The following is a 576716-nucleotide window of genomic DNA, read 5'->3' on the forward strand; positions in this document are numbered from 1 at the left end:
TTTTGCACCTTCATCCAGAGTTTAGTGGGCTCCTGCCCCCCCTGGACACTGTAGTGACTCTTGGACTTGGTCCCCTTCCTTTACAGGTCCTCAGATCCAGTAATCCGTCTTCAGTGCTTTGCAGTCAGTTGTTGTCTTTGCAGAATCTCCTATCACGACTTTAGTGTGTTAGTGGGGAAGTAGGGTAACCTTACTCCTACTTTTCAGAGTCTTGGGGTGGGGTATCTTGGACACCCTTAGTGTTTTCTTACACTCCCAGCAACCCTCTACACACTACACTACGTCTGGGGTCCATTTGTGGTTCGCATTCCACTTTTAGAGTATATGGTTTGTGTTGCCCCTAGGCCTATTGCATCCTATTGTATTCTACAGTGTTTGCACTACTATTTTTCTAACTGCTTACTTACCTGATTTTGGTTTGTGTGTATATTTTGTGTATTTTACTTACCTCCTAAGGGAGTATATCCTCTGAGATATTTCTGACACATTGTCACTAAAATAAAGTACCTTTATTTTGAGTAACTCTGAGCATTGTGATTCTTATGATATAGTGCTATATGATATAAGTGGTATAGTAGGAGATTTGCATGTCTCCTAGTTCAGCCTAAGCTGCTCTGCTATAGCTACCTCTATCAGCCTAAGCTGCTAGAACACTACTAATCTACTAATAAGGGATACCTGGACCTGGCACAAGGTGTAAATACCATCAGGTACCCACTATAAGCCAGGCCAGCCTCCTACACATATAGCTTGGCATACAGAGGTAGGACCACGTCCACAAGCTTCTCCAACTACTCTGAGGTGAAGGCTGGGGCCCATTCCCCTGTAGCATGTGCCATTACTTAAACCAAAGGCAGGACACAGTAGCACATGCAGTGGAGTAGTGGCCGTCTCGAGGTGCAGGAGTCAAGTGGCAAGGGCTACACAAAATGGCAGTGAGGACTGCAGCGGTTTGCACCGTCACCGCCAGCAGTGATCATGATTGGCCGCTGTTCCCATAGAAACCAATGTCAATCAATGAGGAGTTGCATGGTGGTTCTGACCGCCTACCTCCATGACGACCAATGCCAGCGGAATGATGTCAACTCCGACTGTCCACCACATGTAGGACAGGCGGCTGCCATTTTAAGAGGAAGCCTTGTGGATATACAGTACATGGACAGTGTTAATGGCAGCATTGTAAAAGCTATGAGTGTCCAAGAGGTGAAATTACACATGCCATGACCAATATAATGGTAGCACGTATGTCTACAGGTGTAAACGTCCCTGGCACATCAATCTCTACACATGTCATATATGTGGACAATGGCTACACTCAACATTCAACGGTAAAATGTGTACAGTGTTGGGTAGAAATGTATGTGATACCTATATTCAAACAGTTGACCTCTACACATCATTGTGTTTTGCACCTCCATAGCCATCGACCCATGTGGAGAGGGAGGGCTAGACCAGTGTACAGACCCCTTGTTGACCTGGCTACCATGGAAGAGCGCCACATTATCATCAGCTATCGGCTGAACCGTGCCACAATTCGTGAGCTGTGTTACCAATTGGAGTCTGATCGACTGCCTGCCAAATGACACCCCTATGCTATCCCTCCCAGAGTACAGGTAATATCTGTCCTACATTTTTTGGCTACAGGGTCCTTTCAGGCGACTGTGGGCTTGGCATCCGGTGTGTCATGACCAAAGTTCAGCAACATTTTGGGAAATGTCCTGACTGCTTCGTTGCAACACCTCCAGAGTTACTCACAATTTCCACAAAGGGCAGATTTTACCACTGTTAAGTCTGATTTTTATGCTATCGCCAACATCCCTCATGTGATTGGTGCCATTGATGGCACACATCTTCCCCTTATGCCCCCCAGAGCCACAGAGCAAGTGCATTGGAATCGCAAAAACTTCCATTTGATAAACGTGCAGGTGGTGTGTTTTGCAGATCTATACATTTCACGGGTGGCAGCAAGATTCCTTGGATCAGTCCATGACTCCTACATTTTGAGGAACAGCAGTGTCCCATAGCACATGGCACAACTACAGGGAGTGAGAGCCTGACTAGTAGGTGAGTGTGCATGTGACATATCTGCAGTGCTACCTGACTTTCTTGTGTTTGTCATTGTACAACTGTGTGTCATGTGCTATCTTTCTCCCCTCTTCCCAGGTGATTCTTGCTATCCTAACATGCAGTGGCTGCTGACACCTGTGAGAAAAACCCAGACATTGGGGGGAAACCAGTACAATGATGCCCGTGGTCACACTAGAAGTGTGACTGAGAGGACTTTTGGGCTCCTGAAGGCCAGATTCAGGTGCCTGCATATGTCCGGTGGATCCCTGTGCTACTCCCCAAACAAGGTGTGTCAGATCACAGTAGCCTGCTGTATGCTGCACAATTTGGCCCTCAGGAGACATGTACCACTACTGGAAGTGGAGGATGAGGCACTGCCATCCATGGGACCCCAGGAGATGGAGGAGAGTGATGGAGAAGGAGAGGGGGAAGATGTGGACTCCAGAAATCAGCTGAGTCAGCTCTACTTCCATTGAGTCTCAGGTAATTGTTGCACTGTGAATCTGACTACACTGGGCAGGATTTTAGTTGCTGGTGGACATTGTATCTATACCTTGGTGTGTGGGCAGGAGTGTGTGTATGTCAGAGACCCACTGTTGGCCATATGATAAATGATATTCAGACTGCTTACTGTTGTTTTACGCAGCAACAATTGCTGCTTGAGACAGTGTATTATTTTGCCATGTATATATGACAAGGATTTTGTGTGGAGATATTATATATATATATATATATATATATATATACATATATATATATATATATATATATATAGTTGCTATGGACACAATACTTATGGTTGAGCAAAGGGTGACAGTAATATTCACTTACTAGAATGGCTGGACAGTATTGTGGTTATCGATATGTTTAATTCACTATTGCCCTTTCTACCTGATTATGTTGGACAAATTGCAATGTAACAGGTTTGAATAGTGAGTAGGGCACAATGATGAGTGTCACTACATATCTTCTGGCATCAGATGCTATAATGGACTGTGTGTTTATTTCTTACTAAATAAGTGGCATATGTTGTATGATTATAGTGCAGTAAATATGTGTTACATGTCTGTTGCTGACAGATGTTGCAGCGGTGCCTACCCCTCTACTATGGCTACATCATGGGGGAAAAGGTGATGTGTGTGGACACCCCTGGCCAAAGCTGTGACAAGACCTCACCATACCCCTCTCTGAATGTTGTATCCCTGTAACATTTCCCTGCATATGTACATATTTGACAATGAATGAGACATTACAATTGCATGCATTTTGAATAAATAACACCTGTTAGTGATCAAACAGTGTTTATTAAATTAGTGAAACAAAAAGGATGGGACAGTGCGAGGGAGTGGGCAGATGGTGAACGATATACCCAGTTTAATGTCCACAGCTGCTGGTAGCACAGGGGCAGAGTCCATGGGGCCATAGGTAAATGGAGATATGGCAGTGGATAGTCAACAAGGTGCCTCAGTGGCACACAAGGAAGACAGTTCAGGGCATACTCACTTCCTGGCAGTGGGCTTGGTCTTGGCTACAGTGTCACTGTGCTGTCTAGCTCTCTGGCCATGTTTGCAAGGGAGTTCCTGGGCTACATGGGAAGGGGTGCTGGTGGCCTCGGAGTCCTCTGGCAGAACACCATTCCACTAGCTGCTGCTGATGTTGAGGGCTGGTCTGTATCCTGGCTAGTGAAAGGGGCCTTCTGGTGGGTGAAGGACTCAGCCATGATGTTGGGCATCGTCAACAGCACCCCTGCAATGGAGGCCATGCTGGCAGTCAGTTGTTTCTATTGCTCCATGGCCTCCTGCTGGTGTGGCACCTGCATCCTCTTGGTCTCCTAAACAGTGGCCAGGATCTGACCCCACCTGTCCTGGGAGAGGTGGTATGCCCCCAGGACCTCTGGGACTGCCTCATGGGCAGCCGAGTCCCTCCTTGAATCACCCCCTAAACCACTGATACCCTCCCAGTGACCCTAGCCCCCTGTGCCGTTGTCCCCAGCACAGGTCGCCCAGTCCCACTTGCACTGGGATCTTCATCATCCTGCCGGGCGGTGGGTGGTGACTTTGGTCCCTGTACTGGTAGGCAGACAGTCAGTGGCCTGGAGACACTGGTGTGGGGTGTTGGGCCACAGCTGATGGTGGTGGCTGAGTGGTGGGGCTGTCAGTGGTGTTCTGGATGTGGCTCCAGGAGGGTGACTGTCCAGGAATGTGGGATGGGCCAGGGTAGTCATCTGGGTCCAGACATCCAGCTAGACTGTTGTCACTGGGGCCTTCTTCTGCTTGTGGACTGACACTTCTTGGCACCTCCAGCCGGGTGGCATGGTCAGTGGTACCTGTGTAGTAGTAAAAATATTGTTTTGTGACTCCAGCAATGTATGGGTATTGTGGCTAGTGGATGATAGTGTTTTAGTAGTGCTAGAGAGGATATGGCATTGACAGTACTGTCCCTTTGTATCATAGACATGGTATATGTGTTTATGTAATTGTTATTGCCAATGGCATGTAAATCTCCTGTCTTCTGCACCCTATCCTGTCATTGCCATATCCCCTCTAGCACTTGCCACCTGTTTGGTGTGCTTACATCCCCAACAATCTGCATGCAGGGGCCCTTAGGAATGGGTGGCATGCAGTGTTAGTTGAAGGATTAGTGGTACATTGTGGGTAATATAGGTGGTCATTACAACCCTGGCGGACGGTGTTAAAGCGGCGCTAAGACCACCAACAGGCCGGCGGTAAAAAAATTGTAATTACAACCGTGGCGGAAACCGCCAACAAAGACAGCCACTTTAACAGTCAGACCACCATGGCGGTACAAACAAACAGCGCGGCGGTCACAGCCAACAGACAGGCGGGAGACAATGTACCGCCCACACTATTATGACAGGCCAATCCGCCACCTTTTCCGGGGCGGATTCACCGCGGATAAAAACACGGCGGAAACAGGAATTTCGAAGGGAAAACGCTCACCTCTACACACTCCACAAGGAACGAGGACACCATGGAACCAGAACTCCAAATTCTCCCTGCGATAGTCTTCCTGCTCCTTTACCAGGAGCATAAACGCTGGCGGCGAAGACCACGGTGAGTACAGCACCTACAACACAGGGGAGGGGGGAGGCAAAAAACTGGGACACACACACGCAACACCCCCACCCTCACCCACCACAACACACACACTAATGCATATCAATACATCACAGTTACACCCCTTAAACCCCCTCCAGAAGAATGCAAAGACCAAAGAAAATGAGTGTAACCATCGGAATATATTGAAAACAAGTAGGCAGAAATATATATATATACACAATGTACAAAAGAAATACCAGGCATAGTAGTCCAGGTACTGCACAAAGAAAGTCTGTGGAACACTGGGACCACACGGTATGGGCGAGGCCCACACAAGATCCCCGACCATGACGGAGAGAACACTGCAGGGGCATCAGAGAGCAAGAAAACACGCACCTCAGGGGGAGGGAAAGGGGGGGCACCTCAGCCGTTTGAGTGCACAACGCCAAATCCACGAGGTGGCCACATGCCCACTGTTACATCCTGGGGAGTGCAAAGCCAAAGTCTCTCAAGTCTCTACAGTGGGTGGCTTGCCTACTGCCATATCCTGGGGAGTGCAAAGCCACAGTCTCTCAAGTCTCTACAGTGGGTGGCTTGCCCACTGTTCAATCCTGGGGAGTGCAAAGCCACAGTCTCTCAGGTGGATGACAGTCTCCACTGGTTCGGGAGGGGGACTGGTGCCCAGAGTGCTTCATCCTGTTAAGGACTGAGGCAGTGGATGGATCTCTCCACTGGTTCTGGAGGGGGACGGGTGCCCAGAGTGCTTCATCCTGTTAAGGACTGAGGTAGTGGATGGATCTCTCCACTGGTTCTGGAGGGGGACTGGTGCCCAGAGTGCTTCATCCTGTTAAGGACTGAGGTAGTGGATGGATCTCTCCACTGGTTCTGGAGGGGGACTGGTGCCCAGAGTGCATCACTCACCCCGTGACGGACCCAGTTGCATCAGTGCCCCTGCCGCTGATGGGCTAGCGGTGCTTGAGATAGCAGTGCCCTGTGCAGCGGTGCTTGAGATGGCGGTGCCCTGTGCAGCAGTGCTTGAGATGGCGGTTCCCTGTTCAGCGGTGCTTGAGATGGCGGTGCCCTGTTCAGCGGTGCTTGAGATGGCGGTGCCCTGTTCAGTGGTGCTTCAGATGGTGGTGCCCTGTTCAGCGGTGCTTCAGATGGCAGTCTACATTGCAGGGTCTCAGCTGCTGGCAGTCCTTCATGGCCCAGCGGAGCTTGTGCTGGCGGTCCTTCATGGCCCAGCGGGGCTTGTGCTGGCGGTCCTTCATGGCCCAGCGGGCCTTGTGCTGGCGGTCCTTCATGGCCCAGCAGGCCTTGTGCTGGCGGTCCTTCATGGCCCAGCGGGCCTTTTGCTGGCGGTCCTTCATGGCCCAGCGGGGCTTGTGCTGGCGGTCCTTCATGGCCCAGCGGGCCTTTTGCTGGCGGTCCTTCATGGCCCAGTGGGGCTTGTGCTGGAGGTCCTTCATGGCCCAGTGGGGCTTGTGCTGGCGGTCCTTCATAGCCCACCGGGGCTGGTGCTGGCGGTGGCCTCCTGGACAGCTGGGCTGGGGCTGGCGGTGGCCCCCTGGGCAGCTGGGCTGGGGCTGGCGGTGGCCTCCTGGGCAGCTAGGCTGGGGCTGGCGGTGGCCTCCTGGGCAGCTGGGCTGGGGCTGGCGGTGGCTTCCTGGGCAGCTGGGCTGGGGCTGGCGGTGGCCTCCTGGGCAGTGGGGATGATGGCGGTCTTCTCCACCGTGCTGCTCTTCCCAGACTTGCCCGGTTTCTTGTGGCCCTTCCCCACCTTGGAAGGTGTCATAGCTGACTCCACACTCCCAACGGGACCCCTGGGAGCGGCTTTGGTGGCTGGAGTCTTCCCCCTCTCCCGCCGGGCACTGGCCAACTTCTGATGCTTCACAGGTGGGGGACTGTCTGTGCTGTGGCTCCGTGCCACACTGGCTGTCCTGGTGGCCGGTGCACTCCACATACCGGTCACTACAGGCACCACTGGTCCCGGAGATGTTGTGGCAGAGGTGCTACTTCGGGACCTATGAGATGGACGGGGTGCGGGAGGTGTGGGAAAAAGGTCAAGGGTGGACAGAAAATGTTTTTGGGACACACTGGGACGGGTAGCTGGAGGGGTTTTGGGAGTGGAGGAAGAGGTGGTGGTAGTAGGAGGTGTACGTTTGTTGACTTTGGATGAAGGTACATGCTCTGGAGGCTGTTGTGATGTGGATGGCTGTTGGGTGGGTGTGTGCCTGCGCTTGTGTATCTTGGGAGGGGGCATCACAGACACACTGGGAGAGGACACAGGGGGCGTGTGAATGGTAGTGGGGGTGGTGACTGCACGTGAGCGGGGTGTGCTGGTGGGTGTGCTGGTGAGGGACGTATTGGCTGTAGAGGTAGTACATGCAGGTGTGAGTGTAGACGAGACTGGGAGGGAGGAGGGAGACGGCGAGGAGGGGGACACAGTGGAGGCAGTGGATGTTGGTGTGTCTGCATGTGTGTGTTGCTTGCGTAAGTGCCTGTGGGATGTGTGGTGCTCATGTTTGCCTGAGCTTCCCTTGTGTGTTGAGGTGTGTGCAGGCTGGTCTGATGGTGTGCTTGGGATAGGCAGAGGTACAGGGGATTGGGTCGGGGTGGAGGAAGTTGGAGGGGGGAGGCTAGAGACGGGGACAATGGCTGCCATCAGTGCTGAGGCCAGAGTCTGAAAAGCGTGGTGAAGGGCCGCCTGACCAGAATGAACGCCCTCCAGGAATGCATTTGTTTGTTGCAACTGCCTTTCTACACCCTGGATGGCATTCAAAATGGTAGACTGCCCAACAGTGAGGGACCTGAGGAGGTCAATGGCCTCCTCACTGAGGGCAGCAGGGGTGACTGGGGCAGGGCGTGAGGTGCCTGGGGCGGAGGTGATGCCCACCCTCCTGGGTGAGCGGGCACAGGGCAAAGCCTGAGGGGCTGCTGGGAGGGCGGTACTGGTAGGGGGGGTGGCGGCTGTACCTGTAGATGGGGGGGGGCACAGATGTTGCCACCACAACAAGGAAGCTCCAATCAGAGGACGAGTCAGTGTCGCTGGTCTTCCGCTCCTGTCCCCGCCGTGGAGCTCTTCTCACCCTCCGTCCCACTGGTGAATTCAGACTCCGTAGTGTCGCCCTCCATGGCCATGTGGGATGCAGCTCCCTCGTGCTCTGGTGCCACTGCTCCTCCACCTGATGATGCTTATGCACACAAGAATAGGGAGACCACAAAAAGGGGGGGGGGGAACAGAAGAAAGACATGTTGAGTGCATCGATTACCGCTACTGTTGGCGGACACGACAGACACAGAAGCCCCCTGCACTACGCCGCGCTCTTGGCCTCCACTGTTCAATTCCTGGGAAATGGCCTACAAGGCTATGGACGACATCTGCACACATAGATGACACAGGGGCATGAATAGCTGTACTTGGCACTCTACAGAGGTGGGGTGGGGTGCCACATGGCCTGCCTTACGGAGGGGCCTTGCCTACGGAACTCGCCCTGGCCTAGGGAAACCCACAGCCCTCCTCCCCCACCCAGACACCTCCTCTGCACGTAAAGTCAGCAGAATGAGAGTGTACTCACCCCCTTGTGTCTGCTGTGATGCCCTCAAGCGCCCATCCAACTCCGGGTAGGCCACCGCCAGGATCCTGAACATCAGGGGGGTCATGGTGCGAAGGGCACCCCTCCCACGTTGGGAGGCCATCCCCAGCTGAGCCTCCGCCCTCTTCTTGCTCCAGCGGCGAATGTCTTCCCATCTAGACCCCCAGGGTCCGGACGCCCATGGCGATGGCACACCAAATATCTTTCTTCTGGTGGGCGCTGACCTACATGAAATGTACAGGGGAAAAAGAGAAGTCATTACCAACTGCACCGTCAAAGTGATTGGCCCCCATCCCTACCCTTGCCATGTGGCACATGCATTCACCGTCTTTCATGCACGCAGCACTCTGCCCCTTTCCTTCTTACATCCAGCCCTCTCCACACAGGCATAGCCCATACAACATGCTCCCTGTGTACTTACCTGTTTGTCTGGAGGACCGTAGAGTAGCTGGTACTGGGGGAGGACCCCGTCCACGAGTTTCTCCAACTCCTCCGATGTGAAGGCAGGGGCCCTTTCCCCAGATGCATGAGCAATTGTCTCTTCCAGACCAAGGTCACAGCAGCACTTGCAGTGTAGGTCCTCTCCTGTCGAAGATCAGGTATCGAGTGATTGAACAGATAGAAAATGGCAGCCACGTCCGCAGCGGTGCGTACCGTCACCGCCGGCATACATCGTCATTGGCTCCTGGGACCTATAGGGTCCAATGTTAACCAATGCAGCATTGTGCCGCGGTCTTCGACCGCCTACCGCGACAGTGTACAACGCCAGCGCAGTTACCTTACATCCCATTGTCCCACTTTAGAGGTCAGGCAGCCGCCATTTCAGGGGCCCACATGGCTTAATTTTCAACTACGTCACACAGACCTAGGCCTACACTCAACACACATAAAGGCCACCTTTTGTGTATGGATGGTGTTCTGTGTAAACTGTGGGTACGTACCTCTGAGTTGGTTGACTCTGTGCTCGCTGTTGTCCTTCATAGGCACCGTCCGCTGGGACATGTGAGAAGATGGCGACATCCTCCGGTGTACCGACCGTTGGTGGACCTGTCGACAATGGAGGAGCGACATTTGATTATCACCTACAGGCTTGACCGTGCCACAATCCAGGAAATGTGTACCCAGTTGGAGCCAGACCTGATGTCAGCAATCCGCCATCCCACAGGAATCCCCCCTCAAGTGCAGGTGCTGTCAGTGCTCCATTTCCTTGCAAGTGGGTCATTTCAAACAACTGTGGCCATGGCATGAGGGATGTTCCAGCCTATGTTTTCCAACGTATTGTCCAGAGTGTTGTCTGCCCTGCTGAAACACATGCAGAGCTACATCGTTTTCCCTCAGGTGGAGGATTTGCCTACAGTGAAAGGTGATTTCTATGCCCTGGGACATATCCCCAACATCATAGGGTCCATTGATGGGATCCATGTGGCTTTGGTCCCCCCCCACAGGAGTGAACAGGTGTACAGAAACCGGAAGAGTTATCATTCTATGAATGTACAGATGGTATGTTTGGCAGACCAGTACATCTCCCATGTGAATGCCATGTTCCCTGGCTCAGTGCATGACGCCTACATCCTGCAGAATAGCAGCATCCCTTATGTGATGGGTCAACTCCAGGGGCACCGTGTGTGGATATTAGGTGGACACCTGGAAGCAAGTCATTGGGAATGGTTGTCTGGGTCTGGGGTTATCCCTACAGGTTAGTGTGTGTCTAACAGTTGTCCCTCGCCATTTGCAGGTGACTCTGGTTACCCCAACCTGTCATGGCTACTGACCCCAGTGAGGAATCCCAGGACAAGGGCAGAGGAACGCTACAATGAGGCCCATGGGCGAACTAGGAGGGTGATCGAGCGGACCTTTGGCCTCCTGAAGGCCAGGTTCAGGTGCCTCCATATGACAGGTGGATCCCTATTCTACTCACCAAAGAAGGTGTGCCAGATCATCGTGGCCTGCTGTATGCTTCACAACTTGGCTTTGCGACAACAGATGCCTTTTCTGCAGGAGGATGGTCCAGATTGCGGTGTTGTGGCAGCTGTGGAGCCTGTGGAAAGTGATGAGGAGGAAGCAGAGGAAGAAGACATGCACAACAGGGACTCAGTGATCCTGCAATATTTCCAGTGAGACACAGGTAAGAATACAAACCTGCCTACTACATGTACTTTAACACTACTACCTCTCTTCTGTCTGTCGTTTTCACCCAGTGTATTTTCACTGAGTTGTCATTTTCCCCTACGATTTCACACTGTAATTGCTAATACACTATTTCGAAATCACAGACAGACTCCAGATCGTTTTGTGCTTTAGGTGTGTTTATTTAAATGCTCAATATTGGAGGGGGTAGTGAAATGGTGAGGGGTGATGGTGGAGGAGTGTCCATGGCAGAGTCCAGTCTATTAGTCTCACAGGTGCATTGCCCATATGGGCATAGGGAATGGAGCTGGGGCAGTTTAATTATGGACAGGGTGACAAAGTGGGACAGTAGGATGACAATCAGGGTGGTCTCATTTCTTGGTGGGGGCCTTGGCATAGTGCTCTGTCTTTGTCCTGGATCTCAGGGACCGTTTGCGGGGTGGTTCTCCCTCTGCAGAGGGTGGGGTGCTGGTGTGGTGGTCCTGTGGCAGGGCGTCCTGTCCACTAGCGCCGGCGGAGGTGGTGGGCAGTTCATCGTCCATGCTAGTGTCAGGGGCCCCTTGTAGTGCCACAGTGTCCCTCCTGGTGTTGAGTAGTTCCTTCAGCACCCCTACGATGGTGCCCAGGGAGGAGCTGATGGTTCTGAGTTCCTCCCTGAAGCCCATATACTGTTTCTCCTGCATGCGCTGGGGCTCCTGAAACTTGGCCAGTACCGTTGCCATTGTCTCCTGGGCGTGGTGGTAGGCTCCCATGATGGAGGAGAGGGCCTCGTGGAGAGTGGGTTCCCTTGGCCTGTCTGCCCCTTGTCGCACAGCAGCCCTCCCAGTTCCCCTGTGTTCTTGGGCCTCCGTCCCCTGAACGGTGTGCCCATTACCACTGCCCCCAGGTCCCTGTTGTTGGGGTGGTGGGTTATCCTGGGTTCCCTGTAGTGGTGGACACACTGCTGATTAACGTGTCCTGGGGACGGAGGTATCTTTGTCCTGGATCTCAGGGATCTCAGGGACCGTTTGCGGGGTGGTTCTCCCTCTGCAGAGGGTGGAGTGCTGGTGTGGTGGTCCTGTGGCGGGGCGTCCTGTCCACTAGCGCCGGCGGAGGTGGTGGGCAGTTCATCGTCCATGCTAGTGTCAGGGGCCCCTTGTAGTGCCACAGTGTCCCTCCTGGTGTTGAGTAGTTCCTTCAGCACCCCTACGATGGTGCCCAGGGAGGAGGTGATGGTTCTGAGTTCCTCCCTGAAGCCCATATACTGTTCCTCCTGCATGCGCTGGGGCTCCTGAAACTTGGCCAGTACCGTTGCCATTGTCTCCTGGGAGTGGTGGTAGGCTCCCATGATGGAGGAGAGGGCCTCGTGGAGAGTGGGTTCACTTGGCCTGTCCGCCCCTTGTCGCACAGCAGCCCTCCCAGTTCCCCTGTGTTCTTGGGCCTCCGTCCCCTGAACGGTGTGCCCATTACTACTGCCCCCTGGGCCCTGTTGTTGGGGTGGTGGGTTATCCTGGGTTCCCTGTAGTGGTGGACACACTGCTGATTAACGTGTCCTGGGGACGGAGGTATGGGCCCGCTGGGTGGGTGCTGTGCTGGTGTTTCCAGAGGGGGGGAAGGTCTGTGGTGGCCTGTGTGAGGGGAACGGACTGTCCAGAGGTCCCCGATGGTCCGGGCTGGTCATCTAGATCCAGTTGGACAGAGGTGCTGTCATCACTGTGGGCCTCTTCTGTTGGTGGTGTGGACCCTCCTGTCCGGTGACGTTGTGTAAGGGTCCTGCAGGGGTATAAAAGGATGTTTATTAAATCTGTGTGTGTAATGGTGTGCAATGGGTGGGTGACCATGTACCCCAGTGCTAGCATTCCTGTGTGGGAGCTTGTGTGATGATGGTTTAGGGAGGTGTATGGGTATGTGCAGTGGGCATGCTTTGGTGATGGGTGTCCATGCTTTGTTGTTGCATGCAGGGCTTGGTGTTGGGATGGGTGGTTTGTGATGTTGGGACATATGTGAGGAGTTGGGGTGCTGGGGGTGAGGGTGGGGTATGTGATAGCATGCAGGTAGGGTGGGGGATCTAATAGTAAAGCTTTGACTTACCAGAGTCCATTCCTCCACCTACTCCTGTGAGGCACTCAGGATGCAGAATCTCCAAGACCTGCTCCTCCCATGTTGTTAGTTGTGGGGGAGGATGTGGGGGTCCGCCGCCAGTCCGCTGAACCGCCAGGTGGTGTCTTGAGACCACGGAACGCATCTTCCCCCGTAGGTCGTTCCACCTCTTCCTGATGTCCTCGCGATTTCTTGGGTGCTGTCCCACTGCGTTGACCCTGTCCACTATTCTTCGCCATAGCTCCATCTTCCTCGCAATGGAGGTGTGCTGCACCTGTGATCCGAATAGCTGTGGCTCTACCCGGGCGATTTCCTCCACCATGACCCTGAGCTCCTCCTCCGAGAACCTGGGGTCTCTTTGCCGTGCCATGGGGTGGTGTAGGTGATGTGTGGGGTGGAGTGTGTGGTGATAAGTGTTGTGATATGTAGTGCTGTGTTGTGTGAGGTGCGTGGAAGTTGTGTGGGTGATGGTGTTGTGTGCCTGTGGATGCTGTTGTTCTTGCTGGTGGTGTCTCTCTCTGGCCTTCTTTCTGAATTTTTTGTCGTGGGGTTTGTGGGTGATGTGGGTGTGTGTTTTATATTGTATTGGGTGTGTGGGAGTGGTGTGTGTATGTGTATCAGGTGTGTGTATTTTGAATTGTCCAATGTTGTTGTGTTTTGTAAGAGTGTGTGTATTTTGAGCGCAGCGGTGTGTACAGCCAATGGAATACCGCGGTTGAAAGACCGCCGCATGGATTCGTGTGTCGTGATAGTGTTGGCTTATTTCTGTTGGCGTGACGGTGGAGGTTTTGTTTTCGCCAGTTTATCACTGACCTTTGGTGTGGCAGACTTGTGTGGGAGTCTGACTTTTGGCGGATTCTGAAATGTGGGTCATAATAGCTGTGGCGGATTTCCGCGGCGGTGTGTTGGTGGTCTTCTGCACGGCGGTAAGCGGCTTTTACCGCCAATGTTGTAATGACCGCCATAGTGTAACCTACATTACATGCAGGGGATGGTCATTGTGCATACAGGGATGGTTTGGGGGTTAGTGGGGAGGTGTGGTCATCCAGGGGATATGGGTATGGGTGTATGGGGGATGTGTACGGGATAGGTTGTTTAGTGGTAATGACCATGGTAGAGTGAGACATGCATTACAGACGTAGCAAATGGTAGGGGAGTATATTTGACTTAGCAGAGTTCAGTCCTCCAGTGAGGCCCTCCAGGTGAAGGATAGCCAAGACATTTTCCTCCCAGTCGCTGTATTCGGGTAGAGGAGGGGGGACCACCACCAGTCTTCTGTACTGAAAGTTGATGTCTTGGTGTCATGGAACGTATCTTCCCCCACAGGTCGTTCCACCTCTTCCTTATGTCGTCCATTGTGCTTGGATGGTTTACCACTGTGTTGACCTTACTGAAAAGCTTCTGCCATAGATCAATTTTCCAGGCAATGGATTTCTGCTGTACCTGTGCTCCAAACAGCTGTGGCTCGACCCTCAGTATTTCGTCCACCATTGTCCGTAGCTCCCTGTCAGTGAAGCAGGGGTGCTAAGGGGGTGCCATGGTGTGTGATGTGAGTGGTGTGGTGGAGAGGAGGTAGTCAAAATTGTGCAGTGTGTGTGTGTGTACGTGTGGTTCCGGATTGTGGGTGTTTTTTGTTGTGTAGTGTGTGTTAATTTGTGTGTGAGACTTGTGTGGTGTGCACTTGTGTGTGATGGGTTTATGGTCTGTGGGCGTATTGAGTGTCCGGTAGTTGGCTGCCATCTAGTTGGCATTACAAAGGATAGTGGGATGTGTGTGTGTGTTTTATGGTGGTGTGTCTGGGTGTGTCGAGAGTGTGTTTGTGTCTCAGGTCTGAGGGTTTCGTATTGTCCTATGTGTGCAGTTGTTGTTGGTGGGTGCCGTTATTGACTGTGACAATCTGTACCGCCATTGGTGGAATGCCGTTGAATGACCACCGTGCTGATTTGTGGATCAGAATTTGGTGGCCGATCTGTTGTTAGCGTGGCGAGTTGCTGATCTCTGGCTGTTGGAAAGTGGGTTATTGGTAAGGGCAGGTAAGTACCAACACTTAGCAATAGGCCACAAACCTCCCCTTAGGTCCAGTTAGGTCTCAGTAAATTAAACCTAGCTCAACCCTTGGTAGCTTGGCAACGAGCGACAAGGCCTAACTTAGGAGACAGATTGTAAAGCATTCAAATATCACAAAACAGTAATTAAATAAAACACAGGAAACCGTTTAAAAATCCAAAATCAATTTATAAAAATAGAGTATATTTTTATCTTTAAAATGGCACAAAAACGAATAAAATCGGATAATGGGAACAGGAGATATGAATTTTTAAAGAATTATTGCTTTCTAGTGCATAGAAACAAAAAGCGCCAATCTGGTCATCTGGTCGCACCTCGACCGGGTCAAAGTCAAAGTTTAAAGCCGACCACGATGGAGCCTGGCTCAGCTACAGGCCACGGGAGGCCTCGGTCAAAGGTTTACCTCAGGACTTAGTCATTTTTTTCTGAAGATTGTTTTCAGAGGGACGAACCTGCCAGTCTAATCCGACCTCCTGGAACTCTTCTTCGGATACGCGTTGCGGGACTTAGTAGTTTTTCGGGGTGAAAATCCTTTGACCAGGGTAAACCTGGATCTTGGTCTGACGTCCTTGGAGCCCTCCTCAGATACGCTGGCTGGGAGGTCCCGTCAACTTCCTACGTTCGTACTTAGGGCCTCATTCCTAATCTGGCGGGCGGCGGTCGCCGCCCGCCAAGCGGGAACCGCCATATGGCCGCTCCACGGTCGAAAGACCGCTGGGGCCATTCCGACCTTCCCGCTGGGCTGGCGGGCACTAACATTGTTAGCGCCCGCCGGCCCAGCGGGAAGGCGGCCTGCAACACTGAAGCAGGCTCCAAATGGAGCCGGCGGTGTTGCAGGTGTGCGACGGGTGCAGTTGCACCCGTCGCGCTTTTCACTGTCTGCTAAGCAGACAGTGAAAAGCATGCTGGGGCCCTGTTAGGGGGCCCCTGCACTGCCCAAGGCAGTGCAGGGGCCCCCAGGGGCCCCAGGACACCCGTTCCCGCCATCCTGTTCCTGGCGGTGAAAACCGCCAGGAACAGGCTGGCCGGAAGGGGGTCGGAATCCCCATGGCGGCGCTGCTTGCAGCGCCGCCATGGAGGATTAGCCCAGCCGGGGGAAATCCGGCGGGAAACCGCCGGACCCGGTTTTCCGACCGCGGCTTTACCGCCGCGGTCGGAATGGGCTTTGATGCACCGCCAGCCTGTTGGCGGTGCTTCAGTCATCCACAACCCTGGCGGTCATAGACCGCCAGGGTCAGAATGACCCCCTTAGTCTCTTTTTTGGAGATTTTCTTCACTGGGATGAACCTGCAAGTCAGGCCAGGTTGCGGCTGAGGCAAGCCGGCTAGAGTTGCCGCGGCGGGTCGGTCCCTCTATGGAGCTTTTTTTCAAAAGTTCTCCAAACTGCTCCAAACTTCTGGATCTTCTTCCAGATGTTCTTTTAAGGTTCTTTTGAGGTCCACAGCTCACCCCAAGGTTCCAGAAGCTCTGTGATGGTCCTTGGGGGTGTGGACTACAACTCCCAGAATGCACCTGGCGAAAACTCCTTTTTGGCCACTGGGCAGTGGTCAGCTGGTTGGTTTCTTCAGGAGTTGGTGTAGGGGACTCTGGTTAGCAATTTTTCACCTGTAGGAAACAGGTAGTCCCTCCTTTAACCAGTTGAAGCCAGATGAAGTCCTTCTTGTGGTGAAGCCCAAGTGTGCAGCTGGTGCAGTCCTTCAGAGTACAGGGTCCAGGTGCAGGCCAGGGGTCCAGCAGGGCAGTCCTTCTTCTACTGTAGTTCTTCCTGGTAGGGGTCTGGTAGGGAACTGAGGTGTGGGTGCAGGTCTGCCAGTTTTATCCTTGTTCCTGGGTGAAAAACAGGGGGGTCCTGGTTCTCCAATCAGGGGCAGGGTCCTTCCCCCTTTGATGACCACTTCCTGGGAAGTGTGGCAAAAATCAATCCTAGGGAGCAACATTCCTCAAAAATCCATCATGGCTGAAAGTGATTTTTGGAGGTTACATCTGGCTGAGCCCACCCACTGGTGTGGCTAAAAATCCTAAACACACCCTTCTCCTGCCCTCTCCTAATCTAATCAAGGGGGCACCTACTTGTCTGGGTTTGCAGGATGTGAGGGTGTTGCTGGGCTGCTCCAAATGTCCTTCTCTGCCTTTGAAGACCAGTTTGGAAGCCCTCCCCTTCCTGCTTCACCATCTGCTGAGGGGAGATCTCCTCCCCCAGCACATCTCTTTGTGTGGAGCCAGGCCACTTCACACCTCATCAAGGCAGCCTGGCCAGGCTGCCAGAGGCTGGCCAATCAGAGCACAGCAGCAAAAACACTGTAGTGCTGAAGTTGGCAACTTTTCAAGTAAAGTTTAAAACTCTTTACCTGAACAAGTTATATTAAATCCAACAACTGGAAGTTATGGGATTCATTATAACAATTAATTTGATACCAAACTTCTGGTATCTGTTACTTAAGGGGATTTTTCAAATTAAAATAAAGTCTCGCCATTCTAGCCTATGGAGGCCATTCACTACAATGAGGAAAAAACAAATTTGGCTGTTTTACCTCAACAGGGCTTAGAAAACAATTTTTATAAGGTCCCTGCTTATAGTTACATGGCACCCCGCCCTAGGGGCACATAGGGCACAACTCAGGGGTGACGTATATGTAAAAATAAGGTTGTTTAAGGCTTTGGAACTACTTTTAATTCCAAAGTTGAATTTGCATGTAACTTTAATTTAAAAGCAGCCAACAAGGCAGGCCTGTCTTTAAAAGGTCACTGGGCACCTCAGCAGTGCACCTATGGGTGCACTACCTATGCTAGGGTCCCTAAACCTACAAACCCTACCATATACTAGGGACTTATAGGTAGGTTGACTTACCCAATTATAATTAGCCTAATTTGCATACTGATTTTACACAGAGCACAGGCCCTGGGACTGGTTAGCAGTACCCAGGGCACCATCAGAGTCAGGAAAACACCAGCAAAAAGTGGGAAATGGAGGCAAAAAGTTAGGGGGCCTCTGCAATCAGCCCTGTTCTCTCACACTGGCTTTCCACCGTTGTTGGCCCTGGCAGTTTCATGAAATTGGGTGTTTTTTGGTAGGTTGTGTTTTTCTATTCATAATACGACAGCATGGTTACCGCCACCACCGGAGGTATTTTAGCGGGTGGGCGTTTGGTGGTAATTACCGCCAGACTCATAATGAAAGCCTAAGTGACATATTATAAGAAATTTGCGCATTAATCCCGATGCGCCAGTCTCCTTGCATCCCTCCTTGCCACTCCTAACAATCCCCAGCACCCTGCTGTCATTATCACAACAGAGTCAGAATTGTTGACACTGCTATGACGCTTTGCTGTGCTAGTGCAAATCAAATGTTGATGCTTGTGCAGCAATGGTCAGGGAGGCCCATAGCTTATGGTGAGAGCATCACTTTTTGGCCTGCCCTGAGAAGGCATTAGAAATGACAGAAACAATTGCACAGTGAAATCATGTAAAATTCACTATGGCATTTTTTCTGGCATCCCTGTGTGAGCACGACCCCCTTGCATGCACTATGCCTGATGCAGCCATGATATGGTGCAAAGGTTTGCCAAGTGGCACAATGCATACATATCACGATTTTGTTACATGACATAGGTGAAAGGCCACCTTAATGCCACTTTAGCATCATACAAATGACATAATGGTGACACTAGGGCAGCACAAGAGGCATGTAAATATGCCCCTAAGTGATGTGTGTGAAGGTGCGTCATTTACAAGACGGTGTTGACACAAAAAGTGGCTTGAAACCGCCTTGTCACTGCATGGCTCCACCAGAGTATCATTAAAAGTGATGCTCTAGTGGTACAAGTGTCTTGTACATAGGGCCGTATGAGAGGGTGATGTGCATTGGATGTGTGGAGTGATGCATGTTGCATATGTGTGGATGAGCAGTCATCCATGAGTCACTATCCATGTGTGCAGAGTGTGGTGTGTGCATTGTTTGGTCCATGTGTTTTATTTGCTCTATCTGTTAGGTAGTATCTGCTAGCTTACCTACGAGTGGACCATTTCCATATTGTCCATCCTGGAAATGTTAATTGATGATTGAGTGCCTGAAGATAAACGCATCATAAACACTGCCAGGATATTTAGTAAGGACCTTTGTGAAGAGCCCCTGATGGTCCACAATGGCCTCCACATTGATTGAATGTGTGTGCTTCCTGTTGTGGTACAAGTGTTCAGTTGCAGCAGGAGGGACGAGTTGCACATGCATGCAATCCATGGCACCAAACTCCCCAATAGCATAGACACCTCGGTTTATCTCCTACTGCAGTTGCTGAGTGTTGGGGAAGAGGATGTGGTGGGGAGTTAGGCAGATGATGTGATCTAATACAGTTGGCAGGAATGCAGAGAAGGAGGGCTGGGATATTCCACCCGCTTGTGCTGCAGTTGTTTGGAAGGAGCCAGAGGTCAGCATGTGCAGCACCGTCAGGAGCTTTGTCAATGGTGGTATGTTGGTTTGCCTGTCTGCTCTTGCCGTGATAGCGGGTGCTATTTGTTGGAGCAGCTGGATAATGGACCTCCACTTCAAATGATTATATTTTATGATGTCATCTTCTCTGACTCCAATAATTGATGTCCTTTGGCGATAGATGCACTCTCTCCTCTTGCGCTGCCTTTGTGGTTGCTGTGGTGGTGATGGTGGGTGATGCAGTGGTGCTGGTAGTGCTGATGGTTCTTGGCATCATTGCTGGCATCATCTACAGATGCCTAGTTGCAGCAGTAGCAGTTTCATGGTGTTCTGTGGGTTGCCAACATATTTTTTGTGTGTTCTCCTTGTATACCAGTGTCTGTGGTGTCATTTGAACACCTGGTCTGACCAGGCGTTAAAGTTATGACGTAATGAGAGCTAGTGTCATTTTTCCTTAGCGTGTCTTTTTTCAACAAGCTCAGAAATATGACACTAGCAGGCTAATATCAGTTTTCAGGAAGGAACTCCTACCCTGCAAGTTATTGTTGGTAAAGGGCATTAAAAAATGACGCACACCTAGGAAAAGTGGCACTACACATGTCTAGCGCCTTATTGTAAATATGGTGCTGGGTTAGCTCCACAGTTGCACCACAATAAAATGGTGCAACAGTGGTGCAACCTCCTTGTAAATATGCCCCGGAGTGCTTCAATTTGTGTAGATATAGGATGTGGATTCATTCCGTGTAAATGTTCTCACAATTTGTCTAGAATTCTCAGATTAACTAAAGGAAACTAGGAAAAGTCAATTGCACCACTGACAAATCTAAACACATATATTTATTCCTACATCAATCATCATGTGCTATGCCTGTGTACCTTTAGGTGGTGGTTCCTCACCCTCTCTTGTTGGAACTATTACATCACCTCTCATTAGACTCGTCAAAGCTTTAAAATATATCATGATTTCAGATTTATTTTAACAAATCATCAATTGAACATTGCAGTGTCTCAAATACGTCAGACCTCAGAACCCTCTTTTATCTAATCTTAATACAGTTTCATAACTCAATCAACCATTGACTTTGCAATCTTTACCGAGATTCAACCAATCACATGGTGGCATTACACCAACCGTCTAATGCCAGTGGGGCACAATATGATGCAACAACTCACTCTTTGCAGTGGCTCACCCTCTTTTACAATTTCTGCGTACAAAGCAAAAGACAAAACTATCAACTATGCACTGTAAAATAACATCAATCTTTGTCTGCATCTTCTAAAGAAAAACTAATAGTGCAATCAAGAATAAGATTTTACACCTTTCTATTTTCAACCAGACACTATTTTCCGCTCACAATGATGAGTTCTCTACCTGCCGGAAATTAATCTAATCAGTGTTCGTATCACCTTTGTGCATCAGGTTTCACAAACAATAACTGAAAGTTAATACAACCACACCAATTTATTATGTCCATATCTATTTGTGTAGTTTACGACGTCTCATGACATACACTTCTCTTAGCCAACAAGAAAATCTCTCTCTCTTATGTATCTATCCCAGAATCTTCGATTACTTCTTAGTTCGAGAACCTCTAATCATCTTCAACAAAACACATATAACATATAGACAATTAATAATGCACTTCAAAACAACATCTGGAATTTTTCAATACAAGTCGCATTCATAAACCAGCACAGTTTTGACACATTGCCCCACTGGTACTCACACTTGTTGACTTCACCAGTGCAACCGCAATCTGCAACTGCTTCAGAAGCTGCACTCCATAAATCTTCGCAATTGGGTTCTAGGCTATTGTGCTTTATCTAAATATTTGCCACTTTTTACATTTTACAGTTTCTTTCCCTTGTCATTAAGATCATATTCTGCTACCAACTTTTTGGGAGTGCAGAGAATCCCAAGACTTCCTTTTTATCTCTGCAAATCTTAAAATACCTAGTCGGGACCCTCTGGAAAGAACAGGAAAGGGAAACTGCAACTCATAAACTTAAACTTTCGATATTAATAAGATACTGTTTCTCAAGAGTCAATAATGAGAGTTGTAAATAAGTTTTAATGGTTTTTTAATCATTCGTTCATATTTCGTTTTCTTTATTAATCAAGCATAAAATCTAGAAAATAGCATAAAGCATGACCCATAAATCTAATCCCTAGTCTACATTTCTAAATCAGTATAATATATTGAAGTCAAATAACTCCTAAAAAGTACTCAAAACTCAGCAGTAGAAATCTTCAGGGTCGGAGAATATCAAGCAATCCAATATAAAATAGCAGAAAGGAACAAGCGTCTGATAGACTGTCAAGTCAGTAAACCTATCATGACTCATAAACATAAATATGTCAGCCTCTGAAGAGAGGGAGATAGAGAATAATCTGATGTTTCTCAAAACTCTAATCTCTAACAGCTCTCTGTTCTTTCCCTGGGACACTTTAATGAGCAATACAATGAAACACAACTTTTACCAATTTCTTCAGACACAGTGTTAGATCAGTCAATGAGGAAATGAGAACATCGTGAGACAGGAATGATTCCATAGAGATGGCAAGTTTAAACCAAGAGAGTTCTAAATACATGGTCCATTTTGTAGCATATTTAGAGCATGATTTAGATGTTGGCAGCCAAGTTACTCCATCACAATGGTGACAGATATACCCCCAATATCTAAATCCCATTATGTCTGCCAATATCTAAATCAGGCCATTAATTACAATAATACATTGAGAAATGTTCTCAGCCATCTAAGTAAGAACATGTGTATAATTTTTAAGCATGATCACATTAAATCATCTCCTTTCACTTACATCTTCACACTAGAAGCCTTTTCATAAAGAGGCCACTTCAAAATTCGTTCAGCAAGTTTTAAAATTCTAATGTGGTTCACGTGGTTAACCCCTCCGCTGCCAGGCCTTTTCCCCCTCCTGTGCCGAGCCTTTTTTTTGGCTATTTGGGGCAGTTCGCGCTTAGGCCCTCATAACTTTTTGTTCACATAAGCTACCCACGCCAAATTTGCGTCCTTTTTTTCCAACATCCTAGGGATTCTAGAGGTACCCAGACTTTGTGGGTTCCCCAGAAGGAGGCCAAGAAATTAGCCAAAATACAGTGAAAATGTCGTTTTTTTCAAAACAATGGGAAAAAGGGGCTGCAGAAGAAGGCTTGTGTTTTTTTTCCCTGAAAATGGCATCAACAAAGGGTTTGCGGTGCTAACATCACCAGCTTCCCAGCTTTCAGGAACAGGCAGACTTGAATCAGAAAACCCAATTTTTCAACACAATTTTGGCATTTTACTGGGACATACCCCATTTTAACGATTGTTTGTGCTTTCAGCCTCCTTCCAGTCAGTGACAGAAATGGGCATGAAACCAATGCTGGATCCCAGAAACCACAACATTTCTGAAAAGTAGACAAAATTCTAAATTCAGCAAGGGGTAATTTGTGTAGATCCTACAAGGGTTTCCTACAGAAAATAACAACTGAAAAAGAAAAATATTGAAATTGAGGTGAAAAAAACATCAATTTTTCTCTACGTTTTACTCTGTAATTTTTTCCTGCAATGTCAGATTTTCGAAAGCAATATACCGTTACGTCTGCTGGACTCCTCTGGTTGCGAGAATATATAGGGCTTGTAGGTTCACCAAGAACCCTAGGTACCCAGAGCCAATAAATGAGCTGCACCCTGCAGTGCGTTTTCATTCTATACCGGGTATACAGCAATTCATTTGCTGAAATATAAAGAGTGATAAATAGCTATCAAGAAAACCTTTGTATTTCCAAAAAGGGCACAAGATAAGGTGTTGAGGAGCAGTGGTTATTTGCACATCTCTGAATTCCGGGCTGACCATACTAGCATGTGAATTACAGGGCATTTCTCAAATAGATGTCTTTTTTACACACTCTCTTATATTTGGAAGGAAAAAATGTAGAGAAAGACAAGGGGCAATAACACTTGTTTTACTAATCAATGTTCCCCCAAGTCTCCCGATAAAAATGATACCTCACTTGTGTGGGTAGGCCTAGCGCCCGCGACAGGAAACACCCCAAAACGCAACGTGGACACATCACATTTTTTTAAAGAAAACAGGTGTTTTTTGCAAAGTGCCTACCTGTAGTTTTGGCCTCTAGCTCAGCCGGCACCTAGGGAAACCTACCAAACCTGTGCATTTCTGAAAACTAGAGACATAGGGGAATCCAAGATGGGGTGACTTGTGGGGCTCTGACCAGGTTCTGTTACCCAGAATCCTTTGCAAACCTCAAAATTTGGCTAAAAAAACACATTTTCCTCAAATTTTGGTGCCAGAAAGTTCTGGAATCAGAGAGGAGCCACAAATTTCCTTCCACCCAGCGTTCCCCAAGTCTCCTGATAAAAATGATACCTCACTTGGGTGGGTAGGCCTAGCGCCCGCGACAGGAAATGCCCCAAAACGCAACATGGACACATCACATATTTTTAAAGAAAACAGAGGTGTTTTTGCAAAGTGCCTACCTGTAGATTTTGGCCTCTAGCTCAGCCGGCACCTAGGGAAACCTACCAAACCTGTGCATTTTTTAAAACTAGAGACCTAGGGGAATCCACGATGGGGTGACTTGTGGGGCTCTGACCAGGTTCTGTTACCCAGAATCTTTGCAAACCTCACAATTTGGCTAAAAAAACACGTTTTCCTCACATTTTGGTGACAGATAGTTCTGGAGTCAGAGAGGAGCCACAAATTTTCTTCCACCCAGCGTTCCCCCAAGTCTCCCGATAAAAATGATACCTCACTTGTGTGGGTAGGCCTAGCGCCCGCGACAGGAAATGCCCCAAAACGCAACGAGGACACATCACATATTTTGAAAGAAAACAGAGGTGTTTTTTGCAAAGTGCCTACCTGTAGATTTTGTCCTCTAACTTAGCCGGCACCTAGGGAAACCTACCAAACCTTTGCATTTGTGAAAACTAGAGACCTTGGGGAATCCAAGATGGGGTGACTTGTGGGGCTCTGACCAGGTTCTGTTACCCAGAATCCTTTGCAAACCTCAAACTTTGGCAAAAAAAACAAGTTTTCCTCAGATTTTGGTGACAGAAAGTTCTGGAATCTGAGAGGAGCCACAAATCTCCTTCCACCCAGCGTTCCCCCAAGTCTCCCGATAAAAATGATACCTCACTTGTGTGGGTAGGCCTAGCGCCAGTGACAGGAAACGCCCCAAAACACAACATGGACACATCACATTTTTTTAAAGAAAACAGAGGTGTTTTTTGCAAAGTGCCTACCTGTAGATTTTGGCCTCTAGCTCAGCCGGCACCTAGGGAAACCTACCAAACCTGTGCATTTTTGAAAACTAGAGACCTAGGGGAATCCAAGATGGGGTGACTTGTGGGGCTCTGACCAGGTTCTGTTACCCAGAATCCTTTGCAAACCTCAAAATTTGGCTAAAAAAACACATTTTCCTCACATTTCTGTGACAGAAAGTTCTGGAGTCAGAGAGGAGCCACAAATTTCCTTCCACCCAGCGTTCCCCCAAGTCTCCAGATAAAAATGATACCTCACTTGTGTGGGTAGGCCTAACGCCCGCGACAGGAAATGCCCCAAAACGCAACGTGGACACATCACATTTTTTGAAAGAAAACAGAGGTGTTTTTTGCAAGGTGCCTACCTGTAGATTTTGGCCTCTAGCTCAGCCGGCACCTAGGGAAACCTACCAAACCTGTGCATTTTTGAAAACTAGAGACCTAGGGGAATCCACGATGGGGTGACTTATGGGGCTCTGACCAGGTTCTGTTACCCAGAATCCTTTGCAAACCTCAAAATGTGGCTAAAAAACACATTTTCCTCACATTTCGGTGACAGAAAGTTCAGGAATCTGAGAGGAGCCACAAATTTCCTTCCACCCAGCGTTCGTCCAAGTCTCCCGATAAAAATGATACCTCACTTGTGTGGGTAGGCCTAACGCCCGCGACAGGAAATGGCCCAAAACACAACATGGACACATCACATTTTTTCATAGAAAACAGTGCCTACCTGTGGATTTTGGCCTCTAGCTCAGCCGGCCCCAGGGGGGGCAGAAATGGTCTAAAATAAATTTGTCCCCCACGCCCCCAACCCCCCTGGGAGAGACCCTTGCCTACGGGGTCGCTCCCCCTGCGTGACATTGGCGCCCAAAAAAAAATCCCCGGTGCCTAGTGGTTTCTGCCCCCTTGGGGGCAGATTGACCTACAATCGGCCAATCTGCCCCCAAGGGGCAGAAATGGCCTAAAATAAATTTGCCCCCCACACCCCCAAACCCCCCTGGGAGCGACCCTTGCCTACGGGGTCGCTCCCCCTGCGTGACATTGGCGCCCCAAAAAAAATCCCCGGTGCCTAGTGGTTTCTGCCCCCAAGGGGGGCAGAAATGGTCTAAATACAATTTGCCCCCCAGGGGAGCGACTCTTGCCTAATGGGTCGCTCCCCATCTCTAAAAAAACAAACCAAAAAAAAAAATACAAAAAAAAAATTTGCCCTGGCGCCTAGAAGTTTCTGCCCCCCCTGGCGGCAGATCGGCCTAATACCAATAGGCCGATCTGCCCCCGGGGGGGCAGAAATGGCCTGAAATAAATTCCCGCCCCCCCCGGTGAGCAACCCTTGCCTACAAGGTCGCGCCCCGTGTGTGACGACGCAAAAAAAAAGATCCCTGGTACCTAGTGGTTTCTGCCCCCCTTAGGGGCAGATTGACCTAAAATCGGCCGATCTGCCCCCAAAGCGGGCAGAAATGGCCTAAATACAATTTGCCCCTCAAGGGGAGCGACCCTTGCCAAAGGGGTCGCTCCCCATCTCTAAAAAAACAAACGAACAAAAAAAAAAAAATTGCTCTGGCGCCTAGAGGTTTCTGCCCCCCTTGGGGGCAGATCGGCCTAACAACAATAGGCCGATCTGCCCCCGGGGGGGCAGAAATGGCCTAAAATAAATTTGCCCCCCCATCCCTTCCCGGGGAGCGAACCTTGCCTACAAGGTCGCTCCCCTTGCGTGACGGCACAAAAAAAAGATCCCTGGTGCCTAGTGGTTTCTGCCCCCCTTGGGGGCAGATTGACCTAAAATCGGCCGATCTGCCCCCAAAGCGGGCAGAAATGGCCTAAATACAATTTGCCCCTCCAGGGGAGCGACCCTTGCCTAAGGGGTCGCTCCCCATCTCTAAAAAAACAAACAAACAAAAAAAAAAATTTGCCCTGGCGCCTAGAGGTTCGGCCTAATGACAATAGGCTGATCTGCCCCCAGGGGGGGCAGAAATGGCCTAAAATAAATTTGCACCCCCATCCCCCCAGGGAGCGACCCTTGTCTACAAGGTCGCTCCCCTTGCGTGATGGTGCAAAAAAAAGATCCCTGGTGCCTAGTGGTTTCTGCCCCTCTTGGTGGCAGATTGACCTAAAATCGGCCGATCTGCCCCCAAAGCGGGCAGAAATTGCCTAAATACAATTTGCACCTCAAGGGGAGCGACCCTTGCCTATGGGGTCGCTCCCGATCTCTAAAAAACAAAAACAAAAACAAATAAGTGCCCTGGTGCCTAGAGGTTTCTGCCCCGCTTGGGGGCAGATCGGCCTAATAACAATAGGCCGATCTGCCCCCAGGGGGGGCAGAAATGGCCTAAAATAAATTTGCCCCCCCCACCCGGGGAGCGGCCCTTGCATACAAGGTCGCTCCCCTTGCGTGACAGCGCAAAAAAAAGATCCCTGGTGCCTAGTGGTTTCTGCCCCCCTTGGGGGCAGATTGACCTCAAATTGGCCGATCTGCCCCCAAAGCGGGCAGAAATGGCCTAAATACAATTTGCCCCTCCAGGGGAGTGACCCTTGCCTAAGGGGACGCTCCCCATCTGTAAAACAACAACAATAAAAAAAATCCCTGGTGCCTAGTGGTTTCTGCCCCCCGTGGGGGCAGATCGGCCTAATTAAAATAGGCTGATCTGCCCCCATGGGGGGCAGAAATGGCCTAAAATAAATTTGCCCCCCAGGGGAACGACCCTTGCCTAAGGGGTCGCCCCCCTTACGTGAAAAACAAACAAACAAAAAAAACTCCCTGGTGTTTAGTGGTTTCTGCCCCCCTTGGGGGCAGATTGGCCTCATAAAAATAGGCCAATCTGCCCCCAAGTGGGGCAGAAATGGCCTAAATATAATTTGCCCCCTAGGGGAGCGACCCTTGCCTAAGGGGTCGCTCCCCACCTCAAAAAACAAAAACTAAACAATTTTGTTTTAGCCCTGGTGCCTAGAGGTTTCTGCCCCCCACTGGGGGCAGATCGGCCTAATAATGGGCCGATCTGCCCCCGGGGGGGCAGAAAAGGCCTTAAAAATAAAAATTCCCCCCCCTGGTAGCGACCCATGGTCAAGGGGTCGCTCCCTTTTGTCAGTTACATAAATAAAAAAGACATCCCTGGTGTCTAGTGGGCGTTTTGACAGCCGGATTGCTTTACAATCCGGCTGCCAAAACGCACAGAGAGACTTCAAAGGGAAGGAAATACATTTCCTTCCCTTTGAAGCCTCTTTGCCTCCTCCACGTGATCGGAAGAGAAATGCTCTGCATTTCTCTTCCGATCATCGTGCTGGAAGCTGAGCTTCCAGCACGAAGGAGGAGGCATTGTGATTGTCAGCGCGCTGACGTCACAGCGGGGGTGGGGGGGTCGGGGTGGAAGGGGAAGGGCTTCCCCTTCCATCCCTGACTTTGGGGGATGGGGGGGAACCCCGCAGAGTGAGCGCTAGCGCTCCCTCTGGGCTGGGTGCCCAGGACGTAATGGTTACGTCCTGGGCACAGCAGCACTGTGCCGCAGGACGTAACCATTACGTCCTCGGCACAGAACCGGTTAAAAAGAATAGAAAATATAACTTTCTTTGGTAGCATAGAAAGTCTGCGTCATGAAAAGGCCATGCAAAAGCCATAATAGAAACATTTCCGCTGAGCTTAAGCAGATTGGAATTTGTTAATGCTAGCAACCAAGCAAGAAAAGCAAGTGCAGGTCATATAGAGTTTACAAAAGGAAAATACAAGATTAAAATGCAGCATTTGGTTAGGCCTAAAATTCACTCATATAGGTTGTTAAATAAATGGAAATTATTTTTTATTGAAATCTCTGGCACCTGTAAAGTTTGAACACCTCTTTCTGTATATAAGGAGTATTCCTAATGCTATTAATGTAAAATGCTGTTCTTGCAGCTAACAATTCTTGTGTATACTCTGTCCTTCCTGATTTAAATTTTGATCTTACACAGTTCTCATAGTTCTTGTGCCCTTTTTTGAGGTTCTATATAGTGCAAACACTACCTGAAGATATTGGAGTGCTGAACATGAGCACTAGTTACATTACGTTAGCACACATTCATTTTTGTTTTTTTGGCAAGTGGAGATTAAGGGCCTGATTACGACATTGGTGGTCCCAGGACCGCCAATGCCGTGGTGGTGGTTGGACCACTGCAGTTGCAGTGGTCCGACCACCATATTACGAGGTTGCCACGAAAGCCCACCAACCTACTGCTGTCCCCACCAGGATCTTCAATCCGGACGGCGGGTGCAGGTTGTAACTAGCCAGAGCAGCCCTGCTGATCACAACCTTGTTTTCTGCCAGCATTTTCATGGTGGTACCACTGCCATGAATAGGTTGCTGGAGACCTGGTGCAGGGGTCCCCGTGCCCAGCAACCTTCGAGAGTGCTGGTGCCCCCTGTGTGCGGCAGCATTGCGGCCGGCTCAATTATGATTCAGTGACAATGCTGACACCACTTTACTGCTGGGCTGCCGCCGGTCAACCCAGCGGGAAAGTCTTCATAGGGCCAGCACGGAGGTCACCAACATGGCCTCGGAACCTCACATGAACTCTATCATTCACTGCCTTATTGTGGGAGTCAGCAGTGTTGGTGCCAGGATTGGGTAAAATAGATATCAAAAGTCTTGGAAAGTTAGGAGCAGATTTATCGATCTTTCATGCGTGCGCAACAAGCCACCTTACTGCGTTGCATGAAAGTTATCGGGAAGGAATACGCCGTATTTACCATTATCGGGCACATTTAAATCTTTTCCTAGCACTGGTGCACTTTTGGCTGCCTGTGCCAGCGCAGGCACCCTTGCATCATGTTGTAAGGGTGTCTGCATAGTAGACAGGATAGTTTTGTGCAGAAAAAGACACTGTCCTACACAAAAACAATCCTCAAAGGCATTTTCCTCTTTCTATGTGTGCTGCAGAATGCAACACAAATGCACCACACATAGAAAGAGTAAAGAACAAGGAGAAATAAAGATATTGCTCTTTGTTATGCCTCACCTGGGGAGGTGTAGCATTTTGACTCATTCCCAGGTCTATCTCTAACAGTATTTCTGGGATTGCGCCAAAATCCATGGGTGGATGCATGGAAAACCACACACACTCCACCCATGGAACACCTCCCTGGGCAGAGTAACGCAAGGCAGTGATTTGCGCTGCCTTGGGTTACTCTAGATGTATCAAACCATGCAAGGTGGCCTTGCGTCACTTAGGTTTTACATTGCAAAACATTGATAAACATGGGCCTTAGTCTGAATGGCACTTAGACAATTGTAAATCAGGAAATGAGCTAAAACATTAATACTACAAGTCCCAATAACATTTGCACAGAAGAAAAAGAGGGGTTTTAAGGTGTCTGGAAGAAATGCAAAGCAGGTTGGTGGAGTCTTGGTAAGCCGACTAAACCCTAAACTCAAATCGTGCTACTTCCTGTTTAGATTCACAACTTCTGGAGCTTTCTAAACAGAGGGATTCATAAGCCTTTAGTTAACAGGCAGTCTCTACCTGTCAACTTCTCTGTCAGTTGAATGGATTCCTTTTCAGGGTTGAGCGCAAAGCGCTTCGTCCCTGGTGTAATCTGTCTGTGGGCTTTTAACCACACCCAGGTCAATCCCATCCGTTGGTTCGTGGGCTTGCCTCTCAAAATTAGCTTGATTTCATTAGTGGAAGGCATGCATATGTCATGCCTCTTCTGGTGTTTAGCCGCCTCAAGCGCACCGGCCAACTACTGAAAACTTACGAGGCTCCATGTTTTCCCTATGGTTTCTGCGCTATTTATTCTCTTTATTTCATAGGCAGCACGATCCTGCTGGGCAGAAGTCAAGTGCTTTGCATGACATCGACCCTGTTACATGGATATTTGCACTTTTGCCGGTTATACGAATAGTTGCACTTTTGCCAGTTACATGAAAAATTGCATTTTTGCGGATAAGTTTCACTACTAGCAGACGTCTGTTCCCTTTTGTGTGTCTGCTTTGCGCTCATGGTGGCCATCGGCTCACTTATGGGAAACTGTTTTACTTTTCAGTTTATGTAGTAAGAAAAGTCCAGTTAGGAGTTTACAACACTAACAGCTATAACTCGAGTAAACGCGAGACAGGTTGCATTACAAATGCTTGTGAAATAGATTCTATCTGAGTCCCATTGTTTTATAAGGCCCTAGTCTGCTGAGTAAAATCTAAAGGAATGAAGATGTTTACCTTTAGATGAGGATGGTGCCCCTCAGGAAGGCACTGTGCTGTACTCAGTTCAGAGGTCCTTTTTTCTCGCTGAGGAGGAATTGGTTTAAAATATGTTCTTCAATGAAGCACCTTATATGTTTGAGTGTTATTCACAGGCAAATGCAATGAACATATCAGACTGAGGACCCAGCACGAAGGGCTGTATGTCACCACCTAAAATACAACGAAATCCATATACCGCTACATAGTATCTACTACATTGAAATGAGCCCCTGTGAGATTACCACTGGAGGGATTACCACTCCTGAGGTTACCACTACTGTGATTACTACCTCTGAAATTACCAGTGCAAATATTACCTCTGCTGAGATTACCACTACTGTGATCACCACCTCTGAGATTACCCATGCAAGGATTACCACTGCTGAAATCATCTCTACTGTGATTACTACCTCTGAGATTACCACTGCAGGGATTACCACTGCTGAGATTACGAGTGCTGTGGTAACTACCTCTGAGATTACCACCTCTGAGATTACCCCTTCAGGGATTACCACTGCTGAGATTACCTCTACAGTAATGACTACCTCTGAGATTACGACTGCAGGGATTACCACTGCAGGGATTACCACTGCTGAATTACCAATACTGTGATTACTACCTCTGAGAGCACTACTGCAGGGATTACCACTGCTGAGATTACTACTGCTGTGATTACTACCGCTGAGATTACCACCTCTGAGATTACCCCTGCAGGAATTACCACTGTTGATATTACCTCTATTGTGATTACCACCTGATATTACCACTGTTGTGATTACCACTGTTGAGATTACCACTGCTGTGATAACTACCTCTGAGATTACCACCTCTGAGATTACCCCTGCAGGGATTACCACTGCTGAGATTACCTCTACTGTAATTACAGGGATTACCACTGCTAAGAGTACCACTGCAGGGATTACCACTGGTGAATTGCCACTACTGTGATTACTACCTTTGCAGGGATTACCACTGCTGAGATTACCACTGCTATGATTACTATCTCTGAGATTACCACCTCTGAGATTACCCCTGAGGGGATTACCACTGCTGAGATTACCTCTACTGTGATTACAGGGATTACCACTGCTAAGAGTACCACTGCAGAGATTACCACTGCTGAGATTACCACTGCTATGTTTACTATCTCTGAGATTATCAACTCTGAGATTACCCCTGCAGGGATTAACACTGCTGAAATTACCTCCACTGTGATTACTACCTCTGAGATTACCACTGCAGGGATTGCCACTGCTGAGATTACCACTACTGTGATTACTATCTCTGAGATTACTGCGTCAGGGATTACCAATTCTGAATTTTCACTATTGTGATTACTACCTCTGAGAGTACCACTGCAGGGATTACTACTGCCGAGATTACCACTGCTGTGATTACTACCTCTGAGATTACCACTGCAGGGATTACCACTGCTGAATAACCACTACTGTGATTACTACCTCTGAGAGTACCACTGCAGGGATTACCACTGTTGAGATTACCACTACTGTGATTACTAACTCTGAGATTAACACTTCTGGTACTACCACTACTGTGATTACTACCTCTGAGATTACCATTGTAGCATTCTCAAGTAGCAGGGACACCAAGCGCTTCATTTTCCTACATCCATTTTTATGTTAAACCATTCTATGCCCAGGCAAAGACACGCTTTCATTTTCATAAAATAATATTTTGTACCCCGTAACAAGTCCAGCATTTCAGGATTTTTATTGGGTATTTCCCTGCTCTTTGTCCAAGTACACAAGCATGCTATCAGTTTTAGGTAGACCAGCCCCTTCGATATTTTAGTAGATGCTGCTTTGTTTCACTCTTTGCACTTTTTTTCCGGTAGAACACTAAAAATGTGTCCCGCATGTTCTAGTCCTGCTACTGCTTCGTGAAGGGTGTTTGGGAAAAGGCAGCTGCATTTGCTTCTTCACTTCCTGTCTGTCTGCAGTGCTAAATTGCCGGGTACTTCACTCACTCTAACTCACATTCTCTCACTTACTCATCCTCACTCCCACTCAGGGGCGTAGCTTCGGGGGATATTTGGGGTGTTACACCCCCTCTAATGACTATATATTCTGTTGAGTTGTTGGATACAGGTGCTTTCAGTTGGGTATGGCGAGTTGTCTGTCGGATTTCACCTGGGATTTATGCATGCACGCACAGCCTGACAAAGCACACACACTCTCTCTCATCTCTGTTTTGAAAGCCCCAAAAATGTTAAATATTTTACAAAATATTATGTTCCTCTCACTTATTAATCACACCAATCTGCACTGCTCTCTCTTTCCACTGACGCTTAAGCCATTCTCATACAATCTGCTTGTCATATGATGTATTTTAACAATATATGCCAGCCTGGGGTGGCTCCTCTAGGGGCAAAGTTGCAGGGCGGGGGCACAACAACATAAAGGAATTTTTTTAAAAGAAACTCTCCTCCGTCACCGAACACTTGCCACTCTTCTGGCTCCCACTCCACTCACTGCAGGCACAGGCTCCCAGCCTGCCCAGCAACCAATCCTGATGTTGCTCTCGCATGACAGCAGCGTTAGGATTGGCCAGAGTGCCCTGGCTTGGCACTCCGAGGCAGAGTGGGAGCCTCTGTCTGCTCTCTCCAACCCGGCAACACAGTGCCGAGTTGGACAGAGCCCAGTGTGCATGTGCTTTTGGCCGGCCCGAGACATACATGCGCACTGAGGCGAGTGCTGTGCACACCCCCTCCGTCCCTGTCATCGCCCATGGCCCGCACCCTGAAAAATAAAAACAATAATAAACACTGTTTATTATTATTTTAAGTTTTCATTTTGTAGCTCCTGCTGCTGGTGGGGGTGTTGTCGCTCGTCCGCCATAGTCGAGCAGACTTCTGTTTCCTTTTGTGTGTTTGCTTTGTGCCCATGGTGGCTGTCGACTCTCTTATGTGGAACCTTTTTACTTTTCAGTTTATGTGGCAAGAAAAGTCCAGTTAGGAGTTTACAACACTAATAGCTTTAACTCAAGTAATGCGATACCCATTACATTGCAAATGCTTTTTGAAAGATCATCACCTCGTTCGTTCCCTGCATCTTTTTTGTTTTGTCTCCGTTTGTTTCCATTGTGTATTCGGGCTGGGCAAGTCTGTTTTTTAAACACATTGGGCCTCATGTACAAGAAACTGGTGCATCGTGATCGATAAACCGGTCTTCTTGTGCCGCCATGTGCCTCCCCAACGAGGTCATGGTAGTGCTGTATTTACAATACTGTGCTCCATAGTGACAGTGTCCACAGCTGCATCAGAAATTCTGAGGCGGGTGTGGCACTAAATCTTAGCATTGCTGGACTAGCGACAAAAATGATGACGATACTCCAGCAATGCTGGGGGGCCCCATTGTAAACAGCACAGCTTCCCTTTAACAAAATGATGATGTGAAGGCACAGAGTGGTGCAGTGAAATATTGTAGGCCTACCTTGCATACATTATATCTGGTATAATGTGGTGTAGAGCTTTACAAACTTACAAACTGGTGCAATGGTCCCAGTCGGCCAGTTTGTAAATGTGGCGCTATGTGGTGGACTATTTGTGCCACCGTAGCGTAAAATAAATTACACAACGATGGCACAAGGGGCTTGTAAATGACCCCCCCTTGTTCCTTACCATCTTAGTATTACAGATTCTGTGGTGTCCTGGGGTTTGACACCTATATCAAGGACTATTTTGGGCTTCTTACAGCTCTGTCCACCATAGAGATTGGTTTGCTTCATATTCCTGTATTGTTTGTGTTTGAAAATTAATTATTAATTGGGGTGTATGTAAGTGTGCCTCAAGTAAAATTTGCTAACCTGTTAGCTCCAGTCAAAGGTTTCAGTAATTTAAACCTGAGTTCAAACACTGCTAGTTATGACACAGAGTAGACAAGCTCTCTGAAGCTTTCAACATTTCTCGCAGTAACTTTTCTAAGTCCCAGTGCTGAATGGACCTTAGTAATTTTTTGGAGGTATAGGATGCTGTGATCAAAACAAATCTTGAATCCAATCCAATGCCATCGAACTGCTGGCATATACTATTTTTGGTGGGACATGCTGAAGCTCTGGAGGAAAGGTTTTCAGAAGTGTGTAGACTTTCTTCTAGTGCCCAACTAACCATAGGAGTAGACTTCTATGCCCGAGGACCTCAAGGGAGGCACTCAGAGGATGTCAAGAAGAAGCCAACATCAGGGTCTAGTCCAGGTTCAGTTGGTACTGGTCAGCTGCGCACATCAGGAAAAAACTCCTGGTGCTTGTTGTTTCCCTCTAGCCACTCAGAAGGTCAGCATGCTGATCTTTTGAGTCCAGTCTTTGTCCTGGGTAAAAGTGGGAGCTGGTCTAGTTCTTGATGTTTTCTCACAGGTATCAATGAGCAGATGCAGTCCTTCTTCCTTTCATCTGCAGATCTAAAAAGTGTTCTAGAAAGGGTGCCTTGGGGTGCCACATTTATTTCTGGCACCAGCTAGAAGGTTGAGGTTACCTTGGTACACTTCTTAACCAATGGGATTAATGTTCTTGGGAGAAAACCTACCTACTATGTCAGCAGTTTCTGTTTGCCCTACTGCACATCAATCCCAAAGTGCCCCTCACTCCCAAAATCCAAGATGGAGAAAACTGTCTTCCCTTGTGAGGACCCTGGGATGCCACCAAGAGGTATGGCCAGGATATAGAGCAGTTCATTCCTCTGTGGTGACTCAAAAGCGATACTGTGGATAGCTTTCTTGCCACTGGGTACGGTGACAGCCTAACTTGGAAAAAAAAGGTTGGAGCCTTTCCAGGTGGTGTCTAACATATTCTCATGTCAGAACAGGTGCCTTTGAAATTAATTAAGTTAACGGACCCTTGACAAGGACATTTTCTATCTCTTGATGCTCTTGGGACTCTTCCTTGCGGTACTACTAGGATTAGAGTCCTTGGCTATCTAATTACACACAGTTGATGATGTAGTTCAAATTCATTTTTGGTAAAAGATAAAGGCCTTCATTTTGACTTTGGCGGTCAATTTCCATGACCATCAAAGCCAAATCCGCCACTAGACCGCCAGTGCTGGTGGTCTGCAGACCACCATACTACAAGTGCAGGCAGCCGCCCGCCATATTTGTGGTGGAAAGTTGCCAGCACTCATGCTGGCGGTCGGCGGTGCAGAGGCAGGTGCATCGCCAGCACCACAACAGCAGCAGGACTCCACCCAGCATATTACAAGCCGTAATATGGCTTGGTGGAGTCCTGCTGGCGTGGTGATGCTGGAAATGCAAGACCGCCAGGACCCATCCCCTCCCGGATGTCCTCCTCGACGGAGAAGTTAAGTGGGCATCTGAAAGTGGGGGAGGGTGCCTGTGTTTGTGGGTGCATGTGTGCGTGTCTGCGGAGGGAGCGGTGAATGCATGCATGTTTGTGAGTGAATGTGAATATGTGTGTGTGTGTGTGTGTGTATGTGCGCATGTATGGGGGTGTCTGTGTGGATGAATGTAAGTGAGTGTGGGTGTCTGTGTGCATGTTTGCAAGTAGAGGTGTCTGAGTGCATGTATGCAAGTGAATGGGGGTGTCTGAGTGCATGTATGCGTATGCTGAATGGCTGTGTATGTGAATGCATGTGTACAAACTACCTTTGATTATATGATTAAATTAGGTAATACTATGCAACCTAACCAGCACAACTGAGCTGTAACTTATATTTCTATTCTAATTTGTTTCCATTAGGCTACAAACCTTGACCAATTGCACTAGACTTATGCAAACAGTATTTACACGAGCTCATTAAATGCAGTGTAATTTTACAACACACTTTGGAAGTATAAAATTGACCAAATCGACCAATAGGACATATTGTACAGTTTGTAAAATAGAAAACAAATTACGACATTCATTTTGCTATTGTAAAAATGGACAATGTTAAAGAACAAAAACAGCTTCCAAGACTAACGGCTGGGTTTTAGCTAAAAAGAGCTGTTTGTTATTTTGGATAACCACATTATTAAAAGAATATTTCTCACAATCCATTTTTTTCTCTGCAGTGTTTGATGAAAAACAAAATATTAACTTAATGTGCACCCTGTGGTTCATAAATAAGGAGCAGGTTGAAGACTGATTTGCATATAGCTGAGTCCAAACCGAGGTGACATGGTGAGCAAAAGAACAATGGGTTGGAGTGGTACCCCTACCTATTGCTACTAGTTACACTTCTTGTAAGTATTGTAAGAGTTATTTCAAGTAACTATAACTTGTGTCCTAAGGTAACTAAAACTCACGCCCTACCATGCACAGTTTTTTTATTAATAATTTTACAGCAAATGTTACAGTGATATTATCAATGATGTTATAAAATACGTCATGAGTGCTTTACTATCTCCGGGTAATCAGCAGTGCATGGCAAGGGCGCAAGTTATAATTACCATAGGGCAGAAGTTATGTTTACTTGAAATAACTCTAACAGGTGAATGTCTTTGGTTTAAAATGTGAGCATAACTACAACATCATTGTAACCTTTGTTTTTTTAAGTGCATTTCTATGGTTTTTAACTTCTATTTCCTAACTATTATGCCCCTGTAACCTTTGGTTTTTCAGTGAATATAGATATAGACTACTGGTATGAACAGCACCCAAGGCACAGTGTTTGAACATCACTATGGTGCTGCACACAGCTTTGCACCCACTGGCAGCTTCCTTCTCGCCTGTGCCAAAAGAGGTGTCCTCTTCCAGAGGAGGCAGACCTTTCACTTCTCAATTACACTAGCTCGCAGTTTGATAGCTTAAGTCACATGATAAGCTTTTGGTGTACCACAAGCACTTTGAAATGTGGTCTTCATGAAACAGGTATCTGCAGCCAACTCATAGGATGCACTTTTTGCAGACATGTGACTATGGTGTCTTTGTCATCCTGCCCTGGACATCGAGAATTCCATGGGTGCTAAAAAAGGCACCAGGGGAACCTGAGGGGGCAGCATTTGCCTGAGCAGGCTGCCCACTGCACAGCTCCACACACTCTTAACATGAACTTTGCTGAAGTACCTATGGATGGATAGTATTTGTTTGTAATATGATAGCGAGACACAAATGGGAGCACAGAAGGTGTCCTGCACAGTGCGGATTTATGGACATTTATATTGTCAGAAAAGACGAAAGAAGGAACATCTGTAGTGAAACTAGTCTAAAGAGGCAAAGGCAGCTCTAATGCAGATGGAAACTGGGCCTGACCTGCATTAGCCACATTGAGTTAATGGTCAGTCTGAATCATAAGGGTTCAAGAAAGGCCAGCACACTGTGCAGTGATAGCATGAATATGTGCCCGGGAAGGGCTTCTGTAAAGAGAGCTCCTGTTGAGGGACCGCAATCCTTACTCTTCATGTATGAAGGCTGCAGCCCTTCGAAGACAGGACCAGGATCCAAGGCATCCTTACACCCTGAAAAGGGATTAACCATTCTGCCTCTATACACACCATCACACAAGATATCTCAATATTTACTGAGTGTGGTGACATCTGTCAGTGAGATGTCTCTTTCAAGCACCATTTTATTCTCACAAATCTGAAAAAACAATGGTATACTACTTAGTAAAGAAAATGTCATGACTTCATTACAGCTAGATAGACAATATAATACATAACATTAACACCTGTATATGGCAACTAGGCCTACAATTGCGACCACATGCACCTGCAGTGTCTCCACCAGATGTGTACCCAGGTTATCCAGGCAATGCACAAGGTGAATGAGGTCACCGTTCCTATGCCAGTAAACACTTTCACCAGCAGTTTTTGACTAGACAGTCAATTAAGCAGTCACTGAAACCAGGAGGAGCTGTGTGGGCATATATCTGGCACAGGGATGGCACAGTGCTGATTCACCACTCAAAGATAGTCTGAACGAGATCATAGGGAAGCTGTGCACATTACCCACTGTGCCTCTGGCAGTCACCTCCACTCAGTCATCACTTAGGCCCTCATTACAACCGTGGCGGTAAATGCTGCCTACCGCCGTGCTGACGGCCGCCAACATACCGTGGTGGTATTCCACTATGTGTATTATGACCCACACTGAGAAATCTGCCACTATACAGACCACACAAGTCCGCCAGACCAAAGGTCAGTGATAAACTGGCGATAGCAAAACCCAAACCATTACGCCAACAGGAATACGCCCACAGTATCACGACCCATGAATCACCACAGAGGTTTTTCAACTGCGGTAAACCAGCTGCGCTCAAAATACACACACACTAACAAAACTACACCACATTGGACAATTCAAACTTCACACACCTGACACACATACACACATCACACCCACACACCCAATCCAATATAAAACACACACCCACATTACCCACAACCCTTTCAATGAAAAAAAAGATTGCCAACAGAGAGAGACACAAGCCAGGAGCACCCACTCAATCTGAGCCACAGAACAGCATCACCCATACACCATCCACGCACCTCACACCAAACATCCTAACACATCACCTCACACATCACCCCACACATACTCACACATATCACTCACACCACAGCCATGGCACCCCAAAGACACCCCAGGTTTTCAGAGGAGAAGCTAAGGGTCATGATGGAGGAAATCATCGGGGTGGAGCCGCAGCTATTCGGATCACAGGTGCAGCAGACGTCCATTGCAAGGAAGATGGAGCTATGGCGGAGGATCGTGGACAGGGTCAACGCCGCGGGACAGCACCCCAGAACTAGGGATGACATCAGGAAGAGGTGGAACGATCTACGGGGGAAGATGCGTTCCATGGTTGCAAGACACCAGAGCACTGGCGGTGAACCCCCACCCATTCCAATACCAAACCCTGCATGTAACACCAATGCATGGACCCCCCATTACAGACCTGCATGGACACCCATCACCACAGCATGCCCAGTAGAGAGACTCACACAGCACACAAAATCACCACGAACACAAGGCAAAGATGGCAGGGAAATTATACAGGGAAACACACTCATGCAGAAGATGGCACACGCAGAAACAATAACACTGCATTTGCATCCCCACAGGACCTCTACTCAACGTCACTGGAGAGGAGGTGCCAGCTACATCCAGTCCCCCCCCCGAAGAGGCCCACAGTGACGACAGCAGCTCTGCACGCCTGGATCAGGATGACCAACCTGGCCCATCAGGGACCTCTGGGCAGTCGGTAACCCTGCCGCAGTCTCAACCCACCACAGAGCCTCCCCCCTCAGGAAACACAACCACAGCAGCCACCCAGCGGGCCCATGCCACTGTCCCCAGGACACGTCGATCAGCAGTGTGTCCACCACTACAGGGACCCCAGGGCACACCACAAATCCAGGATAATCAGGGACCTGGGGTCAGTGGCAGTGGGCACACGGTTCAGGGGACAGAGGCGCAGGACAACAGGGAAGCTGGGAGGACTGATGTGCAACAGGGGGAGGACAGGCCCAGGGAACCCACTCTCTAGGAGGCACTCACCAACATCCTGGGAGCATACTACCATTCCCAGGAGACGATGGGCCAGATACTGGCCAAGTTGCAGGAGACCCAGCGGCTGCAGGAGGGACAGTACCTGGGGATCAGGGAGGACCTCAAACACATCTACACCATCCTGGTCACCATTGCAGGGGTGCTGGCTGACATGGCCAACACCATGAGGGAGGCAGTGGCACACCAATGGGCCCCTCACACTAGCCACACCGATGAACAGCCCTCCACCTCCACCAGCGCTAGTGGACAGGAGGCCCCACCACAGGACCAACAGGCCACCAGCACCCCACCCCCTGCAGAAGGAGAACCGCCCCCCAAACAGTCCCTGCAATCCAGGCAGAAGCCAGAGAACATTGCCAAGACCCCTGCCAGGAAATAAGACTCTCCTGATTGTCACCCTGCTGTCCCACTCTGTCACCCTGTCCACCTTGAACTGCCATTGCTCCACTGCCTATACCCCATTGGACAATGCACCTGTGCTACCAAGAGACTGGACTCTAACTGGACATTCCTCAACCATCACCCCAGCCCATTGCACATCCCCCTCTACTTATGAGCACTTGGAACACCCTTGGAACAAATACAAATCTGGAGTCTGTCAAATTCTTCAAACATGTATTAGTTCAACATTTTCAAAGCATGGCAAGTCACAGGTACATTTAAATATACTTTGGAATCACCTTTGGTGGGCAGCAGTACTCCTAGCAGGAGCCAGAGTGGGGCACAGAGATCTGAAAATAGAGATGCCAAAGGGAACAGTCAGTGGGCATAGAAATAGGGAAACAGGCTGCCATGTACAAAGTCCAACAGAAAACTGAAAAATTAAGTGAAGTTACAGACTCTTACCTGTGTGTCACTCGAAGTACTGCAGAATTATATTTCTTCTGTTGTCAACATCTTCTTCCTCTGCCTCCTCTTCCTCACTGTCCGCAGGCTCCACCGCTGCCACAAGACCATCTCCAGGCACATCCTCCTGCAGAAAAGGCACCTGGCATCTCAAGGCCAGGTTGTGCAACATGCAACGATGATCTGGCACACCTTCTTGGGTGAGTAGTACAGGGAGCCACCTGTCAGATGAAGGCACCGGAACCTGGCTTTCAGGAGGCCGAAGGTCCTTTCAATAATCCTCCTTGTATGCCCATGTGCCTCATTGTAATGTTCCTCTACCCTTGTCCTGGCATTCCTTACTGCGGTCAGTAGCCATGAGAGGTTGGGGTAACCAGAGTCACCTGCAAATATTGAGGGACAACTGTCAGACACACACGAACCCTTAGGGACAACCTCATACCCAGACACCAAATTATACTGTGTGGGGACCTTGGGCTCACCTATTAGCCACACCCTGTGCCTCTGGAGTTGGCTCATCACATATGGGATACTGCTATTCCTCAAGTTAAGGGTGTCATGCACAGAGCCAGGATATTTGGCATTCACATGGGAGATGTACTGGTCCACCAAACACTTGATCTGCACATTCATAGAGTGATAGCTTTTTCTATTCCTGAAAACTTGTTCATTTCTCCGGGGAGGGAAACAAATGCCACATGTGTACCATCAATGGCACCAATAATGTTGGGGATATGTCCCAGGCCATAAAGGTCAGCTTTCACTGTGGCCAGATCCTCCATCTGGGGGAATACTATGTAGCTGCGCATGTGTTTCAGCAGGGCTGACAACACTCTGGTCAACACGTTGGAGAACATTGGCTGAGACATCCCTGATGCCATGGCCACTGTTGTTTGGAAGGAACCACTTGCCAGGAAATGGAGCACTGACAGGAGCTGCACTAGAGGGGGGATACCTGTGGGCTGGCGGATAGCAGACATCAGGCCTGGCTCCAATTGGGGATTGGATTCTGGCACGATCAAGTCTGTATGTTATTATAATGTGTCTGTCCTTCATTGTAACAAGGTCAACCAGGGGGTCTGTACACCGGAGGATGCTGCCATCTCATATTCAGCCTCAGCGGTTGAAGCTTATGGAAGAAAACAGTGAGTAGAGGGTCATATTCACACATCTATTTCGCTAATGATGATTTGTTTACTTTGCAGAACCATAATGTGAATCAGACAATCAGTTGCTGTACCAATGTCTGCTGTGACGTAGTTAGGTGCCATGCCCTGTGCCCACTGAAATGGCGGCTGCCTGACCTGTGAGGAAGGACAAATGGAAATGAGGTAATTCCGCTGGCGTTGTGCGCCGTCGCGGTAGGTGGTCGAAGACCACCTTGCAACTTCGCAGTGGTTATCATTGGGCCCTATGGGTTCAAGGAGCCAATGCCGATGTACGCCGGCGGTGACGGTACGCACCGCTGCGGACGTGACCGCCATTTTCTATCTGATCACTCACTTGCTACCTGACCATCAACAGGAGAGGACCTACACTGCAAGTGCTGCTGTGACCTGTGTCTGGAAGTGACAATGGCTCATGTGTCTGGGGAAAAGGCCCCTGCCTTCACTGCAGAGGAGTTGGAGAAACTGGTGGATGGGGTCCTACCCCAGTACACGTTACTCTACGGTCCTCCAGACAAACAGGTGAGTACACTGTGAGCATGATGCATGGGCCATGAATGTATGGAGTGCTGTGTGTGTGTAAGCCACATGTAGGGGGGGCAGAGGCGTCCTGGCCAGAGTGCTGCTTGTAAGGTGGTCAATTTATGTGCGTCAGGGGATGGGAGGGATGTGGTGGGCCATGAGTGTGATGGTCCGGACGGTTGACTAATTCACTTTTCTGCTGTCTTTTCCATGCAGGTCAGTGCCCACCGGAAAAAGGGTTCTGCCTGTCAAAGACCCCCAGGGTCCGCCAAGGGGGTGCGGACCCTAGGGGTCTTTGACAGGCGGAGCACCCACTGCCGCAAAAGGTGGAAGGACCTTCGCCGCTGGGCAAAGAAGACGGCAGAGGCCCAGTTGGGGCTGGCCTCCCAACGTGAAAGGGGTACCCATCGCACCATGACCCCCCTGATGTTCCGCATCCTGGCAGTGGCATATCCGAAGTTGGATGGGTGCTTGAAGGCATCACAGCATGCCACAAGGGGGTGAGTACAGATTCTGAATCCTGACTTTGGGCGCGTTAAGAGGTACCTGGTTGGGGGATGTGGGCTATGGGTGTCCCTAGGCCAGGGTGAAGATGGCAGGGTAGGTCCCTTGTTGGGCAGGCTCTGAAGCACTCCTACCCCAATAGTGTTAGTGGGCATCTACTACTGGGCAGGGTCCTGTGGGTTTCAGGTGTGCAGCTAATGACGGTAGGCATTGTACCCCATTGGCTGGTGACTATTTTAGTAACTGGTAGTGCATTGCCTAGTACATAGGGCTGCTCCCTGTGTGTTGTGTACGCCAACGGTAGTGGTGTTGCTGGCACTGACCAAGTGTATTCTGTCTCTCCACCCCTTTTTGTTTTGTCACCCTGTCCTTGTGTGCATTACCATCATCTGGACGGAGGAGGAGAGGCACCAGCGACGGAGGGAGCTGCATCCCACATGGGCCCGGAGGCCGAATCCACTGAGGGTGAGGGCACTAGTGGGAAGGAGGGCGAGGGGAACACCACGACGGGGACAGGAGGGGAGACCACAGACATCGACTCCTCATCCGATGGAAGCTTCCTGGTGGTGGCGGACACCTCTGTGCCCACTCCAACAACGGGTACAGCCACCACCACCCACCATCACCGCCCTTCCAGCAGCCCCTCAGCGTGTTTCCCGTGCCCGCTCACCCAGGAGGGTGGGCATCTCCTTCGCTCCAGGCACCTCAGGGCCTGCCCCAGTCAGCCCTGCTGCCCTCAGTGAGGAGGCTACTGACCTCCTGAGATCCCTCACTGTTGGGCATTCAACCATTCTGAATGCCATCCAGGGTGTCGAGAGGCATTTGCAACAAACAAATGCATACCTGGAGGGCATTCACTCTGGAGTGGCGGCCCAACAGAGAGCATTTCAGGCTCTGGTCTCAGCACTGATGGCAGCCCTTGTACCTGTCACTAGCCTCCCCCCTCCAACTTCCTCTACCCAGACCCAATCCCCTCAACCCCAGCCTATCCCAAACATACCTTCAGACCAGCATTCACTCAGACCAACACACAGAAGTGGCTCAGGCAAACACAAGCACCACACTTCTTCTCCCAGGCACTCACACAAGCGCCATCCCCATGCAGACACACCAACATCCACTGCCTCCACTGTGTCCCCCTCCTCCTCATCGTTCACCACTCTCCTAGTAGTGTCTCCACTCACACCTGCATGCACTACTTCCTCATCCACTACCTCCATCACCAGCACCCCATCACTACACACGACTCGCATGCAGTCACCACCCCCACATCCATGCACACGTCCCCTGTGTGCTCTCCTAGTGTGTCTATGACCCCTCCTCCCAAAGTACACAAATGCAAGCACCCACCCACCCACCCAACAGCCATCCATCTCACAACAGCATCCAGCCCATGCACCTGCACCCAAACTCAGCAGACAGACACCTCCTACAACCACTCTCTCTTCCTCCACTCCCAAACCCTCTCCCTCTTCCCGCCCCAGTGTCTCTAAGAAGCTTTTCTTGGCAAACATTGACCTCTTCCCTAGCCCTACCCCCCGTCCTTCCCCTCGGGCCAGGGTGTCCAGAACCCAGGCCAGCACCTCAGCCACCAAGTCAACGTCCGCTGTGGTATCTGCAACTCACAGAGGCTCAAAGGGGGCACCCGTCAGCCCAGCCAGTGTGCCACCAACGCCTGCAAAGGACAAAACCATTCCACCACATGCCAAGGTGAAGAAGGGGACAGCATGCAGCAAGGGCAAGGAGCACGAACCACCGAGCAAGGCCTCCTCCAAAACTCCAGCTACCAGAGCCAAGGTCACAACACCATCTGCCAAGGTGAGGAAGGGGCAGAAAACACCAGGCAAGGCACTTCAGCTGTCGGAGGCTGCAGGTGAAGGCCTGGTGGCCACCAGCACAACCGCCAGCCCCGCTACCTGCACCGCTACCTGCACCTGCACCGCAGCCAGCACCGCCGCAAGCACCGCCGCTAGCACCACTACTGTCAGCAGCAGCAGCCCCAGTGGGCAGCCGTCCAAGGCTGCCGGAGAAGGGCTGGAGCCTCCCTCCACCACTGGCAGCACCAGCACCTGCACCACGGCCAGCACCACCAGCAGCCCTGCTGTAAGCACCACCGCAAGCACCGCTGACAGTAGGACCACTACCAGCAGCAGCAGCCCAAGCCCCAGTGGGCAGCCGTCCGAGGCTGCAGGAAACGGGCTGGAGCCTCCCACCACCACTGGCAGCACCCCCACCAGAACCAGCACTACCACCAGTTTGCAGCCTTAGCCACCGCAGGATGCAGTCTAGCGCTGCCTCCATGGACAATCATGCAACCTGGTCCCTGCAAATCTTGTGCCACAGACACCCAGGTGAGGCAATGTGAACTGCCACACCCCAAGTGCTGCATTACTGGGCACAAGGTCCCCTCCAGAATGCGTGGAGATATACATCCACTCACCCCATCTTGGCAGGATGAATCACATTGGCACAAGGCCCCCTCCAGAACCAGTGGAGAAGCCATCCACTAGAGAGACAGTGGCCTTGCACTCCCCAGGACCAAGCAGTGGGCAAACCACCCACTTGAGAGACTGTGGCCTTGCACTCTCCAGGACCAAGCAGTGGGCAACCCACCCACTTGAGAGACTGTGGCCTTGCACTCCCCAGGACCAAGCAGTGGGCAAACCACCCACTTGAGAGACTGTGGTCTAGCACTCCCCAGGACATCGCTGTGGGCATGGAGCCCCCTCGAGGATCAGTGGCATTATTCCATCTTCTGGCTGAGGTGGCCCCCCTTCCCTATCCCCCTGAGGTGCCTGTGTGTTTTCGACCTGATGCCCCTGCAGTGTTCTCTCTGTATTGAGGCAGGAGTCAAGTGTGGGCTTGGCAAATGATTTTTGGCCCAGTGGCCCACGGACATTTTGAATGGACAATGTACGGACTTCTGTATATATTGTATATTTTTGTAAATATTGTTTTTCTATTCATTACGTTTATCTGCCTATTTCTAATATATCACTGATTTAACTCCATTCCTTTTGTCCTTGCGTTCTTCCAGAGGGTTACGGGGTGTAAATGTAATGTTGATGCATGTGTTTGTGTGTATGGTGTTGTGGGTGGGGGTGTTGCGTGTGTGTGTCACTCTCTTTTTCCTCCCCCCCCTGTGTACTAGGTGCAGCACTCACCGTGGTCATCGCCGCCGCCTTTCGTATTCCTGGTAGATGAGGAGGTAGACCAGCATGGGCAGGACCTGTAGTTCGGGCTCCATGGTGTCCTGGTTCTTTGTTGAGTAATGAGAGATGAGTGGTTTCCCTTCTATGTTCTGTTTACACCGTGCTTTTGATGGCATTGGTACCACCCCAGAAAAGCTGTCGGATGGGCGGGTTGTAATTCTGTGGGCGGTACATTGACCGCTGCAGTGTTTCTTGCTACCGCCGTGGCCTTCAGAGTGTTATAGTGGCTGTCTGTTGGCAGTTTCCACTGTGGTCGTGATTCCATTTTCATTACCGCCGGCCTGTTGGAGGCATTACCGCCGCTTTAACACCGACTGCTACAGTTGTAATGAGGGCCAGAGTGTCCACAGGCTCTTTTCTCAGTCATTGGACTTATGCTCTACTTGGAGTCCAGTCTCCCCTGTTGCCCTGTCTCTCAAGCTCCCAACCCCCATCACACACCATTCCCTCTCCATTCATGCATTAAAAATACTAAATATGTATGTTGATTCCTTTATTATTCATATTGCTTTTTAAAACAATAATCATAGCAAAATTAATGAATAGTCATGATTTTCACTGGGATATATTTATACAAACCCACCTAACAAGCACACATAACCACTGCTTTAGAAACTTACTACTTCTCCTATCTAAATTCATTTCTATCTATCCCTGCTCCAAATTCCCCCTTTTGAAACCTATTCCTATTCTTCAATCCCTGCTCCAAACTCTGATAAACACCTATGAAATCAAGAGCAGTAACCTAACACAACCAATGCACATGAAAAACCAAACATTTTTTTTTTACTAACTGTTAATCTTGCGTTCCGGATTTGCATGCTGCTCGCCACAAAAGCACTTCAATACCTTTGTTAGGTGTCGGAACCACTATATACAAGTACAAATACATTTACAAGTGCTTGTGTTATAATACATTGAGCTATACTGCTGCCTTTTAATAAACTTTCTTTAGTCTTCTATTATGTATTATATTCAAGGTAACACAACAGTGACATGTCTGGGAACTCCCAGCCACATGCAAAGTTGATGCCCAGAATATGCCATCCCACTAGACCGCTCTCCGCTCATTCATTTTCCTTTGCCCTGTCTGGACTTCTCTAATTGTGGCAAGTAGTAATGTGTTGTGTCAGGCAAAGGATGAGGTGAATCACAATCTACTCTGCTCCTGCAATGCTCTTTCCTTTGATCACAGGTTAGTGGACTTGTCATGACACCTATCCATAAACGTAACTCTTGCTTTCACTCTTAGGCCCATGTTTATACTTTTTTAGAGCTGCATTTGCGTCATTTTTTGACGCAAAAGCAGCGCAAACTTACAAAATACAATTGTATTTTGTAAGTTTGCGTCGCTTTTGCATCAAAATATGATGCAAACGCAGTGCTAAAAAAGGATCAATATGGGCCTTAGTCTAAGTGCAAGCCTAGTCTATACTGTAACCCTGATTTTATTCTGGCCCTAAACCTATCCATCATTATAACCCTAATTCTAACTTAAATCCTCATCTTAAACCTAAACTTTACCCTCCATCTTAACCTAATCCTTACACTCAAGTTGTCTGAATACCTATATTCAAACAATGGGGTTTATTTAGAGTTTGGTGGACAGCTCACTGCCCCACCAGGGAGGCAAAGTAATAACCTCCACTGTTGTGGCTGATGATCACCATACACCATATTAAAAAATCCCCACCTGCGTGGAGGAGACCACGGTACCTGCAGAGTTGCCAGTGCCACAACAGCTCCTCTGAAGGCACTGTAGCTCTGCTGAGCAACAAACATGTTGAGTATAGCACCTCAGCAAAATCTATTGTTCCCCACACACAAAGTCACAAATTTGGAGTTTGTTTTTGAATGAAAGTGGAGGCTGGAGACCTAGAAAGACATGTAAACCCATTGGCCAGATTATCTTCAATGTAGGATTTCAGGTGTTCAATCTCTTTCTCTGTGAGATAACAAATTCTCCAGCATGGGATGTGACTACCAGGTCACAGGTACTTCATCATTCAAAAGACCTGTGTGACTGGTTATCACATCTTGTAAATCTTGGTATGGTTCTGGTATGCTTGTGTCAAACACTGTCAGTCAACAGACCTCACATTTAATGGGCATGTGGTTTAGTTTGACAGAAAGTCCTAGAGTGGGGAGAAAGCAAAATAATCATCCTTTTATCCTAGTCAATAAGTAGATTGTGGCCCTCATTTTGACCTCGGCAGTCTTTTTTAAAGACCGCCAAGGTACCGCCGTGCTGAAGACCACCAGTGCAGGCGGTTTTCCGCACAGCGTATTATGACTGCTGGCAGCCCTCTGTCCTTTTTCGGATCCCGTTCCCTCCCGGAGGATCACCGGAACAGGTAAGGTGATCGTCTGTTAGGGGAAGGGAGTGGAGGGGTGTTGTGTGTTGTGGGCGGGCATGGGGGTGTGAGTGTGTAGAGGGGGTGTGTGAGTGCGTGTATGCATGCAGGGGGTGTTGTGTGTTTGGAAATGTGTGCGTGTCTGTCTGCATGTACGTCTGTGAGTATGTGTGCATGTCTGTCTGTATGTATGTATGTACTGCTGCCCTTTGGTGGGCAGCAGTACTCCTAGCAGGAGCCAGAGTGGGGCACAGAGATCTTAAAATAGAGATGCCAAATGGAACAGTCAGTGGGCATAGAAATAGGGAAACAGGCTGCCATGTACAATGTCCAACAGAAAACTGAAAAATTAAGTGAAGTTACAGTCTCTTACCTGTGTGTCACTCGAAGTACTGCAGAATTATATTTCTTCTGTTGTCAACATCTTCTTCCTCTGCCTCCTCTTCCTCACTGTCCACAGGCTCCACCGCTGCCACAAGACCATCTCCAGGCACATCCTCCTGCAGAAAAGGCACCTGGCATCTCAAGGCCAGGTTGTGCAACATGCAACGATGATCTGGCACACCTTCTTGGGTGAGTAGTACAGGGAGCCACCTGTCAGATGAAGGCACCGGAACCTGGCTTTCAGGAGGCCGAAGGTCCTTTCAATAATCCTCCTTGTATGCCCATGTGCCTCATTGTAATGTTCCTCTACCCTTGTCCTGGCATTCCTTACTGCGGTCAGTAGCCATGAGAGATTGGGGTAACCAGAGTCACCTGCAAATATTGAGGGACAACTGTAAGACACACACGAACCCTTAGGGACAACCTCATACCCAGACACCAAATTATACTGTGTGGGGACCTTGGGCTCACCTATTAGCCACACCCGGTGCCTCTGGAGTTGGCTCATCACATATGGGATACTGCTATTCCTCAAGTTAAGGGTGTCATGCACAGAGCCAGGATATTTGGCATTCACATGGGAGATGTACTGGTCCACCAAACACTTGATCTGCACATTCATAGAGTGATAGCTTTTTCTATTCCTGAAAACTTGTTCATTTCTCCGGGGAGGGAAACAAATGCCACATGTGTACCATCAATGGCACCAATAATGTTGGGGATATGTCCCAGGCCATAAAGGTCAGCTTTCACTGTGGCCAGATCCTCCATCTGGGGGAATACTATGTAGCTGCGCATGTGTTTCAGCAGGGCTGACAACACTCTGGTCAACACGTTGGAGAACATTGGCTGAGACATCCCTGATGCCATGGCCACTGTTGTTTGGAAGGAACCACTTGCCAGGAAATGGAGCACTGACAGGACCTGCACTAGAGGTGGGATACCTGTGGGCTGGCGGATAGCAGACATCAGGCCTGGCTCCAATTGGGGATTGGATTCTGGCACGATCAAGTCTGTATGTTATTATAATGTGTCTGTCCTTCATTGTAACAAGGTCCACCAGGGGGTCTGTACACCGGAGGATGCTGCCATCTCATATTCAGCCTCAGCGGTTGAAGCTTATGGAAGAAAACGGTGAGTAGAGGGTCATATTCACACATCTATTGCGCTAATGATGATTTGTTTACTTTACAGAACCATAATGTGAATCAGATAATCAGTTGCTGTACCAATGTCTGCTGTGACGCAGTTAGGTGCCATGCCCTGTGCCCACTGAAATGGCGGCTGCCTGACCTGTGAGGAAGGACAAATGGAAATGAGGTAATTCCGCTGGCGTTGTGCGCCGTCGCGGTAGGTGATCGAAGACCACCTTGCAACTTCGCATTGGTTATCATTGGGCCCTATGGGTTCAAGGAGCCAATGCCGATGTACGCCGGCGGTGACGGTACGCACCGCTGCGGACGTGACCGCCATTTTCCATCTGTTCACTCACTTGCTACCTGACCTTCAACAGGAGAGGACCTACACTGCAAGTGCTGCTGTGACCTGTGTCTGGAAGTGACAATGGCTCATGTGTCTGGGGAAAAGGCCCCTGCCTTCACTGCAGAGGAGTTGGAGAAACTGGTGTATGGGGTCCTATCCCAGTACACGTTACTCTACGGTCCTCCAGACAAACAGGTGAGTACACTGTGAGCATGATGCATGGGCCATGAATGTATGGAGTGCTGTGTGTGTGTAAGCCACATGTAGGGGGGGCAGAGGCGTCCTGGCCAGAGTGCTGCTTGTAAGGTGGTCAATTTATGTGCGTCAGGGGATGGGAGGGATGTGGTGGGCCATGAGTGTGATGGTCCGGACGGTTGACTAATTCACTTTTCTGCTGTCTTTTCCATGCAGGTCAGTGCCCACCGGAAAAAGGGTTCTGCCTGTCAAAGACTCCCAGGGTCCGCCAAGGGGGTGCGGACCCTAGGGGTCTTTGACAGGCGGAGCACCCACTGCCGCAAAAGGTGGAAGGACCTTTGCCGCTGGGCAAAGAAGACGGCAGAGGCCCAGTTGGGGCTGGCCTCCCAACGTGAAAGGGGTACCCATCGCACCATGACCCCCCTGATGTTCCGCATCCTGGCAGTGGCATATCCGAAGTTGGATGGGTGCTTGAAGGCATCACAGCATGCCACAAGGTGGTGAGTACAGATTCTGAATCCTGACTTTGGGCGCTTTAAGAGGTACCTGGTTGGGGGATGTGGGCTATGGGTGTCCCTAGGCCAGGGTGAAGATGGCAGGGTAGGTCCCTTGTTGTGCAGGCTCTGAAGCACTCCTACCCCAATAGTGTTAGTGGGCATCTACTACTGGGCAGGGTCCTGTGGGTTTCAGGTGTGCAGCTAATGACGGTAGGCATTGTACCCCATTGGCTGGTGACTATCTTAGTAACTGGTAGTGCATTGCCTAGTACATAGGGCTGCTCCCTGTGTGTTGTGTACGCCAACGGTAGTGGTGTTGCTGGCACTGACCAAGTGTATTCTGTCTCTCCACCCCTTTTTGTTTTGTCACCCTGTCCTTGTGTGCATTACCATCATCTGGACGGAGGAGGAGAGGCACCAGCGACGGAGGGAACTGCATCCCACATGGGCCCGGAGGCCGAATCCACTGAGGGTGAGGGCACTAGTGGGAAGGAGGGCGAGGGGAACACCACGACGGGGACAGGAGAGGAGACCACAGACATCGACTCCTCATCCGATGGAAGCTTCCTGGTGGTGGCGGACACCTCTGTGCCCACTCCAACAACGGGTACAGCCACCACCACCCACCATCACCGCCCTTCCAGCAGCCCCTCAGCGTGTTTCCCGTGCCCGCTCACCCAGGAGGGTGGGCATCTCCTTCGCTCCAGGCACCTCAGGGCCTGCCCCAGTCAGCCCTGCTGCCCTCAGTGAGGAGGCTACTGACCTCCTGAGATCCCTCACTGTTGGGCATTCAACCATTCTGAATGCCATCCAGGGTGTCGAGAGGCATTTGCAACAAACAAATGCATACCTGGAGGGCATTCACTCTGGAGTGGCGGCCCAACAGAGAGCATTTCAGGCTCTGGTCTCAGCACTGATGGCAGCCCTTGTACCTGTCACTAGCCTCCCCCCTCCAACTTCCTCTACCCAGACCCAATCCCCTCAACCCCAGCCTATCCCAAACATACCTTCAGACCAGCATTCACTCAAACCAACACACAGAAGTGGCTCAGGCAAACACAAGCACCACACTTCTTCTCCCACGCACTCACACAAGCGCCATCCCCATGCAGACACACCAACATCCACTGCCTCCACTGTGTCCCCCTCCTCCTCATCGTTCACCTCTCTCCTAGTAGTGTCTCCACTCACACCTGCATGCACTACATCCTCATCCACTACCTCCATCACCAGCACCCCATCACTACACACGACTCGCATGCAGTCACCACCCCCACATCCATGCACACGTCCCCTGTGTGCTCTCCTAGTGTGTCTATGACCCCTCCTCCCAAAGTACACAAATGCAAGCACCCACCCACCCAACAGCCATCCACCTCACAACAGCATCCAGCCCATGCACCTGCACCCAAACTCAGCAGACAGACACCTCCTACAACCACTCTCTCTTCCTCCACTCCCAAACCCTCTCCCTCTTCCCGCCCCAGTGTCTCTAAGAAGCTTTTCTTGGCAAACATTGACCTCTTCCCTAGCCCTACCCCCCGTCCTTCCCCTCGGGCCAGGGTGTCCAGAACCCAGGCCAGCACCTCAGCTACCAAGTCAACGTCCGCTGTGGTATCTGCAACTCACAGAGGCTCAAAGGGGGCACCCGTCAGCCCAGCCAGTGTGCCACCAACGCCTGCAAAGGACAAAACCATTCCACCACATGCCAAGGTGAAGAAGGGGACAGCATGCAGCAAGGGCAAGGAGCACGAACCACCCAGCAAGGCCTCCTCCAAAACTCCAGCTACCAGAGCCAAGGTCACAACACCATCTGCCAAGGTGAGGAAGGGGCAGAAAACACCAGGCAAGGCACTTCAGCTGTCGGAGGCTGCAGGTGAAGGCCTGGTGGCCACCAGCACAACCGCCAGCCCCGCTACCTGCACCGCTACCTGCACCGCAGCCAGCACCGCCGCAAGCACCGCCGCTAGCACCACTACTGTCAGCAGCAGCAGCCCCAGTGGGCAGCCGTCCAAGGCTCCCGGAGAAGGGCTGGAGCCTCCCTCCACCACTGGCAGCACCGGCACCTGCACCACGGCCAGCACCGCCAGCAGCCCTGCTGTAAGCACCACCGCAAGCACCACTACCTGCACCGCTGACAGTAGGACCACTACCAGCAGCCCCAGCCCCAGTGGGCAGCCGTCCGAGGCTGCAGGAAACGGGCTAGAGCCTCCCACCACCACTGGCAGCACCCCCACCAGCACCAGCACTACCACCAGTTTGCAGCCTTAGCCACCGCAGGATGGAGTCTAGCGCTGCCTCCATGGACAATCATGCAACCTGGTCCCTGCAAATCTTGTGCCACAGACACCCAGGTGAGGCAATGTGAACTGCCACACCCCAAGTGCTGCATCACTGGGCACAAGGTCCCCTCCAGAATGCGTGGAGATATACATCCACTCACCCCTCCTTGGCAGGATGAATCACATTGGCACAAGGCCCCCTCCAGAACCAGTGGAGAAGCCATCCACTAGAGAGACAGTGGCCTTGCACTCCCCAGGACCAAGCAGTGGGCAAACCACCCACTTGAGAGACTGTGGCCTTGCACTCTCCAGGACCAAGCAGTAGGCAACCCACCCACTTGAGAGACTGTGGCCTTGCACTCCCCAGGACCAAGCAGTGGGCAAACCACCCACTTGAGAGACTTGAGAGACTGTGGTCTAGCACTCCCCAGGACATCGCTGTGGGCATGGAGCCCCCTCGAGGATCAGTGGCGTTATTCCATCTTCCGGCTGAGGTGGCCCCCCTTCCCTATCCCCCTGAGGTGCCTGTGTGTTTTTGACCTGATGCCCCTGCAGTGTTCTCTCTGTATTGAGGCAGGAGTCAAGTGTGGGCTTGGCCCATGATTTTTGGCCCATGATTTTTGGCCCAGTGGCCCACGGACATTTTGAATGGACAATGTACGGACTTCTGTATATATTGTATATTTTTGTAAATATTGTTTTTCTATTCATTACGTTTATCTGCCTATTTCCAATATATCACTGATTTAACTCCATTCCTTTTGTCCTTGCGTTCTTCCAGAGGGTTACGGGGTGTAAATGTAATGTTGATGCATGTGTTTGTGTGTATGGTGTTGTGGGTGGGGGTGTTGCGTGTGTGTGTCACTCTCTTTTTCCTCCCCCCCTGTGTACTAGGTGCAGTACTCACCGTGGTCATCGCCGCCGCCTTTCGTATTCCTGGTAGATGAGGAGGTAGACCAGCATGGGCAGGACCTGTAGTTCGGGCTTCATGGTGTCCTGGTTCTTTGTTGAGTAATGAGAGATGAGTGGTTTCCCTTCTATGTTCTGTTTACACCGTGCTTTTGATGGCATTGGTACCACCCCAGAAAAGCTGTCGGATGGGCGGGTTGTAATTCTGTGGGCGGTACATTGACCGCTGCAGTGTTTCTTGCTACCGCCGTGGCCTTCAGAGTGTTATAGTGGCTGTCTGTTGGCAGTTTCCACTGTTGTCGTGATTCCTTTTTCATTACCGCCGGCCTGTTGGAGGCATTACCGCCGCTTTAACACCGACTGCTACAGTTGTAATGAGGGCCAGAGTGTCCACAGGCTCTTTTCTCAGTCATTGGACTTATGCTCTACATGGAGTCCAGTCTCCCCTGTTGCCCTGTCTCTCAAGCTCCCAACCCTCATCACACACCATTCCCTCTCCATTCATGCATTAAAAATACTAAATATGTATGTTGATTCCTTTATTATTCATATTGCTTTTTAAAACAATAATCATAGCAAAATTAATGAATAGTCATGATTTTCACTGGGATATATATATACAAACCCACCCAACAAGCACACATAACCACTGCTTTAGAAACTTACTACTTCTCCTATCTAAATTCATTTCTATCTATCCCTGCTCCAAATTCCCCCTTTTGAAACCTATTCCTATTCTTCAATCCCTGCTCCAAACTCTAATAAACACCTATGAAATCAAGAGCAGTAACCTAACACAACCAATGCACATGAAAAACCAAACATTTTTTTTTACTAACTGTTAATCTTGCGTTCCGGAGTTGCATGCTGCTCGCCACAAAAGCACTTCAATACCTTTGTCAGGTGTCGGAACCACTATATACAAGTACAAATACATTTACAAGTGCTTGTGTTATAATACATTGAGCTATACTGCTGCCTTTTAATAAACTTTCTTTAGTCTTCTATTATGTATTATATTCAAGGTAACACAACAGTGACATGTCTGGGAACTCCCAGCCACATGCAAAGTTGATGCCCAGAATATGCCATCCCACTAGACCGCTCTCCGCTCATTCATTTTCCTTTGCCCTGTCTGGACTTCTCTAATTGTGGCAAGGAGTAATGTGTTGTGTCAGGCAAAGGATGAGGTGAATCACAATCTACTCTGCTCCTGCAATGCTCTTTCCTTTGATCACAGGTTAGTGGACTTGTCATGACACCTATCCATAAACGTAACTCTTGCTTTCACTCTTAGGCCCATGTTTATACTTTTTTAGAGCTGCATTTGCGTCATTTTTTGACGCAAAAGCAGCGCAAACTTACAAAATACAATTGTATTTTGTAAGTTTGCGTCGCTTTTGCATCAAAATATGATGCAAACGCAGTGCTAAAAAAGGATCAATATGGGCATTAGTCTAAGTGCAAGCCTAGTCTATACTGTAACCCTGATTTTATTCTGGCCCTAAACCTATCCATCATTATAACCCTAATTCTAACTTAAATCCTCATCTTAAACCTAAACTTTACCCTCCATCTTAACCTAATCCTTACACTCAAGTTGCCTGAATACCTATATTCAAACAATGGGGTTTATTTAGAGTTTGGTGGACAGCTCACTGCCCCACCAGGGAGGCAAAGTAATAACCTCCACTGTTGTGGCTGATGATCACCATCCACCATATTAAAAAATCCCCACCTGCGTGGAGGAGACCACGGTACCTGCAGAGTTGCCAGTGCCACAACAGCTCCTCTGAAGGCACTGTAGCTCTGCTGAGCAACAAACATGTTGAGTATAGCACCTCAGCAAAATCTATTGTTCCCCACACACAAAGTCACAAATCTGGAGTTTGTTTTTGAATGAAAGTGGAGGCTGGAGACCTAGAAAGACATGTAAACCCATTGGCCAGATTATCTTCAATGTAGGATTTCAGGTGTTCAATCTCTTTCTCTGTGAGATAACAAATTCTCCAGCATGGGATGTGACTACCAGGTCACAGGTACTTCATCATTCAAAAGACCTGTGTGACTGGTTATCACATCTTGTAAATCTTGGTATGGTTCTGGTATGCTTGTGTCAAACACTGTCAGTCAACAGACCTCACATTTAATGGGCATGTGGTTTAGTTTGACAGAAAGTCCTAGAGTGGGGAGAAAGCAAAATAATCATCCTTTTATCCTAGTCAATAAGTAGATTGTGGCCCTCATTTTGACCTCGGCAGTCTTTTTTAAAGACCGCCAAGGTACCGCCGTGCTGAAGACCACCAGTGCAGGCGGTTTTCCGCACAGCGTATTATGACTGCTGGCAGCCCTCTGTCCTTTTTCGGATCCCGTTCCCTCCCGGAGGATCACCGGAACAGGTAAGGTGATCATCCGTTAGGGGAGGGGAGTGGAGGGGTGTTGTGTGTTGTGTGCGGGCATGGGGGTGTGAGTGTGAGTGTGTAGAGGGGGTGTGTGAGTGCGTGTATGCATGCAGGGGGTGTTGTGTGTTTGGAAATGTGTGCGTGTCTGTCTGCATGTACGTCTGTGAGTATGTGTGCATGTCTGTCTGTATGTATGTCTGTATGTGTGCATGTCTGTCTGTATGTATGTCTGTGAGTATGTGTGCGTGTATGACTGTGTGTGTCTGTTGGAATGTTTGTTGGTATGTGTGCGGGTATGTGTGGTGGTAGTGTCTGTGTGCGTGACAGGGGGTGTGTCGATGTTGGGGGGTGGGTAAGGGGGTCCTGACACCTTTGGGGAGTGGTAGGGGGGTCGTGGGTGTGGGGCGAGGACTCCGCGGAGGGGGCGGGGGTGGCGGAGACCCATATCAGTGCCAGGGAATTAGTGCCTACCACCATGGATTTCGTGGCGGTTCCAAACCCCACGAAATCCATGGTGGTATGAAGGGTCCTGATACCGCCGGCGGTCTGGTGACGGCCACCGGGCTGGAGACTGAAGTCTCCAGCCCAGCGGTCGTCACCACCCTGGCGGTCAGAGTGGAGAAGTGGCGGTTGTCTTTTTCCCACCAGCCTGTTGGCATTATTACCGCCACTTCTCCACCGACCGCCAGGGTCGTAATGAGGGCCTGTGTTGGGACAGTCCTGGTATTTGCAGGATTACCTAAAACTCTGAGGCAGCTACTAAATTTAAACTCAGCATTTTGGTCTGATGCTTCCCAATGACCATTACCAGAGAATCAACAATCTCCAGTTGTTTGTACCTTTTTTCTGTGTTGCTGAAAAAGCTAGTACATGAGTGAATGATCCCTAAACTTTTCAGTGGAATCAATGAGCACCAGTAGTGCTATGTGATGATCACATCTGCATTCAAAGTAACTGAGAGGAAAAGATGTCTGAGGATATTGTGGGAAATGTTGGTTAAATCATTGGAGATGAGTGCTATTCTTGGCTCAGTGTTATGGTCTCCATCAACACCAAACGCAGTGTATGCCCTGCTCCTCTTGGACACATCCATTACCTTTGACATTCTTCAAGATAATGTCCAGCCTTACTATATAGACATATGTTTTGCATTTTTTGGCTTGTCTTTTTCCTCTCTAGGTAGAGGTCTTCTGCTTCCCCCATGTAGGCATAGGTCAATGGAATCAAGGCCATGATGGCTTCCTGATATTTCCTGAACATGTTTGGTTGCTGTTAGAAATGGGGTTTTTGGTTGGCAGTCAGGTTACCCCCTGTCCAAGCAAAAGCCCTCACTCTAGTCAGGGTAAGTCACACACAATCCAAGATTATCCTGTGCCCACCCTCTGGTAGCTTGGCACGAGCAGTCAGGCTTAACTTAGAAGGCAATGTGTAAAGTATTTGTGCAATAAATCATACAATACCACCATATAGCACCACAAAAATACACCACACAGTGTTTATAAAAATATTTAATATTTATCAGGATAATTGTAGGTCAAAACGAATAAAGTTGCAATGTGAATTTGTAGAGATATCTCTGAAAAGTGATATAAAGTGTCTTAAGTCTTTAAAAAGCAAACAAAGTCTCTTTCAAGCACAAAGTACCTGGTTTGGAGTGGAAAATCTCCTCAGAGGGCCACAGAAGAAGAGATACGTGGAAAAAGGGTGTGTGCGTCGATTTCTCCCCAGCACACACCGACTTGCGTCGTTATTTTTCACGCGGGGAAGTCGTGCGTCGTTTTCTGGTGCGCGGACAGTCTCTTTCTGTGGATCGCGGGGATTACCAGATGTCCCGGGTCTGTGCGTGGATTTTCCTGCTTGTTTTCCGGCTGCGCGTCGTTCTGCGGGGCTGCGCATCGAAATTACGATCTCACGGCAGGCGTCGCGTCGATTTCTCCTCTGGAGGTCGAGCGGCGTTGTCCTTGCGAAGCCGTGCGTCGAAGTTCCGGTCGTCCCGAAGGCGTCGCGTCGATCAGCGTCGGTGTGCGGCGTTTTTCTCGCAGCGGAACAAGCTGTGCGTCGAACATTTCGCCGCACGGAGCGTCCAAGTGAAAAAGAGAAGTCTTTTTGGTCCTGAGACTTCAGGGAACAGGAGGCAAGCTCTATCCAAGCCCTTGGAGAGCACTTTCACAGCCAGACAAGAGTTCAGCAAGGCAGCAGGCCAACAGCAAGGCAGCAGTCCTTTGTAGAAAGCAGACAGGTGAGTCCTTTGAGCAGCCAGGCAGTTCTTCTTGGCAGGATGTAGTTTCTGGTTCAGGTTTCTTCTCCAGCAAGTGTCTGATGAGGTAGGGCAGAGGCCCTGTTTTATACCCAAATGTGCCTTTGAAGTGGGGGAGACTTCAAAGAGTGGCCAAGAAGTGCACCAGGTCCCCTTTCAGTTCAATCCTGTCTGCCAGGGTCCCAGTAGGGGGTGTGGCAGTCCTTTGTGTGAGAGCAGGCCCTCCACCCTCCCAGCCCAGGAAGACCCATTCAAAATGCAGATGTATGCAAGTGAGGCTGAGTACCCTGTGTTTGGGGTGTGTCTGAGTGAATGCACAAGGAGCTGTCAACTAAGCCCAGCCAGACGTGGATTGTAAGACACAGAAAGATTTAAGTGCAAAGAAATGCTCACTTTCTAAAAGTGGCATTTCTAGAATAGTAATATTAAATCCAACTTCACCAGTCAGCAGGATTTTATGTTACCATTCTGGCCATACTAAATATGACCTTCCTACCCCTTTCAGATCAGTAGCTACCACTTCAATACTGTATGAGGGCAGCCCCAATGTTAGCCTATGAAAGGAGCAGGCCTCACAGTAGTGCAAAAACGAATTTAGGAGTTTTACACTACCAGGACATGTAAACTACACAGGTACATGTCCTGCCTTTCACCCACACAGCACCCTGCTCTAGGGGTTACCTAGGGCACACATTAGAGGTGACTTATATGTGGAGAAAGGGGAGGTTTAGGCTTGGCAAGTACTTTTAAATGCCAAGTCGAGGTGACAGTGAAACTGCACACACAGGCCTTGCAAAGGCAAGCCTGAGAGAAGGGAAAGGGGCTACTTAAGTGGGTGGCACAACCAGTGCTGCAGGCCCACTAGTAGCATTTAATCTACCGGCCCTATGCACATAGAGTGCACATTACTAGGGACTTATAAGTAAATTAATAGTCCAATCAGGTATGATTCAAGGTTACCATGTTTTAAGGGAGAGAGCATATGCACTTTAGCACTGGTTAGCAGTGGTAAAGTGCGCAGAGTCTAAAAGCCAGCAAAAACAGTGTCCAAAAAGTGGAGGGAGGCAGGCAAAAAGTTAGGGGTGACCACCCTAAGGCTGTCAGGTCTAACAGTTGGCATTAGGACTCTGTGCACTTTACCCCTGCTAGCCAGTGCTAAAGTACTTGTAACCTCCTTTAAACATGGTACAACTTTCTTACACCTAGTTGGCACATTTTAATTTATTTGTAAGACCCTAGTAGATGGTACTACATAAACCCAGGGACTGTAAATAAACGTTACTATTAAGCAGTATCACTCATTGAGCCACCCACTAAAGTAGCACTGCAAAACAAGTCTCAGGCCTGCCACTGCAGCTTGTAGAGTAGTTTTAAACTGCCATTTCAACCTGGCAAAATAAACCTTGTGCCAGGCCTAAACTTTCCTTTTTGAAACCCTATACATCACCAGTATGGTAGGCCCTAACCACCCCTAGGGCAGGGTGCATGGAATTTAAAATGTAGGACATATGTAGTTAAGCTCTACATGTTCTAGCAGTAGAAACACTCCTAAAGTTGTTTATTGCTGTGGTAAGTCCCATCTCTCCCTTAGACTAAGACTGTGTTACCTTACTACATTTAATAAGTGTTGACTTCCAATTGGGAGCAGATAGAGATTTGCTGCCTACACTCAAATTAATTGTAATTTAAAATAATATTTAATGGTAAAAAACTAAGGATTTTAAGTTACAATTTTGAAAATGCAACTTTTCGAAAGTTGTCATTTTCTTGTCTAAACTAACTGTGCCTTTCTGCCAGTGTCCTGGGATACATGATTGTAACTAGGGACTTACATGTAGATTAAATATGCCAATTGGGTATAGGTCAATTCAACATGTTTTAAGGAGAGAGTCCAAGCACTTTATCAATGGTAAGCAGAAGTAAAGTGTGCAGAGTCCTAAGGCCAGCAAAGTCAAAGTCAGCAAAAAACAGGAGCTCTAAAGCCAAAAACTTAGGGGAGCACCACACCAAAGATGTCAGGTCTACCAACAACACTGCAAGACAACCTGCTGCAGTGCACCAAAATGGAGAGAGTGGAAGTGCACCATATCTGTCAAAGATATGGCACATTCCTTCATTCTCCTTGCACTGGTGCACTACCTGCAACCTAGCACCAACTAGGCTCCCTTGAGTCTTGGTGCAAGGGTGACAGCATTGCAGGCAGAATTGTTTTTGAGGCTTTGTCCACTTTTTAAGTGTGCTGCAGAAATAAAGATACTTCTCATTGATCCGCGCATTCCTAGGTTTGCCAGTCTTGGTAAATCTGGGAATGCACCAAAATCCATGGGTGTATTTCTGGGAACACCCATGCTTTACCCATGGAATGTCTTCCCAAGACATAGTAATGCAGGCAGCAGCTTGTGATGCCCTCTATTACTCCACATTTACCATGCTACACAGGGGAAGACTTGATAAATCTGACTTAAGGATTGCGTTGTCCTTGTGTCACCATGCATCTTGCAAGGGCAACACAACTCAGTGACAAATCTGGCCCCTGGGTGTATTGCAAGACCCAGACTGCAACAGACACCCTCACGGGTGATAGTGCGCTTCACAAAAATACATAACATAATATTTAATAATGATAGCAGCTCACCTATAAAGTCACACTCCAACAGTGTCATTCTAAGCACTGTGAAGGGGAAGTGTTTCTATTACCTAATGTAATAGCACTCAATTTACGCTCTCAGCAGGACAGAAGGCTGAAGTGGCCTTAAAAGGTATTCAGACGTGTGCCCTTCAGATCACAGCAGATGGAAGCATGAACGTTAACTCACTAATCAAAAAAGTAGCTCTACATTGTGGTTCATTGGGTGAATGATCACTCCAGTGATGTAAACACCGCAAGGATAATACATATAATGAGCCTCTGATCTTTCCAAATACCACATGAGGCAACTGACGTGCACTGAGGGGGCGTGAACACTCCCCCTTCACAGCGCATGTGTGTGTTTGGCTGGCCGTCTCGGGCCGGCCATACACACATGCGCTGCAGGCTCTCTCCAGCCCAGCAACTGCTGGAGAGAGCCTGCACAGGCTCCCAGTCTGCCAAGCCTGGCTCTGCTCTCAGTAGCGTCAGGATTGGCGCAGGGCAGGCTGAGAGCGTTGAGGGACAGAGGAGAGGCGGAGGAGGTAGGTGATTTGTTTTTTAAAATTAAATTAAATGTTAATTCTCTCCATCCCCCCCACTCCCGCGCCTCCTTGCCCCATCCCACCCCTTCCACACGACCTGCAAGCGGCTACTGGAGATACCTGTAGGCGCTCTGGTGGATAATGCATGGGGGAGCGATAGCAGGAGAGGCGATTTCCCAGGTAGGGAGGAGTGGAACTGTGGTACAGGCAAGAGAGGTCTGATGAATCTCAATAGGGCTAGTGCTGGACGGGCAGCTGCCTGAAAGGTTTTGTGGTCAGCCTCCTACTGGTGCAGGCCCCACCCAGTGGTGTCCCAGGGCTATTTGGCTCTAGGCGACTACAGCGGCTCGCCACAACCCAGCACGCCTCTGCCAGCTAGCACCTCTAACAGCAACAAAAACGTTGGCTTAAGGATGTGTAGAGCTGCAGCACCTCCTAGTGGTCACCTTTTAAAGCAAACGCTGGCCCCTTTCAGCCTCCCACATATAGCTCATGTTCACAATGGTTACAGAAGCGTGAAGGGACCTCTCTCTTGCGCACGTTTTGTTGTAGAGCCTCGGAGTTGTTTGTGGGTACAGCACGAAAAACAATGGAGCAGGCTGAACGTGTACGGCTATAAATTAAATGTCAAGTTATAATGAAAACAGCATCAGTCTGTCTTTTGTAATCAGAAAAACCTGCTGGCATGTAAAAAAATAATATTTATACCGATCTTTTGTGTGTCAGTGAGAATGTTGCGGGCTCAGAATGCAGGGCCTTGTGCACTGTTGTTGACACGTCTCGAGGGCCCCGCTGCTGGAAAGGAAGAAAAATCAATCGCCTCTTTGTGCAAAAAATATCCTGTAGAAAGCTCTTCAGAAGGTTTCTAAGAATGGAAATTTTGTTGCTGCTACCGAAAACTGTAACCGTTAAAACAGAGAACAATTTATTCGTTGCTTTTCATCACCTATAGAATTGTATAAAAGGGCTCCTGCTGCGCACATGCCCTGTGTCCACAAGGCAGCCCCTGGATTCACGCGCCCTTGATACGAGCATTTCGATATGGGCAGTGCTTTAAATGGAAAAATAGAAGTGCAGGTACTCTGTACTAGAGTACCTGCTTGTTTCTGAGAAGTGCCGGTACTCTCCAATTAAAAGTATTACGTTTTTCTTGAGATGTGCCGGTACTCTCCCTTTCAAAATAAAAAAGTCCGGTACTCAGTACCGGAGAGTACCGGCCCATTTAAAGCACTGGATATGGGTTTTCTTTGTCATGTTACTGATGCATGTACTGTTTCCAGTCCTGAGGGTAATATCTCTTTGACCATAAAGCAATGCCCTCGGCTGCTACAAGGCCCATCTCATCCTATGAAGATGGCGTGTGGATCATGAATGGACACAGATCCGCCATACTGTCTCAGCATCACTCACGATGTTTAGGTGTTGAGAGGAGAAGCCCACCTATGAGTCACACTCACGGATGGAAGCCACTCTGTTGTGTTATCTGAACCTAAATCAGATATCCTTCCAATTCCCACCCTCGCTGATGGACTCACCAATTCCAGTACCCATAGTATGGAATCTACACAGCCCCCTTTCAGCCAACACTCCTGTTTACCACTGAAGAGAATATCGGTTATGAAAAACATACACCTCCCTCTCATAATCATGCCAAAGAGGAGCTTTCAGTAAACTAAGTTGTCTACATAAAGATACAGATATCAAAACACCAAGACAGTCATAACATGATGAACAAAAGATGTCAAAAGAAGGCGCCAATGCAAATTATTATTCAGCTGCTACAAATTCATGCAGTGTAACTGGTCTTTGGCACAAATGAAACAGTGCACCTCAAATCTGCTTGACAAGACTTACATAGTCTCCACCAATTGAACAACAGGTAACATTGAAGATATTCTGTATTTCCAAAAAAGGCATATTTATACTTGGGCTGGGAATATCTAAAAAAGAAAATGAATCCATCACAGTAATTCAGCCAGCGTCCTGCTCAGCATCTGACAATCAGATTAACCCAGAACCTTTAACAAGCCCGAAAACAGTGCTTAATTTGTGCTGGTGTTTGTTGGAGCTCTGCACAGGTACTTCTTACTTTCTACCGGCACTTTTTATGACAGTTCACCACATGGTGGCACAGTCTGTCTATGTTTTGAGCAGAGTTCATCAGCAGAGTGTTTAACAATTTACTACACATAATATGATGATAGTAATAATATAAATAATCATATCTAGGCCCCGCTTACTACTTTGGGGAATAATCAAAACTGTCACATTCGAAAGGGTGTGATGGTTAGTAGGTAGCATTAGTACTGGCATTTGGCAGGGCTGGCAGGAGTAGTGGGTGATGCCAGCTTCAATGGCCCCCTTAGAAATACTTAGGGCCTTTGCACTTATTTATTTTTAACTAATTAGGCGCTACCTGGAAACCTAGTAGAAACAGAGCCCAGACGTACCTGGAGCAAACATTTTTTGTGACTGAGGCATTAGGAACAGAAATGAAAACAAGTGGAAGTTGCAAAGCCTTCCTGTCTGTCTTTAATCCATACTCAACACTTTCATTTACATCATCTATCCTTCCCTCCTCACCGTTTTAATTATCTTCATTCTTCCCCATATATATAATGAGGAGAAGGCACACAGGGATAATCTACTTTTAATATAACTGTTCCAACAGTGCATCCGTGAAAGGATCTTTTGTGAAAAGGGATGGCAATGCATTGCATTTACAGCTCATGTTAGGGAGGAGAGATGTCGTCGTTGCACCTCTGTTGCTTCATTTCAAAAGGACCCAGTTGTTAAAAATCAAATATGGACGTTTAACAAACCCCCGTTAACCAGGATGAATCACAAAGTAAGTATGTAAATCTTACAGCGGTCCAAGGGTACGGGGGTCGAAGGCGAGAGACATAACACATTCCCGGAAGAAAGAGTCACCCTTTGTCACAACGCGCATTTCTTGCTAGAAACACTTCTTGACAGTAATGGCAATCATTTCTAGTTTGATATTCTGAATCCTAGGTATTAGAAGTGTTGTAGTCACATGAGATAAGTTGTTTTTTGGGAGTTTATGCGCTTCCCATCCAATGACCAATAGGAGGATGACTGACAATGGAAGTTGATGATGGAAGTTCGGTTTTGTTCACCTTACAAAGAGAAGTTTATGGAGGAGGCCTGCTCAGGACAAAAGAAGAAGGCAAGGGATGCTTTGTACGCTATCCCACAGCGTTTGTGTTTTGCTTTGCTTTTGCCTCAGGCACTGACTGCCAATGGGCTCGGTTGAGGTCTCTGTCCTTTACAAGAAGGGGTAGAGCTGGTGAAATATATTTAGCAAACAGGAGATTTCAGAGTGTAACTTATAAACATGTAATCTGGGAAATAACGAGGGTAATGGTGTTTTGGAAGAAGCCAAAAAAAAGCAAAAATATTTATTCCAAATTCGCACAGCTGGAAGTTTTTTTTTTACATTTTAAATATATCACTAACAACTAGTCAATGAGTGCATAGAGCTAATGAAAGTATCCTCGATTTATCTTTGAATTCTGATAACGGTGAAGACGCCTTGATGAGTGAGCTCACATATTAAACGTGTTCAATTAAATGTATCATAGATTTAATACTGTTTAAAAAGAATTTGAGCAAGGATTGGGGTTTCTGGCAATAAGCACCGATGCCGGAGAATTTCTAATCCTGCGATTTCGCTAACAGCACAACATTTTGTTAATTAATTCATGTTTATTTTACAAATTAAACTAAGCAATGTAAACCTTTTAAGCACTGCAAACGAGCAGAATAAATTTGCAAGGGCGTTTTAGTCTTCAGGAATATAGCGTTCACAAAAGTTACTGCGACTTTTCAGAGCGATATCGAACGTGACACGACAATAAGCGGTAATTAGAAGTAAACGGAATAGAGGTGGCATAATCATGTTAATGTACACTGAGTGGTAAATGTAAATTGCTAATCTAAATACAGAAAAAACTTTCGAAGCAACTTTTTTAGATTGCCTGGCGGGTATGTGGTGGAACTACTAAACGTTCCTTTTTTGATTTAATTTTATTTCGATTTATACATGGTATGAATTTTTCAGCCGATTCAGTGTGCTTACAAGCAGAAAGTGACAAGAGTGTTGGTCAGTAAGTCAGTGACTAAGACAAAAACCACTGCTGTTTTCCTCATCAAGAGAGAAATGGAGGACAAGGAGATTCCACATGGTTGAACCCTACATATGGGGATGCACTTTACCTGATAGGGCAAGTTGTTTTTAGGTTTCTCCTGCACATCCCTTATGCTGTGCTTGCAAAATCTCTTGTAAATAAAAATAAAATAAAAACAGGCTTAGTGCCTTTCCATTGCTTACCTTTACTTACCATTGGTTGACTCCGAAGTTGCTCTCTTTTTACTTGCTTCTTATTGGGCAGAGCCTCCTTCTTTCCCTTTCTTTTCAGTTCTTCCAGTCTTCCACTTCAGTTCTCCCGGTCTTCCTTGGAGCTTGGACAAAGTACAGTTTCCTGCCTGTCACCAGTGTCCTTCCACTGGCCACCCACTTACACACTTACTTTTTTTATTTTTAATAGTGTCTGTTATTATTTTCAAATGTGTACTTCATTTGGCATAGCCCAAGAGTATTTGCTTTCTCCAGATATTGTTTCTGACGTTTTCTTCATGTAACATACAGCACATTCCATAGCTTCAATAGGGCATACTGTGAACTGAGTCACATGTGGGTTCCTAGGTGAGTTCAGATTGTGATTAATAAACATCTATTCACAAGTTGTGAGTGGATGTTTATGACGGGGCACAATTGAAAGCACTAGACCACCATCCACCGATCTTCATTATTTTTATAACCCACCAGCTCACATTTAAAACCTCTCCCTGCCCTCCTCTCGCTCTCCTTAACCCACCCTCCGGCTTTCCTTTCCTTCTAAACCCTGTCACATCGACTTACCTGTTGTTTCTAACTCACCTTAGTTTCTCCTACCACCCTTTACTGCTCTTTATTTTGTTGTACACCCTCATGTCCCAACCCCCCTGCTTTTTCGTGCTGCTATGCTCCATGTAAAAACATGAGCAAAGCCAATTAATTTTGCATAGGGGAAACCTATGGGTTTTGCCAATATTTGTTAATATGTGGGCTTTTTCCTTCATCTAGTATCAACACATCCATCACAAGAGTTCTCATCAACACAGCAGAGGAGTATCTAACCTAGCAGCTCTGTATGAATCAGTCCTTCACCAAAGAGAGCCAGACTGTGTGCAAACTTGTCATTTCTGGTGAGCAGAGCCCCATATTTAGTAATTAAGTAATTATCCAAATGGAAGGAATGACCAAATGGCCAGCCATTGGGCCAGGCATGTTACGAAGCCAATGTATTGATGATGCTAGAAATTTCTCACACTGCCCTTTAGTGGACATGATGATATTTGTGTACTTTTATTATTCATATTCACAAAGTAAGAGTATAACACACTGATGAGACACAATTTCTTATCAGTAGAGATAGGTAGGAATGGATATTCTCTCAGTGAAAACAGTGAGTAGATGAGGACCAATCAAGATGGAAGCTGCTGACTCTCCATTCTTGACACTCAAGGGCCTGTCCACAAGCTGCATTTTGTAATACATTTTGTAGTGCTACAATAGTTATAAAAACATTCTACAAAGTATTATTCACAAACCTACAAGTGGAGGTTACTCCTACACCTCGCCTATCTTTTTCTGTGCAGAGATCTCCACCTTGACTGTGGGGTCTCTGCACATGTAGGTATACAACGGGGAGTGGCTGGAACATGAGGAATATTTACCACTACAGGGGAGGGATTTATGGATAAGTAAGGAGTAGTTGAGGAAGAGCCATTTGTATGGCTTTAGTAAGGGAGGTGAACCCACTCACAAAAGAGTAAGCCCATTGTTATTCACAAACTGCCCTTCAAAAGTTACTACAGCCAAAAAGTGAACCAAAAATGCAGTAAATCACTCCAGTTCATTGCTGAAGTAAGTTCAGCGCCACATGGTCAATCCGTCATACTGTAACACCGTTCCACAGAAATCAATAGAGATAGGGACTTAAATAAACCCCATAGGAAATATTTATAAATTAAATAAAATAATTGAAAATATTTAAACATATAAATAATTATAATAAAATGAAAAAAATGTATAAATGTTGTACCTATTTTAACTCAGTTAGAAATATTTTAACATTTTTGCATTTAAAAATTAATGTCACAATAAAACGTATTAAATATAATTAAATAACATTTAATTATTTCTATACATCACTTTTAATAATTATTAATGAATAAAAATAGTTTTTTTACTATAAGTGGGAATTTATCTTTTAATTTAAACTTCAGAAGAATTATTTTAATTTTATTTAATCTATTTACATTTAATGAATATTTATTAAAAGTGTAGTTAATAGTTATGTAGCACTTGTTCTTTAGTTCTGTATTTAAAAATATATATACAATTAATTTATTAATATTTAACATAGAATATGTTTACAAGCGTGCACTTGAAATAAAACTGTGTAAAATAAAGCCCTAATTAATAATCTCTCTGATCTTTAGTCATGACATGAAAGCACACCTTATATGGAACACTCTTCATTCCTGAATACTCTCAGGAGTATCAAGAAAGCTAGTGATATCACAAAGAGGTCATCCAATAAATATTGCTACTGAAGGACTCCACCATTGTGTTTCTGCGCTCCTGCTCAAGAGCTCCAGATAACCTTTGTTTGTTTTATGACTTGTTTTCATATTATATTTGCAATTTCTTTTGGTCCTCTTTGTTCATTTCTTTTTTGTGCCTCATTCGTTACCTCCTCTCTGCACAGATTACGTCCCCCACTCTTGTAATATGCTGTTCATGTTTTTAGCTCAAGCGTGCTGCAGACCATGCGCTTCATGCGCTCTCACCTGCAAGACACTTGTTTATAATAAATGGCTTGGAGTCCAGCCATTGCTTACCATTTGTTGGCATCATTGTCAATCTTCTATGTCTTCCAGAATTTCCCCCTTCCCCCTTCCCGGTTCCTGTTTCATTTTCCCAGCATCTGCCCTCATTCCTGTTTCATCTCCCCCACCCGCCCTTGTCCCTGTGTCTTCTCCCCAACCACTTGTCCCTATTTTTCTCCCCCACCTACTCCATCCCTGCTTCTTCTCCCCCTTCCACCCTGAACCTGTTTCTTTTATTCCCCACCTGTCCCATCTCTATATCAGAGTCTCGCTGTTTGTTCTCCTTCCCTCACCCACCTGTTTCTTCTACCCCTCCCAACAGACAATTGGAAAAAACATCCTGTTTTCCACCCTAACTGCCCTCCTGTTCACCACTCCCACCAACTGTCCCATTCACCACCCTCACCCAACAAAGTCAATATCTCGCCCATGGGCGAGATCTATTGGCTTTCAATCAATCAGTTATTGTAAAGCACAACTACTCACCTGATAGGGTCTCCAGGCGCTGGCGGGGTGTGGGGGAGGAGTAGTGTATACCTGTGAGGTGGTTATTAGAAAATCCATGTCTTCAGTTCCTTCATGAAGGTGAGGAGGGAGGGTGTTTGTCTGATGTGGAGAGGAAGGGTGTTGCAGGAGGTGGCTGCGAGGTAGGAAAAGGTTTGTCCTCCTGTTCTGGTTTTCCTGATGCAGGGTGCTTCTGCGAGAGAGAGCTGGGCTGAGCGTAGGGCCCTGTAGGGTATGTGGAGGTTGAGTCGCTGGTCAGGTATGCTGGTCCGGTGTTGTGGAGGGCTTTGTGTGCGTGGGTGAGGATCTTGAAGGTGATTCTTTTTTCTATGGGAAGCCAGTGCAGTGTACGCAGGTGTTGTATGATGTGGCAGTGTTGAGGTAGGTCAGCGTTCTGGATGTTTTGTAGCTTGCAGGTGAGTTCCTTATTGATACCGGCGTAGAGTGCATTGCCATAGTCCAGTCTGCTAGTGTTCAGGGCGTGTGTGAAGGTCTTTCTATGTTCGAGGGGGATCCACTTGAAGGACTTGATTAGGAGGCAGAGAGGAAGGAAGCAGGTGGAGGTCACTGAGGTGATTTGCTGATTTATGCTGAGGCTGGAGTCCAGGATGATTCTGAGGTTGCGGGCTTGGCTGGTGGGGGTGGGCGCGATTCCGTTAGTGGGTGGCCACCAGGAGTCGTTCCACACATTGGGTTGAGGGCCCATGATGAGTACTTCTGTCTTGCTAGTGTTGAGTTGAAGGCAGCTGTTTCTTATCCAGTTGGCGACTGCTTCCATGCTTTCATGGAAGTTGTGTCTGGCTTTGTCGGGTTTGTTGGAGAGGGAGAGGATGAGCTGGGTGTCATCGGCATAGGAGATAATGTTGATTCCGTACCTTCAGATGAGGGTGGCTAGCTGGGCCGTATAGACGTTAAACAACGTGGTGCTGAGGGAGGATCCCTGGGCCACTCCACAGGTGGTGGGTGTGGGGTCTGCGAGGAAGGGGGCGAGTCTTACTCGTTGAGTTCTGCCGGTGAGGAAGGATTGGGATCCAGTCGAGGGCCTTGTCTCTGATGCCGGATTTGTGGAGTCTTCTTATTAGGGTGTGATAGGAAACTGTGTCGAAGGCCGCCGAGAAGTAGGATGAGTGCCTTGTCCAGCAGGGAGCGGATGTCGTCTGTTGCGGCCAGGAGGGCTTTTTCAGTGCTATGTTTTTTCCTGAATTCAGATTGGGAGATGTTGAGGATGTTGTGGTCTTCTATAAATGTGGCGACTTGGCTGTTGACTGTTTTTTCGATTACTTTTGCAGGAAATGGGATTAGGGAGATGAGCCTGATGTTTTTGAGGTCAATGGGGTCTGCTGAGGGTTTCTTGAGGAGGGGGTTGATCTCGGCGTGTTTCCAGTCATCGTGGAAGGTGGCAGCGGCTAGTGAGCAGCTGATGGTGAAGCGGAGCTTGGAGGCAATGGTGTCTGTGGCTCTGTTGAAAATGTGGTGGGGACATGGGTTCGTGGGGGCCCCAGAGTGTATGGATCTCATTGTTCTCAGCGTATCTTTGGTGGTAAGGGGGGTTCAGGTGGTGATTGTTGGTTTGTTGGTGTCAGGTTTTGGTAAAGGGGGTTCTGTGCGTAGGTTGCCCTTGCTGAAACTGTCATAGATGGTCTTGATTTTGTGATGGAAGTACGCATTAAGTTTGTTACAGAGGTCCTGTGAGGGTGGGATATCCGTTGTTTCTCTGCTGGGTTGGGCAAATGATGCTGAAGAGTTCCTTGCTGTTGCATGCGTGTGAGGAGATTCTGTCTTGTGTAGATTTCTTTCTGGTGTTTCTGATGAGTTGATGGTATACAGTGGTGGCAGCTCTGAAGTTGCTATGGGCTTCTGTGGATTTGGTGTTTCTCCAGATTTTTTCGAGGTGGCGACAAGGGCGTGTAGATTCTCGGAGTTCGGGAGTGAACCAGCTGGCTTTCTTTGCGTGGGTGCTGTTGTTCTTTTTGAAGGGGGCTATGGTGTTGGTGCAGCCGGAGATCCATTTATGGAAGGTATGTGCTGTGGTGTTTGGGTCATCTTTGTGTGCGATGGTGGGGGTGGCGATGGCGAGGGGGCGGTGAGCTGATCATCGGTTATTCTTGTCCAGTTTCTATGTGATGGTTGGGGTTGGGGTCCGATGACGGTGGGTGTGTTGAAGGTGAAATGGATGCATCAGTGGTCTGTCCATGAGAGTTCTGTGGTGTGACTGAAGGTAGCGGAAGTTCCTGTGGTGAAGATTGTATCGAGGGTGTGTCCTGCTGAGTGTGCTGTCTCCGTCACGATCTGTCAGAGTCCTATGTTGTGGCAGTTGTCTAGGAGGTTGGGGTCTTGTAGATTTTCGAATTGGAAGTTGAGGTCTCCCAATAAAGTGTAGTTGGTGGCTGTGATGGCTTGTGCGGAGATGCAGTCCGTGATGGAGTCGGCGAAGGGTGTACGTGGTCCGGGAGGGCGGTAGATGAGGGTTCCCCGGATGGTGGATGTCGGGCTGGTTTGTAGCTTGAAGTGGAGGTGTTCCATCAGGTTTGTGGATTCTTCGGAGTGTTCGGAGTGTGTGTTCAGGCGGAGGTTGGACTTGTGGAAAATGGCGATTCCCCTCCAGGGCCGCTGGGGCGGTCTTTCCGGGTGATCTTTTATCCTTGGGGGATGGTGATGACGATGTCCATGCCTGAGCTGGTGTTGGTCCAGGTCTCAGTTAGGAACTCGACGTCCGGGGTGGTGCTGTCAAGAAGGTCCGAGAATTCAGTAGCGTGTTTATGGAGGGAGCGGACGTTGAGGAGAATGCATTTCAGGGTTTTTGGGGTTGGAATTTTGGTCCAGGTGGGTTGTGCTCGGTCCAAGGTCTTGGTGGTGGTGTAAGTTTGGCAGTAGCAGAGGCAGCTGAAAGGACCGCGGGTGTTAGCTGGTGATGCTTGCTTGCAGTTGTTGTTGTGTCCTTGGTTAAGTGCGATGAGTACTGCTGATGTGTAGAGGCGGCGGGTGGCAGGACCAGGGCGCTAGCCACGTTAGGGTCGCGGACGGGAACGGATGGGCGCAGACGGGCTTGCCTTAGGTGCACCTTCGGCCACCAGCGGCGCTGACACACAACAGCAACCATTAAGTAGGGAGGGGGAGGAGAGGACAGCTGGGACGTGGGAGCGGGAAACAGCGTGTAAAAAGGGGGGGCGGGCTGTGGGGGCAGCAGCATCAGGTAGAGGGAATGAGAGAGAGGAGGAGGGCGGGGCCACAGGGGCAGCAGCAGCGGGAAGAGGGAATGAGAGAGAGGAGGGGGCGGCACCACAGGGCAGCAGCAGCGGGAAGAGGGAACGAGCGAGAGGAGGGGGCAGGGCCGGAGGGGCAGCAGCAGTGGGAATAGGGAATAGGGAATGAGAGAGAGGAGGGGGCAGGGCTGCAGGGGCAGCAGCGGTAGGAAGTGGGAACGAGAGAGAGGAGGGGCGGGGCCGCAGGGGCAGCAGCGGCGGGAGAGAGAGAAGGGGAGAGCGAGAGAGATGAGAGAAAGAGTGGAGTGAGAGGAAAAAATGAGGAAAAGTGAGAGAAAGCATTGAAAGTAGAAGGCACAAAAGAATAAAAAAATGAGGAGAAAAGAGAAAAGAGGCAGAGGGCAGACTGGCAGAAGAGCAGAGCTCTCCCACTAGACACCAGGGTTGAGGCGCTTAGCCAATGCTCCTTTTCTTTTCCATTTACCATGTGAACTGAGATACATATTGACAATCATTCACCTTCTTTTTCACTTAAGTCGCTATTAATTTGTCTGATAACTTTTTTAGCAATCATATTTCTCCTTACATTTTTAAATACATGACATGCCTTGACTCTTGGTGCTTAGGCCACACTGCACGCCTAATGCTCAAATGACTTCAATGAAATACGATTCACACTCTTCTATCTCAAGACCTTTTGGAATACACAATGGACAAACTCATCTACCAGTCTGCCTCATATTCCATTGGCCTATGGATATCAGTTCATTACCTTCCCACATTTGCCACAATTGAACCCCCTTTTTCTGAAGCTCTGTAGCATGCATCAGTTCTAGTACCATAACAAACAGAGGTGATATGCACTGCCTTTAGCTGCTGTGTTGTTTCTGTCACTAATTTTTGTAGAATGCCTGTGATACAATCTCCACTGAGCACAGGAACACCATATTCCTAATGATGGACATGAAGATCTCAGCTCTCTTAATCAAAAAGGTAAATTTGGTCATAAACATAGGTAGGTCTGCAACCAAATCTATCTTACGTATGCCCAGTGCTTGACTTGTAAAACAATGAGTGGTGGTGCCCAGGGCTCTGCTCAAAACCCTGTGGCCAGTAAAGTTGAATGTTGGTGCAGGAATACCAAGGTTGTTGCATTCATTGTTTTATTGGTTCTATATTAATTATCCAGGTGCTTGATACAGAATTACTAAACGTGTCCATTACAAAATACTCTTCTGTGTTATTATTTCAAAGATGCTTCATCAGTTTTACAGATGAAGTGTAATTGCGGATCATGATGGCGAAGTCACGGGTTCTGTTGTAAATGCTTTCTTCAATGGAGAAAATGCTTGTCTCTTGATCTAAATGTTTAAATGTAATACCTTCTTGTTGAGATTCACAATGGCTTGAATGGTGCTGGAAAATTTAAGAAAGAAATGTCTCTGAAAACTAGCAAAGCCCACAAGCTTTAAAATCTCTTTGATGTTCTTGGGTTGTGACCAGTCAAAAACTTCTTGCGTTTTTGATTCAACCATGCCTAATCCTCTTCCTGAGACTGGGAACTCCAGGAAGGAAATCTTTGGAACTTCAAAGAGACACGTCTCTAACCTTGCAGAGAGCAAATATATCTTGATCTCAGCAAGTACCTCCTTGACATGTTCTTGATGTTGTTGAACATCTTGCAATTAGGTGAGAATAAAATCTAACTAAACAACCATAAATGTATCCAGAAAGTCTCTAAAATATCATTCAAGAGGTTTTCAAATGCAGAAGCACTGCATAGTTCAAAAGGCATTACCATATAATCATGACGTCAATACAGTGTATTGAAAGGTGGAAAAATAAGGGGGTATACAGGTTGGCCATAGTTTTGGGCTGAAGGTTAGGAAGGTCTTGAGTAGTTATAGAGGGTCCGTGCTCGTTATTTATAGGGTATTGTCCCTGTTTCTTATTCAATATTATACAAAGGGCTTAAGAGTGTTGCATTGACAACATGTTTATAATTAGTATCCAACTAGGGTCAAGGTACTCTACAAGTGCTGACATCGAACTGTCCATAGTAGTTGGACGAGGTAAACTAGCATGGTGGAAATCATTAGTCTTAATGTCAAGGCCCTATGTGCCACAGTGAAACATAAAGCAGTACTGAATATGTTGCATGCCACCTATTTCCTAAGTAGTAATTGGCCCCTCTTTACGATGAAATTGCTCTCCACACAATACATTGTCTCTGTGGTGATACTGATAAGTCTAAGTTCGAGGTGAGAGATAATGAGGGGCCAAGTGGATAAAGTTTGCAGAGCCCTGTCGATGAATCTCAGGAGAGATATCCATAGGTACACAATTGCTAATATCTATGCCTTAAACACTAGGAAAGTACCATTAATAAAAAGGCAGTTATAGATGTGTTAGAAATATCAGGAGCTGTCACTATTCTGTAATGAGTTCAGAGGCAAACTGGTCTACTGCCAGAATGAGGCAAATGGTTACATATCAAACAAAGGCTTAGACTGGTTGACAGGCTTAAGACTGGCTCATTAGCGGTGAATTAGACAGTCAGGCAAAGTAGATTACACAGCGAAGAAGACAAATTAGGTAGGTCACTGGCTTGTAATTCGTATGCCAAATTGGTGAGACACAGAGCATCAGCCATCAAGGATAGGCATGGGAACATATGACGACAAGGAGGTGGTGGGAGGCTTTGGCATTTACCTCGATGGGGCTGAAAACACTTTCCAAAGTTGCTTAGATGACTATCTGAAGCCTTCAAAGCTGCAGAAAATAACATTTGCTTGGATGAAACAACGATAACAGCTAGTCACGTTAGAGGAGGTGATCTCCAGTACTGTGAGTCCAAAACCAGATAAATCCCTTGGCCCAAGCAAGTTTACACATATTTTTTCACTAAAACTCACTACCCTCACTTGCCCCAATACTGTCCTGCTTCTTCAATATATTCCTAGATAGCAGATTGTTGACCCTGTCCATGACAGAGGTCATGGTCACAGTCATTCTCAAGCCTGAAGAGGCTTTGCCCCAAGATTACGTCATGTGGTCCTCAGATGATATGAGCAATCTGCAGCATGCATTTGTGTTACAAATTGGGACCCATATTTATGGGCTTTGTGGCACAGGGAAAGGGCAGGAATGCATGGCATTTAAAATAATATCACACATTCCTGTCCTTTCTATTGTTCTGGCACCCTTTAGGCAGCACGGCACCAATGCAGGTACCCTTGCACCATGGCACAAGGGTGCCTGCATTGCACAGAGGATTGCTTTTGAGCAGGAAGGGCCTGTTCCACAGGCTGTAACAATTGGGTTACACAATCTCCCACTGTGAACTGTGAGGAATAATAGCAATACTGATGACACCGCTATCTTTGGCACAATAATTGCAGTTGGCAAAGCAGTACAGGGTACATAGTACAATTGCATGAGTGACACTACACAACAGCACAGTGAATATAGCACTCACAATTCAACTGGAACATCTCCTCTCATGGGCAACATGTCCCCCCAACCCACCCAGAGGGTGAACTGCAAACTGCACTCAACACCTCCACAGATGACAGACACCAGGAGGAGCTATGGCACAATGAAGATAGGAGTACAGGTAATATACATTACATGACACATACCTGTTTCTCATTAGAAGAATTGTTGAATTAACTCTGCTCTGGAGTCAGCTGCAACCTTATCATCTTCCTCCTCATCACTCACTGTGTCCCCTTCATCAGCCACTGGTCCAGTTGGCAACTCCTCTACATCCAACAATGGAATGTGATATTCAGGGCCAGGTTGTGCAGCATGCAGCAGGCAACAACTATCTGGCAGACTAAGTGGTTTATAGAGTAGGGCACCTCCAGCAAAATGTAGGCAGCGGAATCAGGCCTTCAGTAAGCCAAAAATCCTCTTGACGACACGCTTCGTCCTGCAGTGGACCTCATTGAAATGGTGTTCACTATCTGTTGTCGGATACCTCACAGGTGTCGGCAGCCAGGGAAGGTTAGGGTACCCAGAGTCACCAGTGTACAGAAAGGTAGGACACATTTCAATATCGGTGGAAACACATAGTAGATTGTGAAGTAACGTGAGATGACAGGGCACACATCCCATTGGATACATACCGATGAGCCTTGCCCGGTCCCTCTGTAGCTGTGCCATCATGTGTGGGACGTTGGTGTTCTGCAGAATGTATGAGTCATGTACAGAACCAGTGAACCTGGCCTTAACCTGTGAGATATATTCGTCAGTGGGACACACCACCTGCACATTAATGGAATGAAAGTGTTTCCAGTTCCTGTACACTTGTTCATTTATCCTGTGTGAAACCAAGGCATTGTGGGTGCCATCTATGGCCCCTATCTCATGAGAGACATGCCAAATCATAGAAGACAGTGTTTACAGTGGTCAAATCCGCACGTTGAGGGAACATGATGTAGCAGGGCAGTTGTCTGAGCAAAGCACACAGTACATCTTCAACACATTGCTGAACATCGGTTGTGACATCCCTGCTGCCAAGCCCACTGTCACCTGAAATGAGCCTGAGGCAAAGAAGTGGAGTACAGGCAACACCTGCACTAAGGGAGGGATGGCATAGAGATGACATATGTCAGTCAACAGATCAGGCTCCAACTGAATACACAGCTCCATGATGGTCTGACGGTTCAGATAATACTTCTGAATGACGTGCCTCTCTTCCAGGTAGCCAGGTCGATTAGGGGCCAGTACACAGGGGCATGTCTCATCATCAAAATTGCACCGTATCTGGAAACCACAGAGAGCTTAAGTCAAAAGTTAATGCATGCAATGTGTCAACATTGTCAGTCTATGCAGTAGTCACTACATATCATCTATGACACACATACATTTCATATACTGTTCACTTTTTGCATGTAAAATGGCAGGTGCCTGTCCTGTATTCATAGGACAGTTGGAAATGACCTCATCCTGACGGCGTTCGACGTCATGGCGGTAGGCGGTCTAAACGGCCGTGCAACTCCTCATCTGTTAACATTGTTGCCTAAGGGAGACTGTGGCAAATGGTGATCACCGCCGATGGTGACGGTCATGTATGCGGCGACTGTAACCACCATTTACTGATCCATAGCTCACTTGACTCCTGACACTCATGCAAGCAAGACCTCCACTGCGTGTGCTGCTGTGTTCTGACTCTTGAAGAAAGATGCCATGTCCTGCAGTAGATAGGGACCCAGCCTTCACCCAGGAAGAGCTGAAGAAGCTTGTGGAAGGGTCCTACCCCTGCATGGGCAGCTGTATGGGGCACCACAGCAGCAGGTGAGTCTCATGTCACTGTCATGTGTGATTGTGATGTGTGTGAGGATGAAAGGAGGTGAGATGGGGCACACGGAGTGGATGCATGGAGATGGGTGAGGAGTCTGAGCGTTAGTGGCGTCAGGACACGAGAGTGGTCATGAAATGTGTCTGATGTGTGATGTCCACTGCTGACCCTGTAATGCCAATCTACATGACTTTGTCCTTCTGTCTGTGTCACCCTTGCAGGTCAGCGCCCATCAAAAGAAGGGGATTTGGCGTGCCGTCTCCAAGCAAGTGCAGACCTCGGGGGTCCATGCCCGGCGGAGCACCCACTGCAGAAGGCGATGGGAGGACTTGAGACGCTGGGCCCGGAAGACCGCAGAGGCCCAGCTGGGGACATTCTCTCAATGAGGGAGGGGTGCTCGTCGGACCCTGAACCCCCTAATGACCTGCATTTTGGCAGTGGCCTACCCTGAGGTGGATGGGCCCTTGAGGACAGCACAGCAGCCACAAGGGGGTAAGTACACACTCACACCTTAATGATGTTCTGCCTGTATGGCTTTGGGTTTCCTACTAGTGGAATGATGTAGGGTAGGTCATTGTTAATTGCACGCCGACTATGGGTATCAGCCACCCTGGCAGGATTGGTTCATAGATGTGTGCCCAAGCCATGCAGACAGTGATTTATGAGGGCAGTAACCTCCAATTCGGGAATTGTGTGGTGCCCCTCAACAAGGTTTAAGAGCCAAGCTCCTAGCATCAACATCAGTACAAGTGAGGTGTTAGGGCATTGCCCTCAGTATCAGCCTACCACTGTGACCAGGGTAATTAGTGCGTCCTCAATCAGCTGCCATGTACTGTATGTGTAGATAGGTACAATGGGGCCAGATGTCACAGTGCTATTTGTCAATGGATTAGCGGGCATGCTACCTACCTATACAGGATTCTGTTGAGTAAGGTGTACAGGAAATGTCTCCACACACAACCATGGGAATGTGCCATTTACCGGGCAAGTGTGAGTAGGTTGTCCCTCATCAAGTACATGAGTGCTATTCCACTATTAGCATTTTCCATCACCATAGCTGTAGTATTCCCCAGGGTGTCCTACTGTTGTGCCATGTATAGGTGAGGGCATGGCTTGCCATGGCATAGCAGCAGTAGCGTTGTGTGACTCTATGTGTGTGTGTAAGGTTGGTATTGGCCCATTACACCCTGTCTTTCTCTGCCACCCTCCCTTCCTCACCACCTCTGCCTTTGTGCGCAGCAGCATCATCAGGTGAAGGAGAAGGGGCACTGGCGGGTGGGGATGTTGCAGCCCACAGGACCCAAGAGGCTGATACCAGCAGAGCCGAGGGGACCAGTGGGATGGAGGGCAAGGGAAGTGCCACAGGGGAGAGAGGATTGACGACTACATCTTCGGATTCCTTCTCCCATGGAGACTCCCCGGTAGTGGCAGGCCCATATGGGACCATCCCAGCACCATCCTTATCTGCCAACCCCCTTACCAGCACCGCCCTCCCTGTAGCTTGCCACCCAGTTGCCCGTGCCCACTCACCCAGGAGGGTGGGCATCTCCTTCACCGCAGGCACCTCTGCCCCTGCCCCAGTGAGCCCTGCTGCCCTCAATGAGGAGGCTATTGACCTCCTGAGGTCCATCTCTGTGGGGCAGTCAACCATTGTGAATGCCATCCAGGGACTGGCATTACAGATGCAGCAGTCGAATGCCTACCTGGCCGACGTGCAGAGATCATTTCAGGCTCTGGCCTCCACACTGACGGCAGCTAGTGTTCCTTCTTCTTCTGCCCCCCAACTACTTGTTCCCCATTCCACATCCCTCTCCCCTCTCCCATCCAAGACACACCTTCATACCAACATGCATCCACATCAACAGACCCAGACTACAAGGACAGATACAAGCACCACAAAAGACACCACGGCCATGCACACACACAACATTCAGATGCAGACACAACAACATCCACTCCCTACACTGAGTCCCCCACCACCTCTCCCCTCACACGCACTACACCACTCATACCTGCAGTCAGCACATCATCACTCCCAGATCCTGCCCCAAGTGCACTAATTTCCACAGTCATCACAATAGCAGACCCCCATGCATTCACCCCATACACCACATGCTCACTCAGCACAACTGTCAACACTCCCGCCAGCAGCACATCCACCCTACCTGCAGACACCGCCACAACATACATTCACACATCCTCCCTACCATCTCCCTGCATCTCCTCCCCCCTCCTTCCACTACACCTAAACGCCCACACTCACACACCAAACAGTCACACAGCATACACATGACATCCACACTCACACCTGCACCCAAGGCACCTCACTGTACACACCTCACAACCACTCCCTCTCCCTCCACTCCCAAACATTACTCTCATTATCAAGTTTATGCCCCTAAAAAAAGTTTCCTGCATGGGTTTTCCCTGTTCCCTCCCACTGATGATGTCACTGTACCCCCCATGCACCCTGTTCCACTCCCAAAATCCCTGCCTTCCACCTCCCAGTCCTCCCATAGGGCACCTGGAACTAGCCATGCCCCTCCCCACTAAAGACATCTACCCCCACCAAGGCCAAGGTTACTCCCCCCAAAGCAAAAGCCACTCTCCCTCCCCCAAAATCTAAATCCAGACCAAAAACCCAACCCAAACGAAAGGACCCTTCCTCCAAACCCAAGCCTGTTTGTCACTGATAACAAGCAACAAGGAACACGCCGATATTCAGATTTTTTCCCTTGAGGTGGAGTACACAGGAGGTTGTCGCGTAGGCTCTCATTATTTTGATGAGACTACTGGATTTCGAGCAGCAGAATCGCCTGCATTGTGGAAGACTGAGTCCAACCCTCTACAGGTGACGACTGTCACCTTTATCCTGGCTTTGCTCCGGCTAACTAGCAGTGCCTCATCTCTACCCAAGGGAAGGGATGATTGGACAGTCGAGTGCATGACATAACTGGTTTCTCAGGGAAGCCGTGGTCACTCAGGTCTTATCCGTGTGTCTCAGTTACATTTGTCTCATATACACAATGACAAAAGAGGCAGTATATGTTTCAATAAGTTTTTAATGAAGCGACTGCATCTTAGATAGCAAAGCGTGGGCTGCAATAACCATGATGATACAGCATGACAAGATTAATATTGTGACAAGGAGAGTGAAGCATAGAAATAACGCTACCATATTGTCACTTCAGTCAATAGACTAATTCCTACCTAGGCTATAATAGAACACAGCATGTTAAGCTCTAATTCTGCCCTTCAGGTTCCCCTGTGAAGACATCATCCCCCATACCTGAGCAAAGGCCTGAAGTCTGCAAAGGCAGCTGTAGCGAAGCATTCAGAAATGGGCATACAGTCGTGGTTCTCTGGGTGGAATCTCCCTCTAACGTGTAAGAGACAGGGAAATGTTTTTATAATAAAGCAGGGGATGTTCTGAGAAAATGTCCCTATGTAAGGATGTGTGTTTTCCATGTCAGAGACAAAACTTTATACCACATTCATCGGCACCCTATCTTACTGCAGCTTTGGAAGAAGCACAGAGTGAGCAAGAATGTCTTGTTTGAGAAAAAAGTGCTGGCCTAGGCAAAAACAGCTAGACAGAGAAAATAAAATAAGACTGTAAAAGCGGCTAATGTAACAATAATAAAGTGAAGCCGAATAAAATATATCCAGGTTAAAGTGCACAGCAGCAGGCCTAATATGTTAAAATAACGTGCATGGAGCTATAACTAAAATGGCTACACAACACCCTCCCCTTGTCGGTTGAAGGTGGTTCAAAGCCTAAATACACGTAAAAGCTACTAAAACTCAACCTAATATATATATATAAAGCATGTCAATAATGACAAGTTAAAGGGACACCTGAGCGCATAAAAGGACAATTTAAAACTGTTAACATGTGGCATAAAAAGACCGAATTTCAAGAGTCAGAGTTATTTTTAGAATTTCCAGTCGAGCCCAGGACAATGGAGGACAGTAAATCTTCCACTTCGGCAGGTGTTAAAGTTGGAAAGGCATCGCCGAGAAGGACCAAGGAGCAGTCGTGTTCCAAAGCCTGAGCCTCAGCCAAGGAGGCATTCCGTGGTGTGCCCAATGATGAGTTAAGAGCCACATCCTCCAGGAAGGTCAACTCGTAAGTAGCTTCCGATAGCAAACGCACCCTCAACGCGCATTTCTGGTAATGAGCCCTCAGCGAGAACATCAACAGATCAGCATCCAATGAAAGCAAGCGCTGCGTAGAAAGACAAACTTCCAGTGCTTGTTCAAAAGAGCACCAGATACACCGAAACACGGGCTGCACACAATGCAAAACCGGTCTGACAGGGACCAGTCATCCTCCACTTGCTCCAAGAGTGTTGCTCCAAAATACTGCATCATGCGTTCACGACACAGCTGTGCTGATGGGAGCACTTTCATTCCTCCTTGTTGCGGCGGGACAGCCATTGCCCATAAAAAATAGCAATAGCAAAACGCCAACTATTATAGCCAAAGTTACTGGAAATCCCCCAAAAATGCTTGAGAAAAGTAGATGGCTGATGGTATTAAACCGGATATGGGGGAGGTGTGAATGAAACCAGAACCAACAGCCTTAAAGACATTTGCGATTCCAGTATTACTGGATGCATTAAATATCCGTCCCACGAGTTCACCAAAGTGTCTCAGAAAGTTAGTACTTAAAAGGGACTCGGTCTCTGCTGCTGACCTTGCCACCTGAAGTGCGTAGGTCTCACGTGCAGATGTAAGAGCCACATGTTTTTGAAAAAAATAAAGCCTTGAGTCTGCTCAACTTGTCAAAATTCACATTGGAAGTAGCAATATGAGGCCAAATGTCTGCTACCTCTTTTATTTTAGTGGGAGGAAAGAGTACGTTACTGCAGCATGTAACAATCTTAGAGACCGAAACAATATAAACTATTCCGGCTCGCATCCTACAACAGTCTTCACCATTGAGGAGGACAAAGCTGCTTCTTTGAAAGCACCTGGAACGTAGGTCTAATCAAGTGGACTGAAACTCCCTTCAGATAACAAGTCAAGTTCGCTGCAGACGCGATACACGCCCCATGCAAGGTCAGCTGTTTACAAACCATTGAATGGACGACAGAAGTCTCGCATTCACTACCGCTAAAAAAGACCTCTTTCATGCCAATGAGACATTTGTACGAGAAGGGAAGCTCCCACACTCCATGGATGTAACTATCTCCCAGCCTTTCATATCTGCCTACCGGAATGTGTTTTAAGCAGGAGGTGAATTGAAGTGTGGAAATAGGCAGATTAATGACCCCGTGTACTAACCACTCAGCAGATGGTATTTCAGCCACAATAAAAGGCAACCTTTCTTATTTCTCGATATTTAACATGACATATGTCACTTCTTTCTTAGCCATTAGTTGTTGTTGTCACGTTAAGTACGGAGTGAGCAAGAATGTCTTGTTTGAGAACAGAGTGCTGGCCTAGGCAAAAAAAAGCTAAATAGAGAAAATAAAACAAGACCGTAAAAGCGGCTAATGTAACAATAATTAAGCAAAGCTGAATAAAATATATTACCAGGTTAAAGTGCACAGTTCAGGCCTAATATGTTAAAATAATGTGCATGGAGCTTTAACTAAAATGGCTACACAGCAAGACAGAGACGCACCACTTTAATGAAAATAGCTGGAGTGAGCGCGCTATTTGAGAACAGTGCTATTACACTCAGAAGATCTGTTTAAGAACAAAATCCTTGGAAGACAGGAACGTGCTACGCTATCAAAAACAAAAGGAGTAAGAGCGCGCAAACCTAATGAAAGGCATTGCATGTTGTAACACAGTTAAAGTGTATGTAAAATGTATGTATAAACTGATGAACTGATGAACTGAAAGACCACCGAAATGCCGCTTCAACAGTTTTTATAGTTATATGAGAAATATATTTTTGTTGTGATTATGTTTTATTATAAAGGATAAGAGAATTATTTTTTTATGTTAAAATGTTGTGAAGTATCATACATTTTAGATACGTTTGGTGTATTTACTTAAATATTTGAATAATCTAAAATAAAAAGATAAGAAATAACAAGAAAAACAATGGGGCATATTTATATTCCGTTTGCGCCGAATTTGCGTTGTTTTTTTCGACGCAAATTCGACGCAAAACTAACTCCATATTTATACTTTCGCGTTAGACGCGTCTAGCGCCAAAGTTCCTGGAATTAGCGTCATTTTTTTGCGTGAACACCTTCCTTGCGTTAATGATATGCAAGGTAGGCGTTCCCGTCTTAAAAAATGACTCCGATGCTATTGCGTCGGATTTATACTCCCGGGCAAAAATGACGCCCGGGAGTGGGCGGGTCTAAAAAACCTGCATTTGCGCCGGATTTTAGCGCCTGGGTCAGGGCAGGCGTTAAGGGACCTGTGGGCTCAGAATGAGCCCAGAGGTGCCCTCCCCTGCCCCCAGGGACCCCCCCTGCCACCCTTGCCCACCCCAGGAGGACACCCAAGGAAGGAGGGACCCACCCCAGGGACATTAAGGTAAGTCCAGGTAAGTATTTTTTTTTACATTTTTTTGTGGCATATGGGGGCCTGATTTGTGCCCCCCTACATGCCACTATGCCCAATGACCATGCCCAGGGGACAGAAGTCCCCTGGGCATGGCCATTGGGCAAGGGGGCATGACTCCTGTCTTTGCTAAGACAGGAGTCATTTCAATGGGGGATGGGGGTCGTAAAAAAATGGCGCAAATCGGGTTAAGATGATTTTTTTGCCTCAGCCTGACTTGCCCCATTTTTAGACGCCCAAACGCCAATTTTCCCTACGCCGGCGCTGCCTGGTGTACGTGTTTTTTTTTTACGCACACCAGGCAGCGCCGGTCGGCTAACCCCGGCTAACGCCATTCAATAAATACGGCGCCCGCATGGCGCTTCAGAATGGCGTTAGCCGGCGCTAATTTTTTGGCCGCAAAACTGCGTTAGCGCAGTTTTGCGTCAAAAAGTATAAATATGGGCCAATGTGTAGTGTATGGTCTTCAAATAGTAATGTTTGGAGTATAGTGACATTGGAAAATGGTCACTAACCGTTTATTTTTTCACCTTGCACATATTAATCCGATATATGTAGAAAATTGCATTTCAGAAACTTAGGGGCATATTTATACTCTGTTTGCGCCGGAATTGCGTAGTTTTTTTTTACGCAATTCTGACTCAAAACTAACTCCATATTTATTCTTTGGCGTTAGACGCGTCTAGTGCCAAAGTCCATGGAGTTCGCATCATTTTTTAGCGTGGACACCTACTTTGCTTTAATGATATGCAAGGTAGGCGTTCCCGTCTAAAAAATTTACTCTGAGGCATGTGCGCCGTATTTACACTCCCGGGCAAAATTCACGCCCAGGAGTGGGCGGGTCAAAAAAAATGACGTACGGCCACTTTTGCGCCGTTTTTTAGCGCCTGGACAAGGCAGGCGTTAAGGGACCTGTGGGCTCGGAAGGAGCCCAGAGGTGCCCTCCCATGCCCCCAGGGACAACCCATGTCACCCTTGCCCACCCCAGGAGGACACCCAAGGCTGGAGGGACCCATCCCAGGGACATTAAGGTAAGTTCCGGTAAGTATTTTTTTTAAAAAAAATTGTGGCATAGGGGGGCCTGATTTGTGCCCCCCTACATGCCACTATGCCCAATGACCATGCCCAGGGGACAGAGGTCCCCTGGGCATGGCCATTGGGCAAGGGGGCATGACTCCTGTCTTTGCTAAGACAGGAGTCATTTCTATGGGGGTTTGGAGTCGAAAAAAATGGCGCAAATCGGGTTGAGGCGAAAAATTTGCCTCAGCCTGACTTGCCCCATTTTTTGGCGCCCAAGCTCCATATCCCCCTACGCCGGCGCTGCCTGGTGTACGTCGTTTTTTTCCACACACACCAGGCAGCGCCGGCGGCTAATGCCGGCTAACGTCATTGATTAAATACGGCGCCCGCATGGTACTTCAGAATGGCGTTAACCGGCGCTAATTTTTTTGACGCAAAACTGCGTTAGCGCAGTTTTGCGTCAAAAAGTATAAATATGGCCCTTAATATCAATTGAGTCTTTGGATTCAAATTCATATCCAAAGGGAACCTGTGCATGTGTATGGACTTTTTACCCTGTCCCTTTGGTGTTGGAAGGGGTGCCTCTCTGATTTGTTTCAGAATTGCCTCAACTGTGTCACGCATCCTCAATACTGGCCTTCACACTGCAAGTCATCTCAACAGGATCCTTGATGTTGATGCTCCAGGATCTCTCAGCGCAGCCTCGCTGCATCTCGGAACCAACGCATCTCATTGGCTGCACAATGCATCTTCACCTTAGATCCACTCAATGCTCCGCAACCAGGTTTTAAGGTACTTTGGTTTAGCTGGCCTAACTGGGTCCCAGTGGCCATCCCGCGCTCCATCACCGTCAGCCTAAACTTTTGACTCCCGGTCTGCCACAAGCAAATATTCCCTGTTGGTGCTTCTTGCTTGTTAGTGCTATTTTACAGTTTATTCCTTAAAAAAATCATAACTCAAGTTCACTTATTGGCCCATATTTATACTCTGCTTGCGCCGGATTTGCGTCATTTTTTTTACACAAATTCGGCGCAGAACTAAGACCATATTTATACTTTGACGCTAAACCCCACTAACGTCAAAATATCTCAGTGTGCGTCATTTTCTGGATGCGTGAAACCGCCTTGCGTTAATCAATCAATCAATCAATCAAGGATTTATAGAGCGCACTAATCACCCGTTAGGATCTCAAGGCGCTGGGGGGAGCTACTGGTCATAGAGCCATGTCTTGAGGCGTTTCCTGAATTTCAAAAGGTCTTGGGTCTGGCGAAGGTGGAGCGGTAGGGAGTTCCTCGTCTTGGTAGCTAGGTGAGAGAAGGATCTTCCTCCAGCGGTGGTGCAGCGGATGCAGGGGATGGAGGCGAGGGCGAGGCTGGCGGAGCGAAGATTGCGGGTGGGGGTGTGGAAGGTGAGTCTGTCGTTGAGGTAGGCTGGGCCTGTGTTGTGGAGGGCCTTGTGTGCATGGATGAGGAGTTTGAAGGTGATCCTCTTTGATACTGGTAGCCAGTGAAGGTCTCTGAGGTGGGGGGAAATGTGGTCATGGCGTGGGATGTCCAGAATGAGGTGGGCGGATGCGTTCTGGATTCTTTGCAGTTTTGTTAGGAGTTTGGTTGTTATTCCTGCATATAGGGCGTTTCCGTAGTCCAATCGGCTGCTGACCAGGGCGTGGGTGACAGTTTTCCTGGTTTCGACTGGAATCCACTTGAAGATTTTGCGGAGCATGCAGAGAGTGTTGTAGCAGGAAGAGGAGATGGCATTGACCTGCTGAGTCATGCTGAGTGTGGAGTCCAAGATGAAGCCTAGGTTGCGTGCATGGGTGGTGGGTGAGGGCACGGTTCCTAGGGAGGTGGGCCACCAGGAGTCATTCCAAGTTGAGGGGTTGGTGCCAAAGATGATGATTTCTGTCTTGTCTGTGTTTAACTTGAGGAAGCTTGATTCCATCCAGCTGGCGATGGCATGAAGTCTGTTGTGGAGGTTGTTCTTTGTAGTTGTAAGGTCTTTCATGAGGGAGAGGATGAGCTGAGTGTCATCTGCGTAGGAAACTATGTTGATGTGGTGGGTTCTTGCGATGTTGGCGAGGGGGGCCATGTAAACGTTGAAGAGCGTGGGGCTGAGCGAAGATCCTTGGGGAACACCACAGATGATTCTGGAGGCTTCTGACAGGAACAGTGGGAGGCGGACTCTCTGGGTTCTGCCTGAGAGAAATGACGAGATCCAGTCGAGTGCCTTGTTGTGGATTCCAGCGTTGTGGAGGCGTGTGCGGAGAGTGTGATGACATACCGTGTCAAAAGCTGCGGAGAGGTCCTGGAGGATGAGTGCTTCTGTTTCTCCTTCGTCGAGCATGGTCCTAATGTCGTGTGTGGCAGCAATGAGTGCAGTCTCAGTGCTGTGGTTTCTGCGGAATCCGGATTGGGAGGTGTCGAGTACCTTGCTGTCTTCCAGGAACCGGGATAGTTGGCTGTTTACAATTTTTTCGATGACATTGGCTGGGAAGGGGAGGAGGGAGATCGTCCGGTAGTTCTTGGGGTCGTCTGGGTCTGCCTTTGGTTTCTTTAGCAGGGCGTTGATTTCTGCATGCTTCCATCTTTCTGGGAAGGTGGCTGACTCGAAGGAGCTGTTGATGGTTTTGCAGAGGTGGGGGGCGATGATGATGTTTGCCTTATTGAAGATATGGTGTGGGCAGGGGTCTGATGGTGAGCTGGAGTGGATGGAGGCCATGGTGGTGGCGGTGTCCTCTATGCTGATGGGGGTCCAGGTGTTGAGGAGGTGGGTGTTGCTTGGAGCGTTGGGTTCTTGGGTGTTTGTAGTCAGCTGGTGGGTCTGGGGTTTGAAGCTATTGTGGATTTCTTCTATCTTTCGAAGGAAGTGGGTTGCCAGTGAGTTGCAGAACTCCTGTGATGGCGGGGGTTCGTTGGGGCAGGTCCTGGGGGTGGAGAGCTCATTGACGATGCCGAAGAGCTCTTTACTGTTGTGAGCGTTGGCGTCGATGCGGTTTTTGAAGTGGGTCCTTTTGGTGGTGCGGATCAGTTGGTGATGTTTGCGTAGGGCATCTTTGAAAGCGATGTGGTTGGAGTTGGTAGGGTCAAGGTACCATGTTTTTTCCATTCTGCGACAAAGCCATTTGGATTCCTGTCGTTCTGGGGTGAACCAGCTGGCCTTGATTCTGTGGGAGGTGTTTGTTTTTTTTTTGAGCGGTGCAAGGTTGTTGGCGCAATCTTCTATCCAGCGATGCAGGTTGGTGGTGGCTATGTTGGGGTCTGGGATCCCAGGGGGTGGGGCCCGAGCGAGAGTGGAGATCAGTTGATCCATTTATATTTTGCTCCAGTTGCATGTTAATTACATGCAAGGTAGTCGTTCCCGTCCAAAAAATGTGTTAAACACATGTGCGCCATATTTATCCAACCGTGCAAAAATCCCGCACGGCTGGGAAGCGGAGTCGGAAAATGGCGCACATCCCGACTTGCGTCAAAAATTAACACCTGGGTCAGGGCAGGCATTAAAATGGGGCAAAAACACCAGTACTTAAGGAAAACTCACAGTTGCAACATCAGAGCTCCAAAAGGAAGACATGGAGGTGCTATTCATCCAGCATGCACGAAGACGCAGAGCACAGGAGCAACAGCAGAAGCTTCCACCACACCAACAGGGACCCCAAAGGCAACGGCGAAGGCAGGAGAGGATATTCCGGACCAGGAAAACCCTTCAGGGCCTCAGGGAACATGACATCATAGAGAGGTACAGACTAAACTGGCAAGCCAGACAGCAGCTGCTGCGCCACATTGAGCCACAGTTGGCATCCAGCTTGCAGACACCCCACATCATTCCACCAAAGACCAAGCTGCTAGCTGTCCTGCACATGTTGGCAAGTGGCTCTTTTAAAACCACTGATGCCCTGGTTGCCGGGATCTCACAGTCCACATTCTCTGCATTCCTACCCAAGGTACTGGATGGTACATCTCCCTCACACCCGCCATATCAGCTTCCCCAACACACAGCAGAAGCAGCAGGAGACCAAACAGGGCTTCTATCAAATCAATGGCTTCCCACACGTGCTTGGTGCCATTGACTGCACACATGTACGGATTGTGCCACCTGCTTCAACTGAGCACCTATACCACAACAGGAAGCACACACACTCCATCAATGTGTAGGCCATTGTGGATCACTGGGGACTGATCACCAACATCGTGGCAAAGTATCCTGGGAGTGTACATAATTCATTCATCTTCCACCACAGCACCATCAATCAACACTTCCAGGATGGATGATATGGAAATGGCCTACTTGTTGGTAAGTACAGAAACCTAGTTATATACACACTTCACAGCAACCCTGTAGGACACACAACACATACACCACTACATTGATACGTGTCCAGGAAGACACTGAGGTTGTGACACTGCTAGTCATGTTTGATATCCTGACCCAATGGGATACACACCTATGGACAAATGACAGATGCAAATAACAACAGATGCCACTCCAGAGCCACAAGCGACCAATTTAAAACCACACATTGACAATGACATGGCCTTAACTGGCAGTACAACTTGGAAGATGAATCTTCCAATATCACATCAATAACACTCAATCACACACCCTTCCAAGCAATACGTACTGTGTAAGGGGTGTGTAATGTGTTTTGCCGCAGGTCAAACACCATGAGACACATAGCATGATGATGCTGACTCTAATAAAGGTGACATGGAATCATTGAGGCAGTACCAACATCTCACATCACTCCTGGGGTGACATTGGCTGCTACCAATAAGGAAGTGGACTATGCTAAGAACACATATTGATGTGACAATATTGCAAAGTGCACACTGCTACACATACGGATTGAGACAACTACACACATACATAACAGATGAACAGGAACATGGACCATCTGACACTTAAACCTTCACCCCCACAACCAAGTTAGCCAGTTTACCTGGAGCAGGGTCAGTAGTGTGGGTACACGTTTGCACATGAGCCAACTCAGTGAGGGTACAAAAATAGGTTTGCATAGAACTTGTCACACATGTGATATTTGTGCATTGTCAAATGTGGGCACTTCAGTGCTGCCAACTTATGGAGATGTGTTGTACATTGTCACCTAGCCAAATAAAAGGGCCTCACTGTTTTTCTTCACATGCTATTACATATGTTGAATTGGATAAGATGTGCAGGGCATATATAGTGCAACCGTGTTACCACAACAGTGGAATCAATTGTGTGTGTGGAAGTATCATGTCACCTCCAGTGAAGGCACATGGACTCTTCTTTCACATTACATAATGCATGGGAGACACACAATGAGCTGCAAGTTTACAAATATCCCTCTGATATCAGGTCAATCAGTCAAACACCAGTTTTGATCATTTAACAACCCAATGCTGAAAGAACATCCTAGAAGTCTAGGATCCCACACAATAACACAAACACAGATGAGTCACAGACAACACAAGATAACAACTGCCATGTAAAGTGATGATCAAGGTGCAACCAACATCCAAATATTTACACTCATTTTCTCTGTCAGCTGATCAGGGTTATGGGATCCAGCCATGGATCATGACCCCATTTGCCAACCCAAGCACAGCATCAGAGCGTGCCTATAATGAGGCAAATCGGAGGACACGCACTATAGTAGAGAGGACTTTTGGCACCCTGAAGTACAAATTCCAGTGCCTTGACATCACCGGAGGCAGCCTCCTATATTCATCTGAAATGGTCTGCAAGATCATTTTGACCTGTGCCATCCGGCACAACATTTGTGTAAGGAGGAACATTCCCCTCTATGAACCAGACCCACAAATGCCTGAAGAGGAGGAAAAGGAGGATGCTGTTCGTGAACATGAGGAGGACCATCCCAACACTGCAGCGGGATTGCGTTGGAGACAACACATTATACAAAACTTCTTCTAACTATAGTCACCATCACCACTTTGTTAGCATATGTCATTAAACACCTACCTTCATCATTCAATCATGCTCTGGGTAATTTTATGCATCACATGATCCCTAAGAATCATAATCAGAGTTTAGCCTCATGGAGCATTGCAGAAATACAGATTAGGATACTGAAAAAGCCACATCACATTTGATGGTTATGAATGTACAGCCAACATCACACACAGTATAAATAACATATGTCCTGTCTATTTCACATGTGAAGGGCAATATCAGAAGACCAGTGCTATGACACACATCCATGTTGCCAACATGGTTCATTGCAGCACGTGACACACAACTAAGACACCATCAATCATAAGATAAAAAAGTGTTTCATACATGAGGCAGTGGATGTGCTATTGCATTGGTAACAGGAATGTATGACCAGACTCTTGACAGTAATAAGTGTGGCATCAGCTATCTTTGCAAGGAGCATGTGTGACAAGGAGTCCATCTAAGCTGAAAATGGATAGCACGAGTGCCCCAGGTATGACAAGCATTGCTCACAAGACACACACTGAACAGTCCATCCCAGGTAATAAGTCCTGCCACTGCCATGGCTTCAGTCTCTGCCCACCCTTCTCTAGGGGGCCCTGTAAATGGACTATCTGTACCCTGATAATCTTCATCTACACACACCCAGACTCTCATTCTGACTCCTGTGTGCTGCCCTCTTCAGTATGGCATGACATAGTCATAGTTCATCAGTCTGCATGGACTTCAGGTCCGATAATGCACTGCCTGGTATTCGGTAGGACCTGTAATCAGCTGTCCATTGCTTCCCATGTGAAAGGTCCAGTTGGCCCTTTGAACTTGATTCTCAACTCCAGGACTCGTGAGAGACTGAAGCTGCACACACCTGTGAGCACTTCCATGCAGACCAGCCATTTGAACCTGCCCTGCCATTGCTGCTGCCTGGAAATGCTTAGAAGCTGCCATTTTCTGAATATCCTTGTTGTGCACTGGTGTACAAATCACTTGTGTAGCAGAGCCCTTGGGGCATTGTGTAACATTGCAGACCACAGCACAAATACAAGTTTTTGTTCCCACAGTGTTGTTACAGCTTTTCCCAATCAGAGTCTGCTCACTGTGTATTTGTCTTGTTCATGTTTGTTCCTGACAGAGCCTGCATCCTGTTAGCCTGACTGGTGCTTGTCTTTGCCTTAACCATAGAGGTTCCCTGTGGCTACATTTGTCTCATAGATGCTTTTCATGCCCTATCTTTCCTCATAGGGTATTGTGTCTGGTAGGTCTACGATGAATCCGCAAATCTATAGTATAGTTTGATCAGATTCCTTATAGTATTCTGTTCTGGGACATGTATTCATATAGCCTAATCTAGCCCCCATCCCTTGTCTGGTTTTGCATGTATTCATTAGTGCCAAACAGTGACAGTGTGCTATGGCTGTAAGCATGGATTCCGTACGGTGCCTCCAGCACAACAAACAAGGGTTGCCAATGTGTATGTAAGGACAAAACATGTTTGTGCCCTGATGGTCCACACACAGATTCACTTCTGCCACCACCTTTTGATGGGGCTTGCGTGATGACTAGCTGTGACATTAATCAGCACAGAGGCACTGATGTTCCCTGTTGCAGTGGGAATTTTAGAGGCCACCCTGTGTACAAATGTTGTGATGAAACCTGCCTGTTTCCTATTACTTATCCAAAACGTTTTTAAGCACACCAAGGTTGCCCTGTTGTCTGCCTTATTAAAGTTCTGCAGTGCCATAGCTGGGCTATCCCCATGTGTGTCATTAGTTGTTCTTTGGCTTTAGGTCAAATCTACTTTGAAGGATACTCTGTTAATGCAGGGAATGGCTCCACAGACTCATGGCTAGACTTGCATGTAACTGTGACAACATGGAGGCCAATACTGACACAGGGTACACATGGCCACACACTTGAACTGGACACATTTGTGAACTGACCACTGAAAATATGTGAACACATGCAGCATGGTCTGCTGGACCTCTACAGCCACAGGAGAAACATAGGTCATTTACATGACTCAAACTGTGGTGTACCATAACCTTTTTGGATTGGAGTTGGGACTCTGTGTCACAAACACTGTACCTACCTAGCATGTTCAAATGCCTGACTCATGGGTAGTATACACACAAGTGACCATGAAGTGGTATCCAATATTCCAGTGCATGTGATGGCTTACCGTTGTAACATTGCCATTATCAACCATCCTCTATCTATCCTGTGTATAATTTGTCATGGGAGATGTTTTGTCCCCAAAGTCAGGGAAGTTCACACAGCATAAGACGCTACGGGTATCACAAACACATATGATGACTGATGTACCTCAATGAATGGCATCTGATGGTTATCCACAATAACAACACATGCATACAAGCACATTATGCAAAACACTTCTTGTGACGTTCACACAGAGGCACAATAACAATTGAAATAGCCAATTCACAGACACAAACACACAGGCCATGAGTGCATTTTTTAAGTTGCGTAGCCTTGCTATCCTCTATTGACGTACTACCTGCTCAAACTAGGGAATACTAATTTTAATTCTAAATGTTTGGGTTGCTGTTGCGTCAGTTAAGAGTGCTAATCCAGCACAACAACATGAGTATTATGGTCCGTAGTAGTGTGGTCTGCCACATGTGCCCAAACACTAGAACACACACAGCAGGCCCTAACAGCCTATCTTTGTATAGTTATAGCTTTCATGTATGTTAAAAATGAGAAGAATGACACAAGCACAGCTAAAGACAGATATTTTGACGCAAACGCGTAAAAAAAGATGCATATGTGTCAAAATATGCCGCATATGCGTTAAAAAATTACACTCCCAGCCATTATACATAGATTGGACCCTAGCGTTAATTCCAACACTGCACCTCATGAAATTGGATATCCATTAAAAATATATTGATCATTGAATGTGAGGTGATTTTTAAGCATATGCGTCAATAAATATTGATGCAAAGACCGTAAGCGTCATAAAAGTTCACGCTTCATAATAAAAACGCACCACACTTGAGACAGGAGGTGATGTAATAGGATATCCTGTTTACAGAAATGGTACAGTGGGTGTACTTTCACTTTCACTTTTAAGTCTGTGATTCTTCTAGACTGTGTGGCTGTGTTGAGAGTTGTGTCTGTCCAAATTGTGCTTTTGTCTCCTGTGTGCCATTCAAATTGTCATCTGTTGTTTTTGTAATTGTCTCAGTAATTCAGTGTAAGTGTGTTTTTGTAATTTTTTGTGTCTAATTTTGTCTTTGTACTTTTGGGAGTGTGTAGTGGGTATTGTTAGTTGGGGTATTTTTGGGCTGTTTGTGGGTTATTTAAGTTTCATTTTCATACCTCCTTTCCCTGTATTTCCCTCTTTTCCCTTTCCTATCCCTATACTTTTTTGTGATGTTGGGCAGGCCACGTCTGAGGAGAATGGGTGAGGAGGAGCTGGGGGCTTTCATTTGGCTAGTGTGCCACTTCCTCCCCCTGATGTTAGAGGCTGGTGGCAGGGTGATACAAGGGTATCACACCGAGGCGAGCAGGCTCAGATGGTCCAAGGTGCTGTTACACCTAAAGAGAGTATTCAACATCCAGCACAACGACCACCAACTCAAACATCGCTGGGCTGACCTTGTGGCCAGAGAGCAAGACCTGCTGGACCACCTGGGTGTGGTGATTGGTGGCCCTGTTGGTGAGTACATATCAGACTGATGTGTACAGTAAAATACTCTGTAGTAACAGCATCAGATTTGTTGACATGCTGCATGCAATGTTTGTGGACATGTGGAATGCAAGTTGAACATGCAGTGGCCCTGATTTATACAATATTTGCTACACATTACTGTCATTTGTTAATGCAAAAGCTGCACAAACTTACAAAACACAACTTTATCTTGTAAATTAGTGCTGCTTTGATGTCAATAGATGATGGTAATGCAGCACAAACAAATGTTTTATTCATGGTCTGTGAGTGTACCAGGAATGAGATGTATTTCACATGCTAAAGCAAGGAATGAATGTAGTCCCCAAATATTTTGAATACATGTCTGAACTGTATTCATGGCCATACGTACAAAGATCTTCCTAACCTCTGGTAATATCTTAGGCTGATATTTTGACTTGGGTTGTGCAGCATTTAAATTAATTATGGATGCCAAAGTAATGCACATTGGATAATATCTAAATGTTTGGTGCTACTTTCCATAGCTGCAGTGTAAAAACATGAAGCAAATGCTACACATAAAAAAATATATTTATCTGGCCCTATGTTCATTGTTCCTGTGTGTTTTAATTTGTCTTGGGCACAATTGCTGGTAAAGAGCTGTGTCACTTTATAGCCAAGCAATTTTCATAAGTTAATGGGTCATCATGGGATCCCTGAACTTTGTGAATGCATGGTCACAAATTATTTATTTGCATGATGTTGTGCAAGGACCCCTGACTGCTTCCATCATACATTTAAAGTGAGTAAATAGTTTGCTAGTTTACGCTTGGTACACCCCTGCTGATCTAGTGCAGCATATGTACAATTGTTAACTTCTCAGTATGAAGGCTATCACAGACATGGGTGTATGCTAAGATCAGCAGACCAGCATTCCTGTGACTGCTGCCATTCCCAAGGTGCATACAAATTGAGACCTACATAATCAAGATTGCCACAGTAGGACATTTGCTGAACCATGTTTCAATTAGGGTACAGTGTCAGTTTGTTGTGTAACCACAGACCACCCAACTTGGCAAATGTAAGATGATGAATGTGGCTAACTGTGATCTGCAATACCTGATATAGGTACGCAGGGCCCTGAGTAACACATTTCAGGTGCAATGACTACATCTGTGCCCATGCATTCTGTCACGGATGATCAAATTAGACACTATCAGCATAAATTTCTTTGTTGTATTGATTTAGATAAATGGCCAATCCATGTTTAGCGTAACATTGTCAACTATGAGCTTTGTTTTGGAAAGGTAATAGTGAGATCAAATGATGTTGACAATTGTCCACAATTAGGAACATAAATGTGGATGTGATTGTCCAATGTTTGAGTCAATCCTAGTTGGCAGCCCTCCTTACCTGTGGTGGACTGACTAAATCCATGGACAGCTGTCCAAAGCTTCCTGGCTGTCCTTGATGTTTGAAAGTATGAGTTGCATGTCCATCACCCCCTGAGGCCAGGGTTAGGGTTATGAAATATGTGTACCTAGGTGTGCGGATCGCAGTGTAGAAGACCGACATGTAATTCCAACATTCATTTGTTCCAACCTATGATACCCCCTCATGATTAGCAACTGCATACCGCCCAGGCAATTCCATTTACAAATCACAGATCTTGTGGGCCTTGATTGTCATCCAGAATATAGTCATTAGTTGGCCTGTCACATGTGGAGTACTTTCAGCATTTGTTATGTGACTAATGACAGAAAAATGATGCACATATAATTTAAGTAGGTACACACCTTTTTGAGCATTGCTGTGCTGTTAGATAGGAGATGTGAAGGCTGCGTTGGCATGTCATTCCTCAGGGACATTCTATGATCCGTACTGTGATTTGGACTGTTTAAACTAATTTTGAGGAAGTGTTAGAATATCATCTGTAGATATATCACACAATAATGACACTAATGTTTGTCTTTCTCTATTTTTACAGCTGCCAACATGAATGCCCATCAGATCAGGAAATTCCAGAGGCGGGCGATGCGATACCACCACATACTAGATGTGGAGTCTGGGTTCCGCAATATGGCACAGCGTTATCTCCATGAGAGTGCCACAGGGGCCTGGAGGGCATTTGCCTGAGGGGGGCCATCCTTGCCCACAACAGCCACCACCACCATCACAACTACACCAACCAGGGTCGCACAAAGGATGACAGCCACTGTTGCAGGTCCCTCTACCTCATCAGCTCCAGGCCCACAGACAGCAGCTCCTGCACCTCCCCCTCCAAGCACGGCACCGGCACCAGCACTACCATCCACTATTGGCACACAGAAAACCCCTGCTGCAGTGATAGACAATGCAGAAGTCCAAGCCATGAGATGTTGCGCAGGATGGACAGGCTGCAGCAGGAGGTGTCCCGCAATAGTAGGAGACTGCGGGGAATACAGAACATCCTGCGGAGGGCAAATTTGTGACTTTGGGACCCTGAGCATGATTCCCTCCCCTCCCTCCTCTTTCCTGGTTCTTATATTTAGTGGGTTTATGGGGCTTAGTATTAGGTTAGAATAGGCTGTTAGTTTAGTTAGTATAAGTGGGTTGGGGGTGACGGGGGTTATAATATTACATGTGTTTTTTTTGGTGGGTGGGTGGGTGGGGGATGATGTTGGGGTTTATGTGTATAAATATATATATATATATATATACATATATATATATATTTGTTTAGGTTCAGATAGTATGTGTTTAGGTTAGTGTATGTTGTCCTACATGTGTCCCATCACCATTGTGGGTAATGTGTAGTTATGATAGGTTAAGTTAGGTAAGGTGTTTCTCCTAGTTTTCTTATCCTTTTTTTACTGTTAAATAAATATTTAGGTACTCCTTTACAGTATGTCTCATATGTTTGGGGATCAGGGCCTTGGCATGGGTGAACAGTGTCAATTTAGTAATTGCAGTTGTTTACCATCCTGCAACCGAATACCATTATTGACATGGTAATTCACAATTCCTAATGTGCAGTCACATTGGCAGCTACACCACAGATACTTCTCAATGCATCTGCCATCCATTGCACCCACCACTCAAGGTTACTATGGTTCCCAATGTGTTGTTAAGTTTGGATGTGTGTTTTCAATCTGTCATCGTTTGAGACCTGATTTGGAATCTTGGGCACTGTGGTACGTCTGCCTGCAGCCTGATGTTCATGTGAAACCTGAAAAGCTGAATGATGTTATAATCTTTTGGAGTATTGTATATATAACTCATAACTATAATTTCTTACATTGTACTCCCAGGTTACAGATTTGTCCAGATACTCATACACATCTGTTGTGTGTGTGTGATGAAAGTTTATAGTCAGATGTCACATACATAAGGATTGTCTAGAAGGGAATGTTGAACACATTGATTTTCAGCTTATACATACCTTGAAGTGTACTTTTTAAGTCCAACACAGCATTATACTGTTAGTTTTCAATTTACTTCAGAAATAATGCTCAGGAAGCGGAGATGTTGATGCAATCCAGACCCCAGTGCATAGTTATCAGCCCACAATCTTTCAAAGCAGTTGTATTGACGTTCTATGGCCATTGACATGTGACATACATCCCTAATCTCCTACATAGTTGATGTGTCACAAGACACAGAGACAAAGTGGTTGTATAAGTGCTATTTATTTTAAAGTGCTGTAGTGCGATAATTACATAGTCCAGGATTGTGAGTCCATTAGTGTGACGCCTTCTATTGTGATGCCACACAAGTGCAATGGGACATGTCATTGGACATGCTGGGATGAAGTGTCATCCAGTGCAGGGGAACATGAATTGCCAATGAGGTAGTGAGAGAAAATCACAGAGCATAGTGTCAAGGTAAACAGTGTGCTGGAGAACAGTGCATGTGAGCAGTTGTTGCAAGACTGGCATGTTAACAAGCACAGGACCTTGGATATCAGTGCCCATGTGGCATGGACTTGTGCTACCGGGTACTCCTATGTGTGAAGGTGATCTGTTCCACGTCTTCATCTTCTGATGTGTGTATCGTCTCCTCTGCCCTTGGTGGTGGTGGGTTTGAAGGGGCAACACACACTTCAGTGTTTGAAGACGTGGTGTCAGAAATCCCAGTAACTGCCAACTGTGGGGCTATTAAGGGCAGTACTGCAGCAAGGAGGAGCTGCTGGTTCTTAAATATAGCGGCTACATCACTGTGGTAGGCAGCCAGGTCAGCCCCGAGGGGGTCATGATTGCATTTGTGCACGCAGTGAAAGGTTTGGGGTGCAAGGTGTTGTGGCAACTCCCTTACTGCAGTGGTGAATTCCTTTACACATTGTTCTAGTCCCTGCAGGATGGATGTTAGCGCTTGCATGGCTGCTGCCTGTTCTGCAGATGACATCATGCACAAACGCATCCCCTCAAGGCTGGCTGCCATATTTTGCATCCACACCCCCACCTCCTTGGCCAGCTCCTGCTCTACTCCAACTACAGTCCTCTCAAAGGTGGTACCAGTGTCCTCAGAGTCCTCAGCTGGGTTGGAGCTGGCAGGTTGTGCTATTGGGGTGGTGGGTTGGTCCTCTGTGATGGCTGCTACTTCTGTGCTCCTCCTTGTGACTGAAGGTGGGGTCTGGAGGGTTCAAAGGACATCTTGGAGGGTCTGCTGGCTAATGTTTGTCAGCTCGTCATCCATGTCATCAGGGAAGTCCAGGGCAGGCATATCCCCAGGAGAGCCTTCGTCCTCTGCAATGAGATATTGTACAATTAGTGTGTCTGTGTAGTGGCATCGGTAATGTGGCGTTCCTGACTTCCTATTAGTTGCACATTCTGATCTTGGTTCCTGTTCATTGTTCCTGTCATTAATATTAGCATTCTCCCAGGCCTATGCCCCACCTGCATGTCACATGTAGTGTGGGCAATTTGGGGAAATGTCTGTGTCACATCCTCTAGGTGTAGGTTCTGTCCAAATTGTATGTTAACACCTTATTGTCCTACTCAAGCCTCCGTCTACTTCCATTACCATGGTGTGGCCTTGCACTGGGTGTGGGTGTTCTGATGGCACTTGCACCACACTTAACATTCTGGAACTGACCCAGTCTCAGATATTTCACATCCACCTATATGTTGCTGAGACCTAGCATATACTATGTATAGCATTGGCATGGCACGATACAGGTGTCAGCATTGGTAGTGTGTACTGCTGATGTTGGTGAATGTGTGCTACTTTGAATTGCACTGATGGTCCTAGCAGTGTTCTATTTCCTCTTATGACTGTGCGGTGTGTTTCACTAACTAGACACATCTGCCCTCCCCTCAATGCTGTTGTCTTAGCACTATGACACTTGAGATGTTGCATGGTGGCATTGCAGCTATTGTAACACAGGCACAGGGTAGACCCTGACATGTGCAGCATGGGTATGACATTACTGCTGTGTACCTCATAATGTTAATTACAATACCTGATGATTGCAGCACCTATAGACATGAACATTTGACAGGATTTGCACATTTTTATTAATTACAGGTGATTGATAATGTTGTCATCCTAAACCCTCTATTTTGGGTGTGTTTGATTGATGGGCACGTAACTGCCATTGGCTACTTCACCTGCACATACAGCAGAGGTGGTAGTGGCAACTGTTGTCAATGGTAAATACCACTTGCACATATGGCCTGAGACTGGAAATTGAGCCCTAGTGCATGTAGCGACAATACCAGCTGTTGTGTGACAGCAGGCCAGTTTTACGTTGTACCCTACCCTTCTGTACTGGCTTTGCCTTTCAAACATCCTTGGTATGGCAGAGTACCCCCATGCAAAGGTTGTTGGTGTAGTGTTGTGCTGTGCCCCTGGTTTACCCTGTACAGCCCATGCACTCGTGCCGTGCCCCTTTGCCCTTTCCACTACCTGATTATCATGGCTGACATGCATTGTGTAGTAGATATGCCCCCACTTGCAGTTATTGCAATTAACTATTAGGCATTTTTGTTCCCCATGCCACTTACCCTTCATTTGTGTTGTATCCTGGTAGTCTGTGCTGACTTGTCCTTGAATCCCTGTGACGATCTCCTCAGGGATGACAGCTGCCACCATCTCCTCCATGTGGTCCAGGTCCTCCTGCGGTGCTGGACTCCCACCCCCAGTCTGAAGTGCTGCCTTCCTGTCCCTGGCCATCTTTTCCTTGGTCCTGCGCTTGCAGTCATGCCAGAGTTTCTTGCACTCGGTGACTGTTCTCCGTACTTCTGCCATACTGTCGAGCTTATCGACACTTTGTTGCCAAATTGCCTCTCTCCTCCCAATTGGAAATTTAGAGGTGACAAATAGTTGATGCTGGTTTTCCGTCACCTCTTTCAACAGTATTTCCTGCTCCTCTGCACTGAACTGGCACTTCCTTTTCTTCTTCTCCCTCTCCTCGGTCTTGTGTGGGTCCTCCTGGCTGGTTCATGGTTGGTTGTAGTCTTCCTGGGGTCTCTCATGGCTTCTGGAATCCATGTTGGTGCTCCTTTGCACATTTTGCTGATTTTTGACGCTATTATGGCAAAAAAAGGCGTTTTTCCGGTTTGCGATGACGTAAGCCGGATTAAAGTCATTTTCACCACGGTAACGTTGTTTTTCTTTACGACATCACGCAATGGTTTGAATAACAAAAAATTACTCTAACGCATGCTTTGCGCCACGGAGCGTAAAAGTATAAATTTGACGCCCGGTGGCCTGCGTTAAACTTTTTGACGCAAAACTGCATTGGCGCAGTTTTGCGTCAAAAAGTATAAATATGCCCGTAAGTTCTATATTTCTATCCTGGTGTGGGATCCTTTTTATGTGATGTTTTTACCAGTTTACTGTTTGAAGTGTTGCACAAATACTTTAAACATTGTCTCAAGAAGAAAGTGAGCTGCATCTTCGTGGTGAGTTAAGCAGTCTAGTGAATAGGGGTGCAAGTTAAAATCGCCAGCTAAAATGACATAACTATTTTCCACAGTAGCATTAGACAAGTTATCAAACAACTACTTAGGGCCTAAGCTTGACAGGGAGATCCAAACAGACAAAAGGCACTGTAAAAATTCACTATAAGCAAACTGGGGGAGTTAAGTTAGGGGAGCTAATTTGGAGTCAGTGGGTTGGCAACCCAAATTTAGGGAGACCAAAATAAGGAGACCATCTCTTGCTCTTCCATGGGATGAAAGGGTAGCTGTAACAGAAAAGGAAAGAAAACCATTAAGATACAAATTGGTAGCAGTGTCTAATGCAGGAACATAATATTACATTTCATCAGTAATTTAAGAAAAACCTTGTTACCCAATTTATTAGCAAGGCCAGCAATATTTCAGCTAACAATCATAAAGGTGTCCAAAAACCACTTGCACTGCTGTATATCATCTCTACTAGACGACAAACTCATGACCTAGCTAGTAAGCAGTCAATCATTGACACATAAGGTACTCATAGGCCTGAAAGCGGGACAGGATGAACAATTTAAGCCACATTATGCTCCCCAAAACCAAAAAAGAAGGATTATAAAAAAAACCTAGTGGGAGAGACAAAATGCCTGGAGAAGACTCAATACCAGGAGATAGCCGAGTTAACAGAAAACCAGCTATATGAGAATCATCAAAATTAACTACATGCAATCACCATGTTTAGGGCCTGCCCAGGAAACCCTCTTTGCAATACTAATATACTTATGCGGATGAATATTGCACCCCAACAATTTGTTGCTCCTGTGAACCACCTTGTTTTTTAGTCAGCCAAACTTTTCCAAAATATTCTGAGCCAAGAAAGGAACTTTTGATAAAATGATGACATAGGATGTCACTGCTGGGGGAGGACCTAGACTGTGGGGTATGACATTAGGTGTTGAAAAGGGAGGTGTATCACAGCTATGAGGCTTAATTGGCCCAGAGCTAGAAACATTAGATAGAACCAACCCAAGCTGTACACAAGGAGAGCTAGCCAACACCCAGGTGGGTTGCAGACCCATAGCAAAATTGTGTCTCATGGTATCCAAAACCACTGCCTGTCTACCCACCATTGAGCAAAGGTCAGATCCACTAAAAGTCCTAGGTTGGAGCCGTATGCCAAAAGGTGGAACCAGAGCAGTAGGGACACCTGATCCATGGGAGGTTGAATGGCACATGTCTCGGCCCTCACTGGTCCTCTAGGAGTAGGAATAGCCATAGAGGCCGTAAGTTGGTCCGAGACCCTCTGAATGCCATCTTCAATCTTAGAAAGTCTCTGTTCACAAGATATAAAGACAGAGGTGATGAAGGATTCAAGCATTGTGGTCAGTCTTTCCAAGAGTCTATCAGTAAAAGTGTTGCAGCTATCAACAGTCAATGGGTAGGCAAAGGGATCACAACAGGAGGTCTGATTGCTGCCCTAAGTATAGTTCCTTCAACAGATATTTGTTTCTGGCAATATGAGGTGGGGTTGCCAGGGTCCCACTAGATGTAACATGCCTTTCAGTATTGCTAGATAAAATATGAACATCAACCGGGTAGGGTGCCTGTGGGCATGATGCAGAAGAAGGAGTGTCAGTAGCAGGTGTGAGGCAATATCTGGCTTGGATGAGGCAGCACAAATACCTGCCACAACCTGGGTGGATGTTTGAGCTCCTAAACCAACCTCAAATTATTTTTTATTTATTTCATCAAATATGGCCCCCACCGCAGAGGTGAGAAGCATCATAATATATGCCCTGTTATGTGGATGTTTAGCTTCCTCCAAAACTGGGTTAAGTGTCCGCTTATCCATGTCAAAAGTGTTGATAGTAGGAAGTGGGGAGGGCAGAAGAGTGCAAGGCCAAGAGGAAGGGCCCAGTCCAGTCTCAGCCGGACACGGACAGGAGCAGTGGGGATTGAACTTCACTCTGCCCCCCCCCCCTCCCGGCTTAGCACAAAATTGAGGTCTTGCGTAGCAGGAAATCAGCTCGATTAGAAGCGCTCCACCTTCTCCAGTCACTTATGGGGATTGAAATCCATCTCCCCTGGCTCAGCCAGAGACAGAGTCATAATAATATACAAAGTTTGCAAAACTTGAGAGTGCAGTTGAACAATTGTGAGGGATCATGGCTGAAGTACAGATTTATGGGGCAAATGGTCCTGCTGTGCACCCATCTCATTCTTCTAGACACCGCTCATCTCCCTTATCTCCGCCCAGTGAGATTCTTTGCCTGAGCTCCAATTAATTTTTATATTTCACAATAAGAAGACACGTTAACAGCACTATAGCTAAGAGATTTGAGCAACCCACTTGAGGCCAGAGCTGGACCAAACAGGCTGTATAAACACCAAAGGCCTGATGTATACTTTTTTAGCACCGCAAGCAGCGCAAACTTACAAAATTCAATTATATTTTCGAAGTTTGTGCCGCTTTTGTGTCAAAAAATTACGCACATGTGGCACTACAGTAGTATAAATCAGGCCCCAAATGTCTACTTGCTAACAAGATGCTGGGGCAAGGAAAAATTTTCACTTACATGCAGACTAAAGTAAGCAGTGAGCCCAAGGATAAAACCACTTTTACTAGATTGGATACATGGATAACACACAGTAAGCCATGCAACAGCTGATATATACATTTACTGTGTATATAAAAAAGCAAACAATAGATTTCACAGAATCATCATAGAGAAATTAAAATTAATCTTTCCAATTAAAACAAGTCAAAAAGATCTTGGAATAGATAGCAAAGATACAGCACTTCCCTGATGTTTAATATTTAGGCCCTCATTCCGAGCCTGGCGGGCGGCGGAGGCCGCCCGCCAGGCTTCCCCCCTCCGAAATACCGCTCCGCGGTCGTAAGACCGCGGAGGGTATTCCGAGTTTTCCCCTGGGCTGGCGGGCGGTCTTCACAAGACCGCCCGCCAGCCCAGGGGAAAACTCCCTTCCCATGATGACGCCGGCTCGTAATAGAGCCGGCGGAGTGGGAAGGTGCGACGGGTGCAGTTGCACCCGTCGCGTATTTCAGTGTCTGCTTTGCAGACACTGAAATACTTTTAGGGGCCCTCTTACGGGGGCCCCTGCCGTGCCCATGCGATAGGCATGGGCACGGCAGGGGCCCCCAGGGGCCCCGCGACTCCCCCTCCCGCCATCCGGTTCCCGGCGGGAGAACCGCCAGGAACTGGATGGCGGGAGGGGGAGTCGGAATCCCCATGCCAGCGCAGCATGCTGCGCCGGCTTGGAGGATTCCTTTGGGGCAGCGGGAAACCGGCGGGAGACCGCCGGTTTCCCTTCTCTGACCGCGGCTGTGCCGCCGCGGTCAGAATGCCCCGCGGGGCACCGCCGGCCTGTCGGCGGTGCCACCGCGTCCCACGGCCCTGGCGGACTTGTTCCGCCAGGGTCGTAATGACCCCCTTAATGTCTTTAAAAAAACTTAACAGCTGAAACTAAACGTATTATTCAATTTCATCTTAGCTCATTTTGAGTTACTCTAATTGGAATAATTAACTTCCACTATTGTGAACTAATTATGAGCATAATGTAATGAATTCCTTTTAAGATGTACATTAAATTAATTGGATGGACTATGAAGACATAAAATAAATATGTTATTTTGAAGAGGTTTGGATCACAAGACACTACTTTTGCAAATTCATAGGATGTGAACAACTGGAAATATTACAGTTTTAATGACTGCTCATCACATTGTTCTCATTCTGCAGACGTCTAATTTGTGAGCGTCTGGGGCAATCAGTGCTTCTAGGTGGCATCTTTAAAAGTAAAAAAAAAAAAAGTTTGTTGTACATTGAATTTAGAAGAAGTGTCAATTGAATGTGAATCATTACATTTGGGAGATGTAGGTATGTTTATTACGATAGATATGGGTTGTAATATAAATAATTTTTGGCAAGTAAATGTGCTTGCTGGCCTGTACATTGTACCATCAATAAATGAGTGACTGTTAGTGTTGGTCACTATATGTAATTGTGTCAACACCGGACCTTTTGTGTTTAGATTAATAAGCTAAAAACAGGGGGAAAGCACAATTTGGGAGCCAGCATAATCATATATTGGATAGCATAGCTTGTGTTTCATTGCATTTCTATATAGAAATCAAAAAATTATCATTTACATTGGATGTGCATGCTCTGTATGATAGCTTTTAAGAATCAAGTTTTATTACTACTTGTATTTTTTATTTTAGCTTCTATCATTTTAATGCAATATAAATGTATAAATGTGCATCATATGAACTGAAAGGGCCCATGTTTGATTATTTCAGTGTAAAAGTTGTTCAACGTTTACATTGTGCCATATACAAAAACAAGTCGAGAATTTTTAAATTCATTACATTAAGGGGAAAATATAAAAATATATCACACAGCACAGGAAGTCACCTTGCTGTGCTGCACTGCATGATAGGGAAAGGGCAGGAATTTGCTGTATTTAGCATTGTACTGCGCACTCTTGGCTTTTCCCAGCCCTGGTGCACAATGTGTTGCTTAATGCCAATGCAGGCACCTTTGAACCACTGTGCAAGGGTGGATAGGTTGTAAGCAGGATAGTTCTTATGCAGGAAATGACAGCTCCCTCTACAAAAATAATCCCCTGAGGTATATTCCTCTTTCTATGTGTGCTACCAAATACAGCACATATAGAAAGAGGAAGTAACGAGGAGAAATAAAGATACTTATCCTCATTACGCCTCAGCTGGGGACGCGTAGGTTTTTGACCCATTCCCAGGTCTACTAGATGGTAAATCTGGGAATTGCACCAAAACCTATGGGTTGATGCATGAAGACACCCACTCCCCACCCATGGAACGCCTTCCAAGAGTAGAGCAGAGTAATGCAATGAAGAGATGTGCAATACATTGCGTCACTCCAGATTAATCAAGCGAGCCAAGGCCATGGAAGGTGGCCTTGCCTGGCTTGATAAAACTGCCTTAAGACTTGCCCCGCTCTTTCACCATGGTGCAACAGCAACACAAATCTTTGATAATTCTGGCCCTAAATGTTTTAATTATTAAAGAGTGCTCAGAACCTCTTAGGAGAGAAGCACTATCAACAATATTATATCACAGCTGGTCGAAGTCATATTCTTTAGAATCTGACATTTTGCAAAAAGTGTTTACACATCATTATAAATGGGTCTTCGATAGTAATAGTATTACAATGAGTGTGGGAAAACAGGGAATTTACAAAAGGCATATATACAGTTTTCAGTTTCCACATAATGTTTCATCATTTAAAATAGATGCTGAATCTCATAAGATGCAATCTTTATTTTTATCACCATTTTTATTTGATTGAAAAAGTTGTGCTGTTCTTTAAGCATAAAAAGTAGCCCTATTTCACCTACCATACAGCAGATCTTTACATTCCATTGTTAGCATTGGAGTTACATATCTCAGATTATTAGGTAAGCCCAAAGGAAAATGCCTCACGGTCACATACAAGCCTTTACTCACTAAAAGGGAAGTCAGCTCTTCTACAGTCTCAGTGCTTGACACATAACATTTGCTCTTCAAAGATTGCATACGTCAATAGGCTCTCTCCCTATATGGATCGAGATTCTGGAACAATCTCTCTTTGCACCTGCTGCAGTGGAGCAGTTCAGGAAAGTTCTAGAAACCCATCCCTTCATAATCTTCTTACGATTGAGAGAGCGTAGTTTAAATATTACATACATTAGATGTGAATTGCTTATACTTAACAATGCTGCATTAATAAAATATTCATTGAAACGTATTTTAAACGTGGAGAATTATCGTATGCATATACTAATGTCAACTATAAGAAATGATTGCTTGTATTATGATTAATTGAATATGTTAACACGTACGAAGATTGCATTTATTAGCATCCATAAGCCTTAAGTTGGCGTGAGTCGAAGAATTAGCTGTGTAAGCTCTCATATTAAAGCATATTTTTCTGTTTCTCTAGTGTGCTGACTCGCAAAAGGCCATGACCCAGCATGTGTTCTTTCTTTGTTTTATGTATCAAACTTAGGTTTGTTCTCATCCGCATGCTAGCTGCTTTAGTATACGTTTTATACGTTTTTGCAACAATTACTGAAACATCCAAGGACATTCAACCATGGAAAAGAGAACTTTTGACCCGAAGAAGGTGCCAGAAAATGAAGTAACCCCGGATGTGCCACCTACGGAAAACCTCAGTTATGAAGACCAATCAAAGTGTTATGAATTATCATGAAATGACAAGTGCATTACTTAATGTATAATTTGATAGGTTAAAGATAGTGGGGTGTAGCGACTGTCCAATAGAATTGTGGGGGAAGGTATCGCCAAAAAGGGATAAAAACCCATGACACAGGAGACTCTGGAGATCTAGGTAGGGAATGATATCGATTGCATCCAGAAACTCTGTCACTCTGTTTGGTGACTTGAGACTTAATAAACCATCCTCATTCTTTAGCTTGCCCCATTACACTTTTCCTCCTTATGAGGGAAGTTGCCCCCTGCCCTTAGACTAGATAGACTGACGACGATCCAACTGATGTCCTTAAGACGAAGTCTGATCCTGTATGCTGACTCATTCCGAGGAGGGTAATTATGACAGTTGCTCTTGTAATTTGTCTATTTGCTTTTCCTTTCTAGGTACCAACTGCTGTATTTTTGGATAGAGACCATAGTTAGATATTTTCCAAATTAGTGTTCTAAATTGTTTGGCATGAAGTCCAACATGCTGATACTAATCAGTGGTTAGATTAGACATTCACTTTGACCGACGCAACAGACGTGACTGACGTTGTACTATGCTGAACTGGGTTTATATGATGTTCTATGCATTCTGATCTATGTATCTCTTATGTTAGTGTCTTGATGGTTGTGATCTTTGCATTGTCAAAATCTTATCATAATTGCCATATCGTGACTATGCTCTTTTGCCTTTTGGTTTTGAGGTTAATACATTTGCTATTAGATTGTAATCAATAGGGAATAAAATTCACGAAACTTCAATAAAGGTGTGGTTATTCGTAACTGAAAGGTCATGTTTGCGCCAACAGTTTTAACCAATGTCTAAACTGAAATATATTGTGGTGATATATGTTGATGATATTATTGATATATTGCTTGACATATAGATCAGTTACCTCGTCTTACGGTGTCTCACCACTGGGTCAAAAGATTCATCAGCCTAAAATGAGTCCTAATGTGTATAAATTGACATAGAAGGACAAGTTATCAGTTCTGGTAGCAGAGCGACGGTTTGGCCCTTGGGGGCCCTAGGACGGAGATTCATTGTTTAATTTGTTTTCCTGTGATAATGCAATTTGGAGTTATGATGGGTTTCTAAGCTCGCCATGGCTTTCCTGGGATCTCGGAGCCTGCCTAAATGAGTTGGGAATTTTCTCGGCGCCATAATGTATGTGGTTAGGGTTTTTGCGCTTGTCTAAGCTTATGCATTTTGCAGGTGATTGTGAAAAATCTGTGTGTATTTAGGACAAAGTAAGTGTTGTTTAACAGGAGTGGGCGTACTCCACAGTATGAGAGTAGGGAAGTCGCCGTACTTCATGTGAATGTAGCGCTTGTTGCACAAAATTATCCACGTGGTTGGCTGTTATGTATGGACCTGTCGAGGTCTAAGACTCCGGAGTATGAAGATAAATATGATTTATGTTGTAATCTGTGCGGTTTAATAGGTCAATCGGGCGTGGTTGACAAGTCGAGTTGGAGTTATAATGTGCGTATGAAACCTTCGATGGAGATTTGACAAATTCTAAAGTGCACTAGAAGGAGTAATTGACAAGTCGAGAGTAGAATTTGCGGGGTCGAATTCTGCTTGCGTATGCGGGAACTGATAAGGAGAGAGTAGCGGCTGAGACTTCAAGTGAAATCTCTGTAAAGTTCTGAAGTGAATGTGTTACCCTTCCTATAGTAAACCAGCAGATTTGTGTTGTCATTTTAAGGTGCTCGCAATAATTTGCATTAGTTTGTATGATTGTAAGGGTCAGTGAAGAGCGGACAAGCCGCAAGACTTTGTCAGCTGCTGTGTGTGTGTAAGTGTGACGTCAGTGGTGCCGCGCTGACATAGGTCAGATGTCGAGAAGGGTCGCGCACGGATTGGCTGACGTCCGTGAGAGGCAATAGGTTGAGGAAAGGCGGGTGAAGAGTATCCTGGGAATTAAGCCATTTCTGATTAAATACAAAATAAGAGAATCGCAAAAATGAATTTTGTCAAAGCATTCAAGAGCGCTCTAAAGGGAGATGTATATATTGTAGCAACTGATGGGGAACCTACACCACCTGAGGGTACACCAGCTTATACGGTTATGGAAGAGAAAGATGTCGCGCCTTGCTTATGGCTGAAACAGTAGCGCAAATTAACAGAGAAAGAAGGGTGTCTAGCGTTCCCAGAACATGGGACGTTCAATCCAAAGGTACTAGAAAATCTGAGGTGGATGTTAAGTACACAGAAACCACCTCCGAGACCGGCACAATATGAGGCTTTGGCGATTTGGGACTTGATGGCTCTTAAACATAGACAAGAAAAGTTTCAGAGAAGACTGAGAAGGGCAGAAAAATCTTATGCAGAGGCCAGATGGGATAATGAGAGCAAAATGTGGAGATGGGGAATTGTAGACAGGTTGAAGTTATTCCCAGCAATAACTCAGGGAGAAGAAACACAGGGAAAGAAAGCATCCTGTAAAACTGATAAAGACTCATGCAAATCTAAAGAAAATAAAAGATCCTGGGAAGAGGACGATGATTCAGACGATGAGGAGTTTATGGATAGATTGTTACATGATCGTCCGCCACCGTATGCGGTGAGCGACAGCGCTCCAAGCACCAGCTTGGATCCTGGGAACCAGATGCAGGAAAAGGGAGTTACTGATACGGTACAGACTAGCGATACAGTTTTGACACAGAATGGTGTCAGTGTACCCACTGCACCCGACATGCCGATACAGTTACTGCCTCCACCACAAATAAAGAGAATCTACCCTGATGTCCCGGTGCTTGAAACTGCCACAAATTTGATAGTGCCGCCAGACCCGATATACACGAAGCCAAAGTTAATACAGATTGAATCAACTCCGAAGTTAATGTCCCAACCACCACAGTTGATACCAGGGTATAACCCTGTAGCGGGACCACCGTTAGTACCCGTTCCGGTTACATTGGAACAGACTTATGGTGTTGAAGCTCCAAGAAGTCTGGGTCCAGGTCAGACACCTGCCGCCATATCGCTGCCCATTACTGTTGGTCCCCCCGTGCCGTTGTATGCACAAGGTAAAACAGGGGTGTGTGATCAGGGAGTGATGACTCAGGAAGCGATAAGAGGAGGGCCTACGGGAACTCCACAGATAATGGCCCCTGGAGAGCAAGCAAATGAGCCACCGAGACCCTTAATGGACCTTAGTCCAGTGGGGGCACCTCTCGAAGCAATGCGTCAAGCAGGTTTGGGAGTTCTAACTCCCCAAACCATGAGTACGAATACTTCACACTCTCCAATGATACATGCAGGGAACATTTCACTGCAGGGATTTACGGTACAGCAGTTAAACGAATGGTTGGAAAAAACCTATACTTCACAAAAGACTACAGTGACCACAGTTGAACCCGAGAAAGAGAAACAAGATGAATACCTGAACCTTGTACGACTAGGGGCAGAAGCTGCCGAGTTAGTGGAAGGGACAATGGGAGTAAATAGATTGGAATCAAACACAGAAGCAGAATTAAGATACCTGTGTCCCAAAATTACCAAGGAGGTAGGCAAAGTACATCACAGATTGGCAAACTTAGCAGACAAATACAATATTGATATCGGAAACACTAAACATTTGAAAAGGAGTTACAGATTAGATTTTGATTCAAAAGATTTTGAACACATGAGATCTGCAGGCATGAAAGCACATTTGAGAGAATTGCTGCAAAGTGCACAGATCTGGGGTGCATTGAAAAAGTGGAAAGGCAGATGGGCAAAGAAAAGAGATAAGGGAAAGAGTGATAGTCCAGGGTCTAATCAAGCTAGGACCTCACCCGATTTGGATTCAGTAAAAATATTGCCTATGAGAGAGACAGCTGGTGGTGTTTTAGTACATGTGCCATGGACTAGAGGAGACATTTTATCTTTTACAAATGATTATCCTAGGCTAAGAGAGAAGCCGATCGAGTGGTATCAACAAACAGATAGGTTTGTGAAACTTGCAAAGTGTCTTGGGAAGACTTGAATACTTTGTTTGAGATCATTGTTCCGCCTGATTTGTGGCTCGAGTGCAAGAGAGGGGTAGATTGGCCGACGAAGGAGCCGGCAAGAGATAAGGTGACCGGAGCACCTGCAGAGGAGGTGATGAAATATTATCATAAAGTGATTGAGTTTTTGAAACAGAAGGTGTCGCCGAAGGTGACTGATTGGCAGAAAATCGATCGGACCTCTCAAGAGGTTAAAGAGTCAATTCATGCTTATTACGAGAGATTGTTGAAAGCATTTAAGCATTACAGTGGTACTGAGACAATTGAACCAAAAGACATGAATCACCTTGTGTTTAGATTCGTCGAAGGATTGAGACCAGAAGTTAGCCAAATGATTAAGAATCATTTGATTTGTTGGCAAGCTAAACCGATTGATGAGGTATTGCAGTATGCAAAGTACTGTAGTGATGAGATCGAGTTGAAGCAGAAAAAGTTAAAGGAAAAGGTGATGGTGATGCAGATAAGGGCTGCACAGGCTGGAATACAGGGAAACGGAGTTCAGCAGATGATACAACAACAACCGCAAATGAATAGTGTGTTTCAGGCACAACCAAGAGGCAGAGGTCGAGGGTTTGTGAACCGCGGTTTGGATATGAATAATGTTGTTGTCCAAGATGATGTTCAAGGTGTGAAAAAGATGTCAACATGTCACGCGTGAGAGGTCGTGGGACATTGGAAACGGGAATGTCCGAATATGGTGCAGGATGGTGCAGTTTAGCAGGGCACAAACGTTGGTACATTACAAAATTCACGAGCTCCGAAAGTGAGACATCAAAACCTGAATTTTCAGAATAACTTGATAGAGATGCAAGGGGTACAGCCCATGCAGCAGATGCAAATGCCACGTTTTCAGTCAATACAAATGCAACCAGTGCAGCAGCAGATTCCTATGGTGCCTAGACAGCAAATGCAATTACCAATGGCTCCGATGGGACAGCAACAGGTGATGCTTCCTCAGCAGGTCACAGGCCAGGTAACAAATCAAAAAAATACTGTGCAACAATTCCCATTACGAGGTGGAAATGGCATGAATGAGGATTGGTCAGATGATAGTTCAGACAGTGAAGAGTGCAGGCTTGCAGCATCCCTAGAGGTGGATCAAAGAGGCCCACATGTAGAGGGGAAGGTGATGGGCTATAAGGTTTCATTCTTGGTTGACACAGGAGCTACACGCTCTACAGTTCGACGTGCAGAAGTCCCAAGATTACCTCTCTCAGGGCGTACTATACGAGTGGTTGGAGTAGCAAATCAATACTTGACTAACCCAATTACAGATCCAGTACAAGTTGAAATTGGCAACTTCCAAGGACTACATAGATTTGTAGTATGTGATTCAAGTCCAGTATCCCTACTGGGAAGGGACTTACTGTGCAAGACAAAATGTTCAATTACCTGTTCCAACCATGGAATTGAGGTACAGAAAAATAGTGACGATGAGGGAGATGAAAGTCAATTTATAGAGGAAGAAACAGGGACAAATGAAGATTACCCTTTGATTACTCTATACCCGATGCATACTTTGATTGACCTACCTGTCGAATTGCAGGGAACAGTGACAGAGAAAGTGTGGGATTTGACCGGGAAAGAAGTAGGATTGATAAAAGGAGTAGAACCAGTCAAAGTTCAGATCAAACCAAATGCAGTGTTCCCACATGTATCACATGACCCAAGATGTCCTCATTGAGGTGTCACAAATAATTGCAGATTTTCTCAGACAAGGAGTTCTGAAAGAAGTCTTGAGCAGTCCATGTAACTCACCCATTATGGGTTTAAAGAAGCCCTGTGGGAAAGTTCGAATTGTGCAAGACTTGCGGAAAATAAATGAAATTGTGATAAAATGTTGTCCTGTGGTACCCAACCCAGCGTAATAATGTTCCAAGTTCCCTGTGATGCTGAATGGTTTACCGTAGTAGACCTATCGCAAGCTTTCTTTTCGATACCTCTTCATGAGGACAGCCAATTCTTATTCAGTTTCAAATTCCTGGATAAGGTGTACAGTTGGTGCAGAATTCCTCAAGGGTTCTCAGAGTCACCATCCATCTTCAATCAGATACTGAAAAAGGATTTGGAACCTCTTGTGCTGCCTTTTAATTCAACTCTTGTGCAGTATATCGACGATTTACTAATTGCATCCAAAACCAGAGACAGTTGCAAATACGACACCATTGCATTACTGAATCATCTGGGAAAGAATGGACACAAGGTGTCGCCCAGAAAGTTACAATATGGTCAGAAAGAAGTAAAATACTTGGGACATTTGATTGAGAAAGGGTCCAGAAGAATATCAAAGGAAAGAATGACAGCTGTTTTGCAGATGAATCCTCCAACAACAAAAAGAGATGTCAGGATGTTTTTGGGAATGGTGGGCTACTGTCGTCAGTGGATACCCAACTTCTCAATCATCTCAAAACCGTTAATAAAATTGACAGGAAAGGAAGTCAAAGATGAGCCATATACTATAACTTTGTCAAAAGAGGAGCTTGAATCATTCGTAGAATTGAAAGAATGCATGTGCAGGGCACCAGCATTGGGAATGCCAGATTACGAGAAACCTTTTCTGTTGTTTTGTCATGAACGTGATGCTTGTTCTTTGTCTGTCTTAACACAGGTCCACGGAGATGCAAATCGCCCTGTAGCATATTTTTCAGCTACTTTGGACCCTGCGCAGCAGCCTTACCAGGTTGTTTGCGTGCAGTTGCAGCAGTTGGTCAGAGCCTTTTACAATGTGAAGGCATAGCCATGGGATACCCTTTGACAGTAATGGTTCCACATTCAGTTGAAATTCTATTGACACAAACTAAGACTCAACACATGACAAATGCACGTCTCACTAGTTATGAGACGATCATACTGGGGTCACCAAATGTCACTCTTAAGAGGTGCACTGAACTGAACCCGGCAACTTTACTTCCTAATGAAAATACTGAAATCAAAGATGGGGAAGAATTTGAACATGATTGTCTTGAAGTGACTGAACTCTGTACCAAACCTCGCCCAGACATACAGGATACCCAGTTAAAAGAAAATGACTGCATTATGTTTGTCGATGGGTCCTGTCTAAGAGATTCTACAGGAACCTTGAGAGCCGGTTACGCAGTATGTACCATAACTGGCATCGTCGAAGCCTCCTGGCTGGAGAGAGTGTTCTCTGCACAAGTGGCAGAATTAATCGTCCTTACTAAGGCATGCCACGCAGCTGTAAATTTGAAAGTCACTATCTATACTGATAGCAGATACGGATTCGGAATTGTGCATGATTTTGGCCAACTTTGGTCACAAAGGGGTTTTATGACCTCCTCTGGTTCTCCTGTGAAAAACGGTGAACAAATAAGAGATTTGTTGCATGCGATTCAGTTACCTCAAGAAATTGCAGTGGTGAAGTGCAGTGCTCACATCAGGTCACACGATTTTGTGTCTATGGGAAAAGGCTATGCAGATCAAGTCGCAAGATTTTGTGCATTGAACTGTATATCGTTTAAGGAACATTGGGAATTATTACCACAATCTGAAAACGACACATGTTTAAATATGGCATTACGAGTGGTTGACACCTTAGATGAACTGAAAACATTACAAGGTCGTGCGAGCAAAGAGGAGAAACGCTCTTGGCAAAGAATGCAATGTATACAAAGAGCTGATGACTTATGGGTTTCAGAAGAGGGAAAATTGGTTTTGCCAAATAGCCTTTTGTCACAGTTTGCCCGGCTATATCATGGGCATGCACATCTAGGAAGGGATGCCATGATCAGGTCCTTTAAGATTGATTGGTTCAATCCAAAATTCAGACATGCCGCAGAAATCACTTGCCACAGGTGCGTCATCTGTCAACAGATGAATGCTGGAAAAGGAACTGTGGTAACTTTGAGCCACATTGGGAGAGCTGGAGGTCCATTCAACAAAATGCAGAAGGATTTTATCGAAATGCCTGTTTGTGGAGGATTGAAGTACGTGTTGGTGATTGTGTGTGTTTTCAGTCATTGGATTGAGGCATATCCCACACGTAGGAATGACAGTCTTACAGTTGCAAAACTACTACTCAGGGAACTGATACCAAGATTCGGGTTTCTGGTTTCTATAGAATCAGATAGGGGAAGACACTTTGACAATGAGGTAATTAAACTCCTGTGTGCCGCACTCAACATTGAACAAAAGCTGCATTGTAGCTATCGCCCTGAAGCATCAGGACTAGTTGAGCAGATGAATGGTACTCTGAAATCAAGGATGGCAAAAATGTGTGCAGCAACAAACATGAAGTGGCCAGATGCCTTACCTCTAGTACTGATGTCAATGAGAAATACCCCTGACAAGAAAACAGCATTATCTCCCCATGAAATCCTCATGGGCAGAGCAATGAGATTACCAGCAGTACCTGCAAATGCACTAGTGAATATTACAGATGATATGGTGTTGGATTACTGTAAAGGTTTGGCTGATGTAATTTGCTCTTTTTCTCACCAGGTGGAAGCTAACACGTTGCCACCAATTGGCGATCAAGGTCACTCTCTGCAAGCTGGAGATTGGGTGGTTGTCAGAAGCACGTAAGAAAATCGTGTCTAGAACCACGTTGGAAAGGACCGTATCAAGTAATATTGACAACCACCACTGCTGTGAAGTGTGCCGAGGTTCCCAACTGGATACATGCCAGTCACACGAAAAAGGTAACGTGTCCTGTTGAAGAGGAACTTGAGGTTTCCGGTACAGCAACTTCAGGGAGAGAAGTCTCAGAGTCAGAAAACAATCAAGAAGGAACTGAAACTACCGGAGAGCCCACTGAGAACAGCCTTGTCCCTCAAGCTATCAATGAGTTCGAGAGAGGTGACAGAGTGCCTATCTCAGTAGAGGCAGCAGGAGAACTAAACCAAGGAGAGGTTCTCCCAGAAGTAGACGAATACGGGTTAGAATCTGAACCCAACATAGAACCAGGAGAAGAGAGAGAAGGAGAAACTGTAGATACAAATCAAAACGTGTCAGAGTCTCCCAAACCAGTTGCAGGTCCGTCAAGAGAAAACACCATATCACAAGAGGAGGGTGCTGTCCAACGTCCTGAAGGGAAACGTCGAGAGAAGACACGTAGAGGCGATAATTGGCCAGGCAAATCGCATCCTAAAATAAGAGAGGTATCGAATGACAACATAATAGAAGAGAGTGATACCTCACAAGTAGATGATCTGAGTGAAGGAGAACAACAAGGTGAACGAAGATTAAAGAGAAAAAAAATTGCGAACAGAAGATATACAGGTCCTGAATGGGTGTATGCTACAACATCTGAATGGCAACAAGAATTCCTAGCATTCTGTTTTGATCGAGAAGTACCAGGTCAATACTACGGTACCTGAAAAGGAATTCAAAGAAAAACCTGGATAAAACTAAATTCCGAAAAACTGAAAAGAAAGAGACTTTAGAAACTACCGGAAGTGACACTAAAACCGAATTTGACTCTTAAAGAAACCTGATTACGACAAGCTGCTAACCTGAATTGACAAAAGGGGTCCTGGAGAGAGTAAAGACGCTGTAAAAAAATCTGCAGAGGTTTATTCTTAAGTTGATTGTTGATCTGCTATTCTGATTCTATACAAACATGGCTTATAATAGAAATAGTAGCAAAGGAAGTAAGGTGTGTGGTTGGTTAGGTCTTATATTAGGTGTTGTGTGCGCAGTGATAATTGTAGGAGTGATTGTGGGGATGCCGTGGAGAGAGAAAGAAACGATTAACGCAACCTCAAAATCTGAGACTACCACTAAACTAACACCATGGGAGAGATTTGAGCAAGATGCAAGACATATGCATGAGGGAACTAACGCAAAAGGGGAACTTTCTACTAATGTGTTCTATCGCTTACTAAACGAATATGTGGAAACCATGGATGCAAAAGATTGTTATGTATGTACTAAAATTCCTTCATCTGTACAGGAGGGAGTTACCTATCATAGCCTCCCTCTGACTTATGGAATTAGTTGCAGCTTGCTACTAACAAGATTCTATAATCAAGAGCATGTGCAATACTTTTATTCAAATTTGGATGTTGTGTTTTCTTTTGTGCCTGTGATTGAATTTTTGAATAAATTAGCTAAAGAGCATGATATAAAAATAGTTAGAGGATTCTTTGAGCCAACACTTACATTTGGGACTGCTTATGCACATCGCAATAATTTGACTTGCTTATTGTCACCTGTAGAAAAAAGCTTTTTAGGTCACACAGATGATAGACGCAAAGCACTAAAAGAAAGATTAGAAAAAGGATTAGAGAAACGTACATATGCAAATGATTATGCTTATACTGCAATCAAAACACAAGGCAAACTAGCTATAGATGCATTACACGTAGGTAGGCTCTGTGTATATAGACCAAAATCTGATCAAGATAATTTGTTTGTGGGTACGAGTGAGTGTAGGCATGTGTTTTTGTTTCAGAGTAAATGGACCTTTGTGCTGAATGGACAAGATCCAGCAATCCCTGGAATCTATTACATCTGTGGGCTAAATGCTTATTACCGTCTCCCTAAGGGATGGTATGGGACATGTTATTTGGGAATAGTATTCCCAAAGATATACCAGATTGATGACTTAAAACAAATACCTAAAACATCTGAATTGCAACATTCCAGACAAAAACGAGAATCAGTGGCGGCTGTCATTGGTGATATAGTTGGAGGTATAATCCCATCAGTAGGGGTTATCTTGAATTCTATGAAAATTCAAAAGTTGTCTACTATTGTGGATAACATGCTGACAAATTTTACAGGAGCCATACTCCTAATGGATACTGAACTTGCTGCAGAAAGAGCTATGACTCTTCAAAATCGGCTTGCATTAGACATTCTTTTAGCAAAGAGTGGAGGTATTTGCAAAATGCTCAATGAGCGTCATTGTTGCTCATTTATTCAAGATAACAGCAAGAAAATTAGGAGAATGCTTACTAACCTTACTAGAGATAGTACAGACTTGAAGGATCTGAAAGAACTTGGAGTTTGGGAGAAATTTGGAAAGGGAATTGCCCGAGTGGGAAGCTGGTTTACCAACATTTGGAATGGGGTACTTGCAAAAATTTTGATGGGTCTATTAATTGTTTTGGTTTGTTTATTAGGATTATGGGGGGCATGTAAAATCAATGACGAAGTAAAAAGAAATTGGACCAAAAGAGCCAGAAGAAATGAAGAAAGTGAAAGAGAGAAAATGTTCAATGAGATATGGGAAAGCTCTCATAAAGGGCAAGATGTTGAAATGCGTATTATGCGCAGAGTGAAAAATTAGATCAAAGAAAGATTTGTGTGATGACGAGCGTCATCAGAGGAGGGACTGAGAGAGCGTAGTTTAAATATTACATACATTAGATGTGAATTGCTTATACTTAACAATGCTGCATTAATAAAATATTCATTGAAACGTATTTTAAACGTGGAGAATTATCGTATGCATATACTAATGTCAACTATAAGAAATGATTGCTTGTATTATGACGAATTGAATATGTTAACACGTACGAAGATTGCATTTATTAGCATCCATAAGCCTTAAGTTAGCGTGAGTCGAAGAATTAGCTGTGTAAGCTCTCATATTAAAGCATATTTTCTGTTTCTCTAGTGTGCTCACTCGCAAAAGGCCATGACCCAGCATGTGTTCTTTCTTTGTTTTATGTATCAAACTTAAGTTTGTTCTCATCCGCATGCTAGCTGCTTTAGTATAAGTTTTATACGTTTTTGCAACAATTACTGAAACATCCAAGGACATTCAACCATGGAAAAGAGAACTTTTGACCCGAAGAAGGTGCCAGAAAATGAAGTAACCCCGGATGTGCCACCGACGGAAAACGTCAATTATGAAGACCAATCAAAGTGTTATGAATTATCATGAAATGACAAGTGCATTACTTAATGTATAATTTGATAGGTTAAAGATAGTGGGGTGTAGCGACTGTCCAATAGAATCGTGGGGGAAGGTACCGCCAAAAAGGGATAAAAACCCATGACACAGGAGACTCTGGAGATCTAGGTAGGGAATGATATCGATTGCATCCAGAAACTCTGTCACTCTGTTTGTTGACTTGAGACTTAATAAACCATCCTCATTCTTTAGCTTGCCCCATTACACTTTTCCTCCTTATGAGGGAAGTGGCCCCCTGCCCTTAGACTAGATAGACCGACGACGATCCAACTGATGTCCTGAAGACGAAGTCTGATCCTGTATGCTGACTCATTCCGAGGAGGGTAATTATGACAGTTGCTCTTGTAATTTGTCTATTTGCTTTTCCTTTCTAGGTACCAACTGCTGTATTTTTGGATAGAGACCATAGTTAGATATTTTCCAAATTAGTGTTCTAAATTGTTTTGCATGAAGTCCAACATGCTGATGCTAATCAGTGGTTAGATTAGACATTCACTTTGACCGACGCAACAGACGTGACTGACGTTGTACTATGATGAACTGGGTTTATATGATGTTCTATGCATTCTGATCTATGTATCTCTTATGTTAGTGTCTTGATGGTTGTGAACTTTGCATTGTCAAAATCTTATCATAATTGCCATATCGTGACTATGCTCTTTTGCTTTTTGGTTTTGAGGTTAATACATTTGCTATTAGATTGTAATCAATAGGGAATAAAATTCACGAAACTTCAATAAAGGTGTGGTTGTTCATGACTTAAAGGTCATGGTTGCGCCAACAGTTTTAACCAATGTCTAAACTGAAATATATTGTGGTGATATATGTTGATGATATTATTGATATATTGCTTGACATATTGATCAGTTACCTCGTCTTACGGTGTCTCACCACTGGGTCAAAAGATTAATCGGCCTAAAACGAGTCCTAATGTGTATAAATTGACATAGAAGGACACGTTATCACGATCATAGACTGTATTTTCTTCATCCCCCATCTCACCCTACTGTAGTGAGACTACCTTCCTCAAGGTCACTACAGACAACGTTTACAGTTCTCATATTTTGTATGATAGCCTGATGCATTCTGTGTATTGTAGTCTTGCTCTACGTCCATTGATCTGATCAAACTAACACTCATGAAATCAATAATTTGTAGGTGAAATGTTCAGGACTGGAGACAGTGCCTGTAATGACCTGGCACGAGATAGTTACCATGTCCGACCCTGATGCAGTATTTCTTGTTTTGTGTTTAATTTGCCCTGAGAGCTCATAGTAAAACAACTTGCTTGTCGCATTAGTTTTTCCTACATATCCAGTCACTTTGTACAGCTCCCTGTTGCCGCCTGGGGCTCATTTGAGATAAAACTAAAAAATATATATGTATATGTATATATATCCACAATTAAATAAATGAAAAACTTTCTATACCCGATAAAGCCTTAGATTCTCTTCCCTCTTTACTGATATAAATCTTTCACTGATCTGTTTGTAATGTAACAGACAGATTCTGTTGCAATTGCCAGTGCACTCAATATTGGTATTTGAGAACCACAGCTCAAAAGTATTAGGGGGCATATTTAGACTATTTGGCGCAAAACTGCGCTAACTCAGTTTTGCGTAAAAAAATTTAACACGGGCTAATGCCATTTCTTAGCACCACCCCTGGGTCAAATATATACTTTGATGCCCAGTGGCGCTAAGAACTGGTTAGTCATTTTTTTTTTCCACTAACCATTGCGCCGCGTTGTAAAGCAAAATGACATTAACGCAGGGAAAATGACTCTAACCCGGTTTGCGATGAGGAAAACGTTGCAAACCGGATATTCACCATTTTCCACCGCAATATCATCAAAAAGCGGCACAAACGCAGCAAACAATGCTAAGGAGCTCCAAAATGGATCCCAGAAGCCACGAGACACCTCAAGGAGACCTCCGTCTACCAAGAACCAGCCAGGAGGACACAGACAAGACCCAGGGGAGAGACAAGAAGAAAAGTAAGTGTCGTTTCAGCGCAGAGGAGCATGAAATACTGGTCAGAAAGGTGACGGAGCACCAGGATCAACTTTTCATTACCTCTAAATTGCCAATTGGGAGGAGAGAGGCAATTTGGCAACAAATTGTCGACAAGATAAACAGTGTGGCAGAGGTCTGGAGAACTGTCACTGAGTGCAAGAAACGCTGGCATGACTGCAAGCACAGGACAAAGGAGAAAATGGCAAGGAACAGGAAGGCAGCACTGCAGACTGAAAGTGGGAGTCCAGCACCGCAGGAGGCCCTGGACGAGATGGAGGAGATGGTTGCAGACGTCATCCCGGAGGAGATCATCACAGGAATCGCAGGACAGGACAGCACAGACTACCAGGAAACAACACATATGCAGGGTAAGTTGCATGGGTAGACCAAAATGCCTAAATGTTAATTGCAAGGAGGGGGAGGTACATACCTACTACACAATGTATGTCAGCCATGGAAATCAGGCAGTGGAAAGGGGCACGGCATGGGCTCATGGGCTGTGCAGGGGCATCCAGGGGCACAACACAACACCAACAACCTTTGCATGGGCGTGCACCGCCATGCCAAGGCTGCTGGAAAGGCAAAGCCAGTCCAGGAGGGTAGTCTAGAATGCAAAACTGGGCTGCTGTCACAGGATAGCTGGTATTGTCAGAATGTGAACTAGGGGACAATGCCCAGTCTCAGGCCCTTGCCTCAGGCGGAATTTACCATTGACAGCATTTGCCACTACTACCTATACTGTGTGTCCTGGTCAATTAGGAAACGGCAGTTAGATGCCCACGGAACAAACACACTCAAAATGAGGGTTCAGGATGCGTATGTGATCAATCCCCTTCAATTTCTAACCAAGTGTAACTCCTGTCAACTGCTCATGTCTATAGGCTCAATAAACACCAGGTATTGTCACTTACATTATGAAGCACACAGCAGTGTCATACCCATATTGCCCATTCCCGGGTCTATCCCGTGCCTGTGTTACAATAGCTGCAATGCCACCTAGCAACATCTCAACTGTCATACTGCTAAGACAACAGCATTTAGGGGGAGGACATGTGTGTAGCTAGTGAAACACACCTGCATAGTCATAAGAGGAAATGGAACTCTGCCAAGCCCATCAGTGGAATGCAATGTATCACACATTCGCAAACATCAACATGACACACTACCAATGCTGACACCTATATCGTGTCATGCCAATGCAATATATGGTATGCGCTAGGTTTCAGCAACGTATAGGTGTATGTGAAATATTATAGACTGGGTCAGGCCTATATTGTTATGTGTGGTGCAAGTGGCATCAGAACACCAACAGGAATTGCAAGGCCTCACCATGCTAATGGTAGTAGAGGGAGGGTTGACTAGGACAAGAAGGCGGCAAGACACAGTTTGGACTGAACCTACACCAAGAGGATGTGACGCAGACAATGCCCCAAACTGCCCACACTACATGTGACATGCAGGTGGGGCATAGGCCTGTGAAAATGCTAATATTAATGACGGGAACAATGCATGGAAACCCCGATTACAATGATCCACTAATAGGAAGTCCGTGATGTCACATTACAACTGCCACAATACAGACACACTAATTGTACAATATCTCATTGCAGAGGACAATGGCTCTCCTGTGGATATGCCTGTCCTGAACTACCCTGATGACATGAATTGCAAGCTGACAACCATTAGCCAGGAACCCTCCAAGATGTCCTAGGAACCCTTCAGACCCCACCTTCAATCGAAAGGAGGAATACAGATGTAGCAGCCATCCCAGAGGAACCACTCACCACCCCAATAGTACGACCCGCCAGCTCAAACACAGCTGAGGACTCTGATGACACTGGGACCACCTTTGAGACGATAGTTGTGGGAGTACAGCGGGAGCTGGCTAACGAGGTGCGGGTGGGGATGCAAAACATGGCAGCCAGCCTTGAGGGGATGCGCATGTGCATGATGACATCCGCAGAACAGTCAGCAACCATGCAAGTCCAACAATCACTACTGCAAGGACTACAACAGTGTTTGAGGGACTTCACCACTGTAGTGAGGGAGTTGCCACAACACCTGGCCTCCAAACTTTTCACTGCATGCATGACTACAATCAGGGCTCCCTCAGGGCCGACCTGGCTGCCTACCACAGGGATGTTGCTGCTATATTCAATAACCAGCAGCTCCTCCTTGCTGCAGTAATGCCCTTAATAGTTCCACAGTGGGCAGCTACCGGGAATTCAGAGTCCACTTCTCCAAACACTGAAGTGTGTGTTGCACCCTCAAACCCACCACCATCAAGGGCAGAGGAGACGACACACACATCAGAAGATAAAGACGTGGAACAGATCACCTTCACCCGTGAGAGTACCCGGTAGCACCAGCCCATGCCACATGGGCACTGATTTTCCTATGTCCTGTGCTTGACAAAAGGCCAGTCTTGCTACAGTTGGTAACATGCACTGTTCTCCAACACACTGTTTACCTTACCACTATGGATTGCAATTGTCTCTCACTACCCAATTGGAAATTCATGTTCCTCTGCACTGAATGACACTCCATCGCAGCATGTCCAATGACATGTCCCTCAACATTGCACTTGTGTTGCGTCACAATAGAATGCGTCACACCAATGGACTTACAAACCTGGACTATGTAAATATTGCACTACAGCAGTTTAAAATAAACAGCACCTACACAACCACTTTGTCTCTGTGTAATGTGACATATCTACTGTGCAGGAGTTTTGTGATGCATGTAACATGTCAATGGCCACAGAATGTCAATACAATAGCATAGAAAGAATGTGGGCTGATATCTATGCACAAGGGTCTGGATTTTACAATCATCTGTGCTGCTTGTGGCTCATTTCTGAAGTTAAAGCTCCACAAACAATATAATGATGTGTAAAATTTTTATATGTCAGGCCCAAGGTATCTACAAGATGAAACTCAATGCTGCCCACATCCCCTACAAGACAATCATTGTGTATGTGACATATGACTCTAAACTTAAATCCCACAACCACACCTTAAAGCAGGAATGGATGTGTAAGAGTGTTTGGACAATAACGTCATCTGGTAGTACAATGAGAAAACTCATAGGTGTGATTTACTGAACTTCATAAGATTATGACACCACTCAGTTTATCAGGGTTCACATGAACATCAGGCTGCAGGCAGACGTCCCACAGTGCCCAAGATTCCAACACAGGACCCAAAGTATGACAGCTTTAAAATCACACCTACCTCTCCAATACATGGGAACCATAGTCACCATGAGTGGTGGGTTCAATGGATGGCAGATGCATAGACATGTAGCTTTGTTGTAGCTGCCAATGTGACAGCTCATTTGGAAGGGGGGGATAAACATGTCAAGAATGGGATGTGGATGCAGGATGGAATACACTGTCAAGCACAAATTTGCCACTGTACACTCATGCAAAGGCCCAGATCCCCAAGCATATAACACATACCATAAAAGAGTAATAAAACGTTATTACATATGTATGAAAGAAAACTTAAACTATGTCACACACCTATACTAACCTAACCTATCCAAACTATACATTGCCCACAACTGGCCCTAACTAACCTATGCTAAACTTACTTACCACATGTAACTAACACTCTAAACATAAACCCTCCCCAGCCCCTTATATGACAGAACACGTGTAGGACAACATATACTAACCTAAACAGATACTAACTAATACTAAAAAAATATATATTTGTTTGTATTTTTTTATATTGTTTATATATGTTTGTTTGTTTTTTTCCCTGGAATACACATAAACCCCAACATCAATCTGCACCCACCCACCCACAAACTAACATGTAATAATAAAACTCCACCCACCCCAACCCACTTATCCTATCTAAACTAATAGCCTACTCTGACCTATCACTAAACCCCCTAAACCCAGTAAAAAACAGTATAAGCAAAGAGGAGGGAGGGGATGGAATTATGGGTGAGGCAAAACTGGACTCAGGTTTGCCCTCCTCAGAGTTTTTTAATAGACTTCAGTCTTCTGCTGTTGTGGGCCACCTCTTGCTGGAGACTGTCGATTCGCCTTATGACCCTTTGCATGTCCTGTTGTAGCTGGCGCAATGCAGCCATGTCCATAACACCTGCTGTGGTGGTTTGTGTTGCAGTGGATGTTGCAATTGCAGGTGCTGGTGCCCTGGTTGGGGGTGGTGGCATAGATGGAGCAGCAGTTGTGCCTTGTGCTGCAGATGTAGAGGGTGCAGCAGGTGTAGCAGAGATACAAGTGTCCACTGTGCCTGCAGTCGGGGTGGTGGCAGCACCTGTTGTGGCCAATGATGGGCCCCCTTGGCTAAAAGCCAGCCATGCTCCTGTGGCTCTTTCTCGATGATAGCGTCTTGCCACATGAGATACCCAGCCTCTACATCGAGGATGTGCCTGTATCGCACTACTCGCCTCTGGAACTCTCAAATGTCTTGGGCATTCATGTTGGCAGCTGTAAAAAAGAGACAGGCAAACATTATTGTCTTCATTCTGTGATGCATGAACAGATGATAATCTAACACTTCCTCACAAATAGCACATGAAGTCCAAATCACAGTACACATGATAGATTGTCCCTGAGGAATTACATGCCAAAGCAGCCTACCCATCAACTATCTAGCAGCACAGCAATGCACAACAAGGTGTGTAGGAAATAAACTGATCTGTGCATATGTAGAACAATTGGTCACATTGCAAATACAGCAAGTACTCAACATGGCCAACTAATCATTATCATCTAGCTCAACTTCAAGGTACACAAGACCTGTGATTTGTAGATGGAACTGGCAGGATGGTATGCAGTTGCTAATCATAAAGTGGTCAGTGTAGTTTGGCACACATGCATGCTTGAATTACATGTCTGTCATCTACACTGTGACCATCACACCTAGCTACATATATTTTCTCCCCCTAACCCTGTCCCTCAGGGGGGATGGGCATGCAATACATTTTTTCAACCGTCAAGGACAACCACAAAGCTTTGTCCAGCTGTACATGGATTTAGTGAGTGGAACACAGGTAAGGAGGCCAGCCACCTAGGAGTGAGTCAACCAGTGGTCAATCACATCTACATTCATGCTTCCATTTGTGGACAACCATCAACATCAGATCTCACTGACACATTTCCTAAATCACCCACATTGATTTAAGCACATATCTGACCTTGACCTGTATGCATGCCTATAAATACCACTTAAGTGCCACCAGTGCTTAATTTGTAAATAAAAAGGTGCCAGTGCCCAAATCCCTCCTCTTAAACACCCGGCTGCTGCAATTCATTGTGGGAACACGGAATACTGAGGCGGGGTAATCCTGAAGCCATCTCGGGCCTCTTTAATCCATTTACAGCCACTCCCTGCCCCTTCAGCTCACTCTTACAGCTTTCTACTTTCTCCCTTTGTGGACTTTTTCCCTTTTCCCTTCCTCCATCTTTCCCATATGTGACTTTTGCTCGCAGCAAATGCTTCAGGCACAAGAATAAGCCCTGTCCCTCAAAAATAAGTGCTGGTGCTCCGCACCGGAAAGAACAAGCACAAATTTAGCACTGAGTACCACGTAAATTGAGTACAACATGTGGGTCTAGATTCTGGGGGACAGCCACCCATACATTCCTACATGTTCATGAAATTACAGGGATGTACAAGTTTGTGTGTAAAACTGATGATTCACTGGTTTGTGTGAATTAGGGTATGACTTGCTGACTAAATTATGACACTGGACCACCTCCAAATCAATTGTGGCCATACATGTGGCTACTAATCACCTAGTTCACCTGCCCATGCCTTTTGCGCAGCACTAGACTCCCAATATATGACTCTCTGCCAGTGAATGTCTAACTCTTCCATGGAACACCGTGTCAACCTCCAGTCAAGTCACATATCAGATCATGTGCCAGCTCATCATATCTTGCAATGGGTCCAACACACAAGAGCCAATCACACAACAGCTGCAATCACAACACAGGACAAACATTTTCACACTTACTGGATACCTGATTTAGGTCTAGAGCTCGCCCCCAACGTCCGCAGCACCACCCAGCTGTCTCGTGCCCCTGACCCCCGCCCACGCTGCTGCTAGCGTGTTCGAGGCTCGTGTGCCGCTTTTCGCCGTCCTGTAAGTGTTTGTTCTATTTTTTCAGCGCCTCGCCTCCTTGCGCTCCAGCCCCCTTTTGTGCCCTTTCTGACTGCTGTATTCCAATTGTACTGTGCCATTTAGCGTATTTTTGTGCCCCTTCTGACTGCTGTATTCCAATTGTACTTGTACCATTTAGCGTATTTTTGTGACTGTTTCTGTATTGTGCCTTTACTCGTGTTCTTTTGCCTTGTTTCTGGCTTTTTCGCCCCTTGTGCGCTCCCCCCTCGCCGTTCTCTCCCTGCCGCTGCCTCCCCGTGGCCCCGCCCCCCCTCGCGCCCCCATTCGCCGCTCCCTCCCGCCTCCCGCCTCCCAGCTGCTCCTCCCTCCCCCCTCCCTTCTTAATGGCTGGCGCTGCGCGTCGCGAGTGAGCGACCTCTGACCTGATTTAGGTCTAGAGCTCGCCCCCCACGTCCGCAGCACCACCCAGCTGTCTCGTGCCCCTGACCCCCGCCCACGCTGCTGCTAGCGTGTTCGAGGCCCGTGTGCCGCTTTTCACCGTCCTGTAAGTGTTTGTTCTATTTTTTCAGCGCCTCGCCTCCTTGCGCTCTAGCCCCCTTTTGTGCCCTTTCTGACTGCTGTATTCCAATTGTACTGTGCCATATAGCGTATTTTTGTGCCCCTTCTGACTGCTGTATTCCAATTGTACTTGTACCATTTAGCGTATTTTTGTGACTGTTTCTGTATTGTGCCTTTACTCGTGTTATTTTGCCTTGTTTCTGGCTTTTTCGCCCCTTGTGCGCTCCCCCCTCGCCGTTCTCTCCCTGCCGCTGCCTCACCGTGGCCCCGCCCCCCTCATGCCCCCATTCGCCGCTCCCTCCCACCTCCCAGCTGCTCCTCCCTCCCCCCCTCCCTTCTTAATGGCTGGCGCTGCGCGTCGCAAGTGAGCGACCTCTGACCTGATTTAGGTCTAGAGCTCGCCCCCGACGTCCGTAGCACCACCCAGCTGTCTCATGCCCCTGACCCCCGCCCACGCTGCTGCTAGCGTGTTCGAGGCCCGTGTGCCGCTTTTCGCCGTCCTGTAAGTGTTTGTTCTATTTTTTCAGCGCCTCGCCTCCTTGCGCTCTAGCCCCCTTTTGTGCCCTTTCTGACTGCTGTATTCCAATTGTACTGTGCCATTTAGCGTATTTTTGTCTGTATTCCAATTGTACTTAGACCATTTAGCGTATTTTTGTGACTGTTTCTGTATTGTGCCTTTACTCGTGTTATTTTGCCTTGTTCCTGGCTTTTTTGCCCCTTGTGCGCTCCCCCCTCGCTGTTCTCTCCCTGACGCTGCCTCCCCGTGGCCCGCCCCCCTCGTGCCCCCATTCGCCGCTCCCTCCCACCTCCTAGCTGCTCCTCCCTCCCCCCTCCCTTCTTAATGGCTGGCGCTGTGCGTCCGCGAAGCGGGCGCGCCGCTGGCGCGCCAGAGGCAAGCCCGTCTGTGCCCATCCGTGCCTGGACCGCGCCCAGCGCCACCCCCCCTGGTCCTCACGCCCCCTGCGCCACCAGCCTTTGCTACTCAGCCAGCGAACTCCACGCACTCAACCCTGGTTCCTCGACTGCCTGCTGCCAAGCCACCCCGAAGCACACCAAAGGACCTTTTTCCTGCCGCAACTGCAACTTCACCTGCAACAGAACAACGAAGCCTGCAACAACCAACACAAACCACCTGCACCGCATCCTCCTTAACACACGCTCCGCACGAAAGCACGCCATCGAGCTCTGGGACCTGCTCGACACCACCGCCCCAGATGTTGCCTTCCTAACCGAAACCTGGTGGAACGACTCCTCAGCCCCAGACATCGCCATCGCCATCCCTGACGGCTACAAGATCACCAGAAGAGATCGCACCAACGGAATCTGCAGAGGAATAGCCATCGCCCACAAATCCACCCTCAAGATCCACACCCACACGGACGACACCCTCAAGACTTCCAGATCCACACGGACCCCAACACTACCCTCAGAGGAACCCTCATATACTGTCCTCCTGGATCAAGAGCCCCCTTCAGCGACACCATCTCCGACCTCGCAAGCACCCACGCCCTCGCCTCTTCAGACTACATCCTCCTGGGAGACCTCAACTTCCACCTGGAGAACAACAATGACGCCAACACCGCATCACTGACCACCAACCTCTCCAACCTCGGACTCCGTCAACTGGTCAACACACCCACCCACATCGTCGGCCACACCCTTGACCCACTCTTCACTGCAAGCAACCACATCTCATTCAGCCACACCTCCGAACTCCACTGGACTGATCACCACTCCGTCCATTTTTCCTTCAAGAAAAACACCAAACACTACCGCACCCCACTACCGCCTCACCGCCGCTGGGGAAAAATCACCAAAGACCAACTAGCCAGCATCCTCGCCAAAAACCCACCACCCGACCCCACCGACCCGGACTATGCCGCCATCAACCTCCAACAATGGATCCTCAACTGCGCCAACATCCTAGCACCACTCAAGAGACCCACCGTCAACCAAGAAAAGAAAAAACCAGCCTGGTTCACAGACGAACTGACCACCTCCAAACGCACCTGCCAGAAACTCAAGAAAAAATGGATCCTTGAGCGAACACCCGACAACCTTGCTTCCCTCAAGGAAGCCAACCGCAAACACCACCAACTGATCCGACTCGCCAAACGCTCCCACTTCACAGAACGCCTTAACAACGCACACGACTGCAAGGAACTCTTCTGCATCGTGAAGGAGCTCTCCAACCCCAATGCCAGCGTCAATGACGTCCCACCATCCCAGAAACTCTGCGACGATCTCTCCACCTTCTTCTACCAGAAAATCGCAGACATCCATGACAGCTTCAACACCGTACCTCCGCCCGACCCCACCCCCAACAACTCCTCCCACGCCGACCGCCTCACCACTTGGACCCACGTAGACGACGCCGAAACCCTAAAGACCATGAACTCCATCCACTCAGGATCTCCCTCAGACCCCTGCCCACATCACGTCTTCAACAAAGCCGACGTCACCATCGCCCCCAAACTCCGCAAGATCATCAACCTTTCCTTCAACACCGCTACCTTCCCGGACAGCTGGAAGCACGCAGAAATCCAACCCCTCCTCAAGAAACCTAAGGCTGACCTCAACGATCTCAAAAACTTCCGTCTGATCTCCCTCCTCCCTTTCCCAGCGAAAGTCATCGAGAAGATCGTCAACGCACAGCTCTCCCACTAGCTCGAAGACAACTCCATCCTAGACCCTTCCCAATCCGGTTTCAGACGCAACCACAGCACAGAGACTGCACTCCTCGCCGCCACAGATGACATCAGACAACAAATGGACAACGGCGAAACTTCAGCCCTCATCCTCCTGGACCTCTCCGCTGCCTTTGACACGGTCTGCCACCGCACCCTATTAAATCGCCTCCACGAAGCCGGTATCCAAGACAAAGCCCTCAACTGGACCTCCTCTTTTCTCTCCGGCAGAACCCAGAGAGTCCGACTCTCACCCTTCCGCTCCGAAGCCACCAACCTCATCTGCGGCGTCCCCCAAGGCTCCTCGCTAAGCCCAACGCTGTTCAACGTCTACATGGCCCCCCTCGCACAACTGGCCCGTCAGCACAACCTCAGCATCCTCTCCTACGCCGACGACACCCAGCTCGTCCTCTCCCTGACCAAAGATCCTCACACCGCCAAAGCCAACCTCCACGAGGGACTGAAATCCATTGCCGAGTGGATGAGCAACAGCCGCCTGAAACTAAACTCCGACAAGACGGAAGTCCTTATCCTCAGCCGCTCCCCATCGGCCTGGAACGACTCTTGGTGGCCCACCGCCCTGGGCCCCCCACCCACCCCAGCCAGCCATGCACGAAACCTCGGCGTCATCCTCGACTCAGCTCTCACCATGTCCAAACAGGTCAACGCAGTCTCCTCCTCCTGCTTCAACACCCTCCGCATGCTCCGCAGAATCTTCAAGTGGATTCCAACAGGAACCAGAAAGACGGTGACCCAAGCCCTCAGTAGCAGACTCGACTACGGCAACGCACTCTACACAGGCATCCCAACTAAAGACATCCAACGACTCCAACGCATCCAGAACAAATCCGCCCGCCTGATCCTCGATATACCCCGCCGATGTCACATCTCCCACCACCTGAAGGACCTCCACTGGCTCCCCATGGACAAGAGGATCACCTTTAAACTCCTCACCCATGCACACAAGGCACTACACAACACCGGACCCACCTACCTGAAGACCAGACTCAACTTCTACGTTCCCTCACGCCAACTACGCTCTGCCAACCTCGCCCTCGCCATCGTCCCCCGAATCCAGCGCAAGACCTCTGGCGGCAGATCCTTCTCCTACCTCGCCGCCAAGACCTGAAACTCACTCCCGACCTCGCTACGCCAGACCCAGGACCTCCTCACCTTCAGGAGACTCCTCAAGACATGGCTCTTCGAACGATAGCATCTACCCCCCCCCCCACCTAGCGCCTCGAAACCCTGACGGGTACATAGCGCGCTTTATAAATCTAATGATTGATTGATTGATTGATACATCTGGGTCCTCGAATCGAGCCACTTCACCAATAGTGTAGGGGGCTGGTTCACCTGTAAAACATGGAAGGGAGATATATGCTCAATGTCTGATCACTGTACAAAAGTGGGAACACCAAATCACAGTGTGTGATATTTTATATGATAGAGCTGCACATCAGGCATGTAGACACTCCAACAGACATACCACTGCAAACTTGCATTGACACTGTCACTCCAGTGAGTGATAGACACACATATGCACACATGCACTGGCCCTAACAATCATGTGGGGCCAAAACTGACTACACACTTTTGTGGCTAATCCATTCTAGATGGTACTCAATTTCATCATTTGTTATTGGGTGACAATTGCAATGCCACGTTCCTGGTGTGCTGCGATACCAGTGATTCAGGTATTGTGGCTTGTGCATCAAGGGACAATGAGTAACTGGGTGATGGACATGTGGGTTGATTTGAGTTCAGGAATTATTGTGTTTTCAGTGGTCCATAATAGGTGTACCAGTGTTGTATTTAGGTTACATATGCCCATTGGCAGTTTCCCCCAATGCTTATATGCCCTCTATGACTACATGATGGCAGGGATCCTGTGTGTGAAATGATGACAATGTAGCGCTAAACATGGACTGGCCACTTTGCTATTCCAAAACTGCAAAATAATGGATGCTGACAGTGTATTAGTTGATCATCGTTGACAGAATGCATGGCCACAGGTGTAGTCATTGCACCTGAATTGTGTAACTCAGGGCCATGTGTACCTATATTAGGTACTGTGAATCACACATTGCAAGATTCAGCAACTAGCAATTAGCAAGTTGGATGATCAGAGGTAGAACACCCAAAATGGCACTGTTTGCAAACGAAAAATGGGTTAGCAAATGACCTACCTCTTCAATCACGATGAGGTAGGTCTCAATTTGAAAACCCCTTGGGAATGGTGGCACTCACAGGAATGCTGGCCTGCTGAGCTCAGCAGACCACCATGTCTGTGACTGCCTTCATACTGAGATGTTTACATTTGTCAAAATTCAGCACTATTTCAGCAGGGGTGTACAGAAATTAATTTAACAACCTATTTCATCTCTAAAATAGAATTATGGAAGCAGTCAGTGGTCCCTTGCACAACTTTATGCTCAGAAATAGTTTGTGGCCATGCATTCACAAAGAGAAGGGATCCCATGCTGATCCTTTCCCTTTTGAAAATGGGTTGGCACCAATGTGACACAGATGACAACTGCAATAGCTCAGTCCCGGCAATTGTGCCCAATAAAAAAAAGTCATAGGGGCCTGCGACTCAATAATAGGATTTCAACACCTAATTCTAAATGCCACTAGAAGACCCTGTTTTGTGATTGTGCAATCTGGTAGCATAATGGGCCATTTGTGTTTGTCCATGTGAATGATTATTTCTCCTGACGTAAACACAAGAATTCAGTGAACTTAGGCCCAGATGTATACTTTTTAGCCCCGCCTTTTTATAATTTTTTGACTCAAAAGTGGCGCAAAATTGCTAAATATATTTGTATTTTGCAAATTTGCACTGCTTTTGCGTCAAAAAATGATGCAAATGCAGCGCTAAAAAAAGTATAAATATGGGCCTAAGATATTAGTGAAGGTTATGAAGAGCTTGGTACATATAGCCCTGAATACTGTTCGGACATGGCTCAACAAAACTGTGGACTGCATTGTTACCATGTATTACCATGTGTAATACATCACATTCCTGGTACACTTACAGTTTGTTCAACTTGCATTCCACATGGCCACAAACATTTCATGCAGCACGTCAGGTTATCTGCTACCGTCACTCTGGAGCATTGAACTGTACACATTTGTCTATGTGATACTCACCAACAGGGCCACCAATCACCACACCCAGGTGGTCCAGCAGGTCCTGCTCTCGGGCCACCAGGTCAGCCCAGTGATGCTTCAGCTGGTGCTCATTCCGTGCGGTGTTAAATATCCTCCTCAGGTGGAACAGCACCTTTGCCCACCGCAACCGTCTTGCCTTCGTGTGATACCACTGTATCGCACAGCCCCCAGCCTCCAACATCATGGGGAGGAAGTGGCTCACCAGCCACACAACTGCCCCAAGATCCTCCTCACCCATGCACCCCAGCCGTGCCCTTCCCGTCATAATACAAAACACAATTTCTGACAGTAAAAAGGGAAAAAACAGGGAAAGGAAGTAGAGAAAAGTAAACTTATATAACCCAATTAAAGACCCAAAATACCCCAACTAATCCTACCCGCAAACATACCCCCAACAGAACAAATACAAATCTAACAACAATAAAAGACACAAAACACTTACATAGGTACAAAATACAGTTACAAAACACCAAAAGACAAAATATAGACCACACAGGAGACAAAATTACAAAATCCACAGAAGCGCAAACCAACACACAGCCACACAGTCTAGAAAAATCACAGACTGCAAAGTGAAAGTACACCCACTGTACCATGTCTGTAAACAGGATATCCTATTACATCACTTCCTATCTCATTTGCGGCCCGTTTTTTGTCTGGCATGTAATTTTTTTATGCTTACGTAGTTTGCATCAAAATGTTTGACGCATAGGCATCAAAATCCCACGCATTCATGGATCAATACATTTTAAATGCATATCCGCATGCCTATGGCGCGCTGGTGGAATTAACGCCAGGGACCCATTGATGTAATTTGAGCATTTGCGTAATTTTTTGATGCATTTGCATCAACATTTCTGACTCAAACTGTGTTTGCGTCATTTTTCATATTTTAACATACATGCAGCCTATAAATAGACAAAGATAGGATGGTATGACCTGCAGTGTGTGTTCTAGTGTTTGGCCACATGTGGTAGACCATGCTAATGCGGCCCACATTACTAATATCGTTGTGCAGGATTAGCTTTCTTAACTGACGCAACAGCAGACAAACTTTGGAAATTAAAATGGATTTTTTTTGTTTGCGTAGGTGTTGCATCAATAGAGGACAGCAAGGCTACGCTACAAAAATATGAATCATGGCCTGTGTGTTTTGTGTGTGAATTGACTGTTAAAACTATTTGTGTGCTTCTGTTGGAACGTAATACAATACATTTGGTGTAATGTTCATGTATGAAAGTGTTACAAATGGGCATCACCATCAGATGCCAATCAGTGAGGTACAACAGTCATGATATGTGTTTGTAATATATGTTGACTCTTTTGCTGTGTGTAGTTGCTTGACTTTGGGGACAATACATTTTCCACGACAAACAATACACATGGAAGATCGATGATGGCTGATGAGGGCTATGTCAGATATGTTAACCGTCACATGTCATGAATTGTTGTCTACCACTTCATGGTCACTTGTGTGTATATACCCATGAGTCAGCCATTTGAACGTGTTTGGTAGGTACAGTGTTTGCGACACAGAGCCTCAATTCCAATCATAACATTGTTATGTACTCCACAGTTTGACTAATGTAATTGACATATGTCCCTACTGTGGCTGTGGTGGACCAGGAGCCCAGGCTGCATGTTTTCTCATATTTTCAGAGGTTCATTGCACAAAAGTGTCCAGTTCAAGTGTGTGATCATGTGTACCCTGTGTCAGTATTGGCCTCCATGGTGTAACAGTTACGTGCAGGTCTAGTCAGGAGTCTGTGGATCTATTCCTTGAGTTCACAGAGTATCTATCAAAGTAGATTTGACCTAAAGCCGAAGATCAGCTAACGGCATACAAGGGGGTAGGGCAGCTATGGAACAGCAGAAAGTACAGAAGAGTGAAGACAGAGCAACCTTGTTGTGGACAAATATGTTACGGATCAGTAATAGACAAACATGCAGGTTTCATCACTACATTTGTACACAGGGTAGGGCTCTGAACTTCCCACAGCAACAGGGAACATCAGTGCCTCTGTGCAGATTAATCTCACAGCTAGTCACCACGCAAGCCCGATTGAAAGGTGGCAGCAGAAGTGAATCTGTATCAGGACCGTCAGAGCACAAACATGGATTGTACTTAAATACACATTACCAGCCCTTGTTTGTTGGGCTGGAGGCACAGTACCAAATCTTGGAATACAGCCATAGCACAATGTCACTGTTTGGCACTAATTAATGCATGCAAAACCAGACAAAGGATGGGGGCTGGATTTGCCCTGTGGAAAACATGTGCCAGTACAAAAAATTTTTTTTAACTATTCTATACAGTTGAGGACTGATCATAGACTTATCAGACACAGTACCCCAAGAGGAAACGGAGGGCATGGAAACAAACTATGAGGCAAATGTAGGCACAGGGAATGGCTCTGGTTGACGCAAAGACTGGAACCAGTCTGGTTAACAGGAAGCAGGATCAAACATGAACAAGGCAGAAAAATAGGGAGCAGAGTCTGACTGGAACAAGCAGGAACAACACTGTGGACACAAAGAGCAGTTTTAGGGGTACTCAGCACTGTAACACAATACAACAAGGGCTCTGGTACACAAATGAATTGTACTCCAATGCACAACAAGGAGCTTCAGGGAATGGCAGCTTCTAAGCAGTTCCAGGCAGCAGCAAGGCCAGGGCAGAGTCAAGAGTCTAGGCTGCATGAGAGAGCTCACAGTTGTGTGCAGCTTCAGTCTCTCACAAGTCCTGGAGGAGAGAATCCAGTATAAGGGGCCAACCAGACCTTTCCCATGGGAAGCAATAGACAGAAGATTACAGGTCTTACCGACTACCAGCCAGTGCATTATGGGACATGAAGTCCATGCAGGCTGATGAAGTTGAACTATGACATGCCATACTGAAAACGGAAGGACACAGGAGTAAGAATGGGAGTCTGGGTGAGTGTAGATGATGATTCCAAGGGGACAGATAGTCCATTAGCAGCCCCACCTAGGGAAGGGAGGGCAGAGACTTAAAACATGGTAGTGGCAGGACTTATTACTTGGGATGGACTGCACAGGGCATGTCTTGTGAGTATTGCTTGTCATACCTGGGACACTGGTGCTATCCATTTTCATGATTGATGAACCACTTGTCATCCAGGCTCCCTCACAGGTGTGTGCAGCTTCAGTCTCTCAAAAGTCCTGGAGGTGAGAATGCAGTATAAGGGGCCAACCACACTTTTCCCAAGGGAAGCAATGGACAGAAGATTACAGGTCTTACAGACTACCAGGCAGTGCATTATGAGACATGAAGTCCATGCAGCTGATGAAGTTAAACTATGGCATGCCATACTGAAAAGGTAAGCACACAGGAGTCAGAATGGGAGTCTGGGTGAGTGTAGATGATGATTCCCAGGGTACAGATAGTCTATTAACAGTGCCTCCTAGAGATGGGAGGGCAGAGACTTAAAACATGGCAGTGGCAGGACTTATTACTTGGGATGGACTGCGCAGGGCATGTCTTGTGAGCATTGCTTGTCATACCTAGGACACTGGTGCTATCCATGTTCAGGATTGAGGCACCACTTGTCACCCAGGCTCCCTCACAGGTGTATGCAGCTTCAGTCTCTCACAAGTCCTGGAGGTGAGAATGCAGTATAAGGGGCCAACTGGACTTTTCCCTTGGGAAGCAATGGACAGAAGATTACAGGTCTTACCGACTACCAGACAGTGCATTATGGGACATGAAGTCCATGCAGGCTGATGAAGTTGAACTATGGCATACCATACTGAAAAGGGAAGCACACAGGAGTCAGAATGGGAGTCTGGATGAGTGTAGATGATGATTCCCAGGGTACAGATAGTCCATTTACAGCGCCCTCTAGAGAAGGGACGCAGAGATAGCTGATGTCACACTTACTGATGTCAAGGGTCTGGTCATACATTCCTGTTACCAATGCTATTTCACATCCACTGCCTCATGTATGATGCGCTTATTTACCTCATGATTGATGATGTCATAGTTGGGTGTCATATGCTGCAATAGAGCATGCTGGCAACATGGATGTCTCTCATAGCTGTGGTCCTATGAATTTGCCCTTCAAATGTGAACAAGAAAAGATGTGTTTCATACAAACTGTGTGTGATGTTTGCTGTACAATCATACCCAACAAATGTGATGTGGCATCAGAAGTAGTCAAATTTGTCTTTCTGAAATGCTCCCTGAGGTAATACTCTGATTCCTAGAGAACATGTGATGCATAAATAGTTACCCAGAACATGATTGAGTGATAAAGTGAGGTGTTTAATTCCATACCGTAACAATGTGTTGATAATGACTATTGTTGAAAAAAAGTTTTGAACTATCTGTTGTTTGCGACGCATTCCTGCAGCTGTGTTAGGATGTTCCCCCTCATTTTCCTGGACAGCATCCATCTCTGGGTGACAATTCATAACATCTCCATAAGTTGGCAGCACTGAGGTGTTCAGTATTGGCAATACACAATTGTCCCATGTGTGACTAGTTCTATACAAACCTTTTTTGTTCCCTCTGCCAGTGGCTCATGTGCAACCGTGCACCTACACAATTGAACTTGCTCCAGGTGAGCTGGCTAACTTGGTTGTGGAGGTGAATGTATCTGTGTAGGAAGGTCCATCCCCCTTTAAATCTGTTATGTAGACGGGGAATTGTCTCTTTCAGTATGTGCAGCAGTGTGCACTTTGCATTAGTTTCACATCAATGTGTTTTCATAGCACAGTCCACTTCCTTATTGCTAGCTGGCAATGTCACCCCAGGAGTGATGTGAAATGTTGGTACTGCCTCAGTAATTCCATGTCACCTGCATTTGAGTCAGCGTCATCATGCTATGTGTCTCATGGTGTTTGACCTGCAGCAACACACATTGCACACCCCTTACACAGTACATATTGTTTGAAAGGGTGTAGGATTGACTATGTGGCCTTATGTGATATTGAATGGTTAATCTTCCAAGTTGTACTGCCAGTGCAGGCCATGTCATTGTCACTGTGTGGTTTTAAATTGGTCCCTGGTGGCTCTAAAGTGGCATCTATTGTTATTGCCAGCCATCATTTGTCCATAGTTGTAAATCCCATTGGGTCAGGATATCAAACATAACTACCAGTGTCACACCTCAGTGTCTTCCTGCCCACGTGTCAATGTAATGGTGTATGTCTTGTGGGTCCTACAGGGTTGCTGTCCTGTGTGTATATTACTAGGTTTCTGGACTTGCCATATCGTCCATCCTGGTAGGGCCGTTTGATGGTGGTGTGGCGGAAGATGAAGGAATCGTGTACACTCCCAGGATACTTTGCCATGATGTTGGTGAACAATCCCTGGTGATCAACAATGACCTGCACATTGATGGAGTGGGTGTGCTTTCTGTTGCGGTATAGGTGCTCATTTGCAGCAGGTGGTACAATTCGGACATGTGTGCAGTCAATGGCACCAAGCACATGCGGGAAGCCATTTATTTGGTAAAACCCCTGTTTGGTCTCCTGCTGTTTCTGCTGTGTGTTGGGGAAGCTGATGTGGCAGTTGTGAGGGAGATGATGGCATCAAGAACCTTGGGAAGGAAGGCAGAGAATGAGGGTTGTGAGACCCCAGCAACCAGGGCACCCGTAGTTTGGAATGAGCTACTTGCCAACATGTGCAGTACAGCTAGCAGCTTGGCCTCCGGTGGAATAATGTGGGGCATCTGCAGGCTGGCTGTTAATTGTGGCTCAATTTGGCGCAGCAGCTGCTGTATGGCTTGCCAGTTGAGTCTGTACCTGTGGATTTTATCCTGTTCCCTGATGCCCAGGATGGTTTTCCTGGTCCTGAATAGCCTCTCCTGCCTTCTGTGCTGCCTTTGGGGTCCACGTTTGTGTAGTGGTAACTGCTCCTGTTGGTCCTGTGCTCTGTGTCATCTGGCATGCTGTATGAGTAGCACCTCCATGTCGTCCTTCTTGAGCAATGATGTTGCTTGTGTGAGTTTTCGTTAAGTAGTGGTGTGTTTGCCCCATTTTAACGCCTGCCCTGACCCAGGTGTTAAAATGTGACGCAAATCTGGCTTTGTGCCATTTTTCGGGTGTCATCTTTGCATGGTTGGATAAATATGGCGCACAGGTGTTTGAGTCATTTTTTGGACGGGAACGCCTACCTTGCATCTCATTGACGCAAGGTGGTTTCACGCATCCAGAAAATGACACAAACTCTGACATTTTTATGCTAGACGGGTCTAGTGTCAAAATATAAATATGGTGTTAGGATTGCACCGGATTAGCGTAAAAAAATGACGCTAATCCGGCGCAAAGGGAGTATAAATATGGGCCTACATCTTTTTGCCATGCTCTTAATCCACATTCATTTATTCATATATTTATTACATGCAGATGTTCTGAGATTTACATCTATAACTATACAATGAATGCTGATCATAAATCTTTCATAGTCTTTACAAAATATGCCAAAGGGATCTCAACAGGACACACGCTTTGAATTAACTATGCATGCAGTTATGCGGTTTGTTAATGAGGGCCTGATTTAGAGTTTGGCGCAGGGGGTTACTCCGTCACAAAGTGGCAGATATTCCATCCACCACATTACGATCCCATTACAGCCTTTGGAGCTCGTAATATGGGGGACGGGATATCGTCATAACCTTTCCGCCAGACCCTAGATCACACCCTAAATCTGCACAACTATATTACTGAGTAAATGTTTTGGCACTTGGTTGTGATTTGAGGTTTATTCCTCTAACGAATAATTTAATGATTTTATTAAGCATTAACAATAACTTAAGGTTTTTGCAAAGTTTTGGAGCTTCCCGATTTAACTTTGCTCTCCTTTTCTCTGCAACCTAAGATCATTTTCAGAGAACAGGAAGTAATTAATGTTCATGTTACTCAAGCACCGTCAAGCAGGAAACACTTTTCTAAGACTTTTTTAAGAACAATGCCAAATGTATTTGAATTTAAGTTTACCAAATACAGAGTTCATCTATGCACAATAGCATTAGCTGAGGAAGAGCACCAAAGAAAGCATTGACTTAAGTCACAGTTTATCAAATATATAAAAATGAAAAAGAAACAAACTCTGGGGGTCATTCCGACATTGGCGGGCGGCTACCGCCGCCCGCCAGGCGGAAACCGCCATGCGGCCGCACTCCCGCGGCCCCCATTCCGACATTCCCGCTGGGCCGGCAGGCGCAAACCAAGTTTGCGCCCGCCGGCCCAGCGGGAATGAGGCCGCAACACAGGAGCCGGCTCCGCATGGAGCCGGCGGTGTTGCGGCCGTGCGACGGGTGCAGTTGCACCCGTCGCGCTTTTCACTGTCTGCTAGACAGACAGTGAAAAGCTGGCCGGGGCCCTGTTAGGGGGCCCCTGCACTGCCCATGCCAGCGGCATGGGCAGTGCAGGGGTGTCCATGGGCCCCTGGACACCCCTTACGGCCAGCCTCTTCCTGGCGGTGAAAACCGCCAGAAACAGGCTGGCGGTAAGGTGGTCATAATCCCCAGGGCAGCGCTGCTTGCAGCGCTGCCCTGGCGGATTATCACCGCCGGGGCATAAACGGCGGTAAAGCGCCGGCCCCGGCGGTGCGACCGCAGCTATACCGCTGCGGTCAGAATACAGAAAAAAGCACCGCCAGCCTGTTGCCGGTGCTTTGGTCTTTTTTGCCCTGGCGGTCTCGGACCGCCAGGGTCAGAATGACCCCCTCTGTGTCTCTACTCAAAACTAACATTTAAAAGACGTTACATAAATTGGCAAGCATTTATTTTAGGGTTAATTGAAGTTAAAGGAAGAAAGTAACTAGGGCGTCTTGCACTGCTTAACTTCAGGAGCACCTTCAATTGTTAAGACATCTTGCAGCAAACGTAAAAATATGATAATGTCTCTTCAAAATTAAAAAACTGTCTTTCATTAACATGCTGAAATATTTAGTAAATCAGATTACATTGTGCATCAAGAAGTATTTTTTTAAAGTGATAATTTACAAACATGAATTTAGAAACATTCATGATTTTCCTACCCTCACAACAATGCCACCTGTGAACTAAGAGGCATGCCAGTTGTTTTGTGAACACTGTGGGCGGCTAGGGTTGCTGCTATATAAGAACAATATTATAGTGTATTAATTCAAACACAGGAGAAGGATTTGTACAGCGCGCATCCTGAAGTCATGTATTTCGAGGTCCTCCTATTTGTGAGAATGAACAAAAAGGAGGGAAAGTGAAATAAAACAATTGCCTAGCATCACACATTTTGGTCAAGTGGGGAAGCTGGGACTCATCCCAGGTTTTCTGGTTCCACATGGTGAAATTCATTCCAGCCACTAGATGTACATGCTTTGCTTTCCCCAAAACATTTTCCATCCCCCCCGACCACCTCCCTGCTGACATCAGCAAGACCCTCGGTCACACCACAGACCAAACCATTTGGCCCCAGGGAAAATGGCTGGGAGTATCCAAGATCTAACTGTATTCTAGTGTCTGCTCCAGCACAGTTGCGGCAACTGCACCCCCTCACCCCATTAATTGGTAAGCATTAGCAGCAATCAGTTCCTCTATGTTCTTCTCATCTGCATTGAAGGCTCAAGGTAGGCCCCACATCAGCCTGCTGCTCCTCAGTCCTGTCTTTCCCATGGTCAGGGAAAGATGTGCCTTCATAGATACATGGTGTGGCTGTCCCCCTCCTTGCACAGATACGGGCTGCATCAGTGTCCAGAGCCAGCAGTAGCTATCCTCATGCAGGGGCCTCCTTCAAGGCAGTCTCTCATCTGCAGAGAATGAGACCAGAGGTTGTGTCAGAGGCTCTATCTGAACTGGGCTAAGTGGGTCGAGTCAGGGGTTTGTTCCTCTCTGGTCAATGCGGTGATGCAGGACACTTCCAGTAATGGATCCAGCAATGGACTTGAAGGTGCTGCAACAGTGATGGCTGAATTCTGAGTGGGAAAACATCAGTTGAGGTCAGCGGCACACTCACTTGGCCACACTCTTGCAAGTGCTCAAGGAAGAAGCTCCTTTCTCATCATGTAGTTCACATGGGCCAGTGCCATGGGGCTAGCCACTGTAGAAATCTATTCAGGCACACCTGGGACGTGAGAAAGGCTTTCTAGGGTCTTTTTTTAAGTGCCGTAGATCCACAGACACATAGTAGAGAAAATGTCACAACTGCACAGTTAACAGGGTGATTTACTCACAAACACTTCAGCAGTGCCACAAATCCTCTACTACAATGGCAATGACCACCTTCTGTTTGTTAGACAGACCCAGAGAACTAGGGTTACTGCTCTTGCCTATGCCAGTTGGCTTGTTCCTTCCCTCTTCTTCAGGTAACGCTCCAGGCATTCCAGGACAAGGAACAGTTCCTCTTGCAATTCAGGTTCCAGATACTGTTCACTCACCTCTGGGAAGCTGATTTACAGGTAGACACCAGTCCTGATTACGCAGTTGTGCTTTGAGCAGTCTGTGAACACCTCTCCTTGATTGAAGAGAACTTGGAAATGATACAAGTGAATCAATTGCTCCCAATCATATACAGGCACAGCAGACAGGGGATGCGCATTCACTGTATGTAATTCCAGATTCAGTGTTGGTCAGTTCTTTCATGTGTCCTTTTGGGACTGTTTCACAGAATCAACCTTAGTCTATAGTGACGCTTCTCAAAGCAGTAAACAAAGTGATCAAAAAAGTGATCCCAATCCATCATTATTTTGCACACCATGCCACCTCACTTTGGACCCATCTATATGCAAATCAGTCTTGACCCTACTCCAATGGGAACTGTCCAACCTGGACTGCCAAGCTAGGTTCTCCCTGAACTGCAAGACAAGCAACCCCGGGCCTGTTTTTCCCTAGTTATGGGCTCATCCGCCGGGTACAACTTGGATCCAGTGGCACAGTGTGCACAAGACCCACTTTTGGGTATACTCGTCGCTTAGGGTGACACATCAAAGTATACAAAAAAGTGATGGATTTTTGTATACTTTTTTGTATACTTTTTTCAGTGAGGGCCTGGCTTGGCAGCATATACTTAGGCAGTGACCAGATGGGACCTGTGTAGCAAGCAGGGGTGTAGTTATGACAGTGAGATTTTAGGGGTGGAGGGGAGAATCATAAATCTTACAACTAAAAATACAATGGGCTGTGGGGGGTGGAGGGTTGAGATGACCAAGGTTAGGGATGGACTATTCCCATGAGGAACAGGGTCAATCAATACTGATTTGCATTAAGTGGGCATCTGTCTCGAGGGACACAGTTGGCAAAAACAATCAGATGGAATGTTCTCCTGAGTGATTGAGTGAGGCAAGAATTATTTCCATCATCTTGTAGGTGTTTGAATGCCAATAGTATGTCTTGAAGCATACAACTGCTGCAGCTTTCCAAGTCTACTGCTATCAATTTTTGTGAATTCTAAAAAGTAATGCATTTACACCCCTTTAAGGAGTACTCAAGTAGTTGCAGATTTAAAATTTTTTGTTAAAACACAACGGGCATGTTTACAAGCCCCTAACACAACCTTGACCGCCCTAGCATCATTTTAATTTTACGCTAAGGCAACGTTAAGGAGGTATTTCTCTCATGCCGTATTTACAAAGTGGTGCAATGGTTGCCTTGCACCACTTTGTAAACCCTTGCACCACAATATGCCTGCACCAGGAAATAATGTATGCAAAGGGGTGTTTCGATGCAGGGAGGCCCAAAAAAATGGTGCAGTGAAATTTACAACATTTCACTGCGTCATTTTTTCCATCATTTTTAACACCTGCTCGTAGCAGGCGTTAAAATGACGCACCCATTTTAATCAATGGGCCTCCCTTTGCTTTGCTGCATTAACAACAAAATGTTAGTGCAGCAAAGAGCCACAATAGCGTCAAAAAGTTTGACGCTATTGCCCAAACGACTGCCATACTGTGCTGTATTAGAAATACAGTGCAACCATGGTGTAATTAGCTGGGGTAGGGGCAATGCAGGACAAGTGGCACATCAGGACCAATGAGCCACTTTCTTGTGAATATGCCCCTATAAATATGTAAGTTCCTGATCACAAAATGAACAAGTTAAAATGTCTTAGTGAAACGAGGACAATGAGAAAAACCAACAAAAATATAGCAGACCAGGCTCAGGGCCCCCAGACCCAACTACAAAGCCAAGAATTCATGTATTGGAGGGAGTGTCAGAGCCCAAGCAGCCCTTTGAAGTTACACAAATGAGAGCAATTATACCTTTTGTGAGATTTCCATCTGAGCTGCTTTACTGTGCCAACGGTTCCTTCAAAGGGAATGTTGCATGTCACAACCAGCCTCCTTTGTACAGCAGCAAGGCAATGAGGTGACGATTCATGTGATTTGATAATACAGTGAGGGGCATATTTACAAGCACCTAGCGCCACCTTGCACCACCCTAGTGTCATATTTTTTTATGCTACGGCAACATTAAGGAGGCCTTTCTCCCACGCCCCATTTACAAAGTGGTGCAATGCATGCATTGCATCACTTTGTAAACCCTTGCGCCACATTATTCCTGCACCAGGCATAATGCATGCAAGGGGGGGCACGAAAAAAAACGGCACAGTGAAATGTACAACATTTCACAGCGCCATTATTTCTGTCATTTTTAATGCCTGCTCAAGGCAGGCATTAAAATGACGCATTCGTTAAAATCAATGGGCTCCACCTCTGCTTGCTACACTAGCGTCAAATGCAGAGCAACCATGGTGTCGTTAGGTGGGGCAGGGGCGACACAAGAAAAGTGGTGCATCAGGACCAATGCACCACTTTCTTGTAAATATGCCCCTACGGCCCAAATTTAGGAAGGGCCTAGCACCACCTAGCACCACATTAGCGCCATTTTTTTGACACTGTGGCATTCAGTTGGCAAAAATGCAGAACAAAATTTAAAAAGTGGTGCAATGCATGCATTGTGCCACTTTGTAAACCCTTGCACCACATTATGCGTGTGCCAGGTATAATGTATCCAAGGGGAGGGCGTTCCTCCATTAAGAAGCCTCATTTTCACTCATTGTTAAGATGAACATCCTTATTCGGTCCATAACAATTACATCAAGTGAAATATCAACACCCCTCATGTCTTCACAACATCACAATATTAATGACAATTTAAGTAGAATTTTTTTTCAATTAACATATATTGTGACTTTTTGTTTGCAAAATGTTTACACTTAGTGGGTTAATTGACAGTGCTTACGCCTTGAAGCTGTGGCTGCGGCCTCTACATCCTCACACCGACGTTGACACTGGAAACAATAATACGCATGTAAAGAAACACCATTGCAAGAACATTTTGACTGCGATAAAGAAGATTTTGTTGTTGAACATTCAAGGGGGATCATGCAGTACAAATCAGGAACATTTTGGTACATGATCGTGATGACATGCATATCCACAATGTGGCTACCCAGCAGAGCACCCCACTACCTGATGATAATGTAAGTAATATGTGAAATAATATTGATGACGAGCAACAAGATGTAGTTCAATGAAGATGTGTTACTCACTATCAGAGACTCAGAAGTCCGTTATCATTTTGTAAAGTTTTTTTGTATTTAAACATTAAGCTTTTCAGAAATATTTACAATTGTTGGTAGCAGTTACATAAGATTAGAAGTATTGTGATATAAGAATATAGTGGAAAAAATATTCAGGACCAAAATATCGAAATGTAAGTCTATATAGACAAAGTATAGATTTACAGTTGATAACTCCACACCTATGTATATATATATATATATATATAAATATACATATATATATATATGTATATAAATGAAGACAAATGGGTTATTGGTAAGGGCAGGTAAGTACCTACACTTAGCAATAGGCTACTAACCTCCACCTAGGTCCAGTTAGGTCTCAATAAATTAAACCCTGCTCAACCCTTGGTAGCTTGACAATGAGCGACAAGGCTTAACTTAGTTGACATATGTGTAAAGAATTTAAAAATCACAAAACAGTAAATAAGTGAAACACTAAACACAATAAAAATCCAACACCAATTTCTAACAATAGATTGTATTCCTATTTTTAAAATGACATCAAATTGATTAAAATCGAATAAGGGGAACCAGAGATATGAATTTTTAAAGAATGAATGCTTTTTACCACTTAGAAACGAATAGTGCCAATCTGGTCATCTGGTCGCACCTCGACCGGGGCAAGGTCAAAGTTTGAGGTCAACCGCGATGGAGCCCTACTCGGCTTTCGCTCGCGGGAGGCCTCGATCAAAAGGTTCCCTATGGACTTAGTCGTTTTCTTGAAGATTTCCTTCAGCGGGACCAAGCCGAGGTGAAAATCCTTCGACGAGGGCAAACCTGAATCTTGATCCGACATCCCTGAAGCCCTCTTCGGATACACTGCCTTGGAGGTCCCGGTCAACTTTCTATATTCAAACGTAGTCACTTTTTCAGAGATTTTCTTCACCGGGACGAACCTGCAAGTCAGGCCGGGTTGCGGTTGAGGCAAGCCGGGATGGTTGCTGCGGCGGGTCGGTCCCTTTGTGGAGCTTTTTTCCAAAAGTTCTCCAAAGTTCTCCAAAAGTCTGGATCTTCTTCCAGATGTTCTTTTGAAGTCCACAGCTCACTCCAAGGCTCAAGAAGTTCTGACATCTTCCTTGAGGGTGCGGACTACAACCCACAGAATGCACCTGGCACAAACTCCAAAATGGCTACTGGTCATTGGTCAGCTGGTCAGTTTCTTCAGGAATTGGTGCAGGGGACTCTGGTTAGCAATTTTTCACCTGTAGCAAACAGAGAGTCCCTCCTTGAACCAGCTGAAGCCAGGCAACGCCCTCCTTGTGGGGAAGCCCAAGGGTGCAGCTGGTGCAGTCCTCCAGAGTGCAGTGTCCAGGTGCAGGTCAGGGGTCCAGCAGGGCAGTCCTTCTTCTTCTGCAGTTCTTCCTTGTTGGAATCTGGTAGGGATCTGAGGTGTGGGTACAGGTCTGCCAGTTTTATCCTTGCTCCTGGGTGAAAAACAGGGGGGTCCTGGTTCTCCAACCAGGTGCAGGGTACTTCCCCTGTGATGACCACTTCCTGGTAAGTGTGGCACAAATCAGTTCCAGGGATCAACATTGCTCAAACATTTATCATGGCTGCAAGTGATTTTTGGAGGTTACATCTGGCTGAGCCCAACCACTGGTGTGGCTAAAAATCTTAAACACACCCTTCTCCTGCACTCTCCTAATCTAATCAGGGGGGCACCTAATTGTCTGGGTTTGCAGGGTGTGAGGGAGGTGCTAAGTTGTTCTAACTATTCTTCCCTGCCTTTGAAGACCAGTTTGGCATTCCTTCCCCTTCCTGCCTTTCCATCTGCTGAGGGAAGATTGCCTCCCACAGGCACATTCCTTTGTGTTGTTCAGCCCAGGCTACTTCACACCTCATCAAGGCAGCCTGGCCAATCAGAGCAGAGCACTACAAGGCTGAAGTTGGCAACTTTTTAGGTAAAGTTTAAAACTCTTTACCTGAACAAGTTATAATAAATCCAATTGTAAGTTGTGGGATTTATCATACCAATTAATTTGATACCAAATTCGAGGTATCTGCCACTTAAGGGGCCTTCATAAATTAAAATATATTCACCCCATTCTAGCCTATGGTGGCCAGTCACTACAATGGGGAAAAACGAATTTGACTGTTTTACCTCAACAGGGCTTATAAAACTATTTTTATAAGGTCCCTGCTTATAGTTACATGGCACCCAGCCCTAGGGGCACATAGGGCACACTTTAGGGGTGACCTATATGTGCAAATAAGATAGTTTCAGACTTTGTAACTAATTTCAATTCCAAAGTCGAATTTGCATGTAACTTTAATTGAAAAGCAGCCAGCGAGGCAGGCCTGCCTTTAAAATAGTACTAGGCACCTCAGCAGTGCACCTATGGGGACACTATCTATGCTACGGTCCCAAAACCTACATGCCCTAACATATACTAGGGACTTATAGGTAGGTTGGCTTAGCCAATTATAATTAGCCTAAGTTGCATACTGATTTTACACAGAGCACAGGCCCTGGGACTGGCTGGCAGTACCCAGGGCACCATCAGAGTCAGGAAAACACTAGCAAAAAGTAAAAAATGGGGGCAAAAAGTTAGGGGGCCTCTACAATCAGTCCTGTTTTCTCATTTCTCACACATACAGCGAAAAGAGGAGAAAACTCTGGGTAGTTCCCAAGTTTAAGCGGAGAGCAGCTCGAGTAAGGAGCACCCTGAGCACCAGCGCCAGTTTAGATTTGCTCATCTCAAATGTCTGTTTTTCTAGTAAAGTTTTTAAGCATAGGATTAGCACAGTGCAATCCACACCAAGCTAGAAAGGGACAAAGGGCCTGATTAAGATACCGGTAGAGGGGAATGTGACGATATCCCATCTGCCATATTATGATCTCATTATATCCTACAGGTCCGCGGGATAGTATTACAGCGGACGGTATATCCATCACGTTTGTGACAGAGTATTCCATCCACCAGGATTTAAATCAGGACCAAAGTTTTTTGCTGTATAGCAAAATATTTAATCATAGGACTGGCATAGTGCCATCCTCGCAGAGCTGTAACATATATATATATTTAGATATTACATATTTACATAAACCATCAAGTTACACATAGGTGGGGTTAGGTATAAAAAAATATAATCTATCTTACCTTTCGATATTCCGTCCTTAATATTTCCATACCATATTATTCTGTCTTCTATATATAAGGTGCACACTGATATATCACTGTTTGAAAATGAGAAAATGTTTACTGTATATGCATGGAAAATAAAACTAAAAATTCAGGGTGTGGCTAAGGGAGTCAATATGGCGGTCGCACTCTAAGAGTTCTCCGGACCCCTCTGTCATCTGCCACCATCCACCTCAACGTCTGCCTTCTGTGAGCATGTGAAAATCTTGTGGCTGCCATGTGCCTCTCTAGACCCTGCTGGCAGTGAATGTTGGACTCTCGCTGGAGCGGAGACCTGCGGGCTGACTCTGGCTGTGAGCTAAGATATGGCGGGTCTGTGTTGCAGCCAGGTCTCTGGCCCCAAGTAAAGAGAGGAGCACCGTTCTTTGCATCCGCTGGACATCTCTCTCATCCGCAACTGTGGTGTCGGCTGATAGATTGGGGCGGACTGTTACCGATCGCAGTAGGGGCTCTCGCACGTCTGTCCCAATGAAGACCTGAGACAGACTGTAGCGCTAATAAGAGCAGATCAGGCCCCACTCTGGTCAGTGTCTGGGAGTCAGTGAGCAAGGGGACCTGAATGTGGCACGGACCCGCAGAGAAGGGAGAGTTCAGATCTTGCTCTCCAGCTGACCTGCATGAACTGAGCATTGCAGAGGCCGCCTGGCTGATGTGGTCTCCCGTGCTTCATCTCCTGCTCTGCACCACGGGCCTTGCCACCCTTGAATGGGCCCACGTGCATGGCCTCCAAACACAACTTGCATCTTTCGCCTCACTTGAGGGACTCCACGGCCCGGCAGCCCCCCTGCTGGGGTGGTGCCTGGCCTTTCACTGCCACACCGAACTATGATGACCCACAGGGCACTCCGACATGCTCCAGTCTGGTAGGCTTCTTGCTATCTTGCTCCTAGGACTGCAGAGATCCGTCGATGTCTCCCGCTGCAGGACCTGGCAATTCTCTGGGGCGGCGGCGCCTGCTGACTTTGACCTGGAGGTAAGGAGCACAGAGGAGGAGGATGAGATGTGCAGTGGGAGTTCCGGCCTATCCCCCAGTGGCGCCATGTAGCTTCCCAGACTCTACCTATGCACTGCCAGGCTGATTTCCCCAGAGGCAAGAAACGCAAAAGGCACGCCTATCGTTGTTGCTGCTCACCCTCATTAATGAGGCAGGAGCGGCTCTGAGACAGAAACCCTCCATTGTAAACACGCTACTGCTGCTCCTGTAGTCTGACTCATAACTTTATTGAAATATACAAATCTGATCTGACCTGGTTGGGACAGATGGATGGGATCAAGCGATAGAGGCACATATGTCAGGGACGTTGCAAACCTCATCTCGCCTGCTTCCAGTACTAGGGATCACCTGGTATAGGCCTATATCTCCTTCCACCACATTACTGCAGATTTGCCTTCACCAGCTTTGCCCGCTTCAGCACTTCCACGCTCTACACCAGTAGACTGCAACTTACCTGGTGTCTGGCTGCTCATGCTACTAAGGGTTGTGGCAAGTGGGCCAGGCTTGAATGCCAACTACCAATATGATCAGTGGCAAATATGGGGAAGGATAAGGCTTTGAAGCCCCACGCCAACCCAGCAGTGCCTTGACCAGTTCACCACTTCGGTTGAGGCGGCAGGAGGTGACGCTTCGAATAAAAGTGCATCTTTGGAAGGAGACCTCAACAAAATTCTACAGGCCATCCATGCCTCACAGACTGCAGTTGAAACAAAAACTGGAAAAGTGCGAGTGGATGTTGCACTTCTCTGTCAAGACCGAAGGATGGCCATCAGCACTATAACGGAAGCGGAGTGGCATCTCTCCACGTCAGAAGATGATGTTGCTGACCTCAAGATGAAGGTTGCTAGCCTCATCACTTGTACGAATGAGCTCAACCACTAAGCGGAAGATGCTGACTTGACCACTTGAGACGCAATAACCTATTCTTTATAGGGTTCCTAAAGGAAGGGGAACATACCATGCACGCAGAATTCTTGGAAGAGTGTCTTAAATCTTGGGTGGCAGCAGGTAAACTATCCCCCTTGTTTGCTGTGGAGTGAGCTCACACACCGCTCACCCCTACACCTACTCCAGACGCATCGCTTTCCCTATGTTAGCATGGGTCTTTAATTTCAAAGACAGAGATTGTATATTAGGAGAAGCTTAGGTATACCCAGATCTTCAATACCAGAATTCAGAAATTCTAATTTTTCCTGATTACACTTGTGAGGACCAGGCCAGACACCAATCCCATGAGTCCGTCAAAACTGTTGAATATGCTCCTGTTCCTTGCACTCCTCAAGGTGATCTACGCAAGTAAGACTCACTTCTTCAAAACTCCTGAATTGACATGGGAATGGTTAACAGATGTGAAACAGCTACAAAGGCCAGTTGGCGGCCGCTCTTCTTCTACTCCCTCTCTGTCAACTGGCCAGTCACCCGGGATCAGTGCAGCAGTGAGCAGATGCCTGAAATAAGACCGAGCTCGATCACGATGTGGGAGTCACAAGATACAGGCTGCATCCCTCTCGCCGAGCTCTGACTCCTCAGCTTCACTGCTGCCACAATGAGAGGATCAATCCCCAAAGACCTACAGGGATATTCGTGTTTCACCTCAAGTGGATGAGCGATTGAGTCAGACACCCACTCCCATTTAAAAATGGAAATGGGACTCTGGGCCTCAGCCTTAGACTTAACACAGCAGTTAACTTTAAAGACTACTCATGACCACCTGGGCGGTAGCGGGCATCAAACTGAACTGTATTAATCCTATATCCTCGAGGGGTCCACCACTCCACACCCATTTCGGACAACTTGGTTCTTAGTGAGGACACATGTTTTAAGGCAACAGATGCTTCTTGGTGGGCTGTATGAGGGGAGGGTTGGGGAGGCAGTTCTATTCCACACTGTTAATATGGATTTGTTTTGTTTCTTGTTTCTTGATTCATTTTCTTTTCAGGTTGTCACTAAGTCTCGGAGATGCTCAGCTAGTCATGGCTTTCAAACACCCAGTCATGCATGCACCATGCTCAGCGTCCGTCCTCTTTCATGCAGTTGGTGCACCCCTAGAACTCATGCAACTTATGTCCCTAGCCATTCCATGGTCCCGTACACTGTAATGTCATGGAATTTAAATGTTCTTTTAGAGAGGATCGAGCACTTTGCGGTGCATTGTACACCCAGCGCTACCTCCCTTCCATCTTAATGCTGAAGAAGTCCCACCTGCTGGGTGCAAACTGTCCATTCCTCGCTCAGCAGGGATTTGATAGAGTTTATCACACTGGGTTTGGACAGGGGTCCTGTTTGGGTGGCAATCCTGCTGCACTACACCTTCCCCTTGGTGGTGGCTCAGACCTGGGTTGATCCCTAGGGTTGTTACCTCGACCTCATGGGTACGACAAAGGGCCATCCCTCGACCAGTCTCTGCTTCTATGTTCCCCCTGTGGTGCTAGACTGCTTCCTAGCAACACTTAGGAGGTGATTTCAATGTGGTTTTAGAACCTACAGTCTTCTCCACCGGTCCTCCATCAGATGTTTGGAATGAAAAAGCTATTTCCCTACACCTTGGGTCTATGGGATGGGTGCAGGATCTGGAATCCCAGGCTAAAGCAATAAATGCACACCTCCGCTGTGCCTCATACAAATGCACTCACAGATAAGTTTTTCATGCCAGCAACTGATATACCATTGGTTTCATTAATACAAATACTCTCACATGGGATTTCGGACCACGCTCTGTTGCTCCTCCAGATTGGTCCACTGGTCTCCACCAGGTGTCCCATGTGACGGTTCAACGCTTTGCACTTCCAAGATGAGAAATACACCCTAGACGTCATGAAATCGAGACATATTTCCACACAAACACAGGATCGGTCCAGTCCATTGGAACCCTGTGGACGGCATGAAAAGTAATTGTCCGGGGACATGCTAAATCTCTCCTCAGGCAGAAAACATACAGTATTACGGTGTTACCCAGCTTGATGTCCGCGCCCTTCGCCTGGAGTCCCAGCTCTCCGATACCACTCACAGGGACATTTTCAGAGAATTGACTTGGTTTGAGAAGATATTAGAACCCACTTGCTAGAAGTGGCAAAACAAATTTGCTGCGCCTCTGCCACGCGGGTCTATGTGTGGGGTGACAAAAATATAAAGTTTTTTATTGATTGCCTTCCCAACTCTTAGCTAGACAGATCATACCTGAGATAGCGGACTCTCAAGGACGCATGCAGAGCCCTCCTTGGACATTGCCTCTGTGTTTGCTGAGTACTATACAACACTGTACACAGCTGTCGCACGTCCTGACTCCGAAAGGGTCGCTCCTCCCCTGGATGAGATATCCTTGCCTAGCATTTCCGGCACTGAATGACATCTGTTGGATCAACCCATTACTCTAGAAGAAACTGGGAATGCAATCTTGGCAATAGCTCCTGGCAAAACACCTGGCCCAGATAGTTACCCCACAGAGTTTTATGCCAAATACAAGGACATCCTTGCCTCTCATTTATTAAGCCTATACAAAGAAGCAGCATGAGTGGGTTCTTTTCTTCAGGACCTAGATAACACCACCATAGTGGTCATACCAAAGACACATCCACCGCCCATCTCCTAGCACCGAATACCGGTCCATCTCTCTTATTAATGGATAGATAAAGATCTTTGCAACTGTGTTGGTTAGTCGTCTACGACAGGTCCTATGGTCCTTGATTCATCCACCCCAATGTGGTTTCATGTCTGCCTGAAGTACAAGGCACCGATTGCAGTGTCTGCAGTTGGCACTGGCCCACTGTCACTCAGTTCCAGTTCTGTTGGCCCTACTCCTGAAAAGATTTTGAGAAAGCCTTTGATCTGGTGGACTGAAGCTATCTGCTCTGGGGACTGGAGAGGGCAGGGTTCTGGTCCCGTTTCCGCAGGCTGGTGTGAGTTTTTTTATCCCAACCCGGCAGTCCTTATACAAATCAATGGGGTGGTCTCTGATGAATTTCTCATCTGTCGAGGGACCCAACAGGGTTGCCCCCTTTCCTTCCTCCTTTTTGTGCTGGCAATTGAACCCCTCACCCGGCTTATATGATGTGACGCTCAGATCAGGGGATGCGAATGGGACACAAAGATTGCATCGCACTCTACACCAATGATATGTTGCTGTATCTTTCGCAACCGGCGGAGAGTGGCCTTCAATGACTTCACCTCCAGTGCCTTTTAGTGGAGGCTTCTGGCTTGACTGCTAACCTGGCTAAACGCTTCTGGTACCACTAGTGTATTCATGAGATTGTGTGGATTGGCAAACAATTATCCCAAACCGTCACCTAAGCTTCCACCACCTGGGTATCTAAGCGGCCTTTAACCCAGTCTGTTAATTTCCGCTATCACCTGCAAGTTCAAAGCAGACCTCAAGATGTGGCAAGTGCTACCATTGAACAGTATGGGAAGAATAGATTTTTACAAGATGATGATGTTACCTCAATTTTTTTTTAAATCAGTATTTCTCACCACTGGTTTGGGTAAATGGACTCATTGGCCATTTCCTTTCTTTGGCACAATGCCAAGCCCCATCTGGCCTTCCGCACCTGTCAAAACGCACCTTACGATTGGGGCTTGGGCACGGGCAACTTCTATTTATATTACCTAGCATCCCACATCTGGGTTATTAATGACTGGCTTAATGGAGAGTGGTCAGATCTGGCTTATTGGCAGGAGCTTGCCTCATTGGGGTTCCCACGAGTTATGGAATTGTTCTATGGCTGCTCCATTCCCATTGTACTTCTGAAAGTGACTAGACTGGTGCTTTCTGGGTGGAGAGCTGTTCAACAGCATACAGAATGGTGGTAGAAAGTCACCCAATACACCCCCTTGTGGCACGAAACGTGGTTAAGGGAGTTGGCAGCGCTGGAGGGATTTGCTTGGTGGGACACCATCGGCATCACACTCTTGGGTGATGGGTGAGCAACTGCAAACATGATCTCATTCCAAGAGCTCCAGCAGACATATGCATAATCCAAAACGCAATTTTATAAATTCCTGCAGCTGTGTCACATATTGCAAGTACACATTCCATCTGACACTTCCATCCCAGAGTTCAGCCCTCTGTAGGCTAAAGTGATGGTGGGGGTCCTGGGTAAGGGAGGGGTCTCCCAGATCTACCACACCCTTGTCACTAATGCTCCTGAGACAACACACACCATTAGGACCCACTGGGAAAGCTGACTTTGACACTGGATGATGAGGACTTGAGTGATGCATTGATGGCGCCCAGAGTCCTTACGATCTCCTCCAGACTTTGCTTGGTGCATTTACACTGCACATCGAGAAGGCCTTCTAGCGAGCCCCACATGTGGCCACTGCTCTCAGACAGCGGCTGATTTCTTTTATACGGTATGGTCATGCTCCTTAATAGCACGCTACTGGGAGGCATTGTTGGCTGAGCTTTTGACTGTGTTGGATCTATCATTGGACCTCTCCCCTCTGTTCATCCTGCTAGGGGTTGATGATGGGGTGGGAGGCTCCTGGGCAGACAGGGTATTACTTGGTACCACCCTTGTGGTGGCTAAAAGAGACATAGCGGCCCACTGGAGAGCACCGAAGCCTCCGAAACTGTTGAGGTGGGGGCGAGGAGTCGACTGGTGTGCTCAGAAAGAAAAGTCAGTGTACGAGGGATGGGGTTGTCCCACTAAACATACAAAGTTTTGGAGTAAATGGTTTGGGACTACAGGAGTGGGTGCTGAGCTGTTGTAAACACACTGCCTTTACAATGACTGTTATTCCCTTGTGTGATGCGTTAACTATCACATTGATTATACTTTGGATCGTTGGCGGTGCTGACCAGGTTTTTTTCAGAACTGTTAATGTGACTTGGTATTCTGCTAATAAAATAATAAAAAATTGTTTATAAAAAAAAACCTGAAAATTCAAACATGAAACCAGTTTCTCACTATAAAGTCTGCATCGACACATACTGAAATGTGCATGCTGAAGGATATATCCTGACACACAAAGAGTAATACAAATGAAGCATAAGGATTAATTGGGATGACAGGTTTATTTTTTACCCTTTGTAAAAGTCACGCTAATATGTTGTTGTTGCCAGCTAACACCTTGTGGCTCACGACAGACAGCACTGGAAGAAGATGCCTCTTTTGTGGCACCTTATCTTTGAAAACCCATTACTCCTATGATGCACCTGATGACCTGTTTATTATTTCTGCAGGCCTCAGTCACAGAGGTTTGCAGAGCCTCAGTTTCCTGGCTGTGCTTTTACACTCCCTACACCAAGGCACCAGCTAAACACCTCACGTGCATGAGCATAATGTGGGCCCCTGCAGTCCATGCGGGGCTCAATCCTTCACGGGGCCCCAAGGTCAATGATTATCTGTGAATTATGGGAAACTGAAGGACTTCACTATTTTGTGTTATGCCAGTGCTCACTTGCAGACACAAAGGTTCACTACGTTGATGAGACATAGCAGAATGTTTTGTAATTCTTCAAAATATAGACTCAAATCGATTGATCAACACTCTAAAACAGTGGCAGGGGGCAGGAACACCTGTTAGGACAGTTGTGCCTTCTAATGTCACTTTGTCATAGACTGATATAAAACAATTAGAGGGTCATTTGCTCCATTTGCCTCTTCTGCTGCACTGTGCCCAGTTGAACATTAGCCTCTGTATCCAAGCCTATTACTTTAGCTGCGTCTTTAGTTCCCACTTTATCTACTCCAGTTTGGTTTTCTCCTCTGACTCTGCTTCATCTGCTTGTAAGACAACAAAGGGTGAATAGGTCACAACATAGGCCACAGAAGATGTATGTACTCAAATCACAATCATATGCCACACCACAGAACATTAAGGCATTCACATGCAATACTGTATATACTCGCATGCGATGCAAACTCCATTGAGCTGTCTAACAATGTCATGTAGAAAGCACTGGAAAGACATCCTTCAAACATTACTTTGTGTCTGCAAAGAAACTGAAAAGCAGTATAAAGAGCATGCCAGACATGAGCATTATGTCACAAGGACACTCTTGTTCCTTAAATTGATGCATTTGCAGGCTAGTTGGGCAAACAGGTCACATGCCAACTGCTCCCCAGCAAACCTTTTTTCCTTTATTTTTGGCTAACACCTCATGAACACATAGGAGGTCATTTTGAACATGGCAGGAAAGCTCGCTCCGCTGGCAGTGGTGGTAATTACCGCCGACTGCATGGCGGTGCATGACCTCCATATAAAGATGACAGTAGTGAACTGCCTGCAAAGCAGCCAGTTCACTACTACCCACCGCCAGGCCTGAATCGATCGCCAGGCCGAAGGTAGGTTTTGATAAACATGCATTTAGAGAATGCGTACTTAATAATGATGATTGTAGAATGGGGTCTTTAGGAGCTGTACTCTGCCCCCGGCCAGGTGTGTCCTCATAGCCTCTGCCAGAGGTTGGGTCAGGGGAATGTAAGAGGGTAAGAGCCCCGGGACCAGAAAGGAAGGAGTAGTAGATAGAGAGATCTCTGTCGAGTTGTAGCGAGCGACTAACTCGTGCGGAGTCAAGTTAAAATAAAGAAGGTTGAACTACTTCCTTCATGCCTCACCATTACAGACAGGACAACTGGCGATGAGGAGGTGAGATGACTCTTATGTGGTCCCTCACACCAGCTATAACCTGCTTGCCTGCACGCCATACTCTGACACTGCCCAGCTACCTCTCCTCTCCCAGTAGTCTACCCACCGTGCAGCACTCCACTGCCCTTCTGACACAGTGAGTCCGACTCGTGCCCTTCTGCCAGCTGACACTTCCATACCTGCTGGCTCCAGTAGGTGAATGTCATGCTCCTGCACTCTCTAGCATACGGGGTCCTCACACACCATGGTGGCTGCTCTGCCTCCTGGCCCATGAGGCTGTCATGCCGCAGGCTCCCACGGCTTCCCCTGGTCCAGCCGCAGTGGGGCCCGCGGGCTGTGTTTTGGATCACAGAGCCCGCTGCGACTCTTTTTTCTGACCGCAGCCATTTTCTTGCCTGCGGTGAGGCCGGAGGCCCAGGGTTGGGCGTTGGGCCTTGCCGCATTCAATGCATGGTATGGATGTTCAGCCGGGGAGCCTGCGCCCCCGCAGCCCTTTCACTTACTTGGTGCCCTGATCTAGGGCTTTCTCATCTTCTTTCTTTTTCCTGGTGGGGCCATGTTTTCTCCCCTTCCCAGCATACCATTCTTGTTATTTCCCCTTCCCTGCATGCATCTGTTCCCCTTACTAAAATTGTGCTTTTCCTGTCTTGTTCTATAGCCCCTTTCCAAATCCAAGATGGCGTTCCTACTTCTTCCTGCATGTCACTTCCTGCTAAGGGGTACATAAGGGGTCAGATTCTTGTTCTCTTGTCATTGCAACACTTCTTCCCGTGGTGGTCACGCTCTGGCTGGTTTTCTCTCTGATTCCAGTTTTTGCTCCTGTTTTTTCCCAGCTTTTCCAGTTAAATTCTTCCTGGCGTTGAAGTTCTGATTTTCACGTGTCCTTTTTTCCTCTTCCAGGGAGTTCCTGCCAAGAGTTTTTTTCCCTTTGGGGTTTCTCCTCTGGGACTCTTTCTGGAGGGCACAGACTGTGGTGGCATACTATTGTCAGCAGCACTGTGGCTATTGGAAGGGGTCGCCCCTACCTAGGCCAGAGCAGGACCTACAAGAACCGAGGTCGCACATCATCTTCATCTGATCAGGGCGGTCAGCGAAAGGTAAATCATGTCAGAGGCTGACAAGCCTTCCTGCACCCAGAAACTCTGCCTTGATCCAAGTACTATGCTCTTCTTTGTTATGTGCTGTGCCTCAGTGCCCTGGGCTATGGTCTTGTTCCAGTGGACATTTTGGATTGGGCTGCCATCCTTTGCTTACAGTTCTCCCCATCTGGGAGCAACCATTTTGGATTGGTATTGCCCGTCCTTCTATATCCTCCCTGCTCACTACCAGCAGCTATCTTAATCTGAGAGACCTGCCCAATACAGCCTTACTCTCTGAATCTTGAGTTGGGCAAGCACATCACTTCCAAACTGGCCCCATCCACGACTGACAGCCATCTTGGATTGGGAGGCTTCCCATCTTCCAAACTACATCTACTCTGCCTAACTGTCTGCAACTTGCACCTCCATATTCTGACACGCTCCTGGTTTTGGAGCATCCTCCACCTGGCTGGCACTTTTCAAGTATAGCAGTGTTCGCAGTTGGTCTCCAACTCAAACACCTGTTGGTTTGGATGTGGCACACTCATTCTTTGTGTCACCCGGTGAGCATCTTGCCCACTCATTGCCATCATGTCAGCTGACTGGAGGCCTGCATACAACGCAGCTGTGTTACTAAAGTCCTCGCCTCCATTTAACACAGTCAAGAAGCACAACATAGGGGTGCAATAGGCTGACTGGATTGAGATGTTTGATGACTTCATTGAAGAGCTGGATGAGATGAATGACACCAAGACAATTTGCTATCTCAAAAACATCACAGAAGATCTCAAAGAAGTCCTAAAAATAAATTCCCAAAGAAGAAGCTAACATAGAATGCAAAATTAAAGAACATGGAAAAAGTTTGATCATTCCACCATTGTGGATTATGAACGATGCATGTGTGAAAAAGCTCAGAATCAACCAGAAGAGTCAATGGATTACTTTGCCGAGTGTTTAGAAACCCTCATTAAACATTGTCCCTTCTCTGAATTCTCCAGCTAAGAGGCCGGGGTCCTTAGGGTCATTGACAGCTGTCAATCAGAAGCCTTCTGAATACAAATTCTTCGTAAAACTCACTCTCTATCTAAGATGTTCTCCATGACAAGGGCAGAAGAACGTGCTAAGAAACAGGCAGCAGACATGGAGGCAGGTGCGGGAAATGTGAAGTCGGTGCTGGCCAAAAGCAGTCATCAATGAGTAAGCAAAGACAGGTCTTAAGCACGGCAGTTGGATGTCCAGAAATTCGCTTAGAGGTATTGTCTGGCATTTCCATGAAGGAAAGTACCCACTGACCTACCGTCTCATGGCTCACGGTTGCCCTTTCCTTGAATGGATGTCCTCTAAACTTCATTGTTGAACATGGTGCCTCCATCAAGTTCATCAGCAGACGAGATCTTAAAGGATCTGAAGGAGGATACATGTATGGGGAGAGGGTGCCCTCATATGCTATCTGGGGAATGCACAGCCACCCTCACATACCATGAGCAAGGTAGCAACACCATTATTGTCAAGTGCCTGTCCCCTTGGTCCGATATCTAAATACTGCCACAAGTTTAGGGCTCATACAAATACATGCAGACCACAAAGTTGTTCATCAGAATCATCCCCTGACTGCCTCAACCAACAGCACAGTCATTCACCTACTTCTGAACAACCAGTCCATACCTTCATCACTGAGAGTGGGGCATCAATCATTGTTATGTCCATGGAGCAATTCAACACACTTGACCCGGAGCCACATCTTGAACACTCATTTGTCAAAGTGTATACCAGGGCCGCATCTGGACCACTACACAGCTGTGGTTCCTTCACAGCAACCCTGCTCCATGGCACAAAATCCATCACTGCTCCCATCTATGTACTGCAGGGCAAGACATCAGGAGCCCGCCTTCTCAGTTTTGCCACCCAGGCAGCAATGGGGCTCATCTCCGTAAACTTTCACCTCAAGATAGTTCCTGACCTCCTTCACCACTTTCCAACTCTTTACTGGTCTTGGCAAACTGAAAGGCACTCGTGTTCATCTACATATAGATGTGTCTGCCTCGTGGCACAACAACACAAGAGAGTCACATTTCATCTCCAAGACGTCATAGAAAAACAAATTAACAACCTCCTTATTCTTGATATCATTGAACATCTAAAGGCCCCACACCCTGAGTGTCTTCTATTGTGATCGTCCCAAAGAAGAAAACTCCATGACCTGTCCGCATATGCGTAGAAATGGGACAACCAAATAAGGAAATACAGCAAGAGCATGACCCTGGTCCACACATTGGAGACATGAGTACCCAACTCAACGGTTCCAAACTCTTCTACAAACTAGACCTCAACAAAGGCTACTATCAGATCGAGCTGAAAGAACAATGCTGTTATATTAACATTCAAATAGTTTTGTTCCCTTTCAAGAGATTACATTTCAGCATTTTGTCTCCTGCCGAAATCTTCCAAGGTGTAATCCGCAGGATCATACAGCCTGTAACAAATTCTCTCAACTATAGTGATGACATACTTGTTTTGGAGCCACCCATGAGGCGCATGATGGTGCACTATACAAGCTGTGTCAACTATTCTGTGAAGCTGTTCTCACCCTCAACTCCAACAATTGTGAACTCCACAAAAACAAGTTAAAACTATTTTGTCGCCTCTTCTCGGAAGAGGGTATAACATCCAGTACACACAAGGTTGCTGTCCCTATGTCCGCCAAACTACCTGGTGACGTCCTCATGCTCCACTCCTGTCTGGGCATGGCCAGCTATTACGCCTGAAACATTCAGGACTATGCCACCAGCAGTTTCCCTCTTTGACACCTCACATGACAAGCAGTGGCTTTCCAAGGGTCCCTGGACTGTGAAAGGAACTTCCAAAGCATAAAGACTGCTCTAGCGAAAGCTGCTGTCATGGCGTACTCTAACCCCAAAATGCATACTAAAGTGATGGTTGACGCGAGTCCAGCGGGGTTGGGTGCCATTTTGGCTCAAAACTCTGGGACCTCAGAGGCCCAACATGACATAGCCACATACACCAGCAGCAGTCTGTCTCACACTGAAGAGGCTTATTCACAAACCGAGAAGGAGAGTCTTGAAGTAATATTGGCCTATGAACACTTCCATGTTTTCTTATATGGTAAGAAATGTACCATTGTTAAGAATCATCAGGCACTTCTAACCATCTCTGGGTATCCCAAAACTAAGATGCAGCCTAGAATTGAATGGTAGGGAATATGCCTCCAAGAATACGACTACTTCATAGTCCACAAGTCTGGCAAAGAGCACAATCCAGTCAACTACTTCTCCAGGCAACCTCAAGTATCACCTAAAGGACACAAGTTCAGAGTCAGAGAAATACCGGTAGATTAAAGTCAGCACCAGCGAACCTGATGCTCTCTCCATTTCTCCGATCGCTGAAGCAACAAGAAGTAACATCTCCCTGACTCTTGTAATATGCCTTGTTAGACCTGACAGCCTTAGGGTGGTCATCCCCCCATCTTTTTGCTAGCCTCCCTCCACTTTTCTGACACAGTTTTTGCTGGTTTTAGGACTCTGCGCACTTTACCACTGCTAACCAGTGCTAAAGTGCACATGATCTGTCCCTTAAACATGGTAACATTGGTTCATCCCCAATTGGCATATTTGATTTCCTTCTAAGTCCCTACTAAAGTGCACTACATGTGCCCAGGGACTGTAAATTGAATACTACTAGTGGGCCTGCAGCACTGGTTGTGCCACCCACATAAGTAGCCACTTAACCTTGTCTCAGGCCTGCCATTGTAAGGCCTGTGTGTGCAGTTTCACTGTCACTTCGACTTGGCATTTAAAAGTACTTGCCAAGCATTTAACTCCCCTTTTTCTACATATAAGTCACCCCCATGGTATGCCCTAGGCAACCCATAGGGCAGGGTGCTATGTAGTTAAAAGGCAGGACATGTCCATGTGTGTTTTATACAGTATGTCCTGGTAGTGGAAAATCCCTAAATTCGTTTTCCACTATTGTGAGGTCTGCTCCTTTCATAGGATAGCATTAGGGATACCCTCATATACTGTTTGAGTGGTAGATTCTGATCAGAAAGGGGTAACCAGGTCATATTTAGTATGGCCAGAATGGTAATACAAAATCCTGCTTATTGGTGAAGTTGGATTTTATATTACTATTTTAGAAATGCCACTTTTAGAAAGTGAGCATTTCTCTGCACTTAAAATCCATCTGTGCCCTACAGCCTGTCTCCAATCCACAACTGGGCTGGGCTGGTTGACAGCTCCCTTGTGCATTTCACCCAGACAACCACAAATACAGGATACTCAGTCACACCTGCACTCAACTGCATACAGAATGGGTCTTCCTGGGCTGGAAGGGTGGAGGTGCCTGCCACTTACATTTCAAAGTCTAGTGGCCTGCCCTCACACAATGGGTTGCCAAACCCCCTACTGGGACCCTGACAGAAAGACCTGTACGGAAAGGGGAACTTGTGCACTTCAAAACCATTCTTTGTAGTCTACCCCACTTCAAAAGCATTTTTGTGTATATACACTGGGCCCCTGACCCCACCAAATCAGACACTTCTGGACCAGATCCTGAACCTGTCAAGAGGCATTGCCTGGCTGCCCAAAGGACTCACCTGGACTGCTTTGCTGTGAAGGACTGCTGCCTTGCTGTTACCCTGCTGCCTTGATGGCCTCTGACTTTGCTCTCCATGGCCTTGGATTGAGCTTGTCTCCTGTTTTCTGAAGTCTCAGGGCCAAAAGAACTTCCTCTCTTCAAGGAAATTCCCTGTGCTGAAAATCGGCACACAGCCTGCAGGAAATGATGCACAGCCTGCCCTGCAACAAGAAAATCGCCGCACAGCCAAACCAGAACGACGCAGCCCAACTTCCCGAGCAGAGATCGACGCACCGCCTGCATTGTAACTGAAAATTCGACACATGGCCCTACCAGATGGTCGCACATCCAAGCTGGAATGACGCAGCCCGACTTCCTGAGTGAAGAATCAAGGCAACGCCTGCCATGCAACAGAAAATTGTACGCATCGCCTACAGGAGCAACGCAACACCTGTGACTTCTTCCCGCACACCCAGGATTTTTCCCTGCATTGTCACTTGGTGTCCAAAGATCCCTGCATCGGAGTGAGGAGCGGAGACTGCGAGCCAGAAATCGATGCAAAGGCCCTTGGAGTGTGGAAAGAAACGACGCATCGCCTGTGCTAGCAAGCTCAGGTAGGTTACCCAGGGCAACAATGTCCTACCCAATTGGCTCAGGAGCTTCCTCTCAGGGACTTGGTAAACCACCGTGGGAACTTCTGGAACCGATTTCCTTTGCCCCTCTCCTTGGCAGCTGTCTGGGCCATTGTTCTAGACTCCAGATACCCTTGACTCCCTTCCCGGACAGCCATGGACCTTGTAGTCATGCAGAGCCACTCAGGCAAACCTAACATCTCCAGGTGAGACCTTAGCTCTACCTCCTTCCGGGAGGTATACTCTAGGTCGTTGCCTAACAGACAATCTACAGGCATGGCAGGACTCACAGCTACTTTCAGACTACCAGAGACCCTATCCCCCACTCAAAGGGAACCAGAGCCACCGGTAGGTGACTCTTATGATTGTCAGTCTTTGTTGGATGTTTGTGCTCGCTTTAGTGCTGTAGACTATCAATGGGAGTTTTGTACAGGATACAATACTTTTATAACTATTTGGACTGTTTTGGTGCGAGCGCCTTGCACGTGCAAGGTGCAGGCATGCACTTACTTTCTTGGTGCGGCGACTTGTGGATGCGAGCAGCGTTGCGGCACACTGCATTGAGGACTCATGCTTGCTCACATGCTGCGGCAACTCATGGATGCGAGTGGCATTGTGGTGGACAGCACTGAGGATCCTTGAGCGGAGACGGTGTTGTGGCACCCAACGTGCAGCATTGGTGTCTCTGTCTTCTGACAGGGTTGAGCTCACGCTCTACAGATGCTGTCTTAGGAGCGTGAGTTGTAGGGCACTTGAAAAAAACTATAATGCTGTTCATCTTACTGTTGATTCAACATGGCGGCTATTTTAATTCATTATTTTTTGTGATTCGCACACATGTTGTAAATCACTTAGGGAGTCATTATGACCCCGGCGGTGAGTGGTAATGGGGTGGTGTTGGACCTGGCTTTTTGACAGGGTCATCCCCAAACTTTTTGCCTCCTTCCTCCTATTTTTTCTGACCTGTTGTTGTTGGCTTTTGAACTCTGGGCACTTTACCACTGCTAGCTAGTGCTAAAGTGCATATGCTCTCTGTGTAAATTATACTGTTGATTGGTATATCCATGATTGGCTATTTGATTTACTTGTAAGACCCTAGTAGAGTGCACTATATGTGCCTAGGGCCTGTAGATTAAATGCTACTAGTGGGGTGCCACCCACTTAAGTAGCCCCTTAACCTTGCCTCAGGCCTGCCACTGCAAGGCCTGTGTGTGCAGTTTCACTGCCACTTCGACTTGGCATTTAAAAGTACTTGCCAAGCCTAAAACTCCCCTTTCTCTACATATAAGTCACCCCTAATGTGTGCCCTAGGTAACCCCTAGAGCAGGGTGCTGTGTGGGTAAAAGGCAGGACATGTACCTGTGTAGTTTATATGTCCTGGTAGTGTAAAACTCCTAAATTCATTTTTACACTACTGTGAGGCCTGCTCCCTTCATAGGCTAACATTGGGGCTGCCCACATACATTGTTGAAGTGGTAGCTGCTGATCTGAAAGAAGTAGGAAGGTCATCTTTAGTATGGCCAGAATAGTAATACAAAATACTGCTGACTGGTGAAGTTGGATTTAATATTACTATTTTAGAAATGCCACTTTTAGAAAGTGAGCATTTCTCTGCACTTAAATCTTTCTGTGCCTTACAATCCACGTCTGGCTAGGTTTAGTTGACAGCTCCTTGTGCATTCACTCAGACACGCCCCAAACACAGGGTACTCAGCCTCACTTGCATACATCTGCATTTTGAATGGGTCTTCCTGGGCTGGGAGGGTGGAGGGCCTGTCCTCACACAAAGGACTGCCACACCCCCTACTGGGACCCTGGCAGACAGGATTGAACTGAAAAGGGACCTGGTGCACTTCTTAGCCACTCTTTGAAGTCACCCCCACTTCAAAGGCACAATTTAGTATAAAACAGGGCCTCTGCCCTACCACCTCAGACACTTGCTGGAGAAGAAACCTGAACCAGAGCCTGCATCCTGCCAAGAAGAACTGCCTGGCTGCTCGAAGGACTCACCTGACTGCTTTCTACAAAGGACTGATGCCTTGCTGTTGGCCTGCTGCCTTGCTGAACTCTTGTCTGGCTGTAAAAGTGCTCTCGAAGGGCTTGGATAGAGCTTGCCTCCTGTTCCCTGAAGTCTCAGGACCAAAAAGACTTCTCTTTTTCAACTGGACTCCTTGTGCACCGAAAATTTCGATGCACAGCTTGCTCCGTGGTGGAAAATTCACCGCAAGCCGATCCGGACAGACGCCGCTCTACGCGACGCCTGCTGTGCGACCGGAACTTCGTTGCACGGCCTCGCATGGACAACGCCGCCCGACTTCCAGAGTGGAAATCGACACGACGCCTGCCGTGAGAAAGACAATTCTACGCACACACCCCCGGAACGAAACGCAGCCGGATAAAAAGCCGAGGAATCCACGCACAGACCCTGGGACATCTGGTAATCCCACGATCCACAGAAGGAGACAGTCCGCGTGCCGGAAAACGACGCACGCCCTCCCCGAGTGAAAAATAACAACGCAAGTCCGTGTGTGAAGGGGCGTAACCGACGCACACACCATTTTTCCACACATCTCCTCTTCTGCGGCCCTCTGCGGAGATTTTCCACTCCAAACCAGGTACTTTGTGCTTGAAAGAGACTTTGTTTACTTTTTAAAGATTTAAGACACTTCATATCACTTTTCAGTGATATCTTTACAAATTCATATTGCATCTTTGATCGTTTTGACCTGCAAATACCCAGATAAAGATTATGAATTTTTCTAAACACTGTGTGGTGTATTTTTGTGGTGCTATATTGTGTTATTGTATGATTTATTGCACAAATGCTTTACACATTGCCTTCTAAGTTAAGCCTGACTGCTCAGTGCCAAGCTACCAGAGGGTGGGCACAGGATAATTTGGATTGTGTGTGACTTACCCTGACTAGAGAGAGGGTTCTTGCTTGGACAGGGGGTAACCTGACTGCCAACCAAAAAACCCATTTCTAACAGGCAGCAATACTGCCAACAGGCTGGTGGTACATACAGTCACATTATAAGATTGGCGGGTTGGCTGCAGCCAACCTGACACTTCTCCACTCATACTGCCATGGTGGTATGAGCCACTGGGCTGGAGATGTCTATCTCCAGCCCAGCGGTCGGCATAGTACCGCCGGCAGCATTATGAACCTGCCTACCACCATGGTTTTCGTGGCATTAGCAAAACATGGTTGTAGGCCCTACCAGTGACAGGGAATTCCTTCCCTGTCACCAGTAGGTGGCTCCCCCACCCCCAACACACACCTGACACCCCCCACCCCCACTCCATCCAAACTCCCCCCACCACCTCCGATCCTCACACTCGCCCCCACCCCTCTGATCCTCACACACACACACACCCTCCGATCCTCACACTCATCCTCCACCCCTCCGATCCTCACACACACACCCACCGATCTTCACACTTACCCCAACCACAATACACGCACACACCCACAGACATGAACCACGCATACACCCAATCACTCACACTGGCATACACACATTCATTCATGCATACTTCCAGACATAATCACACACAATCACACTGACATGCAGACAAGGACACACTTCACCATTCTTATACGCACTCACTATCACGCATACATCCATGCAGACAACACAACACACACAGACGCATTCACACACACTCACACATTCGTGTACACACTCAGACGCACACACACATATACTTGCTATCAGTGATTCGCACACCTATTGCACATCACTATTTTCGAAGCGATATAAACACTGATATGCACACCTACAACTTCTAAAGTACATTATACATTAAAATGTTTGTACTATTAAAAATCTGACTTTAGATTTTATATGCGCTGGGGGCCTGTAAAAGTACTCTATTATTCAATCTTAGATTAATTCGTATTACTTTATCGCCAACATGCAGTTTGATCCACCCGCCAGATTTCTAATTTTACAGTCCAAAGGAGATCCTCCAATACTAAGGACCAGGTGGAAAGAGGAATTTGTCAACTATATGGAACCCATTGATGGTGATAGGATGGGTTCAGAAAGAAAAAAAAGTATATTGCTTCATTGCTTGAGCTCTGAAGGTCAAGCTATTTTTAGGCATTTATCCCAAATTCGGGACGTTGGGGAAATAAATAGTTTTGAAGAAGTACTGTTGCGGATGGAATGCAGGTTTAAACCTACTACTAGCATAGCTCTGAATATGTTTCAATCTTACACTAGAGCACAGCGTGAAGCTGAGTCTTTTGATGATTTTTTAACTGCCTTGAGGGCATCATCTGTAAATTGTAATTTTGGACCTATGTATGATGAGATGATCAGAGATCCAACTATTGTAAATGTTAAGAACAAGAAGATACAGGAACAGTTGTGGGTATGGGTGATCCCAGTTTACAAGACACTATTACTACAGCTAAAGCTTTAGAACAATCTAAAAAATGGATGAAGTCAGTGCAAGAGGTTAACACTAATGTTAAACTAATGTTTAACTAATGTTAAAAATGAAGGTTTGGGAGATGAGGTTTGTGCAATAAAAAATGTCCCAGCTCAAAAAGGTAAAAGGAATGTAACATGTTATAGATGTGGAAGTGTCCTGCTATAGGTAAAGAATGCAGCAAGTGTGGCAGAATGGGGCATTTTGCTGGGTTATGTAAGGATAGGAGGAAGAAGGGTTCTTTTGTGGCACGTGGGAAATCTCTTAATGTGGGTGAAGTTTCTTGTGTGGGGAGTGCATGTGAGAAAGGATGTGGTGAGAAGAAAAAGGGAATTGTACTTTTGGTTAATACCCCCGAAGATAAAAAGGGAGATGAAAGGAAGTCTCCTAGGTGTGCTGTTCAAATTTTAGGAAAGGAACTGAATCTCATGGCAGATTATTTTCTGGATAGACCTGGAGATATGTTTACCACACCAGATTTGAAGGAATTTGGATGTTGTGGCACAAAGTTTTGATGCATCTACTATTGATCTTGTAGGTTACATTTGCATGGATATTGTATTTAAGGAGAGGGAAGCTCATATCAAACTTTATGTGGCAAACAAGGGAGTAAATGTCTTAGGAGGGAGGGACCAATGGAAAGTGGGTACTATATTGCATCCCCGCAATGATGAACCAGTTTTGGTAGTAGGGGAACAGAATGTTTGTGGTGTCACAATTTCCTGATGTTTTTACTGAAAGGTGGGAAAGTTAAATGGTTGAACTCATTGGTATCAAACTTAAGAAAGGAGCTACACCAGTGAAGCAAAAGTACCACTAAATGTAAGAAAATAATTTAAAAGTATTGTGGATGAAATGTTGATGGGTGGAATAATCTAGAATTGGAATCTTCTGCGTGGGTGTCTTCCATTGTGTTGGCATGAAAACGGACAAGTCTTTGAGATTATGCATTGATCTTAGAGCACTGAATGCCAACATTATGGTAGATTGTCACCCACTGCCTTACAATAATGAAGTACTAAGTATGTTGGATGGTGCCAGTGTGCTTTCTACACTAGATCTTAGTTCAGCATATCACCAAATTGAGCTTACTGAGGATTCTTGGAATTTAACTGCGTTCATTATACGTTATGGCCTCTTCCAGTTAAAAAGGATGCCGTCTGGTCTTTTGTCAGTGGCATCCGTTTTTCAAAGTGTTATGTATCACATATTTGATGGAATAAAAGCATTCGGCCAGTGTTTCCAAGATGACATTCTCATTTTTTCACAGAGCATTCAGAGCATTTGAAAAAAGTATGTGGAGTTTCGCAGAAACATGGTTTTACAATGAAAAGTAAGAAGTGCAAACTTTTTCAGGAATCTGTGGAATATTTAGGACAAAATGTATCTAAGGAATGGGTAATACCCAACAAAATATTTAATTGACGCCATCATGGAAGTGCCAGCACCAGACAACAAAGAAAAAGTATTATATTTTTCTGGGTTATGTGAATATTATAGCAAATTTATTAAGGATTTTGCCACTAAGATGGAACCACTAAGATAACTAACCAGGAAAAATGCTGCATTTGTATGGTTGGAAAGACAGCAACAGGCTTTTGATTTGATCGAAAAAGAAATGTTAGGAGCACCCACTTTAAAACCTTTTATAGTGGTCAGGAATTGCATCATCACTGGTGGTGCGAGTTTGTATGGTATTGGGAGTGTTTTGTCACAATACTGAGGTAAATAGGAATGGAATGTAGCTTTTGCCTGCTGCACCCTTAGTGAAACTGAAAGGCGGTATTCCGTTATAGAAAAGGAATTGCTGGCATGTGTCTGGGCAATAGAAAATTTCTGGAATTATGTATGGGGATCTCACTTTACACTTAGGACAGATCACAAGCCCTTGGTAGGAATTTTGTCACCCGGTGGGGGGTACAATGCCACAACAAGAATTGCACTGTTAACGTCCAATTTGCAGCAGTACAACTTTAAAATAGAGTATGTGCCAGGAAGGAAGAATGTTTCAGCAGATTGTTTGCCTAGATTTCCATGTGCAGTGAAAGGATAGAGAAATACCATGAAGGAAGGTGATGTGATAACTAGTGTGAAGGATGTCATGTCAGGAAAATATGAGGGTATTACTGAAGACTTATGGAAAAGTGCAATGGAAGAGGATTGCTTGTTAGAAAAAGTTATGGAGTATGTGAAGGAAGGATGGCCTGTTCAAAAATGTATTACAGCTGAGTACTACCCTTATTGGAAAATTTCAAATGTATTAGAAATAGAAGGAGAGATGCTGTGGAACGAAGGGAAATATGTACCTCCTCTCAGTTTGAGGGATCGTATACTGTCCTTGGGACATGAAGGACATTTGGGTATGTCGTCTATGAAAAGATTACTAAGGATAGTATTTTGGTGGCCAGGTCTTGATAGGGTGGTTGACAGGATAGTCAGAGAGTGTGACACGTGTGGCAATATTGAGAAGATGCCAAAGGTTGTTCCTGCACCTTTAATTCCAATTCAATGGCTGGAGTTTCCGTGGCAAATATGATATTTGATATTTGAATTTGATATTTCTGGTCCATTTTATTTTTTACCACAAGATTGCAAATTTGCTTTGGTATTGGTGGATTACCATTCTAAATGGCCTGAGGTGAAATTTGTACCGCAAGTTACTTCTGTATGTGTGATTGATTTTTTAAAGGCGATATTTGCTAGGGAAGGTTTTCCAGAAGTGTTAGTAACTGACAAAGGGGTGCAGTTGAAGTCAGCTGAAATGGAGAGTTTTCTTAAATGTTCTAACATTCACCAAATTACCACTGCCTTATATGAACCCCAGTGTAATGGTCAACTTGGAAGATTTAACCATGTACTTAAGTACATATTGTGGTTACGTGGGTCTGGAGTTGGGTGGAAGGACAAACTGAGGGAAAAGTTGTGGTTGTATCACATCACAACTCATGCTACTACAAAGGTTAGTCATTTTAAATTACTTAAGGGTAGATATCAATTTTCTAAGTTGTGCCCATGGTGCTTTAAGAGAAGGCATGGTAACAAGGTTGATGATGAAAGCAAGGAAGATGTAACTATAAGGGTGAATGAAACACAGAACAATTTTAAACATGCCTATGATGCCAAATAGAAAGTGAAGGTACCTAAGTTCCAAGTAGGAGACTGGGTCAGTATTCGCACAGTTGGTTGGGTAGCAAAAGGGGTCCCAAAGTTTGGCAAGCCTGTACGTGTGGTCAAAGTGAATCATAACAGTGTTGTTACACAGGATGGAAAAGTTTAGAATGTAAGTGAGAGAATGTCTGGAACATATGGAACACAGTCACATGATGACAGAATTGGCAAAGATACTTCTATTGCTTTACGGGTGAAAAATGAAGTACGATCTAGACAAGTTCCAAAAATGTTTCTTGAATAAGTATTGGTTGTTTTGTTAATATTGTATGATTTATTTAATTGTTATTGTTTCCTTGGATTGGTAATCTGTTTTCTTATTTTTTTATGTTTCATTTGGAAGGAAGATGTGTTATATTGTTATTTTGTTCCTTTAAGTTTCATGTGTATCTTTGAATAGCCTACTTGTCCTTTGGATTGAAATTTCTAGAACTTTATGGGAGTAGACTGTTGGCATGGCTCCTGGACCAGAGGCAGGTACTGTGCTGGCTTCTAATGAAGAATCATATGTAAATGGATTTGAATGTGTTTCCTGCATTCATATCTGGGATCTGAACTTTACACAGTGGTAACCAGACCTCGCAGACTTATTGAAGATATCTGACTCATGACATTGGTGGGCTGTGTTTGAATGGGGGGAGGCTTAGAGTCAGGGAGGGAGAGTAAAAAAGGATAAGCACCCGGAACCTGAAAGGACAGGGTAGTAGATATACAGAGCTCCGACGAGGTTCAACTACCTCCTTCTCCTTTGTGAAGTACCTCATCATCACCGACACGACAAGGAAGGTGCTAGCGTGCCTGGTCCTTAGTAAGTAAACTTACAAGGGGAAGCGTATAGGTCAATGAACCTTTTGAATTGCATGGAGTATCCTAGTCATGCAGTGACCACTGGAGTGGTAGCTAATATCAATAATCAAGAAGCATACTATGAAAAACAACTTCAAAAACCGTATTAAACAAGAATAACCACAACACAAGGAAAGTTTAACAATGTTTATTCCCTATTGATTACCATTCTAATTCATCCATTAGTTCAATCTTTATTCAAATTAAACTTTATTCATTCATCAGTTAGAATACATTATCTCTTGAAGAAAACATATGCGACCAAACAACAGTATAAGCTATGGATGCCAGCATTAATAATGTAATTCAGCAATTTAGTTTGTCAGTCATTTGTCACCGTGAACGTCACCCCTAATCAGCCTAACTAACCAAGATTAGCATCAGCATGGGGGTCTTCATGCGAAAACAATTTAGAAAACATTAATTTGGAAAAATCTACCTATAAGAGTGGCTCTATAAACAGCGCAGTTGGTACCTAAAAGAAAAGGCATAAAATCATCAGTCACATTTTCATAGCTACCTATCCAGGATGGATCAGCAACAAGTCAGACTTCATCTTCAGGTCATCAATCAGTCAGCTACGAATCAGGCTCACAGAGTATTAACCCAATATCAGCACCTCGGACAGCGTCTCCTGACGTCATCAATTTCTCCTCGCAGTTCTGATTCCTCTCTCCTTTTATTATGACTTTTTATTAGGGTCTTCCAATCCATCCCCCTAATTGCTAATTGGTCAGTCAGTCAACAGATATGACTTTAACCTATAGTTTTTTTTTTTTACCAAATATCCTAATTTTCATACTGTTGAAATCACAGAAAGCTGATTGGTTCTTCATGCGATGAAGACATCATCCGGCTCTTCAGGTATAAAAATTGTTGCATATGGCTCTTCAGTCAGTGCCTCTATTGTTCAAGTCCTGGGAAAGTACACTTAGCCTACTCTACACAAAATTGTATCAAATTGTCTTCATCATCTCCTGTCCGCCGGTACATTGCAGAATGTTCTAGCTAAGTAACTTGAACTTTGAGCGTTTCAAGGCTACTGTCCCCGGTTACCAGTCCTTCGCAAGGCGTTCAGCTTCTCCATGTTCAGAGCGAGCGAGGCCTAGTGGAACTAGGCCTTTGGTTCAGCTAACTTAATAACACAAAGCAGAGGTTATGCATCTCCTTATGACATAGTACTACATTTTTCTCATATATTTTCATTATTTTACACATTTTATGTTATTTTAGTACACATGGTGATCATACCACGAGGACACACTTATCAAACATGCACGTTATTTTCTATTATTATTTTCTCATTAGTAATAACATATACATTATTAATATATTTTCTTAATTAGCATATCTGCTTTAACAGTCCCTCCTCTGATGACTAAATATGTCATCACACCTTTCTTTTAACATCATTTTACAATTCTGTTTCAGGTGTATTTTGCCTTCTCCCTGAATTTTCTCTATAAATTCTTCTCCTAGGTGGTTCTTGCCTCCTCTGATTAGTTTTGGATCTCCTCAATTTTATCTTTTGCCATAATTTGCATGTATCCCATAATCCTAATATAGAAACAATCACAATTAATATTCGCTGAACGATTTTCCATAATACCCTATTCCAAATTTGACTAAACCAAGTACCCACAGAGGCAAACCCATTTCCAACCTTTTACCAAACCCCTGGTTCCTTCAACTCCTTCAAATCCTTGCATGAAGTAGTTGAATTAGTAAGCAAGGGCCAGATGTACGAAAGGATTTTACCCATTCTGTGTCTATGGGAAAAAGCTTTCGTACATATGGCCCTAATTCCTTTTCTGGAATATATAAACAACAATGCCTAGCATTAATCATTTTACAGACTCTGCTGTCTTTCGATAAAAGTATGTCTAAAGCAAGCCTATTTTGAAGCGTCATAGCTCTATCCGCAGCCAATTCAGTAATTAACAGGAGTATTGCCCCTGCAAAGTTTGTCAGCATGTTATCCACAATAGTAGACAACTTTTGTATCTTGATTGCATTCAAAATAACTCCTACAGAAGGAATTACTGCACCATAAATATCTCCCACAATTGCAGAAGAGGTTTCCCTCACTGTCGCTCATGATCTAATTCAGTCACTTTCGGTATTTTCTTTAGATCATCTCTCTGATAAAGTTTAGGGAAAACTATCCCCAAATAGCATGTCCCATACCATCCTCTAGGAGGACCGTAATAAGCATTAAGTCCACAAATATAGTAAATTCCAGGAATCGCAGGGTCCTGACCATCCAGCATAAAAGTCCATTTACTCTGAAACAAAAACACATGGCTACATTTACTCGTTCCCACAAACAAACTGTCAGTGCGTGATTTCGGCCTATATATACAAAGCTTCCCTACATGTAATGCATCTGTTTTAATAGCGGTAGAACATAATCATTTTTATAAGTTCTTTTCTCCTTCAATACCTTCCTTCAATCATCAGTATGCCCTATGAAGCTCTTCTCTAATGGGGTTAGTAAGCAGGTTAGATTATTTCAATGCGCATAAGCAGTACCAAATGCTAGTGTTGGCTCTAAGAAACCCCTAACTAATACTATAGCATGATCCCTAGCTATTTTACTTAAATATCTAATAATAGGAGCAAAGGAAAACACAACATCATGATTAGAATAGAAATATTGAATATACTCTTGATTACAGAATCTAGTTAGTAGCAAACTACAAGTTATGCCATAAGTTAATGGCAGACTATGGTACGTAACTCCTTCTTCCACAGAGGAAGGAATTTGCGTACACACAAGACAATTTCTCGCATCCATCGTTTCCACATACTCACTCAACAGTCAATAGAACGCATTAGAAGAAACCTCTCCTGATGCATTCATACAGTCATGCAAATATTTTTCATCTAACTTAAATCTCTCTAAAACTGTTAGTGTAGTAGTCTCAGGAACAGAAGCAATAGTAGCCTCTTTCATTTCATAAACAGACATATCCACAATCATTATTATGAACACTATTCCACACAAAATTGCTACTCCAACACTCAAATACCTACAATATCTAATATTTCTTACATGGTTATTTAATTCAGCCATGATCTGTAAAGAATCAGAAAGTAGAATCAACTCCTAGATAAAGTGCAACAGAAAAAAATCAAAAAATGAAGGAAAATATTTCTTTCTCACAGTTCAGTTTTACATATAGGAACCCTTTTCTCCTTTGTCAAAAATCGGTTAGCAGCTTGTCACATCAGGGTTTTCAAATGTCACAATCAGGTGATTTATGTCCTTTCCGATTTTATCTCAACAGTCTCTTTTTCAGGTTTCTTCAGATTAGCTCAACAACTCAGTCTATTGATTCCCTAGAAGTTGCATCAAAGTACTGATTCGTAACTTCTCTGTCAAATCAAAAGGACATGAACTTGTTTTGCCATTCACTTGTTGCTGCATATGCCCACTCAGGACCTGCGTATCTTCGACTTGCTACTCTCTTTCGTTTCAACCTTCGTTCTACACCTAATTCTCCTTAATTCTTCCTTCCCTGTAGGATCCTATTCTTCTTCTATTGGTTCATTTATGACTAATTCTTTCTTCTTTCCAATTTGCGATTCAGGCCAATTGTCTCCTTTTCTTGTTCCTTCTGTCAGTATTCTTTTCAGAATTGGACTCTTTTCTTTTTCTCTTTCTATGGTGTTTTCTCTTGATGGACCTGCAACGGGTTCAGGAGGAGTCGGACCACTTTGACTTGGATCCGCCTCAACTCCTTCCCCCTATTGCTCTGGCACTTGCTCTGTTTGATTTTCTGCACCGTCTGCTTCTGGGAGAACCCTTCCTGTACTTGGTTTTGCTGCTGTATCCGTTGAGTTAGACTCTTGCGCATCCTCTAGTATTTCTGCATTCTCATCTCTTACAGGGGTGATTGACCCATCTTTCACAAGCTCAGGATCAATCTCAGGTTCAACTTGTTCTTGTTCCAGCTCAGGTACAGCCACCTGTTTTGCTGCTGTTGGTGCTCTCAACAACACTTCTTCATGTTCTTGCGGGCTCACCACTCTCTTTGTATGGCTCGCATGTATCCAATTCGGCAATGCTGCACACTTCACAGCTGTTGTAGTTGCTAGCACCACCTGGCATGGACCTTTCCCTTTCAAACATGCTTTTTGATGACAACCCAATCTCCAGCTCTCAGATTGTGACCTGGTTCATGGATGGGTGGCAGGGTAACAGCCTGCATCTGCTGAGAGAAAGTTCAAACCACATCAGCCAGACCCTTGCAGTAATCCAACACCATATCATCTGTAATATTTACAAGTGCAGTGGCTGGAACTGCTGGCCACCTCATTGCTCTGTCCATGAGGATCTCATGGGGTGACAGTCCTGTCTTTCTGTCGGGAATATTTTGCATTGACATCGATACTAAAGGTAAGGCATCTGGCCATTTTAGATTGGTTCCGGCACACATTTTGGCAATTCTTGACTTCAATGTACCATTCATTTGCTCCACTAGTCCTGATGCTTCAGGGCGGTAACTGCGATGCAACTTCTGCTCAATGTTTAATGCTGAACACTTCATTATTGAAGTGAGTTCCCCTATCTGATTCTAAAGAGATCGGAAAACCGAACCGTGGTAATAACTCTCTAAGCAACAACTTTGCTACTGTGAGACTGTCATTCCTTCGTGTGGAATATGCTTCAATCCAATGACTAAAGACACACACAATCACCAACACATACTTTAATCCACCACATGCAGGCATTTCAATGGAATCCAACTGCATTCTGCTGAATGGTCCCCCTGCTCTCCCAATGTGGCTCAAATTTACCACTGTCCCTTTTCCCACATTTAGTTGCTGACAGATTACACATCGATGACATACTGCCTCTGCTGCTTGCCTGAATTTCGGATTGAACCAATCAACTTTAAACAGCCTAACCATGGTTTCTCTTCCAATATGCGCTTGGCCATGGTAGTAGCGGGCCATCTGAGTCAACAAACTGTTTGGTAACACCATCTGACCCTCCTCAGAAACCCAAATCTCATCAGGTCTTTGTACACACTTTAACTTAATCCAAAGCTTTTTCTCGTCCTTGTCTGCATTTTCCTGCAATGTTTTCAATTCATCCAGTGTATCAATTACTTTCAAAGCAAAACTTGCACAATTATTTTCTTCTTCAGGCATTACTTCCCACTTGTCTTTAAACGATATAAAGTTCAATGCGCAAAACCTTGCAACTTGATCCGCATATCCATTTCCCAATGAAATGTAATCCTGTGTCTTTTGATGTGCACTGCATTTTACCACAGCAATTTCCTTAGGTAACTGTATTACATACAACAATTCTTTTATTCTGTCGCCATTTCTCACTGGTGTTCCAGTAGAGGTCATAAAACCTCACTGCAACCACAACTGGCCAAAATCGGGAACAATTCCAAATCCATATTGACTATCAGTATAGATTGAGACTCTTAATCCCGCAGAAACATAGCATGCTCTAGTCAGAGCTTCCAGTTCTGCCACTTGTGCAGAGTATACACCAGGAAGCCATGAAGCTTCTAATTGGCCTGTAATTGTGCACACGGCATATCCTGCTCTCAGTGTGCCTGTTCCATCTCTCAGAAACGAACCATCAACAAAGACAATTTGGTCATTTTCTTCTAAACGTGTGTCTCTAATATCAGGCCTTGGTTTTGTCACACAGCTCATTCACCTCAAAACAATCATGCCCAATGTCTTCTTCTTTTTCAATTTCAACAGTATCACTTGGGAGTAATGTTGCTGGATTCAACACTGTACATCTTTTCAATGTTACATTTGGAGCACCCCATATGCTCCTCTCATACCTTGTCAGTCTTGCACCCATCAAATATTGTTTTTTTTTCCTTGTCAGTAAAATCTCAACAGATTGTGGTACCATTACCGTCAAAGGGTATCCCATGACTACCCCTTCGCATTGGAAAAGACTTTGACCAACTGCGGCTACTGCGCACAGGCAACCTGGTAAAGCTGCTGTGACCGGGTCCAAGGTACCTGAAAAATAGGCTACAAGGCGATCAGCACCTCCATCAACCTGTGTCATAACAAAGAACAAGCATCACGTTCATGACAAAACAATGTGAAAGGCTTTGTGTAATCAGGCATTCCCAATGCTGGAGCTCTGCACAAACTCTCTCTCAATTCAGTGAATGCTTTCATCTGATATTCATCTAGGGTAATAGGATCTGTAACTTCCTTATGTGCAACTGCTGCAAAGGTTTAGCAATCTCAGCAAAATTTGGAATCCATTGTCTACAGTACCCCACCATTCCCAAAAACATCCTGACATCTCTCTGTGGAGTCGGAGGACTTCTTTGCAGAATCATAGTAATTCTCTCCCTGGACATTCTCCTCAATCCCTTCTCAATCTGGTGTCCAAGGAATTTTACTGATTTTTGTCAATACTGCAATTTCACAGGTGAGATCTTATGTCCAAATTCTCCCAAATGATTCAACAGGGCAATCGAGTCCTATTTACGCTCGTCCCTTGTCCTGGATGCGATCATCAATGTATTGCACTAGGGTCGATTGGTATGGCAATTCTAATGACTCCAGGTTCTTTTTCAGGATCTGATTAAACAGAGATGGTGACTCCGTATACCCTTGTGGAACCCTGCACCAGCTGTAGATTCTGCCTAAGAATTTGAAACTAAAAAGAAACTGACTATCCTCATGAAGAGGCACCGAAAAAAAAGCTTGTGACAAATCAACCACTGTGAACCACTTTGCATCGCAAGGAATTTGAAACAGTATCACTGTTAGATTGGGCACTACCGGACAGCATTTAACCACCAGATTATTTACTTTTTGCAAGTCCTGCACAACACACACTTTCTCACATAGCATTTTCAAGCCCATTATTGGTGAATTACATGGGCTGCTAGACACTTCTTTCAAAACTCCTTGTTTTAAAGAGTCTCCAATTATTTGTGCCACCTTCATCAAAACATCTTGTGACATGTACTGTGGAAGCTGCAGGAATACTGCATTGGGTTTCAAAGTGATTTTAATCAACTCCACTCCCTTAATCAAACCCACACCTTTACCCACCAGATCCCATACTTCTTCCCTCACTGTTCCCTGCAAGTCTGCATGCAATTCTTTCACATTAAACATGGGGAACAATTCATTCATAGGCATTGTTAACCATCATTCCAGTCACCTGTTCTTCTTCATCATCACTATTTGTCCGAACTTCTATTCCAGTGTCCAAACAATTAATGGAACATCTTGTCTTACACAGTAAATCTCTCCCCAATAGAGATACAGGACTTGAATCGCACACCACAAATCTATGTAATCCCTGGTAATTGCCAATTTTAACCTGCACTGGTTCTGTGATTGGGTTTGTCAACTGTCTGTTTTTCACTCCCACAATTTGAACTGTCCTTCCTGAAAGAGGTAAATTCGGGACTTCTATATTTCTCACTGTAGAGCGCATAGCTCCTGTAGCCACTAAAAATTAGACCTTGTAACCCATCACTTTTCCCTTCACAAAAGGTCCTCTCTGATCTACTTCTAAGGAAGCTGCAAGCATACAAGCTCCTTCATCCGAACTATCACTCATCCATTCTTCGTTTATTTGATCCTCACTGTAAAATGGAAACTGATGTACTGTGTTATTACTACTGTCTTGTCTCTGACCTGTGACCTGCTGAGTAAGCATCACCTGTTGCTGATCCATCAGGGCTTGACGTATATGCATTTGCTGTCTGGGTACTATGGGCACCTGCTGCTGTACTGGTTGCAATTGGGTTAATTGTGCGAATGGCACCTGCATTTGTTGCACAGGTAAGAAATTCTGATCTCGATTCTGAACATTAGGAATAAATCCTTTTATTCTTCTGACTTTCACAGTTGGAAATGTACTGACGTCACCTTGCTGAACGACACCATCCTGCGCCATCAACGGACACTCCCGCTTCCAGTGTCCCATGTTTCCGCACAAATGACACAGCAACATCTTTTTCATTCCCTACATGTCATTCTGAACAACCACAGTCCCTAAGTTCGGACTACGCATCATGTTAATTCCATGTCCTCTACCTCTCACTTGAGGCTGGAACATAACAGCTCTTTGCTGCGGCGGTATGGGCGGTACTGTAGCTCTTTGCACTCCTGTCTGAGCTGCCTTTATTTGCATCACCATCGCCTTCTCTTTCAACTTTTTCTGTTTGAACTCAATCTCGCCACTACAATAGTTTGCATATTGCTACACCTCATCAATCGGCTTTGCCTGCCAGCAAATCAAATGATTCTTAATCATCCGTCCTACTTCTGGTCGCAACCCTCTGACAAATCTGAACACAAACGGCAACATGTCTTTCGGCTCAATTGCTTCTTTACCACTGTACTCCTTGAATGCTTTTAACAATCTTTCATAATAAGTATGTATTGACTCTTTAGACTCCTGAACTGTTCTGTGAATCCTCTGCCAATCAATGTTTTTGGGAGAAATTCTTGTCTTCAGGACTCAATCACTTTATAATAGTTTTTCATCACTTCAGGTGAAGGTGCACCTGTTACTTTATCCCTTTCTGGTTCACTCGTTGGCCAGTCCACTGCTCTCTTACATTCAACCCACAAGTCAGCTGGTATGACTATCTGTAAAAGTGTGTTCAAGTCTTCCCACAAACATTTGGAAAGTTTCACAAATCTCTCTGTTAGCTGATACCACTCAACCGGTTTCTCTCTCAATTTTGGATAATCATTTGTAAATGACAATATATCACTCTTGTGCCATGGAACATGAACACACTTCCCCCCTGGAATCTCTCTCATCAGAAGCATCTTTACTGATTCCCCCTTGTTCACAACTTCAGACCTTTCTTGGGAATCCCGCTTTCGTTTGTCTTTTTTCTTTGTCCATCTACCTTCCCACTTTTCTAATGCTCCCCAAATCTGAGCACTCTGTAACAATTCTCTCAAATGTGCCTTCATTCCTGCTGATCTCGTGTGCTCAAAAACCTTTGCCTTAAAATCTAATCTGTAACTGTGTTTCAAATGCTTCATTTTCTCAATTTCAATGTCATGTTTTTCTGCTAATTCTGCTAATTCCTGATGAATTTTACTCACTTCTCTTGTAATCTTTGGGCACAAATATTTCAACTCTTCTTCAGTGTAGGACTCTAATCTGTTCGCACCCAATGTTCCTTCGACTAACTCAGTTGCTTCTATATTCAGCCTCACATTGTTTATCTGATCTTCGCCTTTGGATGCATTTTGAGAAGTGTTTAAGCTGTCTAACCATTCACTCAATTGCTGAGCTGACAATCCCTATAATGAAATGCTACTCGCATTTGGCACTGGTAACTGTTGCACCACTGCACCTGAAGCTTGCGATGTCAAAGGTTTCAAGCTCTGACTCGCATTCAGGCCATTCGCTGCATCTGGAAGCACCACAAATGGACTAAGATCCATTAAAGGTCTAGATCAATTAAAAGTCTGTCCTGCGGACGACATCATCTGCACAGGATCACTCGCACCCCTCATCACAAGCCTCTGTGACATTTCATTCTGATCTCCTGCGTCCGATTTATTTTGCGCAAATAAGGGTACCGCTGGACCAACAGTAATTGGTAGCGATATTGCATCTGGAGCCGCCTTAACACTTGCGCCTTGTGGGAATGTTACTCCCATTGCCTGGTTCACAACTGGTGTAATAGCTGACTGTGTTCCTGTCATTGGTGTAAACTTCGGCAAACCCTGTGCCTGTGCTGAAGGCAATAACATTAGGGTCGGTTCTGTCTGAACTAGCATTGGCTTTGGAAGCACTTGCTCCCTCGGCACTATTATGTTCGAGACTGTCTCAAGAACTGGTACATCTGGATAAATTCTCTGTACTGAAGGTGGATGCACTTGTGCTTGAACCACAGTTGTAGTTCATGCATTAGGTGTACTCTGTACTACCCCTGGTAATTGTCGTCCATCTGCCTGTACTGCTCCCTCAGTTCCCTGTGCTTGTGCTGAAGCAGCAGTAGTAGTAGTACTAGTGCCCAGACCCCCTGCAAAGGTTGTTAAAGGTGGAGGTCGGTCCCTTAACAGCTGCGTAATGAGATCTTCAACATCTGAATCCTCATCATCAACATAAGACTTTCTCTTTTTCTTTTTTCCTGTGCCCTCATCCTCTTTAGCGCCTTCATCCTTCTCTGCCTCCTCTCCCTCCGAAATGGCAGGAAACAATTTAGCACACTGTAGGGTCTCTGCTCTCCATCTCTTCTGTTCCCAACCCCACCTAGCTTTAGCTAAAGATTTCTCTACATGCTTCATTCTCCTTTTAAACTTAATTTCTTGTTGCTGTTTAGCCACCAGTTCCCAAACCGCTAGAGCCTCAAACTGTGCTGGTCTCGGTAATGGCTTCATCTCATATAATGCCATTCACAACTGGTCCAGAATCCTTGAATTAAACGTCCCATGCTCTGGGAATGCTAAGGACCCTTGTTTCTTGGTGAGCTTACACCACTGCTTCAACCATAAACACGGTGCTACACCTCGCTCTTCCATCACAATGTAAGCAGGAGAATTTTCCGGTGGGGTCGGCTACCCCACTGATGCCTTAATGTAAGAATCACCCTTCATCACACTTTTAAATGCCTTGAAAAACCTCTATTTTGCCTGTTTGGTCTATTTCAATTCAATAATGTAATGACTTTTACTCCCAATATTCCCTTCACCAGCTTACTCAACCAATTGCCTCTTATGGATGGCTGCCAATCCGTTTGCGACTCTTCTCACTAACCAACCTATCCCAGCATGGCACACTCTGACGTCACACCAACACACAGAAGCTGAAAAAGTCTTGCGGCTCGTCCTCCTACTTCGACTCATACAACTAATGCGAATTATTGCGAGCACCTTAACCAATAATAACTAAAACAACCTGCTGGTTTACTACAGGAAGGGACACAATCACTTAAGAGACCTTACGGATTTTCACTAATGGCTCTTTTGCTCATGTAGCTATTCCTCTTTCTCAGTCTCCCACATTTGCAAGCAAAATTCGACCCGCAAATTTTTACTCTCAACTGATCAATGGGTCTGTCCTGGTGCACATAGAACTAGCTAAATCTCTTACTCATTTATCACCCACACCGACTCGTTGACCATGCCCGATCAACCTACTAAACCAGACAGATTACAACATATAACCAAGTGTCTCCTACACTTGTCAATATACTCTGGAGTCTTAGACCACAAAGCGTCCATACATCACCAACATCCACATGAATAATTTTTTAGCACAAAGCGCCACACACATGTGCAGTTCGACGACTTCCCTACTCTCATACTATGGGGTACGTACACTCCTTCTAACCTCAACTGGAGTACGTAGACTCCCTACTTACCTCATTTACATCACAATTCACCTGCAGTTTGCTTAAGCCTGTGCAAGCGCAATTTACCACTTTCACACTATCTCAAAATACGCCGAGAACATACCCAACTTTACTAGCATGATCCAGGATCTGGGAAAGTCATTTATGGGCTTAAGGGGACATCATCTTTGCCACAGTTGCCATTTCAGAAAAACTAAATTCTAACCTCATAAAATATGAACAACTAGCCCTAACCCTAACTAACCCTAACCCTAACTAACCCTAACCCTAACCCACCGCCAGATCCCCCCCCCGACGTCTCCAACCGCGACTGCCGCCTCACCGCCTGGACCCACGTGGACGACGCAGAAACCATGGCAACCATGAACACCATCCACTCAGGCTCCCCCACGGACCCATGCCCTCATCATGTTTTCAACACAGCCAACGCCACCATCGCCCCCAAACTCCGCAAGATCATCAACCTCTCCTTCACTTCCGCCACCTTCCCGGACAGCTGGAAACACGCTGAAATCCAACCCCTCCTCAAGAAACCCAAGGCCGACCCCAACGATCTCAAAAACTTCCGTCCGATCTCTCTCCTCCCTTTTCCAGCAAAAGTCATCGAGAAGATCGTCAACACACAACTCACCCACTTCCTCGAAGACAACTCCATCCTGGACCCCTCACAATCCGGATTCAGACGAAACCACAGCACGGAGACTGCTCTCCTCGCCGCCACAGATGACATCAGACATCAAATGGACAACGGTGAAACCTCGGCCCTCATCCTCCTCGACCTATCAGCCGCTTTTGACACAGTCTGCCACCGCACCCTACTGACCCGCCTCCAGGAAGCCGGCATCCAAGACAAAGCCCTCCACTGGATCTCATCCTTTCTCTCTGACAGAACTCAGAGAGTCCGACTCTCCCCCTTTCGCTCCAAAGCCACCAACCTCATCTGCGGCGTCCCCCAAGGATCCTCCCTCAGCCCTACTTTGTTCAACGTCTACATGGCCCCCCTCGCAAAACTGGCCCGCCAGCATCACCTCAGCATCATCTCCTACGCCGACGACACCCAGCTCATCCTCTCCCTGACCAAAGACCCACTCACCGCCAAAACAAACCTCCATGAAGGACTAAAATCCATCGCCGAATGGATGAACAACAGTCGCCTGAAACTCAACTCCGACAAGACGGAAATCCTCATCCTCGGGCGCTCTCCTTCGGCCTGGAACGACTCATGGTGGCCCGCCGACCTCGGACCCCCACCCACCCCTGCCAGCCATGCAAGAAACCTCGGCTTCATCCTGGACTCTGCACTCACCATGTCCAACAGGTCAGCTCCGTCTCCTCCTCCTGTTTCAACACCCTCTGCATGCTCCGCAGAATCTTCAAGTGGATTCCAACAGAGACTAGAAAGATGGTGACCCAAGCCCTCGTCAGCAGCAGACTTGACTACGGCAACGCACTCTACACAGGCATCCCAACCAAAGACATCAAACGACTCCAGCGTATCCAAAATGCCTCCGCCCGACTGATCCTCGACATACCCCGCCGATGTCACATCTCCCCTCACCTGAGGGAACTCCACTGGCTCCCGGTGGAGAAGAGGATCACCTTTAAACTCCTCACCCACGCTCACAAGGCACTTCACAACGCCGGACCCTCCTACCTCAACTCCAGACTCAATTTCTACGCTCCCACACGTCAACTTCGATCCGTCAACCTCGCCCTCGCCGTCGTCCCCCGAATCCAGCGCAAGACCTGCGGCGGCAGATCCTACTCCTTCCTCGCCGCCAAGTCCTGGAACTCTCTCCCCACATCTCTACGCCAGACCCAGGACCTCCTCACCTTCAGGAGACTCCTCAAAACCTGGCTCTTCGACCGCTAACTGCAGCACACCTCCACCCCCCCCCCCCCCTTCCCCCCAGCGCCTCGAAACCCTGACGGGTACATAGCGCGCTCTATAAATATTGTGATTGATTGATTGATTGACTTAAACTACTACCATAACCGATAATCACCCCATAACCAGTCCTCCAAGGAAACTAACCATCCTCTGCTACCAAAAACTGCTAGCGCGCTTGGTCCTTAGTAAGTAAACTTACAAGGGGACGCGTATAGGTCGATAAACCTTTTGAATCGCATGGAGTATCCTAGTCATGCAGTGACCACTGGAGTGGTAGCTAACATCAATAATCAAGAAGCATATGAAAAACAACTTTAAAAACCATATTCAACAAGAACAACCACTACACAAGGAAAGTTTAACAATGTTTATTCCCTACTGATTACAATTCTAATTCATCCGTTAGTTCAATCTTTATTCAAATTAAACTTTATTCATTCATCAGTTAGAATACATTATCTCTTGAAGAAAACATATGCGACCAAACAACAGTATAAGCTATGGATGCCAGCATTAATAATGTAATTCAGCAATTTAGTTTGTCAGTCATTTGTCATCGTCAATGTCACCCCTAATCAGCCTACCTAACCAAGATCAGCATCAGCATGGGGGTCTTCATGCAAAAACAATTTAGAAAACATTCATTTGGAAAAATCTACCTAAGAGAGTGTTTCTATAAACAGCGCAGTTGGTACCTTGAAGAAAAGGCATCAAATCAACACTCACATTTTCATAGCTACCTAACCAGGATGGATCAGCAATAAGTCAAACTTTGTCTTCAGGTCATCAATCAGTCAGCTACGAATCAGGCTAACAGAGTATAAACCCAATTTCAGCACCTCAGACAGCGTCTCCTGATGTCATCAATTTCTCCTCGCAGTTCTGATTCCTCACTCCTTGTCATGACTTTTTATTAGGGTCTCCCAGTCCATCCCCCTAATTGCTAATTGGTCAGTCGGTCAACAGATATGATTTTAACCTATAGCTTTTGTTTACCCAATCTCCTAATTTTCATACAGTTGAAATCACAGAAAGATGATTGGTTCTTCATGCAATGAGGACATCATCCGGCTTTTCAGGTATCAAAATTGTTGCATATGGCTCTTCAGTCAGTGCCTCTATTGTTCAAGTTCTGGGAAAGTACATTTAGCCTACTCTACACATAATTGTATCAAATTGTCTTCATCATCTCCTGCCCGCCAGTACATTCCAGAATTTTCTAGCTAAGTAAATCGAACTTTGAGCGGTTCAAGGCTACAGTCCTCGGTTACCAGTCCTTCGCAAGGCGTTCAACTTCTCCATGTTCAGAGGGAGCGAGGCCCAGTGGAACTAGGCCTTGCTTCAGCTAACTTAATAACACAAAGCAGAGGTTATGCGTCTCCTTATGACATAGTACAACATTTTTCTAATGCATTTTAATTATTTTGCACATTTTATGTTATTTTAGTACACATGGTGATCATACCCCGAGGGCAAATTTTTCAAACATGCACGTTATTTTCTATTATTTTCTCTACACATTTTCTCATTAGTAATAACATATAAATCATGAATATATTTTCTTAAATAACATATCTGCTTCAACAAGGTATTACGTCTGCATAATGCTTTACAATAGGAGCCCTGTAGATGCATTATTGAGAGAAGGAATCTATTCTTGGCATATCTTGTTCGTTGTGTTACTTCCGAAAAGCACAAGACATAATCGCTTTTCTGCCTCCGAGCACAAGTGGAGAGATGTGGCCGTAAAACGTCACAGGCTCCCTTCAGTTTTATAGTGACACAGAGTCCTGAGTGAGAACAGAATGGCACAATTGCACAATGAAAAGCCAGGGCTGTTTTGGAAGGAAACAGCAAGAGAATGACATTGCCAAAGAAACAGGGAAACCTAGTCAAACCACTAACTAGTGTCTGTCATTCCAGAGACTTGGCTGTCAGGTGGTGGAGAGAGCTAGTTGGTGTTTCCATGAAAAGGCGGTGGTTCAGGGAGGGATTTGGGTCAGCCTGCCTGGAGCTTGCAAATGTAGTTGTTGAATTTATTGCAGGACCACTCTGTCCTAATCTTACAAATAGAATACCAATACACTTACCTGCAATGTGAGGTACTTTTTCGAATGAAATGCTCAGTGTGGATGTTCTCTACAGTGTGCTGCAGACAGGTAAGGATTGCCAGAGGGATTACCTTGAGGGGAGCCGCTTGCAGCTGTGCTCTTGCCATGTAGCTCAGGAGCGGCACTGACACCAAGCTATTAAGCCCATCTCTCGATGCTCGTTCCCAGGCTGCAGCTGGAAAGCTTGTTTAAGATCGAATGGAAATAACATCAGGCAATTTACTGCTGAAGGGATTTTCACAAAGAAAGAAGAGCCCACGACGCAAGTGACAGCAGAATTCCTCTAACAGAGCTCTCACTTGTCACTCACATTAAACTAATTCTACGGTTCCTATTTCTGTTTGTAAAATAAGTTGAAGAGACACTTTGGATAATTTTATGAAGTACGACTCATCTTAGTTTCAACAATGACAACAAACAGACAGGCGTTTATTTACAAGATCAATGAGGCAGTAAATAAATAAATTATTTGTGAAAATGTCTGACACATTTATTAACTGCTATTTGGATTTGTTTCTCATACCCTGAGCAGTCATTTATTGGTTATGCGCAGAGCAGCTCTTTAAAATGTTTAGAACATAAATGGTTTGATTTACTTAAAGTGTTCAGTTGTCACTTAATGTAGTTGATTGTACCTTGCTGTAGGTGGGACAGAGTTGGTGCCATTGAGCTTCAGAAAATAGTCAGTATGATCCATATGCAATGTTTAGTCTAGGTTGCATGAACAAACAGCACTTACCGTAGGATGCTGCTTTCAGGTACACCAACAATACATTGTTGTACAAAAAAGTATCAGGGGTTGTGGCATTTTGTTATACTCACTGGTTCTAGAAAGAGATTAGGAGGGTCATTCTGACCCGGGCGGGCGGTGGTCGCCGCCCGCCTGGCGGGAACCGCCAAATGGCCGCCCCGCGGTCAAAAGACCACGGGGGCCATTCTGACTTTCCCGCTGGGCCCAGCGGGAAAGAGCCTGCAACACAGAAGCCGGCTCCGAATGGAGCCGGCGGTGTTGCAGGTGTGCGACGGGTGCAGTAGCACCAGTCGCGATTTTCACTGTCTGCTATGCAGACAGTGAAAATCATGCTGGGGCCCTGTTAGGGGGCCCCTGCAATGCCCATGCCAGTGGCATGGGCAGTGCAGGGGCCCCCAGGGGTCCCACAACACCCGTCCCCACCATCCAGTTCCTGGCGGTAAAAACCACCAGAAACAGGCTGGCGGGAAGGGGGTCGGAATCCCCATGGCCGCGCTGCTTGCAGCGCCGCCATGGAGGTTCAGCCCAGCCAGGGGAAATCTGGCGGGAAACCGCCGGATCCCCTTTTCTGACCGCGGCTTTACCGCCACGGTCAGAATGGGCAATGAAGCACCGCCAGCCTGTTGGCGGTGCTTCCGTTGCCCGCGTCGGAATGAGGGCCTAGGTGTGGTAGGTTGCATGTTGTGCCACTGTGGATTTAGAGCCTGTATGGTTTGAACTTTCTTCATAGATAATATTTAATGGGAAAGCTAGACTGTTATTTCACGGATGTAAGGATTAGATCAGTTTTCAGGGGGATTATTAAAGGACAAGGTATCTGTAGCAATTCAGGCATGGGCTCCAGAAGCAGTCAGGCACAGTGAAAGAATAGCATCCAGAGAAAACAGGTTTATTCTTAAGGGGAGGACTATGATTGTGGAGGCACTAGTGGGGAAGTTCTGGACAACAGAGTAAGTTTCTCAGTAAGGAATAAAAGGTATTTCCATGTGGATAGCTTATGAGTGACTCAAAGCTAGGAAGGCTGACACAACACTGAACACCAGCACTTTTTCTGGTTGATGCACAGTGTTTGCAGATCTCAGCTGTTTCAGCCTGAGAACACGGGAAGTAGGCCAGTTGTGGATACCAATGTGATTATTCTAATATTTTTGTGGCTGTCGTAATTTTCTTTTTAATTCCCCCCAGCTTCAGTGTATAATTTATTTATATTTTTTGAGTTTGAAAACAAAGGCTGCTGATAGGCGGTGGATTCAGTGCGTGTGTAGCCAGGTGTTCACATCTTCATTGCAATTGCAATTGGTCGGCAGGAAGTGCTGGTTCTCATTGGTGTATTAAGTGAATAATAGGTCATATGCTCTGATTTGGGTGCTACAGGAGGAGGAATGCACTTTTAAGAGCAGATATACAACATATCCCTGATTGAAACTGAGACTAGTGGACAGCATTCGAAACATTGTTAGACATAGATCATGAACAGGATCCAGTTGCGAAGATATGACTCAAACCTCTCATCTACAGTCAATAACTTGCCTCCATTTGCACTTGTACAATTTAGAGGGTGGTGCTGGGACAAATTGTATGAAATTTGCCAGAGAGGTGAAGAAGAATGGGTGCTACTACACTGCTCTATTCAATGATGCTGAGCAGCTCATTGAAGCCTACAAGTAATTCCTTTTCTATGCTGGGTAATTCTTAAAAGTAATATTAGCAGTTGGCAAAGAGTTTATTTTTGGTTGAGGAAATGATGTAGTATTTGCGAGGTGCTCGTCATTGAAAGGCTTGTTCAAGGAAAGGAAAATTGGTTTCCCTGTAGCAGTTAACATGGGAAGATTGATAAAGGTTGTTTTCTTAAAGATTTGGGGGTACAATACTTTCTTTAAGAATGGTGACCAAGAGATGAAAGGAGAAAACCAAATGACACATCCTCTCTGGCTGCATACAGAGAAGCTGCAAGAAGATCTAAGTCGAGGTCCAGCAAACAACCTCCTTCCTAATCTTCTGCAAATAAATAGACACTTCTCTTTGCACAACATTTTGCTGCCTTCTTATGTCTCTACATTGACCACCACCACTCTTTAATTTCAAACTCCGTAGAACCCACTTCTCCAAGTTACCGCCTTTCTCTTGTCATGGCAATGGAAACAATAATCCCACTTTTTTGTGCAGCACTCTGTTACTTAGTAGGTAGGCTTGTTCTCTGTAAATCGAATATCTACATACACTGGACTGAAAACGTGCCTGACAACAGGGGGATTCTGAGGAAAGCACAGATCCAGAGTGTCATCATTGTGACTTTGTTCTCCCGTGTTAAACAGATCAAAAGGAATGGTTATGTCTGTGTTCCTTATGGATTTCACAAGTTTTATTGGCTGTTTGATTCAGTACTGGTGAAAGGTATTGAGGAGAGGTAGGTGTTTACAAGATGTGGAGTTTAAGTAAAAGAGAGAACTTTGACTCAAATGCTGATGATTTTTCAGGGAGGAAAATTTACTGATTATATTTCTTTTTAATTTTTTCATTTTTGTTTCAGTAACATTGAAAATAACCTCAACATAAATGTACTGATAACAGACATAGTTCAAAGTCAGATTTACAAAAGGTGTGCACATAACTGTATTACATCACAAGCCTAACCTAACGTATGCTAAAAAGCAATTCTGTAGATTATATCACAGTCTAAGCCAGACATATACTTACATGTGGTAGTCTGTTATCATCTCAGACAGAGGAAATCTGAGGTGAAGACAATTGTTGGAGAGCGCAAAAGCAAAAGAGGATGGTTTTAAAAAAGGGGGCAATGGCTAGCTAACACCAATCCATTGCAAGGATTGTGTAATGGGCAAATCACTGTAAATTTCTATATGTGTTACAGATTATTTTTTCATGTCTTAAACATATAGCCTGTCTCTCTTTTTATGTAAAAGTTTCTCTGGTCATGCTTGGGAATGCATGTCAATAAATAATTCATCTACTTTACAAAATATACTTCTGTTCCCTATTTTTAAACTGAACTTCTGTGCCATCATTGAAGTCTAGTTTCTGACAGTTTTTGAGTAAATATATTTAATCATCATTACCCAGAGGACAAACAATGTGCTGCTTGGAGCCCCAAAACTATGGAGATTGTCTAAAAAAAAATTCTCTGAAATTACCTTACTCCTTTATTTCCATAGAACACATCTATAAAACTACTACTAAAGTAATTACATGCTGAACACCTACCATTATGTGACAGCCCCAAACTGCAAAGTTTTGGCAGCATCCAATATTTCCTAAGATAATTTTTTTGTTGTACAAAAGGCTATCCTTCAATCGACTGACAGGTTAAAATTGGCATTCAGCATCTTAGATCAAAAAGCATCTGAAATTTAAAGCACCAAAATATTTATCCTTACCAGGCAATTTCAGTGAGACATGATACATGATGGTGAATTTTTATTGTCTGAAAATGTAGTGGAGGAGACCAAATACTTGTGTGGCAATAGGATGTATTAGTCTTCCTTCTAAGTTATTATATCGTCTTTCTTCACAAGATCCCAAATTATATTTTAATTTTCAATGGTCGCAATCCAATTGAACGTCCTTGTTCTAGAATTGAGCTAACTTAATTACAACTTATAACAGCCTGAATCCAAGATGACAAAAACAGAATGCATCTGGTAATCTTAAAGATGTGATGTCTCCAGATTGTAGATTCTTTATAAAGGTTTACTTCCTGGTGTAGCTATGCCAATGCTTGCAGTTATTAACCTGTCATTCCTTTGGTAGGAAATGGTGACATGGTGAAGCAGAGGCATGGGGCTAGTAGTTCATGGATGGTGGAGTGGAGGTTCTGGGAATAGTGAGAAGAGGAGTTCAGTTTGTGTTAAATTTGGTACTTTGGAAAAGGCTATCATATTACTGTTGGTGCTTTTTAACGAATGTATGTCGGAACCACGCCTGCCGGAACAACGCATGCCTGAACAACAAGGTCGGAACAATGACCTTGTTGTTACCACTAATGCCTTTACCACGAATGCCTTAACAGTGATTTTTCATTGTAAAGGCATTCCTGGTAAAGGCATTAGTGATAGGCATGCATTGTTCCAGCATGTCCCCCCATCCCCACCCCAAAAAATTACCACGACCCCCCGCACCCTCATAAAACCACACCAACCCCCCACCCTTGCCCCTAAAACTACCCCAACCCCCACCTCCTCCCTAAAATTACCGCAACCCCCACCCTACCCCAAAACCTAAAAGAACCCCAACCTCCACCCCTGAAACCTAAAGTACCCCAACCCCCACCCCTAAAACTACTCCGAGCCCCCCACCCTGCCCATAAACCTAAACCCCCTCAACCCCCCACCCCACCCCTAAAATTACCCGACCCCCAACCCACCCCGAAAACCTAAAACCACCCCAACCCCCACTCCTAAAACAACCCCAACCCCCACCCCATCCCTAAAACCTAAACTACCCCAACCCCCACCCCTAAAACAACCCCAACCCCCACCCCATCCCTAAAACCTAATCTGCCCCAACCCCCACCCCTAAAACCACCCCAACCCCCACCCCTAAAACAAAAAATACCCCGAACCCCCACCCCTGCCCCTAAAACTAAAACCCCATCCCCACGCCCCCACCCCTGCCCCTATAACTAAAAATGCCCCAACCCCCACCCCACCCCTAAAACTAAAACTAAAACCCCAACCCCCCACCCCGCCCCTAAAACTAAAAATACCCCGACCCCCCACCCCTAAAACTAAAACCCGAAACTCCCCACCCTCACCCGCCCCTAAAACTAAAAATACCCCCACGCCCCACCCCCACCCATCTCACCTGACCCGACCCCCCACCCCTGCCCCTAAAACTAAAACCCCAACCCTGCCCCTAAAACTAAAAATGCCCCTGCCCCTCTTACCTGACCTGACCCCCAACCCTTTCCCTAAAACCTATACCCCAACCCCGCCCCTAAAACTAAAACTACCCGACCCCCCCACCCCAGCCCCTCTTACCTGACCCGACCCCACAACCCTGCACCTAAAACTAAAACCCCAACCCCCCACCCCCGCCCCAAAACGAAAAATAACCCCAACCCCCCCACCCCGCACATAAAACTAAAACCCCAACCCCCTACCCCGCCCCTAAAACAAAAAATACCCTGACCCCACCCCTAAAACTAAAACCCCAACCCCCACCCCCAAAATGAAAAATACCCCGACCCCCCACCCCGCCCCTAAAACTAAAACCACAACCCCCACCCCGCCCCTAAAACTACAAATACCCCGACCCTCCACCCCCGCCCCTAAAACTAAAACCCCAACCCCCCACCCCCGCCCCACTTACCTGACTCGTCGCGTCATCCTCCTCAGCCGACTCCCTTGTTTGTGCCTTAACCACGCATGTGCGTTGTTCAGCACATGCGTGGTTAAGGCACAAAACAATGAAGGCATGGTTAAGGAAAGCGTAGTTCCGCTTTCGTTGCCCACGACTTCGTTGTTCCGGAGTAGGCCTTCAGGGCGTTTCCCTATAAAATTACCAAAAAAACCTGCATAATAAGATCTACCAGGAAAATCCACAGAGAGAAAAAGCCACATGGGCCATGATTCAAAGTTCAAACCATTATGGTTCATTAAAAATGTAGAAATCATCACAGAAACCAGAAGGCAAATGGTTGTACGATTCCATTCAAAATGCTGAAATTGCACACAAATGTGAATTAGAACAAGCAATAGAAGCTACGCCCTATTTCAGTTAAAACCCAGAATCACATACAATATAATACATGGCAAATAATGAGTCAAAGAGCAAAATGTCATTGGGACTGCTCAGTTTTAAAGGCATGACAGAATCATGAAAAACACAAGGACCCATATTTATACTTTTTTAGCACCGCCTTTGCGTCTTTTGTACCTTTGTGCCGTTTTTGCATCAAAAAGCGGCGCAAATGCAGCACTAAAAAAGTGTAATTATGGGCCAAAGTCGGCGCTCTAAGTAAAAGGGAAAGCTAACTGAGAAATATTCCATGATAAGGATGCTAAATAGGTTTGCAGCAGTCGAGAATCAAGTATTTTCCATGGTGAGAAGTAGCACTATGGGAGGCACTAATAAAGGTACACTTTTACAAACCAGTCATCATTTAATAGTTACATCACATATAACAAACTCACCCTAGAACCCTCCCAAAATGTCTAGTCAAGTAGGTTGTTTAACCTACATACAAGTGGAAGTGACATTGTGTTACTAAGCAATAGCTACTTGAAAATAATGGACTAGCAAGCAACATCGGCCTCAAACATTGAAACGTTATGTGTGTGAAATCAAGTAGGCTGTCTCTGGAGCACTTGAAATGTTACACCACAAATAAACAGTACAGTGAAACAGAGCACACTATTGTCTATTTTGTGAAGGAAGGAAAAACATTGAATGAGTGAAAACATGCCCACAATGCAAATTCCAAAAGCCACAGTTCTATTAACTGCTAGTGCAAAGCCCAGTAAATTAGTTTTCAGCCTATTTATGATAACTTAAACACATGTTTATGAATTCTAAATTCACTCTCTAATAACTAAATTTTACTTTTACATTCTCTTACATGCCTTTGAGAATTGGTCCAAAACATCCAGCTCCATTAGTAAACGTGTCAGTCTTTGTACAAACTCTACTAGCTTATAACTATAAAAGTAGTTGATGACATCATCTCTTCTGTTACTTTACCTTAAGAACATTATTGTAAGGTCTCCTGAATTCTAATTCCACATAGTTGTGCAAGAATAAAAACTATGGCATACCAAATTGCAGCAATTCATTTTATATTTAGGGTTACTTCTGAATAAGGACTTAAAAACAGGTATATCAAACAAATCCAGTATTTCACCTATGTTGGTGTTTGGCAAAAAGAAAAAGTAATCATTTTTACAGAGTAAAGAATGTTAACTGTGGCTGCTCGAAATTCAGGAGGCTGATATTAAAATCGGAATCTCTCATGCTATGTTATCCTAGCCTAGAAGGAGGGTCAAAGTCTGTCAGGTGGTATTTAAGTATTGATGAACAGTAAATCCGCAAGGTCAATGTGTTCGACATTCAATATATTAATGACACTGTGGTTGGTTTCATCCTCTCACCGTCTGTTAGAAAGACATTTTAATCTGTTGGTTCATTTAGTCACCTCCTACACTCAGTCATTTATCCCTCCTCGCTTACTGCACTCTTTTGTCAGCATAAGGAATGTGCTACCTCAGTGTCATCAAAATAGATCCTGACACTCCACCTGCGAATTCTATAACTGCACAGATTGTTTTTTAACCTGGATGTTCTAACGGCCCAGGGTTTGTGAACCTAACACCCAAAGTGCTACCATCATAAGGCACCACTGTAGCAACACTATCATGTGACTTACAAACTTACAGGCCTCAATATATGCATCCACTAATACAGTGATACTCAAAGTATGGCCCAGGGGCTGCATGCAGCCCTCCTGACCTTCACATGTGGGCCCCAGTTGAACAGCAGCACTAGCTGTTGTCTACTTTACAAAGCAATAACATTCGTAAGGATACGTGGCAAGCACATATTTACAGGCAAACTGAAGTGGAAAAAAGGATGCACTTCAGGTACCCTGTACCACTTAACTTTAAGAACACCTTTTTTTTTTTTTTTAAGTCAGCTTGGTCAAAATTTCAAAAAAAAATTTTTTACTGACACAATAACATGCAAAAGGGTTTCACCTTAGTACATCAGATGTAAATTAATGTCTTTTAAAAAGTGACAATTTTCCAACATGAAGTTAGAAAGATTCATGCCTTCCCCCACCCTGACACAATGCCAATAATGAACTAAGAGGCAATTCAATTGTTATGTGCACTCTCTGACTGGCCTGGGCGGCTATTATATATGGACAACATTAGAGTTTATTAAATCAAACACAAGCAAATGTTTTGTACAGGGCACACCCCGAAGTCATATTTTGAGGTCCTCTTATATGTGAAAATGAAGAGTAAACAAGCAAAGTGAAATAAAGCATCTACCTAGAATCACACACTTTAGTCAAGTGGGGAAGATGGGATTAATCCCAGGTGCAATTCAGCCACTAGATATACATGTGTCGCTTCCCTACGCCTACCTCATACCTGCCCTACCACGACCGCCACACTGCTGGCATCAATGCGGCCCTTGGCCGCCCAGAGACTGAAGTTATTGGCCCTTCAGAAAATGTTTGTGAGTACCTACGGACTAATACAGAGTCATGCATACATTAAACGTTTGGCCAGATGTATCATTCACACAAAGTCAAGTTACATCTGAATTGCTGCCATTTCAACTCCAGAAAGTCTAGAAATCTCCTAAATGTAGGACTATGATGTGAGGGGTGTATGATGGAACAATGCATGCCTTAACAAAGCGGTCTGAACTACAACCGCGTTGTTTCCATGCATGCCTCAACAGCGCATTCCTGTACAACAACCTTTGTTCCAAAAGCATGCCTAGTAAAGGCATGTGTGGAAATGGCATGTGAAACGGCATGCGTGGTTATCTCATGCAAACCCCCACCCATCCTGAGGCCCAAAACTACCCCCACCCCTAATACCTAAACTACCCTGACCCACCCACCTGCCCTGAGCCTTAAAAAAAACTATATCAACCACCACCCATACCCCTAAAAACAAAAGTACCCCGATGAAACCTAAAACAAACTACCCCAACCCCCTCATCCCTGCCCCATAAAACTAAACTACCCCAACACCCCCACCTGCCCAGAGCCCTAAAAAAAAAAATACTATCCTCGCTCCCTACCCCAAAACTGAACTACCCCAATGCCGCTCCTGCCCTGAGCCCTAAAAAAATTACCCTGACCCCCACGCACCTGCCTCTAAAAACTAAACTACCCCAACATACCCCACCCACCCTAAGCTCCTAAACCTTCCCCCTTTAAAAATAAATAACCCCACCCTAAATAACAAACATACCCAAAACCCCCACTCCGCCCGTAAAAAATAGTAGCCCTACCCTCAACATCCTAAGCCCTAAAAAAAAAAACAAGCCCCCCACTCCTGCCCCTTGAACATAAAATTGCCTGCCCGACCCCCTCACCGACCCCAATCCCTTAATCCACCCTCACCCCAGCCTCACTTACCTCACCACGTCCTCCACATCCTCTCCTGAACAACGCATGGCTTTTTCTGTGCCTTAACCACGCATATGCGTAGTTTAGCACAAGTGGTTAAGGCACAGAAAAAGCTATGCATTGTTCTGGCAAGCTTGATTACGCTTGCTTGGGAAACATTTGTGTGGTTAAGGATGCGTGGTTAATGACGTTTCCCGATGTGAGGGACCCTCATTTCTCTGAGGACGAATTTGAGAGGGAACTGGTACCTCTAGAGGTATCCTTAGCTCCACTAAGAACCTAATTGCAGTTCAGCAATGCAGCACGGACTAAGATACAACATAGCTATGCCTGCAGTGCAGTGATTGAGGACTCCAGGGCTGGGCATGATTGAAGGGGGAGGATGGGCTGGAGGTATTCTCCCAACCCCACATATGGTAGCTAGAGCTGTTTCCACTACACAGGAAGTTCCTGAGAATTGCATGACTGACCCACCAAGCTAAGTGGAGGCATTCAACATTGTCCTGTAGGAATGTTTTGTTTGTTTAATTTTTGTTATGTTTATGTTGTGAGTACTTTGTGCTGTCAACTACAATTTGTCTATGAATGATTGTCAATAATCTATATATTTGTACTTAGATGTGTTATTTTTATTTACATTATTAATATACTTTATAGTATATTATGCTTGCAAAAATAATCTTTTTAAATATTCTATATTGAAAACAATGTGCCTTACAATTGACATGGTATACATTTTTTCAGTGCCTTTAAGTGACTGATACACATGTGAACCTTATTTAGAACTTGGCGGATGCAGTATTCCACCAAAACTATGGCAGAGTATCATGTCCAAAACAGTTGCTGTTCCCCGGCTCTATTTAGAGCTAGGATACTGCTATGTGTTTGATAGTGGACCATACGATGGTTCTGCAGATGAACATCTTTGACCGGCGGCACAACTTGATAAAGGGATGTCAGTCAGCAAATGTCAGACTGTCAACCCCATTTAGGGCAAATGTTCCAACATATTTTTTCCTGTTTGGGACCACCAGGGAAAACCTAGCAGTTCCATCCATAAAATAGGATTAATTACTCTCTACCCCCACAGACAAGGGAAAAACTCTCAGAGTATGAGGGCCATTAATTACTTTTTTTGTTTTCCAACAAACAAATTTGACAGTTAGCTGTTTTAAGTAAGGCTCTGTTGAAGGCACAGAGATCTACCCTTGCCTGGCAGAGATCTCCAAATACTGCGGCCTACACTTTGTAGGGGCTGTGCAGTACATTCTTCTGCTTACTTAGCCAGATGGAGAACAACCCTCCAGAATTTAAATCATGGCCATAATATAGGTTATGTTTTCCAAAGCAGACATTTTAGATAATGTATTAGGGACATTTTTACTTTTTTTTTGACATTACACACAAAGAAATGTTATTAGCATGCAATATATGTAACATAACCTCTTACAAGTAACAGACATTGCATGTACACTAATACACATTCCTTATTTTTTTGCAGTTTGTTCAAAAGTAGGACATGTAAAAGTTGAATGTAAACCATTTCCTTACAGTGAGAAGGTCCCAAAAGCTATTTGTACTGTAGCAGGGTTAGCTGTTCCATGGGAAAGCATTGGAATGTATTATGAAAAATATATCAGAATTAAATGTGATTGCTTCTTAAAAACAGCTACAAAGCTTATTCACGGGTCTTTTAAAACATGTATTACAAGCACAATTTATAGATAAAGTCAGATTTGTACTAAACATTTTGCAAAATGTCACCTTTAACCTTTCATGGGCTTCCACCTGTCACCCAAGAGCGTAATAGCCCCTTGATGAGATGTGAACTTGTGCCCAGAGCTGAAACAAAGGTCTTGGGTGTGCAGAGGTATTTTGTTGCTCTGAAAAGATGGCCATCTGGTCAGTACCCAAGATCTTCAAATGGGCCTACACTGTCACAGACTAAAGAAGCTAACACCTGGGCGTGCCCCCTCTTTTGTCCGTCTAGTGAGCCAGACACCAATATCAGAGGGAGAGAAGCTGATCCCAATGCCTGTTTTAACTGGCCATAGAGAAGGAATTGCTCATTTCTCTGGCAACACTTCTGGGGTGGGAGCAAAAGCTTTGCAGGGGAAAAAAGGTTCTGTCATGTTGGATTTAGGTAGAGAAGGCACTGTGGGATTGTTTGCAGTAGGGCACACAGGAGCTGCTGCAAATATGAGTAGGCTTGCCCTGGGAACTTTTCTTTCCTCAAATTGCTTATGAAAGAGCCAGGAGACACCCCAGCCAACAGACCAGTGCCAGGTATAAATGTAGTATCCCTGGGCACCCTCCTCAGAAAACTACTGGGTCTGTGGAAGACAGAAAAAAAAAAGACTACACCTGCTGTTGAGACCTGTGAGGAGACCTGAGAGGCTGGGCATGATCCCACTTGCACTCAGGGCAAAGAAGTGGACTCCAAGGGTCAGTAGGCTGACCTCCTGTTAAGCTAGTGGGACACAACAAGCTGCAAGAAGCCCCTTTTCCTGAAGAGCCAGGCTCACTAGTCCCAACTAGATCTGCCAAGGATCCTGTTAGTGGCTTCTGCTTGTGTGGGTCTTAACCCCAAGTGCTGTTTCTGAAGTGCTGGGACCCTTGGCTATATCAAAGTGTACTCCTTCTAACCTCCTGAGAAACCTGGGACTTAGAATCTTTATGGCTACAAAGCCCTTCAGGAGACCAGGGAAAACATGCCAAATCAATCCAATGAAGGTGCATTGCTGCTAGGCCAAAGATCTAGGTTGCTCCCTCTAAGAGCTTTTCCTCAGCAGCAAATTATTTTCAGCTGGACATTGCGTAGGGGCTATTTGAGCTTGTGGAGTCCTGTTTGGCTACAGTTGTCAGCCTTGCCCCGCTGGAGGAATCCAAGCTCTAAAAAACTGATTTAGTCTGAAGGTAGAAATTTTCACCACATGAAAACACCAAACGTATCCAGCTGACGAGGGACAATCGCAAATTTTAAATTTCTCTCTTTCAGGACATTCCAGTCAAAAGTCAATGGCTTTACCAGAATCTTGTCTGACATCTGATAACGCGTCCCGACCTTGCTAATTTACTTACACAGGGACTCGTTTTAGGCCAATGAACCTTTTGACCCTGATTGGGGACTCCTTAAGACGAGATAGATATTTGGCATTTCAATCAATAGATCAATCACTTCATCAGTATTCACAATGACTAATCGATTCGCCTTACCAATACCCTGCAATAAGACTGAAACACCATGACCTTTCAGCCAATAAATGATCACGCAAAGCTAACAAAGGTTAAGATATTTATTCCCTATTGGTTACAATTCTAAGGTCATGTTTATTAGTCTCAATATCAATAAGCATATCAAAAGCATTATAATATGGCAACTTGAATAAGACTGTATCAAAGCAAAAATCAGGAACATCAAAACAAAGCACGATGTCAACATGAATCAACTTTAGCAGAGTATCATTAGTACAGTATTCAACAAAGCAAATATTCAGTCATTTGGCTATTTGCACCCAATATTGGTGAATTCCTTAACTAACCTCTAATTAGCATCAGCATGTTGGGCTTCATGCAAACAATTTAGCAACACAAATTTGGAAAACATCTAACAATGGTCTCTGTCAAAAGAGCAGTTGGTACCTAGAAAGAAAAGGCAAACAGACAATTACAATTTATCATCAGATAGTTACCCCTCCAAATGGGTCGGCAGACAGTATCAGTCTTCGTCCTCAGGACAGCAGTCGATTCGCCATCAGCCAGGATAGAACAGCAAATCTCAGCAAGTTAAGGAAAAAACTCTTCCCTCATGAGGAGGAGAAGTGCGTTATAGGGCAAGGAAAGGATGAGGGTGGTTTAGGGTATCAGAACAACAAAGTCGTAAGGCAGAATATCAGAGTGACAGCAAGGGTGTCCCTATAATGGCTCAGTAAAAGGCGTGTAATGGCTAGGTAATGGCTGATTTCTTCTTGTGTCACGTCATTATATTAATCTTGTCGGACAAGTCTCTAATTTCCAATTGGGCAATATTTGGTGCATCGTTATCTCTGTCCAATAATCCATTGATCACCTTATTAGGATTTTCACCTAGGACAGTTCTCATGCAGTTCATTGGTTCCTGTGATTGACGTCTTCAGCGGGTAGAATGTCAGGTAAGAAAAGTTACACTCGTCGCTCCAGTCAGTAGTTCCATTGTCTTTACCAGTTTAGGCGACCTTGTACCTGTTGCGAATTACACTGCTGCATTCCGCAAGAATGTCTCCTTGAGCAAGTCGGGTCTCATGAGAAAGAATTTACTACGGTTACACACACATCTCTAGCTTCTGGAAAAGTACAGTTTCACGTCCTTTAGGAAGACAGCACATTGCACGTTAGAAAAATACAGTTAATATGAGACCAGGCAGCTAGGCCCAGACCCTTGCTAACTAAGGCCTAGTGATTAATTTAGCAAAACCTTAATACATAACTCTTAGTGCTGATACAAAATCATACATCAGTACATGGTTAATTCATTATTAGTCAGTTTCACTAATCATCGTATACATTGGTGGCCACTCCCCGTGGGCACATTTCAAACCTGTGCATTAATATTTATTCTACCACGTTTTCTATTCAGCATCATTTATACATTATTTTGCAAGCTTTTCATGTTAATGTTGATTATAAAGGGCACACTCCAACACATCTACCCAGCCATATGGAGCCCTTATCAGCCGCAGCCTGCTGCCTTGCCCCACTGAGGACTTTGGACTTCCACTTCAAAGTCTAAGGCAGAAGATAAAACTTTTGACTGGGGCAACCCAGATTCCTATATCCGAGCCATGCACCATCGTACTCTGCCATAGCTCGTTCCTAGGTCTCAGTCAGGTGCGACCAGATGACTGCTGTTGTGGTGCTATTCTTATTTAAAACTTAAAATTCAAATCTTCAGTTTTCCTTATTGGATTCTACGTTGTTTACGTGTCATTTTGTTGATTAAATTATTCTCTATTTTTATTAGTTAGAGTGAGATTTTTATAGCGTTATGTTTTTGACTTCTTAACTGTTTTGGTTTGCTTTACACATTTTCTAAAATTAAGCCTGTCTGCTCTGTGCGATAGCTACAAGGGACTGAACTCATGTTTAAATTACTGAAACCTTAACTACACCTTGCTGCACTGCCTTGCACCACAGGGAGAGGGCAGAAATGTGACATATCTACACGATATGGTGCATTTCTGTCCTCTCCCTTAGTGCTGGCACACAGTGGGCTGTCTAGCACTGACGCAGGCACCCTTACACTATGGTGCAAGGATGCATGCATCACATTCAGGATTGTTTCTGTGCAGGAAGGAACAACTTTCTGCACAAAAGGAAGCAATGGAAGCTTTTTCTTCTTTCTATGTGTGCTGCAGAATGGATCACACATAGAAAGAGGAACAAACAAGGAAAAATAAAGATATTGCTCTTCATTGAGCCTCGCCTGGGGAGGCATAAGATTTTGATGCATTCCCAGGTTTACAAATTCTTGTAAATCTGGGAATGCCCGAAACCCATGGGAAACCCATAGCAACACCCATGTAACGCCGCCCTGATGCAGTGTAAGGCAAAGCAGCCACTTGTGCTGCGTCGCTTTACACCACATTGAAAAACCAGGAAAAGTGGCTTTGCGTGGCCTTGTAGATAAGGGACTGCACAATGCGCTGCTGGTCAATCACACAAAGTGACGCACCAGCGGCGCAGGGGGCTTGTAAATACGTCCCCCAGTTTTAAGTAACTTAATTACTAATTAAAATGGTGCTCTTTTTCTCACCAATATTAGTTATCCCACAGAGAGGTACTTCCACCTCAGGGAGTACAGCTATGCCAGCTGATGATTCCCTTGGAAGAGGTGCCACCCCAGGAGAGGTTTCTCCCACCATAGGAATGGTATCCTGAATGGCAGGGTGGTTAGGAGATACTGTGATACCCTTTTTACCTGTTGTTGGGGAGGGATCCTGAGTTTTCAGGCCTTTTTCTCTCCTTTGCTTTTTCATTTCAGTAGAAATGAGAGGGAACAATTCCTCAGGGATACCCAGCATGGCTGCATGGGTATACAACTCTACCTCAGCCCAACCTGAGGTCTCTGGGTCATTACCTAAGAGACAGTATACAGGTAAGCTAGGTGACACTACCACCTGCTTAGGGCCAGTAACTCCACCCCAACTAAGCTGAACTATAGCTAAGGGAAGAAACTTAGGCCCTCATTCTGACCTTGGCGGGCGGCGGAGGCCGCCCGCCAAAGTCCCGCCGTCAGGTTACCGTTCCGCGGTCGAAAGACCGCGGCGGTAATTCTGACTTTCCCGCTGGGCTGGCGGGCGGTCGCCTTCAGACCGCCAGCCAGCCCAGCGGGAAAGAGGCTTCCACGATGAAGCCGGCTCGGAATCGAGCCGGCGGAGTGGAAGCTGTGCGACGGGTGCAGTTGCACCCGTCGCGTATTTCACTGTCTGCGCAGCAGACAGTGAAATACATGTAGGGGCCCTCTTACGGGGGCCCCTGCAATGCCCATGCCAGTGGCATGGGCACTGCAGGGGCCCCCAGGGGCCCCGCGACCCCCCCTACCGCCATCCGGATCTCGGCGGTCCGACCGCCGGGATCTGGATGGCGGTAGGGGGGGTCGGAATCCCCGCGGCGGTGCAGCAAGCTGCGCCGCCGCGGAGGATTCAATGGGGCCGCGGTACACTGGCGGGACCCCGCCAGTGGTGCCGGTCCGACCGCGGCTTTACCGCCGCGGTCGGAATCCCCATTGGAGCACCGCCGGCTTGTCGGCGGTGCTCCCGCGGTCCTCCGCCCTGGCGGTCAAAGACCGCCAGGGTCAGAATGAGGGCCTTAGTGTAGTTATGGACATCAATAATCTTGTACTGTTGTCCATTGATGTGTTGTTCAGGAGCCACTAGGTTTTCAGTCACCAAAGTGATACTGGCACCTGTGTCCCTGTAGGCCTGGGCCTCAATACCATTTATTGAAACTGTCTGCCTGTACTTATCCATTGTAACGGGACAATCAGCCAGTGTGGCAAGGCCAATGCCACTAGGTGTGACAGAAACTGGCTTGGGACTGACTACCCCAGTTTCTATGATGGACCCATAAGTGAACCCAACTACACCCTTAGCTTGACTGTTGCCAGCAGTCCCACCACTTTTACCACTACTGCTAGGGGCACTAGAGCTTGATGTATTAGTGGTGGTAGGCTCAGGGGGTTTACCTGGACAGGGCTTATCCCCTGGCCTATGGCCTTTATTTTTACACACAAAGCACCAAGGCTTTTTAATGTGTGTATGTTGTGAAGAAGAGGAAGAATTTGTTTTATCCCCACCCCCTGAAGAGTGTTTAGGATTTGAAGAAGGATCTTTGGTTTTACCCTTATCCCAATGCTTATCCTGAGATTTCTCACCATCTTTCTTCTTGCCATCCTTGTCACCCCCTGTATGAAATTTTCTGTTCACTCTTGTTCTGACCCATTTGTCTGCCTTCTTTCCCAATTCTTGGGGAGAGGTCAGATCTGAGTCCACTAGATATTGGTGTAACAAATCAGACACACAGTTATTCAGAATATGCTCTCTCAAGATTAGATTGTACAGGCTTTCATAGTCAGAAACTTTACTGCCATGTAACCACCCCTCCAAGGCCTTCACTGAATAGTCAACAAAGTCTACCCAGTCTTGTGAGCACTCTTTTCTGGTTTCTCTGAACTTAATCCTGTATTATTCAGTGGTTAAGCCAAATCCATCCAAGAGTGCATTCTTCAAAACTGTAAAGTTATTGGCATCACTTTCCTTCACAGTAAGGAGCCTACCCTTTCCACTGAAAGATAGCCATAGGATAGCAGCCCACTGCCTTTGAGGGACCCCCTGTACCATACAGGCCCTCTCAAGTGCAGCAAACCACTTGTTAATGTCATCCCCCTCCTTGTAAGGGGGAACTATCTTATGCAGATTCCTAGAATCATGCTCTCTCACAGGATTGCTATCTGGAATACTGCTGCTGCCACCATGGGGTCCAAACCCCAACCTCTGTCTTTCTTTTTCTAAGTCTAGGGATTCCCTGTCTAGAGCCAGATGTTGCTGTTTAAGCTTCAGCCTGGACTCTTCCACTCTCAACTTATTGAGTTCCCTTTCTAACATCCTGTCATCAGGGTGGGTGGGTTGGGAATCCTTTGACACAGAAGAATGATGTGAATGAACAGAGGGAGACCTGTCCCTAACAGTTGGCACCCTAGCAGCCTGGCCTGCAGGAACAAAAACATCCCTACTGTGATGGGAGCTTCTATTACTACCAGCATTGCTAGGTGGTCTGCTAAGGGGCAGATTAGGAAGGGCACCCTCTAACACTTTTACTGGGGGTTCCCCTGAGTCAGAGTGTGAGCTATCTCCTAACTTCTCAATTGAACTGCCAGCTAAGGCCTTATCATTTTCAATAAGCATGTTAGACAATAATTCTCTAAAGGGGTTCTTTCCTACCACTAAACCTCTATCAATGCAGAGACTCTTTAGGCCCTTAAAGTTAAGATGGTCATAAGCTGTATTGACCAAATTAAGAGGAGTTCCTACATCAGACATCATAGAAAAAGGTTTAGATACAGATAAAAGAGAGAAAAAGTTTCAGGACTTTTTAAGGAAACAGAAAAAAAAAAGTTTTCAACTTTTTAGAAACTTTTTGAAAGTTTAGGAGTACTTTTCAGCACTTAGCAAATAGTGTAAGAGAAGAAAAGCAAAACGTTTTGGTTAGGTGTACATACACTGAACTTGTTTTGTATATTATTCTCTTATGAAAAGTACACAATGACAAAGTGGCAAGTAGTTGCAAGTGCTTATCCCACCGCTGCCACCAATGTAGGAGGCTGGCCTGGCTTGTAGTGGGTGCCAAGGGGTACTTCCACTCTCTACCAGGTTCAGTTATCCGTTATTAGTGTAGAAGAGGTGTTTCTAGCAGCTTAGGCTGATAGAAGGTAGCTATAGCAGAGCAGCTTAGGCTGAACTAGGAGACATGCAAAGCTCCTACTATACCACTGGTATCATATGCACAATATCATAAGAAAACACAATACACAGATATACTAAAAATAAAGGTACTTTATTTTTATGACAATATGCCAAAAGTATCTCAGTGTGTACCCTCAGTATGAGGATGCCAAATATACACAAGATATATGTACACAATACCAAACATATGCAGTAATAGCAAAAGGAAGTAATGTAAGCAGTGTAAAGTTACAGTAGATTGCAATAGGAGCACATAGGTATAGGGGCAACACAAACCATATACTCCAAAAGTGGAATGCGAACCACGAATGGACCCCAAACCTATGTGAGCTTTTTTGAGGGTCGCTGGGACTGTAAGAAAACAGTGAGGGTTAGAAAAATAGCCCACCCCAAGACCCTGAAAAGTAGGTGTAATGTGCACCTATATTCCCCAGAGAGCACAGAAGTCGTGATAGGGGAATTCTGAAAGGAAGACCAACACCAGCAATGCAACCAAAGTGGATTTCCGGACCTGAGTACCTGTGAAACAAGGGGACCAAGTCCAAGAGTTGCGACAATGTCGAGAGAGGGCAGATGCCCAGGAAATGCCAGCTGAGGGTGCAAAGAAGCTGCCACCGGATGGTAGAAGCTGTGGATTCTGCAAGAACGAAGAGGGTTAGAAACTTCCCCTTTGGAGGATGGATGTCCCACGTCATGAAGAAGCTTGTAGAGGTGTTCCCACGCAGAAAGACCGCAAACAAGCCTTGCTAGCTGCAAGGGTCACGGTTAGGGTTTTTGGATGCTGCTGTGGCCCAGAAGGGACCAGGATGTCGCCACTTTAATGAGGAGACAGAGGGGGCGCCCAGCAAGTCAGGGAGCCCTCACAGAAGCAGGCAGCACTCGCAGAAGTACCAGAACAGGCACTTGGAAGAGGAGTGAACTGGAGTCCACCCGAAGACACAAAAGGTAGTCCCACGATGCCGGAGGACAACTCAGAAGGTTGTGCACTGCAGGTTAGAGTGTCGGGGACCCAGGCTTGGCTGTGCACAAAGGAAATCCTGTAAGAGTGCACAGGAGCCGGAGCAGCTGCAAATCACCGGTACCCAGCAATGCAGTCTAGCGTGGGGAGGCAAGGACTTACCTCCACCAGACTTGGACCGAAGAGTCACTGGGCTGTGGGAGTCACTTGGACAGAGTTGCTGAGTTCCAGGGACCACGCTCGTCGTGCTGAGAGGGGACCCAGAGGACCGGTGATGCAGTCTTTTGTTGCCTGCGGTTGCAGGGGGAAGATTCCGTTGTCCCACAGGAGATTTCTTCAGAGCTCCTGGTGCAGAGAGGAGGCAGGCTACCCCCAGAGCATGCACCACCAGGAAACAGGTGAGAAAGTGGCAGGAGAAGCGATACAAGGTTGCAGTAGTCGTCTTTGCTACTTTGTTGCAGTTTTGCAGGCGTCCTGAGCAGTCAGCGGTCGATCCTTTGGCAGAAGGTGAAGCGAGAGATGCAGAGGAACTCGGATGAGCACTTGCATTCGTTATCTAAAGAATTCCCCAAAGCAGAGACCCTGAATAGCCAGAAAAGGAGGTTTGGCTACCTAAGAAGGAGGATAGGCTAGTAACACAGGTAAGAGCCTATCAGAAGGAGTCTCTGACGTCACCTGCTGGCACTGGCCACTCAGAGCAGTCCAGTGTGCCAGCAACACCTCTGTTTCCAAGATGACAGAGGTCTGGAGCACACTGGAGGAGCTCTGGGCACCTCCCGTGGGAGGTGCAGGTCAGGGGAGTGGTCACTCCCCTTTCCTTTGTACAGTTTCGCGCCAGAGCAGGGCTGGGGGATCCCTGAACCGGTGTAGACTGGCTTATGCAGAGATGGGCACCATCCGTGCCCATCAAAGCATTTCCAGAGGCTGGGGGAGGCTACTCCTCCCCAGCCCTGACACCTTTATCCAAAGGGAGAGGGTGTAACACCCTCTCTCTGAGGAATTCCTTTGTTCTGCCTTCCTGGGCCAGCGCTGGCTGGACCCAAGGAGGGCAGAAACCTGTCTGAGGGGTTGGCAGCAGCAGCTGCAGTGAAACCCCGGGAAAGGCAGTTTGGCAGTACCCGGGTCTGTGCTAGAGACTCAGGAGATCATGGAATTGTCTCCCCAGTGCCAGAATGGCATTGGGGTGACAATTCCATGATCTTAGACATGTTACATGGCCATGTTCGGAGTTACCATTGTGACGCTATACATAGGTAGTGACCTATGTATAGTGCACACGTGAAATGGTGTCCCCGCACTCACAAAGTCCGGGGAATTTGCCCTGAACGATGTGGGAGCACCTTGGCTAGTGCCAGGGTGCCCACACACTAAGTAACTTAGCACCCAACCTTCACCAGGTGAAGGTTAGACATATAGGTGACTTATAAGTTACTTATGTGCAGTGTAAAATGGCTTTGAAATAATGTGGGCATTATTTCACTCAGGCTGCAGTGGCAGGCCTGTATAAGAATTGTCAGAGCTCCCTATGGGTGGCAAAAGAAATGCTGCAGCCCATAGGGATCTCCTGGAACCCCAATACCCTGGGTACCTCAGTACCATATACTAGGGAATTATAAGGGTGTTTCAGTATGCCAATGTGAATTGGTAAATTTGGTCACTAGCCTGTTAGTGACAATTTGTAAAGAGAGAGCATAACCACTGAGGTTCTGGTTAGCAGAGCCTCAGTGAGACAGTTAGGCATCACACAGGGAACACATACATATAGGCCACAAACTTATGAGCACTGGGGTCCTGGCTAGCAGGGTCCCAGTGACACATAACAAACATACTGAAAACATAGGGTTTTCACTATGAGCACTGGGCCCTGGCTAGCAGGATCCCAGTGAGACAGTGAAAACACTCTGACATATACTCACAAACAGGCCAAAAGTGGGGGTAACAAGGCTAGAAAGAGGCTACTTTCTCACACTAAGGGAAGTAATGTCACGCATAAACAGTAGCCTGAAAGCAGAGTATTTATAAAATCAAAAACAAAAGTAGGTGAAAAGGCTAATGTATTCAAAAGAACAGCGAATCAGGTACAACTTCCTCCAGTGATCACAATACAAGTGAATATAAGTGTCTACATAAAATACAACTTTCTCGGATTAAAGTAATAAAACTGGATACACAATGGAAACTACATAGTATAGTCTCTCATTGAATAAGACTAAACCTAGCCCGTTTGCTGGTGAATGAACAATTCAACCATACATTTTATTGTCAAGGTCATCATCGGGCCAAGGCAGTTAAGGATTCCGCGGTAATCTAAAAGATAGAAATGAAAATAAAAATAATTGAATATATGTGAAACCTTTTGGTGGCTGAGGATAGGGTGAAGTAAAGGGAAGCTTACAGTGCAGTTCCAAGAATTCGAACAGCGAACTTAAGAAAAAAAGCACTGGAGTCAGTTAAAAAGCAAAGGAGAATTACGAATGCACCAAACCTGAGTTGTAAGGGATGTATTATTCACGTGGTAGATTGCAAATGAAATCTGGGCACTGTATCATAAAAAGTTAAACAAAGGAATTGAATGCAAAAATTATGCACTATACCGATTTACTCAAATTTATAGGAAGGGGCTTGAATGTCATCTAAATGACGCAGGAGACAGGGGATGGTGCAGGTCAGTCGGAGGCATGGCAGCACAAGCCGTCGCTGTCCGGGGCCTGAAGGTGTCTGACACGTGCAGCATCCGTAAGCCAATTAAAGGGATACCGCCTGCCAAGGAAAACGTGAGAAGCACAGGCGGCGTCGACTGGGGGATAGGAAAATAATAATTAATGCCCATTGTGAATTACACCATTATTATTGTAGCTTTACTGTTTAAGGGAACACTCAGCGGTTCCACGTCTTCGGGTGAAGTTTAACACACTTTCAAGTGTTTGACTGTTTCAAGAGCACTCCCTTGGAATTGCTTGTTAAGCCTAAAGATCTGTTTGCCATTTTCTTCAAATATGCTTTAAAATATACCATTTTGCTCCATATTTTACAAAGTTTTTTGGGGGGGGAAGAAGCCTCAAAACTCTTTGAAACAGTTGGGCCCGCGCTCTGTGCTCACTACTACTTCATTTTGTTACTTATCATTAGGCCCCACCATGTTGAAATTTCACCAGCGCTGTAGTTACATAATTGTTTGAAAATTGATGACATTTATGATACATATGCATGGAAAATAAAATTCAAAATTTAAACATGCGACCTTTTGTCGTGATAAAGTCCCCATCAAATCACACTGAAAGGCACATGCTGAATGCATTGTAGAATCAGCATATCTTGACACATGAACATCTCATACAAGCGTAACGATTGTTATCGATGAATTGATGTGACAAGTTTGTTTTCTCTTTTTGGTAAAAGCTGTATTGATCTGCGATGGTTGACATATGCAACCTCTAGGAAAAGATACCCACGTCATCACCCTGCCTTCGAGAAGCGATCGCTTCTGTTCAGCACTGATAGAGCGTTCCGACCTACTAAATTACCTGTATTTGGACGCTCTTAGGTCGATGAATCTTTTGACCAAGTGGGGCTCTCTTCACCCGAGAGTAATCAATTTGTTCAAATCAATAATCAATAACGTACATAGGCAATACCCTGATCAACATAACACTTCACAATTAATCCAGAAAACATTTCGGCGAACCATGACCTTTCGGTCATGAATAACCACACCAGTTTATGCAAAGTTAATGAATTTATTTCCCTATATTAACAAAGCTAGCACGATATAAACGTGTCTCAACACCAAATGATATATGTATATGAACATTAATAGCTGTCCATAACGACGAAACAGATGCAATCTATGCAGCATTTGAATAACAATGCATTCGATAATAGCAATGCAAATTACTAAAACTATAATCTGTAATGAGCTAATTGCATACATTGGTCAGCATAACAAGGTCTCAAACTGCATCGTGCGACAAATGAATCCTCATCTATCCTCAAATTAGCATCTGCATGTGGGACTTCATGCAAAACAATTTAGCAACATTAATTTGGAAAACTCCTAACTAGGGCTCTTATAAAAAATCAGCAGTTGGTTACCTAAAAGAAACACAATGCAATTGTACAATTCCCTTTCATATTTACCAAATTCAATCAGCATTCAAGGAAGTCTTCGTCTCACAGGTACCGATTTCGATCAGCATGGGACGGGGGCAAAGGGGCAGGGTGGACGGGGCAATTGCCTCACAGCGGCAAGATAAAAGGACAAAACTATTACTTCATGCAAAGGGGCAAATCAAAGTTAAAGTCTCTAGGGCGAGAATTTCTTAAAGTCTCTTTCTCTCGATTAGAGAAAGCATCAAAGTCTCATCGAACATCAATTGGCATCGGAGAAGATGGCAAAGTGACGAAGTCGGCAATAGCGGGTAATGGGCTGGTAAAGGCGCATGTCCAATAATGGCTGCTTTCCTCTCGTGCACCTGGTTTAAATAGACAACAGTTCAAATCCAGTAGGGTCTTCCATTGGAGAGTTCATAGGTTGGCTTCAAATTGTCCAATCAAAAACTACAGTTCACAAGCTTCTACCTAAGCATACATTATCCTTGGAGTCGGGAACGTAAGTTGCAACATATTTTACCAATTAACTCACTTTCAGAGCGTCCATTGTCTGCACCTGCAGATTGACCTTGGAGCAAAGAAGAAGATGCCAGGCTGGCACGAAACCTTAAAGATAAGCATGTGAACCGATCTCACTGGAAAAGTACAGCTTCAAGCAAGAATACACGTTTATTAGCACATTGGAAAAATACGAGCATCTAAATCGTGAGACAGGCAACTAGGCCAAAGCCTCCACTAAAGTTATGCTAAGTTAAAACATTTCTAACAAGCAAATCATGGCACACGTTTACGATTATGTCAGATTAGTACAATTCTAATACATCACGTTATATAAAGCACGCTTATAAATGTTGGCAAACTACTCTGAGGGCACATTTGTCCCCGTACAATCTTTATTCGTTCAGTTAAAGTCACACTTGATTATTGCAGTACTACGTTTATGCGCTAATAAATGTAAAACCTTCATTTCTGCGTCATCAATCCCTCCTCTGATGACTACTTGTCATCACACAAAACCATTCCCACAAATTTTATTCCATTAAAATTCTGTCAGTTCTCTTTGCCTTTTAGTTCCCCTTGTTCTTGCTTTGTATTCTTCTGCCATTCTTTTCATCATTTTCTCTTCCTTCCTTCTTTTAATTCTTGCCATAATCATTATTATTCCCCTTTTTATTCCCCAAATTCCAAAGATGCAAATCAGTACTATTAATATTCCCTGTATTATTTTTAATAATATTCCATTCCAAATGCCACCAAGCCAATTTCCCACTGAAGCAATTCCCTTTCCAACTTTCTCCCACACTCCTGGTTCTTTCAATTCCTTCAAATCTGCACTCTCTTTTGTTAGATTTGCAAGCATTGTTTTAATTTTCACACAGTTGTCTGGAATATACGTACAACAGTGACGCGCACCAAGCATTTTGCAAACGCCGCCATCCTTTGCTAAAAGAATGTCTAGGGCAAGCCTGTTTTGAAGAGTCATAGCTCTTTCTGCTGCAAGTTCAGCATCTATCAGGATTATAGCACCTGAAAACTTTGTCAACATGTTATCCACTATAGTAGACAACTTTCTTATCTTGATGGAATTCAACACAACTCCTAATGAAGGAATCATGGCTCCAAATATATCTCCTACCACAGCAGCTGCGGTCTCTCTTTTCTGGATACGATGAGATCCAGGCGTCTTTGGAATCACCGATAGGTCATCCAGTTGATAAACCTTTGGGAACACTATACCCAAATAACATCTCCCCCACCATCCTTTTGGAAGACGATAATAGGCATTATGCCCACAAATGTAATATACACCCGGTATGACAGGGTCAAGTCCGTTCAGCATGAATGTCCATTTGGCCTTAAAGATAAACGTATGTTTACATTCACTTGCTCCCACGAAAATGTTGTCATAATAAGATTCACCTCGATATATACAAAACTTCCCTACATGCCAAGCATCTAAAGCTATTCTCCCTTGTGTTTTTATTGCGGCAAAAGCATAATGATCTACTGAAGTCCTCTTACTTAGCTCTTTTTCTAATTTCGCATTCATTTGTGCCCTTCTATCATCTGTGCGATCTAAAAAGCTTATTTCTACTGCAGTGAGCGAGCAGGTAAGATTTTCCCTATGTGCGTGAGCTGTTTCAAAAGGTTGCATTGGCTCGAAAAATTCCCTCATTATTTTAGCATCCCAATCTTTAGCAATCTGGCTTAGCTGCGTAATTATAGGAACATATGCAAAAGTAACATCATAATTTGAGTAAAAATACTGTATGTTAGTTTGACCATAAAATCTAGAAGTTACTATACTACATGTAATCCCATATGTAAGAGGCATGTGGTGATAAGTCACCCCTTCCTTTACCGATGTCGGTATCTGTGTACACACATAACAATCTTTCGCATCCATAGTCTCAACATATTCTGTTAGTAGGCGATAGAAAACATTATACGAAAGTTCCTTCTTATCATGCAAGTGTCTCTCATCTAATTCTAGTCTTTTCAATGCGGTTAGTTCAGTGACAGTAACAGGAACAGAAGTAGAAGCATCAATTTTCTCATTCTCACCCTTACCACGCGTTGCAAGCACTATTGCCATTATTATTAGTACAGATGCAGCTATCAAGCCTATACACGCATATTTACAATATTTCATTCTACTGTTTTGTGTCATGATCTGTATAGAATCAGAGAGCTAGAAGCACTTATATAAAAAAAACTATTTAGCAATTAGTTACAAAGCTGAACGAGCGCAATGTTCACACAGTCTTCTTCAGGAGCCCAGTCACTTATCGGTTAGCAGCATTTGTCTCAATTCGGCAATAACTCAGTCTTTTTTTTTTTTTTTTTTTTCCAGTTAGCAACGTTGTCTCAAATCGGGTTTTAGAGTCAATCAGGTCTTCAAAGTCTCATCAAGTTAGCAAATGTCTCATCCGGTTTAGCAATGTCTCAGCTGGTTGTCATTTATCAGTTTTTTTTTTTTTTTTTTTCGGTCAATAGTGTCCATAAAACTTTTCTTTTCTATTGGTATCTCTTCTTCTTCGTTCTCGAGGCTAAGAGATACAAATTCGTCAGTCCAATCGTCATTGACTACATATGCCCATTCTGGACCGGAATATCTCCTGTTTGGTATCCTTTTCCTTTTTAATTTTGCATCTCTCTTTGATTCTGCTTCACTGGTACTATTCTCTTTGGCAAAGTCTTTTTCTTCACTTGATGTTGGTAACACGAAAGACACTTCCTTTCTTTTCTCTTTCACTTTTGGCCCTTCACCGTCGTTCAACTTTTCTCTAGTCTTCACTTTTACTGGTGATATACTTGGTCTTTTCTTTGCACTGTGTCCATTTGATGGACCTGCGATCTCCCCTGGGGAAGTTTGAACAGTTTCGTTCTGTTCTGCCTTGTCCCCTCCTTCTGGGGAGTCAATCACGTTTTCCTTTTCTTTTTCTGTACCGTCTGCTTCTGGGAAAGCCCTCCTCTGATCAGGCTCTCCTGCTTCTTCACCTCTTTCGAGCCCTTTGTCACCGCTACTTTCTTCAGGCTCTTTGTCACTTTCAGCTGCTTCAGGCTCTTGGTTACCTTCAGCTGCTTCAGGCTCTTTGTTACCCTCAGCTGCTTCAGGCTCTTTGTTACCTTCAGCTGCTTCGTCACTGTCTGAGGTTTCTCCTTGGTCTTCCCCAAGTGAATCGGTTGCTTCGTCCTCAGAGAATATCTCTCTCTCCTCTATTTCTGCCTGTTCGCTTCTAGTTCTGTTTTGCTCTGTCTCAGCGCTTGGCACTTTGTTATCAGGTACTGGCAGTTTCAGCGCTTCAACTTCCTCATCTGTGGACACAACACTTTCTTTGTATGACTGGCGTGAATCCAGTTGGGAACTCCCGCACACTTCACAGCGGTAGTTGTCGTCAGGATCACTTGGAAAGGGCCTTTCCAACGGGGTTCCAGACACGACTTCCTCACGTGCTTCTTTACCACGACCCAGTCACCTGCTTTCAGTGTGTGTCCTGGACCTTGGATCGGTGGCAAGGTGGTTGCTTCCACCTGGTGAGAGAAAGAGCGAACCACGTCAGCCAGACCTTTGCAGTAGTCTAACACCATATCATCTGTAATATTCAAAAGCGCGTTTGCGGGAACTGCAGGAAGTCTCATAGCCCTGCCCATGAGAATTTCGTGCGGGGACAATACAGTCTTTCTGTCAGGGGTGTTTCTCATTGACATTAACACCAAAGGCAATGCGTCAGGCCATTTCAAATTTGTCGATGCACATATTTTCGCCATTCTTGATTTCAGTGTACCATTCATTTTCTCCACCAGTCCTGATGCTTCTGGGCGATAGCTACAATGCAGTTTTTGCTCAATGTTCAGCGCTGCGCAAAGTAACTTTATCACCTCGTTATTGAAGTGACTTCCCCTATCTGATTCTAAAGAGATCGGGAATCCGAAACGTGGTATTAACTCCCTCAACAATAATTTTGCAACTGTAAGGCTGTCATTCCTACGTGTGGGGTATGCTTCAATCCAGTGACTAAAAATGCACACAATCAGCAACACATACTTCAGACCTCCATGCACAGGCATCTCAATAAAGTCCATCTGCATTCTGCTGAACGGGCCACCTGCCCTACCGATGTGGCTCGCGTTCACAACCGTTCCCTTTCCTGGGTTCATTTGCTGACAAATGACACATCGATGGCAGACTGCTTCTGCAACTTGATGGAATCTGGGGTTAAACCAATCAGTTTTGAACAATCTTATCATGGCATCTCTCCCTAGGTGAGCCTGCCCATGATAGAACCGCGCTAGCTGCGATAAGAGACAATTTGGTAAGACAAATTTTCCCTCATTTGAAACCCATAACTCATCTGGTCTCTTTGTGCATTGTGCCTTAATCCAGGAAACTCTTTCATCCTCCCTGACGCTATTCTGTAATGCTTTTAGTTCATCCATTGTATCCACGACCTTCAGGGCAAAAGCTTCACTGGTTCGAGCTCTGGTTCATTTATCGAATTCCATTCATCCCTGAGCAATATACAGCTCAAGGCACAAAATCTTGCGACTTGATCCGCATATGCATTTCCCAGGGAAACATAGGCCCTCATTCTGACCCTGGCGGTCGGTGATAAAGCGGCGGCCAAGCCGCCAACAGGCCGGCGGTCTAAAATATGCAATTCTGACCCTGGCGGGAACCGCCAACACACCCCGCCGTATTAACACTCCGCCCGCCACGGCGGTACAAACAAACAGCGCGGCGGTTCCCGCCAACAGCCAGGCGGCAGACAATGTACCGCCCACCCTATTACGACCCACCAATCCGCCACCTTTTCCGGGGCGGGAGCACCGCCGATAAGAACACGGCGGAAACAGACTACGAACGGGAAAACGCTCACCTCTACGCACTCCACGCGAGATTCCGGCAGTATGGAACCAGAGTTGCAGGTCATCCCCGCACTCCTATACCTGCTCATATACCAGGAGCACGCCCGGCGGCGCGGAAGACATCAGTGAGTACTGCACCTACGACACAGGGGAGGGAAAAGATTACCGGCACACACCCACCCACCCACACCCACTACAACACACACATCAATGCATTCCCACAGATCACTGTCACAACCCACAAACCACCCCCCTCCGAAATAATGCAAAGACCAAAAGAAGAGATCATAAACGGGCAGATATATTGAAATATGTACACCAGTAATCCCAATAAATAAATAAACTATGTACAAAATATATACAGCTACTAAATGTAGTCCAACCACTGTCCGTGGATCACAGGGGTCCTGTGCAAAGGGGCAAGGCCCAGTCCCACGACAAGAACTCCACGGAGAGAACACTGCAGGGGCATCAGAAAGAAAATAGGACAGGCACCTCAGGGGGAAGGGAAGGGGGGGCACCTCAGCCACTTGAGTACACGACGCCAGATCCACGAGGGGACTCCATGACCACTGGCCCATCCTGGGGAGAGCAAAGCCACAGTCCAAACAGTCCATACAGTGGGTGGCCTGCCCACTGGGCCATCCTGGGGAGAGCAAAGCCACAGTCCAAACAGTCCATACAGTGGGTGGCCTGCCCACTGGGCCATCCTGGGGAGAGCAAAGCCACAGTCCAAACAGTCCATACAGTGGGTGGCCTGCCCACTGGGCCATCCTGGGGAGAGCAAAGCCACAGTCCAAACAGTCCATACAGTGGGTGGCCTGCCCACTGGCCCATCCTGGGGAGAGCAAAGCCACAGTCCAAACAGTCCATACAGTGGGTGGCCTGCCCACTGGGCCATCCTGGGGAGAGCAAAGCCACAGTCCAAACAGTCCATACAGTGGGTGGCCTGCCCACTGGCCCATCCTGGGGAGAGCAAAGCCACAGTCCATACAGTCCATACAGTGGGTGGCCTGCCCACTGGGCCATCCTGGGGAGAGCAAAGCCACAGTCCATACAGTCCATAACAGACCCCACTGCCACTGGAGGAGGCAAGTTGGCCAGAGGACATCCTGCAGCCCTGCCCGAGATAGATCCTGCCCTGCCACGTCTGCCAAAGGGCCAGCGGTTCTTGCCTTGAAGGGCCCAGTTCAGCGCTCCTTGCCTTGAAGGGCCCAGTTCAGCGGTTCTTGAGACGGCGGGGCCCAGCGGAGCGGTTCTTGAGACGGCGGGGCCCAGTTCTGCGGTTCTTGAGACGGCCGGGCCCAGTTCAGCGGTTCTGGAGACGGCGGGGCCCAGTTCAGCGCTCCTTGCCTTGAAGGGCCCAGTTCAGCGGTTCTTGAGACGGCGGGGCCCAGCGGAGCGGTTCTTGAGACGGCGGGGCCCAGTTCAGCGGTTCTTGAGACGGCGGGGCCCAGCGGAGCGGTTCTTGAGACGGCGGGGCCCAGTTCAGCGCTCCTTGCCTTGAAGGGCCCAGTTCAGCGGTTCTTGAGATGGCGGGGCCCAGTTCAGCGGTTCTTGAGACGGCGGGGCCCAGCGGAGCGGTTCTTGAGACGGCGGGGCCCAGTTCAGCGGTTCTTGAGACGGCGGGGCCCAGTTCAGCGGTTCTTGAGACGGCGGGGCCCAGCGGTGCGGTTCTTGAGACGGCGGGGCCCAGTTCAGCGGTTCTTGAGACGGCGGGGCCCAGTTCAGCGGTTCTGGAGACGGCGGGGCCCAGTTCAGCGCTCCTTGCCTTGAAGGGCCCAGTTCAGCGGTTCTTGAGACGGCGGGGCCCAGCGGAGCGGTTCTTGAGACGGCGGGGCCCAGTTCAGCGGTTCTGGAGACGGCGGGGCCCAGTTCAGCGCTCCTTGCCTTGAAGGGCCCAGTTCAGCGGTTCTTGAGACGGCGGGGCCCAGCGGAGCGGTTCTTGAGACGGCGGGGCCCAGTTCAGCGGTTCTTGAGACGGCGGGGCCCAGCGGAGCGGTTCTTGAGACGGCGGGGCCCAGTTCAGCGCTCCTTGCCTTGAAGGGCCCAGTTCAGCGGTTCTTGAGACGGCGGGGCCCAGTTCAGCGGTTCTTGAGACGGCGGGGCCCAGCGGAGCGGTTCTTGAGACGGCGGGGCCCAGTTCAGCGGTTCTTGAGACGGCGGGGCCCAGCGGTGCGGTTCTTGAGACGGCGGGGCCCAGTTCAGCGGTTCTTGAGACGGCGGGGCCCAGCGGAGCGGTTCTTGAGACGGCGGGGCCCAGTTCAGCGGTTCTGGAGACGGCGGCCGGTCTATGGCCAACTGCTAATTGCCTGGTGGTGCCCTCCTGGGCAGCGGGGATGGTGCTCCTTCAATGCCCACCTGGGCTGTGGGTGGTGGGGCCCTCCTGGCCAGCTGGGCTGGGTCCTCCCTGGGCAGCGGCTATGGGGGTGGTGGGCTCTCCCGGGGCAGCTGTGCCGGTTCCTCCCGGGGCAGCGGCTATGGGGGTTGTGGGCTCCTCCTGGGCAGCAGGCCTGCTGCCTGACCTCTCCGACTTGCTGCCCTTGCCCTCCTTAGTCGTGGGCCTGTGGCCCTTTCCTCCCTTTGGAGCTGTGGCTGGTGACTGTCTCTGGGTGGTGTCCGGGGGGGATGTAGAAGGCGGGCTCCTGCGGCGCCCCTTCCGCCTTCTGCTCCTCTTCCCAGGGGGTGGGCTGGCTGTCCCCTTGCTGCTGGGCGAAGATCCAGACATGCGGGCTGGCGGGCTCCAATACCCCTGCACCCTTGTCAAGGGGGCTGCAGGGCTGGTGGTGGCTGAGGTGCTCTTCTTACCCCGACGAGAAGGAGGGGGGGGCTCAGGGTCAGGAAAGAAGTTAGTAGTGGCGAGGAAGAGCTTCTTGGGACAATGGAGAGTGGTAGGTACAGTGGGAATGGGAGTGGAGGGAGAGGATGTGGTTGTAGGTGAGTCACGTTTGCTGTCTTTGGGTGCAGGTGCAGGAGGGATAGGCTGTCGTGAGGTGGATGGCTGTTGGGTGGGTGGGTGGCTGCGTTTGTGTGGTGTGGAAGAGGGGGTGACAGACACAGTGGGAGAGGACACAGGGGACGTGTAAATGGCAGTGGGGGTGGTGACTGCACGTGTGCGGACTGGAGTGGAGGGTGTGCTGGTGATGGAAACACTGGCTGATGGTGAGGTGAATGGAGGTGTGAGTGTAGACGTCACAGGGAGGGAGGAGGGAGACGAGGAGGTGGGGGTCACAGAGGTGGTAGTGACTGTTGGCATGTCTGCATCGGAATGTTGCGTGTGTGAATGTCTGCGTGATCTGTGGTGCTTATGTTTGGATGAGCTTCTCTTGGGTGTTGAGGTGTGTGCAGGCTGGTCTGATGGTGTGGGTGGGACAGGCAGAGGAACAGGAGACTGGGAGGAGGGAGTTAGTAGAGGCAGGCAGGAGACAGGGACAATGGCTGCCGTCAGTGCTGAGGCCAGAGCCTGGAACGATCGCTGATGGGCAGCCTGACCCGAATGAATGCCCTCCAGGTACGCATTGCTGCGATGAACCTCCCTCTCCACCCCCTGGATGGCATTCAAAAGGGTAGTCTGCCCAACAATGAGCGTTCGGAGGAGGTCAATGACCTCCTCACTGAGGGCAGCGGGGGTAACAGGGGCAGGGCCTGAGGTGCCTGGGGCGAAGGAGATGCCCGGCTTCCTGGCAGAGCGGGCACGGGGCGAACGCTGAGGGGCTGCTGGGAGGGCGGAGATGGTGCGCTGGGTGGCGGCTGTACCTGTAATGGCGGGGGGCACGGATGGTGCCACCCCCGCAAGGGAGCCCCCTTCCGAGGACGTGTCCGTGTCGCTGCAGGGTCCAGTCGTCCCCGTCGTGGAGCTCCCCTCGCCCTCCGTCTCACTGGTCCAGTCTGACTCTGTGGCATGGCCCTCCTGGGCCATGTGAGATGCAGCTCCCTCCTGCCCCGATGCCACTTCTCCTCCGCCTGATGATGCTGATGCACACAAGCACAGAAAGACAAACAAAAAGGGGGGGGGGAGAGAGAAATAAAGGGATATTGAGTACATGGATCTCCGGTACAGTTAGCGGACATGACAGACACAGATGCCCCCTGCACTAAGTTGCGCACTTGGGGTCCGCTACGCATTCCGTGGAACATGCCCTACACGCCTAGAGTTGACAACTGCACCCATGGATGACACGGCCCAGGGATGGCTGTACTGACAAACTACTGAGGGTGGTGGCTGGGGACACAGGGGCTTACGGGGGTGCCCAGCCTACAGATATCGCCCTGGCCTAGGGGGACCCACAGCCCTCCTCCCCCACCCAGACACCTCCACTGCGCGACAACAGAGTAGATAATGCTTGGACTCACCCCCTTGTGTCTGCTGTGCTGCCCTCACGCGCCCATCCAAATCAGGGTAGGCCACCGCCAGGATCCGGAACATCAGGGGGCTCAGTTGACGGCAGGCACCCCGCCTACGTTGGGAGGCCATCCCCAGCAGAGACTCGGCGGTCTTCTTGGTCCCGCGGCGGATGTCCTCCCACCTCTTGCGGCAGTGGGTGCCCCGTCGATGGTGGACCCCCAGGGTCCGGACTTCCTTGGCGATGGCACGCCAAATCCCGATCTTCTCATGGGCGCGGACCTATGTGACACGTACAGGGAGGGAGAAATACCACGTTCAAGTTTGTCAGCATTTTCCTTGCCAGTGGCCCAACACCCCCATCCCCGCCAGGCCCCCCGCCATGCCCCCCGCCATGCCCAACATGCCCCCCATCCCCGCCAGGCCCCCCGCCATGCCCCCGCCAGGCCCAACATGCCCCCCATCCCCGCCAGGCCCCCCGCCATGCCCCCCGCCATGCCCAACATGCCCCCCATCCCCGCCAGGCCCCCCGCCATGCCCCCCGCCAGGCCCAACATGTCCCCCATCCCCGCCATGCCCCCGCCATGCCCAACATGCCCCCCATCCCCGCCAGGCCCCCCGCCATGCCCCCCGCCATGCCCAACATGCCCCCCATCCCCGCCAGGCCCCCCGCCATGCCCCCCGCCAGGCCCAACATGCCCCCCATCCCCGCCAGGCCCCCCGCCATGCCCCCTGCCAGGCCCAACATGCCCCCCATCCCCGCCATGCCCCCCGCCATGCCCAACATGCCCCCCATCCCCGCCAGGCCCCCCGCCATGCCCCCCGCCATGCCCAACATGCCCCCCATCCCCGCCAGGCCCCCCGCCATGCCCCCCGCCATGCCCAACATGCCCCCCATCCCCGCCAGGCCCCCTGCCATGCCCCCCGCCAGGCCCAACATGCCCCCCATCCCCGCCAGGCCCCCCGCCATGCCCCCCGCCATGCCCAACATGCCCCCCATCCCCGCCAGGCCCCCAAGCCAGCCAGTGGCCCCAAATCCAGATTGAATTAAACTCACTTGTTGGTCTGGAGGACCGTAGAGTAGCGCATACTGGGGGAGGACCCCATCCACAAGTTTCTCCAACTCCTCTCCAGTGAAGGCAGGGGCCCTTTCCCCAGGTGCAGCAGCCATTGTCCCTTCCAGACCGAGGTCACAGCAACACTTGCAGTATAGGTCCTCTCCTGTGAAAGTTCAAGTCGCAAGTGGATAAGTAGATAGAAAATGGCGGTCACGTCCGCGGCGGTGCGTACCGCGGCGGTGCGTCCCGCCACCGCCGGCGCCCTTCGCCATTGGCTCCTGAAACCCATAGGCTTCAATGTTAACCAATGCGGCTTGGCGCCGCGGTCTTCGCCCGCCGCCCGCCGCGGTGTGCCACGCCAGCGCATTGACCTCACATCCCATTGTCACACTTCACAGGTCAGGCAGCCGCCATTTCCAGGGCCCACATGGCTCAATTTCAACTGCGTCACACAGGCCTAGGCCTTGCATAGCCACTCAGACACGCCATTCACTGCATAGAGAATCGTTTACTGTGCTAGCTGTGAGTACGTACCTGTGGGTTGCTTGACTGTGTGCTCCATGTTGTCCTTCCTAGGCACCGTCCGCTGGGTTGGGCGAGGAGACGGATGAATCCTCCCGTGTACCGACCGCTGGTGGACCTGTCGACAATGGAAGAACGCCACATTATCCTGACCTACCGTCTTAACCGTGCCACTATCCATGAACTGTGTGCCCAGCTGGAGCCCGACCTCATGTCCCCCATCCGCCAACCCACTGGGATTCCCCCTCTGGTGCAGGTCATGTCAGTACTCCATTTCTTGGCAAGTGGGTCATTTCAGACAACCGTGGGAATTGCTTCTGGGATGTCTCAGCCCATGTTTTCGAAGGTGTTATCCAGAGTGTTGTCTGCCCTGATGAAATCCGTGAGGAGCTACATCATTTTCCCTGAGGTGGGCGAATTGGCTACAGTGAAGGGTGATTTCTACGCCCTTGGACATATTCCCAACGTCATTGGTGCCATTGATGGGACCCATGTGGCTTTGGTTCCCCCAAGAGACAGGGAGCAGGTGTACAGGAACAGAAAAAATTACCATTCAATGAACATCCAGGTGGTGTGTTTGGCTGACCAGTACATCTCGCATGTAAATGCCAAATTCCCAGGGTCAGTGCATGACGCCTACATCCTCAGGAATAGCAGCATCCCTTACGTGATGGAACAGCTACAGAGACACCGTGTATGGCTAGTGGGGGACTCTGGGTACCCCAACCTGTCGTGGCTACTGACCCCAGTAAGGAATCCCCGGACCAGGGCAGAGGAACGGTACAATGAGGCCCATGGGCGTACTAGGAGGGTGATCGAACGCACCTTTGGCCTCCTCAAGGCCAGGTTTAGGTGCCTGCATATGACAGGTGGATCCCTAATGTACTCACCTAAGAAGGTGTGTCACATCATCGTGGCCTGCTGCATGCTTCACAACCTGGCTTTGCGCCGCCAGGTGCCTTTCCTGCAGGAGGATGGTCGAGACGGTTGTGTTGTGGCAGCGGTGGAACCTGAGGAGAGTGACGAGGAGGAAGACGACGGGGCTGAAACAGACAACAGGGACAGAATCATTGAACAGTACTTCCAATAGGACACAGGTAACATTTCAAAGATAATTTAGTAAATGTTAACTACTCTCCTGCATCTCTGCTGCCTGTCTATTTGCCCCAGTGTATGATGACTGAGTTTTGGCTTTTCCCTCCCTATTTCAGATCTGGGGTCCCCACTACGAGTCCTGTGCTTCGTTTCCCCATGGACTACAGCTTTGTGGCAGCTGTTTGTTGACTTCACCATGTACAAGGACATATTTGCACTGTCATGTCAATTACAATATATTGAAATCACAGCCAGACTCCAGATATTTTGGTGCAAAATAGGTGTTTATTTAAGTGCTCAAAATGGGATGGGTGGTTTCAAGTGGGTGGGGGCTATGGTGAAGGAATGTCCATGGCAGAGTCCAGAGTAACAGTCACACAGGTGCATTGTCCAGAGGCCTGTGGAGAGATGGAGCATGGGCAGTTCAAGGATGGACAGGGTGACAATGTGGGACAGTGGGATGACATCAGGTGGTATCCATTGCTGGCGGGGGTCTTGACATCCTACTCTGTCTTCTTGCGAGATCTCAGGGCCCTCTTGCGGGGTGGTTCTTCTCCTGCAGGAGGTGGGGGTCTGGTGGGCTGCTGCTGTGCGGGGGCCTCCTGTCCACTAGCGCCGGCGGAGGTGGTTGGCTGTTCTTGGTCCAGGCTAGTGGCAGGGGCCCTTGGGTGTTGTTGAGTGTCCGCCCTGGTGTTGACGAGGTCCTGCAGCAGCCCTACCATGGTAACCAGGGTGGTGTTGATGGCTCTGATGTCCTCCCTGTACCCCCGATAGTGTTCCTCCTGCAGTACCTGGATCTCCTGGAACCGGGCCAGTACCGTCGCCATCGTCTCCTGGGAGCGGTTGTATGCTCCCATGATGGTGGTGAGGACCTCGTGGAGAGTGGGTTCCCTGGGCCTCTCCTCCCCCCCCTGTCACACAGCTGCCCTCCGAGTTGCCCTGTTTCCCTGGGCCTCTGCCCCCTGGCCGGTGTGCCCACTACCACTGCCCCCAGGTCCCTGTTGTTGTTGGGGTGGTGGGTTATCCTGGGTGCCCTGTAGTGGTAGACACACCGCAGATTGACGCGCCCTGGAGACAGAGGCATGGGCCCGCTGGGTGGGAGCTGTGCTGGTGTTCCCAGAGGGGTTTGGGTCTGTAGTGGCCTGTGCCTGTGTGAGGGGAACCGACTGTCCAGAGGTCCCCGATGGTCCGGGCTGGTCATCGGTGTCCAGGTCGACAGAGCTGCTGTCATCGCTGACGGCCTCTTGGGTGGGGGGGTGGAGAATTCTGGCCCCTCCGCCGCGGTGTGTTGACGGTCGGGTCCTGCAGGGGTATAGAGGTATGGTTATAGTTTCAATGTGTGGCATATGGGTGTATCTATGGGTTCTCGTGTCCCCAAGTGCTGGCATTCGTGTGTGGGGGCTTTGGTGAGGGTGGCTTGTGGGGGGGATGTGTATATGCATTGGGCATGCTTTGGTGATGGGTGTCCATGCTTAGTGGACGCATGCAGGCCTAGGTTTTGGGATGTGTGGGTTGTGATGGTGAGACATTGGCGGGGAATAGGTGTGCTGGGGGTGGGGGTGAGGATGGTGGTGGGGGTGAGGATGGTGGTGGGGGTGAGGGTGGGGGTGAGGATGGGGGTGGGGGTGAGGGTGGGGTTCGAGGATGGGGGTGAGGGTTGGGGTATGATTTGGCATGCAGGTGGGGGGGAAGCAGTATTGAAGCTTCAACTTACCAGTATCCATTCCTCCGCCGACTCCTGCGAGGCCGTCAGGATGCAGGATGTTCAAGACTTCCTCCTCCCATGATGTGAATTGTGGGGGTTGAGGTGGGGGTCCTCCGCCAGTCTTCTGCACGGCGATGCTGTGCCTGGATACCATGGAACGCACCTTCCCCCGTAGGTCGTTCCATCGCTTCCTGATGTCTTCACGATTTCTGGGGTGCTGTCCCACTGCGTTGACCCTGTCGACAATCCTCTGCCATAGCTCCGTCCTCCGGGCAATGCTGGTGTATTGTATCTGTGTGCCGAACAGCTGGGGCTCTACCCGAACGATTTCCTCCACCATGACCCTGAGTTCTTCGTCTGTGAAGCGGGGTTGTCTTTGGGGTGCCATGGGGTGGTGTGTATGATGTGTGGGGTGGAGTATGTGTATTTAAGTGAGTTGAGTGTGGTGGTGTGTGTTGTTTTGTGTGTGGATAGTGTGTGGGTGATGGTGTTGAGTGGCTGTGGCTGTTAGTTTGTGGATGCTGGTGTCTCGCTCTGGCCTTCTTTCAGAATTTTTTAGCGTAGGGGTTTGTGGGTGATGTGGGTGGGTGTTTTATATTGTATTGTGTGTGTGGGAGTGGTGTGTGTATGTGTATCAGGTGTGTGGGATTCAAATCGTCCAATGTGGCTGAGTTTTGTTCGTTTGTGTGTATTCTGACCGCAGCGGTGTGTCCCGCCAATGGAATACCGCGTTTGAATGACCGCCGCGTGGATTCGTGGGTCGTAATGGCATGGGCGTATTTCTGTTGGCGTGACGGTGGAGGTTTTGTCACCTCCACTTTTCCGCCGACCGCTGGTCTGGCGGTCTGTTGTGGCGGTCGGATTTTCGGAGGTTTGCCTTCTGCGGGTCAGAATGACCGTGGCGGGTTTCCGCGACCGCGGCGGGATTATGGAGGATTTCTGACCGGCGGTAGGCGCCTTTTACCGCCGAGGTCAGAATGACCACCATAGTCCTGTCCTTTTGTATGAGCACTACACTTTACCACTGCAATTTCGGCTGGCATCTGAATGGCATGTAACAATTCCCTTATCCTCTCCCCGTTCTTCACCGGGGACCCTGAAGAGGTCAGGAAACCTCTCTGCGACCATAGTTGCCCAAAGTCGTGCACAATTCCAAACCCGTACTGACTATCAGTGTAAATGGTAACCTTCATCAATGTAGACAGTTGACATGCTCTTGTAAGGGCTACAAGCTCTGCTACTTGTGCGGAATAGACTCCTTGAAGCCAGGACGCTTCCAAGACACCTGTTACAGTACATACAGCATATCCTGCTTTCAATATTCCCAATGCATCTCTTAAACATGACCCATCAACAAAAACAATTTGGTCATTTTCATCAAGCTTAGTATCCTTGATGTCAGGTCGGGGTTTTGTGCAAAATTCAGTCACCTGAAGGCAGTCATGCTCGACGTCTTCAGCGTTCTCAATTTCAGCATTTTCACCGGGAAGCAAGGTTGCTGGATTCAACGTAGTGCACCTTTTCAGCTGCACATTCGGTGAGCCCAGAATTATTGTTTCATACCTTGTGAGTCTTGCTCCAGTCATGTGTTGCGTTCGGGAGCGGGTCAAAAGTATCTCAACTGAGTGAGGGACCATGACTGTTAATGGATGTCCCATCACTATTCCTTCACTCTGAGTGAGGCTGATACCAACTGCTGCTACGGCGCGCAAACACCCAGGAAGTGCTGCTGCGACCGGATCCAAAGTAGCTGAAAAATACGCTACTGGTCTGTTTATGCCACCATGGGCTTGGGTCAAGACAGACAAAGAACATGCATCACGTTCATGACAAAACAATGTGAAAGGCTTTGTGTAATCAGGCATACCTAAAGCTGGAGCCCTACACATGCATTCCTTTAATTCAATAAAAGCATCCATCTCATCTCCTTTCAGCTCAATTTCATCCAAAGCATCCTTCTGGGTCAGTTTCAGTAAAGGCTTTGCTAGAGTTGAGAAGTTGGGAATCCACTGGCGACAGTAGCTCACCATCCCCAAAAACTTCCTCACCTCCCTCCTCGTTTTTGGTGGACTCATTTGAAGTACTCTTGTTATTCTTTCCTTCATTATTCTCCGTGACCCTTTCTCTATCTGGTGACCCAAGTATTTCACTTTCTTCTGACAGAACTGCAACTTTGAAGGAGACACCTTGTGTCCATTCCTTCCCAAATGGTTCAGCAGAGCAATGGTGTCGGCTGTGCAGCCACTTTCTGTCTTAGATGCGATCAGTAAGTCATCAATGTACTGTACTAGGGTTGACTCGAATGGCAATTCTAACGCTTCCAAGTCCTTCTTTAGAATCTGATTGAAAATTGACGGTGACTCCGAAAACCCTTGAGGAATTCGACACCAACTGTAAACTCTGTCTAGGAATTTGAAACAAAAGAGAAATTGGCTGTCCTCATGAAGAGGCACTAAAAAGAATGCTTGTGACAAGTCAATGACTGAGAACCACTCGGCATCGCAAGGGACTTGAAACATTATCACAGCTGGATTCGGTACTACAGGGCAACATTTAACTATGATGTCATTTATTTTCCTCAAGTCCTGCACAATTCGGACCTTGCCACTCGGTTTTATTAGTCCCATGATTGGTGAATTACATGGACTGCTTAACACTTCTTTCAATACTCCCTGTTTTACAAACTCGTCAATGAGTTGGGCGACTTTCATGAGGGTGTCTTGTGCCATGTGGTATTGTGGGTCTGGGGAAAGGTTACATTGGGTTTTACAGTCACTTTCACTGGTTCCACTCCTTTCACCAATCCCACCTCTTTTCCTGTCATATCCCACACTTCCTTTCCGACTGTTTCCCGTAATTCAGCTGGAATATCCTCTTCAGTTATCATCGGAAAAAGGTTAATCAGAGGATATTCTTCATCGACAGTTTCCATCTCATCCCCTTCTACACTGTCCTCTTCTTCCCCATCACTGCTCGTCTGAATTCTAATTGATTGGGTTCGTCAGGTGCCTGTTTGCTACTCCCACCACTTGAACTGTCCTCCCTGAGAGTGGCAAATTTGGTACTTCAGTGCTCCTAACAGTTGAACGTGTGGCTCCTGTGTCAACCAAGAATGAAACACGATGACCCATGACTCTTCCCTCTACATATGAACCCTTTTGATCAACTTCCAAGGATGCTGCAAGCACACAATTTCCCTCCTCATCTGAACTTTCACTCTCCCATACATTGTTTATTCCATTCTCACTGTGTAATGGGAACTGTTGTACTGTGCCATTTGTACTCATCACCTGACCCGAGACCTGTGGAGGAAGCATCACTTGCTGCTGACTCACTGGTGCCAAGGGTATTTGCATTTGCTGATTAGGTACCATGGGTAACTGCTGTTGCATTGGCTGCATTTGCGTCATCTGCATACGGGGCATCTGCATCTGCTGCGGCTGCATAGGCTGTAATCCCTGCAGCTGATTTATGGTCTGAAAATTTGGGTTTGGACCTCTCATTTTCGGTCCCCTCATTGTCTGGAATGCATTGACATCATTGTTTTGCTGACCAACACCTGCACCTTCCTGCACCACCATCGGGCACTCGCGTTTCCAATGTCCGACGATTCCGCACACGTGACACGGCATCACCTTTTTCATTGCCTGCACACCATTCGGAATCACAACAGTGTTCAAATCTGGACCATTACTCCCAAAGCCTCCTCTGCCTCTCGCCTGTGTCTGAAACACCATATTTCCTTGCGGTTGCGGCTGCGGTATCTGCTGTTGGAACCCTTGCAACCCTTGCAAACCTTGCAGACCTGTCTGAGCTGCTTTAAGTTGCATCACCATCACTTTCTCTTTCAACCTTTTCTGTTTCACCGCAATTTCGTCGCTACAGTATTTCGCATAATTCAACACCTCATCAATCGGTTTCGACTGCCAACAAATCAAATGCGTCTTTATCATCTGACTTATCTCTGGTCTCAGCCCTTCCACAAATCTAAACACAAAATGAAGCATGTCCTTCGCCTCTATTGTTTCCATGCCACTGTAGTTCTTGAACGCCTTCAACAACCTCTCATAGTAACCATGAATCGACTCTTTAGCCTCTTGGGCAGTTCGATCAATCTTCTGCCAATCCACATTTTTCGCGGCAACCTTCGTCTTCAAATGCTCAATCACCTTATAGTACAAGCTCATTACCATAGGTGATGGTGCACCCGTATCCCTGTCTCTCTCTGGTTCATTTGTCGGCCAACCTACAGCCCTTTTGCAGTCTTCCCACAAATCTGCCGGAACCACAATCTCAAAGAGGGTGTTCAGGTCTTCCCAAAGACATTTTGCAAGCTTCACAAACCTATCAGTCTGTTGATACCATTCAATCGGCTTCTCTCTCAGTTTGGGAAAATCATCCGTAAAAGACTGAATGTCGCTTCTGTGCCACGGTACATGTATTAATTTTCCCCCTGCTGTCTTCCTCATTGGTAACATGGTTATTGCATCACTACTCTGTGGTCTTTTCTCGTTGTGCTCTGGGACACTGTCTTTCTTCTTTTCCTTTTTCTTTGCCCACCTGCTTTCCCATTTGTCTAAGCACCTCCACACTTGTGCACTCTGCAGCAATTCTCTAAGGTGCGTTTTCATGCCTGCTGACCTCATGTGTTCAAAGTCTGTGGACCTGAAATCCAATCTATAGCTCCTGCTCAAGTGTTTTGTCTTGTCTATGTCAACCCCGTTTTTGTCAGCTATTTCTTGCAAGCTTCTATGTACCTTGTTCACTTCTCTCGTAATCCTGGGACATAGATACCTCAGCTCTTCTTCCGAGTAGGACTCTAACCTATTCACACCCATAGTCCCTTCCACCAATTCTTCTGCTTCCATGTTCAACCTGACCCTATTCAGATAGTCCTCTTCTCCCTTCCCACTGGCTGAGCTTTGTGTGGAATTTAGACTGTTGAACCACTGTGTCAGCTGTTGCGCATTCAACCCCATCAGTGTAGCATTCACATCGACTGCCATTGATGGTTGCGGCAACTTTTCAGTGTTCGATGATAGCGGTGTCATCAGTGGGGGACTCGACCTCACCCCTGTTGACTGAGCACATATGGGACTAAACTCCATCAAAGACCCAGATCCAGTTGGCTGAGCCACTATCGGAGTTGTCTCTGGAGTGTTTTCTATGCACCTCCTTTCCGTCCCACTCTGCACCATTGATCCCTGACCGCTCATACCTGAGTTAGGCTGAACGTACAAAGGTACCGGTGGACCTACAGTAATGGGTAGGGATATCGCATCTGGGTTCTGTCCATTCCCCAGGTTCTGAGGCATGTTCATTCCTACACTATGGGTCATCATTGCCGGCATGCCCGTCTGACTCCCCGTCATCTGAGCATGTGCGGTTCCCCCCTGCATCTGCTTTTGAGGCATCAAAAACTGGGTTGATTCAGCTTGTGCCAATGTTGGGTTGCGACCATTCTGTACTCCCATTACGGTTGGATCTAGAATCATTCCTGTACTGTTGTCACTGCTGTAGTACCTTGGGACCTGCGGCTGATAATTTTCTGCTGTTTTCAATATAGGCACATCTGGATATATTCTCCTGACCTGCGGTATCTGCGGGGTGAACAGTAAACTCGGGTCCTTAGATCCCGATGGCGTTTCTGAACTCTGAGTTTCATTATTCTGTACCGGTGCCGGAGGGGCAGAACTGGTACTTGGACCTTTTTCACTCTCTACATAAGGTAGTGGACGGTCGTTCAGCAATTGCATGATGAACTCCTCATCATCTGACTCGTCTTCTCTATCTTTGGAACACCTCCTGTTTGTCTTACAGGTAGCCTTCTTGCCTGTCGCCTCTTCTTCCTTAGCAATTGCGGGAAACAATTTTATCCCCTGCAATATATCTGACCTCCACACCTTCTGTGCATTATCCCACCTAGCGTCCGCTAGTGTCTTTTCTGCCTTTCTTATCCTGGTCTCGAACTTCTTTTGCTGTTGCTGTCTAGCCATTAGTTCCCAAATCGCTAGAGCCTCAAACTGTGCTGGCCTTGGAGGTACCTTCATGTCGTACATCGCGAATCTCAAATTCTCTAGGATCCTTATATTGAATGTCCCATGGATCGGGAACGCTACGCTCCCATGTTTCTCTGTCAGTTTATGCCATTGCTTTAGCCAAAGGCACGGAGCTACCCCCCTTTCCTCCATTACGATGTAAGCTGGTGTACCTTCGGGTGACGTCTCCTCTCCTACACTCGCTTTAATGTAAGACTCCCCCTTCATCGCACTCTTTAATGCTTTCAAAAATTTTATTTTCTCGTCTTTTATTTCACAACATTTGTAATCAATAAGTGACTTTAATTCCCGGAATACTCTTCGCTTGCCTTTCCCCTTCCAATCGAGCCCCACGGACTGCGTCCAATCCGTGCGCGACCCTTCTCTGCAACCAACCTATCCCAGCGTGGCTCCTAGTGACGTCACACTCACACACACTGCGGCTGACAAAGCCTCGCGGCTAGTCCTCCTTCACTCAGCTCCTCTCGTAACAACTTCTAGCATGTATCGCGAGCAACCAAATAATAATAAAACAGATCTGTCGGTTTACTACAGGAAGGGTAACACAATCGCTTCAGGACCTTAGGGATTTTTCACTAGCCTCGGCAGTTATTCCATCTTTCTCGGTCCCCACTTTCGCAAGCAAATCTGACCCGCAGATCTGCTCTCAACTTGTCAATGATCTATTCTAGTGCACTTAGAATTTTGTCAAAGCCCGAAGTCGAAGTTTCTTTCACTCCCTTAACACACGTACCGACTCGTTGACCACGCCCGGTCAACCTATTAAACCGACCAGACCACAACATAAAACAAGTGTCTCATACACTTTTCAACATACTCCGGAGTCTCTTGACCTCGCAGGGCCCGTCTCAACAACAACAACCACGTGGACCTTTTTCTGCACAAAGCGCCACATGCACATGAAGTTCGACGACTTCCCTACTCTCACACTCGGAGTCGCACCTCCGCTATTCTCTAAAATCCTCGCAACCTTTTCAAACAATCTGCGGCAATAAGCTGTGCAAGCGCAAAACCCTAACTTCACTCATACCGTCACTAGTACCGCCAACGCCGATTCCACACCTCCATTCTCTCCATTCGCAAGCTCCGAGATCCCGGGAAAGTCGCGGGGGACTTAGCCCATCATCATTCTCTCAATCTGTTTTACCCAAGAAAAATCTAATTCAACTTCTCGAGTGGGGTCCCAAAGGGCGAAACCGTTAATTCAACACCATATACCTCTCGAATGGGGTCCCAAAGGGCGAAACCATTAATTCAACACCATATACCTCTCGAATGGGGTCCCAAAGGGCGAAACCGTCCTCTGCTACCATCTACTGGTAGAGCGTTCCGACCTACTAAATTACCTGTATTTGGACGCTCTTAGGTCGATGAATCTTTTGACCAAGTGGGGCTCTCTTCACCCGAGAGTAATCAATTTAATCAAATCAATAATCAATAACGTACATAGGCAATACCCTGATCAACATAACACTTCACAATTAATCCAGAAAACATTTCAGCGAACCATGACCTTTCGGTCATGAATAACCACACCAGTTTATGCAAAGTTAATGAATTTATTTCCCTATATTAACAAAGCTAGCACGATATAAACGTGTCTCAACACCAAATGATATATGTATATGAACATTAATAGCTGTCCATAACGACGAAACAGATGCAATCTATGCAGCATTTGAATAACAATGCATTCGATAATAGCAATGCAAATTACTAAAACTATAATCTGTAATGAGCTAATTGCATACATTGGTCAGCATAACAAGGTCTCAAACTGCATCGTGCGACAAATGAATCCTCATCTATCCTCAAATTAGCATCTGCATGTGGGACTTCATGCAAAACAATTTAGCAACATTAATTTGGAAAACTCCTAACTAGGGCTCTTATCAAAAATCAGCAGTTGGTTACCTAAAAGAAACACAATGCAATTGTACAATTCCCTTTCATATTTACCAAATTCAATCAGCATTCAAGGAAGTCTTCGTCTCACAGGTACCGATTTCGATCAGCATGGGACGGGGGCAAAGGGGCAGGGTGGACGGGGCAATTGCCTCACAGCGGCAAGATAAAAGGACAAAACTATTACTTCATGCAAAGGGGCAAATCAAAGTTAAAGTCTCTAGGGCGAGAATTTCTTAAAGTCTCTTTCTCTCGATTAGAGAAAGCATCAAAGTCTCATCGAACATCAATTGGCATCGGAGAAGATGGCAAAGTGACAAAGTCGGCAATAGCGGGTAATGGGCTGGTAAAGGCGCATGTCCAATAATGGCTGCTTTCCTCTCGTGCACCTGGTTTAATTAGACAACAGTTCAAATCCAGTAGGGTCTTCCATTGGAGAGTTCATAGGTTGGCTTCAAATTGTCCAATCAAAAACTACAGTTCACAAGCTTCTACCTAAGCATACATTATCCTTGGAGTCGGGAACGTAAGTTGCAACATATTTTACCAATTAACTCACTTTCAGAGCGTCCACTGTCTGCACCTGCAGATTGACCTTGGAGCAAAGAAGAAGATGCCAGGCTGGCACGAAACCTTAAAGATAAGCATGTGAACCGATCTCACTGGAAAAGTACAGCTTCAAGCAAGAATACACGTTTATTAGCACATTGGAAAAATACGAGCATCTAAATCGTGAGACAGGCAACTAGGCCAAAGCCTCCACTAAAGTTATGCTAAGTTAAAACATTTCTAACAAGCAAATCATGGCACACGTTTACGATTATGTCAGATTAGTACAATTCTAATACATCACGTTATATAAAGCACGCTTATAAATGTTGGCAAACTACTCTGAGGGCACATTTGTCCCCGTACAATCTTTATTCGTTCAGTTAAAGTCACACTTGATTATTGCAGTACTACGTTTATGCGCTAATAAATGTAAAACCTTAATTTCTGCGTCATCAGCACTGGTTGGCCTATTCCTTGCTTTTGCAGGCCTCAGTTATAAAGGTTTATAGAGGCTCAGTCTTCTATCAGAGATTCCCCACTATTTTAGCCACCGCACCAACAGCATGAGCTAAGCACCTCAATTTCAGACGTTAAGCCACTCTACTTTTAGGATTTATCAGAAACACCATTCCACTCCCTGAAAGAATTTCGGGTTCAAGACTAGTTGTGGTGCCACTTGGGCATTTCAATGTCACTTTGGTAAGGATGGGCCAAAAAACAGGGGTGGGTGAATTCTGCTCCGCCTGCAAAGTTCGCAGAGTTTTGCCCACTCCGTGCTCTGCCGGGAGCTCAGATTTCCGAAAAACTCCACAAAGTGATGAGGAGCTGAGTTTTTTCCTCTTGCACGGCTCGCCAATGTTAAGTTATGAGTGCGAGCAAGATAAATCGCTATGTTGGCGAGTGAGATTTTTGAACACAGATGGTCACGGCAGGTCACATCTGCCCGTGATGAGAAAGCTGCCGCTCGTGTTGAGGAAGCTGCCGCTCGAGTAGAAAATCTACTCAAGCTGCAGAAAGAAGTTACCACCCTGTGGGACTCCATGTGATGCTGTTCACACTAATTTTACTCCTGGCTCTAAAAATCAGTGCAATTTACCCAAACTCTGCTGCTCGCCAGTGCTCAATTTGTTCTTGTTTCCAGTGCGGGGCACCAGCACTTATTTTTCTGCGGACAGAGGAAGAGAAAAACAACAAAGCGTCACCATGAGAGAAAGCAGAAAATGGCAAGGGTGAGCTGAAGAGTCAGGGAGTGCCTGAAACTGGATTGAAGAGGCACGAGATGGCTTCAGGTTTACACTGCCTCAGTATTCCGTGTTCGCACATTTACTTGCAGCAGCTGCGTGTTTCAGAGGAGGGCTTTGGGCACCAGCACGTTTTTATCTACAAATTAAGCACTGCCACTCGCGGAACTCTGCATAGCGCAGCAGAGGTTTTTTGGCACTTTGCGTAGTTCCACGTAGGATAACTTTGCAAACTCTGCCCGGGCCTACAAAAACAATCTGTAGGACATCTGATGCATTTGCCTATTGTACTGCACTGTGTTTGGTCGCTGCTTCCTCCTCAGGTGCTTCTCGTATATCTGTTTCTGTCTCCAAGTTTAATACTTTCTAGAGGTCTACAGTCCATTCTTCTTCCATGACTTTCTCTACTAACTCAAGTTTTTCTGAAATGTAAAAGGACAAAGGGTAAATAGGCCATAAAAGATGAATGTACTACCATCAGACTCATATGCATCACTGAGGAAATGATAGATGTCCAACACACTTCTCCATTTACCAGTGATGCCATCTTCATCAGTCTCTTGGGTAGAGATTTTCTGAGACTCATTTCAGAACATTCATGCATGTTTGCAAAGACACAGCAAAGTAATGCCGAGAGATGCCAAAGACGAGCATGATGGCACAAGTGATATATGTACTTTGTTTTGTTTTGTACTGGTGGTCAGTGCTTAATTTGTAAAAATGTGCCGGTGCCCAAAACCCTCCTCTTAAACAGGTGGCTGCAATTAAATGTGCAAACACGGAATACTGAGGCAGCCTACTCCTAAAGCCATTTCTGGCCTCTTTAATCCATGTACAACCATTCCCTGCCCTTCAGCTTACTCTTGCAGCTTTCTGCTTTTCTCCTTTGTGGCGCTTTTTTGTTTTTCTCTTCCTCTGTCTTTTCCATATGTGTCTTTTCCTTACAGTAAATACTTGAGGCAGAAAAATAAGTGCCGGCCCTCAAAAATAAGTGCTGGTGCTCCGTACCGGAAACGACAAGCACAAATTAAGCACTGCTGTCAGTGTTGCAAATGTCCCAAAAATATTCTTGCCAATTCTCCTGGTTGACACTTCATGAACACCAAATCTACAGTGCAGAATATACCCCGCCCCTGGTCTATAAATAAGGTGTTCTATCAGCCTGGCAAGCATGTACATTAAGTCTGAAACTTATACACATTATCTTCCCATTTCTTCCGTTATGAGCCCCTCTTAGTTGCCACATGTTGGCAGTCATAAATATGCACACTATATTGTGCACTTTATAAACATTTTATTTTTCCTAATCTCCTTATTCATACATGTGCTCCTCTAAGGTTCCCTGGAAAACACGTCCTGCTGATTCTTGGTACCTAGCTACAGTGCTTAATTTGTAAATAAAAACGTGCCAGTGCCCAAAGCCCTCCTCTTGAACACGCGGCTGTTGCCTTTAAATGTGCAGCACAAAATACTGAAGCAGCGTAATCCTGAAGCCATTTCGAGCCTCTTTAATCCATTTACAGCCACTCCCTGCCCGTTCAGCTCACTCTAGCAGCTTTCTGCTTTCTATCTTAGTGACGCTTTTTCCTTTTTCTCTTTTTCTGTCTTTCCCAAATGTGTCTTTTGCTCGCAGCAAATGGTTGAGGCAGAAGAATAAGCCCCGGCCCTCAAAAATAAGTGCTAGTGATCCTCATCGGAAACAGCTAGCACAAATTAAGCACTGCCTAGCTAACAGCTTAATTTTTCTGAAGTGAGATTTAAAATGTTCACTCCAAAAGCAATGCAAAGATTGGGTACAGAAAAGAGAAGCCCCCACTCTACACCAACCCTTCAGTTCCTGACATGTGCAGACTGGGGCATGGCTCTCGTGACTGCGCACCAGCTCTGACGTCGATTTTTAAATCGTTTTTTTTTTTTTTAAGAGATGAATCAAAAAAGTATCCCCGAAAATTGCACTGTGATCGAATCCTGCACACCGAACCGGTTATTTGCCCCAAAAAAGTATGATTGCCATAAGAAAGTCTGGTTGACATCATTACGACGACATATACATTTAGAAAATGTGTACCGCTGAATTATGTTAAAAGCTACAGTATAACCTGACTATACATAAATATGTGCCTGACTGCTTTCTGAGAATGTATTCACCCGAATGCAGCAAAACTAAAACCTTTACAAACTTAGCACGTTACACAAGTTACAAGAAAATGGCCTGAAATTCTTCAAACGTCTAAAGTATGATTGTCCTGCACTAAGACCTGAGTGATGCCTGAAACTTGTCAGTAATGGAGTTATGATGAATATATTAATACAGGGATCGGTGGTAGCGAAAAGTAAAACAAAATGTACAAGTTGATGCCGTGTGCCCTGAATGAGCATACTTCCAGTAACAATTCAAAGTATATTGGTCACCAAGTTGTGTTAATTTCTCTACAGTAAACCTCAACGTTGTCCTCTGCATGCAGAACCTGACTTTATGCCTGAGGGTGTGGAGAGCAGAGCAAAAGGGCAGATACAAAAATTGTATAAAAATACCACAAACGAAGCTTCCTTTACAGCACAGTAACTCACAAAATGACAAAAAGTTCAGGCCAGTAGGACAACCCTGCCACAGCTTCAAAACAACTGTTAATTCAAGCAGCTGATATCAGTCTGTGATTATCATTTTCCCCCTCAACAGTACCCATACTTTCACAATGACCATCAACGTCTCAGAGACGTCACTAACCTGCTGTCACATTTTTTCTCTTCTTTCAGTACCACAGAAGAGCTGTCACGCGCTTGCGTCAAAGATGGTAGCTCCGATCAGCTCTGAACTGACCGGTCCTTTTTACGCTTATTGTTCTTGAGTTGAGATGCCCAGATTAATTATTTATCGGTGTGTATTTTTCTCTCGAATTTGTCTCCCTTTCCTACCCTTTCACCATTTTCTCTGTGCCTGAATTACAGTATTTGTTCATCCTACAAATTATTTTTATTTTTGGATCTTGGCAGACAGACAACTGGCCTGACCATAGTATCAATGTACTTTTGTACCTGAACATTTTTCAGCCATGCCTCTACCTGACCACAACTGCCCTGGGCCGCAGCCCGATCCCACCCATTTCCTCCCAGGTACTCCTATTTTTAAATTACATGTTAATCTTTGAAGCAGGACAGTGACCGTGCTCATAAAAACGTGCCAACGATACTAATTGTTAATGATAATACCACAACTTGTGTGGAAAAAGCATTATTCTGAAAATGAAACCATTTTTGACATAGCACATTTATTTTGTTCTTTTTGCAAGAAGCATTTGCTTTGTTGTCTCTGAATCAGGAAGGAAGGGATTGTAAAATGTCACAGTCTTCCTACAAATCTATAGAGATAAAAAGCCTCATTTACAAGCCCCTAGCGGCACACTGCACCACCAAGGAGTCATTTTTGTCACACTTGAGTGGCACAGTGTGCCAGCCCATATTTACAAGGCCACGCAATGCCACCTTGCATGGTTTTTCATGTCCTTGTAAGGGGCTTATTTACAAGCCCCGTGTCGCAGAGCGGCGTAGGAAGTGTCTTGCTGGGCCACCCTGCGCCATCGGGAAAGGTTAGAAATAAGATATGGCACATTTCTCAATCAATCAATCAGTGAATTTGTAAAGCGCACTACTCACCCGTGAAGGTCTCAAGGCACTGAGGGAAGTTTTTAGGGGGGCTGCTACTGCTCGAACAGCCAAGTCTTGAGAAGTCTCCTGAAGGTAAGGAGGTCCTTGGTATGACGCAGGTGGGTGGGAAGAGTGTTCCACGTCTTGGTGGGGAGGTGCGAGAATGATCTGCCGCCAGTGGTTGTTCTGTGGATGAGTGGGACGGTGGCGAGGGCAAAGTCGGCGGAGCAAAGCTGTCGGGTCTGGGTGTAGAAGGAGAGCCGTCTGTTGAGGTATTCTGCTCCGGTTTTGTGCAGTACCTTGTGAATGCGGGTGAGGAGTTTGAAGATGATTCTCTTGTTAACGGGGAGCCAATGCAGGTCTCTCAGGTGGGCTGTGATGTTGCAGTGGCGGGGGATGTCCAGGATGAGGCGTGCAGAGGCGTTCTGGATGTGTTGCAGTCTTTTCTGAGTTTGGCCGTGGTTTCTGCATAGAGGGCATTGCCGTAGTCCAGTTTGCTGTTTACGAGGGCTTGGGTGACTGTTCTTCTGGTTTCAGTGGGGATCCATTTGTAGATCTTCCAAAGCATGCGGAGGGTGTGAAGCAGGAGGAAGAGATGGTGTTGACTTGCTGGGTCATAGATAGTGAGGAGTCCAGGATGAATCCCAGGTTGCGTGTGTGGTCGGTGGGTGTCGTGCAGTTCCCAGTGTGGCAGGCCACCAGGAGTCGTCCCATGCAGAGGAGGTGGAGCTGAAGATGAGGACCTCAGTCTTGTCGGAATTCAGTTTAAGGCAGCTGTTCTTCATCCATTCGGCACTGGCCTTCATTCCTTCATGGAGGTTGGTCTTGGCGGTGTCCTTGGTGAGGGAGAGGATCAGATGGATGTCATCGGCGTATGAGATGATGTTGAGGTTGTGAGATTGGGCGATGTTAGCCATTATGGGTCTGATGTCGTAGGTGGCAGCAATGAGAGCAGTTTCTGTGCTGTGGTTGCTGTGGAATCCGGATTGGGATGGGTCCAGAGTGCTGTTCTCCTCGGGAAACAGGTCAGTTGTTTGTTGACAATTTTCTCTATGACTTTTGCCGGAAAGGGGAGCAGGGAGATGGGCCAGAAGTTATTGAGGTCCTTTGGGTCCGCTTTAGTTTTCTTGACGAGGGCGTTGATCTCGGTGTGTTTCCAGCTCTCCAGGAAGGTGGTAGACTCGAAGGAACTGTTCATGATCATCCGGAGTTGGGGTGCGATGACGGAGCTTGCTTTGTTGAAGATGTGGTGAGTGCAGGGGTCGGACGGTGAGCCGGAGTGGATGGTGTTCATGATTTCGATGGTGTTCTTGATGCTGACATGGGTCCAGGAGAGCAGGAGGCTGGTGGGTGGAGAGTCTGTGGTGTCGGTGGTTGACGGGAGGGGTCTGAATGCTGAAGCTGTCATGGATGTCTGCGATCTTGCGGTGGAAGAAGGTGGCTAGGGAGTCGCAGAGGTCTTGTGATGGCGGGATGTTGTTGATATTGGAGCCAGGGTTGGAGCGCTCTTTAACAATGTTGAAGAGCTCCTTGTGGCTGTGTGCGTTGTTGTTGATACGTTCTTTGAAGGCGGTTCTTTTGGTGGTTCGGATGAGTTGGTGGTGTCTACGGATGGCGTTTTTGAAGGCTGTGTGGTTTTCAAGTGTCTGATCTTGGCGCCACTTCTTTTTGAGTCTTCTGCATGTTTGCTGAGATTCTTGGAGGTCGGTGGTGAACCAGAAGGCCTTTCTGTCAGTGTGTCTGTTGGAAGGATTTTTGATTTGGTTGAGAGTGTTGGCACAGTCGTCGATCCATTGCCTGAGACTGCGGGAAGCTGTGTCAGTGTCGTGGTGTTGATGGGTGGCTTTCGGCAGAGGGTAGTGATTAGTTGGTCTTCAGTGAACTTGTTCCATCTGCGGGGGGAATCCGTTGCGAGTGATGGTGTGTTGTGGGTTTCTCGAAGGACAAGTGGATGCAGATGTGGTCTGTCCAGTGGAGTTTGGTGGAGTGGCTGAAGGAGACGTGTTTCTGTCCTCTCCCCCTGCATAGCTCACAAAATACTGCCTAGCACCAATGCAGACACCCTTGCACCATGGTGCAAGGATGCCTGTGTTGTGGGGTTGATTGTTTTTGTGCAGGAATGGACTCCCTCTTGCACAAAAACATTCAAGAGAGGTGTTTTCCTCTTTCTATGTGGGAATGCATCAGAATCCTTAGTGTTCCATGGGTGTTGTGTGGGAACACCCATAGTAACATTCATGGAACATCTCTTTTATGCAGTTGTATGCATGAAAGGGGCCCATATTTATTTGCCATGATATTGTGTAAATTACACTGAGGGTCATATTTATCAAAGAGTTGCGTCGCTCTTGCACCACGCATCGTGGTGTTAGAGCAACACAACTCTTAAGTTAGACTTATCAAGCCAGGCAAGGATACCTTGCCTGCCTTGATAAGTCCTAGAGTAACACAACTCACCACACATTGCTCTGCAGCACACATATAAAGAGATAAAATGCCTTTCAGGATTGTTTTTGTGCAGGAAGGTGTCCTTTCTGGCACAAAAACAATCCTGCTTAAAATGCAGGCAATGCAAGGATGTCTGCGTTGGTGCTAGGCAGCAATTTGTGTGCCGTTCATTGTTAACTATGGAGCATTCCTCCCCTTTCCCTAACACGCAACTTGGCGCAGCAAGGTGACTTGCTGCACTGTGTGATTTAATGATAAATATGCTCCTATTTGCTTCTAGGCACCACAGGCTGAAATTCTGAGAGGTAGGTTGGTGCATATATGGGTTGTTCAGGTGTATTATTATAGACAGTTGCGTGTTATCAATGGCTTTTATAAGATGAGAGGTTAGCATAGTTTTGGGGATCTTATTGAAGGTCAATAAACATACAGCACCTTGGAGGTGAGGTAGAAGGGAGTTTAGAAGCTGGAATCAGAGACACTGAAAAAAAATTAACTTGTGTTTAGGAATAGGTGAGTGGTTACGGAGGCCATTGTGGGATTGAAAATAGAGTATGTTTATCAGCAAATCACGCAGGGTTTTTTCATGTGGATGGCCTTTTGAGTGAGGTAATGAAATATGATATACCTAACATTAGCACTTTACCTGGCTGCTGCATGACCTGTTTACCAAAAAACCAGTAAATATGCACCTACAGAAGTACTCATTCAATGGGTCCAGATGTATTACTGGCAATAAAACACCCAAAAGGTGATGAATGCTCGCAAATACTCCCACCATTGGCAATCACTTGGGCTAGTATTCGAACCAACCATTTTTCACCCACCGCGCATCTCTAGACCGAGGCCCACCCACCTAATGCAAATCAGTTCTGGTCCTGTTCCTCCAGGATAAAGCCTTTCCCAAACCTTGGTCATCTCACCCCTCCATCCTGCTGACCACTGCTTTTTCGCTAGGAAATTTGAGATTCATTTCACCAAATCTCAATTACTAAGCTATGTTTCCTGCCCTTAATGCTACCATTCCTTGAATGCTAACAACCCCTTACTCACCCTTAATACTAGCCTTGCCTGAACCCTAAAAGCCATGGATTGCCCCTTTATGCTACCTCTCCTGGAACACTAAAAACCCTTTACTACCCCTTAAGGTTACACTTCCCTGATCCCAACAAACCCTTTACAACTCCCTAACACTAGCCTTTCTTGAACGTAAAAATCCCTTCCTCTTATTGCTACCTTTCCGTAAGCACTAAAAATCCTTACTACCCCTTAAAACTACCATAAAATGCCTTACTGCACCCTAATGCCATTGTTCTCTGAATCCTAAAAAGCCCTCACTAGTCCCCTGTCCTCCCTCCAATCACTGTAAAAGTTTCACTCTACTTAAATGGAGGATGACCCCTTGATTATGCTCCCAGTTCACTTACCTTTGTCCTAATTGGAAGGGATTTTTCGATTTTTTTGAACCCTCAACGTTTTTAATTCTGTCCTTTTAATAGATTATATTTTTGACATGATTTTTCCCTATGATAAATTTACTGCAAACCGAGCAAGTATGGTCCTCATTATTTTACAAATTAATTATTTCTCTGTGTTCTTGAGAGAATCTATTTGACCATCATAGCTAAGGGTCAACATAGTTTTATAGATTCTTAGTTGGTTTCCCAAAACTAAGGAGAATTTCCCTCACTAAAATACATCCAATAACATTCAGAAGATGTGTATTAAAACATAAATGTTAAACCACCGCCAAGGTCAATATGTGTCCAGTTCTTATCATGATCTGATGACCCAAATCCAAAAGATTTCAGCAGCAATCAATATTTTCATGGAAGAAGTTTGTCCTCTATCAAAGTTATCGCTAAATCGCTAACTTAGAAGTTAAAATTAGTATTCAGCATCTTAGACCAAAAATCATCATGAAGGTCTAAGTCTCGTGCATTCTTTAAAGCACTTAAAGCTTTATTGGTGGGTTGTTGTTAAGCTTCGTGGGCGGGTAGGCCTTACAGGTTGCTGTTATGACCCAGCTAAATGAAGCATTTGCTTTGTATCTAGGTTAACACAGGTACTCTGTGATTTGACCTGTATCATCTGCATCCATATATCATGCCCATCATACTCCCTCAACAACCAAAGATGTTCCAATGTTCCTGAGACAACTTTGCCTTGTCTTGGAGAGATGTTTTAATGCCTTCCAAGACATGGGTCAATCTTTACATCAACCCAAGCACCTTTACCTGACGAGTTAGAATGATGTGCAGGGTCTCCCCTATTTGACGAATATCCACCTGCACAGTTGATTTTTGCCGAAAAAACTGATCCTTCTAGAGAACAGGATTTGACCATGACATCCGGCCTAAAACCTTATAAGTGCAGCAGTCTAAAAGCACCAGTAAATTGCATTAAGGGTCGACATCTGCAGGTTGTAGGACGGAGACAGTTGAACAGGGGAGAAGTCTTCCTCACCAGAGGTTTTTTCATCCTCTCCCAATAAGTGAAGATGGGAGTTATGCTGGAGAGCAGCGTAGGAGAGTCAACAGGTTACCTCTACATGAGGGTGGGTTAAGCAGAGTCCTGCTTAGCCAGTAAAAGCATCCTTGGATCAGTAGCTGCTGGCTTGTAACTTGCAATCTATAGGAGTTGCTAGGAAGGAGACTGCTGATCAGCTTTGAGTTATTTTTGGAGACAGTATCTTGAGTGGAATAACTGGCTCCTTCTCACCCTCCTCCTATTGAGCTGTGTGGGCATAGACCTGGTAGACTGGATGAGGCCAGGGGTTTCTGCCAGTATTGCACACAATGTTCTGTTTTTGGTTTGTAAGGCATAATTGTCAGGCAGGCTCTTTTTCCCTAACAGCTGAAAGAAAAGGGTAATAATATTTGTAGCTTTCACATTAGAGTTTCCATATATTCTTGAAACAGAGTTTTGTAATACATATAGTACACACTTACCTGACTGGCAAATGGCAGACAGCTTTCAGGATACCCGCCCCCCAACTAATGTCTGAAGTGTGAGACATAGGGAGGACACCAGGGATTGTTTGATCACTGAAGCAGTGAAGATATACATATCCAAAGAAATACAATAAGTGCACTCAAAGGGAATCAGTGTAAAGTAAGACAACTTTGATATACATGCCAAAAACAAAAACAGAAAGATCTCCTGTGTAAGAAATTGGGTTGTTGGTTTAGGGGGGTGAAATCCTACTCAAGCAACAGTCACAATCCCTTTCAGGGTGAATTGCAAAAAATCACTACACTAACCTGTGTGCAATCCTCTGATAGCTTTCCACAAAAGCAGTCAAGCTTAACTTAGAGGCAATGTGTAAAGTATTTATGCAGTAATAACACAGTAATAAAGTGAAAACACAATACAAGGAAAAATCCTCACCAATATTGAAAAATAGAGTAAATAATTTGATACCAAAATGACAAAAATCCTACCAGTAGAACAGGGGTAATGATTTTTTAAAGTTTTAAGTGAAATCTTACTCCTTAAAGATCAAAGCGCCAACCATGGACTTCTAGTCGCATGAGACAAGGGAGAAGGCAAAAGTTATGACCGACCACAAGGAAGATCAGTTTGGATACACAAAGTGAATTGTCCTGGACTTCTAAGAGTCCAAGAATGGGGGACACAACTTGGAGGGCCAGGCCTTACTCAGGCTGGGTCCAGGTGTGGGTTCAAGATGGTCAAAGCCTTTTCTGTCTCTGAGATTCTGATCATAGGGCCAGCCAACTAGCCCTTGGAGTCACTCTGAAGGCGTTGGGTTCAAGTGGGAAAGCAGGTCTCAAGCGGCAGGCTAGTCCTCCGTGGGCTCAGATCAGGTTTCAGGCAGCAGGGCGGTCCTCTTGGTGCAGCATAACAGTCCTCTGAAGTACACTCCAGGCAACAGGCAGCAGGCAGTCCTTTGAGAGCCCTACCACAGGTCCAGATGTCAACTGAAGAGCGGGTCTGAGAGTCCTATATTTATACCTGCTGCCCACTTTGAGGTGGATGAAACTTCTTGAGTTTCCCCCTACAGAAGTGTCTAGATTTTGCCAACTCCCTGCCGTGGTCCCAGTCTGTAAAGTTCTTTGAGTGAGAACTGAAATGGAGGCTTTGAAGTGCAAGTGGTGCTGTTCACAGCTCTGCTCCCCCATTCTGCCTTGGATGTCCCATCTTGCCAACACCCAGGCTCTCTATTGTATGGCTGTCTGGGAGGAATTCACATAGGCCAACTACACCTAGTCATGTGATCGAGGAAACAGGCTGTAGGCACCAAATGGTGAGGCAAAAAAGCCAACTTTCTCAAAGTGGCATTTTTAGAATTATGTCCTAAAATCTGAATTTATAATTAAAGATGATTTTAAATTTCAATTCCTCGCACACCAAACATGACATTTCTACCTGCTTCCAAACAAAAGGTATCTCTTATCATGTGTAGTAAGCTAACCCAATGTTATCCTACGGGAGAGGTAGGTCTCACAGTAGTGAAAAACAAACGTAGGTTTTTTTTTTCACTAGCAGGACATTTAAAACTTAAAAGTACATGTCCAACTTTATAATTACAATGCACCCTGCCCTATGGGCTTTCTACGGCTTACCTTATGGGATTACTGTAGGAAAGTACCACTTTTGGCAGGGTTCACCCCCACTTTTTGCCTGATATCTGATGTAATTTCGACTGAAGGTGCACTGGGTTCCTGCTAACCAGGTCCCTAGTGCCAGATCTCTTTCCTCTAAAACTTCACAGTCACTCCCCCAATTGGCAAAGCCTTTCACATCCTCTGTAAGTCCCTAGTAAAGGGTACCCTTGGTACCTAGGATCTGGGATACTAAAGAAGGCCCTTAAGGGCTGCAGCACAAATTGTGCCACCCTAAGGGACTCCTCACCAAGCATATAGCAAGCTGCCATTGCAGGCTGCATTTATTGGTGCAGACCAAAGTGAAAACACAACATGGCACACTGCATGCAATACATGTAAGTCATCCCACTAGCAGGCCTTACAGCCATAGTGGAGGACGCATTATATTACATGTGAGAGCATATCTGCACAAGCAGATATGCACCTGCTATGTCTTTGTCGATTCTCAGACATAGTAAGTGACAAGGGAAGCCATTTTAAATATATGTGCTGGACACTGGTCACTATGAGTTCCCCAACTACATGATGGCTTCACTGAAGATGAGGAGGATTAGTATCAAACATCTCTTATTGGTGTACCCACACTGATGCCATTGTTGAATTCACCAATACATGCACCCAGGGGGCACCTTAGAGGTGCCCCCCGAAAACCTACCAACTGATAGTGTTAAGTGACTGGTCCTGACCAGTTCAGCCATGTTGCTGACTCCCAAGGTGAGAGCCAGTGCTCTCTGGGTACAGAGACAAAGCATGCACTGGACAGGGGTGTTGACACCTCCTCCAGGCAGGATGGACTTTCCAGGGTGGGAAGCCTCAAAAGCCTAGCCACCTTTGTAATGTGACCCAGGTCTCTCCAAATGGCAGAGGTGACCAACCCCCCTGTCCTGACCCCAATTTTGGTGGCAAGACTGTTGGAAAAATTAGGCAGATTAGAAAGTGTGCCCACTTCATGTCAGTCCCACGCCTAAGGTCGATGAGCTGAAGTGGACACCACTTTTTCAATTCTTCCATCTTGGTTTAGAAGGAATTAGGCCACTAGGGTCAGGGTTACTCCCACTTCCCAACAGAAGTGGTCACAGAAAGGGTGTAGTCACAGTCCATTGGCTACCACCTGGCACTCCATGTAATGCCCCTGAATCGAGTTTTTAGGTGACACCCCTGAACCCAAGAACGTAGATTCTGATGACCTAGGAAGAAAAGGACAAAGAACAGATGCACCCTCAAAAGAGGAGAAGAAGCGGCTCACCTGGTGCCCACCCTACTGGGCTGTCTGCACTCCTCAACGGACTCTGCACAAGAAGATGTCTTGTCCTGCAGCTGAACCTCCAGAAACCTGCGAGGACTGACTGCCTCAAAAAAAGACTCAAGTCTCCTGGAATCATCAGACCTGCTCCCCAACCGGCAGTACAGAAAGGACACTGCAGCCTGCGGAACAGGAAAGACCTGACACCTGACGACCCTCCTGCACCTGCCATCACTGACGTGAGTGGGAGTGGACCTCTGGTGCCAGCAAGGACTCCTAGCTGTCCAGAGTCTGAGTCCATCATGGTTTCACCCCTCTTGGACTCCTTGAAGTTACCTGCAGCCTCTGCAATTCAAGCTTTACATTTGTTAATTGATATGTAAAAGAATGGGTTTAGATTAATTTATGGAATAATATGCTACACATCCAGACACTCCTGGAGAGAGAAATATAATTATACAGGTAACAAATTATTTTGCTAAAGACCTGCCTGTCTCCACCATCGATCTGTTGCTCATGGCTAGTGCACATGTTAGTGCCCTGGTTGGAGAAGCAGAGGAGGAGGCAAATGGGACATTCAAATAATATTATGACATAATAAGAATGAACACATTAGAGGCCTTCAGAACTACAATGCAAGTTTAGGGTCAGTATAATTAAACTAAACATATATAATAAAAATACATTCTTATCGTATTGAGGTATGCCAAATAAGTCATACAAAACTATAGTTTGGTAGCATCTTCGTCAATATCAGTATCTGCATTTCTGATTAAAATACATTTAGACTCATGCTGTGGTTATAACCCTGTCATGGTAGATGGGACTCCTGCTTCTGCTGAGGCTAACAATGCACTTGAAATAGAGATTGTACAAAAAAAGGAGTGCATTAAGATAACTCTGAAGGAGGAGATCTAAGCTGTGTGTCAGAGGTGTGAAAAGTGTGGCTATCTGTAAGGGTTGAGAGTATGGCATGAGTGTGGACGTAAAATGTAGTCATAAAGAAGAGGGGTATATATTTTTTTACGTGGCCTTACATTAGGTTTCTGTAAACATGAATGCCATATAGCAGGCCATGGTACATGGTGGACAGGAAAAATTAGTCAAGGGGGTGGGTGTGTGAGAGGGAGGTGGAGATTGGGCTGCCTCCACGAAGAATCTTTGCCACCTGGATCCTGGAACACTTGTCCTTTACCTGTCTTCTCTTGTCCTGTCATTTCTTCTTTACATTCCATTATGGTATGCACACCCACCCACAATGCATCAACAGAGTTTGTTACCTCCTGCCACATGGTTGTCTTCTCTGCATCACTGAGGCTGTAGGGAGATATATCATCTGGTTTTCTGTAGTGTTCAATGACTTAGGTCACTACAAGATCTGTCTCTTCCTCCAGAGATCTCCGTCTTTGTTTATATAAATGAAATTGAGTCACAAAGTTAATATTAGTAACTTTACAGTTGTAACTTCTGTTTTAGTAATCTCTACCCTTCCCCCTTGTTTAACGTGAAGACACTTATAAATCCTACTACTAATCAGAAATGTCCATACTGAATTGCTGAATACTATCTAGGACAGGTGTAGGCCAAATCTACATGTGCAGAGATCACTGCATGTAGATCTTCCTTGGTGAGCCGGGCCCAATGATTCCTATCCTTTTAAATTGGCTATGTCCTTTAACACCATCTGTGCCGCGGACGTAATGGTTACGTTCCGCGGCACAGTGCTCCTGTGCCGAGGACGAAACCATTACGTCCTTGGCCTGGAGATCAGAGGGAGAACTAGCACTCCCTCCGTGGGCTTGTCTCCCTCCCCCACAAGGCAGGGATGGAAGGGGAAGCCCTTCCTCTTCCACCGACCCTTTCCAACCCCCCCCCAGTGACATCTGATGACATCAGCGCGCATTTGCGCGCTGACCTCATCAGAGGCCACTTCCCCTTCGCTCAGCTTCCAGCGCGATCGGAAGAGAAATGGAAAGCATTTCTCTTCCGATCATGTGATGGGGGCCTGAGAGGCTTCATAGGGAAGGAAAGGAATTTCCTTCCCTTTGAAGTCTCTCAGAGCATTTCAATAGCCGGGCCGTGAAGTGATCCAGCTTTTGAAATGCCCACTAGACACTAGGTGTTTATTTTTCTATGGAAACTGGCATGAGGGGAACGTCCCCTTGGGCAGGGGTCGCTCCCCAGGGAAGCAATATTTATCAAGGCCTTTTCTGCCCCCCTGGGGGCAGATCGGCCTATTGTTAGGCCAATCTGCCCCGAGGGGGGGCAGAATCCACTAGGCACCAGGGATCATTTTTTTGTTTGTTTTTTTGTGTTTTTTTGGGGGGGGTTTAGTTGGGGAGCGACCCACTAGACACCAGGGAGTTGTTTTTTTTTACGTCAAATTCACGGAAGAGGAGTGACCCATTAGGCAAGGGTCACTCCCAAGGGGGGGGATTTATTTTAGGCCATTTCTGCCCCCCCCTGGGGGCAGATCGGCCTATTGTTATTAGGCCAGTCTGCCCCCAGGGGAGGCAGAAACCTCTAGGCGCCAGGGCAGATTTTTTTTTGTGTGGTTTTTTTGTGTTTTTTTTTTTTTTTTTTTAGAGTTGGGAAGCGACGCCTGAGGCAAAGGTCGCTCCCCTGGGGTGCACATTGTATTTGGACCATTTCTGCCCCCCTTGGGGGCAGATCGGCCGATTTTTGTTAGGCCAATCTGCCCACAAGGGGGGATGAAACCACTAGGCACCGGGGATCTTTTTTTTTGCGCCGATTCCACGCAAGGGGAGCGACCCCTTAGGCAAGAGTCGCTGCTCCAGGGGGGAATTTATTTTAGGCCATTTCTGCCCCCCTGGGGGCAGAGCGGCCTATTGTTATTAGGCCGATCTGCCCCTGGGGGGCAGAAATCTCTAGGTGTCAGGGAATATTTTTTTAGGGGGGTTTCTTGTTTTTTAGAGGTGAAGAGCGGCCCCTTAGGCAAGGGTCGCTCCCCTGGGGGGCACATTTTATTTAGACCATTTCTGCCCCCCTTGGGGGCAGATTGGCCGATTTTTGTTAGGCTTATCTGCCCACAAGGGGGGCAGAAACCACTAAGCACCGGGGATCTTTTGTTTGCGCCAATTTCACGCAAGGGGAGCGACCCCTTAGGCAAGGGTCGCTCCACGGGGGAGGAGGAGGGAAATTTATTTTAGGCAGATTGGCCTATTGTTATTCAGCCGATCTGCCCCCGGGGGGGCAGAAATCTCTAGGTGCCAGGGATACTTTTTTTTTTGTTTTGTTTTCTAACAGTGGGGAGCAACCCTTTAGGCAAGGGTCACTCCCCTGGGGGGCAAATTGTATTTAGACCATTTCTGCCCCCCTTGGTGGCAGATCGGCCGAATTTTGTTGTGCCATCTGCCCTCAAGCGGGGCAGAAACCACTAGGCACCGGGGATTTAAAAAAATTGGGTTTTTATTTTTCTGTTTTGTTTTTTAGCGGTGGGGAGCGACCCCTTAGTCAAGGGTCACTCCTTGGGGGAGGGGGTGCAAATTTATTTTAGGCCTTTTCTGCCCCCCCGGGGGCAGATTGGCCTATTGTTATTAGGCCGATCTGCCCCCAGGTGTGGCAGAAATCTCTAGGCGCCAGGGATCAAAAATATTTGGGTTTTTCTTTTTTTGTTTTGTTTTTTAGCGGTGGGGAGCGACTCCTTAGTCAAGGGTCACTCTCCTGGGGGACAAATTGTATTTAGACCATTTCTGCCCCCAGTTAGGGCAGATTGGCCGATTTTTGTTAGGCCAATCTGCCCCCCACTTAGGCACCAGGGATTGGTGTGTGTGTATGCGTGTGTTTTCTTTAGGGGGCAGCCCCTTGGGTAAGGGTCGCTCCCATGGAGGCACATTACTGTTGGCCATATCTGCCCCCCTTGGGGACAGATGGGCCTACTTTTGGAAGGCCCATCTGCAGAAAGCCCACCAGAGGCCAGGGAAGTTTTTTTTTTTCAAAAATAGGAGGACGGGGGTATGGCCATACCCCCACCCCAAATAAATGGGACCAAAGTTGTTCTGCCCACCAGTGGGCAGATGGGGCAATTACCTCTGATCCACACCCCAGGGGGGCAGAAAGTCTACTAGATGCCAGGGAATTTTAAAAAAACAAAAAATATTGGGGTGGTGGTTACCAACCAGTATGGGCCTGGTTATGCCCCCACCACAACTGAAGGGGGTAACAGTCTTTCAGCTGTCCCCCGCACTCTAAAACATCTTATCCCACAGCAAGCAAGAAGACATTTGATTATTTTGGGTTTTAGTTTTACATTTGGGCCATGGGAGTTTGGCTAACTCTCAAAACCATCCCACTTGGAATGGTGAGGGCTGCACTTTATGGACTTTGGGACGCTGCCATGTAGAAAAATCCACAAGACCTAGACACATCTGAAAACAAAACATCTGGGTAATTCCAGGGTGGTGTGTTTCACATGCACCCTGCACCATTTTTGCACCCACAATCCCCTGCAAACCTCCAACTTTGCTGGAAATCACACATTTTTCCCACGTTTTTGTGATGGAACCTTCCGGAATCTGCAGGAATCCACAAAATTCCTAGCACCCAGCATTGTCTCATCTATACCGATAAAAATTCTGCTGCACTTGTCACCCTAAAAATTTTTTTTTTTGCAAACTGCCCTTTTGAGCCCCCTTTGCTTCCCCCTCAATATCAACATGTTTTTGGCTCTTCCCTTTCACAAACACTTAGCCCACCTACACAAATGAGGTATCATTTTTACCGGGAGACTGATGGGAACATTAGGTGGTATGAACTTTGCCCCATTGCGGTGATCCCACACAGAAATGTGGGGAAAATGTGATTTTTTAGCTAAATTTGAGGTTTGCTGAGGATTCTGGGTAAGAAAACATTGGGGGATCCACGCAAGTCACACCTCACTGGACTCCCTCGGGTGTCTAGTTTTCAGAAATGTCTGGGTTTGGTAGGTTTCCCTAGAAGGCTGCTGAGCCCAGGACCAAAAACGCAGATGCCCCCCCCTGCAAAAACAGGTAGTTTTGTATTTGATCATTTTGATGTGTCCAGATAGTGTTTTGGGGCATTTCCTTTCGCGGGCAGTAGGCCTACCCACAAAAGTGAGGTACCATTTTTATCGGGAGACTTGGGGGAACGCTGGATGGAAGGACATTTGTGGCTCCTCTCTGATTCCAGAACTTTCGGTCACCGAAATGAAATGAAAAGGTGTTTTTTTGGCCAAATTTTGAGGTTTGCACAGGATTATGGGTAACAGAATCTGGTCAGGGCCCCACAAGTCACCCCATCTTGGATTCCCCTAGGCGTCTACTTTTCAAAACTGCGCAGGTTTGCTAGGTTTCCCTAGGTGCCAGCTGAGCTAGAGGTCAAAATCCACAGCTAGCCACTTTGTAAAAAACAGCTCTGTTTTCTTTGTGAAAATGTGATGTGTCCATGTTGTGTTTTGGGGCAGTTCCTGTCGCGGACGCTAGGCCTACCCACGCAAGTGAGGTACCATTTTTATCGGCAGACATGGGGGAACACAGAATAGCAAAACAAGTGTTATTGCCCCTTGTCTTTCACTAAATTTTTTCCTTCCAAATGTAAGACAGTGTGTAAAAAATACATCTATTTGAGAAATGCCCTGTAATTCACATGCTAATATGGGCACCCCGGACTTCAGAGATGTGCAAATAACCACTGCTTCTCAACACCTTATCTTGTGGCCATTTTGGAAATACAAAGGTTTTCTTGATACCTATTTTTCATTTTTTATATTTCAGCAAATGAATTGCTGTATACCCGGTACAGAATAAAAACCCATTACAAGGTGCAGCTCATTTATTGGCTCTGGGTACCTAGGGTTCTTGATGAACCTACAAGCCCTATATATCCCCCGCACCCGGAAGAGTCCAGCTGACGTAATAGTATATTGCTTTCAAAAATCTGACATCGCAGGAAAAAGTTACAGAGTAAAACATGGAGAAAAATGGCTGTTTTTTTCACCTCAATTTCAATATTCTTTTATTTCAGCTGTTATTTTCTGTAGGAAACACTTGTATGATCTACACAAGTGACCCCTTGCTGAATTAAGAATTTTGTCTCCTTTTCAGAAATGTTTAGCTCTCTGGGATCCAGCAATGGTTTCTCACCCATTTCGGTCACTAACTGGAAGGAGGCTAAAAGCACAAAAAATAGTAAAAATGGGGTATGTCCCAGTAAAATGTCAAAATTGTGTTGAAAAATGGGGTATTCTAATTTAAGTCTGCCTGTTCCTGAAAGCTGGGAAGATGGTGATTTTACCACCACAAACCCTTTGTTGATGACATTTGCAGGGAAAAAACCACAAGCCTTCTTCTGCAGCTCTTTTTCCCATTTAAAAAAATAACAAATAAATGTTTGCTGTATTTTGGCTACTTTCTTGGTCTCCTTCAGGGGAACCCACAAAGTCTGGTACCTCTAGAATCCCCAGGATGTTGGAAAAACCGGACACAAATTTGGCCTGGCTAGCTTATGTGAACAAAAAGTTATGAGGGCCTAAGCGCAAACTGCCCCAAATAGCCAAAAAAAGGCTCGGCACAGGAGAGGAAAAGGCCTGGCAGCGAAGGGGTTAAATATTGCATGTCACACATAGGAGATACCCTGTGTTCCTTAGAACCCTGTCAATACATAATTATGAGAAATACAAGCTTCCTGAGGGGTAAACGTTTTATGTAAAATCAATTCATATGTGGCCAACAAACCTATTGTTGAAGTAGTTTTTACAGTCATATGAGGCAATTACTGCATGAATACTTCAAACACAAGAAACTGAAATTGCAGGAATACTACTTCTGAAACTCCTAGGCAATCAAGTACTAAGCTATTTTACTGTTGGTAATGATCTGTTTCGTAAAATTGAAGCCTTTACAACCGCACAATCCCGTTTTTTATTCACCAAACCTTTTTTGCAATTTAGGACGATGTTACTTAATCTTACCAAATCGCAATTTGGGTTTCGTAATAGATATATCAGTATTTGGAAGGGGCATCTTTTGGGCTTTCCTTCCAGGTACCAAATCCTTTAAGGTGTCATCAATGTTTTGCAACTGAAATCTCATCTCAACACCTTCGTATTTTACCATCTCCTCCAGGGAGGTGGTAAGCCAATTGCAAACAGGAAAGGGTTCCTTGGGGCCCCTTCCCTTTGTGAATGTTCACAAAAAAGTTTTTACGAGCAGGAAATGGTAATTTGGAGTACTACCTGCTCCTAAAAAGATTGTGTATTTTTTTTTTAATGCATCCTGTTTTAAGGAACCCAGTGGATTCAAAAAATAAGATTGCCTTATCTAAAAGCAGTCACAGACATGGTGGTCTGCTGACCCCAGCAGGCCACCATGAATGTTAATGTAACCAATCAAACTGGGCTGCAATTTGTAACCTACCACGTGTATATTGGTGAGGTAGGTCAAGTTGCGAACCCACTACAATTCTGTAATTTGTGAAGCAACCTATTTGTCCAACGTTTGTTTCTTAAATACAAATACATTCGGAAAAGGTCAGTGTGCTTTTACCAAATAAATTTTTTGTACATTCCTGCTAAGAAATTGTGAATCATTATATTTAAGATTTCTTAGCAGGAATTTTTGTACATGAGGACCCTACTTTCTTGAAATATTTTGTGTATCAGATTCCAAGGTATTCATCCATGTATTTAAATATATTTAAAATGAAAACAAAGATTTATTTTTAAATATAGTTTATCTTTGGGCTTTCTAACAAAAGTAAGGTCCTGCTTCTAGCAAACGGAAGTTCACATTAGCCAATAGGTTATTTCTTCACTGTATCTGCACTTTCTCTTAAATAGAACAGACAATGAAAAAACTCTCAAATATACCATAGTTCAAAACTAATAATTTCTGTCAACACGATGAGTTTGGCCTACACAACATTTAATGTCTTTGTTTAATCTTAAACAATATAGAAACTCTTCTATACCTGTGAAAGTAGATGTTTAATCATTTGACATTTTACTTTAGGATCATGATAAGGACTTCTGGATTTTAACATGCCAATTTACTCAGCTAAGCATCAAAGATTTTTTTCTGAGAGTTCTGCAGAAATTTCCAATATGAACGATTTCTATATTTTATATAAGAGCCATCGAACAGCAAATTAGAGTTACTAGTTAGTAGCTAGGGAACTCAAGTACATAAACATCACACTCTTCTAGTGCTTTTTTGCAGTTTGAAACAAATGAACGAATCACCTTTCCTGTGTAAAGAGTGCTATATGGTCAAAACACCATTTCCTAAAGCCATTTCCTAGAAGTATGAGTACTTCAAAATCAAGAGGCTAGTTTTACCTAGAGATTATCTCATGTTAGGGTTAGGTATCCTTGGAGAAGGATTAGAGTCTATCTGTCAGATGATATCCGAATACTGAGAAAACATTTCTGCAAAAGGGCTATTTCTTTAAAATAGAGGATAGACATGAAATTGTAGCTTGTCTCCTTCTGACTCTGTATCTTAGAAAGAGGTTTTAACCCTTCAGCTCATCACATTGTCACCTTCAATCTGTTATTTATCCCTCCTACCTTATCACAGTGCCACCTTCAATCTGTTGGTATCCCTCCTACCTTATCACAGCTCTTGGTGAGCATGAGGCTGCTACGTTGTCAGCACCATCTAAATGGCACCCTCATCTGCATTTCTACAATTGCTAAGTTTGCCTCTTAACCTGGCATTAAAGTCTATCAGTTCTGACCATGACCTTGAAAGCCTGGATCCCCTTCATGATATCATGCTGTGGGCCTCTTTAAACAAATCCTACGCTGGGATTTTCAATTCCAAAGGGCCTCTTCATGTCACCTAAGTCCTCTATTACGTCACACTTTCCTCTTCAAGCTCCAATTATTGTCTCTCACTCACATATGTCAACTTTCTCTCAATGGAGTAGTCAGGTTTTTCTCCTCTCCTCTAATCAAGACACCTAACAACAAGGCACTTCGGGTGCTCTAATATACTTCTCAAATGTGAGAGGCACTGGTGGACCTTTGTGAGCCTCTACAGTTGACTGGTGAAGAAACATAACAGAGGGCCAGATGAATGAGGACTGGGACGAGAAATGGGGCTCTGCAATATTGAAGTGACCTCACACCCAAGTAAAGGCACAAATGCCAGATATGAGGTAAAAAGGACAACGTCAAAAGCCCCACTCATAATTATGGATCAGAGTCACCTGGTTCCCCTCTGGACCACTAAGGGCATCAGTGAGCACGGTTCAAGGGCACACACATCACTTATGGATGAAGGCATTGGCACTAAATTCAACCTACTGAGGAGCATGGGGTAAGAGGTCCAAGTCCCTATATGGGCAAGCCATACCTACTGGAGGACACATCAACAGTTGATAGGGAATCTGAAAAGATCCTGTTGCAAACAACCATGGTAATGTGTCGTCCAAAGAAAATTAGCATTAATATTGGCCAAGGAAATGCTCCAGCAAAATTAAGCAAAAAAACGGACTCCCAAAAATACTTCCCGAGGTACACACTGCCCACTGACTCTCTCAAGCAGGCCCAGATGGATTCAGCATCATGCAAGGATTTCTTGAACATGTCTTAAGTGAAAAAAAAATGTTTCAGGGCACTGAAAAGCCAATTGACCAGGGGGTTTGAGGTCTCTGGTGGATTACCTGGTAAGAACAGCAGAGGATTGTTCTGAATAGCAAAATCAGATGTGGGGAACAATACAATCTTAACATGAGCAAAACAAGAAACTGCTTCTCAGACAATAACAATCTATGTGTCACATGACCACAGAATCAGTTAAGGAGGTAGAAATGACACCAGATTGTAGTGGCTTGCCTTGAGGAAGGGGTATGATCACAAAGTTCATGTTACTGGATATTTCTGCACTTATTTTAAGTAATTGTTATACTGGTTATGGTGAGAAAGGGGAACCCCCGCCAGAGGCCAAAAGATTATCCTCAAGCAGCCCATGAAAGAAAACGGAAAAGTGCCACAGTTTATGGAGCCTTCTGGGACCACCAAAAGTCGTAGAATCTTACCTTCATTGAAGTTAAGGTAAAGATAACCAGTTTCGATGCCAAAGGTTTGATCGTCTCCACAAAATTCACAGAGGCTTTGACATGCTTCATAACTCAAAATTTGGTATTTGCCATAGGCAAAAGACACAACTGTTAAGGAAAGATTGTCTTAGGCTCAAAACTGAATTGTTTCCCAAACAGTATCTAACTTCTGAGCCTATGAAAACCGCAGGGCTTACAGCGCTGATAACACAAGACATCAAATGTGAAGTGTTATCTGTTTGCTGGAATTAAGTGAGGCTGAACCTTAATTCTAAACACTGCTGTGTACCTATCTAATTTCTATCACAGTTCATCAACGCCAAAGTAGCAGATATTTTAGTGCTAGTCAAAGGGCACATAATCATTGGTTTTAGATCACAACATCATAATGGACAGCCTTAAAAACATATTGTCACTGAGTAAGCACAGACTGTCAGAAGGATGACACAATTAGATAAAAAGTTGGCAATAGTGGATGTTTGATGACTCCAACAGCCAGACACAATTTAGTATGCTTATTATTCAGCCGCCCAGAAGGCATACACCAGGTTAGACTGCTTTATAGTGAGCTCTTTTTTGATGGCCGAAGTACAAGAATCAAACACTGGACCACACTCAGTTTTAATTGCACATTGGACACAAGCCTGACTGAGCCTTGGAGACTGAAAGATAGCTGTTAAGATGTAAGCAGACCCCTGGTCCAGAAGAAAATTCTTTATTTACAGTCTGAACGCCTCCAATTCACTCCACCACAAAATCATCCTGTCACCAAGATTCTAACACAGATGCCAGGACATTCAATTGTGAAAAGGAAAATGGGGGGAGAGGGTAGAGAAGGGGAGAGGAAGGTAGCAAGCATAATAAATAGATATAGAAATAACGTTGTACTGAGGCACTATAACAATGCATAGGAAACATGTTTTAACAGTTGCAGAAATAGTACACATGTCCCTTTAATGAAGGAAAGGAGATAAGACATATTCATGCACTAAATAACAACATAATGCTATTACATAACTTAAGTTGCAAAATACTTGAGTGTACCTAATGAGTACTGATTTCTACGAGGTACCAATTAAGGTGTATGTTATTTTTACTTAGTGATAAAATCCTTGTACCAAAGGGGTTTTCTCTTCACCCAATATGAAGTTTTGTTTCTGATAAATCTTTCACTGTCATCACCGGAGTCATGTCATATGGCAACTCTGTTGATGTGTCACAGTATTTGGATAATCTGTCCATACTCCATGTTTTACAATCAACCAACCCTACAACATTTTTACTATCTGTGTTATTCTTTTAGGGCCGGAGTAGTAGCTGTTTTTACTTCTTCGAGCATCTGGAAGTTTTATTACCACTCTGTCTCCTACCTCCCAAGTCTTGCTAGATATTCCATGCCTTTTATTATACTGAGCTCTGCAATTGTCTTGGTGCTGCTTAATGCGCACTCCTACTTCAACTTTCTGTACCCATGCTGGTTGACCTCCTCCCAACCAATTTGGTGATAATTTGGTTCCAGGTACTCTCCCTTTGAGTGACATGAATGGAGAGATTCCTGTGACTATGTTGGGAGTAGTATAGTAAGCAAAAAGAACAGATAATGGATGGAATGCTGAGCAAATCAAACCTTTACCCCCCAATCACAGATCTGGGTTTAAGCCATCATTTTTTGGCTCACCACGCCATCCCAGTTTGGACATAGCCATTTGAAAATCAGTTTTACCCTGCTCCCCATGGGAATAGTCCAGCCTGAACTGCCAGGCTAGGTCCTCCCTGGACTGGAAACAAGCATCCTGGGACCGGTTTTTGGGTGTCACCCCTCATCAGCAAGGCTAGCTTGAATCCAGTGGCACAGTAAGCATGGCACCCACCTCTGAGCATACCCAGGAGTCTTTCTCGTCACATAAAAATGTCCTAGTGTAGGTGCAGAAATGATAGCTTGTTTGATGCTCTCAAAAGTGTTTTGCAAGCTGTCGTTCTATTCAAAATGGACCCCTTTTTTCATCAGTTCCATTAAGGGTTCCACTTTTTCTGCAAAGTTTTTTATGAACTTGGACATTTATTCTACTAGTCCTAAAAATGATCTGAGATCATCCTGAGTGGATGGTGGTGGAGCTTTCCTAACAGCTCCCACTAGTTCAACCTCATATTTTATTCTGTCTGTAGAAATGGTGTGCCCCTAAGTACTCAACAGACCATACACCAATGTGACACTTGTCTTATTTTAAGGATAGCCCTGCCTCTTTTAAAGCTGCAAAAACTGACTTCAAAGTTTCATTGCGCTCAGTCTCCAAGTCTCAGAGTTGCCATAAACCAAAACATCATCTTGGAAACACAAGACATTTTTGAGTCCCTTCAAGATTTGCTGCATTATTCTTTGAAAAACTGCAGCAGCAGAACCTGACCCAAAAGGCATCCTGCAATATCGGTAGGCTCCGAAAGGGTTATGAACGATGTGTATGACCTTGACTCCTGGTGGTGCTCTACTTGATGGTATGCTGATGAGAAGTCAATTACATTAAAATAACATGTGTTTCCCATCATGCTCAACATTTCATGTATTCTAGGGAAAGGAAAACGATCCACCCATATACTCGCATTAAGGTCTCTGAGGTCCACACACAATCTTATCCCTTTTCCAGAAGCTTTGTTTGTGACTACAATTGGTGCTAGCCATTGTGAGTTTTCAATGGGCTCAATTGCGCCTTGCTCCTCTGATTTCCTGAGTTCTTATTTTAGAGGTTCTTCCATGAGCTGAGGTATGGCCCTAACCTTGTGCACAACAGGATGTGCATTGCTTTTCAGTTTGATTGTATGTTGGTACTCCCTTAGCAGACCTTATTTACTTTCAAACAATTCCGTAAACTCTCTGCACATCTTTACCAGTGTATGATCTTTTGCATAGTAGGACTTGTTCCGGATTGTTGGGATCTAATTTAATTCCTAATTCCCTAGTGAGTTGTTCTATTACAACTTAAGGCCCATATTTATACTTTTTGACTCAAAACTGCGCTAACGCAGTTTGCGCCAAAAAAATTAGCGCCGGCTAACGCCATTCTGAAGCGCCATGCGGGCGCCGTATTTATTCAATGACGTTAGCCGGCGTTAGCCGCCGGCGCTGTCTGGTGTGCGTTAAAAAAAAACACGTACACCAGGCAGCGCCGGCGTAGGGGGAAAATGGCGTATGGGCGTCCAGAAATGGTGCAAGTCAGGCTGAGGCAAAAAAATCGCCACAACCCGATTTGCAGAATTTTTTTACGACGCCCATCCCCCATTGAAATGACTCCTGTCTTAGCAAAGACAGGAGTCATGCCCCCTTGACCAATGGCCATGACCAGGGGACTTCTGTCCCCTGGGCATGGTCATTGGGCATAGTGGCATGTAGGGGGCACAAATCAGGCCCCCCTATGCCACAATTTTTTTTAAAAAAAAATACTTACCTGGACTTACCTTAATGTCCCTGGGGTGGGTCCCTCCATCCTTGGGTGTCCTCCTGGGGTGGGCAAGGGTGGCAGGGGGTGTCCCTGGGGGCAGGGGAGGGCACCTCTGGGCTCATTCTGAGCCCACAGGTCCCTTAACGCCTGCCCTGACCCAGGCGCTAAAATCCGGCGCTAATGTGGGTTTTTTAGACCCGCCCACTCCCGGGCGTCATTTTTGCCCGGGAGTATAAATACGACGCGTATGCATCGCAGTCATTTTTTAAGACAGGAACGCCTACCTTGCATATCATTAACGCAAGGAAGGTGTTCACGCAAAAAAATGACGCTAACTCCATGAACTTTGGCGCTAGACGCGTCTAATGCCAAAGTATAATTATGGAGTTAGTTTTGCGTCGAATTTGCGTCGAAAAAAACGGAGTATAAATATGCCCCTAAGTTCTTATGTTATATAGATTTTACCAATAGAGGAACATTGCTTAAACTCTATGGGCCAGATGTTGGTAGGTATAAAATTGTGACTTGCAATTTGCGAGTCATAGCGACTCGCAAATTGCAACTCGCAATACGAGATGCAGAAAGGTGTCTCAGACACCTTCTGCGACTCGCTATGGGGTCGCAAAGACCCACCTCATGAATATTAATGAGGTGGGTCGCAGTTTGCGACCCCATAGCGAGTCTAGGCACTCACAGGGATGGTGGCCTGCTGGAGACAGCAGACCACCATGTCCGTGACTGCTTTTTGAATAAAGCAGTTTTTTTTTCTATTTGCAGCCCGTTTTCCTTAAAGGAAAACGAGCTGCAAAAAGAAAAAATACCGAAACCATTTGGTTTCGTTTTTTTCAGAGTAGGCAGTGGTCCATAGGACCACTGCCTGCTCTGAAAAAATATTTTTATTGTATCCGAACCGCCAAGCTGCCATCATGTTCAACACCTTCAAGGGCACCTGAAAAAAAGGAACGGGGTTGGTAAAAATGAGGCGAAGCTCAGGAGACTTACAAACATGGGAGGTGACAAGAATCAGGGTGTGAGGGTTATCTGTAATGACCATGACATGATACTGAACAAATTGAGAACTGCTAAACAAAGTCATTTGGAAGTTCAACCATAAAAAGTAAGAGCTATATATTTGAAAAAATGTCAGCAAACCCTGACAACTATTAAAGCACAAATTAAGGGCCTGATCTCCCAAATCTTTTTCCTTTTCCAGCTGGACACTACTGGACAGGACCCTCCATCACTGTTGCCATGGGACAATAGAAAAAACACGACTCCCCCATCGCTGGACACGAAGGTAGGCAACTTGCATTGGTTGTGTACTTTGGAGGGTACCTGCCCATGAGCTCGAGACCACTGCATACATATACATGTCACAGTAATGTTTTTAATTACTGTGACATGCATATGTCAGAGACACAAGTGGGTCAGACACAGATGGGGTTACACTGGTACACATCACATAACCAACACATTCACAGCTGTCATTCTGACATCAGTATTCATAGCCAAATGAATGCTGGCACCACAATGATGGTACAATCACACTTGTCAACTGTGTCCACGTGTGCCTATTGCAAGGGGATCTGTACCTGCCATGTTGTGCATCGAGTTATGTGTGACTCAGTATGTGTATGCATGTGTGCGATACCATTGGCTCGGTGAAGTGGAGGGAGATGTAGTTGGTGATGTGCTTGTGTGCCACTTGCATATGGAGTGGATGTTGTTGTGAATGTTGTGTTGTGTTGCTGCATGCAACATTCAGGTGAGTTTGTTGTGTGGCAGTTGTTGTCATGATGTGTGTAGTTGTGCTTGTGGGTGCATGTGTTTATGTAGATGAGTGTGTAATTGTGTTGGTTTGTCATATGCAGGTGCAGTGTCAATAGTGTGTGTATGTTCTGTCATGGGTGTACGTCAATGTGTGTTTGTGGCATGTACGTGTTGTGCTGTGGTGGGATGGCAATGGATAATGGCGTGTTTGTGGTGTGTGGTGTTGTGTGTGATGCAGGGGAACACATATGTCAAAGATAGAGTGTGCATGTGTGACTTACCATGGCCACTGTCCATTGGGTCCTCCCTTCCTCCACCAGCAAACCACTGGCAGTAAACTGCATGCAGGACTGTAATATCTAAATACAGCCGGCGGAAACCCACCTGCCTGATGGCTAGGAAGGGTGCTCCATCATGGCGGTCTGCGGCTCAGCCGCAATATATCTAAATATGGCAGGCAGAGCACTGTTGACTTGACAGTCTTTTCGGGCACACAGCTGATAAGGCATGGCAGTAGCACCTTCAAGATCTAAATCCGGCCCCAAGTCACCAAGCATAGACAGAGTGCACACTTTTAAGAATTAAACATACCTACCTCATTGAAGAGAATAAAGTGGGATGACTTACTGCATGCAAATTGAGAACCAAGGTCACAAAAGATGGAATTAAGAGCCTAAAAGACTCAGACAGTGCAATAAAATTAAAGAACCCAGTTATAGCCAAGGTAATCAGCCTATTCTCTGATGGTTTACATCAGCCAGAGGTAATCACCCCGACAAGACACAGGCCTATTTACAACACAGTGGCCGGGCAACTATTCTTCCAGTGCAAGCAGTGAGACCAACCCTCTGCGATTGATGGAGTTATAGGGTCAAAAGCTAGACTGATAAGAAATCACCGAACTTGATGAATTCAACGCATAGTTTTATAAAGTCTTTTGTAAGGTATTGGAACCTATCCTGATGAGCTTTCAACTCACTTGTTAAGGCCTGGCAATGTACGCAGATGATGTACTACACACACCAACAAACCACACTAGTTCCATCCCAGCCCAAAGGAACAAACTGCGAACATACAGTGAAGTGTCTGGGGCAATCTACTAAAACATCAAAAATTCTTAATGTATCTTTCCTCTGAGACCAAGTTCAGAATTGTAAGCACGCTTCCAATTCACATGGACTATGGATTCCATAGCAATCTTTGAACTTCATATTACTTTCAGCATGATTTCCGTGTAGTTATAAACTAATCAATTAATTAGTCAACTTGTAGAGGATGACTAGTCACATGTGAGGCTACCCAGGTGCTGGTAGGGTCCAGGGTCTCAGTTGAAGAGACGGGTTTTCAGCATACTACAGAACTCCTGTAGAGTAGAGGGGGTCCTGAGGTGCAAGGTAGGTAGTTCTAGGCTTTGACTGTGAGGAAGGAAAAGGAGCATCCTCCTACTCTGCTCTGTTATATGCAGGGGTATGGGCCAGAGCAAGGGAGGTAGAACAGAGGTGTCTGGAGGGTTTCTGGAATTTCAGGTGGTGGTTAATGTAGGTGGGTCCGGTGTTGTGCAGGGCCTTGAATGCATGTGTGATGAGCTTGAACTCACATCTCTTCTGAACCCTGAGTCAGTGGTGTTTTTTGAGGTGTGGTGTGATGTGGGTTTAACAAAGGAGATCCAGGATGAGTCTTGCTGCGGCATTCTGGATGGTCTGTAGTCTTTGAACTAGGTGGACCTCGATTCCCATATAGAGGGTGTTTCAATAGCCTGTCAACTGGTGATAAGGGCTTGGGTGATGGTGCGTCTCACGTTTTAGGAAAGCCACTTGAAAATCTAATGTAACATAAACAGGATGAAGAAACAGGAGGATGACACTGACTCGACTTGGTACATTGTGGTGAGTTTGCTGTCCAGGATCATACGGAGATTCCTGACATGCTCAGACGGGGTTGGAGTGGACCCCAGTTCTGTGGGCCACCAGGAGGCATCCCGGGGGAGTTGTCACTGCCAAAGATCAAGATTTCCATGTTCTCTGTGTTGAATTTGAGGCAGTTATTCCTCATCCAATTAGCAATGTTAATCATGTACTCATGGAAGCTGGTTCTGGCTGCTGTGGAGTTTTCAGAGATGGAGAGGATGAGTTGCATGTCTTCAGCATAGGATATATGTTGAGTCCATGGAATATGACTATATTGACAAATGGGGGGATATACATGTTGAAGGGGGTGTGGTTGAGTGATGAGCCTTGAGGGTCTCTACAGATGATTGGTTTGGGTTTGGAGGTGAAGGGTGGGAGGTAGAGTCATTGTGTTCTGCTGGTAAGAAAGGAGTGGATCCATCTGAGGACAGTACCTTGGATGTCTCTGTCAAAATGTGTGGCGATGAGCATGTGATGGGAGTTGGTGTCAAAGGCTGCTGAGAGACTTAGGAGGATAAGAACAGCTGTCACCCTTTTGTCAAGGAGGGCCCACATGTCATCTGTGGCCGTGATCAGGGCTGCTTGGTGCAATGGTTCAGGAGGAATCCGGATAGGGAGTTGTCCAGGAGGTGATTGTGTTCCAGGTAGATGGTGAGTTGTTGGTTGATGGATTTTTCGATGACTTTGGTGGGGAAAGTAAGCAGGGAGATAGGCCTGTAGTTGCTGAGTTCGTTGGGGTCTGCTGAAGGTTTCTTCAGCAGTGGTTTGATTGCTGCGTGCTTCCAGTATTTTGTGAAGGTGTCAGAGTTCAGTGAGTTGTTAATTACGGTGGAATGTTTGAGGCTGATCCTGGATGCCCGTAGGTTGAAGATGTGGTGGGGGCATGGGTCAGATGGGGCCCCTGACTGTATGGATTTCATGATGGTGATAGTGTCCTGAGTGGGGAAGTGGTTCCAGGTGGCTAGCCTTGGGATGGTTGTATGTGTGCAGGTATGGCCATTGAAAAAGTCTTTAGTCTTGAGTTGAGGGTTGAAGTATCTGTAGATTTTAGCGATTTTAGCTTGGGAGAAATCTGAGGGGCTGTCACATAAGCTCTGAGAGGGAGAGATGTTGCTTGTTTCCTTTGCAATTTTGGTGAATTACTTGACTATGCAGAAGAGCTCCTTACTGTCACTGGGGTTAGTTTCAATGCACAATGCCAGGGCTTTTTTTTGTCTCACAGTTAGCTTTGCTATAGGTTAAGTGCTGATTTGTTGGCAGTTCTATTGACTGGGTATATGTTATTGCACCACCTTCTTTCAAGATGCTTGCAGTGGGGCTTGGCTGTCCTAGGGTCGGTGTACCAGCTGGCTTCTTGGTGAATCTTCTCTGTTTTTTGTTGCTGATGGGGGAGATTGTCTCAGCGCAGTCAGTGATCCAAGTGTTGAAGCTTCTGACACCCTGATTCATGTTGTTGTGGTGTTTTGGCAGGTTGAGGGTGAGGATGTTGGTCCATCCAGTCTCTAAGGCCTAGTTTCAGCTGCAACAAGTAGGGTTGGGTTGCTTTGGGGGGAGGCATGGGGGGTCGTGATGATGAAGAGGATGACTGAGTGGTCGTGCATGTAAGTTTGTCAGTGTGGCTGTATTGGCTGTGATCACTGGAGGTGAACATGTGGTCGAGCCTGTATCCTGTGATGTGCGTGGGGTCGTGTATGAGTTGGGCGAGGTTAATGTTGTTCATGATGTTGAGGATGTTGGCATAGATAGGGTGAGTAATGTTTTTAAAGTGGAAGTTGAGGTCACCCAGGAACAAGTAGTCATTCAAGACACTGGCGAGGGGGGCAATGGAATCCATGATGAGGTTGCAGGAGGCAATTTGAGGTCCCCGTGGAAATTATGCCAGTGTCCTCCTAATGGTGAATTTCTTGCCCGTTTGGATAATGAAGGTGGGGTGTTCCATACTGGGATGGTTTTGTCGAGGGTGGTAGGGCATTTGCTAAACTCTCTGTGGATGTTGGTAATTCCTCTGCCTGGCTTGTTGATGTGGTTGTGGTGGGTGATTCTGTATCCTGCTGGTATGGTATGATGTCAGGGGCTGACATTAGATTCAGCCAGGTCTCTGTTAGGAAGACAATGTCAGGTGCAAAAGTGTCAATAAGGTCCTAGACCTTGATAGTGTGTTTGCTGAGTGAGCAGGAGTTGAAGAGGGTGCATGCAAGCTGGTGGTAGGTAGCTGGTGTTGCACTTCAAGTGGGCTAGGTGTTGCTGAGAGGAGTGGGGGCGTGCATGTTGTGGCAGGTGAAGTGGCATAGGGTGAAGGTGAAAGGTCCTACCTTGGAGTGTGGTGCAGCATGGTGGCAGTGTTCATGGCAGCATCCAGGGTTGAGGGCACAGAGGGCGGTAGAAGTGTAGATGTGGGTGGTGGGACCAGGGTTCATGGTGCTGGGCATGGTCCAGGTGAGGACAAGCACAGACAGGTTTGCCTTTGGTGCACCTTTGACACAGCCACACTGCGCCGCCACTAAGTAGGTCCTGGGAAGCTTAAGGGGCACTAGGAGGCAGTGGGCAGGGCTGGTATAAAGATATGGAGGAGAGAGGGAAGCAGGAGGAGACAGGAGCAGGAGAAAGAAGTGGGAACAGCGCAAAAAGGGGTAAAAGCGGACTAAAAGGGCCAAAAGATGTTGGAAAAAAGCAAAAAGAGAGCAAAAAAGAATAAAGGAATAAGGGCAGGAAACAGGCAGGAGCAAAACCATAAAGGGCATGGAAAGAGAGCATGAGCAGCAAAAAGGTCAAGAAAAAGAGCAGGAAGAGGCTCAAGAAGAGAGTGGTGCAGAAGCAGGAAGAGGAAGAAGAATGCAGCAGAGGAGAGAGGACCTAGAAGAACATGGAGCTGACCAAGGGCCAACATAGGTAGGAGGAGAGCTGGGCCTGGGCACCTGCTCAGTGAGGTTGTGCTGTGGCCTCCATTAAGTAGGTCCTGGGAGGCGAGAGGGGTTGTGGACAGGGGGCTGGCAAAAAGGCAGGAAGGAGGGGGGAGGCAGGAGGAGGTGAGAGCGGTAGAAGAGAGCAGGAAAAGGGTGAAAAGGGGCAGCAGCAAAAGCAGACTAAAAGGGGCCAAACAGGGCAGAAACAAAGCAAAAAGACAGCAAAAAAGTATGGAGGAATAAGGTGAGAATGAAGCAGTAGGGTAAAGACTGAAGTGCATAGTAAGAAAACCAGGTGGGAAACAGGCGGGAACAGAAGCATAAAGGGTGAGAAAGGGAGCAGGAGCAGCAAAAAGGGTGGGAAAGTGAGCAAGAAGAGGCTGAAGAAGAGAGTGGTGCCGAAGCAGGAAGATAAGAAGAATGCAACAGAGGAGAGAGGGTCTGGAAGAACGCGGATCCTGGAGCTGGCCGAGGGCCAACAGTGGTAGGTGGAGAGCTGGGCCTGGGCACTTGCTCAATGAGACCAATGTTCCAGCCGCCATTAAGTAGGTCCTAGGGGTGGGAGGGGCATTAGGAGGTGGTGGACTGGGTTGGTTAAAAGGCAGGAAGGAGAGTGGGAGGCAGAAGGAGGCAGAATCGTGAGAAAGGAGTGGGAAAAGGGCAAAAGGGGGCAGCAATTAATGTGGACTAACAGAGCCCAAAGAGGGCATAAAAAAGCAAAATAAAGAGCAAAAAAGAATGAAGGAATAAGGTGAGAACAAAGCATTTAGGGTAAAGACGGAAGTGGAGAGTAGGAACAATAGGTGGCAAATGGGTGGGAGCTGCAGCAAAAAAGGGCGGAAAGAGAACAAGAGCACAAAAAGGGCAGAAAGAGGGCAAGAAGAGGCACGATAAGAGAGTGGTGCAGGAAGACAAAGAAGAATGCAGCAGAGGAGAGAGGGCCTGAAAGAACACAGATCTTGAAGCTGGACAAGGGTCAAAAGAGGTAGATGGAGAGGTGGACCTGGGCACCTGCTCCTACACACCACTCCTGCAAGATCTAACAAAAGAAGGGTCATAAGCGGTAGATGGAGAGGTGGACCTGGGCACCTGCTCCTACACACCACTCCTGCAAGATCTAACAAAAGATCTACAAACAAGAACTAAAAAAAGATCCAGAGACATGGTATGTAGGAGGCCTCTACTGGCTTTACAGGCTTTCTGCCATCAACATGACAGGCACCACCCAAAATCTTGCATCCTTTCCAAACACTCTCCACACAGTCGCAACACCACTACGTAAGAAAATCTAAAAGCAATTGATAACTTATGTGGGAAAAAAGCTGTGAAAAGAATCATGAACATGGCACCAAAAACCAGTGGCTTGGGCCTTCCAATGTGTTCGGGTATTATCAAGGGTCTTGGCTCCAATACATGGTACAGTGGAGAGATGGGAATCTGGCAAACCATGGTACCGTATTGACCAAAAAGTAAGTACTTACATATGGAAAGCAACTTGGATGGGGGCGTGGCTAAGCCACCAAACATGGCGGGCGCGAGCTGCTAGAGCTCCGCGCCACGACCGGCCAAAACAAAATCTAGGGGAGGACACGGGGCATAATACCCTGTGTTGGTTGCTCGGGGGCACACCGGGACCGTTTGGAACTACGCTGTTCCCCAGGCGACCACTGCGCCCGGACTTACGCTGCGGCAGAGCGGACCGTGCGCTGGGACCGGGCTGCGAGGCAGCGCCCGAGTGAAGGAGAGGGTGGCTGGCACGACTGCTCCCCAAGGCCGGGACGATCCGGACCCCCCTTCACGGCGGCCGGGCATAATGTGATAGGGAGCGGCGCTGGAGCAGTGAGCGGGGACAAGGGGTGCCGGCCGCCCCCTCCCTTACCCCCCTCTTTCCCTCTTCAGCCCTGAGTGAGGGGAGACAACGGGACCGTGAGGACTGAAGGCCCTGCTGGGCGGGGAGAGGTGGCCGCCTCGGCTAGGACTGCGCGCTGAGGCCGTGGCACCCCCTCTGGGTCGGCGGCGCCTGGGCCCAGACAGTGGCGGCATCCCCCTGTGGTGGGGACTGATCTCCTGGCGGCCTTACTGGCGGACTCTGACCGCGGTTCTGTGGACTACGCCCAGGGGCCGGACCTCAGGGAGGCGATTGTACGGAGAAGGGAGCACCCGGCGCGGCTGATACTGCACGCTGGAACCGGGACGCTCCTGACTTCTCCAATCCACAAACCAACATATTCAGGTGAAAGACGACGCCCCTACCCCCTTCGGCACCAAAATAAAAAAACGCGCATACGCCCCTCTGGGGAGCTACACCGGACCTGGGGGATAATACCGGGAGGTGCCTGTGGCCCCCCTTTCTTCCCTCCCTCCCCTCCCCCTTTTGCTCTCGACTGAAGGGAGGTGATAAGGCTTTGGGGATCAAGCCTGCCAGGCGGCTGCTGAGGGGCCCAAATACGAGAGAGGAGAGGATTGCTGCAACTAAAACTGGGTCGCTGCTGGCGGTGGAGGAGTGAAGCGAGAGCGCAGCCCACTTGAACCCTGCGCTGCACATAAAGGTGGGTCCCAACGACATACAAAAACTTCTACGCAAGCTGATGTGACCCGGAGGACCGTGCCCCCCACCAACAACAGAGACGTTTTGAATGAGGGAGAGCCCTCCCTGATAACTAGGGAATAACGAGAAGCAACTGGAGAGACATAGATAGGGACCCCCCCCAGACCTGCTGGGACCACCTGATGCGCGTAGAGCACCACAAAAACAGCACTGAGTGGCATAGCACTCGCAGAGAGAAGCTGATCAAGCGGGCTGCTCGTGCTGCCGTGGGGCTGCGATCAGCTGACCCCCGACAAGCAGGCCTGACCCTCCCCGAATAAGCACAGGTGCATAACCGAGGGGAAACAGCACTGAAACCACGAGGCCCGCTAACAATTAAAGATAAGCGAAACACTTCCGAGAAGCCTCCACTAAACGTGATCCTCTACGAGACTAGACATGATGGGGACTCCACACTAAAGATCTAGGAACGACCGCCGACAGCGAGGCCTCCCACCAAACAGCCGATAACTGCCGAAGAACAATATACCTGCCTCACACCATTTTAACGGAAACTGATACATGGTCTGTACTGTGAGTGAAGACTAGTCAAACGGAGAGTGCTGACCAGAAACCAAACAGTTCTCATCAATAATTTGGACCATGGCTGGAACCGGGCGCCTCCGCTCCGGAGCTGGATCCGGGAAAACACAAGACCCCCCAACCCAAGACAGCCAAAAACTAGATGCGGTACTTGCTGCAGTAGAACGCATTGGAGACTCACTGGAGCATGCCCGCACGTCATTGGAAGCCAAGATAGATAGAGTGGCAAGTGACCTTATCCTTCTGCACGTGTACCACCGCAAACTAACAGACAAGAATAATGAAATTGAAGCCACAGTAAAGGAACTAACGCCTGCGACCACCCAGCTGAAAGCAGGAATGGAAGACATACAAGCTAGAGTGGCGGAACTGGAGCGCCGAGCGGAAGACGCGGAAGGCCGCTCCAGAAGAAACAACATTCGCGTGGTAAACCTACCGGAGGGCACGGAGGGCCGAGACCCGACGACTTACTCGGAGAGCTGGCTGCGAGGGCTGGTACCAGATGGTATGCTTACCCCCTTTTTCTCTGTGGAGCGCGCACACCGAGTCCCGGCTCGTGCGAGACCGCCAGGAAGCGCTCCACGCCCATTCATCATTCACCTCCTCCACCATGCAGACAGAGATATAATATTGAGGACGGTAAGGGCTGCACCGCCGCTCTGGATAGACGACATGCAAATGTTGTTATTCCCAGATTACACCCTGGCGGTGCAAGGAGACCATGCCTCTTACCTTCTGCTGAAACATCAGCTGCGATCACTGGGCCTAACCTACCCTCTGCGGTTCCCGGGCAAACTGCGAGTAGTGGTGGAGGACAAAACGCACTTCTTCCCCACGCCTGAGGCAGCCTGGGAGTGGCTTGAATCGACAGGGCTATCTACTGGCAGCGCTCCGGAGCGAGCTGAACAGGCGCCCCGAGCCAAGCGCAGCCGAAGCAGACGGGATCAGAGAAGAAACACAACTCACACAGGGCTAACAAAATGCGCGCCAGACCTGGAACAACTAATCCAGGAGAGAAGAGAGGCGATCCACACTGCGGCAACAATGGGTACATCCCCCCTGGGCTCGGGATCCGATACCGAAATTTCGCAACAGACCAGCGACCGTCCCCCACACCGGATCGCCTATCAGAATTGGGTCTTACCGGTGGGACCACTGCGACACCAGCCACTGCAGACAAACTTTTCTAAAAAGACTCTTGAATAAAGCAAAGAGCTAATACACTGCAGGGAAAATCCAACTAGAGGCACCTACACAAATTATCTTAAAAGACGCGCAAACAACAACATAACAAAGAAATACCCATGTCAGCCCGCGTGGGAGTTGTGTACGCGCAGATAAATGCAGTGCCAGGCACTGCATACTACGCTCCCCCTTTCTTTCTCTTTCTTTTGATGAACAAATGCAGTTGAGACCCCCCCGTGCTCCCACCTATTATCTTAATTATCCATCACAGCTGGACTAAAAGGCCCTAGACTACACCATCTCTCGCTACATTTGGCCTACCCCCACACTCCTATCAGCGGAGCCACATAATGTACAGATACCTGACCGCAAGTTATTATTTTTGTTGTAGTGTTTGGGCGGTGACCCGTTGTTTAACTGCTCTGATGGTATTGGTTGTGTTTTGTTTTTGCCGAAGGTCACACACAACCTCTCTGAGTCTTAGCTGGGAAGGGAAGACTAATGAAATAGCACAGTGTAGGGTGCGCAGGAGGGTAAAGGGGAAAAAAGTTCCAACACCTATGATATGGCTACATACACAACAATCACCTGGAACGTAAGGGGCATACATACCCCCAAGCGACGCTATGCTATCTACTCCTACCATAAAAGACACTCCGTTCAACTGGCGCTCTTACAAGAAACGCACCTAACAAACCATGAGATCCCCCGACTACGCCAGCGTTGGAGAGGGCAATTATACACGACAGGTCACGCGGCCTAAGCCAGGGGCGCGCTTATCTGGATTAGGGCAGGCACTCCCTTCGCAGCTGAAGAACAGATTATAGACCCGCAGGGTAGATTCATACTTGTTAAGGGGAAGCTGGCGGGTCGCACAATTGTATTGGGCTCTATATATGCCCCAAACACAGACCAAACTACCTTTCTACATAGTCTATCACACCACCTAGCAAACTGGAGTACATTACCGTGGCTACTCGGGGGAGACTTTAACAACGTGCTGGACGTTGAGCTAGATCGTTCCTTCCCCCCGCTGCCCACATCCCCAATGGTAACTGCCTTGCGCGGTCTGACAGACTGGACACAGCAATGGCAACTGGTGGATGTGTGGCGGCAGAGACACAGAGAAGACAGAGTCTACTCCTTCTAATCCGCCCCGCACTCCTTACACGTACACCTAGATAACATATTTTGTACTGCGAGCCTTGCCCCACTGATGGTGAGCTCGGAATACATTGGACGCACACACTCAGACCATAACCCTCTGATAGCACGAATGTGCTGGGGATCCCCTCGTACACCCATTCCCACGTGGAAGTTGAGACCAGAGCTCCTAGAAGACGCTGATTTTACAGCATCATTAAGTGCTGCAATCCTAGAATATTTTTAGCAGAACGAAGGCACGGCCACCTCGGGGTTGATCGAATGGGATGCATTCAAGGTCTTTGCTCGAGGGCACTGTCTGGGAGCCCAGTGTTACATGCAACGCTCTATTGAGCACAACCTGACCCGAATAGAACGGACTTTACCGCAGTCAGAAGACGAAACCACTAATAACCAAACTGAAAAAGCAAGACTAGCAATAATACGCGCAGAACATCAGACACTACTAGAGCGTCTGAGATGTTTAACCTACACTGCACACTCCACGAGAACTCATGCATCAGCAGATAAAGCAGGTAAATTACTGGCTTGGCTGATACGTCGTGATTGTGAGAGGAAACCGATAATGGAAATTCGCTCACAAACAGGGGAATTAGTATACACACCCACAGAGATACAGGCCGAATTTACAAGACACTATGCGGCACTCTACACCTCAAGGACAACCACTGGAGGAGACTCCAATGCTGAATTTCTTGATAGGGTGATACTCCCACACTTAGAAAATGACCAGATTGAAGCGCTTAAGGCACCCCTCGACCTTGAGGAGATTAAAGCCAGTATCCGGGAACTCACATCCGGCAAGACACCGGGCCCAGATGGGCTACCAGTCGACTTTTACAAAGCCTTTGCGCTACAGTTAGCGCCCAAGCTACTTCAGGTATATGAGACAGCCGAGCAAGAGGGCCATCTGTCGACCACACAAAGGGAGGCGCTACTGATCTCCCTTCCCAATCCTGGAAGGGATCCAACAGACATGGGCTCATACAGACCGCTGGCAATGTTAAACACCGATAATAAAATATTAGCCAAAACATTGGCGACAAGGCTAGCGCCTAGTGTGCCAGAACTAATACACCCCGACCAAAACGGGTTTGTACCAGCTAGAGATACCTCCCATAATATCAGAAGACTATTCCGGGTTGTGCAATATGCGAGACGTGACTGGCCGCTGGCGGGCTGTCTTGTCCTTGATCTAGAGAAAGCCTTCGACTCTCTGGAATGGCCCTTCCTGTTTAGGGTGCTGCAACAATACGGCTTGGGACCATCCTTCATTCGTTTAGTTGAACTATTATACACCAGACCAACGATACGGGTGGGACTGGGATCCGAGATATCGGAACCAATCCGAGTGTGTAGAGGTATGAGACAGGGCTGCCCCCTCTCATCGTTACTATTCTCACTTGCAATGGAGCCCCCGGCGGCGGCCCTACGCGAGGAGGGAAACAACTGGGGAACCCCTCTGGGAGACAGCGTACACATAGTGTCACTGTACGCTGACGACCTCTTGCTATATTTCAGAGATATCACACAGATCCCACACAGAGCCGGTTCGCTCCTTCAGCACTTTGGTCGATATCAGGTCTAAAGGTCAACTGGTCTAAATCATGCCTCTTTCCATTCGACCCGGGCCTACCGGACCCGAGACTTGTGCTGGCCGGAAGTCCTGTCCCATGGCAACCAAACACATTTAAATACCTGGGCGTCAGAGTCTACCATAATGAAAAATACATATTTGAGGGTAACCTTGTAAAGGCGGTAACCTCAGTCAGGTCCCAAATGGCATTCTGGAGGACATTGCCACTATCCGTGGAAGAAAGGATAGCACTCCTAAAAATGGTGATACTCCCATGGCTTCTGTACTTCTTCTCTAACCTCCCGCAATACGTCCCCTCCCAGTTTCTTCAGGGCACTAGAGACAGGGCTGAGGGAATTTATATGGAATGGCGGCCGTTGCAGGGTTGCCCTAAAAAAAACTGTACCTACCGCCTAATAAGGGTGGGCTTGCGGTCCCCAACCTGTAACAATATTATCTGGCAGCCCAACTTCAATGGATATCTAGATGGCTGGCTGGTATGCAGCTCGCAGACACAGCAACAGAGGAAGGGCCACGCCTGCTCCAACAAATACAGCATTTATTCCATCCGCTCACACGCGCACAGGCCGCACAGCAACTGTTTCTGAAAACAGCTCATAAATGTTTCCGTAGATCGCTCTACCTCACGAAATCAATGATCCCATTTCACCCGCCCTAGCGTTGGCAGGTACACCAAGGGGCCCTAGGATCACGTCAGACTCAGAACTGGGCGACATTTATGAAGAAAACCAACTACTGCTGTTCGCTAGACTCCGGGAAATGGGACTCCTGCCTGGTCAATTCCTATTATATTGCTCATTGGTGAGGGCTCTGAACTCCAAATGGGGAGATATTGCAACGGCTCCACCTACCCACCTGTTGGTCCAATACCTACAGGTGGTGGGCCGCAGCCAGCACCAGATCAGCTGGCTGGCGGATGCCTTGAGAATCCAAACTGCCTCCGACAATGATGCACTGTGTGTGGCGTGGGAAATGGACACTGGTGATTCCATCACGATTCCGCGATGGAGATCTGCTCTCTCAGGCCATCTCAACATAATACGTAACTCGCGATTCAGACTAATCCAATATTATGTAGTGAACAGAGCCTACCTAACACCTGCACGAATAAATAAATACTTTGCTCGTCAAGATGCGGCCTGCCCCAGATGCTGCAAGATTGGGGCGGATCTCCTACACATTGTGTGGTCCTGTCCCAACTTGAGCACCTATTGTAGGGCGCTAATTGACAACCTATCTAACTGCATAGCACAACAAATACCATTCACATGGGAGGCATGCATCCTGGGACTATTCCCAAGAGACAAACAACACAGAGCAGAGGCGCGATTCACAGATCTAGGGCTCATTGTCGCAAAATGACTAGTGACTCGAAGGTGGAAATCCCCAGACCCTCCGCTGATAAAGGCCTGGAGACGCTCACTTGAGATATGGGCGAGTGCAGAGGGCTTAGCACTTAAACGAGAAGAAACTCTGGGACTACGACAATTTCCGATCTCCACCTGTTGGAAGGGGTTCTTACTACAGCTGCATAATACGGAAGCACACCTGATGGGAGAGGACTGGACTAAAGCGAACCAGTATTTACGGGTGAGAAGATCACACCATATAGGAGGACAGAGTGTAGAGCACTACTGGATACGCTATGGCATCGAGGAAAGGGAAAACCGCATGCGCTAAACCTGACACATGACCCAACCCCCCCACCTGCAAACAGATTTGTCACAATTGACCCACAACCTGACACGAAACCAGCTAAGCGTAAAATAACTACATAGATGTTGACCTCGGCACACATTGTTGTTATAGATGTTTTTTTTCTCTTTCCTTCTCCTGTTCTTTTGTTAAGGTTAGCCTATATAAAACTCATATTATCTGCTTTTTTTCCCCTTTAACCAAAACGCAATAACCGGATATTTGTGACAGTAACAATGTTATCCCAATAAGAGTTGCCATTGTGTTGAAAAACTGAATAATTACAGAAGCACTATGTAATATATGCAGTATAACCATGTTGTCATTGTACCAAACATCATTTAATAATGTGAACACTACAAACTAAAATATGTTGTACTGAAACGAACCCTAGCTATGACAAAATGTAAAGATTTAACAGAAAACCTAATAAACAGATTTATGAAAAAAAAAATGGAAAGCAACTTGGATTGAGGCGAAATATCACAGTTCAAGTCTGTATTTCTCACCTGTCCCTACAGCATAGGTATCTGTTTTTCTAATACATTAATGGATCACTCTAGTATTGAGGAATGTATTTTGAGAATGGTACCCGAGGACCTTTCCAATATTGGCAGTAAATGTTATGACTAAAGTGAGAAATGGGGTATTTGGTTGGCAGTCAGGTTCCCCCTTGTCCAAGCAAGGACCCTCACTGTAGTCAGGGTAAGTCACACACAATCCAAATTATCCTGAGCCTACCCTCTGGTAGCTTGACACTGAGTAGTCAGGCTTAACTTAGAAGGCAATGTGTAAAGTATTTGTGCAATAAATCATGCAATAACAGTGCAAACACCACAAAAATACACCACACAGGTTTAGAACAATATAGAATATTTATCTGAGTAGATTAAGGTCAAAACGATAAAGATTTGATAAATACAAGTTGAAATGTCACTTTTGTAATGATAAATAGAGTCTTTAGTTCTTAAAAAGCAATAAATGTCTCTTGCAAGCACAAGGTACCTGGATTGCGTCTAAATTATCCGCACAGGTCCGCAGAGGAAGAGATGTTTGGAAAACGGGGAGGACTGCGTTGGTTTCTCTGGGCGCACACAGACGATGCACCAATGCTTTTCCACACAGCCAGGGCTTTTCGTCAATTTCCGGCATGCAGGCTTGGATCGTCTTCGGGTCACGGTGTATATGGACACCCCAGGGATGATGCAGATTAATCCTGGGCGTGCAGGACAAAGACACTGGAGCTGCGTCGATCCAGTGGGTGATGTGGGGAAATTGCTGTTGCAAGGCAGGCGCTGCGTCGATTCCTCTCGCAGGAAGGTGGGCTGCTTTGTTCCGGCTCGGCGATGCATTGATCCGGTGGGCCGTATGTCGAAGTTCCGGTTGCAACGCTGGTGGTGAATTGATCTCCAGTCAGGGAGCAGGGCTGCATCATTCTGGTTCGGCGATGCAGTGACTTTCTCACCACAGGGCAGGCTGTGCGTCGATTCCGACAGGCTGTGCACCGATTTTCGCTGCACCATGAGTTCAGAGATTAAGGCCATCATTAGAACCTGTTAAAGGGGTGGTAATACTGCCAACAGGCCGGCGGTAAAACAAAATGGGATCATGAACAAGGCAGAAACCAGCAACACAGCCCGCCACTTTCACACTCTGACCGCCACAGCGGTAGCAACAAACACCGCAGCGGTCACCGCCAACAGCCAGGCGGAGGACAATGTACTGCCCACCACATCAAAACCGCCTATCTGCCAGCTTTTCCAGGGCGGTACCAATGCCATTAAAAGCACGACGGAAACAGGAATTGGAAGAGAAACTTCTCACCTCTTGACACTCAATGAAGAACCAGGATGCCATGGAGCCCGAGCTACAGGTCCTGCCCATGCTGGTCTACCTCCTCATCTACCAGGAATATGAAAGGTGGCGGCAACGACCACGGTGAGTGCTGCACCTACCACATAGGGGAGGGGGAGAGAAAAAAGAGAGTGACACACACAAGCAACACCCCCACCCCTACCCTCACCTACAACACCATACACACAAACACATACAGCAACATTACATTTACAACCTGTAACCTCCTGGAAGTACGCAAGGACAAAAGGAATTGAGTTAAATCATTGATATTTTAGAAATAGGCAGATATACGTAAAAAGAGAACACTGCAGGGGCATCAGGTCGTAAACACACAGGCACCTCAGGGGGATGTGGAAGGGGGGGACACCTCAGCCAGAAGATGGAATAACGCCACTGCTCCTTGAGGGGGCTCCATGCCTAGAGCGATGTCCTGGGGAGTGCAAGGCCACAGTCTATCAAGTGGGTGGGTTGCTCAAAGCGATGTCCTGGAGAGTGCAAAGCCACAGTATCTCAAGTGGGTGGTTTGCCCACTGCTTGGTCCTGGGGAGTGCAAAGCCACAGTCTCTCTAGTGGGTGGTTTGCCCACTTCTTGGTCCTGGATAGTGCAAAGCCACAGTCTCTCTAGTGGATGCCTTCTTCACTGGTCTGGAGGGGGCCTTGTGCCCAGTCTGCTTCATCCTGCCAAGGTTTGGGTGAGTGGATGCATATCTCCACTGGTTCTGGAGGGGGCTTTGTGCCCAGTCTGCTTCATCCTGCCAAGGATTAGGTGAGTGGCTGCCTTTCTCCACTGGTTCTGCAGCGAGCTTTGTGCCCAGTCTGCTTCACCCTGCCAAGGATTGGGTGAGTGGATGCCTTTCTCCACTGGTTCTGAAGGCGGCTTTGTGCCCAGTCTGCTTCATCCTGCCAAGGATTGGATGAGTGGATGCATATCTCCACTGGTTCTGGAGGGGGCTCTGTGCCCAGTGATGCAACACTTGGGGTATGGCAGTTCACATTCCCTCACCTGGGTGTCTGAGGCACGGGATTTGCACAGAGCAGGTGGCATGAGAGTCCTGGGAGGCAGGGCCAGGCTCCATCCTGCGGCGGCTAAGGCTGCAAACTGGTGGTAGTGCCAGGGCTGGTGGGGGTGCTGCCAGTGGTGGTGGGAGGCTCCATCCCTTTCCCTGCAGCCTCGGATGGCTGCCCACTGGGGCTGCTGCTGCTGGTAGTGGCCCTACAGTCAGCGGGGCAGGAGACGGTGCTTGCGGCGGGGCCTGCGGCGATGCTGGCGATGGTGCTTATGGCGGTGGTGGCCGTGGTGCAGGTGCCGGTGCTGCCAGTGCTGGAGGGAGGATCCATCCCTTCTCCTGCAGACTCGGATGGCTGCCCACTGGGGCTGCTGCTGCTGACATTCGTGCTGCTCGCGGCGGTGCAGGTGGCGGTGCTTGTGGTGGGGCTGCTGGCGGTTCTGGCTGCGGTGCAGGTACAGGGGGAGAAGAACATAGATATATCACAAATGTCCCTTTCTATACATAAGGAGAAAAAGGGGTCATGGTGTTTTCGATACCTCAAAGGCAGCATCCCAAGGCCAAATACATTTTATGATAAGGTGTGTCGAATGGTTACACCAATAATGAAATGCCCTAACATACACCTCCCCAACCATAATAATAGCAGCATAAAGGTAGGAGAAAGCACCTGCTCCAAATACTCTGATTTGGATAACATACGGAAGGGCCCAGAAGGTTTGTCTATAGGTCTCTCAGCTCCAAGGGGAATATACATAGTATGCAGGACATCTGCATATTTTAGACTGCCTGCAGGGTGGCAGGGCTCCTGCTACCTGGCGTTCGTACTACCCCGAATGTTGCATATAACAAATTTGACCAATGCAACACAAAAGGCACCCAGTAGGGTACGAAGAAGAAGGTCACCTACTTGGTTGGATAGGTTCATAGCAGTAGAAGGAATATTTGTGATGCCATTAGGAATAGCGCATTCAGAATATCAAATACACAGATTGGCAGTATTGGTAGAAACATTAGCAAGTTCTACTGCAGCAGCCTTAGATAACATTACTGAAGAACTTACAGACTTAAGAGCTGTTGTAATACAGAACAGACTTGCATTAGACATCATTTTAGCAAGAGCCGGTGGTGTATGTAACGTGATCCATCAGGAATGCTGTGTTTTTATACCGGACAACAGTGGGAATGTGAGGATGGCAATAGGGAAAATAGAGGTGGTAGAAGAAGGAGCGAGGAAAGTGGCGGATGTGACGGATGTGACGGAAATAGGAGGAATACTAAAGGACATTGCAGCATGGTTCCGTGGTTGGGGATCCTGGATGATAGAAGTACTGGTGGTGGGAATAGTAGGATTTATAACATTATGTGTGTTGATAAGGGTGTGTCCTTCCTGTTTGAACACGTTAATGAAGAAAATGTGTCATAAGGACACTGAGCACCATCGTAAGAGAAGGCATGAGGATGAGGCCAGGGAAGATGATGCTATTGAAATGACACCTGTCCATCAGTATGATTAAACTGTCAATGAGTGTTTTCATTGGGTATCAGAGGGCGGAATGTGGAATCACGTTCTCCTGGATACATTTGGACCTAGTAGACCCTGTGATACACAATGAAAATACAGGCCTGTTTCTGTTGAACACATTACAATGTTGAATTAACTAGGCCTTGAAGAAATGTCTATTGTGCTTGAAACGCATTATGTTGCAAGGCTTGCTAAACTGATGGCCATCACAAGACACCACTGCATGCTAGCTTGCGAAATCCTCACTGCTAAAAGTACTAACGTATGCACTTATGGTTCCTCTTTCTCCACATATAGATGTATCACAAGACATTTGATTCAGAGGACATTGTGCAAGCTTCCTGTCCATGATTCTAACCCTTATATGGAGCATCACGTGTGCTATATAGAGAAAAGTTAATTCATACGACATTATCAAGAACCAATGAAATGTGTTAATGTGTCTGCGGTTTAATGATATAAAAGATCATGCATTACTTCCTTGTGCAGACTGTTCGAGCTGGATTTTGGCCCGCTCAGTCTCCGTGTACACGTATTTCTTATTGTGTCTTATTAGTTCTTATTAAAAGTAATCTAAAGAAGAGCGGCTGGTCTCGGTTTGTTTCCTGAATTGTCTGGATCTGAAATACTCTGACTTGGTTTCGACAACTTGGCTTCAACAGTGGCAGGGCTGGCAGTTGTGCTGGTAGCCACCAGGCCTTCACCTACGGACTCCGACGGCTGAAGTGCCCTACCTGGTGTTTTCTGCCCCTTCCTCACCTTGGCAGATGGTGGTGTGACCTTGGCTCTTGCAGCTGGAGTTTTTGAGAAGGCATTACTGGGTGGTTCGTGCTCCTTGCCCTTTCTGAATGCTGGCCCCTCCTTCACCTTAGCAGGTGGCAGAATGCTTTTGTCCTTTGCAGGGGTTGTTGGCACACTGGCTGGGCTGATGGGTGCCCCCTTTGAGCCTCTGTGAATTGCAGGTACCACAGCGGATGGGGACTTGGTGGCTGAGGTGCTGGGCTGGGTTCTGGACTCCTTGGGGAGGGGTAGGGAAGAGGTCAATGTTTGCCAGGAAAAGCTTCTTAGGCACACTGGGGCGGGAAGAGGGAGAGGGTTTGGGAGTGGAAGAAGGGGGAGTGGTTGTAGGAGGTGTCTGTCTGCTGAGATTGGGTGCAGGTGCATGGGCTGGATGCTGTTGTGAGGTGGATGGCTGTTGGGTGGGTGGGTGCTTGCGTTTGTGTACTTTGGGAGGAGGGGAAACAGACACACTGGGAGAGGACACAGGGGAAATGTGCATGGTTGTGGGGGGTGGTGACTGCTCGTGAGGGGTGTGTTGTGATGGGCGTGCTGGTGATGGAGGTAGTGGATGAGGATGTAGTGCATGCAGGTGTGAGTGGAGACGCTACTGGGAGGGAGGTGGACGAAGAGAAGGAGGGGGACACAGTGGAGGCAGTGGATGTTGGTGTGTCTGCATGGGTATGGTGGTTGTGTGAGTGCCCGTGAGATGAAGTGTGGTGCTTATGTTTGCCTGAGCCACTTTTGTGTGGTGATTTGGGTGAATGGTGGTCTGAAGGTGTGCTTGGGATAGGCTGGGATTGAGGGGATTGGGACTGGGTAGAGGAAGTTGGAGGGGGAGGCTAGACACAGGGACAATGGCTTCCATCAGTGCTGAGGCCAGAGCCTGACATGCTCTCTGTTGGGCCACCACACCAGAGTGAATGCCCTCTGGGGTATGCTTTTGTTTGTTGCAAATGCCTCTCAACACCCTGGATGGCATTCAGTATGGTTGACTGCACAACAGTGAGGGATCTCAGGAGGTCAATAGCCTCCTCACTGAGGACAGCAGGGTTGACTTGGGCAGGGCCTGAGGTGCCTGGGGCGAAGGAGATGTCCACCCTCCTGGGTGAGCCGGCATGGGAAACACACTGAGGGACTCCTGGGAGGACGGTGCTGGTGGGGGGGGGGGTTGTACCTGTTGTTGGGGTGGGCACCGAGGTGTCCGCCACCACCAGGGATATTCCATCGGAGGAGGAGTCGCTGTCTGTGGTCTCCCCTCCTGTCCGCGTCGTGGTGCTCCCCTCGCCCTCCGTTCCACTGGTGCCCTCACCGTCGGTGGATTCGGCCTCCAGGCCCATGTGGGATGCAGCTCCCTCCGTCGCCTGTGCCTCTGCTTCTCCGCCAGATGATGCTAATGCACACAAGGACAGGGTGACAAAACAAAAAGGGGGGGAGGGACAGAGGATACATTTGGTCAATGCCAGCAACAACACCACCGTTGGCATAAACAACACACAGGGAGCAGCCCTATGCACTAGGTCATGCACTACCAGTTACTAAGATAGTCACCAGCCCATGTGGTACAATGCCTATTGTCATTAGCTGCACACCTGAAACCCACAGGACCCAGCCCAGTAGTAGAACACTATTGGGGTAGGAGTGCTTCAGAGCCGGCCCAACAAGGGACCTACCCTGTCATCCTCGCCCTGCCCTAGGCCCACCCATAGCCCACATCCCCCACCCAGGTAACTCTTAACACACGCAAAATCTGGAATCAGAATCAGTAATCACCCCCTTGTGGCTGCTGTGATGCCCTCAAGCGCCCGTCCAACTCCGGATAGGCCACCGCCAGGATGCGGAACATCAGGGGGGTCATGGTGAGACGGGCACCCCTTTCTTGTTGGGAGGCCAGCCCCAGCTGGGCCTCCGCCGTCTTCTTTGCCCAGCGGCGCAGGTCCTCCCACCTTTTGTGGCAGTGGGTGCTCCACCTGTCAAAGACCCCCAGGGTCTGCACAATCAGTCAACCATCCGGACCGTCAGACTCATGGCCCACCAGATCCCTCCCATCCCCTGATGCACACACATTGACCACCTTACATGCTGCACTCTGGCCAGGCCAACTTTTCCCCCCCAACACGTGGCTTACACACACAGCACTCTATACATTCATGACCCACGTATCATGCTCACAGTGTACTCCCCTGTTTGTCTGGAGGACCATAGAGTAACGTGTACTGGGGTAGGACCCCATCCACCAGTTTCTCCAAATCCTCCGCAGTGAAGGCAGGGGCCCTTCCCCCAGACACATGAGCCATTGTCGCTTCCAGACACAGGTCACAGCAGCACTTGCAGTGTAGGTCCTCTCCTGTTGAAGGTCAGGTAGCAAGTGAGTGAACAGAGAGAAAATTGCGGCGACGTCCGCTACAGTGCATACCGTCACCGCCGGCATACATCGCCATTAGCTCCTGGAACCGATAGGTCCCAATGATAACCAATGCAAGGTTGCACGGCGGTCATCGACTGCCTACCGCGACGGTGTACAATGCCAGCGGAATTACCTCATTTCCACTTGGCCCTCCTCACAGGTCAGGCAGCCACCATTTCAGGGGGGCACAGGCCATGGCACCTAACTGCGTCACAGCAGACATTGTCACAGAAATTGATTGTCAGATTCACATACCGGTTCTGTAAAGGAAGAAATTCATCATTAGTGCAATAGATCTGTGAATATGACCCTCTGCTCACCGTTTTCTTCCATAGGCTTCAAACACTGAGGCTGAACATGAGATGGCGGCCCCCTGGTGGACCTTGCGACAATGGAGGATAGACACATTATCATAACCTACAGACTTGATTGAGCCACAATCCAAGAACTGTGTGCCCAATTGGAACCAGACCGGATGTCAGCTATCCGCCAGCCCACAGGTATCCCACTCTAGTGCATGTCCTGTCAGTGCTCCATCTCCTGGCAAGTGGTTCCTTTCAAACAACAGTGACCATGGCTCAGGGATGTCACAGCCTATGTTCTCCAGAGTGTTGTCTGCCCTGCTGAAACACATGTGCAGCTACATCTTATTCCCCCAGGTGGAGGATTTGGCCAAAGTGAAAGCTGACTTTTATGCCCTGGGACATATCCCCAACATCATTGGTGCCATTGATGGTGCACATGTGGCATTTGTCCCCCCCTGGAGAAATGAACAAATGTTCAGGAATAGAAAATGCTATCACTCTATGAATGTGCAGATGCTGTGTTTGGCAGACCAGTCAATGTTAATGCCAAATGCCCTGGCCCTGTGCTTGAAGCCTTTATCTTGAGGAATGGCAGCATCCCATATGTGATGGCACAACTCCAGAGGCACCGGGTGTGGCTAATAGGTGAGGCCAAGCTCCCCACACAGTATAAGTTGTTGTCTGGGTATGGGGTTGTCCCTAAGGGTTAGTATGTGTCTAACAGTTGTCCCTCGATCTTTGCAGGTGACTCTGGTTACCCCAACCTCTCATGGCTACTGACCCCAGTGAGGAATGCCAGGACAAGGGCAGAGGAACGTTATAGTGAGGCACATGGATGTAAAAGGAGGATTATTGAAAGGACCTTCGGCCTCCTGAAGGCCAGGTTCCGGTGCCTCCATCTGACAGGTTTATCCCTGTACTACTCACACAAGAAGGTGTGCCAGATCATCGTTGCATGTTGCATGTTGCACAACCTGGCCTTGAGACGGCAGGTGCCTTATCTGCAGGAGGATGAGCCTGGAGATGGGCGTGTGGCAGCGGTGGAGCCTGTGGACAGTGAGGAAGAGGAGGCAGAGGAAGAAGATGTTGACAACAGAACCAATATAATACAGCAGTACTTCCAGTGACACACAGGTAAGACACTGTAACTTAACTTAACTTATCAGTTATCGGTTGGACATTGTAAATGGCAGCCTGATTTCCCTATGTCTATGGCCACATACTGTACCCTTTGGCATCTCTATTTTCAGATCTCTGTGGCCCACTCTGGCTCCTGCTGTGTGTACTGCTGCCCACAAAAGGTAAGCTCAAAGTATATTTGACTGTACATTTTACTTGCAATGCTTTGATTATGTTGAAATAATTCATATTTGAATCATTTGACAGACTCCAGATTGGTATTTGTTCCAAGGGTGTTTATTTACATGCTAATAAGTAGAGGGGGATGTGCAATGGACTGGGGTGATAGTGGAGGAAAGTCCAGGGTAGAGTCCAGTCCCTTGGTATCACAGGTGCATTGTCCAATGGGGCATAGGGAGGGGAGCAATGGCAATTTAAGGTGGACAGAGTGACAGAGTGGGACAGAAGGGTGACAATCAGGAGAGTCTTATTTCCTGGCGGGGGTCTTGGCAGTGTTCTCTGGCTTCTGCCTGGATCGCAGGACTGCTTGCGAGGTGGTTCTCCTTCTGCAGGGGGTGGAATGCTGGTGGCCTGTTGTGCCTATTGCGGGGCCTCCTGTCCACTGGTGCTGGCAGAGATGGAAGGCTGATCATCAGTTTGGCTAGTGTGAGGGGCACGTTGGTGTGCCACTGCCTCCCTCATGGTGTTGGCCATGTCCCCCAGCACCCCTGCAATGGTGACCAGGAAGGTGTAGATGTGTTTGAGGTCCTCCATGATCCCCAGGTACTGTGCCTCCTGCAGCCGCTGGGTCCAGTATCTGGCCCATCATCTCCTGGGAATGGTGGTATGGTCCCAGGATATTGGTGAGTGCCTTGTGGAGAGTGGGTTCCGTCGGCCTGTCCTCCCCCTGTCGCACAACTACAGTTGACAACAGTCCACCCAGCTTCCCTGTTGTCCTGTGCCTCTGTCCCCTGAACCGTGTGCCCACTGCCACTCTCGTCAGGTCCCTGATTGTCCTGTGTTTGTGGGGTTGCCTGTGGTCCCTGTAGTGGTGGACACACTGCTGATTGACGTGTCCTGGGGACAGTGGAATGGGCCTGCTGGGTAGGTGCTGTGCTGGTGTTTCCTGAGGGGTGAGGCTCTGTGGTTGGTTGGGACTTTGGCAGGGGAACCAACTGTCCAGAGGTCCCGGATGAGCTAAGTTGGTCATCCTGATGCAGGCGTGCAGAGCTGCTGTCGTCACTGTGGGCCTCTTCGGGGTGGGGACTGGATGTAGCTGGCACCTCCTCTCCAGTGACGTTGAGTATGGGTCCTGTGCAGTGTTAGTATATCTGCGTGTGCCATCTTGTGCATGGGTGTGTTTCCCTGTATGATTGGGATTTCCCTGTCAGCCTGGCCTTGTGTGAGTGGTGATTTTTGTGGGCTGAGTGAGTCTCTCTACTGGGCATCCTGTCGTGATGGGTGTCCATGCAGGTCTGTGATGGGGGTCCATGCATTTGTGTTACATTTGTGTTACATGCAGGGCTTGGTATTGGGATGAGTGGGTTGTGATGGTGGGGTATGTGTGAGGTGGTGGAGTGATGGGGGTGAGGGTAGGGGTAAGAGTTTGTGATGGCATGCAGGTAGGGTGGGGATATATTATTAAAGATTTGACTTACCAGAGTCCAGTCCTCCTGCTACTCCTGCCAGGCCCTCAGGATGCATTACTGCCAAAACTTGCTCCTCCCATGTTGTTAGTTGTGGGGGAGGAGGTGGGGGTCCACCGCCAGTCCTCTGTACAGCTACCTGGTGTCTTGCAACCACGGAATGCACCTTCCCCCGTAGGATGTTCCACCTCTTTCTGATGTCATCCCTTGTTCTTAAGCGTTGACCCTGTCCACGATCCTCCACCATAGCTCCGTCTTCCTAGCAATAGACCTCTGCTGCACCTGTGATCCGAATAGCCGTGGCTCTACCTGGATGATTTCCTCCACCATGACCCTTAGCTCCTCCTCTGAAAACCTAGGGTGTCTTTGAGGTGCCATGACTGTGGGGTGAGTGATATGTGTGAGGATGTGTGGGGTGGTGTGTGAGGTGATATGTTGTGGTGTGTGCTGTGAGGTGTGTGGATGGTGTATGGGTGATGGTGTTCCGTGGCTCTGATTGAGTGGGTGCTCCTGGCTTGTGTCTCTCTCTGTTGGCAATCTTTTTTTTCGTTGAAAGGGTTGTGGGTAATGTGGGTGTGTGTTTTATAGTGGTATGAGTGGGTAGGTGTGGTGTGTGTATGTGTGTGTCAGGTCAGTTTGAATTGTCCAATGTGGTGGTGTTTTGTAAATGTGAGTGTATTATGAGTGCGGCGGTGTGTACCGCTAATGGTTTACTGCGGTTAAAAGACTGCTGTGGTGATTCATGGGTCATGATACTGTGGGCGTATTCCTGTTGACGTGACATTGTGGGTTTTGGTTCCGCCAGTATATCACTGACCTTTGGTCTGGCGGACTGGTGTGGGTGTCTGTATAATGGCAGATTTCTCATTGTGGGTCACAATACCCGTAGCGGAATACCGTCGCAGTCACTGTATGTTTGCAGCTATCAGCAAGGCAGTAGGCGGCATTTACCGCCATGGTTGTAATGAGGTCCTAAGTCTTTTTGGCCCTGAAACTTCAGGAAACAGGAGGCAAGCTCAATCCAAGCCGTTGGAGAGCACTTCTCTGCAGAGCCATAGGGCAGCAGTGATTGCACCACCTTCTCTCAAGATGCTTGCAGTGGGGCTTGGCTGTCCTAGGGTCGGTGTACCAGCTGGCTGCTTGGTGAATCTTTTGTGTTTTTTGTTGCTGATGGGGGAGATTGTGTTAGCGCTGTCAGTGATCCAGGTGTTGAAGCTTCTGACACCCTGATTCATGTTGTTGTGGTGTTTTTGCAGGTTGAGGGTGAGGATGTTGGTCCATCCAGTCTCTAAGCCCTAGTTTCAGCTGCAACAAGTAGGGTTGGGTTGCTTTGGGGGAGGCATGGGGGGTTGTGATGATGAAGAGGATGACTGAGTGGTCGTGCATGTAAGTTTGTTAGTGTGGCTGTATTGGCTGTGATCACTGGAAGTGAACATGTGGTCGAGCCTGTATCCTGTGATGTGCGTGGGGTCGTGTAGGAGTTGGGCGAGGTTAATGTTGTCCATGATGTTGGCATAGATAGGATGAGTAATGTTTTTAATGTGGAAGTTGAGGTCACCCAGGAACAAGTAGTCCTTCAAGACGCTGGCGAGGAGGGCAATGGAATCCATGATGAGGTTGCAGGAGACAATTTGAGGTCCCCGTGGAAATTATGCCAGTGTCCTCCTAATGGTGGATTTCTTGCCCGTTTGGATAGTGAAGGTGGGGTGTTCCATACTGGGATGGTTTTGTCGAGGGTGGTGGTGCATTTGCTCAACTCTCTGTGGATGTTGGTGATTCCTCTGCCTGGCTTGTTGATGTGGTTGTGGTGGGTGATTCTGTATCCTGCTGGTATGATGGTATGATGTCAGGGGCTGACATTAGATTCAGCCAGGTCTCTGTTAGGAAGACAATGTCAGGTGCAAAAGTGTCAATAAGGTCCTAGACCTTGATGGTGTGTTTGCTGAGTGAGCAGGAGTTGAAGAGGGTGCATGCAAGCTGGTGGTAGGTAGCTGGTGTTGCACTTCAAGTGGGCTAGGTGTTGCTGAGAGGGGTGGGGGCGTGCATGTTTTGGCAGGTGAAGTGGCATACGGTGAAGGTGAAAGGTCCTACCTCGGAGTGTGGTGCAGCATGGTGGCAGTGTTCATGGCAGTATCCAGGGTTGAGGGCACAGAGGGCGGTAGAAGTGTAGATGTGCGTGGTGGGACCAGGGTTCCTGGTGCTGGGCATGGTCCAGTTGAGGACGAGCACAGACAGGTTTGCCTTTGGTGCACCTTTGACACAGCCACACTGCGCCGCCACTAAGTAGGTCCTGGGAGGCTTAAGGGGCACTAGGAGGCAGTGGGCAGGGCTGGTATAAAGATACGGAGGAGAGGGGGAGGCAGGAGGAGACAAGATCAGGAGAAAGAAGTGGGAACAGTGCAAAAAGGGGCAAAAGCGGACTAAAAGGGACAAAAGACGTCGGAAAAAGCAAAAAGAGAGCAAAAAAGAATAAAGGAATAAGGGCAGGAAACAGGCAGGAGCAACACCATAAAGGGCAGGAAAGAGAGCATGAGCAGCAAAAAGGGCAAGAAAAAGAGCAGGAAGAGGCTCGAGAAGAGAGTGGTGCAGAAGCAGGAAGAGGAAGAAGAATGCAGCAGAGGAGAGAGGACCTGGAAGAACATGGAGCTGACCAAGGGGCAACAGAGGTAGGAGGAGAGCTGGGCCTGGACACCTGCTCAGTGAGGTTGTGCTGTGGTCTCCATTAAGTAGGTCCTGGGAGGCGGGAGGGGCACTAGGAGGTTGTGGACAGGGCTGGCAAAAAGGCAGGAAGGAGAGGGGAGGCAGGAGGAGGTGAGAGCAGTAGAAGGGAGCAGGAAAAGGGTGAAAAGGGGCAGCAGCAAAAGCAGACTAAAAGGGGCCAAACAGGGCAGAAAAAAAGCAAAAAGACAGCAAAAAAGTATGGAGGAATAAGGTGAGAATGAAGCAGTAGGGTAAATACTGAAGTGCATAGTAAGAAAAGCAGGTGGGAAACAGGCGGGAACAGCAGCATAAAGGATGAGAAAGGGAGCAGGAGCAGCAAAAAGGGTGGGAAAGCGAGCAAGAAGAGGCTCAAGAAGAGAGTGGTGCAGAAGCAGGAAGAGAAGAAGAATGCAACAGAGGAGAGAGGGTCTGGAAGAACGCGGATCCTGGAGCTGGCCGAGGGCCAGCAGGGGTAGTTGGAGAGCTGGGCCTGGGCACTTGCTCAATGAGACCAATGTTCCAGCCGCCATTAAGTAGGTCCGGGGGTGGGAGGGGCATTAGGAGATGGTGGACAAGGTTGGTTAAAAGGCAGGAAGGAGAGGGGGAGGCAGAAGGAGGCAGAATCGTGAGAAAGGAGTGGGAAAAGGGCAAAAGGGGGCAGCAATTAATGTGGACTAACAGAGCCCAAAGAGGGCATAAAAAAGCAAAATAAAGAGCAAAAAAGAATGAAGGAATAAGGTGAGAGCAAAGCATTTAGGGAAAAGACGGAAGTGGAGTGTAGGAACAATAGGCGGGAAATGGGTGGGAGCTGCAGCAAAAAAAGGGCGGAAAGGGAACAGGAGCCACAAAAAGGGCAGGAAGAGGGCAAGAAGAGGCACGATAAGAGAGTGATGCAGGAAGACAAAGAAGAATACAGCAGAGGAGAGAGGGCCTGAAAGTACACAGATCCTGAAGCTGGCCAAGAGTCAAAATAGGTAGATGGAGAGGTGGTCCTTGGCACCTGCTCCTACACACCACTCCTGCAAGATCTAACAAAAGAAGGGTCATAAGAGGTAAATGGAGAGGTGGACCTGGGCACCTGCTCCTACACACCACTCCTGCAAGATCTAACAAAAGATCTACAAACAAGAACTAAAAAAAGATCCAGAGACATGGTATGTAGGAGGCCTCTACTGGCTTTACAGGCTTGCTGCCATCAACATGACAGAGACCACCCAAAATCTTGCATCCTTTCCAAAAACTCTCCACACAGTCGCAACACCACTACGTAAGGAAATCTAAAAGCAATTGATAACTTATGAAGGAAAAAAGCTGTGAAAAAAATCATGAACATGGCACCAAAATCCAGTGGCTTGGGCCTTCCAATGTGTTTGGGTATTGTTGGACTTTTGCTTATGCAGGGTCATCCCAAATCTTTTTGCCTCCTGCCTCCTATTTTTTCTGACCTGACGCTGTTGGCTTTTGAAACTCTGAGCACTTTACCACTGCTAACCAGTGCTAAAGTGCATATGCTCTCCGTGTAAATTGTATGTAATTGGTTTATCCATGATTGGCCTATTTGATTTACTAGTAAGTCCCTAGTAAGGTGCACTAGAGGTGCCAGGGCCTGTCAATCAAATGCTACTAGTGGGCCTGCAGCACTGGTTGTGCCACCCACATAAGTAGCTCTGTAATCATGTCCCAGACCTGCCACTGCAGTGTCTGTGTGTGTATTTTTACACTGTAAATTCGACTTGGCAAGTGTACCTACTTGCCAGGCCTAAACCTTCCCTTTTCTTACATGTAAGGCACCCCTAAGGTAGGCCCTATGTAGCCCCAAGGGCAGGGTGCAGTGTATGGATAAGGTAGGACATATAGTAATGTGGTTTATATGTCCTGACAGTGAAATACTGCCAACTTCGTTTTTCACTGTTGCAAGGCCTGTCTCTCTCATAGGATAATATGGGGGCTACCTTTAAATATGATTAAAGTGTAGATTCCCCTAGAGAGTAGATGGACATGTGGAGTTTGGGGTCCCTGAACTCACAATTTAAAAATACATCTTTTAGTAAAGTTGATTTTAAGATTGTGCGTTTGAAAATGACACTTTTAGAAAGTGAGCATTTCCTTGCTTAAACCATTCTGTGACTCTGCCTTGTTTGTGGATTCCATGTCTGGGTCAGTTTGACAGTTGGGTTGTTTTTCACCTCACACTAGACAGTGACACAAAGGGAGCTGGGGTGTAACCTGCATTTCCTGATTAGCCATCTCTGCTAGGAGAGAGGGGTGGAGTGGTCACTCTCACCTGAAAGGACTGTGCCTGCCTCTGACAATACAGACTCCAACCCCCTGGTGTGTGTCTGAGGCCTTGCCTGGGCAAGGCAGGATTTCACAAGTAGGTGTGAGTCCCCTTTGAAGAAAGGTGACTTCAAAGACTATAATGGGTATAAGAAGGGCACCCAAATCTACAGACTTGAGAAACACTTCTGGAACCAAGAGGAACCTCTGCCTGGAGAAGAGATGATAGCTGAGGAAAAAGTGCTGCCCTGCCTGTGACTGTGCTTTGTGGAGCTTTCCTGCAGGGCTGCTTCTGCCAGACTAAGAGGGCAAAGACTGGACTTTGTGTGCCTTCCATCTTGTGAAGAAATCTCCAAGGGCTTGAGTTAGAGCTTGCCTCCTGTTGTTTGAAGTCTGAGGGACAGCAAAGACTTCTCTCTGCCAACACCTGGAGTCTCTGGAGAGACTCCTGCTCTGACAAGTGGTGCCCTATCCAGTCCCGGGGCCCTTGAAAGGAAAGCTGGTGGAAATCCAAGGAAATCGACTTCGGATGACTCCGGACCGACGCCGCTGCTGAATCCGGTGACGCCACCTGCACCCGACGCCGTAACCTTTGCTGGAACGCAACGCTCTTCGCAGGCCTGACGCCGCTGCAGCCCCGCTGAAGTCTGCAACTCCGTGGAAGTCGCCGCACCACGTCGTGACCGACGCCGCTCGAAGTGCGCGGATTCAACGTTTCGCACAGACGCCGCGATCCCCGACTTCACGCATCGGCTTGTTTTCACTCTTCACCAAAGGTACTGTACTTGGGGGTCTACATAACTCCGTGTCCAGCACCGCTGGTGTCGGCTTGTTGGGAACGACTCCGTCACGACGCCGTGTTAACATCTCATCGAAGCATTTTTGTTTCTAAGCGCTATTTTTGAGCTTAATCTTTAAAAATTCATAACTTGACTTGTGTATGTTGGATTTTTGTCGTTTTGGTCTTGTTTTGTTTAGATAAATATTTCCTATTTTTCTAAACTGGTGTTGTGTCATTTTGTAGTGTTTTCATTATTTACTGTGTGTGTTGGTACAAATACTTTACACCTAGCACTTTGAAGTTAAGCCTACTGCTCTGCCAAGCTACCAAGGGGGTAAGCAGGGGTTAGCTGAGGGTGATTCTCTTTTACCCTGACTAGAGTGAGGGCCCTTGCTTGAACAGGGGGTAACCTGACTGTCAACCAAAGACCCCATTTCTAACATTGGTGATCAGCAGTTGGGATTTGGACTTGTATTTGTACTTGACATACAGTGATTAAGTGTACACTACTGTTTTGATCTCAGACCACTACGTGACCACATACTACTTGTTTGGTGATCTTTCATTTTTCTCTTTGGGACTCCTTTTTTTTGTTCTACTTCCATGATTTTGCTGATCCCTTGATTGATTCTTTTTATTTCATTGGGAACTTGTTTTCTGCCGTTGGAACTTTGCACTTGTTGCCATCATGTCTCAATCTGGAGATGGAACAGCTGGAGCTGTGTTTGAATTAGGAAAACTGAAGAGGTACTCAGTTGCTCAATTGAAACAGTTCTGTGAAGATCTTGCCTGTCACGTTAAGAGCTCTGCCAGGAAGGGGGAGCTGCAAGAGGCATTGAGGGCCTGGGTGACAGCCAAGGAAGAGCCACCCACTAGAGAGCCACAGTCTCTCTAGTGGGTGGTTTGCCCACTGCTTGGTCCTGGGGAGTGCAAAGCCACAGTCTCTCTAGTGTATGCCTTCTCACTGGTCTGGAGGGGGCCTTGTGCCCAGTCTGCTTCATCCTGCCAAGGTTTGGGTTAGTGGATGCAAATCTCCACTGGTTCTGGAGGGGGCTTTGTGCCCAGTCTGCTTCATCCTGCCAAGGATTGGGTGAGTGGATGCCTTTCTCCACTGGTTCTGGAGGGGGCTTTGTGCCCAGTCTGCTTCATCTTGCCAAGGATTGGATGAGTGGATGCATATCTCCACTGGTTCTGGAGGGGGCTCTGTGCCCAGTGATGCAACACTTGGGGTGTGGCAGTTCACATTCCCTCACCTGGGTGTCTGAGGCATGGGATTTGCACGGAACAGGTGGCATGAGACTCCTGGGAGGCAGGGCCAGGCTCCATCCTGCGGCGGCTAAGGCTGCAAACTGGTGGTAGTACCAGGGCTGGTGGGGGTGCTGCCAGTGGTGGTGGGAGGCTCCAGCCCTTTCCCTGCAGCCTCGGATGGCTGCTCACTAGGGGCTGCTGATGCTGGTAGTGGTCCTACAGTCAGCGGGGCAGGTGGCGGTGCTTGCGGCGGGGCCTGCGGCGGTGCTGGCAATGGTGCATATGGCGGTGCTGGCAGTGGTGCAGGTGCCGGTGTTGCCAGTGCTGGAGGGAGGTTCCAGCCCTTCTCCTGCAGCCTCGGATGGCTGCCCACTGGGGCTGCTGCTGCTGACATTTGTACTGATCGTGGCAGTGCAGGTGGCGGTGATTGTGGTGGGGCTTCTGGCGGTGCTGGCTGTGGTGCAGGTGGCGGGGCTGGCGGTTGTGCTGGCAGCCACCAGGCCTTCACCTGTGGCCTCCAACGGCTGAAGTGCCTTACCTCTTGTTTTCTGCCCCTTCCTCACTTTGGCAGATGGTGGTGTGACCTTGGCTCTTGCAGTTGGAGTTTTTGAGGAGGCCTTGCTGGGTGGTTCGTGCACCTTGCCCTTTCTGCATGCTGGCCCCTCCTTCACCTTAGCCGGTGGTGGAATGCTTTTGTCCTTTGCAGGGGTTGTTGGCACACTGGCTGGGCTGACGGGTGCCCCCTTTGAGCCTCTGTGAGTTGCAGGTAGCACAGCGGACGGCGACTTGGTGGCTGAGGTGCTGGCCTGGGTTCTGGACACCCTGGCCCGAGGGGAAGGACGGGGAGGGGTAGGGAAGAGGTCAATGTTTGCCAGGAAAAGCTCTTAGGCACACTGGGGCGGGAAGAGGGAGAGGGTTTGGGAGTGGAAGAAGAGGGAGTGGCTGTAGGAGGTGTCTATCTGCTGAGTTTGGGTGCAGGTGCATGGGCTGGATGCTGTTGTGAGGTGGGTGGCTGTTGGGTGGGTGGGTGCTTGCGTTTGTGTACTTTGGGAGGAGGGGACACAGACACACTGGGAGAGGACACAGGGGACGTGTGCATGGTTGTGGGGGGTGGTGACTGCTCGTGAAGGGTGTGTTGTGATGGGCGTGCTGGTGATGGAGGTAGTGGATGAGGATGTAGTGCATACAGGTGTGAGTGGAGACGCTACTAGGAGGGAGGTGGATGAAGAGGAGGAGGGGGACACCGTGGAGGCAGTGGATGTTGGTGTGTCTGCATGGGTATGGTGGTTGTGTGAGTGCCCTTGAGATGAAGTGTGGTGCTTATGTTTGCCTGAGCCACTTTTGTGTGGTGATTTGGGTGAATGGTGGTCTGAAGGTGTGCTTGGGATAGGCTGGGATTGAGGGGATTGGGACTGGGGAGAGGAAGTTGGAGGGGAGGCTAGACACAGGGACAATGGCTGCCATCAGTGCTGAGGCCAAAGCCTGAAATGCTCTCTGTTGGGCCGCCACACCAGAGTGAATGCCCTTCGGGTATGCATTTGTTTGTTGCAAATGCCTCTCGACACCCTGGATGGCATTCAGTATGGTTGACTGCCCAACAGTGAGGGATCTCAGGAGGTCAATAGCCTCCTCACTGAGGGCAGCAGGGCTGACTTGGGCAGGGCCTGAGGTGCCTGGGGCGAAGGAGATGCCCACCCTCCTGGGTGAGCGGGCATGGGAAACACACTGAGGGGCTGCTGGGAGGGCAGTGCTAGTGGGGGGGTTGTACCTGTTGTTGGGGTTGGCACAGAGGTGTCCACCACCACCAGGGATATTCCATCGGAGGAGGAGTCGCTGTCTGTGGTCTCCCCTCCTGTCCACATCGTGGTGCTCCCCTCGCCCTCCGTCCCACTGGTGCCCTCACCGTCGGTGGATTCGGCCTCCAGGCCCATGTGGGATGCAGCTCCCTCCGTCGCCTGTGCCTCTGCTTCTCAGCCAGATGATGCTAATGCACACAAGGACAGGGAGACAAAACAAAAAGGGGGGGAGGGACAGAGGATACATTTGGTCAGTGCCAGCAACAACACCACCGTTGGCATACACAACAAACAGGGAGCAGCCCTATACACTAGGCCATGCACTACCAGTTACTAAGATAGTCACCAGCCCATGGGATACAATGCCTAATGTCATTAGCTGTACACCTGAAACCCACAGGACCCAGCCCAGTAGTAGAACACTATTGGGGTTGGAGTGCTTCAGAGACGGCCCAACAAGGGACCTACCCTGTCATACTCGCCCTGCCCTAGGGGCACCCATAGCCCACATCCCCCACCCAGGTAACTCTTAACACGCGCAAAGTCTGGAATCAGAATCAGTAATCACCCCCTTGTGGCTGCTGTGATGCCCTCAAGCGCCCATTCAAATCCGGATAGGCCACCGCCAGGATGCGGAACATCAGGGGGGTCATGGTGCGACGGGCACCCCTTCCTCGTTGGGAGGCCAGCCCCAGCTGGGCCTCCGCTGTCTTCTTTACCCAGCAGCGCAGGCAATGTTCTCTGGCTTTTGCCTGGATCGCAGGGACTGTTTGCGAGGTGGTTCTCCTTCTGCAGGGGGTGGGGTGCTGGTGGCTTGTTGTGCCTGTTGCGGGTCTTCCTGTCCACTGGTGCTGGCGGAGATGGAAGGCTGTTCATCATTTTGGCTAGTGTGAGGGTCACGTTGGTGTGCCACTGCCTTCCTTATGGTGTTGGCCATGTCCCCCAGCACCCCTGCAATGGTGACCAGGATGGTGTAGATGTGTTTGAGGTCCTCCCTGATCCCCAGGTACTGTCCTTCCTGCAGCCGCTGGGTCCAGTATCTGGCCCATCGTCTCCTGGGAATGGTGCTATGCTCCCAGGATATTGGTGAGTGCCTTGTGGAGAGTGGGTTCCCTCGGCCTGTCCTCCCCCTGTCGCACAACTACAGTTTACAACAGTCAACCCAGCTTCCCTGTTGTCCTGTGCCTCTGTCCCCTGAACCGTGTGCCCACTGCCACTCTCCCCAGGTCCCTGATTGTCCTGTGTTTGTGGGGTTGCCTGTGGTCCCTGTAGTGGTGGACACACTGCTGATTGACGTGTCCTGGGGACAGTGGCCTGGGCCCCCTAGGTAGGTGCTGTGCTGGTGTTTCCTGAGGGGTGAGGCTCTGTGGTTGGTTGGGACTGTGGCAGTGGAACCAACTGTCCAGAGGTCCTGGAGGGGCTAGGTTGGTCATCCTGATGCAGGCGTGCAGAGCTGCTGTCGTCACTGTGGGCCTCTTCGGGGTGGGGACTGGATGTAGCTGGCACCTCCTCTCCAGTGACGTTGAGTATGGGTCCTGTGCAGTGTTAGTATATCTACGCGTGCCATCTTGTGCATGGGTGTGTTTTCCTGTATGATTGGGATTTCCCTGTCAGCCTGGCCTTGTGTGAGTGGTGATTTTTGTGGGCTGAGTGAGTCTCTCTACTGGGCATCCTGTGGTGATGGGTGTACATGCAGGTCTGTGATGGGGGTCCATGCATTTGTGTTACATTTGTGTTACATGCAGGGCTTGGTATTGGGATGAGTGGGTTGTGATGGTGGGGTTTGTGTGAGGTGGTGGACTGATGGGGTTGAGGGTAAGGGTAAGAGTTTGTGATGGCATGCAGGTAGGATGGGGATATATTAGTAAAGATTTGACTTACCAGAGTCCAGTCCTCCTGCTACTCCTGCCAGGCCCTCAGGATGCATTATTGCCAAAACTTGCTCCTCCCATGTTGTTAGTTGTGGGGGAGGAGGTGGAGGTCCACCGCCAGTCCTCTGTACGGCTATCTGGTATCTTGAAACCACAGAACGCACCTTCCCCAATAGGACGTTCCACCTCTTCCTGATGTCATCCCTTGTTCTTGGATGCTGTCCCACAGCGTTGACCCTGTCCATGATCCTCCGCCATAGCTCCGTCTTCCTAGCAATAGAACTCTGCTGCACCCGTGATCCGAATAGCTGTGGCTCTACCCGGATGGTTTCCTCCACCATGACCCTTAGCTCCTCCTCTGAAAACCTGGGATGTCTTTGAGGTGCCATGGCTGTGGTGTGAGTGATATGTGTGAGGATGTGTGGGGTGATGTGTGAGGTGATATGTTGTGGACTGTGCTGTGAGGTGCGTGGATGGTGTATGGGTGATGGTGTTCCATGGTTCTGATTGAGTGGGTGCTCCTGGCTTGTGTCTCTCTCTGTTGGCAATCTTTTTTTTCGTTGAAAGGGTTGTGGGTAATGTGGGTGTGTGTTTTATAGTGGTGTGAGTGTGTAGGTGTGGTGTATGTATGTGTGTGTCAGGTGTGTGTAGTTTGAATTGTCCAATGTGGTGGTGTTTTGTAAATGTGAGTGCATTATGAGTGCGGCGGTGTGTACCACTAATGGTTTACCGCAGTTGAAAGACCGTTGCGGTGATTCGTGGGTCATGATACTGTGGCCGTATTCCTGTTGACGTGACATTGTGGGTTTTGGTTCCGCCACTTTATCACTGACCTTTGGTTTGGCGGACTTGTGTGGGTGTCTGTATAATGGCAGATTTCTCAGTGTGGGTCACAATACCCGTAGCGGAATACCGTCGCAGTCACGGTATGTTTGCGGCCGTCAGCAAGGCGGTAGGCGGCATTTACCGCCATGGTTGTAATGAGGGCCTAAGTCTTTTTGGCTTCGAAACTTCAGGAAACAGGAGGCAAGCTCAATCCAAGCCCTTGGAGAGCACTTCTCAGCAGAGCCAGAGGGCAGCAAGGTAGCAGGGCAACAGCAAGGCAGCAGTTGTTTACAGCAAAGTCAGGTGAGTCCGTTGGGCAGCCAGCCAGCTTCTCTTAGCAAGTTGCAGGTTCTGGTTCAAAGGTTCTTTCCCAGGAGGTATCTTGTCATGAAGTGTCTGAGTTGGTAGGGTCAGAGAGCCAGTTTAAATTCCCAAATGTGCCTTTGAAGTGGGGGAGACTTCAAAGAGTAGCTTAGAAGTGCACAAGGCACCCTTTCAGTTCCATCCTGTCTGCCAGGGTCCCAGTAGGGGGTTTGGTGGTCCATTGTGTGAGGGCAGGCCATTGTCCTTTCAAATGTAAGTGTCAGGCCCTCCACCCTCCCAGCCCAGGAAGACCCATTCAGCATGCAGATGTGTGCAGGTGTGACTGAGCATCCTGTGTTTGGGGTTGTCCGAGTGAAATGCACAAGGGAGCTGTCAACTAACCTGGCCAGCCGTGGATTGTAAGGCACAGAAGGATTTAAGTGCAGAGAAATGCTCACTTTCTAAAAGTGGCATTTCTAAAATAGCAATATCAAATCCAACTTCACCCAACAGCAGGATTTTACATTACCATTCTGGCCATACTAAATATGGCCCTGTTACCCCTTTCAGATAAGAATCTACCACTTAAACCATATATGAGGGTAGCCCTAATGTTCGCCTATGAAAGGAGCAGGTCTCACAGCAGTGTAAAACGCATTTAGGAGTTTTACACCACCAGGACATATAAACTATACAGGTATATGTCCTGCCTTTTACCACATAGCACCCTGTCCTTTGGGTTACCTAGGGCCTACCTTAGGGGTGACGTATATGTAGAAAAAGAGGAGTGTAAGACTTGGCAAGTACTTTTAAATGCCAAGTCGAAGTGGCAGTGAAACTGCACACACAGGCCTTGCAGTGGCAGGCCTGAGGCATGGTTAGGGGGCTACTTATGTGGGTGGCACAATCAGTGCTGCAGGCCCACTAGTAGCATTTAATCTACAGGCCTTGGGCACATGTAGTGCACTTTACTAGGGACTTACAAGTAAATTAAATAAGCCAATTGGGTATGAGCCAATATCACCATGTTTTAAGAGAGAGAGCATACGCACTTTAGCACTGGTTAGCAGTGGTAAAGTGCGCAGAGTCCTAAAACCAGCAAAAACAGTGTCAAAAAGTGGAGGGAGGCAGGCAAAAAGTTGAGGGTGACCACCCTAAGGCTGTCGGGTCTAACAACTAATATTTGGTAATAAATGTTTTGGCTACTTCCCTAATGCTCTTGAAAATCAATCAAATAAGATTCTTGTAGGCATCCTGCAAGGCCTTATGAACCTGGCTGCTCCTATTCTTGATATTATGATCATTTTTGTATACCTGGATTTAAAAATTACTTTAATAGGAAGAGTCTTTGAATAAGGTGTCAGGTGATATTGACCCTGTCATGGAAGCCATTCACTCGGTACTCATCGATTTGAGAATGAAAACCAGGCTGGACCATGATAAATATTTAAACAATACATGGTTGGACTCTGATCATATAGCAATGGTTTGACTTAAGTTAATAAAGTAATACTACTACTGCCAATAATAATAATAATATTAACAATAATAAAAATAAATAGTATTATTATTATTATTATTTGCAGAGCGCACTGCTACTCAACATATCCTCCCGGTAGTAACAGGATATGAACTAATGACCGTGCAACAATATTTACTGAAAAAAGCTGCGCAAAACAGGTGGACACAATAGAGAAGACCAGGGCGGCAATAGAGATAGTTTGTGGTCAAAGAAGAAACCTAAGACCAGATTTAAGAGGGCCTAGCGCCTCCTTGTGCCATATTGGCGTAATTTTTTTTTTTACACTAATTTGACCCAAGGCCAAAATTGCTGCGCCAGATTTACAAAGTGGTGCAATGCCAGGCATAATATATGTAAGGGGGGTGTTCCCCCGTTAAAGGGGCTGAAAAAATGGTGTAAAGAAATCTAAAAGATTTATTTGTGCAATTTTTGCAGCATTTTTAATGCCTGCTCAGAAATGGCATTAAAAGGGGGCACACCATTGGTTATGATGGGTCCCTATGTACTGTTCAGGGTTAACGCCAAAAATGTCTTAAATCAGTCCACCTTCAGTTTTGATAAGTGCAGTTGGGATGGGATTAAGACCCAGTTCAAGCAGCCACTACGAGAAAGACAAGTCGGATGATTTACCAACCAAACAGAATTGATGTTTTATCACTAGTACGTTTTAGGCCATTTGGCTTCATTCGGGTTACTACTGCTAGCATGCAGGCACAGAAACGGTCTGGAAAAAAAGATGTGTGGTCAGAAATAGATACAACTATTAGGGTATTGTCTGGATAGGACATAATCTCAAAGCCAAAAAATGTAATCAAAGTAGAGAGGGGAGCCAAGTAGACATCGAGTAATGCAGGGTTAAGCAGGCAGCCCTGCTGAACCTCACAGTTGATCAAAGTGGAGTATCAAGGGGGGAATGTAAGGGACTTATTGGATATAAAATAGTTAAGCAAACCAGTAGCTTGCAAACAGATACCATTAGGAAAACGTGCTTATGGAGGATGGTGTGGGACCACGCCAAGGCTGCAGGGGTCAAGTAGTACTAGTGCTCCCAAACCACCCTGACCCAATATAATTCTCAAGTCATTGGAGATCGCCAAAATATCAGATTCTGTGCTGTTTTGGGGTTTCAATAGCTTACTTGAGTAACATCTAGAAGGTTGTTAGAATCAAGGTAGTTAGAGAGTTGTTCATTGATTAATGTTTTCAAGAATCTTCAATGGGAGTGTCACTAGGTAGATCAGTCGATAATTATTCAAGATGCTAGGTCTACAGATGGCTTCTTATGGAGTGGCAAGAGCATGGCATGCTTGCAGCTGGAAAAAGATAGATATACTGATGCAGAGCTCTTGTGACGGGGAGGTGGTCTTTGTTACATGCATCTTGGTTAAGTAGACTTTTTACAATTCAAAAGATCTCTCTACAGGAATTACTAGCAGTTTCTATCCCGGAAGACTAACAGGAGTCACAGGTGGCCAGGATAAGTCACTGAGCTTATCACAGCGCCCTATTGGTCTGTTAGGTGAGAGGGCTGTAGGCCTTCCTCCACACCCACTCTAGGGCTTTGCAGTAATGTTAGACTTTAGGGAACTCAGAGCAAAAAAACATAAAGCCAAAGATGATTACTTGGCAGGGCTGCAAATTTTCAAAAAGAAAATAATGTAATTAACTGAAGAGACCCACATATTAAAATGTCCCATATGTCCACAAACATTCAGTGGGAGCAACAGCCAGTAAGGCAGCAGGGAAGTTATCTTGATTGACCCTAAACTAGGTACAAGAGATCATAGGAGGAAAAGTGTCCATTAAGAGACTAAAGATAAAAAAATGGAATATGAAAAGGGACTGCATATTAGTCTGCCCAGACCAGAGGAAAGGGGTGTGTACTGAGAGTGAGATGAGATTAGTGAAGATAGAAATTGGTATATGACCTTTCTAATGGGTAGAGATTGAAAACAATTGATGAAGACCCAGCATGCTTAGGAATCAATAACAATTGTCAAGTGGGATTAATTATCCTGGTACGTTTATGGACCCTCAAGCAGGTGCTATCCCCTGTCAACGTCTTCACTCTGATTTCAATATAATCCCAGTGTTTGAGACCAGTTTTTCCCATTTATGTTTCAGAAACGATCAGACACTTTGACTGTTGGGACATTTCTCCTTTCCTTGAGACACTGAGGTTCTCCCAGCCTGGACATTTCCAAAACTCCACTAAGGGAGTCCCATATATACCTATTATATGTGATAAGGTAGGCTTTCATATATGACTGACATATTGAGACATTAATAAAAATCAAGACACTGTGAAGGTCCTATTTTTATTTCTGTATTACAGAGCACATAAGTTAGATGGGACCTGTATACTAACAATTGGGTCGAACTGTCGACATACATCCATCATTGTAACAAGATTGATCTTATGTCAAGACCAGAGGCTAACATTATTGCAATCTCCCTTTAATGCCACCACTTATACAAGGGGATCGGCAACAAGATCCAGAAAACTATAAGAAAGAAATAAAGAAAGCTTGCAAACATTTTGTTATACAGTGTGATGAATCTTCTGGGAGCCCTGATATTGAAATAAGCTGCTCTTTTGACTCAGATAATGAGGAAAGGAATGTGATGATAAGGTCAGGCAAGTTAGCGAGCACTTTGTTTGGGGACGATAAAGCTTTAACAGACCCTTTAGGAGAGTTCATGTTTGACCCCATGTTGATAAAGCACCCGCTGTCACCAGAATGGACCCTAGCAGCGCATGTCGCTGAATATGTGCAGACTTGGTTAAGGAAGCAGATTCCTAAACACATGAGATTATGGGGGTCATTACAACCTTGGTGGTAAAAGCTGCTTACCGCCGTGCAGAAGACCGCCAACACACCGCCACGGAATACCGCCACTGCCATTATGACCCACAGCTCGGAATCCGCCAAAATCTAGACACCCACACAAGTCCGCCACACCAAAGGTCAGTGATAAACTGGCGATAACAAAACCGACACCGTTACGCCAACAGGAATACGCCCACACAATCATGACCAACGAATCCACACGGCGGTCTTTCAACCACGGAATTCCATTGGCGCTCAAAATACACACACATCTCCAAAAACACAGCCACATTGGACAATTCCAAATACACCCACCTGATACACATACACACACCACACTCACACACCCAGTACACTATAAAACACACCCCCACATCACCCACAAACCCTTACGACATAAATTGCGACAGAAGGCCAGAGAGAGACACCACCAGAAAGAACAATAGCATCCACAGTCACTCAACACCATCACTCACACAACATCCACGCACCTCCCACAACACACCTCTAAATATCACCCCACACATCACAACGCACACCACCCCACACATCACCCACACCACCCCATGGCACCGCAAAGACACCCCAGGTTTTCTGAGGAGCAGCTAAGGGTCATGGTGGAGGAAATCATCTGGGTAGAGCCACAGCAATTCGGATCACAGGTGCAGCACACCACCATAGCTAGGAAGATGGAGCTATGGCAAAGAATCGTGGACAGGGTCAACGCAGTGGGACAGCACCCAAGAACTAGGGATGACATCAGGAAGAGGTGAAACGACATACAGGGGAAGGTGTGTTCCGTGGTCTCAAGACACCAGATTGTGGTTCAGAGGACTGGCGGCGGACCCCAGGTCTTGGCTATACTGCATCCTGAGGGCCTCGCAGGATTAGCTGGAGGAATGGACTCTGGTAAGTCAAACCTTTAACTGCTTCATCCCCCACCCACCTGCATGCTATCACATACCCCCACCGTCGCCCTCACCCCCATCACTCCAACTCCTCACATATGTCCCAATATCACAAACCACACATCCCAAACCCAAGCCCTGCATGTAATACCAAAGCATGGACACCCATCACCAAAGCATGTCCACTGCACATACCCATACACCCCCCTAAACCATTATCACACAAGGTCCCACACAAGAATGGAAGCACTGGGCTACAGGGTCACCCACCCATTGCACACCATGGCACACACAGATGCAAAAATCATGCTTTTACACCCCTGCAGGACCCCTACCCAACGTCACTGGACAGGAGAGTCCAGACATGTCCACTCCACCCACAGAAAAGGCCCACAGTGATGACAGCAGCTCTGTCCAACTGGATCTAGATGACCAGCCCGGCCCATCTGGGACCTCGGGACAGTCGGTTCCCCTCACACTGGTACAAGCCACAACAGAGCCTCCCCCCTCTGGAAACACCAGAACAGCACCCACCCAGTGGGCCCATACCTTTGTCCCCAGGACACGTCAAGCAGCAGTATGTCCACCGCTACAGGGAACCCAGGCTAACCCACCACCCCAACAACACCAGGGACCTGGGGGCAGTGGCAGTGTGCACACAGTTCAGGGGACAAAGGCCCAGGGAAACAGGGGAACAGGTGAGCTGTGAGGGCTGCTGTGCGACAGGGGGAGGACAGGCCCAGGGAACCCACTCGCCACAAGGCCCTCTCCAATATCATGGGAGCCTACCACCATTCCCAGGAGACAATGGCAACGGTACTGGCCAAGTTTCAGAAGACCCAGCGGCTGCAGGAGGAACAGTATTTGGGGTTCAGGGAGGAACTGAAATCCATCAATTCCACCCTGGGCACCATTGTAGGGGTGCTGAAGGAACTTGTCAACACCAGGAGGGACACTGTGGCACAACAAGGGGCCCCTGACACTAGCCTGGAGGATGAACTGCCCCCCACCTCCACTGGCGCTAGTGGACAGGAGGCACCGCCACAGGACCACGACACCAGCACCCCACCCCCTGCAGATGGAGAACCACACTGCAAGCTGTCCCTGAGATCCAGGACAAAGACAGAGGACAATGCCAAGACCCCCGCCAAGAAATGAGACCAACCTGATTGTCATCCTTCTGTCCCACTTTGTCACCCTGGTCATCCATCAACTGCCCCAGCTCTACTTCCTATGCACCTTTGGACAATGCACCTGTGAGACTAATAGACTGGACTCTGCCATGGACATTCCTCCACCATCACCCCTGACAATTTTACAACCCCCTCCACTATTTTGCACTTAAGTAAACACCCTTCAATCACAAAACAATCTGGAGTCAGTCTGTGCTTTCGAAAATGTGTATTAGCAATAACAGTGGCAAAATGCTATATCCAATGTAATGTCAACATACCTATGTCACACAGCTGTAGTCCATGCGGAAACAAAGCAGAGGTCACACAGTGGGACCCACATCTGTGAAATCGAAAGGGAAAGTGACAACTCAGTTTCCATACATTGGGTGAAAATGACAGACAGATGAGAGGTAGAAGAATTAAATCAGATGTAGCAGGCAGTGTTGTCTTCTTACCTGTGTCTCACTGGAAGTATTGCTGGATCACCGTGTTCCTGTTGTCTATGTCCTCTTCTTCTGCTTCCTTGTCTTCACTGTCCACAGGCTCCACAGCTGCCACAACACCGCTATCTGGACCATCCTCCTGCAGAAAAGGCACCTGTCGTCGCAAAGCCAAGTTGTGAAGCAAACAGCAGGCCACGATGATCTGGCACACCTTCTTTGGTGAGTAGAATAGGGAACCACCTGTCATATGGAGGCACCAGAACCTGGCCTTCAGGAGGCCGAAGGTCCTCTCTATAATCCTCCTAGTCCGGCCATGGGCCTCATTGTAGAGTTCCTCTGCCCTTGTCCTGGGATTCCTCACTGGGGTCAGTAGCCATGACAGGTTGGGGTAACCAGAGTCACCTGCAAATGTCGAGGTACAACTGTTAGACACACACTAACTCTTAGGGTCATCCCCAGACACCTAGTCACACTGTATTGGGTCCATGTCCTCACCTAATAGCCACACACGGTGCCTCTGGCGTTGCCCCATCACATAAGGGATGCTGCTATTCCGTAGAATGTAAGCGTCATGCACTGAGCCAGGAAATTTGTCATTCACATGGGAGATGTACTGGTCTGCCAAACACACCATCTGCACATTCATAGAATGGTAACTCTTCCGGTTTTGGTACACCTGTTCACTCCTGCCGGGGGTACCAAGGCCACATGTGTCCCATCAATGGCACCTATGATGTTGCGGATATGTCCCAGGGCATAGAAGTCACCTTTCACTGTAGGCAAATCCTCCACCTGAGGGAAAACGATGTAGCTGCACATGTGTTTCAGCAGGGCAGACTCTGGACAACACGTTGGAGAACATAGGAGGGAGGACGAGGAGGAGGGGGACACAGTGGAGGCAGTGGCTGTTGGTATGTCTGCATGTGTATGATGCTTGCGTGAGTGCCTGTGGGATGTGTGGTGCTTATGTTTGCCTCAGCTTCCCTTGTGTGTTGACGTGTGTGCATGCTGGTCTGATGGTGTGCTTGGGATAGGCTGAGGTACTGGGGATTGGGTCTTGGTGGAGGAGTTTGGAGGGGGGAGGCTGGACACAGGGACAATGGCTGCCATCAGTGCAGAGGCCAGAGCCTGAAATGCTCGCTGTTGGGCTGCCTGGCCAGAATGAATGCCCTCCAGGTATGCATTTGTTTGTTGCAACTGCCTCTCTACACCCTGGATGGCATTCAGAATGGTTGACTGCCAAACAATGAGGGATCCCAGGAGGTCAATAGTCTCCTCACTGAGGGCAGCAGGGCTGACTGGGGCAGGGCCTGAGGTGCCTGGGGCGAAGGAGATGCCCTCCCTCCTGGGTGAGCAGCCACGGGACACACGCTGAGGGGTTGCTGGGAGGGCAGTGCTGGTAGGGGGGCTGTACCTGTAGATGCGGGGGGCACCGAGGGGCCCGCCACCGCAAGGGAGCTCCCATCAGAGGAGGAGTCAATGTCGCTGGTCTCGCCCTCCAGGGCCAAATGGGATGCAGCTCCCTCCTGCTCCGGTGGCACTGCTCCTCCGCCTGATGAGGCTAATGCACACAAGAACAGGGAGACCACAAAAAGGGAGGGGAAGAAAGAAGAAAGACATGTTCAGTGCATGCAATACCGCTATGGTTGGTGGACACTACAGACACAGCAGCCCTCTGCACTACGCCATGCACTTAGAGTTCCCTAATTGATCACAGGGACATGGGGTACAAGGCCTATGTCCGATTGCTGCACACATGGAAGTCACAGGAGCCTGACTAGGTGTAGATGGCTCTTACCACTGGTGGGGTTGGGGTGCCACATAGCCTGCCTCACAAAGAGTCGTTGCCTACAAAGCTCGCCCTGGCCTCGGGTAACCCACAGCCCACCTCCCCCACCCAGACACCTCGTAATGCGCGCAGAGTTAGATGGATGTGACAATACTCACCCCCTTGTGGCTGCTGTGATGCCCTCAAGCGCCCATCCAACTCCGGATACGCCACCGCCAGGATCCAGAACATCAGGGGGGTCATGGTGCGACGGGCACCCCTCCCACGTTGGGAGGCCATCCCCAGCTGGGCCTCTGCCGTCTTCTTGCTCCAGCGGCTAATGTCCTCCCATCTTTTATGGCAGTGGGTGCTCAGTCTGTGAGCAGACGTGGGCCCCCCAGGGTCCGGACGTCCTTGGCGATGGCACGCCAAATATCCTTCTTCTGGTGGGAGCTGACCTAGAGGAATGGTACAGGGGAAAAGGATGATCTTTAACCGTCCAGACCGTCACAGTCATTGGCCCACATTCCCACCCTTGCCCTGATGCACATACACTCACCGTCCGCTCATGCAGGCCTCAGTCCCCCCCACCCCTATGTATCTTCCATCCACACCACTCCAAACAGGCATTGCCCATACAGCATGCTCACAGTGTACTCACCTGTTTGTCTGGAGGACCGTAGAGTAGCGTGTACTGGGGGAGGACCCCATACACTAACTTCTCCAACTTCTCCAAAGTGAAGGCAGGGGCCCTTTCCCCAGGCACATGAGCCATCGTCGATTCCAGACTGAGGTCACAGCAGCACTTGCAGTGTAGGTCCTCTCCTGTCGAAGGTCAGGTATCAAGTGAGTGAACAGACAGAAAATGGCAGTCACGTCTGTGGCGGTGCGTACCATCACCGCTGGCGTACATCGTCATTGGCTTCTCGGACCCATAGGGCCCAATGTTAACCAATGCAGGATTGCGCAGCGGTCTTCGACCGCCTACCGCAATGGTGTACAACGCCAGCGCAGTTACCTCATATCCGCTTGTCCCACCTTACAAGTCAGGCAGCCGCCATTTCAGGGGGCCACATGGCATTCTTTTTAAATACATCACACCTATCGAGGCCTTGCATACACACAGTGACAGGCACATTGCGGATTGACAACTGTGAGTAATACATTCTTTTTTTAATACCTCAGTGTTGGCTGACTCTGTGCTCGTGGTTCTCGTCCATAGGGCACGTCCGCTGGGGCAGGTGAGGAGATGGCGGCATTCTCCGGTGTACAGGCCGCTGGTGTGCCTGTCGACAATGGAAGACAGACACATCATTATCACCTACCGACTTGATCATGCCACAATCCTGGAACTGTGTGCCCAGTCGGAGCCAGACCTGATTTCAGCTATCCGCCATCCTACAGGAATCCCCCCTCTAGTGCAGGTCCTGTCATTACTCCATTTCCTGGTAAGTGGGTCTTTTCAAACAACAGTGGCCATTGCATCAGGGATGTCCCAGCCTATGTTCTCAAACGTGTTGTCCAGAGTGTTGTCTGCCCTGCTGAAACACATGCGCAGCTACATTGTTTTCCCTCAGGTGGAGGATTTGCCCACAGTGAAAGGTGACTTCTATGCCCTGGGACAAATCCCCAACATCATAGGTGCCATTGATGGGACACTGGGGGCATTGGTAACAGGTGTACAGAAACAGGAAGCGCTACCATTCTATGAATGTGCATATGGTGTGTTTGGCCAACCAGTACATCTCCCATATGAGCGCCAAGTTTCCAGGCTCAGTGCATGACGCTTACATTTTGAGGAATAGCAGCATCCCTTATGTGATGGGGCAACTCCAGAGGCACCGTGTGTGGCTAATAGGTAAGGCAAGGACCCTATACCGTGTGAATGATTGTCTGGGTCTGGGGTTGTCCCTAAAGGTTAGTGTGTGCCTAACAGTTGTCCCTCGACATTTGCAGGTGACTCTGGGTACCCCAACCTGTCATGGCTACTGACCCCAGTGAGAAATCCCAGGACAAGGGCAGAGGAACGCTACAATGAGGCACATGGGCGAACTAGGAGAGTGATCGAAAGGACCTTCGGCCTCCTGAAGGCCAGGTTCCGTGCCTCCATATGACAGGTGGTTCTCTCTACTACTCACCAAAGAAGGTGTGCCAGATCATCGTGGCCTGCTGTATGCTGCACAACCTGGCTTTGTGACGACAGGTGCCTTTTCTGCAGGAGGATGGTCCAGAAGGGGGTCTTGTGGCAGCTGTGGAGCCTGTGGACAGTGAAGAAGAGGAGGCAGAAGAAGAGGATGTTGACAACAGAAGCACCGTTATCCAGCAATACTTCCAGTGAGACACAGGTAAGAAGACATCACTGCCTCCTACATCTCATACAATTGTTAGACCTATCATAAGTTTGTCACTTTCACCCAGTGTACGGACCCTGACTTGTCACTTTGCCTTTCCATTTCACAGATGTGGGTCCCACTGTGTGACCTCTGCTATATTACCTCATGGACTAGAGCTGTGTGATGTAGGTATGTTTAATAATACAATGGACATTGCTATTTTCCTTAGTTATAGCAAATACACATTTGTGAGAGCACAGACTGACTCCAGATTGTTTTGTGATTCAAGGGTGTTTATTTGAGTGCAAAATAGTGGAGGGTATTGGAAACTGGTCAGGGGTGATGGTAGAGGAATGTCCATGGCAGAGTCCAGTTATTTGTCTCACAGGTGCATTGTCCAAAGGGGCATAGGAAGTGGAGCTAGGGCAGTTTAAGGATGGACAGGGTGACGAAGTGGGACAGAAGGATGACATTCAGGGTGGTCTCATTTCTTGGCGGGGGTCTTGGCATTGTTCTCTGTCTTTGTCCTGGATCTCAGGGACCATTTGCAGGGTGGTTCCCCATCTGCAGGGAGTGGGGTGCTGGTGTCGTGGCCCTGTGGCGGTGCCTCCTGTCCACTAGCACCGGCGGAGGTGGTGGGCTGTTCATCATCGAGGCTAGTGTCATGGGCCCCTTGTTGTGCCACAGTGTCCCTCCTGGTGTTGACAAGGTCCTTCAGCACCCCTACAATGGTGACCAGGGTGGTGTTGATGGACTTGAGTTGATCCCCAAATACTGTTCCTCCTGCAGCCGCTGGGTCTCCTGAAACTTGTCCAGTACCGTTGCCATCGTCTCCTGGGAATAATAGTACGCTCCCATGATATTGGAGAGGGCCTCGTGGAGAGTGGGTTCCCTGGGCCTGTCCTCCCCCTGTCGCGCAGCAGTCCTCCCAGTTCCCCTGTTTTCCTGTTCCTCTGTCCCCTGAACCATGTGCCCACTGCCCCCAGGTCCCTGATGTTCTTGGGTTTGTGGGGTTGCCTGAGTTCCCTGTAGTGGTGGACACACTGCTGCTTGACGTGTCCTGGGGACAGAGGGATGGGCCCGCTGGGTGGGTGCTGTGCTGGTGTTTCCTGAGGGGTAGGCTCTGTGGTGGTATGTGCCAGTGTGTGGAGAACCGACGTTCCCGAGGTCCCAGATGGGCCGGGCTGGTCATCTAGATCCAGTTGGACAGAGCTGCTGTCATCACTGTGGGCCTATTCTGTAGGTGGAGTGGACATGTCTGGAACCTCCTGTCCGGTGACGCTAGGTAGGGGTCCTGCAGGGGTGTAAAGGCATGATTATTGCATCTGTGTGTGCCATCGAGTGCAATGGGTGGGTGACCCTGTACCCCAGAGCTTACATTCTTGTGTAGGACCTTGTGTGATATTTGGTTTGGGGCCTGTGTGGGTATCTGTAGTAGACATGCTTTGGTGATGGGTGTCCATACTTTGTTGTTGCATGCAGGGCTTGGTGTTGGGATGGGTGGGTTGTGATAGTGGGGCATATGTGAGGTGTTGGAGTGATGTGGGTGAGGGTGAGGGCGGGGTATGTGATGGCATGCAGGTAGGGTGGGGGATGTAAAAGTTAAAATTTGACTTTTCAGAGTCCATTCCTCCTGCTACTCCTGCGAGGCCCTCAGGATGCAGTATAGCCAAGACCTGCTCCTCCCATGTTGTTAGTTGTGGGGGAGGAGGCGGGGGTCCGCCGCCAGTCCTCTGCACTGCAATCTGGTGTCTTGAGACTACTGAACGCACCTTCCCCCGTAGGTCGTTCCACCTCTTCCTGATGTCATCCTGTGTTCTTGGATGCTGTCCCACTGCGTTGACCCTGTCTACGATTCTGCTTCATAGCTCCATCTTCCTAGCAATGGAGGTGTGCTGCACCTGTGATCCGAATAGCTGGGGCTCTCCCCGGATGATTTCCTCCACCATGACCCTGAGCTCCTCCTCAGAGAACCTGGGGTGTCTTTGCGGTGCCATGGTGTGGTGTGGGTGAAGTGTGAGGTAAGTGTTGTGATGTGTGAGGGGATGTGTTTGTGTGTGTTGTGTGAGGTTTGAGGTGCGTGGATGTTGTGTGAGTGATGGTGTTGTGTGCCTGTGGATGCTAGTATTGTTGATGGTGGTGTCTCTCTCTGTGCTTCATTCTCAATTTGTATCGTAGGTGTTTGTGGGTGATGTGGGTGTGTGTTATATATTGTATTGGGTGTGTGGGAGTGGTGTGTGTATGTGTATCAGGTGTCTGTATTTCGATTTGTCCAATGTGGTTGTGTTTTGTAAATGTGTGTGTATTTTGAGCACGGCGGTATGTACCACCAATGGAATACTGCGGTTGAAAGACCGCTGCGTGGATTCGTGGGTCGTGATAGTGTGGGCGTATTTCTGTTGGCGTGACGGTGGAGGTTTTGTTATTGCCAGTTTATCACTGACTTTTGGTGTGGTGGACTTGTGTGGGTGTCTAGATTTTGGCGGATTCCGGCCTATGGGTCGTAATAGATGTAGCGGATTTCCGCCGCCGCAGCGGTGTGTTGGCGGTCTTCTGCATGGCGGTAAGTGGGATTTACCGCCAATGTTGTAAAGAGGGCCCTAATCTCTTAATATTATTTCATTTTCTAAGCAGTCACGGACCCCCTGAGAAGGCTTCGCGCACCCCCAGGGGTCTCCGGACCACAGGTTGGGAACCACTGGACTACAGCATGTGGATGCTTGAATGTATTTCTTTAGATGTAGCAGAGGGCGGTTTAGCATAGTCCAAGCAACGTTTTAAGCCACTGAGGGTTTTCTAAATATGCAGTATAGTGTTTCTAACAATATTCCTGCAGGTTAAACTTATTCCACCCACACAAAGCAGATCTAATTTACAGAGTACTTGTAACTTAGATGCTATAAGTGATTAAAAAATGGGGTTTGAAATCAGAGTCAGCTTGGTAGAATAAGAATTTGACTATTCTGTAAACGAAAAAAACTCCAAATTCTTTTTAGACAAAACTCACAGGTAATTGGTTCAAATAACACCCTATCACCCTGATTAGTGTCCACAGTGTGTATCCACAACTACTGACTGTTGGCGGCCCAGAAAATTAACAATAAATTAAGTGGACAATTAAGTGGACAACTTGAAAGTGAACCATATTCAGACTGGATAAATCATTCTAAATATGAGCTTTGTCATTGTTAGGCCTCAACGAGATCTTCTGGGCTAATGTTTTGTTTTTTTTGGAAACTGATGCTCGAAAACCCAGATCAGAACTACAGAGCACATCTGGCACAAGAGCTACTGCACACAGTGCTTCATTAAAAAAGGTAACAATTTTATAAGATAACACTAAAAGCTGGTAGTAAAATATTTTCTTTGTTTACATTTATTTGACAAGTCCTCTTTTTTGCAGTGCAAGAACTTTCCAGCTCTGGTTCAAAGAACAGTTTGTCTGAATCCATATGTAACTCTTTGCCTCTGTCCTTATGGAAGTCTTTGCCTTTCATTTGTCTGAACAAAGCATTATTATCAAGGACTTCATTTTTCAGGTTATACGTTCCCTTTAAAAGTATGCTAAATTTGTCAGCCCTGTGTTTTTCCTTGTCGTCTGTAACTTGTAAGATTGCACAGGTGAAGTCTGGTTCTCTTTTTGACCCTTACCCAATACATGTTGCAAATTCCTTAGACAAGGCTATTGAAATTCCATTCTGTAAAATCAACTGACCTGTCAGGGTGTGCTCCCTCACCTCCTCACTTGAAGAAGGCTATTGTCATTCCGCTTCTAAAGAGGTCTGGCCCGACTGTCTTGTCCCTGTCAGTAATAGGCTCACCCGTTGTGTCCCTTAACAGCCTCAATATTAGAGAACCATGAGAGTGGGAAACATAGGTCAGTGATTTCACTGCCCTGATACTCTAAGACCTTTTATGGGTTTTTGATACTATTCTCATGGAGAGGTGATATGAGATTGGAGATTGCATGGATCGCAATGCCTTTAAATTACTAGCTTATCTTTTATACAGTGGTGTGCAGACAGTTTCAGTACCCCCATTCATGTCCGCACCCTATAAGGTCCTACTAAGGGAGTCTGAAGGTCTTTTATATCCTAATTCTTACTCAGTATCTAGATGAAAACTTTGGCTAAGCTCATCTGCTCCTTTACCATACTTTTCTACACATGTGAGGAGCACACCTATACCTTTATCTGTCTGTATTGCCCCTTCCAAGTAGATTCTCAGTTACATGCTATGAGTGAGAATATCCTTTGAAGGGGCAGGGCAGGAGGTTGGAAATATAAAAAATATACAAATCCTGCAATCTCAGGCAGAAAGGCAGAGCAAGACAGATTTTACATTGTGCAGACTGTTTGAATTCTAAGTAAATAATCTTAAAATTGGTTGGGTCTAACACATACAGCAGAGCTGACCCTTAGGTTACCAAGGCTCAACAGCAGACAGGTTACACTAATCTTAAACAAGTAAGACAATGGTCAAGGTTATCTTTCACATATCTGCCTATATATGTTTGGAAAGGATTATTGTACCCAATCATAATTGTATCGGTCTATGGAAAATTGCGTGTTTGCATCAAATACAAAGTGTTCATTCTGGGAAAATAACTACATTTACCCACATCACCAAATTACAGTAATTCATCAAGACTTAAATAAAGAATATCCTTGTTTTGTCACTTATTTGATTGTATTTGCTCATTGGTGCTTTATGTTTTTTAACTCCCATTTATCACGCGAACATCACTGGTGATGGTGTATATATAAAAATAACACATGCTTTGTAAATGGAATTCCGATATGACCCCCTTCCACTTGGCTGTTGGCCAGCTATGTCATACAACTAAATCATAAGGCCACCAGAATTGCAGGCAACTCGGGCAGTCCTGATAAGGGCTCTTTAGAAGCTTTTATCCCACCTATGGTTTCAGAAGTTTGGATTCAAATATTCCATGCCATTACCCAGGTTTACATTGATTACAAGAAAGACCAGTAACCTTCACCCAGATTGACATAGGTGCCAAAAGAAGAGTCCCTGGTTAGTAAAATACTCCAGAAATGCACCCTAGGAAGATGGCAGTGGGTTCCTGCATGATGCAAAAGATGTCCCACGGTGTGAAGATTGTTGCAGATGAGATTTTGTGTTGGAAGGCACCAGCAAGCCTTGGCTACGACAAAAGTGTATTTTTCATCAAAATGGTGCAGGGTGGACCCAGGAGGGACCTGGGAGCCTCAACTCTCTGTGAGGAGGAAGAGGGGGCTCTCAGCATTTCAGAGAGCTCTCGGGATGGCAGCCAGCACCCCCAGAAGCTGTAAAATCCAGGTTCAAAGGAGGTGCAAAATGTGGTTGATGCAGCACAACAAAAGAAGGTCTCACGCCCCCGAAGAACAACTCAGTGAGTTGAGTGTCACAGGGTGGAGGGCTGGGGACCTGGACCAGGTTGTGCATGAAGGAATTTTGCAAAGAGTGCACAGAGGCCTCAGGAGGTGAATAAGACACAATACACAGGGGTACTGCCGTTCTCGGGGAAGGCAAGGTCTTACGTTCTCCAAGCTGTGTCAGCAGGACCTCAGGACAGTCTATGTCAATGATGTCCACCCTCTGTGTCCTTAGGAGCACGCTCGTTGCCGTGAGAGGAGTCCCAGAGTACCAGTCATTGCCTTGGAAGGTGCCTGCTTGGAGCAGGGGAGTGACTCTGTCACTCCACTAGAGATTTCTTCGGTCCCTCTGGTGCAGGATGAAGACAGGGAGTCCCCAGAGCATGCACACCGTGGAAATTGTTGCAGTTGCTGACTTGGAGCTGAGGCTGCTGAAGAAAAGTGTCTCTTGTAGACACTTTGTTTCAGTTACAGCGTTTCTTGGAGCAGGCTGCGGTTGATCAGAGGTCAGAAGAGTCTGAGGTTGTTGCAGAGGATTCCTGAAGGAAACTTGCAAGCAGAATCTGAAGAGAACTCAAAGGAGAGAGCTGTAGCTGCAGTGCAAGCCTCAGAGAGCTGGTTTGGATGTACTGGGGGTCCATGGTGAAGCCGCCAGGATGCATGGAATTGGCTTCCCAATACCAGATTTGGAATGTGGGGACAATTCAATGATCTTAGACATGTTAAATGGCCATATTCGGAGTTACTATTGTGAAGCTACATATAGGTATTGACCTGTATGTAGTGCACGTATGTAATGGCGTCCCCGCACTCACAAAGTCTGGGGAAAAGGCCCTGAACTATGTGGGGGCACCTTTGCTAGTGCAAGGGTGCCCTCACACTTGGTAACTTTGCACCTAACCTTCAGCAACTGAAGGTTAGACATATAGGTGACTTATAAGTTACTTAAGTGCAGTGAAAAATTGCTGTGAAATAATGTGTGCACTATTTCACGCAGGCTGCAATGGCAGTCCTGTGTAAGGGTTTGTCTGAGCTCCCTGTGGGTGGCAAAAAAATGCTGCAGCCCATATGGATCTCCTGGAACCCCAATGCCCTGGGTACCTAGGTACCATATACTAGGGACTTATAAGGGGGGGTCCAGTATGCCAATGGAAATTGGTAAGTGAAGTCACTGGCCTACAGTGACAAATTTAAAAGCAGAGAGAGCATAAGCACTGAGGTTCTGATTAGCAGAGCCTCAGTGGCACAGTTAGGCACTACACAGCCATACACATTAGGCCACAAACTATGAGCACTGGGGTCCTGGCTAGTAGGATCCCAGTGAGGCAAGCAAAACACACTGACATATAGGTTTTTATCTATGAGCACTGGAGCCCTGGCTAGCAGGATCCCAGTGACACAGTAAAAACACACTGACACACACTCACAAACAGGTCAAAAGTGGGGGTAACCATGCTAGAAAGAGGCTACTTTCTCACATGTGCAACCCGTTAGCATTCACTTTTGGCAAGCAGCCCAAGATGTCCCAAAGTACAAAGGACAGAGGTCTGTAGATGCAGCACAGGGTTCCCTGTTCTGGGTAGTTAGCATGTACATCCTTTATTAGCCCTTTTTTCATGTTTTTAATCTTATCCCTGCACCTTTTTATTTTCAGATTAAATGTTGGTAGTCTGGGCACAGAAGTTAATTATAGCACTTTTTCACTGTACAGATCCGACCACTATCCTCCCAGATGGAGTTGGCACTCACCTGGTGAAGCGAGTACGCAGGTGCTAAACCCCATAATGATGCCATCCAATAATAAACCACAATGGTAATTCTTTGTACCACAAGTGGGCATTACTGGTTGAGGGTTTTGGACTCCTTGAGGACCCCATTTCCTGTTATGGTAGGGTTCACTTCCCGTTGATTCGATAGGTACAAAGGTACTGTGACACACTTCTGTAGGATGCATGACAGCTCTCACACTCCAGTAAGATGATTATTACCATAGGGCATGAGTTATTGTTTTTTTCTTTTTTTTAGTTTGAACAGTGCTATGTTGGCATTGAGATTTTCACCTAACTATAATGTTACTTTAACCTTGTTTTTTTCAGTAAAGGTATATGTATCCCAGTGTCAGTCGCCACTGGGTAGTTATAGTTAGGACCATGCTCCATAAGAAAAAGATTTTTTTGATTTGCTTACAATTTCACAAACGTTGCAAAGAAGAGCAGTTTTATGCTTAGCTCCTTCCTGGAAAGTTTTGGGGTGATTCGTCAAGAGGAGTCTTAGAAAAAGGGGGAAGCAAAACACATTTTCCACATTAATTTTTTCATAGGAAAAGTAAACAGCGATACCTCAAAAACTGCCGAACAGAATTACACCAAATTTGGAAGAAAGTTAGATCTTGGTCCAACAAGTACAGCTTTTGTGATTGGGTGTAAAACCGCTCAGTAGTTTTTGAGAAATTAAGGTTCAAAACTTTTTTCTATTTCATGCTGTGGATGATCTGCGAAGCCGGCAGATATGTTGACAGGATGTAATTGACTGCCACCACATCAACAAAGATGTGATGGCAGCCATTTTAGAACTCAGGGACTCAGTTCCCCTGTCCTGTGAGAGTAAAAAAAGAAAAGATTTAGAGGGCATGGTAGGAATACCCTGCTGTCTTAGGTCTGGTGCCAGATTTGGGGGGGTATGTTCACAGAGCCCCAAACATTTCTCTGGGCCCAGAACATGTTTTAATTAGTGCTGTGGATCCATGGAAGATCTGTGGCTCCAATAAAAATAAATGGTGGTCTCCCTCCTTTTAAAAAATGAGATCTCCAGGTAGGCCAGGGACCGCAAGTCGTGGCACTCTAATATATAGGGTATGGGGCATGCAGCCCCTCCACGAGCCTCTATGAGTCCCTGGGGGGACCCCATACCCAGAGTGTTTTCAATGTGAGGGGACAAGGCAAGCAGCCTCCCTACCCTAGCCTCAGAAGGGCCTCTGGGACCCCATTCCCTAGGGCCAGATTATTTTTCAGGGCAGGGGGTGTGTCAGCCCCATCCCCAAGCCTAGATCAGCCCCAAACACCACACAACCCAGGGTGTGATCTAAGCCATATCCCAGAAATCCCATCCCATAAGACATTGCTATTACTTGTCCAGGAGAGAGCAGGCATACTCTGCTGTTCTCTCCTTAATAGGAAACACATCTTTACAACTACCCAGGTGGGAGCAGTGAAAAATGCTGCTCCTACAGGGGCGGGAGTAAAGTGAGTGAACTGGCTCCTTCCAGTACCATGATGAGTGCTAGAGGGAGAGTCAGCAGGGGCTATGGGTGCCTTGGGACTCCCCATGCAGTCCTCAATGATTTTGTAATGTGGTTACCCGTGGTGGTCCCTGGAGCACCCACTTTGAAATAGAACATGCCAGCTCTTGCCAGCACTCATATGGGTGCTGGCTGGGGATCCAGCTTGGGCCATGGGGGCCTTGGGACACCCCGGTGGCCCCCAACAATTTTGTTGATGTGGATGCCATGAGTGAGCACTGGCACCCACTTGGCAAAGAGAAGATAAAACATATTAATAAATGAGCAGCAGTAGCAATAAGAGTGCTGGGTGAGAATCCGGGCAGGGCCCCGGGGGCCTTGGTGCTCCCCCACAGTCCCTAACAATGTTATTGATGCGGGTGATCCAGGTGGGCATCGAAGCACCCGCTTGGCAAAAAAAAAGAAGAAAAAAATGAGCGCTGCTTATTTATTATTCATTGCTCAATGGAAGAAGTGCCCCATAGTGCCCTGGTAATGGCCTTATAAGGGACATGCGCAGCACCTGTGGAAGTCTGGAATTAATTAAAAAACACAAGGCAGTGAGATTTTAATGTATCTTATTATTCACCCGCTGCGAGGAGCCAGGTACCAGTGTGGATCTGCTGAAGTTAGATAATTTAACATGGGTTTTTATGAATTACAATACATATTGAACAAATGATACACAGCCATTTAGAGCCCATTGCTCAGTGAAACAATAGGGGGTTTCCATTCATTTATGCAATCAATAATCAGAATAAGGTCCTTAACTATGCATGGGCATTAATTTCATTTGTTATATTTCCTAGGGTAGCTGAGGTGTCACCCAACTAGTCCTCAATCAACCTTGTCACCTTATTTATCCAATGACTATTATGAGACATTCCTAGTGGTGGTATTATTATTCCTAGGCCTGTGAGATTGTTACCAACCCAATTGGCTATCCTCCTATGCTTATTCATTCCCTTACTTGCTACAGACCTTATTTCAGACAAATGTTGAACGTGGAACATCCTGCATGTAACAAAGGATAGATAACAACTTCCATGCCAACCTTGTGATAGATAAAGGTAAGCTGATATTGCACACTCAGAATACACTCCTTTATATCCAATTACCTCTGAAAACAACCGCTCAGCCTTTTCTTCCATCACACTGGAGGTTTTACAATGTATGTTAGACATGTTAGCCTTAGGATGGCCTTCCCTCAAACTTTTTGCCTACTTACCTCCAATTTTTACTGAAATTCATTTTTGTTGACCATAGGACTCTGTGCACTTTACCATTGCTACCCAGTGGTAAAGTGCTTGTGCTCACTCCCCTAAACAAAACCAATCCAGGCTACAAGTTTATCGTTGGACGATAAACTTGTAGCCTGGATTGGTTTTGTCTTTGCCTTTTGGAATGGAGTGAAGGAATAAAGTGGAGAAATGGACTCAGATATAAATAAGTGGTGATTCATTGAGAAGAATGGTCAACCAACAGGCTTCTTTTTAAATTTAATCTGTTAATGGATATGAGGGTGATTTATTCTCGGTTTCTGTGTTTCTAATCACGAGCACTTTTTCTTTGGCACCTTTTTTGTCCTTCTTTTCTTTGATGTGTTAGGGTGGGATTTTTTTGTAATATTAAGTAAAGTATGGAAAATAATTTTGTATGTATAATAAAGGATGAATCCTGAATGTTATTTATATCTATGCTATAATTTCTTTGAAAAGAAATAAAATATTTGTTATTGATGATTGATTAAAAGAATTGTTTTCGGATGTATCAATGTTGTTTGGTACTTTTAGAAAGTTGTCATTTTCCTGCCCTTTGTGCCTGCAGCCTGCCTTGGGTCACATGACTGGGTGTTGCTGACAGTTAGACTTTGTGAATTCCTCCCAGACAGTCATACAATAGAGAGAGTAGGTATGCTCAATGAGCCATATGCCGGCGGGATGCAGGGACAGAGCAGAAACAGCCCCACTTACACCTGAATAGCCTGTGCTTTGCCTTCACATAAAGGGCCTAGTGACCCTGTATTGTCACTGCAGCCAGCTTGGAGTCAGGGCAGGGGAGTCAGAAAATTCCATGCACTTCAAAGAACCTTTCCAGAAGCCTCTGCCACCCTTTTGAAGAAGGGCACCAAAGTATAAAAATAGAACCTCCAGACCCACTCTTTAGTGCATTTCTGGACCTATCGATACTCTGCCAGGAAGAAGGACTGCTGTGATGCTGAAAGGACTGTCACTCTGCTGGAGTTCCACCCTGAATGAGCTACTGTCCTGCTGGGCTGACCTGCTGCCTGCTGCCCTCTTGCCCGAGGAAGGAGAACTCAACCTGCAACTTTATCTTGAACCCAGGCTAGGACCCCAGAGTGACTCCAATGTCTAATCTGCATGCCTCCTGATCTGAGCCTCTAGGACATAAAAGTCTCCCCAAACAGCTCCTGGACCAAGCTGCAGAGGGTTCCTGACCCCAAGTGGTGCCTCCCAAGTCCTGGACCCTTAGTGTGGCACATGGGTGTTGAAATTAAGCTTTCAGGCTCTTCACAACTGTGAACGGTGCTGTTCGCACTGACACCCCGCCACTTGCACCAAAAATCAGTGCAAGACACTGCCAGCCAGTCTCTTCACACTGCAGCATTGACAGCTCGTGGCGATCTGCCAACACAAAGCTTCTCCCACCCATCTGCAACACCTAGCCTGCTGCTCATGTCACACTGACTGCCTCCCATTCTCCTTGTAGCGCTTTCTAAAGCTAACAGGACTCTTGGCACAAAACTTGAGAAGGTAAACCTTCAACGGGATTAATCTGGGACTGTATCCAACCTGCACTCCATGGCGATTGGCCTAAACTCATGACTTTGACCTGGTCGAGCGCGACCAGATGTCCCAAGTTCACACTTTGTACTATTCTTGTGCCTTTTTCACTGAAATCTTTGAAAATTATAACTCTGGTTGTACTGATTGGGTTTTTGTTGTTTTGGTGTCAAATGATTTATTAAAATGCACTCTATTTTTCTAAATTGGCTTGAGATTTTTCTTGAGTTGTGTTTTCACTGTATTACTATTTGTGTGCTCCGTAAATACTTTACACATTGTCTATAAATTAATCCTGACTGCTTTTTGTGCCAAGCTACGCAGGCTTAAGCACCGGTTAAGTTTGTGACTTTTTGTGGTTCAACATACAAGGGATTGTGACTGTTGCTTGACTAGGGTTCACACTCCAGCAACCAACAACCCCATTTCTCACATATATAATGTTGGCAGGAGCTATTTCTCATGCAAATGGCTCTATTTAGAGATATCTTTTGGGTTAGATGCATAAAGTAACCAACAAGATTGCATTTCTCCTCTTCGTCATCTGGCAATTTTAGGTAGAACTTGCAAGGAAGATGGGTGATACCCTTGGATGGACAGTGGCGCTACTTCTTTGTGTTCTAATCACAATTTGGTAATCTCATGTTTATTCTGTAGTGCCTGTTCCTCAATCCTGTCCTAGGAACTCTGTCATATTGTTTTATTGGTGATGCTTCTTTTGGCTTGGTAATCCTTGTTATGCAAGAGGTGATCTTTATTTGCTTATGTGGTCCCCATATAGCATCTCCCCGGTGTGTTTTTACGGGTATGTTATAGTGTCCTGGACCAGAAACCATTTCCTGAAAGAAAATCACAACTCATAGCTCTTGGTAAAGGCGCAACACTATGGGGGTCATTCCAACCTTGGCGGTCGGTGTTAAAGCGGCGGCTAAACCGCCAACAGTCTGGCGGTAAAAAAAATGGAATTCCGACCCTGGCGGAAACCACCAACAGAGACCGCCACTTCAACACACCGCCCGCCACGGCGGGACAAACAAACAGCGCGGCGGTCACCGCCAACAGACAGGCGAGAGTCAATGTACCGCCCACCCCATCACAACCTACCAATCCGCCACCTTTTCCGGGGCGGTAGCCCCGCCGATAAAAACACGGCGGAAACAGCCATTTCGAACGGATAACGCTCACCTCCATACAGCCCACGAGGAATCTGGACAGCATGGAACCCGAACTCCATATCCTCCCAGCGATTGTCTACCTGCTCCTCTACCAGGAGCACGAACGCCGGTGCAGAAGACAACGGTGAGTACTGCACCTACGACCGCAGGGGAGGGGGGAGGGAAAAAATTACGGAGACACACATACGCGACACACCCACCCCCACCCTCACCCACTACAACACACACATCAATGCATAGCAACAACTCAGAGTTACACCCCCCAAACCCCCCAGAAGAATGCAAAGACAAAAGGAAATGATTCTAAACATTGGAATATATTGTATCACTGGCTTAAAAATATATCACACATCTAAAACCTTTATATACACAAATTTTAAAGTCCGATCATCGTAGCAGGCATTGTCCGTAGACCACTGGGCCCAAATCACATGGGCAAAGCCCACACAGGATACCTGACTCCAACGGAGAGAACACTGCAGGGGCATCAGATAGCAAAACTACAGGCACCTCAGGGGGAAGGGAAGGGGGGGCACATCAGCCAGATGAGTCCACAACGCCAGATCCACGAGGGGCCTCCATGGCCACTGTTCCATCCTGGGGAGTGCAAAGCCACAGTCTCTCAAGTCTCTACAGTGGGTGGCTTGCCCACTGTTCCATCCTGGGGAGTGCAAAGCCACAGTCTCTCAAGTCTCTACAGTGGGTGGCTTGCCCACTATTACATCCTGGGGAGTGCAAAGCCACAGTCTCTCAAGTCTCTACAGTGGGTGGCTTGCCCACTGTTACATCCTGGGGAGTGCAAAGCCACAGTCTCTCAAGTCTCTACAGTGGGTGGCTTGCCCACTGTTACATCCTGGGGAGTGCAAAGCCACAGTCTCACAAGTGGATAACAGTCTCCACTGGTTCTGGAGGGGGACTGGTGCCCAGAATGCTTCGTGCAGCCCTGCCCGACACAGAGGCGGGCCTGCCCCTTCCGCCAATGGGCCAGAGGTGCTTGAGACGGCGGTGCCCAGTTCAGCGGTGCTTGAGATGAAGGGCCCAGTTCAGTGGTGCTTGAGATGAAGGGCCCCGTTCAGCGGTGCTTGAGATGAAGGGCCCTGTTCAGCGGTGCTTGAGACGGCGGTGCCCTGTTCAGCGGTGCTTGAGACGGCAGTGCCCTGTTCAGCGGTGCTTGAGACGACGGTGCCCAGTTCAGCGGTGCTTGAGATGAAGGGCCAAGTTCAGCGGTGCTTGATATGAAGGTCCCCAGTTCAGCGGTGCTTGAGACGGCGGTGCCCAGTTCAGCGGTGCTTGAGATGAAGGGCCCAGTTCAGCGGTGCTTGAGACGGCGGTGCCCTGTTCAGCGGTGCTTGAGACACCGGTGCCCTGTTCAGCAGTGCTTGAGACGGCGGTGCCCAGTTCAGCGGTGCTTGAGATGAAGGGCCCTGTTCAGCGGTGCTTGAGACGGCGGTGCCCAGTGCAGCGGTGCATCGGATGAGTGTCCAGCTCAGCGGATCCGGCCATGGCATGGAGGTCATTCGCCACCTGACCTGTGGCTGGCGGTGCCTTCCTGCCCATCTGTCGTGTGGCTGGCGGGGCCCTCCTAGGCTGCAGTACCGGGCCTGTGGGTGTCCTCCTGCCCACCTGGGATGGGGCAGGCGGGGCCCTCCTGGCCAGCTGGGCTGCTGGCGGACTTGTCGGGCGTGCTGCCCTTCCCAGCCTTCCCTGTTCGCCTGTGGCCCTTCCCCACCTTTGGCGGTGTGCCAGGTGGCACCACACTTCCTGCCGGAGCCATGGTAGGGATTTTGGTCCCTGGTGTCTTCAGCCTCTCGCGCCGGCCACTGACAATCTTCAGATGTTTTACCGGGGTGGGCTGGCCGTGCCTTGGCTCCTTACTGAACTGGCTGCCCTTGAGGGTGGGGGACTCCACAGTCCATGGCACACTGTCATTACAGGTCCCGCTTTTGTGGTGGCTGAGGTGCTGACTGGAGGCCTATGAGATGGACGGGGTGGGGGAGTTGTTGGGAAGAGGTCAAGTTTGGAAAGGAAAAGCAATTTAGGAACAGAGGGACGGGTAGGTGTAGTGGGTATGGGAGTGGAGGAAGAGGTTGTCGTTGTAGGAGTCTTCAGTCTGGTGTCTTTGGGTGCAGGGGCTTGGGCTGGATGCCGTCGTGAGGTTGATGGCTGTTGGGTGGGTGGCTGCCTGCGTTTGTGTAGCTTGGAAGAGGGGGTCACAGACACAGTGGGAGAGGACACAGGGGACGTGTAAATGGTAGTGGGGGTGGTGACTGCACGTGTGCGGGGGGTTCTGGTGGGTGTGCTGGTGATGGACGTAGTGGCTGAAGATGTTGTGCATGCAGGTGTGAGTGGAGACGTGACAGGGAGGGAGGAGGGAGACGAGGAGGAGGGGGACACAGTGGAAGCAGTGGGTGTTGGTATGTCTGTATGTGGATGTTGCTTGTGTGAATGCTTGTGTGATGTGTGGTGCTTATGTCTGGATGAGCTTCCCTTGGGTGTTGAGGTGTGTGCAGGCTGGTCTGATGGTGTGTCTGGGATAGGCAGAGGTACAGGTGATAGGGTATGGGTGGAGGAAGTTGGAGGGGGAGGCTAGAGACAGGGACAATTGCTGCCATCAGTGCTGAGGCCAGAGTGTTGAACGATCGCTGATGGGCAGCCTGACCAGAATGAATGCCCTCCAGGTATGCATTACTCTGGTGCACCTCCCTTTCTACACCCTGGATGGCATTCAAAAGGGTAGACTGCCCAACAATGAGCATCCTCAGGAGGTCAATGACCTCCTCACTGAGGGCAGCAGGGGTGACAGGGGCAGGGCCTGAGGTGCCTGGGGCGAAGGAGATGCCCACCTTCCTGGGTGAGCGGGCACGGGGCAAACGCTGAGGGGCTACTGGGAGGGCGGTGCTGGTTCGCTGGGTGGCGGCTGTACCTGTTGGTGCGGGGGGCACGGATGTTGCCGCCACCACAAGGGAGCTCCCTTCAGAGGACGAGTCCGTGTCACTAATGTCTGCACGAGTCCCCGCTGTGGAGCTCCCCTCGCCCTCCGTCCCACTGGTGTATTCGGAATCCGTTGCATGGCCCTCCAGGGCCATGTGGGATGCAGCTCCCTCGTGCTCCGATGCCACTTCTCCTCCGCCTGATGATGCTAATGCACACATGAACGGGAAGACCACAAAAAAGGGGGGAGGGGAAATAAAGACATGTTGAGTGCATGCATTGGCGACACCGTTGGCGGAGAGGACAGACACAGAAGCCCCCTGCACTACGCCGCGCACTTGGGGTCCACTACTCAATCCGTGGGACATGGCCTACAAGCCTATGGACGACAACTGCACACATAGATGACACAGGGCCATGGATAACTGTACTTGGCACCCTACAGAGGTGGGGGGCGGGGGCACAGGGCCATGCCTTACGGAGGGGCCTAGCCTACAGAAATCGCCCTGGCCTAGGGATACCCACAGCCCTCCTCCCCCACCCAGACACCTCCACTGCGCGCAAAGTCAGCAGAATGAGAGTGTACTCACCCCCTTGTGTCTGCTGTGATGTCCTCACGCGCCCATCCAAATCGGGGTAGGCCACCGCCAGCATCCGGAACATCAGGGGGGTCAAAGTACGACTGGCACCCCTCCCACGTTGGGAGGCCATCCCCAGCTGAGCCTCCGCCGTCTTCCTGCTCCAGCGTCGGATGTCTTCCCATCTCTTCCAGGAGTGGGTGCCCCGTCTGTGGTGGACCCCCAGGGCCCGGACGTCCTTGGCGATGGCACGCCAAATGTCTATTTTCTGGTGGGCGCTGACCTATGTGAAATGTACAGGGGGAGAAAAAGAGTCATCACCTTCTGAACCATCAATGTGAGTGGCCCCCCATCCCTACCCTTGCCATGTGGAACATCCTGTCATCCGTCGTCTGATGCATGCCTCATTCGCTCCCCTCCCCACCATCTTTCATCCACCCGACTCAACACAGGCATTGACCACAAAGCATGGTCCCAGTGTACTTACCTGTTGGTCTGGAGGACCGTAGAGTAGCGCATACTGGGGGAGGACCCCATCCACGAGTTTCTCCAATTCCTGAGCAGTGAAGGCAGGGGCCCTTTCCCCAGTCGCATGAGCCATTGTCTCTTCCAGACCGAGGTCACAGCAGCACTTGCAGTGTAGGTCCTCTCCTGTCGAAGATCAGGTATCGAGTGATTAAGCTGTTAGAAAATGGCGGTCACACCCGCGGCGCACACCGTCATTGGCTCCTGAGACCCATAGAGTTCAATGTTAACCAATGCTGCTTTGCGCCTCGGTCTTCGACCGCCTACCGCCACGGTGTGCCACGCCAGCGCATTGACCTCAAATACCATTGTCACACTTCACAGGTCAGGCAGCCGCCATTTCAAGGGCCCACATGGCTTACTTTTAACTGCGTCACACATACCTAGGCCTTGCATCAACACTCATACAAAGCATTCAAGGGAGTGAGAATCGTGTTATGTGCAAGCTGTGGTTACGTACCTGTGGGTTGATTGACTCTGTGCTCGCTGTTGTCCTTCATAGGCACCGTCTGCTGGGACATGCGAGGAGATGGAGGAATCTTCCCGTGTACAGACCGCTGGTAGACCTGTTGACAATGGAGGAAAGACATGTCATACTGACATACAGGCTTGACCGAGCCACTATTCAGGAACTGTGTGCCCAGCTGGAGCCAGACCTGATGTCACCCATCCGCCAACCCACAGGGATCCCACCTCTAGTGCTGTCAGTACTCCATTTCTTTGCAAGTGGTTCATTTCAAACAACAGTGGCCATATCATCAGGGATGTCCCAGCCTATGTTTTCCAAGGTGTTGTCCAGAGTGTTGTCTGCCCTTCTGAAATACATGCGGAGCTACATTGTTTTCCCTGAGGTGGAGGATTTGCCTACAGTGAAAGGTGATTTCTATGCCCTTGGACATATCCCCAACATCATAGGTGCCATTGATGGGACACATGTGGCTTTAGTACCCCCCAGCAGGAGTGAACAAGTGTACAGAAACAGAAAGAGTTATCATTCGATGAATGTACAGATGGTGTGTTTGGCAGACCAGTACATCTCCCATGTTAATGCCAAGTTCCCTGGCTCTGTGCATGACGCCTACATCATGCGGAATAGCAGCATCCCTTACGTGATGGGTCAACTCCAGAGGCACCGTGTGTGGCTAATAGGTGACTCTGGTTACCCCAACCTGTCATGGCTACTGACCCCAGTAAGGAATCCCCGGACAAGGGCAGAGGAACGGTACAATGAGGCCCATGAGAGAACTAGGAGGGTGATCGAGCGGACCTTCGGCCTACTGAAGGCCAGGTTCAGGTGCCTCCATATGACAGGTGGATCCCTATTGTACTCACCAAAGAAGGTGTGCCAGATCATCGTGGCCTGCTGTATGCTTCACAACCTGGCTTTGCGACGCCAGGTGCCTTTTCTGCAGGAGGATGGTCCAGATGGTGGTGTTGTAGCATCTGTGGAGCCTGTGGAGAGTGAAGAGGAGGAAGACGAAGAGGACGACATAGACAACAGGAACACAGTAATACAGCAGTATTTTCAATGACACACAGGTAAGAGTCCAACCCGTCATATTACATATACTTAACCCCTACTACCTCTCTACTGTCTGACCTTTTCCCCCTGTGTATGGTAACTGAGTTGTGACTTTCCCTTCCAATTTCAGAGATGTGGGCCATACTGCGTGACATCTGCTTTGTTTCCCCATGGACTACAGCTGTGTGACAGTGGTATGTTGGCATCACAATGTAAATATGCATTTTGGGACGGTAATGTCTAATACATTAGTAGAAAATCACAGCCAGACTCCTGATTGTTTTGTCGAATAACTGTTTATTTCAGTGTCCTATATTGGTGGGTGGTTGCAAGTCGGTGAGGGGTGATGGTGGAGGATTGTCCATGGCAGAGTCCAGACTATTAGTCTCACAGGTGCTATGTCCAAATGCCTGTGGAAAGTGGAGCATGGGCAGTATAAGAATGGACAGGGTGTCAATGTGGGACAGTGGGATGACAATCAGGGAGGTATCCTTTCCTGGCGGGGGTCTTGGCATCTTACTCTGTCTTCTTCCTGGATCTCAGGCCCGCTTGCGGGGTGGTTCTCCTTCTGCAGGGGGTGGGGTGCTGGTGGCCTGTTGGTCCTGTGGCGGGGCCTCCTGTCCACTAGCGCCGGCAGAGGTGGTAGGCAGTTCTTGGTCCATGCTAGTGTCAGGGGCCCTTTGTCCTGCCACAGTGTCCCGCAATGTGGTGACTACCTGATTCAGAGCCCCTACAATGGTGGCCAGGGCAGAACTGATGTTTCGTAGTTCCTCCCTGAACCCCAAATACTGTTCCTCCTGCAGAAGCTGGATCTCCTGAAACCTGGCCAGGACAGTCGCCATCGTCTCCTGGGAGTGGTGGTAGGCTCCCATGATGGAGGAGAGGGCCTCGTGGAGAGTGGGTTCCCTGGGCCTGTCCCCCCCCTGTCGCACAGCAGCCCTCCCAGTTCCCCTGTTTCCCTGTGCCTCTGTCCCCTGGACCGTGTGCCCACTACCACTGCCCCCAGGTCCCTGTTGTTGTTGGGGTGGGGGGTTAACCTGGGTGCCCTGTAGTGGTGGACACACCGCTGATTGACGTGTCCTGGGGACTGAGGGATGGGCCCGCTGGGTGGGTGCTGTGCTGGTGTTCCCAGAGGGGGGAAGGTCTGCTATGGGCTGTGGCTGTCTGAGGGAAACCGACTGTCCCGAGTTCCCCAATGGGCCGGGCTGGTCATCTAGATCCTGGTCGACAGAGGTGCTGTCCTCACTGTGGGCCTCTTCTGGGGGTGGAGTGGACATTTGTGGACCCTCCTGCGCGGTGACGTGGCGTTTGGGTCCTGCAGGGGTATAAAAGTATGGTTATTGCATTTGTGTGTGCCGTAGCGTGTAATGGGTGGGTGCCCTTGTACCCCAGTGCTGGCATTCCCGTGTGGGGGCTTTTGTGACGGTGATTTGGTGGGGGATGGGTATGTGCAGTGGGCATGCTTTGGTGATGGGTGTCCATGCTTTGTGGTCGCATGCAGGGCTTGGGGTTGGGATGGGTGGGCTGTGCTGTGGAGAGATTTGCAAGGAGCAGGATGTGATGGGGGTGAGGGTGGGGGTGGGGGTATGAGTTGGCATGCTGGTGGGGTGGGGGGGATGAAGTAGTGAAGATGAGACTTACCAGAGTCCATTCCTCCTCCAACTCCTGCGAGGCCCTCAGGATGCAGGATCGCCAAGACTTGCTCCTCCCATGTTGTGAATTCTGGGGGAGGAGGTGGGGGTCCGCCGCCAGTCCGCTGCACCGCGATGTTGTGCCTGGATACCATTGAACGCACCTTCCCCCGTAGGTCTTTCCACCGCTTCCTGATGTCAACCCTATTTCTTGGGTGCTGTCCCACAGCGTTGACCCTATCGACTATTCTGCTCCATAGCTCCATCTTCCTGGCAATGGTGGTGTGCTGCACCTGTGTCCCGAAGAGCTGTGGCTCTACCCGTACAATTTCCTCCACCATGACCCTGTGTTCATCCTCGGAGAACCTGGGGTGTCTTTGCGGTGCCATGGGGTGGTGTGGGTGATGTGTGGGGTGGATTGTGTGGTGATGTGTATTGGTGTGTTGTGTGAAGTGTGTGGCAATATTGCTGGGTGAAAGTAAAATGCGCATCTGGGTGCTCAGTTCTCTTTTTCTCAGTGCGTGGTCCCGATTCTGTAGCAGTGGGGGTTTGTGGGTGATGTGGGTGTGTGTTTTATATTGTATTGGGTGTGTGGGAGTGGTGTGTGTATGTGTATCAGGTGTGTGTTTTTCGATTTGTCCAATGTGGATGTGTTTTGTAGGAGTGTGTGTATTTTGAGCGCGGCGGTGTGTACCGCCAATGGAATACCGCGGTTGAAAGACCACCGCGTGGATTCGTGTGTCGTGATAGTGTGGGCGTATTTCTGTTGGCGTGGCGGTGGAGGTTTGGTCATCGCCAGTTTCTCGCTGGCCTTTGGTGTGGCGGACTTTTGTGGATGTCTGTATTTTGGCGGTTTGCCTGTTGTGGGTCAGAATGACCGTGGCAGTTTACCGCAGCCGCGGCGGTATGTTGGCGGTCTTCTGACAGCGGTAAGCGGCTTTTACCGCCAAGGTTGGAATGACCCCCTATATGTTATTTAATAATATTTATAGATATTTAGGACTGCAACATACTTTTCCAACAACCCAGAAGGTAGGGTGCAATGTATTTAAAAGGCAGGACATGTACTTTTCAGTTTTACATGTCCTGGTAGTGAAAAACTCCCAAAGTCGTTTTCACTGTAGCAAGGCCTAGCTCTCCCATTGGATAACAGTTGGATTATCTTATTGCTTCTTATAAGTGTAATTCTCAATCTGGAAGAGATCAATGTTTCTAGGCTGGTGTCTCTGGAATCACAATTTAAAATCACCACGTATGCTGAAGTCGGATTTTAAATTGCAATTCTTAAAATTACACTTTTATAAAGTTTGCATTTTCTGTCTTCAGCCATTTGGTGTCTGCTGTCTGTCTCTGCTCACTTGTTTGGGTTGGGTGGTAGCTGGGGTTTGTGTATTCCCTCTAGACAGCTACACACAATGGGAGTTCAGGTATGGCATGATAGGCCATGATGGGAGGAAGGGAGGGAGGACCTGGACACTGCCTCACTTACACCTGAATAGGCTGTGTCCTGTCCCAACACAAAGGCCTGTATTGAGTCTGGAGCCAGGGAAGGAAGGACAGGACCTCTGTGCACTTCAAAGGCCTGTCTTTCAAGTCTCCCCCACTTTAAAGGTTCAACTGGGTATACATACTGGATCTGTAACACTACCAACTCAGGACACTCCTGGAGCTGTAAAGACTCTGCCAGAAAGATCTGCTGTGCTGCTGAAGGACTGTCACTCTGCTGGACTGCTGCTTTGTTGAACTGCTGCCTTCATGTGCTGCCCTGCTACCTGCTGCTCTCTCTTGCCTGGGTGGGAAGCACTTAACATGCATCACTTGAACACAAAGTGACTCCAAGGGCTGGCTAGCTTGCCTCTTAATCTGAAGTCTCAGGGACATAAAAGATGTCCAATCTCCCTGCTCCTGCACTTGAACTCTGCCATCTGTGAGTTTGCCCTGCCAAATGGTGCCATCCCAGTCCTGGACCCTTGGAAGTGGGCCTAAGGTGTCTGCTCCAGCAGAACTGACACATCCTCTTAAAAGAGGAGAACCAAAGCATCTCTGATACTGTGTGAGTCGGAACCGATGCAACAGTATCGCATTGCCATATCTTGGGACCGGCGAATCGGCCTCAGAACCGCCACTGCGTGTTTTCTGGTACCAGCTCCTCGACACTGCAGCTCTGCATTGCAGCCTCTGCAACCTCAGCTGTGCAATGCATCCCTGACACCAGGTTTTTCATCGAAAGCCCGTCAATGGGATCCTAGACAACGACGCAACAGGACCTTTCACCACAGACTCGCTGCATCTCAGAACTGACACATCGTCCCGACTGAGCAATGCATCTGTGTTTCGGATCCACGCTCCGCAACCATGATTTAAGGTGCTTTGGTTCAGCTGGCCTAGTAGGGTTCCTGGAGCAGGCCCTCACTCCATTGTGGTCAGCCTGAACTTTTGACTTTGTCCCAGTTCGGGGCCACCAGATATCCCTAATTGGCACTTCTTGTTTTTCAATGCTATTTTACAGCTTATTCTTTAAATATTCATAACTAAAGTTCTACTCATTGGATGTTTGTCATTGTAGTCTAGTTTATTTATTAAAATCAAAGTTAATTTTCTAACTTGGTGAGGAATCTTTCTGTGTGATGTTTGCAATGTTTCACTGTTTGAAGTGTTGCACAAATACTTTACATATTGCATCTAAGTTATGCCTGACTACTCTGTGCCAATATACCAGAGGGTGAGTACAGGTTAATTTAAGGTTTCCCTGATACTTACCCTAATTAGGATTATGGTTGTTGCTTGACCAGGACTCATACCCCAGCCAGCCCACAATCTAATTTCTAACACCTGCGAAATGTCATATGATATTTCAGACTCCTTCAAAGTTCCTTTTTTTTCACCAATCTCTGGACTCTTTATATGATCCTCCAACACGAGTACTACTATTATTATTATTGCTAGCAAAAGGATGAACAAAACTTCCACTGCCCAGAGCTACTTCCTGGCATGTCTTGCCGAAGTCTCAGCCATTACGTGCAGCAGAGGTCACTAGTACTTGAATGTACACTCTATTGTGATTTTATCTGATCAGTGGTTTCAAACAAATAGGCCCTCATTATGACTTTGGTGATCTTTTTGAAAGACCGCCAAAGCAGTGGGCGCCAGAAGACCGCCAGTGCTGGCGGTCTTCCACCCACCATATTATGAGTACTGCAGGATTTCCACCACATTTTGGGCAGCAAACCTGCAGTTGTCGTGCTGGCAGGTGGAGGCGCATGGGCGGTTCCACCACCGGCCCGCCCCGTCAGAAGGACTCAACCAGCTGTATTACGACCTGTAATATGGCCTGGCGGTGTCCTCATGGCAGGGCGCTGCCGGCGGTGGAAGCTCCTGTTCTCATTCCCTGCCGAACTACCTCCTCGCTGGACAAGGTAAGTCGATCGTCTGACAGGGGAGGGGGTGGGAGAGTGGGGGTTGTTGTGTATGCATTTGTGTATGGATGTGTGTATGCATGTGTGTGTATGGGTGTGTGTATGCGTGGTTGAATGTGAATATGAGTGTTGTAGTGAATGCAAGTATGAGTGTTGTAGTGAATGCAAGTATGAGTGTTGTAGTGAATGTGAATATGAGTGATGTAGTGAATGCGAGTATGAGTGATGAAGTGAATGCGAGTATGAGTGTTGTAGTGAATGCGAGTATGAGTGTTGTAGTGAATGCGAGTATGAGTGCTGTAGTGAATGCGAGTATGATTGATGTAGTGAATGCGAGTATGAGAGTTGTAGTGAATGAGAGTATGAGTGTTGTAGTGAATGCGAGTTTGAGTGATGTAGTGAATGCGAGTATGAGTGATGTAGTGAATGCGAGTATGAGTGTTGTAGTGAATGTGTGTATGAGTGTTGAAGTGAATGCATATATGGATGCATGTGAGTGAATGCGTGTATGTCAGTGTTGGTGAATAAGTGTATGCAGGGTGCATGTGAGTGTCTGTGTGCATGTATGCGGGGAGGGGGCGCTGTATCTGGAGAGGGGGTGGGGAGGGGTGGTGCTGTATCTGAAGAGGAGGGTGGGGGTGGAGGAGGGGGGTGCTGTATCTGAAAGGGGGCAGCGAGTGGGAGGAGGGAGATGCTGTACCTGAAAGGGAGGGCTCCTTGAATGGAGGTGGGGTTGGAGGGTATTGTGCTTGCCTGGGGGAGTTGGGGGAGTCATCTGCCAGTGACAGGGAAGAAATTCCCTGTCACCGGTAGCCTTTCCGCCAGGGTTTTCATAGTGGTCCTACTGCTGAAGAAACCCTGGTGGAAAGCTGGCTCATAATGCCGCCAGCGGTCTTCATTGGACTGCCGGGTCGGAGATGCTCATCTCAGTCCCGGTGGGTCCAACCGCCCTGGCGGTCTGAGCGGGGATGCAGCAGAGGCCAACCCGCCACACTCATAATGTGGCACTCTTCACCGCAAGCCCGTCAGCGGTGAGACCGCCACCGTGGCCCTGGCGGTCAATAGACCCCCAGGGTCATAATGAGGGCCATAGTCTTTCCAGACCTTATGTTGTAACCTGTTTTTTGGGTAAAGGAGCAGGCAGCTCTTACTTGAAATTGTTGATCTGTTGTTGCTGTACCAGTTGAACAATGCACCCAAGAAGCCTGGAGGGGCCTGTAACACCTAGTGGTGAAGCCAGTGCAGTACCTCTGTTAATTATTTGCAGTGTTACGGCAGCAGAGCATCAATTAACAGTGATGGTAATGAGGATGCAAAGTGGGGACTGCATCCAATACTGGTGTGTGATAGGAATAGTGGTGCTTTTGCATCACCCATAACCCTTTGCATATGATAAACAAATATAGAATTGGTTGTCCGATTTGAATTATTTAAAGAAGAATTTTGCAAGATCCCTCTCAGTTCTCTTAAGTAGCCTTTCATTTTAGGAAGAGAACAAATTAGCCCTTCATGTCAATAGTCATTGATAAACATGATTCCACCCATACCAGTTTGTACACTTTCACCTTGAAATCTATAATGTACCTCATATCGTGGAAAACGTTCTATATTTTGTAGTATAGAAGTAATTCCGCCTTATATCATTCAAATTAAGGCTGTGGGACACTAACACCCTACAATGTGTAAATGTTATTTCGGTAACTACAGAGCAATTGCCTCATAAGTAAATGCATTGCACAAGTGTAGACAATGGGCCTGATTACAACTTTGGAGGAAGTGTTAATCCGTCCCAAAAGTGACGGATATACCACCAGCCGTATTACGAGTTCCATAGGATATAATGGACTCGTAATACAGCTGGTGGTATATCCGTCACTTTTGGGACGGATTAACAGGTTCCTCCAAAGTTGTAATCAGGCCCAATGTGTCAGTTGCTCATTTCATTGGGACTGTTTTCGATGGTGAAGACAAACCCTGCACAAGGTCACATAATAGCGCAAGCTACATTTTGTCCACATCAAGTAATGTTTTAAATTGGTGAAACACATTCCAGTGAAATGAATTTTTTTCAACAATTGGTAACAAATAATAGCAATAACATTTAAGGCGGTATGTCCTTTTCAAACACCAAGGTGATGGCAAATCAGAACACAGTTTGGAAACTGAAAATTGATTAAATGCATACTTTTCTTGGCTTTGAACCACATTTGCAGTACATCGGAACCCAGTAAAACTCATTAACGTTGAAATGGAGCTTGAGACATACGCAACAAAAAGTATTTATGGGGAAAAACCGAAACAATCACCAAACCTTTCCTTTGTAGTTTATGTTTAATATAGGACATACGTTCAGAAACAACTTTTTGAAATCCACTGATAAGTAAATATTGGGTACTAGTACAGCAGAGATTGTTTATTGTTTCAGTTAATTAAAACCACAACAATCTTTGTACCTTCCAGATAAGAGTATCATTATAATATTAAGAAATACAATGACATAAAAATTCAGGATTTGAGCGTTAAAATGAACTGTTAAAACAGCCTAGATACGGACATGCATTTTCTATGATGCCTCTCAACGAGGAGCGCCTGCCTCTGCTATTAAGTCAACACTAAGGAGCCGGTCTCTAGGGCTCATACAGCCTCAGATGAAAACATCAACTACCAGCAGGTGCTGGCTCAGGATACGGACACATGCAATCAAGTACTTCATCAATTTACAATAGTTCTAGTGGGTAGTATTCGTGTTCCCAAAAACATCTGACATGATGTGACCAATGCATATAATAATTTGTGTGAATACATATCATGTCCAAACAGTTGCTTTATCACAAAACAGTTAGTTTGTTTTCTACAACAAAGTAAATGATAAAAGGTGCAATTAGATAGCCTTGCTTATCATGTAGACGAGAACCATCTTGAAGGGGAATCAGCATCATTATGAATTTAGTGAAATGTCCAGCACCGTTGAGCATATGTGATTATTTTAATCCGTTTATGTGGGGAAAAATGGACAAGAACTATAGTGACTGTATTTTTAGGTGCTTAAAGTTATCACAACTCTTATCACTAGCTCTGTGTCCCATGCAGAGATCTTTTTCTCTTCAACACTGCTCCAACCCTCGTCACATGCTATTGACATTCATTGTGTTTTGTTAAGCTCTTTCACTTCAACCAGAAATCCCAAAGATCGCCTACCTTAATTTCATTCTCTTACAAATGCAAGCCTTTTGGTCGTACAAGACAACACTGTGAAACACTCCCTGTGCAAGGTTACCCTGTGTGCCTTTTCCTAAAGAGCACTTATCGTGTCATACATCTCTTTGACAAGTAGAAGGACAATGTTTGAAATGTCTGCGTGTGTACTCCAGTGAACCCAACAAAGACAGCATAATCAAAGGTAGATTTATAAAAAAATAGAGATATTCTGTCCATACATCATTAGTATTCAAAAACAGACATTAAATAAATGGTAACTCCAGAGGCTAGAGGGAAACACAAATAGCGCGTATATCACTAATATGGTTGTAACACATGATTATATCTTATGAATGTCCTTCGGTACCTTGCTTGCTTAGTGAGATTTTCTTGCCATTCTACCACTCTCACTTTGAATACCTTTGTTCCATCTAAAAAAAAATCCTTCTTTCTACTGATGGTTGTGCCAAAGACCAAATAGTAGCAGCGAGGCTGGAGGGGCAGCACGTCACTAGCACCAGATGCCTCTTCCCCTTTTCTGCAGGCATGATGTTCTGAAATTCAGATGTTATTTTGAGAAATATATGCAAGGGCAAGGGGCATAAGTCTTGGATCTATTATTAGATTCTGTAGTTGTTGTGTGGTTAGATTCTTGCATACCTCAAGAACAGAAAACAGGAGGGGTTAGAGGGAAATAACTCATACTTTTCACCCTTACTATAATTTCTAATAGAGTTTCCATCATCAGGAGTATCACAGCAGTGGGTGAATTATCGCTTGAATGCATACTACACATACCACAATACCACATAGAGTATGAACAAAAAATTGTTTTCCAATAATGTGTAGTACTTTAACCACGTGCCGAGTATCACAAGTGCCATTCATTATTACATTCATTCCTCTCCCATGCTTTGAAACTCAGCAGGAGAAAATCAAATAGTGCAAGCACCACAAAAGCAGCTGAAGCTTGATCCAGTACCTTGAAACACATTACAATAGTTCACTCTGTAGAAATTTTAACAATAATAAAAATGCAGTATGCATACCCTAGATGTCCTACCTTCCTCGAAATGAAAAATAGCGCTCTTTTCCATTAAGAAGTGATGCAAGGAAATGTACATTGTGCAAGTGTATTAATTATCCTTTTTTGTCATTCTTCAAACCTGGTAATAATGTGGTAGGAGGTACTAATTGTTTTATTTGTAATCAAAGTATTTGGCCCTACAGTGGGTTCTTTTACGGTAAGTAGAAGACTCTTTAAGACAATGAGAGTGGGTATGAGAACTTTTATTAAATTTGTTTCATTTCTTTGGGGTGTCTTTGTATAACTGTCCATTTTCCTTTTTCCAGTTCTTCTTTTACTCTTCTTGTCTCCCTTCTTAATTTCTTTCCTTTGGTTTTTCAGGTGTCGTCCGGATTTGAGGGGGAATGGTCTTGGAGGTGTTCCGCCCGATAAAGGGAAGGAAAAAAGGGAAGGAAAAAAGGGAAAGAAAAACAGGTAAGGGCCTCATCTTCGGACATTTTTATATTTGGGGGGGAAGTGGTGGATGATCACCATAGAAGAAATGAAAGAAACAACCCAAGAAAACAAAAACAAAACCCCAGTGATGGTTTCTTCATGCAAAAAAAAAAAACACACCAACAACAATTCCTTTCTATTCTTGGGGAGAACGAAACGGGGACTTCAAAAAAATATATATACACTCTTTAAAACTCGAGTAAGTATGCTCAGAGGTGGCTCTTGTGTCTCTCTCCCTCTCTAACTAAAAACAGAAATTAAAATAGGAGAGGGAGAGAGAAAAAGAAAGGAGAAAAAATGAAAAAAAACTAGACCAATGGAAAGGGGCTAAAAGACCCCCTTCTTCCAATAGCACTTTGTGGGCTTTAGAATGCAGGAACATACCTGCGAGAGCCACGTCCCTCCAGGGACGTGGTAGGCACTGCTGCGGGAGATATAACCTCCGGTGGCTCTTTTCTTCTCGGCGCCTTCACGCCCTCGACTCCGGGTTCGGCATTGCTCCCCTTCTCTGGCATCTCCGTTCGGTCGTTTTCTCCTCTGTGGGTGAGCGCCGGCTCTTCTTCTTCCGCTGCTCTTCGCGCCGGCTCCTCTTCTTCTGGCGTTTTTAATTCTACACCCGGATCCAGGTCAGAAGAAGGGACTTCTGGGTGTAGGAAGGTGCCCCTGGGGGGACTCTTTAGCAGGCACCGGGGGAACAGCCTGAAGCGGAGTCGTAACGACTTTGCTACAGGTCCTTAAGGTCCTGAATAGCTCTCTTGAAAATTCGTACTTGAGTTACAGAGTGTTGATAGTGTGTTGCTCGAATGAGAATTTACCTTAAAAAACCAAAGACAAGAGGAGTTTGACAAAACAGGAAATGGTTCGTTTAATTAAACATTACAGCCGAGCAAACAGTTACAGCAACGGGGTCTGAGGACTGCCTCTCTGTAGTACATTGACATGATCCGTGATTTAAACATTTCTTGGGTTGCAATAAACACATAAAACACTCTTTCCCTGGTGGCATATGTGAATAGTTGAAAGGGAGTCAAGGATATAATTTCCAGATAGGGAATGCAGGTGCGCCTCGGCCTGGTGTGGACATTATGTGGGCCAGTGAGTTCTCGTCCAGATGACCGGCCTGAGGGGCGTGTGGTCACTCTATGTTCTTTATATGCTGTGTCCTGACTGGCTGAGTGTACCTAGCTACATGTGACATCTGACTTTATGGTGTTTTGGGAATACATGCGTCCCTCTGGCTATTTGTGCTTTATTGGGACCAATCTCCGAGGACCATTGTAGTGTTGCTGCCCATCTGTGGGATCTTATCTAAGGTTGTGTGTTTGGCTCTTGGCTAAGTGTTATCCCACCTGTGACCTGTCAGTCATTAACCTTCAGGCCTGGGCCGCAGAGCCTACCTGACCACATACCGACGTGCTAGGGTTGACCGAGAGTTCATGACGGGGGAATCCAACAGGGGTGATGTGACTTTGTTTGTGTATGATAATTTATCATTCATTTATAAAGTCGTTTTTTTCTCATGTGTATTGAATGATCTGATGTCAACACTGATGTTAACAAGTATAACAATAGTTTTGATGAATCATAAGTGTACAACTGGCTTGCAGTCAAATGAAGACCAGTGATACTTATCAGTCATGTTTTGGTCTCTAAGGTTGACTTCTAACAACACGCCTAAGATTATATTGTAGTGGTCATGGAGGCCATGGAAAAGAAAAGAGTCTTTGTCTGCCCAGTCACACACGAGGAGTAACAATTTAGCTCACAGATCTTTGGAACTCTCAGATGGAGGCCATTGTGAAATTTCTAATTTTAAATCACTTAATTTATCTAAAAGTTCTGCACATCCATTTGTGGCTTTACTGGTAAGTATTTTTATGGGGAGAGATTTTGCAGTTTCTGGTAGTACTGATGAGTATTCCACTCTTGCACTTGATTACTCATATCTAAAATAAGACAATTAAGTGCAGAGGACGCCATGATGGATAGAGAATTAGGATCGTCAAATTTCTAAAAAACAGACAAGACCATGTATCACACAGGAGGGAACTTCTACTCTGTTGTGGGAACGCTGATGAATAATAGTGAAGAAGCCTTGATGAACATTTATCAAATTGTGATGAATAGCCTGAAATAAGTTGTACAGTATATCTTATGCATTAAAAAGCTGGAAGTCACAGTTGGCAGGCTCGTTATGTGCTAACTGAGAAACACATTTGCTGGACTTAATTCTGGCATCCTAGCATAGGATTATGGTCTGTTTGGTGCCACCAAATAATCTCTATTGTCTTCGGAAGTCTGTGCATGTGAAATCGTGAGAGAAAAGATCCATGTAAAACACATTTCCTCTTTTTGCCACATTTCTTTATCGTTTTGAAATTCTCTATTAATCATATGAAGAGTGTGTAATGTTTCAAGAAAAAAATTAGCCAATATTAATCGACCAGTAGTAAACTCACCCTGCAGCTTAAACAATCTCTAACACTTGTATCAAGGTGCTACACAGTCCTCTGAACTATTCCCGGGGCTCAAACTCAACAATCAAAACGTTTAACAAGAGGGGAATGAGACAAAATACACATAATAATGAAACAGAAAGAAAGAAATGCTGCGCCGTGTAAATAGCTAGATAAAACATAACAGCAAGTCAAAAGAAAACTGTATGATGTTTCCTATTAATGACAAAGAACTACTAGTCCACCAGAAGACACACATATATTCTTCACAAGTAGGAAGTATTGATGTAAAGAACAGGTGCTAAAGGTGTGTGGACTATGAAAAGACCCACAGCATTGCTGCCCGAAGGGGAAAGTAGGTGCTAGATGTGTGTGATTTACAGGTTCACCCACATCCTTACCCCTCAAGGACAACAGAAAACATAAGGAAAGAAGGTTTGTGGAGTCAGGGACACAGGCAGCCATTGCTTTCACAATAGTAACAGTGCCCTCTTGGTGCAGCTGCTAACCTCATCCTTGGAAACCTTCAGAAATCATTCCAATGCAGCAACCATCATATAGAATGGTGGACCTCCTTTCACCCCGCTATTTCATACACTTATATTCTAAAACTGTACCTAAACTGGTGCTCTTATCCTATCCAAGCAGCACCTACACTGTTTAATAAAAGCATAATATAAAGCCAGAGAATAATCACAAATCAATAACTGTAAAACAGTCAATCCATATTTTACTGGGCCTTGTCTGTAAGTACAACTACATTCCTTTGTTGGGCAATCTGACGTCTTGAACTCCTTGAATACCTATACCTTATCTCTGTCCCACTTAAACCAAATTTATACTTTGTTACCCTTAACACAAAACACTTTGGACACTCCTCACAAAGACATTTTTCAACACTGGGGTTCATGCGAGCCATAATCAGTGAAGTGTCAGCAGAGCCTTCTGCCCCGCACTGTTCGTGTGAAACATTTCTACTTCATAACGCATACTATGGCGCTGCTTTGCATTACTAAGTGCCAAGGGGGCATACCATGGGTGGTGCATGGGCATTCCCATGCAACCATCCATGGTTTCTGATGCTAAACCCTATTTATTCAAAAACGTTTTAGCGTCAGTAAATAGCGCCGACTTCAACCAGGTGCTATCATGGAGAAATGCTTTCATTTCTCCTTTCCTTTCCGACTTTGCATGTGTGCTGCATTGTACAGCATACATGCAATGTGGGAAACGTTTTAAGGTTACTCTAAGCATAGTATTGTGTAGTGGAATGTTATCCTTCCAGTACAAAGCCTATGCTAGACTCGTGCAGATACCCTTGCTCTATGGCACAAAGGTGTGTACGTGGTGCACGGCAGTACATTTGTGCACCGGCGATAGGGAGAGGGGAGGAGTGTGCCATATTTCTATAAATATGGTGCTTTCCAGTTCTCTCCTTCTCACGCAGTGCGCACAGCATTTGTGGATGCTGCAATACGCTGCTTGATTTTCTAGTAAATCTGGGCCTGCGTGTCCACTACACACATATACACTGGCATCCTATTTGATGAGGGGACAAAAAAGTAAGAGAGGATTTGGGTGATCACATTAACAGCGCAATAAATCAACCACAGGCATACTTACGCAAAGAAAAACAGGAACTGCAAAAAAGGATCCTCATCTAAAGTTATATTCAAACTGCAAAGTTAAACAGTGAGAAATAATGAAAGCATTAAACCAGGAGGAACTAACCTGTGGTGAGAAGGACAGTGAGCAGAAACCTCTGCAAATTGAAAAAAACAAGTCCTTCATGGTGGTGCTAAAGATAACTGTCAAACTGTCCACACTCACTAATTTGAAGGGTTTGTCCTTCAACCGCAAGTTCTGCTGATGGGGGTCACAAATCAGCTGTGCAGCATTCCTCTAAACTATGTGGAAGTCTGAAAATAATAAACAATACAAGGTCATGAGAGTCTAATGTATCTTATTATTCAACAGATGTGAGGAACCTGGTACCAGTGAGGACCCGCTCAAACTACAGAAGTTAACATGGGTTAATTCTCAAGACCTTGCGGTTACAGCAAAAGTACAGACAGTTCAAGTTCCCTTAGAAGCCAGCAGGTCTGCACACCTTCTGCAGGCTTGCTCCTATTAGGTGTCACAAACCGGAACCTAAAATAAAAGTGGATTCCACACAGTAAACTTTTTTCATGTTATGGGGACTGCGGTAAGTGCAGAAGTCCCCCAGCAACATAACAAATTCAGTAGGTCTCCTGGGTTATTGACTCTATGACCCCGGGAGAGCTTACCAGCTTACCATATTTTCTAAAGCACTATGAGCTGCAGATGTTTGTGCAGAGCCCCCTTATGGTTGGTTCTATAGCTACACGTTATGGCTTGAAAATATTAAAAAAGACTCACAACATGTTTACTGTTTTATGGAAATTGCTTTATTAAAAATAACTTGAGTCAATCACTATTATTAAATATTGCAATGGGTGAATTTATAGCATATGCGTTTGATTATAGTTATTGATAAATTTTTGAAACACCAGTAGGTCTGTTTTTTATATATTGATGTGCGGACATCTTCATTCAGCCTCTAGGTCCACTGCTTTTTTCAGCCTTTGACAAAGCCAGTAGGTCTGCCTTAGGTAAAATGACTCACTTTTTATTGTTATATCACATATTAGACCTGGTATCTTTGGCATGGTTTTCCCTGATTTTTTACTTCCTGACCTCCTGTTTGCTGATTTTAGGATTCTGGGCACTTTACCACCGCCAACCAGTGCTAAGTGCATATTCTCTGAACTGTAAACATGGTGACATTAGTTTATCTACATTTGGCATATTTAAATTACTTGTAAGTCCTTAGTACAGTGGACTAGATGTGCCCAGGGTCTGTAAATTAAATACTTCTGGTGGCCCTGCAGGTCCGACTGTGTCACTCATTCAGTAGCCCCTTTAGACATGGCTCAGGACTGCCACTGCAGGGCCTGTGTGGGCAGTTTTAAACTGCCATTAAGACCTGGCAAGATAAACTACTTACCAGGCCCAAATCTTCCCTTTTATTACATATAGGTCACCCCTAAGGTAAGCCCTAGGCAGTTCCAAGGGCAGGGTGAGGTGTATTTAAAGGTAGGACATGTATTTTTGAGCGTACATAACATAGTACTGAAATACTACTCAATTCATTTTTCACTATTCCAAGGACTATCTCTCCCATAGGTTAGCACTGGAATTACCATACAAAATCCTTTAACTGTAATTTCCAACTGGGAAAATATAGAAATATGGGGTTTGTTGTCTCTGGACTCACAGTTTAAAATCACAACTTATGGTGAAGTCGGATTTTAAATTGTAGGTTTGAAAATGCCACTTTCAGAAAGTTAGCATTTATTACCTTAAACCATTCTGTGCCTTTGCCTGTTTCTGAATATAGATCTGGTTTGGGCAGGGTAACACCTACACTTTGTGAATTCCCACTAGCCAGTCACAATCACAGGACACTCAGATGTATCTGCATTCATCTGCATGCTGATGGGTCTTCCTGGGCAGAGGGAAGGTGATGGTTCAAGACTTACACATCAATAGCTTGTGTCCTGTCTCCACACAAAGGACTGCACAGGGATAGAAATCTTATTTTCTATTTTAAAAAAAGTAAATTCCCTTTAAAAACAAAAGTTTAAGTTAGGTTATAAGTAGGAATTGCAACTATATCTTAATTTAAATTATCAAAAACCTTAGAAATTCACTGATAATCACCAGAGGTTAAAGGGACATAATAGTTAGGTGAAAATGTCAGTTAAAACATAACATTTTAAATTAACAAAACCACTGCAATTTACAAATTATAGTTATCTCAAGTATTCGTGCCCTAACGTAGCTATAATTTGCTGCTGATTACCTCCCATATTATATCAGTCATTACATGTTCTATGACATCATTGCAACATCTAAAATTAAACTTTGTGCTTGGTGGGGGGCACAAGTTTTAGTTACTTTAGGGCAGGAGTTATAGTCACTTCAGATAACTATGGACCTCAATATGACATTGGCAGTAAATCCCACTTAACACCATGCTGACTGCCGCCAACATACCGCCGCCGTAGCAGATATCCGCTAACCATATTATGACACACACACACCAATCCATCACTATACAGCCACACACAAATCCGCCAGCCCAAAGGTTAGTGATAAATTGGCGGTATCAAAACCCACACCGTTACGCCAACAGAACAATGCCCACAACATTATGACCCAAGAATCACCACGCCCGACATTCAATGGTGGTAAACCGTTGGTGGTACATACTGCCACGCTCAAAATACACACACATACAAAACAACACACCATTGGACAATTAAAACTTCACACACCTGACACCCATACACACAACACACACCACTATAAAACACACACCCACATTATCCACAACCCCTTATGAACAACAATTGCCACCAGTGAGTGACAGCAAGACAACAGACGAGACCAGAGACACACACCACTATAACCTATACACCATCCACGCACCTTACATCACACACCCCAACACATCACCCTACACACTCTCACCCACACCACTCACACAACACCCATGGCTCCACAAAGACACCCCAGGTTCTCAGAGGAGGAGCTAAGGGTCATGGTGGAGGAAATCATCCGGGTAGAGCCACAGCTATTTGGATCACAGGTGCAGCAGATATCCATTGCTAGGAAGATGGAGCTATGGTGGAGAATCATGGACAGGGTCAACGCCATGGGACAGCACCCAAGAAAAGGGATGACATCAGGAAGAGGTGGATTGACCTATGGGGGAAGGTGTGTTCCATTGCAGCAAGACACCAACTTGCAGTACAGAGGACTGGCGGTGGACCCCCATCTCCTCCCCCACAACTAACAACATGGGAGGAGCAAGTCTTGTCAATCATGCATCCTGAGGGCCTAGGAGTAGGAGGAGGACTGGACTCTGGTAAGTCAACTCTCTAATACTAATACCCCCTACCTGCATGCCATCACATACCCCCACCCTTACCCTCACTCCCATCACTACACCACTTCCCACACACCCCACCATCACAACCCACTCATCGTAATGCCAAGCCCTGCATTCCACACCAGTGCATGGAGACCACTCACATCACTGCATGGACACCTATCACTACAGCATACACACTAGAGACAATCAGCTAGCCCACCAAATAACAACTCACACAAGGCATAGCTGCCAGGGCAATAACAACCATAGAGGGCAACACAACCATGCACAATACGTCACACACAGAAACAATAACACTGCATTTACATCCCCACAGGTATCCCAGCCAATGTCACTGGAGAAGAGGTGCCAGCAACATCCAGTCCCCCCACAGAAGAGACCCACAGTGATGACATCAGCTCCGGATGCCTGAATCTGGATGACCAACCTGGCCCATCAGGGACCTCCGGACAGTTGGTTACCCAGGCACAGTCACACACCACCACAGAGCCTCCCCCCCAGGAAACACCACCGCAGCACCCACCCAGCAGGCCCATACCACTGTCCCCAGGACACATCAATCTGCAGTGTGTCCACCACTACAGGGAACCCAGGCCATCCCACAAACACAGGACGATCAGGGACCTGGGGTCAGTGGCAGTGGGCACACGGTTCAGGGGACAGAGACATGGGACGACAGGGAAGCTGGGAGGACTGCTGTGTGACAGGGGGAGGACAGGCCCAGGGAACCGACACTCCAGGAGGCACTCCACAACATCCTGGGAGCATACCACCTTTCCCAGGAGACGATGGGCCAGATACTAGACAAGTTGCAGGAGACCCAGCGGCTGCAGGAGGGACAGTACCTGTGTAGGAGGCTGGCCTGGCTTGTAGTGGGTACAGAGGTACTTACACCTTGTGCCAGGTCCAGTAATCCCTTATTAGTGTAGAAGAGGTGTTTCTAGCAGCTAAGGCTGATTGAAGGTAGCTATGGCAAAGCAGCTTAGGCTGAACTAGGAGACATGTAAAGCTCCTACTATACCACTGGTGTCATATGCACAATATCATAAGAAAACACAATACACAGAAGTACTAAAAATAAAGGTACTTTATTTTTATGACAATATGCCAAAAGTTTCTCAGTGAGTACCCTCAGTATGAGGATAAGATATATACACAAGATATATGTACACAAACCAAAATTGTGCAGGTAATAGCAAAAAAATAATAATACAAGCAGTGTAAAATTACAGTAGATTGCAATAGGAGCACATAGGGATAGGGTTAACACAAACCATATACTCCAAAAGTGGAATGCGAACCACGAATGGACCCCAAACCTATGTGAGCTTGTAGAGGGTCGCTGGGACTGTAAGAAAACAGTGAGGGTTAATAAAATAGCCCACTCCAAGACCCTGAAAAGTAGGTGTAAAGTGCACCTACTACCCCCAGCGAGCACAGAAGTCGTGATAGGGGGATTCTGCAGGAAGAACAAACACCAGCAATGCAACAACAGTGGATTTCCGGACCTGAGTACCTGTAAGACAAGGGTACCCAGTCCAATAGTTGCGACAGTGTCGAGAGTGGGCAGGAGCCCAGGAAATGCCAGCTAAGGGTGCAAGGAAGCTGCCACCAGTTGGAAGAAGCTTGGAGTTCTGCAAGAAAGAAGAGAACTAGGGACTTCTTCTTTGGAAGGCGGATGTCCCACGTTGCGATGAAGCTTGCAGAGGTATTCCCACGCAGAAAGACCGCAAACAAGCCTTGTTAGCTGCAAGGGTTGGGGTAGAGGTTTTTGGGTGCTGCTGTGGCCCAGGATGGACAAGGATGTCGCAACTTGGAGGAGGCACTTGGAAGAAAAGTGAACTGGAGTCCACCCGAAGTCACAAAAGGGAGTCCCACGACGCCGGAGGACAACTCAGAAGGTTGTGCACTGCAGGAAGGAGTCTCGGGGACCCAGGCTTGGCTGTGCACAAAGGAAATCCTGTAAGATTGCACAGGAGCCGGAGCAGCTGCAAATCACGTGGTACCCAGCAATGCAGTCTAGCGTGGGGAGGCAAGGACTTACCTCCACCAAACTTGGACTGAAGAGTCACTGGACTGTGGGAGTCACTTGGACAGAGTTGTTGAGTTCCAGGGACCACGCTCGTCGTGCTGAGAGGGGACCCAGAGGACCAGTGATGCAGTATTTTGGTGCCTTTGGTCGCAGGGGGAAGATTCCGTTGACCCATAGGAGATTTCTTCAGAGCTCCTGGTGCAGAGAGGAGGCAGGCTACCCCCAGAGCATGCACCACCTGGAAACAGTCGAGAAAACCGGCAGGATGAGGCGATACAAGGTTGCTAGTAGTCGTCTTGCTACTTTGTTGCGGTTTTGCAGGCGTCCTGAGCAGTCAGCGGTCGATCCTTTGGTAGAAGGTGAAGAGGGAGATGCAGAGGAACTCTGGTGAGCTCTTGCATTCGTTATCTGAAGAATTCCCCAAAGCAGAGACCCTAAATAGCCAGAAAAAGGAGGTTTGGCTACCTAGGAAGGAGGATTGGCTACCAAGAGAGGTAAGAGCCTATCAGAAGGAGCCTCTGACGTCACCTGCTGGCACTGGCCAATCAGAGCAGTCCAGTGTGCCACAAACACCTCTGTTTCCAAGATGGCAGAGGTCTGGGATACACTGGAGGAGCTCTGGGCACCTCCCCTGGGAGGTGCAGGTCAGGAGAGTGGTCACTCCCCTTTCCTTTGTCCAGTTTCGCACCAGAGCAGGGCTGGGGGATCCCTGAACCGGTGTAGACTGGCTTATGCAGAGATGGGCACCATCTGTGCCCATCAAAGCATTTCCAGAGGCTGGGGGAGGCTACTCCTCCCCAGCCTTCACACCTATTTCCAAAGGGAGAGGGTGTGAAAACCTTTGTTCTGCCTTCCTGGGCCAGGGCTGCCTGGACCCAGGGGGGCAGAAACCTGTCTGGGGGGTTGGCAGCAGCAGCAGCTGCAGTGGAGAAACCGGAAAGGCAGTTTGGCAGTACCCGGGTACTATGCTAGAGACCCGGGGGATCATGGAATTGTCCCCCCAATGCCAGAATGGCATTGGTGTGACAATTCCATGATCTTAGACATGTTACATGGCCATGTTCGGAGTTACCATTGTGACGCTGTACATAGGTAGCGACCTATGTACAGTGCACGCGTGTAATGGTGTCCCCGCACTCACAAAGTCCGGGGAATTTGCCCTGAACGATGTGGGGGCACCTTGGCTAGTGCCAGGGTGCCCACACACTAAGTAACTTTGCACCCAACTTTCACCAGGTGAAGGTTAGACATATAGGTGACGTATAAGTTACTTAAGTGCAGTGGTAAATGGCTGTGAAATAACGTGGCCTTATTTCACGCAGGCAGCAGTGGCAGGCCTGTGTAAGAATTGTCAGAGCTCCCTATGGGTGGCAAAAGAAATGCTGCAGCCCATAGGGATCTCCTGGAACCCCAATACCCTGGGCACCTCAGTACCAAATACTAGGGAATTATATGGGTGTACCAGTGTGCCAATGTGAATTGGTAAATTTAGTCACTAGCCTGTTAGTGACAAATTTGGAAAGCAGAGAGAGCATAACCACTGAGGTTCTGGTTAGCAGAGCCTCAGTAAGACAGTTAGGCATCACACAGGGAACACATACAGGGCACATACTTATGAGCACTGGGGCCCTGCCTGGCAGGGTCCCAGTGACACATAGACTAAAACAACATATATACAGTGAAATATGGGGGTAACATGCCAGGCAAGATGGTACTTTCCTACAACCTGTGGATCAGGGAGTACCTGAGGGACATCCACACCACCCTGGTCACCAGTGCAGGGGTGCTGGCAGACATGGCCAACACCATGAGGGAGGCAGTGGCACACCAATGGGCCCTTGACACTAGCCAAAATGATGAACAGCCTTCCATCTCCGCTGCCGCTAGTGGACAGGAGGGCCCGCCACAGGAACACAGACCACCAGACCCCTCCCCCTGTAGAAGGAGAACCACCCTGCAAACAGTCCCTGCGACCCAGGCAGAAGCCAGAGAATATTGCCAAGACCCCCGCCAGGAAATAAAACTCTCCTGATTGTCACCCTTGTGTCCCATTCAGTCACCCTGTCCACCTTCAACTGCCATAGCTCCACTTCCTATGCCCCCTTGGACAATGCACCTGTGCTACAAATAGACTGGACTCTACCCTGGACTTTCCTCCATCGGTAACCCAGCCCATTGCAATACCCCTGCCACTTATTAGCACCTAAATAAACACCCTTGGAACAAATACAAGCATGGAGTCTGTCAATTGATTGAAATATGTATTTGTTTGACACACTGTAAACATTGCAATTCAACTGTACAGTTATGTATGCATAGGTATGACCTGTAGTTGGCATAGTTGGCAACAGTCAACACACCAGGAGCCAGAGTGGGGAACAGATATCTGAAAAAAGAGATGCCAAAGGGTACAGTAAGTGGCCATAGCAGTGGGAAAATCAGCCTGCCATGTACAATGTCCAACACAAAACTGTCAACGGAAGGTCAAGTTACAGTGTCTTACCTGTGTGTCACTGGAAGTACTGTCATATGATTTCTGTTCTGTTTTCCTCATCCTCATCCTCATCCTCTGCCTCCTCTTCGTCACTGTCCACATGGTCCACTGCTGCCACACACCCATTTCAGCCTCATCCTCCGGCAGAAAAGGCACCTGGCGTCTCAAGGCAAGGTTATGCAACATAAAGCATGCCATGATGATCTGGCAGACCTTCTCGGGTGAGTAGCACAGAGAACCACCTGTTAGATGGAGACAACGAAACCTGGTCTTCAGGAGGCTGAATGTCCTCTCGATTATTCTTCTTGTTCACCCACGTGCCTCATTGTAACGTTTCTCTGCCCTTGTATTCCTCAGTGGTATTCCTCAGTGGGGTCAGTAGCCATGAGAGGTCGGGGTAACCAGAGTCACCTGCAAGTATCGATGGATACCTGTTAGCCACACACTAACCCTTAGGGCCATACCCATACACCAACATATACTGGGTTGGAACCATGGGCTCACCTATTAGCCACACCCGGTGCCTCTGGAGTTGAGCCATCACATATGGAATGCTGTTATTCCTCAGGATAAAGGCATCATGCGCAGACCCAGGATACTTTGCTTTGACATGGGCGATGTACTGGTCCACGAGGCACACTATCTGCATATTCATCGAGTGAAAGCTCTTTCGATTTCTGAACACCTGTTCATTTCTCCGGGGGGAACAAATGCAATATGTGTACCATCAATAGCCCCAATAATGTAGGGGATATGTCCCATTGTATAGAACTCAGCTTTCAACGTGGCCAAATCCTCAACCTGGGGGAAAACAATGTAGCTGTGCATATGTTTAATCAGGGCAGACAACACTCTGGTCAGCACTATTGAGAACATTGGCTGAGACATTCCTGCTGCCAAGCCCACTGTCACTTGGAAAGAACCAGTTGCCAAGAAATGGAGCACAGATAGGAATTGCACAAGAGGGGGGATCCCAGTGGGGTGACGGATAGCAGAGATTAGGTCGGGCTCCAATTGGGCACACAGCTCTATGATTGTGACCCTGTCAAGTCTGTAGGTGAGGTTAATGTGCCTGTCCTCCATTGCTGCCAAGTCCACCAGGGGTCTGTACACGGGGGATTTCTCCATCTAATATTCATCTGCAGCGGTTGTAATCTAGGGGGCAAAAGAGTGAGCAGCTGGTCAGTATTCCACATTTCCTGCACATAATCAATCATTCCCTTCAACGTACTATGGTGCAAGAATGCCTGCGTTGGTGCAGGCAGCTACATTGAGCACTAGGGGAAACACAGGGGTGTGCTGTATTTGTGTGAATACGGCGCATCCCTTAATTTCAAAAGTGGCACTGCCAATTTTGGCGCAGCGCCGCTCTGCGCCACTTCTGTGTAAATATGCTCCTCAAGGCCTCGATTACAAGGCCCGTAGCACAGGGCGGCCTTGGTTTGCTGCACCAGCAGGCACATTTCTGTCCTCTCACCGATGCTGGTGCACAAATTGCTGCTTAGCACCAACACAGGCATCCTTGCACCACGGTGCAAGGATGCCTGCGTTGCAGGGATGATTGTTTTTGTGCAGGAAGGGACAACTTCCTGCACAAAAACAATCACAAGAGGTGTTTTCCTCTTTCTATGTGTGCTGCAAAATATAGTACACATAGAAAGAGGAACAAACGGGGAGAAATAAAGATATTTCTCCTGGTTGCATCACTCTGAGTCTGACACATTCCCAGACTTGTAAATCTGGGAATGCATCAGATTCCTCCGGTTCCGTGGGTGTTACCTGGAAACACCCCAAGCAACACCCATTGAACGCCCCTTTCCCACAGTGCTATGCGTGAAAGTGGTCCATATATAGAAGGCCATGAAAAGCCATGCAAGCTGGCTTTGCGTGGCCTTGTAAATATGGGCTGGCACATTGCGTCTCTGGAGCATCAAAACAAATTGACGCTCCGATGACGCGGTGTGCAACTAGGGCCTTGTAAATGAGGCCCTAAATACCAACTCACTGAAGTTGAGTTGGGAAATCACAAACAAACCACGAGTTTTCCCTTCCTCTAAAGATCAGGTCACCTGCGAGCCAGAAAAACCCAATTAGTTAAACAACTTACTACATGAAAGACAATCAGTTTTCATACCTGTCAATGGCAATTACTTAGATCAAAGAAGGCTGTCTCTACCACCTTGCCGCTGATACAATTGACATTTTGATCCTACATTCCGTGGCCAATGACACTGTTGACACGAGGTCCTCTTGAATACCAATTTATACACACACTCATAGAAACACAAACACATATATATAAATATTCAGAGATAAGTCTTACTCAAAACTTTCATTACCTTGAGTAATAGCAACCACCACTAAGAATTGATGGTGTCCCTTGAGGTACCATAGCGAAAAAACTAAGGTAATTATACCCTATGCAATAGGATGTTATATGCCCTTTCAGGATTATCAAGGAAATGGACTGCACGGAGCAGGATCCATACACTATCCGCCATTATACATGTATTTTACATGTACGTTTATTTATTTCACCTTCTGTATTTACGTGCGTAATTTTAGGCCATAGCTAATATTTTTTACAGGTACCAGCTGGCAATCTCAACATGAAATTGCGCGATAATGCCACCTAAGGTCATGACCCACGTAATTGAAATGACGCCTTAGGCGTTCCTGTTGCTACCAAGGCCAGTATTCGCAAACAACAATCAATAAAGTTCCTGAAATTTGCATTTATCTTTGATGGCTTCTGCGGCATTCCTAGAAGAAAAGTAAATTACAGAACACGCCTAGAACATCCGTTGCTGGTAATGGAATTTTATACAAATGGGTGCAATTACTTTAGGCTCATGAGCACAGCATGTTATGCAACCTTTTACTACTTTTTACAGAATTAGGTGTAATCATAATATATTAAAACCTCCTACTGCTCGCCAGCGTCTAATTTTATCATAATTTCCTTAAATGCAGAGTGCACTTTCAAATGTGTTGATGCTGTGTAGGCAGTATGAAACAGCAAGAGGAGTTCTGAAACACACAGACAGTGTTAAAGCATGTTTTTTTAACCAATAATGGTACAGCAGCTCTCTTCAGCATTAAGTCCACGCATAGCAGCTATCTGAAGTATCTAGGAAAAGCCTTGGGCCCTTTGAGTCAAAGAAAAAGTTAAGTTAAAGAATTAAACAAAAAGAACCGACAGCAAACTTGTTTCATGTATGAGTGGAACAACTGTCACTACAAAGAAATTACTTGTTCTGTACTGTAAACTGTTTACCCAGCTTATTGGCAAATACAGGAGTCAAAAAATATATTTTTAGTGATTTCCTCTTTTTTGAAGTGATGCTGCAGCGTTTGTCCTGCTGCCTCCAACAGTCTGTGACGACCTAGGACTTCCTCGAGCTGTTGTTGGGTGGGGGCCTCACTGGGTGTCTCTATGAGCCAGAGCCTACCCCACTTTCTAAAGATCAGACCACCATGGGTTTCTCTTTTTGTTTCATCTTCCTTTGAACCCCACCCACCTCCTTCTGTTCCTCCATGCACTAGGGAACCCATTCTTCTGTTGGATGGCTCAGGTAAGCTTTGTCTCTGGGTTTCGCCCCTGAGAGAAGCTGCACACCTTCTCTGCTCCACTGCAGGCCTGAGAGAATCCCTTGTGATGGCGAGTAGGAGCACCAAAGGTGCCCGGAGAAGACCGAACCTGCTCTGGATTGGCATGCAAAGGAAGTGGAAGCAGGAGCTGGACACTGCAGTGATTTGTCATTTCATGTTTAACTGACTGTCTTGGATGATGCCCAGGTTGCACACATGATCTATTGGTGTGGGTGTTGATTCAAGTTCTGCCAGAAGGAGGAAGGGCATGGGAAACCGGCTCCAGAAGTTCCAACGGTCCAGGCGGAGGCTGAACCTGAGGAGGAGTCCCTTGAGCCGACAGGGGAACAGGTGGCTGAACTGGATGAGGTCCTTGAGCTGTCACAGGGGCAGCAGGAAGGGGGGCCCACCAGGGAAGCATTCTGTGAAGCACAGAAGTATGCTCTATCCTGGAGGGTTTGCGGCAGCAGACTGCAGACCAGGTGTCTGGCAAGGAGCCTGGATCACATTTGAGTTACTGGGAGGATGGCCTCCTATATAGCGAGCCTAAGGTTCCTGAGCCTGGGTCAGCCCGTGTGCTGGTGGTAGCCCAGTGCACGGGGCCTCCCTACTGGGTCTGGCTCATGACGTGCCTTTAGCTGGTCATTTGGGGCAGGACAAGATCTTTGAGCGGCTTGTTACCCACTTCTATTGGCCCCAAATGCGCAGGCACTCTGATGCTCATTGTAGGTCTTTCCAAACTTGTCAGGCGAGTGGCAAGAGTTGGGGAAATGTAAGGCTTCCCTCCAAGCTTTCCCTGTGGTTAGTACCCCCTTTGAAAGGGTTGGTATTGACATTGTGGGGCCTCCGGATCCCAAGACAACACTCGGCAAAAGGTTTATCCTGGTCTTGGTGGACCATGCCACCCAGTACCCGGAAGCCATTCCTTTGAGACCGATCACTGCCCCTGAGGTGGGCCGTGCATTGATGGGGGTTTTACCCCCATGGGGCTCCCTATGGAGGTGGTGTCCGATAGGGGTACCAACTTCATACCAACTTATATGAAGTCTCTGCGGAGGGTGTGTGGGTAACATACAAGTTCACCACACCCTTCCACCCCAAAGCAATGGTCTGGTTGAGAGATAAAACCGCACCTTGAAGGGCATGATTATGGGCCTGTCAGAGTCCTTGAGGCGTAAGTGGGACATTTTCTTGCCATGCCTTCTGTTTGCTTACAGGGAGATACTCAAAAGGGACTTCATTTTAGCCCCTGAGAATTGTTATATGGACACCCTGTGAGAGGACCTCTGAGTATGGTTAGGGAAGGCTTGGAGAAGGCCTCCAGTAACCCCCACCCCCAGGATGTATTTAGCTACATGCTGGCTTTTAGGAACCAGACAGCCCTCTTCAGGAAGCTCACTTAGGAGAACCTGGAAGCAAGCCAGGAAGACATGAAACGCTGGTATGACCAGAATGTCACTCTGGTTGAGTTTCAGCCTGGAAAGAAAGTGTGGGTGATGGCCCCACTCGAGGCTCGAGCTCTCCAGGACAAATGGACTGGGCCTTTTTGAGGTGATGGAGCGCAGTGAACTTGCGGACTCCCAAGAACCCTTTGAGTTTCCTGCACGTGAACCACCTCAAACCTCACTTAGAGAGGTCTGAGTTGACAATGCTCCTAGAAACAGATGATGGAATGGAGGAAGAGAGTGAGCCTCTTCCTTACCTCATGTCTGCTCAGGATAAAGATGGGTCTGTGGAGGGTGTGAACCTCTCCCACTCCCTGACCCCAGAGCAACAGAGGGACTGCCTCCAGGTGTTGGGACAGTTTGCCTCATTGTTTTTCTTGATCCCAGGGGTCACTCATTTGTGTACACATGATGTGAACACTGGGGACAGTTCACCTATAAAACACAAGATTTACAAGGTGACTGACAAGGTCACGGCTAACATCGAAGATGGGGTGTCCAAGATGTTAGCATTAGGGGTTATTGAGTTCTCCAGTAGCCCTTGAGCCAGTCCTATGGTCTTGGTCCCAAAAGATGCTGCTCCTGGTGCCACTCCAGAACTCCAGTTCTGTGTGGACTACAGGGGACTCAATGCGGTCAATGAGACTGATGAGCTCATTCATCGGCTAGGGGCTGCCAAATATCTCAGCACGTTTGACTAAACGTCTGGAAATTGGTAGATTGATGGTGCTAAGAAGAGGACTGCATTTTCTACCCCAGATGGACACTATCAGTTTCGGGTGATGCCCTTTGGGATAAAAAATGCCCCTGCCACCTTTCAGAGGTTGGTTAACCAGGTTTTAGCTGGATTGGAGAACTTTAGCGCAGCCTACCTGGATGACATTGCTGTGTTCAGCTCCACTTGGGAGGAATACTTGCAACACCTCTACAAAGTGTTAGAGGCCCTGCAGAAGGCAGGCCCCACTATTAAGGCAAGTAAGTGTCAAATAGGGCAGGGTTCTGTCATGTACTTGGGACACCAGCTGGGGAGTGGCCAGGTGACACACCTACAGCCAAAGATTGATACCATTATGGCTGGGTCCCAAGACCCAGACTGAGGTGAGAGCCTTTCTAGGTCTGACAGGTTACTATAAAAGGTTTTTTAAGGGGTATGGTACCATTGTTGCTCCCTTAACAGAGTTAACTTCCAAGAAACAACCAAAGAAATTGATCTGGACTGAGGCTTGCCAAACAGCTTTTTATCTCCTGAAGGCAGCCATGTACACGGCACCCACGCTGAAGGCACTGACTTCTCTAGAATTTGTAGTGCAGACTGATGCTTCAGAGCATGGTGTGGGAGCAGTGTTGTCACAGCTAAATGAAGAGGGCCTTGACTAGCCTGTAGACTTCATTAGAAGGAGGTTACTTCCCCAATAATATAGGTGGAGTACAACTGAGTATGAAGCATTTGCTGTGGTCTGAGCGCTGAAGAAGCAAGGACCCTACTTGTTTGGGACTCACTTCTGGGTTGAGACAGATCACAGGCCCCTCAGATGGTTAATGCAGATGAGGGGTGAGAACCCAAAACTGTAGAGGTGGGCTATCTCCCTACAGGGAATGGACATTATGGCAGAAAAACGCCCTGGAACAAAACAAGCCAGTGCTGATGGTCTGTCCAGATTCTTCCGCCTTAGTTATGTGAACTCCCATGAGGTTGGGTAGTTCTCCCCACTTTCAGCGGGGGGACACGTGTTTGCCCTGGCCTCCTTGGCATGGTCTCCTCTGTCTTTTTTTGCCTCTGCTTCCCATGTTTTGACTGTGTGCTGGACTGTGTTTTTGCTGTTTTTGGTACTCTGGGCTGAATAGTGCTAAAGTGCAAGTGTTCCCTGTGTAAAATGTATGTGTAAATGACTTTTCAATGATTGGCACATTTGATTTATTAGTAAGACCCTAGTAAAGTGCACTCGAGGTTCCCAGGCCCCGCAAATCAAATGCTACTAGTGGGCCTTAAGCACTGGTTGTGCCACCCCCATGAGTAGCTCTGTAAACATGACTCAGACCTGCCACCTCAGTGTCTGTGTGTGCAGATTTGAACTGCCAATTCAACCTGGCATCTGTACCCATTTTCCAGGCCCAAACCATCCCTTTTTCTACATGTAAGGCACCCCTAAGGTCCCCATGTGTAGGGTGCAGTGTATGATAAAGGTGGTACTTGTACTGATGTGTTTTACATGTCCTAACAGCGAAATACTGTCAAATTCGGTTTTCAATGTTGCAAGGCCTATCTCGCTCATAGGTTAAAATGGGGGCTGCCTTTAAATATCTTTTTAGTGCAGTCTCCCCTTGGGAGCAGATAGACATCTGTAGTTTGCTGTCTCTGAAATCACAATTTAAAATACATCTTTTGGTAAAGTTGTTTTTTAAATTGTAAGTTTTAAAATGCCACTTTTAGAAAGTGGGCATTTTCTTGCTTAAACCATTCTGTGCCTGCTTGTGTATTCCCTGTCTGGGGCAGACTGACAGTTGGGCTGTTTGTGAATCCCCTCTAGACAGTGACACAAAGGGAGTTGGGGCAAAGCCTGCATATCCTGATGGGCCATCTGAGCTAGAGTGGAGGGGGGAGTGGTCACTTTCGCCTGAAAGGCTGGGCCTGCCCTCACACAATGCAGTCTCCAACTGTCAACACCAGGGCAGTGGTCGCTCTACGGGCGACTAGAATGCAAAAACCCAGCACTCTCAAGACAACGTAATTCATGCATTGTGCTGATATGTTGTTGTTTAACCTTTTGCATTGCAGAGTTCAATCCTGAAGACTTATTTTTAAGGTGCTTATAAATACTGTTCATTTGCACTGTATTTCTGCAGGCTTTCAGAGTGTGTCAGGGTGTGGTCCCTTTCCAGGGCCTTCTAGAAGCTTTCCCTGCAGCATGCCTGGGTGTGGTTGTGGGCTGGGCCAAGACTCTATAAAAGGGAGCCAGCCCAGCTCCATGTGCTCACTATTCAGAGGTCCCGGTGCAGAGCAGCAGCAACTTCCTGAGCTCCTGTTCCGGTGGCCTACTTTGATCTTCCAGGCCTCTGCCCTTCATACTACATTGGTGATTCTTTTTTTGATAAACACATTTTTATTTGTTTTATAAAGCATAGGAAAGAACTTTAACTTTAATTAAAGCAGGTAAGCACAGCAGTGGACAATTACAGGGTAATACATTTTAGTGACAGACCACCCCGATAGACAGTTTGAATTCAAGTGTGGATCAACCATGGCATTCAGTATAAATTTCAATACCACTTTCTTGTTGTTATCTTTTCCCCGCTTCATGATCATACGACCATCCATCCCCCACAAATTTTCTCAAATTTCTGGGGGCAGCCTCTAGCTTCATACACCACTTTCTCTTGGTGAACCAGTCTACGCCCCTTCGCCACTTTCGGATTGATGGGCCCTCGGGAGAGATCCAGGCAGCGGCAATGTTTCTTTTGGCTACCAACAGGGCCGTGGCGGCCATAGCTCGCTTCATCCGTGGACCTCCCATCTCCTCCATTACCCACAGTAGGGCCAGTTTAGCAGATTTCAGAATCTCCCGCCCCAGGGTGGTCCCGATCTCCTGGAATACCCGGCCCCAGTATATCTGTATCACGTTACAGGACCATACCATATGAAAGAATTCGGCAGGGCCTTCCCCACACCGTGGACATTGGGCTGAGGGGCGTAAGCCCACCCGGTACAGTCTAGATGGTGATAAATAGGCTTTGTGTAAGTAGTAAAATTGGATGGTGCGGAGTCCGGCCGATACTACCAGTTCCCTGGGTGCCATCAGGGCCTCCCTCCACTCCGAGTCCTCTAAGGCACCCACCCATGACTCCCATTTTATTCTGGTGGAGTTCAGGTTTTGGGGGGAGTTATTGATTAACATTTTGTATATTTGGGAGACACTTTTCCCCATCAGATTGCCCATGAGTAGTTTTGCCTCGAGGGGGTTAAATTCCGGTAAAGGGCTGGTGGATGGTATGTGAACCCTCAGGGCATGTCTGAGCTGGAGGTATTTGAAGAACTGTGTCTGGGTTAATTGAAAGTCTGTTTGCATGCCGTGGAAGGATTTCATAGTCTCCCCTTTCCACACGTCGCCCACCAAGGAAATGCCCAACCGTTCCCAATCCGCGAATCCCTCTAGTGATGCTGTTGCGCTTAGCCATTTTCCTGCCCATAATGGGGTCTGGCGTGTAATAGTGGCGTTCCATTGAGTGTATCTCAAGGCTGCACGCCATGCCAGAAAGACTGTTCTGGTCACCTCCCCAACGCCTTGTGGGAGGGGCTTCCCATATAGTATTCCCAAGAGACGTGGGAATCCCATGTTTTCAAGTTCCACTCGATACGTCGGGTCTCCCCATCCCCCGTTAAACCAGTCGTGGATCACTGTCAGTTGGGTGGCTAAATATTAGAGGTAGGGATCTGAGGCCCCTAGGCATCCATCGTATGTACCTTTCTTACAGTGATGGGTCGCTACTCGGTGTCTGGTGCCCTTCCACAGAAATTGTCCCGTAGCGTTTTCGAGAGCTCTAAACCAATAACGGGGGATCGGCAGGAGGAAGTTCTGAAAGATATATAGGAGCCGTGACAGGACCATCATTTTGAAAAGGGCTACCCGGCCCATTACATTTAGTGGTAGGGTTTGCCAACTCTGTAGATCAGACCTGGTGTTGTTTAATAGTGGTGTCAGGTTTTTGGCCCATGCCAGTTCGGGTAGGGTGGATATCCAAATGCCCAGATATTTGAAGCTGAGCCGGCATAACGGTATTGATTTCTGCCAGTCAAAGCAATCACGTGAGCTCGCCAGCGGGACCAGTATTGACTTAGTGGGGTTTATCCTCAGTCCCGATGCCTATTCATAGCGCCGTAAAAGACAGAGGCTGCGTGGGCCTGTTGTGTTAGAGTCCTCCATGTACAGCAGAACCTCGTCAGCGTATAGTGCTAGCCTGTCCTCTTGGGAGTGTCCCCATTTCCATCCACAATACACCGGGTCCGCTCTGATCACCTGGGCCAGAGGCTCAATGGCCAGGACAAACAGGAGGGGAGACAAGGGACATCGTTGTTGTGTGCCCCGTCGAAGCACCAGGAAGAGAAAGCCCCAATCTACTGAGTCGAAGGCTTTCTCAAAATCTATGAGTAGGAGGGCAAGGTCTTTGTGTATTCTGTGGCGTTCAGCCAGGGCCACATGTAGGCGACAGATACAGTGTCGAGTACTGCGATTGGCCATGAATCCACATTGGTCTGGGTGGATCATTTGTGGCAGACGGTTAGCAAGGATGGTGGCAAAAATTTTAACTTCGGTGTTGATCAGTGATATCGGTCTATAGTCAGCACAGTTTAGTGAGGGAGGTTGGGACTTGGGAAGTACCACGATGGTGGCGGCATCTAGTTCTTGGGGGAAGGATCTGTCTTTTCCAACTTCTGTATAAAGTCTTAGCAGATACGGTGTTACTTCCTCTTTGAGGGCTTTATAGTATTCAGAGGGGAACCCATCAGGTTCTGGTGTTTTCCCGGCGCTTAGAGTCTATATGGCGGTTCGTATCTCTTCCTCATTGATAGTTTCGTCTAGGATTTGCCTTTCCGCTATGGGTAGTCGTGGGAGGGGACCCTCGTCAAGCATACATTGAGCCTGTTTCAGGTCAACCCAGACAGTGTTTGATAATATGTAGTGAAGGCGTTCGCTATTTCCGGGTGTTTTACCACGGGATTCCCTTCTCCGTCATAGATTTCGGGGACTATCCTGGATGCGTCGTGGCGTGACACTAACCAGTATAGCATCTTTCCGGATTTGTTTCCCTTCCTATACACCCTCGCTGTGGTGGCTCTCCACAAGTATTTCGCCGCCTCTAGGGACTGGTCCCAGATCTCTTCTCAGATTAGGATTAGCTGCCGTTCCGTCCTGTCATCTGGGTCTGTTATGTTTTGATTTTCAAGTTTCATTGCTCGGAGTTCTAACTGTTCAATATGATGGGTTTGCGCAAAGACTTGACTTTGTGGTATATTCCTGCTTGTGAAGAATCTCCAAGAGCTTGAATTGAGCTTGCCTCCTGTTGTGAAGTCTTAGGGCCATCAAAGACTTCCTCTGCCAGTAACTGGAGTCTCTGCTGAGACTCCTGCCCTGCCAAGTGGTGTCCTGTCCATTCTCTGGGCCCTTGAGAGGTGAAGTTGGCAGAACAAGAACTGACATCCATGCACAGAACACCACGCAGGGAAAATTTTAATGCATCACCTGCAGCGTGGCTTAAAAACGATGCGCCACCCGCTTTGTGGCTAAAATTGACACTCCACCTGCATCGCAGCTGGGAGATCGATTCACCGCGGCTGGAGAAACAATGCAACACCGCCTGCGGCTCCTGATAACAATGCAAACCACATGCAGCGCAGCTTTCAAACACAGAGTGGCCGAATTTCTCATGCATCACTGGGCGTCAAAAATCAATGCAGGCCATCGCGGATCCCAGGTGCCTTCCAGAAATTGACACATCACTGTCTTGAGGGACAGAAAAACGACGCATCGCCAACCCGACCTGAGAAGAAATGATGCATGGACTCACTTGTGAGTAAGGAATCAACGCATTGCTGACTTTTCTGATGGACGCTCACCATTGTGGCTTTATTTTTTATGTAAACGAGGTACTTTGTGTAAAATCAACCTTTCCATTGTTTTCTATGGAGTAAGACTATTTCTTTTGAAAATTCATATCTTGACTTGTGCATGTTAGATTTTTGTCATTTTGGTCTTGTTTGATTTAGATAAATATTCCCTATTTTTCTTAACTTGTTGTTTCCATTTTGTAGTGTTTTCATTGTATTACTATGTGCGTTGGTACAAATACTTTACACATTGCCTTTGAGATAATCCTGACTGCTTGTGCCAAGCTACCATGGGCAGGATGCATTAAACGGGGAGTTTATGTCTTGGCAAGTAGTTTGAAATGCTAAGTCAATGTGGCAGTAAACTGTGCATGCAGGCCTTGCAGTGGCAGAACTGAGACAGGTGTAAAAGGCTACTTCTGTGGTTGGAGCAATCAGCGCTGCAGGCCTACAAGTAGCATTTAATTTACAGGCCCTGGGTCGATGGTATACCACTTTACAAGGGACGTACACGTAAATTAAATATGTCACACAGGTGTAAGCCAATCATACCATGTTTCAGGGAAGAGAGCACATGCACTTTAGCACTGATCAGCAGTGGTAAAGTGCCCAGAGATCAAAAGCCAACAAAAAGAAGGTTATAAAAATGTCGGGAGAAAGGCAAAACGTGTGGGGATAACTCTGCAGAAAGGACCATTTGCAACAGCCCCCTCATGTTTTCACAGAGCATACTCCGGCAGCGGTATGCAGCCCAGAGCATGCTTGACACGGAGAAGCTGCCTGGCTGGAGGCTAATCAAGGGGACTGCAGCCTGGAAGCCCAGGGGAGATCAAAGTTGATTGCTGGGGGAGGGAGAGTGAAGTTTGGGAGGATGTACCCCCCACATGCACTGAATTGCCCCGAGGTGATGCGCCCCCCATGCAATGAGTTCTTGACCCCGCTGTGTGATCTGAGGAGATCTGACTTGTTGAGCAAGAGGCACAGAGTGTGAGAGGAGGAACCTGCTTTGCTTTTGCAGGGAAACTAACAGAGCTGCGTTGCTGGGTACAGATGCCATCTAAACTCAAGGGAGGTAAAAAAAAACACCAACTGTTCAAAGAGGGATTGGCCAAGATGACCCAGAGTGGGACTTCTAATGAGGAATCTGGTATGGGGGGTTTGCAACCACCTCTAACCAATAGATAAAGAACCTATTCTTAGAAGGTAATGAACACATCACTGAAAAGATTGATGGTGTGGCTCTCACAATGATGCTGCTGCTTCAGGACGTGCACAAGAATAGAAAAAAGACCCAGGCACCAGAGTTGATATGACAGATGAGATACTAGGAGCGCACACTAGCCAACTGGCAGACCAAGAAAAACATTTACAAATACAGGAAGCTACTGAATTTAGAGCATAGATCTAGACATAACAATGCATCCTAGGCCTGCCAGAAGGAACAGAGTCTTCAACAATGGAACAATTCCTGGAAACATGGCTGCCTACTGTCCTACTGGGGCTTGACAGTGAGGGGTGACTGTCAATGGGCAAAACACACAGAACCCCGGGTGGTAGGCCCAAATCTGGTGCATCGCCACATGTGCTGATTGCAAGATTCAGGGATGTTGTACAGCATATGGTTGATGGGGAAAGGGGGTTATGTTTGGGGAATATTAGAGAGAGAGATCCTGACTACACACAATGTACTTACATGACGGCGCGGGCAGGTCCTGCTGTAGAGGCAAAGTACACACTATACACGAGGGTGATAACACTCTCTTGGAAAGTTAAAGGGATACAGAACCCCTATAAGCAGCAGATAATATGATCATATGCACGAAAGCACCAGGCACAGATAGTGATGATGCAGGAGACCCATCTGCTGCTGCAGGAACACAAGAAGATACGAGCTAAATGGGGAGGAAGACTGTGGTACTCAAGCTTCTCTTCTTCAGCACGTGGGGTGCTGCTGTGGGTGAATGCCGGGGTGCTGCTTAAAGTGGAGATGGAACTGAAGGTGGCAGATGGGTGATGCATAATATAGTGGGGGAGAGCTGTGAAACACCTACAGTACTTTTAAATACATATGCTCCTATCATAGATACGCCAGAGTTTTTGGTGGGAGTGGTGACCATGCTGGCACCATACGCACATTACAATATCATATGGATGGGTGATTGTAACTGTACACTAAATAGAAATTTAGATAGCTCCTGGCCCACTGCCAAACCATTAGGTAGATCATCTAGGGCACTATTAGAGGACATGCACACTCTTAATTTATTTGAACTACAGGGCCCTATATGGTCAGACAAGGGTTATTCTTTCTACTCTTCACATAGGACCTGCTCTAAATTTGATTGTATTTTGGCAGGTGACTTTTACAGTGGTTCCCTGCCCGCACTTTGCCTAATCAAAACCTGCATATTGGCTGGGGTAAGAACTCATTCCCCCATCTCTACCACGCTCAGGAGGGGCGAGATCAAACACCAACACACTCAAAAGTGCTGTCAGCACTCCACAGAGCGGCGAACTTCTGCAGCGGTTCGCTGACCACACACTGCCCCATCAAAACCTGCACACTGGCAGTGGTGGGACCTTGTCCCCTAGCTCTACCAAGGCCTGGAGGGATGGGGCTAAACACTGACAAGCTCAAAAGTGGTGTCAGCATCCCACAACGTGGGAGGCACATGGGAAGCACCATGGCATGTGCCTGGGCGAAGCCCAACTTAACCCGTCATAGCCCGGAATATGCTGGGCTGGACCACCCCCCTTGGCCTTTCAATACTAGCCTGGGATTGTATGATAGTGTAATGACCTGAAATCTTAGAAGGTTCTTTGCTCCCGAAATACCATACTTTAAAAAAACTTTTAATAAGCATAGGAATCATCCATCACCAATATGGCTAAAAGGAAACAGGCAGGGTAACCCTGCATCAACTTCACCCCCACAGTACGTTGCAATTGATTGCATGCTAGAGAGGGTCATCGGGGTGGTCAGCACTGAATTTGAACTATCTGAGAAGAGACTGTCACTAAATCTCGCCCCTACTGTGTCATCTATTCCAGTGGCTTTGAATGGCCTCCCTAACCCCCCTTACCTCCTGTCTATTACTTTGAGGGGGATTATATTACTACCATTGCTACTATAGAAATCCCCATCAGCGAAACAGAGACTATCAGTGCCCCAGCTCATGATCCAGTCCTTCACCCATTCCTAATAAAAGAGCAAAAAAATCAACCAGAAGCGAGCCATCTGATAACTTGCAAAGAGTTTATTAAGCAAAAGCTCTCTCCACTTTTTGTACGCCTTGCTTCTATAGAGAACAAACCTAACTTGCCCCTTTCTAATCCAGGGCAATGCACCCCACATTCTTTAGAGCCCGTTCAGGCACCTATACAGGATCAGTTGCTGTAGGAGCTACTGTCCCAAGTGGGGAAGGTGGCATTTAAACCAACAAAGCCATCACCTATGGAAAAATCTCTGAATAGAGGGGCAGCCAATAATACCCCCAGGCAGGAGCTGCAAACCTTTAGAAATAAAATGAAAATAAACAGTATTTATTATTGTTTTATTTTTAAAGGGGCGGGCCATGGGGGTGACAAGAAGTGAGGGAAGTGCATAGAGCACTCACCTCAGTGCACATGTATGTTTGGTCAGCCGTCTCTGGCCAGCCAAACACACCTGCGCACAAGGGCTCTCTCTAAGCTGGCAGTGTGTTGCAGAGTTGGAGAGTCCCGTCCCAGTCTCCCAGCCTGCGTTGGAGCACCCAGCCATGATTGGCGCAGGGCAGGCTCTGAGTCTGTGCCTGGAGTGCGGTGGCGGTGCGGTGGCGATCAGGTAAGTTTAATTTTTTTAATATAGATTTTTTATTGTTTTTTGTTTTGCTCCACCCCACCACTTTCCCCAGTCACCAGTCACAACTGGCCCCAGGCCCCAGGAAGTCACAGTGGTTATGGAGAAATGATCTCTTTTCACTGACTCTCTTTTAGGAAATTACCCCTAACTACCTCCAGAATGTACCCTCTATGTAATCATCCTCGAAAATGTTCCGGTATTGCTATTAGGGAACAAAGAACTTTACAGGCCCTGAGAAACAATTTGATATTTTGGCTCAAAAACAATACAGATTGGACAAGGAATTAGTACATGTGAGTAGGGTTTCCTGGCTTGGTATTCAGATGAAGGACACACCAGGAGACCATATTATAATACATTTCAGGAATCTCATTTGAAATGCTGTTACATCACCTCACCAGGTCGACATTACTAAAGGGTAAGATCAGGGCACTCCGCTAGGATATTTCTATAGGCTTCCAAGGCCGATGATTCCAGCATCTCACATTCCACTAGATCAATTATATCCAGCTCCCCCTAACAGCCTGCCGTCCATATAGTCGTAATAATGTAGCTCACCCAACACCAAGTCTTCATCATTGTACCCCTTTAGTCACTACAAATTGGTTTGCACCCCGTCCTCCTTAAATGATCAAGCTTAATGGGAGGCACAGTCAAGGTTTGATCCCTCCTTACACAAGAATGTAGTGCCCCAAGGGGGAACTGTAAATGACTTTGCTAAGGGCATGGTTGTTAAATACTGGAATACTACAGGAGTAAAATATAAATTGGGAATCTCAGACTGGGTAAATGTTATAACATTGCACAAATAATGTTGATGGCTATGTCTCAATAGTTAATTCAGCCACCCCTTCGAGTTGTGGGCAAGCAAAGGGCGGTCTGGTAACACTTATTTCAACCACAACCCCCATACACATTAAGAAGACATTTGTTATTCCCCCCTACTTTCAGTTGGTTCTTTTACACATAGATCAGAAATACAAGGCTGTCTTAATTCTTTGAACAATATTGTTAAGGGTACAAAAAGTGTGGTGCTAATGGATGTAGGAAAGAATTAAAGAATTAGATCAATTCATAAGGAAACAATTATGTGTATTTGTGAGTGTGGCACTTTAACATCAGTAAGTGCCAACATTCATCCAGCATGGTACGTGAGTATGCAAAGTGTTTTGCTAGAGGGCAAGCGCTTTTTCCCCACAATCCCTATGGCGAGTCAATAATTGAAATTATGTACAAATGAAATCTAAATTGATTGAGCAGGATAAAGAAGACAGTAGTACCACGCTGCCCACGTTTCATGGTAATAGCAGCTGTTCAATAATTGATCACATAATAATCTGTGTTAATGATTTGAACATGTTCAAATTTCTCAAGGTCGAACCTTCTAATCCTAGTGACCACTCTGTGTTAAAGCATACTCTCAACATTATCAGCAACAACATAGGGAGTCACAAATTAGAAGCACCTATGGAGACATTAGATATAAACAGCATCAGCCTCAAATGGGTGGGTATAAATGAAACTACACTATTAGAAACAGTATTTAACGAAAATCTATAGGCTTTTGTCATACGTACCGAATGGAGGGTTGAACATGATAGGCTACTGGTGGCCTTTCAAAACATCACATCAGCCAATGCAGACAAATAAAGGGCCATATTTATACTTTGAGACGCAAAACTGCGCCTACGCAGTTTTGCATCAAAAAACTTAATGCCGACTAACGCCCTTTCTTAGCACCGCTCGGGTGTTAAAGTTATACTTTGACGCACGGCGGTGCAAACCACTGGTGTGAGTCTTTTTTTTTTACTCAAACCAATGCATCACGTCATAAAGAAAAACATTGTTAACGTGACGAAAATGACTTTGATCCGGTTTAGGACGTCGCAAACCGGAGTGGCTCAATTTTTTTACGCAATTGCGTCAAAAAGCGGCACAAACACTGCAAAATGTGCAAAGGAGAGCCAAAATGGATCCCAGAAGCTTTGAGAGACCCCAGGAAGATGACATCCGACCAGGAACCAGCCAGGAGGACCCACACAAGACCCAGGAGAGGGAGAAGAAGAAAAGGAAGCGTTGGTTCAGTGCAGAGGAGCAGGAAATACTGGTAAAAGAGGTGATGGAACACCAGCACCAACTTTGTGTCACCTCTAAATTGCCAATTGGGAGGAGAGAGGCAATTTGGCAACAAATTGGTGACAAGATAAACATTGTGGCAGAAGTACGGAGAACAGTCATTGAGTGAAAGAAACGCTAGCATGACTGCAAGCGCAGGACCAAGGAAAAGATGGCCAGGAACAGGAAGGCAGCACTGCAGACTGGAGGTGGTAGTCCAGCACCGCAGAAGGCCCTGGACCACATGGAGGAGATCGTGGCAGCCGTCATCCCTGAGGATATCGTCACAGGGATTCAAGGAAAGGACAGCGCAGACTACCAGGAGACAACACAGATGCAGGGTAAGTGGCATGGGAAACTAAAATGGCTATTTGTAAACTGTAAGCAGGGGGGCTACCTACTACACAATGCATGGAAGTCATGATATTCAAGGAGTTGAATGGGCAAAAGGGCACGGCACGGGGGCATGGGGTGTTAAGAGGAAACCTGGGGCACAGTACTACATTACACCAACAACATTTGCATTGGGGTATGCTGCCATGCCAAGGCTGATGGAAAGGTAAAGCCAGTCCAGGAGGGTAGGGGACAACGTAAAACTGGCCTGCTGTCACATGACAGCTGGTATTCTCCCTACATGAACTAGGGTTCAATTAACAGTCTCAGGCCATTTCCGCAAGTGGAATTTAACATTGACAACAGTTGCCACTACCGCCTCTGCTGTGTGTGCAGGTCAAGTAGCTAAGGGCAGTTACGTGCCCATGGATCAAACACACCCAAATTAGAGGGTTCGGGATGACAACGTTATCAATCCCCTGTAATAAATAAAAATATGCTAAACCAGTCAAATGTGAATGTCCATAGTCGCTACAAACATCAGCCATTGTCATAAACATTATGAGGTACACAGAAGTAATGTCATACCCATGCTGCATATGTCACTGTCCACTCTGTGCCTGGGTCACAATAGCTGCAATGGCATCATGCAACATCCCAACTGTTATACTGCTCAGACCACTGCATTGAGGTGGATGACATATGTAACTGGCTAGTGAAATACACCCACACAGTCAGACGAGGAAATGGAACACTGCTAGGACCATCAGTGCAATCCAATGTAGCACACATTCCCCAACATCAACATTACACACTGCCAATGCAGACATCTGTAGTGTGCAGTGCCAATGCTATACATAGTATATGTTAGGTCTCAGCAACATATAGTTGGATGTGGAATATCAGAGACTGGGGCAGCGCCACATTGTTAAGTGTGGTGCAAGTGCCATCAGAACACCCACAGCCAGTGCAAGGCTACAACATGGGAATAGAAGTAGATGGAGGGTTGAGTAGGACAAAAAGGTGGCAACATACAATGTTGGCAGAACCTACACCTAGAGGATGTGACGCAGACGATTCCCCAAACTGCCCACACTACATGTGACATGCAGACATGCAGGTGGGGCATAGACCTGGGAGAACGCTAATATTAAAGACAGGAAAAATGAACAAGAACCAATATCACAATGTACAACTAATAGGAAGTCAGGCACGTCACATTACAAATGCCAATACACACACACTAATGGTACTATATCTCATTGCAGAGGACGATGGCTCTCCTGTGGATATGCCTGTCCTAGACTTCCCTGATGACATGGATGACGAGCTGACAAACATCAGCCAGCAGACCCTCCAAGATGAACCCTCCAGACCCCACCTTCAGTTGCAAGGAGGAGCACAGATACAGCAGCCACCACAGAGGTCCCACCCACCACAACAATTGTACGAACTGCCAGCTCCAACCCAGTTGAGGACTCTGACGACACTGGCACCAGCAGTAAGAGGACTGTAGTTGGAGTACAACGGGAGCTGGCCAAGGAGGTGCGGGTGGGGGTGCAAAATATGGCAGCCAGCCTAGAGGGGGTGAGTTCGTGCATGGTGTCAACTGCAGAACAGGCAGCAGCCATGCAAGGGCGAACATCAACTTTGCATGAACTTCAACAAAGTGTGAATGAAATCAGCACAGCAGTAAGAGAGTTGACACAACACCTCCAACAACAAACATTTCAATGCGTGCACGAATGCAATATTGACACCCTGAGGGCCGACCTGGTTGCCTACCACAGTGATGTAGCTGCTATCCTTAAGAACCAGCAGCTCCTCCTTGCTGCAGTACTGCCCTTAATAGCCCCACAGTTGGCAGCTACCAGTGTGTGTTGCCCCTTCAAACCCACCACCACCAAGGGCAGAGGAGACAACCCACACATCAGAAGATGAAGAGGTGGAACAGATCACCTTCACCCGTAAGAGTACCTGGTAGTGCTAGTCCCTGCCACATGGGCACTTATAACCAAGGTCCTGTGCTTTGTAACATGCCAGTCTTGCAACAGCTGCTCACAAGCACTGTTCTCCAGCCCACTGTTTACCTTGTCACTATGGCCTGTGATTGTCTCTCACTAACTCAGTGGCAATTCATGTCCCTCTGCACTGTATGACACTTCACCCCAGCAACTCCGATGACATGTCCTTTTGCACTTGTGTAGGATCACAATGGAAGGTGTCACACTAATGGACTCACAATCCTGGACTATATAAATATAGCACTACAGCACTTTAAAATAAATAGCACTTACAAAACCACTTTGTCTCTGTGTAATGTGACACATCAAACACGAGGGAGATTAGTGATGTTTGCCTCATGTCAACGCCAATAGAATGTCAATACAACTGCCCTGAAAGAATGTGGGCTGATACTATGCACTGTGGTCTGGATTGTACCATCATCTGCTCTTCCTGAGGGTTAATCCTGAGGTAAATAGAAACTATATAGTAATGCTCTGATGGACAGAATAAGTCTCCTTCAAGGGATGTCTAAGCACAAAATTATTGCCTTCAAATTTTTCTTCCAGACAATCTTTATGTATGTGATATTTGACTCAAGTTTTTCCTCACACACGCCATACAGCAGGAATGGATGTGTATGAGTGTACATACAAATAGGTAACCTGGCTGTACAATGTAACAAATGATAGGTGTGAGTTATGTATACTATACTACATGAGATTATACTACCACTCACCTTATCAGGGTTCACATGAACATCAGGCTGCAGGCAGACGTAACACAGTATCCTCAATACCAAATCTGGTCTCAAAGAATGTCAGATTGAAAACATACATCCAAACTTAACAACATATTGGGAACCATAGTAACCTTGAGTGGTGGGTGCAATGGCAAATGCATAGAGAAGTAGCTTTGGTGTAGCTGCCAATGTGACAGCTCAATTGGGATTTGGATGCAGGATGGAACACAAATGCAAATACCAAATTGACACTGTTCACCCATGCCAAGGCCCTGATCCCCAAGCATATGACACATACTGTAAAGGAGTACCTAAATATTTATTTAACAGTAAAAAGGAAAATACAACTATGGGAAACACCTTAACTAACCTAACCTATCCTAACTACACATTACCCACAGCTGGCCCTAACTACCCTAAGCTAAACTTACTTATCACATTTAACTAAACACTCTAAACATCCACCCCACCCACCCCCTTATATGACGTGAAACATGGAGGACAAAATAGGCTGACCTAAACACATACTATCTTATACTAAACAAATATATATATATATATATATATATATATATATATATATATTTTCCACATATTTTTTGTTACTTTTTTGTGTTTTTTTATTTAATACACAAAAACCCCAACATAAAAAAACATGTAAAAATATCATACCCTCCAGCCCCAACTCACTACTACCAACTAAACTAACAGCCTATTCTAACCTAACACTAAGCCCCCTAAACCCACTAATTAAAAGAACCAGGAAAGAGGAGGGAGGGGAGGGAATCATGGATGAGGGTATCATATTCACAAGTTTGTCCTCCGCAGTGTCTTCTTAATAGCACACATTCTCTTATTTATTTGCAACACATCCTGCTGCAGCCTGTCCAGTCTGCGCAACTTCCATTGCATGTCACGTTGCATAGTACGAAACTCAACAGTGTCAATGACTGCAGCAGGGGTGGTCTGAGTGGCAATTGTCGAGGGTTATCCAGTTGGTGGTACCATGCTTGGAGGGGGCAGTGCAGGTGCTGCTGTCAGTGGTCCAGGAGCTGAGGAAGTTGATGGTCCTGCAGTGGTGGCTGGCATCCTTCGTGCCACCTAGGTCGTAGTGGTGGTGCTGGTGGTGGCGGCTGTTGTGGACACAGAAGGGCCCCCTTGGGCAAATGCCCTCCACACCCCTGAGGCTCTTTCATGGCGATAACGCCGTTCCATGTAGCGGAACGCAGACTCCACATCCAGAATGTGGCGGTAACGCATCGCCCTTCGCTGAAATTCACGGATCTGGCTGCCATCCATATTGGCTGCTGTTAAAAAAGATAAAGCCAAATAGGAGGTACATCATTGTGTGAGACAGCTACTGATGAGAATCAGACAATACATCTAATGTAGCTGAAACAGGCCATATCACCATACAGATCACAGATTCTCCCTGAGGAAGTACATGCCAACGCAGCCTACACATGTCCTATCTAACAGCAGAGCAATGCTCTAAAAGATGTGTACCAACTTAAATGATCTAAGCATCGTTGTTCAGCAATTAGTCACGTAACAAATGCTGCAAGTCCTCTACATGTGACAGGCCAACTAATGACTATCTTCTGGATGACAATCAAGGGCCACAAGATCTGTGATTTGTAAATGGAATTGCCAGGATGGTATGCAGTTGCTAATCAAGAGTGGGTATTCTAGGTTGGGACAAATGATTTACAGATTTACATGTCTGTGTACTACACTTGGATCATCATACCTAGGTACACATTTCATAAGCCTAAGCCTGTGCCTCGGGGGGGGGATGGACAAGCAACACATACTTTCAAACATAAAGGATACCCAGGAAGCTTTGGACAGCTGTACATGAGTTTAGTCAGTCCACCACAGGTAAGGAGGGTGTCCAACTAAGATAGACACAAACCTTGGACAATCCCATCCACATTTATGTTAGTAATTGCATACAATTGTCAACATCATTTGATACCACCAATACCTGTCCTACAACAAGCAGATAGATGCAAGCACCCATCAGGGCATGAGCTGCATGCACACCTATAACATTGTACTCAAGTGCCACATACACGAAGCGCAACATGTGGAGCTAGATGCTGCTAGGAAGTCAAACATACAGTTGAACATGTTCATTAGTGAACAGGGAGGCTCAAGTCTGTTTGTAATACTTTGCCATCCCTATTCTGTGAGATTCAGAGTATGAATTGCTGACTAAATCATGAAAATGGCCCTTTGCTAAATTTTCTTTAGAAGAAATTTAACAACAAATGTCACCCTATTCACATGGCCATGCCTACAGGGCTGCACTACAATCCCAAAATATGACTATACGCTACTGATTGTCCATCTCAAATATGGGAAAGAAAGTGAAACTCCAGTCAAGTTACATATCACATCATGTGCCAGCACATCCTACCTTGCTATGTGTCCTACACACAGGAGTCAATCACACAACAGCTGCAAACACAACACAGAACAGAAATATCAACACTTACTGGATATGTCTGGGTCCGCAAATCGAGCCACTTCGCCAATTGTGTAAGGGGCAGGCCCACCTGTAAAGCATGTTGCAGCCAATGTGAATCTGTGTGTGGACCATCAGGGCACAAACATGTTTTGTCTTTTCATGCACATTAGCAAACGTTGTTTGTTGTGCTGGAGGCACCATACCCAAGCCATGCATACAGCCATGGTACACTGTCACTGTTTGTCACTGATGCGTACATGAAACCCAGACAAGGGATAGGGCGAGGATTAGGCTATTTGAAGACATGTCCCAGACCATGATACAATAAGTAAACTGATTACACTATACAATCTATTTGAGGATTCATCTTAGACCTACCAGACACAATACCCCAGGAGGAAAATGAGGGCATGGAAAGCAACTATGAGACAAATGTTGCCACAGGGAACCTTTATGGTAACGCAAAGACAGGAACCAATCAGGCTAACAGGATGGAGGCTGTGTCAGGTACTAACATGAACAAGGAAAATACACAGTGAGCAGACTCTGACTGGGAAAAGCTGGAACAACACTATGGAAAATGAAAACTGTATTTGTGCTGTGGGCTGCAACGTTACACAATCACCCAAAGCCTGTGTTACACAAGTGATTTATACGGCAATGCACAACAAGGATATACATAAAATGGCAGCTTCCAAGCCGTTCCAGGCAGCAGCAAGGGCAGTGCAGGTTCAAATGGCTGGTCTGCATAGAAGTGCTCACAGGTGTGTGCAGCTTCAGTCTCTCAAGTCCTGTAGGTGAGAATCAAGTTGAAAGGGCCAACAGTACCTTTCACATGGGAAGCAATGGACAGGTGATTACAGGTCCTACAGACTACCAGGCAGTGCATTATCGGACCTGAAGACCATGCAGACAGATGAACTATGACTATGGCATGCCATACTAAAGAGGGAAGCACACTGGAGTCAGAATGTGAGTCTGGGTGTGTGTAGATGAAGGATTATCAGGGTACAAATAGTCCATTTACAGGGCCCCCTAGAGAAGGGTGGGGAGAGACTGAAAACATGCCTGTGGCAGGACTTATAACCTGGGATGCCATGCGCAGGGCATGTCTTGTGAGCAGTGCTTGTCATACCTGGGACACTCGTGCTATCCATTTGCAGCTTACATGGACTTCTTGTCACACATACTCCTTGCAAAGATAGCTGATGTCACACTTACTGCTGTCAAGGTTCTGGTCATACATTCCTGTTACGAATGCAATAGCACATCCACTGCCTCATGTGTGAAGCAGTTTTTTACCTTATGATTGATGGTGTCTTAGTTGTGTGCCATATACTGCAATGAACCATGTTGCCAACATGGATGTGTGCCTTAGCTGTGCTACTCTGATATTGCCCTTTAAATGTGAAATGGACAGGATATATGTCATTTACACTGTGTGTGAAGTTGGGTGTACATTCATACCCATCAAATGTGATGTGGCTTTTTCAGTATCCTAATCTGTATATCTGCAATGCTACATGAGGCTAAACTCTGATTATGATTCCTAGGGATCATGTGATGCATAAATAACTACCCAGACCATGATTTCGTGATTAGATTAGGTGTTTAATGACATATGGTAAGACAGTGGTGATAGTGACTAGAGTTAAAATAAGTTTTGTACAATGTGTTGTCTCCGAAGCAATCCTGCTGCAGTGTTTGGATGGTCCCCCTCATGTTGATGGACAACATCCTCCTCTTCCTCCTCTGCAGGCATTTGTGGGTCTGGTTCATAGAGGGGAATGTTCCTCCTTACACAAATGTTGTGCAGGATGGCACAGGTCAAAATGATCTTGCACACCATTTAAGGTGAGTATAAGAGGCTGCCTCCGGTGATGTCGAGGCACCTGAATCTTGACTTCAGGATGCCAAAGGTCCTCTCTATTATGGTGCGTGTCCTCCGATGTGCCTCATTATAGGCACGCTCTGCTGCAGTGCTTGGGTTTACAAATGGGGTCATGATCCATGGCTGGATCCCATACCCCTGATCAGCTGAATGAGAAAATTAGTGAAAATATTTGATGGAGCTTGCACCATGATTATCACTTTGCATGGCAGTTGTTATCTTGTGTTGTCTGTGACTCATCTGTGTTTGTGTTATTGTGTGGAATCCTAGGCTTCTAGGATGTACCATTAGCATTGGGATGTTTCATTATCTGAACTGGTTTTTGGCTGATTGACCGGATGTCAGCAGTATTTTTGTAGACATGCAGTACATTGTGTACTCCCATGCATTATGTCATGTGAAAGAGGTGTCCATGTGTCTTAACTGGGGGCGACATGATACTTCCATACACAGAATCAATTCAACAGTGGTAGTAACATGGTTGTATCTATATGGCCTGGACACCTCATCCAATTTAACATAGGCAATAGAATTTGTTAAACATCAGCGAGGCCCTTTGATCTGGCTAGGTGACAATGTACAACACATCTCAATAAGTTGGTAGCACTGACGTGTTGACAATTGACAATGCACAAATATCCCATGTGTGACAAGTTCTATGCAGACCTATTTATCTGCCCTCACCGAGTTGGCTCATGTTCAAACGTGTATCTACACTACTGAACCTGGCCAGGTAAGCTGGCTATCTTGGTTGTGGGATTGAAGGTTTAAGTGTCAGAAAGTCCATATGCCTGTACATCTGTTGTGAATATGTGTAATTGTCTCAATCCGTATGTGTAGCAATGTGCACTTTGCAATTTTGTCACATTAATATGTGTTCTTAGCACAGTCCACTTGCTTATTGGTAGTGGGCAATGTCATACCAGGAGTGATGTGAGATGTTGGTACAGCCTCAATGATTTCATGTACCATTCATTGGAGTCATCATCATCATGCTATGTGTGTCATGGTGTTAGACCTGCAGCAAAACACATTGCATACCCCTTACACAGTACATATTGTTTGGAACGGTGTGTGATTGAGTGTTATTGATGTGATATTTTAAGATTCATCTTCCAAGTTCTACTGGCAGTTAAGGCCATGTCATTGTCACTGTGTGGTTTAAATTGTTCCCTTGTGTTTGTAGACTGGCATCTGTTGTTATGTGCATCTGTAATTTGTCCATAGGTGTGTATCCCATTGGGTCAGTATATCAAACATGACTAGCAGTGTCACAACCTCAGCGTCTTCCTGGCCACGTGTCAATGTAGTGGTGCATGTGTTGTGTCCTACAGGGTTGCTGTGCTGTGTGTATATAACTGGGTTTCTGTACTTACCAACAAGTAGGCCATTGCCATATCGTCGGCCCTGGAAGTGTTGATTGATCGTGCAGTGGTGGAAGATGAATGAATCATGTACACTCCCAGGATACTTTGCCACGATGTTGGTGATCAAACCCCAGTGACCCACAATGGCCTGCACATTGATGGAGTGTGTGCGCTTCCTGTTGCGGTATAGATGCTCGGTTGCAGCAGGTAGCACAATCCGTACATGTGTGCAGTCAATGACACAAAGCACGTGTGGGAAGCCGTTGATATGGTAGAAGCCCTGTTTGTTCTCCTGCTTCTTCTGCTGTGTGTTGGGGAAGCTGATGTGGTGGGGTGTGAGGGCAATGATGGCATCCAATACCTTGGGTAGGAAGGCAGAGAAAGAGGGCTGTGAGATCCCAGCAACGAGGGCACTAGTGGTTTGAAAAGAGCCACTTACCAACATGTGGAGGACAGCTAGCAGCTTGGTCTCTGGTGGAATGATGTGGGGTGTCTGCAAGCTGGGTGCCAACTGTGGCTCAATGTGGTGCAGCAGCTGCTGAATGGCTTGCCAGTTTAGTCTGTACCACTGGATGATGTCATGTTCCCTGAGTCCCATGAGGGTTGTCCTGGTCCTGAATATCCTCTCCTGCCTTCTGCGTTGCCTTTGGGGTCCCTGCTGGTGTGGTGGAAGCTGCTGGTGTTGGTCCTGTGCTCTGTGTCTTCATGCATGCTGGATGAATAACACCTCCATGTCTTCCTTTTGGAGCTCTGATGTTGCTTCTGTGTGTTTTCCTTAAGTAGTGGTGTGTTTTCCCCACTTTAACGCCTGCCCTGACCCAGGCGTTATTTTTCACGCAAATCGGGCTATGCGTCATTTTCCGCCTCCGCCTCCCAGCCATGCAGCATTTTTGCGCGGTAGGATAAAAATGTGGCACACAGGTGTTTAAGTCATTTGTTGGACGGGAATACCTACCTTGCATGTCATTAACGCAAGGCGCTTTCACGCATCCAGAAAATGATGCACATGGCGGAATTTTGGCGTTCGCGGGCTCGGGCGTCAAAGTATAAATATGGTGTAAGGTTTGCGCTGAATTTCCGTCACAATTTTTGATGCAAATTCGGCGCAGACGGAGTATAAATATAGGCCTAAGTGTTTCACAAAAAACACCTAAGTAAATATATAATCATCTGCGGATGGTTTGATGTATAAGGGTAAATCAGGATACAAGAATATCTTCACAAGCAGTTCCGAGACATAAAGAGAAGATAAAAGAGCTAAGAAGAACCTATAAAATAGCAATAGCAATATGCAATAAGAAAAAAGAACTTCAAGACAAATCATGGTTTAATCTGGAACAGGCAGCTGAAACTGTTGATTCTGTTATGTTTTGGAAAATTGTTAATTCCCCTTTCCTTAAGAACAACCTCTGCCCTACATTGGAGGTGCTAACTACCCCCAAAAATTGGATTACCCATTTTGGAGAAACCTTTAACCTTAACAGTATGGATGCTCCTTCACCTCCAGACGATCTCTATCTACCACCATTTACACTCATACAACCAGTAACTATTGAGGAAATCGCTTGTGCTATAGAAAAAAACTGTAAAGGAAGAGCCCCAGGCCAAAATGGGGTTTCAATTGACGCCTTTAAATCTCAGACATTGCTACGGGTGCCAATTATGTCCTAAGCCCGCAATGCAGCAGAATGAGGGCATTTCCCATCAACACGGAGTGAAAGTATGATAGTCCCAATATTTAAACAAGGATTTGCAATGCAACGAGTCTCGCATTTCTCCAAGTTAGAGCTAATAGCAGTTGTAAACTCCCAACCGGACTTTTCCTGCCTCATTAAATGAAAAAAAAAAATAACAAGCACGATCATGCTGCTAAACAAGCGAGGTCGCCCGGCGAAAAAAGTAGTCCACAAACTGGACAGAAAACAGTGAGCCTCGTATGTTTTCAGTACTTGGTCGCTGCGCTCGAGGAGGGCTAACCACCGGAAAAGGCATGACGTATACATGCCTTCCACTAATGAAAGCAAGCAGAATTTAAAAGGCAAGCCCACGAACCAATGAAAGACACTGACAAGACATGGACGGGGTTCTGAGCCCTTTTCTAACTACTACAGCATCTCGCAAGCGATACGCATGCGTAAGCGCATGCCACGCAGGCTCGGCCCTAAAAAGGGGATAAGGGGATGGAAAGTGCTATTGTCTAATATACTTATTAGACACTTCAGCCAAATTAATGGGTAAGGTAATATTAGAAAGGTTAGAAAGCTGGGCTTCAGAAAATCAAATGCTAACCAACTCACAATTTGAGTTTTAAAAATATATCGGCACAGTGGAATAGTGTATTCATTTAAATCTGATTTTTGGTAAATACACAATAGCACGTGAAGGGCATAATTACTTATGATTTGCTGACTTGATTAGTGCCTTTGATCTAGTCAATCATGCACAATTGTGGCAAACACTAGTAGAGATGGGCGCCCCATCAATATTATTAGCCACCTGTCACTGATGTACTCATTGCTTACAGCTTGAGAACGTCACAGGAAAAATGAACAATGTACAACTAGATTCTGTGTGACATGAGGAATCAGGCATGGATGCGTCCTTGCTCCATTTTTATTTTCATTATATATCAAGGGAATGGATGATTGTTTGCAAAGGATAGAACCCGATGTACCCAGAGTCGGCCACTGCCCGTACCCTATCCTACTTCTATGCAGATGAAGTGGTGTTGCTGTCTAGGATAGCAAATAGCCTACAACACTTAATTGATAACTTTGTGTCTCTCATGGCAGGTAAAGACCTAAATCTGAACCTTAAGAAAACATATAGCATGGTGTGTGGAAAGGGAAAAATGGGGGAGGGCCGCATTACATAGCAGGGTAAAAACTAGAACAAGTAAAAACTTTTAGCTACCCAGGCACAGTGTTCTCGCAAGGAGGATATTGGGGATCACATCTAAATATCGTAAAGCTTTAATTTCTAAGAGCTTCAGAAGCTGTTTTTAGATTTCCCCAAACATTAGGCACCAAACCTATCAGAGAAATGTTGCAATTCTATAGGAGTAAATGCCTACCAGCGCAACGTATGGGGCATAAGTTTGGGGCAAGATCAACACCATAATTCTACAGACCTAGGAAAATTCCTTTTTATGTAGGCTTTTGGCAGCCCCATATTCAACATCAACATGTATCACTCACAAAGAAGTAGGTGTAGCCCATATAGATGACCCTATCCAATTTAGTATAGTGGCAAAATGGTATAGCATCTGCAGTAAGACCATGTTGGACACTGACCTTATTAGGGGATTTTTCTGAAACTTTTTGCTTTTTCCTCCCAGTTTTTGGCTGACTCTCTTTGTGTGGCCCTAGGATTCTGGGCACATTCGCACTGTACTGGAGTGGAAAAGTGTACTCACCCTTCACACCCAGGCCAGGAAGGGGCGCTTATGTAATTGGTTGAGGTGCCCTAACCAGAAGTGCCCTGAAGAAAGGTTCACCACAAACCCGGGACAAGTACAGCCATGGCTCCTAGCGGGACATCTCATGGAGTGTGCCAACCACAAGAGTAGCCTGACCAACATGTATTAGGCCTTATAGTGCAGGCCTGTGGTGTTGCGCCTGCGCTCAGGGTGGCATCTCTACCACCTCCGCCAACCCTTAGTAGGCCTTCCGTTATCCCTAGAGCATTCCCCGGAGGGCAGAGCAGGTGATAAGCAGAAGGCAGGACAGGTACACAAGGGTGTCCTCTGCCCTGTTAGGGGAGAACCCCCATGTGGGTTTCCCTATTTAGGAGGTCGGCTGTTCTCTGAGGTTTTGCTGATCCTCTTTGAGAGACCTTAGGGCCCTGGGTGCTACCCCATTGTAAGTACAGTGTGAAAGTGTGTGCACCCTTCCTCCCTATGTTAGGAAGTGGGGCATACCAGTATGTGCACACTTGCACATTTGTGTTCTCATGTATATACTGAACCTGGCATAGCTTACCAGTCTATGCACACTTGCACAATGGTGTATATATATATATCTATATATACAAACACGGGTTGTCCTCTATGAAAGCGTACTCCCAACAGGTTATGTATTAGGGAATATGGCAAAGCCAGCAATTTACAGTGAACTCTTTTGACATTTTCATTATTCCTGGCCTTATATTTTCATTCATCTCTGATTTTCGTTCATCTCCGGACACGTGTTTCTTGATTCATCCCTTCATAAGCAGAGAAACATAGGCCCTCATTATTTGCGGGCGGCAACCACCGCCCGCCAAGTCGTAACCACTGTGCGGCCGCACTCCCGCAGTGGCCATTACGACATCCCCGCTGGGCCGGCGGGCGGAAACCGAGTTTCTGCCCGCCAGCCCAGCGGGGATGTCGGCCGCAACACGGGAGCCGCCTTCAAATGGAGCCGGCGGTGTTGCGGCGGTGCGACGGGTGCAGTTGCACCCATTGCGCTTTTCACTGTCTGCTATGCAGACAGTGAAAAGCTTCATGGGGCTGTGGCAGGGGGCCCCTGCACTGCCTATGCCAAAGGCATGGGCAGTGCAGGGGCCCCCAGGGGCCCCACGACTCCCCTTTCTGCCAGCCTTTTCATGGCAGTTCCTACCGCCATGAAAAGGCTGGCGGGAAGGGGACTCGTATTCCCCTGGGCAGCGCTGCAAGCAGCGCTGCCCTGGAGGATTACATCTGCCGGGACCAACGTGGCGGTAAACCGCCGGTCCCGGCCATGCGACAGAGGCGCTTCCGCCGCGGTCGTAATACCAAGGATTGCACCGCCAGCCTGTTGGCGGTGCAACCAACGAAACAGCCCTGGCTTTCTTTGACCACCAGGGTTGTAATGAGGGCCATGGTCTGTAGTGTGTCACCTCAGTAGGTGCAGCCAGTGCTGAAAGCGTTCCAGAAATCTCCTTTATTCAAAGACCAAGTGCATGGCTGCTCAGCTGGTTTTAATGGCAGGCACCTGATTACTGTGTTAAATACCAGTTCTGCCCAAGTGAGTTGAAAAGTGCATTCTGGTAAAGGTAGTCCTGCACATTTAATAATATTTTCCTAAGTGGGTTGCTGGAGCCTAGCAAAATAATAATAAATATATATATACTGAGCCTGGCACAGCTTACCAGTATGTGCATGCTTGCACATTGGTGTTCTGATATATATACTGAACCTGGCCCAGCTTGACAGTAAGTGGACACTTGCAAATTGACGTTTTCGTGTATATACTGAGCCTAGCATAGTTTACCAGTATGTGTGCACTTTCATAGTGGTGGTTTCATTAGATACTGAGCCAGGCACAGTTTGCCAGAAAGTGCACATTTGCACAATATTGTTTTCATATAGATAGTGAGCCTGGCATAGCTCACCAGTACGTGCACACTTGCACAAAGGTGTTTTCACATGTATGCTGAGCCTGGAACACTTGCATAGTAATGTTTTCATATATATACTGAGCCTGTCACAGCAGGCCTGTATGTGCACACTTGGCACTTTTGTGGTGTTGTTAAAACTTGTGTCCAGCCTGCCCTTGCAGGCTTGTGCATGCGCCAGGGCACATGTGCCCAGGGAGTGAATAATATCCATGTGTGTTTTCACTACCATTGAGAGCTGCTTGGCCCATAGGTTAACATGGGGGAAAGTTTACAATAAATCCTAGCTGCAATAGTGGATTGCAGCGGTGCAGCCTCATAATGTTTACTATCATTGGATTCACAATGACAAACCCTTTCCAAAGGTAAAGGTGGCTTTGTCAGTAATGCTTAATCCTAGCTGCAAAAGCGGATTGCAGTGGCACTATCAGTGGATTGCAGTGGCGCTATCATTGGATTCACAATGACTAACTTTTTCCAGTGGTAAAGGTGGCTTTGTCAGTAATGCCTTGGAAATGCTACTTGTAGAAAGTGGGCATTTCTATGTTCCAAAACTCCTTTTTAGGTCGAGCCTAGGCAGCGTGCATGCACTGTCTCTCAACATGCTGTAATCTACTTGTGTGGGCTTTCACCACACACCCATCACACACCCATCACTTTCATTCATTTATTTTCCTGCCTTTTAAAATGACTTTGGTTTGTTAGGTAGATGCTTTAAGTTTGTCCCGCTTTGAGACTGTTTTGTTACGGCCTTGGAGACTGACCCTGATACATGGATTATTGCACGATCGGCTATATACCTTAGTGTCGGCACACTAATTTTTTCGTTCGCATCTCCGCTTGCCCATAACTCAGCTTGTGGTGATCTTAGGACAATGAGACCACTGCCAAGATGTTCAGCACTGCCTGCTCTTTCTGTTCAGCTCATTGTCTAGGTTCCCACACTAGGCTGAGGGGACCTCAAAATCATAACCTCTCCTACCATTCAATGTATTTTTAAGCTCTCTCATGGTTGAAGCTTTTGCTTTGCAGCTAGGAGTAGTTTGTGTTCTAAGGTCCTTGTATGTACTAATATTCTAGCAGGCCTGCTAGGCCTGAAAATGTGCAATGCACTATTCGCTCTAGGGGCTAAATATATGGCCACACTGATTATGCTCTCTGCCCTTCTCTTTTCATGTGGTTATGCCCTTAGGGGCTGACTATATGGTTACATGACCATGTTTCTTCCAAATGCTATTTATTGTGGTGCTCTCATTTTATTGTGGTGCCTTCTGACCATTACAGTCTAATGTCAAGTGTATAAAGGAATGCACAAACACAGTTTATTTCTGATAAAGGTTTAATGTGCTGCATGGCTAAATACTTATAAGGTCCCAAAGGCGAGACCTATTGGCTATGCCAATGCTTGTTAATTCAGCTTCATTCATCTGGGAAGCCCAGCAACAGCTATAAAACATGGGCAACTAGCACAACAGACCTCTGCCATTTAAGGGCCTGACTGGATAGACTGAAGGGAGAGGTTTTGACACATGGCCTCTCCAAGCCAGATTATCGCCCCACTAAAGATTAAGATCTGCATTCCATAGCCCTATAGTAGACAGGACTGAAATTTAGGGAAGACATTTGTGGTTCAAAGGTGAATCCTTTGAACCATCCCCAACGATAAAGGCACACTTCAGTATAATAAGGGGTACCACACTTCAGCAACTTGGAGATACATCTGCAGGGACGCGGGACGGAACCCCTGAACTGCGTGGTGCCTACTGCCAGAGGACTCTGCTGTGCACAGGATTATTTACTTCCATGGGAAGGGATTGCACACTCTTCTTGCATTGTTGCTGGCCTAGGCAAACTGTTTGCTGCAGTGTGGAACTCTGAAGTGTGATATCCAAGGGCTTGTTGGCTTGCTCCCTGTTCTATGTGGAGATCTCAGAGACATCAAAGACCTCCTGCGAGGGACCTACACCTTCTACCTATGTCATCTGGAGAACAGTGCCCTCCTACTCATCTATTTCATCTGCTCGATTCCACTGTGTAGCAGCGATGTGAGCATAGAACTAAGTAATTGTGCCTGGAGACCGGATATGTCTGGTGTGGAGCATTCAAAGTAATGCCTGCCTTCAAGGAGTGTGGCCCTTCATCATGGGCCATAACATGCATAAGTGTCAGGTTGGTAGTGAGCGGATTCACTGGTTGCGGGACTCTGCGGGGCCCACTTTTGTCAAGCGTGCTGCATTTCTCTCATGCAACACCTGACTGCATGCTCATTGTGTGCGGTGTCCGTGTCACTGGTTGTGACCCTTGGAAGTGGGAGAGTACCTGGAGAAGTGTTGCATTCTGCCTCATGCGACACCGCTGAACTTGTAATTTGTGTGCGTGACTGGATTCCTCTGGTGCAGTTAAAGTCATCATGCGCCAGACCTTGTGCCTCACTCAAGGGAGGTAGAGGATTGGAACTAATCGTGTGTTTGGAAGTGTCTGTTGCAACTCAAGTCATTGCACACCAGACGTTGTGCCTCATTCCAGGAAGGCACTGCATTGGTAAGTTTCAATTGCGAGTGGAATTGTCTGGTGCAACCCAAGTCATTGCACACCAGACATTCTGCCTCATTCCAGGGAGGCCCTGCATTGGTCACTTTGTGTGTGCGATCAGACTCATCTGGTGCAACTCAGGTCATTGTCCACCAGACATTGTGCCCCTACCAGAAGGGCATGAAAATTGGTAACTCCTTGTGGGTGATCAGAAACGTCTGGTGCAACTCAAGTCACCGTGCACCAGACATTGTGATTCCTTTCAGGGAGGTGCAGGTTTGTTAACTCTTTGTGTGCAACCGGGACATCCTGGGCAACCCAAGCCATTGCATCCAGACATGGTGCCTCCATTCATAGAAGGTGTGGAATTGGTAACTCTTGGGGACTGGAGTGTTTGACTTGGCTGGGTGCCACTGTGAACAGCATGTGTCCCAAGACAACTCTCCCCCTGTGCTTTGCAGACCAGGGCCCACGCCAGAAGGCCGGTGTGGAGACCTCTGATTGAAATTCCCGAGTTGTGGCCAAACCTTCCCTCTTTCTTCCCTCCTCCTTTGCCCCAGAATCTTTAATAAGTGTAACCACCGGCTGCAAGTGGACTAGTATCCAGGGAAATGTTACTAAATCTCTAACTCTTGGGGGTGGGAATTGGTTGAAGGGTGGAGGAAGGTTTAGGTTCAAGAGGGGTCTGCGGACCCATTGACAACTCCCCTGCTGAATGTCAGAACAGCGCATTAGGGTGCTGGAAGCGAGTGTATGCAAGTGTGTGTACTGGCTCAAAGACTAGCAAGGACAGCAGAATAATTATACTAGCCTGCCTGATATTCATGGCACGCATAGCGGTGCAGAGTGAGTGTGTGAGAGTGATTCCCTGGGATTGACTACACTGCATGGCGGATGTGACGGGCATGTTGTTTACTGTTACGGTTGATATAGAAGTTTACCTATGCAGCCTAGGCCGCGGAGCTCTTTTAAAACTTTTAAAAGTGCTGAGATTCTCTGTATGTACACATTGCTGCAATCTTTGAGAAATGGGATGCATTCTACAACTGTTTGATATTAAATTGGGGGTGATCGCTAGGGTGGGTCTCGTGCTGCCAACATGGATCAGCCGCACAAGGGTGCTGGAAGGCACGAAATTATTTTTTTCCTCACGTGTACATATTGCTAATGTTGTATTAACACAGTTGGGCCTAGTACTACTAGTTATATTTTTAAATGTGATTTATGCCTACATTTACATGATATTCAGTAATGAGTGTGTTGAATAGAAACCTTATTTACATACACCTCATTTGAATTTTCTTTTGTAACACTCAGTGTAACTGTTGTGTGATAGTGCTGTGCCAATGCTTTACACATTGCCCATGTGATAAGCCTGACTGTTCTATGTCAAGCTACCCAAGGGTGAGCACAGGTTATACAGTGAATGTAATCAACCTCTCCTGACAGGAGTGGTAGGTTCTGCCTGGCTAGGGTATCGCCTCAGCCAACCAGAACGTGCTGACTCCAACATACTGGCACAAAGTTCACAAGGGAAATAGTTTGTCAAGCACTAACCTGTTTGTCCAACGGATACACAGTGTTGACCAAGCTGCTTATTCCCAATGTCTCTTAGACATTACGTGCCTCCCACTGAAATGTACAAGATCGGCATCAGAATGCTGTTAGGTTCCCATTTCCTGTTTTGGATGGCTCTCCCTCTCTCTAGGAATTTTCGGGAAATGATGTGGATTACCTGTAATTAAATAAGAACCTTGAACCTCCTACATTATCTATGACTACTCCAGATTGATCCCACGTCATCTTAATTAATGCCTCCCTAAATGTCTTGAAGTTCCGTTGATGACCTTGTTGAGATTTCCTAAGATGCTGACTCACTAGACTCCACAGACATTTAAATAGTTAACAAATAATGACAACAAATTTGCAGGTAATTAGGTTTGCAGACATTTATGGGTTAATTTACGCACTGTAGTTAGAATTCCAAGGAACACACATTCAGTGTTTTTTGATCACACTGAAAACATAGGGTTAATATCAAAGATTTTGGGGCAAAGTTTGCATCACTCTGGGATCATAGAGTTAATGCCAAAAGATCACATTGCAAAGTTTGCACCACTCTGGGAACACAGGATTAATATCAAAAGACCACAGTACAAGGTTTGTAACTCTCTGGGAACATAGAGTTAATATCAAAAGATCACAGTGCAATGTTTGTAACACTCTGGGAACATAGGGTTAATATCAATAACACAATATCACTGTTACATTACAGCAAGCAAGTTGAGCATAGCAATGAAACTTTCAGGCCATTCACAGAATGTACTGTATCACCAGCACCAGTTATGCAAATGTCATATTAAACTTAGCGATAACAAAAACATTCACAATACAATGTTTTTATGATAATTGCACAAAATAATTTCCTTTCTGCGATATATAGCAAGCAGCAATGATAAGCGTTACTATGTAACTAGCGGCAAGCATCCCAGGGACCTTAAACACCACTGATGTGCCTTCTTAGGCGCATCGTGCTCTGAAATATCCAACTTTCGAATATCAAGTCAGCAAGTGTCAAGTTTTCACAAATAAATGTTTTTCAAGTGTGCACAGCGCATTATCCTTTTTTTAGTAGTCCATTCTCTTGATCTCTTCGACTCACCAGAAGCGGCATCCAGGATACAAGACTGGACACGAAGCTCAAACATGGAGCACCAGCGACTCCTTCTCTTCAGCCGGTGACCTTTCACTCAGGCCCGGTGCGGTTTAAATACCTGCTGCGCACCCAGTCATAGGGAGCCACACCCAGTCTGAGTCATAGGGATCCTGGAGGCTTGAACAACACGTGTCCGAAACAATCATTGGTTCCAGCAAGCATTGGTCTTTGTAAACAAGCATTGGTATCTGGAAAACATTCTTATGGGGTTACAAGAAACATTGGTCCCTGCAAAGGCAGATGATTGGTGTAAGAGTTCTTCACTAGAGCACATCCAGGTTTGCAGGCCGGACAGTATTAGGGACTGCCTGGAACTTGACCATTATGGGAAAATCCCATGGCTGTGGTATGTGAATGGCCAATTGCCGGAAATAGATGACAACATTAGTATTACGGCCCCTGTTAGTATCCTGCAATTTAGTAAAAAATATCTAAAAGCATCTTTATGGCAAAAGGGAGGCCGGCAAGAAACTATGAAAGAGTGAAGTCAACCATAGAAAGATATTGCCAAGGGCCTCTACATCAATGGGTACAAGGGTACTTGATCAATGTACTAAATGCACACAACAGATTTGACTTATTAGATCATGTCTATCAACCCCACACTATTTTGTTGCATTCCTAAAAGCAGAGACATGGGCAGAAAAATTACCTAAGTGCCCATGAGGTGGCAAAGCTGGCCAATCCACTATACATTTTATGTTGTTTTGTAAATTTTACAAATACATCAGGTTGCCTGCATTGCGCCCAATATTTTTAACAGAGAAGCTTATATACCATCAGCAGGCCTTTAAACACTTATGTAATCTAAATGATGTCCATACATTCTGCATAGTTTTTACTTTAATCAAATCTTCAGTTAGGAGGCGGAAGGCATTGAATCATCTAGAAATATTTCAAATTGAGGAGGCCAATTGTAGCTTACCAATGACTGATTGTCACTTATATGTTGTCTGCATCTTTTTAATAGATTGGTCATCATTATACTGTATCTATATGCTGCCTTTTCTTCGGGCACCTACACTTTTGTATGAATAATTACCATATATCCATCTATCAGAATATAAACTTACTTCCATAGATTAGTCAATACTCATGTTTTTACTCCTTCGAACACTTGCTCTTTGGATACATGACTAACTCATGCAAAAACTATGGGCCGATTCACAAACGTAAGCATAGACCAAAAATCTAAGTTCACACCAAAAATCTAAGTTTAGACCTAAAGTCTAACTTTACTTGGAGTAAAGTTAGACTTTTCATCTACGTTTAGATTTTTGGCATGAGTTTAGACCAAAAGTCTAAACTTAGACCAAAACTCGAACTTTACTCATAGTAAAGTTAGGCTTTTGGTGTAAGTTTAGACTTTTGGTGTACGTGAACTTAAAACAAAGTTCTAACTTTACTAAGAATAACATTAGACTTTAGGTCTCAACTTAGACTTTTGGTGTAAACTTAGAGTTTTGGTCTAAGTTGACCTTTGTGATTCGGGCTCCATATTTTTAGTGAATGCATATTCAACTCTTCAGATGTAACATATTATGAATATTAGTGCCACCTGGTAGGCTGCCGAAGTAAATTTATTTACAACTGTGCTGATTATTTTCAGCTATACCCCCGTATTTTGAATTTACAAGAGAGACTTTTAACAATGACCTTACAAGGAGCTTGTTGTTTTTATGTGTTTTATCTATTTTATTCTTTTATGGATTCTGTGAAATCCAATTAAAGATTGATTTGATTTGATGATATGTTCATTCTCCCAGAACAGGTTGCGCAATTTGAGAAGGCCCAGTATTTAGACCATACGCTATAATACCATGCCCAACTAGCGGTGGAGCCCCAGTGGCACTTCCAGGCCAGAGCACTCCTTGATCAGGTGTACTGGGAACAGACTAGGGAGGCAGTGTGGGAATTATTTACCATAAATAGAAGGACAGTGTTATCTGCTGAATGCTTTGGGAAGCCTTTAAGGCAACTATACGAGGGAAGTGTATGGCCACAACATCTGTGTGCAGAGATCTTTGGCACACAGAGTCACAAAATTGGAACAACAAATAGCAAACATTGACAGGCAGGCTACACAAACAAATGCCACCTGATGAACGTGACACAGTTTACAGGAGGAGTTGGAAGAAGCTTAGGACACTCTGGGAAGCATGATTATAAAACATACAAGGAAAAACAATATGAACAGAGAGATCAATCTGCCTAATTAGTAGTGTGGTTAGTTAATACCGGCTCAAAGACTAGCAAGGACAGCAGAATAATTATACTTACAGATAAGGTGGGGTTCAAAGGGGGGGGCATACCATGACCATGAATATACACAAAGCAGTCCTTATAGAACAGGCCTCTAAAGGGGAGGAACCCTGTGCTATTGCCAGCCTGGATACCCATAAGGCCTCAATACTATTTACTGGAAGTTTATGCTTGGTACGCTCCAACACTACGATCTGAGGGTGGATTACATGAGATGGATGAAGCTCCTTTTCACCATCAGCAGAGTGAGAGTGAAAGTGGGGCATAGAGTGTCAGACAGCTGGCCAGTGGAGAGGGGGACCCATCATAGGTGCCCTTTCTCTCGCCATTATTTGCTTTAGTCATTGAACCGCTGTCTCAAATCATACTGCCAGACACCAGGATAATGGCATCCTAATAGGGGGTAAACGGGAACTCATCTCCTTATATGCAGATGACATTCTACTGACCCTGAGGAACCCATTGATTATGTGGCCACCAGTATATGGCATACTAGCTGAGGTGGGGGCAAACTTGGGGTTCCGACTGAATGCTGACAAATCTGTACTCTACCTCATACAGGTGCATCTGGCAGCAGATGTGAACTCACCTAATATTAAGGTTCACACGACCCCGGGTAAGTACCTGGGGGTGTATTTGAGCTCTGATATGACTGAGACAAATCAATTCCAACGTGGGAGCCTTGTTGGATGGCCTAGAGCAGAGTGTACATAAATGGTTGTCATTCTCAATGTCCCTTATGGGGTGCCTAGCTGTTAGTAAGATGATCATGCTATCACGAGTACTATATGTGTTGCAACGCGTGCAAATGCACATACCAGAACCCTGCTTCCGCCAGTTGGATGAGCTACTCAGGTTACTATATTGGGGGGCACAGAAGGGTGCAAATCAGCTTGGAAGTACTGAGGCTCCCATGGAATAGTGAAGGGATGCAGGCACCGAACTTTAGGGCTTACTACTGGGTGGCCCATCTCCAACATATGGTGCCATGGTTTCAGGAGGGGACAGTAATCCAGTAGCTGTGATGCTGAAGCACTTGTGACAACCTCAGGGTCCCCTGGCTCTGCCTTTTGTTTTCCATAAGGGAAGAGCAGTTATGCTGATGCATGTTAAAACACTGTTAAACATACAGGGGCAGATGTTGAGGAGAAAAGGGGAGGGATACATATACATGTAACAGTTAATCTCCTGGTATACTGGGTTTAACCCTATGCTTCCTCAGTTCCTCTGAAGCAGGGGTGAAGAGAAGTGCCAGGCGGACCATAGGTGACCTATGTGACTTTTGTACTAGCTGGGGGCTGCAGGTGTATGCTTTTTAGAGTATGCAGGCTGAGCAGCAGCTATCCGCAGAGCTTGGGAAGGGGATCCACAAGAAAGAGAAGCACACATTTTAAATCAGACGCTGCCTGATGTGGGGAGAGAGCACAAACATATCACACAAATATACGCCTTATTGCTGCCACGTACGGCTACCCACATCACAATGTTGAAACTGAAATGGGAAGATGATTTAAATGCGGAGATTAGTGAAAGGGACAGGGCATCCATATTAGGTAACTGTAGAAAAGTAACAGGTAATGCACGCTGGAAACCGAAACACTACAAGTGCATCCAGAGGGACTATGTTACACCACACTGTTTGTACAGACTAGACCCCTCTAAACCCAAGAACTACCTCAAGAGTAGAGCAGCTGTGGGAACATACTGACATATGTGGTGTACTTTCTGGAGTGAAGTAGTTCAGGTTCTGGGGGAACTGACTGAACTAAAACTATCGTCCAAGATCCAGTTATGCTTATTGGGCCTGGAGACTCGGGCTAAACACACTAAATATGTGGATACGGTGTTGGAGTTAGGATTGACTGTAGCCAAAAAATGCATAGCATTGAAGTGGATGACCAAATGGCTGCCCACCTGGAAACAATGGCTGTGGGAATTTGCAAGTGTGGGGTGTGACATGGACTGGTGTATAATGAGACAGGTCAAGGGGGAGAATGGAGTGGGATTTGGTGGGAGTCCACTCATAGGAGGAAATGGAGGACCCTGTTATGAAACAGGAGAAGGACCTTGCAGGGGAATGATAACCAAATGTGATTATGGCACTAGAAGGGTGTTGAATGGCTCAATGTTGATTTTCTCTGTTTTCTACAATGCCCGGATGCCATCTCTGCTCTGTACTGTTGATAAACTACATGGTTGTGACTTGCTTCTCCCTGTTTGGGGGAGGTGGGGAGAGGGAAGAGAGGACCTGATGTTGACTTATGATGTTGCTTAACTGTTAAACTCAATAAAAGAAATATAAAAAAGAAAAAACAGTGAATGAATACAATCCGAAGATAAGTCGGTTGAAGGACAAAAGGGATCTTGTGAAACATGCTCACAGGAGTTTAGCAGTAAATTCCTATTAAGCTATGTTGGAGCAACCGTACTTGGTGGGCCTGCATTTCTATAAAAATTGAAAGAAAATGTCTGGGCCAGTGACTAGCATTTTCCTGACCCTGAATTATACTCCAAAGTGGTTGGAAGTTGGCAATCCTGTGAACAAACCATGCCGGCGATGCAAGCTTACATGGAAACCATGCTGCCTGAACTCTGCATTTGTCTGTGCTTATTGACCTATCAGCGGGCACTTCTCCACAAAGATCTATTGCCCATGGGGGTTCAAAGCTGCAAGCAAGCACTCATTGAGTTGTTAAACCCTTGGAACCTCATACTGAACATTCAAACGGTTCAATTCCTTGACATCTTTCACAAGGAGATTGCATCTGCCATCGCACCAATTTCCAGGACGGGGATGTGGGGAGAAGGTTTGGGCTCTATCTATATTGAACTTTGTTCTTTCCTTAAATGGGTGTGTTGCTTTGGCTTAGTTCCCCTTAGCTTCCCCAACTGGGCTATCACAGTTATCCTTTTTGATATGCATTTATGCTCTGTGCCTCATCACTACTCTTTATTTGGTGTGCCCTATATGACAGCCCTTATCATTTTAATAGTTTCCAAACTAGGTATTTCGCCATATGGCCATTTTCTAGGTTGTGTTTCAACCCTGCAAAAATGTAGTATATGTTGATCCTTCTGCCTGCTTTTTATGGATCCTGCAGCACTGTGTCTGGACCTTCATATTGGCCTTTCTTTAGAAATGTGTGATGCTTGTTTACTACCTTGAAAAGGACGGGCTTCTAGAGGAGGGCCTTTTTTAGCTAGGTTATTGTTGTCCTCTATCCTGACCCTTTTATTAGCTCTTTCTTTATTTTGGTATGACGTTTTGCTGCTTAAAAATGTGGGGTGCTTGTTCATCATCTTGGAAGGGATAGCTGCTAGAGAACTGCCCTTTTAGCTGGGTTATTGTCGTCCTCTATCTTGACCCATAAAGCACTCTGGGCCTGATTATAACTTTGGAGGAGGTGTTAATCCGTCCCAAATGTGACGGTAAAGTGACGGATATACCACCAGCCGTATTACGAGTCCATTATATCCTATGGAACTCGTAATACGGGTGGTGGTATATCCGTCACATTTGGGACAGATTAACACCTCCTCCAAAGTTGTAATCAGGCCCTCTGTGCCTTTGATATGATGCTTTGTTCTTATTATAATGTTTTTGTTCTGGTTTTGAGAATATAAGGAGGGTCTAAGGGGGGAGTGGGATTTCATATTTTACAAAATTATATTTTAAAATACTTTATGGATTATTGTAATATGCAGCAGGGTGCAGCGTGAGCTGTGTGTTTAGCTATGCTGTATTTTTTCCTTACTTCTAGTGATCGTTGTTTATGGGTTTTAACTATATTTTGACTGACTGACATAGCAACATCAGAGGTCTTAGACAAAGGCAGCATTCTGGGCAGCTGAATCTGCTAGAGTGTTATCCCTTCAGACTTCACCATGAAGATGATGGTGTACGGCACACTTTATCACCGCTATCCTCTTGGATAATTTCAGTGCATTTATAAGATTTTGAACATACTTGGCATTCTTAGTGAGGGTTCTAACAGGTGTTAAGAAACCCCTTTGCATCTAGGTGAGCCAAAGTCTTGTGTCACTTCAAACATAGTCCATGAGTCTGTGTACACAGTGACAATCTTTTCTTCCCCCATAATACAGGCTCTGGTGAGAGCAACAAGCTCTGCAGCTTGACAGTTTTCTCATTTGGCAAACAACACATTTCCACAATTTGATACACAGTACATACAGCATAACCAGCAATGTAGATTTTCCTAGTTTATGACGGAAAGTCATAATTTTATTAAAGACACGGAGGCGAGTATTATGCGTTTCTCTTCTCGCTTTCTTAACACAGCAGTCAAGAAGAAACTACAAATCCCATGGTACGAACACAGGGAACCAATGGGATTAAAAACATAGTACATAACATATTGACCAATAAAAACAGCCCCGTGCCATTATGATGTCACTTGACTGCAAGCAGCCCTCTTTTCTTGCGAATGAAGTCAATTGTAGAATAGTAACGGAAATATAGAACAAAGAATAAACAAAGCCATCAGGAAAGCAAAAACGTCGGAAGAAAAATCCAAAATCCTACAAAGGAAGGAGTGGTCCATTAAATCAGGAGAATACGATCCTGTGCATGTCCTGAACAAAGCCTTCTCAAAGTGTGGAGAAAACGTACTAGGACTCTGGTTGAACGGCTGGAACTGTCGCTGGAAGAAAGGGAGGGAGAAAACAATGTTTAAACTAGAGGTGGGATAATACTCGCCTCCGTGTCTTTAATAAAATTAAGACTTTACGTCATAAACTAGGAAAATCTACATTTTATGCCAAGACCGGAGGCTCCTATTATGCGAGTTCAAAGCATATTAATTACATTTAACGAAACATCATCAACAGGTTTGCAATAAAAGACTCTAAAGGTATTGTCATTAGACCAGTCTGCAGATTTCAGAATATCCTCTAAACGGGAACCTGCCCAGAAGGATTTGGAGGCCATAGCTATAGCCATAGCCTCTGGTAGAATGAGCCCCAAATCTGGAGATATCGATACCCGCTAGGGACATAATCCACCTGACCCATCGAGCTAAAGTAGCAGACGAAACCGGGAGATAGGGTTTCCTAAAGGAAATAAGAAGTTGGGAGGAGGATGTTCTCAAATCTGCAGTTTTTTGTTCATAAACTTTAAGAAATTGGGCCACACATAATTTGGGATGTTGTGGGAAATAAGGATATAAAACTGACGATAAACTGGTCTTGGTGCGTCGTACAACCGAAAATAGCACCCCCGAAGGGGTGAACTGTCGGTTGGAGATGTCCAGAGCCTTTACATCTGATAAACGTTTGATGGAAACTAGACACAATAACATTGTTAATTTAGCAGATAACATTTTTAGAGACAAAAAAGGATTATCCGGTAATGAAATCAGAAATTTTAGAACAATATTAACGTCCCATAATTGGTTATATTTGGGTAAAGGAGGTTTGGAAAACTTTACTCCCTTTATTAATCTGCATACCAGTGGATGTTCGCCTATCGGTTTGCCATTAACATGTATATGGTTAGAAGAAATAGCCGACCTATAAAGGTTGATGGTACGGAAAGCTTTACCTTTACTGGCTTCTGCGGCCAAAAAATTAACTACACAAATTACATCCGCTGAAAAGGGATCAAGGTGTCTTCCCAAACACCAGCCGTCCCATAAAGACCAGGCTGATTTATAGGCTTTCTTTGTACCTGGGGCCCAGGAATTTGAGATGTATTGTGAAGCTTCTGACGAAATGACAGGGAGAGATTGGGAATTCCTGAGATCTTCCAGGCCGAAAGAGTGAGGATGTTGTCCACAATGAGGGGATGAGGACGCTGGAGAGGGTCCAACAACAAGTCTGGGAAGGACGGAATTAACAATGGAAAATCTATTGAGAGTTCCAGGAGGGTAGGAAACCATACTTGGGCCTGCCAGAACGGTACAATGAGGATAAGAGAGGCCTGTTGGCGTCTGGCGTGAGCAAGGACACTGTTGATCATGATAAAGGGGGGAAAGGCGTAATTGAGGGAATGAGACCAATCCTGTGAGAAGGCATCTGATGCCAAAGCTAAGGGATCTGGGCGCCAGCTGTAAAACTGGGGAAGCTGAGTGTTCAGTCGAGATGCGAACAGATCTATGGAGAAAGGACCCCATAAGGACTGAATCTTGTGAAAAATTGAAAGGTGTATTCTCCAATCGCTGGAGTCTCGGAGATGGCGAGAGTGCCAATCCGCGACTGAATTGAGAGCTCCTGGAAGGTACTCTGCATGAACCGAAAGATGGTTTGAAAGGCAGAATTCCCAAAAACTCATGGCCAAATCCGCTAGAGGTTTGGATTTTGTGCCTCCAAGATGGTTTATGTATCTTACCACCAAAATATTGTCCATCCTGAGGAGTATTGCGCAATGCACTTTGTGTTTTGCTAGGCTTCTGATTGCAAAGGAGCCGGCAAGCATCTCTAAACAATTGATATGCAATTTGAACTCCTTGGAAGACCATGTACCTCCAGTCGAGATGGGACCACACGGGGCCCCCCAGCCTAGGCGACTTGCATAGGACTCTAATACAAGATCTGGGGCTGACGGAAAAATACTCTTCCCGTTCCAAGCATCTAAATGGTCTATCCACCATTGAAGTTCTGTGCGGGACTCCACGTCTAAGGGAATGAGGTCGGAATACGATAGACCCTTCCTCAAGTGTTGGATCTTTAGTCTAGGACCTGGAAAGATTGCCTGTATGGAAGAGGACAGCAGGCCTACTATTCGAGCCAATGTCCTGAGAGAGATAAGAGAACTGCGAAGGACTTATAGAATCTCTGACTTTATGGATCTTATTTTTGTGGAAGGTAGAAGCAGGGTTGCCGAGATAGAATTGATTTGAAACCCCAAACATTCTAGGACCTGGGAAGGCACTAGGAGAGATTTTTCTCTGTTTATGATGAAACCTAGATCCTCTAGAAGTGAGCAGGCTGTTTGTAAGTGGAGAAGGAGAGTTTGGGGAGACTGACTCAAAATTAGGATATCGTCTAAGTAAATTAGGAGCCTAAAGTGGAGAAGTGTGGCTCAATGGTTAGAGCGGCAGACCCTGAGGCAGAGCTCTGGCTCAAGACCAGGGTTCAAGTCCCGCTTCGGCAGGTCTTGGGCTCAATTCCCCTTGACCAGATAATTCTCGCCTCAGTGCCTAATCTAATTCATGGGTCCCACTCTGCAACTCTGGGCAATAGCTTGCTTAATCTCCCCAACAGCGCTTGGATGCCTGGCTTCACCCTGGGGGTGCTCAGGAGTGGGCGCCTCACAGGGAAAAGCCAGGAGGGGTTCCATAGCGGTATGAGTACAGCGCCTTGAGACCCTAACGGGTGAGTAGTGCGCTATACAAGTGCTAATTTACATTTTATGCCCTGGGTCCTTAGAAAAGCCACCACGGGTTTCAAGAGCTTGGTGAAGCACCAAAGGGCAGATGATAGCCCGAAGGGTAGAGAGGTAAAGTGATAAGTTTGGTCGAGCCAATGGAACTGAAGGAATTTCCTTGAGTCTGGATGTACAGGAACTACTAAATATGCGTCCTGTAGGTCCAGTCTGACCATCCAGTCGTTCTGAAGAAGTATATCTCTGAGGTGGAGAATTGTTTCCATTTTGAAATGTCTGTATACTACAAACCGGTTGAAATGTTTTAGATTGATGACTGGACTCATCTTTTTGTTCTTCTTTTGAACTAGGAAAATTGGGCTGGTAAATCCGAAAGGATGGGGTTGGGTGATTGAAATTGCTTGTTTTTGCAAGAGAGAATTTACTTCGAGAGATATTAGATGAGTCATTTCTGTGGAAAAATGGGGTAGAGGAATGGAGGAGGTTTGTACTGGGGTAGAATAAAGGTCTATGATGTAACCTTGTACAGTATTTAGCACCCACACATCCGCAGTAATTGTTAACCAATTTGAAAGAAAATGGAAGATGCGACCCCCTGTTGGAAAGAAACCAACCTGGGAGCTTATCTGTGGGATTGGTGGTTTTGTTGTGTCTGAAGGATCTGGCACGATAACCTCTGCCGCGTTGGGGGTAGAATTGTGGTCTAAAGTCTTGTTGGTAAGAACCGTAGTACCCTCTGGAGCCTTGGGTGGCGGTACCTCGGCCGGTAAAGCGGCCCCTGCCTCTACCGGCCCTGGCAAAAACACGTTGACTGAACATTTTTCTCATGGACTGTTGTGCTTTGTCCAAGGAGGTGAATGTAGCAACATATTTACCGAGGTCTTTGATGAAAGAGTCTCCGAAAAGCTGTCCTTCGGTGTGAGTTTGAGCTTGAACCGTTGCCAAATTAATCAATTTAGGGTCTAATTTTATAAGGAGGCCCTTGCGTCTCTCGTGTATAAAAGAGGCGTTAGCATTGCCCAGAAGGCAAAAACAACGTTGTACCCACAAAGATAGTTCTTGAGGGTCTAAAAAGCTACCATCCAGTCTAGCCGTTTCAACCATGTTGAAAATTCTGGTAAGTGGCCCAATGACGTCCAACAACTTGTCCTGACAGGACGACCATGCCTTATCTACCCCTTTGCGAGGGTCTTTACCTTGCTTATTGAAAAAGGTTAGCATCTGCTGGTTGATGTAAGGGGTAGAAGTAGCCTTGTGTGGGAGCACCGGACGAGGGCATTCTGATTTGAGTTTGGCTCTAGTTTGTTTATCCAGTGGAGAAAATAATTTTTGAGCCACGTAGCGACCAACATGGTCCGCAGGGAACCATTCCGTGGAATTGGGACGAAGAATGTGGGAAGGGTCAAACATGGGGAAGCCCTCTGCATCAAAAAGAGGGGTGGGGGAAACAGAGGGAACTTTAGGTTTCTTGGGAGGAGGAGGGGAAAAAGAATCAGTATCGTCTTTGTCAGAGGCCAAGTAGTCAGAATCCGCATCAGGGATATCTTCATCGGAATCTGGAGTGGAAACAGTGGGAGGGGGGAGGGAAATATTACGTTGTTTAGCTGTCCGTTTCAATGAGGGCTTGGGGACCATATTATTATACTCCTTGGCAGGAGCCTTGTGAGGAACCGCGTCCTCTGTCATGTGTGAGGTAAACTCACTGTCCGTTTGCGTCAAACCCGTAGGGTTGACAGGCTGGCGTTGACTGCATTCCCCCGCAGACTGGGCTGAAGATTTAGATAAAAAAAATTGAAAAATTTGACTCTTGGGGCCAGATGTAGCAACTGACGAATTTGCGAGTTGCAAAGTGCGAGTCCATGCGACTCGCAATTTGCAACTCGCAAATTCGTATGCAGTACGGTGTCTCAGACACCGACTGCAACTCGCTATGGGGTCGCAATGACCCACCTCATGAATATTCATGAGGTGGGTCGCAAATTGCGTCCCCATAGCGAGTATAGGCACTCGCTAACATGGAGGCCTGCTGACGTCAGCAGACCTCCATGTTCGTGATCTGCTTTTAAATAAAGCTGTTTTTTTTTTTTTAAGTGTAGCCCGTTTTCCTTACAGGAAAACGAGCTGCACTTAAAAAAAAACGAAACCTTTAGTTTCGGTATTTTTTCAGGGCAGGGAGTGGTCCCTTGGACCACTCCCTGCCCTGAAAAAATATTTTTGGGTCCAGTCACAAACTGGAAGGGGTCCCCTGGGGACCCCTTCCAATTTGCGAGTGGGTTACCATCCACTTGAAGTGGATGGTAACTGCGATGCCATTTGCGACCGCGTACGCGGTAGCAAATGGTATTGCATCCCACTGCGACTCGCAAATCGGAAGGGAACACCCCTTCCTATTTGCGAGTCGGAAATTAATATTGCGAGTCGGTAACGACTCGCAATATGCATTTCTGCATAGCAAAGAGGCTTTTGCGCCTCGCAAACAGCGATTTTCGCTGTTTGCGAGGCGCAAACCCTTTGCTACATCTGGCCCTAGGTTTTTTGATAATTTTTGCATAGATGACGCCATTGCCTGTTGAACAGAGTTTTTAATAAAATTCTGAAGTTCATTTCTGATATCTTCTATCTCACTGGGTACCCCTTGTTCCCCAGAAGATGTATTAGGTTCCATGTCAGGGTTTCCTTTTTCAAATTTTCTGGTAAGTAGGAAAAAACTCTTGAACAAATAAAGAGCTTGAAAATAATAGAAATTGCCTTCTGGCAAAATTCAGACAACCGGGGGTTAATGTTAGGAGAAGCTGTGGCTGAACTAGTGAGAGAAAGGAAGAAAACCCCTCCCTCTCGAGGGCGGGCCAAAGAAGGTGTTGCCGGCAATAAACGAGGGAGACAGGGAATCCCTTATATGCGGCGGTGAAAGAAGGCCTCTCCGGTTGTTGACAGAGGTGAGGTAACGCGCGAGTTGAAGCCGTGTTCCTCGCGTCAGGAAAAACCGAATGACGGTTATTTCCTAGACGCGAGGGAAATCCCGAGCGCGTCGCGCGCGCAGCGCGCACAAAGCCGTTTGTTTTTCCGACCTGGGAGCAACGAAGTTGCTACCCGAGGGCAGAAAAACTAACGTGAGCGCGAGGAAAGCGCTTAAAGAAGGCAATGCAGCAACTTGCCGACAACATGGCATTTACATTGGAAGAACTAAACGTGAATATAACACACAAATATATTATAAAACCTCAATAGCATTGGAGGAAAGAAAAGTGAACTTATCTTGACTGCAGCAGCAAGAAAAGAGGGCTGCTTGCAGTCAAGTGACATCATAATGGCACGGGCTGTTTCTATTGGTCAATATGTTATGTACTACGTTTTTAATCCCATTGGTTCCCTGTGTTCGTACCATGGGATTTGTAGTTTCTTCTTGACTGCTGTGTTAATAAAGCGAGAAGAGAAACGCATAATAGGAGCCTCCGGTCTTGGCATAAAATTAGGATACTGTCATTATTTCTGAGACATATTTCATCAACAAAATATATCAGTTCACATCCAGGAATAGGCACATCCTATAAATCCACATCACATGAGCAGTTACAAGGATAGAATCATGGGATCCCCTCTCCTCACATGTGGACATTATGAAGGCAGGCTGATATGAGCAACAAACAACAATAAGATTTTAGACTGGGATAATCGAGCTGCAGAGAGGCACTGAGTGTTTGTAGCGAGGAGGAAAGCAACAACAGAATGCAGCACTGCAAATGTTGTAGGGGAAGTCAACACAACATTTCCAGATTCCAGATTTGCACTAGTAGCCACAGACTGTAAACATGATAGAAGCCCAGTCTTGACTGGGTCCAAGGTAGCAGAGTAATAATCAACAGCCTTTTTATTTTCCCCATTACTCTGAAGTAGTATTCTAAGTGCAAATCTGTTACGTTCATGACAATTCAAAGTAAAAGGCTTGACATAATCAGGGAGTCCTAAAGCAGGTTCAGAAATCAATACTTGCTTAATTTTCACAAATGCAGTTTCAGTTTCACTAGATCACTGCAAGGGCTCAGGGGAGTCTTTTACGACATTGGGCCTGATTTATATCTTGGCGGGGTCATTACCAAATCCCCGCAGCGGCAGACCCAAGAAGACCATCAAGTCAATGTTGTTCTGCCCAATGTATTTAGAAGTTACAGTCCTTCAGGCGGTGTACTGGCGACGGTCTTCTGATAGAGGGAGGACATCGCGGGACCCAATGGACATCAGACAATGGCAGTGGCCATGAAATACAGGTTAGTCACACACACCCTGTACCTTTGACATGTGTGACTACCTTCATAACACACCACATACACACTATTATCCATTGCTATTCGACCACAACACATACATGCCACAAACACACATTGACATGTATTAATGACACAACATACACACACTTTTGACACTGCAATCATACCCGACACAACCACACCATTTTACACAACACACTCATACACACACACTCAAATAAATACTGACTCCGAAATGACAGTTGTGTATGTGTGTGATATGTGTTGAGTACCAGTGTGTCCCAATCCGTGTCTGACCCACTTGTGTCCCCGACATGTGCATGTCACAGAAATTGTAAAAATTACTGTGACATGTATATGTCTGCAGTAGCCCAGAGCTCATGTGCAGTGACCCCAAACGTACAGACCCAATGCAGATTCCCTATCTTTGTGTCCAGCAATGGGGGGGGGGGGTCATGTTTTCTCCGTGGCCCAGTGGCAGCAGCGACAGAGGGTGTTCTCCAGTCATGTCAAGCTGGAAGTGAAAAGGGGAAAAAGGTGAGTTTTCACCCCTTTTCTCACCCAAACCGCCAATTCAGAAGTGGAGGTCGGACCGCCACATTTGACTTGGCAGTAAGACACATCCAAATCTGCACGGCAGTGAGTGTGGTTGGGGTACTGCCACCAGCCAGAATTTCCTATGGCCCCGTCACTGCAGATGGGAATCCTTGGTGGAGTCGGTAGGACTGCCAAATTCTAAATCGGATGGGGTGACCACTAAGACGGCGGACAGGGTTTCCGTCAAAAGAAGTGGAGATGGACCCATTACACCCAACATCTAAATCAGGCCTATAGCCATGTAAAAGCCTTGCCATTTTGGCATAGCCCAGGATCCATAGCCCAGGATCATACGTAGAAAAGTACACGCATGACAGATAGTTACAGAGTGAGGCAACTTCGGACAGCTTCAATACGATCACAGGATGAGGGAGCGCGCCATAATGATTTTATCATCATGATATCGCACTTGGGGATAGCACACCCGCAATTTCTCCTTTGAAGCATTAAGATCTTTATTAGCTAATTTGGTGACAAGTCCACCATGCAATGACCTACGATAATACATACCACAAGTAAATAGTTAACATATTGAACTAAAGTGGAACCCCGGGGAAGACCAATGTGTCCAGGTCTTTTTTTAGGGCTTGGAAAAAGATTAAAGGGGACTCCCCAAATCGTTGAGGAAGACAGATCCATGAAAGTTGACACTCTCTGAAGGAAGACGAGATGAAATACTGACTCTCTTCATGTATGGGGTTGAAAAAGAAAGCGGAACAGAGCACAACCAACGTAAACCATCAGGCATCTGTTGGGATGCTAGAAAGGATGGTGGCAGTGCTGGTGTCTATAGGGAAGCTTGGGATAACCTTATTATTAATCGCCCTAAGACCTTGAACAAATCTGTATGCTGGTCGTTCCCACCGACCTTGCGTATCAGCACAATCCAAGTAGTACATCTGTTGACAACAGGCACTCTAACTTGTTGCTTAGTTAGATCTGCTATCACAGCACAGATTCCTTCCCCCAGATTGGCTTTCAGTGGGTAAAGTGGTACCCTGGAAAGCTTTGTCTGAGGATCAACATTTCTGCTTTTCTGGTTCCATTGATGATATGAATCTTTCATCATTGGCCCCTGTGGACCACAGTGTAGATGGAGCATGTGAAAGTGTTTCAGTATATTCAGGAGACATGGCAGATTTATTTACATTATTTTAGTAATTAGTACTTGTGCACTGTAAGAGGTATATTTAGGAACACACCATCCAGAGAGCAAAACAGAGTAAGGTTCTATTTTCAAAGAATATCTCTGCCTTGCAGGTTAGCTAGTGAGGTTGGGCTAAGACAAAAGGAATGCATATCACTAAATGGTCCTAGGAAGATGGATATGGGGTCCAACATGTAGCTAGATGGTTAGAAAACCCGACTGTGTGTGTAAACATGCCACAGAGAGGTAAGATTTGGAATTCTGTGGTTTTTAGAGCTCAGCTACTAACATACCTGTCAACAAAACAGACAGTATGTTTATCATTAATGATACAACCTATGCAAGGTCTCTTTTGATCTACTGGGATTAAGGTATTCATAGTACATGGAACAGATTGGGCCATCCTAAAATAAGATAAAAGAAGAATTTTAAGTGATCTGATGACATTCAGGTTGATCAGGGACCCCTTGTGCAGTAGCTAAGGTAATGGGGCAGGCTTTCTCTCTCATGCACTAATTGGCCACAAGTGAAACATGAACCTCCCATTCCCAGGGCCCCTGTAAAGTAGAAAGACTTGAGAAGGAATATTGTAAATAATTGCAAATATTAGGCGACATGTAGTTTTAGAGTAGAATAGTTTAGTTAGGAGTAGGTGCTAGAGAAGGGTTAGTTGAGGATGGGGATAGACTAGAGATTCCGAGGAACTGGATTGAATGGGAGTAAAGATAGGACAGATATGAGTAGTTAGTACACAGTCAATGCTGAATGGTTAGTTAGGAACGAGATTACGTAGGCTAACGTTTTTGAAAGGACAAGTGAAGTTGGGGTTAGGGTGAGAGACAGGGTAACACAGCTAGGTAAGGGAGGAGCAGTTTCTCTTCAAAACCTTTATGTAAACCCATGTTCTGTATCATCAGTTAATTAATGTACAAGTGTATGTTATGAATTGTTGTTAAAAAAACATGTAATTTTACATGCTATAGTCCCTGATGCTGTTGACTACGTCCCATTTGTGTATTACCTGCATTATTAATTGATTTGCCCAGGTCCTCATCTACCTCCCCTTGGATTGGCACACAGTGCCCAATGTCATGTAGCATGAAACAGAGGACTGAAACTAGATATACTGCATTTGGCAAATTTGCCAAAATACCACTGTACAGTATAGACATTGAAAATGGTATTCCATCAATACAACCACACATCTAATAGTGATGTGTGTCCTTGTGATGACGTTTAGGTTGTTGCTGCTGCAGGTTTATGTTGATGGAGCCTTCATCCATGTTTATGGTAGATATCCAGACTCTTAGCACTGGTATAACGAAAAATGATGGAGGGCCCTGCAGAATGTGATGAGAGATCCCTGAGTCTCTCTCCTATATCTCATGGATGTTCTTTGGCATTGGGCTGAATAAGGGCCCGCTAAGAGGATGAGGGCCCCCCTGATGTGTTGAGGGCCTCCCTGTGCTGCTGTGGGGCTTACACCCCTGACTGTTAGGTAGAGAAAGGTAAGTGAGGTGTTAGAATGACAGTATACAATATTGATATGCAGCTGCTCATTTACCGTTGTGTGCTTGCACTGCACCCATCTAATGTTATATGCACAAATGAAATTAGTGTTTTAGGGGAGACTTGAAGTCCCCATAGGCATCGTATGAGTTGAGCTGTGTGCATGTATGGGAGGTCCATTTGCCAATATATAAGTTTGATGTGTGTTTTGCAGGTAATCTATCGTGAGTAGATGCAACCTTCACTGCAATTGAATCATGGGAATTTGCTAAACTAACTATGGAATTAACCTTTGTGCTCAACCTAAAATTTCCAATAAAAGTGATAAAATCAAGTCCTAAATAGAACACTCCCCACTGATTTGATTTATTTGCATTAAGGATAGCAGTACCTAAGCAGGTCAAATGGTCAAGAAAACAAATACCAAACATATGCCACAAATATGACTCAAATTTGTTGAAGCAACTAATACCCACATTGGGCTCTTCCATATTCTGAATGAATTGTTAAACCCATTAGCACTAAGGAAACTCCTTGAAGTCCACCTGAGGTTACCCATGAGCCTACAGGTGGAGCCCTGAGGTTACCCTGAGAATTGTTGAATTAGATGGTGAATCCCCATCAACTCTTTCTTTTCCTCTGTTCTTTTTATTGTGAGATTTTGGTAACTTTCAGCAGCCTGAATACCATGGTGAAATGAACCAGATCAGTAGAACTGCCACAGCCTCGTAATGACCCATGTTAGTGTCAAAAAGAATATCAGGGATCTGAAAACTACATTAAAAAGAGGGAAAATTAAATAAAAATTAGTCAGACCACATTATTGCAAAGTGGAGTGGGAGAATAAACATTTAATTTAAAAAAATACGCTTTAGGAAAAGGGTTAAAACATATTCTGAGTTTTAGAAAAAATGGGGATTAATAGTGTGTGTATGATATTGTTCGAGGACCTCCAGAGTATATGTCATAAGTGGTAGACATTCATATGTGCCTCTGATATGTATGAGGAGATCTTACATTGTTAAGGCCAATAATGTAGCCCTGAAGGCGAGATACCAGTTAATGCTCACATAGAAGCATCAGTTTTGGTCATCAATTGAGACTGTCTCTATAACGGTCCACTTGAGATCACAATACGTTTGATGATTCCTCTTGAAATGCCAAATGCGCACTCATTCCTATATTTCGTATTAAAAATTGACAATATTGGCATGTAGATGGCTCTCTCAGTGTTACATGCTAGTATGGCTTCTCGGGGTTCATCAAAACTTAAGACTAATGTCTAATTCTGTGGATTCAATGGTGAAGTTGCAGACTGCATAGTTACCACAGAAAGGTATCCCATAACCTTAGGGATAGACCACAAAGAGGACTGCTGCTCAGGAATGATGCTCCGTATGCTTTTTTTTTTAGCACTGGGCTTCTGTGAACTAGATGGTCACACTAATAATTGGACTCTTATAAGAAAACAATGTTTTTCCAGGGTCATGCCACCAACATTTAACTTTCACCAATGTTTGTCAATTGTCCTTTTAATCTTGTTAGATATTGGAAAGTAAGTGGTGACCATGGTCAATTTCTCTGGTTTCTCTTTTACTATTATTTAAAAAAGGACATCCATATTACTGTTTCTTGCTCTTTTCCAATTTTCTAAATATACCCTTTGGGAGAGTTTCTTGCTAATAGATTATCTGTAAGGTCAAGAGATTGCTTATCATTTGTTTCTATCTTAGATCAGTTCCCGAGTATAGAGACTAACTATCCAAATGGTAAATTCTTCCTAGAGATGGACGATGGTAGCTGTCAGACATTAGAAGTGCATTCTTGTCTGTTAGTGTATGAAATAATTTACTTATTAAACTGACACCCTCAGACTTAATGAGGAGGTCTAGGAAGGGGTTATTTTGTCCATATGCAGAGTAAATTGTAGATGGGGATCTGTTTCATTTAACATATTCACAAAGAGTACGTTTTTCTCTCGTCTCACATTCTAAATGATAAACACATAATCATTATATATTTTCCAACACCCTATGTTACTAGAGAAAGGGCATGAAATATCACTGATGTGTCTCTTTTTTCTTTTCAAATCTTGGACCTAGAGGCAGGCCAAACTGCGGCAAAAGTACTCCCCACAGAGGTTCCCTAAATTTAATTTTAGAGAGATTCTTTGAATCAGAAGAAATTCTTGGGTAGTGCTATAATCTTTTCATACACAATTAGAGTGGCATCTTGGGGAATGTTACCATACAAAGACTTCACATCTAATGTGGTCTGTAATTTTTGACTTGGGATCCTCATATTTAGGGCATATTTGATATCTTTTAAATATAAAGCCATAACCATGGCAATTGGTATTAAAAAACAGACACAGAATTGTGAAAGAGGTTCGAGAATTTATCCTATTTGAGACACACGAGGTCTACCTGGTCCCTCGTCCTTGTGGATTGTTGGCAGGGTATAAAAGTAAGGGACCTGTGATTTTTCCTGTTATCAAGATGTCACTCTTTTCTGTTATCTCTGTTACTAGACACTCGATCTTGTATATAATTTAATTTCCCTGGTCCCCTGTTGGTTTCTAATAGTGGTTTTGATTGCTTAACAACAATAAGCGCTCATTTCAGTAGTAAGACAATACCCTGTTAGTTTCCTATAGTGGCTTTCATTACAACTGTAAGCACTCATTTCCGTGGTAAGACTTATCAAGTAAGGCAATAGCACTGCCTTTATCGTCTGGTTTCGTTATCACATCCTGGTTGTACTTAACAGAAAGGAGAGTCACTCTTTCTGCTTTTGACGTATTTTTGTAATATTTAGGCCCTCATTACAACCCTGGCAGTCAGTGATAAAGCGGCGGTAATACCGCTAACAGGCCGGCAGTAAAAAAAAATGGAATTATGACCACGGCGGAAACCGCCCACACAGACAGCCACTTTAACACACCGACCGCCACGGCGGTAGCAACAAGCACCGAGGAGGTAACCACCAATAGCCAGGCGGAAGACAGTGTTCCGCCCACGGTATTACAACAGGCCTATCCGCCACCTTTTCCTGGGTGGTACCAAACGACATCAAAAGCACGGCGGAAACAGTACACAGAAGGCAAAGGACTCACCTCTGGAGACTCAAGGAATAACCACAACTCCATGGAGCACGAGTTGCACATCTTCCCCATGCTTGTATACCTTCTCATGCACTACGAACAGCAACGCCGGCGAAGACGACCATAGTGAGTACTGCCTCCTAGCACACAAGGGAGTGGGGAGTAAAAAAAGAGTGACACACACACGCAACACCCCCTCCCCCAACACCATACACACAAACAGATGCAGTAACATTACTTATTCACCCTGTACCCCTCAGGAATAATGCAAGGACAAAAGGAATTGATTAAAGTGAGTGTAATAAGATCAAATTGTAGAAATTCGTGCTTCAACATCAAAACAGTATATACATATATACAAATGGAGGGACAACACTGCAGGGGCATCAGGTCGAAAATACACAGGCACCTCAGGGGGACGGGGAAGAGAGGGGCACCTCAGCCGGAAGATGGTACAACACCATTGGTCCTGGAGGGGGCTACATGCCGTGTCTGATGTCCTGGGAAGTGCAAGGCCACAGTCTCTCAAGTGGGTGGTTTGCCCACTGTTTGGTCCTGGGGAGTGCAAGGCCACAGTCTCTCTAGTGGGTGGTTTGCCCCCTACTTGGTCCTGGGAAGTGCAAAGCCACAATCTCTCTCTAGTGGGTGGTTTGCCCACTACTTGGTCCTGGGGAGTGCAAGGCCACAGTCTCTCAAGTGGGTGGTCTGCCCCCTGCTTGATCCTGGGGAGTGCAAAGCCACCGTCTCTCTAGTGGATGGCTTCTCCACTGGTTCTGGAAGGGGCCTTGTGCCCAGTGTGCTTCATCCTGGCAAGGATGCGGTCAGGGTATGGCTTCTTCTACTGGTTCTGGAGGGGGCCTTGTACCCAGTGTGCTTCGTCCTGGCAAGGATGCGGTGAGTCGATGGCTTCTTCCACTGGTTCTGGAGAGGGCATTGTGCCCACTGTGCTTCATCCTGGCAAGGATGCGGTGAGTGGATGGCTTCTTCCACTGGTTCTGGAGGGGGCATTGTGCTCAGTAAGCTTCATCCTGGCAAGGATGGGGTGAGTGGATGGCTTCTTCCACTGGTTTTGGAGGGGGCCTTGTGCCCAGTGTGCTTCATCCTGGCAAGGATGGGGTGAGTGAATGGCTTCTTCCACTGGTTCTGGAGGAGGCCTTGTGCCCTGTGATGCGGCACTTGGGGAGTGCAAGGTCACAATCTCTCACCTGGGTGTCACACCTATAGGATTTGCAGGGTCCAGGACGCACTACACCCCAGTTAGGCAGGACTACACACTGCCCGCCAGCGGTGACGGCTGCTCAGTAGTGGCAGTGGTGGTGCTGATGTCGGGGATGCCAGTGGTGGGAGGAGGCTCCAGCCCTTCCCCTGCAGCCTCGGACGGCTGCCCACTGGGGCTGCTGCTGCTGGCAGTGGTGGTGGTGGCGGTGCAGGCAGTGGTGGGGGAGGCTCCAGCCCTTCCCCTGCAGCCTCGGACGGGTGCCCACTGGGGCTGCTGCTGCTGGCAGTGGTGGTGGTTCAGGCAGTGATGCAGGGAGACTCCAGTCCTTCCCCTGCAGCCTCGGACGGCTGCCCATTGGGGCTGCTGCTGCTGGCAGTAGTGGTGGTGGCGGTGCAGGCAGTGGTGGGGGGAGGCTCCAGCCCATCCCCTGCAGCCTCGGATGTCTGCCCACTGGGGCTGCTGCTGCTGGCAGTGGTACTGGTGGCGGTGCTGCTGTCGGGATGCCAGTGGTGGGAGGAGGCTCCAGCCCTTCCCCTGCAGCCTCGGACGGCTGAACCACCATGGTTGGTGGTGGGGGCTCAGAATCAGTCCCAGCACCAGGCCTCCTGTCCTTCCTGCCTGCAGGTATAGTCCCCTTGCCCTTCCCCTTGGCAGCTGGTGGTGCCTCCTTGCCCTTCCCCTGCCCTTCCCCTTGGCAGCTGGTGCAGGCACACTGTCAGTGCTGATGGCTGGTTCCCTGGAGCCTCTCCCACCTGCAGTAGCTGCCAACACTACTGTGGCCATGGACTGGGTGGCTGAAGTGCTCGCCTGGGTTCTGACCACCCTGGCCCGACGTGAAGGACAGGGGAGGGGTAGGGAAGAGGTCAATAGCGGAGAAGAAAAGCTTCTTAGGGACACTGGGGCGAGAAGAGGGTGAAGGTTTAGGAGTGGAGGAAGAGGGAGTGGTTGTTGGAGGTGTCTGCTCAGTTTGGGTGCAGGTGCATGGGCTGGATGGTGTTGTGAGGTGGATGGCTGTTGGGTGTCTGAGTGCTTGTGTTTGTGTACTTTGGGAGGAGGGGACACAGACACAGTGGGGAGGACACAGGGGAAGTGTGCATGGATGTGGGGGTGGTGACTGCCAGTGAGGGGTGTCTAGTGATAGGCATGATGGTGATGGTGTAGTGGATGAGGATATATTGCATGCAAGTGTGAGTGGAGATGCTACTGGGAGGGTAGTGGATGAGGAGGAGGAGGGGGACACAGTAGTGGCAGTGAATGTTGGTATGTTTGCATCTGGATGGTGTTTGTGTGAGTGCCTGTGGTATGATGTGTGGTGCTTGTGTTTGCCTGAGCCACTCCTGTGTGTTGTCTTGAGTGCATGCTGGTCTGAATGTGTGCTTGGGATAGGTTGGGGTTGAGGGGAATAGGACTGGGTAGAGGAAGGTGGAGGGGGGAGGCCAGAGGCAGGCACAACGGCTGCCATCAGGGAGGAGGCTAGAGCCTGTATTGATCTCTGTTGGACCGCCATGCCAGGGTGAATGCCACCCAGGAGGGCATTTGTTTGTTGCAAATGGGCTACCAGCCACTGGATGACATTTACTATGGTTGGCTGCCCAACAGAGATGGATTGCAGGAGCTCAATAGCCTGCTCACTCAGGGCAGCAGGGCTAACTGGGGCAGGGCCTGTGGTGCCTGGGGCGAAGGAGATGCCCACCCTCCTGGGTGAGTGGGCACAGGAAACTCGCTGAGGGGCTGCTGGGAGGGCGGTGCTGGTACGGGGGTGGTGGCTGTACCTGTAGTTGGGGTGGGCACAGAGGTGTCCGCCACCAGCAGGGAGCTTCCATCAGAGGAGGTATCACTGTCAGAACTGTCCCCTCCTGTCTCTGCCGTGGTGCTCCCCTTGCCCTCCGTCCCACTGGTGTCCTCACCGTCAGTGGATTTGGTCTCCTGGGCCCTGTGGGATGCAGCTCCCTCCGTCGCCGGTGCCACTGCTCTTCCGCCAGATGATGCTAATGCACATACAGAGAGGGTGACAAAACAAAAAGGGGGGGGGGGGAGACAAAGGATACACTTGGTCAGTGACAGCAACAACACCAGTGTTGCCGTACACAACACACACACAGGGAACAGCCCTATGCACTAGGCAAAGCACTACTAGTCACAATGCTAGTCACCAGCCCATGGACAGGAATACCTAACACCAATAGCAGCATACCTGACACCCACAGACCCCTTCCCAGTAGTGGATGCCTACTAGCTTGGTAGGAGGTGGTGTTCATCAGCCCCTGCCCAACATGGGACCTACCCTGCAATGTCTGGCCTGGCCTAGGGGCACCCGCAGTCCCACATCCCCCACCCGGAGACCACCCCACCACGCGCAAGTAGTATATTGGGAAAGTCTCACCCCCTTGTGGCTGCTGTGATGCCCTTAAGCGCCCATCTAGCTCCGGATAGGCCACTGCCAGTCTGCGGGCCATCAGGGGGGGCCAGGGTTCGACAAGCACCCCTTCCTCGTTGGTAGGCCATCCCCAGCTGGGGCTCCGCCATCTTCCTTGCCCAGCGTCTCAGGTCCTCCCACCAGTTCCGACAGTGGGTGCTCCGCCTGCCGTAGACCTCCAGGGTCCTTTTTCTGATGGGCGCTGACGTGCAGAAAAAGAAACATAGAAAAAGGAATCAGTCATACAGACCCACCATAGTCCTCACATCCTCTTACGCACAGACATTGCCCACCATATAGGCAGCACACTGCCCAGAATCCTTCCACCAACCCACCCCCCGACACGAGGCCCTCACACACAGCAGTCCATGCATCCATGCCCCTTGCATCCTGCTCACAGTGTACTCACCTGTTGGTCTGGAGACCCATACAGCATTCAGTACTGGGTTAGGACCCCATCCACCAGTCTCTCCAACTCCTCCGAAGTGAAGGCAGGGGCCCTTTCCCCTGTCACACGGGCCATGGTAGGTTCCAGACACAGGTCACAGCAGCACAAGCAGTGTAGGTGTTGTCCTGTGGAAAGTCAGGAAACAAGTGAGGATTTAGTTAGAAAATGGCGGTCACGTCCGCAGCGGTGTACACCGTCACCGCCGGCACTGATCCCCCTTGGCCACTGTACTCCATAGAGCCCCATATTAGCAAATGAAGAATTGCACGGCGGTGCAAGAACGCCTTCCGCCACGACGCCCAATGTCGGCAGAGTTACCTCACTTCCGCCTGTCCCAAGATACAGGACAGGCAGTCACCGTTTCAAGGTGGTGGACAACAATCAGATAAACCATAACTGCGTCATTGCCTAAAATTGCACATACATTGCCATTCCCACTGTCCCATCACATTGATGCTGTATGTACATTGAGCTTGTGGTTCCATTGATCAAATTGTGACAACCTACTCACTGTTGTGTCCCTTGCACACCTACTACTGCGGATGAATAGGAGGAGGAGACAAACCCCCATGTACAGACCCCTTGTGGACTTGGCTACACTGGAGGACAGGCACATTATACTCACCTATAGACTGGACAGGGCCACAATTACAGAGCTGAGTGCCCAATTGGAGCCCGACCTGATATCAGCCATCCATCAACCCACTGGGATCCCCCCTCTTGTGCAAGTGCTATCAGAGCTGCATTTCCTGGCAACTGGTTCTTTCCAAGGGACAGTGGGCTTGGCAGCAGGAATGTCACAGCCAATGTTCTCAATCGTGCTGGCAAGGGTTTTGTCTGCCCTGGTGAAACACATGTGCAGCTACATTGTTTTCGCCCAGGTGGAAGATTTGGCCACTGTGAAGGCAGAATTCTATGCAATGGGGCATATCCCCAATATTATGTTCACATATTGCGTTTGTTGCCCCCTCCACCAGAATGAACAGGTGTTCAGGAATCGGAAGAGTTTTCCACTCACTGAATGTGCAAATGGTGTGCCTGGCAGACCAGTACATCTCCCACGTCACTGGCAAGTATCCTGGGTCGGTGCATGGCGCCTTCGTCCTGAGGAATAGCAGCATCCCAAATGTGATGGCCCAACTACAGAGGCACAGGGTGTGGCTAATAGGTAAGCCAGAGTCCCCACCCACTGTATGTTAGTGTATGCCTTCAGGTTTTATCCACATAGCATTGTGTTAGGCTAATGTTTGTCACTCAATACTTGGAGGTAACTCTGGCTACCCAAACCTATCATGACTCCTGACCCCTGCGAGGAATGCCAGGACAGGAGCTGAGAACCATTATAATGAGGCACAGGGGCGAACCAAAAGCATAATTGAAAGATCATTCGGCCTCTTGAAAACCATGTTCAGCTGCCTCCATCTGACAGGTGCTACTCACCCAGGAAGGTCTGCCAGATAAAAGTAGCAGGCTGCATGTTGCACAACCTGGCCCTCAGATGACATGTGCCTTTTCTGCAGGAGGCGGAGACTGGAGATTCTCCTTTGGCAGCAGTGGACCCTGAGGACAGTGAGGATGAAGAAGGCAGAGGATGAGGATGTGGACAACAGAACATCAGTTATACGTCAATACTTCCAATGACACAGGTGAGACAGTGGAACTGATCATTGTTCTGACTATTGATTGCATCTGTGTGACTGTAGCATGATGGCATTCGCTTCCTTTGCATCTCAACTTACTGTCACCTATGACTTGTCATTTTACAGATGTTGGTGATATGACAACATTGTCCTGATGTGATTACTACAGACAGTTACAGGTAATTAATTGTATGCTATCATTGTGTTCATATCATTTGCACCAGATGTGACTGTTCCCCTGAATGAATATCCTCAACACATAAATACTATCAGTCACGTTGTGTTCAAGGGTGTTTATTGTAGTGCTATAAAATTGAGGGTAAAGTGCAATGGAATGGGGTGATGGTAGAGGAGAGTCCAGGGTATTGTTCCAGTCTGTTTGTAGCACAGGTGCAGTGTCCAAGGGGCAATAGGAAGGGGAACAAAGGCAGTTCAAAGTGGACAAGGTGACAGGTTAGACACAAGAGGGACAATCAGGAGAGTCTCATTTCCTGGCGGTGGTCTTGGTCTTGTTTACGGGGTCGTTCACCTTCTGCAGGGGGACGGGTGCTGGTGGCCTGTGGGTCCTGTGGCAGGGCCTCCTGCCCACTAGCTGCAGCGGAAGTGGTGGGCTGGTCAATAGACTGGCTAGTTGTAGGGGCCCACTGGTGTGCTGTCGATTCCCTCATGATGTTGGCCATGTCTGCCAGCATCCCTGCTATGGAGATCATGGTGGTGTTGAGAGCCTGCAAGTCCTCCCTGATGATCTGATAGTATTCCTACTGCAGTCGCTTGTTCTCCTGCATGTTGTCAAGGATCTGGCCCATCATGTCCTGGGATTGTTGGTAGGCCCCCAGGATCTTGGTGAGTGCCTCCTGGAGAGTCGGTTCCCTGGACCTGTCCTCCCCCTGGCGCCCACCGGTCCTCCCAGTGTCCCCATTCCCCTGTGCCTCTGTCCCCTGAATGGTGTGCCCACTGGCACTGACCCCAGGTCCCTGATTGTCTTAGGTGTGAGGTGTGGACTGGGGTCCCTGTACAGGTGGGCACACTGCGATAGACGTGTCCTGGGGACAGAGGAGTGGGGATGCTAGGTGGGTGCTGTGGTGTTGGATACTGATGAGGGAGGTTCTGTGGTAGACTGTGAGTGGGCTGGGGTGATCGACTATCCAGTGGTCCCTGATGGGTCAGTTTGTTGATCCAGATACTGAAGTCCAGAGTACTGTCATCACTGGGGGCATCTCCTGTTGGGAGACTAGTTTGTTGTGGCATCTCCTCTCCGCTGACATTGGCTGGGGCATGTGTGGGGATGTAAGTGATGTATTATGCTTGATGCGTGTGACATATTGTACATCCCTAGATTCCCCTCTATCGTTGCTGTTGCCCTGCCACCTTGGTTTGTGTATATTGATATATTGTGGGATTGTTAGTTCCCCTATGCTGTGCATGCTTTAGTGATGGGTGTCCATGCAGGGCTGGGAAGGTTATCCATGCATTGGTATAGCATGCAGGGTTGGGCATTGGGGTTAGTCATATGTGTAGGTGCAGTGTGTAGGATGGAGTGGAGTGATGGGAGTGAGGGTGGGGGTATGAGATGGCATGCAGGTATGGGGGTTGATAAGTAGTAAATGTTGACTCACCAGTGTCCAGTCCTCCGGCTACTCCAGTGAGTCCCTCAGGATACAGTAATTCCAAGACGTGCTCCTCCCATGCTGTCAGCTGTGAGGGAGGAGGTGGAGGTCCACCACCAGTCCTCTGTATGGCGAGCTGGTGCCTTGCTGCCATGGAACATACCTTCCCCCGTAGGTCGTTCCACCTCTTCCTGATGTCGTCCCTTGTTCTCGGATGCTATCCCAAGGAGTTCACCCTGTCCACATTCTCCGCCATAGCTCCATCTTCCTGTCAATGGATATTTGCTGTACCTGTGCTCCAAACAGCTGTGGCTCTACCCTGACTATTTCCTCCACCATGACCCTCAACTCCTCAACTGTGAAATTGGGGTGCCTTTATGGGGACATGGGTGTTGTGTGGTGTGTGTAAGTGTGTGGGTGTTGGGTACTGTGGTTGGGTTTCGTAGTGGGGAGAGTGAGGAATGCATGGGTGTATGTGGTGTGTGTGTCTAGTTGTTGCTGTGGTCTTGGTGTCAGTCTGGTGGCAATAATTTGTATTCGGAAAGGTTTGTGGGTGATGTGGGTGTGTGTTTTATAGTGCTGTGGGTGGGTGTGGTGTGTGTATGAGTGTCAGCTGTGTGTTTTTGGTATTGGCCAATGTTGTGCATTGTAGTATTTGGGTGTCCATTCTGAGCGCGCCAGTGGGTACCGCCAATGGTTTACGCCATTGAATGTCCACTGTGGTGATTCGTGGGTCATTTGTAGTGGGTGTTGTTTTGTTGGCGTAACAGTATAGGTGTTAGTACCGACAGTTCACCACTGACCTTTGGGCTGGCGGATTTGTGTATGTGGCAGTATTCTGTTGGATTGGTGTGTGTGTGTCATAATATGGCAAACGGATATTCGCCACTACGGCGGTATGTTGATGCCCGTCACCGTGACAGAAAGCGGAATTTACCACCAATGTCATAATGAGGGCCTATGTCGCAATGGAGACCTATGCTAGCTGACATAATCCCAAGGAAGACAAAACCGTAATGTTCAAAGAACATGCAAAAAAAACAAGTATTCATCCGAAGGTGAAGAATAGTCAACAAAACAGAAATGGCTACATGATGGTGCCTTAAGACAAAACATGGAAATGCCTTATGGTTCAGGAAGATGTTAATACTGTGACCTACGAAGTACTCAAAATAGCAAAAGTACAGAACTTTGCTACAAACAATAAGTAATACCACATATGACTTCAAAGTCTACTGGTACTCACACAACTGGCTTAGCCAAGGCTCCTAACAAAAGGTCAGTCAAACGGAGACTCTTTATAAGGGAGCAGAGGCTCTACCCCCATCTGACCCTGGTGAAGTACACTCACCAAGGGGTCTATGGATAATTTTGTAGAGGGAAGTTGTCAGTCCAAGACCACAGCTGCTCTCCTCAACACTTCAGGAAAAGAGGAACTCACATCTGTAGTCATACCGGGGGAGAAAGTAGGTCTGAAACTGGTGAGAACTCAAGTCCACTAGCCTCACCCAGCTCTGTCAGTCAACTTCCCTCCAAAGGAGTCTGAACAGTGGTTTCCAAAGGGTTTTGACACCCTATATCCTATCCTTCACCTCCAAAACTGTCTAACCACGTAGAAAAAACAGTAAGGGGTTGTGTAGAAAGAGATGGAAAAGTGTCTGAGCCGCTCGGCTCGATCAGCGCCACATCCGACGCCGTCCGGCACTATTGCAGTGTTGTTTTAGTGTCAGAAATGGTGATGGGTTGGGCGTCTATCGGCACCACCGATGTTAGTGTAATCGGTTGACCAGACTCCGACGCCACAGGTGGGAAGCCTGAAGGGCTGTGCACTAGTGTTGGTACAGATTTGATAACGGATCCAGAGGGCCTAACTGACACCAAGAGCAAACCCACCAGCGCAGATTCAGTTAGGGCACCTCTCACCTTCTTGGGGCTAGAAAGTGCCCCAGAGGGAGGCTGTAGCTCAGAGTTTTAATGAAGGGAATTATGATAATCTTTTATCTGGGCCAGAGTTGCCCTGTCTCTAGGGAAACCAGGGAGGCATAGGGTGAACATTTGTGTAGGCCCTGCAGGCGAAGGCTGGGACATGCCTGACCTACATGCCACTTTTGACCTTTTTTTGCTTTGGAGTCTCCTTCAACAGCAGCGGACCTTCACCTGAATGGCTACTCGGTCAGTCTCTGGACTTCAACAGGGACTGATGATGGAGTGGCACCTCTGCTAGTCATGCCGCCAGAAGTTTCATACAACACTCCTTCAACACCTTCAACTGAAGATGACGTCAGGAACCACTATCCTCGGAGTTGTGGTGTTCTCCAAGGCACCACATACAAATAGTGTGAGGATCTGTGACTGACATCTGTCTGCCACAAGATCCACAGGGCTCAAACACCAAATAGATCTCAAGAAAAAAGCACATTGTTACCACAACAAAATGCCGAGATGGGCCAGAAAATGGCCCGATAACCGCTCCAGATCCACGTTGGAAGCACGGAAAAGAAAGGACTAATGTTGGCGCATCAACAAGGGGGTTATATGACTCAGTTAACATCACATCCGGTGGACGATGTAAACACGGAGTCACGCGAAGCCCTCTTCCAACGCGCTGAGGAAAAAAAGTTTCCAGATCCAGTCTGGCACCTAGGAAGGATTCTGAAGTAGATAATATGCATCTAGGTGTCTCTATAGGATTGCACCATATTTCTGCAATATAGGGCTACCCTGTCCTTTCCCCCTTCTCTGGCACACAATTGGCTGCCTAGCGCCTACATAGGCACTCTTGCACCAAGCATGCAGAGAGGCATTTTCCTCTCGCAGGATGTAGAACACATGTAAAGAGGTAAAAAGGAGAAGTATAAATATTTCTCCTTGTTACATCTCTCCTGGGGAGGAGCAAAGTTTTGACGCTTCCCCAGGTTTACATGACTAAGTTAATATGGGACAACATCAAAAATCCATGAGTGTTGCATGGGAAAACCACAGCAATGCCCACAGAACACCTCCCTGACACAGAATAAGGTAACACAGCACCTTGAGCTTCTTTGTCTCACTCCATATCTATGAGGACATTCAACCCCATGCAAAGTGGCTTTGCGTGGCCTCATAAATATGTTTGAGTGATTTGCATTGCCGGAGCTTCCGAAAAAGTGACACTCTGGCAGCGCAAGCCTCTCATAAATAAGCCCCAAAGATTCTACCCCTTTTACAGTTTGCACCTGATTACCACCTGCTCCAAATTGATGATAATGTCTGTATGCAAAGTCATGATTTGTGACAATTCGCAATTACCAAACCAATAGTATATACAATTTAAAGAATCACAATTTTGAAATCATAAAGACGTAATCACAAATCCAAGTCTCAAAAATTGTGAGTCCGAAAGATGGACCTCACCTCTCCATTTTTGGAAATGGAGACTAGAAACCACTTTGATATAGCACACTTACCTCTGAACAGTCACTAATCAATTTGCAACAGATTTGCAAGTCGCAAAATGTTCATACATCTAGCCCTAGAATCTCAATTTGATTTTCCTGAACATGTTTTGCACCTCTCTTCATGTCCTAAAGTGAGAGTACAAAACCACAACCCTTAGTGATTACTTTTACTCCGTTTCTGTCAAGGTTTCTTTATTCAGATTAACCACCACATTTTTTGCTTTACTTTCCTTGCTGAGCCTTGACCCTGCTCTGAGTGGTCATTGGAATGTTGCTCTACCTGTTCTTTTGCTTTCTGTTCTTTCCCCTGGGCTTCCCCCTCCAGGCAGGCATCTGATATTTTATTTAGGGTATCTCAAAGAATGAATGGGAGGTAGCCAAGGATTGGGTTGGTCATATAAACTATTAATTGTTTCTGGATACTGCTCATCACTGCTCTGCTCCAAAAAAACGGAGGCCCTCATAATGACCACTGCAGCCAGTAGAACACCAGTGCTGGCGGTCTGTTGACTGCCATATGTGGAGTCATTGGAGAACTTCTGCCCATCTATAGGTGGAAGTCCGACTCCGAAGAGACAGTTGCATTGCCAGCACCGTCAAAGCAGCACAAACCGTAATACGGCTTGGTGGAGTCTTGCGGGCGTGGTGGTGCTGGTGGTGCAAAACCTCCAGGATCCATCCCATCCTGGACGACCAGCTTGCCGGAAAAGGTAATTTGATTGTCCAAAAAAGGGGGTGGGGAGTGTTGGGTGCATGTGTGTGCGTGTATGTGTGCGAATGGGGGTCTATGAGTGTGTGTATGTGAGCGAGTGAGTGGGGGTGTCTGTGTGCAAGTGTGTGGATGGGGGGGTGCCTATGTGTGACTGCAGGTGTTTGAATGGATGTGTACGGATGGGGGGTTTGTGGGTACGTGTCTGTGATGCAGTGGGGTGTCTGTGTGTGCATGTGTGTGCGTGAGTGCAAGTATGAGGAGGGGGAGGGTGGTATAGTATGAGTGTGAGTATGCAGAGGGGAGGGGGCGTAGTATGAGTGCGAGTATTCAGAGGGGGTTGGGGATGCGTGCATGTGTGAGATTGAATGTGAATGTTTGTGTGCGTGTGTGCACTTGAATGGGGTGTTCGTGTGAGCCTTTGCATGAGTGTGCCTGACTGCGTCAGTGCGTAAATGCGTGTTTCAGTGTGGGTGTTTCAGTGTGTGTCTTCGAGTGAATGGGGGTGTATGTAGCGAGTGAGTGAGTGGGGTGCGTGTTTGTAAGAGTGTGGGTGCATGTGTGTGGACATGTGGGGGTGTGTGTGCCAGCAACAGGAATGGGGATTCCTGTCACCAGGTGCGTTTCCGTCAGGGTTTTCATGGCAGTGTGATCACCACAGAAAGCCTGGTGGTCCGCAGCCCTGTAATCCGGCTGGAAGGCTAAGGCCTGCCACCGGGTTGGAGGTGCTCACTGCCGGCCGCGTCAGTGCGACTGCACCCATGGGCCAGGTTGCTTTGTGGAGGTTTGGCTTCTGCCAAACCCCACAACTTTTGATGTGGCTGTCTTTACCGCCGGGTCCGCGGCGGTAAAACCGCCACAGCGAGGCTGGCGGTCTGATGACTGACAGCCTCATAATGAGGGCCTGAATGTCTAATTTTGTGGAGCAGAGCTCCATCCTGGATTCCTTTTTTTCTCCGATTGAGATGGTTGAGTGTAGAACTCATCCTTAGTATAGGCTTTATCATCTGGAACATCAAAATGTGGTGACCACGTTGCGTTTGAGCATCGCTGTATCACAACTATAATCAACATTTTCCCCCATACTTATTCAGCATTGCATTTAAACTATGTATACTAAGTGATTTAAAAGTAGGTCATTAATACAGTAATGTGTATGCATGTTCCATGCATTGTAAAGGTGTATTGCTTTACCACAATTTTACTGTACCCTAATGATTTAAATTAGGATTTCAGAATGTTTGATTGTAAATATGTGGTAAGTACATACATTTCAAGCATACGCCTGTTTTTATTAAACCTATGTGTACAAATTCACTGCACTGCAAAAAACCTGCATGTACAGTATTAAGATAATTGCAAACTTTGACAATAGTTTCCCCATTGTTTCACCTAGTTAAACCATTTTTGCATGAAAGCCTTCCATGAAAGCCATCCCCCGCAAAATGTCCGTGTACTTTCCGAAGCACTGACACCAGGGTCACTAAGGTGTATCCTTAGAAGTGCATATGTTTGTTAAAATGCTGCAAGTTGCATTTCAATGGGTGGTCAACTCATTGTCATGTCAGTTCGCTGCCACTCTTCTGATAGGCCTTGGGGAATTCCCACATCTAGATACTTGTGTCAACACCAGAGCAGTACGCGCTCTATTAGCGACAAAAATGCAAAAACCCAGCACTCTCAAAACAACGTAATTTATGCATTGTGCTGATATGTTGTGGTTTAACCTTTTGCATTGCAGAGTTCAAGCCTGAAAACTTATTTTCAATATGCTTACAAATACTGTTCCTTTGCAATGTATTGCTGCAGGTTTTCAGAGTGTGTTAGGGTGTGGCCCCTTTCCAGGGCCTAACAGAGACTTTCCCTGCAACATGCCTGGGCGTGGTTCTGGGCTGGGCCAAGCCTCTATAAAAGAGAGCCAGCCCAACTCCCAGTGCTCACTATTCAGAGGTCCCGGTGCAGAGCAGCAGCTTCTTCCTGAGCTCCTGTCCCGGCGGCCTATTTGGATCTTCCAGTCTTCTGCCCTTCATCCCTTATTGGTGATCATTGTTCCAGGCAGTAAGATGGTGGTTGGACTGTTCCGACACCGTTATTGAGAATTTTCATATTCTTGGTTTAATTCTTAAATGAGTAACAGATTACTTGCGCGCTACAATTTCTTGACATTTATATGGTAGTTTACAAATAGGCAAGACGCGCGATTTGTTTCATAAAGGTTTGACTTTGTTATTCATTGCGTGCTACCATTTCTTGACATTGGCATGGTGGCTTAAGAATCGGCAAGACGCGCGATTCGTTTTATGGTGTTTAAACATTGTTGTCCATTGCGCGCTACTATTTCTTGACATTTACATGATGTTTTACAAATTGGCAAGACGCGCAACTCGTTTCATGAGGATTTAACTTTGTTGTTCATTGCGCGCTACCATTTCTTGACATTTACATGGTGGCTTAAGAATCGGCAAAAGAAGCGCGATTCGTTTCATTGTACTTTGATCTTGTTATTTATTGTGAGCTGTTATTTCTTGACATTTACATCGTGTTTTACGAATCGGCAAGACGCGCGATTCGATTAATGATGATTTGACTTTGATATTCATTACGTGCTACCATTTCTTGGTATTTTACATGGTGACACTCGAATCGGCAAGATGCACAATTCTCTCCTCGAGTTTATTTCATGTTGTTTATTGTATGCCACTATTCTAAGATATTTATTATGTAATATTCGAGTTGACACGTTATGTGATTTGTTTCCTGAATCCATATTGTGTTATTCATGGTGCACAATCCTTTTATGGTGTTTACTATATATATATTAAAGGCCAGAGTTTCTAGATGCAATATTGTATGGTCCTAGTATACATTCTCAAAACAGGATTTATATGACTGGTTTAAAGTGTGGTTTTTTTCTGATTCTCATGTAAAGGAAAGTACTTGAATAAGAAAGTTTTCATTTAATTCATCTTGATTCCCTTACAGGTATCTGGGCATCTTGAAACTTGGTCATTTTAAACTTAACTCTTAGATTGTTCATGTTTTCAGAGTGACTAGGCTTAGAATCATTGTCTAGTATTGATTTCAGGAGATATAATTTTCATATCGTGTGTTCTCACCTTTTTCTTACTACATGTCTCCTTCCCAGCTGTTCCCTTCCTAATCCCCTCTTGCCCTCTTGAACACTCTCAGTCTCTGTGATTTATCTATCAGAGTCTTGGAGCTGTTCAGTGGTGGACGTGTTGGGAACGTGCACAGACCCCGAGGATCTGGTGACTCTGACAACTTGTGAGGGCAGGGAAACCACATTAGCCAATATGAGGGAAGAGCTTCTTCTCCCCCTGGATGATAAAAATAAAATGGTTGTGACACTCCTTGACCTTAGCCTATGACATCGCCAGCTACACAATATTTGTGATAGGTCTTACACTGAGCCGGCATCAATGAATCTGTATTGTAATGGCTCCAATAATTTTTTGTTAACCTCAGCCAGTTGGTTGAAAATGGACCAAATTAATCACACCTATTTACATGTGATATTTCAGGAGGATTAGTCTCTTGGGTCTTATTTTCGACCTCTACCAATAACTCTTTGAGTAATATGACTTCAACTTTCAAATTTAAGCTGATGATACACATCTCCATTTCCACTAGTTAAACACCCCAGAAAATATTATCAACATTACCAAGTGCTTGGAGTATGTCTTCCACTGGACACATAGGTTTTCCTAGTGCATTAACAGTTCCAATCCAAAGAGTGTAGTAATAGGGGGTTCCAAGTGCAAAAAACTACTGTTTGTGTGCCCCTCTTCACAAAACGTTGAACTCCTCCCTTTATCTCAGCAAACACAAGAAACTTGGGAATTCCTTTCAATGCCAATTTCACCAATGGGCTCCAAGGGCTCTCCTCTACGGAAACTCCTCCACATTGATCACAAATCAAACAAATGAGAACATTTATCCCTCCATACCTCCACTATTACAATATTGTCTAGTTTTATCTCTCCAAGAAGAACATTGTCAAGCTTAAAAGAGATCATAATCATGGAGCAAGAATGAGCTTAACCTCCTTAGGTGGTATCACATGAATCCTGCTCTTACAGCACACGACTAGGTCCATGTGGACGCCAGGATGAAACTTGAGGTCTTGCACATAAGCCACAAGCTATACTGCAGAAAAGACCCTGCAGATCTGCAGAAATTAACACCACACTACACCCCTAACAAAAGAATGTCTAACCAGATGAACCAATGGTCCTTCAGGAAGATGAAACATGGAGGCAGATCACTGCATATGCAGAGGCCATGACCCCGGTAAACCATAAACGTTAACTGAAGAGCTGATCCTAACCATAAAAAGTAACAGAAACTGCTGAAAGCTGAGCTATTCAGACTTTCCCTCAACCCAAGCTCGAAAAAGAGGTTGTGATTGATGTATATCAGGTATGGTCACTTATCCCACATGATTGGACTTTAACTTCCCCCTTAGAACCAGTGAGAAGTATTTCCTTATCTGTACGTGCTCTTAAGTAACCAAAAGGTTACATTTCACATTTTACACACTCCCTCAATAAGTAAGTAAATAAATAAATATCTAAATGAAGTTACAACTGTGCTGATCCTTCATATTTTGTGGAACTTCTGCAGTTGTAGAGAGAAACCTTTACAAGCAGACCTTGGATGCTTGGGCCAAAGTGGGACGAAGCGACTCAATGCTGAATATTGCTTGCCAGACTTCCATCTATTTAGGTGCAGGCGGGTGGTCCCATACTTAGGCCCAGAGTGCATAGGGGGCTCCTTGCCAAAGGGAGCACTGGGAAGGCAGAGCTCCAAAAGGCCTTGAGAGCATGGATGGGCAGAGGCTAACCAGTCATCAACAGATGATGACAAGAGAGAGGATGATGTGGAAGGATCACAGCAGGACGAGACACAGGATTTTGGATTACAGGCTGTTGAGGAGAGGGGGAATCTAATTTCCCAAATGGAAATCCCTCTCTGTGTAGGGAGCAGTGTGTCTTCCAGAAGCCTGACCCCAGAAGAGTTGGAGGACAGGAGGGAGGAGAGGAAGCTCAAGTTAGAACTGGCAAATTACAGCTGAGGAATGTGGGAAAGAAACTGGTCTTGGCGAAGGTGAATGCTGAGAGGGCCCTAGCTGAAAAAAAAGCTACTGTTAGAACACAAAAAAGCAGGAGGGAGCTGGAGCTAAAGGCAAGGCAATTTACAGGACCCAACAGTGATGGTGGCAGTGTACCAACAATGTCTGCTGGAGAGGTGAGAGTCTGCATACCCCAGGAGCCGACAAGAGGTTTGCTGCTTATGAAGTTGGACTCAGGGACTCAGGGTACCTAAGGTCCCAGAGGAGTACTGAGGGGGTAGACTGTGGAAACACATGCCCATGGTGGGGAGGGACACACTCCTGACTCTAAAGTCAGAGGATCAGACCAGGTATGCCCCCATGAAAGCAATACTTGTTGCTAAGTTTAGCCTTACCCCTGAAAACTCCGGTCAGAGGTTCAGGGACAGCCACAAACTCCCTAATCAGTCCTGGGTATATAGCTTAGATTATGCCAGCAAGGCACTAAAAAAAGGCTGGGTGAGGGGCAGCAAAGTGGATTAATTTACTAGGCTGTATCACTGAATTTTGTGGGATCACATTCTCAGTATTTGTTTACAAAGCTTTGCCAACACCTGGTACATAGCAAGCTTGCTGACCCCAGGAAGCTTGCTGAGGAGGCAGTCTTCTGGGACAACACCGGTGTGTCCAAAAAGGCACCTGGGAATGACCTTATGAGGGTGGTTCAGGATCCCCCCAGCAGAGTCAGGTGGAGGTCAAGGGAGACCCAGACAAGTCCCAGGCTAAAGGGAAAGGAAAGGGTTCCCATGCCTGTTCTGAGAAGGAGAGGGTTCTCTTGGGGGGTTGCCCAGAGCTTTGATTGTTCCCGGCTAGGACACATGCAAGGGGACTCTGTCTAACCAAAGAGGCCACCCACTGGTGAGACCTCTACAGGGATGGCCAATATAGCCTTAGGGGTAAGTAGCCCCCAGGGGCAGGAGCTAAAACATGCCCTAGTCTTCCTTAGTTGGGTCGTGAACTTAGAGGGTAGACTAGTGATCCCTGAGAGTGGGAGTCGTCATGTCCACCAAGAAAAGGTGAATGGGGTCCCTAACATTGCTCTGAGGGACACAGGGCCAGCCAGACCAAGGTTGTGAAAAGGCTGGTTTCCCCAGAACAGTACACCGGTCAGGCGTGTAGGTTAACTAAGGCACAGGGGCAGGTCTTTGTCCTCCCTATGGCCCTTGAATCTCTGGAGTGGGGTGTGGAGGTGTCCCAGAGGAGGGTCATAGTTAGTCCCCAAATGCCCATTGACTGTATTACTAGAGAATTAGTTTCCACTGGTGATAGAAGAGCCCAGGGCACACCGAAAGCTCAGACATCTGGGCATACCACTCCCAAACAGAGGATACAGGAGCCCAGAAAGAGGAGAATGGGGAGGACGGGCTCACCCCAACTCCAGTTCAGCCTCAGGGTACACATCCTTGGCTAAGTGACCAGTCTCAGGCTACCACCCCAGGACTGGTGGGAAGGAGAGTGAAAAAAAGGTGCAGAACACCTGGGGCTGTTGCCATCCCCACTCTGAGAAACCACAGAGGGCAGAGGCCCGTTGATGGCCTGGGACCTAGATGTTGACACTGAAAACTGTCAGTGGCCTCTGTTGGTTGCTGCTCTTATGTGTAGAGTTTTCCTTGGGTTGGGGAGAAAAATCTGAACCAAGGGGTGGAAGAGACCAAATCACTTTGTTGGCCATGGTGGTGCAGTCTGCCTATTGAGATGCATCTGTGAGCAAATTAAGGTTAGGTGCTACATTGAGGGGGTCCACAAGTGAGAATGGTTCCCCATGGGTCAGTTCAGTAGCTCAGAGACAGTGGCTCAAGAAAGTAGGCAGAGAGATCCAAATGAATTCAGAGAGGCATAAAACTGGTACAGGCCTCTGCAATTGAGGGCCAATGCTTGTGTTCTATCACCTAACCAGGGAAGTCCATCAAAGTATTGATTAGTCTCTCCTGGATTTAGGCTGGAGGGGGGTGATCTTGAACCTGGCCCTCTCTGCTAGGTCACCCACAAAACGTTTGCCTTTTTCCCACCACTTTTTGCTTAATTTGTTTTTGTTGGCCTTAGGACTCTGTGTACTTTATCACTACTAACTAGTGCTAAAGTGCTTCTGCTCTCTCCTTAAAAAATTGTAAAATTGGCATATTTAATTTACTCATAAGACCCTAGTAAAGTGGCACTAAATGTGCTTCGGTCTGTAGATCAAGTGCTCCTAGTGGGGCTGCAGCACCGATTGTGTCACCCACTTAAATAGCTCTTCAGAACACTTCTGGACCTGTGGATACACTGCCAGGAAGAAGGACCGCTGTGCTGCTACAATGATTGCCTCTGTGCTGGACTACTGCTGTAAAGGAACTGCTCCCCTGCTTCGCAAGACCTGCTGCCTGCTGTCCTCTTGCCTGGGCAAGATGAACTGGACCTAAAACTTAATCTTGAACCTAGGATCCCAGAGCGATTTAAAGGGGTAGTCTGCTGGCCTCCTGATCTGAGCCTCAGGGACATAAAAGCCTCCCCTACCAGCTCCTGAACCCAGCGGAGTTTCTGACCCAAATGTGGCTCACAAGCTCTTGAAATCATGCATTTAGGCTCTTCGCGAACAGGCCTGCTTGCAATGAAGTTCAGCGCGAGCTGGCACTAGACCATCCCTTCGCATAGCAAGCATTGATCACCAGTGGAGGACTGCCACCACGAAGCTCCAGCCCTGCCAGGCCTTTGTGCCATGCCGACCACCATCCTTGATGCTTTTCTTGTTTGCTGTGACTCTCTCCAACATGCACGGGACTCTTTACTCCAAAACTGAGAAGTTAAAACTTCACCAGGACTAATCTGGGACTGTAACTGACCCACGTTCCATCATGGTCAGTCTGAACTTATGACTTTGACCAGGTCCAGCTTGACCAGATAGCTGCAGTTTGGCAGTTGGTGCTTTATGCTTTCAGGTGCTATTTGCAAGACCTGCTGCCTGCTGTCCTCTTGCCTGGGGACGAAGAACTGGACCTACAACTTCATCATGAACCCAGGACTCCAGAGTGACTCAAAGGGCTAGTCTGCTGGCCTCCTGATCTGAGCCCCAGAGACATAAGTCAACCAGCTCCTGGACCCAGCTGTAGTGAGTTCCTGACCCTCAAGTGATGCCTTTCAGGCCTTGAAATCAAGCTTTCGGGCTCTTCACGACTGCGAACAAGCCTTTTTGCACTGGAATGGCACCACTAGCACTGAAATTCAGCGCAAGTCACCACCACCCCATCTCTTCAAACAGCATAAATTGATTGCCCATGGAGGACTGCCACCAAAAAGATCCATCCTGCCCATCCGTGATGCCTATTCTGCTCTTTGTGTCCTGCTCACCACCGCCCGTGACTCGCTCCTTGCTCCCTGCGACCCTCTTCAACGCAAACATGACTCTTTGTACCAAATTTGAGAAGATAAAACTTCAGCAAGACTAATATGGGACTGTATCTGACCCGTATTCCATCACGGTCAGCCTGAACGTTTGACTTTAGCCTGGTCTACCACAGCCAGATAGCCACAGTTGGCGCATTATGCTTTTAAGTGCTATATAGCAGTTTTTACTTTAGATATTCACAACTACGGTTCTGATTGGATTGTTGTTGTTTTAGTCTTGTTTTAATTATTACATTGTCCTCTATTCTTCTAACCTGTTGGGGGATCTGTTAATCAGTTTTTTTCATCATTTTACTGTTTTACGTGTTGCACAAGTACTTTACATATTGTTTCTAAGTTAAGCCTGACTGCTTTGTGCCACGTTACCAGGGGGTTGAGCACAGGTTAATTTGGGGATTGCCTGTGCCTTACCTTAACTAGAATTGTGGTTACTGCTTGACCAGGGCTCACACATCAGCCAACCAGTCTAATAGTTGCTTTATTCTAAGTAAAGAGGTACGTCTTTCCCGTAAGTCAAATAAGACGTTTGTGGCATAACTGTGCACTGCTTAACAGAGAATTCGCCAGACAGGCCAGCAGCATTGTAAACTCAATCTCTTTGCCTTGCTCAGCAGCTGTTAAAGAAATTAATGTTAAAATGTTACAAGATGAATAATTTTGTATCATCACTAGAGTCTCATTTCCAGCCATGGGCACAGATGGCAAGCAATTTATTGCATGTTTCAGTCCATTGTACTATTTAAATAAGCCATTATTATTTTCTTAAAAGCCACTGATGAATGAGTGCTCTACCCCCCAGCATATATCTATGCAGGCCCCTGGGTTTTTGTGTGAAAGTATAAAGCTGGCACAGCCATAACAAACCAAGCCATCCGTGTTCACAATCAAATTAATACAGGAAGGCCAGAAGCAACAGTCAATGAAAAGCCATTCTTCTGGAATGAAGGAGCAATGTTGCCAAGAGTCAGGATTTCAATTTTCCCTCTAAAGTCTCATTTTAAATCTTAAAATATCTATGAATAATTGACTTTTACATGAAATTCACGCTCATCGAGCGGCAACTCAGTGAAGGTAAAATGCATCATGGGCGAATTATTAGATCGATTTCTGATAAGTTCATACACTTATGTTCCTGTTTTAGCTCCGATTTTAGTTTTCATTTTTATAACTGGTCAATGCTTCATTTTCAAGTCTGGCCTAGGGACAGCTTAAACTGTTGTGCCAGCCATATGCAATCAAAAGACATTTGTAAATAAATAATACATAGGCCCGGACATACATAAAAATACTTTGGGTCAGCCCCCTTCACCCATTGGTCTGTTCAGATGGCATACACATTTTGCTTTCAGGTCCTGTCTCCAGCAGCATACAACTTGGGGCAGTAGGTCAGTCCACTTCCGACATTGGTTTTCTTGCACTGTAAATGACAGCATTTTATCTCAACACATGCACACGTCTACCTAAACATGAGTACACTTTAAAGCAATGGGGTTGTTAGAAATGGGATTGTTGGTTGACTGGGGTGTGAGCCTTAGTAAAGGAACACCTGCAATCCCTTGTAGGGTGAACTACAAAATGTCACTAAATCAACTTGTGCGCAACACTGGGGGCCAGATGTAGTAACTTCCGAGTTTGCGACTCGCAATTTGCAAGTCGCAAACCCGGATGCAGGATGGTGTCCCTGACACCATCTGCGTATCGCAAGGGGGTCGCAAAGACCCACCTCATTAATATTAATGAGGTGGGTCGCAATTTACGACCCCCTTGCGATTCGCAGCACTCACAGGCATGGTGGCCTGCTGGAGACAGCAGACCACCATGTCTGTGACTGCTTTTTAATAAAGCAGTTTTATTTTTTTTCCTTAAAGGAAAACGAGTTGCAATACAAACTAAAAAATTAAATGTTTTTGTTTCATTTTTTCAGAGCAGGCAGTGGTCCATAGGACCACTGCCTGCTCTGAAAAAATGTTTGCAGGGCCATGGGGACCCCTTCCCTTTTGCGAATGGGTTACCACCAGTGTGACACTGGTGGTAACTGCGAATTGCTTTGCGACCGCGTTCGTGGTCACAAAGCAATTCTGCATCGCAATGCGAATCGCACATAGGAAGGGGAACACTCCTTCCTATTTGCGAGTCTTATTCCCATTTTACGAGTCGGTAACCAGGTTACCGACTCGCAAAGTGGGAATGAGCATCGCAATGTGTTTTTTGCATGTCGCAAACAGCAAAATTCGCTGTTTGCGCCATGCAAAAAGCTTCGTACATCTGGCCCTGGGTAGCTTGGCACAAAAATCAGTCAGGCCAATGTATAAAGTATGTGAGAAAGTGCCTCTTTTGACATGGTTAGCCCCCCACTTTCTGCCTGGTTTTTGAAGTGGTTTCAAAGTTGTTAGTGCTCAGGGACCCTGCTAACCAGGTTCCATGGCTAGATCTCTTTCCCAAAACGGTTGTGATGCATTGGCACAATTGGCAACACCTTTAGTTGGCACTGTAAGTCCCTAGTAAATGATACTTAGGTATCCAGAGTATGGGGCCCCTGAGGGCCTCAAGCTCAATTCAGACAAGACCGCGATCCTCATCTTGCGTCCCTCCACATCGGCCTGGGACGGCTCCTGGTGGCCTGCGACACTCAGCACCCCCATCCCAACAAACCACACATGCAACGTCGGCTTCATCCTGGATTCATCACTCGCCAAATCAACTCTGTCACATCCTCTTCTTTCCACACACTCCGATTTCTCTGGAAATGGATCCCAAACGACTGTCACAAAACCGTAACCCACGACCTGGTCACCAGCAAACTTGACTATGGATATGCCCTGTACGCCTGCACCACCCAGACGAATATGAAGAAACTACAGCACACCCAGAACGCCTCCGCCAGACTCATCCTGAGCATCCCCTGCTGCGAAGACATCACAAAACACCTGAAAGACCTCCACTGGCTCCCCACCAAGAAAAGCATTGTCTTCAGACTCCTCATCCACACATACAAGGCTCTCCGTGAATTAGGACCTACCTACCTAAACTACTGCATCACCTTTTACCCCTCTGCCATACCTCTCCGTTCCACTCAACAGGCAATGGCCCCATACCTCGCATACGGAAGATCTCGGTTGGAGGAAGATCCTTTGGCTATCTCGCGGTAAAGAGCTGGAACACCTTGGCTCTTCACCTCAGGCTGTCACCATCGTTACCTCAATTTTGGAAGGTCCTTAAGACCTGGCCCTTTCGACTGAAACACAGAGGACCAAACCCCCACAGCGCCTTGAGACCCTTACGGGTGAGTAGTTGTGCTTTATAAAAGCTAATTGAATTGAATTGGGATTGTGCAACCCTTAGGGACCATGCATCCAAGTGCACCCAGCAGTGCCATTGCAGGTTGAGTGTCCTGGTGCGCTCCTAAAATGCAAAACTGTCATGGCACACAGCCTGTGTGAACTGTCCCCTACACACTGCATGCAATATAGCTACGTCACCCCTCTGGCAGGCCTTTCAGCCCTAAGGAAGGGTGCACTATACTACATGTGTGGGCATAGATGCATGAGCAATATGCACCCACTGTGTCCTTGCCAAACGTGGGACATAGTAAGTGAACAGAGCAGCCATTGGAAATGGATGTGCTGGACACTGGTCAGTACGAATTTCACAGCTACATGGGGGTCACTCTGAACCCTGGATTGTTTGGTATCAATCAACTCAGAATAATACATCCAAACTGGTACCAGTGTTGGATTTATTGCAAAAGGTGCCCAGGGGCCACCTTAGAGGTGACCCCTGCAAAAGCTAACCAACCCTGGTATGGTTGCTGGCCAGTCACAACAAGCCTGCCATCACCAGACAAGATTCTGGAACCCTGAGATGAGAACCTTTGCTCTCTGGGTTCAGAAAACAAAGCCCTTCCTGGGCAGACGTGTTACACCTCCTCCCCAATGAATGTGCACAGCCCTGCCTGTGAATTTCAAAAGGCTTGCCGTCCTTGAAACTCGACCCCAGCCCTGCTGCTAGCAGTAGATGGCCGCCCCATTGCAACCCCCCACTTTTGGCGGGAGCAACTACGGTAAAATGCACAAAGGGCAGGAGGAGTGGCCACCCCCAGCCTGGACCACATCTAAGGTGTTGCATGTGAGGTGACCCCTCCACTTGATCTTTCTCCATCTTCCATGGTAAGAAAGTAGCCAGCCAGGGATAGTGAAGTGATCTCTGCACACAGGAAGTGGTCACATAGTGGGTGCAGCCACCCTTAGGTAGATGACCCATTAGTCACTACTAGGAACTCCCCTAAATGCCCACAGAGGAGGTATTTAGTGGTAACCCTTAGACCTGCAGATCAGATTCCAAGGATACAAGAAGGCCAGTGGCAAAGAAGACCCAGGGCTCTAGAACAGAGTCCTGCTGCACAAAGAAAGGTACCAAACCCTGCCTGCTGCACCCCGGACTCGATAATCACCGCTGAGGGGGTTGACTGGACATCAGATGGACTCTACAAAATTCCAGGGGCCTTCTTCCTTCTGAAAATTGCCAAGGACCACCCTCCAGAGTGAAGGTATCACTCCCTGCAACCAAGAAGCAAAGACCAGTGAAGTCCAGTTCACTGACCCGCCACTGACCAGGGAACCAGACACAGCAGCTGGACCAAATTCTACCTGACAAACCCAGGGGACAAACCCTGCAAGTGTGCCAAGTTTAATGGTACTGAAACCTCCAGTGTCTGACACATGCAATAGCCAGGGGCACTTGACCCCCAACGTCAGACACTCAGAAGAAAAGTCCACTCTGGACTCTCCATGGACCAAAAGCAAGCTCGATTTAAGGGACAGGACACATAAGAACCACCCCCTCCCAGATTGGCCTGCTGACCTGCAATCCACCCTCAAAGTGACCTGCTTCCTGGTTCCAAGCGCACTTTTGCACACAGTTCTTGGCTCACCTATCTGCTCTGTACCTGGCATCCTTCGCCCCTGCATCAAAGAACCAGTTGTGTCTTAAAGGTCTCTCACCCCTTCTGACCGCAACACTCCAATGGGACTCGACCAGACCCACCTTGAAGTCCACACGTGCAGTGCTTTTTCAAGTGGTCCCCGCAGTTGTCCTGCACCAGTTCCAAGGACTTTTCAGCCACTGCTCCCTTCCGGAACCGGAAGTCGCCTGAACTTTTCCGGGTGGTCCACAGGACAGCTCAACAACCTCTATGAAAAAATGAAAAGAGACATTGGTAAATGCATTGCCTGATTTTATATGCATTTTTAAAGTTTTCTCCCCTTGATTCCTATGGTGTGTAATTACACACAAAAGACTATTTTTGCTAAACTTTGAAAAATCATAACTCAAAACATACTTAACCAATTTAGATGATCCTGGTCTTAAAATGTTTATAAAAATCTGAAGTAATTTTGTAAATTGGTCTTGAGTTATTCTTTCGAGTGTGTGTTTCCACATTTATTGATACTGTGAGTACAACAAATGCTTAGCACTTCTCCAAGATTGGCCTAACTGCTCGACTTAGAGCATTAGGTTGTCTAGTGTTTACCTCTATAAACCAGGGTGGAATTGCTTGGACTCTCTGCACAGTGCACATCATTTTTGTACACTTTATAGAGAGGCAGTCTCCTACAAAGTATTAATAAAGCACACAAATAGTAATAAAGTGAAAACACATGAAGAAAAATCCCAAACCAATTTAGAAAAAATAGAGTACATTATAATAAATTATTTGACACTAAAAAGACAGAAATCCAATCGGTAGTACCAGAGTTTAAATTTTTGAAAGTTTTTAGTGAAAACTAGCACCTAAAAGATGAAAGTGTCAACCACGAATATCTAGTCCCATGAAACTGGGTCAAAGTAGAATAATATGGCAGACCGTGATGGAGTGTGGTTTGGATATAAGAAGTGGAATGGGCTCAGTCAATGCTTACCTTTGTACTAATAAAAAATCTTGAAAGGAATGTTCTCAGAAGGCAAAGTTTAGCGGGCAAGGCTGCAGGAGGTCTAAGAGAAGGGAGCACGATTGTTGGATAGCATTGGGTTGAAGCCGCAGTGAGGATTTCTACATTTGGACTTAGTCTCTGAAATGGAAGTCTAAAAACTCCAGCGGGACGAGGCAGAGGGATGTAGCTGGAGACAGATTCATGAGGCTGAATACTCCTTTGGCCAAGAACCGCTGAAAAGGATTTGCTGCTGCGGAGAAGAATGTAGCAGGAGAAGCCACAAAGTCAATCTGACTGGCAATGCACCTGAGGTGGATAGGCAAGCCAGTCTCCTCCTGGTTCTCAGAGAACTCTTTAGCGAAAACTTTTACAAATCACCACTTTTGGATTTTGACTATTTGGGCACCTTTAGCATTACTTCCAAAGGCCCAGGACTGGGTGGGCACAACTTGGAGGGTAACAACTCACTTAGGCTGGATCTAGGTGTGTGTTCAAGATGGAGGAAGCCTTTAGTGTCAGTTTAGCATCAAACTAGGCCTTGCAATCACTCTGGAGGTCTTAGGACAGTTGAATATCCAGTCCTTACCACCAGGCAGAAGGTAGCAGAGCATCAGGACAAACAGGGAGCAGTCACTCAGGGTAGCAGTATTTCAGAGGAGCTATCGAGCACAGTGACAGTCCTTCAAGTAGCACAGCAGTCCTTCTTTCTGGCAGACTGGCAGAATATCCACAGGTACAGAAGTGTACTGAAGACTAAGAGTTGGTGTCTAAGGACCCATTTTTATACCCTGATGCCCTTGTTCTCGAAGGTGGGAGAAGCTTCTAGACAGTGGCTCGGAAGTGCATGGAATTTCCTGACTCCCCTGCCCTGGCTCCAATCTTGCATAGTGACAATGCCAGGTCGTCATGCCCAAGCTGCAAGTGGGGCTGTGCTCACCTCTCCCCCTCCGACCCTGCTCTATCACCAGATGACCCACTCATGCACACCTAATCCCTCTATCGTGTAAAATGCCTGGAAGGAGTTCACAAAGTCTGTCAGTTGCGCCAATTCATGTGACCCAAGCCAGGCTCTAGGCAACAAAGGGATAAGGGCAGAAAAATGCCAACTTTCTAAAAGTAGCATTTTATAAATTGTGATCAAAACCTGACTTTACCACTAAATAGGGCTTTTCACCACAATTCTAAAGATACCAAACCTGACATAGCTATTAGCTCCAAATGGAAATTACAGCTTATAAAATGTATTAAAGAATCCACAATGTTATCTTATGGGAGGTAGGCCACACAGTAGCGAAAAACAAATTTAGGAGTTTTTACCACCAGGACATGTAAAACTTAAAAGCACATGTCTAACCTTTAATTACACAGCACCTTGCCTTATGCGCTACCAAAGGCCTACCCTAGGGAGGGCCTGTATGTAATAAAAGAGGAGTTTAATACTTGGCAAGGGGGGTTTAGTGCCAAGTTGACATGATAGTTTAAAACGGCATTCAGACTGCAATGGCACACCTGGGACAAGTTTTAAGGAGCTACTTAAATTGGTGGCACAATATGTGCTGCATGCTCACTGGTAGCATTTAATTTACAGACCCTAAATATATGGTATAGCCCTCTGCAAGTAAATTAAATATGCCACTAGGGTATTATCCAATTTAACCACAATTTAGGGGAGTAAGCACAACCACTGTAGCACTGGTTAGCAGAGTCAGGCCAAAAAATAAGTTCAGTAAAATGGAGGAGGAAAGGCAAAAGGTTTTGTTGAAGACCACCCTGAGGCTGACAGGTCTAATATGGCTGATGGGCCAATACCTTTATTTGTCTATATGTTTTTCTTTCCATTCACAATATGGTTTTTGGACTTTTACACTGCATCTTCAGCTGCAGTAATTCAAATTCAACACTATCTTTTCTTTGCACCAATCTAAATCAAATATGACTATGCGTATGAGAGCCAAAAAGGGTTTCTATACCTTTTGAAAGTACACTTGCTCAATAGAATGCACCCATATTGTTGTATTAAAATTATATATGATAGTTCTTTTTTTTAAACATTTTTTTTATTTCAAGACCATGGCTGTCACATTTGGGTGGCAACATATTTTAATTTTTTTATTTTTGTGGTGTATGCTTTCAAAACAATTTTTACAACTGTAACCCTTGCACTTGTGTGCCAAGGCCATTTCTATTACTTTATCATTATTTGTTGAATGGGTATGCACACGTACACCAAGGGCCAGATTTGCAATGCAATGCAGCAAGGTAAGAGGAAAGACGAGGAGAAATAAATATATTTCTCTGTGCTGCTCTTCTCCTGGGAAGGCATAGCATGTTGATGCTTTCCCAATTTTACCAGTCTTGATAAATCTGGGAATGTGCCAAAATCCATGGGTGGATGTGTGGGAACACCCACGCTGATACTGTGGAACACCTTCTCAGGGAAGGCCAGGACAAGGTAGCCTTGCATTGCCTGGTAAATCTGACTTTAGTATTGTGTCGCCCTTGTGACACCATGCAACACTATTTGTGATACAAGGGCAAGGCAATAATATGCAAAATCTTGCCCAAAGTGTTTTCACAATCCTGGCCTAATAGGCAGTATCAGTAGAAGAATTTTAGGAGCTTAATACAAAATGGCATTTTGCTGTTTAGTAATGCCTTCATCCTCCCTAGTCTCCTAGCTAGTGTCAAGATCATATTTGAGGGATCTGGTCACAATGTAGAGCCCACTTATCTCCTTAATGAGGCAATAGAGCGATGTCACTTATGCATTCAAAGGAGCAAATCAAACACAAGCAATCTAATATTTTTCTTACTGCCCCATTATAATGTAACCTTAGTAATGTGTAATCCTTACGAGATAATTTCTGTTCTAGATTGCTGGCATGTTACTGGGTTACATGATGAGAAAGAGGTTTAGAGAAATGTTGGCAGATGTCAAAAGAGCTTCTGAACTGAAACCACAGGTCACAGGTACATTTTCTCAAGAGTGCATTGACTTACCCCATGAGAAAATCAGTATGTTTGGGATATGTCCGCTTGTTCCAATTTGTAATCCTCAAACTGTAAAATCATGAAAACTTAGCAGTCAGGTGGGACAGTCAAATTTTATACCTGTATTGAGACCAAGGTCTCTTGTTGCTTTCTTGTTGGATAGTGACCATTCCTCCTAACTGGTGATCAGTGGTCTTCACCGGTACTTATTTTTAACCACAGAGACCTGTCTCCTGCAGGCAGCAATCCTGCTTATACTGCATGCATTGTGTATCCACCACAGACTGGATCCACACCTGGAAGTGTGGCAATGTGCTCAAGCTGCCTCAATGAGCCACTGATTGAAGTCAATGTCTGAGGAGCCACTCCTGCACATCTGGCAGCATACTGTGTATGTCACCTGCCTCCACCAGCTCACTGGGGTAAAGGGCTGGAGAGTTCCCATAATGTTAGGCTGCTTTCAGGAATGGATGGCAGCTCCATTTTATTCCAGTCCTGAAAGTTACCAGAATTTCCACAGCTGGGACACAGCATCCAGAGTCTGACATTTCAACAATGGCTAGTAAATTAGATACTTTCATCCTCAAAGCGATAAACAATTTTACTTTGTTCATGAAGAATACCTGTACAGTTATTGACTGGCCTATGGCTCAAGGGGAGGGAGGAGGTGGGATCTTTTGCCCAGGCCCTGCTCTTTTCAGTGCTAAATCTATATATATTTCACAAAAGAAGGTTTATGCTGCTTTTGTTGTATATGCTCGGTCAGGTAAGTAACCTTATAGAACTAGAGAATGGCCCCACATTACCAGGCCAGAGCCTCATCAAAACTCCTGACAAGCGTGGTTTTATGTTCCATGTTATAAGAATTTATTAGGAGTGGCTGGCTTAAGTAAATTGACTGGGTGGAAGTCAAAGTATTAACATAAAGTCAGTTGACAGCTATGCAGCTAATAAGGATCATGCCTTTTGTTTAATTATCACAATACAAAAGGGACCATATGGCTGCCACAAAAAATAACCAATTGTGAGCTAAAAATTGCATTTTCCTCTTGTTTATGAAAGCTAAATAGTATTCAATAATATCAATAATATCCTAATATTATAGTCACGGTCATCCTGATGTTTCACTGGTTCGTCTCCCACCTTCTCATGGCCTCTTTTCTGCAGCATGCCCACCAGAATGCTGACAAAGCAAATAAGTAGAATACAGATTCTTAACTTCTCAGCAGATTACAGTCTCCCTACATCTACTAGTCATTCCTGTGGTTAAACTCTAGTCTCATAAAGTGTTCACTATTTTAGGAGCGCTCACCACACTATGCGAACTGTGATCACCATACACTGTGTCTATAATTATCTCTCCTCCCATCCCATACTCTTGCCTGGTGCCCTGGCCCCTCCAAGGATTGTGGCAATCAGGGGCCCAGTGCACTCTCCTTGTGTGGCAGAGCTGGAGATTAAATGGATAGCCTTGTCTCCAGCATGTCAGATGATGCTACAGTGTTCTCTCGTCTGCCCTTCCCTTTGCTGTGTTCATGGTAGTGAGCTCCACATCCTGGGCCACACATTGACTCTCTCCTGTCTCTGGTCCCTCCCCTTTTCCTACTCTGCTTGTTCCACTCAGGGTGTTCCTGCTTCTGTTTAAAGTCCTGCTTTTTCTCCCAAAGGGGCCGCTCCTTCACCAGCTTGTCTGCATTCTCCTTTTCATGCCGTCTCCAACACCGCACTCATTCTTTCAGTCCCACCTATTGTACTCATGACCTAGAAGTAGTTCTGTCATCACTTACGGGTCCACATTCCTTAGTCCTTGTAAGTTCATTCTCTGTCTTGCCTTTATCCTTATCTTATTCAATTGATCTCAAATCAAAAGAATGTTAGGAAAAGTCAGAAAGCAGCATCTTGTTAAAGCAGGTTCAGGTTGAAAACATCAATTAGAACCAGAACAAAATTAAGCGTATGCAAGTCAGGTTGAGGGCTTGAACCTGATGACAACATTAACATTAGAGTACGTGACGGATCTGGAAGATTGTCCCTATTTCCAAACTCTTCATTGTTGCAGGAAGAATATGTTGTAGTACCACGTCCTACACTGATCTCTGTAGATGCTATTACCGTAGGAAGATGGCTCTGTATATACTATACCAAAGTAAGGTATTATGGCGGTCATTACAACATTGGCGGTAAAAGCCGCTTACCGCCGTGCAGAAGACGACAACACGCCGCCGTGGAAATCCGCCACAGCTATTATGACCCACAACACGGAATCCGCCAATATTCAGACACCCACACAAGTCCGCCACACCAAAGGTCAGTGATAAACTGGCGAAAACAAAACCTCCACCGTCACGCCAACAGAAATACGCCCACACTATCACGACCCATGAATCCACGCAGCGATCTTTCAACCGCGGTATTCCATTGGCGGTACACACCGCCGCGCTCAAAATACACACACATCTCCAAAACACAGCCACATTGGACAAATCGAAATACACACACCTGATACACATACACATACCACTCCCACACACCCAATACAATATAAAACACACACCCACATCACCCACAAACCCCTACGACCACAATTACTGAGAGAAGGCCAGAGATAGACACCACCATCAACAATACTAGCATCCACAGGCACACAACACCATCACCCACACTACTTCTACGCACCTCACACTACACACCACTACATATCAGCACACTTATCACCCCACACACCACCCCACACATCACCTACACCACCCCATGGCACAGCAAAGACACCCCAGGTTCTCGGAGGAGGAGCTCAGGGTCATGGTGGAGGAAATCGTCCGGGTAGAGCCACAGTTATTCTGAGCACAAGTGCAGCACACCTCCATTGCAAGGAAGATGGAGCTATGGCGAAAAATAGTGGACAGGGTCAACGCAGTGGGACAGCACCCAAGAAATCGGGAGGACATCAGGAAGAGGTGGAACGACCTACTGGGGAAGGTGTGTTCCGTGGTCCCAAGACACCACCTTGCGGTTCAGCGGACTGGCGGCGGACCCCCACATCCTCCCCCACAACTAACAACATGGGAGGAGCAGGTCTTGGCGATTCTGCATCCTGAGGGCCTCGCAGGAGTAGGTGGAGGAATGGACTCTGATAAGTCAAATCTTAACTATTACATCCCCCACCCTACCTGCATGCCAGCACATACCCCCACCCTCACCCTCACCCCATCACTCTAACTCCTCACAAATGTCCCAAAATCACAAACCACACATCCTAACACCAAGCCCTGCATGCAACAACAAAGCATGGACACACCGATCACTAAAGCATGACCACTGCACATACCCATACACCCCCCTCAACCATCATCACACAAGGTCCCATACAGGAATGCAAGCACTGGGGTACACAGTCAACCACCCATTGCACACCATGCCACACACAGAAGTAATAAACATCCTTTTATATCCCTGCAGGACCCCTACCCAACGTCACTGGACAGGAGGGTCCACACATTTCCACACCACCAACAGAAGAGGCCCACAGTGATGACAGCACCTCTGTCCAACTGGATCTAGATGACCAGCCCGGCCCATCGGGGACCTCGGGACAGTCGGTTCCCCTCACACAGTCACAGGCCACCACAGAGCTTCCCCCACTCTGGAAACACCAGCACAGCACCCACCCAGCGGGCCCATACCTCCGTCCCCAGGACACGTCAATCAGCAGTGTGTCCACCACTACAGGGAACCCAGGCTAACCCACCACCCCAACAACAACAGGGACCTGGGGGCAGTGGTAGTGGGCACACGGTCCAGGGGACGGAGGCCCAGGAACACAGGGGAACTGGGAGGGCTGCTGTGCGACAGGGGGAGGACAGGCCAAGGGAACCCACTCTCCACGAGGCCTTCTCCAACATCATGGGAGCCTTCCACCACTCCCAGGAGACAATGGCAACGGTACTGGCCAAGTTTCAGGAGACCCAACGCCTGCAGGAGGAACAGTATATGGGCTTCAGGGAGGAACTCAGAGCAATCAATTCCACCCTGGGCACCATCGTAGGGGTGCTGAAGGAAGTACTCAACACCAGGAGGGACACTGTGGCACTACAAGGGGCCCCTGACACTAGCATGGACGATGAACTGCCCACCACCTCCGCCGGCGCTAGTGGACAGGAGGCACCGCCACAGGACCACCACACAAGCACCCCACCCCCTGCAGAGGGAGAACCACCTCGCAAACGGTCCCTGAGATCCAGGACAAAGACAGAGAATGATGCCAAGACCCCCGCCAAGAAATGGCACCACCCTGAATGTCATCCTTCTGTCCCACTTTGTCACCCTGTCCATCCTTAAGCTGCCCCAGCTCCACTCCTATGCCTATTTGGGCAATGCACCTGTGGGACTAATAGACTGGATTCTGCCATGGACATTCCTCCGCCATCACCCCTCACCATTTTGCTACCCCCTCCAATATTGAGCACTAAAATAAACACCCTTAAAGCACAAAACAATCTGGAGTCAGTCTGTGATTTCGAAATAGTGTATTAGCAATTACTGTGGCAAAAAGCTCTTTCATTTGTAATGTCAACATACATATGTCATATAGCTGTAGTCCATGAGGAAACAAAGCAGATGTCACACATTGGAACCCACATCTGTGAAATCGTAAGGGAAAGTGACAACTCAGTGACCATACACTTGGTGAAAACGACAGACAGTAGAGAGGTAGTAGTGTTTAAGCACATGTAGTAGGCAGGTTTGTATTCTTACCTGTGTTTCACTGGAAATATTGCTGGATCACTGAGTCCCTGTTGTCCATGTCTTCTTCTTCTGCTTCCTCGTCTTCACTGTCCACAGGCTCCATAGCTGCAACAACACCGCCATCTGGACCATCCTCCTGCAGAAAAGGCACCTGTCGTCGCAAAGCCAAGTTGTGAAGCATACAGCAGGCCACAATGATCTGGCACACCTTCTTTGGTGAGTAGAATAGGGATCCACCTGTCATATGGAGGCACCGGAACCTGGCCTTCAGGAGGCCGAAGGTCCGTTCGATCACCCTCCTAGTTCACCCATGGGCCTCATTGTAGCGTTCCTCTGCCCTTGTCCCGGGATTCCTCACTGGGGTCAGTAGCCATGACAGGTTGGGGTAACCAGAGTCACCTGCAAATGGCGAGAGACAACACTAACCTGTAGGGATAACCACAGACCCAGACAACCATTCCCACTGTCTTCCTTCCAGGTGCTCACCTAATAGCCACACACGGTGCCTCTGGAGTTGACCCATCACATAAGGGATGCTGCTATTCCGCAGGATGTAGGCATCATGCACTGAGCCAGGGAACTTGGCATTCACTGGTCGACCAAACATACCATCTGTACATTCATCGAATGATAACTCTTCCAGTTTCTGTACACCTGTTCACTCTGTGGGGGAGGACCAAAGCCACATGGGTCCCATCATGGCACCTATGATGTTGGGGATATGTCCCAAGGCATAGAAATCACCTTTCACTGTAGGCAAATCCTCCACCTGAGGGAAAACGATGTAGCTCCGCATGTGTTTCAGCAGGGCAGACAACACTCTGGACAACACGTTGGAAAACATAGGCTGGGACATCCCTGATGCTATGGCCACTCTTGTTTGAAATGACCCACTTGCAAGAAAATGGAGCACTGACAGCACCTGCACTTGAGGGGGGATTCCAGTGGGATGGTGGATAGCTGACATCAGGTCTGGCTCCAGCTGGGTACACAGTTCCTGGATTGTGGCACGGTCAAGCCTGTAGGTGATGATCACATGTCTTTCCTCCAATGTCGACAGGTCCACCAACGGTCGGTACACCGGAGGATGCCCCCATCTCCTCACATGTCACAGCGGACGGTACCTATGAAGGACAACAGCGAGCACAGAGTCAAACAACTCAGAGGTACGTACCCACAGCTTACACAGAACACCAATCATAATCCAAAAAGTGGCCTGTATGTGTGTTGAGTCTAGGCCTAGGTATGTGATGTGTGACGCAGTTAAAAATTAAGCCATGTGGGCCCCTGAAATGGCGGCTGCCTGACCTGTAAAGTGGGACAATAGGATGTGAGGTAACTGCGCTGGCGTTGTACACAGTCGCGGTAGGCAGTCGAAGACCGTGGTGCAATGCTGCATTGGTTAACATTGGACCCTATGGGTCCCAGGAGCCAATGACGATGTACGCCGGCGGTGACGGTACGCACCGCCGCAGACGTGACCGCCATTTTCTATCTGTTCAATCACTCGATACCTGATCTTCGACAGGAGAGGCCCTACACTGCAAGTGCTGCTGTGACCTCGGTCTGGAAGAGACAATGGCTCGAGTGTCTGGGGAAAGGGCCTCACATCCTTCACATCGGAGGAGTTGGAGAAACTCGTGGATGGGGTCCTCCCCCAGTACACGCTACTCTACGGTCCTCCAGACAAACAGGTAAGTACTCTGGGAGCATGCTGTATGGGCTATGCCTGTGTGGAGAGGGGTGGATGTAAGAAGGAAGGGGTGAGAGTGCGGCGTGCATGAAACGACGGTGAGTTCATGTGCCACATGCCAAGGGTAGGGATGGGGGCCAATAACTGTGACTGTGCAGTTGGTAATAAGTTTCTCTTCCCCCGGTACAAATCATGTAGGTCCGCGCCCACCAGAAAAAAGATATTTGGCGTGCCATCGCCAAGGACATCCGAACCCTGGGGGGTCTACCACAGACGGAGCACCCACTGCTGGAAAAGATGGGAGGACATTCGCCGCTGGAGCAAGAAGACGGCGGAGGCTCAGCTGGGGATGGCCTCCCAACGTGGGAGGGGTGCCCGTCGCACCATGACCCACCTGATGTTCAGGATCCTGGTGGTGGCGTACCTGGAGTTGGATGGGCACTTGAGGGCATCACAGCAGCCACAAGGGGGTGAGTACACTCTCATCCTGCTAATTTAGCGCGCAGTGGAGGTGTCTGGGTGGGGGAGGTGGGCTGTGGGTTTCCCTAGGCCAGGGCGAGTTTAGTAGGCAAGGTCCCTCCGTAAGGCAGGCCATGTGGCACCCCACCCCACCTCTGAAGAGTGCCAAGTACACCTAGTCATGCCCCTGTGTCATCCATGTGTGCAGATGTCGTCCATAGCCTAGTAGGCCATTTCCCTGGAATTGAACAGTGAAGCCCAAGAGCACGGCGTAGTGCAGGGGGCTTCTGTGTCTGTCGTGTCCGCCAACGGTAGCGGTAATGCATGCACTCAACATGTCTTTCTTCTGTCGTCCCCCCCTTTTTGTGGTCTCCCTGTTCTTGTGTGCATTAGCATCATCAGGCGGAGGAGCAGTGGCACCGGAGCACGATGGAGCTGCATCCCACATGGCCCTGGAGGGTGAAACTACGGACTCGGATTTCACCAGTGGGACGGAGGGCGAGGGGAGCTCCACAGCAGGGACAGGAGCTGACACCAGCGACACAAACTCATCCTCTGATGGAAGCTCCCTTGTGGTGGCGGCAACATCTGTGCCCCCGCATCTACAGGTACAGCCGCCACCCCCCCTACCAGCACCGCCCTCCCAGCAGCCCCTCAGCCTTTGCCCGTGCCCGCTCACCCAGGAGGGTGGGCATCACCTTCGCCCCAGGCACCTCAGGCCCTGCCCCAGTCACCCCTGCTGCCCTCAGTGAGGAGGCCATTGACCTCCTCAGGTCCCTCACTGTTGGGCATCCTACCATTTTGAATGCCATCCAGGGTGTAGAAAGGCAGTTGCAACAAACAAATGCATTCCTGGAGGGCATTCATTCTGGTCAGGCGGCCCTTCAGCGAGCTTTTCAGATTCTGGCCTCAGCACTGATGGCAGCCATTGTCCCTGTCTCTAGTCTCCCCCCCTCCAACTTCCTCCACCCAGACCCAATCCCCTGTACCCCAGCCTATCCCAAGCACACCTTCAGACCAGCATGCACACACGTCAACACACAAGGGAAGCTCAGGCAGACATAAGCACCACACATCCCACAGGCACTCACGCAAGCATCACACACATGCAGACACACCAACATCCACTGCCTCTACTGTGTCCCCCTCCTCCTCATCTCCCTCCTCCCTCCCAGTCTCGTCTCCACTCACACCTGCATGCACTACATCAACAGCCACTACTGACATCACCAGCACACACACCACCACACCCCGCTCACGTGCAGTCAGCACCCCACTACCATTCGCACGTCCCCTGTGTCCTCTCCCAGTGTTTCTGTGACGCCCCCTCCCAAGATACACAAACGCAGGCACACACCCACCCAACAGCCATCCACCTCACGACAGCCTCCAGCGCATGCACCTTCACCCAAAGTCAGCAAACGTACACCTCCTACAACCACAACCTCTTCCTCCACTCCCATACCCCCTCCAGCTACTCGTCCCAGTGTCTCCAAAAAACTTTTCCTGTCCAACCTTGACCTCTTTCCCACACCTCCCCCACCCCGTCCGTCTCCTAGGTCCCGAACTAGCACCTCAGCCACAACATCTCCAGGACCAGTGGTGCCTGTAGTCACCGGAATCTGGAGTGCACCGGCCACCAGGGCAGCCGGTGTGGCACGGAGCCACAGCACAGACAGTCCCCCACCTGTGAAGCATCAAAGGTTGGCCAGTGCCCGGCAGGAGAGGGGGAAGACTCCAGCCACCAAAGCCGCTCCCAGGGGTCCCGGTGGGAGTGTGGAGTCAGCTGCCACACCTTCCAAGGTGGGGAAGAGACACAAGAAACCAGGAAAGTCTGGGAAGAGAAGCACGGCGGAGGAGACCGCCATCATCCCCGCTGCCCAGGAGGCCACAGCCATCATCCCTGATGGCCAGGAGGCCACAGCCATCATCCCCGCTGCTCAGGAGGCCACCGCCATCATCCCCGCTGGGCCAGAGAGGACCGCCAGCACAAGCCGCGCTGGGCCAGAGAGGACCGCCAGCACAAGCCCCGCTGGGCTAGAGAGGACCACCAGCACAAGCCCCGCTGGGACAGAGAGGACCGCCAGCACAAGCCCCGCTGGGACAGAGAGGACCGCCAGCACAAGCCCCGCTGGGCTAGAGAGGACCGCCAGCACAAGCCCCGCTGGGACAGAGAGGAGCGCCAGCACAAGCCCCGCTGGGACAGAGAGGTCCGCCAGCAGCTGAGTCACTGCAAAGGAGCCCGCCGCTCCAAGCACAGCTGAACAGGGCACCGCCACTCCAAGCACCGCTGAACAGGGCACCGCCGCCTCAAGCACCGCTGAACAGGGCACCGCTGCTCCAAGCACCGCTGAAAAGGGCACCGCCGCTCCAAGCACCACTGAACAGTGCACCGCCGCCTCAAGCACCGCTGAACAGGGCACCGCCACTCCAAGCACCGCTGAAAAGGGCACCGCCGCTCCAAGCACTGCTGAACAAGGCACCGCTGCCTCAAGCACCGCTGGCCCATGAGCGCCAAGGGCACTGACGCTACTGAGTCCGTCACGGGTAGGATGAAGCACTCTGGGCACAAAGCCCCCTCCAGAACCAGTGGAGAGATACATCCACTACCTCTGTCCTTAGCAGGATGAAACACTCTGGGCACAAAGCCCCCTCCAGAACCAGTGAAGAGATACATCCACTACCTCTGTCCTTAGCAGGATGAAGCACTCTGGGCACAAAGCCCCCTCCAGAACCAGTGGAGAGATACATCCACTACCTCTGTCCTTAGCAGGATGAAGTACTCTAGGCACAATGCCTCCTCCAGAACCAGTGGAGACTGTTATCCACTTGAGAGACTGTGGTTTTGCACTCCCCATGATTGAACAGTGGGCAACCCACCCACTGTAGAGACTTGAGAGACTGTGGCTTTGCACTCCACAGGATGGAACAGTGGGCAATCCACCCACTGTAGAGACTTGAGAGACTGTGGCTTTGCAATCCCCAGGATTGAACAGTGGGCAACCCACCCACTGTAGAGACTTGAGAGACTGTGGCTTTGCACTCCCCAGGATTGTACAGTGGGCAACCCACCCACTGTAGAGACTTGAGAGACTGTGGCTTTGCACTCCCCAGGATTGTACAGTGAGCAACCCACTTACTGTAGAGACTTGAGAGACTGTGGCTTTGCACTCCCCAGGATTGAACAGTGGGCATGTGGCCCTCTCGTGGATTTGGCATCGTGCACTCAACCGGTTGAGGTGCCCCCCTTTCCTTCCCTCTGAGATGCCTGTTTTCTTGCTCTCTGATGCCCCTGCAGTGTTCTCTCCGTCATGGTCGGGGATCTTGTGTGGGCCTTGCCCATACCGTGTGGGCCCAGTGTTCCACGGACTTAATTGGAGCACTACCTCGACTACTATGCTTGGTGTATATTTTGTTTATGGTGTATATATATATTTTTGCCTACTTGATTTTAATATATTACAATGGTTCCACTAATTTCCTTTTGTCTTTGCATTCTTCCGGGGGGTTGGGGGTGTGACTATCATGTATTAATATGTATTAGTGTGTGTGTTGTAGTGGGTGAGGGTGGGGGTGTTGCGTGTGTGTGTCCCTGTTTTTTCCCTCCCCCCTCTCCTGTGTCGTAGGTGCAGTACTCACCGTGGGCTTCGCCGCCGGCGTTCGTGCTCCTGGTAGAGGAGCAGGAAGACTATCGCAGGGAGAATTTGGAGTTCCGGCTCCATGGTGTCCTAGTTCCTCGTGGGGTGTGTAGAGGTGAGCATTTTCCCTTCGGAATCCTGTTTCCGCCGTGTTTTTATCCGCAGTGAATCCGCCCCGGAAAAGGTGGCGGATTGGCCTGTTGTGATACTGTGGGCGGTACTTTGTCTTCCGTCTGTCTGTTGGCGGTGACCGCCAAGCTATTTGTTTGTACCGCTGTGGCGGTTGGAGTGTTAAAGTGTCTGTCTTTGTTGGCGGTTTCCGCCACTGTCGTAATTGCAAATTCTTTACCGCCGGCCTGTTGGCGGTCTTACCGCTGCTTTAACACCGACCGCCAGGGTTGTAATGACCGCCTATGTGCCCAGAGTCCAGTGGATCCCCAGAGTCTTTACAGAGGATAAAGTAGATAATACTAATGCTCTCTTTTGTGTTAGTGTGGTCGAGCAGTTAGGCTTATCAGAGGGTAGTGCTAAGCATTTGTTGTACACACACAGTCAAGCAAATGAGGCACACATTCAATGGCTAACTCCAGACCAATGTTTTATGTATCAAAAATATACTTTGCCATTTTATTTCTAGAACCAAAAGGATCTTTGTTGCAGTTAAGTACAGTTCCAAGAAGGTATCAAATGCACTTTGTTTAGGATTCACAGGTAAAACAGTTCACAGGTTAGTAATACTTTCCAATTTCAAAAGTGGACACGGTGCAATTTCTTACAGAAAGCAATGCAGTCCAAGGAGAGGAAAAGTAACAACACAATTTGCAGTTAAGTACTTGACTTACAACCCCAGTCTTTGGGGATTGAGGTGTCCACAGGACAAAGTTTAGAAAGACAGCAAGGGTGCACCACCAGCAACACAGGGCCGGCTGGGTTCAGGTGTCAAAGTTGGTGTCGGGTTCCTAATGGAATCCTATGGAGACAGGGGGTGCTTGGAAAGAAACAGCTTGCAGGTAAGTACTTGCAACTTCATGGCACAGACCTTTGGGTTTAGATCGGCACCGGGGGAGGCACAGGTCAGAACCAAACACACACCCTCAATAAAACAGGGGTGGCCAGATGCAAACACAGCATCAGGCGCCCAATGCTTTTCAATGAAAGAACCCCCGGGGTCTCACAGATTTGCAGGCTTGGTCCAGGGAGTCGACTGAAGAAAAACAACTTCTGGACAGGTAAGTAGAGACCCCATGTGACATTTCTGGACCGTCGGTTAAGCTCCCCTAGGCCAGGGGGCTGTAGGTGCAGGGGTACTTTTAGGCGTCAGGAAATCTTTACCAGATCTGGTAGCGGTCAGTGGGGCCTTGGATTTAGGCTGCAGGTGGTGTTGTATTGGTCAGGAGGGGTCAACCCAGGGTGGACTCAAGGTCGGAATCGCCTGGAGACCTTCTCTGTACCTGTGAGCAATCTGGACATGGACCGTGGGTGTCGGGTCACAGTGGGCAGAACTCACATATCCAGGGCGGTTCTGGAGGCATTCTTGGAGGTTTCTTTCTGGACAGGGCCACTGTCCTCGGGAGATCTTGATCCTTGGGTAGGCAGGCAGTCCTCTGGGGGTTTGTAGAGGTTGCTGGTCCTGCAGGATGAGTCATATTCTTGTAGCAGGAGTTTTGAAGCTGCAGACAGGCTGGTAGGGCTTGGGCCAAGTCAGTTGTCGTTTCGAGTCTTCTCTGCTGGTGCTGCTCTTCAGTCCTTCTCCTTTTTCTTCTCAGATCACCAGGAATCTGAAGAGCAAGGTTTAGGGTGCCCCTAAATACTAGAGTTAGGGGTTTTACAGGGGTCAGATGGCAGTAGTGAATGGTTACTGACCCTGAGGGTGGCTACACCCTTCCTGTGCCCACTCCCTTTGGGGAGCCCTTTTGGGCACCTTAGGAGTAGTCCTAGCTGCGGTGAGCACACCTCCTGGTTTTAACTAATTTTCCCTTGGGCCTACTGCCAAAAGTGGGTCTTGGTCTGGGGGAGTGGGCATCTCCACTAGCTAGAGTGCCCTCAGGCAGTGTAACCTGAGGTAGGAGCCTTTGAGGCTCACCACCAAGGGTTGCAGTTCCTGAAGGGGGAGGTGAGAAGCACCTTCAACCAGAGCAGGCTTTGTCCCTGCCCACACAGAGCACAAATGCTCTCATCCCATGGGGTTGAAAACTTGTCTGTTAGTGGCAGGGTGGCCTTATACTAGAGGGCTGGGTGAAATACAGGGGACATGTCTAAGATGCCCTCTGTGTGCATTTTTTAATAAATCCAACACTGGCATCACGGTGGGTTTATTGAGCAGAGAAATTTGATATCAAACTTCAGAGTCTTCAGTGAAACCATCATGGAGCTGGGAAATTCGTAATGACAAACTCCCAGCCCATGTACTGAATATGGCCACACTGCACTTACAACATCTAAAAATGGACTCAGACACTGTAGGGGCATATTTATCATGCAGCTATGCTCTCCCCTGTGATATAGTGCACCCTGCCTTAGGGCTGTAAGGCCTGCTAGAAGGGTGACTTACCTATGCCACAGGCAGTGGATTGTGGGCATGGCACCCAGAAAGGGTCCCATGTTGATGTTACCTTTTTCTCCCCACCAACACACACAATCTGCAATGGTAGTGTACAAAAGTTTGGTGAGGGGTCCCTTAGGGTGGCACAATACAGGCTGCAACCCTTAGAGACCCCTTCCTGGTTACTGGGACCTTGGTACCTCTGGTACCTTTAACAAGGGACTTAGCTGTGTGCCAGGGGTGTGCCAATTGTGGAACAATAATATAGTTTAGGGAAAGAACACATGCGCTGGGGCCTGGTTCCGCACACATTCAGCCAAGTTATCATCAGTGCGAGGGTAACCATGCCAAAAGGGGAACTTTCCTACAATTACCTCCAGATCTGCATGTGCAGAAGAGTAGAATATTATTTCAGTTCTTGCAATTTTCCGGGAATTAGCAGCTTCCCAAAAGATTACTGCTGTGAAGTTGTGCTGCTTCTACTGTATTTGCTGAGAATATATGAAAAGGAAATACGGTGTGGTAGAGAGATTGGTGCTTTAATGGTGGGCAATGTGGGACTAGCTGGGCTGCGTTTCCTTATCTTGTTACTGGAGCAATAACACTAGTGGTCACAGCATCCATATTGGGCACTTCTTCTAACAACATATTAGTGCAGCTCCTTTTCTTTACATTCTGTGAAAACTGTGTAACTTACCTATTCTAAACTGGCTATGTTAACTTAAATATTAGGTAATTTTATAACTAGTTTACTTATACTGCTTAATAATGTGACTGCATCCAGTGCTTCACATTATTTTGGAGTGCAAGACAATTACCTTAATGAGGTATCCTGGTGCTTCATCTTAGACATTACAAACAGACTGGGTTGAGGTTACTGCTGCATAAGCAAGGTTTTTAGGGCTTTACAAAACAACCAGTGCTCAAAGATATTCCTTGAAGAAAATGGAAGATTACTCTTAGGCACCAATTGGGAAGAGGAGAGTCCAACTAACACAAACCAAAAGAAATCCTGTGAGTGACCAAGAATTGGCCCTGGAGGATTGAAGTTCCCAAATGGGAAAATATTTCTTTCAACTAGGCTATGATCAGTGTTACAGACAGTCCTTTGACACATATAAACAACCCTGAAAATGATACAATTGTGGGCATGAAGCTAGTGTGGTGAATTCAGATGGTAAGCAATACTTTTTTGTCCGGAAGCCACGTTCACTAGTCAGGTGACCATGTTCTATACTATTTGCAGCTGATGGATTATGTATTGCAATGTTCCTAAATAAGTAGAGATACCACAGCCCAGCACAGATTAAATCAAGTTAAAGGGATAAAACGAGGATGAATTTTGAGAGTCCTCAGAATAAAGAAGTAAATCTGCCTCAGCTCAGTAAACCGAGCACACCCGTTTAATGGATGGTCACAAATAATGTCCAGAATGGATGTCTTGGTACCTGGCACAGAGGCATTCCCCATACAGATAGGCCACCATACTTCAGACGACAGACATGCACAGCCTCCAATGATGGTGACCTCTATTTTATCAGAGTTCAGTTTCAGATAATTTTGCTTCATCTAAGTAAACATTTCAGAAAGGCAGTTTCGAGAGCAAGTATGAATAAAAAAGACAGATTGATGACTTGTGTAGCCACTGGGCCAACTGGCTGTCACCAGCATAGCAATAGAAAAAAATACAATGAATTTTAATTGGCGAGACTAACAGTGCCAGAAATAGATTTAAAAGCATAAAACCAAGGCCAGAGCCCTGAGAGATCCAACATAGTAATGGACAGGAAAAGACAGATGAGCCGCAAGGCCTATAGGTTGAGCACAGCCCTTCTGGAAAGAGGAGAGCCAGCTATGAGAACAGCGACCCCTCCCTCATCCCACAATCTGGGGAGTTAATATGAGTGTGAGATAGTGACAATCATGGAAGAGGGGTCCAAGAGAACCGAAGCAGCTGCATCTTCTGAGTCTAAAATAAGAAATATCATCCAGGGAGGATACGAGCACATGCTGCGGTTAGGCCTGAAACCCGCTTCACCTGTGTGAAAGAGCAAGCTGTCCTATTAAAAAGCTGAAGGTTGATCAGCTCCACTACATTAGAAATAAAAAGCAGGAAAGAATAAGAACAATATTTGGAAATTATCATAATGTTTGTATTTGCTTTCTTTAATAATGATGAAACTATAGATTGTTAATGTAATCTATAAATTTAATGGTAAAAATTAAGTTAGCTCATGACTATCAGTAGCGGTACACTTAGCTGAGAGAACGTCTAAAGAAGGAATGTCAGAAGAGGAATTCGGGAAAGAAGAAAAATGAGCTACATTTTGTCAGAACGTGCAAAAGAGGGAACTCAGATTTAAGTAGTCTGAGGTGGCAGGCTCTAATGCTATTTTAAAAGCTTCTTTGGTCAAATTATGCTTTTGGTAGGATGAACAATATATTTTGTTGACTGCATCTTTATGTTGTTTCCTAAGTGTGATACACTGCTATCAGACAAGTAGGATTTCTTCCCATGAAGCTAAGTGCTTTTGTATTTCACTTCCTTGATAAACCAAGTGCATAAGGACTAGTACAAGAAGGTTAAACGTGGCGCAGAGCTTCAGTATGATGAATCAGAAGTCAAGAAAACTTACTGGAAGTGGCTCTAATTGCTGCACTTTCTCTATAACAGTGAGATGAGTTAGAATTTTTAACAAAGCAAGAAGCAGAAGTTAGATGAAAATCAGTAATGGCATGGTCTTATTAATTTCAAGGAGTAATTGATCATTTGTACGCTACATCTACAGGAGTGAAAAGGAGATCTAGTGCTTGAATTGCCCAATAAATAGCTGCCAATATCAATTGCGACAAGCCTATTATGGAGCATGCATTCACTAAGTTAATCAAATCAATATTGTCAGGATCACCAGCTCAAAAATCAATGTTTCTTAATAGCATGAAAGTAAAAAGTTTCAGTTCAGAAGGAGCAATAAGATCTATGACAAGTCAAAGTCAAAACCCACAGAAGTAGAGAAGCGGTGCTTCACACAAAACATTGATGGATGTACTTTCAGAAGAAATGGTAACTAGTATGAGCATCAGGCGTGGCCCGTCCTTTAGGGTGGGGGGCCACGCCCCCCCACCTTTTGCCCCTCATGAAGAGTGTCTGTCAGGCTGAACAAAGGTCAGCCTGATAGGCACTCTTCATGTTCAGCTCAGACAGCCAGGAGTGAGACATGCGCAATTTGCGCAGACTCCTGGCCGCTTGAGCTGAACTTTGCTGGGCTGAGGAGGTCACAGCTCCTATGGGCGTGACCTCCTCGGCTCAGCAAAGGTGCCTCAAGGCCCTCCCCTGGGTGACGAAGAAAGCGTCACCCATTGACTTCAACCTGGGTGCTTCAGGTTTAAGCACTGAAGCACCCAGGGAGAGTGTCAATCAGTGACACTTTGTCACAGAGTGGGGTGGGGTCAGCAGTCTCACTGACCCCACCCCACTCTGTGACAAGGCTGGGACTGCTGCCTTCCCTCATTGGCTCACCTGGGACCTCGAGGCTGTTAATGGATGTGCATGCGTGCATGAGTGTGTGAAAGAATGAGTGTGTGTGATCTTTTAAAATAAATGTTTGGTGCGTGCGTGCATGTTTGAATGTTATGAGTGTTAATGGATGTGCATGCGTGCATGTGTGAAAGAATGAGTGTGTGTGTGTGATCTTTAAAAAAATGAATGTTTGGTGCGTGCGTGCATGTTTGAATGTTATGAGTGTTAATGGATGTGCGTGCGTGCGTGCGTGCGTGTGTGAAAGAATGAGTGTGTGTGTGTGTGAACTTTTAAAATTAATGTTTCGTGCGTGCATGCGTGCATGTTTGAATGTTATGAGTGTTTTTAATGGATGTGCGTGCGTGCGTGCGTGTCTGTGTGTGTGTGCTTTCCGCCCGCCCCCATCCATCCTAAAGCTGCCGGCCGCAAATGATGAGCATGAGGTCAACTCACTCAAAGCATGGAGTTTCCGACTCGGAAATAGACACACCGACTTTACTAATTAAAGCCAAACCAACCCCAAGGCTGCACTTTCAGTATTTATGGTCATAGATGTGAACTTCTAGAAAGTCCCAGGCAATGTCACAAGGAGTGATCATTTAACTAAGTTTCATTTATGAGAAAAAATTCTAGATATGGGTATGCAATAAGCTCAAAAATCAACTTGGTGATTACTGGGTGAACAACTATGTGTCAGAGTACATGATGAAAGCCTCCTAGTCATGGTATTGGGAAGACCCAGAGCAATAGAAGAGAAAGAAAGATCCTTGGTGTCACCCTTTAACTGAGGTCCAATAAAGGACAAAAACCCACGAGCACATGAACCAGTTTCAGCCTCCCTCCACCCCTCTGCAAGATGTCGGAGGCTGGTCACAGACGCACTGTAGAGAGAGGACTAATCAAGTGCAGAAGCGACAAAAGAAAACCAAAGCAGAGCCCTGGGGCATCTGTGTTATATTGCAACCAAAGCAACTACTAAGAAACAATGTCATAAAGATAAAGAGAGATATTCATAGATGCAATATGAGCTAAAATAGCAACCCAGGGCTGAGACACTGAATCCAACATAGTAAATTAAAATAATAAAGAGTAGCAAGCAGGGCAAGGCTCCACAAATGATAAAAGTCAAATAAGAAGTGGTGGCAAATAAGTCTAAAAACAATTTATAGTCATTAGAATCCGTACATGGTAAGGCAAGGTGGATGCAGACCTTACAATGACACTTCACACGCCATGGAAGCCCGGAAGTGGGTTGTCTATTGTGCATTACATTACGGGACATTACGAAGTTGAACTGACTCTGGTGTGTACATACTGGTGTGGACAGTAAGGCTAACAGTTTGCATATTGGGGCGATAATGCCCTCAACAGTAGATTTGAAATTGTGCTTTACTTGCTGAAGCATCATTGAAACTGGCTTGGTACTTTATATAGTGACATATTGTTAAAACTGACCTAGCTTTGCTGTTATTTTCCATGCTTGTGAAACATGGACAGTGGCCTATCTTTAAACATGAGCTACCTTGAAAACTGGCATCACAGCGCTCTCTGTATTGTACTGTATTAAATTCTATTGCATTACATTGTATTGTATTGCAGCATTCATATAGCTCTTACTACCCCTATATGAGGTATTGAAACGCTGGCCTGCATGGGCAGCATCCTACATCACATAGGGTGTAAGGATGTTGCCTTTGTTTTGACCCTATGTGGGAAGTGTTTCCATGCCATGCATGATGACCATTGAGGTGCAGTTATTGCAGGGGTCTCCAACCTTTTCTGTAGTGAGAGCTACTTCTGATCAGTGAAAATCATTGCGAGCTGCTGAAGGTCATGCCACTCCTGCAATGTTACTAGACGCCTCCTGCACACAGTTTCATTGGCTTTAAGCATACTATCCATAGAGCCAAAGACGATGGTTTGGACACAATACTTTGACTAGGGGCGCGATTTCAGAGCTACCATATGTGTCAGAGAGATTGTGGTCTGTGGGGATCTATGAGCATGTGGCGTGTGAATGGGATATATGTGTATGGGTGACTGAAAGCCTGTTGTTTCGACTTGTGGTACAGAACATAATTTTCACCATTTGTGGCACTGTTTTCACCATTTGTGGCACTGTTACATGTAGAAAACAAACGTACAAACATCTTTTTTTTGTGGGAGCAATGTAAAGTGCAGAAACATGTTCGGCAAAAATTGTTCTAAATATGGAACATTTTTCTGCACTTTAAACTTCTCCCACTTAAAAAATGGCTGTATTTTTCATTTATAAATATGACACCTTACCTACCAGCCACTGTGAGCAAGGTGTCTGCTGTGCGTAAATGCGACACTTTGAAATGGAAGAAAATTAAACTGAAGAGTTAACTTTATGTTTTTGTGAGTTTGTAAAACTCATGATTTAAATGTTCTCCCATTTCAAAGTGTCGCATTTGCAAACAGCAGGCATCTTGCACCCACTGGCCTGTAGTCATAGTGCCATATTTATAACAGAAAATAGAACCATTTGTTTAAATAGGAGAAATTTAAAATGAAGAAACATGCTTCCTAAAATATGAAAGCATAATTAGCTCAATTGAAAGTGGAGAAAAATATTGACTTAGGCCCTCATTACGAGTTTGGCAGTCTTTGGGCAAGACTGCCATGGAAAATCCCACCACTATCCCACCAGTGTTGGCGGTACAGTGTCCGGCGTATTATGAGTCACAATCACCAAGCCGACGAAACACAGGCAGAAATCCAACATCGCCAGTGCCACTGACGGCGAAAGAGCGACTGTCCGCCCGCCTGGCCCGCCACGCCAACACCATCCCGCTCGCCATATTATGAGTTACATTTCAGCACAGCAGAACATGCACGGCGTGAAACCATGGGCGGTGCGTACCGCAGCGGGCTAGATAATCACCACCAATAGAAGGAAACACCAGATTGGACAGTTAGAATACCCCACATCTAAAACACATAGACACACTACACATACATGTTCAATGCACCATAATACACCCCCTCACATCCCCTCAAACCCTTGCGAATACTATCATGACCCAGAGAGACACGACCCACGAACCACTGCACATTGAGCATTGATTTCACACAGTGCATGCACCCCCACAACATGTCACGCCATAAGCACCCACGCACTATCACCCCACCTTCCTACTCTGCATGCCACACCACCTCTCTCCCACCATCCACACACCCACCCCGCATAATGCATGCTAAACCTGCACTATCTCCTCAACTACCACTCCCACAATTCATCACTACACACACCGGATCCGAGTCACACTCACACCTTACACTGGAGCACCTGCATGGACAATCATCCCACAATCCACCCCCCTGCTAGCCAACACTGCCTCACTACCTATGGCAATTACAGCAATGTCAAACAGCAAACCCACAACTGCATATGATATGACAAACATGGCCCAAAGCCCATTCACCATGCAGTGTCTGCATTGCTGCAAATGTCATTGCCATCCCTGGGTAACGAATCCACCCACTGCAAGCAGCACACCATGACACTACAACGACATATCCACGTACTAACTCTCATCCTTTCCATCCAGAGCTAACTCTGCTACTGCCACCCAGCAGAGGATGCCAGAGCCAGACAGCCCTCCCCAAGATGAAGGCTCCAGTGGATGTCTAGAGGATGACAAATTGCCAGGGCCATCTGGGGTGACTGGCCAGTCCACCCCCAGCAGCCCCAATCTGGACACCCCGGACTCACCCTCCCATGTGGCTGCAACACCTCAGCTAGCCCCTCCTCCCCAAACCTGTGCCTCAGGGACCACTCAATTAGAGGTGTGCCCTACAGTACAGGGGCCTGAGGCAAGGGCACCATCCCCAGACCATGAAGGCCCTGGTGCTACCGGGAGTGGCCACACTGTGCCAGGGGCACAGGCATAGGGGGCCAGGGCTAGTGAGAGGGGACTTCACCCAAGTTCTGGTTGCATACCACCAAACCCAGGACACCATGGCCCAGATCCTCACTACCCTGCAGGAGACCCAGAGGCTTCAGAGGGAGAACCATCAGGAGGCCATGCAGCAGTGGCAGACCCACAATGCCACCATGGCCTCCATAGCAGTGGTGCTGACGGAACTTACCAACATCCTGTATCAGTCCACCTCCCGCCAGCAGGCCTCTACCATCTGCCAGATCACATCTGAGCCCTCCACGTCAGCCTCAGTCAGTGGAATGAAGGCCCTGCCACAGGACACGCAGGACACCAGCACCCCTTGCCCTGTAGCTCAGGAGCTCCCAAGCAAGTGAGGACATCCAACCATACATCCAGCCTCCACTAATGCCAAGACAGAGACCACCGCCAGGAAGTGAGCCACTTCTGGACATACCCCTTGTGTGTCACAGTGACACCCTGTTGACTGTCCACTGTCATAACTCTGTTTTCACATGGCCATCATACTGAACTTTGGCTCCGCAAAGGTGGGCTAAGTACTCTAAAGACCCCACTCGCCATAACCCCACTGACCAGTGCTTGCACTTGTATAATTAAAATAAACACCTTTAAGCACAGTTTCTGCCTACGTCTTTATCTACCATGAGTACAAAATATACAGTCATGACATGTGTAACAGGCAGACCATTGTCCTACCAATGTATGTGACAGTGCCAGAAGGGGGGGGGCAATCATTTACAAGTTCTGTAATATAGATAACAGCACCACATCTAAAGTAATGGGTTCACCCATTACCCACATTGAACACACAACCCTGGTAGCAGCTGTGCGAATGGCAGACATTGCTACTGGTTGCATAGCATGGCTTTTACACATACCTGTATGTCAGTGAAAGTATTGTTGTATTAGCTCTGCTCTGGAATCAATTGCATTCTCATCATCCTACTCCTCATCACTCCTAATGTCCCCTTTATCGGCCACTGGCACAGCTGCACCCTCCTCAGCATCCAGTATTGGGATGTGGCATCTAAGAACTAAATTGTGTAACATGCAGCACGCTACAATGATCTGCCACACTTTTGCTGGTATGTACAGTAGGGCCCCTTCAGTAAGGTGCAGGCAACGGAATCTGACTTTCAGCACTCCAAAGGTGCGTTCGATGACCTATCGGGTCCTACCATGGGCCTCATTGAAACGGTTTTCTGCTGCTATAGTGAGATGCCTGAGAGTTGTCAGTAGCCATGGGAGGTTGGGATACCTGTGTGCACAGAGGTAATAGGCACATTGAAAACTGTAGTTAAATCTGGAAGGTGGTGTAGAATGTTCAGAATACAGAGGCACGATCCCTTTGCAGTGGTGCCATCAGGTGTGGGATGCTGCTGTTCTGCAGAATGTAGGCAGTCACTTGTGTGATGTAGCGGTCTGGAAGACATACCACCTGAACATTGGTTGAATAGAAGTTTTTATGGTTCCTAAACATCTGTTCACTCCTCCTGGGTGGCACCAGGGCAATGTGGATCCCATCAATATCCCCAATCACATGAAGCACATGTGCTACAGCGTAGAAGGCTGCTTTCACAGTGGGCAGATCTTCATGTTGGGGAAACCTGATATAGCAGCCTATATGTTTGAGTAGGGCACATAGGACGTTCTTCATGATGTGGCTGAACATGGGCTGGGACATTCCGGCAGCCCAGCCCACTGTAATTTGGAAGGACCCTGAAGCAAGGAAGTGGAGGACTGCCAACACCTGTAGTGTGGGTGCAACTCCTCATTGGTTAACATGGTTGCCTATGGGAGACAAGAGCCAATGATGATCACCGCCGGCGGTGACGGTGTTGTCCGCGGCGGCCATGACTGCCATTTCATGTGCTCATGTTCACTTGACTCTTGGCACTCGTGCTGAGAAGAACTCCACTGCGTGTGCTAGTGTGTTCTGCCACTGGTAGCCAAGATGCCATGTGCTGCAGCGGATAGGGCCTCAGCCTTCTCACAGGAAGAACGAGAGAAGCTTGTGGAGGGTGTCCTACCCCTGTATGCCCAGCTGTATGGGGGAGCCAGGGCAGCAGGTGAGTCCACTGTGATTGTACTGTATGTGAGTGGTAAGAATGTGGACTTGGGGGGCGTAGCCGAGGCGTCAAGATGGCGGTCGCACTTTCGTAGTGCTCTGGACCCCTCCGTCATACGCCTCCAACAAACACCTCATCCGAGCCCAACACAACTTTGGAGGTGACTCTAAACACCCCGCGACCTCCCAGAACAAGATAAGATAGCCAGACATCATCCCTAACCTGCCTGTGGGAGGACACACTCCGAGACGCCGAGGCCGCATCCAACATGGCGGCCCGCAGGTGAAGACGCCCGGCGATCCCCGGCCCGTGGCGCAGCCGCGGCCCGCGATAGCGCACCGGCCAGTCGTTGCACCCTGGACAATCAGGGGAAGCGCGCAGCACCCCCCAAAAAAAAGGAACGGAGCATCATGTGGTGAGGGCTCAACCACGGCCGATGCAGCGTGCAGCCCCGGACAGAGGTAAGGGGGACATCGCACGGCGAGGGGCCGACTGACCTGGCGGGGCTGGTGGCGGACTGCGGCCGTGGTGCCCTCTTCTCTCCTTTCGTTGGTGGGGCCGGGGAGGAGACTCCGGGGCGGCGCCCGACTTACAGCAGGCCGAGGAAACCTTGCGGTGCCCTAGAGCACCGGGCGCCGGGAAAACGACGCACGCCCGAGGCATCCCCGCGGATGACACGGGTCCGGACGGTGAATCAACAGGGCTCCCGAAGGGCACCACACTGAAAAGGGCACAAAAGACTGGGCCATCTGCCCAACACTGAGTGGTGGCCCGCACCGACGTGGGACAAAGGAGGTTCCATCTTTCCGGGGGAGAGAATGGGAGAAGACTGCAGGACAATTGACATAACACATTTTAGGGAAGAGGGAATAAGGAGTAGAGAACACCGCATACCTGGAAAATGTCCCCAACAGGCATAGAGCACGACACTTCATCACTGGAAACTCCATAGAAACTCCCCCAAAACAGCCTGAAACGGAGTCAACCATCCAAACGTTGCACTGTGGGACAGGAGACGGTTTTCCCCCGGTGTGCTTCCTACCCCCCCCCCCCGCCAACCTACAACTTCCCGGGAGGGAAGTCCAGGCCAGGGCAGTGTCCCCGGCGGGGAGGTGGCGATTCCCTCTGCCTCCAGGGGTGGACCTGAGACCTGGGACCTGGGACCCCTGACTGCCCAACTGGCTCCGGAGTCTGGGGGCTGCCTATGACCTCGGAACTCCTTGGAGGTCTACTGGACACGGATGGACAACGGGAAACTAGTCACCAAACCGAAACATTCTTGACCACTGATCCCGCCGGACTGCAACATACTATCAACATTCGGGGTCTTGCGGGACCGGAGCCCCCTTGACACCACTATGGGTAAAGACAAACCAACGCGGCAGACAACAGCTCAGACACGTATGGAACAGTTCACCATGGGAACCATCGGGTCCCGGGCCGAGGACCGCGCGCCAGGCCGAAATGGCGAACCACGAACAACATCTGAAGATCTAGCGACAATACTCCAGGCGATCCAGGCGATCCAGGCTTCCCAGGCGGCCGTTGAATCTAAAATAGGGGAGGTCGGGGTTGACGTGGCTCTGGTCCGGCAGGACCTCCGGAACGCCACAGCCCGACTCACAGAAGCTGAATCAAGAATCTCCACAGTGGAAGATGAAATGACCACTATCAAGACCCAAGTCGCTGCTCTGACGGCTCGCACCTCAGACCTGCATCGGAGAGCTGAAGATGCAGAGAACAGATCCAGACGCAATAACCTCTGCGTGGTAGGCCTTCCCAAAAACACAACAGAATCTTCGCTGGCCCAATACCTGGAGGACTGGATCCGCTCCTGGATGCCAACTGAGCGCCTCACGCCATGGTTCGCGATCGAAGGAGCCCATAGGGTGCTGCAGTCAAGGCCGCCACCGGGATCTCTACCCAGATCGGTGATAATCCACCTCTTTAACTTTAAAGACTGTGATGCAGTGCTACAAGAGGCACGTGTGAAAAGCGACCTCTCGTGCAATGGAACAAAAGTTCTACTTTTCCCAGACTACACGAGGGAAGTTCAACAACAAAGGCGCTCATTCACCGAAATGAAACAAAAACTAAGAGCTATGGAGGTTCAATATCGCCTTTTGTTTCCAGCGACACTCCGGGTAATCTACCAAAACAAGACTCACTTCTTTGACCATCCGAGCTCGGCCTGGACCTGGCTGACAGAGGAGATCCCCCTGAGTTGCCATACAAATGGAGCCGGGCCCCGGCAGGGGTCGCAACCGGAGCGACAGGGAAACCAACGATCAGATCGGCGGCATCGCACACGCTCAAGGCGGCGCAGGACACCAGGGGATTTTTCCCCCTTGAAACTACCACCAGGGGCCCGCCGAGTGGACTCACAAAGCCCGGTCTCCGGCAGAGAAGCCGGACGTACAGGGAGAGACTCAGACACACCAAGGGAGGAGGGGGCCCACTCAGGGTCTCCAGAGGATACGGACCTGTCTTGCAGTCCAATGCTGTGACCTCACCGGCGTGACACCTTCCAGACAGACCGACACTTCAGGGCTGGGAGGACTTGGAATATACCAAGATTAACTTACTAATACTCACTTTATGTTATTTAGACCAGATCCGAAAACATGGAGGGGTCCACCATCATCTCCGCCGCTGCCACCCCATCAGTTGAAGTTTCATCTCACTAGTTGCAGAGTGAGATGATATATATGGGTGACAGATGCTTCTGGGGGGAAGTAAGGGGAGGGAAGGGTGTTGGGGGGAAGGGGTGTTCAAGTCAAGTTCCAAAGGCCGAAGTTTTTATGTTTAAAATAGGATATCATTTTTGTTTTATACTTAGCACTCAGAGTGAAAAAAATAGAGACTCCACTGACATTAGAGAACCATACGACCCTCAGGATCAGACACATAAAAATAGACCCTCGGCAACCCATGGCCCGATTAAAAAGGGCCCTAAAAGTTATGGTAAAAACTTTCCACACACATATCCCCATGAACCAGACACAAGTAATCTCCTGGAATGTTAACGGCCTCTTGGACAAAATTAAATGCACAGCCATGTTCTCCTATATACATCAATACAAACCGGAGATACTCCTACTGCAAGAGACTCATCTCTTGGGGGACAACTGCCCCTTCCTAATGCGCAGAGGCTTTGATAGAGTATACCATGCTGGGTTTACACGTGGCTCGAGGGGGGTGGCCATACTACTACGTCGATCGTTCCCCATGACGCACATTCAAGTACGAAGAGACCAGCAGGGACGCTATATAGCCTTCACAGGCAAGATTGAAGGTAACATAATCAATGTGATCAGTGTCTATGCCCCCCCACCAATGGCCCTTAGAACCCTCAAAGATCTCTCCCAGCTACTTCTTGACTTACCACCAGGGCTCACAATGGTGGGTGGCGATTTTAACGCCACCCCAAACCCGGCTATGGATGTGGCCGGTCCACTTTCCACACACAGACATACAGCGGCGGCAGGGCTCACGGGGTGGCTTTCAGCGACGGGGCTCTGTGATGCATGGCGGGTGTGGCACCCAAGGCGGCGGCAATTTACCCACACTTCAGCAGCCCATGACTCTCAATCCAGGATCGACCTGGTATTGCTCCCAAGCTCCGACTGCACGACCCTCTTCCACATTGAAATCCTGACACGGGGAATCTCGGACCATGCTCCACTCAGATTCATAATAGGCCCTATGCATTCTCAGACCCGTCCTATATGGCGGCTGAATGCTTGGTATCTCCAAGACATAAACTACACCGATCAGCTGCATAAGGCAATACAGGATTACTTTGACTTAAACGAAGGGTCAGTGATCTCCGTAGGCACCTTATGGGCGGCAAGTAAGGCAGTACTGAGAGGCTTGGCGAAGAACCTGATACGTAACCGAGAGCACTCACAGGCCCAACGTATCGAAAGGTTAGAGACTCGGGCCAGGGACCTTGAAAGCGAGGAAGAAACCCACCCAAGTGAAAGGGTGACAAGGCAACTATTCCTAGTCCGAGAAGAAATCAGGGACCAATCCCTGGAAGCGGCAAAGCACATGTGGAGGGCAAACACAGCAAAAATGTATGGATGGGGAGACAAAACCGGGAAAATGCTATACTGGCTGGGGTCCCATCCGCAAGCCTCCAGGATCGTCCCCGAAATCCAAGATGGACGGGGCGCTCTCGTAACAGGGCACACAGACATAGCAAACACCTTTGCTGCATATTATCAGACACTATACCAGGCATCAGACAAGGTAGACCTAGATCTGGCCTGCCAACTACTAGATAGAGTCCCCCTCCCTCGCTTACCTGTGAAAGAGATGCGGGTCCTGGAAGACCCCATCAATGCAGACGAAATACAAACAGCTATCTCAACTCTGGGAAAACTCCAGGCCCAGATGGATTCCCTTCAGAATATTATAAAGCCTTCAGGGAAGAACTAGCACCATATTTACTAAAACATTTTATAGAAGTAGAACACAATGGTTCCTTCCCACGGGAAATAGACGCCGCCACCATTGTGGTGCTCCCCAAGACCCAACCCCCCTCACTGCATTGTGCTGGCTATAGACCAATCTCACTGATTAATACTGAGGTGAAAATCTTTGCTGCCATCCTTGCTGCCCGTCTTAAGAGGGTTCTATCCCACCTAATACACCCAGACCAATGTGGATTCATGGCCACCCGTAGCACCAGACACTGTATCCGTCGGCTACACGTGGCACTGGCCGAGCGCCATCGACTGCCCAAGACCTCGCCCTTTTACTTATCGACTTTGAAAAAGCATTTGACTCGGTGGACTGGGGATTTCTCCTGCTAGTGCTCCGCCACGCAGGCCTAGGCCCTAAGTTCTGCCATCTGGTACAAACTCTATACGCCAACCCCACCGCTCGGGTGCAAGTTAATGGAACCCTGTCCTCAACCCTAGAGGTTCACCGGGGCACGCGTCAGGGATGTCCCCTGTCCCCCCTTTTATTTACCCTAGCCATCGAACCCCTGGCCCAGATGATCAGGTCTGATTTAATATACCAAGGGTGGAATTGGGACCACACACAGGAAGACAGAATAGCACTCTATGCTGACGACGTCCTATTATATATGGAAGAACCCAGCATAACGGGCCCACGTAGCCTTGAACTGCTGCGGTGTTATGAGCAGGCTTCAGGACTAAAAATGAATCCAACTAAGTCAATACTGATCCCACTGGCAAGCTCCAGAGACTGTTTTGACTGGCAAGATAAGATACCTCTGCGCAGACTCAGCTTCAAATACCTGGGTATATGGGTATCCCTACTGCCTGAAATGACATGGGCCAAAAATTTATCACAGTTGTTGACACATATTAAGACAGACCTCCAGAGATGGCACTCCCTACCACTGAACGTAATGGGCCGTGTAGCCCCATACAAAATAATGATTCAGCCAAGGCTCTTATATACATTTCAGAACTTTCCACAACCCATCCCCCGCTCCTGGTTTAGGGCACTAGACAGGGCTACAGGGCTATTCCTCTGGAAAGGAGCCAGACACCGAGTAGCAGTCCACTATTGTAGGAAGGGGATATACGAAGGAGGATTGGGTGCCTCAGACCCATACCTATACTACCTGGCCACCCAATTAATAGTAATTCATGACTGGTTTAATGGGGGATGGGGAGACCCAGCCTACCGGGTAGAACTAGAACTCCTAGGATTCCCACGCCTCCTAAATATGATGTATGGGGCACCACTCCCACAGGAGACTGGAGAAGTAACAAAGGCAGTGTGCCTAGTGTGGCGTGCTGCCCTGAAAACCACTTGTTGGAATGCCGTTATCACTCGACAAACTCCCCTGTGGCAAGGGAAATGGCTAAGTGCTACGGCAACACTGAAAGGATTCACAGAATAGGACCTAGTGGGTATCTCCCTAGTAGGTGATGTGTGGGCCGGAGACTCCATGAAACCGTTCCAAGATTTGCAGAGGGAATTCCAACTCGCCCCAACACAATTCTTTAGATACCTTCAACTTAGACACGCCCTGAAAGTTCACCTTCCAACGGGGTGCCCCCTTCCAGAACTCAGCCCATTAGAGGCCAAATTAACTATGGGAAACCTGGGGGGAAAGGGTATCTCCCAAATCTATAGAACACTGATAAATAACTCACCCGGTGAACTAGGACCCAATAGAACTAAATGGGAGTCTTGGGTCGGCACGTTGGAAGATACGGAATGGAGTGAAGCCCTGATGGCACCTAGGTCACTGGCAATATCGGCCAAACTCCGTACAGTGCAATTCTACTATCTACATAGTGCCTACCTGGCGCCAAACAGGCTACACGGAGCAGGCCTGCGCCCCTCCACCCAGTGCCCAAGATGCCCAGACGGACCAGCGGATTTCTTCCACATGGTCTGGTCCTGCTGAATGATACGACCCTTCTGGGAGGGGGTGCTTCGGGAAATAGGTGAGGTCTTGGGAAAGGATGTCCAGTGCTCGGCAAAACTAGTTCTGTTGGGAGTGATGGAAGAAATGGGTGGATCGTGGGCCCAGCAGGCCTTGATAGCCACGGCCCTGTTAATAGCCAAAAGGGACATAGCCGCGGCCTGGATCTCTCCTGAGGGTCCATCGCTTCGAAAATGGAGGAGGGGAGTTGACTGGTGTGCCAGCCAAGAAAATATGGTGTATGAATCGAGAGGCTGCCCTCGGAAATTTGAAAAGATATGGGGGAAATGGATGGAAATGATATAGTGGATGGACGAAGGAACAAGCACCACACTGTAGTACTGAAACACTAATACATATAGTGTGGTTCACCAGTTGGTTCGAACTCTGTCCCAAATATCGGTACCACCTGGGGAGCAACAACTTAATTACAGAGACTACTGTTATCAATATCGGTAACGTTACTCAATGTCATAATGTACCAAAAATGCTTTACTCGAATTGCTCGATGTGCTCAAATGCTTTACTAATTTGTTTATTGTTTTCCTTTTTCAAAAATAATAAAAATTTGTTTATCAAAAAAAAAAGAATGTGGGCTTGGGCCTCGGGACAAGGATGAGTGACTTGTGGAAGGACCTGGCTGATGGCTGTGAGGACAACTGAAATGTTGAAATGTGCGGATGTTCGAGAGATGTGTTGTGTCCAATGCAGTCCCTAAGATGCCACGCTACATGACTGCCTCCTTTTCTCCGTGCCATCCACGCAGGTGAGCGCCCATCAGAAGAAGGGGATTTGGCGTGCCATCCCCAAGCAAGTGCAGACCCTGGGGTCCATGCCCGGAAGAGCACCCACTGCAGGAAGCGGTGGGAGGACCTGGGATGCTGGGCGAGAAAGACCGGTGAGGCCCAGCTGGTGACGTCCTCCCAATGAGAGAGGGGTGCCCGTCGGACTCTGATCCCCATAGTGTCCCGCATTTTGACAGTGGCATAACCTGAGGTGGATGGGCACTTGAGGGCAGCACAGCAGCCACAAGGGGGTGAGTTCACATTCATACTTAGGTTATGTGGTGAGTGATAGGTGCAGCCTGTGCATTGTGTGAAGGCAGTGGAATGTGTGCTAGGTCGCTACTGTCAGACTAGGCTTGGGACACATAGAGGCCGGATGTGCCACATCCATTTGTTAAAATGCATTGCAGGATGTGAGTTGAGGTTAACTTAACTGCAAAGTAGTGTCTATGACATGGCAACTGTGTAGTAGGTGAGCGGGGTATTTGATGTGGACAGGGTTCCTGCTTTTGGAGTTCACACACATTGTACTCCCAACTATCCAAACAGTGTTGCTGGGGCCATATCCCTATCTGCTGTCTGCTGGCATGTGGTATATGTGTAGTCTGTGAAGTCTGAGGTTTCACATCACACAGTTATATGTGCATGGGTTATGTGGCTCTGCAAGGACGCCTCCAAACGCCCGTAGAGTATTTAGTTTGGGTCTTGTGATCGTCAAGAGCCATGACCCAATGGGCTGGTTCAGCCATGTGTTGAGGGTATAGCTTTCATTCTGTACAGGATTGAATGTGTGTCAGCATGAGTGAAACTCATGTGCATGACTGAGGTAGCACGCATGGGCTGTTATTGGAGTGGCATGTGTGAGTGACTGCATGGCATGTAATGACATGGCAGTAGAGTATGTTGTAGTGACTTGTGTGTGGCTGTTGTGCTGGCATTGACCAATTGCTCCCTGTCTCTCTTTCTCCCACCCTGTCTCTCACTGTACCACCCTACCTCCCTGTCTTCCTCTGTCTGTGTGTGCATCAGCATCACCTGGTGAAGGAGAAGGGGCACGGTGAGTGGAGAAGCTGCATGCCACGGGACCTAGGAGGCTGATACCAGCGGTGTCGAGTGGACCAGTGGGACAGAGGGTGAGTGGAGCACCACGGGGGAGACAGGAACATCTACACCATCATCAGATTCTTCCTCCGATGGCGACTCCCTGGTGATGGCAGAACCTTCAGGCCCTATGCCTGCATCATCCTTGTCTGCTACCCCCCTTACCAGCACCGCCCTCCCTGTGGCTTCCCACCCAGTTGCCTGTGCCCGCTCACCCAGGAGAGTGGGCATCTCCTTCACTGCAGGCACCTCTACCCCTGCCCCAGTCAGCCCTGCTGCCTTCAATGAGGAGGCTATTGACTTCCTGAGGTCCATCTCTGTTGGGCAGACAACCATTGTGCCTGCCCTTCAGAGATCGTTTCAGGCTCTGGCCTCCTCATTGATTGCAGTCATACACCCACGCACCAGCACCCAAACCACATCCACGTACACACCTGTCAACCATCCCCTCTCCCTCCACTCCCAAATGCCTTACCCATGACCTCCCTGCTGCCCCTAAAAAAAGATTCTTCCACGAGTTTTCCCTCTTCACGTCCCCTGGTCCAGTCCCTGTTCCCCCCCAAACGCCCTGCTACCCTTTCCAGACCCCTGCCTTTGGCCTCCCTGTCCTCCTCTGGGCTGAGCCGTGCCCCGCAGACAGCAGTCTGCAGTACACCACAACAGGCACACCTTCCCATCACATCTCCAGCCTTGGTAGCATTCCATCTGGGTCCCCTGCTGTCATGGCCTCCACCGCTGTCTCACCAAAGAAGGCAGGAAAGAGGGGCAAGGTGAAGGCATCCCCCGAAAGCAGGACAGGTAAGGAGGGGAAGCCTAAAAAGAAGAGTAGGAACCCCCCATACAAACCATGATCACACCCCTCCCCCCATCTCTAAGGTGCCTGCATGTACCATTGATGCCCCTGCCCTGTGGCAGTCTGCACATTGCAGTGAGGAGTCAAGTTGGGCACTCCTCATATGCCCAGTGTGCCCAGGACATTTGGACATTCATGCACTGCCCCTTGTGGCATATTGTAAATAGTTGTTTTATTTACGTAATTTATATTTCATCTTATATGTATCTACAACGGCACCATTGGTGTCGATGTTACATAGCTTGACCTGGCTTTCCTTGCACATGTATGTTTGGTGACTGTGCGTTTGTGCGTGCGTGTGTGTGTGTGTGTACTAATGTCCTTCCCTCCAGTGTGTGCTAGGCTGGGGTACTTACGGCGGGTGTCTATGTCAGCGTCGCTGGTCCTGGATGTCAATGGCCAGCAGGAGCATTGGAAAAACTTGCAATTCGCGTGACATTGTGCCTACGGACGTGCCTGTGTTCCAGAAGGTCTGTGTTCCAGAAGGTGGGTGCTGCCTTTTATGTTGTTTGTTTCTGCCCTGCATGTCCTGGCGGTGTGCAAGTTCATAAGATGGTGGGTGGAAACTGTCTGACTGCCGTCCTGAAGAGGCCTTCGGCCGGCAAAAGTGGTCCGTCTACAAAGGCGGTCTGGACAGAAACTTGACTGTGTTCTGCAGGTACCTTCTCAGTACTCATAATATGGCGGTCTATACCGCCAGGCCCGTGGCGGTGCGACCACCATCTCCACTGCGGCGGTCCAATGACCGCCAAACCCATAATAAGGGCCTTAATGTTTCATAGAAATATTTGTATTCACTTTACATTTCTCACATTTGGAAAAAAATGACAGTTTTTCAGTTATAAGTATGGTACAGTGTGTACTGGCCATTGAGAACAAGAGACCTGCTGTTTGTAAATGCAACACTTTTAAGTAGGATAAAATTCTAATGAAGCATTAACTTAATCTGTAGGTTAAATCATCATTTTAATTTCTGCCCATTAAAAAGCATTCAGAAACATCATTTTGTTCTCATGATCCAATATTTAGTAGACAAGGACTTTTTAAACATTTAAATACCTCAGTGCTTCAGTTCTTCACCTCTGTGCCCGGAGTCATAAATCTGACTCCAGCACTGCTCATTACTGAGCTCTGCTATCTGCAATAATGTAAAAAAAACACAGTCTTCTCTTAACTTTCAAAGGAAAATGTGACCCTGTGCTTCTTTAAAAATGAACTCAAGGCTGTGAGTTACTCTGAAGGTGTCTATGAGCTACTGGTAGCTCTGGACTGGTTGGAGACACCTGAGTTATATGTTATGGGACACAGTGCATAGCTGTGCGGTGGATAAGGACGTGTGAGAGACAGACATAGGGGGTCATTACAACATTGGCGCCGTGCAGAAGACCGCCAATACACCGCTGCAGAATTCTGCCACAGCTATTATGACCCACATCTCGGAATCTGCCGAAACTCAGACACCCACACAAGCCCGCCACACCAAAGGTCAGTGATAAACTGGCGAAAACAAATCCTCCACCGTCACGCCAACAGAAACGCGCCCATGCTATTACGACCGACGAATCCACACGGCGGTCTTTCAACCGCGGTATTCCATTGGCGGTACACACCGCCGCGCTCAAAATACAAACACATCTCCAAAACACCGCCACATTGGACAATTCAAAATACACACACCTGATACACATACAAACACCACTCCCACACACCAAACACAATATAAAACACACACCCACATCACCCACAAACCCCTACGACCCAAAATTAGAGACGAAGGCGACAGAGAGATAGCACAGCAATAGGCAACCCCACCACACAGAAGCACACAACACCATCACCCACACAACATCCACGCACAACATACCACACACCACTACACATCACCGCATACACCCCACACACATCACCTACACCACCCCATGGCACGCCAAAGACACCCCAGGTTTTCGGAGGAGGAGCTCAGGGTTATCGTGGAGGAAATCGTACGGGTAGAGCAACAACTATTTGGATCACAGATGCAGCACACCTCTATAGCTAGGAAGATGGAGCTATGGCGCAGAATAGTCGACAGGGTCAACGCAGTGGGACAGCACCCAAGAAATCGGGACGACATCAGGAAGAGGTGGAACGACCTACGGGGGAAGGTGCGTTCAGTGGTCTCCAGACACAACATCGCAATTCAGCGGACTGGCGGCGGACCCCCACCTCCTCCCCCACAACTAACAACATGGGAGGAGCAGGTCTTGACCATTATGCATCCAGAGGGCCTCGGAGGAGTCGGTGGAGGAATGGACACTGGTAAGTCAAATCTTAACTATCATATCCCCCACCCTACCTGCATGCTATCACACACCCCCACCCTCACCCCCTCCCCTATCACTCCAACTCCTCACTAATGTACTAATAACACAAACCACCCATCCCAACACCAAGACCTGCATGACACAACAAAGCATGGACACCCATCACTAAAGCATGCCAACTGCACATACCCATAACACCCCCTAACCATCATCACACAAGCCCCCACACAGGAATGCCAGCACTGGGGTACACGCTCACCCAACTATTGCACACCATGACACACACACATGCAATAATCATGCTTTTATACCCCTGCAGGACCACTACCTAACATCACCAGACAGGAGGGTCCAGACATCTCCACCCCACCCACAGAATAGGCCCACAGTGATGACAGCAGCTCTGGCCAACTGGATCCTGATGACCAGCCCGGACCATTGTGGGCCTCGGGACAGTCAGTTCCCCTCGCACAGGCACAGCCCAATACTGACCTTCCACCCTCTGGTAACACCAGCACAGCACCCACCCAGCGGGCCCATACCTCTGTACCCAGGACACGTCAATCAGCTGTGTGTCCACCACTACAGGGAACCCAGGATAACCCACCACCCCAACAACAACAGGGACCTGGGGGCAGTGGTAGTGGGCACACGGTCCAGGGGACGGAGGCCCAGGAACACAGGGGAACTGGGAGGGCTGCTGTGCGACAGGGGGCGGACAGGCCCAGGGAACCCACTCTCCACGATGCACTCTCCTCCATCATGGGAGCATACCACCACTCCCAGGAGATGATGGCTTCGGTCCTGGCCAAGTTTCAGGAGACCCAGCGCCTGCAGGACGAACAGTATTTGGGGTTCAGGGAGGAGCTCAGAACCATCAGCTCCGCCCTGGGTACCATCGTAGAGGTGCTGAAGGACATACAGAAGACCATGAGGGACACCGTGGCACTCCAAGGGGCCCCTGACACTAGCCTGGACGATGAACTGCCCACCACCTCCGCCGGCGCTAGTGGACAGGATGCCCCGCCACAGGACCACCACACCAGCACCCCACCCCCTGCAGACGGAGAACCGCCCGCAAGTGGTCCCTGAGATCCAGGAACAGGACAGAGCAAGATGGCAAGACCCCCGCCAGGAAATGAGACCACCCTGATTGTCGTCCCACTTTGTTACCCTGTCCAGGTTGGAACTGTCCCAGCTCCACTTCCTATGCCCATATGGGCAGTGCACCTGTGAGACTAATAGACTGGACTCTGCCATCGACTTTCCTCCATCATCACCCATCACCATTTTGCCACCCCCTCCAATAATTAGCACTTCAATAAACACCCTTGAACCACAAAACAATCCGGAGTCAGTCTGTGATTTTGAAAATGTGTATTATCTATGACAATGACAAAATCCGTTCGAAAATGTAATGTCAACATACCTATGTAACACATCACAAGCCCATGAAGGATGCAAGCAGATGACACACGTTGGTAACCACATCTGTGAAACGTAATGGAAATGTACCACTCAGTTAGCAAATACTGCTTCAAATTGACAGACAGGATAGAGGTAGAAGTGTGAAAGTAAATGTAATAGTAAAGAAAGTGTTTTCACCTGTGTGTCACTGGAAATATTGCTGTATGACAGAGTCCCTGTTATCAATGTCTTCTTCCTCTGCTTCCTCTTCATCACTGTCCACAGGCTCCACAGCTGGCACAACACCGTCATCTGGACCATCCTCCTGCAGAAAAGGCACCTGGCGTCGCAAAGCAAGATTGTGAAGCATAGAGCAGGCGATGATGTTCTGGCACACCTTCCTTGGTGAGTAGAATAGGGAACCACCTGTCATATGGAGGCACCTGAACCTGGCCTTCAGGAGGCCGAAGGTGTGTTTGATCACCCTGCTAGTCCGCCCATGGGCCTCATTGTAGCGTTCCTCTGCCCTGGTCCTGGTGCTGGGCTTCCTCACTGGGGTCAGTAGCCATGACAGGTTGGGGTAACCAGAGTCCCCTAATAGCCACACCCGGTGCCTCTGGAGTTGACCCATCACATAAGGGATGCTGCTATTCTGCAGGATGTAGGCGTCATGCACAGAGCCAGTGAACATAGCATTTACCTGGCAGATGTACTGGTCTGCCAAACATGCCATCTGTACATTCATCGAATGATAACTCAACCGGTTCCTGTACACCTGTTCACTCCTGTGGGGGGGACCAAAGCCACATGGGTCCCATCAATGGCACCTATGATGTTAGGGATATGTACCAGGGCATAGAAGTCACCTTTCACTGTAGCCAAATCCTCCACCTGAGGGAAAACGATGTAGCTCCTCACGTGTTTCAGCAGGGCAGACAACACTCTGGACAACACGTTGGAAAACATAGGCTGGGACATCCCAGATGCCATGGCCACTGTTGTCTGAAATGATCCACTTGCTAGGAAATGGAGTACTGACAGCATCTGCACTTGAGGGGGGATTCCTGTGGGATGGCGGATTGGTGACATCAGATCTGGCTCCAACTGGGTACACAGTTCCTGGATTGTGGCACGGTCAAACCTGTAGGTGATGATTAAATGTCGCTCCTCCATTGTCAACAGGTCCACCAGCGGTCGGTACACTGGAGGGTTCCGCCATCTCCTCACATGTCCCAGCTGACGGTGCCTAGGAAGGACAACAGCGACCACAGAGTCAACCAATTCTGAGGTATGTACCCACAGCTACACAGAACACGACACAAAATACAAAAATCTTCCTGTATGTGTGTTGAGTCCAGGCCTAGGTATGTGTGACGCAGTTGTAAATGAAGCCATGTGGGCCCCTGAAATGGCGGCTGCCTGACCTTTAAAGTGGGACAATGGGATGTGAGGTAACTGCGCTGGCGTTGTACACCGTCGCGGTAGGCGGTCGAAGACTGCGGCGCAATGCTGCATTGGTTAACATTGGACCCTATGGGTCCCAGGAGCCAATGACCAAGTGTGCCGGCGGTGATGATACGCACCACCACGGACGTCACCACCACGGACGTGACCGCCATTTTCTATCTGTTCAATCACTGGATACCTGATCTTCGACAGGAGAGGACCTACACTGCAAGTACTTCTGTGACCTCGGTCTGGAAGAGACAATGGCACGTGCGTCTGGGGAAAGGGCCCCTGCCTTCACTGCACAGGAGTTGGAGAAGCTCGTGGACGGGGTCATCCCCCAGTACACGCTACTCTACGGTCCTCCAGACCAACAGGTGAGTACATGGGGTGCAAGTTGTATGGGCTATGCCTGGGTGGAGAGGGCTGGATGTAAGTAGGAAGGGGGCAGAGTTATGTGAGCATGAAGGACTGTGAATGCATGTGCCACATGGCAAGGGTAGGGATGTGGGCCACTCACTTTGATGGTGCAGTTGGTAATGACTTCTCTTCTTCCCCTGTACATGTCATGTAGGTCAGCGCCCACCTGAAGGATATTTGGCGTGCCATCGCCAAGGACGTCCGGACCCTGGGGGTCCACCAGAGACGGAGCACCCACTGCCGTAAAAGATGGGAGGACATTCGCCGCTGGAGCAAGAAGACGGCGGAGGCTCAGCTGGGGATGGTCTCCCAACGTGGGAGGGGTGCCCGTCGCACCATGACCCCCCTGATGTTCCGGATCCTGGCGGTGGCCTACCCTGAGTTTGATGGGCGCATGAGGGCATCACAGCAGACACAAGGGGGTGAGTACACTCACATTCTCATGACTTTGCGCGCAGTGGAGGGGTCTGGGTGGGGGAGGAGGGCTGTGGGTTTCCCTAGGCCAGGGCGCGTTCCGTAGGCTAGGCCCCTCCATAATGCAGGCCATGTGCCACTCCACCCCAACTCTGTAGAGTGCCAAGTACAGGTATACATGCCCCTGTGTCATCTATGTGGGCAGATGACACTCATAGCCAAGTAGGCCATATCCCAGGAACTGCATCTGTAGAGGCCAAGAGCACGGCATAGTGCAGGGGGCAGCTGTGTCTGTACTGTCCGCCAACGGTAGCGGTAAGCCATGCACTCAACCTGTCTTTCTTCTGTTTCCCCACCCCTTTTTGTGCTCTCCCTGTTCTTTTGTGCATCAGCATCATCAGGCGGAGGTACAGTGGCACCGGAGCACGAGGGGGCTGCGTCCCACATGGCCATGGAGGGCCACACCACGGACTCTGAATACACCAGTGGGATGGAGGGCGAGGGGAGCTTCACGGCAGTCAGCAGATCAGCAAACAGCGACACGGACTCGTCCTCAGATGGGAGCTCCCTTGTGGTGGCGGCACCAACTGTGCCCCCCACTTCTACAGGTACAGCCACCACCCCCCCTACCAGCACCGCCCTCCCAGCAGCCCCTCAGCCTTCGCCCTGTGCCCGCTCATCCAGGAGGGTGGGCATCACCTTCGCCCCAGGCACCTCAGCCCCTGCCCCCGTCACCCCTGCTGCCCTCAGTGAGGAGGCCACAGGTCACTCACTGTTGGGCAGTGTACCATTGTGAATGCCAAACAGGGTGTAGAGAGTGAGTTGCAACACACCAATGCATTCCTGGAGGGCATTCATTCTGGTCAGGCTGCCCATCATCGAACCCTGCAATCTCTGGCCTCAGCACTGATGGCAGCCATTGTCCTTGTGTCTAGCCTCCTCCCTCCAACTTCCTCCACCCAGACCCAATCCCCTGTACCTCAACCTATCCAAAGCACACCATCAGACCAGCCTGCACACACCTCAACACACAAGGGCAGCTCAGGCAAACATAGGTACCACACATCCCACAGGCACTCACACAAGCATCACCCACATAGAGACACACCAACATCCACTGCCTCCACTGTGTCCCCCTCGTCGTCGTCTCCCTCCTCCCTCCTCCCTCCCAGTGTCGTCTACACTCTCACCTGCATGCACTACCACTACAGCCACTAGGACTCGCACCAGAACACCCAGCACCACACCCCGCTCACCTGCACTCACCACCCCCGCTACCATTTACACGTCCCCTGTGTCCTCTCCCAGTGTGTCTGTGACGCCCCCTCCCAAAGTACACAAACGCGGGCACACACACACACCCAACATCCATCCACCTCACGACAGCCTCCAGAACATGCACCTGCACCCAAAGCATCAAAAGTTACACCTCCTACAACCACCTCCTCTTCCTCCACTCCCAGACCTCCTCCAGCTACCCGTCCCAGTGTTCGTCAGAAACTTTTCCCGAGCAACCTTGACCTCTGTCCCATCACCCCCCCCTCCAATTCATAGGTCCCGTAGTAGCACCTCAGCCAAAAAGATTCCGGTACCAGTGGTGCCTGTTTGAGGTATGTGGAGTGCACCGGGTACCAGGGCAGCTAGTGTGACACTGAGCCAAAGCACTGCCAGTCCACCCCCTGTGAAGCACCAGAAGTTGGACAGTGCCCGACGGGAGAGATGGAAGACACCTGCCGGCAAAGCCGCCCACAAGGGTCCTGGGGGGAGTGTCGAGTCAGCTGTGACTCCACCCAAGGTGGTGAAGGGGCAGAAGAAGTCTCCAAAGTCTGGGAAGAGCAGCACGGCGTAGAAGGCCGCCATCCTCCCCGCTGCCCAAGACGCCACCGCCAGCCCCATCGTCACTGGTCAGGAGACCACCGCCGGAGTCAGTGCCCAGGAGGGCAGCACAATCGTCACTGGTCAGGAGACCACCGCCAGAGTCAGTGCCCAGGAGGGCAGCACAATCGGTACTGGTCAGGAGACCACCGCCGGAGTCAGTGCCCAGGAGGGCAGCACAATCGTTACTGGTCAGGAGACCACCGCCAGAGTCAGTGCCCAGGAGGGCCCCGGCAGCCACAGCCCCGCTGGGAAATGAGGAACCACCATGGCACACACCGCTGCACAGGTCAGAGACAGCAAAGTCAAGCACCGCTGAACAGGGCAAGCACCGCTGAACAGGTCAGAAACTGCAAATTCAAGCACCACTGAACAGGGCAAAGACCGCCATGGCAAGCACCGCTGAACAGGGCAAGCACCGCTGAACACGGCAAAGACCGCCATGGAAAGCACCGCTGAACAGGGCAAAGACCGCCTTGGCAAGCACCGCTGAACAGGTCAGAAACTGCAAGCTCATGCACCACTGAACAGGGCAAAGACCGCCATGGCAAGGACCGCTGAACAGGGCAAGCACCGCTGAACAGGGCAAAGACCGCTGAACAGGGCAAAGACCGCCATGGGAAGCACCGCTGAACAGGGCAAGCACCGCCAACTCAAGCATCGTTTGCCCATAAGTGGCAGGGGCAGTGACGGAACTGGGACCGTCACGGGGAGCGTGATGCACTCTGGGCACCAGTCCCCCTCCAGAACCAGTGGAGACTGTTATCCACTTGAGAGACTGTGGCTTTGCACTCCCCAGGATGGTACAGTGGGCAAACCACCCACTGAAAAGACATGAGAGACTGTGGCATTGCACTCCCCAGGATGGTACAGTGGGCAAACCACCCACTTGTGAGACTTGAGGGACTGCGGCTTTGCACTCCCCAGGATGGTACAGTGGGCAAACCACCCACTGAGAAGACATGAGAGACTGTGGCTTTGCACTCCCCAGGATGGTACAGTGGGCAAACCACCCACTGAAAAGACATGAGAGACTGTGGCTTTGCACTCCCCAGGATATGTCAGTGGGCAAACCACCCACTGTAGAGACTTGAGAGACTGTGGCTTTGCACTCCCCAGGATGGTACAGTGGGCAAACTACCCACTGAAAAGACACGAGAGACTGTGGCTTTGCACTCCCCAGGATATGTCAGTGGGCAACCCACCCACTGTAGAGACTTGAGAGACTGTGGCTTTGCACTCCCCAGGATACATCAATGGGCATGGAGCCCCGTCGTGGATCTGGCGTGGTGCTGTCATCTGGCTGAGGTGCCCCTCCTTCCCTTCCCCCTGAGGTGCCTGTTGTATTTCTATCTGATGCCCCTGCAGTGTTCTCTCCGTTTCAGGACAGGTATCGTGTGTGGGCCTCGCCCATGCATTTTGGGCCCAGTGGTCCACAGACATTGAAATGTGCATACCTGCACTACTAATCATGATGTATATATTCGTAATGGGTATATGTTGATGTATATATGAGCTTACTGTATTTTGATACATTACAATGGTTGAACTCATTTCCTTTTGTCTTAGCATTCTTCCGGGGGGTTTGGGGGTTTTTATTGTGATGTTCGGAAATGCATTGGTGTGTGTTGTAGTGGGTGAGGGTCGGGTTGGGGGTGTTGCATGTGTGTGTCCGTGACTTTTGCCTCCCCTATGTCGTAGGTGCAGTACTCACCGTTGTCTTCGGCGCCGCCGTTGCTGATGTTCGTAGAGGAGCAGGAAGACAAGCGCAGGGAGTATTTGGAGTTCCGGCTCCTTGGTGCCCTCCTTCCTCGTGGAGTTTGTTCAGGTGAGCGTTTTCCCTTTGAAATGGCTGTTTCCGCCGTGTTTTTATCCACGGTGAATCCGCCCCAGAAAAGGTGGCAGATTGGCCTGTTGTAATACTGTGGGAGGTACTTTGTCTTCCGCCTGTCTGTTGGCGGTGACCGACGCGCTGCTTGTCTGTACCGCCGTGGCGGTCGGAGTGTTAAAGTGGCTGTCTATGTTGGCGGTTTCCGCCTCGGTCATAATTCCCTTTTTTTTTCGCCGGCCTGTTTGCGGTATTACCGCCGCTTTAACACCGTCCGCCAGGGTTGTAATGAGCCCCATACATTTCTATGGTTTTCAGTATCCTGGTAGCTTTGAACAACTCTGCATTTACCTTCATAGTATTTCTTATTATTAAAGTCTGCTTAGCTGGTTACTTCATTGGGTTGTCCAATCTGAGATTCTGTGCATAGTTGTGGCCCTGAGCTGGCATCGTTGGAGGGAGAAAGAAGAAGAGAGCTCTGCTGGGATGGGCATGTTTATTGCCTTCCAAAAACTGAGCGCCATTGTGAGAAGTATATAAGCAGTCAAAGTGTTTAGATATTTGGGACTTGCAGTGTTGGACTATATTAAAGTCCTCCAGATTGCTCAGCATTGTGTGACAGATTTCTTCAATTATTCCATGCCTGTTAATTTGGTGGTGTCTGGTTGTTTCGCTGCACAGTATTGGTGATGGGCAACTCTCGTAGCAGATATGTCTTATGTGAATGTAAGTGTTATAAGTTTGAATTTGCTGCTGACCATTGCATGTTATGGTCTTTGCATTAATGTGGCCATAACTGTTATGTTACAAGGACAAACTATGCCATGGCAAAGCATAGATCTGCCCTTCTTATATTACATGCATATTGAAAGCAGTGTGCTGGTTAGGTAGTTTACAATCTGTGAAATGTAAGAGTAGGATTTCACTTAAGGGTGTGTTTTCAGGGTTCGGTTGCCGGGATGAAATATGCCATTGACTGCTTATGGGCACATGACACATGGCATTTGATGGCTTATGATGAGGCATACTCTGATATTTGGCATTGAAGGACACAATGGGCATGCAAGGATACATGATGGCAATGGCATGCAAATCAAAGATTCACAGATCAGTGGTAATCACTATGGGTATACCAGGTGACATTGAGTGCATATATGTGCACATTGAATGTGTGGCATACAGGGGATACATGGGTGTGCGCACTTAACTCGCATATACACTGGCAGAAGTCCTGAGTCCACCATATTTGTGACCTTATGTCGCCTAACGGATAATTCTATTGTGCGGCTCCTGCGTCTTTATTATCAGTAATTTGAGGGTAAGAGGTGACGTGAGCCACCTTGAAAAAACGTCCAGGCACAGCTACTCCTTTTGGATTTATGTAATTGCTGTTACGTGGCCTCTGGGATTGGAAAGTACAATGTAGATGAACCAATGTCCTTTGATATGCACTATGATATGTTTGGGTGGGGTTACGGAGTAGTCTCTCCACAATAGTGGTAGGCACTGTGCTTCTTCTGGGGATTGTGGGCTAGGCTGTGAGTCCTGACAGCAGACATAATAATGGATCTCTAGAGTATATTTTTGTTGTTCTACTGCTTATCCGGGGTGGAGGGTACTAGGATAGTTCTGGGATTCTATACTTCATTTGTTGGAATGCGTTTGGTTTTTATTGCAGTGCATTGGAGGGCTCAGTGCTTTGGGAGGCTTTGTAGCATGCTATATAATTAGGCATTGGCAGACATGGGGTGGAATTTACTGGGGGAATATAGAAATGTCATGACGTATGGATGAACAAGTGAATATCGTTACATGGAAAGTACAGGGCTTAAAGATTACACTACCCGCTACAGAAGTCACTCTTTTCCAAGGTGACACAAAGTTCAAATTGCCAGTTTGCAGGAAACACACTTGGTAGATGGGGAATCCCAGAAATTGGGGAAGAAATAGCAAGGTAAATTTTTCACTGCATCATACTCGTTCTACACCAGGGGGATGGCCATCTGGTTGGCCTGAGGATCCCCTTTTGGCATACGTACAGCGAGGCAGATGTGGAGGGGTGATATCTTCTTCTTCAGAGTAAATCCGATGGGGAGTCTCTAACGATTCTAAACATGGAATCACCAAATACGGACAATTGTTTCTTCTATGACAAAATACTGGACTTGCCAGAAATGGGTGTAGGGTCCACCATCATATGGGTGCGCAACATTAATTGCATCTTTGATGGGGAGAGGGATCTGCACACTCCTAGATAGGGGACTAAGTCACTCAAGGTAACCTCTATTAATGGGGTCATGCAGAACTTGGGGCTCCTGGATGGGTGGAGGATGTTACACCCAGGGGAGAGGAAGTATACTTGCCACTCAAAAATGCACAACACAGCCTGGGTCATTTCCTGTTGGGAGGTTTGAAGCTCTCTTGTCTGGCTTCAGTGACACACCTAGGACGGTTCCTTTCTGATCATGCTCCTGTACTTCTTAAACTATGTTGTGGGCCTGGCCTGAGGGTGGGTGGATCATTGTGAATGCCTCTGGACCTTCTGGCTGACAAAGCCTTTTGGGAGGTGCTTGCCACCTCCTTGACTAACTATTTAGAGCTCAACTGGGGTGCCAGGACTGCTAGGGCAGTTGAGTGGGAGGCGCTTAATGCGGTTATCAGAGGCAAATGCATGGGTGAAGTTTATGGAGTGCGCAGATAGCTGGAGGCAGAGCTTAAGGGGCTGTAAAGGTGGTTGGCTGCTGTGCATCAAATGGAGGCACACTCGGCTGAAGAGCAGCAGGAACATATAAGACATTATAGAGAGGTTGGTAGGAGTTGGGAGACACTTGACAAGATATATTTTAAGACATATTGTCAACGGTTACACTGGGAGGGTGACAAATTGGGCTGCTTGCTAGCCTGGATACTCTGGGGGCAGGTGGAGCCTCCCTCTCTTTTGCACTTTCGAAACACAGCTGATGGTTTCCCTGATTTGGGCTGGGTGATGCAGCAGAGTGGCATTGACTGTGCTTCAGGGAGATTTGGAGGACGGGGGATTGGCAGTTCTAGACCCACAGTTCTACCATTTTATTATGTATTATGTAACTCATAGTAAGACTGCTTTCTGTGCTGAATTCTACTCCTGTGGACTCTTACTTCCATTAACTTCTGAAGATGTCTATTGTACTGTGAGGTTTGTTGATAATTGCAAAACCAATCAAGTAAAGTTGTTCAAAAATGATAACTCTTGACAGGCCTTCATCTTGAGCACAGCATTGAAGTACTTGATAGCAACCCAAGAAAAATTACCATACCTTTGCATATTTTATTACAGCTTGAGTATAAAATTAGTATTTTTGTAGCACACAATCTGCCACTGATATGACAGCACGGAAGTTTCAATAGTCCAGGGATAGATTTGCAAAAGGCTCTGAAGTTTAATTCTCAGAACCTTTGTGTTTTTTCAGTGAGAACATATATATATATATATATACATACAACGACTGCCACTAGGTAATATGTGTGTGTGTGTGTGTGTGTGTGTGTGTGTGTATGTATATGTGTATATATATATACACATATATACATACACACCTAGTGCCACTCGCCACTAGGTACTAATAGTTAGGTATGATTTTCCATAGAAAGAGCTTCTTTTTTTGGGGGGATAATAACTTTGGTCCTGTTTCAAGAATTTTCACTAATCTTTTTTTTTTTTTTTTATTCATTCGCCTTAACCCCTTCCTGGAAAGTTTCGGGGCATGCCATCAAAGGGTGCCGAGAAAAAAGGGGGGTCCCAAAACACAAAATTCCAATGCATTTTCTATAGACTTCTTAAGGTGAGCTACAGAAAAAAACTGCTTAATCGAATTATACCAAATTCGTCAGGAAGCTAGATCTTGGTCCCCAGATTGTGCTTTTTGTGATTTGGTGTAACTCTGTTTAGTTCTTTTTGAGAAATAAAAGGGTAAAAACATATAAATATCTGGACGGCTGTGCTCAGAGAGTCTTGAGAGACACTTGCTTAGAGCGTCAATTTAAGAATGGAGTGTTTTGATTGGCCCAGGTTGCTTTATTTCCTTTGAATCGTCTTGCCCTGCAGAAGTCAGTGTCCTGAGAGATCAAGCACTCTGATTGGATGGCAGCAACATGAGAAAAATCTTGCTGGCAGCCATTACAGGACCCAGTCCCCTGTCCTGAAATTACAAAAATAAAAGAATAATATATAAGGGTGCAGGGTAGGAATACCCTGACCCCGTAGGCCGCATGGAGGGACCCCTCCTTGGGCCAAAATGATGAAAATAAAACAGCCAAAAATGCTGTGATCCTGCAAGACTCTTGTGGGATCAAATTATTTTTTAAAAAAAAAGAATTGTGGCCAGGGTGCATTCATTGGTTTAAACCCTGGGGAACCCACCTTATGGGCTGCTTTATAAATTGGAGGGGGCCACACCTCCAGAGGCCCCGGGGAGTCCACCCCCGGGGTCTGAAATTACATTATATAGGGAGAGGGGCCTTGCGGCTCCCAGCCCCATTTTTCAAAAGGGCCCAGGAAGCCCACCCCTGGGGCCGCAATTTAACCAAAGGGGGAGGGGGCCGTGTGCCCCCCCCTTCCCTTAGCCTCAAAAGGCACAGGGTTCCCACCCTCAGGGCAAATTACGTTAAGGTAGGGGGTCTCCATGAGCCATTAATAGCACCGGGGACCCCATCCCCTTGGATCGGCTCATGGGCTATGTCCCAGGGAGCTCACCACTTGGATACAGCAAAATAGGCAGGAAAACCTGTGTGAGGTTCTCACTTGGTGGGAGCATTTTCATATCTCACCTGGGACTGGGGGGCCTTGGGGCTCCCCTGAAATCCACAATGAGACTATGGTGGATATCCTGTGTGGGCACCCACCTTTAACAGTGCCTTACCCTGGGGCATGGAGTCCCTGTGGCCAAAATCAGCCCGGGGAGGGGGGTTGTGTGTCCTCTCTCTCTAAAAATAAAAGCAGGCCCTAGAAGATGCGGTCCCTGGGTCCAATATTGGCTCGGGAGTGGGGGCTGAACCCTTTTAATATAGGCCCTGGGGTATGAGGTCCCTGGGGCCTAAAGAGGCTTGGGGGGGGGAGATGCACAGCCCCCCTCTCCTTTATATGTATGGCACTGGGGGATGGGGTCGCCTGGCCCTAAAGAGGTTTGAGGAGGGAGGCTGTGTGGCCCCCTCCCCTTTATATTTAGTAATGGCCCTAGGGGACGGGTTCCCCAGGCCTTTAAAAGGCCCGTGACCCCCTCCCCCATTAAAATAAAAAAGGCCCTGGGGGAATGGGGTCCTCGGGGCCTAATGAGGCTCCGGTGGAGGCCACAAGTATTATACAGTATAGTGGATGTAAAACCTGACTTGGACAATGGAGTCAGCTCAACATCCTTAAACATACCCTTGAAGAGCGAGGACACTTCTTTCTTAGGTAGTCATATGTTTAATAAATGTGATATTCATTCTTTCATAATAATAGCCATTAATTCATGGCGGTTAATGAACTTACAAAGTGTGGGGTGGAAAAAAACTCCCTGAGTTGCACTGAGCAAGCAACTCAAGCAAGCAACAACAAATTTCTCCATGTGGGGTCCAGGAGATGACCCCCAAATATATATGAACACGTAACAGGGGTAAAATGGTGCATTTCACAGTACACTGTTTCCATAACCTGGCTATTAGCCATACGTTATAAGAAGCATTCTTGAAATTATACAGTATGTTCATGTTGCGACTGCCATGAAGCAGCATGAGAGGGGAACTCTCTTTCCTTAGGAATGTGGTTCAGGTTAACTTGACCTGAATTCTTCTCCCCAGGGTAAAACTGAACTGCTGGTGTCTGCTCATTATAGTAACACATGGGAAATAATAATGTAATTAACTTCAAACCCTAGCATGTGCATCCATCCGTAGCAATGTATACGAGCATTAATGTAAGCAGTACATAAATAATTACACATGCAATCCCTGAAAAGTGCATGTAAACAGATGCGGTGTGAGTAAATAATACTTAAACCCAATAATATAACTGCTACCTAACATGTAGATTATTTTTTTTAATTTGCAAGGCATTATCTAAAATTACCATCAAGCACTTGCAACAAGCAGTTATAATACATAGCCGTGAATAACATCCTGAATTACACTGATAATTCATAGAGATAATCACCGTGTAATTCATCATATAAAAACATTCCACAGTCTTTCGAATTTTTTTCCTAGCTCCAGATCTAACCACAAATACCAGTTCCTTACCTCGAACTTTAGTAACTTTTCGGAACTCAAGGAATTGTTGTATATGCTGTGACCTGCTGTGACCACCAATAGTGAGTAATCAGCGACTCTGCCATTAAAATTGGTATACAAATTATTCACTTCTGGCAACTGATTAGGGAGCCGACAGAGCGTGAATAGCCTAGGAAAGCAAGAATGTCGCTTCTAATTACAAAAAAAAATCTTTCTGATGTTTTGCAACTTCTGTAAAGGACTAAGCTATATGACCCAATTTTCATTGTTTAATGTAGAAATCTGAAACAGTCTGGAGCGCTGCTCTTATCAAACGTATGGCCAAATTCGTTTCGGCCATCCTGGAGGAATGTTCAGATGTATTCGCCTGTATTAGACCTGTATACCTCTCCCGCACACCATGGACCTGAGGTTTTTTAATAGACCATACACACGTTTTTCAACTGAATTACAGTGAGATCGAACGTTCGAAAAAGTAACTCAACTAAATTCAATTCATATCAGTTGATCTAACTCAATAAACACAGTAAGAGGTTATTGTCAGAGCACGTACAAAAGAACTTTTAAATCTAACACAGTAATCTGCGAAAAAGGAGAAGTAACTTCCTTTTATATTGGATAGTGCGAGACCACCTTCCATCTTTGTCAAATATAAGAAAAGAGTCAGTGGGGTAACGAAACCTGAGGAGACCCCACTGCAAAATACATGGAGGGTTGACCCAATGTTCTGAACCCATTCAGGAGCTCTTAGGCCAGGGTCCGTCCGCCGTGCACAGAGTGGCATGGTGCCCCCTGGTGCTCGGGCCCCCGCACCACGGGGGGGGGGGGGGGTGGACTATTGTTAGGCCACTGACCAGTGTGAATGCTCAGAGCTTCCAGAGGGAATGCTTCAAAGCTTCCAGAGTGAATGCTTCAGAGCTGCCAGTGTGAATGCTTCAGAGCTTCCAGAGTGAATGCTTCAAAGCTTCCAGAGTGAATGCTTCAGAGCTGCCAGAGTGAATGCTTCAGAGCTGCCAGAGTGAATGCTTCAGAGCTGCCAGAGTGAATGCTTCAGAGCTGCCAGTGTGAATGCTTCAGAGCTGCCAGTGTGAATGCTTCAGAGCTTCCAGAGCTTCCAGAGTGAATGCTTCAGAGCTTCCAGAGTGAATGCTTCAGAGCTGCCAGAGTGAATGCTTCAGAGCTGCCAGAGTGAATGCTTCAGAGCTTCCAGAGTGAATGCTTCAGAGCTGCCAGAGTGAATGCTTCAGAGCTGCCAGAGTGAATGCTTCAGAGCTGCCAGAGTGAATGCTTCAGAGCTGCCAGAGTGAATGCTTCAGAGCTTCCAGAGTGAATGCTTCAGAGCTGCCAGAGTGAATGCTTCAGAGCTGCCAGAGTGAATGCTTCAGAGCTTTGTTTCCCCAAATAAAACTATCAAAAAGACTTCATGTTTTAACAAGATTTGTCAGATAAAGTACAAGTGGACATCGAAAAAAGAAAATTACATAAAGTTAATACCAGCAGTTTATTTATAGCAATACAGCTAATTATTGATTAAGGCAATGGGGCCCAAGGATTCTTGAAATTGATCCCAAGGTAAAGTTCGGGCTGGTCATTGTGAACCCTCTTGATTATCTCAGCAAGTACTTCAGATGACATACTGAGAAACAATACATCCATTTTCAACTGATTCTTGGAAAGTGTCATATGATTGGCTTTATAGTGAGTCAGGGATGGACTGGTCAATAGGGCAGTCAGACAGTGCCTGATAGGCTGGTCTGACAGACGAGTGTAACGCCCGTTTTTTTTGGCTGTTTGTGAGCCTGTTTTATGGAAGGTTGAGCCGGTGTTTACTGTTGATTTGCCTGATATTAAAACAAACATTGCAAAAAATGCATGCAGTCTTCTATACCTTGTACAACACCTATACAGCAAGTCTTTACAAGTTCTAAACTGCACACATTTTGAAACGTGCCACTTTTTTTTAGCTATCTGATTTATTAATGGGGGCACTTTTATTTTGAAGCCCGGGCCTATTTTCTGTTCCAGTTCAACCCTGTAGTGAGTTCATGACTATCTTAGTTTGTGCAGCCTTGTATAGATTGTATATTGGCCTCATGCATTGGGAGGGAACTCTGAAGGTTTGCAGTATGGAACAGAGACTCTCACCGCACACAAGGTCAAATGCTTTTTTGTATCAAGCACCATGGTGACTGCTGGGATTTTACTCTGGTTAAGGTTATCTATCGCCTCTGTTAGATAATTTGTGCTTGTGTTCAGTTGCTAACCAGTTACAAGCCATTTTGATCATCATTAAACAATTGATTTGCAATTGTATTTAATCTATTGGTTAATAGTTTTGCACTATCTTGTAATGAGAATTGAGTAAAGTAATGGGGAGATAGGAATTTGGGTCTTCTGGGTTCTTACCAGGTTTATGTAAACTGACAATGATCCCTATGTGAAAAGATCCCCCTAGGCCATAGCAGCAGGCAGCTATTTAATAATTTCGAAGAAGTCTTCGAAATAAAAAGGATTTCATAGCTGGTCGGTATACTTCTAGGGACACATTGGGGATCAGTAATGATTTAAAAAATACCTCTAGAAAATCAAGACTGACCACTTGTCGAGATAAGTAAATATTCTTGTAATGATCCACGAAGATTTGCTGTATATCTCATAGAACTTATTCATTGTACATTTAGTGGATGAATGCTGCAGAACTGAGTTATTATTTTTATTTAATGTTTCTCTTGTAGCCTAAGCTAAATATTTCCCCGAATGCTCGCTTTCCTTATAGCATTGCTGCAGATACATATTATTATTTAATTGGGTCTCTGCATAGTAGTGTTCCTTCAACGTGTCTTTAGCTCTGTACCATTTTTCTTTACTTTTTGAAGTGTCCCTTTGTGTCCACTTACAATGGGTAAAGAGTACTTTCACTTCTGAATGATCGATCCTTTCCCTTTTTTTTTTACTCTTAGATGGCTTATAGGAGATGCTGCTACCCTGCAAAGTTGAATCCTAAACTATTGGTACTTCACCTGGGTCACCAATCCGGTAAACAATTCCTCAGTGAAATATCATTTACCCAGCTTTCCTCCTCGGGCAACTCTTTATTAAAAGTTCACTTCTTACTTTGGCTGGTTTGTGCAGGTAGTAAACTCAAATGTATTGCGGAATAGTCGGAGAACCCATTAGGGATCAGAAATGTCTAGCGATTTAGGAAATGAGACAAAATCCAATCTAGCGTCTGAAAGATGCCTGAAGAATGGGCAAGAGAACTCTAACTTTATTTGATAGATAACTAGCCAACATGTTTGCAGTGTGCTTCTTATTCTGTTCATGAATAGACTTGGAGGAGTCGACAACCAGATTTTGAATACAATTAAAGCAAACAAACTTCCGGTTATTTGCCCAGACCTATCCCCACCGTGACATCCTGTGGATCCTCCTAGGTGGTTGCACCTGTGGGCCTCGCTGAATAGGCTACACTGTAGCCAAATCACACTACCTTCTGGGTGCCACGGAGTAGGACCTGCTGCTTTCTACTCTTTAATGTGATCTGCCACCTAGAGAGAGTTAAAAACAGAAGACCTGTGCTATATTTTCCTATGTTATCCATAAATGCAACTATTAACCTGTAATGAGTAGGGGTGGGAGAAACTTGGGGATTTACATAAAAACTCGCCAGGTGCTCTCCTAGCACCCAAAATCATGCTGAGGGATTTCAAGTCTCGCTCAACAATTTACAATTGGAAACAGCGCAAGAAGAAACTCCGAAATGGTGAGGGGAGTCGAATTTTGCCAAAACTCTGCCAGCGGAGCGGAATTTATCACCCACCCTTAGTCGTAAGAGGGCTCAGCATATTCCTGAGCCTCACTATAATCAGTTTTCTTAGTACATGGCCAACAAGGAAATTAAAGTATTGAAAAAGCTTGGATTTTGCAGTATTTTTGTTCAACAATACACATGTACCTTTTAGATTCATCAATATATGGAACTTTCCTTTATAAAGCACCTTAGGTTCGGCCTGTGGTACTATGGAAGTCTGCACCCCAAACATTTAAAGTTGCCAAGCTACCAGGGGTTGAGCCAGGGAATAATTTTGAGACCTTGACTGAAACTAACATTTTCTGGGGGCATTATTGCTAGTGGTAGGTGCTTATTTACCTCTGCTAATAACCAGCCTCCAACAACTCTGCATAGCGAAGTCTAGTCTCTTGCAAAGACAAACAACTGCTACTCAACTGGAATTAGTGGTTTAACGCCCAGAGAGATCTTAAGGATTTTGGGAGCCCTGAGCCAAACATGTTTTTGGGGCCCCTGTTCAAAACAGTTTTCTAATTTATGATCCAGTTTCAGCTCTTTCATACCCCCTTTGGCCAGGTCACTGACAGTACACAGACATCCTCATTCAAATTATAAATATGTTTATATCTAATATTGAGGGATAGTGACATGTTTTCAATATCATAACACAGCAGCAGCTCAGTAATGTTACTGCAAATAATCTCTGTGACACTTTCCCATTTATCACATGTGATATCTTGTTTTGATCTAAAATAAAAAATGTATGGATGTTGCATGAAACATAAACAAAGTTTCTCTGCAAAATGTCTGTAATACACTCTCACATATCACCCACGTTAAAAAGAAATCAAAGGAAAATGGTATTTAAAAAGTCTGTTTAAGAATTATTCAAGATCATCAGGGCAAGACTCTCTGTAGAACAGAGTTGGCTTTATCAAGGGGGCACTAGAAGACTGTGGCCTGGAGCCCACTTTGCCCATGCCAAAAACGTCTTTGTTGACGCCTAACACTTGTACAATTAATGCTGATCATATACTCAAATGATAAAATTCTCAGTCCTGACTGAATACGTTCAAACGAGCATAGGCAATGCCAATAGGACTAGCGATGACGTGCTGCACTCACACTGGCAAAGTGCTCGTTGTGACCTCACACAGGCACTTTGTTCACCCTACCCTCACACAGGTTCAACGATCACCTAGTACTTATACAAGCACCACACGCACCCTTAACCTGCAAACTATTCACCCTGAGCTAACACAGGCATACCCCTCACTCTGCACGTACATTGACAACATTAATTCTATCTTCAAACATCCCATGAACCTGCACTTACTTACACAGGCACACCACTCACCTTGCAATTACACAAGCCACCACTCTTCCAGTACTCGCTATACACATCGCTCAGTCTGCAATCGCAATTCACACAGATCTCCCTTCTAGACCATTGGTTATTGCCTATTGAACTACAGGGTTGTAGACCTCTGTTGTGAGTGTGACTCACTAACAGGGTACTTTTTTAAATGGATTTAGTCTGAAGCTGTTCAGCTTAGATAAGAGGCTCTGGCCTGCTTGTACAGTTATTTAGGGACACACGGATGTGAACATGTGTGTGGGCTGAATGAGTAAGTCTACCATCTAGCCTAGCTCAGTATCTGTGCACAGGTAGCCTGTCAAGGGGGAGAACACACTTCATGAGTTGGTGATGACCTGTGCAGGCTTTTATGTGAGTGAAAATGTATAGTTTACATCTGTAGTGCTATACTGAAAAGTGTGTACTTCACTGTATTGTACATTATTGATGAAATTTACACCACAGTACAGTTCGCCATATTTAGGCCTAGAGACTAGGTTGACACACCACGTTTATGGTACATAAGGATCTCAGGTGCACATTTAATGTTGATTTTATCAGATCTATGTTCCTGGTATGTAAAGTTTTCAAACATCTCTGAGTCAGTATCTCAATTAGAATTTAGCTTTAGACAGCCCTGCTGTACTAAGTTACTTATTCTACTGGCCAACAGGGAGATCAAAGCTGTCCCCAAACAATATGGCTGTTTGTCAGTGATAGGTTGCTCTTGGTGGACAATGGGATGGAAAGAACATCTGCATGTAATGATGAACTTAACACACTCTACCAGGCCTGGGAAAGCTGATTCCAAGGAGAAAAAAGGAGGGCAGCCCAACCTGTGGAGCGAATTCAAAGAAGATCTCTCCTTTGAGATCCTAGAGGGAAGGGACTAGGCAACTGTGGATGTTGGGAGTGTGGCTTAAGGGTCTCAGAAAGCTCTTTCAACAGAATACTTAAAGACTCCATGTTGGAAAACCCAAAAATCCTATGCAGGAGGGTTGGGACAAGGGGTTGGTTGATGATGTGTAATCCTAGGATTGGATAGAGGTGCCTACTACTGGAACTTTCCACCCCACCTGAAAAAGCTCTACACAGAGGAGTAGCAGGAAGAGAGAAAAAGTATTTCCTAGAACTCTGAAGAAGACTGGATCCGTGTGGAGTGCTCGGACACCCTGGACTTGGACTGAATGGTGCTCCATGAATTCATCGCTTCAGGGTCAGTAGCAATGCACCCTTCACCCCTATATTGTCTGGGAAAAGTAGATGGGTGGACCTGTTGGAAACCCTACAAGAGTGGGGTTCCCTTGGAATCTCTGAGGACTGGGCCTGTAAAGGGGTAACCATCATCAGAGGGGAACTCTCTGACTTCTGGAAACACGCATGTGTAATGAAAGTGGCCAATGGACACTGTGAAACCTGAAGAGTGCTGGCAGGAAAATTATATTGCCATGAGGGCTATTCGGTGCTGCTGGAGGAAACCCTGTTCTGAAGAGAACACAAGGCATTAGAAAGAGGACAGATACCGGACAAGGAGCTAGGGGCAGGAGACAGGTTCTAAGCTCTCCCTCATTGAAGGGGAGGTAGTGAAGAAAACAGCACAAAAGTAATTGTCAAAATGTTAGAGTCATGAGGCTGAAAACAAACACTCCCAGTGGCTAGAGCATGCTACCAGGAGTAAAACAAAAGCAAGATCAGCAAAAACGGCCAGGTAGAGCCAGGAAAACCTGCGTGTTTCAGCTCCCTTCATGCAGGAACTGCCTGGTGGGGTCCCCAGTGCCATCAATTGAAGAAAAAGCAACCCCAGGTGGTTTGTTTTCTTGCAGTTTCCTGGAGAGAGCCAGTGCCCCAGGGAAGGAATTGCTGATGGGTATGTGCATGAGTAAAGTCCCTTGTTACACCGGACAGCCCTTGGGTGGTCTTCCCCACAACTCTCTGCCTACCTCCTCCACCTTTCTGACCTCATTTTTGCTGGTTTTATGACTCTATGCACTTTAGCACTGCTGACCAGTGTTAAAGTGCTTGTGCACTCTCCCCTAAATCATGGTAACATTGGCTTAACCCAAATTGGCTTATTTAATTTACTTATAAGTCCCTAGTAAAGTACACTACATGTGTGAAGGGGCTGTAAATTAAATACTACTTGTGGGCATGCAGCACTGATTGTGCCGCCCACTTAAACAGACGTCTAACCATGTCTCAGGCCTGCTATGGCAGAGCCTGTGTGTGCAGTTCAACAGTGCCATGTCGACCTGGCAAAATACCCCTTTTGCCAGGCCCAAACCTTCCCTTTTTATGCATATAAGTTACCCCTAAGTTAGGCCCTGAACAATCTAGAGGGCAGAGTGCAATGTATTTAAAAGGTAGGACATGGACTAAAGTTGTACATGTCCTGGTAGTGAATAACTTCTGAAGTGATTTTTCACAACAGCAAGGCCTATATCTCTCCCATACGGTAACATTGGGACTACCTTATTACATCTTCTAAGTGTAATTCCCAATCTGGAAGAGCTATGTTTGTCGAGTTTGGGCAATTAAAAAAATCGCTACTTATGGTTAAGTCAGATTTTAAAGTGCAGTACTGAAAATGACACGTTTAGAACATTGGCATGTTCCTAACTTTAGCCATTTGGTGCCTACTGCCTGTCTCCAATAGTCATCTGGAGTGGGGTGACAGCTGAACAACCCTATAGACAGCCACACACAAAGTGAATTCAGGTGTGACTGGTGGGCCATCCAGAGCCTGATGGGCTATCCTGGGGAGGATGAGAAAAAGGGACTAACACATACCTGAATAGGCAGTGCTCTGTCCCCACACAAAGAGGTGCATAACCTCCTGTAGCGAATCTGGAGCCAGGGCAGGTAGGGAGGACTTCTGTACACTTCAAATACCTTTATTAGAAGTATCCCCCACTTCAAAGGCACAATTGGGTACCAGTACTGGACCTCTGACACCAACAAGAGAGTACACCTCTGGACCTGTGCATACTCTGCCAGGAAGAAAAACTGCTGCGCTGCTACAAAGACTGGCACTCTGCTGAACTGCTACTCTGCTGGACTCCTGCTTTGCTGTGCTGACCTGCTGCCCTCTTACTTAGGAATGAGAAGGACTGGATCTACACTTCTGCTAGCAGAACCCAGAGTGACTGCAAGGGCCAGATGACTGGTCTCCTGTTTTTGGAAGTCTCAGGGACACAAAATACTTCAACACACCGTGCTTCAGCATCTAAATTTTGCCTGCTGCAAGTCTTTCCCTACTACGAGGTTCCAACCCAGTCCTGGGTCCTTGGATGTGGGTATAAAGTACTGCTTCAAAAGTGGGTTTAAAGTGCTGCTTCAACCAGAACCCACACATCCTCATCAGAACCAGCGCATCTTTGCCTTTGCATGAGCCGGAACCAGCACATCCTTGTGAATGTGTGGGCTGGACCCGGTCCATCGTGTTAGGTATCAGCGCATCACCATCAAAATTGACACATCGCCTACTGCAGCAGCCTCGCTTTGCATCAAGAACCAGCGAGTTGCGCTCTGAACCGATGCATCGTCACAGTTGCATGAAGAAAATTGATGCATCTTCTCCACTGTTGTATACGAGAGGCCCAAGATACCCTACCTGATAAAATGCCCAATTAAATTCTCATATGTGGGAACTCAAAATTAAGGGGTATGGACCAAACCCCTTCAGTAAAAGATCCAAACCAGTTCAGAAAATGAGAACCCACTTCAGTATTTAATGAAGAATACAGTCTTTATTTTTAAGTATCCATAAGTCCATTCCAAAGAGTCAATATACGTTGAGCCAAACAGGACCAATCATTGATATTCCAATATATCCAGAGAGTTAAAACAAATTGAAAAAGATTACAGCAGCCAACACGTGTTTCGCCCCCTGCGGTGATTTCACCTGGGGCTTTCTCAAGGCTGAAATCAAGTAGAGATATACAACTTAAGGTCACTGATAGACCTAGTGCGAACAGTTTGGTAGTAAGTGATGTGTGAGCATGCTATTTAACATGCAAGAACGTGACTGTTCCGCGCTTCTGGTTTAAGTTTAAAGTAAGAGGTGAGAAGCAAGCTTAATTAAAAAAAAAAAAAAAAAAAAATCATGAATAATCAAAGTATTTACAGACAGTGATCATTTAGGATTTCATGAGGAGAATGGAAAAAAGAAAAAAAGAAAAGAGAGAAAAATTCTTAAACAGTTTGCGTCCCGAATGACTCAAAGACAAACAAACCGTGAATACTGTATGTAATTCATACAGGCGACCCAAAGGAAAAATAAAAAACAAAAATAAAAAATAAAAGTGCTAAAGTATCTTCCTCTTCAAGATATCCATGCGATGTGAATAAACCATAATTCTAAATAATTAGAAGTGAATAAGCAAGAGAGAATAACATGAGACAAACGATGAGTGAAGAATCATACCAATACGATAATCATGATTGATCAGCACTTCATTATAGTCTATTTAACTCAGTTAGACCAGGAAAACTAATCTCCTAATTTATTATACAGTATTGTATCTAAAACTGAAAACATCAGAGCATTGCAAAATACAGGAATTTGAAGTCAAACATATTTTTATCCCAAACACAGATTTTCCCGTATATTAGAGATAAGAGTATCTAATGTTATACCCCGATAAATAAAGTGAACAAGCAAATCCACCCATAGGTTATGATTGTAGGAGAACTAAGACAAAGAAAATCCCAAGTGTCCGGTATTATCCATTTTCATAGTCAGAGTAATCGCACTTACTCAAAAACCGAACTAAAAAAGATCCTGCGGGAGAAAAACGGCAGCAAATTGTCGGGTGCGCTTCCTAGTTAGACGCCATCTTGGAAAAGGTGCCTGGCCACTTGTGCGCGTTTATAAAGGGACTGAGTCAATGCTGACTCAGTCCTTTTTCGCTTTTTATTCATTAAAGTAGAAAATAAGAGAATAAAAATTAAAAATTGACGCCATCTTTAAACGGGCACCATTGCCCGATACTGACATCAATGATGAATAATGAGATAAATTTAAATGACATTAACATGAAGAATATGGCGCTTCCTAGTTAGACGCCATCTTGGAAAGGTGTCGAGCCACATGTGCGTATTTATAACGGGACTGAGACAACATTACCGCAGTCCTTTTTCTTGTTAGTCCCTAAAGTAGAAACTATGTCAATAAGAAAACTGACGCCATCTTTAAACGGGCAACATTGCCTGATGCTAACATTAAAAATAAGTAATGAGATAAATTTAAATTACATTATCACGAATAGTGACTATTAGAGGCAAACTATATCTTAAGAAAGATGGGAAACCAGAGGAAACAAACAACTGGGTGTCAATATTAAGGGATATTAAATTGACAAATAGTCATGTGTGGCCAAAAAAGGAGAAAAAAAAAGAAAGAAGAAATTTATTTTTTGAGACCATATTTTCATTATATGTGTAGTATAAATGTATGTAGGTGATATTAATTTAACAAAAATAGCAAAAAAAAATATATATTTTTTTTTTATTTTTTATTTTTTTTATTTTATATAACCCCCTCCCTGCGGCAAACTCAATCTTACATGCATCTAGCTGCCATCCCTCAAGTATTATTCGCAACATACCGGCAGGGGAGTTTAGGAGAGCAAGATTGAACTGTAGTGAACTGTAGGAGCATGAGGAAGTTTCTTTGGAAATTATGCAACGACTTTCCACCAGAGGATATAACACTCAGAATCTGAAAAAGACTAAGAAATATTATGCTAATTCTGATCGCAATATGATGATTTACAAATCTAAATCTGTAGACAAGAAATCAGTAATTCGTTTTATCACAGATTACCACAATGGACATAACTTAAATCGGAAAATACTCTGTAAACATTGGTATTTGCTACAAAATAATACTGCTATCAATCAATATCTCTCACCTTATCCCCAAATGGGTTTTAGAAGAGCTTCAAACCTTAAAGACAAAATGTGTTCTTCTTTCTATTCGGACATGTCTTTAAATTTGAAAATGCTACCAAGACCAAATGGTTTCTTTTGCTGTACTGAGTGTTATATTTGTAGATTTGGTCTTTCGAACTCTAAATCTGTGTTGATTAATGATCATGTGTTTAGGATTCGAGATTTTATCAACTGTGATAGTATCAATACTGTTTATGTAATTTGTTGTCCTTGTAAAAAAGCTTATATTGGGAGTACAATTCGGGCATTGAAGACCAGGAAACAAGAACATTACTGCAATATACAGAAAAATTATACCAAACAACCTTTGGTGGAACATTTCTTGGCACATCATCCTAATGACCGTACCTTTGCTTTCAGTGGCCTTATGCAATTGAAACCCCTTCCCAGAGGGGGCAATTTGGAATTACAACTACGTCGGAATGAAAGTTGCATCATAATTCGGTATGACACTGTACGGAGAGGCTTAAACAAAGACCCAGAATGGCATTTCTGGTTACTTTAATTTTAATTAAAAAAAATGTTTTTCTTTGCTAAGATTTTGTTTTAGGGAGTTATATATAAAAAAAAATCTGCAATTTATGTTAAATTATTATCACCTACATAAATTTATACTACACATATAATGAAAATATGGTCTAAAAAAAATAAATTTCTTCTTTCTTTTTTTTCTCCTTTTTTGGCCACACATGACTATTTGTCAATTTAATATCCCTTAATATTGACAACCAGTTGTTTGTTTCCTCTGGTTTCCCATCTTTCTTAAGATATAGTTTGCCTCTAATAGTCACTATTTGTGATAATGTAATTTAAATTTATCTCATTACTTATTTTTAATGTTAGCATCGGGCAATGTTGCCCGTTTAAAGATGGCATAAATTTTCTTATTGACATAGTTTCTACTTTAGTGACTAACAAGAAAAAGGACTGCGGTAATGTTGTCTCAGTCCTGTTAAAAATACGCACATGTGGCTCGACACCTTTCCAAGATGGCGTCTAACTAGGAAGCGCCATATTCTTCATGTTAATGTCATTTAAATTTATCTCATTATTCATCTTTGATGTCAGTATCGGGCAATGGTGCTCGTTTAAAGATGGCGTCAATTTTTTATTTTTATTCTCTTATTTTCTACTTTAATGAATAAAAAACGAAAAAGGACTGAGTCAGCCTTGACTCAGTCCCTTTATAAACGCGCACATGTGGCCAGGCACCTTTTCCAAGATGGCGTCTAACTAGGAAGCGCACCCGACAATTTGCTGCCGTTTTTCTCCCGCAGGATCTTTTTTAGTTCGGTTTTTGAGTATGTGCGATTACTCTGACTATGAAAATGGATAATACCGGACACTTGGGATTTTCTTTGTCTCAGTTCTCCTACAATCATAAACTATGGGTGGGTTTGCTTGTTCACTTTATTTACCGGGGTATAACATTAGATACTCTTATCTCTAATGTACGGGAAAATCTGTGTTTGGGATAAAAATATGTTTGACTTCAAATTCCTGTATTTTGCAATGCTCTGATGTTTTCAGTTTTAGATACAATCCTGTATATTAAATTAGGAGATTAGTTTTCCTGGTCTAACTGAGTTAAATTTTGCCGAATTTTCTTTTCAAATTCAGACCAAAGACTATAATGAAGTGCTGATCAATCATGATTATTGTATTGGTATGATTCTTCACTCATCGTTCGTCTCATGTTATTCTCTCTTGCTTACTTTCACTTCTAATTATTTAGAATTAAGGTTTATTCACATCGCATGGATATCTTGAAGAGGAAGATACTTTTTTTTTTTCCTTTTTCCTTTGGGTTGCCCGTATGAATTACATACAGTATTCATGGTTTGTTTGTCTTTGGGTCATTCAGGACACAAACTGTTTATTAATTTTTCTCTCTTTCCTTTTTTTCTTTTTTTCCTTTCTCCTCATGAAATCCTAAATGATCACTGTCTGTAAATACTTTGATTATTCATGATCTTTAATGATTTTTTTTTATTTTTATTTTTTATTAAGCTTGCTTCTCACCTCTTATTTTAAACTTAAACCAGAAGCACGGAACAGTCACGTTCTTGCATGTTAAATAGCATGCTCACACATCACTTACTACCAAACTGTTCTCACTAGGTCTATCAGTGACCTTAATTTGTGTAGCTCTACTTGATTTCAGCCTTGAGAAAGCCCCAGGTGAAATCACCGCAAGGGGCGAAACACATGTTGGCTGCTGTAATCTTTCTCAATTTGATTGAACTCTCTGGATATATTGGAATATCAATGATTGGTCCTGTTTGGCTCCACGCATATTGACTCTTTGGAATGCACTTATGGATACTTAAAAATAAAGACTGTATTCTTCATTAAATACTGAAGTGGGTTCTCATTGTCTGAACTGGTTTGGATCTTCTCCACTGTGTGGCTTTACACCATCACTTCGCTTTGGCTACACCTTGCATCTTCGTCGACCGGGACGTATCTTGGATCAAGCTACATCAGTTCAGCTTGCCCACATGAGTTTCTGTATCCGGCCCATGCTCCGTCACGGTCGGCCTGAACTTTTGACTTTGCCCCAGTCTAGCGTGACCAGATATCCCATTTAAGCGCCTATTGCTTCTAAGTGGTGTTTTACATTTGTTCTTTAAAGATTCATATCTCAACTTCTACTTATTGGATTTTTGTAGTTTTGGTCTTGTCTTAATTATAAAATTAACCTCTAGTTTGATAACCTGGTGTAGGTTATTTTGTGTGGTGGTCTCACTGGTTTACTGTACGAAGTGTTGCACAAATCCTTTACACGTCGTCCTTTCTCCTCCATTCTTCGTAATCAGTGAGGGTGGGAGAAGGCAAAGGCGTGTAATTCTTTACCGGCTCTGGAGGGACTGTGAGGCTCCCATGAATTCCCACAAGCAACACAACCATTATTAAAAATAAAAAGGCCAGCAAGTGCATTGATAAAACAAGAAGACACAAAGGAAAAAGGCAGTTTTCTTGGCCTGCGGCTGCATCAAATACCTATTGCGGGCCTGATTATTCAGGCCACAGAACCCCCCATAAGCCCTTGCTCATGGTGCCCCAGGAAGGGCAGGGGGGCCATCAACACTTTTGAGAGGTGTTTAGGGGTGGAGGCTGCACGGAATGTAGAAGTCTTTACAGGACCTTATATTAAATGTTTCCAGAAAAGTCATCCTAAGCCTCCTATTGGGTAGAATTTTAAAGCCCAGATGAGGCTTTCCACAGTAGCAAGTGTTCCTGGGACTTAAACCCTAACATTAGGGCTGGGGAGACTTTTGTTGTCGGGCTCTGAGGCTGCTTGGGAGGAAGTATAAAAGTACAAAGGAACTCATATTACATCATATTCAATGTTGAAATGCTTTAATGATAATGATAATATTGACAGTGGTCTATAATGACATATTGAGTGTTATTTAATGGGGGTACCATCCTGCACTGGTGTAATATTTCTGCTTTGTATTTTTGGATATATGTTTCAGCTTTTATTGATTGTGGAGACTATCTGGCACAGCCGGTAGGTTTAACTTTTCATACCTGCACCCTGTTACATTGTTGCTAGCACATATGGTGGATATTGTGGTTTTAGGGTTCAGCATTTGATGGTGTGCTAACTATTACAGGGTGTCACCATAGGTATTTCTAACTTGTGTAAATTTGTAAATGAAGGTGTGAACCTTGAGACTCTCACGGGTGAGTAGTGCCCTTTACAAATCCCTGATTGATTGATTGAAGGTGTAGTATGGAGTACTTTGTACATAATAAAATATTTTTTTGTTTCATATGTAAAAACACTGACGTGTTTATTGGGTGTCTGCCATGTGCCTAAGGACTGCATCACTAGCCCACACAACCTCTCCAGAGTAGGCCTTGAACTACTTTGCCTTGCTACCCTGAGAGAGTCAAGTGCTGCAGAGGGTTACTTGGTTCCCATTAGAGGGAAATTGCAGCCTTGTTGTTTGTGAAGGACTCACCTCCATCACAACTAATAATCCACTTTTTTACAACCATGCTCTTGCTGCACTCAAAATACACACAGCTCGTCCTGCAAGCACAACAACCATCATCCTCCCTGAATTTGCAAAATACCCCACTATCCCTGACTCACTGTACCCACTGCTCTGAAAGCTCTCATAATACACACTACTCTCCCCACAATCACAAAATACACCACTCTACCTGCACTCACAATACACATTGCTCTCAATGCACTCATAAAGCACGCCTCTTCAAAAAGCTGCCTGTCTGTTTAGTTTCCAGTATACAGTCAGGCAGTACTTACACTTCTAAACCGCTGTGCTGATGAGTCATGACCATCCATAAGGGTGACCAGATGTTCTGGATTTTTCCCAGACAGTCCCAGTTTTCAGGGGACTGTCCAGGTGTCACAACGCTTGTTAGAAATGGGGTCTCTAGTTGGCAGAGGTACACACCCTTTCCAAGTATGGACCATCACTCTAGTGAGGGTAAGTCAGGTACACACCATAAAGTAACCTGTGGTCACCCCTCTGTTAGTTTGCCACTGAGTAGGCAGACTTAACTTAAGAGGCTGTGTGTAAAGTATTTGTGCAAATCTCAATACAGTAAAAACACCACACATAAATAATCCACACCAGGTTAGAAAAATAGATCTTAATTTAGTGAACAACAAAATCACAATAAGTAGAACTCAAGATATGAATTGTTAAAGATTATCTGCATTTGTAGTTCTTAGAAACTTATTGAACCAACCAGAGCTATCTGGTCGTCCTAGACCAGGGTACATCCAAAAGTTTATGCTGACCATCACGGAGCGTGAGCCAGCTAGAGGGGCCAAACTTGCCCCACTGAAACAGTACCTAGTGTGGAAGGTTCCATTGATGTTGTTGATGTTGAGGATCCGATGCAAGGAACAGGTGAGACAAAGTGAGGGCGATGCATCGGTTCTGATCCGCACAGTCAGGGGATCCGTCATAGTCGAGCCATGCAGCCGTTGACCCTCGAGCAGTGGAACAGCGTTGAACCCCTTTGCAATGAAGGCGATGCATCATTGTCAAGCCTCTCAGCAGGCAATGCAAGGGTGATGCACTGGGGCTGATGGTGATGTGTTGATCTGAAGCCATGCCATTGGCGATGTGAAGTCCTCATTTTCAGTGGTGATGTATCAGCATCGAGGAGGGATACAGTGGTTCCAATCGGTGCAATGGCAGAAATGCGTTGACGTTGAAAGTTGCAGAACAGGAAAAACTCACTTCCAAAGGCCCAGGACTGGATTGGCTCCACTTGGCAGGGCAGGACTCGCAAATGGCAGAGTCCAGATGCTGCTGGGAGAGTTGTAGGCAGACTTTGATGTCCCTTGAGACTGCAGAAGAATGGGAGGCAAACCAGCAAGTCGTTGGAGTCACTTGGTTCAGGGAATGTAGAGATTCAGGTACAGTCCCTCTCACTCCCAGGCGAGGAGGGTAGCAGGTGGCAGGGCAGGCACAGCAAAGCAGGAGTCAAGCAAGTCCAGCAGAGTGACAGTCCTTTCAGCAGCACAGCAGCCCCTCTTCTTGGCAGAATGTCTTCAGGTCCAGATGTGTACTGATTTGGTGAGGTTTGGGGTCCTAGTTGTGCCTTTGAAATGGGGGAGACTTCAAAGAGAGGCCCTTGGAGTGCACAAAGTCCCTGCCTTTCCTACCCTGGCTCTAGGCGCACTACAGGCGGTTATGCAGCTCTTTGTGTGGGGACAGGCACAGCCCTATTCAGGGGCAAGTGTCAGCGCCTCCCTTCTATCTAGCTCAGGAAGTCCCATCAGCCTGGTGATAGCCATCAGGATGTTATTGACACTCCTCAGGTGCCTTTGTGTGTGACTGTCTAGCGGGAATGTACAAAGCCCAGCTGTCACCTATCCCAGATGTGTATTCAGAGAAGGCAGAAGGCACATAATGGTTAAAGTAAGAAATTGCCAACTTTCTAAAAGTGGCATTTCAAGAATTACAACTTAAAATCTGACTTGTCCATAAGTTGCGATTTTTATTGTAGGTTCAGAGACACCAAACTTGAAATATCCATCTTGTTCCAACCGGAAATTACACTTATAGGATATAATAAGGTAATTACAATGTTAAGCTATGAGGCAGATTGTCCTTGCAGTAGTGAAAAATAAATCTATGGGGTTTTTACTACCTGGACATGTAAAACTTACAACTTTTTACATTTGTCTACCTTTTTAAATACACCGCACCCTGCCCTTGGGTCTCATCAGGGCCTACCTTAGGGATGCCTTAGATGCATTAAAAGGAAGGTTTTGGCCTGGCAAGTGGGTTAACTTGCCAGGTCAGCATGGCAGTTTAAAACTGTACACACAGGCTCTGCAATGGCAGGCTTGACTTCGGTTTAACGGGCTACTGAAGTGGGTGGAACAATCAGTGCTTCAGACCCACTAGTAGCATTTCATTTATAGGCCCTGGGCACATGTAGTGCACATTACTGGGGACTTACAAGTAAATTAAACACATCAATTGTTGATAGTCCAATTTGACCATGTTTAGGGCAGGAGCACATGCACTTGCACTTTAGTACTGGTCAGCAGTGGGAAGAAGCCTGGAATCCTAAAGCCAGCAAAAGCAAAGTCAGCAAAATAGGAGGTCAGAAGGCAAAAAGTCTAGGAGAAACTATGCCAAGAACGCCAGGTCTTACAACGCATTACTTAATTTTAGATACATGTCTTGTTATTTGGGAAAAAGGTCAAGTCAGCCTGAAAGGAGAATTGAAAGGTATACTCTTGTTAAGTAATATTATGTCTGTTTGTTTCAGGCAGCGCAGGAGGAAGTCAGCTGCATGCATGGTGCAGCACAGGGGAGAACAAAGGGTAAAGTAATGTTATATTTAGGTGAAATGTTCAGTAACAACGTTACATTTTAAACTATAAAACCACTGAAATGAATTCACTAGTTATTGATATAGTTATCTCATGTAACTAGAAATCCTGCCCTAAGGTAACTATAACTCCATGCACAGTTTTCTCACCAATGATTTCATTGAAAATATTACAGTGATATTATCAATGGTGCAATATGTGGGGTAATTAGCAGTGCAGTATTTTAAAGTTTAAAATGTTACATTGTTACTAAACATCTCACCTAACTATAACGTTACTTGAACCTTTGTTTTTTTAGTGAATGTCTGGTGTTTTTAACATAAAGTAATATTTAATTACCATACATAAATCCGAACCTGGCTGTAGGAGGCTGGACTGGTTCCCTTATTAGTGTAGAGGGGTGTCTAGCAGCTTAGGCTGATAGAAAAGGTAGCTTAGCAGAGCAGCCTAGGCTGAACTAGGAGACGAGTGAAGCTCCTACAGTACCACTAGTGTCATATGCACAATATCATAAGAAAACACAATACACAGATATACTAAAAATAAAGGTACTTTATTTTTATGACAATATGCCAAAGTATCTAAGTGAGTACCCTCAGTATGAGGATAGCAAATATACACAAGATATATGTACACAATACCAAAAATATGCAGTAATAGCAATAGAAAACAGTGCAAACAATGTATAGTTACAATAGGATGCAATGGGGGCACATAGGGATAGGGGCAACACAAACCATATACTCCAAAAGTGGAATGCGAACCACGAATGGACCCCAAACCTATGTGACCTTGTAGAGGGTCGCTGGGACTGTAAGAAAACAGTGAGGGTTAGAAAAATAGCCCACCCCAAGACCCTGAAAAGTGAGTGCAAAGTGCACTGAAGTTCCCCAAAGAGCACAGAAGTTGTGATAGGGGAATTCTGCAGGAAAGACCAACACCAGCAATGCAACAACGATGGATTTCCAGACTAGAGTACCTGTGGAACAAGGGGACCAAGTCCAAAAGTCACCATCAAGTCGAGAGTGGGCAGATGCCCAGGAAATGCCAGCTGTGGGTGCAAAGAAGCTGCCACTGAGAAGTAGAAGCTGAGGATTCTGCAAGAACAACAAGGGCTAGAAACTTCTCCTTTGGAGAATGGATGTCCCACGTTGTGAAGAGTCGTGCAGAAGTGATTTCCCACCGAAAGACCGCAAACAAGCCTTGCTAGCTGCAAAGCTTGCAGTTAGGGTTTTTGGATGCTGCTGTGGCCCAGGAGGGACCAGGATGTCACCAATTGCGTGAGAGGACAGAGGGGGCGTCCAGCAAGAGAAGGAGCTCACTCAGAAGCAAGCAGCACCCGGAGAAGTGCCGGAACAGGCACTACAAAGTGGAGTGAAACGGTGCTCACCCGAAGTTGCACAAGAGAGTCTCACGCCGCCGGAGGACAACTCAGGAGGTCGTGCAATGCAGGTTAGAGTGCCGTGGACCCAGGCTTGGCTGTGCACAAAGGATTCCCTCGAAAAGTGCACAGGAGTCGGAGTAGCTGCAAAACACGCGGTTCCCAGCAATGCAGTCTGGCGTGGGGAGGCAAGGACTTACCTCCACCAAACTTGGACTGAAGAGTCACTGGACTGTGGGAGTCACTTGGACAGAGTTGCTGAGTTCAAGGGACCTCGCTCGTCGTGCTGAGAGGAGACCCAGAGGACCAGTGATGCAGTTCTTTGGTGTCTGCGGTTGCAGGGGGAAGATTCTGTCGACCCACAGGAGATTTCTTCGGAGCTTCTAGTGCAGAGAGGAGGCAGACTACCCCACAGCATGCACCACCAGGAAAACAGTCGAGAAGGCGGCAGGATCAGCGTTACAAGGTCGCAGTAGTCGTCTTTGCTACTTTGTTGCAGTTTTGCAGGCTTCCAGCGCGGTCAGCAGTCGATTCCTTGGCAGAAGGTGAAGAGGGAGATGCAGAGGAACTCTGATGAGCTCTTGCATTCGTTATCTAAGGAATTCCCCAAAGCAGAGACCCTAAATAGCCAAAAAAGAGGGTTTGGCTACTTAGGAGAGAGGATAGGCTAGCAGCACCTGAAGGAGCCTATCAGAAGGAGTCTCTGACGTCACCTGCTGGTCCTAGCCACTCAGAGCAGTCCAGTGTGCCAGCAGCACCTCTGGTTCCAAGATGGCAGAGGTCTGGAGCACACTGGAGGAGCTCTGGGCACCTCCCAGGGGAGGTGCAGGTCAGGGGAGTGGTCACTCCCCTTTCCTTTGTCCAGTTTCACGCCAGAGCAGGGCTGAGGGGTCCCTGAACTGGTGTAGACTGGCTTATGCAAAAATGGGCACCATCTGTGGCCATGAAAGCATTTCCAGAGGCTGGGGGAGGCTACTCCTCCCCTGCCTTAACACCTTTTTCCAAAGGGAGAGGGTGTAACACCCTCTCTCTGAGGAAGTCCTTTGTTCTGCCTTTCTGGGCCAAGCCTGGCTGGACCCCAGGAGGGCAGAAACCTGTCTGAGGGGTTGGCAGCAGCAGCTGCAGTGAAACCCCTGAAAAGGCAGTTTGGCAGTACCCGGGTCTGTGCTAGAGACCCGTGGGATCATGGGATTGTGCCAACAATGCCAGGATGGCATAGAGGGGGCAATTCCATGATCTTAGACATGTTACATGGCCATATTCGGAGTTACCATTGTGAAGCTACACATAGGTAGTGACCTATGTGTAGTGCACGCGTGTAATGGTGTCCCCGCACTCACAAAGTCCGGGGAATTTGCCCTGAACAATGTGGGGGCACCTTGGCTAGTGCCAGAGTGCCCACACACTAAGTAACTTAGCACCCAACCTTTACTAAGTAAAGGTTAGACATATAGGTGACTTATAAGTTACTTAAGTGCAATGAAAATGGCTGTGAAATAATGTGTGCATTATTTCACTCAGGCTGCAGTGGCAGGCCTGTGTAAGAATTGTCAGAGCTCCCTATGGGTGGCAAAAGAAATGCTGCAGCCTATAGGGATCTCCTGGAACCCCAATACCCTGGGTACCTTAGTACCATATACTAGGGAATTATAAGGGTGTTCCAGTATGCCAATCTGAATTGGTGAAATTGGTCACTAGCCTGTTAGTGACAATTTGAAAGAAATGAGAGAGCATAACCACTGAGGTTCTGGTTAGCAGAGCCTCAGTGAGACAGTTAGTCATAACACAGGTAACACATACAGGGCACACTTAGGAGCACTGGGGCCCTAGCTGGCAGGGTCCCAGTGACACATACAACTCAAACAACATATATACAGTGAAATATGGGGGTAACATGCCAGGCAAGATGGTACTTTCCTACACTGCCACACAAAGCCTTTGCCACACGCAGCTAGGGTTTAGCCACAGGGCCTGATCTGCGGCCAATTCCCCACATGCAGCCAACCTCACACTGCAGCCAAGCCCTGTGGCCAACGGCCCCCCCCAAAGACACCAACCCCACACTGCACAGGGTCTTCTTTCGTGCATGTTGAGGGGTTGGGCACAGGGTCTGGCAGCCAGCAGCCAGCCTCATGCTGCCACGTGTTCTCGGCTGAGGGGAGGGGTCAAATGTCATATCCTTTTTCCATCTATACCTCTGGCCCTGTTGTTTTGGATGATCATGGATTCACTTTATTCCTGGTGGTGAACTCTAGCCAGCAGCTTTTCCAGCAGACTTCAAGCCTCAAATGTGACATCATTTGCAGGGAAGTAGTTTTACTTGCTCCCTGCACCGGCTTTCCTCCATAGCTCGATCTCTGATGCTCCTCTCCTCCATCTGGGGCACAGAAGTCCAGATCTTCCTTCAGCTGGTCAGCAGGACGCACAAGGGAACCAGCCTCTCTCGCCCTTGGATAGACCCACTGGTCCTGGGGTCATCTTGGGGTAGCGTCCTTAGTCCCCTAGTATATCAGCAGGCTAGGGGGCCTGTCCTTGTAGTTGTCTATGGCTGTTGCCACTGTCCAGTTCCAGTAAAAAGCATTGGAAAAAACACTCTGTCTCCCTTGTGCAAGAAGTTTTAAAAGGGTATGTAATGCTCTAGAAGCCAGGCACCCCTGGCCAGTTCTAGTATGCCACATCACCCCTCCACCCCTGTCCTAACCCTCCTGCACAGCATGCTGGGATGGTTCAAGATTGCACTGTCCATAAGTCACTGGTCACTCTCAGTTCTGCTCCCTAGCTGACATCACCCTCAGGGCCTGTTCCACCAAAATATCAAAGAGAACCACCCTCCTCCTGTGTTGGCTCCAGTTATCTGAGCTTCCTCCTTTGTTTAGTGGGCCTGGGCTGTCCCCAGCCCTCATATAGTCTGACAGCTAATTAACAGATACAGAATTTCTTCCCCACCACTTCCTCCTTGGGAGCTGAGGGAAGCACTGTTAATTACTACGTTTATTAGGCAGTTTAATTAACTTGACCCATCAGAGTGACACAAGGCCTGGATTCTGATCCTGAGCTGAGCCAAAGAATTAGGAAAATCCTGGACGACCCATAAAGTGTACATGTCTGATCTTGGGACCTGAGTTGTCAAACTAGCCGCACATTTAACCCTAGTTTCATACACCAAAGGACTTTGTAGGCCTGAAGGACAAAAATGCTTTCTAAAGCAGATTTCCCCCATGTATATAATAAAGTGTAACTGCAGACAAAACAGTAAACCATATTGACTTTACCTATAAGTGAGTACTAATAACATAAGGTCTCCCAAGGTCAATATTTAGCCATGCAGAGTACCGTCTGCATCACACTACTTGTGCACAGTTACCAGACTGCACACAATGATAGTCTCAAACATGCAGCCTGTGCACACGTGTTTGTGTGTAGCCAGCCAAGGGCCCTTACCCTAACTGCATTGCAGCAGCCTTATCTTAAAAGGTAGACACTGGTGGTAAACATGTGCAGTCCATTTACCATGTGATTACAGTGGATGAGCAATGAGACTTACCCACAGTAAAAAGCCCAAAACCAGATAATCAAAAAGCAAACAAATCCAGGTGTAGTAAATGGCAGAAACCCATTTTGCAACAGCAGTCAATGCTTCTATGAATTTCAATATGACTGGATACAGCAGGACATGATGTGGAGAGAGAGTACTGTAGGGAAGTGCCTTTCTAAGTGGATCAAATATTCGTGGCAAGGCTGGCTCCATGAGTGAGGCATAGTTTTTGTTAAACTGTTTCATTATTTAAATGATTACCTTCAGTACAGGGGTGTTGATCACTATATATCACAGAGAAGATGGAATCAAGTGCCCTAGGTAGGTTCAGTAGTATCAGGATACCTAGAAGATTATCATCTATGCACGTGAACTGCCCTCTTATAACAATCACAGAGTTTCTTTTAGTGCCTTGGCTAAAGCAAGCACCATGTGCTTTAAGGTGTGGGTGGTGCTGATCAGTGGCCAAACGTTTTTCTTTTTTCATGCTATCCCAAAACAGGGAAGTCAATTAGTTGGCCACTAGTTTGTCAGCTCTTTTGCTTAAGCGCTGGCCTTTCTGAACAATAAGGTGATCACAGCATAGTTCAACTTGCCTAAGACTTTACCAAAATGAATGGGTGCACTGAAGAGCTGTGTTGCGGGAATAATTCATGTGAGATCACGTTTTATCACCCAACAATTACAAAGGTCATTAAAACTCAAAGGCTGTTGAAATGTTTTATTGCATTGCTTATGTCTAATTCGGACACAAAGAAGAACTCAGAGAAAGTGTCCCAAGTTTGGAGGGGCAATGGCAGTGACCTGAGAGGGAGGAGATATTATAAAGCAAGTGGTGGATGCTCAGTAGAGGGTAAATGGCAGTAAAGCAGGTCCAGGGCTGATTTGGATGGGGCAGAGGCAAAGAGGCCACCTCTTTACATGCCAGGCTGTGGCCTGCCTGGATAGACATTTTCTGTTGCCCCTGTTTTGCTAGAGGGGACTGGGCCTGTGTCTCTGCCTGCAGCCCTGCGCCTCCTCTGCATCTTGTAAAATTCGTCCCAGTGGATCTGAACCGAGTAATGTCATGTCTGGACAAACCAGACCATTTATAACGAAGGCCAACGACTCCAACACATTTATGAAATAAAGTTAGATTTAAAAGGATTCCCTGCTGCTAATCATATAAATGGCTCAATATTTCAAAGTAAATGAAAGGGTGAGGCTCATAGAAGAAGGTACTTCAATGTAATCTACTTTGCTTCACTGAAAGCCATTGTCCCTAACATTAACTTCAAATCTCCTTCGTGGTAAGATTCATTTGTATCCAGGGCACAAGTCCTAAAAAAAGAAGTGGGTGGACTAACCAAATTAGATAGTATACAAGTGATGTCATGGCTCGTGATATCACAGCATGTGACATCTTTGTGCGTGACATAGTAAATGGCATCACAGGAAGTGACATAACCTGTAACCTCACAGGAAGTGACATCTAATCGAAAGACCTCACACATATGTTCAGCAGGTCTATAAGGAGTACATTTGACTGAATTACCACATTTAATAAATTAGATTTTGCATTGGTGTTGTGCCAAAAAGTGAAGCAACACTGAACCAAATTCTAGGCCTCAATTTCATTTTTTTTTAATTTTTTTTTTTAAATATCTGCCATAAAGATATTGACACAAGGAGAAACTTAGCAATAAATCAGTTCTGCTTAATTAGTTGCAAAGACTGCATTTAAAAAAATCTTATGGGGTTAAGGCACCTGCTGCAGAGAGCTGTGTATGCCTCATAAAGCTCAGGGAATAATAATAATAATGGTAAGACAACTCTGGTAGTTAACACATTGGCTGGAAAGATGTGGGTCGAGTCTAGTCCCAGTTTTGAATCAAAGTATCATAGAGGCTTAATGTGCCTCTTGCAAAATAGCATAGAGGGTTAATGTGTCTCCTGCAAAGTAGCATAGCGGGATAACATGTCTCTTAACTAAGTGGGCTAGTAGTTTAAACATGGAAATCCTTTTGTTACTTGCAGTTCATAAATTGTAATCCTTCTAACATAGCACAGTGAGCTATGAAGGACATGTGGCTCCTACATCTTGTAACCCTCACAATCCCTTGTAACACATCCTGTACATAGATTTATACTTTTATGATTTATTGTCAATGTGTAATGTGTACATATGGCATCAAGCACTCTGACACCCTGCAATGGGATAAGTAACACTATAAAATAAATAAAACAAAATAGTGATATTTAAATTGCTATTTGTGTAAATACAGGAACAGACCAGCATATTTGACATTCTTACTGTGCATGTGTTGGATATGTCCATTTCTGCAGGGTCATCCCCAAACTTTTTACCTTCTTCCTCCTATTTTTTCTGACCAGTTGGTGTTGGCCTTAGGACACTAGGCACTTTACCACTGTTGATCAGTGCTAAAGTGAATATGATCTCTGTATAAATTGTATTGGTAACTGGCTTTTCCATGATTGGCATATTTGATTTACTAGTAAGCCTCTAGTAAAGTGCACTAGAGGTGCTCAGGGTATGTAAATCAAATGCTACTGGTGGGCCTGCAGCACTGATTGTGCCACCCAGATGAGTAGCCCTGTAAACAAGGCTCAGACTTGCCACTGCAGTGTCTGTGTGTGCAGTTTTAAACTGCCAATTCGACCTGGCAAGTGTACCCACTTGAAAGGCCCAAACCTTCCCTTTTTATACATATAAGGCACCCCTAAGGTTGGCCCTAGGAAGTCCCATGGCCAGGGTGCAGTGTATGTTAAAGGTAGGACATGCGCTAGTATGTTTTTACATGTCCTAACAGTGAAATACTGCCAAATTCGGTTTTACCTGTTGCAAGGCTTATCTCTCTCATAGGTTAACATGGGGGCTGCCTCTAAATAACTTTTAAGTGCAGTTTCCCTTTGAGGGCAGATAGAAATGTGGAGTTTTGTGCCTCTAAACTCACAATTTAAATATACAACTTTTGGTAAAGTTGGTTTTTAAATTGTCAGTTTGAAAACGCCACTTTTAGAAAGTGGGCATTTTCTTGCTTAAACCATTCTGTGACTTTGTCTGCTTGTGTATTCCCTGTCTGGGTCAGACTGACAGTTGGGCTGTTTGTGACTCTCCACTAGACAGTGACACAAAGGGAGCTGGGGTGTAGCCTGCATATCCTGATGGGTCATCTGGGCTAGAGTGGAGGGAGTAGTGGTCATGTACACCTGAAAGGGCTGTGCCTGCCCTCACACAATGCAGTCTCCAACCCCCTCGTGTGAGTCTGGAGCCAAGGCAGGAGCTTGTGAACAACAGAGACATTCCTTTGAAGTTTGAGTACTTCAAAGGCAGAAAGGGGTATAAGGAATGGACCCAAAACCCCAGATTTTTAGATTACTTCTGGACTCAAGAGGAACCTCTGCCAAGGAGAAGAGTAGACGAGCTAGAGGAGGAGTACTGCCCCTTTGCCTGTGACTGTGCTGTGCTGGGTTGGCCTGCAGTTGCTGCATCTGCCTGGGTTGGCCTGCAGTTGCTGCATCTGCCTGAAAGAGGACAAAGACTGGACTTTGTGGTATGTTCCTGCTTGTGAAGTGTCTCCAAGGGCTTGGCCTGAGCTTGCCTCCTGTTTTGAAGCCTCAGGGCCTCCTCTGCCAGCACCTGGACTCTCTGCTGAGACTCCTGCTCTGCCAAGTGGTGCCCTATCCAGTTCCTGGGCCCCTGAAAGCTGAAGCTGATAGAACCAAGGTGGAAATCGCCGCACCGGAGCCATGAGGGGCAAATTTTGACAAACCACCTGCAACGCGGCTGTAAAAATGCCGCACCACCTGCATCGCGGCTGAGAAATTGACACACCACCGGCATCGCTGCTGGGAAATTGACACATCACCTACTTCGCGACTAGAGAAACAACAACACCCGCTTGTAGCTGCTGAAAACCATGCAAACCCCACCACCAGGGTTTTCCATCACCATGCAACAGGATTTCGCACGTATCATCACTGGGCATCAAAATCAACGTGAACCTGCGTGGATCCGAGTTGCCCCGTCCAGAAATCCACACATCGCTCTCTTGCAGGAAAGAAAAATGAAGCATCGCCTATCCGACCAGAGAAGAAATGACGCATGAGCTCACTTGCGAGTAAGGAATCGATGCATCGCTGACTGTGCGGCTTTATTTTTGACGCAATCTAGGTACTTTGTGTAACAACAACATTTCTATTGTTTTCTATGGAGTAAGAATCTATTATTTTAAAAATTCTTAACTTGTGTACATTTCCATTTTTGTCTATGGAGTAAGAATTTATTATTTTAAAAAATCATAACTTTACTTGTGATTGTTAGATTTTTGTCATTTTGGTCTTGTTTGATTTAGATAAATGTTGGCTACTTTTCTAAACTGGTGAGGTGTCCATTTTGTTCTGTTTTCACTGTATTACTGTGTTTTGGTACAAATGCTTTACACATTGCCTTTAAGGTAAGCCTGACTGCTTGTGCAAAGCTACCAAGGGGGTCAGCAGGGGTTATCTTAAGTGTGTATCTCTATTGCCCTGACTAGAGTGAGGGTCCCTGCTTCCATAAAGTGAAAACTGACTGCCAACCAGAGACCCCATTTGTAACAGTATGCAGATCTCTTATATCCAGGAACTGACCAAAGTTAAAATGATGCCTCTCTTAAGTACCTGTGAAACCACAACAAGCCATGTGCCTTTGTTTCCCCTCTATTACATTTGCACTTAGGTGTGAGGCTCCAGATAGAACAAAAGAAGATCTGATGGCCACTTAATTAAGGCCTTTGTTTTGACCACAGCCCAAAGTTCAAATTAAAAAAGCCCCCTCTTTGCCGCCTGCACGTTGCTGCTCAGAAGTAAAGAAGACAAGGTGTAGACGCTGCTTAATCCGTTGCGGTGCTTAAACATTACACCGGGACAAGTTCAACACATTACAGTGGGGCACAACTACTTGGCATGGTGGATGGCGCCCACCTTGAGATAATAGTGGGTGGACGCCGTGTACCCCCAACTTGTGCCCTTGTTTGTATCACTAAGAAACAAGCTTAGCATCCCTTATTTCAGTGTTCGTGAAAGTCAGCAAAAGGATAAAAGCATGTTCGTAACAGTAATTTAAAAAATGAAAATAATGTAAATAACGAATCCTGTTTACATATGTGTATTATGTTCCAGACTCCTAACAAAGCATCTTTTGTACAAATAAGGATTATAAATGTAAAATGCCCAGTGCAATCAAAGCATTTTTAAAACTGCTTTGTTGAAAACGTATTCAGGAAAACCCTTCCAGGCATTCTTTTGCCAACATTCACAACTAATTTATTCATCTGTTTTACTCTTACATTAAACGTTACTGGCGACAAGGGGCAATGTTTCAGCATCTTTCTAAATGACTATATTTTAGCCAGCTGCCCCATATCAGAAGAGAAATGAATCCACAGTACACGCGCCAGGCGTTACAGGGTCAGTGCCAAATGTTTTCGTTTCATTACCAACGCTAAATTCAGGAAGGTATAATGGAATAATTTCCCAAACTAAAAACAAGCATTGGCAAAGCCAATGGATTGGGCCTTGGCACTCGTAAATTTATGTATTCTTTTTGCAAATATATGCGATATACAGCCAGTATTGACAGAAATATAACAATATAAATGATAAATAAAGATGTGTCCCAGCAGCCCGGACATTGCGGTGCGATACTTTTCTGATGGCTGTGCACGTTATCAGGCAAACTGCCATCACTCACAGTATAATACAGCAAAAGGATGAAGTGGGTTGACCCCTTGCCCCATGCTGCTTTGCTGTGGTAGGAGGAAACAAAATGTAAACGGCACCTGAACAGACCAATGAAGGAAAAGAGGGTACCAAAAGTCCCTATGAACCCATATATATGAATTTATTTTTTATTGTGAATATTTACGAAAACGTAGCAGGCAAAACAACTAAACCTGTCTCTAGCCCACACAGGAAACATAGTTTGCTGGGAATTGTGCAAATAAAAGGAAATGCTAATTTGTATTTTGTATTTATAAAGCACTTGTTACTCTTGCAAGCACGCTGGCGCTAGCCCTAGAACACAGTGCTGAAAAAGAGGACCAGCCATTTCATTAGTCAGCAAAGAGAAGAGTTTTCAGAGATTTCTTAAAGGACATGTGATCTGCAAGAAGGCACAACAAAGCGAGGAAGAGACTTCTATATCCAACTTCCAAATCTGCATTTACAAACCTTAGGGATGGCGATTAAGCCAGTTGAAGGTGATCGTAAAGTGAAGTGGGATAATAAGGGGTGATTACCTTTCATTTAAATGAGGGACTGTAGCCATATATGGCTTTATGACAGACGGAAAAAGCTGTTGAATTTGACGCGTCTGTCAATGGGAAGCCGATGTAATTTCTTCAACTTTTCGTCGACAGATGCATCGAAATAACCTGGCTGCTAGAATTTGTATATCTTAAAGCTTTTGGATTTGGAACTTGAGCGAGTCTAGAAGAGGTGCATTACAACAATCAAGATGCGATCCCCCAGTTTTCCGAATTACCACACATTAGGGGGCAAAAGTGGTAGTATCTTCCTCAAAAGTTTCAAGTGAAAAAAGCAAACAGTAGGAAGTTTTGAAATTTGAGCTGAACAGTCCAAATATTATTCAAAGTAAACTCAGGTTGCAAACCTTATGGGCATGCGTGGGGCAACTAACTAGTGAGAATGGACACCAGTTATTCCCTCAATACCTATCTCTGGCCCCTCCCACTACATGTAACACTGTCTTTTCAGAGTCTGACTTCAAGAAGTTGTTCTGCATCCACTGGGCCACTGAAGACAGACAGGCCATGACGTTGGTTTGAGTATTATTCATGTCTTCATCCATTCAGAGAATTATCTGTGTCATCTGCATATGATATGTATGACCTCTAACTTGAAAGATCAAATCAATTTTATAAGCAGTCATGTAGATGCTGGGTAGCATCGGGTTAAGAGATGAGCGCTGAGGAGCCATGCAAATGAGGTCCGGAGATGTGGACATGAAAGGGGATCTGTGCATGTGCCTCTAAAAAAAAAAAATCAATAAGCCACCATGACCTTACCTCTGATACGTGCTTCATGCAGTCGAGAACAAAGGCCTGCATGACCTACTGTGATAAATGCAGCAGCACGATCCAACAAAGGTAAGGGCAGCCACCACTACCCTTCAAATATTGTATCAACGGCTCAAAAGATTCATCACGGCCACTAACAGTACCTCAGTGGCATGATGAGGAAAAAACAGCCTACTCCTTCTCAAGGATGCTATTGGCTTCTGTAAAGATGAACATCTATTTAAGCACCAATGTTTGAGCCTCTTTAAACATAAAATGCCAAAGCAAATTCAGCACTTAGTTGCTCAAGATTGGATGAATCAGAAGAAGCCTTTTCATGAAAGGCGCTATCAGAGCTTGTTTCCAACATGAAGGAATCATGGTGTTAGAGAACAAGGTATAAATGATAGAAGCCACAGTGGGTGCGATAACATCAAAGTTTGCGTAAAGGGTCTTGTCAGACATGGGTCTAGTGGTGATCCAGGCTTTAGGGATTCTCTTATGGAGGCTACACCCATCTCGCTAATTGGAGTAAGTTCCGCGAGAAGAGGCTGCATGAGATCAATAGATTTGAGCTCTGTAAATATGATGTGAGGTGTGATGTCTACCGATCTTGGAGCTAAATTCAAAATGAATTTTATGTAAATTGTAAGAGGTTTTGAACAAAAAATATGAAGGAAGTTCTTCACAAAATTCCTGTGAAGGGGTGGTTGCGTTATTACAGGCTACTAGAAATATCAGTTCCTGAACAATCTTAAATAGTTCTTAAGGATATGCAGGCAACATTTAATTTAGACTGTGATCATATCAATGCTAATGAAAAGGTTTGATAACCTGCATGTATCTGGAGGTACTGTCTTGATCTAAATCTTTGCGCCAAACTCTTCCAAGGCTTTTAAGGTTGCTAACTGTGGCTATGGAGTAATTTACTTTAAGAACTCCACATAGATCTGCTCCAAAAGAGAATAATAGCCCAAATGTAATGAGTAATGGTCCGACAAGCTAACAATTTTGCATTTAATTAGTGTTACAAGTCAGAATTAGTGAACAACTACTCTATGGAGAGTGCAGCTGAGTCTATGGCGAAATCAATCCACCTATTTCAGGTACCAATGGGAGCTTTAGTGGCGGAAGAGCTGGAGTCATCTACTTTTATATGAAAATGGCCTAATACCATAGCTGTCGCTGCTTTAAGCGGTGATACATGCTGTACAAAGACATTCCCAAAGTTAACTGCAGACTGTTAGAAATGGGATTTCCGGTTGGCTAGGGTATGCAACTAAGCCAGGCAGAACCCACCCTCACTAGTCAGGGCAAGGGAGTTACAGGTCCAAGATAACCCCTGCTCACCCCCTTGGTGGTTTGGCACGAGCAGTCAGGCCTATCCCAGAGGCAATGTGTAAATCGTTTACACAACACACACAACACACCATCCCCACCACAAAGGAAACACATCACCAAGTTATATGAAAATAAACTGTATTGTACACAACGTAATTATTAGACCAAACACAACATGTCAGTAATACCTTCCTATGCAAGCAGTTTCAGAACATTACAAAATAGTTACCCTGCAGAACCAGCACTAGTCACACATAACACACAGGTTATTCATTATTCTGCAACATAAGCAGTAGTCACGAATCACATTACTAAATAAATGCACTTGTCATAGCAATATCATAAACACCCATATTAGGAACATTATAAAACATATGGCAAGTCAAGCAAACATATCAGCATGTCATGCCCATAAAAGGAACATCAGCACATATATGTAGCACATTATAAAATAAATAGGTTAACATAATGATATACCATGTCCATACCAGGAACATTATAAATTATATGTCCTTTGAAAAATACCTGTTTTTCATGGTAGGGCACTTCCAGTGCCAAGATGCAACAATAGGGGGCACCTGGCGCTCCTTGCACTCAACGGGGGCCTCGAGCTGATGTCAGGGGGTGGGGGGTGCCACACGCCCCCTCCTGGCCCCCCCCGGCCGCAACTAGCCTTCCAGAGTGCGGCCCAAAGCCAACAACAACGATTGGGGTCCCAAAGTAGTAGGGGCCTCACCTGAATCTCGCGGAGGCCCACAAAACAACAGCGAGGCTTCCACCCCACCTGCATCCTCTATTAACACTTTGGGGCTCTGATGGGGCAGGGGGAGCCCTCGATAAGGTTTCCTTCCCCCAGCCCAGCTTCCAGCAACAGGCTGCGGCCCGCCCATGCAGTAACAGACAGCAGGCACCAAAGTGGGTACCTGCTTGTGCCCAAGGTGTGCTCCTCGGAGCGTGCCCGCCCTGAGGGCACGGTAGGAGCGCGTTCGCTCCTTTCCTTACTTTTAGTGGTGCCCCGGGGGCACCAGGGACAGTGTCAATCCGGCGCACTTAAAATAGATAACGCCCGAGTCACAACAGTAATTCTCAGAATCGGCAAAGCGCTTTCAAGTGCACGGGGTCATTAGAAGCACCCAGGTTGTGGCGGTGATCCTCAACAGCAAAGCGCTCCTCAAAGCGCACAACGACCCAACAAGTGCTTTCAAGGCGCTTTAAGCTAAGTAAGCAGAGCGCTCCTCAGGCGCTATATATAGGCACAGCCAAGTGCCCTGCAGGCGCTATATGAGGGAATGGAGCACTCCTCATGCTTGATGCAGTTTCAAGGGTCAGGGACCACCGTACCCTGCCCCTGGGGGACAAAGTACAATGGAGCACAGGGCAGCAGGGCCCAGCAGCAGGCCAGCACAAGGTGAATGCAGGCAGTTGGCAGTTCCTCCACGTGACCATCCAGCAGCATTGTGTCAAGTTCCAAAATTTCACCAAATTGTGGGGAAAACTCTCTTGTACTCAGTTTTATAGTGTGTTAACAAAGAAAGGGGAGAGGAGGTTCCAATCAATCACAACTGGTTCTAGGAGTGCCACCTCTCTCCTCCAGCACAGGCTCCAAGCATCAGTTGGGGGTAAACAACCCTTTTGTGTAAGGCCAGGGCACAACCTTTACAAATGCATGTGTGCCCCGCCTCTCCCTTCTCTCAGCCCAGGAAGGCTATTCAGTATGCAGATGCACCTCTGTGACACCTCCACCCTCCCTGTGTACAGGCTGTCTGAAAAGTATGCACAAAGCCCAGTTGTCACTCTGCCCCAGACATGGATTGGAGTCAAGCTGCAAAACACCAGAGTCATAAGCACAGAGAAGTGCTCACTTTCTAGAAGTGGCATTTCTGTAATAGTAATAAAAAATTCTACTCACACCAGTAAGCAGCATTTCTCACTACCATTACAACCATACCAAACATGCCTACGCTACCCCTCATAAATCCGACAATACCCCCTAGACATAAGGCAGGGAATTTCCAATGCAATCCTATGAGAAGGCAGCACTCACAACAGTGAGAAACCAAATAGGCTGCTAGGGCCTACCTCAGGGGTGACTTGCATGTAGTAAAAGGGGAGTTCTGGGCCTGGCAAGTAAATTTAGATGCCAGGTCCCTGTGGCAGAAAACTGTGCATGCAGGCCCTGCACTTGAAAGGCTACTTCAGTGGGTGGCACAAGCAGCGCTGCAGGTCCACTAGTAGCATTCAATTTACATGCCCTGGGTATAGAGATATCACTGTACAAGGGACTTACAGGTAAATTAAATATACCATTTCGGTTCAAGCCAATCATACCCACTTTAGAAGGGAGAGCACCTGCACTTTAGCACTGATCAGCAGTGATAAAGTGCTCAGAGTCCTAGAGCCAACAGCAAGAGGTCAGACAAAATAGGAGGAAGGAGGCAAAAAGTCAGGGGATGAACCTGCCACAAGGGCCAGGTTCAACACAGACCATTGATGGCAATAAGCGAAAACATCTGTGACTGTAGGATTGTAAGGTCACTGTTAGTTCGCAGATGATACTTCGAGGGTCATTATATCACAGATAAGTACATTGGAAGTTTTTACTTCACATCAGTTTTCTAAAGGTGTTTCCTTCTCAGGCCCTTACTTTGCAGAGGTGTAGGACTGCGGGTGTGTGTGTGTGAGTGTGTAAGCCAAATGTTTAAGTGATGTTATAGCAAAGCGTTGAAATGAGACTTGAACTAAAGTTTCAGCAAGCAAAAACTAATGAAATGAGACAGTTAGTCTAGTGAACTAAATACAACTTGCATCCCATCCTGCACTGCTTATGATCTCACATATTACATCACTCATGACATGTTGAATGATGTAATTGATGACATCACTGATAATATAATTGATGACATAATTGATTCACTGCTGACATCATCCATTATACTGCTAATCACACTACTCCATAAACTCTTACATATATACAAAAGAATTACTGTGCGTACATGTGTAGGGGCACCAAATGGAAGTAGCAAAATCCCTGGAGGTGAGTATGGCTGTGCATGGTAAAAGTTATTTGACAAGCAGTTTAAGAATCTGTAAAGTTTTGGGTGTGGGAAGTACTCCATGTAAACGCTGAGCAAACCTGATGTGTGTTGCAGAGGTATGTTTCAGAGTAAGTTGTGGTTTAAAGCCAAAGCCTGTTACAAAAAATCAGTGAGAAGAGCCAGAGCCATTTGTTCACTATAGATTATCCTCCAATGGTTGTCTGGGCATGTGCCCATATTAAATATTTGTTATTGTTATAGAATGCTATAGGAAAATTGTATGCCAGTGATACTCAAAGTATGGCCTGGGGTCCGCTTGCGGCCCTCCTGACCTTTACATGGGGCCCCCAGGCAGCAGTAGCACTGGCCTGCTGTTTACTCAACTCAGCGTTCACATTAAAAATGATAAATAAACAGGCAGTCCTTTATTTAGGCATTAACTGAAGATAAAGAAAGGAAGTAACTAGGTTGTCCTCCACTGCTTAACTGTAGGAATGGCTTCATTCTTAAAGATATCTTGCTGCGAAAGTGTAAGAATACAATAAGGTCTCTTAAAACTTCAAAAAGTCTATTTCATTAACATGCAGGACCATTTCATCCCAGTAGATCAGATTATATCAGGGCATTGAGAAATATTTTGTTACAGTGATAGTTTTCAAACATAAGTTCAGAAACATTTATTCTTCCCCCCACCATGACAACGGAGGCAAGTCACTTGTTAAGTACATTTTTTGGGTCACCTGGGTTCCTATAATACATGAACAACATTATGATTAAATCAAACACAGGAGAAGGGTTTGTACAGCACACATCCTGGTGTCATGCATTGTGAGGTTCTCCTAAATATGATATTGAAGAAAATGAGGAGAAAGTGAAAAAGAGCAATTGCCTAGGATCACACAATTTGGTAAAGTGGGGAAGCTGGGATTAAGCATGGTATGCTTTGCTGCCATCTACCCCCACCATACTCTCATAACCCCTGGCCAAACCCTCCCCCACCTCCTTTGACTGCTACCCTGGTGGCATTTAAGCAGCCCTCGATCACCCCACAGACCCAACGTATGGCCCTGGGAAAGTGTTTGTGAATACCCATGTTCTATGCAAGGAAGATGATTATAAGGTGTGGGTGTGTATTTCCAGAAATTCGCTGACAGTTTTGAGGCATTGCACATTATTGAATAAGGTTGAATGTAGAGTTGACCCACTTGGAGATGGTTTAACTCAAGGTGTGGTTGTAGGCATGCTTTAAGTTTGTATGCCATTGTGCTCATGTCAGGGATGTGGATTGTTTATAGCACCTGTGTGACTTAAAAATGTGGATCATCTGATATCTTTAAGATGGTGATTTATTTAAGGTGACCAGAGAACAAACTCTTTTTCTGAGGGAATTCAAGGTTTAAAAGGTGGGTGACACCATTAAAGTCAATGGAGGCTTTTTATTTTGTTAGCTAGGTCAATACCACTAAAAAGAAGGTAACATCCACCAAATGTAGGTGAGCTGAGAGATATGCTATGTGTCCAGTGTGTGGTCATTGATTACATTCATTATTGGTGATAGAACTTTGGGCAAAGGTGTAGCTCGTTGAATTACTTCCAGTCCAGAAACATATAACATACTGCCAGAAGTCCTGTAATGGTGGCCGCAGCAGTTTTCAGCTGTGGCGGCCAGCCAATCAGATCATTCCAGTAGTGCATTACCAAAATGGTGACAGGAGAAAAAGCTCCTTCGGCCAATAAGAAGAGCTAATTTTTAGATTTCTGGTACTGTTGGAGTACCATGGTACCAACAGTTCAGATATCTCTAACTTTTTCTGAGGTTTAACACCTTCCATGCACAGCCGATCCCTTCTTTAAACACTAATTTCTCAAAAAACAAAGATGTACACCAAATCACAAAAAGTATGCTTTCTGAGTAATGTTCTAACTTTGTGCCACATATTGTGTAAATCCATACAGCTGTGTTTTTCGTATTGGACAGCAAACTATCCTATGGGAATTAAAATGTGAAATCACACCTTTGTGACCCATGCCCCTTTTTCTTAGCCCAGGCTTAAAGGATCAGTACAAAACATTCTATGAAGGAGTCAAACGGGTTGAAGGGTGTTTTTTGGGGGCATTTTCATGCAGATTTTTCAAACGGCACATAAATTATTAAGAAAAAAAATGGCTCTCCAATGGAATGCTTAACTTAACTATAACTACAGACACTAGCACAGCCAGTGTGATATACACACATATCTACAAATATATAATCCAATTGAATAATGTTTGGAGGTAGTGTGGGGGTGGGGTCCCAAAATGCTTTTTCGTCTTGCAATGTGTAAGGGGATTTTGCTTTTTTATTTTAACACGACTACAGCTCGCACCATTGAACCGACTTACACCAAATTTGGCGGAAAGCTGGACTTTGGTCCAAAAATATCTCTTTTTATTATTTGGTGCAAATCTGTTCAGTAGTTTCGGAGTTATTAAAAGAAAAAAATATAGATAACTAGGGACGCAGATCCATGGGTACCCACGGACCTGAAGCCCAATGAGAAAAAAAACTCACACACCATACACGAAGGTCGTGCGCATCGTGGGGTTGGGTGTGCGGCCAACCCCTGCTGTGCATGGCCAAAGGCCAAGCACGGCAGTGGTTGTATTAACAAACGGTATTTACATATTACTTTACATTAAAAGACCATAGAAATTCACTGTAAAAAACACAAAAGTTATGGAGACATTATAGTTAGGTTCTTATTTTACCCACATAAAACCAGAAAAATTCAGCGGTTATATATATATATATATATATATATATATATAGTCAGACCTACCTGGAGAATGGATGCCACACAGTTCATCTGCCCCCAGTTAGGTCAGACTTTGTAAAACAAGGAGTACCCCAAGGGTAAGTGCTAAGTCCAATATTTTTGATATCTATATCCACCCATTGGTACAGCTAATTCAAGACCTTAACCTCATCTGTATGACTACACTAATGACACACAGCTGGTCATTTCCATGGATAGGTTGTAGCTACCTTCTGTGAGATTTTCCATTAATGCATGGAAGTGTTTCTCTTGTCTTACTGACAACACCTTAACCAACTCAAATAAGACAGAGGTTTTCGGAATACAGTACTCAAACATATCCTGCCCACTACAGAGTGATTTCTAGCCCATCTAATAGGATACCTTTCCATGCCCAGTAAAAGCAGTAAAAATTCTATTTTTTTTACCTATATCCACAATTGTCACTGGGCAGGTTACTCATCTTGCGTCTTCATATTTCTATTAACAGAGGTCAATAATAAAGATCCTACTGTTCCTTACCCAGAGCGACACAGCATGGTATCATGCAGGCCACCATCCTTTGTTACTTAGACTACAGTTAAGTCATTTTTTTGGCACTCCCGGTGAGACTTATTTAGAAATTGCAGAGGATTCATAATGTTGCAGCCGAATTAGCCTGCGTCTTCCAAGATATGCCTCATCCCGGTCTGGAGCAAATACATTGGCTTCCAGTGCATAAAAGACTTATTTTTAAATTTCTCTGTCTTGCGTTCAAGGTACTGCAAAGACAGGGACCGGTCCATCGTACAAGAACATTTAACATCAATACCCCTTCTAGCCTCATACGTTCCAAAGGCTCATGTCTGCTTTGCATTCCAAGTATCAAACATGCCCCTTGTAGAGGCAAAGCCTTCTCAATAGCAGCAACAAAACTTTGGAACAATCTTCCAGGTCCCAAAACACAGGTGCTGCTGCACTTTAAGAAAGTCTTATAGACACATGTATATAGGTTTTAATCATCTTACTGCTTTTCAGCATTGGTTTTCTCTCAGCACCAGAACTCATTTGTTAGGAATATGCTGCGCCTCACAAAAAAATACAACATGTAAGGGGACTCATGTTATAATGATTCTCTATGTAAATGAAGGCAAAGTAATAACTGAGTTATTCTATCTAACAAACACAGAAAGAAATACATGATAAGAAGTACTGATTGGCAAGGGGCTTGAGGTAGTGGTAATAAGGGAATTTGGGTAAGGTTACATGTGCACAGGGCTAAATGAAACACTAATAAAACAAACTACACATTTTATCGTCGCTTTTTAAGATGGATCTAAATATATTGAACATTGTGGCCCTTTTGGCCTTAATAAACTAATATGTATTCTAAACAAGCATTGGCAAAGCCAATAGGTTGCGCCTACGTGGGACGTATTGGCTTTGCCAATGTCTATTAGCCATCTCGTACAGGAGTGTTGAGTAAAATAGAGTGGAGTGGCAGGGATGGAGTGTAGTGCAGTGGCACAGAGTGGAGTGGTGTAGAGTGGAGTGGTGTAGAGTGGAGTGGGGTACAGTTGATCTTTCTGAGACGGCCCATCAGTCACATCTGTGTATTCAGTTTTGCCAGAAGCACTTGGATCGTCATCTTAGTCATTGAGCAAGATCTACTTTAATCTGCAAGTTGCTTGTGACCCTTCATGTTTTTATCAATGTTTAAGGTATCTCGATGTAGATCCAATTTGTCTGAACACGTGCTTGTGGCTGACGTGCATGGTGCGGTTATCCTGGGATTTTCTATCATTCCATGCAGTTCCTGGATGTGATGACATCCAGGATTTCCATTCTGTTTTTAGCGTTGGGTTTTTTATATCAATGCAATATTGTTTTCTGTCCTGATAAATAATGCAGTTAAATCAGGGAGTTCCACCAAAACGTATACCAATGTGTTTTAAATTGCCTACAGCTGTGAGTCTAACAAAGAGGAAAATATATAACTTGCCTCCTTGATGTTTGGACTTTGTGTTCACATCTGAGGCCTTTTTTTCAACTAAGGACTAAACTTTTGGGTTGGATTCACTCTGCGAATTGTGGTTAAATTGATTTTGTTGCAGTCTATTTTATGTTAATTATTGTCTTTTTCTTTTTCAAGAAACATCAGAATGATTTATATATAAAGACTTTTGTAATAACTTGTTGCATTTATAAAGTAATGATTTTGATGGTTAATTGAATGGTTGAGTTGGGAAGAGTTGTGTTTTGGTTTTGTGGAGTGTAGAGTGGAGTGTAGAGTGGCGTAGAGTGATGTTGCGTAAAGTGGAGTGGCAAAGAGTGGAGTGGTGTAGAGTGAATTGGCGAGAGTGGAGTGTGCTGGCTTAGAGCAGAGTGGTGTAAAGTGCAGTGGCATAGAATGGAGTGGCATAGGACACAGTTGAGTAAAGTGTCTTAGAGTGGGGTAAAGTAAAGTTGAGTGGAGTGGTTTTGAGCGGAGCAGGGTGGAGTGGCACGGCGTAGAGTGGAGTAGAGTGGCATAGAGTAAAGTGGTGTGAAGTAGAGTTACTTGGAGTGACGTATAACAGAGTGGAGTAGAGTTAAGTGGAATAGAGTTAAGTGGAATAGAGTAGAGTGGCGTAGAGTAGAGTGGCATTGTGTGGTGTGGGGAATAGTGGCACAGAGTGGCATTGAGGGTAGTGGCGTAGATTATCGTATAGTGGAATGGCGTGGTGTGGAGAGGCATAGAGTGGAGCTGAGTGGATTGGCACAGGACTGGTGGAGATTAGAGTGGTGTAGAGTAAAGTGGCATAGAGAGCAGTGGAATAGAGTGCAGTGCTGCAGAGTGCAGTAGAGTGCAGTGGAATAGACTGCAGTGGTGCAGCAAAGAGTGGTGTAGAGTACAGTGGAGTGGCATAGAGTGTAATGGCGTAAAGTGGTGCTGAGTAAAGGGGCATAGAGTGCAGTGGTGTAGAGTTGTGCAGAGAGGAGAAGATTGGCATAGAGTAGAGTGGTGAAGAGTAAATTAGAGAGGCACAGAGTACAGTGGTGCAGAGTAAAACGGAGTGGCATAGAGTGGTCTAGAGCAGAAAGGCATACAGTGCATTGGCTTATAGTGCACAGGCGAAGAGTGCAGTGGCATAAGAACAGTGGTACAGAATACAGTGCAGTAGTGTAGAGTGCAGTGGCATAGAGTGTAGTGGTGTAGCGAAGAATGGTGCAGAGTGGCGTGCAGGGACTAGAGTAGAGAGGGACAAAGAAGAATATAATGGTTTAGAGTGCAGTGGCATAAAGAAGAGTGGTGCAGAGTAGAGTACAATGGCGTAGAGTACAGTAGCGTAGAGTGGTAGAGAGTAGAGTGAAGTGGCATAGAGTGTAGTGGGGTAAAGTGCAGGGGTGTAGCAAGGCGCAGAGTGCAATTTTTCAGAATAGAGTGGAGTGCAGTGGTACAGTGTAGAGTGAAGTGGGATAGAGTGCAGTTGCGTAGAGTAGTGGCACAGAGTACAGTGGCATACAGTGCAGGGTGGTAGAATGGCGCAGGATAGAGTAGAGTGGCATAGAGTGCTGTGGCATAGAGTAGAGTGTTGTGTTATAGAGTGCAGTGGGACAGCATGCAGTGGTGTAGAATGCTGTGGAGTTGTGGAGAGTAGAGTGCAGTGGCTAAGAGTACAGCAGTGCAGAGTGGATTGAAGTGGTACAGAGTGCTGTGGTATAGAGCAGAGTGGTGCAGAGTATGGTAGACTGCCGTAGAGTGGTGCAGAGTAGAGTGGCATAGAGTGCAGTGATGCAGAATAGTCACGTAGAGTGTAGTGGAGTAGAGCAGAGTGCTGCAAAATAGAGTGTGGTGCATAGCATGCATTGACACAGAGTGCAGTGCCATCGGGTAGAGTGGTGCAGAATAGAGTGGCATACAGTGCGGTGGAGTTAAGTGCAGTGGCAAAGAATAGAGTGATTCAGAATAGAGTGGTATATGGTGCAGTGACAGAGTAGAGAAGTGAAGAGTAGATTAGAATGGTGTAGAGTACAGTGGTGCAGAGTAAGGTGGTGTGGTGTGCAGTGTGGAGCAGAATGACATTGAGTGCATTGTCTTAGAGTGCAGTGGCATAGAGTGTAGTGGCGTAGAAGAAAGTGGTGCAGAGAAGAGTACACTGGTGTAGAGTGCAGTGGCACAGAGTGCAGTGGTGGGGCAAAGAGTGGGCCAGACTAGAGCACAGTGATGTAGAGTGCAGTGACAGAGTGCAGTGTCACAGAGCGCAGCAGCGTAGAGTGGTGTAGAGTAAAATGAGATAGCGTGCATTGGCTAACAGTGCAATGGCATTGAGTAGAGTGGTGCAGAGAGGAGTGTAGTGCGCAGCGTACAGTGGCATAGACTGCAGTTGTGTAGTCTCAATTGGTGCAGAGTAGAATGGAGTGACATAGAATGCACTGATCTAGATTGGAATAGTGAAGAGTAGAGTGGCAAAGAGTACAGTGGTGCAGAGTAGAGTGCAATGGAACAGAGTGCAGTGGACTAGAGTAGAGAGGTGCAGAGAAGAATAGAGTGGCATAGAGTGCAGCAGCATAGAAGAGTGATGCAGAGTACAGTATAGTAGTTCAGAGTGGTGGAAAGTAGACAGTAGTAGCATAAAGTGCAGTGGTGTAGAGTGGTGCAGAGTAGAGCGGCATAGTGTAGATAGGTGCAGAGGGGGGTGCAGTGGAATAGAGTACAGTTGCACAGAGTAGAGTGGTGCAAAGTATAGCAGAGAGGCACAAAGTACAGTGACACACAGTGCAGGGGAGTATAGTGCTGTGGCATGGAGTGGTGCAGAATAGAGTAGAGTGGCATAGAGTGATGTGGCATAGAGTGGCGCAGAGTAAAGTGAGGTGGCATAGGGTGTAGTGGTGCAGAACAGAGTGGAGTAGAGTTGAGTGGTGCACAGTAGAGTGCAGCCCCATATTGAAGAGTAGAGTGGAGTGGGATGGTGTAGAGTGGTTTGGGGTGGGGCAGAGTGGAGTACATTGGAGTGGGGTGGAGTTCTACCTGAGGCGGCCTGTCAGTCACAGCCGTGTATTCCATTATGCCAGAAGCACTTGAATCATCTTCTTAGTTTTTGAGCGAAATCTACTTTAATCAATCCTTTGCAATTCATTTGTGCTGTTCATGTTTTCAACAATGTTTTGAGTATCTTGATGTAGGTCCATTTTGTCTGAACGCATACCTGTTACTGACGTGCATGGTGTGGCTATCCTGGGGATTTCTATCACCGCATGCAGTTCCTGATGTGGTGACAAGGATTACCATTCTTTTCTTTCTTAAGCGGTTTTATTTCTCTTGATCCTACCAACAACGCAAAACAAAGTTTGAAGCTTTACAATTATGTAGAGTGGAGCAGAGTGGTGTATAATGCAGTGGTGTAGAGTGCAGTGGCACATAGTGGAGTGGTGTAAAGTACAGTAGAGTGGAGTGCAGTGGTTTAGAGTGCAGTGGCATAGAGTAAAGTGGTGCAGAGTCGCATATAGGGCAGTGGCACTAGTACAGTGTAGTGGCAAAGAGTAAAGTGCTGTAGAGTGGTGCAAAGTAAATTCAAGGGGCACAGAGTGCAGTGGTGTAGAGTAGACTGGTTCCAAATAGAATGCAGTGGCATTGACTAAAGTGGTACAGAGTAGAGTGGCGCAGAGTGGTACACAATGAAGTGCCATAGAGTGCAGTGATGTAGAGTAGAGTAGAGTGATGCAAAGTGAGGTACAGTCGCATAGAGTTCTGTGGCATTGTCCCTTATTTTTAGCTCCACTTAGCTTCATTTTATATTTAATATTTTATTTGTTTTAGTACGTTTACTTTTAACAATGACTGTTATGTATTTTATCAGCTTGCTTCTAATTTAAGAATATGAAGAACAAGCTGCTTTTTTGGTTAGCCTTTGCACAACATGTAAACAGTACTTTCTGTCCAAGGCTAAGAACACTGTACACAATATGCTAGCTTGTGTTACCAGTTCAGGAGACAACTTCTAATACCTAGGTACAGTATTGCATCAGGGATGTGCTTCCAACACAGTATGGTTTGTTATATAAACAATGCACTGACCAGGAAGGGGAGGAGGACATTCTGGCTATGACTGCCCTGGGACGAATGCTGTATTTGACATGCAGCTCTGTTGGTGCTAATCTACTAGCCCCCAGAAAGATTGTGATCTACACCGCAGGCCAACTAAGGGCTAATCCTTTAGCTCAGGACAGGCAGAAGGGTACACCCGCTATGTTTTCGAGTATAGTCTTAGGGTTAAGTAGGTAGGGTTAGGTAGGACCTTCTAGAACCTCTACAACATCTAGAATCACATTCAGCAAGGTTGGATTGTTCATTTTCTTTACCATGTCTATAATCCTGTTTACTTTGATTGGTTCGTTTCATCTACCTAATTATTACAGCTCGTTCTCTTCATGCTAGGTTGCGATTGTTTCAATAAATATAATGAAAACGTTTCTCACATCTCTTTGTGTCTCTCCTGGGCATGCATGAGTAATACCACAAAAGGGTACAATATGTTTCCACGACTTCCCTGGGGAAGTCAGTGTCATGTTTAAGTTGCCACAATCACCTTCTACCCCTATTGGTTTGGGGGTTCAGATGAGGCACTGTGAACTAGCCAGGATTTATGCCAACCAATGCCGCGGGTGTGGACAGACTTAGTCTTCCACATTACAAAGTCCTGTGTCCTAATACACAATCCTAATATTATAGTAGGAACCGCATAAGGGCATAGAGTAGAGTGGTGCATAGTAGAGTACAGTGGCATATAGTGTAATGGCGTAGAGTGGAGTGGTGCAGAATAGACTGGAGTAGAGTGTGGTGGCATAGAGTAGAGTGGTGAAACGTAGAGTGCAGTGACATAGAGTGCAATGACAGTGCAGTGGCAGAGAGTAGAGCAGTGCAGAGTAGCATAAAGTGCAGTGAAGTAGAGTGCAGTAGAATGCAATGGCATAGAATAGAGTGGTGCAGAGAAGAGTTATGTAGAGTGCAGTAGCCTAGAGTGGTGTAGAATCGAACTGTGTAGACTGCAGTGGTGCAGAGTAGAGTGCGGTGTAGTGTTGTGCCATATCAAGCAGTGCCATAGCAAAGAGTGCTGCAGAGTGGAGAAGACTGCAGTGGCATAGAGTAAAGTGGTACAGAGTAGACTGGTTTGGAATGCAGTAGCACAGAGGAGTTGACTACAATGTCATAGAGTGCATTGGCTTAGAGTGCAATGGCATGGCGTGCAGTGGCATAGAGCAGAGTTGGGCAGTTTAGAGTGCAGTGGTGTAGCAAAGAGTGGTGCAGAGTGGAGTAGTGTAGAGTGCAGTAGCCTAGAGTAGTGTAGTGCAGAGTACAGCAGAGTGGTCTAGAGTGCAATGGCATAGAGTCGATTTGTGCATAGTAGAGTACAGTGGCACAGAGTGCAGTGGTGTAAAGTGCAGTGACATACAGTAGAGAGGCACACATTGCAGTGGCCTAGAGAGGTGTAGAGAAGAGTAGAGTGGCATAGGGTGGTAGGGTGTCCACTGCACTGGCATAGAATGGTGCAGAGTAAAGAAGAGTTGTGTAGAGTGGAGTGGTGCAAAATAGAGAGGGGCGTAAACTGTAGTGGCATAGAGTAGCGTGGTGCAGAGTAGAGTGCAGTGGCATAGAGTGTTGCAGAGTAGAGTGGCATGCCGTGCAGTGGTGTACAGTGCAGTGGCATAAAGTGGGGTGGTGTAAAATAAAATGGCATAGAGTGCTGTGGAGGTGAGTGGCGCAGCGTAAAGTGCAGTGGCGTAGAGTGGTGCAGACTAAAGTGACAGAGAGCAGTGACGTATAGCGCAGTGGAGTAGAGTGCACTGGCATAGAGTAGAGTGCGGCAGAATAGAGTGGAGTGCACTGGTATAGAGTAGAGTGCTGCAGAATGGAGTGGAGAGAGAGAAGAGTAGAGTGCAGTGGTATAGAGCAGAATGGCATAAAGTGCACTGGCTTAGAGTGCAGTGGACAGTAAAGTGCAGTGGTGTACAGTGCAGTGGTGTAGCAGAGAGTGGTGCAGAGTAAAGTATAGCAGCATAGAGTGCAGTGGTGTACAGTAAAGTGGTGCACAGTAGAGTGGCATGAAGTGCAGGGTCCTGGAGTGCAGTAGTGTAGAGTAGAATGGCAACGAGTGCATTGGTGTGGAGTAGTGCAGAGTACAGTGGCATACAGAAGAGTATTATAGAGTGCAGTGTCATAAAGTGTAGTGGCTGGAGTGGTGCAGAGTCAAGTGCAGTGGCATAGAGTGCAGTGGTGGAGAGTAGTGTACATTAGAGTGGTGTAGAGTACAGTGGCATAGAGTGCAGTGTCCTCGACTACAAAAGTGCAGAGAAAAGTCAACTAGCCTGGAGTGTAGTGGTATAGAGAAGAATGGTGCAGAGTAGAGTGGTATAGTGTAGAGTGGTGCAGAGTAAAGAGCAGTGACATACATTAGAGTGGTGCAGAGCAGAGTGGCATAGAATACAGTGGCATACAGTGCAGTGTAGTAGAGTGCAGTGGCAGAGAGTAGAATTGTGTAGAACAGAGGACAGTGGCATAGAATGCAGTGGAGTTGAGTTTTGCAGAGCAGTGTGCAGTGGTAAAGAGTGCAGTGGCATAGAGGAGAGAAGTGTAGAGTGGCACATAATGCAGTGATGTACAGTGGAGTAGAGTGCACAGGCATAGAGTTGTGTGTTGCAGAATCAAGTAAAGTGACAGAGTGAAGTGGGATAGAGTGGTGCAGAGTAGGGTCAGGTGCAGAGTAGAGTACAGTAAAGTGGTGAAGAGTTGAGTGGTGTAGAGTGCAGTGGTGTAGAGTGGTGTGGAAAAGAACGGCATATAGTTCACTGGTTTAGAGTATAGTGGTGCTGTGCAAGTGTAGTGGCATGGAGTGCACTGGTATGAAGAAGAGTAGTGTAGAGTATAGTGGTGCAGAGTGCAGTGGACTACATTAGAGTGGTAAACAGTAGAGTATTGTAGAGTGCAGTGGTGTACAGTAGTGTGTCAGAGTACAGTGGCATAAAGTGCACTGACTAGAGTGCTGTGGCGTAGAGTATAATGGCATAGAGTGCAGTGGTGGGGGGTGGTGCACATTAGAGTAGTGTAGAGTACAGTGGCATAGAGTGCAGAGGCCTAGAATAGACAGGTGCAGAGGAAAGTAGGCTAGCATAGAGTGCAGGGGCATAAAGAAGAGTGGTTTAGAGTGCAGTGACATAGAATGGAGCAGTGCAGAGAGGAGTGGTGTAGAATGTACAGAGTAGAGTTGTGTAGAGTGGCATAGCACAGAGAAGAGTGCAGTAGCATAGAGTACAATGATGTAGAGTGGCATAGAGTGCAGTGGTGTAGAGTGGTGCAGAGTAGAGTGGTATGGAATGCAGTGCTGTAGAGTAGAATGCACCTGGGTAGAGTGCAGTGGCATACAGTACAAGGTAGGGAGTGGAAGGGAAAAGAATCAACCTGGAAGGTTGGAGGGAATAGAAGCTACATGGATGGGGTAATGGGAGAAAAACTAAAAACGCAAGCACTCATAGGGATTGCTTGAACACAAACAAGTAGCTCCCACAGCAGAAGCAGTTCATGGACACAAGTACTTGGTCTATGCTCCAGGGGAGGGCCAAACACAAGAAAGCGACATGAGCCCCATATGGCGTTACAAACTGGAGCAAAGCAAATATGAGCGACACTGAAGCTAATAAGTGGTAAGCTATGGGTGGGCTGCAAACCCACTGTATGTAAACAAACGTCTTGCAAAGACAGCGCCTGCACTATGTGAAACGTAAAAATGGTGCATTGAGTGGGTGTCTACATGCAATTTAAAAATAGATTTCCCTATAAATGTGTTGCATTGTGATCTGCACAAGTACCACAACATAGGTGCAGCAGAGATTTAATGTAATACTAGAGGAAGCATCCATGAAGCTGGCACATTCTTACCCTGTGCAATGCCTCACATTGCTGTTTTGCCAAGAACTACTATGGTTTATAGTGCAGCGTATAGTACAGAGCCGGTGGCTGGAATGATGTGCCTGTTAGCTAAGACAACTGTATGCTTCATTCTTGTTAGGAGTTTAATTATTTATTTTTACCAATTTTATATATTGCAAAAAAGACCCAGTGGGTGGCAGAGTGCTTTACATAAGGTAAGTATACAAGAACAGTTAATACAGTACATGTTTGAACATCAAAGGTTACTAAATACACAATGATGAAAATTGTAAAGGGCAGAGGTAGGAGGGTAAACAATATATATATTTTGAAAACAATACTTACATAAATAGAAACAGCATTGATGTAGGTATGAAATAACTGCTATAAGTAATGCATTATAGTTACATTTAGTAACATGGGTTAAACAGATCAGCATAAAAAATCCCAGTAGCAAAAAGGTGTAAGAAAAACTGAGTGGGCGTGCGTGCCAACCAACATCACAGGAAGAAGAAACCTTATTTACATAAATAGTAGGAACAACATACATGAAAGAAAAATTATTTGAGTCAGTCCTTGAACCGACCATGGGCTACTAATAGGAGAAAATGACACTGGAAGAACAGCTTCTTCAGCTCCTTTTTTAACATTTCGTTGGCTGAGGTTAACCTAAAAGAGGGTGAAATTGAGCTGCACACACAAGGAGCATTTCCCAAAAGGAATTTATTACGTGTTTTTGCCTCTTAAAAGTTGATATTTCAATGGGTAGAGCTCTAAATGGGGTACTGCACCCCGCTACACCAATATGACTACTTCTAGGTGAGACAGTTTGTGCTACCTTGTTTTGTGCGCATACTGTCTGAAGATACTCCTTGCACATAGGTGCTGTAAGAAGGGGAGTGGGGGTGCTGCATCACCCCCAGAATAACCATTTAGGTGTTCAGAAGGTGAATGAACAATAAAGATACTTCAAATTCAAAGAAAGAGTTCAAATAGCCTGGGTCTGACAAACTGCTGCTTATTCTTTGAACATGGAGATTGGTTTTTAAATTTATTTCTCTGGCTGCAAATTGTGAGGATTTTGTAAAGTGAACTATATGACAATATCGGTGAGGTACATGGAGTGGGAAATAAAAGGCTGTATGATGTTATTTTTTTAACATACAACAAAATGTAAATACCTGTAAACAAATTGCGCAAAGATTTCAAAATATATCAGCAGTTAGGAAAGCACAAATGAAGCACATTTTGTTGATGTGTGATGGAAACAAAGATATTAATAGGATCCAAACAGATCAAGACACCTTACTTGATGATGTGCAAATGATAACTATTTGCTGAAATACAATTTCTATGCATATAATTTGTGTTCTATTCAGTTGTATCAGTACAACTGTATGTCTGTGCAAATTTAGTGGCAAATTCAGTGAAAAATCTGTTGTCTGTAATGTCAGTGAGCTACCACACCATGCTTTAGTAAAATATTTGCGAGTGTACTCCAAGATGCACTACTTTACCATTCTCCTGAACGGGCATGGCTCATTTGCTACACTTGTTGTTTGTGTGACATTTGCATTTTTCACAATCCCTATGCCTTCAGAGATGTAACATTGGTGGCAGCACCCTCCACTCTGAAAACCGTTTCAGCTCCACTTGAGCCTGTGGCCAGCCTGGCAGGCGCATAAAGTGATGCTTGGAAAGGAGTGAGGTGTATGCTGGATATTTCTAAGAGTAGTGAATTAAAACAGTCAAATCACAAGAGCACAAGGGATTCAAATGCATGTTTGAAATATAGGTTGGTTAATTCCACGTTGGAGTTTAAGCTGTTTAAGTTTAAGCTTTGGCCAGTGAGATGAGGAGTGCTTGACGTCTGATGTTTTTTCTAAGATGTAGCTATATCTACAAAGAAGGCAGACAATTGCTTTTTAAAGAAATAACGGTGCACGAACTTACAAGAAACACCCAAAAAAAACACAGGCCAATGTGTTGTGGTACTTTTCAGATGGATAACAATGTAATTATTATTGATGCTTTATGGGCGATTTGGCATCAATAAAATGATTTACGGCCACTACAGATCTAACCTTCACAAAGAAGAACGGATAATAGTGAATCACTCCCTTGCACTGACTTTTGCCCCTGTACCACAGCATAGCTGAATACTTGTTTTAATGTAGTGCAAAGCGATGCATCAGTCTTTTAATAAGCATTATTTGCTGGGTCGTTGTGCTTGTTAGCTGCAAAGCGGTTTGATTAGTTCTTGTTGAGAGCAGCACTGTTTATTATTTATGTATCAGCAGTTTCATACAGCATGAAACGGACCCAATGGCTGGGAGAGCACGTTGCAAACAGTCTAAGAAATTAAGGGTTTTTAGTATGCCCCAGTGTTTCCCTGCAACACCACTGTACTTAGAACCCCACCACTCCATCCTCACCTGGTTTTCATTTGTTCATAGAAAGGAAGGAGGCTGGAACAAACCTATTATGACCTCAGTAAGAGATGGCACTCCCTCTCTTTCTTAACCACCAACTAGGTGGTAAGAAATGGTGTTTCTACACTTGGTGCCCAAAGAGGTCAGTTAAATACACTAGTACTCTACTATGAGTTTCTTATGTTGGGCACTGAGAAGATGCATTGAAATGCACTGGGAGACGCATCATCGAAAGAGGCCATCTCTGCCAAAGTGCAGAAGAGTCATGTCATAGACTACCACATAATATGCGCCATTAAGAGATGCTAGAAGATAATTCCTGGAACATCCCTGATGGAACATCCAGGGGTGAATGCATTTTCCTTATGCCTTCACATTGCAACAAATACACTCTGCTTTGAAAGATATGAAGACTTCCTCTGAGCAGAGCTGCGGTTTCCAGGCATCTCTCAACCACTGGAGTGAGGTAGAGAAAGTTGCATGACAAACTCATTGTGCCATCTGGTGTAACCAATTCTGCAATTTCTGAGGCGCTGTGATAGGAATCCTTGGATCATTGATGGTTCTCATCAATCATTATCCTGAGGCAATGTTCGCCTTATTGGACTTAGTAGCTTGTAGTATTAACAGCTTGCGGCAGAGGAGTAGACTTTCTCTGAATCAGAGATAAGGGTCTATATATTTATGAACTACAGTTGCTAACTTGTTCCTCTGCTCACACAAGTGAAGGGAAACCATGTAGCAACATTTTGGCTGGAAAAAAGGTTTTGACGAAAACCCGAGCACCAGTGTGATATCAAATCGATCTCTCAAGTGATCGTCCCATGTGGCCTTCTAACCCAAGAAAATATGATGTTGCACATCATCTACCCTCACTCAATACACTGTTCTTTTTGTTTCTCTCTCCTTGTTGGTTCACTTTTATATATATATTTCTTGGTCTTCCCTTCCTTCAACAAATGCTATATATATGAGTTTCTTCTATCTTTTTAGTGCCTGTATATTTATACAGCAGCAACACCAATTTCCGATCCCTCCCTCTATCAGTAAATCCATCATACCCTAAGCCTTTTTCCTTCATTACTCTTTTCTTTCAGGTTTTCCATGTTTCACAACAGCTTGAGTCATCACCCTTTCGCATTGTCCAACTGCTTTCATATTAGTCATTCAAGTTACGAATTTCTTTTTTACTGACCACCCCAGGATAATATTCCTCATCCAGGAAGTTCAATTCAATGTTTTTATTGTTCTCCTGGCTACCTTTCCCATTCGCACTGTCTCCACTGTTCCCCTTCAGCTTCCCTGTTTTGCTATGCTGACCTCTTGAATTACTATCCTGCCGACATATTTGGCCTGATGCATCTCTTTCTGCCCTACACATCTTTTATTTTCTCTTTTAATTGAGTGGTGATTGTATTCTCGTCCATTCCATGCCTGCTCGAATACTCATTATTGGGCAAAGCTGCTTTAGAGTTCCACTCTCTCTGATGGTCGGGATTCTGAGTTAGTGAGCAATCCAACAGAGTACATAACTAGAGAATGCCATCTCCAGAAATGCGCTAAAGTTGAGTCCCCTCCACCAGCAATTGTGAGCCAGAGCTTAAAAGCACTTGAGGGAAAAGGGCATTTAGGATTGTGAATTTCATCCATCTATTGAGATACCAATGCCAGTCAATGTCAGAATTCTAACAGGAAATTATTACATTTTCTTTATGCTAAAGACTAGTCAAGGAAACATAGGCTGAATCATAATAACCATATTTTGACACACATATCAATAACAATATAATTGTAACAACTTACCTGTCAGAAGGCTCTCCTTTAGACAGAAGTAAACTTCTGCCCATGTGATAGAAATTGGTTTCTAGAGTGAGATGACATTTTTCTTTATTCAGCAGCAATTACACATAATTCTCAGTTAAAAAGTAGTATGATAGAGTTTGTTGATGTTCTGATATCTGTTAGTAATTTGTTAGAGCAGCACATAAAACGACAGCGACAAAAAGACAGATTATTTGGATAATCACTGGATTATAGTTCGAACAAATTAATTTTCACATACTTTGTATCAATGTAACGTGCATCAGAAAAATAACTTTTCTACTGAGATTGAAAAAAACCCAACTATCCAAAGACTTTGCTGTGACTTACTCTTGTAGGCAAGGCTTACACCTGAATTCAGAAGTAAGTCATTGCTTCATCTTTTTAGGTGTCAACTCGCTTATCATTATAACTGCTATGAAAACAATAACTTCACACTCTCACTTCACCAACCCCCCACACTCACACATTCATTCCTTTTGATATACATGCCTCCGTTAAACAGAAAAGTATTGACAAAGACCTTTATCGCAGCCACCACTGATTTCACCATAATCAACAACAAGCTCTGCATCCTGAACTTGAATATGTAGTCTCAAACAAGATCCCACCTATCGATATTGGAGGCTTTCAACATTTTCCACATGAGCTCTGAACAGACAAACTAAGCTGTGGACACCCTGCATGCAATATTGTCCACCCCATCAATTCTCTGAGGCATAATGTCTATTCGAGGCACTTAACAGGAACCTTTCACAATGCCATAACTTGCAATGCACTGATTCCAAGATCCCACACTCTCAAGCCCTCTGCTATGCCTTTGCAAACTATTCCTTCACAAAAGCCAAGCCTCTAGTTCTATTTCAGAAGCAAGGCATTCAGAAACCTCCTACCTCAGACCATGGAGCACAAGATAAAATATGCTGCCAAATAACATATCATGACTGTCCTCAAATAACTCTCCCCCACCCAATTTAAGGAACGGCTTAAGGCAGTAGCCTAGACAGCATCAAGACAGGCTATTCTTCTCCCCAAGATGTCAAACACATCTTACATTCCTCTAATGCCCAATGACCTCATGTGTTCCTACATCAACCCCATGATAGAGAAAAGCATAATTATTCCTGCAGACCCAGCCAGCTACCAACCAATAACACTTCCTACAAAAATAGTTTGAAACACGACTTTCACTCAGATCTCCAACTTTTTTGAAGAAAACAGTCAACTTCCTGACCACCAAACTAGCTTCCACCCTCGCACAGTAATAAAATCCACCCTGATGTACATCTGGTGCTAGAGCGTTTTCCCTCACCCTTTGTAGGGTTCGAAAACTCTTCCTTTCCCTCAGGTCGGTGGATCCTTACTCCTAGTGAAAAGTGTGGTAACTATTTACAACCAATTCAAACCCAAACAAGAATTTGAACACCATGACCCATGTGGCCACGGGAGAAAACTCAAATCAATGAAAGTTTCAAAACTTTAGTTATAACCACAAAGACAAAGCCACATAAATTGTGTGCAAAATCAGATTGTAAAGATAAATAAACACCATAGGCTGACCAAATCTGCAAAACATTTTTAATCTACTCAACATCAACACAATTAGACATTCAGAAAGAATAATGCATATTATTAAAGCAAAGACATGCTTCAGCTCAGAAAAGGAATTCATTAGTCAAGACAATTTACAAAGATTCAGAATTCAGGGATTGGGACATAGGATCTCCCTATTACTAACCAAATCAGGACAAGCATGTGTGGGAGCAGGCTACACATGCAGGCAAAAGCCAAAAAGAAAAGACAAATATAACTTAGAAAAACATTTACCTCAGGCTAAATTAAACTAGCCAAGAAAAATAAAAGACAGATGTCAGCACGCTAACTCTACCCAGAAAAGCAAGTCTGGAAAATAACATTTGCATTAAAATATACCTTTCCTAGGCTCAGCATTAAACCAGCAAAGTCCGTTAGAAGCATCATCAGGGGAAAAGTGCAGACCAGGAGCTGCACATGGATATCAGGAAACGTCCAAAGGGGACAAGTTAACAGAACAAGATTCAAGAGGCGACTGCCTCAAACTAAGAAGGTCCTTCTCTAATTGGGAATACTCAAAACAGTTTGATTGGTCCATTCAATGAGTCCACTTTACACAAAAGGGGCACTGTCCAATACAACTTTTAACACGATTCAAATTTACAACATTAGGGAACACTCCCAAGGTTGGTGTGAAGTCATCTCTCTTTTCCGTGTGACTCCCAATAGTTTAAAAGTTTGTACATCACTTGTTGCAATCTAAATTAATCCCCATGGCACAAGACGGTTTAGTCCTTTCTCATGGGAATAGTTCCTTTTGAGCAATAGTACTACTCTCCTTTCAGTCTTCATGTTCCAGTGTTACAACATTCAAGGACGCTGCAGTGTAAAACTTACACATAATATAATAGGACTATTTACTAATCATGTAAACAACCTAGTGGAAAAATTCATGTTACGGAGAAAGAAATGACTCAAAAATTTAGGCTGCTGCAAATATGAAAAATTCAGGCCTTGTTATGCTAACACAAGAAATATAATGTATTAATATCGTCATTAATAAAACACATATAATATACAAACGTATGAATTCAACATCAATAATACAGCATCAAAATATGCAAAATAATTTTATTAATAATGGAAATCTTTGTTAAAAATTCACATTAAGTACGACAGATAATTTTAAACCAATAAATCATAAACCTTATAAATCATATTAATTTCTGCTAATAATTCAATCTAATGATCAAAACATATTTCAACATGGTTAAATCATCAAAAAAAATATTTTGCAGTTTTATACACAAGCCCAAAACCTGATACTCCTGTTACTTACCAATAAAGACATTATGCGTTTTTCACAAACATAAAAATACATAGACAACACAACAAGATTTTAATCATACAAAACCAGATAAATACAAAGGCATATATGCTGCCTCCAGTCTTTTATGTGTATGTGGCTTGGACAACCCTTTCAGGAATAAAGTCCAAAATCAGAGGTAGTCTTAATTTAAGTACACACAGGGAAGGTTCTTTAACGATTTCCAATACTTTGAAACTTGGTCTCGACTCTTCCACAAGAAGTCGACACGTTTCGGACCTCTTGGCTACGGGCCTCCTCAGGACCAAGGAAGTAACACAAAATGCCTATCACAGAAGGTATCAGGGTCAAACCCAAAAGGAAAGATGCCTCCACGTTGTTACGACTTGCTTAGGTAGATAAATCTCATAATCAATTCGCCGAACCAGACCTTGTTTGGGTACGCTGTGAGCACGCCGACTACAGGGCTCAAAGGACAAAGCGACTGTCCGCACTGGATAGGAAAGGCCAATAGAAATGTCCAGCCAAAGTATGGAAATGGGGGTCCATATGCATCACTACCCCGCCAGGCAACCAAAAGTCTTGCTGAAAACACAGCTCCTGGAGGTTTCAGTGAGTACGATCCTATATAATATAAACGTGAACACTTCTAAAACACACGTCAGTGCAGCTCTCTCTAAGCTAGACTTTTAAACGTGAATATAAAAGTTATCAAATGCTGACTCCTGGTACACAAAAAGTATTACTAACATTTACGCTCCAATACTGGGACACTGAAAACCACCGTAGGCAGAACCATAATTGCAGTGCCATTACTTCTGGACCCATCTGCTGCCTTTGACATTTGCTACAACTATATACAGATTTGTTTCCGGAAAAGGCTTGCTTTAGCTACTAAGTTGAATGCAGCAATTTGGATAGATGGCAGCTGACCGCTTTGTACAGAGTATATAAAGTTAAAAAAAAGAATTTTTATTTTGATGGCATCATGTACAAAGAAACCTGATCTGACATAATTTACAACACTGTAAATGGTGAGACACAGTCAATTTAGGATGAGACAATCTAGTGTCTTGGTGAAGACTGACCTTAATGGAGTCACTGAATCAAAATGTGGAGACTGCAAAATTCTTTACTAAAAAGGTCAGACCTATTGAACTTTCACTCCCGCTAATCCTTGATTACTTGGCTGACCACAATTTTATCATGAAAGCCAAGATCCTTAGAATATGGACTTCTCAAAATAATAACAAATGTCAAACCCTTGAATCACTTTGCAGAAGCAGTGGCAAGTAACATCGGCAAAGGCCTGGCCAAACACTTGTTACTATACAGGGCCACCATTGTGAACTTATCGAAGGTGCATTTTCCAAATGAATTAAAAATGGCCAATTCTCTCCTCTTCTAAATAAACTCTCCACAGAACCAAATATCTGCGAAAACTTCTGTCATTTCAGGTCTGATTGAAAGCTGTGTTGCCACATTTTCAACAAATCTAATCAAACAATGTCCTATTCAGTTTTCAGTCTGGTTTCACATAGGGTTGTAGTACCAAGACTGCCCTTTTGCAAGTTGTGATTTCCTGGTTGCAGGCAACTCCTGCTCCTTGATCATTCAGCTGCTTTCGGTACTGTCAATCGTATCTCCCTGATCAAGTTCCTTATATATCAAAAGGGCATCAATGGCGCAATGCTTAACAGGCCATCCCTTCTAGGTTCTCCTCTGAACCGATCCAAAGTGCAAAAAAACAATAGGGCCTCAAGGCTCTGACCTTCCGGTGAGTCCTTTTAATTTCTGCCTTGAACATCTTAGGCCATCCTCAGAAATTCTGAGATACACTATCCCATCACTGGGGCCAAATTCCAATAATGAGGGAAGAGTTGCATTGCCCCCTCCCCAAGCCTTAATAGGCCCCAGAGGCCCCCATCCTCCAGAGCCAACTTCCATTGAAAGGGGAGGGGGGCACTTGGCCCCCTTCCACAACCCAACTGTGGCATCTGGAACCCCATATCCTGATGCCTCTCTAAATTACTGGTGAGTGCCACTCACCCTCAGATCAAATAACAACCTTCTTAGTTTAGAAAACAACTGAAAACCTACTCATTTGATTAGGACTGCTCACTATGAAAATCAGATTTCCTCAACATCTTATTACTCTGCAAAACTCTATAATACATCCAAAGTTGGATGTCAAGTGATCACCTAAAACACAACCTCACAAACAGTGCAAGCTATCAACTCAAATTGCAAGCTATCCACTTAAACTACTAATGGGTATCGGACAATTCATTCTTGACCAAATTTGAACTCAGTCGTGCAGGCATTTGAGATGTCTTCAGTGATGTCATATGTGAGAAAACAGGGCTGATTGCAGAGGCCCCCTAACTTTTTGCCACCATTTTCCACTTTTTGCTGGTGTTTTCCTGATTCTGATGGTGCCCTGGGTACTGCTAACCAGTCCCAGGGCCTGTGCTCTGTGTAAAATGGATATGCAAATTAGGATAATTATAATTGGCTAAGTGAACCTACCTATAAGTCCCTAGTATATGGTAGGGCATGTAGGTTTAGGGACCACAGCATAGGTAGTGCACCCATAGGTGCACTGCTGAGGTGCCCAGTGTCATTTTAAAGGCAGGCCTGCCTTGCTGGCTGCTTTTAAATGAAAGTTATATGCAAATTCGACTTTGGAAATAAAAGTAGTTCCAAAGTGTTAAACTACCTTATTTTTACATATAAGTCACCCCTAAGGTGTGCCCTATGTGCCCCTAGGGCTGGGTGCCATGTAACTATAAGCAGGGACTTTATAAAAATAGCTTTATAAGCCCTAGTGAGGTAAAAACAGCCACATTCGTTTTTCCCTCATTGTAGTAAATGGCCTTCATAGGCTAGAATGGAGAGACTTTATTTTAATTTTTAAAGTCTCCTTTAATGATGCATGGCAAGAATTTGGTATCAAATTAATTGTTGTAATAAATCCCACAACTTCCAGTTGTGGGATTTAATATAACTTGTTCAGGTAAAGAGTTTTAAACTTTACCTGAAAAGTTGCCAATTTCAGCCCTGCATTGTTTTTGCTCCTGTGCTCTGATTGGCCAGCCTCTAGCAGTCTGGCCAGGCTGCCTTGATGAGGTGTGAAGTGGCCTGGCTTTACACAAAGGAATGTGCCTGTGGGAGGGAATCTCCCCTCAGCAGATGGTGAGGCAGGAAGGGGGAGGGCTGCCAAACTGGTCTTCAAAGGCAGAGAAGGACATTTGGAGCAACCAGCAACACCCCCACATCCTGCAACCCCAGACAACTAGGTGCCCCCTTGATTAGATTAGGAGAGGACAGGAGAGGGGTGTGTTTATGATTTTTAGCCACACCAGTGGGTGGGCTCAGCCAGATGTAACCTCCAAAAATCAGATTCAGCCATGATGGATTTTTAGAGAATGTTGCCTCCTGGGATTGATTTTTGCCACACTTCCCAGGAAGTGGTCATCACAGGGGGAAGGACCCTGCACCTGATTGGAGAACCAGGGCCCCCCTGCTTTTCACCCAGGAGCAAGGATAAAACTGGCAGACCTGCACCCACACCTCAGTTCCCTACCACATCCAACAAGGAACAACAACAGAAGAAGAAGGACTGCCCTGCTGGACCCCTGGCCTGCACCTGGAACCTGCACTCAGGACTGCACCAGCTGCACACTTGGGCTTCACCACAAGAAGGACTTTGCCTGGCTTCAACTGGTTCAAGGAGGGACTCCCTGTTTGCTACAGGTGAAAAATTGCTAACCAGAGTCCCCTGCACCAACTCCTGAAGAAAGCGACCAGCTGACCACTGTCCAGTGGCCAAAAAGGAGTTTGCGCCAGGTGCATTCTGGGAGTTGTAGTCCGCACCCCCCAAGGACCATCTCAGAACTTCTGGACCCTTGGGGTGAGCTGTGGACCTCAAAAGAACCTTAAAAGGACATCTGGGAGAAGCCCCAGAAGTTTGGACAACTTCTGAAAAAAAGCTCCATAGAGGGACCGACCTGCCGCGGCAACTCTAGCCGGCTTGCCTCAACCGCGACCCGGCCTGATTTGCTGGTTCGTCCCTGTAAAGAAAATCTCCGAAAAAGAGACTAAGTCCGAAGGTAAAAAGTTGACCGGGACCTCCCAGCCAGCGTATCCGAGGAGGGCTCCATGGACGTCGGATCAAGATCCAGGTTTACCCCGGTCGAAGGACTTTCACCTCGAAAAAACGACTAAGTCCGAAGGTAAAAATCTCCACCGAGGATTCCAGCATCGTGTATTCGGAGAAGGGCTCCAGGAGGTCAGATTGGACTGGCAGGTTCGTCCCACTGAAGAAAATCTTTGAAAAAAAGACTAAGGGGGTCATTCCAACCCTGGCGGTCAATGACCGTCGGGTTGGAGGACCGCGGGAGCACCGCCGACAGGCCGGCGGTGCTCCCAAGGGCATTCCGACCGCGGCGGTAAAGCCGCGGTCGGGCCGGCAACACTGGCGGTCTCCCGCCAGTGTACCGCCGACCTTTGGAATCCTCCAAGGCGGCGCAGCTAGCTGCGCCGCCGAGGGGATTCCGACCCCCCCTACCGCCATCCAGTTCCCGGCGGTCCGCCCGCCGGGAACCGGATGGCGGTAGGGGGGGTCGCGGGGCCCATGGGCACTGCAGGGGCCCCCGTAAGAGGGCCCCTACAAGTATTTCACTGTCTGCTTGGCAGACAGTGAAATACGCGACGGGTGCAACAGCACCCGTCGCACCTTCCCACTCCGCCGGCTCGATTACGAGCCGGCATCCTCGTGGGAAGGGAGTTTTTCCCTGGGCTGGCGGGCGGTCTTTTGGCGACCGCCCGCCAGCCCAGGGAAAAACTTAGAATACCCTCCGCTGTCTTTTGACCGCGGAGCGGTATTTCGGAGGGGGGAAGTCTGGCGGGCAGCCTCTGCCGCCCGCCAGACTTGGAATGACCCCCTAAGTGTGAAGGTAAACTTTTAACCGAGGCCTCCCGCGGCCTGTAGCCGAGCAGGGCTCCATCGCGGTCGGCCTTAAACTTTGACTTTGCCCCGGGCGAGGTGCAACCAGATGACCCGATTGGCGCTTTTTGTTTCTAGGCGCTAAAAAAAAAAAAATTCTTTAAAAATTCATATCTCCGGTTCCCCTTATCCGATTTTATTCGTTTTGGTGTCATTTTAAAGATTAGAATATGTTCTATTTTTATAAATTGGTTTTGGATTTTTAAACTGTTTCCTGTGTTTTATTTAATTACTGTTTTGTGATATTTGGATGCTTTACACTCTGTCTCCTAAGTTAAGCCTTGACGCTCGTTGCCAAGCTACCAAGGGTTGAATGGGTTTAATTTACTGAGACCTAACTGGACCTTAGTGGAGGTTAGTGGCCTATTGCTAAGTGTAGGTACCTACTTGCCCTTACCAATAACCCATTTTCCAACATCATAGAACATGTTAATAGGTGAAGTCATAAGCAGTGCATGGAGGGGTGCATGTTATAAGTTGCTCTGCTAACTATAACGGGCGAATTTCATTTTATTTTTTTTAGTTGAAAATGTTATTTTGGCAGAGACAGTCACCAAACTATAACTTCACTTTTGTTTTTTTCCGGCAAATTTCTATGTTTTTTTAAATACAATATAAAGTATAATAGCATTTCCTAACAATAACAACACTTAAACCTTTGTTTTTTTCAGAATTTTTCTTTTTTTTAATGTAAAGTCATATTCTGTTACCATACGTAAAGCCAACCCCCTGCCAGCAAGCCTTTGGTCGTGTGCGACCAGAGGGTTGCCGCAAGGCCAGGCCTACCCAAATTCCATAACTGAGATGAAGGAGGCATGCAGCCCCACCTCTCTAAGCCTTCTTGGGCCCAGGGACCCCATCACTGGGGCCAAATTTCAATAAGAGGAGGAGAGGGTTGCACTGCCCCCTCCTAAAGCCTTAAGAGGCCCGGAGACCCCTATACCTGGGGGTGAGTGTTTGAAAAGTTTCAACACTTCAGCCATCATTTCATTTTGTGATGTTGCTATGTGCGCCCTAAGTCACTAGGGTATGCCGATACGTGGGTCCCTTGCTCGCTGTGCCACTGGATTCAAGCTAGCCTGGCTGATGAGGGGTGGTACCCTGAAACCGGCCCCAGGATGCTTGTTTCCAGTCCAGGAAGGACCTGTTGTGGAAGTTTGGGCTGGACTGTTCCTCTGGGGAGCAGGATCAAGACTGATTTGCATATGGCTGGGTCCAAACTGAGGTGATGTGGGGAGCAAAATAACGATGGAGTAAACACAGATCTGTAACTGGGGTTGAGCAATTGAAAAGATTCAACACTCCGTTGATCATTTTATTTCGTTGTCACCCCATCACTGGGGGCAAATTCCAATAAAAGGGGCAGGGTTTGCATTGCCCCCACCCAAACCCTTAAAAGGCCCTGGGGACCCCCATCCCTCGGGGCCAACTTCCATTGAAAGGTGAGAGTGGCATTTGGCCACCTTCCCCGAGGCAATTGTGGCACTGAGACCCCATACCCTGGTGCTGCTCTAAATTATTGATCAGTGCCTCTCACCCTCAGATCAAATAACAACCTTCTCAGCTTTAGAAAACAACTGAAAACCTACTCATTTGATTAGGACTGCAAAGCATGTCGGGTAGCCATGCGCTTAAGAAATCCCTCTGACTTTAATTGAATTGACCCAAGGGAAAAAGCTCCCAGGGCCAATCAGAACGCTCTATATTTGAAATGGTGCTCCAGCTAGACTCTCCCTGAAATAACTGTCCAGATGTACAATTGATTTGTAATTGTATTTGTAAAGCGTGTTCCAGCCATAGCATCGAAGAGCTAAGCAGAAAGAAGTGCCAGTGAGAGCAAAAGAAGATGCGGGAGTAGAAGCAATTTTCATGAAAAAAAGATTATAATTTGAGGGAAAAGAGCCATGTTTTTAGCTGTTTCCGAAAAGGCATGAAAATGTCCTCTTTCCTGATACGGAGCAGAAGAGTGTTCCAAAGTTTAGCTGCCGCCACTGTGAGAAAGTAGCCTCTTTCTAGCCTTGTTACCCCCACTTTTGGCCTGTTTGTGAGTGTATGTCAGGGTGTTTTCACTGTCTCACTGGGATCCTGCTAGCCAGGGCCCAGTGCTCATAGTGAAAACCCTATGTTTTCAGTATGTTTGTTATGTGTCACTGGGACCCTGCTAGTCAGGACCCCAGTGCTCATAAGTTTGTGGCCTATATGTATGTGTTCCCTGTGTAATGCCTAACTGTCTCACTGAGGCTCTGCTAACCAGAACCTCAGTGGCTATGCTCTCTCTTTACAAATTGTCACTAACAGGCTAGTGACCAATTTCACCAATTCACATTGGCATACTGGAACACCCTTATAATTCCCTAGTATATGGTACTGAGGTACCCAGGGTATTGGGGTTCCAGGAGATCCCTATGGGCTGCAGCATTTATTTTGCCACCCACAGGGAGCTCTGACAATTCTTACACAGGCCTGCCACTGCAGCCTGAGTGAAATAAAGTCCACGTTATTTCACAGCCATTTACCACTGCACTTAAGTAACTTATAAGTCACCTATATGTCTAACCTTTACCTGGTAAAGGTTGGGTGCTAAGTTACTTAGTGTGTGGGCACCCTGGCACTAGCCAAGGTGCCCCCACATTGTTCAGGGCAAATTCCCCGGACTTTGTGAGTGCGGGGACACCATTACACACGTGCACTATACATAGGTCACTACCTATGTATAGCTTCACAATGGTAACTCCGAACATGGCCATGTAACATGTCTAAGATCATGGAATTGTCACCCCAATGCCATCCTGGCATTGGGGAGACAATCCCATGATCCCCCGGGTCGCTAGCACAGACCCGGGTACTGCCAAACTGCCTTTCCCGGGGTTTCACTGCAGCTGCTGCCAACCCCTGAGACAGGTTTCTGCCCTCCTGGGGTCCAGCCAGGCTTGGCCCAGGAAGGCAGAACAAAGGACTTCCTCAGAGAGAGGGTGTTACACCCTCTCCCTTTGGAAAAAGGTGTCAGGGCTGCGGAGGAGTAACCTCCCCCAGCCTCTGGAAATGCTTTGATGGGCACAGATGGTGCCCATCTCTGCATAAGCCAGTCTACACCGGTTCAGGGATCCCCCAGCCCTGCTCTGGCGCGAAACTGGACAAAGGAAAGGGGAGTGACCACTCCCCTGACCTGCACCTCCCCTGGGAGGTGCCCAGAGCTCCTCCAGTGTGCTCCAGACCTCTGCCATCTTGGAAACAGAGGTGCTGCTGGCACACTGGACTGCTCTGAGTGGCCAGTGCCAGCAGGTGACGTCAGAGACTCCTTCTGATAGGCTCTTACCTGTGTTGCTAGCCTATCCTCCTTCCTAGGTAGTCAAACCTCCTTTTCTGGCTATTTAGGGTCTCTGCTTTGGGGAATTCTTTAGATAACGAATGCAAGAGCTCATCAGAGTTCCTCTGCATCTCTCTCTTCACCTTCTGCCAAGGAATCAACCGCTGACCGCACTGGAAACCTGCAAAACCGCAACAAAGTAGCAAAGACGACTACTGCAACCTTGTATCGCTGATCCTGCCGCCTTCTCGATTGTTTTCCTGGTGGTGCATGGTGTGGGGGTAGTCTGCCTCCTCTCTGCACTAGAAGCTCCGAAGAAATCTCCCGTGGGTCGACGGAATCTTCCCCCTGCAACCGCAGGCACCAAAAGACTGCATCACCGGTCCTCTGGGTCCCCTCTCAGCACGACGAGCGTGGTCCCTGAAACTCAGCAACTCTGTCCAAGTAACTCCCACAGTCCAGTGACTCTTCAGTCCAAGTTTGGTGGAGGTAAGTCCTTGCCTGCCCACGCCAGACTGTATTGCTGGGTACCGCGTGATTTGCAGCTGCTCCGGCTCCTGTGAACTCTTCCAGGATTTCCTTTGTGCACAGCCAAGCCTGGGTCCCCGACACTAACCTGCAGTGCATGACCTCCTGTGTTGTCCTCTGGCGTCGTGGGACCTTCTTTTGTGACTTCGGGTGAGCTCCGGTTCACTCTTCTTCGTAGTGCCTGTTCCGGCACTTCTGCTGGTGCTGCCTGCTTCTGAGTGGGCTCCTTGTCTTGCTGGGCGCCCCCTCTGTCTCCTCACGCAATTGGCGACATCCTTGTCCCTCCTGGACCACAGCAGCATCCAAAAACTCTAACCACAACCCTTGCAGCTAGCAAGGCTTGTTTGCGGTCTTTCTGCACGGAAACACCTCTGCAAGCTTCTTCACGACGTGGGACATCCATCCTCCAAAGGGGAAGTTCCTAGTCCTCTTCGTTCTTGCAGAATCCACAGCTTCTACCATCCGGTGGCAGCTTCTTTGCACCCACAGCTGGCATTTCCTGGGCATCTGCCCACTCCCGACTTGATCGTGACTCTTGGACTTGGTCCCCTTGTTCCACAGGTACTCTCGTCAGGAAATCCATCGTTGTTGCATTGCTGGTGTTGGTCTTCCTTGCAGAATTCCCCTATCACGACTTCTGTGCTCTCTGGGGAACTTAGGTGCACTTTACACCTACTTTTTAGGGTCTTGGGGTGGGCTATTTTTATAACCCTCACTGTTTTCTTACAGTCCCAGCGACCCTCTACAAGCTCACATAGGTTTGGGGTCCATTCGTGGTTCGCATTCCACTTCTAGAGTATATGGTTTGTGTTGCCCCTATACCTATGTGCTCCCATTGCAATCTATTGTGACTATACATTGCTAGCACTGTTTTCTATTGCTATTACTGCATATTTTTGGTATTGTGTACATATATCTTGTGTATATTTGCTATCCTCATACTGAGGGTACTCACTGAGATACTTTTGGCATATTGTCATAAAAATAAAGTACCTTTATTTTTAGTATATCTGTGTATTGTGTTTTCTTATGATATTGTGCATATGACACCAGTGGTATAGTGGGAGCTTTGCATGTCTCCTAGTTCAGCCTAAGCTGCTCTACTAAGCTACCCTTTTCGATCAGCCTAAGCTGCTAGACACCTCTTCTACACTAATAAGGGATAACTGGACCTGGTACAAAGTGTAAGTACCTCTTGGTACCCACTACAAGCCAGGCCAGCCTCCTACAAGCACCGAGAAAGCTCTGTCACCCCATTTAGATTTCCAGCTGGGGGGACTGAGACCAGATAGAGACTAGTGGACCTAAGGTGGCAGCTAGTCACATACCATTTCAGAGTTGTGCAAAGGTATTTGGACCCTTTGGAGTGAAGAGCGTTATGTGTGAGCCAAAGAGCTTTAAAAAAATGCGCTTCTCCTCAGGTAGCCAATGCAGCTGCCTCAGGCTTCCACTGGCGGACGCCGACCCCTGAAAATCAAACACCATGTGGGCTGTGGTGTTCTGTATCAGTTGCAGTTTGTGGAGGGAGCCTTTGTTGATGTTCAACTTCAAAGCATTACAGTAGTCCAACTTAGATATGACTAAAGCAAGAATCACAGAGATTTTGAGATCCTTCTGTAAGAAGGGTAGAATTTTCTGGAGGGTTCTGATTGCCCAGTTACAGGTTTTAATAGTATGATTAACCTGTAGGTCAAAAGACATAGCACTGTCAAATAAGATCCCTAAATTTCTTGCCACTGGTCTGGGCACAGGCAGGCCCCACAAGATTGCGGTCACCAATGAGAGCTCCATAAAGAGCTATTGGCGCCAAAAAACAGGATTTCAGTTTTCTCTCCTTTCATTTTAAGCCAGTTTTGGCTCATCCATTTATTAGCCACATTCATGCAGTTGTGAAACCAGCTGCTACCTCCTCCCAGTTCCTATTGACTGGGATAATAAGTTGAGTGTCATCAGCATAAGAGGAAACCTGAAAGCCAAAAGAACGGACAAACTTTGCCAGTGGTGCCACATACAGATTGCACAGGGTGGGACTAAGAGAAGACCCCTGAGGGACCCCACAAGGAAGTTGGAATGGGCAGCTCTGAAATCACCACAGCTCACAATGGTTGATCTTTCACACAGAAAGGACTCCAGGATATCCAGGGCACTGTTTCTTACCCCAGCTTGATGAAGGCGCTGCACCCTCAGTTGCGGAGAGACGATGTTGAACGCAGCCGAGAGATCTAATAATACCAGAATGGCTCCCTCCCCTTGATCCACCATCCTGAGGATCGAGTCAGAATTGGCAATGAGAGTGTATTCTGTACTGTGCGCTTTCCGAAACCCGTGCTGGGAGGGATCTAAGCAGCCACTTTCCTGGAGGAAACTGGCTAGTTCGATATCAAGATGTTTTTCTAGACTTTTAGCCAGGGTGGGTAATAAAGAAATGGAACGAAGATTCTTAAGATCATTAGAGCCGTCTCCAGGTTTCTTTCTGAGCGGGACTACAATTGCCTCTCTCCAGGAGTGGTTAAAGACCCCGGTGTTCAATACCTCCTGGTAAGCCAATTCTAATGCTTCGGACACCAGGTCAGGAGTGAACCTCAATATTTTAGGGGGGCAAGGATCGTTAGGGGACCCTGACCTAACCCCAGACAGCAGTGCTTTAATCCTGTTTGCTGACAATGGGAGGAATTTGGTGAGTAGGGGGCTGTTGTTAGTCACCATATCCACCCTAGAGACTGCAGGGTCCAGATCCACAGGGTGCTGGGCAAAACGTGCATGGATCTGGAAGACTTTGTTTTTGAAGAAGTCTGTTACCTCATTGCAAAAGGCCTGAGAGTTCTCTAGTTCCAGGGAGGTGGCTGAGGAAGTAAGGGAGCGGACCACTCTAAAGAGTTCCCTAGGTGCACTGTCTGCTTCCTTAATTTTAAGAGTGAAATAGTCCAATTTGGCTTTCTTATTCGCCAGTTTATAGTGCCAAAGCATAGAGCTAAGCTTGTCTCTCTCCACTGAATTTTAATCCAGTTTCCATCTGTGCTCCTGCCACCTATTTCGTCTTTTCAGATCCTTGAGTTCCTTGGAGTACCAAGGAGAAGATTCTTTCTTACTACCCAAGGGTCTAGTTTTCCTTAAAAGGGCCAGCAAGTCAATTGCTGCCCTTATCCCCTGTTTGTACCTTTGCACCGCGGAGCTAAACAGACCCCTATCCTGCTCCCTGCCATCCTTCAAGGCAAACTTCTGCTCCCCAATTCTGCCCCAGTGTCTGATCAACTTGTCGGCCGGAGGGAAATAAGTGGGCACCCCTCCTTCTAGCCACACTAAAGGATAGCAGATGATGATCGGACCAGTCAAGGTACAATTATGTTTTAACCTAAATTTCTCGAAAACTACTCAACAGACTTACACCAAATCACAAAAAGCACAATCTACAGGCCAAGATCTAGATTCCTGTCAAATTTTGTGTAAATATGTGCAGCAGTTTTTGTCATAGCACTCCCTGAATAAGTCTATAGAAAATGCATGGGGAAATTTGTTTTAGGGGGCCCCTTTTTTTCTCATCCCCCGCTTGACCGATCACGCCAAACCTTTCTAGGAAGGAGCTGAGGTAAGTTTGCTTTTTTGGAAAACTTTGTGAAGATTTGTCAAAAGGTGCCAAAGTTATGAGCAAACCAAAGAATGAAAGAAAGCCTCATCCATGAAAAAACTGACCCAAGTATATATATATATATATACACACCCACACAATTAAAAAAACAAAGATTACAAAAATAGTTAGGCTCACATTTTACATGCACAAAACCACAGAAATTCGGCAGTTACAGTTGTGGCTATTTCAAATAAATGTAACTCATGCCTTAAGGATACTATAACTTGCACCCCACCATGCATAGTTTTCTTCTCAATAATTGTACTGCAAATCTTACAGTGATATCAATGATCTCATACAAGATATCAGTGATGTAATATCTGAGGTAATAAGCAGTGCATGGCGAGAGTGTGATTTATACTTTCCAGACAGCAGCTGAACCGACTGTTGTATTACTTTTGAAAAATTCATGAAGATTCGTCAAACAGCACCAAAGTTATGTATATCCTTTATTGTGTACTCCCTATATTCAAATCTTATGCTCCTTTGTGCAGTGCTATAATACTACTGGACCGTGCTCACCCTACAGAAAACTACAAAAATAAGTACTAAAATAAAGGAAGGGCACTGGGACATGGTACACTAATTTGAGGGTAAGATGGGTGAGCTGTTGGTGTTCCTACAAATGGAAAGCAACAGTGGGTTTGAAGGTATGTGCACAAGACATAGGAAGGCATGTATATAGTATATTTACATGCGTAACACAAGGGGACATACAAACATTTGCCCAGGGGCCACAATGTATGGTCTGTGGTGTGCCCGGGGTGGCAGTAGGGGGTTCTGGTGTGTCAGGGATTATGTAAGGTGAGGAGGACATAGGGGAAGTGAAGCAAGTACATCTAGCGGCTGAATTGCACAACCAGAAAACCTAGGATCAATCCCAGCTTCCCCTTGACCAAACTGTATGATCCTCTGCAGTTTTTTCCACTTTGGCTACTTTTTCTTTATTATGGCACATAAGAGGGGCTCAAAATACATAAGTTTGATTATAATGCTGTCCACAAATAGTAGCAACCTAGGCCACCCAAAGGGTGCACAATGACAACTGATTTTCCTCTTAGTTCACTATTGGCATAGTTGTCAGGATGGGGAAGCAAGAATGTTTCTAAATTTATGTTTGAAAACTATCCTTAAATAATACTTCTGAATACAGTGGTATGGTACAATGCTTCAACATGTTAATGAAATACACTTTTTTGAATTTTGAAAAACATAATCCTATTTTTACACATCTGTTGCAAGATGTCTTTTAAAATAAAGGTGTTCCTAAAGTTAAGTGGTGCAGGACACCGCCTTGGTTACTTAATATCTCCAATTAACCTGCAAATAAATGCTTGCCTGTATATTTAACATTTTATTCCTGGTATTAGAGTTCAGCAAGTAAACAGCACCACCTGCTCCTGTTCAACGCGGGGGGTTGGAGGGAGGTTCGCATGTAAAGGTTTAGAGGGCTGCAAGTGAGCCCCCGAGACGTACTTTGAGCATCACTAATGTAACAGAAGTCTCAAGAGCTGCAGAGATGGGTGTGATTGAATAGTGAGTGTAGGCTTCACAGTACTGTAGAGCAACCTAGGACCTAAAGGCATGGTGGCAAAGGATTTGTTTGTCAACTATAATATGAGCGTGACTTTGGCTGGAGGCAGCATGAGTTGACATAGGATGAGGAATAAATGAAGATCTAGGATTCAAAGAAGATGCAACAGGTTGTGTTTTCAGGCATCCTGAAGAAGTCTCAGGGGCATAGCTTTGGGGTGGGGGAGTGTTACATCCCCCAAATAAATACATTCTTGACATGGTACTTGGATCTGGTGGCTTTGGGTTGGATCTGCTATGTCTGTGTCAGTTTTTCTGTTGTGCACCAAAAATAAAACACAAAACAGTCACCTCTGATGTAAAACAGGCGAGAGAGAGAGAGATGTTAAGAGATATACATTGGGTGGCTGGAATCAATACTGGTGTCCATGCCTGTCAAAACTGTGTGATCCTGGGCAAACATTTTATCTCTCAGAGCTTCCTTTTTCATTACTAGCACACATAAGAGCACTTTAAATACTTGAGCTCCGGAACTGCCCTGTATAAGCACTTCCTATCTTTGTTTTAGTGGACTATAATGTTGCTCCATCTATAATAAGAATCTATGCCATGTTTGGGATTTATATGACTTGCATCATAGTTCACTAGTGACACTGTCGTGGGGGAGGGGATGGGCAAACCATTAATATTTCTAAGTGCATGTCTATTAATAATTAATAAATGTCTCTCTAGGCAGTAATATAATCTTCAGCATTTAAAAAAAAAAGTTTTCAAATTTTGGAAGAGACTGTATCATATGTTTCCGTAAAATCTGTTGCAGAATTTATATGCCAAATATTCTGCTGACTTTGTTTGCTCGTACACAGATACGTAGAGCCAAGCAGGACCCTATGCACAGCTTGCCCTATTAAACTGGTGGCGTGCCCACCTCTATTTGCGACTCCAGGTTACTACATGTGTCAGTCACTTGATAAAATTATTTGAAAAAAGCGAGGAATGGAAACATGGAGCCCTGACTATATGACAACTCATCAAGGATATTTGTAGCGGAGATGAAGAAGAGTATGTGCAATTAAAATACATTTAAAATGCCTAATCGCAGGGCAAGGACTTGAGGTTGTTGTGTTGTATGTGATCATAGTAATGAGTTCCTATGGAGATCTACCAGGCACCAGTGGGACAGACAGGGGCATAGTTTCAGGAAGCCGTTTGTGGTGTGACACCTCCATTTTCATTCTTGGTCTGGTAGTGGGGTCTGAGGATCCTGAGTTGGGTCTGCTATGAATATATCAGTTATTGTGTCAATCTCATTTCACTAAGAGCTTTCAACTTGTTCATTTTATGAAGCAGAAAAATAAATATATATAATTAATGACTCGTTGACCAAAAATGTAGTACATCTGCACCCATAGAAGTACTCCTTGGATGGGTGCAAATTTGCTACTGCACCATTCTAGACAGAGGCCCACTTAGTGCAAATCAGTGTTGACCCTGTTACTCAGGGAAACAGTCCATCCTGTATCCTGGTCATCTCACCTTGTCTGCCCGGCAGTCCACTGCTTTTTAGGTGGGAAATGTGAGATTCACAGCCCTACATCTCAGTAAGCCACACCTCTGAGAAGTCCTATCATAAATCCTCTGCTGTTTTTGACTTTGAAACTTAAAACAACTCTAAGAAGATTGAGGTTCTAGTTTGTTCCCTTCTATGGTATGGCTGATACAATGAGAAAACCTTTACCCAGGATTTCAGGGGAAGATTGGACTGTTATTCATTTCATTCACCTTAGAATAAAAGGGTATCCTGGCATTAAATCTATGTTTAATTTCCTGGGTGCAGCCCTAGGACTGGGTGCAGTTCTTATGGATGAGGACGGGAGAACTGAATGGGGCCAATTAGAACCTTTGTATTTGCCACTCAAGCAATGGTATCTGTTAGAGGGAAATCTGTTAATAAAATAAGACAAATCAATTTGACACAATAATATAGGTTTAATCGATTTTCAGCTGGGAACAACAGGCAGTCTCAACATAGAGGCCATGACTGAAGTTCAAAGTTCTGGTTCAAACACCAGTAGCATTTATACTGTAAAAACTACAAAAAACTGTGGTCAAGAGTTCAGCATTGACATAAGCAACTACAAGCAGTACAGATAAGATAATGAGGTGCATCTGGAAAGAAGCATGTGCACTTGTTGGCCTCATGGGTGGGTAAGTTACACTGACGTCATTTACCATATCTATCTTTCTGCACAACAAGAGATTATGGCCCTCATTCTGACCCTGGCGGTCCTAAACCGCCAGGGCCGCGGGCAAAGGAAGCACCGCCAACAGGCTGGCGGTGCTTCATTGCCCATTCTGACCGCGGCAGTAAAGCCGCGGTCAGAAAAGGGGATCCGGCAGTTTCCCGCCGGAATACCCCTGGCAGGGCTGAACCTCCATGGCGGCGCTGCAAGCAGCGCCGCCATGGGGATTCCGACCCCCTTCCCGCCAGCCTGTTTCTGGTGGTTTTGACCGCCAGGAACAGGATAGCGGGAACGGGTGTCGTGGGGCCCCTGGGGGCCCCTGTTCTGCCCATGCCACTGGCATGGGCAGTGCAGGGGCCCCCTAACAGGGCCCTAGCATAATTTTCACTGTCTGCATAGCAGACAGTGAAAATCGCGACGGGTGCAACTGCACCCGTCGCACCCCTGCAACACCGCCGGCTCCATTCGGAGCCGGCCTCTGTGTTGTAGGGCCTTTCCCGCTGGGCCGGCGGGCGCTCCTTTGGCGGGCGCCCGCTGGCCCAGCGGGAAAGCCAGAATGGCCTCCGCGGTCTTTTGACCGCGGAGCGGCCAAATGGCGGTGACCGCATAGCGGGCGGCTACTGCCGCCCGCCGTGGTCAGAGTGACCGCCTATATGTTGCGTGCTGCTCATGGTAGCCCTGCCTTGCAAATACTTATCTGACCCTTACACAGTTCCCCTTACCACAATATGAATGACTTGTGGTTTTTAGGACCCTTGTGCTAAGGCAGGGTACACCCTTTTGTTCCACCCTGTTCGTGGTAAGTGAACATTTTGAAAGCAACAGTTGGTGCAGCTTTAAAGAAAAACTCTCATTCTAATGTAGCTTGGGCCTCTTGTGTGTTTCAGCACAGCTAACTTAACAATGCAGCATGTGTATAAGTTTCCTAAGTAATAAGTGTTTGTTTGTCCTAAATATGACCTGCCTTTTCTATTGAACCCACAGTCTGTCTTTTTTAACATATCATGTATTAAGCCTTTCACTACTTACATTGGTTTACAACTATCTAGCCTAAAATGTTTGTATTGGAATTTGGGAACTTATGTTTGTTTGTATGTGATGTATTCCTATTCTTCCTACATCATATCTCCCTTAGACAACTGGAAATGTTAAGTTGGGGCATACATCTGCTCTCACGCACTCTATGGATGTGGATGTTGTGGAACATTAAGATGTGAATCAATGGTATCATGTCCAAATAGAATACCAAAATAAAGTATAGAACACTATGCAACCCTTCTAGAGACCGTTCTGCAGCAGGAGTACAAAGTACTGATTCAGATTTGAATTGCTTTAGTTCACAACAAAGGTTTTTGCCACTCAGTAATGTGCCTCATATCCCTACCCATTCGTGAATCATCTTAGTTGAACTATAGGCAGTGAAAAGTTCTAGCAGGCTGAGGGTAGATAGCCGAGTATCATTTAAAGCAGTGGAGTGGTTATCTAGGATGTCTATCAATATGAATTCCCTGCATTGCAGAGGAACACGTGGCATTAAACCATCTGTATGGCAGAATTTCCCCTGGAGGCTTATTGGCTAAGAGCTTCTTCAAGATATTGGAGCATAAATGGGAACAATTCTCACCCGCGGACAGTTGTACAGTAAAACGCCCCTATTATTTTTTATCAATTCCCTTGTTTTCTCCCATTTCATTCTAGCAGCTCTATTACGAGTATGGCCAAGGTGACAAGGCTTACAACTTTCCATTCCAGACCTCGGAGATAAATTCAAGTTTAAGACAAGGGGGTTGTGATTACCTAGAAAAAACTCTTCGGTTGTAATATGTATGTTCCTTTCAACTTCTGATTCCAGTCGGAGGCCCTGGTTCTTCACAGAATGGCTATTGACAATCCCCAATTTTGGTTCTATTTGACAAGATTTCTTTTAAGCACACTGCCCTGTTCAAGGTTCTTGGTTGCCTCACTTTGCCAGCCTGTCCGTGTGATTCTGTCAGAGCAATCTACCTGACACTTTTTGCTGTTTTGCACATTGTATAAACCTTTACATAAGCAATTGTGTACTCCTTTGTTTTGTTAGGAGAACCTGGACAATACCGGATTGCTCTATTACATCTACAGCAATGGAGTTCCCCTGAAAATTTCTACAATGTACTGAATTTTATTACAACGGCATTAATTTATTCGGAAAGGATATGATTTTTTTATAATTCCTTAACTTATTGGAAGTTAAATCAGTTTTATTTTAAACCGTTGCTGGCCTTACCAATAAGTGTACATGTTTTAAGAGTTTTATTGCATAATGTTCTGATTAATGCTTTAAGCGTTATTCTAAATAAAGTTATGATGAATTCAATTGACTATCAATAGCACTGGATGTTGTGATATTTGGAGACCAATCCATCTAGGGGAAAAGCATTGACAGGTCTGTAATACTATGCCCTAGAACAGAGTTGCTGAGCCATGCTGGCATCACACATGTGCAGCGGTGGCTCCTCCATTAAGGCGGAGGAGCGTCACCCCACCTGCTGCACAGCATGTAAACACAGAATAACGAAATGGACATTACCATTTTATTATTCTCTGTGCCGCGTGATTGTGATGTGGGGGGCGGGGCAGATTCCTGTAGATTGCAGTATGACATCTGCAGGTGCTCAGTGCGCGCATGTCAGATCTGGCCGATCTGACATACGCACTTTGGAGCCAGCAATCCCAGCGCTGTAAAACAGCTGGGAGATTGCAGCCGCAGGCCGCTCCAGTCTCAAAATGAGCAGTGGGTTAGCCTGCTCAGACCAATCCTGGAGTTGCTCTCATGCTGAAAACAGAAAGAAAGAGGCTCCAGGATTGGTTGGACTGGTATGCAGGAAGTTAACCACCTTCCTTCCCTTTTCTGCCTGTCTTCTGGGAGAGGAGAGACAATGGCCCAGCAGATTTTAGACTTACTAGCTGCCCCTGCACATGTGATACTTTGTTTCGGCAGATGATTCTAAAATGTGCGTAAGGGTCAATGCCTGAAAGCCTGTTAAGCTTGGTTTTAAGATAGTAAAGGGAGATACTTTTATGTTATTCTGAATCACATCTGGTGTACTCAGTGATGATGGTCTTGAATGCAGAGTATCTTTGGTGCTGCTTGGAGAGGCTTGTGTGTGAAGATTTTATTTTATGTCAAATCACGTGTGGGTGGCAAAAAGCCTGAGATAACTGAATCATTAAAAAGAGTCTGTTTTAAAAGGGAAGTGAAAAATACAAAAAAACTTTAGTAACCAACCAAGAAAGATAAAACACAAAGTTCACAAATACCATGTAAATTTTTTCCAACATGTTTTATTTGGTACAGTCATGTTATTATTACATTTGCACGTACAGGATTAATTAGGGCAGATGTGCAGCAAGGCTTAGGTGACAATCAGCAGACTTGATAGACCCTTCTGTAATATTCATAGTACCTTATGATTACAAACTCAAAACAAAAAAATGACACATCTGCAACATTTTTGTTACACATATGGAGGGATCTTAGTAAAATATTAAACTGGCAGATGAGCATCATTCAATAGTAAACATAATGCACAATTTAGGCACCTATGTTTTAATTCTAAATCTAAAATCTGAGTCCGGCTTCTCAGAGCCATCGTTTGATTGTGGAGAGGGCGGCGCTGAACGTTCTCAGTGCTGGATGCGTCTCTCTGTGGGCCATCATGAGAGAGCCCGCCTCTGCAATGCAGCCCGTGGCATGCAGCTGCTGTGCTATCTCTTGCACATCCCAGAGGCCCTGGCCCTGCTTAGCCAACAGGTGATCAATAAGGTGAGAATAGAAGGCAGTGGAGACGCACCTCACGGTTAGCTTTGCATCCAGCATCAAGGAGAGGAGTTCGGAGTCACAGTTTGAACAGTCAACCTGGAGGGGCCAAAGAAAGAAAAAAAACACAAAAAGCTGAAAGACAAATATGGAAAACCCAAGCATAAGAATGTATGATATCTGTGTTGAATTTAAAGAGCACACCCCAACGCTTCAGTAAAACAACGTTCTGTCGGTTATGTGAGTATTATTAAAATACTTTTTTAGTGCCCAGACAAGAGTAAATTATTCATTCTTACACCACTGATTAATTGGATTAACTGGACTACACGTCGTTCCCTCTAGTGCAGCGCAGGTGTAAATTGTTGAATTCAGCAAATCTGCTGCTAGGTCAGCAGAGACGTTGCCTTTAGGATGCTAAAAACTCACCTGGGGCCCGAGAGCCTATGGTTCTTCTCCTCAGCAAAACTTCATGCGCAATAACTGTTGATTCTTAACATAAACCGAATGCTGTAAAAATGTTAATTTCTGAATTCAACTTCAGATCTGTTGCAGAGAGTAAACTGCTCCAACAGAAAAGAACATTACCTATCTCTTTGTTCTTATTACTTATACCCTCTGCCACCAAAGTGGCTGATTTTCATTACACTATATTTAATCAGGGTAACTTCTGAAGAGCCCGGGCCGCATTAATGAAGAGATGGTACCCACAATGCAGCAGATGGGCTTCCGAAACAGGTCGGTAAACAGACTGAGGGAGGCAGTGTTGAGGCATGTTACTGTGTACATCTTGTTTATTAAACCACATGCTCATCTTAGATGCATAAAAAGCAGTGGTGGCAAATGAAATGGGATGTGCAGATATTTACGCTAGCAGAGGAAATTTATGAACATGAAAAATCATGTGCAAGGCACATTTTGTGCTTGTTGAGGAGAAGTGTGGTTTGGTTTCTGCCTTTGGAACCCACAGGTCGTGAAAATCATGCGCAAGGCACATTTTGTGCTTGTTGGAGAGAAGTGTGGTTTGGTTTCTGCCTTTGGAACCCACAGGTCGTGAAAATCATGCGCAAGGCACATTTTGTGCTTACTGAGGAGAAGTGTGATCTGGTTTCTGCCTTTGGAACCCACAAGTCGCATTTCTTATTCTAGCAACTACAACTGACTACAAATCGCGTTCTTCTGGGGTAATCACTTTAGCTCCCTGTAGCTTAAATTTTAAGTATGAGTACTTAAGGTAAAAACAACTCTGATAGTATGTAAATTAAAAAAAAAGATATGTGCAGTCTGCTGTGCGATAGTGTTCCATATACATTTAACAACACCCTTCCACATCATAATCCAGTTCCTTTAACTCTGTTCCAAATAGTGCATAGACAGAGATTTTCACTTTTTTTACCACCTGCAAAACATTATCCCAAGGGGAAAATTAAAAAGGTAAGAATTCTTTGCACCAGTGAATAGGATCAAATCGTAGGAGGAAACCTATGACATTGAGTTTTCCGACTTCCCCAATTCGTTTTACATATTTAGCTCCCATTGTTCATAAATCTAGTCCATGGGGAATGCATGCAAGCAAATTTCAGCCTTATTTTCTTTGTAATTAAAAAAGGATCAGCTGTTATTTAACTAATAATCGTTTTATACACTTCCATTTATTCCAGAATTGAAGTATGTTGCATAGGGCGTGAAACCACTTCATTGATAAGCAAGCACTATTTATAGTAAGATAACACCAGGGTTTTCATTAATCTGACAATGATTACAAGATGAGTCTGGTGAGACGGTGGCACTTCAACTGTGGTACACGTTAGCATTTAAGGCGCCCCTAACTTGGAGCCAAAGCACAAGTTTTCTGCCATTATAACTGCAACACTGTAGCATGTCGTCATAATGGCCCTTCCAACTATACACTTCTATACTCCATAGCATTTATTTTTGTTTCCTCTACAATTTTTCAGGATACACTCAACATCATTAGAACTGAGAAATAAGGTGTGCAGCCACACTAAGAGAGACCTTGCCTCTAGGCCTGGACTACTATAGGATAGTATGTGTAACATTATTTATATGTATTAACAGCTTATGCTTTGCACCAGACTCATGGTCTAAAATAAAATCACATAAATAAGGGATAAAGTACCACTACTGTACATTCTAGGACTATTGCAATTCACCGAGGAGTCCCACAACCATACAGAGGAACTAAGCCAAAGGTCAAGTTTCTCTATAAGTTTATGGTACTCCGAGGTGACTTCCAGTATCCTTATGTACCCTAGTGTACTCTATCCCGTATAATACATGGTCATACCATCACCTTTCCCATAAACTACTTAAAACTTTGGTGTGTAGCACTTTCATATGAAACAGCGAGCATGTGAAACATGAAGAATAAAAATAAAAACCTCTAGTGCAACCTTAAACACATCTAGAACCTGGTACATTTATAAATATGATCAACTGTCATTCAGATATTAGAAACAGATCACTAGAAGTCAGTTTTTTTTCTCCAAAAAGGAAAAGCTGCAGTAGCTCGCAACATATAGACACATACAGAAAAACTCTAGCTTTTCTCTATCTAAGGAGGGCAAAAAATAAACATGTTCTCTCTGCTTGTAATTGTAAGCTAAAAAAATAGAGTAGATTAAAGAAAAGAAAAGCTTCAATTTCGCTGCTGCAAACAGCTTCTTCAATTATGCTCCGTGGCCTGGCCTGCCTTTCACCTCAGCTGCTGGCTCAGGCAACAGGCATTGTGACTAATAACCTTATAATAGCATAACAGCTGGGTTCTTTATAATCAGTGACTTCGGTGCATCACAAGTCGCTGATTAAAAATAAATTAGTGACCTTTATTTATACAGGGATTACAGAATCCTATGTATTATACATGTATTAAAGAGTCCATCATAGAATCTGTGTAGTTATGGTCAGGTCAGTTTTTTTTTCACTGAAATTGTTTCCTAGTAATTTTGCAGTCAGCTTTTCCACAAATCCTTTATACACGTCGAGGTTCTGGATGGAACTTTTCAAACACATGTGTTAATCAGAGCTATATTTCTGTGGTGGTCAGCCAATCAGAAAGAGGGAAGATTTGTTAATCTGCAAAGGACGATGGAAGAAAAAGACCCCTACTCCAATATGTAGTTTGAATTGAATTTGTGAGTCCACAGAGGATCTGCGGATCAAAGTTCCAGATATCTCTAAAATGTAACCGCTTCATATCCAGATGAAACTCTTTTTAAATGCTAACTTCTTGAAAAGTACTTACCAGTTACATCAAATCAAGCAAAGGAACTTCCATGAATACTGCTCGATTAACATGCAGGGTTTGATATATTTTCATTCAGACATTTTTTAAATGAGAAATGCCTCTTGGGACTCAATTATTTTTGGCCTCATTGAATCGATCTGTTCAAAGCTAGTCATGAAGAAACCAAAGGAATGAACTTTTTTTGGGAAAGCTTTTTTCACATTTGAGGAACAGCGGCGAACTAATAGCAAACAATAAATGCGTTCCTTTTCATTGAAAGTTCGACTAAATAACTACACTAATAATATTGACACCTTTGTAAAATAAATAAATATGTAAAATAAATAAATACATTGGTTTCCATCTCTCTCTGGATGCAGAGGGCTGACCCAAATCATATATATATATATATATATATACAGGGAGTGCAGAATTATTAGGCAAGTTGTATTTTTGAGGATTAATTTTATTATTGAACAACAACCATGTTCTCAATGAACCCAAAAAACTCATTAATATCAAAGCTGAATATTTTTGGAAGTAGTTTTTAGTTTGTTTTTAGTTTTAGCTATGTTAGGGGGATATCTGTGTGTGCAGGTGACTATTACTGTGCATAATTATTAGGCAACTTAACAAAAAACAAATATATACCCATTTCAATTATTTATTATTACCAGTGAAACCAATATAACATCTCAACATTCACAAATATACATTTCTGACATTCAAAAACAAAACAAAAAGAAATCAGTGACCAATATAGCCACCTTCCTTTGCAAGGACACTCAAAAGCCTGCCATCCATGGATTCTGTCGGTGTTTTGATCTGTTCACCATCAACATTGCGTGCAGCAGCAACCACAGCCTCCCAGACACTGTTCAGAGAGGTGTACTGTTTTCCCCCCTTGTAAATCTCACATTTGATGATGGACCACAGGTTCTCAATGGGGTTCAGATCAGGTGAACAAGGAGGCCATGTCATTAGATTTCCTTCTTTTATACCCTTTCTTGCCAGCCACGCTGTGGAGTACTTGGACGCGTGTGATGGAGCATTGTCCTGCATGAAAATCATGTTTTTCTTGAAGGATGCAGACTTCTTCCTGTACCACTGCTTGAAGAAGGTGTCTTCCAGGAACTGGCAGTAGGACTGGGAGTTGAGCTTGACTCCATCCTCAACCCGAAAAGGCCCCACAAGCTCATCTTTGATGATACCAGCCCAAACCAGTACTCCACCTCCACCTTGCTGGCGTCTGAGTCGGACTGGAGCTCTCTGCCCTTTACCAATCCAGCCACGGGCCCATCCATCTGGCCCATCAAGACTCACTCTCATTTCATCAGTCCATAAAACCTTTGAAAAATCAGTCTTGAGATATTTATTGGCCCAGTCTTGACGTTTCAGCTTGTGTGTCTTGTTCAGTGGTGGTCGTCTTTCAGCCTTTCTTACCTTGGCCATGTCTCTGAGTATTGCACACCTTGTGCTTTTGGGCACTCCAGTGATGTTGCAGCTCTGAAATATGGCCAAACTGGTGGCAAGTGGCATCGTGGCAGCTGCACGCTTGACTTTTCTCAGTTCATGGGCAGTTATTTTGCGCCTTGGTTTTTCCACACGCTTCTTGCGACCCTGTTGACTATTTTGAATGAAACGCTTGATTGTTCGATGATCACGCTTCAGAAGCTTTGCAATTTTAAGAGTGCTGCATCCCTCTGCAAGATATCTCACTATTTTTGACTTTTTCGGAGCCTGTCAAGTCCTTCTTTTGACCCATTTTGCCAAAGGAAAGGAAGTTGCCTAATAATTATGAACACCTGATATAGGGTGTTGATGTCATTAGACCACACCCCTTCTCATTACAGAGATGCACATCACCTAATATGCTTAATTGGTAGTAGGCTTTCAAGCCTATACAGCTTGGAGTAAGGCAACATGCATAAAGAGGATGATGTGGTCAAAATACTCATTTGCCTAATAATTCTGCACTCCCTGTATATATATATATATATATATATATGCACATATATATATTTATATATATACATATATATATATATATATTTTCCAAAAACGATGAGAACATCTCATCGAACCAGCTGCACCATAGCGAAGTATATATATGATAACTGCCATTCACATTTTGTTTTCACCCGCTATACATACAACATGGACAAATAGGTTAACTCATTTCACCCACTTGTTTGCACTGTGAGTGGTGCTGACGCAGATATGTTAATTGAAATTATTAATGAGTGTTTATGCATTTTGAATAATAATAATAAGATGTAGAGGAAAATTAATGTAGAGAAATAATGTGCACATTTGAAAATGTGCCCACTGAGAGTGGTCACCAACATTCACGAATTGTACTAAAAATTACTAAAATGTATAAGAAATATTCAAAATGTGTAATAATAATGTAGCAATATGCCATACTGAGATGTATAACTTATGTTTTGCATTATATTGTAGAGTTAAAATAGCTGAAGCTGTGGCCTAGTTTTGCCAGGCCTCATGCAGGAGCTGAATAATCGTGCAATGTAGAAAAGCTGATGCATTGAACTGACCATGAACCACTTATGTTGCTTAGCTAGAATATTCTGCAATGAACCGACGGACAGGAGATGAGGGAATCAAATTTGTATCAAACCCGGTGAAAAGCAGACGAGATGTACTTTCCCAGGACTCGAACAATAGAGACGCTGACTGGAAAGGAATATGCAACATTTTCGATACCTGATAAGCCGGATGATGAGGACATCGTACAGTGAACCAATTGACAACTTGAGAGCGACGAAATATTAGAACTCATAGATTTGTAAAATAAAAGACATTGGCTAGCGTCACATATGGTGACTAATTGACCAATTAGGGTTTGGAGGATAGGCTGGGTAACTTTAATATAATGTCATGACAAAGGGGAAAAACTTCAGATCTAGAGGGAGAACCGTTGGAGAGAATAGATGTTCGAGGTTAGGCGTGGACGTTGGAAGAGGTTCAAGATTCTGTCATTGGGCTCATGCTCTTGAGAGCCTGATGCGCTGCTGATAGATTGATGACCTGAAGACGAAGACTAACTTTGTTGCTGATCCATACCGTGGATAGGTAGCTATGACAATGTGACTGATTTACTTTTTGTGCCTTTTCTTTCTAGGTTCCAACTGCGCTGTTTTATAGTTTTTCTCCTAGCTAGATATTTTTTCCAAATTCATGTTCCAAACTCTTTTCGCAAGAAGTCCCACATGCTAATGCTAATCTCTGTTAGGTAGGGTTCTGATTCTGAGACGTTGATGTATACGGTGACAGATGATTGATGGACTGATTTGATGAACTCTGCTATTCATGTTAACACATTCTTCTTTATTGGCTTATGTTGAGGCATTAGAACGCATGTTTTCTCAAGTACTGATTAGATTATGTTATTGGTGGTCACTAATGAATTAATCTTGAGTGAATCGAATGAAGTTTGAATTAACCTTATGACCTAGTATTGTAACTAATAGGGAAATAAAATGGATAAAATGTATAATTGAGTTGTGGTTATTAAGGAGATGTTTGACGCTATTCACTAATGATTAATGTTTTTGCTTATTGATTATTGATTGTGTATTGATTGTGTATTGATTATTGATGGTCATTGGTTACACCATAGCTAGGCTACTCCATGCGATCCAAAAGGTTAATCGACATAGACGTGTCCCCTTGTAAGTTTACTTACTAAGGGCCAGGCGCTCTAGCAGTGGCGAGGTATTGCACCTGACCAAGTGTGCATTTCTGTCTAAAAAGAAGTGTTCTTTAGTGTGTCTTGTTCATTTTTGCAACATAACATTAAAATACTACATTGGGGAACTAACAAAAATAAGAATCCAATCCCTTAGGAGCCATTGCCAGTCCCAGTTTTTCAGAATCATGCGTTGTCCTACAAGAAGAAACTGATAACCAGAAAAAGAACAAAGTACTGAGGTAAAACATTTGACTACTGTGACCTGCGAGGCTTATCTAGCTCCTGATCCATCACTGTAACCTTACATCGTGCCGAGATCCCTGTCTGCCATGGACAATGACTCTAATTGCCGCTTTGTCATTTTTCACACTTTTTGCCTTAACACTTTTTTAAATATATCTCTAATTCCCCTATTTTGCTTTTAACCATTTTATACAATTGTATGCACTATACTTCTTGAACTTCTAAATCGAGAATTTTATTCAGTTGTGTTCTTAACGTTAATGTTGTTGTTTGGTACTTCTTGAACTATCACACATCTCTGAGAGACGGCTTGATGCTTGTGCCATAGCTAAGAGTTAAACAAAGTATCTTAGTGAACTGTGTAGCGATTTAAAACTGTTGCTTGGTTAAATGGTAATTAAAAACCCACTTTTTGATGCGGCGTGGGCGTTCTGCTTTGAGCTTCAGATCTCCCCATCACACCATCAGAGCATTTTAGCGGTTCCTTCAAGAATGACCACCTAAACTGATCAGGTCATGCCTGTCTGAGTTACAAGAGCACTCTGGAGGCTTTTTTTGGCCATGGGAAAGTGCTAACCTCCTGCTGTTGAATACCCCACCGGCAATCCTCATGCGGTATCCCTCGTTTTCATGTTGTGTGAGAGAGTGCTCATTTAATCAGAGGCAGCCAGATCCACACCTGGCTATATTTGAATAAATAGGAGTCTTTTCTGCTGGAGAACTCCTTTTGTGCAGGTTCCATCTTCTCCTTCAGAAGTTGCTTTCAAAGTCTTCCTCTATAGGCATACGTAGAGAACATTTGGGCTCCTTTTGTTTGCTGAGGGCATTCTATCGAAGATTTTTAATCTCTATCTCTTCATATATAACATACGTATCGGAGGATTACATTTACTGGTCATACATCTCTACTGGGTGTGCCATTCACTGCTACAGTTGTGCCTTGTTATATATCAAGTAATATATTCCCTGGTGCATCCAATTGCCACTGAGGTTATGAGATCGATAATGTTGACAGACTAACGAACCCAGATAACAATCATATCCTAAACATCACCCACAGCCATGTTAGGTTCTGTCTTCTGCCGATTTACCTCTGTTGCAAACTGTGTAACTGACCAATTACTAATAGCTGTCTCGACAAGTAAAACTATGTCGGAATCCAAACCCATCAAAGATAAAGAATTGAAAGGCACACTACAGAAAAACAAACAAGAACCCCAATTCCAGATTTCCATGGGAAGGAGAAATCATATGAACCGTCATCATTAGATGCAATCCTTAAAAAATTAAATGAAGTACATGACATCACTCAAAGTACTAAAAACAAATACTGACCTACTACAAATGGAAGTAGCTGGCATCCCGCAAGACCTTAAGGACTTGAATATCAGACTTGTGAATGCAGATTGGAATATCAGTGTTGTGGAAGATAGTAATACTGTCCAAGACAAACAACTCTGGAAGTCAGAAGTCTTACTAGCTTCAATGAAGTGATAAATCACCGACTTGGAAGACCAAAACAAGAGGAGTGATCTGCATATATTGTGTCTTACAGAAGTTGTAGAAGATGAGGTCCCATCAATGAATGCAATTTTATAATCATGGATCCCGGCTACTCCTAATGCCACCTTTACTAAAGACAATGAGCTCGAAGATGCTCATAAGGTTCTTACTTTCAAACCTATGTCTTACGCTACTCCAAGACATCTGATTTTAAAATTCTTGCGACACCAACATACAAAGCTTATTTTATCACACAGGAGGAGAATCAAAATAAATTACATGGCACGGATCAAGGATCTCTCTATCTCAAGACTATGACAGAGGCAGTCCTCTGCAGCAAAGATTTCTTGCCACTTAGACAATCACTTAAAGATAAATCCATTCAATCAGTCTTTGTGGGGCCTTCAAAGTTTGAGATAATTTTTCAAGGAAAGTCTGCTGTCTTCAATGAACCGGCTGAACTTGAAACCTTCTTAGAAAACAATTATGAAACTCAGACGAATGAGGGAACCAGTGTCGCCTGACATTCCTGATCTTTTCTTTATATCCCTCATTGACAAATTCCATGTTGCAGGGAAGTTTCATCTATCTTTTGACCCCTGCATAACCATTACATAGTTTTTAGTCACAGGTTTGCTTGTGTCTATAGCTGTATACATTTACAGTTGTATTTCTGCCTGGATTCTACTTTGGTATCTCTCCAAGATGTCATTGTTTTGATGGTGTGGGTGATGTCTTTTTTTAAGCTAGGTTGTCAAGTGGTTTTAACACTCTTATTTCACAGTCTGTCATTTCCATTAAGTTCTCCATTATTTCGAAATGACAGAAGAATTAACTTCCCATTACCATCTTACTATGTTACCTATTTTGTATCTTTTTATATTATGCTCAACAGTCAGGGGGTGATCATTGGTTATGTATTTTCATCTGTTTCTCAATAACTAGATTGTTTGAATTACTATATGGTGCCTAGCCTATGCCTGACACGGTTCGCACAATTGGATTATTGTTACATAGTATCTATGTCCTTCTAATAACCCATAGGCAGGTCTTCTCAATTATTACATTCAGGTGGTTACATTATTTTGTTGGGATATCTCTGTGACGTGATGAGGGGGTCTCTTGATCCTCTTTTCCCCTATTCTATTTCTGCTTTGTCTCCCCCACTGTCCCACAATTCCAGAGATCTCCCAGGGACTTTGCCACTCCTATTTTATGGAGAGGGTTTTGTATCAGTGTTCAATCTTTCCTCTTTCCTTGTCGGAGGTTGCTTGCAATGTTGGTATTATCTTCTACTCCTCACTAGTTCTCCTTGCTCATCGTCTATGTCTCAAGCTCTTTTTCTCTTTCTTAACCATGTAATCAGCTATTAGTACTGTTGGATTTTTACTTCACACACAATCTTGCTTTAGAACACACCTCACATATTATGGGTTTCAAGTGTTTCTCTACTCCGCATTGAAACTAATATATAACAACAAGGGATTGAATCACCCAGCAAAACTTAAGAAAATTCTTGACTATTGTAAAAGGCTGAGGGTTGACTTTGTTTTTTCACAGGAAACAGAATAGGTTATAAACAAGCCCTCATTCTTGAATAATGGTTGGGTGCTTGCTCTGAATCCATGTCGAAGAAAAATGGGATATTTACTTTGATATTTTGCTCTTGGGGCGGTCCATAATGTCTGCAGAACATGATAATGAGGGCAAATGGCCGATTTCTTGTTTGCAATGTGGTTCTACTGAGGTGTATGCCATAAATATAAATGCATCACTGCTGATGCAGCTCAATTTAGGTCATCTTTGTCATCCAAATTAGCTCTTCTTTCCAATGACACCCGTATAACTTTAGGGGGCAATTTTAACTTACTTATGGATACAACTTTGGACAGCCAACCTGTGTGTGTTTATAAACACCTATGTGTTCAGAAACATATGAATAACTTACGTCTTTCTCACAGCTTATTGGATATTTGGAGACTACATAACCCCACTGGCAGAGACTACATAACCCCACTGGCAGTGACTTTACCTTTTAATCCAAAAGTACATAGTGCTGAATACACCTTGGATGGAGTTTTCTCCAATAATCTTAGTCTAGTGTTTCCCCCCCCCCTGTTAAAACAGGCCTCGTCCGACCACATGCTAATCTAGTTTAAATTAGGGTTGAGACCTACAAATTGTATCACCAAGGCTCCAGCACCAGTGGGGAAAACTTCTATCTAATTTGAATTTCCCTACTGAGTTCTCTTCTACAACTCCTAATCTGAGAGGTGACACATCAGCAAAGGTTTCTACCTTCAAAACCTGTTTCGCTGGTACTATTAATCAAATGGCCCCGTCAACCCCTGCCAAAATAAATTTGAAAACCCAGCCATCAGCTCTGTGGTACTCATCGTCCCTAGCAGAGCTCCATCGTAATTGTAATCACTGGGAACGTAAATGGTGGAAGGCCTACAATGCTTAGGACTTAACACATTTTTAAAAAGCCTTGAAAGTCTATCATGACAAGATTAAGATTGTTAAAAGGAACTATTCATCTTCACAGACTGATAATGCCCAAAAAGTCATTTTTAAAATTGCCAAATCGTTTATAAAGCCCAGAGCAATCATTAGGGAGATACCACCCTCGCAAGTCTTATGTAATAAAATATCAGCATATTTTGGGAAAAAATACAGACTATTCAACAAACATTTGAAAGCCCCCCTTCATTTAAGAATCCTCCAACAACTAACAGCCCACACGTAAGACCTTCCTGGACAACTTTTCAGATAATTTTGTTAGCTCAATCTCATCAAGCGAGTTTAGCTTGCAAATCATGAACCCCTCACAATCCATGCTCCCCTCACATTCTTCATAAAGTTGTAGACTGCATAAACCCACTAATCAATTATATTTTGAATACCTCTTTGTCTTCTGCTGAGGTCCCTAATGATTGGAAAATAGCAGTGGTAAAACAATTACAGAAAAAACAACCAGCTGACCATAACACACTATCCAACCGCTGCCCACCTCATTACTTCCAGCCTTAAGTAAAATTATCGAAAAGCTAGTTAATACACAATTAATGGCATTCTTGAAAGGGGCCACTATCCTGCATCCTAGATAATCAGGCTTTCATTCAAGATATTCCACAGAAACAGCACTGTTGGAGGTGTCAGATACGCTTAAAATGACGCTGCATGACGGAAAAATTAAGTATTGATTTTATTGGACTTATCTGCAGCGTTTGACATCATTTCACATGACATCTGACCTAGCCTGGATCAAATTGTTTTTTTTCTGACCGTAGACAAACAGTGATGTTAGGCTCCTTTTTCTCTCCCAAAAAACTTAGGAGTTTCTCAGAGCTCCTCACTCAGCACAACATTATTTATTATCTACATGGCCCTTTTAATTACTCTGATCTCCTCTTTTGGCACTGATGTTACCTCGTATACAGATGACACACAATTTATGTTGGCCTCATTTCAGTGCTTGCCCGCCCTCATCCCAAACCAGTTGCTCAGATTGGCTGAAATGAGCTTAGCTGGGGCAAGGAGGAGTGAAGCGGGTGACATAATTGCCAAAAGCTGACACAAGCAGTATTAGACTGTCAACCGGAAACCACACTGCCTGTCTTCTGCAGCTTGACACAAAACTTCCATTCTGCATGACCTGTGAGGCCCTTGTTACTATTACTGGATTAGAGGCTAAAATAGCCTGAAGCTTCACTGCTGGAAATGTGTGAATGCTCAGCATTCATCATTTGAAGAAACTACAACCATATAAACTGCACTTTCTTTGAGGAGAATGTGCACAGCCTTGTTTACCCTTTGGGCATTTGCATGGTATACAGCTCCCTTTGAAACCTCTTTTCTCAGGCAGACGGTGGCTATAATATGTCCCAAGACAAAAGATGCTCCCACAGTTAGTTCTCTCAGAAACATCCTAAATGCCTGTGATAGAGAATACTAATCGTGCTAATTTTCAGGGAGATGCTTTGTAACAAACTGTAGATATATGGAAATTAGGCTTAAAGTCAATGAAGCTGATTGTGTGGCCTCTCTGGGAGCAATGTGGGATTTGCTCAGCCTTCAGAAGATTTTCACCAGTCAGAAGTAGCTCTCACTACAGAAAAGGCTGAAGTCACCTGTTCTATATCAACAAAGCAGGAAAATCATTGGCTGCCTATTTAAAATTCAAAAGTAATAGCAAGCTAATACTACCCAATATAAAAGACTCATGAGGCTCACTCAAAACGACCACAACAGACATTCTTTAAAATGTTCATGCCTCTCTCTACACACCATTACACCTTACTTTCACATAATATTGTAAATTCATCCTAAACTCTCTGCCCCTGCAGACTTTCTCAGAATCTGATGAACGTTGTTAGACCTGGCATCCTTGGTGTGGTCTTCCCTTGTTTTCATGCCTCTGCTTCCCATGTTTTGTGCTGTGTGCTGGTCTCTGCTTTTTCTGATTTTGTTGCTCTGGGCACTTTACCATTGCTGACCAGTGCTAAAGTGCAAATGTTCCCTGTTTAAAATGTATGTGTAATTAGCTTTTCCATGATTGGCACATTTGAGCTACTAGTAAGTCCCTATTAAAGCACACTGGAGGTGCCCAGGGCATGTAAATCAAATGCTACTAGTGGACCTGTAGCACCGACTGTGCCACCCACATGAGTAGGTCTGTAAACATGGCTCAGACCTGCCAATGCAGTATTTGTGTGTGCAGGCTTAAACTGCCAATTCGACCTAGTAAGTGTACGCACTTGTCAGGCCCAAATCTTCCCTTTTTATGCATGTAAGGCACCCCTAAGGTAGGCCCTACGTAGCCCTAAGGGCAGGATGCAGTGTATGTTAAAGGTGGGACATACGGTGATGTGTTTTACAAGTCCTAACAGTGAAATACTGCTATATTTGGTTTTCACTGTTGCAAGGCCTCTATCTCTCATAGGTTACCATGGGAGCTGTCTTGAAATAACTTTTAAGTGCAGCTTCCCCTTGGGAGCAGATAGGGATGTGGAGTTTGCGGTCTGAACTCACAATTTAAAACTACATATTTTGGCAAAGTTGGTTTTTAGATTATCAGTTTTGAAATGCCACTATTAGAAAGTGGGCATTTTCATGCTTAAACCATTCTGGAACTCTGTCTGCTTGTGTGTTCCCTGTCTGGGTCAGACTGACAGTCGGCCTGATTGTGAATCTCCACTAGACAGTGACACAAAATGAGCTGGGGAGTAGCCTGCATATCCCGATGTACCATCTGGGCTAGAGTGGAGGGCGGAGTGGTCACTTACTCCTAAATGGGCTGTGTCTGCACTCACACAATACAGTCTCCAACTCCCTGGCGTAAATCTGGAGCCAGGCCTGGGCAAGGCAGGATCTTGTAAACAAAACAGACTTTCTTTTGAAGTTTGCCTACTTCAAAGGCAGAAAAAGTAGTGGACCCAAAACCCCAGATTTTCAGATTACTTCTGGATTCAAGAGGGACCTCTGGCAAGGAGAAGAGCTTGAGAGCTGGCGGAGGAGTACTGCCCCTTTGCCTGTGACTGTGCTTTGCTGGGTTGGCCTGCAGTTGCTACTTCTGACTGAAAGAGGACAAAGACTGAACTTTATGGTACATTCCTGCTTGTGAAGAAGGACTGAGCTTGCCACCTTTTTGAAGTCTCAGGGCCGTCAAAGACTTCCTCTGCCAGCACCTGGAGCCTCTGCTGAGACTCCTACCATGCGAAGTGGTGCCCTATCCAGTCCCTGGGCCCTTGAAAGGTGAAGGCTGAGATCCAAACGCAGGATGCCGTGCAGGGAAAACTTTGATGCACCACCTGCAATGCGGCTGTAAAAACGACGTGCCACCCACCTCGCGGCTGAAATCAACGTACCACCTGCATCGCAGCTGGGAAAATCGGCGCATCACCTGCATCGCAGCTGGAGAAACGACACAACACACGCTTGCAGCGGCTGAAAACGATGCAAACCTCACGCAGTGCATTTTCCATCACTGTGCAGCCAGATTTCACAAGCATCATCGCTGGGCATCAAAATCAACGTGAACCTGCACGGATCTGAGGTGCCTCGGCTGGAAATCAACGCTTCGCTCTCTTGCGTGGGAGAAAAACGACGCATCGTCTACCCGACAGGAGAAGAAATGACACACTGCCTCACTTGAAAGTAAGAAATCTATGCATCGCTGACTTTTACGACACACGCTCGTGTGCAGCTTAATTTTTTATGCAAACTAGGTACTTTGTGTAACAACAACGTTTCCATTGTTTTCTATGGAGTAAGACTCTTTTTACTTTATCTTGACTTGTGTATGTTGGATTGTTGTCATATTGGTCTTGTTTGATTTAGATAAATATTGGCTGTTTTTCTATACTGGTATGGTGTCCATTTCGTAGTGTTTCATTGTATTACTGTGTGTGGTTTGGTACAAATACTTTATACATTGCCTTTGAGATAAGCCTGACTGCTTGTGCAAAGCTATTAAGGGGATGAGCAGGAGTTATCTAAGTGTGTATCTCCATTGCCCTAACTAGAGTGGGGGTCCCTGCTTGGACAGAGTGCAAACTGACTGCCAACCAGAGACCCCATTTCTAACAAATTTCAATTAGAGAAACAGATCAGTAAACAGGATATATTAGAGGTGATCAAGCTGATTCTAAAAAGTAAGGCCTCGGCCCTGATGATTTACCAATTAGTGTCCATAAAATATTTGCCCACACCTTGATGTCTCCTCTTGAGTCAGTTCTCAATCACTTTGCTTCTTCTGCCGAAGTCTCTGGTACAGAGACTGAAGCCACAATCATGTTTATCCCTAAGGAAGGGAAGGACAGCTTTCTTTAATTAATATGGAAGCAAAGATATACACAAAAATTCTTGCTAAATGACTTGAACCTTTTCATTATTACACTGATCCAACCCATCTCAATCTAGTGTTGTTCGAGGAAGATTGGCTGCTGACAATGTGTGCACCTTTTGTCACATCATTGAAACAGCCACGCTTCCCTATTCCCCGGCATCTGGTGTGATTGTGTTGGATGCCAAAAAAGCATTTGATAAGATCACCTGGCCTTATTTGGAAGCATTATTACACTGTCAATAAAGGGTCTCGCTTTTCAAGCATGTTTATGGCTCTATACGTCTCTCCCACTGCATGCATTTAAATTACTGGCTCAACATTTACCCATTTTCATTTACAACAAGGTACCAGACAAGGTTTCCCCTTACCCCTATTCTTTCCTTGTTAGTCTTTGACCCTTAAATACCTATGCTGAATGATTTCCCTAATGTTAAAGGCTTCTGTTAAAATGATACCTGATTTTAAACAGCTGCTGACGTAGACAATATTCTGAATGTTTCAGAGGACCCATACTTTGCCATTCCAGCCATTCTGGTTACAATTTTGATATTTACCTCTTTCTCTGGCTACTGATTAAACAGAGACAAGACTGAAGCTCTACTACTTAATGTCAACTGCCGCCCCTCCTGTGTAGGCCTTCTGGTCCTACCTTGGCAATCAAATTATTTAAAATACATGGGCATATGGTTTAAGAGTGATCTCTCAAACACTCTAAGCTTCAATAAACAAGATACTCTCAATAAAATCAAAGACATACTCTTATCCTGATCTCCTAAATATTTCTTGAGGTGGGGCAGACTGCAGAAAATTATGATTACAACACTGGTGATTTTTTTCTACTATGCTCCCTTTACGAAATTTCTAATTCAGTCTTCTCCTCTTGGATAAACCTGCTTCAAAAAGATTGGATTTTAGTGTAGATAGTTGCAAGCTCCCCAATGGTTCGGTTATTAAACAGCCATTGTGGTTGCTCAATGCTCTTGTTGGTTTTCATGCTTTCCACTGCATCCCTCTTGATTAATTATTGAACAACATCTTTGCCACCCCTTTTCAATGCCAGCAATTCTCATGGTATCCACTTTACCGTTACCACATTCTAGACATATAATTCTTGATATCTTGTTGCTAGACCTGGCTTCCTTAGGGTGGTCTTCCCCAGACCTTTTGCCTTTCATCTCCTGTTTTTTGCTGTACCTTTTTGTTGGCCTTAGGACTCTGAGCACTTTACCCTTGCTAACCAGTGCTAAACTGCATGTGTATCTCCCCTAAACATGGTAATATCGGAGCATAAACAATTGGCATACTAATTTATTTGTATGTCCCTTGTAAAGTGGAATCCTCTATACCCAGGTCCTGTAAATTAAATGCTACTGGTGGACCTGCAGCACTGATTGTGCAATCCACTTATGTAGCCCTGTAAACTTGTCTCAGGTGTCCCACTGCAGGACTTGTGTGTGCAGTTTCACTGCTACATCGAGGTGACATTTAAAACTTCTTGCCAAGCCTTTAACTCCCCTTTTCTTACATATAAGTCACCCCTGAGGTAGGCCCTAAGTAGCCCATAATGCAGGGTGCTATGTAAGCAAAAGGCAGGAGGTGTACTTTTAAATTTTACATGCTGTGGTAATGAAAAACTTCCAAAGTTGATCTTCATTACCGAGAGGGCTGCTCCTTTCACAGGCCAGCATTGGGAATTCCTTCACATAATTTTGAG

The 576716-nt window shown here is 46.5% G+C and overlaps 1 protein-coding gene across 2 annotated transcripts in view; it reads right to left on the reverse strand.

The window, feature by feature from the left end:
- Positions 1-558959: 558959 nt before the first annotated feature.
- The window catches only part of NBAS (NBAS subunit of NRZ tethering complex), a 1762396-nt gene continuing 1744639 nt past the window's right edge, over positions 558960-576716 (reverse strand). For both annotated transcript variants that reach the window (XM_069235962.1, XM_069235961.1), the window contains exon 52: positions 558960-559543. In XM_069235962.1, the coding sequence (XP_069092063.1) occupies positions 559268-559543 (276 nt within the window). In that variant the 3' untranslated portion in view covers positions 558960-559267. The remainder of the gene's footprint in view (positions 559544-576716) is intronic.

The sequence above is a fragment of the Pleurodeles waltl genome, chromosome 5, assembly GCF_031143425.1.
Source record: "Pleurodeles waltl isolate 20211129_DDA chromosome 5, aPleWal1.hap1.20221129, whole genome shotgun sequence".
Lineage (NCBI taxonomy): Eukaryota > Metazoa > Chordata > Amphibia > Caudata > Salamandridae > Pleurodeles > Pleurodeles waltl.